Source organism: Thunnus maccoyii, chromosome 19 (assembly GCF_910596095.1).
Source record: "Thunnus maccoyii chromosome 19, fThuMac1.1, whole genome shotgun sequence".
NCBI classification, from domain to species: Eukaryota; Metazoa; Chordata; class Actinopteri; order Scombriformes; family Scombridae; genus Thunnus; species Thunnus maccoyii.
In genome coordinates, this window is record NC_056551.1 from 23,485,645 (window position 1) to 24,062,360 (window position 576,716).

Here is a 576,716-nt window from a genome sequence, read left to right on the forward strand (position 1 = left end):
AACTCCACAGGGTAGCTTTAAGTGCCGGAAAGCAGGGGTTTTTTTCACGTTACTATGACAACTGGCAACTGTTTGCTGTGCTGTTACCAGTTGTAGGTTTGTTTTGATGTACATAAAGCAAATAAATACACTTTGCATTGTATGGTGAGTGTTTATTGATGTATTTGTCAATAACAATAACCCAAAGGTGAAGGCTGGTGTACAAACAGATAATGAATGACAATATAGTGAAATACAGTCGTAATCACATAAAATATGTCTTATTGCATTAATAAACACTTACAAATGCAGTTATATCTGCTTATAACTACATTATAGTGTCTTAACTATTTGTTAAATGTTTATATACTGCTTAGACATGCTAAATAAGATGATTTAATAAACAAAAAGTGTATAATCAGAGTCGTGCGGTTGTCTGTATGATGGTGTTTTATGTGTATAATTGTGCAAAACGTGAGTCTAAAAAGTCGCTCTTTGATTCATGAGACGGACAACTGTTGATATATTTGGTAGCTGAAAAACATCACATCAAACTGCTCAAAATATCTCAATGTGACATCACTTCACGAACATATGTTGTAGTATTAATAAAGACAAATACACCAATAAATATCGAAATGGCTCCAGGAAAGCAATAGTCATGTCTTAAATAGCATTTGAAATAGTGTGATAGGACAAATTTTCCCCTTAAGTCTGATTCCTCTGCAGTGAGAGAATCTGGCATTTTGCTCTGCCGGTCTTTATTTATATGTATCCACAGGACATGATCCATTATGTCTGTGTTTTTTAGGGCTTTGAGAACCTCATATGTCTCATAAGTCACTGTTTGGAGCTCATCCTGGCCTGGAATAAAAGCATAAAAGCAGTCAACATGGATAACTCATCAGTTATCAGGCCACATTTCCATTTCCACTAAAGTACTGCCCCGTTGAGGGTGTATAATGTTTCATATTGCAATCCTGCTATCTTAGAATACTGTCAGTATAACTACACTTTTCCACTGCATCATGTGAACTGATCAGTAGCGTGTCTGGTTTGTCTTTGTGGTGACGCCATTGTTCTCCATGTTGACTCCATCTTTGCACAGCTGCCGAGTGCAAACAGACTACAGTGACTACAGTATCCTCACTAGAGCCTTAAAGAGGAGATATCATTTACATTTCCAGGTCTATATTTTTATTCTGGGTCTCTACTGGAATATCTTCGCATGATTTACATTGATTTGCAATGAAACTGTGGCTATAACGACCAGTGAGAACACAAAACACCACTACAACACCAAACACGCCTGTTTGGAACAAAACTATCCCGAAAACACGGCGGTAAGAATGACCGAATAACAAAACCGAACCAGGTGAAGTCGTGATATGAAGCCTCCAGCAGAGTAATGGTAAAATCAGACATTTTCAAAGAGGAATAACTCACTAATGAACACTTACACCAGTGTTTCCGCCAGATCATCACAGCTATTGAGCTCAAGTTTAGGGAGTTTGTTACCCAACAGTGTGACGCCTGAGACTTGTATTTAATTACCCCTGCACTAAAGACTGTCCTCGTAAAACACAGCATCTCTGCAGATAATGTCTTTAGAAATCAACATCCTAATCAACAAATGTACCAGCGCAGAACAGAGGAAACCAAGCGCATGCACACGCAGCCACTAATGCGCCTGTGCAGAGCCGTACTAGCTGATGAGATGTTATATGTGTGGGATCCTGGGGCCCATGCATCACCTCTTGTGGGACAAGTAAGGTGACTCCTGGCAGCCAAACAAGAAGTGGCACCACATATATCTCTTAATAGAGTCACTCACAGCTCCTCCCTCGCTCACTTTCTTTTCTCCCTCTAACAAACACGCACAACACACAGTCATTCATCTAGTCTTAAAACAGATTAGCTGCTCAAACACCATGGCAACTACTCATCTACCATCATTACCTAAGCAGGTTTTACTGCCACACATATTTACCGACCCTGCAGCACCACTCCAGACTATCTGAGACTATTACCCGCACAGGCCGACTGTTGTAATGTCCACCACCGTTAAAGCACACTACTTGTATCATTACCTAAAATAAAGAGGGGAGTCAGACGTGGCTGGCTCTGAGGGACAAGTGGAAAAGAGAGCGCCGGCGAGCCGAGCGAAAGCTTAACAAGGGATGAGAGGTGAGGAGGAAAAAGAGAGAATGAAAAAGAAGGAGGAGCTGAAGCCAGACAAGCTCATTAAAGCGAGGGCAGTGGTGTGACAAATGATGCATGGAGCTGGCAGCATTGATCCCCCCCCCCCCTCCGTTCACAAGGGGGTGTCTGAGCAGGGAGATGCATGGAAAAGTGTATGCATGAGAGTGTGTGTGTGTGTACGTGTGCACAGGACTGAGAAATACTCAGGTGCCACAGCTCTAATGGAGAGGCCAGAGCCGCCAGCCTGTTGACAGATGATTTGTCAGCAGAGAGGAGGAGAAAGGGAGGAGAAGGGAGGGAAAAAAAGAGAGGAGAGGTAGTGATTAGATAGTTGTGCTAATGCTTGACCTCCTCTACCCCAGTGCCTGTCCTTCATCAAGACTGAGGGGAAAGGGGGGTGGACAAGAGAGGGAGGGAGGGGGGGGGGGAGAAGAAGGAGGAAGAGGACAGAGTGATTAAAAAAATGGGAGGCGAAATGCTGGGATGGATTTATTTTTCGGTGGGGTGATAACACCTTTTTTGGCACTATAACAGCACATTGTTCAGACGGTGAGAGCTAAAATAAAATGAAAGTTTTAAAGGAATTTGTGACGCTGACAGGAACCATAAATTAAATCTAGACTACTATTGAAATGCCCTCTTCTGTACTTAAAAGCGCCATAAATAATTCCTGTATGACTAGATGTACACATGCAAACTGATGTAATAACTTCTACCTTTGGAAAGCTCATAATCTTCAGTTTTTGTTGATATTAAATCACAGGGATTTTGATAAAACTCTGTACTAAATTCTCAAGCTGATGAGTTATGTATCGGGTTGCATTATATTGTAAGGTACACCTAAACTCCAGCCTAAAAAATGTGCGAGGAGATGTACCAGGCACGGTGCCACTGGGTGTGTGGTTGGCTAAGAGAAGAGTGGAGCAGACTCACTGTTGGCAGAATAAAGTACGCAGCTGCTGTGAGTAACATCCAATTTCTGTAGAGTATCTAAATGTTATCAAAAATCTGGTTAAAGCCCCTTTAATAACTGTGTGTACTACAGAATAACATCGCCGAAGCTTAGCGTGCACTTTAAAGCTTAGCATGCTGTGCAGAGTGACAGGTGATATCCATGGATGTCTTATAAAAGCTGGATGTCGGACCAAAAATGGCGCCCGTTCAGTCCAATAAGATTTGCTCGGCTGGCGCCTACACCAAAAAAAGTTTCTAGCGTGCGGCTTTGCTTCTACGTTGTGCGGCCCACTGAATATGCGTGGTAGTGTTTCCTCCGCTGGCCTCGCCCGCGAGTTCCCGCTCAGCCCGTAGACTTTACATTATGATGATGTCAGCTCTAGGAAAGTTTTACAAATATAAAACCTCCATGGATCAAAATACGTAATTGTCATAATTGACGTTGTTTGCAGTTCGAAATATTCTGTGTTTACAGACGTCTGTTTTACAATGGTGGTCTATAGGGGAAAATGGTTTTTGGGCCACAGGGAGATTTTTTACTGCAATACCACGAGTGACCACTGGGGCAAAATTGGCTGCAAGGCTGAGCGGCGGCGCCCTATCCAGCTCTCATAATACATCCATGGTGATATCTGGGAAAGCTGCATTATCTAAGTAAAGGTATTTCTGCTTACTGCCTGAGCAAAAATACAGACTGTAAAATGGATGTAGTGAGGTGTAACGTCACCTACTGGTTTACATTGGAGCCGGTTTGAATCTTTTCCATCTGGCGCCATTATCTTCCAAATGAGGAGTGTGAGGTGTTGCTAACGCTAACTTACTTGTTCACGCTTGGGCTAATGTTAGCTACTTTAGCTAAATTAAGTCTAAGATTGTGTATTGAATTGAATTGAGATAATATTTCTAGAGAGAAGTTGAGGCTTTTTGAATGGAGTCAGTTGGAGCATCTAGTGGCCCTTTAAGGTACTTCTGCATCGGCTTTAACATCAAGACGTGGTATTTGCTGCTTGAGCAACACTTGTTTGGACCATGTTTTTGCAGAGTTATTGCATAATACATATTGGTGTTGCTAGCTAGCTGGTGATGCTAGCTATTCTCTCAGTGTCTCGATAGGTTGCTAGGGTGTTACTAGGTTGTTGCTATGTGGTTACTATGGTGTTCTGGGTGATTCACTGTGTAACTTAATAGATGTTAAGGCTTTTTCAGACAAGGTGTAACATTAAGTAACAGGTAAAGTAATAGCTTTTTGTCATTCAGACACTCAGTGGGCGTCAGTTACATAAATGATCCTTGTGGCTTTATTCAGACATGACTGGACAAGTGACATCACATCACAAGTGGTTATTTATCAGATGTCACACAGCTCCAACTGGAGCCACAAAAGGCTTTATACAACATTTTTCACATATGCAGTAGAACTCACTTGGAAACACATACTGATGTGTGGTCTGGTGATTATTGTGGTTGTATAAAGTTTTTTTGTTTTCTCTCCTTTTAAAGACTGATCTGAAACGACATAAAAGTTTCAGATTTTATTTTCAGAAAGGGCAGAAGAAACCTCTCTCTGTCTCTCTGCATTCAGTTCAGACTTGTGCCACATTGAAAATGATGCGGAAATGTTACACGGTTCAAACTATTGTAAGGTTTCCATTGTGAATTTTATGCAAAAGTGACTGACTTGAGCGTCTGAAAGGGGCTGTTGAGTGTTTCCAACCGAATCGCCAGAACAAAACGTTGGCATTGTACGTTCCTGCAGACCGCGGATAAACAACGTTGTGGTTAAGGTCTGGTTAAATTTAGGCACAAAAAACACTTGGTTAGGGTTACGGGACGATCATGGTTTGGGTTAAAATAAAAACGGCTGCAAATGTCCCAACTTCTCGCTAAAAAACACCCGGTTTTGTCGGTTGAAATAGCAAGCGGGCATTGGTTTCAAGTTGGCCTTGAATCGTGCTTTCTGCTGTTTTCCAACTTTCTTCCAACAATGCTACATATTACACGTGTTGAAGTGTAGACATTCAACGTATCTGTGGTTCGCAGAAACGTACGACGCCGACGTTGTATTCTGACTGTTCCAGGTGGTTGCTAGGTGGTTGCTAGGGTGTCCCACGTGTTCGCTTCAGCATCAGTCAAGTCTAGTTTGCTATGCAGATTTCATAGTGTCATTGGAAGACGCCACTGATGATTCCCTCTATAAAAACGTTTAAATACACTGAGCTTGACCAAGAATTAAGTATTCCTTAACAAATACCTTGTAGAAGCCTTTGGTATGCCTTTTTTTTAAAAAAAAAACCAAAAAAATAATAATTGCTTGTCAACAGATAATGAATGCATGCACCAAGGAAGCTCTAATTTACCTAAATTCACTGACAACTTGCCACGTACTAAACATAACTTTTTAAAAGGCCTTGTCAATTTTATTATAGGTTACAGTGATGGCATTTTGCAGGGAGACAGTTTTATGTATTTGTGTGTGTACGTGCAAAGACGTGCGAAAATGCCCACGTGCATTATTTGTGAGATGAGGCCGAGACAACTGCAGGGACAAAGTGAAAAGAAAACAGTTTGCAAAAGGGAAGGCAGTCATGAAGGGAAGGAGGGAGGAAGAAGAGGAAGAAAAAAATTAGTGGGTTTGTTGCGATTCAGGCAGCCACACCGGGGCTATCATTACCATACATCAGGACAATGAATGAGGCTTTCAGCAAGCGGTAATAAGAATTTGATAAATCATGAGCCGAGAATTAACTAGACGTCAAAACAATGAGAGCACCCTGATAGATGAAGAGAGGATGATGGCGTAGATTAGTCAGAGTGGAGAGGGGAGGGAGAAGAAGAGAAGAGAAGAGAAGAGAGGGGGGGAAAAAAACAGAGAGTAGACATGAGGTCAGGCGAGAGGGTAAGGAAGGGTCGGCGGCAAAGAAAACTGTAGTGAAAAAACTAATGGAAGAAGGAAAAAGAGACCGGAGAGTGGAACCAGAGAAAAGCTGATTGAGGAGGTGATGGAGTGGAAAATGGGTAACTGAGTAATGGTCAGGGAGTGATACAGCGGACACAGCGGAACAAAAACAGAGCAGGTTTGCCTGTAGAGACGCTGTAGGATGATACAGTAACGCCAACAAATGGACCTTTTATCCAACTTTCTGGTGGTTGCAGACAGTCTCAACAACAACTGACCCGCAGTTTTTTTTTTTTCAAATAAAAGCAACCAGAAAAACTGCACTGCAAGCGAATTCTGCAGGAACGTCAACCCGAATTTTGCAACTGATTTGACTTTGATTGACACGTTTTTCATTAACACTCCACTTTATTGTCTGTCTCACTCAAACCTCGTCTCCCGTCAACCCCCACCCCCCCCACCCCCCCTCCTGCCTCGGCAACTCCTCTCCCTCGCAGGGTGAGGGATGTGACAGGAGGATGTTTATTTGATGAGAGCAGTCTGGAGGGGGTAATGAAATCTACCCTAACACCATTAACAACCAGGCTTATCAGCTCCAGAGACACACGTCAGCATGCTGCAGCCTTTTGTTCTCTGGCTCGAGGCTACCACCGACCTACAGGACAGATTAAAGTTTCTCTGGATGCTGCGGACAACTATCTTGAGAGATTAAAAAACTGTCCGCCAATCTCTGTAGTTGAAGTAACTATCATTTATCACTCAGCTCCTTATAAGTTTACATGGAAGTAGGCAGGTGTCAGACACTGACAGGCACCTGTAAGGTATCTGTAGTGTGTGTGTGTGTGTGTGTGTGTGTTCGAGTGTGGGAGGTGGTTGGTGGTTTGTTACCTGACCACACAGACACAATCAATCTCTCTCCATGTCACGGTAATTGATGCTGATGGATGGGCTCGGACATCTCTTTATCGAAAACACACCTACGCACATGCACGGACGAACCCCAAAGCCTGCACGTTAGCTAGATGTGTTCAGCACATGTGTGAACCAATGACTGCAGGTCCTTGTTAAACTAAGCTGTGATGCATTTCTTTACAATACTGATTTTCTATGTTGTCAACAAAGACTTCTCTACTGGCTGAGTATATATTTCATCCCTCTGAGGAGACTCTTTTTGTAACTTTTGGTGCTTTTTTTTCTTTTTTAAAATATTTTATTGCAAGACTCCAAGAGTTATACATATGATATTGTTCATACCTACATCATTCCTACCAACATTTATGTGTTTTTAGTGTGAAATATTAATTATAAAGAAAAAAAACAGAAGGACATTGACTCTTCTAACTGTTCAGGGCTGAAACCATCAATATTGTTTAATTGTGGTCCACATATTTAATCCACTTATGCCACCGTTTCAAATGTTCCTGTTTCTATTTCTGATTTTAAGTTATTCTTTCCATTTTTAAGATACTGTTTACATTTGCCTTCCAGTTGTTAAATAAAGGTGGAGTAGGTTTTTAGCTAGTTCTTTGTTATGTTTCAGTGGTTTGGAGTATGTTAGCTCAGCTGCTATTAAGTGTGTATTCTTTTAACTTGAATCTTCAGATAGCTTGAAGCAGTGGAGCTCCTCACTGGTAGCATCCATGTCAGCTGAGCTGTGATGCACAGTACATGAACGCTTGTTAGTCCTCGTTAAAGCTTATTAAAAGACCACGAAAGGTACAGAAACAATCGTAATCTGATAACTGTCATGAATAACAAGCTGCTGAGCTAAACTTGTGTGCAGTGCTTATATAAACTGGTTTTGTACTGAACTGGATGTGACTTGCTGACATACCGAAGTGCATTTGAATGGTGATGCCTTCACTTAGCTCACACTACATGGTCCATGACTACGAATCTGTAAACTGAACCCAGCAAAGGTTCATGTTACATGCTGAAGTGGCCCAAATCCTTTTTTTTTTGCCCTCCAGGTGACTCCGATCAGATTTTTTCACGGAATGGTGAACAAACCAAATCTGATTTTTCCGTATCAGATCTGGGCCACTTGCATACGTGGTCCGAGATCTGATTCATATCCGATGTCTGGCTACACAACCTCTGTCAGAACGGTCACATTGGAGTTCATGTGTTTTTTTTTAACGTCTCACTTCTCTGCATACCTTGGCTCTTGGCCCCCAGCCAAGAGGACGGGGGCCAGGTGTAATCAAGGTGGAACTTCAAGCCCAGCGGGATAAAGTTGATTCGTCGTGAGCGGAGTTTGAGGGATAATGAAAGACTCGGTCGCCTTTCCATTCGCTCTGTGAAGTCATACTCGGAGAGGCTGATCAACTTGAACTTTAGAACTCTTCTCAGTGAAGTCCAGTTTGGAAAGGACTATTTCCTGACTGGTAGTGGGAGACTGTTGAGGCGTGATGATCCGGAGCCAGCGAACGGTGCCAGCTGTACCACAAGGAGCCGTGGGTCGAGCAGAGAGAATCTGGAGAACTGATCGGTAACCGCCCAACCCGCAAATGTTGACGATCTTACTGTGTCGAATGTCGACAATCTCACATTAGTGCCTCAGGAAATTAACGGTTGGACCATCTGGAGCTGTGAACTCAGGAAAAGGAAGACTACTTGACCATAACCCTGATATGATCTCACTTAATGAAACACATTTAAAACACAATGACGCCATTGACTTACAGGCTTGTACTTGGGTTTACTTGGTTTGGACACAACCGAACAAAGCACATAAAGGCAATTAAAGCATCTGGAGGACTTGGTTTTCTAGTTAAGAACAAACTGTTTGAGTTTTATGAAGTTAAAGTAAAGGACAAATCAGTTTAAGGGATACTGGCACTACAATCTAGGAATAGGTTTTCTTGGTACTGTTGTGTTATTTTCACTTCCAGAAGGATCCGCAAGATTAACTGGTTCTCTTTCTTTTTTGGGGGGTTTTTAACAGCTCAGATGTTTAGTCTGTCTGATGTGGATGCTGTTTATCTGAGTGGGGATTTAAACAGTCGTATTCGTAGCCTTGATGATTGATTAAGTGATGTGGATAATATTCCTACCAGAACTTATTTAGGACAGCACTGTTAATAACTAAGGGGAGATATTGAGTTTTTGAGAGATGTAAAATGTTTGCTCAATGGTAGAATACCTTTAGGAGGAGGATAACTTCACTTGATTTAAAGGAAAAGCGATAATAGACTATACTATTGTTCAACAAAAAGGCTTAAATAATTGTTTTAGGTTCTGTGTTTTCACTCCAAATGAGTTAATTGAGAGATAAGGGGGACAAGGCTTCTCTTTACTGGGTGTTAGATGTAAATAGCCTGACCACTCTTTACTGATGTTAAAGTTTCAAAGTTCATATATACAGAATACTAGAAAAAATATACCATATAAGCAACTCCCTGATTCATTTTTGTCCTCTAGCCAGTGTAACACCATATTGCTGGACTTTACTGAGCAATTGGGATGTATTAAAACAAGCCAAAAGGAATTTGGATGCTTGGTATGATAGATCGTTTGGCTGTGTCTGTACAGCATTGAATAAATGAGTTCAGTGGAAATGTAATAGCCATAAACGTTTAAGAAAATCTTACAATTTTTACTGGAATTGAGACTTTGTGGGACAATTTAAGGACAACGGAGGTTGATGTAGAGGATGTAGAAACAAAAACTTGAGGGAAGGGCCAAAGATAGCATTGGGAAACGCAGTTTTAATGGAGGTCTTTCATTGCATATTGATTACTAACAATCTCATATTAGCAGCAGTTCTGAAATTAATAGATATGGATCCAGAAAGTCTGGGGAAATACAGATGGAGGTAAAACTAGAGAATGGTGAATGTAGCTCTGTTTTAGGGGTTGTGTTATAAAAGTGGGGAAATGACCTTGCAGATTTTTGAGGAAATAAAAGAGGTAATGGAAACTGAAATGAATGCTGATGTAAATAACTGTAATATGCTTTATTTCTTATAAAAGAGGTAAAAATGCAAACTCTAAAAAGCTACTGGAATTGACGAAATTTCCAATAAAGTGTCAATAAAGTCGCTGAGATTGTTTAATGTGTTATTTGAGTAGTTTCAGTCTTGTTTTGACAGCAGCATTCATTATTCCTACACAGTGTCACAAGAGTGTTATTAAATCTATTCCTGACTCTTCAAAAAAAAAAAAAAAAAAAAAGATCCCAAGCTGTCGATCAGCTGTAGGTGAATCAGTCTCATTAGCTGTGTGTATAAAATGTATTCCTCACTTTTAAATAGCAGCCGTGTCGACCACCTTGAGAGGACAGGTGTGCTTGTGGACGAGCAAAATTGATTTAGAAATACGCATTTCCATCATACGTGCAAAAATTAAGGAGAACAGTTTTATTGATTTCAAGAAGGCGTTTGACTGGAATCATAGGGAAGTTCTTTAATATCGGTTGTTAAATTCGGGCGTCAGTGGGAAGTTTTATTAGGCCATTAAGTCTCTTTATCAACCACCTGTTGCCCCCGTTCAGGTTAATGAATACACAAATGGATGGTTTTGGTGTGAGGCAAAGAGATGTTTTGTCTCCAACAGTGTTTTCCATTCATGTTAATGATTTAACTATTCAAATTAAAGCTTCTGTCTTGGGAGATAAAGATTGTGGGCATATTATTATCCGTAAATGACGTAGATTTGATGCTGGGAATGGAGACTAGTGGTAAATCAAAACGAAACAATGGTACATTTTAAACAAAAACCATTGGAGAGAAGTTCAGTTTTTAATTATGGTTCAGTAGTGCTGTCATATGTTGATCGGTAATAAATATTTTGTCTTGACGCTGGATTTAAAGAAGCTCTGGGATCTGTATGAACAAAGTTAAACAATGTGGTAATCTGGGAGTCCAAATTTATACACATCTCTATGATTCATGTGTGTGTTTCCTGTGTCTGACTACTGTGCTTCTGGTGTTTGAGGTCTCCATGAACATACAAGTTGCAACACTTTGCATCATTGAGATATTCAATCTTTTTTGAAAGTCCATAAATTTACTTCAGTTTTGGCCATCAGTGGAGATCTGTGATGGGAACCTCAGACATAAATGTCAAATGCTTCGGCTGTGGAGTAAACTTGTGAAGATGTCTGATCACAAACAGACATTTAATTGGGACGTTTCACATGTTGAAATCCTTATTTTATTTGAACGACTTGTCATTCATTTTCCAGAGCGGCTCACTGTGTGACATTCAGGAGATTAAGAGTTTCTCATGTATAAAGACAAACGCTCTGTTGATATATGGTATAAACAAAACTTATTGTCTCATAAAGAATAGCGACAGTGAACCTTATGTGAGGTATAATTTAAACACAAGACAAAGATCCCAGTGTGCACAGTTACGGTCAGGAACATTACCATAAACCCAGGAGGTTTAATGCGGCTCCAGAGGAGGACAGACTGTGTTTGTAGTGTGAGCTACTGGAAGTGAAATTGAGATGAGGTTCATTTTTTTGTTTTACTGTCTCGTCTATGAGGATGTAAAGGATGTACTTTTTTAGTAAAATGTCCTCTATTTATGTTGATTTATTCGGGCTGGATGATTATGAGAAACTTGCTTCAGGAAGGGAACCTTTTTTTGTAGCAGATTTTATTTGCCAAGTTTTGGAGAGAAGGCAGAATATTTAGTTTAAGATTGAGCTGTGTAATAATCTCCTAATGAAATGAAATGTTTGACCACTGCAAACTGTACTTTTGGTGCCTTGTAAAGGGTTGAGCATGTTGTGTGCATGACACAAAAATAAAAGAATATCAATCAAACAATCAGTTTCTGCGCATGTCATCATTATTCAGCGCCAGCACCTCACAGCCCGGTTAAAATAAACATGGTGGAGAGCAACAACAATCATCCTCATCATCTTTATCCCTTCAGACCTCCACAACAAATAATCCCAGACATGTATACTAGCACAGCCGTGTCATCCATGTTTATGATTTGACGTTATTGTTGTTATTCTTCACATTTCAGTTAAATCTGCACATGAGTGGCAGTTTAGGACCTCAGCGATGTTCACACAGCCGGATAAATGTCACAAAAAGATCAGATCCGACTTATCGGAATTGAGCATTAAGGCCTGTAATGTAACATTAACGCATACAGGAAGGTTGTGCATGTATGGCGACATGTTAAAGGGACAATAAACCTCTTTTTCTTCCCTACTTCCCTGTTTCACATCCATGTATGTGTCTGTAAGCGCCATCTCGGTAGCGCTGTTCCACCCTCAAATCGTACAATATTCTCTGAAAGGCTCATTTGCTGAGCATTACATTAGAACGGAGCTGCTGATGGCCACACAAAAGCCATGTAAATGAGCTGTGAGAGAGGCCCATCAGTCATAATGCCAGATGCGCGCTCCCATTATTATTTATGGCCATAATTGGCCCGTGTTTCCTCGGGCAATGACTCTGCAATGATGGATATGATGATGACTCCTCTCAGCCCAACAATCAGGAAGCAGTCAGAGAGGATAAAGAAAGCGAGAGGAGAGAAAGTTTGCATGTGCAGGGGAGGAGCGCGCGTGTTTGATGGGAGCAGAAACGTTTGCGTTTATGTGATGCGAAAAAAAGGTTTCTTCTAATGCGAGCTAAATTGTAAAGTCAAAATCGGATCCATCCACACAATACAGATGGGATTTGGTTGAGAGGCGCAAGGCTGCTGACACAATACAAGGCAAAATCGACTCATTCCGCAAATTCATCCATCATTCAGGGATGATTTAACCCTCCTAATATAAGTCAATATGGGTTGTTGTGCAGTCACTCGCAATCACAAGAAACAGTGAAGGAATTGAGACGTGGATTGTCAGGGGATTGACATCAGATTAGGTCGGTTGACTGGAGGATTGACAGGCGGAGCTCAGAGGTCATTGGGTAAATGGTCTATCGGTACTTTGTGACGCTGACCTCCTCTCCTGATCACTCTCTCTCTCTCTGCCTGGTCCTCCCTCAGCCCGGCTACCAGTTAATGCCTCTCTGTCGAGGCAGGGCCGAGCGGAGTTTGTATCTAGGGCTGGAGAAATGTTGCATGACACGGTTTGTCGTCAGTCATCACAGATGTGTTGACAAGTCCTGTCAGTCCGGCTTTACCTCTTCCATTTGGCAGATAGACTACTTGTTGGCAGGTCTATTTCCCCCCTTGTCTTACACCGAAGGGCACTGCATTAGATTAGTGCATGTTGTTGCATGCAGGTGCACTGAGTATGCATATCTAATATGTGTGACTCCGCCAGGCGGGCTCAGATAATGTGTTTTGCCTTGTTCATTTGGCGCAGAAAAACGCTGACCTCTGTAACTGATGATCGGTGTTTCCTCGAGGTTTTTCCCCCTATTAATGCTTCTCTATTCACTTAAATACACAAAGACGACACAAAGAATCGCGTGCAGATTGTAGTCAGCGTATTATACAGTATCTAAAGACGGCTGACTCAGCCGTTTACAGCAACTATCTCTGGAGAAGCTGTTACATTGCTTTAATAACACAAACCACCAAAGTGAAAATAAAGAATGCATTTATACCTATTAAGTTTTAAAAGTGCATTTATACATCAATGCAACAGGTCATAGCTTTATAAATGTGACTAAAATTACATTTTTTAGATGTATTAGTGATCCAGCACTGGGAAAATCCTCTGTGCAGATGCTTACAGAGAATATTTATCACTGAATGACTTGTTTCAGACCACCGAGAAGCAAAAAAAAAAAAGTGTTTATTCAATGTCCTTTTTTTAATCATCAGTGTTTGTTGTTTGTCATGCAGTTATATGTGTCACTGCGTCATCCCTGTTGTAGCTAGGGGGGGTGGGGGGGGGGATTGATGATAGTAGGTATTTCCATGTGCAGAGCCATTTAATGAATGTCCTCATTCAGTTGATTTGTATATGGAAAACATTTTAAGGGACTAGTTGTTTTGCATGAGGATGCATTTCCTTTGTAACGCAGGTGTGTTTCAAGGAAGAGACCAACACTCCTGGCTTCTTTTGTAATGACAACAACTGATGTTTATGCACATTTACTCATCTCGACCGTGATGTGTTTCGGTCTTCGATCTAAATCCGATTCATCTGAATGTGAGTGATGAAGACTGTTGTGACTCATTGAAAAAAAACTGACTTAGTATTTCTAGAGAGAAGTTGACGTCAGTTGGAGCATTTAGTCAAATCAAGTAGATATCTTTCAACGCTACAGTCTTTTTAGTGCCAACATCCCTCTTTTTGTTACTATACTTCCACCGCAGCTCAGCAGGGAAACACACAGAGGGAATTTGATGCTAAAAAGACTGTAAATGTGGCACATATCCACTTTATATGACTAACTCTTGAAATAAACCAGACACAACAGGTCACATATGCAGGGCGGATTGGGGTTTTCTATCTGCTACACCAACTCTAACCCCGTCACTGCATGTATATTGAGTTTAACCAGGTGATAATGCAGTTGGTTATGCAGGGTTTGGAAGCGTAGGCTATAATAACTTGTACTGAATTAATTAACTAGATGGTTTTAACTACAGGATCATGGATGCACATTGATTTGATTGATTTATTTTAATGTGCAATGTTGAAAAAAAACATTTTTTACAGTTTAATGTAGTTTTACCTGTTAGAGAGATGTGTAGCTGTGTGTAGAGAAAAAAAAAGAAACAGCCACATAAAAATAGAGATTGTGTGGTCAGTGTAGCAGCTCCAGTTGATTATAATGGATGCGCCCGGCTGTGGCCAGGCTGCGACAGACGTGTTGCACCGCGGCCGTGCTCCTTGTATTTTGGCCATAACTCAGACTAACTTCGGACTGCTGAAACCTCATATAAGCTTCAGATGAACTTTTAAATGCATTTTTGTACTAAATGACCTGTGTGGACACACTGTGGATTTTGGCCTCCATCACTTACACTGAAAGCACATTTTGAAGGATCTTTTAACAGCCAGTATGAACAGAAGGAATGATTACAGCGAGGAAAACCTCTTTCACTGTTCATATAAACACCTGACTGTTGTTTTAAGACACACTTGAAAAATTGTCAACCCGTCCTTTAAGGCACTTCCTCATTAGCGTCAGCCTCAAGCTGTGGTCGTTGCCACATGTGATAGACACTATAAAGCCTCATAGAGCTGCAGAGTCGGGTGATAATCCTCTGTGGGTTCAAACTACTGAGCATGTGATCCATTTACGTAGAAATATTGATCATAGCTGCTTTACAACAGGCCTCAGCACATTCACAAGTCTTTAAACGTTACTCATTTACTGACTGACACAGTCTAATAACCTTGTTGAAATCAACCTGTCTGTTTATTGTGATAAATATAAACTAAAACCACTATGACATTAGAGGATGATGAAAACAATGGGTGATGTGAATGTAGATTAATGAGCGTAAGCTCATACTGATTAATGGGAGGTCATCCTGGGAGGGAGCGATCATAAGTGAAATAAAACATCTGTGATGGTTCTTTTCCAAATGATGTAACCTGCTCTCAACTCCAAAATATGCTATTACAAAATAACTCAGCCTAGACGGCAAAAGGTACAGTTTGATCCCATCTTGCGTGTTGTAAATGTTGGATTTGGAGTGAACTTGGAGCACACTCTCTGTGCAGATAATGTGGAACGACAGAGCTGGAAGAGAGCTGTCGGCTCAGTGCGTGTCTGTTGCCGACTGTTGACAGACATGCAGTCATAGTCGGCTGTATCTTGGCTCCCTCCTCTCATCAATCATATAAGAGAGACAGACAACCTTGGCAATGAACTTTGTCGCATTCCGCTTCTGTAGTTGTGAGAATTGTCTAAATAAAAAATTGTGTCTTTCAGTCTTTATTCCTTTTAGCCACGCTACAAGTGTGTTGATCCACCACTTTGGGTCCAGACTGAAATATCTCACTATCTTAACTCTTTTTTGATCAGAATCCAACGTTTTCTGGCAATCTGAGCAACATTTTTCCCCTCTCTCTCTCTCTCTCTCTCTTTTCCTCGCAGCCCCCCTCCTCTCTTTAGGCCTTTTCTGTCTCTTGTCTGTAACACATCTCTCAGACGATGGAAGACGCCTCTCTGTCACAATGTGCTTGCTATTCCTTCCAGGAGAGGATTGATGCGTCTCCCGTCTGTGTGACTGACGGACTACATGAACGACTAAATGCGTGGCTCAGAGCTGTCTGGCAGCCGGGACCCCCACCACCACCACTCCCCCGTCCCCCTCCCCTCCCCTCTTGTGCAGGCAGAGGCTGCGTTCACACTGATGTCCTGGAGGCCTGTGAGGGAGGAACGAGGCCGGGGGCTGGCACTGTTCTCGTACGCCTACACCCCTGATGTAGATACACAGTACGCAAGCTGCTATTCTGAGGACTGGATATAATTTGGCGTGATGTTCTCATGGTATTAACTTGTAATCTTAATTAATTCATGAACATTTGGACACATTTCGGAAGCATGTGTGATGTTTCCAGCGATATATCTCACGGCAAGTGTGCAATTCCTGCTTAGTGATGCCCAGAAGGAGAAGAAAACAGATCTAGCCAAATTATTAAATTCAAAAATACACCTAATTTTTTTTTCTATATTACATTTTCTAACATAGAAACAGAGTATGAAGCACCAGTTACACTGATTTTCTCTCTCTTTCAATAGTTCCTTCATATATTCCACTTTCTCTACTTGTGTTTGCTTTAAAAGCTTAGTCAGGCCAGTTCCTCGTTGGTGAAAGAAAAGGCTGTTGCTGCCATCTGCTGGTGATGTTTAGTACATCTACTGACTCATGAAAGCTGGAGAAGTAATACAGGATGGAGATATAACAACGTATTGTGTAAGTTTCTCTGTTTTGTCCCAGTTGTTTAGTATTATTGTTCCAACTGAATCACTTTTTGCTTGCTTGATTTTCTTTTTCTCCTCCTCATGGCTTTAAATGGTGAAAATTACATGTGAAATGTCTTTTTTGGGGGACATGTAATATCTCCAATAAACAATAAACAGATCTTTGCAAAAAATATGACAACTTATGTCCACAAAAAGTGAAGCACAGACAGATTATTCTGCAAAATATTCTTCTGAAACATAGCAACAACAATAACATACATCTCTGGAGCAGCTTCAAAACAGCCAAATCTGACTTTTGCCACAGTCTTTTATGTCATTTGTTTGTCTTATTTAGCATTTTAGATCTTTTTTTTTCTAATGATAAACAAGACTGAGAGTCTAATTCGTGCTAAACACAAAGTACAGCTGTCATTAATTTATTGTTAGTTTAGAATTGGACAATTTAAATTTTGACCTGCTGACGGCACTAAATGGAAACTTAAGGGATCACCACAGTGACATGAATGTAGGGCTGAAACTAATGATGATTTTCTCAATTCATTATTTGATTCGTTTGGTCAATAAAATGCCCAAAGTGACGTCCTCAATGTCTTCTTTTTCCCGACAAACATCCACGACTCAAAGATATTCAGTTTACTGTCATAGAGGACAAAATAAACCAGAAATTATTCACATTTGAGAAGCTGGAACTGGAGAATTTTGGCATTTTTTCTTAAAAAAATGACTCAAATCAATTAATTAGTTATCAAAATAGTTGGTGAATCATTTTCTGTCAGTCGACTGATCAATTGATGAACTAATTGTTGCAGCTCCACATGAATTTTATGTCAATCCATCGACTAGTTGTTGAGATATTTCAGTCTAGAAGTGGTGAACTGAAAGTCGGTCAAACTAAAAATGAAGAAGAAAATTCATCCAAAATATTTATATTTATTTTAATGAGAGGTTTATTTATCTTTGCCAATAAATAGACATTTTATCCATTAAATGTGTTTTATTTCCTTTACGCTTACATAGTAAAACACACAGGACAAGAAAGGTTTTTACACCTTGAGACTGTAAGAACGTTTTAATCAACGGATTTTAAAATGTTCTTACTGGTTGTGTGATCTGTGTTGAGTAAAAATGTTTACGTCATATGTTATAAAAATATATATATATATTTTTTCCAAAAATATGCTTCCTTTGTTTCTCTTTTATTTCCTTTATAGGTTTGATGTTGAATATTTAACTTTAAAGAAAAGGCTTTACGACTCAACCACAGACAGGATTGTCTAAAAAAATGCAGTTGATTAATAATATTCTGTATAATTCACATTGAGATTGATTATCCATACATTGCATAATATAAAATGGATATGAGTGAGTCTCATATGAGTCATATTAATTCATATCTGGAGTGCTTTAATGATAAACTGTCCCATAGAGGCAGTTAAAATCAATTATTGCAGGCGTTAACACTGATTACTGTATAATAAGGAGACTGAGCAGCTATCAGACGACTACCTGAAGGATTTCAACAGCTTTTGAGTGTTTTGTTTGGTTGGAGTCTGTCTTGTTACGACCTCCCTTCTCTGCCGCGCTCATTTTCTCACAATACTCCGGCTGACCGCTCTGCTGGTGGCCAAATTCAAAGCTAATCCTGAGCTCCCCCATCTGACAGCGAGGGAGGACGTCCGGGATCCACTCGATCACAAACGGACTCGCCTCCTTCTGATCTGCGGTGCCGGGTCCTGGCAGAGACATAAAAACAGAGCGATCTGTAATGAAACCTGACAAACAAGTGACATCACAGCGGTGCAGAAAGACTTCTTGGTGCTATCGTGGCTAAAAAAACGTCACTCACCAACTTTGAGGAAGGTGCGGAGCTCCATCGGTCGTATAGCTTGCGGCCGATCTGTCCTGTATCCCTCGGGTAGTTCAGGTTCAGGGGGAGGTTCGGGACAACGGAAACGCGAGTAGGAGCCGTCGACGTTCTTTACGAAACTCTGAGTGAGCTCCAGAGGCAACTGGTGGACGGACGGTGTGATGGAGAAGAGATAAAGAGGTAAGAAAAGGGTTTCAGCGATGCACAGAAGAAGATTCGTGAGAGAGACGGCGTTTACCTCGGCGGTGTCAAAGATGCGTTTGACCTGCATGAGATTAGTGATGTGCCAGGTGTACTTGGAGAAAGAGCCCAGAGGAAGTCCATCATTTCTCACAAACGCTGAAAGAGAGAGAGAAACTCCATATTTGTTTACATATTCAGCCAGTAGTGGAAGAAGTACTCAGATCCTCTCAAAAGAATAAAAGTATTATCAGTTAAATGTACTTGTATCAATAGTAAAAGTCCTCATTCTGCAGCAAAAATGTCCCTGTGACTGATTTATGATTATATATTACATTATTAGATTGTTAATACTGATGCATCAAAACATAAATCCCCTTTCAAAGGGTCACCAGGTAAATCTGAGGGGTCATGAGATGATTAATCGGAGAGGAAAGACGGAAAAAATAAGTTTTGCTACAATAATCTGTATTTATTTTTTGGACATTTCTTAAATTTTTGCTGTTTTTGTGAAATATTCAATAATTTTACATCTTTGGGGCTCAAACTGTTAAAACTATCTGAAATCTCTAATAGGCATCTGAAATATGACTAGACACAACTTTCTTTGTAACAAGCCAAACGGGTTGGTTTAATCTTTAACAATACATCGTAATTAATAAGCTTATTGTATGTTTTTGTGTGTAAAATCTTAATCTGCAATGTAACTGTATCTGTAAAATAAATGTAGTGGAGTAAAAAGTACGATATTCACCTCTGAAATGTAGTGGAGTAGAAGTAAAAAGCAGCAAAATAAAGTATGCAATGCTGATGCAATACAAACACCAGTAGTTCTGGTGATGTTGTCCCACCTGTGGTGAAGTTCGGCAGCCTCCTCTTCTTCGAGCCGAGCGACAGGCGATGCTGCAGAGCGTTGAAGAACTCCTGAGGAATGTGGTACACCAGAGGTTCTGGTTTCCCTGATGGAAAAACATCCACAACACCAACTTTTTAGTTTTTACAACCACAACCAGGGCTGCATGACATGGTAAAAAAAAATCATATTGTAATTATTATATTAGTGTGAATGATCACTTTTGCATCACAATTTTCATTTTCAATGGAAAAAAACTATTAAAATCATTTTGGTGTGACATTTGTTGTGGTTTGTACCAAAGAAACATCTTTTTTTTCTTGCATCTGTAGAACAAGACTTGTAGGCCAAAGCATCTCTGCAGCACTATAACGGTGTTTTGTCACATTTTACCTGCAACAAACTGCAGCTTCTGCGATTTGGATATTGCACTCGGCAAGATACTGATTTAAATAATATTTCAATTAATTGTTCAGCCCTAACCACAGCCATTCATCAGTGATATGTACTGTAATCAGCAACAATCAAGCAGTAGACCTGATGCTCACAGACATCAACAGACGGCTCAGTAGAGTCAGAGAGTGACAGAAGTTTCTGCTCTGTAAGAAATTAAAAACTTATCTTTTCATCTTGAATGAAGGATTCTCCGTACAACTTTCTACTAAAGCACTTTTCAAAGAGTTTATACATTTTAATGATTGTCTGTCTGAATATTTTATAATACAAAACATTTAGTATTGTACTTTGGTATATCCAACATTTAAATCTCCAGACTTTAACCTCATTAACTCCACTAGGACACCAGCGTCCGCTAGTTTTCCCTCTCTCTCTCTCTCTCGCCTTGCTACATCACACTCTTTATATCACAGTAATCAGAAAGACCTCTTGTTTACAAAAATATGCCGTCTCCAAATGTCCTTTCTGAAAACCCGCCTGGACCTTTCCATAAAAAAAAAAATAGTACAATTGTCATCCTGTGATTTGTTGACAATAAAAACGTGCGTTAACGACGTTACCATCGAACTGGTAGTGCATCGTCTGGTGGATCCTCTCTGTGACACCCGCCAGCCACTGATGGAAGCCCATCGTCACCGTATGCTCGTCCACAACCTGCGTACTCCCTGAGACACGCAAACACACACACACATTAGAGGATCGAACAGCACGTCAAACTCTCATTCATTATTTCTTTGTTTTTCTAGGTGAAACACCCAGATATTTAGTCTCTGAAGAGGACATAACATGCTCAATTCCAGGTCGTTATTTAGAATATGGAATAGATATGGATTATCTCTGAAAAACTCCTTATTTATCTTATACTGGTTGTTTGTGCAGCCCCTCAGTTCAGCCTCTGTCTGAAACAGGCTGTTTTAGCTCTTTAGGGCTCCACTCATGATGCCCACTCTGTTCTGATTGGCCAGCAGCTCTGCAAGTAAACAAACTATAATAGTCGGATTTAACTTCTTTTCCCTGCTCAAAATGGAAACTTCTCAACAATCTGATGTGAAATACGAGCGCGGGCAACGTGAACAACCCATGGAACAACCACAGCAACAGACTACAAAACCGCCATTTTTTGGGCATGTACCAAGCCCCCACTAAGTGCTCCTGGCTTTGAAGTTAATTTGACATAGTGGCCAAACTGTGGAATAACAACTTCTGGGGCCATCATGTGAAGCCACTGGTCCAAAAAAGCATTTTTCCCACACATGATCATTGGAAAATGAGCGGTAATGGTAAATACATTTTTCTGAACGTCACAACCCCCAACGAAATGATGCGTTTTATTATCAGAATTTGATCTATTCAGTCCAATAACATTTGAAAAAGTCCAAAAGAGCCGCCATGATTTGTGAGGAAGCTCACAGAAACATGGCAGACTTCTTTTGGCTTCATGCACCACTGAGCAACTTTCATAGGAATGAACGGGCAGTATCCAGCTCCTTAATACATCCATGGTGTTATCATGGGGAGGAAGTAGGAGTAATTTTGAAAACAGAGTATTCAGAGCAGGCTAAAACCCTGACTTTTGACTTGAAGGCAGCATTTTTGCATCTGTTCACCTTAAGATATCATATCGTAACATCATAACGGTATAAAATAACAGAAAATCACAAGAAACAACATGTTATGTCCTCTTTGAAAGGCCTGGGAATGTTTTGTGTGTCACAAATTAAGTGTTAAAATACTTGGGTTCTTTTGAGTAGTGGATCAGGATTAGTGCAGCAGGATTAGACAGAGGAATGATAGAGACAGAGACAGATGTCTAAGACGATGTAAAGCTCTTTAACACACAGACAGACAGATTTAAGCAGCAGTAATATGAAAAAGGCAGGGGACGTGGGCTCAGTAGTGAGACAGGCAGGGAGGTAGCACCTGGAGCCTTCAGCCCACCGGCACCAGGGGCTTTCCTCTGACCGGCTTTCCTCACGCCGGACGCTGACGTGCCCTCTTTCCCCACCCCAGCGGGAGAGGCCACTGAGGGGGCTAACAGAGGCAGGAAATTAAAGAACGACAGGTTGGGAAAGATCAGATAGAAAGAGAAAGGACAATGGAAGATTCAGACAAACATGCTTTGGAGAATCATCCTGCATTAATGTAGCGATAAAATTCTTTGTAGTAAATCTTTCATTATGATGAATATTATCATGAAACCACCAGAAAGAGATTCATCCAGGCGAAGTTTCTTTGCTTTGTGGTGAGAGTTGATGGGGTCGGCCTGCTGCAGAGGCTTCTCACTGGGACTTATTATTCTACAGGTAGCATTTTGCTGCACACCTGAAAGGCAAAACATAGAGAAAGACACTCTAAGCAACAAGCCATATAAACCAAATTATATATTAAAGGGGCACTCCACTTTTTTAAAGCATTAAAGAGTACTCCAAAGATTTAGCATTGCACTCCTACAAGACTGTTGGACTCATTATGGACAGTTTAAAAGCAAAAAGACTCAAAATCGAGGCAGCAGAACCAGAGATATCATCTTTTTACTGGTGCCTACATTACCCACAATGCAACTTTACTACCAACTGTTTATGGGAGATCCAGATGTGTTATACTAGTAGCAGCTAATGTAGCCTGAAACTGCAAACCTCAAGCAGAGATGAGGTCTGGTAACCTTACTTCATTCTTCATTTTTGTTTCCTAACTTGTAGTCTTCAGCCCCAACTGACGCTGACTCAAGTGACATCACTTGAGGCAATTTATGGAGCCACAAAAGGCTTTTTTCCACATGCCAGTAGTATTCCCCAACACCTGGAAACACACTTTGATGTGGAAAAATCTGTGGAGTTCCCCTTTAAGATCAGTTAACTTATTGTTGAGAGAACAACAACTTGTGAAAACAGTTGTATGACGTCGTCTGTGGCTCTGAAGGCGACTTTCGAACGTTTGGAAAAATACCCCATATGATGTCATTGTGATGTCATCATGGTTATTCAGCTTGAACTTGGAGGCAATACATTTTAAACAAAAAGTCTGCTTTACAAAGTGTAACGTTTGAAAAACATGAGTATTTACCAGGCATGGGCAGTGTAGCAAAGAATGCTATTGAGTTGCATTATGGGAAATGTAGGATCAAATGTGACATGTGACCTGTACCATTTTATCCAACTGATGGTCAGCTAAAAGAAGGAACTTGTGCTCTGGGAAATTGAACAGATGAAACAACTGATTGATTGATCAAAAATTGACAATTAGTTTGTTGCTGCCCTGAACTCAGCTTCTGCTGTTTCAATATTGACCACACTTCTTCTCTCACAAGTCCCCAAACTTCATGGAAGTGCAATACTAAATCCCTTTAACATAAAGTGAAAACTGGACTTGGTTACGGTACCACTGGGCGTGTAGTTGATAAAAGCTGCAAACTCTGAAGCCAGTTTCTCATCGCTTGCAAAGGCACACACGCAGGCGTAGAAGTGAAGGCAGGGTTGTGATGCGACCGAGCCGGGAGGAGGATGAGAGTTGTTGGATCCACCTGCCCCGTCAGCGCCGGGTTTACCTCGTCTGCTGCTGACCTGGCAGGCGCAGTGAAATACGGCGTGTTGCTGCTGCGCCTCTCTGCTTCTCCTCTCACTCTTTGAGACCTCAGACAGTCCGCCTGCACCGACGGTGAGATGCAGCAGGCCCAGAGGATGCTGGGAGTCTGTGTGGCACTTCACCACCAGCGTGTCTTTGGAGACGCGCTGCACCAGGGGCCCCGGAGACTCTGTGGCGAGCCCCCACAGCTCCTCCCTGGCTTGCATGGAGGCCTGCAAACCCTCCAGGACGGAGCTCTTTAAGGTCAGCGGGTTGGCACAGCTCCGACACTCTATCGCTTGCTTGATGTGGATGCAGAGGCTGTCGGAGGACTGTTTGGAGTTGGCGACCGCTGACTCTGACTCGCCCTGATTTGACCTTTGACCGTGTTTGCAAGAAGGCAAAAAGCAGCGGCCCAGGTTGATGCGGGTCAGCAAGGTGGCTCCGTCGCCGGTCGCTATAGCCGTATCAGTGGGGACGAGTTCAACGAAGCCCAGCTGCGTAGCCGTGGCTCCTCTTCCTCTGTGACACACCGAAAACACCTGCACGCCTCCGCTTGAGCCGCCGCCCAGGACTCCCCCTCCCTCTCGCTCTTTCCCACCTCTCTCCTCGCTGTCTATTATCACTCTCACCACCTCCACCGCTCCCTTCTTGCTGTTCCTCCCTCCCCCGGCCGAAGCATTTCTGAGGGATATCCCGCACGCCTTGTTCTTGCAGCTGAGCCCGCGGGTGCCGTTGTAGACGCCACACTGGGGACACTTGCGAATGCCCCGCAGAGTGGCCCTCCCCAGGTTGGAGAGGAAGGCGGGAGTGGTGGAGGTGGGCTTTCTGCTGTCTCGCTGTTTTGCTGCTAAGTTGGCCTGGGCGGTTGTCGTCTGCGGTGTGGATGGCGACACCACGCTCGATGAGGAGGTCACTGTTATTTCAGTCTCCATTTTGGGGCCCTCTGTCATAAGCTGGAGGTCAGGGGACTCAAACCTTGACAGAGATGAGAAAGTAAACATAGAAAGTAGGTACAAATTACATGAAAATAGTAAAAATAATCATAAAAATAAAATGCTATTAGTTATTTAACAAAATAAAATCACATTATTAAACTTTACTAAAATTCTCACGTCTACTTTAGTTATTTTTAAAAACAATATGACACTATTATAACAGTTTAAATGCTTTGTAACTGCATCCTGCTTCAAACGTAACGTGCATCTTTTTTTTAAACACCACCTGGCTCACACATGATGTTACTGCGTGTTTGTTGTTTTTTTAAGCACAAAATGTTTAAACTACCTGTGTTGAGCTTCTCTTTGGTTAAATTCAGCTCTGCTCTGGCCTCCAAAAACGTCTCGACCGTCGCCATTCCTCCTTACATCCCGACCGCCGCATTGCGCCTGTAACGACACTCTCTATTGGTCGGAGCGGGATCACGTGGGGAAACAGGGGGCGGCCTCTCCATGCAGCGCTGAATCATGGGAGATGTAGTTTATGTAAAGAAACTCGACCTACAGTGGTTGCCAACCTTTTTTCATCAAGGGGCCCTTATTTTTAGACTCAACTGAAGAACCCTGACGAACTGACATATTTGATTTTATATTGATGTTTCATATTATATTTAATGCATAATAATAACAGTGCAGAACATTAATAACTGTAAAGTTAAACCAACTAGTGAACTTTATACCTGCAGCATGTTTGTGTAAATATGGCAGTTTGGATAAAACTGTGATGCATTACAGATGAATTGTTCTTTATATTTTTAGACACTTTTTATACATTTATATACTATTATTATTATTATTATTATTATTATTATTATTATTAACTATCAGACATAATTTTTTTTTAAATACCCAGGTTGGGAACCAGTGCTGTAGATTACCTTCCAGGTGTTTTCTTGTTAATGTTGGCCTTAACAAAAGCAACAAACGTTTTAAAAAACACTTTGCCTAGGCAGATTAAAATGTGTCAACTTCCACTCTATCTATCTATCTATCTATCTATCTATCGATCTATCTATCTGTCTATCTATCTATATAATCAGGGACATAGCCAGGATTTTAGAAATACTACCACATCCCCCAATTCTGACACCAACATTTTGTATTTTTTTTTTTAACTTTTCCATCTCCATTTTTTTCTACATTTATTCAGTCAAATGTTCAGTTATATTTTCTGTAAGTTTTAGGGATGCAAATAACGACTGATGTTACAAATAATGTTTTTATTGACGTTTTAATAAGTCTATAAAATGTCAGAGAAGTAAATACTCTCATTGGAGAAGCTGCAACCAGCAAATGATTGTAATTTTTTTTTTCTAAAATGCCGAAACTATTATCTGATTATCTAAATAGTTTAAGATTAGTTTTCAACAACAGGCCACATTAACCCGCCGAGGCCCCTGGGACAAGAATGAGCTGTGGTTTTTCGGTGTATTTAGTAAAACCCACCTGAAACAATAAAGACCAATCAGAGCTGGATTTTTAACACAGAGACCTTCTACAAGATGGGCCCTCACCTTAAGGCCCTTCATTTTATATTGGTACAAAAAAACTTAAATAACCACAAACTATTTGTGACCTACTAGTACCACCCAGGAGCCTTCTGGCCCCCTGAAGGTTTGGGGGCCGCAGAGAAGTTACCAACTCTCCCGTTAGTAACCCAGCCCTGTTAACTAGGGCTGCAACCCCTTTATTTTCATGGCAGATTGATCTATCAAATGTTTTGTTAATTGTATATAAAATGTCAGAAAATAGTCAATTTAAATTTATAATGACATAACAAAAAAAGCAGGACATCTCCACATTTAAGATACTAGAAACAAGCTAATTTTGGGCATTTTTTCTTGTAGTTTAATAAGTTTAAGTTTAATAATTGTCTGTGTATTATTTCAGTTCTACAATATACTTTTCCTGTGAATGAATAAATGTCCAGGAAATTTTCTAGGAAATTACAGCCCCATAAAATAGCATTACAGTTTTATATCCTAACATTGAAGGTGTAAATGCTGCTTCAAAGCCCACTCCACACTGCCAGGAATTAAATTCTAGTGGACAAATACTGAATCATACATTTTGTAGTCAAAATTTAAACACGTCTAATGCATAACATTGGTCGCTGCAGCCCTGCATTTAATGACGCAGGTGTTTTCTTGTCCACTTATTGCGTAGTCAAGTAATTGTGCATTGTACTAAATAATCTATTAATCATTTAATTCACAAAAAATAAACATTCTTTGGTTCAGTTTCTCAAATTTGGGGATTTGCTGCTTTTCTTTGTCATATATGATAGTAAACTGAATGCGTTTTGATTTTGGACTGTTGGTCAGAGCATCTTTAGGACGTCACCTTGGCCTTCATAAACTTTTGACATTTTTTCATTAAATAATTGAATTCAGAAAAAAAAATTGGCAAATAAATCTACAATGAAAACATTTATTGTATGCATTGTAGGCCTCTACTTTAATATTGGAAATGATATGTGACTCAGCAACTTTAAGACAGCAGGAAGAGGACAGAAGAATGAAGACATTTCTGTATGTTTTGTTAAATCCTCCATTCTCTGTGCTGCATGTTTTAAATGGTTTTAAAGATGCAAACAGTGTAAATGTGAGCCGTTTTAAGCATCAGCATTTTAATGGGACAAAGCAAAAACACAAACCATGTTACTGAAGCATCAACAGAACTTCCCTTGCCAAAACATAGGTTGAAAACATTCTTAGGCACCGCCTACTCTTTGATGATTTTTGGTTAAATTAAAAAAAAAAAAAAAAAAAAGTAACTCGCTGATAATAAGGCAACACAATGGATTTTTCAGCTATATTAAAATGATGGTGGCCACAGTGCAAAAATTTTATCCTTATGAGGTTGTTTTTCCTTTATCAGTAAAAACAATTATTTAGGTTTAAAACAGAATAACTTAAATCATGAATTACTTGTAGATCTAAATAATTTTGCATTGCATAGCAACGCTGCTTCTGGAAGAATAAAATGATGCACTGTCTCTACTGTACATGGACCAGCACTGGACAGGGATGCTACCGTCAAACAGCTGTTTTTTTTCTTTTCTTGAATCCATTTCCACCAACCAGAGGCGAACACGCTTCCTTAATTAACATGTCGTCTTTATACAGATTCAGAACAAGTGAACAGACTGTTTGGTTATTTACATAAAACAGACTTCCAAATGAAATTACAAAAGAAAGTGGAATGCAAAAAACATAAAAAAAAAAAAAAACCTAGTATTTCAATTTTTTTGTGAAAAGATAACTTTAAGTAATTGTGCAATATTTGTCTGCCTGTAAGTAAGATAAGAGTGGCAGTAATCCCTGCAATTGGTTTTTATTTGAGATATTGAAAATCTAATTTAAAAAATAAAGTTGACAGTTGACAGCCACTTAATGTTTTTATAAACAAACATAAAAGATCTCACATGTCACATGATTCTATGGTGTCACTGCAACATTTCTTTATAAGACAGTCCCGAAATGAAACACAAAAAAAAAAAAAAAAAAAGGCAAAAAAGCTCTTTATACAATGTCAGCATTTTTAAAGTTGCTCAAAACAAAAAAAGAAAAAAGAAAATGACACTTTGTCTATTTTATCTGTAGCAAAAAAAAAAGAAAGAAAAAAAAGAAATATTGGCGTAGTCCTTTCTGTTTAAGGGGAAGATGATCTGGACAGTCTTGTGTGTAAAAGCATCAGTTCATGCACACACGTTAAGCACACACATTTCTGATCCAACAGACTGGAGTTCTCCGTCTGTTCAGTCCGTTCTGTGAGATTAGTGAAGGAGCGCTCAAAAATGTACTTGTTGTTGTTGTTGTTGTTGTTTTGTGGGTTTCCCGCTTTCCCTCAACCTGCCTACTTGTACTCAGTGTTTTCCTACATTTCACAGAATGACTTTGACAACACCCTGAGAACTTTCTTGGACTCATATTTCACTTTAAGTAATAGGTGGACAGAATAATGGGAGGAAAATATAAAAAAAAAAAATAAAAAAAAATTTGCGCGCCCCTTACTCAATACACGCAATGCATGACTATGGACTATTGAGTACTTTCAGAGGCAGAGTTGGAAGCCTCTTCTTCCTGTGTGACTTGTTGATTATTGGTATAAAAGTCTGCCCTTCCTCTTTGGCTCTGAGGGGCTGAAAAACAAAACCCGGTGTTTTTATTATATATATTTAATTAGTCGACCGTTTCTTCCTTTTAAACTAAACTGTAGCTGTGCTAGAAATATCTTGACACGTCATATAATTTACATTTGGCCAGTTATCTGCAGGCTTTAGAAAAATACACCAAATAATAAAAATGGGCCCAGGAATGAAAGGTGCATTAGCAGTAGCTGTTCTAACAGTGTTTAAGTGTTCTGGAGTGGACTGTTTTCTTTACACTTGCAGATTTGGGCAGTGGGTGAGGTTATGGGCTGGTATGATTGATCAAATGGCAAACCAGCCTCCCTAACAAGAGTATAATTTTTGTGTGTTGACAGAGAGAGCGCATATGATGCACTCCTTTCTCCAGCAGTGTCATCCTTGTGGCCTCAGAGGCTTAGAGAGGGCTACAGTGCGGCCAGTGATCAGTGGGTGTGGTAGCCGGCGGTGCCCATGCCAGCCTGGTTGGTTAGCACCGTCCCGTTGACGCCCTGTCCGGGCTCCACCATGCCTCCGTTGCTCACGGCGCCCACGCCTGTCCATCCGGCTCCAGCATGTAGATGACTGAAAACATCAGGCAGAGACGATACAGTTACACAAGTGGAGTCAGATTAAGAGACGAAGCAGAGCAAAGCATTTACATTTACACGTCCTGGAGTGGATAACTAATAAGATTTAAACAAAAAGAAATGTTTAAATGCATCCATGATGCATTGAGACTGATTAAAATCCAACTGTTAAAGCTCCATCTGGAGGAGATTTGAGACGCATTCAAGCCAGATGATGAAAAGGTGTAAATGTGTCCGTCTCAAAAACTCTGCTCTTCTTTAACCTTTTAGCACTTTGTTGATTGTTGCACTACTTTCTTGTTGTTTATGGTGTTTCTTATGCACTTCCAGTCGTTTCTTACTTAAAAAAACTAAATAAAACAAAAAAGCCTTCTGTCTAGCGCTCCCTCATTGCACTTCTACCTGGCCAGATACTTGAGAATTTGCACTCCAGCTCTTCTGACTGACTGTCCTCTAAAGCTTGATTGTCCTTCCTCACTTGTAAGTCGCTCTGGATAAAAACGCCCAAGGACAAAATGTAAATGTCTCCACAAGATGAATCTTTACTCCTCAAAAATGTCACTACAGCAATCTGTGGAAAAACCCTCTACAGGATCTGTCCCGTGTGATAACGGCAGCTGCCGTTGATCCCTCCTGTCTCATTAAAAAGTGACAGGAAATTGCAGCTCCAGCAGCTCATACGGAGGCCGTGCTGAGCTGCAGAAACTTTTATCTGATTCCTGATCCGTGGAACCGCTGAACGATCCGTGTGTGTGTGTGAGGGAGCGACATTAACGAGAAGCCATGAGGACGATACAGATTTTGTTTTGCTTGTAGTTCATAAATATGATTCATCAATGTGACTTGGAATCAGATTTGAGATCCGGCCAACGGAGACACATACGTGGCAGGATGTGGAAATCTGAGATGTGGAGCAAACAGTAATAATAAGCTGCAGCGACTAATATTTCGACATAACGAGTACTCTGATGAAGACATGCTTTATGTTGTTATAACATCAGTTGCTCTCATCTTTCCACATCCTGCTTCAGTTGTCCTGTCAGTTGAAGTATTAGTTTGAGCTTTAATTGGCTGATGCAGACACTCGTACATCTTTATTACACATATATGTGGCTACATGTGAATGAAAGTGTCTTAAATAGCATCTGGATTTTATCTGGATAGAAGATTTGAATTAAAAGTGGGAGAGCAAAGGATAAATAGGTTAAGAGAGGGGGAAAGAAACTGATAGTTGCATGAAGAATACCTACATTTTCAAGAAAGGACGTCCAATAGAAGTTTTTCACATGTCTGATAAGCAAACTGAGAAACATGACGTCACGTTCACACTCACTTGTAGCCCTGCTGATCCCAGGTCTGTCCATAGACTCCATAGCTCGGCATCTGCCATCCATTGGGCACGTACTGACCAATCTGCTGCGTGTTGCTGTACCACTGACCCCACTGGCTGTAGGGCTGCGCTGCGAAGCTCACCGTGTTCTGCTGACACACACAATCATATTTTAAGAGGCAGAATATCACGTTGCACCTGCAGCGTGCAGCAGCAGCAGAGTTAGGATCTCGCAGTCGAATGAAGAGACACTGCAGCTGCACTGCTGATAATCCTGGTACATACCTGTGGCATCTGTACCTGCTGTATGGGGCTGACCATGTCTGTTGTTTCTTTGCCCCAGTAACACTTAACGACATAGCCCTCTATGGATGTGCCATTGACAGAAACGATGGCATGAGCTGCTGCCTCATGGGAGTTGAACCTGAAGACAGAAGAGAGCTTAGACATTTGTGACAATTAAGCCTTTATAGCGTTAAATAAACGGTATATTTCAGTCATCTTACCTCACAAACGAGTAGCCTTTGTCTGGGAAAACACGGATTTCCATTATTTGGCCAAAAGGTGAGAAGGTCTGTCTCATAATTTGCTCTGCAGACAAGAAAACCAGCGTTAATATTTACATAATGTGTGAGCGATGCTTCTATAACTGCAGTTTAACCTTGAGGACGAACCGTGACTCACCTGTGAGACCTGCTGTGACGCCTCCGCAGTAGACGGTGCAGTTGCTGGGGCTGGACTGGTTCACCACCTCGTCGAAAGATAGCTGCTTGGTATTGGTTGCTGAAAAGAAAAAGATAGAGCAGGTTTTATTCAGTTTGTTCCCTTTTGTCCTCAGAATATTTATCTTAATCTCTGCAACTGCCTGCCTCTACTGTGCTGTACATGCTGCACTGTACTGACCAAAAACAAGATGTCTGGTGATGAATTAAGGATCAAATATATACATTTCATGCTTTTGGAAACTACGTGTTGGTTTTTAAGGTGTGTATTTGTCCTGTGAGACTGTCATGCACAGAGGGGAACAATCATAAAACAGGAAACATGAGTATTGACCTTTAACTGTCTTTAACTTGTCTGTAAATATATAAAAAATATTTTCACATTGCAGCAAAACTATGACGAACAGTTTTATAAATATGACTTTGGCATCTTTTCACTGTTAAAGGGAAACTTCGGTATTTTCAACCTGGACTTTCCCATCATTTTGTGTCTGAATGACTAATGGGGACAACCGGTATTAAGCAAGAGCCCTGCAGCAGAATATTTTGTTGATTTTGGCAACAACTCAACTCTCGCAAAGGTTTCAGAATGAAACTTTTCCTTCAGCGAGACTTGATTAGACAATAAAAAAACTGGATCGAGCGAAAGGTAAAGAAAGACGTTTTATTTCTCTGTAGGGCCCTTTTCATAATATTCCTGCACTTCCTGCTATGACAAGACAGAAATATGTGCAGTGAAAAGAGGCCTGACAATTTTTTTTGAAGTTTCTAATTTAGGTAAAATCTCCCCCTTCTAGATTTACTGAGTGTTAAAACAAACAATCTTTAATTCACTTCCTGTGAACTCACTTTCATTTGTAGTTTTAGGAGCAGGCTTCCTTGTGGCCCAGTTGGTCCTGATCTGCCTCCCCCCCAACCACTGTCCTCCCATCTGCTGTATGGCGTTCTCTGCATCCTGATTATACAGAGGAAACAAACAAAGTCCTGAGTCACCAAAAACCAAAATATTTTTAAAAAAGCCCCTAAATCTCAACAAGTCAACAATCAGAACCTGCTCATGTTTTTCTCAGTCCTCTCACACATGTGCACTACTGGCACACTTACCCATTTGTTGAAGAAGGAGACAAAGCCATAGCCTTTAGATTTACCTGTGGCCATGTCTTTCACCACTCGACAATCACTGTGGACAAACGGCCAACGGTTAGTCAAGAAAAATGCATTTGATGATATTATTACATTTATTATATTAAGCAAGATATGGAGGAGTTTAACAAGAGGCAGTGTGTTTTAACGATGCTAAATCTAAGGATCTGACTCCATTTACTTTATATTCTACATTTCATTTTTGTCCAAAAAAAATCCCATGAAAAGACCAATGAGTTGTTATCATCTACTAATGAGTATTGTCTGTGTATCCGAAGCCTGATGTATCTTATTCCAGAGACACAGACGTCCATTATGTTGTCCAAAAAACACACAAATGAGTCACACGCCGTTGCGCCGGGTGACATTTTCCTTCGTTATGCTGAACATGGGCGCTGTGGTTTTATTTTCAGTCGAATCCGACATGCATCGTCCCGCTGACATAAATATTCACTGGAGCACCAAATGTGGATTATAGTCCCCGACGAATGAATAAATGAATGAAACCTTTTATTGGCCCGAGGGGAATTTGCTTTTGCACAGAGAGCACAAGAGGACATCAAAAAAAACATGAACAACCAAACAAAACAAGCACACAGCACATAACAAAACATAAGCATCATAAAAAAACATCATAAAAAGCATTATTTTGGGATAAAAGACATGAGGTGCCAATTTCAGACCAAAAGCTCGTTAAGCAGCTGAATGCTTCATGGGACAAAAGGATGTGACGCCTCTTTTAGTCCACAATCCTGGACACACTGTACCTTCAGCCTGAAGGTAGAAGTGCATATTCAGACCATAAAGGATGCAGTGGGTCCGCTATGGTCTTGTGAGTTAAATTCATAGTGTACCGGTGCGTCATGTAATACTGCACATTTGTTCCCCGGTTATCTTGCCACCCAGTTTAACAAACCCGGTCCAGTTTGTTCTGGTTATGTATGGACAACGCTCCTCCACAACACGGGATACAAAAGGTCAATATACTCTGAATGAAGGTCTTGTTAAACAGTGTCAGCATAGTTCTTTCCACAGTTTCCTTAAAAAGTAGAGACGCCGTCGAGCCTTCGCAACCCCGGCGTTGGTGTTAGCATTCCATGTCAGTTTGCTATCAATAACAGTGCCCAGGTACTTATATACTCCTGTACACTTACGATGGTTATGTTGTTCATGATTACAGGGCACAGAGAGGAGTTTCCTCTGAAATTAATGAGAATTTCTTTAGTTTTCTTTGTGTTTAAAGTCACCAGTTGTAGAAGTGGTTAATCTCAGCTCTATAACTGGTCTGACTGTCAATTAGAAGGCCTATCAAAGCATCTGCAAATCTTATTATTGTACAATTATCCAGATGATATCATTTGGTACACAATGTGAGAGGACATAACCTTGTGGTACCCCAGTTTGAGTGCCGATGACAGATGACTGTCCTCCATGGATGTGGACATGCTGAAGTTAATGCTACTGGTCTAAAATCATTTAATTCAGAGGGATTTGTCTTTTTAGGTAGTGGGATTATTATAGAAGTTTTACATGACCTCTGAATTATTTGTGAGTCCAGTGGATAACTGCTCACAACACTTCCCTTGTGTATTCCCATCCGTTCCATCAGGACTGGTGGGTTTCCCAGTATTTATCTAAGAGAGGGTGCGTCAGACTTCCTCTGAAGTTACACATATTGGCGTACCACCATCTTTCCAGTCCGCCTTGGTCTAGAATTGGGACGGTCTATCAGTCTCATAATGTGCAAAAAAGCAATTTAAGTTATTGGCAAACTGCTGTTTGTGCAGACTCGGCCCGCTATGAGGTCAAGCCAACCATTGTCTTTATTCCGCTCCACACCTCCCTTACGTCGTCGTTCTTGAGTAGCTGCTCCACTTTATCTTTGTTCCCTCTTAACTTGGTTTATTTGTGTCTGTATTTCTCCCTGAATCAGTTTTCCTGTTCGTTCATTTTAAATACCTGTTGTTCTTCAATTAGAAGCTTTTTGATAAAGACTGAGCATTTAAAATGAATAACTTCTACTACTTCTGAATAAAAATGCATATTTACTATAATTTTAATAATGTTTGATTAAAACTACAGTGCCCAGCTGTTTAAGGAAATTACTAAATATTTATTTAAATATGAATCTATATATTTGAGACGTGTTTTTAAAGATTTGCATCTTCAGTGGGAACCTTGCAAAATATCGAGAGAAGGACTTGCTATGTTTGTTTTGGTCTTTTCATGGGATTTGTTGACAGTAATAAAAAAAACAAAAAAAACCCATAATTGCACACTCCAAGTATCATGAGGATACACTTACGATATTTTCCCAAATGGAGCAAAAGCTGCTTTTATGTCATCTGTGGTAATTTCAGGACTTAGATCCCCAACAAAGACATGGAAGTGACCTAAAAAAAACAAACATTCACATTACAGTTCATAAAAAACAAGTCATTTAACACGATAAAAACAATTCTTGGGATACTGATGGGTCACATTTATGAGTCATTAAGATATGGTCAAAACATTTTCCATCCAATCAATCAGAACGGCAGCATGTGTTTAGTGAGACCACATTTTCCGAGAAGAAAAGAAAAGAAAAAAAACAAAAACATGTAGCCTTGTGATATTATTTTTACTACTTAAGACAAACTACTCACTGCTTGTGTCTTTCTTTTGGCTGGTTGGCGTCGTGGCCCAGTTGACCTTGACCTCCTGCAAGAGAGACAGACGTAGAGAGCGAGGAAGAGGAAAAAAAAAAGGTGAGAAGTGAAGAACAATTGCAAAAGGGAGGAAGGTGCTTTTTTTTCTTTTGATTAGAGGTCTTTGTCACACACCAGTTTTACTTCTATTGTCACATTTTGTGATTGAGAACTTTTTTTTTTTTTTTTTTTAAATAAGGAGGCCTCTGTATGCCAGCAGTACAAATCGATTCATCCATTGTTATTATCTAATTTTACATACCTTTGCATACATTTAATACACAGTAAAATACAGTGGAGAATATAAAGGGATATCAAGATTTCACCTTCACAATGAGGAACATTTCAGTCTCAGTCTAGTACAAATTTGGAGCAAAACTGTAGGAAGTAAGGTCCAAATAACAAGGGACTTACAAACAAGTGATTTTTACGAACTTGTTATACTCCTCAAATGGTCCTTCAATACCTGTTGAGGATAAAATATTTTCAACTGAATGTATTTTTCTGGAAGTTGCTCTTATGTGGATTCTATGTGGAAATAACTTTGCAAAAGAACACAGCAGTAAAGACGGAGGGGAGGGGGGGGGGACAGAAGAGCATTAATTAAAAAAGTAGATCAAAGAACGTTAACATGTAGCATGATTACACAGCAGGGCCACATTAAAGTCATTCATACACAGATGGAAACTCACTATTAGGAAAATCTTCATTAGAAAACAGAGACAGCATGGAGCATGAAGTGACAAAAAAAACAAAAACAAACCCAAACAGCATTTTATTTACACCTGCAAATGCACAATGTAATTCACACCGACTTGTCAGTTACCTTTATTAAAATCCTGCATGTAAAGTTTATGATATTCAGTGTGTTTGTTGAAACTGTGTGCACTATGAAAACCACATCTGGCCGATGGAAAGTCAAATAATTGAGGTTTTTTTTACAATGATTTCAAAACCTAACTGGTCAAATTGGTCTGAAATTAAAAATAAATTGGCTGAATAATAGAAAACTTGATCATGAAAAGATTAATCTGCAACTATTTTGATTACAAACTAATAGTTTTTGTTGTGTTTTTTTTAAAGTAAAAATGCCAAAAAGTGACTCCAGATGCTCCAATGTTTTTAGACTGTTTGTTGGATAAAATAAGATACTTGAATATTTCTGTATGTATGTAACTTTGGCTTTTTCAATGTTTTCTGACATTTTATGGACCAAACAATCTATTAATGAGGAAAATAATAATAATAATCATTAGTTGCAACCCTACTGAACTCTGATGGATTGATTTTTATATTTTAAAAAAGGAGAAAACGCAGTACAGAAAATGTTTAAACATTTGATCTACATTAGAGCACAAACTAATCCGATATTATGAGACTATTGTGATATTACAACAATCAATACTTTTGACGTTTTCATAGCTTCTGTGGCGACGCCAAACTGAAGCACTGGTCTAAATTACAAATCATATTACATTTAATAATCTGCGTCAGTCTGAATGCTCTCATGAGGAGTCCTACACTGACTTTGCTTTTTTTCTTCTGAGTAATATGAAAAAGGAAAAAATACATTTTCACAATCTTTTAGCCTCTTTAACCTGCATAACTGTGAAACGGAAAAACCCATCAAGCGGCAGACTTTGCTACACCAATCTAGTAATTTATAGACTGATTACTTTGGTTACCATTACGGCTTTCGTGTTTTGAATACATGGCAATGACTCCATGTTCTATATACTGATTTGTGTTAATACCACAGCACGAAACGAGGAAAACAATTACAAAGCGATAACCTAACACTTAAAGACATTTTGCTTTTAGCATTCTTATACTTCCCAGCAGTAAGATTACAAAGATCAGTGTCTGGCGTTCCCACCCGGTCATTTTAAATTGTGCACAGATGAAAAATGTGCACAGGGGAATAAAACAAATTAAGTGAAGTGGAGCAGGAGCAGGAAAAGGGCAGTAAGATAAGGTTTTAACAAGATTCAAGTTTTTCCAGCTGTTTTCATTTCGACCCTGCCCACCCAGCCTTGCCCTAAGTTGACTCACCCAGGAGATATGATAGCTTACCTTACCCAGTATTTTCCGACCATTCATGGCTGCAATTGTGGCAGTGGCATGTCTATGCTCATAGAACTCCACAAAGCAGTACGGGTCATGACCTGCTGTCTGAAGTGGACAAGAAACACAAGTGTTAAGTCAATGTGGCGGTTAAAAAGTTTCTTCCCCCAGGCCTTGGTAAATGTAATGATGTCATCATTTAGCATTAATAAAAATGGGAGGTCATGATACTATTGGACAAAATTAGCGGTGAATCAACAGGATGAACATCAGAAGAGGTGAGTAAGCGACTAGACCTGGACTGGGTTGCAGCAGCTGTTCGTAAATCCATCACTAAGTTTGTGCGTAAAGTCCCTTTTAAATCCTTAATAGAGCTGCAACGATTAGTCAGATTAGGCAAGTTAATTGGCAACTATTCTGATAACCAATCAAGCAAAATCATTAAAAACAGATGAGTCCAGCTTCTCAAATGTGAGAATTTGATGCTTTTCTTGATACTGTCATTATAGTAAATTTAATATTTTAGGGTTTTTGACTGTTTGTTGGACAAAACAAGACGTCAACATGTGCTTTAGGACATTGTGATGGACAATTTTTTGCTGTTTTTGCTGCTGAATAATCGGGTAAATAATCAGCAGATTAGTCGATCATGAGAACAATCGTTGGCGGCAGCCCTGGTTCTTAGTAACTACTAACTATTTTCAAACTGGTGATTTATTAAATCAGGTTGCACCATTAAAAATTAAGAAATGTCTCATCTAGTAAACACTTTGGTAATGTGTAAATCAGTTGCTAGGAAAACATCCGTAGAGCTGTCCAACAAAAGACAACCAACTATGTAAGAACAGCACAAAATGTAACATAACTTCCAAAAAATAACAGTCTTGGGGGGCAAAAGATAAACTTAACTGTTAATCCTTTGTGAATGTAGGTGTTAGTTTATTTATATCTGCATACCTGAAGAAATACGTGTGTTTTAGAGCTAGTTTTATTTATGCAGTTCACGGTGAAAAGGAAATATCTGATTAAGTAACTAATCAACGTTATTTGGTCATTGAATGTGATGTTATTGGCATAATGTTTAATAATTTGAGGTATATTGTGTCTTTCTGTGAAACGTAAAGTGTCAGATCAGATATGTTGACCGATATTCTATATCATCTCTTTTACTCTTCAGTCTAAACGGGTCATAAATTAGCAAGTTAACAATAGTTTTGTTGGTTAATTTGTGTAAATATTTAGCAACAATTAATCACTACAGAAGAACTAGTTCGTGTGGTGTGACCGGTTTTAATTTAACGATGTGTAAATTTCCACTTGACCTAGAATAAACAGTTATAACGAGGCCAAGTTTAAACTTGTGAACAGCTGGTGCAACCGGCAGATAACAGGAGAGGAGAGCAAGGTGTTGATCTATGAATTCTCAGGAAGAACACTGTTGTACAATAGTTAGTTACATTTTACTGCCAAAGAGGCATGTTGTGGCCAAAGTATTTGCTCAAGTAAGAGTGCAACAGCAACACTGAGTGAAGAAGATGACTAATGAACTCACATCTACTATCATTTTACAGCTCTTGCAGGGTCCAATCTGGCCAAACAACTCCAAGATGAGGGCTTCTGTCACGTCCCGAGACAGATTCCCCACATACCTGCACACACACACACACACACACACACACACACACACACACACACACACACACACACACACACAAAGACAGATAACACAACAGCAGTACCAATTACTGATTAGTTTCTACAACGTGCCACAGAGTGACATGTTATGTTTTTGTGTGTGCTGAAGCAGAGGCAAGACTTCTCTCCAGCTAATACTATGGTTGAAAATCCATATTTAGACGTTCAGGCTGCTCTTCTTCTTCGTTGGTCTCCACTATAATACAACTTGCTGCTGTTGTTGTCCAGCAGTGCTGTTAAAATTTGACCAGTGGCATTTGGGAACACAACAAAAAGCAGTGTGTAGTCGGGGTCACATTTCAGATGTCTATGAGTTGTTAACAGCTCCACCAAATAGTGATTTTTCCCTCTAAACTTCTCACATGCTTTCATTTCAATAAATGTTCAAATGATCCAATATTGCACCAAAAATATTAATATATTAGAGAAACAGTCCAAAAACTGGAAACAGATTCATGTATCAGAATTTTGTTTTTTTCTTCTTTTCTCTCCTGTTAATCATCTCATGACCTCTCAGATTTATCTGATGACCATTGGGAGGGGCCCGACCTCTAGGTTGGGAATCACTGGACTAAACTAGCTAACTGTATATTAAGTAGTTCAAACCAGCTCCACCTCCAGCAGCTACAACAGTAACATGCTGCTTGTCATAAATAATAATATATCAGTCAGAGGGACCAAACAATTACGTTTACTACAATACTTTAACTACATTTTGCTGCTAATACTTGTGTACTTTTACTTAAAAGTAGAATTTTTACTAGTAATGGAGTATTTTTACATTGCTGTGTTTGTACTTTTACTTAAGTAAAGGATCTGAATGCTTCTTCCACCACTGAATAACCCAGATACTTGAACCAGGCAACTTGCAGATTTCATGTCAGAAGTGGTCAGGATTTGGGATAAAGCCAGCAGGGGGTCCACCTTTGGGATCCAAGTAAATGCAAAGTCTCAAGACAATGAAATCTGAGGGCTGCTGATCCCCAGTGATCCTGTACTCTGCGTTTATTAGTCAGCTCTTCAGCCACAACATAAAGAGTGTAGCTAGGCATAGGAAACATTGTTGAAATCTCAGCTACTGACCTTGTTTTACCTTACTGGTGGCTTTAAATAGCATCCAGCTAATCTTACCCAGGTAATAAAGATAACCTATTTTCGACATTTGCAGTAGCTTTAAGTTCTGTTCATATTTAAGGAGGTTGCTGCTAATAAAACTTCAAAAAAACCTGTACATACATAGGCCTAATGATTTCTCTCGCCCCCAATATACATGCTTTTCTCAGGAGGAGCGTTATGGAGGTAACGGCAAACCAAACTCCATTGAAAAAAACGGTAATTTCATTTTTCTACTGTTTTTTCTCCTGTTTGTCGTCAAACATACTGGCGGAGTAGAAACGTGGCTGATACATTTGACTTCTCTGTTTCACCCGGCATACACAAAACACACAAAAACAAGTGTTTTAGTAATGTTTCGTCTTTGGGAAACGACGCGTAGATGTTGAGATTTTTCTGGAATTAGCGAGCTAACGTTAGCGCCGCTCGGTTGATTTAACCAGTAGTTAAGATTATTACGACTGAAAACATGTCTTTACTTTTATCCAGGTCGTGTTACGTTTAGTTTACAGAAAGCCTGCATATACACGCAATGTAAATGATTGTTTTCTAGCGCAGTTTTTTTGTATCAACCGTCTTCACAGCAGAGAAAGAAGCGTTTTTGTAATTGAAGTAACGTTAAGGAGCTGCCGTTATGTGACGAAATTCAAGCTAGCGGTAACGCAGACACACACTTACAGGGTTTTGGGCTGGTCATCGTCCATTCTGCTTAACTTGCTGGCCGAGAACAAGTCGCAACCCTGAGAGCAAATCCACGACTGTCGCGGGCAGCTGCCGGTGACACTGTCAAGTTATTTTATTGCGCAGTATGAAGTGATTTGCCACCGCTGTTAGCTCCAGAGTGAACAATGGGCAGCCGACAAAGATGGCGGAGCGACCGGGGCCGACACGCATGCGCAATAGTTCAGCCAAAGGCAATTTCTGGGCAATCTTATTGCAAAACACTGACAGCTGGAAATTACAATACATCACATTTAATAAACCACATATACAGTGATGGGAAGTGACTAAGTACATTTACTCGAATGTGAGGTACTTGCACTTTACTTGAGTATTCCCATTTTATGCTACTTTATACTTCCACTCCACTACATTTCAGAGGGAAATATTGTACTTTCTACTCCACTATATTTATTTGACCGCTTTAGTTGCTTTTCAGATGAAGATTTGACACAATGGATAATATAACAAGCTTTTAAAATACAACACATTGTTAAAGATGAAACCAGTAATTTCCAACCTTTTTGGCTTTTGACGTCTTACAAAAAGCAGTGTGTAGTCGGGGTCACATTTCAGATGTCTATGAGTTGTTAACAGCTCCACCAAATAGTGATTTTTCCCTCTAAACTTCTCACATGGTTTCATTTTAATAAATGTTCAAATGATCCAATATTTCAGAGAGCAAGGTGTTGATCTATGAATTCTCAGGAAGAACACTGTTGTACAATAGTTGATTACATTTTACTGCCAAAGAGGCATGTTGTGGCCAAAGTATTTGCTCAAGTAAGAGTGCAACAGCAACACTGAGTGAAGAAGATGACTAATGAACTCACATCTACTATCATTTTACAGCTCTTGCAGGGTCCAATCTGGCCAAACAACTCCAAGATGAGGGCTTCTGTCACGTCCCGAGACAGATTCCCCACATACCTGCACACACACACACAAAGACAGATAACAGACCAGCAGTACCAATTACTGATTAGTTTCTACAAGGTGCTACAGAGTGACATGTTATGTTTTTGTGAGTGCTGAGGCAGAGGCAAGACTTCTCTCCAGCTACTACTATGGTTGAAAATCCATATTTAGACGTTCAGGCTGCTCTTCTTCTTCGTTGGTTTCCACTATAATACAACTTGCTGCTGTTGTTGTCCAGCAGAGCCGTTAAAATTTCACCAGGACAGTTGTGGCATTTGGGAACGCAACAAAAAGCAGTGTGTAGTCGGGGTCACATTTCAGATGTCTGTGAGTTGTTAACAGCTCCACCAAATAGTGATTTTTCCCTCTAGACTTCTCACATGCTTTCATTTCAATAAATGTTCAAATGATCCAATATTTCAGCAAAAATCAAAGACTAGAGCAAAAGTCCAAAAACTGAAAACAGATTCATGTATCAGAATTTTGTTTTTTCTTCTTTCCTCTCCCATTAATCATCTCACAACCCCTAAGATTTATCTGGTAACCCTTTGGAGGGGCCCGACCCCCAGGTTGGGAACCACTGGACTAAACTATCTAACTGTATATAAAGTAGTTGAAACTAGCTCCACCTCCAGCAGCTAGAACAGTAACATGCTGCTCTAACACTGATGCTTCACTATTAATAATCTAATGATGTCATATATAATAATATATCAGTCAGAGGGACCAAACACTACTTTTACTGCAATACTTTAACTACATCAAGCTCATAATACGTAAGTAGGAATTTTCATGCAGGACTTTCACTTGTAATGGAGTATTTGCTGTATTGGTACTTTTACTCAAGTAATGGGTCTGAATACTTCTTCCACCACTGCATCAGCATATATATACATGTTAATTCACCAATAAAAAGCCTCTTTTTTCCTATTTTCCATAAAGAATGTAAGCTGTACTTGAAGACTGTTAAATCTGTTAAATCACAATTGTTTTCAAGTCTGTCTTAAAACAACAGTCAGGAGCCCAAATCAACATCGAAACATGTATTTCTTGCTGTAATCATTCGTCCTGTTCATACTGACCATTAGAAGATCCCTTCATAATGTACTTATAATGTAAGTGATGGAGGCCAAAATCCACAGTCCTCCTTCTGTGCAAAAATGTATCAAAAAGTTTATCCGAAGCTAATATGAAGCTTCAGCGTCCAAATGAGTCAAATCAAGTAGATATATTTCAACAGTACAGTCTTTTTAGTGCCAAATTCCCCCTTTTTGTTACTATACTTCCGCCACAGCTCAACAGGAAAACACTGTCTGAGGAAACACAAAGAGGGAATTTGATGCTAAAAAGATTGTAAATGTGGCAGATATCCACTTGATATGACTAACTCAGACTGCTGAAGCCTCATATAAGCTTCACATCAACTTTTAAATGCATTTTTGCACAAAACGACTGTGTGGACACACTGTGGATTTTGGCCTCCATCACTTACGTTGAAAGCACGTTTGAAGGGGATCTTTTAATAGCCAGTATGAACAGGAGGAATGATTACAGCGAAGAAAACCTCTTTCACTGTTCATATGGACACCTGACTGTGGTTATAAGACAGACTTGGAAGACTGTGAACCCGTCCTTTAAAGCTGTAAAGACTTAAGTATCCGTTACTTCTTTATACTTCCTTATTTTAATATTCTTTCTATTTCTCCTGCACTGTCATTTACTCCCCCTAACATTTTATTTTCCTTAGTATATCATATCAATCAATATCTATTAGTTATTGTATAGGAGGAAAAAACTCTCATACATATAAGATTATTTCAGTGAGTGTGAAATAGTCCTGGGAACTGACTTTATACCTCAAACCAATTCAGATTTTACCCCTAAAAATGCATTTAATCAGCTGTCAGAGAACCAATGATACAGGACACGTAGAATCAACTCATATCTGTACCGTGGGTACAAATATTTCAAATCTATCAATCGGAGGAACTACTTTTTGAGGAACTATTTTCAAAACTGTGTTTAATTACATCCTTAAAACACAATATCAAGTTGAAAAATGTCTTTAAACAGCCAAATGGCCACATATAAAGTCATTTTTACATGCCTGGTTTACAATTAATGGGCTTCCCACAAACATAATTACACTGAAAAATAACAAAAAAAACTAAGGTGCAATTCTAGTAATAATCTAGCTTTAAGAAATAACAAATTCAACACTTACTAAGTCCTAAAATGCAAATAAAGTATGTACATTTTTGAGATGTTATTTGTTGCATAGAAAACCTCCAAGATTTAATCAATTTAATACTTCAAAACCTGCCCTGGTTGGTCTGTGCCTACAATTGTGACAAGTATTTAAAATATTCCAGCTAAATCATAGCTAATATTGAAAAGTGCTTCAACAATGGTGAACTCACATACAGTATAATAAAATATATATACAGTACATTAATATAATAAACTGTAATTTCCTGCTGTGTTATGTGTCTCTAGTAGTTTCATGTAAAATCACTGGGTTTTAGTGTTGTATTGCTCCAGTTATCTTTTTTTTTTTTTGTAATTTATCTGAATGAAAATGTAACTTATTCCAGATGTGACCAGCTGCAAACATATAATATAAAATAAAGAACAAAAACAGAACCGTCAGTGTTTATAAAATGCAAAGAGGAACTCTGAAAACTGCTTTTAAAACAGTGAAAGTCAGAAACCTGATTTATTGTCACACCATGACACTTGAGTTGTCATTCACTTTTTTTTTCTTTAAATGAATGACAAATGCATAAATAACATTTACCAGCATACATCAATTATCTTAAAAAAAAACAAAACAAAACAAAAAAACCCTTCCCAGCGAGTCCAGTGGTTTCCGTGCTTGTACCCTGACGCTGCTACATGCTGCCCTGGTGATTCAGTCCTATGCAGAGTAGACAGCTGCGTATACATATATATAGAGACGACTCCAGCCTCTTCTTCTCTGCTCGGTCACTCCCTCATCTGGGACAGATGTTATGGTCAGTGACGAGTTTCTCCATCCTCTTTATCTTACGTTTGTTCTTGGGCATGGGTTTGTCGTACATGCCGTTCTTCAGTAGATGCTCCTTGCTGTGATGAATCTGAGCGCCGTGCTGCAGCTGGAACGAGCACAAGGCTTTAAGAGGCCTCAGCAGAACCTGGACGAACACGGAGAAGAAGGAAAGTGATGAAATGATATGATATATGATAGTTTTACTTCCAATCCACTGTATATGTAAATTTAAAGGCACATGCACTCTCATGATCCCAATTATTTCATCACGTCACCTCTTGGATGTCGTCGTTCCTCTCCAGGATGGACAGGGCGACAGCAGCGCACTCCAGCGTGGACAGACAGATGTTGGAGGGTTGTGTGCGGATCACATACTGACTGGACAGAGTCCTATTGAGCAGCACCTGGTTAACAAAAACAGAGCTGATCAATGAGTGTATGTGTAAGATATATATATAAGGTGGTAAAACTGCTTTTTGATACCATTTATGGTAGGTATTTATATTCTGCAATGACCTCTCTATGTTAGTGGCACAGTGAATTCACAGGAAATGAGGCATTCATGTACGTCTCAATGATATCAGCCTCACTGTTTCCTGTTCACTCTCCCACAGCCATATCAGAGTCATTTTAAGTTATAAACCGAACATGTCCTACTGCTAGTAGTTCACATTAAAAGTGTTGAACTGATGAAAGGCTTGGTGGCTTTTATTGTGAAGCGACATTACAACTGTCAACACTGCTGACTGCAATTGTTCATCAAAAATACATTCACCAAACCAGCGGACGTGGTCATTTTCTGCATTTTTTTTTTGTTAGCTGATCAGTTTTAAACGTTGCAGGGAATAGTAGAACAAAAAGGAACAACCACAGTGAGCTGTTCAGATGAAGATGAAAAGCAGCACACTTCCAAATCCTATTAAACTGCCCCTGCAATCATTATTGACCAGTAAAAACAACCCCGCATTTGTTTGGCTGCACTGTAAACAGATACACCAGTTGATCTTCTATTGTATTTCTGACAAAGTAGCTGCTCAACAAACGTTTGCAACCCCCAGAACTCTGAGACAGGAAATTAAGAAATATTAAAGATTATAACTTTAAGAGCTAAAAAACACAAAGATTTTGTATAATTTAAAAAAAAACACACAGAAGCAAGTTAGATAAACGAAGATACATTTGCACTGTCAGCTGTCATCCAGAAATCATATGCTTTGACATTAATAAAAAAGCACACATTGCTCATTCTTTCCAATCCAGTTTGAAAAGTCCAGAGTGTTCACCTGCCTACGTTTAAGAGACATGTTTCCTCTTTTTGCTCTTGAGTTTCAATTAGTCATTTCATGTGGGCGAAGCAGCTTCCCCTCGACTGGGTGAAACAGCAGAACTGTCATTGTCTCAGGTGAACAGAGCACAATATTCCAGCAATATTGTGTGATTTAGTCTGATAAACACAGCCAATCTCATTTTTTACATATAATTCTAACGTAAGACAGCAGTAATTGGGCTGTGTGAGCAAAAACGTATAAACTCAACATCAGAACTTCATCCTCTTTTAATGTGACAGCACGGCGGTTATACACACCTGTTTCGGGAGGTGGAACAGGCTGTTTTTGAGGAACATGTTTTTCGCCTGGCTCCAGGTGCCATCTATAATGATGACATTATGTTTTACAGTGCCAACGTCTTGGTATTGCACTAACTCTTCCAGGTTCTGGGATTTGTGGCCTGGATATAAGATAAGCGTTCGGCTGTCCCGGCACACCGCAGCCAGCTCCGGGTGCCTGAGCAGAGCGAAAGAAAAGAGACGAAAAAAATGAAATATATTTGAGGATTAAATTACAGCCGTGTTGCAATATTGTGAAATCGGTGCGGTGAAAAGAAATACTGCTTACTTTTCCTCGTTAAATCTCCTTCCAACTATGACATTGCATTTTCCTTGTGGCAAACAAGCAGCAAGAAGAGGCACCGTCCGAAGTACTCTGCTCTCCTGGAAATACAGCAGAGGTTAGAGGAGTGAAACCAGGACACTCATCAGACTACACATGCTCTGTAATAATCTGGTTACTGTAAATCCGTATATACGTACAGCGGTTCAGTGATCAGATTAGAGCTGCAACGATAGAAAATGAATTGGCAACTATTTTGATCATCACATAATCATTTTTTAAGCAAAATATTTGCAGGTTGCAGCTTCTCAAATGTGAAGATTTTATAGTTTTCTTTGTCTAGTGTGATGGTAAATTAAATATCTTTGGGTTTTGGACTGACATAACAAGACATTTGAAGATGTCACATTAGGCTGTCATCAATTATAAAGGGAATTTTTCCACTATTTTCTGATAAATAAATCATTTAGTTGCAGCCCTACAATCAGATTCTTCCCCTTATTTTAGAAGCATGGCTTACTTTTTTTTAAACTAGTAGTAATAGAGGATGCCGCCTCCTAACTTTTTTAGTGTGTATGTCCTCTCATCAGCTGTGAGAGGACATATGCCCGACTCACACGATGTTGGATGGGTGACAAAAATGGGAAAAAAAATTCCATGGTAATGATTTGCAAGGACTAACGTCATCTGACAAGAAGGTTGTGTGATAACGGAGTTGGTCATGTGAGGGTTTAAAGTACTGAGCTTTGACAAAATTACATTACATCCATTAAATTTGGGTTTAATTACACTCAGTGATGGACTTCATTTGTCAGACCTATTTAACAGAGAGCTTCGACTAGTTTAATAATGCCAGTAAGTTCATGAAAAATCCCTTTGATTTGGGTGTGGCATTTAATAAAAAAATAAAACACTGATAAATATCAATCACTGATATGCACATTGAAAACTGTAAGCGTTTCTACTACTAGTATCAACTATTTTGATAATCGATTAATTGCTTTAAATCATTTTTAAAGAAAAAAATATTTAAATTCTCTTGTTCCAGCTTCTGAAACGTGAATATTTTCTGGTTTCTTTAATCCTCTAATGACAGTAAACTGAATATCTTTTGGTTGTGGACAAAACAAGACATTTGAGAATGTCACCTTGGGCTTTGGAAAACAGTCATTGTCATTTTTCACCATTTTCTGACATTTTATAGACCAAACAACTTATCAATTAATCGAGAAAATAATCAACAGATTGGTTGATAATGATAATAATAATAATTGTTAGCTGCAGCCCCAAGTATATGTCTTTATGATTTTATTGGAGGTGTTTGCAGGAGGATGCAGACATCTGGGTTGGATAAAAGGTAGACTAGAGCTGCAACGAATAGTCGATTAATCGATTAGTTGACAACTATCAAAATTAATCGCCAACTATTTCACTAATCGATTAACATTTAGAGTCATTTTTTAAGAGAAAAAATGTCCAAATTCTCTAATTATTGTTAGCAAACTGAACATATTTGGGTTGTGGACTGTTGGTCGGGACAAAATGAGACATTTCATCTGCATCTTGGGCTTTGGGAAACATTTTGCACCATTTTCTGACATTTTATGGACCAAACACCTAATCGATTAACCGAAAAATAATCAACAGACTAATAGATAATTAAAATAATAGTTAGTTGCAGCTCTAAGTATATATCTTTATGCTTTTAGTGGATGTGTTAGTTCATTAAACCCTGTGCAACACATTAGATCTCAATGGCAGAAGGACGCAGACATCTGGATATAAGATACAGCATTTATATTTATTATTAATAATCATATATGAGTTGAACAGGACTCACCTCTGCAGGATGCTGCACTATGTACAGACATGTGGAGACCTCCAGGGGTTGTGTTGGAAGAAAAGGACAGAGACACACCTTCTGAGGGCGACTACATGGGAGGAAAGTTGCAGACGTGAAGCTGTGATATCCCAGTTACTTCCCATCCTAGCCCCCATCATCTGTTTTTTTTCTGTTTCAGCTGGTCTTGAGCTGGCTTTCTGTAACGACATTAATCTGTTTCCCTTCATTAAAGCATGCCAGTAACTTGGTGGGGAGAAGAAGGAGAAGAGGGATAAGAGGAAGGAGGGGGGAGTGAGGTCGAAGGATTTCTTTCCTGTCTGGTCCCAACTCTAACCACTCGGCTACCTAGCATTAGCTTCACTTTTAGCTAATTCAGCTCACCGGCACCGTAAACACGTCGGTCTTCTCTCGCCGACCTCCACCGGGAGGGCAGCCAGGTCGCCAAAAGCGTCGACTAACCCATCTTCTGTCGAGGAAGAGCTGTCGCAGGTTTCTGGACCGTTTTCTTCAGGGGAGACAGACGAGCAAAGACTGGGGACATTGTCCATTTCGGTGTTAGCAAAATGCTAACCGAGTAGTTAAACACAGCGCCGAGAGGAAGACTTCAGCATAGAAATAGATCACATAGAGACTCAAGTACTAGTACAGTTTTGGGGTACTCGTACTTTACTTGAGTATTTCCATTTTATGCTATTTTATACTTCTACTCACACACTATATTTCAGAGAGAAATATTGTACTTTCTACTCCTCTACATTTCATTCATCATTCATACATCATTTTAGTCATTTTTCAGATGAAGATTTGACACAATGGACAATATAACAAGCTTTTAAAATACAACACACACATGTTAAGATTAAAGATCCCCTCCAGACATGTTCTAATATATATATATATATATAATACTTTATTTTTGATTTGAGAACTGATGAATCATTTTAGTCATATTTCAAAGAGAAACTGTCTGATTCCAGCTTCTCAAATGTGCAAATTTGCTGTTTTTCTTTGTCATATGCGACAGTGAAATTAATATTTTTGTGTTTTGGACTGCTGGTTGGACTAAACAAGACATCTGAATACACCTCCTAGAGCTGTGAGAAGTTATAACCAACATTTTTCACTATTTTCTTACATTTTCTCACAATTCATAGACTGTTCAATTAATCAAGAAAATAATCTGCAGATTCATTGATAATGAAAAGAACTGTTAGTTGTAGCCCTACTTTTTGTGTTTCACAGCACATAATTTAATGTGGGGATTGTTTTGAAAACATTTCTGATTTTTAGCTATGTGAATCACCATCTAACTAGTATAATTCTATGACCTCGACTCTTCTTTTTGTAAGCTGATCATGAACCATCAACTCACAGCTGCCACCTGTCGATATGGGGGTGAAAAAAGGTGATTTAAACGGTTAGAAAACAGGGACATGCCCATTTGTAACGCTGGATGTCACCAAAGTCCATTTAAACTAGTGATAGCAGAGGTTCAACCACTTTTGATACATGTGTTAGAAGACTTAAAACATAGCCTTTGCTCTGCCAAAACAAAGTACCACTCTGTACCTCTCTTTATATCCTATTTATACCGTGTTCGTGCATGTTTGTGTGTGTAAATATCTGTATGTGTGTTGTGAGTCTCCTCTTCAAAGCCAGCAGGCACAGGATCACCGCTGAGCTCCAGATGGGACCTTTGGTTTCATGCCTAGATGGAAGACTATCTGCAAATAATGCTTGACCTAAACCTGCATGTTGGATAAACACAGCTCTGTCCTCTCTGTCCAGCTACAGTTTGTTTTGATTGTCTGAAAAGCAGCTCTCATAGGTCATAAACCAGTGTTTTGCCTGAAATTTGGTGTGGATTATATGTTTGTTTTAATTTGGCATAAACTGCAGCATTCATGTTGGACTTTGGAGGCATTAACGATCCCCACAAGAAATGTTTTAATATATAAAAAATACTTTTCTTTGTGTCTGATATAGGGTTTCCCCAAAAAATTCTTAAAGACACATCCTCTTCTTCTACCTCACTGAAAAATACAGAATCTATAAATTTACAAATAATTTCCATTTTAAAGCTTTAACTGCTGGACACAAGATGTCTCCAATTTCACTATAAAGTCCATTCTTAGTGTATGTGCGCTGGAGGCGTTGTGTTAGTTGCATACAGGACCGCGACTGGCTTCCAAACTAGTTGTGATGAGGCAGATCATGCATGTAGATACACGCCTTTAACTCAGATTTAAGCTCAGAGAAACTTTCCACTTCCAGCACATTAATGTGAAAATGTCTTCTGAGTGTCAAACTGCACATACATCATTCAGCACAGTGAAGTAATAATAAGAAAAACACATTTTTGAGTGGAGAAGAACTTTAAGAATTAAACAAAGAATTACAATATGTCAAAATCTATCTATCAAAAGTGCACATCTTTGCACATATTACACACTTTGACTGTTTACAAGAGGGTGCAAAGTACACATACTCCAAGGTTGGATAAGGTGTCAGGTTAACAGCCAGAGAGGCTTATTTATAGCTTAAGGTCGACCCTAACATCACACACACACCAACAACATGCACTCTCACTCTTTTTATTCACACTCGTGACCCAAATTGCTCCCTTCATACACACTTATGATTCATGCACAATTGCCACCCATCTGCACTGGAGAGACAAAGGATATTTGATCAATGTAATGCCGACTTTGATTTTTGAATTTATGCATTGTGAATACAGCCAGATAGACATTAGAAAAACTAGAGTGAAGTACAAAGTTAAAGGATGGGTTCACAATTTTTCAAGTCTGTCTTAAAACAACAGTCAGGTGCCAAAATAAACATTGAAACAGGTTTTTCTTGCCATAATCATTCCTCCTGTTCATACTGGCCATTAGAAGATCCTTTCATAATGCTCTTACAATGCAAGTGATGGAGCCAAAATCCACAAAAGCCTCCTTCTGTGCAAAAATGTTTCTGAAGCTAATATGAAGCTTCAGCCGTCCAAATAAGTCAAATCAAGTAGATATCTTTCAACGTTACAGTCGTTTTAGTGCCAAAGTCCTTCTTTTTGTTACTATACTTCCACCGCAGCTCAACAGGGAAACACTGTCTGAGAAAACACAAAGAGGGAATTTGATGCTAAAAAGACTGTAAATGAGACAGATATGCACTTGATATGGCTAACTCAGACTGCCAAAACCTCATATAAACTCCTCAGATTAACTTTTAAATGCATTTTTGCACAACATGACTGTGTGGACATAATGTGGATTTTGGCCCCTATTACTTATATTAAAAGCACATTTGAAAATTTCTCAATGTCTCTCAGTCAAAAAACTTATTGAAAAATACTTGTAGTCACACTAAAGTATTACACACTGTCCTTTATCTGGTTTAGTTGGTACGGCAGTTGAACTATCTCTTTGTTTCTCAGGTTTAACTTCTGCTTTAGCTGATTCTGATGACTTAATAACTACTTTTACTGGTTCAGTTTGTTTTGTAGCAGCTTCAGTCTTACTTCTTTTGTCTTCTTCTACAGATTTAGTGTCTTTCTCCTCAGCTAAAGCTGGTTTTGTGTCCAAGGCGGATATTTCTTTGCTATCTTTTACATTTTCAGTTTGTGGGGGTTCAGTCAATGCATTCTCGGATGGAGAAGCATCAGCCGGTATCGCCTCTTCTCCATCTTCATCTCCCTCATCAGCAGTCTCTGCAGGTGATGCCGTCTCTTTCTCTTCCTCCCTCTGTTCTTTTCCACAAGCCTCTTCCTTTTCCTGCCTAATTAAATCAACTGGAGTCAAAGGTGTTAAGTCCAAACATGCCTTAGGAGAGGATGTTGCTTTTCTTCTAGGAGGAGCAACTGGCTTTTGCACTTCCAAGTCTTCTTCCCACAATTCCTCATCTGTAAACACATCTGTCTCCTCCAGGGCTTCTTCAGGATAGTCATATGTATCTCCCCAGTCAAGTTCCTCTGAGGCAAAGAATGAGTCGTTAAGTGGATCTTCTGGGGTTTGAGCGACTTCTTCTACCATTATGGAGACACTTTTGTTTACCTTTGCTGTACTCTTTGTTGTTGATTCTGTTTCATCTTCTTCTAGTGATCGAGGGAAAGGTTCCACATCACATGGAGAAGAATTGGCGCTGGATCTGAAGAAGTCTGTGACTTCCTCCTCTAAGTTTGGCATGTCACTTTCGTCTGGCTTGGAAATAAAATTGCCAAAATCATGCAAATCTTCGTACAATATCCGAGGTCCTTCCTCTTGGCATTTTTCTTTATCAGTTGGTTCTGCTTCCACTACAGGAGTCTCATCTATAAGGACATATTTCTCCAGGTACCCCCTGGCCTCCCGGTCCGAATGCCTGCTGTGGAAGGACTTCTCAGAGGTCATACTTTCTGTATCCTCCTCTTTTTGCCGACTGCCGAGTGCTTCCTCATACAGGTCCGTGTAAAGAAAGGCCATGGCTTTGGGTTCCTCCAGCAAAATGGGGTCGATAATTTTGGGCGGTCCCTCAGGTAGGAAGATTGGAGTCAGGATGTCCTCTTGGCTTCCAAACAAAGTCGAACCACTTGGTTTTGAAGGGAGCCTAGAGGGCACGCCTTTAGCCCCTCCACCTCCGTCCTCTTTGTCTGGTTTCATATCGTCGTTGTCTGTACCTCCGTAGAAGACTTCATCTAGAAGCTCGCTGGTGATTTCCCCCAGACTGATGGTGTCCGACTTTTCATTATCCTTCATTAAGTTTGTTATGGTGGGGTGGTCTCTAGACTGCTCTGGTTGCTTGTCCTGGCTCTCAGTGGTGTCCTCTGCCTCTAATTCCACCTGTTCCTGTGCGATCACAGCAGGACTTCCTGGAGCCTGGGCACCAATCAGCGTGAACGGCTCAAAGTAGTCCACATTGCCAGCAGCTCTTCTCTCCGGAGGTCTGGCCACTGGGGCTCCTGGTGGATCCATTACATAGGGACCCATGGCAGGTGAAGGCTGGTCGTATCTTACTGCACTTGATTCTGTTGGAGTGTGTGGTGAGATCACCATCTCATAGTTCAGGTCGAACACACTGTCTTGGGTCTCTTCGCTGGCTTTAGGAAGAAGGCTCTCCTCCAGATAAGACAGGTTGTCCACCATTTCTTTGCTCTCCTCTTCATCCACAGTAACCAGTTTTGGAGGAACAATAATGTTGAGGATTTCAGAGCCTTCAGACACTAAGCTGAATAACCGTTGCTCTTTATCTTCCAGAGGGTCAGTTGGTTCTTCTTCGTCTTCCTCTTCTTCAGTTTTCACATTTGGCTGAGAGAATCCGATTAATTCCGGCCTTCCTGAGATGTTGTCAGAGCTTTCAGCAAGGACTTGTCTGTCTGCTTTGCTCCTATGACCACCTACCCTCTCTTTGGTTTTCTTCCGCCTTGACATCAGCTCCTCATCCATGACAAAGATAATCTTTCCTGCTGGTTGGGATCCAGGTGTCGCAGGCCGTACTGCAACCAGAGAGCTGAAGTCCATTGTGAAGTTTCCGGCTTCAGACGCCCACGGCGTGGAACAGCGACTAGGGGTCGTCTCCCAAGCGATCCCGCTGTCCTCACCTTGCATAGTAACCATGGAGAAGGAAGAGTCCATCATCAGGCACTGCATCTTAGGCCGGACATTCTCATCGTGGACAGCCTCACGTAAACTGAGAAGGACAGTAACACACAAACAATGTGGCAGTGAGATAAAGTTACACAAAATTTACAGTGTGACTGATGCCAGCCCTCAGAAGCACCTTTAAGCCATGTTTTTTTATGAAATTCAGCCTGTTTGGTGTAACACGTTTGACATTGTCCCTAAACTCATCACCTCTAATCTAGAACCAAGTTCTTTATTGATAATCCTCAAATCAACTGAATTAACCCCGAACTTTACTTCAGCTCAGAAACTCTTTCTTTCCTATTCCCTCATTACAGCAAAAAGTAAAATAAAATACAATAAAAATTCTCACATATTGGAAGAAAACTAATATACTGTCCCAACCATTATAATGTGTCTGCATGATTTTATACTTTACATGTAGAGATCTGATCTGCTTCAGAAAGCAAGCTCCTTCAATTTGACAGAATTTTGCAACCTCTTATTTAAATTGTAATATTTATTTATTTATAAAATTAAAAGGTCCTCTTTTTCCCTTTTTCCCCTCTCCAGTTTATTTTGTTCTTATTACAACAAAATTAAATGTTGTTCTTATGTTTTTCACTGAGCCTACTGACTGAATTTCAAATGCATACTTATTATAACACATAGTTTGGCTTTATACTTGTTAAATGAGCAACAACTGAATTATTGTTCTCTGTAAATGAAGCAAACGGCTCAAAAATATGTTGAGGTCAAGCTAAGCTAAGCTAATCAAGGACCATTATCGATAACAGCTTCAAATGGCTAAACATATATTTAGCATTTCAAGCAACTGGATTAGAAAATATGTTCAAGTCCTCCTCCACTCAAAAATATGTTTTTCTTGTTCCTATAGTTGAATGTTTGAGCTTCACTGTGCAGAATGATGTATGTGCAAAGTTTGACACTAGGAGGCTGTTTTCACATTCATCCGCTGAAAGTGAAAAGTTTCTCTGAGCTCATCGAACATCTAAATTAAAGGGGCGGGACTTCAAATACGATCTGTTACATCACAAATACTTTGGAGCCAATCCTGATCCAATATTCAACTTATACAAGTGTGATGTGGAAACTTGAATCCTCCAGTGCACAAACACTGATAATGGTCTTTACAGTAAAGTAGGAAACATCGACAATATTTGCATATTTACAGATTCTGATTTTACATTTTCTGATTTTATCAGACACAAATTATTAGTCAAAGTAGAGTATTTTGTATAAATCTTAAAACATGTCTGGACGGAATCTTTAACATCTGAAACTGAGTGTAAGATTTTGTGATGTCAAAAGGAACGAAATATAAATCACTGATATTTTATGTAGCTGATTAGATTAATATAATAATTCTCTCACATTCACAGTCTTAAACAGCCAGCCAACACACACTAATAAACACACTAATGGATTTTCCTCCATTAATTCACTATTTCATATGGGAATTGATTCAATTTATTAGTGTGAAATAAAGTGTTGCCTTTGAGCTTCTTGATATAAATGGTCTGATTCAGGGGTAGAGATTTGTTGAAAATGAAAAAAATTACTCCTACTGTGAAAACTATAAGCAAACCTCCTATCCAGATTACAATATTACTTTACATTAAGTACAATAAGTGATTTGTACCTGTTTCGAAGATTCTCCACATCATCACTGGCGTCAGGGTTTTGATCTGTGATATCTTCAGGTGTCAACACCGTCATCTCAGTATCAACATCTGATGGTGCAAAATCTTCTGTCAAAGTATCCATTGTTGTAATATCTTGATGAATTCGCCGTAGCCTCTCACCACAACTCAGCGCCGCTCTGTTGATCACATTCTAAGCAAGCGTGCTCGACTCGGGTTTTCTTGCTCAGCGTAATCTTGAAATAGAAAACTAGTCCTCCAGTGTTTCATCTGAAGCATTTGCAACATGCAAGGAGGTTAATTTGTCATCTGTCCGCACAGAGTGAACCCTGGCATTTTCAATATTATGGGTTAATCAGGGTTAATCTGTTGCAGCCTATGACTACTTTTTACTGTCAAAAAAATGCAGCTTATGCAATGTCTCTGCTTTATTTTTCGTGCCAGGTCTAAATATAATTTGTGCTGGTGGCCTATATCCAATGTCATGAGTGTCTATAAGTCTGTCAAGAATGCCGAAAGTGGGTACAGTTTGATCTTGAGTTGTACACAACTTATAAGAGATAAAAATAAAAATATCCCTTTATTGCATTTAAGCAGGCGGCAGTGAACTGGTGAGGAAAACAAAACTGGAACAAAATAGCAAGCTTGAGCACCACCACCTCTACTTTTATCACCCTTTCCCCTTTACAACTCATATTTATGAGCTAATGTGCTACTTAATTTTTTAAAAAGTTCAGCTTCAAAAGTTGCGTTTCTTTACTCTTGAGCCACGCTTCAATGAAAATGTCAAACCTTGCACCTGTTAGCGTCTGTCCTGCAGTGTGATAGGGATACTACATGAGAGGTGGAAGACTGGAGGAGTTGGCGAGGGTTTCGCTTATAGTCAACAGGTTGTATCTGGGCAAAAGTTGTCCTCGTGTGTATACTAGTCTGGTATACCAGCTTTAAATTATATACTTTTCCCAATGGACATGACATATTTATGTCATTACTGGTGTTAAAACATACACAACCCATTCATGCACCAGTGTCTTTGCATATTATATGTAATTTACCAGAAATAACACCCCATACTTTACATAAACTGCTGCTGATAATTGCCTAAAGCATAAATGTTTTGCATGTGTTCCTACCTGCCAGGCAGCTATTATTTCTATTCATTTTACTACAGTATTACAGTATAAATCACCTTGCTTGAGACAGGTGATCCTTAAAAGTTAACAACATAATTAATTCCTGTGATGCAGTATTTATACACCAGAGTTTAGTTAAACCAAGTAGAACCAAAAGTAATTCCAACATAGGTGTCTACACATTAATGTTACTTCTATTCATAATGTAACTCATTTCCTAATTCTCTTTCATCTCCTATAAAAATGGTATCTGTGATCTTTGCCTCCTTTTTTCTGCTAAATGTAAGAGTGAAGTGAAAGATAAGAGTCACTTTCCTTCACTTTTACCTCCACTTGCAAAGAATCATGTCAAAGAATTGATTTGAAAGTGCTGTTGGTTATAAAGCACTGAATGGTTTATGGCCAACATACTGTACATGTCTGATATGCTGCTACGTTATGAGCCATCCAGACCTTTCAGATCGTCTGGGACAGGTTTGATCACTGGTGAACTGGAGCAGTAAACTCCCAGTAAACTTGAGGTCTGCTCAGTTCTTTTAAATCAAGACTTGTTAAATTAAGTGTGGGACTATTTGTTCATATCTTGCACTGCACTGTATCTTTTATTCTCAAGTTTAATGTGTCTTGTTCTTAATTTAGCCACAAACCTTCTGTATAAAATATCACTGGTATAATGAATGATAATGTTAGCAGAAGCAATACATGTTATTCAGAATCGGCTGGTTTTAGTCTACTGTTTGCATTTGAAACTTTAATAGGATGTCACAGAGCTTTTATACATTTATCAGGTGTCCAAACAATTTGCATTGATTTTGTTTGGAGTCACTTTTCATGCATCTTCACTCTTTGTCATTTTGGTACTAAATTCTGCTTATTCAATGATTTTTCTGATTATCTACCAGCAGCAGAATTTCTTTTCTGCCATAGTTAAGTTTTCATTTTCATTTCAATTTCCTTTTTATTGATCCCTATTGTAATATATCATAAATTTGATCACTGTTAATTATATTTTATGTTGATGTTTATTTAACAGGGACAATGAACAATATGTGTATTGTACCAGATAAAGTAGCTAAAAACTAATTTCCATCTGTAGTTCTTGGGCGGACGCAACCAGTGATTTGGCGAAAACAAGTTGCCAAAACATTTTAAATATTACAGATTATATATCTTTTTGCAGAATAACATATTACTGAGTAGAAGTAAAACTGAAGCAGATGTAAAGTACATCCTTGTCTCTGATTGGCTACTCCTTGTACAGACTGTAAAGCCCTTTGAGTTAAATTTATGATTTTGGACTCTATAAATAGAATTGACCTGACGTGACTGTAATCAATTTGCTCCTGTAATCATTTTGGTTATTAATGGTTGGTTCTGATTACATAAGCTGTCACAGCTTTTGTTTTTATGTCTCTTGCACATTTACAGAATTTGTTCACTCTCAGCCTTCTTTTTGCCAATTAAAGTAACTCAAACTGTAATTTTGAGGAGACATTTACATTCTTGCCATTTTGCTTCACTTAAGCGATATCAGTAACTGTCCAGAAGATGGCAATCATCAGTTGCACATAGTCTGTTCTTGAGCGTCCTGTCACTTTAGGTACACACTTAAATCTCTGTTCATCATATACTGAAATAGTAATGACATAATACTTGAGCGTGACATCAAATAAGGCATGGCTCAGGATGAATGTTACACTACAGACCACCACTGCTGCCTTTATCACTTCTGTGTGTGTTTTACACTGCAAAATAGACAACTTTAATACAGGCAACCATTTTATTGTCAATTGTAGTTTTTTTCTCTCTCCACAACATTATTAACGTCAATAAATTAAAGACAACAATGACAGGGTGATGACATGAATATAAATTTCACATACACACACACATACAATAATAATAATAATTCACATAGAGAATAATAGATGAGAATAAATAGTTGGGAGAGACATTACTTTCAAAACTGAATCTTAATCTAAGGAATTCGTTAAAGTCCTCCTACACTCAAAAATATGTTTTTCCTTCTTGTTCCAACAGTTGGATGTTTGACTTTCATTGTGCAGAGTTTGACACTGAAAGACTGTTTTCACATTCATCTGTTGAAACTGGAAAGTTTCTCTGTGCTCATTTAGAATCTGAATTTAAAGCACACGCCTACGATAATGATTTGGGAAACTAGTTTGGAGCCGGTCCTGGTCTAGTATGCAACTTATACAAGTGTAATGTGGAAACTTGAAGCAACCAGTGCACATAGACTGAAAATAGACTTTACAGTGAAGTAGGAGACATCTTGTGTCCAGCAGGAAAAATTCTGAGATGAAACATAATTGCATATTCATAGATTTAGGAATTTTTAACGAGGGAGAAGGAGCAGATGCCATTTTAAGGATTTTAAAGCGGTAATTATACTTTTTTTGCGTGGAAAAACCATATCAGACGCACATTATTGTTCCAAGCAGAGTATTTATTTATTTATTTTCAAAATTTCTTAATAGATGATCGGAGGGGACCTTTTATTAATTTAAAAATCACTGCCGGATGTGAGGAAACGCTTTATTGCCAATTACGTCAAAATATGAGAGGATGACGTGATGACGTCGTCACTTTTAATGCTCCCACTGAGCAGCGGAGGATGGAGCGGAGCTAATGAATGAGATGAGGGCACCAGCACCAAATATTCACATCACTAAAATCCTGCTTCAATCATAAGTAAAAACGCAGGAAATGTAATTGTTTAGCTTTGACTTTACATATATTATTATTTATTATTATTTTGGTTGCCATCGACGTCGCTGATCTGAAGCTGAGCTGCTGCCTCTGTAATCTTTGGCTGGAGGAGGACGGGACGTGATGGTAAAGCCAGGAGTATGCATCTGTCTTTTCTCCACAAAACATCGGAGATGAAGCCACATCTTGAAGGAAGATGTCTGTCATCGCCGAGCAGCATTAAAGCTGATATTTGCGGCAGTGAAACTCTCTAATGTCACACAAGGTTGACGGAATTTAATGGCACAGCGGACGGCGAGGAAGAGCCAGCGACTGAAAAGTGGGATTTATGGACAGTGTCGGCTTATTGGAAATTGAAGGGTGAATGTCTATGTGTCTCCAGTGTATCTACAGCTGGTCATATATCTATATTTGTGCGGTAAGCAGACACCAGCAGGAGCCAAAAGGAGGAGAGTATTCACAGCGAACGGATGGATAGCTTATTTAGACTCGACTCTGCGCTTTTTAACCGGCGATATAACCCTTTCGTTTGTCTTTTTTGACATTTTTTCTTTCATATTTAAGTATTTAAGTAAGTAAAGTCACTAATTTGAGCTTTATTTGACTAAAAACATCACTCTCCCTCCTTCTCCTGGCCTGAGTTTAGCTCGGTAATCCTCGTTTGTGCGTAACCGACGAGTTTATGTAGCTAACGGCTGTAGCGCGAGCGCTGCTGTGCCGTGCTGTGCTGTGCGCGCGTGTGAGTGTGTGTGTGAGTGAGTGAGTGTGCGTGTGTTGTCGGTCATCATGCGTGCACCGACACGTTTGCTCGGATGAAACCAACACCCTACCACAATGTACCCAAAGACACAACAACAACAACAACAAAAACATCAACAAGAAGAAGAAGAAGGAGCCATGTCGGAGTGAGAACAGCCACCGTGGCTCCGCCGGCCGTGAAGTCACAACAAGCAGAGCGGGTTTAAGTGCGAGAGAGAGCGGATCAACGGCTGAAGCTAGCTCCGCTCACACACACCGCCCTCCAAAGAGAGAGAGAGAGAGTGTGAGAGAGAGTGAGAGACACCAGAAAGGATCATTTCGACTCAACTTAGCAGCCAAATACAGCAAAAATGGGGTACGTAACTTTCCTTGCAGTTGAGTGAAATGTCAAGCGGTTATTCTCACCCTCAAATGTTCAGGGTATGTCTGTCTTGTCTGTGTGTTTCTTCTTCTTTGTGTGTGTGTGTGTTTGTGTGAAGATTTCAGCAGCAGGGTACCAAAGCTGAGTCCCAAGTCTTAGCAAACACAGCTAGCAAGCCACCCATGGCTAACTGTATGAAGTAGGCATTTAAAGGATGAGTGCACAATTGTTCAAGTCTGTCTTAAAGAACAACAGTCAGGCGCCCAAGGGGACTAAATCCACAAGTCTGTGCACAAAAAAAATGCATTTAAAAGTTTATCTGAAGCTAATATGAAGCTTCAGCCGTCCAAATGGGTCAATTCAAGTAGATATCTTTCAGTGTTACAGTCTTTTTAGTGCCAAAGTCCCTCTTTTTTGTTACTTTCACCACAACTCAAAAGGGAAACACTGTATGAGGAAGCACAAAGAGGGAATTTGATGCTAAAAAGACTGTAAATGAGCTGATATGAATAAGTCCGACTGCTGAAGCCTCATATAAGCTTCAGATAAACTTTTAAATGTGTTTTTGCACAAAATGATAGTGTCGACACTGTGGCTTTTGGCCCCCATCAAAGCACATTTGATTAATTGATAGGTAAATATCCCAAAGGGACATTAAAATGTCACAGCAGCCACCCGACATAAATCAAATTACAACAAATGCAGTTAAAGCCTAAATTATATACTCAAATATATAATATGGAAACATTATGACTACCACAGATGTGATAGATAATGCAATAAAATATAAGTCCAGGTGAGCAGTCTGTCCTCGCTGTGAGAGGAGGAGTCCCCCTCTCCTCTCCCGACGCAGAGGAGAGTCATTGTACAGTCTGATGGAAGTTGGCAGGAATGACTTCCTGTTACGTTCTTTGTCTTTGTCAGGAGAGATTACAGCGAGGAAAACCTCTTTCAGAGTTCATATGGGCACCTGACTGTTGTTTTTAAGTCAGACTTGGAAAAACTGTGAACCCGTCCTTTAAACTCCTGTCACATTGTCACCTTGGCAGCATGCGAAAATACTCGAGAAAACGTCGTAGCAAAGTGCACCAGAGATACAACACTAAACCTACTACTGATAGCGGTAGCTGTCATCATACCCACTCACAGCCTCCAGTCCACACACTGACATTTTTGATTAGAGTTGCCAAAAGATTAGGCTGTAATGAAGTAGGCTACTGTTCTGAATTGATGACAGAGAGCAGGTCAAGTATCATAGCTCACAAAGCGGTGTATATTTAGGTACGCTGTGATTATAAGGCTGGTTGGGGAGCTAAGACACATGCATGATTGTTTCTCTGTCTGTTTCATTAGAAGAGTATTTATTTTGTGCTGCCAAACGGAAAGAGACACCCCCTTTAAATCACCATAAGACTATAATGATCACTGCTGCACTTGGCTCTTGTAACGCATGTAGCTTGAACCTGCAGATGTATGGTGATTCTCCTGATCAAGAGCGACCTAGTTCTTACTCCAGATGAAAGCAGATGATGTAGCATGTGATTGGTTTGTTGTCATATTGTGGATGGAGAGGGTGGGAAGGGGGGTAGGGGGTGAACTGCTTACCTCCTCATACAGAGCACATCCTCTGTAATTCTCAAGGCCAATGCTTATAATCCAGGCAACAATCAATCCATCAGACACAGATAAAGAGAGCATGTCCTATGTGTGCACTTACTCCTTAATTAGCAAGTCTGTGTTGACTGTTCCAACACGCACTGGAGCTTCTGTTCGTGTATAATAGATGATTGTAAACTAGCTGTCCTACGGAAACTTGGCACTCGGAATAAAACAGTGTCCAGGATTAAACATTGGCAATGTTTTCTACTTTCCTTGTCAGGCTAGTAGTCACTTTCCACCAGCATGTTTTTACTGGACATCAAATGTCTTGTTTTGTTCGAACCAACAGTCCAAAACCCAAAGAGATTCAGTTTACAGTGAAGTAAAACAAAGAAAGGCAGCAAATCCTCACATTGGGGAAGATGTAACCAAAGAACTTTTGGCATTTTTGACTTATTTTGCAATCAAAATAGTCACAGATTAATTTTCTGGCTCTATTAGTGAGCACATTACATGCAGTAGTGAGATAATACAGCCTATATGAAAAGTTTTATTGACACATGTAATGTTTAAACCACATAACTGTAAGAGAAGAGATAATTTACAGAAAATTTAGTGTGTAAGTTAGATATTTCTGATATGTTGCAGATCCTCACTGCATTCTTATCTTAGACAGTAGGTTAATTTAGCGCATAATTGCTTTGCCAAGGCTAATTTTTTCAAGTTCACTGAAGCTTTTTTGCTATAATTTTTGCCCTTATTCGATAGCAACAATAGAGAAATGGCAAGAAAAAAGAGGAGAAATCGGGGATATTGTAAGCACTGTATGTGGTTGGTGTCTTAAACGCCCCTAGGCCACTGGCGGCAACGATTACTCCATCAGTCAACCGCTAAAAAATTAATAGGCAACTATTTTCATAATCGGTTACCCGTTTCAGTCATCTTCAAGCAAAAGTGCCAAAAACTCTCTGATTTCAGCTTCTCAAATGTGAGGATTTGCTGCTTTCTTTGGTCGTATATGACAGTAATTTGGATTAGAAAAAATAAGGTATTTTAAGATGGCACTATAAGGTCTGAGAACCTGTGAAGGATATGTTTTGCTATTTGAGCTTTTATAGACAAAAACAAGAAGAGAAGAACAGAGAACATAATAGGTAGAATAATTGATAATGAATAAAATCATTAGTTGCAGCCCTAATTAAAAATATCAAATTTATTTAATTATCATTCTAAACAGATCCATGAGGATATGACAGAATGAGATATTGTTCCTCACAGGACCAGGTAATAAACAAACAAAAAAAACATGACACAAAAACATAAAACATCTAAAGTGTGTAGTTTTTAAATATAAGTGCAGTTAAAGTGACCTGAGTCAACTAAAAAAAAGTGCAAATGTGAGGTTCAGGTGCTTTTAGCCGACGTCTCACTATATTTGTCTTTTTGTGATTTCTCTTTCACGTCCTTTATTGATCTTATTACATAAGGACATACTTTTCTTTTGACTTTTTTTACATCCTGACAAACTTGAGGACAGTGAGAAAAAAAGCTTTGAGAAATTGTATGAAGTGTCGCTGAGATCAAACAAACATCTTTGCATAAAATAAACACACTGGCAGCTCTGAAAGCTCTGAGCCTTGCGTGTGACATATGGGGTGTTTTAAACAGGACGCTCTGCTTTGCCAAAACCCCGCTGCCTCCTTCTGCGAGTGGGTTAACCGATACGATAGGGACACTGGGAGCGGATTGGGCTGCGAGAGCATGTGGGAAGCGTAGGGAGAGAGAGAGAGAGAGAGAGAGAGATGGAGTTGGAGGATGTTCACAGCTCATGACCGGCCCTGAGTCACATGGCTGTTGCCATGACGACGCAGCAGCGGCTAAGTTAGTAATGCAGGGTTATTTTTCCTGTGCCTAGCAAGCACAGACTGCAACCGTCAGTGCTCTGACACAGCGGGGTGTTATTAGGGCACTGTGGAGTTTTTTTTAATCTTTTTGTAGTCTGATTAATTTTTACTATTTATAATGGCAATTTGAATTAATACGGCCTTTAATTCTTCTTTTAGGAGGGGTGTGAAGGAGAAAACGATGATAGTGAGGAGGAAATACTAGGTGGAAAAAATAAAAATGTAAAATAAAATCTATATATATAAACAAGAACTTGAAATTAAGGTAGGAAAAACAAAAGCTGCATAAGAGCAGGCTCATAAAAGATGATATTAAACTCTGAATGGCTTGGGGCCCTTATAGTAAAGTCACAGTCATATCAAATCTTGAGAGTAGACATTTTATGATAAAATTGTGATTTTACTTTGCCCGAACGACAGTCTGGAGCCAATAAACTGTCTGTCTGTGCTGTATGTTAGTAGCAAGTACTAATATCATCCAAAAATCCAGTTATTCATGTGTTTTTTTTCATTAGTTTTCCCAGAAATGCCCACAAACAGGACTCTAAATGAATGCAATCCCATGAACTAATACACAAATTCTCCTAAAGCCAGAGTCTAAGTTGATCTGAGGATAAATGTGGGCTGCCTCAACAAAACTCAATATCCTGGTTGACTGATTTACAAAAGTAGCGCGTCCTGATAAAGAACGTGCTGTATGTAGTTAGAAGCGAACTTGAACAATTTACCTTTCAGTCACAGACAGTCCGTGTCTTTGTTTGTGTGTGTCTGTGTGTCTTCTGTTTTCATGAATGTTTCTGCTCGTTGTAAGTGGGGAACTGCTGATTTGATAACATCTGCGGTCAGATTCCTCTGTCAAAGCACTTGTCATTGAGACTTGAATGCCACAGTACGTTTCATTGTGAAAAGGGATTATGGGCCAACAATCGCCACACAGTCTCATAGAGACACACACACCAGCGGGGCAGATTTTGATCCAGGCCATGCTGTCAGACTAATGACACCCTGAAACATAAAATGACTCTCTAAAATTTGGTCGGGGCACCCACTTCAACACCCTTACAAGTCATGGGTAATGGAAACCTTGACATCCAGTCAAATTAAAGTCTTAAATCTAGGCAAACCTTAGATTATGATTCCTTTTCTTCATTTGAAACAATGCAATATCAGTATTTTGTCTCTACTAAAACCAATAAAACAGAATATTTCCGAATTTTGTGATTAGTTTCCAAGTTCATTTTCAGCTTTTTAATGTTTCTCTGGTCTCTTGGTTTTAACACAGTTAAAATATTGGTCTTCTAGGATCCTCATAATTAAAAAATATTACAAGCAAATATGGTTTGAATTAAAATTAAGCTCCCAAAGTTACCATTCCACTAAGCAATCAGCTGATAAAACACAGAAAACCATTCACTCAGTTTCTTTTCAAACACTTTTCCTATCTTACAAGAGCCGATGTTCGCCGGCCTGCTTGTACTGAATCTTCAGTTGGTCACTGTCGCTCTGCAAACAGCTGGGCATCTTAACACTGACTGAAAAAAATATTCATAAACCAAATATCTAGTCTTTTTAAATACATGTGGCTATCTCTGATATCTCAATTTCTGATCCGACTTGACTATGCAGTGCTTAAAGGTGTGAACTAAGCTATCTTACTTCATCACCTGTTGTAGAAAACCCTAAAACTTTTACTCATATTTTTTCATAAGTGACAAGTGCATTAGTTGTGAAGCTGAAAGTCGGGGTAGGGCTACGTGTCGTTCACATGGCAGCTCACAACCCCAAAAAAGTTTAGAAATATTCTCTTTATCAACAAAAAGCAGAAGTAATCTCAGAGATGCTAATGGCTATAAGCAGGTAACTTAATGTGTTTGCTGGCGACGTCAGATGTTGCTCGTCATCCGTTATTTAGTTTAACATTATTTTAAACAATTTTTTACTCAATCAGCAACTCTGTTTTATTTAGATTTGGGAAAGTTTACACTCAATAAATCCCAGCCAAACTCGTTGCCAAAGATACAATTTAATTTGCCAAAACACATTGATCAGTCCTCATCATAAAGCATTTTCTCTTGAAACGTTAAAAAAGTGAAACATGCTGTTTGAGAATACAAACAATAAAGCAAATTTCTAACCTCTGTCTTGATTGTCCAAGTATGTAAGCTAACCAGGCAAACAGTCTTGTACTTTACTGCTACACAGATGTTATACTAGAACTAATTTGCTCTATGCTGCAATGAAAGAACAGTGCTGTTTGCTTATTTACATGTCTTCTATATGAATCAACAATTGGTGAGAATGCTAACTTTTTGTCCGGGAAATGTTAGCGTTAGCCTCAGTTTTTCAGCGCGATATTATGTATGTAACCATCAAATGCATATTTTAAAATCTCTTAAACAGGGTTCTTGTTTTAAAACGAGTCCACAGGGAAACGTTAAAAAGTCAGTGAGAGATGGTGCTTTCAGCCGACTCATGTAGCTAACGTTAGCTTAATTAGTTAGCTTTAGTTAGTTAGCTCGCTACAGTTGATTAAATCCGCTACTGAAGTTTCAGCCGACAAAACTTGCCGTCGTTGGCTCGACATGCATGTTTTTTTTTCTTATTTTCTTTCATATTTTAAAATGAGTCCACTGGAAATAATAAAAAATCAGTCTGAGACTTTGTCATCAACCAACTCATGGAGTTAACGTTAGTTTAAAGGTATAATGTGTAAGAATTGGACAGAATTTTAGTTTAAAACATTCCCATATTAACTAAAATTATCAACAGAATGTGAAGAAATACCAGTTTTGACATTATGTCAAAAACCTGTAAGTATTGATATCCACTGAAGTTAGCATGCTAACCAGCTAGCTTCGACCTGTACTGTCTCGTAATACCACTTTGTACCTCAGGGGTGATTGTGAGTCACTGTAGCGTCCAGTCTGCCCGCAGTCCAACATGAGAGGAAGAAGAAGTAGCTGCCCTGAGCCAGCGGCAGTAGTGGTGGAGCCAGGCTGAATGCTGTTGAAATTTTCCCTGTAGGACTGTTAATATGTCACTTCATTAAGTTTTAATATTTTTTCAGGTGGAAAAGTAACCATGTAGACTCCCAGTATGTGGTCAGTTTATGATGTTGAAATATCATATTAATAAATTAGGTCTCTACTGGATTACTGTGTTGTAAAATGGCAGCAATTAATGAAAAAAATGACGGTGTGTGGCAGAAAAAGTGCTGTTTTACTATTAGTGAGTTCTGTGACATTTTTTGATTTACACCTACCCTCGAGGCATGTGTGTAAATATTTAGTTGTCACTTAGAGTTATGTTGTAACTCGTCTCTGTGGTGCAACCGCTTTCTGATCTTTGCAGCTCGTTTGTAATTTACCGCTGGCTCTAATGTCTCCGTAGCATTTTGATATCTTGACAACACCATAGCGCAGATTCATTGTAAACAGTAAGCTTTACACTCCATTCTGTGAGTGATAATAGAGGGGGTGTGTGAAATGCTATCTCCTATTTGTTTGGATCAGGTGGCCAATTCTTACACATTAAGCCTTTAATTAGTTAGCTCCCTACAGCTGATAAAAGTTATTGGCTAGAAAGGAGAAGCCAGCTTTTCTCCACCTGCGTCTGAAATGAAGGATCTGTTATTTCAAAACAAGAATTTCAAGTTGCATATGTGCCACTGTTATCATTGTAAACTGTGTATGTGATGTTGGTAGCAACGGTAACTTAGCAGACAAGTAAATTTATCTGCTGGTTTTACATGATAGCTCATCCTGAACATGTCCTGATAGATAACAGGGCAGGGTTGCTGTAAGCAAATTATGTCAGAGGAAGTAAAATGTCTTCATGATGATCACTGACTCACACGAAACCTCCACAGCAAAGACAAATGTAGTTAATGCACATACAGAACTTACATCTCATCTCCTTTTCTTGGTATCTATTTGCTCACCAACGTACTGTACTACATATTTAACATACTGTACATATAAATATATATTTAGTACAGTATATTCACACCATCTCCTACTGGTGACCTGCCAGCCTGTGTGAGCTGGTGTGAATCCCACACCCTCACGTTACCACTATCTCTCTGATTAACTGTGTCTATCTTTAAATAACATCTGCCGAGTCTCCGCTCTGCTGACTTAATTAACACACTGAGACATGATGAGAGCTTCCCAGAGAGGAGAACAATCAGTCTGTCCCAGAGGAGACCCGGGACACTCCCCAACCAGCCAAGCAATCTAATCTTTTTTTCCCTGGAAGCCTGGCAGATAGACATCTTAGGACCAAATCTACATTAAATGCGCCCAGCGTCGAGATAAAAAGATGGGTTTTAGTGTGGTGAGAATAGATTCATGTTGATGTTTCTTTTTTTGGTGGATGGTTGGTTGAGAAACTCAGATTTTTAAGCACATTTTTATGTTGTTTAGTCAACCAAATCCAACCAGGAGATTATACTGTTAGCTAAACACAGATTTAGGAGCCATAATAAAATGTTTTTGTCTGTCTTTAGTGGCTTATTGACTGTCCTAAATGTGGCATGACTGTAGCCGCCAGCCCTCTCAGGATCAGGCGTTGGCCCTTGTGTTTATTTTTGTCTGGTAGTCCAGGGTGACGAAGGTGTGTGAAAGAGGATCTTAGTTCTCCGTGACTCAACATAACAGTAGCTGGAAGTGATTGCGCTTTGCATTTTGCATAGACGTTTTGCATTTTGATACCTGTCTCAGATACGGGTATAGACGTCATTATCTGCATTACTTTGTTTCTCTTAGCCACGCAATTGGAGTGGCTCCAGGGACCGCAACGTCTGCTTGGTTTAGTCTGAAATGGCTCAACAATTAATGGTTTCATTTGCATGACATTTGGACATTCATGGTTCCCGTCCTAGTGACTTTGGTGATCCCGTGACTTGTTCTCTAGCACCACCATGAGGTTGACATTTTTGGTTTTTGGTGAAATTTCAACACAACTATTGGATGCGTTGTCATAAAATTTTGTGCAGACGTTCATGGTGCCCACAGAATGAACTCTAAAGACTTATCTTGTGCTGCTTATCCAGGTTTTCACTTATCTCAACAATCTACTCCACGGTTTGAAGCAAAATGTTGTACAGAAATTCATGGTTTCCTACAGACTTTTGATGATCCCCTCCCTACTCTCTGTTCCTCTTTCCTCCACATTTGTGGTTTTGAGTGAAATTTCTCAACAAATATCGGATGGATTGCCATGAAATTTGGTTCAGACATTCATGTCCTTTGCAGGATGAATTGTATTTTTTTTTTTTTTGATCCTTTATCTTTTCATGTAACGTCACCAGCAGCTCAAAATTTTCATTTTTCCAACTGGTTTATGACCAAATACCTACAAAATTAATGACATTCCCAATATTCCATCTGTACTTTGTGTTTAGTGCTAATTAGCAAATGCTAACATGCTAAACTAAGATTGTGAACATATACACATTATATCTACAAAACTCTTGCTCACATAAGAACATTTTGTATAATAGCGCATAAATGTAATTTCATGGTAACATTTTAGGGTAATAGACTTTTCTAAAACATTATTGAAGTCTAGTCGTTGCTTGAATTGTCTTCTTTCAACCCCAGCTTTCATATTACGATCAGATGCTTATTATTTACTTGTTTATTTTATCCGTCTATCCAGATATGACACCTGGAAAAGGGTTTGTTATAAATAATAATGAAACGTACATAAGCTTGAAATCATGAGCTACTGAATATAAACAGATACATTCATTTTGGATATTTTTCTTTGAATTATTAACATTTAATGGGTGTTTATATGTGGAAAAATCTTTATATTATTCTCTTTATTTAGTTTTAAAATGATAAAACACACTGGATCTTCCTGCTTGTCAGTTAAATATGCCATTAATACTGAAATTACATACAATAGAAAATAAGACAACAATTGGTCCTTTTTTTTTGTTTTCAGCTTTAAATGTAGTTGTTAGATGAGAAAGTTGCAGCATAATCTGTGTGGATTTTTGTACTGACAGTAGTACAGCAAAGGTGACTTGTTCAAGCATCAGTCTACGCTTTAATATTCTGGAGGAAATTGACAGTTGGGTCATTTCCAAGCAGAGTCTTTACATATCCAGGCAAAAAAATCTCGATTTCCGTGAAACAGTTATAGCTTGTTTTGCTTTTAATCCAAGACCTTGATAGCTTTTGAGCTATAGCGATGTCTGGAAGCCGTCCCGAGACCGCTGATCCCTGTATGTTGGCACAGGTGCTTCCAGGTCACCTTTAGCATAGTTGCCTCACTTCACTGCGTCCTATGTCAGTGTACACCCTGCTGGTCACGTCTGGCCAACACACACACACACTCGCACAGACGAGGCCTCAAATGTGACATCCTGCTGTTTTCAAGCCAAATCATCAGAGCATGTCACTTTCATCTACGGGTGTGAAAGACAAACGGCGTTCAATATGAAATGAGCAGCACGCCGGCTCTTTCCACAACATCGATCAATCAATCGATCTGTTGGGGTTTTTTTTTTTTTTAATGAGTCTCATCCTGGCTTTGTCATGCAAGTTGCTGCACCGGCATGAAGAGAGTCATTTAGAGCGCAGGCTTGTGACTTGTTACGACCTCTGCAACCTTCGCCGCCGACGTATTCTGGCTCGGTGTTGTCAGCTCAGCCGCCGAGCTGATTGCTGTCCACGTCTGTGTGGGCTCCGCTGCCGCATTGTTCAGCCTTGTTATTTTTAAAAGTAGGAGCAAATTAGCATATCTGCCCTTTCTTTTAGCTGCTTTTAAAAAGAAAAAAAAAACCATAATTCCTGCCTGATTTCATCTTAACCGCCTACACATGAGGGAAGTTTCTAGAAAGACGCCCCCCCCGTCCCTCCCTCCATCTCCGTCTCTGTCTGTCTCTTTCTTTTCCTGGTTGCATTCTGCATTTATTTTTCAAGAGTTTTTAACTTTTTACAGCTTTTCTGTTTCATTTCCTCACCAACTTCAACACCAACACTTGAGTATTTTAATTTAGTTCGCCTAACGTAGCATTATGATCGTTTGTATGACATTATTTTGTCAAGCTTTTATTTTGAACATAAATCATTTGTAATGACTCTGCCTCTGCAAGGGTTCATTAACTCCAAATGAAACGATGTGATCAAGGAATTATGGTTAATTTGTGTTTTGGGACATTACAGAAACAATATTATAAAGCAAAATTTAATATTTGCAGATTGATTTGATTTTTGCAACAGCTTAAAATGCTTTCTGAGTTGTTTTTTTTGATGCGAAGAGAATTTAATATGTTTACTCCATCTGGCTTTGCGTGCCACTTAATAACAGGAGTTGTGAAGAGAGGGATTGTGCATGTTCAACACTTGTATGTGTGCCTTTTGTACATTAACACATTTTTCTCAGCTGGGGTTTTTTTTTTTTTTCCCCTCGTCCAGTTACTGCAAGTGCAGCAACACAGCAGGCCGGTGAATAATGGATGTGCTGAGATCTGTGAAATTGTGTTTCTCGCCTTCCTGTGATTCATCACGTTCCCTCAATACTTCCGCTTCCTTACATATTATTAGTTATATGAGGAGTTTTATCCACACATTTGCTTTTGTGTCCTTTTGTTTTGTTTTTTTGGTGTAAATCTGTATCTGTTTAAACACAACCTTTTGCTGAATTGTCTACGGTGGCGGCAATTATGACTAAAGTGTTTGACACAGTGCTGCAAAAATTAGTCAATTATTCGTTTAGTCAACAGCAAATTAATCGGCAACTATTTTGATAATTGTTTGTTAATCGTTTTGAGTAAGTTTTAAAGAAAATAAATAGTAAAATTCTCTTGTTCCAGCTTCTTAGATGTGAATATTTTCTGGTTTCTGTGACAGTAAACTGAATATCTTTGGGTTGTGGACTGTCGGTTGGGAAAAAAGAAGACATTTTCACCATTTTCTGACCTTTTATAGACCAGACGACCAATCAATTAATCAAGAAAGTGATGAACAGATTAATTGATAATGAAAATAATCATTAGTTTCAGCCTTAGTTTGATTTAAGTACATTTACTCAAGTTCTGTACTTGAGTACAATTTTGAGGTACTTGTCCTTTACTTTATATTTCTACTCTAATACAAGTAGAACATTGTATTTGCTTCAAGCTGTTTAAACTTTATTTAATCAGGCAGCCACATTGAGGTTGAGATCTCCTTTTCAAGAGAGACCTGAGAACGAGAAACAGACAAAATAAAATACAAATAAATAAAGTGCAGTGAATTGTCAGAGATTTGTGACCCTTCACAAAAAAAGCAATGTCTGGTTGGGAAACTTCGTCATGTTTCTGATGTCTATTAGTTGTTGGCACTTCCACCAAAGAGAGATTTCCCCTCTAGACGAGATGGTTTTATTTGAATAACAGTCTGAGATCCAAAGAGGTAAAACTTTTCAATATTTCACCAAAAACAAAAGCAAATGTCAGAGAAAAGTCTCCAAAAACTGGAAACAGATTTGTGCAGCAGAACTTTGTCTTTTCTTCTTTCCTGGAGTTCTCTTGTGACCCTTTGGAGGGGCCCGACCCCTAAGTTGGGAACCACTGGACTAAATTACCAAACTGTATATAAAGTACACATTATTGTATCAGTATTAACAATCTAAATATGTAATATATAATGGGTTATCAGTCACAGGGGCCATTATTCTGCATACTGAGTACTTTTACTTTTGATACTTTAAGTCCATTTTGTAGATAATACTTCTGTATTTTTACTTAAGTGGGTTTTATTTGCACTTTTACATAAGTAAAGGATCTGAGTACTTCTTCCACTACTGACACACACAAAAACTGTCTGTTGTTTTATCTTTATTGGTGTAACTAAACCCTGTTTTTCTCCCTCACAAGCCAGCGTTTAGTTACACACGGTGCATTTAAGGCCTTTAACCAGACACTGATCGCTCCGTCTCTCCCTCCTTCCCTCTCTCTCTCTCTCTCTCTCTCTGTGTGCAGTGAGCAGCCCATCTTCAGTACGCGGGCCCACGTCTTCCAGATCGACCCAAACACAAAGAAGAACTGGGTTCCCACAAGTAAACACGCTGTCACAGTCTCCTACTTCTACGACAGTACCAGGAATGTATATCGAATCATCAGTCTGGATGGATCCAAGGTGTGTGTGAGGGAAGCACTCAGTACGGTGTTTGTGTCTGTTGGTTGTTTCTTATGTTTATGTAATATATTATAAAACACAACATATCAGACTTTGTCAGAAATAGAACAAACGATAAAGTCCTGGACTTATTTCCATCGTTGTCCCGGGTCTGTCAACCATTTAACAAGATAGATAGTTGTTTATTGTCTGACATGAATATTACAAAATAAGCACTAAATGTAGATAATTGAATCCTGAGAACAAACAGTCAATAAATGTTTTTAGGAAGTAGCCAAGATTGAAGACAAAAAATGTGACGTTTCCTTAATGAAGCACCAGAAAAGACTCAGTCCAGCTTTCAGCTTTAACTGCAGCTCGTGCAGGATTATAGTTTTACAATAATCAATATGTTAAATCAGACTAATCGTACATTTGCCATATTTTAATCACAAAAAACCCTGCAGAATGAGAATGACTTTCACACAACTAAATTAGGAAGATGTGCTGATAAATATCAATTTCTTCAAGATATTGTTTTGCATTTTGCCTCATAATGTCTTGATAGAATCTTAATATTGTTTCTTCATTTTAAAAGCTGCATTGCTGCTAAATGATAATATTTTTACTGTTTTGTCTGAGTGAAAAGAAGAATAAATAACTTCTTGACCTTCTCACTAATGATTTGTTTTTCTCAGACACCCGATAATCCACCAGTAGTTTTAAATTTAAATTATAGAAAGGCAACTGTGATCATCCCAAAAAACATCCAAAAAATAATCTCCTCTTGATTATTATTATGTTTATTATGATGATTACTATTACTGTAATTTTGGGCGTCCCTGCTTCCAGAAGTAAAAATCCCATTAATTTTTATAGATATAAATATAATGTTTGTGACAGTTTGAGCATCTCTTCAGCATGAAACTCTCCTGTTTAAATCATCAGTACAGAAGATGAACAACAGCAGTAGAAACTGTCTGGTTGTTTGATCAATAGACGAAGGTAAAAGCCTGTGTACTTCAACATTTTGAGGTAGAAGTTAACTGCAATTCCCAAGGTGCATTTCGGCAAGAAACATTCAATGACTGAGCTTAAAGTTCTGTTATATGTGCAGCTGACGGTGAGTGGAAGCTAAAAATTACAATGTTGAGGAAACTGAAAACATCATCTGAGGATTAAATCAATTCACTTTTAAAGTTTGGGTCAGTTGTGGATGAATTCAGCAGATATGGCGCTTCGTTCTCAACTGCAACAACGAGGCTTTTTGAGTTTACTACTGCTGCCTCTGACTGGTCATAGCAACAGCAGTCGTGGCTCATGGGTATTGTAGTGTGAAATGAAATATGGATACAGTACAGTATCTGGTGTTCACTGATATTGAGGATATTGATTAAAGATGCCATCCAGACATGTTTTAAGACATTATTATTATTATTATCTGACATGTTTTTCCACAAAAAATGTCCAGTTAACATGTTAAAAAAAAACCTTAAAATGGCATCTTCTCACTACCTCATTAAAAATCCAGAATCTATGAATATCCTCCCTCACTGAAGAGTCTGTCCTCAGTGTTTGTGCACTTGCGTAAGTTGAATAACGGCCTCTCGATTGGCTCCAGACAGAGTTGTGATGTCACAAATCATGCTCGTAGGTCACGTACCCTTGAACTGTGATTTCTGGTGAGCGCAGAGAAACTTCCCACTTCCAGCAGATTAATGTGAAAACAGTCTTCTGGTGTCAAACTCTGAACATACATCATTCTGCGCAGAGAAGCTCAAACATCCAACCGAAGGAACAGAAAGAAAAACATATTTTTGAATGGAGGTGGAAAAATCTGAAATGGGAATAAAGAATCGGGAGGAAGGGGGGAAAACACAGGAACCAGCAGCTCCTCCCAGTTAAATAAAGTTTTATCTTATGAAAAAAAATAATTAAAAACATTTGTATCTTTGTTGTAGTTAATAAACAAGCAGCTTGTGTAACTTGTTTGCTTCAGCCTGGCGTCTGTGTGCTGGAGCAGTGAAGGGGCGGTCGGGCCTGTCATATCTATGTGGCAGTGATTATTTTAGTCTTGAGAGAGGTGCAGAGGTGGAGTTAACATACTTATGTAAGAGCCTCTCTGGGTGACTGCTGCCGTTGTTGAACCAGCAAGTTAGCTGCGTTCTGCTGGAAATAGCAGAGATCTGGTGGGCTGGTGCTCGAGGACGTTATTATCCAGACAACAATAAGACTTCTCAGCAGAGAGAAAGAAAAACACACAGTGACAGATGCCACACAGTGTCAAATATGTCTGGTTATGTTGCTTTCACAATTCTAAAAGTACACAAACTTTTGAAACGTTTCTTACAATTAAAGTACGTTATATGACCAAGGATCTGCTGAAACAACATCATGAGGAAAACATGAGTGTTTGACAGTTGTTCAGTGTTTTCTGCAGGTTAAAAACATGTTTTTGTTAGTTGACTCTTGGAGCATTGACTTCAAAAACAATGTCCAGTATTAGTAATTTTACAGCCATGATAGCGGTGTAGCATCTGTCAGTCCACCAGTTTATTCCAGACTACAGTTTCTCAACATGCCATGAAATTTGGTGCAGACACACACACACATGACTTGATGTGGCTGAAGTCTCTTAGTCTTGCTTTTAGTCTATACTGACAGTTTGGTAATACATTTCCAACATTTTCAAGTTGTTTCTTTGTGAGAAAATGTTGTTTTTACTACTGTTGAGACAGTGAAATACAACTTAATCCAGTTCAAGTAACAGATCTGTTAGTTTGAATGCTGACATCCAAACACTACACAGTTGTTTATAATATACAACTCAAACATGAGGTGGCTGATGGTGGATGGACCTGATCTGTGGGATCTGTTTTCTTCCTGTCTATGTATGTTTCTTATTTATTTATTATATGTATGGTGTGCTTGTTTCATAATATTTGTAAATTAATAAAATTGTGTGGGAGGGGAGGGGGAAAAAAAGTTCTCACAGCAGCACTCATTGTATCTTTAATCGTTACTACAAGGTAAACAGTAAAAATTCACATTACAAAGTAACCTTGCAAGTATTTGATTGACCGAGCACCAGTACCAGCACCTTACTGGATGACGTGGCGCCGCGTTCTGGCAAAGGTTGATCAAAGTTCTGCTTTTTTTCCCAAAGATTATAAAAGAAGTTGCAGCGTACAGAACTTGTTTTGAGGTTGTGAGTAAATTTATGTGCAAATTTCCTTTCAGCTTTCTCTGATTTTCTGTGTGATAACATGCAAAAGATTTATCTGAGCTGCTGACGTGTCAAAATAATTTTAAGGTATTTGATGAAACAATCTCAACTCAATGTCCATTTACTCGCTTGCAGCTTTCAACTATGATTTCAGCATCTGTTTCTGAGGAATAAAAGTGAACTATCAAGCTCAACTTTTCAGTTTATGTGGATGAGAAATCCTAGAGATGCTCAGAAACATCTATAGTTTGATGGTACATAAGGAAACTCAGCCTGCTCCAGAAAAGCGAGTAAGTGGACCTCTGGGGCTGTTTCATCAACTACTGTTCCCGAGATCAAGAATCAACTGCACTAAAGGCATCTTTAAAGCAAATTTGAGAGACACCAGCAGCAGCAGTCGATTTTTATTTATTTATTTATTTATTTTTTCTTCAAAACTATAAACTCTCACCCACCATCTGCGCTCGCCTCTCTGTCAGCGCTGCCAGCGAGGCCTCCCACTCTGATCAATAACATCACAGTCAGTTGGACTCACTTTAGAACTCCTTATTGACTGCTTCCTGTTTACCAAACAGTGGGAATACAAACCCACGTTTATACAAGACACACTCACACACACACGCTCGCATCCCCCCCCGGTACCAGCTGATAACAGGCGTCCAGCTGCTCTTTCTCAAAGCCGCCATCACCACGACAAACAACTGTTTCCTTTGAATTTGACATGTTACTGTGCATTCCCCCCCCCCCCCCCCCCCCCCCAACAGGCCATCATCAACAGCACCATCACCCCCAACATGTCCTTCACCAAGACATCGCAGAAGTTTGGCCAGTGGGCCGACAGCCGGGCCAACACCGTCTACGGCCTCGGCTTCTCCTCTGAGAGTCAGCTGGCCAAGGTGAGCGCACACGACGATGACTCCGATAGCGCCGTTGTCTCCAAAAAACAGAAAGTCAAGAGGGAGCAGATGTCGTTACCTTTCCTTGTATCTTTAGGAGCAAGGAAAACAATAACGTAAGTCAACAAAATTCACTTATTTCCTGTTATTTTAGTTTGCAGACAAGTTCGCAGAGTTCAAGGAGGCGGCGCGGTTAGCCAAGGAGAAGTCTCAGGAGAAGATGGAGCTCACCAGCACTCCCTCTCAGGTATGAACACGATTGTCACTGTTGCAGCCTTGTGTAGATTTTACTCTTTGATCTCTCTTTAAAGAAGTGAACGGGACACATGAGCAGCAGGGGGTTGAAATGTCATGACAGCTCATATATGTTGACTTTTTCAGTGTTTAGAAATAAATCGACTTGCTGGGAACCAGTAGCATTACTGTTTAGACGTAAATTTGTATGAAGCAGTCATTCTTGCATTTCCAGAACTTTTTTACTTCATCCCAAACTTTGATAGACGTCTGTCGGCTTTGGCTAACTAACATGACACATTAAATTCGAGTGAGAAATGGCAGCTAATAGCAGTGATAAAAAAAACAACAACTAATGGAGACTGTTAGCTCTTGCAGGAAGTGAGAAATGAGTTGTTTTTACCGCAAACCACCAACAGACAGAACAAGTAAAAAGCACAAACACCCTCCCACACACACAAGTACCATTAACAAACAAAAAAAAACATTTACATTGATGAAGATCCTGTTGTTTAACATCAGAATATACCAGATACCGGAGATATGCCAGATGTATCAGCACAAAACTTCACTCATAAGAAACTGTGTCAACACAGGATTCAATAATTACTGTTAATCAGCTGCAGAAGGTCATAAAAAGAGACTCCAAAAACATGTTTGTGAACCACAAAACCAACTTGATGCATTTTCCATCAGCAACCATCAATCTGCCACTTATATCAGCTGCCAGACTTAATCTCTAACTGATCACTAAAACATTGATCATAGAGCCTCACAAACTTTTACACTTTTCACCTAACAGACGCAGTAAAAGTGTGAGATGTCTTACCTTAAAAAAGGTGTTTCTTCATCACTAGTTTTAACTTTATCAACTTTATTAACTTTATTAAAATCCAGATAGCAACATTTGACTCAAAGCTGAAAGTTTCCTTTTTCTCATATTGAACATTTTCCACCTGTTATTTGCAGTTTCTGGCATGAAAACAAATCCTCACATTGACCTCACTTTGGTCACTACTGAACAAGTAGCTGTCCAACATGTACTTCATGCTAACTTGACCTGTTTTAACTCAATGCTAACATGTTAATAAGGTCGGTAACAAACTCCCTGAGACACCAAAGTACACAGCCAACCTCTAGGAGTCACTCCACATGAGAAATAGATGAGAACTTAATGATATCATGCACCACATCTCCTGTGGCACCAGTTAAAAGTCTGTGTTGCACTCAGCTGCGTGCTCACATTATGTTAAGCTAACACTGTGTGGCTTGTTTGCCTCCTTTGCTCTCCTGAACACTTCCTCCTCAGGGTGGCGCTGTAAAAAGGAATGTGTTATCAGTCAACAAACCTGGTAAAAAGAAGGTAAAAAAAAGAAGCTGGAAACGAATCATTTTCATGACTCCGATGGTCCTTTTTCCCAGTTTTACCCCAGTTAATGATACAACTCCAGTCCCTCAGGTGTCTCCCTACACTGTTGTTTCTCTGGGACTCAGAGAATCAGTTTTGTTGTCTAAACTGTGTGAGCACAACGATGGATTTGACAGATTTTTTCACATATTATCTTATTTTCATTGTTTTGGTATAATAAGCGAGTTCTTGTTTTTGGAGACAACCCTGTCGTCAGTCTTTAACAACCTCGTCTATCATCCTAATGTCATACTAACAACCAGAGGAAACCCCGTCTCCGTGAATTTTCCCACACAATCCTCCAGTTTTCCTTTCATGCTCTCAAAAAGTGACAGTCAGCTGCAATTAGGGAAGTTTGAGCAGTTGCCAGTCGTGAGCGACAACTGTTATTAATAGATAAAGTAAAAATGCTCACAGTTGTCAAAAAAATAAACAGTACAGCGGGAATATTTCTGATCTCCACAAGCATTTAAACATCCGGCTGCTCGGCCACAAAAAGCGTCTTCAAAGCTTTTCACAGTCCGACAAATTCGGCCAAATTGAAAAACAACAAAAAGCAAACATTTCTAAATAGTAAAAAGGATAAATGAATAAATTTATGGATGCATATGTAGAGAAAACATCTTCTCATTTTTAGTGAAGTGTGTCTAATGGGCAGAGTTTAATGAAGTAATTAAATTATTATTGAATTAATTAGTTGGAGCTGTGTTTAGTGCAGGGTAATGATCCAGAGCATCCCTATAAATAACCACACTACAGCAGAACATCCTGTTAATTTTTGAGAGCAAAGAATCATTAACTTCATCATCTTTATTACAGAAGATTTGTTGTTTCTCACAGAAATAATTTTACATTTTGGGAAATATGATTCTTCACATTCTTGCAGAGACTTACATGAGACAATGATACCACTCTCATGTCTTTGTTTTAAATATGAAGCTACGGCCGGTAGCCAGTTAGCATGCTGACGTTAGCATTTAGCTCCAAGTACGGCTGTGCCTGAACATGTTTGTAGACTGTCTCTCTAGTTCTAGTTGACATTTTAGGGCCAAAAAATTAATTGGTTAAATAGAGAAAATACCTGGTAGATTCATCAATAATTAAAATAATAGTTTCAGCCTTATTGATAGTCGTCTCTTCCTCACATCCTTCCCTTAGCAGCCGGTTAGCTTAGCTTAGCTTAAAGAGTGGTAACAGGGGAAAACAGCTAGTCTGGCTCTGTCTAAAGGTTAACAGCTCACTAATTAACACATTATATCTAATTTGTTTAATCTGCACACAAAAAATAAACCAAGAAGTTGTAATTTTGTGAGTTATGAGCAGAACTATTTCATGACAGGAGGAAGTGCAGATTAAATGTGAGATATAACTTGTTAATTGGTGAGCATTTGAGGTGCTAGTGAGCACATTTTGTTTCCTTTGGACAGAGCCAGGCTAGCTGTTTTCCCTTGTTTCAAGTCTTAATGCTAAGCTAAGCTAAGCTAAGCTAAGCTAACCAGCTGCTGGCTGTAGCTTCATATTTAAAACACAGACAAATTTGGTATCAATCTTCTTTTTTAACTCTCGGCAAAAGAGCAAATAAAGATATTCCCAAAAATGTAGAATTATTTCTTAAACAAACATGTTGCTTTTTTTAAAATATATTTTTCTGTTTCAGGAGTCCGCCACAGGTGATGTGCAGTCACCTTTGACCTCAGAGAGCATCAACGGCACAGATGATGAGAGAGTCACACCAGACACACCTCAGCACACCGAAGCCAGAGCAGAGCCTTCCCAGAATGCACTGCCCTTCTCGCACAGGTAGGTCAGAGGTCAAAGCGCTGATAGAAACAAGAAGCCAAGTGTCAAATATCACTAAGTATCGTCTTCCTTTTATCAAAGGTTTCCCTTTAATAAAATAACTTCATTGTTAAGACATCCTGACGGTGTAATCATCACATTGTGAAGTGTAGATGAGCGTTTCCTGTCTGTTAGCGACTCTTAGGATTGAAAGTGAAATTGGCACAGCGCACTACGGAGCGCTGCAGCTCAAGGCGGTCCATTCATTCATTATTAATCTGGTCCCCGGGCCTCTGGACAGCATTAAGGCATTTACATTAAAACACTACACAAGCCTCCTATTAATTATAAACCACTGAATGAGCGCAGATAGTTTTGTGCTTCACGTTGTCTGATCAGAGTCTCCGAGGTGTCGGCTGTACTTGTGGGGATATAAAGCAGTAATGACTCATATTGAGGTCAGCGCAGACACTTAGTTTTTAAAAGTTACAATCATTTATAAATGAAAGTTTAAAATAAGGCTTTTCACACTGCATTTGTTTCTATAACATGATCAGAAATGTCCAACAACACTCCTCCTGTAGGTTATTGGTTTCATTTGAAGTGCTACATTTAATGTATGATGAGGAAGATTATACGTTAACAGAAAATTAATCAACTGCAATTTTGCTTTTTCAGGCAAAAATACCAAATATTTGCTGTTTTTCTCTGTTATTGTAAACTGAATATCTTTGGGTTTTTAACTGTTTATTTGTTTTATTTATTTAACCAGGTGAGTCATAAACCTGACAATAAAACATCAGGCACACAAATAAAACAAAACTAAAACCTTGATAATAACGTTATGAAAGCTAAAATAAGCTAAGAGCAGACAAAGTCACAAAAACAAATAAGACTAAGAATGTAAAATGAGCTAAAAGCAGAAAAAATTAATAAAATTTACCATAAAATTTACAACAACAACATGAAAGCTTTCTTTTCTCATCTCTCTCTGTACATTATTGGACAAATAAAGTAATATAAAGGCGTCAATTTGGGCTTTTTTTGTGTTTATAGACTCATCAATTGATCACAAATTACTCAACTGATGAATTGATAATAGTTAATAAGTGATAATTGCAGCCTAAATGTGTTCACACCAATCACAGCTGATTAACTGGTTTGATTGGTCAGTGACGTCTGAACTGTGACGGCATCAAAAGAAACTCACAACATAAAGTTTCCAGAGTCTTTGATGAGATCTGAAGTGTTGTTAGTTTGGTGTGAGAGAAACGCTCATCACAGGGGGGTCAAAGGTCATGGAACGACTAACATAACATCTGAAAGCAGTTCCTCACACACCATGAAGCAGAGCTGTGTTTACGTAACGTTACACAGAGCTCAACATTTCCCAGCCTGCAGTTTGCTCCAAAGTAAAACCACAGTGAAAAACAGTGAAACTTACAGTCAGATTTCACCCAAACTGTCGGCAGGTTTGTGTTAAAAACTTGTTTATTGACAGATAATCCCGTCACGCTCTCAGAACTAAAAGTTAAAGCTAAAAGCAAAAGTTGATTCATCTATTTTGATTATTTATACATTTTAAAAGTCATTTTTCCAGGGTCAGCAGTGTCGGTCTGTTGTTTTATTCGATGGATTTCATTGACAGTAAAGACTTTTCCTCTAGCGCCTCCGTCAGGTTCATATTTGTTGTTTAGTTCAATGTTTCAGGAACTGTTTGAAGGATTTTCTGTGAAATTTGGCTTCACACATTCATGTTTCCCTTCAAGATGATTTGTAATAACTTCAGTGATCCTTTGACTTTTCATCATCAGGTCATAATTTAAGTTTATTCAATACTTTGGTTTATGATGAAATACGTGCAAAAGTCAAGACTTTCCCATCAGCCTCGGCTGTATTTTGTGTTTAATGCTAATTAGCAAATTTGCAGCGTTAACACCACACACACATTTTTGTTGTTCGGTACAGATTTCTGTTTCCCAAAGACTCGAACACTGTACAATCTTTACTTTTAAAATATCTTTTTTCTTAAATACATGTAGAAATAGTAGGATACCTGACGAAGAGCACATCTGGGCTAGAAACGCTTGTATGTTTTCTAAATGTATCTATTTTAAATATATCTATTTTATTTATATAGCTCAGTATTACAAATCACAAATTTGCCTCAAAGGACAAAATCTATACAGCACACAACATCCAATATCCAAAATCCTTAAACGCTTGATCTTGAAAACTCCCCCTAAAAAAACTTAAACAGGTTAAAAATGGAGGAAACTGCAGGAAGAGCAACGTCTTCCAGGACAAACAGACATGCAGATGTTTCAAGTTTGCAAAATTACAGTACGGAAAAACAAGAGGACAAACTTTTATAGTAAAGAAAAACAATTTTTTTTATAAGGAAGCGTTCAGTAGTGTTGTGATTCCTTGTGAAGCAGTAATCAGCAAATGTTAGCATGATAACAAGCTAAACTTAGCATTAGCATTACCGCTAGCATGGCTGTAGACACTGTATAGGTCAAACAATTAATGGAGAAAATGATCAATAATGAAAATAATCAGTAGTTGCAGCCTTACTAACTGTCATCTTTCCCTCTTCTCACATCCTTCCAGTTCATCCAACATCAATAAGCACTGGGAGGCGGAGCTGGCAGCACTTAAGGGGAACAACGCCAAGCTAACGGCGGCTCTGCTCGAGTCCACAGCCAACGTCAAACAATGGAAACAGCAGCTGGCGGCGTATCAGGAGGAAGCCGAGAGGCTACACAAACGGGTAACAGACGGGATCAATTCAAAGTACATTTTTTCTAACCGTGTCGTGATGACGTTTGATGAATTCCTGTGAATCAAGTCTGAAGGTTTTTGTGTTTGGTTTTATGTTACAGGTGACGGAGCTCGAGTGCGTCAGCGGTCAAACAACAGTGATCAAATCTCAAAAGACGGAGCTCAACCAAACAATAGAGGAGCTGGAGTTGGCTTTGAAAGCTAAAGAGGAAGTACGTTCTGGATGAGCGTCTACTGATTAATTGATTAGTTGTTTGGTCCATAAAATGTCAGAAAACGGTGAAAAATGTTGATCAATGTTTCCTAAAGATCAAGATGACGTCTCTCAAATGAAACAGGAAACAGAATTTTCTTCTTAAAAATGACTCAAAACAATTAATTGATTATCTAAAAGCAACTAATCAATTAATGAACTAATCGTTACAGCTCTAGTCTACTTCGAGCTCTTTATTGCTGATGTGTTTCTCATATTTGCTGTTTGTGTTTTACTTCCAGGAGTTGGAGCAACTCAAAGCCGAGGTTCAGAGTGCCAACGAGTTTCAGTCTCAGAAAGATTCACTTACACAGAAACTACAGGTGAGTTGATTATTTACAGCAACACCTGCAGCTGATCAGGTGTTATTGATTATGTTTATTTTTGTTAATGTGTTGTTACTGAAGCCATGTTCACACTATGTCAGATGGATCAGAAAGATTCTCGTGTTTAAGGACTCGCTAGCAGCTAAATGCTAACCCGTCACTTGATATGAAACATTCTTGTTTCCCATCAGGATCAATTATAATCACTTTGGTGATCGTTTAACTTTTCCTGTCAAAATTTCACTCGGGCAAATAACAAACGACTTTCCCATCAGCTTCAGTTTATTTTGTGTTTGGTGCTAATTATCAAACGTTAGTTGTGTCTTTAACTGTCGAGTCTTTTCTTAGAGTCAAACCTCAGTGTTGAGTTAAGTGTTGAATTCTCCAACAGTTAAAATAAATCAGTATTTCCTGAGTGACGTTTCACCTTTCAGATAAAAAACACTCAAAAATGTGTTTTGTTTATTGTGACTTCAGTTGGATGTTTGAGTTTTTCACTTTCATCTGCTGAAGGAGGAAAGTTTCTCTGAGCTCAACTTAAATCTTTAAGTTTAAGATACATACCAGTATGATTTGTGACATCACAACCAGTTGGGAGCCAGTTGAGTTCCAGTATGCAGCTCAAACCAATGTGATGTGGAAACCTGAAGCCTCCAGTTCACATTTGACCATTTTAACTTGAGGAAAAAGCCATTTAATAAATAATAACAACATGAAATAAACAAACAACAGAAAAATCAATATAATAACATCATTAAAGTCGAGCAGTTAAACTTTATTTATAGATTGTTGGTTTTTCAACCAGAGAAAAGAAATCAGACACAAATAATTGTACTAAACAGATGATTTTTACGTTCTGATCTCTAGTTTAAGAAGCATGTTGTCTTGTTTGTGTCAGGACACGGAGTCGAGGAACCAGACGTTGGAGTCTCAGCTGAGCGAGCTGGAGCAGCGTCTGGAGAGCAGCCAGCAGGAGCGAGAAGCTTTCCGTACCAGTCTGCGCTCACTGCTGGAGCTGCTGGACAGCAAGATCTTCGAGCTGACCGAGCTGCGGGACACGTTGTCCAAGCTCATCGAGGGCAGCTAGAGAGAAGAAAACACAAACACACACACACACGTCTTTTTCACGCCATGGGCCCCCTTTTCACTGCCACCACAACATCACCAACACCACCAACGCCACCGTCACGCCTCGGCGCTGCAGCCAGAGCATCATCCACCGCATGCTGGCACTCAACTTTAACTTGAAGTCTTCTTTTTTTTTTTCTCTCTCTCGACATGTATACGATACGTTTACACACAACTTTATGCATTTAGCGGTACACACACACACACACACACACACACACACACACACACACACACTCTCTCTCTTCGCTACGTCCATATACTCAGATCGCTACACGTTTACAAACCGCCAAGTAAAGAAAGAGGCTTTGCTTGGACCAGGCCTTCCCTCCGCTCCACTCTGGATTCTTCTTGACTCTCTTCAGAGATAAAAATCTCAAATTATTTTTATTTTATTTAAGTTTTTTTTTTTTATCTTCATTCCGTTTGAGGGGATTTTGCTTTTTTTTTTTTTTTTTTTGCTCCTTCAGTCACAAACTTTGCGCTTTTTTTGAGCTTCGCTTTGGTGCATTCTCGCCGTCACCTGAAGCTGGTGATTGTTCGTTTCTTCCTCCTTCCTTCCTTCTTCTTCTTCCTTTTCCTCTTCCTCACTTGTTTATTATTATTATCAAAACATCATCGTCAGCCAAACGAACACTCGGGAGTCACGTGAGACGGACTTTACAGATTTTTTTTTTTTTTTGAACTCTGGAGGGTGACAGTGGATCAAAGAGATGCTCCTCCTCCTCTTCCTCCTTCCTCCCTCCTCTTCCTCCTCCTCCTCCTGTGATTGTAATCCACCGAGGGACTGCCAAAAAAAAAAAAAAACAGCACGGAGAGGACGACTTATATTCTTATACAATATATGAGCAATACAAAAAAAAAAAAAAAAAAAAAAGGGGAGCATCGGAGGGCAGAAACACTTTCCACTCTCACTTTCAGGTAATTTTCTCCTCTCGGATCAGTTGAAGCCGCGTCAGCGTGGCGGGATTTTAATCAACAGTCTTTCTTTCTATACACTTTTTTTAAAAGAATACTTAACTAGTGCACTTGTAAAAAAAAAAATAAAATAAAATGGAGTTTGTGTGTTTGGGTGAATCAGATGATCTTGTTTTTCTTTCCCCTCTTTCTTTTTTTTTCTGTTGCGACTTTTTGAAGTGCAATGATTGATTGAACCCTTTTTTTTTTTTTTTTTTGTTAATTTATTACTGTTACTAGAGACGATTATCATGAAACGTTGTACAAAGCAAAGATCTTTATTTACATCTTGTTTTCACTTAATCTTTTTTTTTTATTGTATGGTACATGGGTGTTTTGTTGTTTTTTTGTTGTTTTTTTTTGGAAAAACTGGCAATATTTTTGAACTATTTATCAACAGGAAGTGAAAGTTTAGCAGGTTGGATTTGCAGAGAATCTTTTTTTTTTTTTTTTCTTTTGCCAAATATGTTTTCCTGTACAGATCTGAATTCTTGCTGATGTTGCCTGGTACGGAGATGCATCAACGGTAGCTAACTGCGGTACTTTACTTTGTGGGATTTACTATTGCCAAAAATTCAAGCGACGTCGGAGGAACACGGAAGACGGTTTGTACACCTGAAGAACACTATTTAAGGGCTTGTTGTTGTTGTTGTTGTTGTTGTTGGTTCGGGTACATTCGGGAGACTTGAATGACTTTATCATGTTGGAGAATAAAAAAAGAAGAAAAAGATGATGATGATGATGATGATGAGTATGACCAGCTTGAAAGGGAATAACATTTGAATAAGAGAATTTTAAATGTTGATTATACCACATGCTTAAAAACACAAATTGTAATTTTGAGTTTATAGTAAAACAAAACCAAATGAAAATCAACGAGGTCGTGTCGTTATTTCACAATCTGGTTTCAACAAGTACATTTACTTCAAGTACAGTTTTGAGGTACTTGTACTTCTATTTTCTGCTACTTTATACTTCCACTCCACTACATTTCAGAGGGAAATATTGTACTTTCTACTCCACTACATTTATTTGACAGCTTTAGTTACTTTTCAGATGAAGATTTGACACAATGGATAATATAACAAGCTTTTAAAATACAACACATTGTTAAAGATGAAACCAGTGGTTTCCAACCTTTTTGGTTTTTGACGTCTTACAAAAAGCAGTGTGTAGTCAGGGTCACATTTCAGATGTCTATGAGTTGTTAACAGCTCCACCAAATAGTGATTTTTCCCTCTAAACTTCTCACATGCTTTCATTTCAATAAATGTTCAAATGATCCAATATTTCACCAAAAATCAAAGATTAGAGAAAAAGTCCAAAAACTGAAAACAGATTTGTGTATCAGAACTTTGTTTTTTCTTCTTTCCTCTCCCATTAATCTCACGACCCCTCAGATTTATCTGATGACCATTTGGAGGGGCCCCAACCCCTAGGTTGGGAACCAGTGGACTAAACTAGCTAACTGTATATAAAGTAGTGTAAACTAGCTCCACCTCCAGCAGCTACAACAGTAACATGCTGCTCTAACACTGATGCTTCACTATTAATAATCTAATGATGTCATATATAATAATATATCAGTCAGAGGGACCAAACCACTACTTTTACTGCAATACTTTGATAATACTTGTGTACTTTTACTTCTTCAGTAGGATTTTTCATGCAGGACTTGTACTTGTAATGGAGTATTTTTACATTTCTGTATCGGTACTTTTACTTAAGTAAAGTATCTGAGTACTTCTTCCACCACTGGACTGTAGAACATCTTATTACAACAAGAAGCAATAAAAAAATAAACATTTTGGTGCTTAATTTTATTTATATATATAATTAGGATAAAGAAAGCAGAAGGAATGTCATGATAGGAAACAAAATGCAACAAAAAGAAAAATGTTAAAAGAACATTTACATTTGTATGCTTTAAAAATTCTTTTAAAATATGAAGTTTCAATAAATACTTCAATACATTTAGGCATGCGGATATATTTTCATGATTTACATCATTTCATTACAGTATAATTCATAATATGACTTTTTTTTTCATTGTAATTATTGCACTTACGTTTGTGATGGGTTCGTCCTCAAACCAGTCACATGCATAAGGTCACACGAGTCAAAGGTTACAGGTCAGACACGGCGTCGTGTTCAAGGTGGAAGAAAAAAATCTACGTTTCACAATTTGGATTCTACAACAAACAGGTTAAATTAAAAAAAAACAAACAAAAAAAAAAAAGCACGATGGTTTAATAAGCTCAAATATAAAAAGGGACTGAGAGCAAGAGTCACCTGAAACTCAACGTATCTGCTGCGAAGGTTTACAGTTACAGTACATGATGTTATAAAACTCTGTATATGAATAATGAGAAATACAATCACATTAAACACTAAGCAGCTGTAACTCTGGATGTTTATAAGGAATAGTTTGACATTCTGGGAAATATTTATTCACTTTCTTGTTACTGAGAATTAGATTAATGGCCAGTTTGACTGATTAACATGCTGTATCTTCTCAGTTTAATCTGTACAAAAATTGAAGTGTAGTTTTAGAAGTTTAGAAGTTGTGGTTCTGTGTCGGACTGTTGAACGTGTGAAAGTCAATATATTAGCCAACAGTTGCTTATAAACACATCCAGCAGATATGAAGCAACATTAACATTCATTTAGAGTTGCGTTTGTGTCCATCTGATGAATTAAAGTCCGATATTCACTTTCTTTTAGCTCCGTTTTGTTCTCCACCAGCTCCTGAGGGAAATATCTGGCTCTAAATAGTCGATACCAAAAAAGCTGCAAAACATTCAACAAATCTGTAAACAGCTTTCTTCAGGATTAAATCTGCTGAAACATTGATCTTTATCTGTTAAGTACATTTTTTGGAGTTTTTTTGATGTGTAGGTTTGTTTTCCCTCATTTTTTTTTACTACTGGGCTGGTAGCGTTCAGTTTATCAGAGCTTTTTTGCCCAAAACAGCACAATGAGAGCAGTGAGAGAACTAAAACAGTAAAGTAAAATCAAAACAACAAGCGACTCCATTGTTCATATAAAAATATTGATTACAGTCTCTTAAACCTCAACCCTAACCTGAAGGTTGGTGCTAGACTGGATCAGCTGGAGGGACGATTTGCAAAACTCTACCGAACATTTACCTTAACTTCACCCAAACAGTACAGGAAACAGTATTCGAACACAAAGGAAACAAATGACCACCAATAATCTTATGATAAATAGTCCAGCAACAAGACATAAAACATATTTTTAGTGAGCTTTAAGGTGCTGTTTGGTGGATTTTCTTACTTTTCGACAAAACCAGGCTAGCTGTTTCCCCCTGTTTCCTGTCTTTATGCTAAGCTAAGCTAATCAATTGCTGCTCATTCAACATACAAACATGAGCGATATCTAGGGCTGCAACTAACGATTATTTTCATTATCAATTAATCTGCTGATTATTTTCTCGATGAATCGTTTACGTTGTTTGGTCTGTAAAATGGCAGAACATGGTGAAAAATGTTGCCAAAGATGACGTCATCAAATGTCTTGTTTTATCTCGACCAACAGTCCAAAACCAAAGATATTCAGTTTACTGTCATAGACCATGAAATAAACCAGAAAACATTCACATTTAAGAAGCTGGAATTGGATTTTTCTTTCTTAAAACTGACTCCAAACGATTAATAAATTATCAAAAGAGCTGGCAATTAATTAAATAGTTGACAACTAATCAATTAATGGTTGCAGCTCGAGTCTCATCTAAAACAAATGTGTTTTTCCCAAAATGTCTGAACTATTCCTTTAAATGTAACCACTGCACTCAGTGAATAACCTTTTAAACTCAGGTGAGAGAGAGTTGAGTTTTTCAGTTAAAAACAGGTTTGACACAGTTCATACGTGACAGACTGGTATAAAATCACACACACACATCAAACGACTCATGGAAGTACAGTAAGAAAACAACAACAACAACTTGAAAACAAGGCAGTGGAAGAGAGAGAGAGAAAGAAAGACTCTCTCAGGTAAAAAATAAACAGTAAAACAACAAACAGGTTTCTGTAAAATAAATATAAACATGAGATATGATCCAGATGTTGTCGGGTCTGGAGAGCAGGAGGCAGCATCTGTTAACCAGCAGAGGGCGACGAAGCATCAGACTTCAGCTGAACTGATCCCTACATGAGCTGCATATAAAAGCTTTTAAAGTTATATATATATGTGTGTGTGTGTGTGTGTGTGTGTGTTTAATGTATTTTAAATAAGAGGAAGTTGCTTTAAAACACTGATAGGGAGCCGTCTTATACATTCCCCCACTTCCACCTTATTTTTAAAAACCCCATGAACAACTTAATCATAACTGGAGCCACAACTGTTGGTTATTTTTAACATCAATTAATCATTTAGTCCATAATTAGTCAGGAAATTGTGAAAAAAAGCCCATCAGAATTTCCTAAAGCTCAAGAAAACATCTTCAAATGTCTTTTTTTTGTTCAACCAATAATCTTAAACCCCAAAATATTCAGTTTACAAAGATATAAAATAGACAAAAGCAGCATACGGATCATTTTTGAGTTTCTGCTTGAAAAACGACTTAAACAATTAACCTGTAATTGAAAATTAAATTAATTAGATTAGAGCTGAATCATTTTAAAGCTCCATTAAATCGATTTAAATCCTTCTGAAACACTTTCAAGGTCTTTTAAGAGTAATTAAACAGCAGGGAATAACGCAGTATAATTACAATTCATTAAGGGGGGAATCTTATTCATATATATTAAAATATTAAATTATATCCATCTGACTACCGAAGCTAGAATCAAGTAATCATTTATATTTCTGGAATATAAATGTAAATATATATAAAAGTGTCATAAATACTGACCTGGTGTTAACAGCATCGTCTGAAGAGGACAAGTAGAGGACGCACAGCAGATAATTATTTATCAATAATTCTTCAAACAGCTGTTTGTGTGCTGATGTTTCCAGAGACGGTTTCATTAACGTCTGGAAAAATCTCTGTATCGTTAAGCTGCTTCTTCTCACGTCGTTAATGTTCGTTAACGTCCAGCTGAGACGAGCGGATGAAGGTCTGATGCTGTTTGAGCTGCAGGTAAACCGTTTATTTGGATCTGATCCTGACATATTATATTATATATATGTATATCTATGCTGCAGTTCTATCAGCTGCAGCCTGTTAAACTAGTCTGACACTGTGACCCCCCCGACATCTACCCAACCAGTTTTAGATTCTGGAAATATCCATATATTAATGGATGGAGGAGTATGGAGGATGGGAGGAGTCATGGAGAGAAAAAAACAACTAATTTGTGCTCTCAGTTTATCTAATTTAACCTGTTCTCCTCTTTAAGAGATCAGCAAACATTCAGTCAGCAGAAAGTGATGAAGATGTTTCTCCTGTAACATCAGTTATTGATCTAAGCTGGATCCGAGGCAGCAGGAAGCGTTCTCAATGAAGAGAGTATAAGTGTACTGTTAATACTGTATATATGTATGTATGTTGAGTTTTTATGAACTGGTTGACATCTGCAGGAGCGCAAAAGTTTTTACAGCCAAAAAGTCTGTTATATATTATGAGGGATCTCAAATAAAACCTTATTAAATCCCAGTGATCCATAGTGAAACTGTACACAGAACGACATGAAGGTTCATTCAATCGAGAGCATAAATTAGTTATTTTTTCTCCATGGTCCTTCCAGAGAGTGTCAGTGTTCCAGGAATATAAACTTCTATAAATCAGTGCAACATAAATAAAGTTAATATTAATGGGTTTTAGCCGATATATTTGTTTACATTTTTTGTGCCGTTAAAAGTGTGTTGAATTTGCTTTTATCAGTCCCTGTTTGCATCGTACCCACTGATGTACTCTGATACTGACGAGAACTTCAAAACGTGATGATTCTCGGGAAGGTTCTGCAGATATAAGAAACATCTTTTTTTCTATCATTTCTAAAGCAGATTTAGGATGTTTCAGTCTCGTGATACAAGACGATCGGAGATCTCCGCCTGCTGGAGTCTGGAGGTTTCTAAATGCACCGTAGTTGTTTGAACAGCTGGAAGAAAAGCCGCTGACAAACCTACGTCCCTTACAGTTTGTGAACCGCATGTTTTAAACTCTCTAATTGTTTCCACCCAGTTTTAACAACCAAACCTGGGAGATAGTCCTCAGTCTCTATGAGCGGAGCGTTTAGACGTTTATTCATGCTCATGTTAGAGATGATGATATTTATCTGAATCTAAAAACATGTGTGTGTGTTTTATGGCTTAAAGAAGAAGTTTTTACGTAAATAACTGCATCCGAAAACTTCTGAACTAGACGACGGAGATTTAAACTTGAGTTTTATATCCTCCCTCCAAAATCTGTTCCTCTTGTTATATCATACTTTACTCTTATTTACGTAGATATCATTTGAAAAGTAAAAAAAATGCTAAAAAAAACGGTTGATTTCTTTCCACCACGTTGATGAAAATGAAAACCATGAATTTTGGTGACAGCTCGTCTCCGTTCTGTGTACACGTTTAGACGTCTTTCAGCACTGAAATATTACAGTACGAGTAATGTGAAAGTGTAGAGCAAACGGATTCAGTGAAGAGTTAAGTGAGAGGAATGTAAAAATTAAAAAAAAACAAACTCACTTCCTAAAACAAACCCATCACAGCAAACTACAGTACGACTCCGACGTGTGGACTGAGACATAATGAGAGGTCAGAGGTTGTATCCTCGCCAAGAATGCCACAGCAACGACATAAAAAAAAAAAAGATTAGTGGTCCGTCTTTACAAACAACACGCAGAAGTATGTAAAAAAACAAAAAAACGAAACATACCTCTGAGCAGTTTTCTGATATAAAAAAATGAAGGTTTTTTTTTTTGTTCAAATTGCACCAAGGTATCTGCAGGGGATTCAACCCTGGTTTGTCTGCTCGACTCGGGTCGTTTTCTCTTCGTTTTGGCTCCACACGTCCATGAAAGAGAAAGTTTAACTCTTCCATTAAGCCAAACTAGTTTTCCCAGTCAGTGCACGGAAGGCCTTCGTCCTCAGACTCGGACTCTGGTGAAGCCTCTTTGATTCTCCTCAGAGCCTCGTGGATGCTGCGGGTCAAAGCGTCGGCGGAGTGGGGGAAGGTCTTGGCGTGTTGCTGCTGCTCCGGCCGGGTCCGTACCTTCCTGAGCCTGACGCCCTGCCTGATCTGAGCCAGGATGTTGTTGCTGTCGTCGTCCGGGTCGGGGGCCAGGACGCGCAGCTCGGCCTTCCTCAGGTGGAAACTTCCCCGTTTGAGAGAAGCCAGTACTTCGTCCATGGGGGAGCTCGCTGCGGACGCACACACAACACGACAGTTAGCTTCACTAGTTTACAAGATTCTAAATGGTTTACTTACTGGTGCTGTTACCACCAGTATATCTTAAGGTTTCATCCTCACCTCTTCTCCACTGCGAGGAGTCCAGAGACGCCGTCTTCTTCAGCTTCTTCCTCGCCGTCAGCAGCTGGCTGCTGTCGAAGAACCGAGGGGAAAACGGAGCCAGGGGTAGCGAGGAGGATTCAGACTCGCATTTAAGCTGCAGCACTGAGCCGTCAGCGGGATTATTCTCCCTCCCATCGCCCTGCTGGTCCTCTGAGGGAGGAAGTGGCAGAGGAGGAGGGGGTGGGGGAGGTGGGGGAGGAGGCGGAGGAGGAGGAGGACCCAGTGAGAGAATAGATGGGGAAGATGAGAGAGGAGGCAGCGAGAGGAAGGGAGGTGAAGAGTCGAGATTATCGAGTTCGACCGTGGGTAAAGAGACGCTCTCGCAGCCGCAGGCGTCCGGCGGAGGAGGAGCGGAGAGTTCTGGGAGGTCGGAGATGCAGTCGGTCTGGACGCTGGCCGCCTGGGTGCTGGGCTGCTGTCCCGCTCTCCTCCGGGGATGAGTCTGACTCAGACGCAAGCGGCTGGACTTCAGAGTCACCTGGCCGGGGTAACGCTGTGTGGAGAGTCAACAAGTCAACAATGACACGAGGATTCAGTCAAAGGTTCCTTATGTGATGTGATGCAGTTCAGCACTTTGTACACAGGGGGCGCTGTGGTCTACAGACACAGTCAGTCAGGTGTTTGGTGTTGCTAGACAAGAGGCCATTGATCGTCATGCCTGGAACACTACAATGTCTTGTAACGTGACATTTATATGGCTTTGTGATGATTTATGGACTGCTGCAGTGGATTCTTGCATCGACTAATGAAGATCCTTGTGTGGTGAGTAATAAATATCCTGTAAAGCCTGAAGAAGATAGTTTGGACTGTTTATTTCACTGTTTTACGGCTAACGCGTCAGTCACTACTAGCTCGTCCAGGCAGCATCTCGGTAGCTTTAAGTTTAGCCGCTATAAATTCTTTTAAAGGCCAAAACTGACTGTAAAACATTGTGTACAGAGTTGAGTTTATTATGTGCATATTTTTACAGATGACTGGGAACCAAATCATTATGATAATGCTGTTTATTATGAGTGGATATCATTTATTTCATGTTTAAGAACAGAAACTTTGATACTGTGCATGTCTCTTTAAAGAGTCTCTGTAGGATTTAACTTGTGGATGGAAACTGATCATAAACATCTCGGCCCTTTGTTGCAGTTGTGAGTTATTAACGAGTGAATATCAGTATCACTAAATATTGGACTATGAGTCACAATGTTTTACCTGACTGGCTTTTTTCTTTTTTTTTTGGTCTTTTGTCTTTATTTGCGAGTCAGTGCAGAGAAACATGTGGGGGGAAAGAGCAGTAAAACACGTGACAATGTCAATCCACGGATGTTGTGGTTATCTGGTATGCGCCTTAACCATGGCGCCACCGGTGCACCACTGGCTTTCTGTGGTGTTTTGTGATTTATGTTTGTTTGGTTTTTTTTGTGTACAGCACACAGGGAATGTCTGAGCTCCCACCTGTTTGAGGCTGCGAAGTCTGTCCAGAGTTCTCTGCCTCTCCTGACTCACTCTGGCATTTTGCTTGGCTTCGTCATCTTCCTCAGCTTCTCCTCCCTTTACAGGAAACAACAAAGTCCTTATGTTATAATAACAACATTTTTTATAAAGCACTGATAAAAAAATGATCATGAAGAGAACGAAGAGATTTACAAGGAAAAAAATAAATGAATAGTTCTAAACATATGCAAATGCTTCTTATGTTTAATATTAATCTGCACCAACAAACTCAGCTCCTGTTGAGTTGCTGCTCACCAACACCTGATAAAGCTGTTGACACACACCTGTTGCAGTGGCTGCAGAGAGCTGCCGTCAGCTTGGCTTCCTTGTATCTTCTGGTTGTGATTGACAATACAAATTTCCTACAACACAACACAACACATAGATGAGATACCGAACTCAACTCAACATGTCACAGATGACAGCTGCACTCGTCAATCATCGGCGTTTACCTTCTTGTTCTTGAGGTAGACTTTCTTGGCAGTGATGCGTCCTCTGCGAGCCTCCAGCTGTCGCGTCCTCTGCTGCAGGACGCTGAGTTCTTCATCTCTGAGGGGGGACGGCGAGGTCGCGGGGTCTTCTACGCCCTTCATCGCATCGGGGCTCTCGAAGGCATCATAGTACACCACCTCATCCTGTCGCTCTGGTACAACATCAGAACAGATTCATCAAAACGCCGTTAGAAAAGCTGCTCGTACAGATTTACCTATTAACCAACTAGCTGACGATCACAATTTGTGTTGCTTTGTTTAGCTGCTGTTAAAAATCACAAATTAAGAACACTGTTTTTATTTTTTCCATTTTTGATGTGCCCATTAGGATGTTTTCAATTCGCTCATTTTATCCAGTTGACTGTTACATATGTGGAACAAAGCACTGTAAATAAAACCGTGTTCCCGCACGTGCTCAGTGGCGTCTGTCTTACACAGAACTACTCTCCAGAAACTGAAAACGTGATCGCTGTTATTAATCTTTAGAGCCGTTTCTAAGCAAACTAACGTGACCAAACTCTTCTTAATGAAGGAACATGTCACCTAGTTCAGCGGTGTGACTCATTGTTTTTAATAGATCTATGGCAACAACGGAGGTTTGCGGCACAGAGGAATAAGATATATCACGCTTTGGATACACACACAATACTTATAAGTAGATCAGTTTGTTGACAGTAAGAAAAATATAGAAAATCTCTCTTACATTGAGCTTTACTGTACCATCTATGAGCTACACGTGTACATATTTTGTGGCAGCACTATGCTCACCTGTCATTTGTCTGCGCAGACTCTGCAGCTGAGCAGTGAGCAGCATCTCTTCACAGCGCAGCACCTCTGCCTGGATGTCATACAGCTGCAGCTGCAACTCGTAGTACAGCGCCTCCAGCTGGTCCAGACGCAGCATGGCGTCCTCTCCACCTTGCAGACTCTGCATCTACAACAACAACAACAAACAGCCACACGACTGTGTTATTCTACCAAAGGCCAAACACCGAAGGCTGACTCATCTGTGTAGCAGTGTCTCGCAGCTCTAACTGACATTTAGCATATTTTGTTAGTATGAGTGAACTCAGTGGAAATTAAACTGTTAAGCAGCGTTCCTGTTCTCTCACAGAGCAGGTACACTGCAGTTCTAATCTATTTTCACAAGTACAGCAAACATTTGACCCCTGCAGTCGTTCTCAGTGACTCATTTCCACTGTTGTGCACCAGGATGTTATTCTCTCCATTTCAGGATGCCTGAGCCATGAGGTCATTTTTAACAGCTATTATCTTGCTTTTTATTTTTTTTCTTCTCTCAACTTGTCTATATCCTACGGTGAGTGTTTGTGTACCTCAGTCTTGTCATGGTGGCTTATGACAAACACCACACACAGATAAACATGAGAATCTGGCAGTAACATAAACACATGTTGGTCCACATCTTGTGAGTAGTATTATTGTGTATCACGGCGTGTTCTACCTCCTCCTTCAAGCCATGTTTCCTCTGTTCCAGGCAGATTTCTTTGGCCCTCATCAGCTGCAGAGTTTCTTTGGAGACGGCGTACTGCAGCCGCTCCATGCGCTCCACTGCTGCTGCCCATGCCGACTTGCCAAACTTCCTCTGGTCAGCACGCATCCGCTCATACAGAGCTGCAATACATACGTACATGTGTAAAGCAGTGTTTTAGAAAAATGCACAAGTGCTTCAACTGAAAACTCAGACAAGTGAAGTCTATTTTAGGTCTGAACAGCTATTAGTTGACGTGTTTCCTCACAGTGTGAAGGATTAAACCGCCTCAGGCGGAAGAGAGAGCATGTGAGAGGTTGGAGACATGAAATGATCTCTATGTGGTTTGCTGACTGCACTTTGTTATTGGGTAAACATTCAATACAAAGGTTCAAAGTTCACAGAAGAGACAATGTCCCACGCTGTTGCAAAACCAGAGGAAATTCCTCCTCTCCGTGTTTACCTTTCTGTGCTCGATTTGTGGTTTCAAAGAACTTGACAGTCAGGTCCTGTATGGAGAGTACAGCGGTGTGAGCCTTCTTCTGCCACTCCTCGTCCTCTTTCCTCAGGCTCTCTACGCGGCGAGGACCCAGGCGCTCCGTCTCCAGCGAGATCTGATGGGGTCGAGCGGGAGGTTGTTAAAGCGGGTCAAACCTACTTGCATCAGCAGATGAAACACAGTTCAGTGAATAAAGATCATTCAACTTCAGTGCTCTGTAATACCAGCAAACTACAGCAGATGGTGGTGATAGTGAGCAGAGACCGTGGGCATGCATGTGCATGTTTATGTTTACAGTGACACTAACCCAGTGTCCTACTGGGCTGCTGGAACAACAAATAAAGGGCTAAAATTACAAGAAAAACCCCTCTCTGATAACAAAAAAAAAAAAAACTGAGTTCACACAGTAAGGAGGCATAAAACCACATGTCAGAGTTCATTCCTTCTACAGTTCACCGGCTCGTGTCAGGCCATGTGAAAAGAGTGAGAAAAGGGGAAAAAGCAGCGCCACGTGGAGTCCTGTCCTGGGTGTTGACTGAGAACTACACCCCACCCCCCCAAAGAAGAGAGTGCAAGGAACAAAATGTACACACGGATCAACTCCCACTGAGGCGCCTCGTGCACATAAAGTCCTATATTAATATCTCAATGTAAAACAGATGTGTGTAGGTGCTCTAAAATAAACAGGACCATAGTAATCACCAACAAACCTCACAAGACCTTGATTTATGTTAGCCATGCTTTGTATTTGTGTGTGTGTGTGTGTGTGTGTGTGTGTGTGTGTGTGTGTGTGTGTGTGTGTGCGTGTGTGTGTCTGTGTGTCTGCACGTGAGGCACAAGAACAGGGAGTGGTTTTGGGGTGAAACGTGGAGCGAGTGGGGGAGGAGAGATTACGTCAGAGACCAGAAAGAGAAAAGTCTGACAGAAAGAAACAAAAAAAAAAAAATCACTTCAGGAATGAGAGAAAGAAAATATTAAGATAAAAAAATCATAAGTTCCTTTTAGCTGTGTCCTCATTGTTTAAACATCCTTCAACAGAAAGGATACAGTATGTACATGCATGTGAACACCTCTGAAGACAAGAGTAGGGTCCAAACTTTAACACCCGCAGAGCCCCAAATGTCTCTGAGAGCAGATCAGTCAGACCTGATGACATGTCACACTGCCTGCTGGGACACTAAACCTCTTTTATAACCTCTTTGCATGTTGTTGTTGTTGTTAACTTTGTCTCTGCAAACCTCCGCGACAAATCAGTAAAACTCCTCTGCATCAAGTTGTCTCTTTACTACCAGTCTGTTTAACTGGTTTTATGCAAAACATTTTTTCCAGTGCAGCTGAAGTTTGTTGAAACAATAAGAAGAAGTGCAATCAAAACTAATGTCAAGAGGCAATGAAAGAAAGACGATATGATTAAAGAGGAATGTGCGAGTATGTATGTATTTTCTATTTTTTTATTCCAAATTGTTTGTGTAGTTATTTTAAAATATAAATAAAATTTCAATTTCAACATGCAGCAAACAAAACATAGAAAAAGAAGATCAGTTTTGAGAACTGTGAGAAGAATTAGCAGGTTTCACATAAACCTGTAAAGCTGCTCTGCGAACAGGCAAAGTGACATATTTCTATGAGAAATGCACACGTCAAAATATCACTTTTCCAGCCCGAGATTGCACAATAAAAGACAGGATGATATGATGGAATATCACGGGGAGAATCATCTCTACCGATATCAGCTCTGTCCTCTCTAATCTGTCACTCGGTAAAGCGATTTCCCGCTCGACTGTTGCCTGCTGGTGTCACTCAACTCCCGATCTAATCCCTGCGTCATGAACGACACACTACGACGCCACTGCAGACGATTCATCCATCGCTCCTCGTAATCGTACAGTAAGAGACAGACTGAGGAGATTTAAAGGGACTCAAAGTATCACCAAACATAACCTGAGATTAGAGTGTTGTGTTAAGCTTGGAGTGTCTGTAAATACATGTAAACAAACTAAACAAGTACCAGTTTAACACCTCTTTTTCACCTCTTTTACACCTCTTTTTCACCTCTTTTTCCAAACCAGCCAACAACTTGGTTTTTTTTTTTTACTGCTCTTCTGGAGGCAGTAGGGGGAAAGGATGTAACTGACTGCTTGGCTTCTCTTTACACCTCTGCTGAACAGCTGTCGGTGACAAAACACAGACGTGACAGACTGAAAATAGAAGTGACGCCAGTTCCCGTGGCAAAGTGCTGGGATTACAGCATCCACTCTGTCATGGTGGCCTTTATCTCATTTGGTTAAAATAGCATGTAAAGGCCTTTATGTGAGTGACACAGTCTTTATCAGGCTGCTGTGGAGGACGGATGGATTTAAAACACTCTGCTTAGTTTCACAAGGCTACTAGGATCAGGGCTGCAACTACCATTCGTTTTCATTTTTGATTATTCTGACAATTGTTGTGTATAAAATGGTAAAAAGTTCAGTTTATCATCATGTATGACACAGAAAAGCAGCAAATCATCACATCTGAGAAGCTGAAACCAGTAAATGTTTGGTATTTTTGCTTAATTAATGACTAAAATGATTATTCGATTGCCAAAACTGTTGCAGATTAATTTGGTTTTTTTTGTCAACAAATCTTATGAAAAGACCAAAACCAACAATGAATTCATCCCTCTAATCAGTGTTTTAAAGCCTGATAATGATGATGATCTAATTCCTGCTGCCAGAAATAAACTCTGGAGCAGCAGGTTTGCATTAATCCAACTCTGAAAATAGTCTCCAACACATGAACTATTTACTTCTTTTTAATTAAGGATTTTTAAACATTACAGTGTCCCTCTGTTTTATGAAATAACAGAACCTTTTAAGAAATACACAGTACATTTGTAACACATTTTTACTGATTTACATCTTCAGTATAAAACAATGAACACAGAGACAGAATAGTGAAGTCAGAAAATATTGACAGCTGAACTGTAGAAATGTAGAAAAAGATCAGCCTTATCATTTAAGATACAAAACACTGCTGAATTCATATTTAAAAACATGTAAACTTGAGACAAGTGATGTTATTATCAGCTGTTGATCATAGTAAACATCTGTCTGTCCTTCATCTTTCACTCATGAAACCAGTGGTTGATAGATTGAACTATGTATTTAATGAATTATTTGATTACTTATTCCATATAGTACATTTTATGGCTGCTGATGAATTGATGCATCAGTTGAGAGCTGCATCACTATTATCTGAGTAACGCAGCGTGAGACTGTGACAGGCTGTAAATGTTTACAGAGTCTTGTCTCTAAATGATCTGAATATATAACTGTGATGGAAACAGAGGACATCACGCTGCAGAGCAGAGAGACTCTGTTTCCTGCTCCGGTGTTGAATGTTACTACTACTACAGACGCTCTACCGTCTGGTGTGATCGACTCTTCGGCTGACAGCAGCCAATCAGGAGAGACGCTCTGTGCTGCGCTAGGATTTTATAACCACACTGTTTCTTTCTCTAACTGTGGGAATCTGACGTTTTCACATCACGGATGACGAACAACAAGCATTAAAACACGAGTCTTTACGGGTAAAACATGAGACTCTTGATGTAAAAGTACTTTCTGCTGAGTTATGGTGTATTTAATTAGAAAATCTGTTGTGATTATGTCTACGTGCACACATCCTAATAATAAAATAACCCAATAAAAACATTCTGATAGACTATTCACGTCAATGCGGATCATGGAATTGTATCTAATTTGCATATTATGTTACGTGATATTCCAAAATTTGTGTAAAATTTGCTTAACAGCTGGAGGTTAGCGCAGCAGGTGTGTAAGGAACCACCATGACAACTGTTGCCGTGTAATAATGCGGTCGGTGTGAAACAGTAACTGGCACAATCTCAGACAGGTTGGAGAGAAGCCACATTTCTAATTCATGGCTGCCCTCTGACCTCCCAGGCAACAGGACACCACACACGCTGCGCCACCCCCCCCGACATGTAATAGGGCCGTCCCACAATGCACCATTCACCAAACACTCGACACCCATTGTTGTCGGTTCATTCAGGTGATTGTTCATTCACCTGCCCATCTGCTCTTTCATTCGCTGATTCAGTAAAGCCGGTGCCTTCGATTCAAATAGAAAACATTTGCAGAAATAAACTCCAAAAACCATGTGGATATTCTTCTGTAAAACATTCCAGGTACTGTCTGAATCCTCAGACCGACAACTCCAGTTCATAAAAGTTTATTACAACATATCTCGTAGCTTGAGGCACTGTGGCGGCTTCACAACAACCTCACACGTGTCATGTTCACACTTGCAAATGAAGTCAGAATTGGCTGTAATCCTAGCGAGCGACTGATAGCCGGCTGCCCCCGTCTCCTTCACGTCACCTTTGCGACATCATCAACCAGTAGGGTAGGATGCAAACTGTATGTAAATGTCAGTATCCTGTGTCCTAATTCCCCCGAGTCATTCTCTCCTTCCCTTTCTTCACAGCAGAGAGAATCTCCACGATCCCCTGACTCATCAGTTTGGGAGAAACCAACCGCCTGTGCCAGTATCAGGGATTCATTTGCATACAGCTTTGTTTTTAGCCGTTGGATTGCCCTGGAGGGAAGCAGGTGGCAGGGCTGGAAAATTTGGCATCATATTGAGTTCAGATTCTCAGGAAGCTCCGCAAAGAATGTAATGAAACGAGCAGATTGGTTTGGAGGAGGTTGAACACCTGACCTCACTTGAACCGTCCGAGCATATCCTCTCTAAACGTGTCCTCCTTTCTTTACGGAAAGCTGCATAGAAAGGAGGCAGATCTCTGGGAAGTTTTTTACATTTTCCACTAATCATCAAGTATAAATTTGTGTTACATCTTTAGCATCTTTTTATAAATATCAGCTGGATTGTTATACTTGGCCGGTGTTTTTCCTATATTTTTATTATTGTCAACAAAACCCATGAAAAGACAAAAACCAACAACCTTTTAGTCCTCTCTCAAAACTTTTCCAACTTCCCCAGACTGTCTGTCGCTCTCAGTCCCATTCATTCATTCTTACTGGTTAATATTTAAAAACAGGTCATGAATACAAAAAAAAAAAAAAAAAAAGTAGGCTAAATAATTCCTAAAACAGCTGCAGCATTCAGCAAACATGACTAACAGGAGTAAAGAGCATTTGTTGGGGCTGTGGATTAATCCATATTTGGTGATCTAAGTGAGTATTTCCGACTGAATAAAAATAAACTACAGAGCGTGTGTTTATGGTAATGAAAGAGCATGTCACACAGCCGCTCACTGAGGCCTTTTTATTGGTTTTTGGACAACAATGGAGCCATTGCACAGAGGGATAAAATATATCAGGCTTGCAGAATGTGTTTATTTGGATAAATTCATTGCTGTGTTTTTTTTTTTTTATTGGATCTGTTGACAGAAAGATGAAATATTTCCAGACTATATAAATTTTGTTGATTCAGAGGAATTTCTTAACTTAGATCAGCATCCGCCCAACGTCCCAAATACCAACATAATACACACTCCCATGAAACACACCCACAGTCACTGTCTTGTGTTGGTTAGTGACGGTGCTGGATAAGCATGCTGTGTGAGAAATGTAGTTCAGAGAAGGGGAAGTACTCACAACAAAACAATGACTGAGAGAGTCTGAGAGACAGAAGGAAAGACATCAGCATGTGAGGTGTTTAATAGTATCAAACATATTATATATATATATATATGTTACACACATGGTTTAACAGGCTGCACAGTTCAGTCAGACTCAGACGTGATAAGAATTCTCTGAACACTCAGGCTAACAAGACACAGATTTTGGCAAAGTTCTGCTCGTGCTATTTCTTACTGCTGGATAAGCTTGTTATTTTTGCCTCTCCTCTCTCTGCCACTGGCACCCTTTCTTCTCTGTTGTGTGTGTGTGTGTGTGTGTTTTTTTTTTGTCTGACCAGCTGGATTTGGACTCCACCTCAGAGTCAGACGGAGTTTCTGGCAACTCGTGAAGTTATGCGGAATGGACACACCTGTGCGCAGAGGTTACTTTAAGTTCAAAGGCTGTTTCTCGTCAGCGATTTCCATGTGTGATGTGATTTGAGCGAGCTTTTATAAACACCTACGACAAAAGGAGAGCATACATTAAAAACGCCCACGCCTGATGCTATCGGCGGCGAGGCTGCACGTCAACAAAGACAGAAGCTGACATCCTTCATCGAGTCTGGGTGATGTGATTATATAGATAAATCTGGTTTTGTCGTCGGAATATGGAGTTTTCTATTTGTAGTTTGCAAAAATCTGAATGTTTGTCATTTTCAAGTGTACGAGGAGCATGTAGGGCTCTGACCTATTGACCTATTGTCAGCACTGAACCATGAAGAGACAGTAGAGATTAGTCGATGGATTTACTTCCCTTTTCAAGCCTCTAATGAAGGGAAACAACAAAGATGGAGTGAAGAAAGAGTGTGGAAAACAGAAGAGTGTGCTGAGGCTGCAGAATTACTGAGTGGTTTAGTGGCTGCTGTAATAATACTTACACTGGTTGTTAAGCCGCTCTGGGCGGGGGGGGGTGGGGAGGTAGGGGGGGGGGGAGAAAAAGCCTCTCTGGCTGATCCTCTGTCCTCCACAGCCCCCAGATGCGAAGCTACAGGCAGCATAGACCAGCTACTACACCATCATCATCTCCACACGTAGCCTCAGCAACTAATGCTAATGTCATTACAGTGGGCTTAGGAAGGGCAGGCTCAATGGAGGACATTACCATGCAGTGGTTCAGGGCTTGTATCCCAGCACTAACCCTGACTTTTAAAACCACCAAACCACAAAAACAATGCTGTAACTGGTGAAGTAACGTGTAGTATAAAGTCACTCTGACACGAGTCAAAAGTGTGTTTCAGGACAGAGCAGTTAGCCGGCTACAGCGAGGTCTAAACCCTACTTAAAATCAAGCCTTAAAACAGATGGTATTTGTATCTGTGTGTGTGTGTGTGTCTGTGTGTGTGTGTGTTACCTTAATCTGCTGTCTGCGCAACATGGCCAGTTCCCTCATGTCCCTGAAAGGCTGGAGCAGGTAGTGGTAGAGCTGAGTCGTTGCCTCCAGCAGCTCTGCATATGCCTCGTCCTCCTCAGGGTACATCTGCAGCAGCTCCACCATGCTGTCCATGGCTTTGTGTTTGTCCAACACCTGGGACAAAACAGAAAAGAGAGAAACATGTAGCTGGGTAATTGGTGCGGATATCCTCCGAGATGCAACATATTCCACTTCGACGCTAAAGGACAAGTCTGGTGTTGTTCTGTTTTTTTTTTTATTGTCAACAAATCCTATTAAAAGACCAAAAACAAAGACTAAATCCGTCTCTCGGTTCTTTCCGACTCCCCTCATCCTGTCTGTGGTACTCAGCCCAAAGCTCTGGTTCCTACTGAAGATGTAAATCTTTAAAATGAGTAATAAATATGTACTTAAATTTTTAATAGAGGCTAAATATTTTGCTAAAACAGCTCGAGACTGTAGACTGAAGTTTTTAGCAAACATTACTCAAACTGGAGTAAATTAGAGCTGCAATGATTAGTTGATTTATCAGTTAGTCATCGTTTTAGTCGTTCTTTAAGCAAAAATTTCCTGGCTTCAGCTTCTCAAATGCAAAGATTTGCTGCTTTTCTGTGTTTTTATATCGTTGTAAATTGAATATTTTGGGGGGTTTTGACTGTTGGTTGTACAAAACAAGACATTTGAAGACATTTCCCACTGTTATCTGACATTTTATAGACTTGTAAAGACGTCACCTTGTGCTCTAGGGTATTTAGATTTCACTGTTTCACTGTTTTCTGATGTTTTACAGACCAAACAAGTCACTGATTAATCAAAACAATAACTGAAGTAGGATCCATTCACTTAGTTTTGGTCTTTATGATAAGAAAAATAAAGATATCACAGAGACTTGTACTTTAAATGCATCTACCTGGGTAGTAAATTCAATGACAACAATGACACTTTTGATAAAGAACCAGGAAACATTGTCCAATCTACAATGAAAACACATTTCGTGTGTAGCGCTAGTGTACAAGTACTGCCTAATTTGTGATTACAAGGAGTCCAAAACAAAAGCTCTTTCAAAGCTAAAGGAAAAAATCCAAGCCTAATTAAAAGAGCTACGTAAAGAGTGTGAGAAAGTCTCTGCATGCACGTGTGAGCGCCGCCGCACGGGTGTGTGTGGTCAGAAATGATACCATAAAATACATTGTTTGAGTGTAGTACAATAGGAATAAATTGGCCCCAACTGTTGCTGATTCATACCATATGTCCAACCATCCACAGACATTGCATTGTTCCTGAGATAAACGCTATGAAAACAGCTATTGTACACACAAATACAATTCATCTCCCGGCTCTCACAAACCAGTGGCTCCAATTCATAAAAGGACAATACTTCTACTTCACTTCTGCCTCATAATATTGAAATGTGCCACCACCCAATCTTCGTCCAAAGCGTTGAATAAAGTGCTCTTCTCTCTGGAAAGAGCTATAGATATGAATAGAGACTCTTATATTAAATCCAGGCTGGTTTTCCAAAGCCCTCCACTTTGGGGACTGGGATAGACACTGCACGATTCAGCTCGAACACTGCTCCTACTGTTTACCTTGGGTCTGTGTCTCCCTGGTAACCACTGGCCAAGCGTACACCGACTCCCTGCCCCTGCAGTCACTGCTAGCCAGAAAAACCCCTGGGCTAAATGATCCGACTCCTGCCTGGGCATGAGCTAGGCATGTGCTATTTTAACTTATAAACACCCAGCTTAGATTTTTTCTTTTACCAATACACGACACGTAGGATTCATTTCCACCTGCTGCACAGTTTATGAAGAAATCACAAACACTGGAATGAATTTTACTTTTACTGTTTCCTTTTGAGGGCAGAACTGTTTTTTTGTGTAATGCAGCATTTTTATTTCCTGCTGTAGTTTTTATTTCCACAGTCCAATCTATTCATGGATGATAGTCTATGAAGTACACAAAGCCAGACAGCCCGTGACTGCTTGGTGTGTGAGCTGCTGAGCCTGCACTTCAAAGGCAGCAGGATTACTTGTCTTAATTAGAGCCCAAACGATTAGTCGATAAATCGCAGGCAAAAATGCCAAACATTCCCCGAGTCCCAACTTCTCACAGCTTCTCGACTCTGAGTCCTGAGTGATGGTGAACTGAAAATCTTTGGGTTTTGTGCTGTTGGTTGAAGTAAATAAGACATTTTAAGAACTCAGTTTGGGCTTTAAGAAACTGTGATGAGCATTTTTTTCTTAATTGTCTCACATTTTATAGACCAAATGATTATCTTTAGTTGCAGCCATAAGTTTAACCTTTAGTTGATAGAGTTTGCTGTGATGCTGAGTGTTTGCAGGGTCAGTGTAACATACATCAAGACAACAGTTTAACACTATTATTAATCAACTACAGCTGCAACTAAAATTATGATGATTACTTTCTCAATTAATCAATGAACTGGTCTATAAAACATCAGAAAAAAGTGAAAGATTTCTATTACAATATCCTAGAGCACAAGGTGATATACAGTCGAAAACCCAAAATTATTTAATTAACTATAATTTAAGACCAAGAAAAGCAGCAAATCCTCACATTTTAAAACCTGGAACCATAAACTCTCATATGATTTTTCAATTTAAAAATAGTTGCTGATTAATTGTCGTTCCATCTATTAATCATTGCAGCTGTTATCGACCGTTGGCTAAATGGTATCATGATGTTATTATCATATCATGTTATCATTTACAAAATTCTGTCATCAAAATTAATGTTTCCAAGCAAATTAGTTAATTAAAAGGGTGACACATCACAAAATTGTACATAACTCTGTTGTTAGGACTAAACCAGGGACTAGTCGGAGTTCTTCTGGACATCCAGAGTTCTGGTCTACAGTCAAAAGCCTCCTTTTAACTGCCTCTACGTACTTCACATAGTTCATGTACAATTTGTTTTCTTGTATCAGGTTTATAATGCTTTTATTAGTGTTACATTTAGTAAAAGCAGCAAATGTGGTGTCACAACTGTTCTTAAATTTGAATTATTTGAAATTTAGCTTTCTGCTTTTCCAAATAAAATCACTATTTGTCATTAAAAAGACAGAATTACAAGGATGACTAACATAAAATGTGCACATTTCTCACGTTTCTAATCTAACATAAAGACGCCACCGACTCATGAATGATTATGCGCTAAATTTAGCTGTTAAGTCTACAGAAAGCACTGCAATGAGTGCATAATTAGAGGACATTCCTAGTGATACGAGCTGTAGAAGAGCCACTCCAGCCCTGCAATCAGGACTAACTCTTCCAGTTTGTCGGTGCTAAATCTGCTCGGTCTTGCTGGAGGACTTTTCTCTCTGCCTTTTAATTGAAGTATCTCACAGGACGAACACACCCGGACTGTGATCTGAGCAGACATTCTCTTTAAAAAGTTAATTTCACACTGAATGCTGTTGAGGAGCCGTAAAACGCAAAATGGGATTCCAGTAGTCGTTCCCACATATAGCACTAATATGACAAAGTTTTTTGCAGACCTGCCGTCACCTGTGACTCAACATTACTAAGACTGACTGCAAGAAATCCTTCAGGCAATTCTTCAATTAATCCACAATGTCTAAAACTTTCCATGCAACACAGACATGTAAAGGAATATTTCTCTCATTTGTCGTGTTATAAATATCACACGTAGGGATGCACAAGAGGAGTAATGGTACCTGTAGCAAACTGACGTGATCGGTTGGCGACATTCGATTGTGTTGTGTACATATTAGTTTTAATGCAAAATAACTGTGTGTTAGTGAGTCACATAAAATGATAAAAAATACCCAAATGTGAGTTATGTAATGTACACAAACAAAGCTCAAATTTTAAGCTACAGTATGGCAGACTAATCCAACAGCTGCATGGGAGGATAACATGTACTCTCACCATGACAAACACAAACTATGATCACACAACAAAGCAGGAAGCCTAAGAAGTCACTGGATGAGGACACAGAGGGAAATTTCATTCTTTTACACATTAAATGCCTGACTCTCTGTTATCTACCAGCGACTCAGTCTTGCAGTTTTACTGGAAAACCACCCCTGGCAAAAACTTGAACAAAAATAAACACAATACCGACTAGTTTGAGCAACTAACGATTATTTTCACTGATTAATCTGCTGATTGTTTTCTTGATTAACTGTTTAGTCTAAGAAACATCAAAAAGAAGTGAAAAACCCTCCATCGCGGTTTCCCAGAGCCCAAAGCAACATCCTGAAATTGCTTGTTTAATAAAACCAAAGAAAACAAAAATATTTCATCATATAAACACGCAGCAAATCCTCATATCTGAGAATCTGGAACCACAAAATGTTTGTTGCGTGTTCAAATGTTCTTTTGCTTGAGAAAAAAACTGAAATGATTGATCACTTATCAGCATAGTTGCTGTTTATTTTCCTTATCGTTGCAGACTAGCGATTGAAACCATGCACCTTGATTCTGAATTTCTTGTCCACAAGTTTCCCAAACAGGGAGAAAGAGCATCTTTGTACCAAGGAAACAATAATATGCATGTATTTACAAGCTGCTGTAACTTCCAGGTGGGTTCTGAGAATAGAAAAATGAAGTCACTGTTTATATCTCATGTTATAAACATTACTAACAGGACTCCATTCAGGACTCACTGCCAACTTTCTCCATTAAACATCTATAGATGTCTTCCTCTGCTATTCTACTCGAGGGTTTGACACAGAGAGAGGAAACTAGTCTGAAATATATGTGGATACGAGCTGATATACCATAAATCAATTAATCGATCCATGACAGCTTTAAACTGTTGGTTTGCACAAAAACAGATATTTAAATATGTCAACTTGAGTTCTGGGAACTTGTGATGAATTTATGATAAACTTGTGGACATTTTTTTGATCACATGATGGATTCATTGAGGAAATAATCAGCTGATTAATAGCTAATGAAAACAATTGTTAGTTGCAGGCTTTATGTTGCACTAGGAAATTGTAGATGCTAGGTTTATCTTTTAGCACGTTCAACTGTTTCATCAGTTTTCATTTGAATTACATCATCATTACCCGAGAACAACTACAAAGAGCTCAGCGGAGCCATTCAAGTGTAATTACTAGTTTGCAACGTGTCAGGTTTACTGTGGACAAGCTGTCAGCCCAATTTTGTTTAACAAGCCACAGATCAGGAAAAACTGCAAGTCTCTGGTCAATGTTTGACAGACGGATGGCCTACATCTGTGCAGTGTTTACCACGAGTCGATGCTTTTGCATATTTAGCTGAGTTATCATCACAAACAGTGTTGAGATTTGGGCTGCATAGTTGTGATAAGAGTAAGCAGCGATTTTCAGTCTCCAGCTGCTCCGTACACACCACACAACCACAGCAGAGGTCCCAGAAACACCATCGTCAGTATACAGGGAGGATGTTTGACAGTAGAGCTGCAACTAATGATTATTTTCATTATCGATTCATCTGCCGATTGTTTTCTCCATTGATCGTTTTGTCCATAAAATGTCTGAAAATAGTAAAAAAAAAAAAAAAAAGCACATTATAATTTACAAAAATTACAAAAGAGTCAAAAGTGCCGTCTTCAAATGTCTGTTTTTGTCCGACCAACAGTCCAAAACCCAAAGATACTGAGTTTACTGTTGTGTATGACAAAGAAAAGCATAAAATCGTCACATTTGAGAAGCTGAAAGCAGCAAATATTTGGCATTTTTGCGTAAAAAGATGAATCTGTCAAACGACTAATCGATTAACCAACTAATCATAACTAATGATTACTAATGGGCACTTCTTCCAGGGCCAGTGAGCAACTTAAAGTAATCCTCTTCTTGTACTTTCTTCTAATCAGATTATATTTTAATCTCAGTCTGGAGTCTCGTCTTCATTTTAGCAACCGTTAGGGATGAGATGAGTGAGGTACATTAGATTAAACTACATCGCTGTATCTCAAAAGGTCAAATACGGTAAAACTCTCGATTTACTCGGAAAAAAGTAAAACGTGTCCTTTTTTTCTTCCTCTCTCAACAGGCTGTTAAATCTGGACTATGGCTTCCTGATTACTGGGACCCAGTCAGCACTCTGTTTATTATATTACCTCCATTCAGAGTTTATCAAGGAAGCACGTGCAATCCAATAAAAAAGTTCTGTAAGGAATACTACCTTTGTTGTTGTTGACACTGTGTCAGACTGCTGTTGATTAGTCTTTATGGTTTGAGGCAGTACTGTTTGGGGGGTTGAGCTGGTTTGCGTTATACTGTGATGTGTTTCTAATTTTGTGTTCTTCCATATATGTAAATATGTTGGACAAAATATTAAAAACACATTTCACAAACAACTACACGTCAGAACATATGAAGACACTTTTGTCTCTGCCGCTTTCGAGGGCTGCAACTAACGATTATTTATATTTATAGATTCGTTTTTTTTCATGATTAATCAACAAATCGTTGAGTCTGCGTGTAAAATGTTTAAAAAACAAAAATTTCCCAGATCCAAAGATGACGTCTTTAAGCTAATTGTTCTGTCAAACCAACGGTCGAAAACACAAAGATATTCAATTTACAAGGATAAAAAGTAAGTGTGTGAGTAATCCTCACATTTAACATCTGGAAGCAGAGAATGTTTGACGTTTTTGCTTTAAAAATGACAAACGATTAACCGATTATCAAAATAGTTGCTGATTAATTTTCTCTCAATTGTGTCATCCAGTGGTTCCCAAACTTTTCTCTGCTTGTGACCTCTGAATATAAAGAAATGTCCCCTTGTGGCCCCTCTTCACCAGCTGCATGTCTATACCGTACACCGACCCACTGCAAAATATGATGGACGTAGCGAGGTGTCCCTGGGGTAAATTATAAGCAGTTCAATCAAATAGGGATTTTCTACTTCTCAGATTATTTAATTTGAATACTTTTCGTAGGCATGAGGAGGTATAGCCACTGTATTTTGCAATAAAGATAAAAAGAGACATAATTTCATGCATCAGAATTACATTTTTTCTCATTTCCTACCTGTGCAATCATCTTGTGACACATTGTAGAGGTCCAGACCCACAGGTCGGTCTAATAATAGCTTCAGCTCTACTGCTGTCTATAATTTGGGCCATTTTTAGCACCATCGTACCCTCCTGACATGCAGTAAGACACATAAATTGATCTCTGTTACCACCCTTGTGCACCCCTGTTTTTTTTACAGATTTTTACCAGCTACACATATTATTTACCACTCAGTTTGATAAGTGTACAGTCAGTACTTGCAGCAGGAAATCAAGAAAACTCTAAACATCCACCTACATTTTGTACACTAGATTAGGCCAAAACTATGTGATCATCTATGTCATTTTAAATGAGTAGCAGTAGATCTAGATTAGCTCTGTCACATATAAACTAGTGAGATATTTTGAGATTAAGTAATTTCTTCCTGCTTGGCCAAAACCCAGCTGTTTGTGCTTTGTGTGTCAATCAGCTGAACAAAACAGCAGATGAGGTGAAAGACTTCGCCCGGGGCTTTGTCTCATCTCAAACTCGCAGGGTGACTATGATCATGACCATCGTTTTATCTAGACTTTGCAGGAGTATCTTGCTTGCTCTAGCTGGATTTTCTCTAAAAAAAAAACAACTAGGTAATATGCCACACAGATGAATGAAAATACACGACAGCTTCTCGTGTGCTTGTTGAGCTAATTATAAAGTCTTCAGCTGTCTTGGAGAAAGCTGAAACAATCTCAACAGCTGTGGTGACACATCATTTCTGTGACTCCACCTCTTAATTGTTCTGCTGTGTTTCTACGTAACTCCCTTCAACTGCTCAGCCAACTGGGGTTTGGTGTCTGGCCAGACCGGATCATATTTCAAGCCCATGAACGTGCAGCAACAGATGGTAGATCACAGGTGGGGACAAAGGAAGAGGAGGAGAATGAGCAGACCATGAGGCACAATTATGCTCTGAAAACTGCATGCCGTATGGGATTTCATCAGTTTGTGGTTTTAAAAAAAAAAAGCCTTTCCATGTAATATAAGGCTAAGATTAAAGGATAGGTTTACGCTTTTTCAAGTCTGTCTTAAAACAACAGTCACGTGTCAGTATGAACACTGAGAGAGTTTTCCTCGCTGTAATCACTCTTCCTGTTCATACTGGCTATTAAAAGATCCACTTCAAATGTGCTTTAAATGTAGGTGATGGAGGCCAAAATCCGCACAGTGTGTTTCCACACAGTCATTTTGTACAAAAATGCATTTAAAAGTTTATCTGAAGCTTATATGAGGCTTCAGCAGTCTGAGTTAGTCATATCAAGTGGATATCTGCTACATTTGCAGTCTTTTTAGGATCAAATTCCCTCTTTGTGTTTCCTCAGAGAGTGTTTTCCTGTTGAGCTGCAGTGAAAGTAAAGAAGGAACAAAGAGAGGGACTTTGGCACTAAAACGACTGTAACGTTTTAAGATATCTACTTGATTTGACTCATTTGGACAGCTGAAGCTTCATATTAGCTTCAGATAACTTTTAAATACATTTCAGTGTGCATGTGAAGGGATTTTCTAATGGTCAGTATTAACAGGAGGAATGATTATGGAAAGAAAAACCTATTTCAATGTTCATTTGGGCACCTGACTGTTGATTTAAGACAGACTTGGAAATACGTGAACCCGTCTTTTCATATCCTATGTTGTTATAGAATAGTTATTCACCTCTTGCATGCGTCTTTTGGCTCTCTCCAACGCATCTTCGTATCCTTTCTGTCGTAGCTCACTCAGGCTCTCGTAGTACTCCTCGGTGTCGTCGCTTTCGGAGAAAAGCACCTGAGAGAGGATCTTCCAGCCGCAGGTGTCCAATGCATGGCCGAGGTACACCTGCAGCTGGTAACACAGGGTGTCCGTCTCCCGCTGCGACACCCCTGGGGCACCGAACAGCACCGACCACACGCCGGATTGCTCCTCCGGGAACGACGGTAAACACGGCTCCAGGTCCGAGTTGACGGCGCAGAGCTGCAGGTGGGCTGCCCTCAAGTCCTGGAAGGAAAACAGCCCGGCCCAGCTGAAGTCCTCTCGGCCGCTGCTATCACTGTCCCCAGCGTCTGCATCATCATAAACATCCACGGCGTCCAGGAAGTCGATATCCATCACTCTGGGTGTCACTACATCCCAGGAGCCGTCGGATATTTTTGACTTCTTCTCCCCAACAACAGCCTTTGTTGACGGCTTTCCTTTGGGGACACAGTTCGGTCTAACTTTACCGGCTTGGCACGCTTCATCCGTCTTCAACACGACGGGACGTTTTGTTTGTTTTTCCGCCACGGAGGCGCCGACGGCGGGGTTACAGTCGAGCAGCGGGTCCAGAAAAGTGCTCCGTCTCTGCACCGTCCTGTTGTGGCAGGTTATGGCGAACTTTCCCTCGATGTCGTTCCAGGCCACGATGAAAACAAATTTATGCCTCTCTTTTTCGTCGAAGACTTTAGGTCGAACAGACACCCATCCGGACTCCAAGTTATCCTCCATGGTGAATGACATCTCATCCAGCCAGTAAAAAAAAGAACAGATAAACGTTAGCAAAAAAAAAAAAGCTTCTGATGTGATGTCGAGGCTAACGGCTATCTACCGTTAGCTGACGATGCCTAACGTTAGAAGCTAGCTATAAAAGTAAAAAAAAATAGCGTAGCTGAAGGGATTAGCCGTTATAAAAGGTGAAACAAAGGCTTTTCCAGCTTTGTTTAGCCGCTGCCAGCTGTGTGCGAGCGGCCGAAAAACGCAGCTAGCGTCGTTTTCCCATCAAACGGTCGGATTCGGGATTCAGACACGAAGAAGTTGAAACGAACTGCGATATAAACGTCTTCATAACGACGGTTGTCATGACACCTGCCCAGCTCACCTCGCGCTCAAGAGAAGCTCGCGGTGTCGCTCTTTGTCCGCTCGCAGACAATGCGGACGGACGGTCGCGCGACTCGGCTCGGGCTCTCGGCGTCACGTGTGAGCTTCTGTTTACAAGCAGAAGGTGCGTGCGTGTTGTCAAATCCGGGGAGGGATTTAAATGTTGCGTTCACGTTCTGTGATGAAAATAGTTCATTCTAGTTAAACACATGTTGCATTAAATTCACACATTTATATTGTTATTGCAAACGTTTACTGTTATTTCACAGCAGGCAGTGGTGGAAAAAGTGGTCAGATTTTTAACTTCAGTAAAAGTACCAACACAGCAATGTAAAAACACTTCATTACAAGTAAAAATCTTGCATGAAAAATCGTAAACAAGTAAAAATACACAAGTATTCGCAGCAAAATGGCAAAAGAAACTCATCTCGTCCCCCTGACTAATATATTATATATGACATCATTAGATTATTTGCTTATTTGCTGGCATCCTTAGTCTTCTTTAACAGTGAACTGCATATATTTTTTGGACTGAGAAATTTCAACGTCAACTTTGGCTCTGTGTAGTGGTACTCAGATCCTTTAGTAAAAGTAGCAATATCACAATGTAGAAATACTCCATTACAAGTAAGAGTCCTGCATTTATAATCCTACTTAAGTAAAAGCACAGAAGTATTATCAGATACATCTATTTGAAATAATAAAAGTAAAAGTACTCAGTCTGCATTAAATAAGTATAATAGAGTACATTTTTAATACTGAAGCATCAAGTGCAGCTAGTTACTTTATATACAGTTAGCTAGTTTAGTCAAATGGTTCCCAACCTAGGGATCAGGCCTCTCCAAAGGGTCACCAGACAAAATGATGAATAAATTAATGTAATTAATATTTTTTAAGCAAAAATTGCGAATTTTTGTTGGTTTCAGCTTCTCAGATGTGATGATTTGAGACTTTTCTTTGTCATACATGACAGTAAACTGAATATCTGTGGATTTTGCACCGTTAATCAGACAAAACAAGACATTTGAAGTCGTCACCATGAGCTCTAAGAGATTATAACTGGTCACAATTTTCTGACATTCCATAGACAAAACTATTCATACTATATTATATAATAGTATACTAGTTTCTGTAAGAGAATAATGCTCATAATAAAAGAAAATAGTGCCCATATGCGTCTTTTACCAGGCGACCTGAAGGCATCATAATAGTCCCTTTAATTGGAGGCTTATTAAACCAAACCAGACATTAAGTCCTCGTTAATTTGTTTTCTCATTCAGTAACTTAATGTTGTTAATCAACACATTTGTCATTTTGCCTCCCGCCTCCCTTTGTTCTCTCTGTCTCGTCTCTCCCGCAGACGTGCACGAGGAGCATAAACATCTGCACGTGGGAAAATCCATGACGCAAGCGCGCAGAGAACGTGACGACGACCGGATGCTGTAAGGAAAGTCAACTGGGACAAAAGATGAGTGTTTATATACAAAACTAGTTTCTAACTACTTTATTGATGTTATCCAACAGATTAGATGAAAAAAAGATATTGATCGACTGTTTAGTCTCTATTACTATATACAGATGTTTGGTTTGGTTTTTATGTCTGCAGCTCAAAACAAAAACACTATAATATCACAAATGTTTAGTGTTTCAGCAAAATGTAACAAAAACAAAAGCCAATTTGAATTTTTATTGATATTAAATGTTCATAAATGAATTGCAACAGTCAATTAAAACATTCAGCACCACCCCCCAAAGACTCTTAATTAGTAAATTGTAAAAGATAATTGTCTGAACTGATGAACCTTTTCGTTTTATCTATGCATTTTAGTTATTTATTTTCTACATTTTCTTCTTCTTTTGTCTGTTATTCACCCTTTAACCTCCAGCAGATCCCAACTATTATTGCTTGTTATTGCACAGTCTTGCAATTTAAAGCAACAGCAATGTTTTTAAAATGACCAGAGTCAAGAGTTCTGCTGTCTGGTTCAACAGTGTTAAAATAATTGTACAAATAAAAAGCACTTAGACTTGTTTAGGAGGCAAATTCCCAATTAAAGTGTATCTTTAAAGATCCCCTCCAGACATGATTCAAGATTTATATAAATGTTAAAGCTCAAACATCCAACTGTAGGAACAAGAAGGAATGTAGTTCACACAGGACTTGAAGGTTTTATGACATGTCAAAGCACAAAATTGTTGTTTATAGGTTGGAGACTAATGAGTTAGAACAGTGTTTCTTAAACTACAGATACTTACCCAAAATGCACAATGGACCCTTTATTAGTTGGTTCCAACATGACATCCTAATACGTATATCTCTCATTAGAGTATTGGTATTCTAATGAGAACGGGTTGTATATCTATAATTATTTACAGGGCTGTGTTGTTGCTGTTGTTTGTATGCTTTTTATCTCATTTAAAATACTCCTAGTGGCTCCCTTGCACCAGTATCTTCTTTTATCATGTGACCTTTTGCACATTTTCTAAAGTAGAACAAACAGAAACCTTCAAAAGACAGTCTGTTCACAGTGGAAGAGTAAATTAGGTGCTGTTTTCTCCAGATTTATTTTTATGCCTGCAGAGAAGTGTGTCTTTTTTTTGTTGTTGACGGTTAGTTAGCAGACTCATCAGTCAGGAAATGTTGGTTCAAAAATATAAAACAAGGCTTGGCACGTGTGAGCTGACTTATTGTTCTATAGATAGAAGTATTACAAGTATATAGAAGTATTTTCATTAAAGTTTCTGCCTTTGTTGGTAGGAGACTAATGCAGATATTATGGTAGTTGCAAGTCTCCAAGACAACTTGCAATTTTCAATCCTAAGATTTGAAAAAAAAAACATTAAAGAAACACTAAATTAGTTTTGATGTTAGCAAACAACAACAACAACTGTAACTATAAATGTGTTTCCTGCCTTTGGTTTGGGACCTCTGGCTGCAGTTCACATGAGTTGCAAAGGGTGTTGAAAGACAACTTGGAAAGCTTTTAAATGAATATAGTTCTCTGGGTGAAGGCCATGGGTTATATCCGGTAGGGTAATACCACATCCCAACATTTCCACTGCTGTGTGTGCACACAATACTTTTGCTGAATAAACACAGGAAATCAAAATCCCCATTGGACCACCAGCATAAAAACAAAACACACACACACTCAAGTAAATCATAGCTATAATAGTTGTTCTCTGGTACTGAAATAAAGGAACTACCAATGTTCATATTTGGTTTTCAGCCTCAGTCCATAAAGGCTTACGACTCTAATAAAACATTTCAGTAATAAACACACCTTCAACCAGAGGAGCTAATCTGAAAAATCACCTACTGGATCAAAACCTTCATACTCTTCATTAGAAGTGATGGCAGCAGTGTTTAATGGACATTGTCATTGATAGTCACTATTGATGTTGATTATCAGACGATGTTGAGGACTATGTTGACAGATGTATTGAGGATTGTGGTAATATTGGGGTCCATCAATATGTTGATGTTGTGTCATACAGCCACATTGATGTTTACACTATTTATTTATTATGGTGCTGTGCTTTCCTCCTATATTGTACTGCCTTGAGATGTGATTGCCTTTTTACCTGTTGTTAATGTCACTTGTTGTTTATTGTACCTGTTGTTTATTGTCCTACCCGATTTTTGTTTCCCCCCTGGGTTATTATAAAGTATTTCATATCGCATCATATCATATTGTATCGTATCACATCGTATCGTATCGTACATCTGTCTTGCTCTATTATCCAAAACAGCAAATGTCTTATGTACATACTGTACTATATTGTGTCTTTCTTTTTTACTCTGAGTCCTTGATAAAATTGCTACTGGTGGTATGTTTAATTTCATTTTAATTTGCTTCTCCGAGGATTTACAGTATGCTATGTATTTTACATTATGATATGGCAACCTATTAAATGGGAACTCCATAAATTTTGCACATTAAAGTCTGTTTACAGGTCTTAAGGAAGTACTACTGCATGTGATAAAAGTAGTATCAAGTCTTTCGAAATTTGGTAAATTGCCTCAAGTGATGTCATTTGAGTCAGCGTCGGCTGGGGACTACAAGATTGAAAATTAAATAAATCTGGAGGTGTGGAATGAGAAAGGAGTGAGGTTAGCAGACCTCTGTAGCCCGCTCCTCACCACTGCTGGAGGCTCGCAGCTGCAGGCCACATTAGCCGCTACTGGTGTATTACACCTGAATCTGTGCAGTTTAGTGAACTGAGTAGAGTTGCATTGTGGGTGATGTAGGCAGCAGGTTTTGGCAAGCAAGAATGCGTGTGATAAAAATGATGACATATCTGGCTTTGCTGGATCGATTTTTAGCATTTGTATGTGTTTGTTTAGTTTATATTTTGGTGGAGGGGAGGAGTGGTGATGTTGGAGTGGATTTTAGTGTGTGTAGTTGCTTCAGTTTATTTCGATCTCGTGTCACTTGACATGGGAAGACTGACAAAAACAGAGCTATAGAACAAAACTTGCTCTGAAACCCGAATATCTGTTAAATGCAGTGTGTAGGATTTAGTGGCATCTAGTGGTGAGATTGCAGATTGTAACCAACTGAATACCCCCTCTCCCTGCAAGTATTTAGGAAAATCTGCAGTGGCTGCGAAACTCACGAAAAACACTGTTAAGGGTTTTACCATAGTACGCCCGAGACACACTCCACCCAAACCTACCTCTAAAATAATTAGCTGCAAAGATTCAATGAAAATTGACAATTAAGTAATACATGATGGAAGGTTTTGTCAGTTGAGCTGAATTGTAACTTAACTTTTGTGCAAGTGCAAGTTAACACTCCTGCTAAGATCAGCAGGAAGCCGGTAGCCTGCAAACTGAGCTGTGGTTTCTGCACCTGACAGACACTCTACATCATTGACCTTTAACCGTGAAGTCTTGAAATGTTAAAAAATATCTTATTTTGTTACAGTTCCAAGAATTGTGTTGCGCAACGCTAACAATAATTATCCAATAGTTTGCTGATGTTCTGGTTGGTGACCATATATGGATTTTTTGATGTAGATGCTTCAAGACAAATGATATAAAAGTAGAGGCCAGAGAGGTCTCGAGGCTTTTTCTGCCTTTTGCCCTTTGTTGCTCTTTTTTTTGCCTCTAAGGCCTTTTTGTCTTCTATAAATCTTAGAGGGTTTTTTTGTATTTTACTTTATACATTTTGTAAAACTCATTTTTGTAAAAACCAAATAAAACTGGTTTGTATTTTTATACACTCCAACCAAAGTTCCTTGCTTGTGCTCATCTCTGAGGTCTTCTGGTAGCCCTTTAAGGCAAGCAAGACGCCCCCCTAAGATATGGCTGACATGAGATCTAAATTTATTTATACTGAAAATCGATAATTGAAATCACTATGGATAAACATGCAGTGTTTATTCATTAACAGTTTGGGTCAGGTTTAGAACTGTTGATTGAAATTAACGTGATGCACCTGTGATAGAAGTATAATTTCAGTATAATCATCATAATGTTTCTTATTTTCAGGTGATTATGCTACAATTAAAACACTTATTTTTGTCCGTTCCACTATATTCTGCATACTGCACCTTTAAAATCATTTGCTGTTTGATACAGACCTCCTATTGTCAGTGTTCTGCACATACAGTTTAACTTTTGATATCTTACACAATCACAATTTGATTTAGCTTCCAAGATTTGCATAATATAATGCAAGGATGACCAAACTGTTGTAAATCAACATATTGGGAAAAAAAAAAACAATCCAAAAACAAACAAATTGTCCATTGTTGAGTCTGTCAGCATTATAGGAGTGCAATGCTAGATTGGTGGAGTACTCTTAAAATTACAGCCGTCTATAAAGGACACAACATACACTTTGTTTGTTTAGTTGGAAATTTATTGCTACACATGAATTAATTCTTTTGTTAGACACAATTCAGGCAGTTTTGGAGTGTTAAAGGAGTTTTTTTTTAGTCACAGTAATTTCATAAGGCTCAAAGATGTGATAATCTGACTGAATCAGGCACTCAAGGCTTGTTGTAAGGCTGGAAACTTACATTGTCAGCATATGATATCAGTCTTCTACACAGTAAAAAAAAAAAAAAGATCCTAAAAAGACAAAGAACTTCAGCATAATCTTTTTGGTAAGTAATCTTTTTGGTATGTAAACTTAAAAGGGAATGTGTGAGTATGCCTTCTCACACGCCACCCGTCAGCATCTCAGAGGGGAGCTTAGTGGCCCTTGTTGGCCTTGTCAAAGAGCGCCTTCAGCTGCTCCGGGGAGGTGGCCTCCTTCTGCTGCATCAGGTCAGCGTGGCCTTTGGTGACACCCCAACCGTCAGGAGTGGACATGGAGGGGCAGAAGGGACGACCGGACGCAGGCTTCAGCTTCTCCCAGTAGTCACGACGGGCCCTAAAAAAAGAAATAAGGGAATAATTTAAAAAAAAAAAAAACTGGTGGCATTTTGACAGAAAAAAGGCGAGGAGAAAGACGGATCGGTACCTGGCTCTGACCCAGGGCTTTGTATGCATCTCCAGGCCACTTCCCCAGCAGCCGTGCTTCTCAGAACCAGTAGGCAGGAAACCCCTCTCAGGTGCCAGCTCTTCAGCCAGGGCACGGACGTGATAAGGTTCAAATCCACAGCAGCCTCCAATATAACGAATGCCAGCATTGTACGCTTCCCGGGCGTATTTCTGCATGTCCCATCGGCTCAGGATCCTCGGCTCCAGACCTGTTTGAAAAGTTGTACGTGACTTTGTGTTATGATCTCAGTTTTCTACCATGTCAACATTTGGACGGAGCGTGTATATACACACACATACCGAAAGGGAACTCTGGCAGGTCAATGAATCCCTGGCGGTTGCAGTCAGGAGTGTGGTAAGCCAGCGGCTGGGTCATGTAGTGAGCCTTCAGCCCGGCCTTCTCCACTCCCTCCTTCATCATCTTCACAGTGTTCACGCACATCTCGGGGTCAAAGTGGCAGTTAATGCCGACAATCTGAGCTCCTACAAAAGAGGAAAGAGACATGAAAACTTGAATCAGGGTTTGAGAATGTTAAGCCACAGCGGGTCTCATGCAAAAACCACATGAATGACTAGATTCGGTCTTAACTGGTATTCACCAAATTTTCTCTTTGGTACAAACAATATTTATAAGTCTAGACCTTTTGTACGAGTCATGAAAAGTAAGTCTGCCTTTCTTCACCAATGGACATCAAAATTATGAGGAATGAATTTGGAGTTCAACCAACTAAAACAAACTTGAATATTCTGTTCACCATATTATCATCGCCATGGTTTATGTATTTGGATTTTTTTGGTATGTTTTGGCACAGCAACATTACAGTGGTTGTTGTAAACAGCTGCAGGGTGTTTCCGACGGTCTCCGTCCAGTATCTTCTTCTGTTGCAGCCTCTTATATTAGTCACGGAGCGCTTTGCTTTTAGAAAGACATTTTTTAAGCGTTTAACTTCATGTCAAAGTATTCTCTCTTTATTTCTGTCGCAGTACAGCACCACTCTGATGATGCGTCATTGGCAGCTGTATTATTGTCTTTTGTTTGAGTCACCTATTATGACTACTGAGACTGATAAGTATTATGTTTTTTGTTAGCTGATTTACAAAAGCAGGATCTGGAGCTCTTCTGAAATTCCTCTTTTATTCTCACTTTGTGTGAATGAAACTTGCCCACAAACAGAGCAGAACATGTAGCCTCATGTTGCAATTTTAGGGGCGTTCATCATGCTAATGATCAAATCTTATAAACACACACCTCCTCATGAACAGGTGACATTCATCAGGCTGAAACGAGCAATTTACAACGTTTTTGCAGTTAAGAAAATTTGGTGAATCTGACTTGGGACACTCGTACGAACAAATGTAGTAAAGTAAAAATGAAAAGTTTAGATAAAGAAACAAAAATGCATGAGTGTAGAATATTTATGTGATCAAGCAGTCTTTTAAATTATTCTGATGGTAAAAAAGTTTCAGTGAAAACTGGTGTATGGACGCAACTAACTATTATTTTCATTATTGATTAATCTGCCGTTTTCTTGATTAATTAAATGTCATTTGTCAGAAAATAGTGATCATCTTTTCCCAAAACCAAAGATGCAAAGAAACCAGCAAATATTCACATTTAAGAAGCTGGAACCAGAGAATTTTTTAGCATTTTCTCTTTAAAAAAAAAAAAAAAGAAAGAAAAAAAGAAAGAATTAATTGGCGATTAATTTTCTGTTGGTTCACTGCAGCTCTAAATTGGTGTAGCATTTCTGTTGTTTTCAGCCCATTCGTGTTGTGTTACCAGGTGGCCACACACAGAGAGATGAAAGTGCAGCAATACTACCACAGGATGGCGCCAAAGTCATATTTTAAAAAGGAAATTCCAATTTACACATCAGAGTTATTTCAGTTTGAGCTACAGAAAGTTTGTGTTACAAACAGGGTACCTGGAGTCTGAAAGATGTGGGCTTATCAGGTAGAAATGAAAAGATCCTACAGCATTGCATTATGGGAAATGTAGGATCCAGCATTTTTGGAGCTTCATACTAAGGTCTAAAAATCAGGGTCTCTCGGCCTCTACTGCGTCGATGGAAGTGCTGGAGTGTCCCTTTAAGTGCAAATAATTTCCCCATATTGTACGTGTATGAAAAGAAGATGAATGAAAGATATGAAAATGATCTGTCTGTGCATTCTGGGATCATAAGACTTTGGAAGAAGCAGCCATTTGTTTGTCTGTGTGGTTGATATTGCTTCAGTCATATCTGCGAATACCAGGCTTCACCCCAGTTTCTCCACAGTTCCCATCATGATGCAATGCTCAAGTGAGAGGCTGTGCACCCATTATGGGATGTGACTTTTAAGAAAAAAAAAAGTGTTATAGGAATTCACATACAGTAAATTGAAAGTTTCATACCAGCTTTGACCAGTTTCACAGCACAGTCTCCAGGGCTGACTCCGTTCAGGTCTCCCTCAGGTCCGATACACATAGTTGCAGCCACAGGCTTGCCGGAGGTCTTCAGAACCTGGACTGCCCACTCAGCCTCTTCCACATGCTCAAAGTACTGCAAGCAAACACAAAAATAAATCAGGTAAACATCAGTATAATGTAATTATTAATTTTATTTTAAGCTGCAACAGCTATTTTTGTATTCACATTATTAATTGCAAAGTAAGAAAAATAAATTGACTCTGGTGGACAAACAAGCAATATTTTCCAGAGTGTCAGAGTTCAGCCTCATTTCCTGCTATAAGCCATAATTTTTTTATGACGACGACGAGTCAAATTACGATATTCAATGTAAAAGGAGTTGCTAGTAGTAATGAACCCACAACTCAGCTCTATGTAGATTTATGGCAGCTTTCAACTCATTGATTTACGGCCCCAGACTTTACAGTTTTGATTAATTCTCGCCGATCTCAGGGTCATTTTCAGACCTAACAGGCAGCTGTTTGATTAGAAAAAACAAAAATTTTGAAAAAGGCTCTAACAATCGTCTAAAAAAACCCCAAAACAAAACTTTAAAAAACCCCACCTGTTTGCTACCTGCTTAGCCCCAAATGGAAGACAGAAAAAGTTAGAGACTATCTGGTGAACAAAGTGCAGCACTGAGCATCTTAAGAGGCAGATATTTCCTTCAGGAGGAAGTGGACACCAAAACTGAGCTAAAACGGGTGAATATTAGACTAGCATTCACCAGCTGTCCAGAAACATGACTCCAAATGAATGCATATCACTCTATATGGACTTGATGTATAAATAGGTAACTGGATGATATCAGTGTTGTGTCTGCTGCCCCCAAGTGTCCAGTAGATGAAGGATCAGCACTGACCAGGTTTGGTTCATCTTTGTCGAAACATATATGCATAACAAAGTGTTTGAAAGGGTATGAATAGTTTACTGATACATGTGGCAGTGATCTAATGCAGCTCTGCATGTCCTGTATGTAAATGTAAAGTAATTAAGAGAGAACACTTCAAATGATTGTAATTTTGCAGCATGTGCATCATGTTGAAATGATGACTATTATAACCGCTATCTGTTCCCACCTATAGTATGATATCATGACCGCAGTTACCTGGAGTCTGAGCGAGTACAACAGGTGTCTCCTTCTTTGGCTTGAGAATATAAAAAAAAAAAATTAGAAAAAAAAAAAAAAAAAAAAGGACAGTCCACCAATTTTACATATATGGTCAGTTTACTAGTCATGGGGAGAACCACTCAGCCTATGAAAACAACTGTATAATATCTTCTGTGGCACTGAAGAGGTTTTATTAAGAATTAAGCTGATGATGTCAGTTATCTCAGCTTGGAGACTTAAAATGATTACGAAGTGTGTGGAGTTTGTAAGTGTCTATTTATCAGGGAGGGAAAGTCGAATTAATATATGTTATTGGTTGCATTATGGGAGATGTAGGATCCAACTTCTATGAAGTTTTGCCCAAACAAAAGACTAAAAGCCAGAATATCTCAACTGCTTTGATTTTGACCGTTTTTAAATGAGTTCATCTCCAACCTTGATGGTAGTAAATTAATAAATTGGTGGAGAATCCCTTTAATTGTCAGCTGTTTGATCTCATCCCAAACAGCAGCTTTACTACAGGAAGAAAAAAGTTGTGTTGACTGGGGCCACATCAGGTAATTTGCCCGTGAAAAATATGCAAAAGTGCCCGTTATAGTTTCCCCAGAGTTAATGGTGACGCCTTAAAAAGCCTTAAAAAGTCTTTTGTCTGAACAGTCCACAGATGCCACAAAAGAAAAGAATTCATCACTTTCGAGAAGCTGAAAGCTGGCACATTTGCTTAAAAAAAAAAAAAAAATTAATTATCAGTCAGTCACCTTAACATTGCATCTCTAGTGTTGACAACATACCTCTGCAATCAGGAAGTCCACATTCTTCTGGACAAAGACATCCATCTGCTTCTTGAAGATGGCCTTCACATCATTCTCACTCTTGCAGCTGAGGTAAGAGGGGGTCTGGGAGACGCCACCTGCCACCAAAGCATCACCTTCATTAGCCACCTGCCTGGCCAGGTCACAGGCTGCTTCGTTTATTTGTTGCCCCTGCAGGTCAAAAAGAGAAAGAAAGTGGGATCAAATTTTCACATCAATGCAGAACATGAAGTGTCTGCTTCCATCTTTTGCAGTTGAGTTTTTGCCAAAACCTGCTGCCAAGTTGCCATCACCATGAGACTTGTGAGCAGCTGCTGTAGCCACATAGATTAAAACGGTACTCACAGTGAAGCGCTGAGTGTTGCCTCTGTTCACCAGCTTATCATCGCTTGCGTAGAAAGTGAATGTCTGCATGACATTGGCGCCTGCCCTCAGGAACTCCCGGTGCAGCTGCCGCACTGAAACAAACCAAACAGCCCATTGAACATTTCATCAGGCGCATAAACTGCATGAACAGGTCAGGAAGCGCTCACCAATGGATGCACGTTATGAAATATTACGCGTAAAAGAAGAAGGGAAAGGAGCAGTACCGGCTTCAGGGTGCTCGGCAGCAGCTTCAGGTGTCCACGGTCCTGCTTTCACATAACCTCTCTTCTCCAGGGCGAAGACAAAGCCCCCGTCCCCGATAACGACCTCTCCTGCATCCAGACGCTCCAAAATGCCCTGCGCGTAATGCAGGCGTGCAACAAGCGAGTCAAACACAGAAACGCACACAAGTTTGTGACATTTGGTGATTGACAGTCTGCAAAAACTTCCTTTCGCACACAAGTGAGCAAATGCAGCCAAAGTTCAACTAAATATTTCGAGGGTTTTTTTGTGCACATTAAAGTTAATACCAATTATTTTCTCATCTTGTTGTGCAGACTTACTTTCTTTGCTGGTGCCATGGTTATTGCAGCAGTGACCGGCCCTCTTCTATCAGCTACGGCGTCCTTCTGAGTTTGGAAAGGGCTTTGTGAAGGCATCCATGCTGCATTTATAATCCAAAAGGGGTGCGGTGCTAGTGATGTCACTAGAACCGCCTGCCTCTCATCTTCTCCCCCCTCCTCCTCCTCCCCCTCCTCCTCCTTCTCCTCCATCACAGTTTGCACAGGAGAATCTATTGTTCATGATACCACAGGAATGCAGGAGTAGCTCTATCGATATTTTGGGACATTATAACACTTTGTTTAGGGCTTTGTTTTGGATGCAATAAATCAGTGTGATGATTATGTGTTTTAGTAGGTGAGAATAAGATAAGTGGAAGATAAGATCAGTGGAAAGATTCAGAGAGTCACGCAGAAAAGCACAGAATAGAAAATAATTATCGAGTTTAACTGCCTTTTGCCATCAGCTGATTTTTTAAAAAAATGTAGATTTTCCAGAGATAAAAAGACTTTGATTTAAACTATTCTCTGAGGCACTTAAGGTTTTTGCATGGTGTGTAAATTTAGAGGGTAACAGCGATAAAGCTGTAGGTGTAAATGAAAATCACATGAATATGTTCTTTTCTGGAAACATCCCAACACCAGAAATCAGAAACATGTGGTGAATGAAAAAGCACAGTTTTATAAGCTCTGATGTGTTGTAAAATGATTAAAGAAATATTAATTTAACTTAAAGTTCCCCTCCACTCAAATTAAAAAAAAAAGCTCACATTTCTTGGATGTTTGAGCTTCACTGTGCAGAATGTTTGTTCTCACATTCATCTGCTGAAAGTGGAAAGTTTCTGAGTTGCATAGATATGAGTATGATTTGTGACATCGATACTAGTTTGGAGCCAATCAAGGCCCAGTATGCTTAACTTACACAAAAATGTGATGTGGAAACTTTTTGAGAATTTACTTGTGTCCAGCAGTTTAAATTAAAAATATTGGCAGTACTTCTTAGGCTGATGGAATTATACTTTTCTCAGAGAAAGTATTTTCATATGTCTTAAGACATTGTTTAAATCATTATATCTTTATCATGTGACCCTGAAGGCAATGTGCTGATTCTGCTCTGCCACACAAAAAAACCACCACAAAGAATTAATGTTTTACTGTATGAAAAGCGCGCGAGCCTTTATGGAAACTATATGAAACAGAAGAATTAATTGTTAGTACGAGTTTGAATCTCTTTTGTCTGCCTTGCCTAACGAGGGGATAACTACAGAGCTGCAGACAGGCTGGTGATGGAGGAGCTTCAGCTGTATTTGTTTTGCATGACTGGAGCAAGGCGATCATTCCTGATCCAACATAAGGCCAACGGGAGGAGAGAGATAAGTCAACACGCCAGAAGTTATTTCTCTGCGCCGTCTTTGAAACAGATAACAGAATGTCACTGAGTTTCCACCACAGCTACATTAGAGGTTTATGACCCCAGAAAATGAAGCTGCAGTCTGTTCAACCAAAGACTGATGTTTTCTCCTCAGATTGCATCATTTAAAAAAAAAAATTAGGGGCCTTACGATGTAAAATGTAGAGCTGCAACGATTGATCGATTAGTCTGTTGACAGAAAATTAGTTGTCAATTGTTTTTGTAGTTGAATAATTGTTTTAGTATTTTTTTAAAGTAAAAATGTTGAACATCTGCTGGTTCCAGCTTCTCAAATGAGAGGATTTGATGCATTTCACTGTCACACGTCATAGTAAACTTCTTTTTATTTCAGATAAAACAAGACATTTGAAGACAAACTGTAACCTTGGAACGTAGACAATTATAACCTACATCTGTCCCTCATTACCTTATTATCACCACAGTAAACTGTATGCAGGTATATTTACCTGGTTTCTTCAGTCAAGAGACTAACCGTCTCTGAACTCTAGGGGGCATCTGATCTTTAGTTACTCAGGTTTTTTCCTCCAACAGTTGGTTCATCTTTAAATCAGGATTTGGAATAACTCAACGTTTTCCTTAATCTTTATTTATTCAGAGGAGTTTCTTGGAGAGCAATGTTCTGTTTTCCAGGAACGCCCTGATAACATCCACACAGTTACACATTCATACCTGGAAGCTGCCCAGTACAACCACAGTCTAATCTGCTGGCCACTGAGCAGCTCTACTGGAGCAGTTAGGGTTAAGGGCCTTGCTCAAGGGCACCTCAGTGGTGGTAATGAGGGAGGGGCTTCTTCACTTTCTTCACTCAGATTTAACTTGCCGGTCTGGGGGACTGAACCGGCAACCCTCTGGTCACAAGCACCTCTTTAACCTCTGACTTTTAGGCCACCACTGCCCCATATTTTAATAAAACATCAGAATCTGACAACAATGCAAATGTTGATCTTATTCTAAGCTATATTTGACATTTTTTAAACATGTTTTGTTGACATTTTAGATGTTTTTTTCACAAAAGACCCCAGAAATAATCAAAAAATGGACATTAAATATCCAAAAAAGGGTAAAACCCTGTCAAAAATAATCACTCTGAACAACCAGGCTGATTATTCTGGCTGAGTAGAGCTGTGCTCAGGTTGAAAGTGTGCAGACTTACAGTGTATGCTGGGAATGATGTGAGGTCATCTGAGTCCATGTGCGAGGAAGAATGATAAAGGTTTCATTTGTCTCACCCTAAAATGTGCAGCAAAGCTAACAGGAGAGTCGAGGTGACGTCAAAGTTTGAGAAGAGGTCAAATCAAGCAAAATAGTTAAAATCAAGGCCTTTATTAATATCTACAACTATACTTTGGAGTAAATTATCCATTTTGCAACTGTAGAGAAAAATAATGCTGCGTTCCAAATTACATACTTCTACTTTTTACTTTTAGTACGTACGTGCAGCTGCCCTTACAAAGTACGTACTGTTGCATGCAGGACGCATACAACACTTCATCTGCCATTGTGGCTTCCGTCATTGCGCTATCATTGGTCTGTGCTCTTGGCGACTCAGTCGATGTGACGTATCTTCCGCTGTGCAGAGGATTGTGGGTCAGAATAGCCAGAAAAGCATGCTGACTCACATACTGCAAAACGCGACTGAATGTAGTAGGACATCCTGGTACTTTTGGTGTACTGCATTTATACAGACTATGTATTAGGGGTGTGCCTGAATACAAATATGTTATTCAGCAAAGCACAAATAGTGGGTTGTTTTTTTTACGAATATTTGTTTCATACCAATAGTTCTTCCCTACATGTTACACACTGTGCTGTCTCTGTGTTATGGGTGTATAAATAAGTAGAGGTCTGTCTGCAATGAGGCGATAAGTAAAGTTTTATCTCAGTAGTCAGCGCAGTCGTCTATGATCTGGGAGACTCCAGTTCGAGACCCGGTGTGGGGACCTCCTTCGTAAGGTAGTTTATTCATGAACACTGATTTTAACACTTACATTTTCTAAAATTAAAAGCCTAATAAAAACAAAAACAGGATTTTTAAGCCTCTTTCCACTTTTATTCGAATACAAATACAAATAATTTTGCTGCCTCAACAAATACAGATACAAATACAAATACTGGGCTCTCTGCACATCCCTACTATGTACTGGGACATACTAAATCTTCTTCTGGCATACTAAATAGTTTGGTATCATGGGTGTTGGAACGCACATTAAATCTTTATACTGTTTAAAATTCACACAAATACACACCCAAGAGGCCACAATAAGGAAAATATATTATTTACAAAAGATGCTTAAATGGTGCAAAAAGTGCTGAAGTGAGAACGTGACGAGACAAATGTTTCAGTTATCAGACCATCATTAGGTCTTACTAACAATTCTTATTTTACAAACTTTATTGATCTTGTATGTTTGACGATTCTATCAAATATCTCGTCCACCATCACTACAAAAAGATCTACAACAACATGTCCACAGACAATATATCAAACGTGTCCAAACTGAATCCTCATAAATGCCATTAAAACACAGTGTCATGCATACAGCTCCGTCTCTCTCTGCCCTCCAGATGAGGGTGTTTTTCTCCTCTCGGTCCAGATTACCATGGTGATGCTACTGTCTGGCAATCCAGCCAAGATACACACATCAGACAGCAGACTGAGTCCAGGCAACCAGTGGTATGTTAGACTGAAGGGGGGCCAGAGAAGGCTTAGGGTCATTAAAGTCCCCCTTCACTCAAAAATGTGTTGTTCTTGTTGTCTCTTCGTTTTGATGTCTGTGCAGAATGATGTATGCCCAGAGATTGTTTTCACATTCATCTGCTGAAGAAGGAAAGTTTATCTGTGTTCACCTTAAAGTTTAACCTACCTACAAAAGCATGATTTGTGACATCACAACTAGTATAGAAGCTAATCGTGCTGCAGCCTGGCGTTTTTAGTGCAGTAATTGAACTTCTTTTGTCCAAGAAAAACATACCAGACACAAATTATTAGACAAAGAAGAGTATTTTTATTACTATGTATGTAAAAACATGTCTGGAAGAGATCTTAAATGAACTGAAGAGAGCAAAAACACAAAAGAAACATTGTGGAAGTGAATGAATCAGCCCACATTTATATACTGTAATGTTCATGGCGAGCTGTGCAGATTGATTTGTAACATTTAGATTTTTTTCCAGGAAGGACAAAAGACAAAACACATAATTATTGTATGTTTTAGATCTTTTTAAACTCTTAAGACTTAAATTAAGGCTTGACCGGCAGCCATGACCGGCAAAGTCCCCAGTTAGAGTCCGGTCAATGACCTTTGGTTGGATTTTTCTCTCACTTGTTTCCTGTCATCTCTTTTCTGTAATAAAAGCTTACAAATGTTCCTCAAGATTGGTTCACAATAGCTTCAATCTGTCCTAAAACAATATTTGGGTCAGGGAAATTGTGCAGCTGGACAGACGGAGATACACGATGTCTGAAGTCTGTGGTTCAGTTTGGGTCACTATTTCTTAGTTGAACCGAACAGCAATCCGACAGATCTTAGATCTGGTCCAGTTTACCGAACAATCAGCAGGTTTTTAGTCACATTTTGGGCAGAAGTTCACTCTTAGAAGGAATGTGTTGAAAATGTACATATTTACTGTATTGTAGTGCTTGTTGTTCCAGCTAATGTGAGCTTTTCTTGCTCCCAGACTCATCCAGGTGGCTTAATGTAATGAAATTAAAGTTTGTATTGTTGAATAATTGTATTAATACTGAAAAATGTTGTGTGATATTTCATGAGATTAAATGAATTAACTGGTGAGTAATAACACACTGTTGTGGCCTAATGGTTAAAGTGCACATCGCATAAAATCTATGGTTCAGTAACCAGCTGTGGGACCTTTTTTTTCAGTTCAAATGATCAAATTAAAAGGCTGAAATAAAAAAGAAAAGATGACACATAAACATGCACATGGTGTGTTTGGTTTAAGGTTTAGTTTTTAAGTGTTTGTAGCAAAGGACAGAACAAAATGTGTTCATTTACACACGTTTCCTCATCTTTGTAACCTTGACACAGTTCCTGCATTAATATTGCACAATATTTGTGTCAAAATTAACATAACACACGTCGATGTGTAAACATTTAACACAGTGTTTGTTCGTTTTGACTCATCTCTTTCTAAGCACATGTGATTTTACCCATTTAACTCGATTATCTCGGAGGGAATTCTGTTTGTAGTCTGTGCATAAAAGTTAATATACACGAACAAAACACACACAATAAGAAAGAAAAAAGGGGGTTAGTGCAGGACGTAGTCATAGCCAAAACCCTCAGTAAACACGACACTGAACTACACAGCACAGTCCTGCAGTGTTTATGAAGCACAAAGATTCAATATGAGGAAGAAACTAATGTTTGTACTGCAGAAATATACAAAATATAGATGTTAGATGTTAAAGATGTGACCTGAAAATGAAACCACACAGTGACTGAACTGTTATGTTAGGTAAGTTATGTGGGCAGCATGAAGGAGCTTTGTGTTGGGAAATGCAAACAGTGCAGCATGTTGTCGTCCCTGCACAGATAGCAGCAGCATACACGCTCCACCTTTTATTGTGTAACTTTACAGTCGAGTGCACGTTCGCTGACACACTTACTAACTTATTAACTGAAAGTTTGACTTATCGTCTGCAAGTCGAATCCGACGAGATAAATGTTCAGACGTATCATCACAGACACATCTGTGTTGTTCTAGGTAATTAAATCGATGCTTTAATTAGGAATATTACTTATTAACAGAGTCTGAATGAAGATATTTATAAGACATCACAAAATAAATAAGGACAACAAAAATATTTTATTGATGTTTTCTTCTCTTTCTCTCTCTGACACACTTACATGTCCGTTACATCTGAAATTATCATTATATATATTTAGTGGTTAATGTCTGTGAATTGTATATTGTGTTGTTAAAGATAATATTTTATCTTTTTTTTTTGTTTTCCTCAAATATAAAGTAACTAAAATAGCAAAACATGACTTTAAAATAGCACTTCACATAGCAACAAACAACGAGACAAAAAAATAAACAAGCAAAAACAAACAATTGTACATATAAAAACAATTGTATTGTATTTATTGTAACCCAACAGGACATTCAAGTATATTCTATTCTATTCTGAAGACATTTTATTTGTCAGATTCAATTTGCAAATAAAGTCTCAAACATCTGGTCTCATTTAATCCTTGAGTTGATTATTTTTCTATTATTGATAGAATTGATCTTCTTTTGTCAAATAATCTGTAAAATTTGCTTGAAATCAATGACAGCTTGTTGTAAACACACACACACACACACACACACACACACACACACACGTCTTTCTTCTCTTCATTTTCAGTGTTTATATAAACCAGTTATCAGGATAAACTTCCAGCTCAAACCTGCTGCAGCTGTTCCAGGAGGGTTTGAGGCTGTTTTTGCAATAAAAGGCTCAAGGACCACGAAGAGATAAATGTGTCCGTGTTTCTGTGGGTTTGTGAGGCGTCCAGGTCAATGTGTTTGACCAGTGTTTACACTTTACATAACCAACCAGATTCCAACACAAACCAGCGACGTGGAAGTTGCATCAATGTAAATTCAGTGTTAATCTGCACTTTTGCACAAATGACACAAACCTGCTACGTTCTGCATGTTAACGGTTTGGCTGCTATTTATTTTCATTGTTTTGTCTTTTCTTACTACCTTTAACAGATTCATTCATTCAACTTTTATTTATACAGAGTGCTTCAATGTGAGCAAATAGATTCACAGTAAAGGATAAGAACAGAAGTAATTTAACAGTTAATACATCTGAATGCAATGATAAGGGATAAAAAAAACAAGCTGTAAGATCAACACTTCTCTCACATCTGACCACAGTCGGCAGTGGACTCAGTCAAAACTTTCAAATCAGCCAAAGAAATCCACTTTCATATCCTGTTGCAGTCTGTTCCAGCTGAGTGAAGCAAAACATTTGGTCAAGTCAAGTATTATTAGTAAAGCCCAACAGCACAAATCACAGATTTGCCTCAGGAGGGTTTTATAATCTGTACAGCAATACAACATCCTCCGAATAAGGAAAAACATCCCCCCAAAACCCTTTAACATGGAAAAAATAGAGCAACAGAGGAGGAATCCCTCTTCTAGGACGCACAGACATGCAATAGATGTTGTGTGAACAGAATAGACCAAGACAGGAAAATAACAGAGATACAGGATGACAAAATAATAGATAGATTGATATTTAAATTAAACTTTAAAAGCCTTTTTTTTTTTAAATCAAGCTCTGTTTAGAATTTAGGACACTAAATTTAGACAATCCTGAGATCTACTGTAGTAAAACAGTAAAATTTGACTAAAACTGCAGAAGAAATGTGAGATATATGTGCTGTTTTCATAAAAAATACTAAAGAGTGACACTTTTGTGTAAATATCAGTCTGGTCAAATCTCACTGAACTGTCAATCAATCAGTCAATCAATCAGTTTTCCAGCTGTTTGTTTTGTCATGAAATGCTATTTATTTATGTGTAATACAGAATACTTTGTTGATCAAAAATGATGGTTTTCATGCAAAAATACTTGTGTTTAATGCAAAGTAACAGTAAGCTAATATTACTGCAATATATTAAAGTTGAGCCTACAATTTGTAATTTTTTTTTAGAATAATAAAATATAGAATACAGTATATAGAATAAAATGTCAAATGTTAGTGCATGTTAAGATGCCTCACAATTATGTTTTAATGATATTCATATTTTCTCTACTCTATTTCCTACAGTATTCACATAAATGATTCATACAGTAATTAATATCATCAGTAACAGTTACAGGTTCTTCTCAAAAATGTAAAAACAAAACCAAAAGCTGCATGTTTGTGTATAAGAGACACATGATAAATATAAATGTAGTCAACATGACAGCAGCATATTCTATCATCAGGTAGGTAATAAGTGTAGAAGGATCATACATATAAATAATATCACCATAGTCCAGTACAGATAATATTGTTGATTTAGTTGATTTTTTTCCCTCCTGATTTCACAAGAGAAACTATTTTTTTTGTGTCTGTACAGAGAGTTTAGCTTGTGTTTAAGTTATTTTGTCAGTTCCTCGACATGTGAAAGATAACTTATCATCTACCCACAGAGCGAGGTCGTCTGTAGGATGTGACTTGTTTGATTGTTACAGTTACAGTGGTTAGATGTACATTTGTCTTTTGTTCACAGCATGAATCTGTTTCCTTTTTTTTTTTGCTTTTCATACCAGGTTCAATAACAGCTTGTTGTAAAATCGAGATAAATTAATGCATTACATATATATTTTTTAAATCCACAATTAGTTTTTTATAGTGGGGGGTATGTGACCTACATTTTGGAGCCTCTGGCACACAAAGGGTTAACTCCTCTGTGGGTTAAACTGGGTAAAGTTTCGTCCTCCTTACACTGACTTGGTTCTGGACTTGTGGGCGTGCCAAATTACGCGCCTGTCAGTGCAAAACAGTTATTTACACACGACATTGCAGGGGGTTCAGTGACAGGGGGGCTGGTTATGCTTTGAGCCGCATCAAACATTACCTCAATAATTATGTCTCGGATATTAAATCTAATCAACATCCAGCTGCGGAGAGATTTGGCCGCGTATCGAGGGATCCTTCCTTTGCGGACCATAAGCAGCTGCACGTCAAGAAAACAAGCCGCAGAGAGGTGAGATAGTTCAGTTTTTTTAAAAGAAGCGATTCATATTTTAGTTAATCTTTTGTTATGAAACACGTTATAGTCGTTCAATCTAACATAAATTAGAGTTTAAAATGAATTAACGTCCATTAACGCGCGTAATAAAGCTGCACAGGTGAAAGATTGCATGCAACAGAATTATGTAATATGAAGGTTTGATGCAGAACTGTGCATTAGTGCCATGTTACACCATATTCTTGATGTGGTGCAGGTATGGCAACGTTTTCAAGTTGTGGCACTTAGTAAACAAGACTATCAAAGTGCACTTGTGCATGTTGGAAATGTAATAATTCACTTGTAATTTTCTTTTTCTTGTCTCTCAGTGATGCATCCTCAGTGTTGGGAAAGCGGTGGAAGGACACCGCAGACACTGTCATCATTGGTGGTGGATGTGTGGGGGCCAGTTTGGCGTATCACCTGGCCAAAGGTGGCATGAAGGATGTGGTGCTGCTGGAGAAGTCTGAGCTGACGGCTGGATCCACCTGGCACGCTGTACGTCCACTAAAATCTGCATTTTTTTTTTTTTTGTGTATAACTGAAATATCCTGCAGGTCCAAAGGGTGAAGTTGGACAAACTGTCTGAGTGGCAGGTGGTCAGTGTCCCACAGGCAGCAGCATATGTCGTCACACTCTCTGCTTTTATGCTTAATTAATATTTCCATTCATGTGGGAATGTGCTGGTATCAGATTTTCACACTACAATTGTTGTGGGTAAAAATATCACATTATTATCACGATAATCATAAAAGCTTCCTGAAATTCTGCTGTTAGTGCTAAAATATAGTTAAATTACTTCACTCTATGATTCACTTTAGTATTATTCACTGAACACTGGTCTGTATGTTGCAGCTTTGTTGGACTTTGCATAAGAAATAACTTTAAAAAAACAGTTTAAACACTGTAAACAAAAGTAGTTTGTTCAAAGTCACTTTAAAGGGAAACTTTGGGATTTTTCCACCTGGACTCTGTTTGCTCTTGTTGGTAAAATCACCAAGTGGCAGCGGAGTGACTTTGCTCCAGAAACAGACGTCTAAGACCCATTTTCTACAAAAACACCAACAACTCGCTTTGCACTGCCTCACCTTGCATGCAGCGCTGGGCGCCACAACACTAAACAGACAGACAAAGCAAATTTCAAGTTCAGGAAAATACCAAAGTGTCCTTGTGCTGCTTGCGCTGGTCGTTGCACTATCGCAAAAAATAGGCCCCAGTATTGTAATTGGTGGTCATGAAACTAGTCTGAACTGGCAAAAAACTCACAGTCCTCTGTGTTCTGATTAAGATTGGATTTAAAGATCCGACATGTTAGAGAAGGTTTAGACATTATTGCTGTGACCGTAATACCTGACGTAGATGTTACCACTTTATTACCATAACGCCTGAAAGTGGGGGGGCAAAAAGTCTTGTTGCCCCCCCTATTCCAGCACTAGCGTCATTTTTACAAAATATTGATCCAAAATATGCAAGTGGTCAATGTAAACAGCCTGTTGAACAACCTTAGCAACAACCTTAGCAACGACCTTAGCAACAAGGGCTGTTTGTGGGCAAAAAAATGATGTAAAAGTAATGGAAATGGTGGGAGGTGGAGCTGCAACGATTAGTCGATTAATCGATTAGTTGCCAACTATTAAATTAATTTTGAGGACGTCACTTTGGGCTTTGGGAAACAGTGATCAATATTTTTCACCATTTTCGTCCATTTTATGGAAGAAACCACTAATCAATTAATCGAGAAAATAATCGACAGATTAATCGATAATGAAAGTTAGTTGGTGGGCAGGTATCAACAGGATGGTTCAGTGCGTACAGTAGTAAAAACAGACCAGAGATACAGTATATACAGAACTGTGCAAAAGTTCTAGGCACCAAAATTAAAGTGAGGATGCTTTCAAAAATAATGTATAGTTTTTATTTATCACTTAGCTTCAAACAAAGTTCAGTAAAGAGACAAAATAACTGAATCAAATCAGTATTTGGTGTGATCACACTTTGTCTTTAATAATGGCACCAGTTCTCCTCGGTGCGCTTGTGCAGAATATGTCAAGGTTCTTGGCAGGTCGGTTGTTCTGAGCATCTTGGAGAACAAGTTTCTGTTCTTCTGTGGATTTAGGTGACTCAGTTGGTTCATGTAATCCCAGACAGACTAGATGATGTTGAGATCAGGCCTCTGTCAGGGCGGGCAGGGGGGGCATACCATCTGTTGCAGGACTCTCTTGCTCTTCTTGTCACTGCAAATAGTTCTTTATGACTCTGGCTGTATGTTTGGGGTCGATGTCATGCTGCAGAATAAATTCGGAAGTGATCAGACGTCTCTCTGATGGCGTTTCATGATGGTTAAGAATTTAAAACATCTAAAGTGCCTAAAACTTTTGCACAGTGCTGAATATCTCTAGTCAGTACTTTATTAATTATTACAGTACAATTTGGATATCAGTCAATCACATTATCATCAAAGAACAACAACTCAGTGATGTTCCAGCTAAACTGTTAATGCTTGTTAAAGGAAATAGAGCTTTAATCGATTAGTCGATTGAAATAAAATGAAGGGACAACTATTTTAATAATCATTTAAGTCATTTTTTTTCAAACAAAAACACATTTGCTACCTCTAGGTTCTCAAACATGAGAACTTTTTGAGTGAGTTGTCGGATAAAACAAGAAATACGATGACGTCATGACACTGAGGTGAACATTTCTCGCTGTTTCCTGATTTTTTGTTTATTAATCGATTTGTCGATAATGAAAATAATTGTTGGTCACAGCCCTAAAAGCAACAAGCGTAGAGAAGTTCTTCCTCGACAACCTTGTTTACTGAAGGTGTTTACAGCCTTTTTCTGTTCGCGTCATTCAGTAGCTGCACCGTATCCATCGAGTTCAGCTGTCACATTATAGGTTTTCAAAGCATCTGAGGTCTTGACCCACTTACCCCCTTACATAACTCCTCATTCACTCACAAGCGCTACACTGTACTGCTATTAATACATGTTTGACATGTCAGAAAAGGGGGACCGGCCTCTTATATTCAGTTACTCTCCTCACAGTCAAACCAGCATACATTAGGGGGGAGAGGCAGGCTACACTCTTGACACACTTCCAGGTCAACATTCACACCTACTGGTAATTCAGAGTTTCCAGTTGACCTAGCAGACATAGAGAGAACATAGAAACCAGAAAAACAGCCACGCTCTGTCGAATAAGACGTGAATAAGAATTTTACTTCTTTATGAGTTAAACAGACAGTAGGCTTTAACAGAGCCGCTTGTCGGATGGTTGAAACTCTTTCCTACTCACTTTTGAGGGGCTGCGTCCAACAATTTCTGGTACTCTGCGAGTCTGACAATCCGACATTCACACTCACTTTAAGCAGTGATTGGCCAGTTGTGTGGGGGTGTCTCTCTCTCACTCTTTGCTCTTTTTTTCTATTTTATATGCAACTGTTTCTGTTTGTCCCTGTCCTCTGGATTAGTTGACGCATCTGACAGTCAATAGCTGTGTGGAATAACCAGTGTTTTATGTGTAATGATGACAGTAATTCTTTTATTATTCCTGCTTTACCATCTTAAAAAATATGACGTTTCAATCCTGCATTTTAAAGGCGAACAAAAATGGACTCAAGTCATGAATTGTCCGCGAGTGTGAAGAAAACTGAGATATGTTTATTTTGGCCATATCACCCCGGCCATGAACCGAGTCCAGCACTAGAAAGGCCTTAAAGGAGAAGCTGTCTGAAAATGTGCACGTTTATCTCTATATTTAAACAATTATCTTTTCACTCCATCTTCAAGTACGGCTGTTAAGAATGGAGTAGAATAAAATACAAGTTTATTGTACACCACAGTGAAAAAATGCTTTAATCTCACCAAAACATAAAAGTGGCACAAGAACAGCTATAAACACTTTTGCTTTCAGATGTGGTCGGACAGCATGTTCTTTTCAAGCATAATCCGGCCCTTATATTCAGTTTAAAAACGAGTAGTTGTGATGAAGAAATGTTGCTGAACCTACACTTATTGGGTTGTGGTTTTTATTATTTTGTTAGGAATTATATTAAAATGCTTGTGAAGGGTATTAAAGCTACTATAATACTTTTTTTTTCATATTAACAATTGATTAAATGTGTGTAATGTCAAAGTAGTTGCTCATGGTGACAAAGGTTACAGAGAATTATCACCTGGCACTGCACTTCCCCTCAGCTCTTTAGAGCTTTTTCGCTCTCTTTTAGCTCATTGTTTTGGTTTTATGGCCCATAACTTCTGTTTTGCTTCACTCTCATTGCTCTCAACAGTGTTGTTTCCACACACAGCACAAATAAACCCCACTATACACTACCTGCCCACCATAATACGTCAAACAGACACAGTTAGCTGTAGACTAGCTGGTGAATATAGTGGAACATTTAGCAGCTAAAGAGCCAGATATTTCCCTCAGGAGTCGATAGAGAGCAAAAACAGATCTAAAAGAGAGTGAATATTGGACTTATATTCACCAGGTGGACAGAAACAAGACTCCAAATGAATAATAATGTTGCTCCATAACTGCTGGATGTGGAAATAAACAAATGTTTGCTAACAAGTTCAACATATCAGCTTAAAAGGTGACGATATGTCAGTGTTGTGTTCACAGCAGAGCCAAAAAATCTCCTATTATGAGTTTTTAGTTGGTGAATGTTGTATAATCCATTCTGATAAATTGTGTGTTTGGTGTTACAGGCTGGTCTGACGACATATTACCATCCAGGCATCAACCTCAAGAAAGTCCACTTCGACAGCATTAAATTATACGAGAGTCTGGAGGCTGAAACCGGACAGGTGAGGTGTTTTGTTCACCTTTCGTAGCTTTGATAAGCAGAAGTGTGTGTATGTGATTTACATTTCATTCATGTTGTCTTTCTGTGTAGGCAGTGGGCTTCCACCAGCCGGGCAGCGTCCGCATCGCTTCAACACCGGCTCGAGTGGACGAGATGAAGTACCAGATGACCCGCACGCACTGGCACGTGACGCCGCAGTATTTAATCGGACCAGAGAAAGTCAAGGAATATTTCCCTCTGGTCAACGTAGACAAGGTTTGTGTGAACCAACACGGCAATATTTCCACAGGTCCTTGCAGTGTTTTTATTTGTATAAAGAATGTGATCCTCGTGGATCAATGATAGACCGGCAGATAAAAGTCTTTCATGAATCCAGGTGGACAGAAACACGACTCCAAATGAATGATAATGTTGCTCCGTGACTGCTGGATGTGGAAATAAGCAAATGTTTGCTAACAGATACAAAGATATTCTCGTTTAAGGGTGCCTTTATGCTAACTTGGACTCATTTACAGTTCAGTTAAACTAGAAAAAAATCTAAACTTAGACATCTCAACATCTACCAGACAGATTGGCATGATTTTTTGCTATGAATAATTATGATCCCCAGAAGATTAGTCCTTCTGATTTTAGCAATGCCGCCACCTTTTGTGTAAATCATAAGACCAAACATTTCCAGTTTTGGCACCAGAATGATCAAAAATCTAAATTACTGAGCACATTCAAGCTCCTTAGAGGAAAAAACCATTTCCATTTTGGATCCTACAGTTTTACTCAGCTTCAGGCCAACATGTCAACTTTGGACACAAAAAACTCTTAAAATCATCTAATATCAGGTCCAAGAATAGGAAATGTGTCAAAATGTTGTTGGCTCCATCCACATTAATATTATTTTATTGTTTTGATTCATAATGGCCTCAAAAATTGGAGTTTGTTACATTAGTAGCTGATAACAGTTTGAGCCAATTGACTAAGGTACGTTCAAGAGAGAATGGGTTTAGTATTACAAGCTGATCCATCTGTTGGATGTTCAGGAAACTTGGATGAATATTTCTGTATATGTTTTAGGTGCTGGCAGGTCTGTACACCCCAGGAGACGGCCACATCGACCCTTACTCTCTGACTATGGCTCTGGCTGCTGGAGCTCGTATGTACGGTGCCCAGATCTACAACCCAGCCCCGGTCACCGGCCTCAAACCGACCGCTGATGGCAAATGGGATGTCCAGACTCCTCATGGAACCATCCGCGCAAATCGTATCGTCAATGCAACAGGTTCGTACTTGAACATTTATAATAAAAAACACGCACATCTGATCTCAAAGCAGAGATAATATGAAATGTAGAAATATCTAAAGTGTAGAGCTTCAATGATCAGTCCATTAATCAATTAGTGGATTGACAGGAAATCAATTGGCAACTATTTTGATAATTGAATAATCATTTTAGTCATTTTTTAAGCAAAAATGCCAAACATTTACTTGTTGCAGCTTCTCAAATGTGAGGATGTGAGGCTTTTATGTGCCATACATGATAGAAACTTTGGGTTTTGGACTGTTGATCGGACACTCAGACATTTGAAGACTTCACCATTGGTTCTAAGAAATTATAACAGGCATTTTTCTCTATTTTCTGATATTTTACAGACAAAATTAATGGCAGGTTAATTGATAACTAAATAATTGTTAGTTGCAGCCCAAAATAAAATGTGTGTTTTTCAGTAACATGTCAATTTTTCATGTTTCTTCTTTGATCTTTGGTCCAATTTCAGTTCAGAGACCAGTTTTAGTTTGCTTTAATTGTAGTATGTTTTTAATAGAGCTGCAACAATTAGTCGATTGATAGAAAATTATCTGGCAACAATTGTGATTATCGAATGATCATTGAAGTAATTTTTTAAGCAAAAATGCCAAACATTTGCTGGTTGCAGCTTTTCAGACATGAGAATTTGAAGCTTCTCTGTGACGTACATGATAGTAAACTGAATATCTTTAGATTTTGGACAGTTGAGCAGACAAAACAAGACATTTGAAGACATCATCATTGGCTATAACAGGCATTTTCCACCATTTTCTGACATTTTATAGATAAAAACAATCAGATTAATTGAAAGTGAAAATAATGTTAGTTGCAGCCCATTTGTCATGTTTCTGTTTTGAACTTTTGGTTTAATTTCAGCTGAGCACAGCTTTAGTTTGTTGTAGTTACAGTATGTTTTTCAGACATGCAACAACTGGAAGTTGTGACAGAACTCAAAACATTTCCGTCCTTACGCTTTGTTGTGGGCTTGGTGGTATGTCACAAGGCATTAAGATATTCGGATATAATTTAACCCAGACAGTTTATACAAGAAAACTGATGTAAGACTTTGTTGAAATTTAGATTTTGCTGTGATGTCTTTTTCTTTTTTTAATACTTCTCACAATAGAAATGACAAATCAGAACTCAACTTTAAAAAAGAAAGAAAATGCATATTAAGTAAGTTGATATTACTACATTTATCCTCATATATGTATAAAAAATGTGTACTTTTCACGTGTTATTTCTCTGTGGTCATTTTTTCATGAAGTATGTAGTATTTTTAGTCATATTTCCTGCTAGCAAAAAAAGCTAAAACGAAACATTGTCAGCAAATACTCACAATTTACACTGATTAAAACATAACGTGTGTACAAAGGAAATTGCAATTATGCTACATAGACACATTTTCTAGTCGCTAGTCAATAAAACATGTTATCTGTGGACACTCTACCACAGCAGGACCTTTGCCCACACAGACCACTGCCTGCAGAGTTCAGGGAGACAAACTCTTGGCTTGAACTGGGACATACCAGTTCTGGGGGGATTTCGTCTGCAACATCTCGTTTCCCCCTGCTGCTGCTGTGGCTTGATTATCTGGCAAGGTTCAGGAATTTGAGAGGATATTGTGTAACATATATCAACGGATAGGTCATGCATATTTTTCCTTAGTCACCTTTTTTCTTCAGTGTCAAATGAACTAACAAAAAACAAGGTAAACTGCACTTACACCCTGAAAAATACTGTGAAATTGAAGGAACAGACTGCTGCCATATATGCAAGTTTAAAACTTTAAAAATGCCCTAGTACATGCTCAAGCATTAAGCCGTAAACAGCACCGTAATGTCAATTTTCTGCAGCTGCATTTGCTCCATATTTTCTCCCTGAATTTGCACATTCTGTACTCTGGTTGAAGCCAGTTTTATGTTGCGGGCCCTGCTGGCCTTTTGCCTTCACTGTGTCCGACAGCCAATCCAAACAGGCCAACTGTTCAGATTTCATCCAATCTTGAAGCAGCAGCACATGCACACCTCCCAGTATTTTAATGCTGATGCTCCTTTTTGTATCCAGGGCGTTCATGAATGCTTAGATTAGCTGGTACTATTTACAACTTTAATATATAGATGTTTGTTTTCATGCATTCTTGTCCCACAATAAGCAACCTACACATTATTTGTCAGATATACCAATTTACATTCTGTGGGTAAATGTAGGTTTTCGCAAGAACAGCCTCAAACTCGGGGTCACTGCATTTCCCTTATGTATTTTGTGTGTTGAGTTTGTTTTTGTGGTTAAAAGATTTATGCTTTGTGGGCTGCTGAAATAACCTCTTAGGCAAAGCATCTAGTTTAAAGTTTCATCCGTAGGAATATGAAATAGCGAGGATGACAACAACTCCCAAGAAACAACAGTAGCCTCGGTCTTTTTTTTAACACATTGTGCTCACATTGTTGTTCAAAACCCACAAGCGGCTGTTTTGTTGGGCTCACACATCATCAACCATCTTCATTGTGGATCGTCTCTCTTTTCTTTCTACGCCTTTTTTCATTCTCTATTGCTCCTTCATCCATAATCTCGATCCACTTCTTTTGTCCAGCCAAAATCTCCCTCCCCCCACCATCTCATTTTCACAAATTTGGCTCGCCATTGAAACTGAAACGCCGGCTGTGCTCCCTTTTCCCAACAAAGTTAGCCGCCCAGGTCAAAGGTCATATCCCCTGGAATGTGACCCCCTCCCTGTAGGATCAGTTTCAACATATCAGCTTTGTAACCAGAAAGAGGAAGGCAATTTTTCGAGCATTTTTTGCAAACCTACAATCCTGCAAACCTTAAAGCTTTTCTCAAAAAATATCCTTTAATTTGTGACATTTCGAACATTATTCTGATTACTATAAATAGAGTTTAACAGCGGTTGATGTGTTCAGAGCAGGACTTGTTTCAAAGGTTGCTTTATTTAGGTGAGCTTGTTGACTTCAATCATCATCCGGTGAATTGACCCTGTGTGCAGGCGTCTGGTAAACATGCTCCTCTGCAGCCCAACTCTTGCCTAAACTGCCTCGGACCTTATCAGGATGTTGTGTGTGTATATATATATATATATACCACCTTACCCCATCTCTCACCGTGGGATAAAGTTCATACATGCAGCACATACAGAATAAAAATAAATGTTTTGATGTTAATAAGCTGCAGACTTGCACGCATTGAAACAGATGGGCATAATTTGAAATATATTTAATCTTCAAATTTAAGTTGATTTATTAGAGCAGTGTCTTGCAACATAGCTGAAGATAGCAGCAAAGATCAACAGGTTGTCAGTGCTCCAGCTGGCTCTGGCCGCCCTGAGTTGGCACAAGGTCCACATTGATCTACAGTTAGGTCACAAGTCCTACTTACTGACTCAAAACACAGCATTTTTGTGTGTGTGTGTGTGGCTGTTTCTGTTAAACCAGGTTATGTTGTGCGTCAGGTGTTCCCAAACTTTTTTTAATGGCAAAGACTCAACCATAATCATAATTTGATAAGGTTGTGTCACAAATTTCTGTGAATAAATGTGATTAAATCTGCTGTAATCAGTAGTTTTATATCAACAATTGATCAAATGACTACATGTGTGTGAAACGAGTTGCTTGTAGTGATGAACCTGCAGAGAATTATTACCTGACTTTGCAGTTTCCCTCACTTCTACGGAGCTTTTTTGCGTCTTTCAGCTCATTGTTTTGGTTTTACTGCCGGCAACTTTTGATTCACTCTCACCACTCTAATCAGCATGGTTTCAGTGAAAAACCTCTGATAAACCTGCTGTATTCTACCTGTCCAGCTCCAAATGGTGCACAGACAAAATTAGCGACTAGCTGGTGAACACAGTGGAGCATTTAGCCCCTTAAGACCTTGATATTTCCTCCAGGAGTTGGTGGAGACCAAAACAGAGCTAAAAGGAGAGAGAAACTCAGCCAATGTTACTCCATATCCATATCCCAGGTGGCCAAAAACATCAGTCAATGCAGGTTAAGTGTAGAATCGATCAAAATATATAAGTATTCTTTATCAGCTTATTATTCAAAACTGTAGAGAGGGAAATGATAGTAAAATGAATGAAACCAACCTTTATTTTGCTGAAGGCCCATTGGAGCCCTTTGAAAGGCCCTTGGTAGTCCTCAGACCTCATATTGATCAAATACTTCTTTAATAAACACTTCTGACAGAATGCTGTCTCAGGGCTGCATGTTCATATTTCAGTCAGCTGACTTTCATTTCAGTTTGATGTACTGAGATTAGATCTTCGATGTATTTCACAGAGAGTTCACGCTGGAACAACATGAAAGAGGAATTCCAAAGAACCACAAGTGATAAATTGCAGTTGTTACATAATGAACATAACTGTTAAACCCCTGATGCTAACTGCTGTCTCATGCCATGCAGCTAAATAATATTCTGTGTTCACACAAACAGGTTGTTTTTTTTTTTTTTTTGGAAACACCTGGATGTTTGGTAGTTTGCTTCGACAGTGTAGCAGCGCTGCTGGATGTGATGTAACCGTTTCAGCTCCTCAAACATATGCACTCGTTCAACTCTTAAATCATTTGGCTGCATTTTTCCGGCTCCTGTGCTCCTGCTAGTTTTTGTTCCATCCTCTAAATGCCAGAATGTTAAACAGGAGATCCTTGTGGTGATTATGTAAATTTATCCTCTCAAAATACTTACAAACTCTTAAAAAGTCCCTCTGTGGTTGACACAGTTTTTTAATGTGAGTGTTTTCCTCACGGGGAACTCACTGAGTGTCTATTTTTGTTGTTGCTGGTTGTTTGAACAGGTTTGTGCTTATTTATGAATGTTTTCATGGGTTGATCTTAGAGATTTAAATCTCAACCTTAAAATAATATGATGTTGCAAGTGCCCAATCCTGTGTAAATTTTGACCTGCTGCAGGGTAAAAACCTGCACATTTAAAGTCCAGTGTGTAGAATTTAGTGGCATCTACCGGATCGGACTTGGCAGAAATGGCATATAATATTCATTAGTATGTTTTCATTACTGTATAATCACCTGAAAATAAGAATCATGTTTTTGTTACCTTAGAATGAGCCCTTTATATCTACATACTGCAAAATGACTGGACACTTAAAAGTCTTCTCAACAGGTGACGGAATTAAAAACTCCTGAGCTCTGTTAATCACTTCATAAAGTCATCAAAAAGTCACTTTTTGGGTTTTCACGTGTATCACAAATCAAATTTTTTGTTTATTTCATCAAATTACCTGTGTTCGTGGTCTGTGTGTTAGCATGATATCTCGAAATATAATGAATTAAAAACCAGTTTGAAAGTCTCACATGGTCTGATAGGAAAGAGCTGAGGCTCAGGTGGTACAGCAGGTTTGTCCATTAATTGTCCGCATGCCAAAGTCTCCTCGAGGAAGAAGCTCCTCGTTTTTTCTCTCAGGAGTGTGTGTACTGTAAAGCACTTAGTCCTGTCCTCAGGTTGAAAAGCGCCACTTGAGTGTATTCTGTTAAAGGAAGAAATGATTCACTTTTCCTACCAAATGGTAAAGACTTTGTGTGTCTACCAGGAGACATAAACTCTATATTATTGGCCCGATAAAACATGAAGCCAATGCAGCACTCATTTCCAATTTAGACATGCATAACAGCGCTGCCAATTCTCCGAAAGCTTGGTACTGTGCAAAGATGGTGCTGATTAACAATGTGGTGAAGCAACAATCAGCTGAAATGGTTAGAATATGAGAAACTCTTGTCCCATTTCATCATATTGTATGAATCTGGTTGGTAATTTGGCAAGAAATAAAAACAATTTGTTGAAAATCATGTGGGAGTGGTATGTATTGTAGCGTATCTGCTGGTCTTGAAAAAGTCTGAAGAAGCATCGATTTTCCTCAAAAAGGACTTAAAAGTTATTAAACTCTTAAAATTTCACGACAAAAGTCTTAAATATTCTGTCTGTCCTGTCACAGATATTAAAGGTAGCTATAAAATGTTTCCGCATGTGGTTTCAGGCTGTTGGGAGACGTTGCACATCTATAAATTAAAAGTGAGTCACTACTGCCAGCTACAGTAGATAGGAAGCTCATTGTCTTATAGTGGACAAGTGTCACTTTTAGCAACTTAAATTAACTTAAATCAGTTTTTAATTGGTGAATCCAACATCCATTTTATGCCCCTTATCTGGGTCCAGCGTGCATTAATTTAAGTAATTATATTATTGGAATTATTGTTATATGCTGTTGGGAAGTAAAAAATGTAGTCTAATAAGAAATACATTTTGGCCATATTGGTTTTCATCCTTCCTGGTTTTTCATCATACTTTCAGATATTAAATTGCATATGCCTATCCATTTGTATTAAAAGGTGTTAAACGTCTTACATTTAACTTGGTGAAATGTGCAGAAACCTTATTGTTAACAGTTGTTGGTGGTTATCTTGTCATCAGGTGATGTATTAATACCATATCTGTCGTTTTTCAGGTTTCTGGGCCCGTGAGGTGGGCCAAATGATCGGGTTCGATCACCCCACCATCCCAGTGCATCACCAGTACGTAGTGACAGCAACGGTCCCAGAGGTGAAGGCTCTGAAGAAGGAGCTGGCTGTCATCAGGGACCTTGAGGGCTCGTACTACATGCGTCAGGAGAGAGATGGCCTGCTGTTCGGTCCGTATGAAAAGATGGAGAAGATGGTGCTGCAGGACTCCTGGGTCAGAGATGGAGTGCCTCCAGGTCTGTCTATGAATGGATAAAGCTTTGTTGATCCATATTCCTAATTTGAACTTGGAGTATCTTTTCTGCATGGTTTGCTTTCCTTGCAGGTTACACATAACGTTTCTTTCCATCTTCTTTCCTGTCTGGTTGTCACAGGTTTCGGTAAGGAGTTGTTTGAGTCGGACCTTGACAGGATAATGGAGCATGTTGAGATGGCCATGGAGATGGTTCCTGTGCTAAAGAAAGCTGATATCATCAATATTGTGTCTGGACCAATCACATATACCCCCGACCTGCTTCCCATGGTCGGACCACACCAAGGAGTTCGCAACTACTGGACTGCCATTGGATTTGGGTATGTTTGGGAGGATAGCGGGTTGGTTGTTTTAGCATTTCACTAAGGAGAAGAATTTAAAATGCTCAGAGCTTGAACTTCATGTGTTCAGGTATGGAGTTATCCATGCTGGTGGTATCGGTAAGTTCCTGAGCGACTGGATTAGGAATGGAGAGCCTCCATATGACCTGATTGAATGTGATCCCAACCGCTACGGCAAATGGACGGATGTACCTTTCATGTGTGCCAAAGCTCGAGAGTCCTATGGCTTCAACAATGTGGGTAAGAACAGTAGATGACTATTTCACATTTTTTGGACAAAACTTTCTCTTTTTACTGTCACAAAAACTCTCCTACTCACCCTGTCGGTCTTTCCAGTTGGTTACCCCAAGGAGGAGCGTTTCGCTGGCCGACCAACCTGCCGGACAAGCGGTGTTTACGAGCTGCTGAAGGACAAAGCATCCATGGGCTTTCACGCTGGTTGGGAACAACCTCACTGGTTCTACAAACCTGGAGATGACACTGGATACAAGTAAGAAATCCACATCTTATTTGCAACATGCCTACCATAATTACGTTGGACCTGAACGATAGCAGTTGTTTGGAGAACTAAACATTTTAACAACATGTTCCCTGACTGTTTTAGGTTAAGTTTCGTATCTGCCTTTAATTTAATTTAATTGCTAAGTGTTGTTGCAGTCCTAAATTAGCTAACACATTCCTGCAGTAGCGCCACACCAAATCCAATTTCCCAATTTACAATACCCTGTCATCACTGTGGTGAAAGATGGAGAACATAGTGATGCTGCTTGACTATTCATCTTGAACATACCAATGTATAAAGAAAAAACTCAATAGGTTCTGTTGGAGCAACAGCAAAACATACATATACATAGAAATTATGATTGTGTGCAAATAGGACAGGTTGTAGTAAATCTGCATGTTTGTCAGAGTAAATGTTTTAGGACACAATGTTCTTGGGTAAAGATGGGAGGTATGCAGTGGAGCACAAACACATGTTCTCAAACAGAGCCAACCCTTTCAGTCAGTCCATGGAGAGACGAGCTCACCGCACATCAACTAACAGTCCCTCCAACTCTAAAGTGCAGCACAAGAGAACCATTTAGATACCACACTGAAAGAAAAGGAACAGCTGCTAGCATTCAACAACACATGCCCATAACTGTCAATAACCTCGTTGGACACAAGCTTCCCCATGTGTATATCTGAGTCTCTAAAGATGCACCATGACATTATTTACACACACAGTCACAGATGTCTTGAGATAATCCTCCAAGTGTTTGGAGTCCCACCAACCTTAAGTGTACAATCCAGTTGGCCCTCACATTAGCTGCATACTTGGCTCATATCTGTGTCATGGTGATTTGCTTTTGTACAAATTTAAAAGCTGTGGTCATAATCTTGCAATGCATTTTTCTTTCCTGAATTTTTTCTATATGTTATTTTAGCCACACTATAGTGCCATGGCTCTAGGGATTGCACTGTTGGTTGGTTGTTCCACCACTTTAGTTCAAACCAAGCAGCAACTAACACAGCTTGAGGCTGACGTCAGTCTGGAGGTACCTTAAAGTGCCACCGACACCTGCTAGATGCTGGCTTCGATTGACTCCCATTCAAAAAGCCTCAACTTCTCTCTGGAAATACTAAGTCAATTTTGTTTTTCAACAAGTCATTATGGTCTCAACCACTAAATTTGGGCCCTCTAATAAGTGTACTGTTGGTCATTTTGGAAATTATTGCTCTGTTAATAAGATTTGAAGACTTATAGTAGATTTAATGTTTGCCATGTGGGCATTGATTGACATTGATTGATTGACAGCTATGATTGACAGTTGCCTCACCCGCTGCTTTTCCGGCTCTGGGACTTCAACTGAGTCGTACTATTGTTGCAATATTTCACTAAATTTACTTGATTACAATACCTGACCTTTTAGCACAAGTTAGCTAAAGCAGCTAACAGTAGCCCAAGTGTGCAGCGCTCGGTGTTCCCAGTTAGCTAATGTTAGCTTTGGTCTGAGGTAGCAGGGCGTGTTTCTAGAGTGTGAAAGGCAACACCCCGCACTCCTTATTTAGACCGTAAGCAGCAACTCTGGGCTTCGACTCGGCTCCAATGCAAACCAATTGGTGACTTCACACCTCACTACGTCCATCTTTATATACAGTCTATGGTCCAGGGATACAACAATTGCATGGTCATGGAATTTTGTACAGATATTCATGTTCCCCTCAGGATAAAGCCTACTGACTTTTACATAAACAACAAGACATTAAAGCAACAACTGTTGGATTGATTGCCATGAAATTGGGTACAGACACTCATGCCCCCCTTAGGATGAATTATGATAAATTTGATGGCTCTGACTTTTCATCTAGTGCCATCATCAGGAAAACCTGCAAAACTAATGCCATTCCCGATCAGCTTTACTTTGTGCTTAGTGCTAATTAGCGAATATTAGCATGCTGCTTTCATGCTATGGAAAATATTATACATGCTAAACATTAGCATGTTTGAAATGCCATGACATTGCATGATAATATGCTGACATGAGCATTTATCTAAAAGCACATCTGTGCATTAAGTACAGCCTCACAGAGCTGCTTAGCATGGCTGTCAGTCTAATATTCATACAATACAGCCTTTGAGTCAAACAACAAACAACAGTTTATAATTCTGTGTTCTTGATAGAACAATGTTCATTCATTATACTTGGACATCAGTTTTATGCAAGAAGGCCAATAAAAAAGATGTGGAAGAAAAGTTGCAACTCATTAGAATAATAGGCCTAGATATAAAGCAGTCATTGATTTTGTGTTGTGCTCAGGCCAAGTTTCCGACGCACAAATTGGTTTGGACCAGTTGGCAGAGAGTGCAAGCTGGTGATGGAGAAGGTGGGAGTCATTGATTTGACTCCTTTTGGCAAGTTCGTAGTGAAAGGGAAGGACTCACTCAAGCTGTTGGACCGCCTGTTTGCCAACACCATGCCCAAGGTAGAGCACTCGTGTACTACAACAGTGTGAATTGTTTGCTGTAGCTGTGAATGTTGTTGTATGATGACATAATGCTGCATAATTTTGACAAAAACTGTTAACGAGATTCTGATGGTTATAAATTCAGTGTTGACTCATCATCACAATACTATTACAGAAGTGATCATACTCTGGTTTTTTTCTTTTAAAAGTATCTCAAGGAGCACACGCCTCACTCTGACTCTTTGTCCTTTGACCTTTGTGTTTTCAGGTGGGCCAGACTAATATCAGCCACATGTTGACACCCACTGGGAGAGTCTTTGCTGAGGTCACCATCACCCAGCTGTCACCAGGAGAGTTCTTGCTCATCACAGGCTCGGGATCAGAGCTACATGACCTCAGGTGAAAACAATCTAACCGCGCACACTCAGTCACTGGAGGTTAATCTGGCAAGCATTTACGATTTAGACAATGTGCTGGCTGTTAATACTTCTACTTGATACTTGGATGAAAGCTATTTTGATAATTAATCGTCAAAGTCATTTGCCAAAAAAAATCACTGGTTGTGGCCTCTTAAATGTGAATATTTACTGGTTTTCTTAGTCTTCTTTTATAGTAGACTGAATATATTTTAGGTTTGGACTGTTAGTTGGACAAAACAAGACATTTTAATATGTCAACTTTTACTACTCCATTACAGGTAAAAGTGCTGCATATAAAATCCTACTTCAGTAAAAGTATGGAAGCATTATCAGATAAATTCATTTAAAGTATTAAAAGTAAAAGCACTCAGTCTACAGTAAAATCGGCCCCTGTGTCTGATGTATTAAATAAGTTCAAGAAGTGACGTTATAAAGTAGATTATTAATAGTGAAGCATCAGTGTTAGAGCAGCATGTTACTGTTGTAGCTGCTGCAGGTGGAGCTAGTTTCAACTACTTTATATACAGCTAGCTAGTTTAGTCCAGTGGTTCCCAATCTAGGGGTTGGGCCCCTCCAAAGGTTCACCAGATAAATCTGAGGGGTCGTGAGATGATTAATGGGAGAGAAAGAAAGATTTTGGACTGTTCTCTAATCTGTGTGTGAAATATTGGATCATTTGAAAAGTTATTGATATTAAACCATGAAAGAAGAGGGGAAATGTCTCTTTGCTTCTACACAGCTCATCTTAAACACAACTAGACACCAACTTTATACAAGAGCTCACAAGACTTAAAGGTTGAAAACAACTGGTTTAATCTTCAATGTGTTGTAGTTTATAAGCGTATCATTTTATTTCATGTAAAACTTTAATCTGAAAGTTAGCTAGTAACTAAGGCAGTCAAGTGAATGTAGTGTAAAAAGAGTAAAAAAGAGTAAAAAGTACAATATTTCTCTCTGAAATGTTCCTCAAAATTGTACTTAAGTACAATACTTGAGTAAATGTACTTCTTTACATTCCACCAATGGTTTTGTGAAATTGTGAGGGCCATTTTTCACAGTTTTTTGACAATTTTAAAGACTAAATGATTACTCAATTAATCATGAAAATAACTGACTGATTAATCTGTAATGAAAATAATCTTTAGTTGCAACCCTAGTTCAGACTTGGTTTCTCTTCATGCAGTGTCAGTCGACGCTGTTCCAGTTTAGTTTCGTCATTGTAGTTCAAGTTTTGACGCAGCATCTTAGCAGAATGAGACAATTAATCAGGGTTCACATGCATCACAAGCAGACAAACATTTTTCTTGCACAAAACAACGAGTGCATGATCCAAACAGACCAGAGTTAAGTCTCAAGCTGCGCTGAAGGAAACTCTCTCACAGTCTGTCTTATGCTGCAGAAACCTAAAACTTTTCAGCAGCTGTTAATACAACGCCCCTCCATTTGCTCCAATCCGAGGGTGGTACATTAAACCAGTTATCTCCATTCACTCACTATAATCAACGCTCTACCACAGCCTGAGAGAGGCAGGGTCAGTTTTATGTTGTGTAGCAACCTCTAGTGGCGATAGGACCAGACTACAAATGAAGCGTTCATGGAGGTGACATCGGCCTGTGAATTTTAGAATACTTGGCGGAGACATGGCAGCATGGAAAATATGTGAAATATTAAGTGTGATAAAGAAATTTACAGATATATGTAGCTATAAATTAGCATTTAATGAATTTGTCACTCAGGCATATAAACTGAAATGTATCAGATGTATAATATGTATTGATTCTATAATGATACTATATTAAAATCTACTTTTTTTTGCCTGCTCAATGTTTGTTCTGTGAATTCAACTCAGGTGGATCGAGGCAGAAGCTGCGAACGGCGGATATGACGTCGACATCAGCAACGTCACAGACGATATAGGCGTGCTCGGCATTGCAGGACCAAACGCCCGCAAAGTTCTTCAAAAACTGACAAAAGAGGACATGAGTGATGCCGGATTCAAATTTCTCCAGTGCAAGTCCATCCAATTGGCTGGCATCCCTCTCCGGGCCATCAGGATCTCCTATACCGGTACTGAACACTTTGTAAAGCCACACTCTGTTTGCTGTAATAAATAAATAACATAAGAAATACAAAAAAAAAAACATTTTAATAGGCTGATGGGTGAATTACATATAAATAGCAGCATATGCAGTTGGAAACACTGGATAAAATATATTGCACTTGCACTTTAAGTGTCATTACAGTGTTCAGCAACATAATACAGCTTCTTGGTCTTGTTTGCACTGAGCTGAAGGCAGTTTCACTCTACAAAGTCCCGTATCTACCTCCTATATTCTCATTCTCCATCAGTAATGTTAATATAAAATGACAATACCTTGAAACTACACAGAATAACGCTAATAGGTAAACAAGTGACATCATCTCATCGCTTTCGAAGCCCATTTCCGTCAAGAAAAAAGAAAAGTGCATGAAAAAGACATGATGAGAAATAACAATACTCATGGTACATCACTTTGACTTCAACTTTGACTTACTCAGTAAACATTATAAAACACCAAGTCAGATTTATGACTTACTAAATTAAAATTATGAGATACAGAATCAAGATTTTTACTAAGACAAAAGTATATAATACTAAGTCAAACTTATACTACACTATAAAGATACTATGTCAATATTTTGATTTATTATCTAAAATATTTTAACTTAATATCTCATAATTTTCTAAATTTTTGTATAATCAGTCATCTATTTTATGTTCTTGGCAGTAATGGGCTTCCATACATTTGGGATTAGAGATTTTTCACTTGTTAAATTCAGTGAACAAATGCTTTATTTTGATTGATACATTCACAAAAGAGCGATAAAATAGTTTCTTGTAATCTACACCAACCACAAATACACACAAAAAACCCACAACTGCTAAGGACCATGTCTGTGAATATTTACTCTGTTTCCCATTCACTTCATTTGACTTCACTTCAGTGCAGCTGAAAAATGTGTGTGGTTTTGTTTAGTTGTTGTCTTTAGTCAGCTCCAGCAAACACACACACAGGTCAAAGTTCACCTTTGTTCAGCTTTGATTGTGTGAATTTGTGCAGTCAGCCAATACATACATTCTATTTATTTATTATTAATATTTATTTTTTATCCACGTTGACATCACATTTCTTTCTGGTGCTGAGTGTATCTTTACCAACTCCTGTATGGTGATGCTGTATATATGCATTTGTGTTTAGGTGAACTTGGTTGGGAGCTGTACATTGACCAGAAGAACATGGCAGCTGTGTACAAGGCCATGATGGAGGCAGGAAAGGACGAGGGCATCGACAATTTCGGCACCTACGCCATGGCTTCCCTCAGACTGGAGAAAGGCTTCCGAGGCTGGGGAGCAGAGGTACGCACATGTACACACACACCAGGGATTTAAAGTAATAGTTTGACATTTTGGGAAATATGTTTATCTGCCTTTTTCGTTTGATAAGAAGATCGATACCACATATCATGCACATTTCCAGTTCTATATTTATATTTTGGGGCTCTACTGGAATATCTTTACATGATATACAGTTAAAAAAACTCCTTATTTGTCTTATACTGGCCCTTTATGCAGCCCCTCAGTTCAGCCTCTGTCTGAAACAGGCCGTTTTAGCTCCTGTCTCTTTAAGGCTCCCACCTCGATGAGCACACTGTGTTCTGATTGGCCAGCTTCTGTAAGCATCTGTTGGCTCCGGAGGCTACGTAAACAAACTGTAGTAGTAGTATTTCACCTCTTTTTCTCCTTCACTCAAAATATCAATTTCTCAAATACATCTGTATATATTTGGGCTGAAATCTGAAGAGGTAACTTTGCAAACAAAGCGCAGGCTGAAGTCCCGGCTTTTTACTTGGGGGAGCATTTTTACATATATTCATCTCAAGATTGGGACTTTGACCATGTTTAACATCTGACATTATAACAGTATAAAGATCACAAAAAGCATGACATGTTCCCTTTAAATGTGACGCTACAGCCAGGAGATGGTTAGCTTAGATTAGCTTAGCATAAAGACTGGAAATGGGGCCAACAGCTAGCCTGGCTGTGTCCAAAGGTAAAAAAAAAATCACCAATGGGGTGTCCGGCAGCCTACTGGTAAAGATGCATGCTATGTGACTGATGCCCCCAGTTCAAAACTGGTCGGGGCCTTTGTTCCACATCGTACTCCTCTCTCTCTCTCTCTCTCTCTCTCTCTACTTACCTGTCTACACTGTCCAATTGAGGCAAAATGCAAAAAGCGTGATCTTTGAAAAAAAATTAAATAATCCACCCCAGTCAAACAAAATTGACTAATTAACACATTATATCCCGTTTATATTATTCTGTACGAATATGAAGTTTTTGGAATCTTGTTGTCAACGTGAGCTCTCAGCTAAGAAATAGCCCAGCACACAATAATCCCCCACAAAACCACAATGTATTATTTTTTACATTTTGGTTTTTGTACGGATTAAACAAATGAGATGTCAAGTGTTAATTAGTGAGCTTTGGAGTTGCTGTTAGGCAGATTTTGCTACTTTAGAACAGAACCAGGCTAACTGTGTCCCCCTGTTTCCAGTGTTTATGCTAAGCTAAGCTAACCGGCTGCTGGCTGTAGCTTCATATTAACTGTACAGATATGAGTGATATCAATCTCCTGATCTAACTGTCGGCAAGAAAGTGAATAAGCATGTTTCCACAAAATGTTCAACTGTTCCTTTAAGCAGCACAGGTTATTTTTGCTGATGAGATCAACTTTGTCTTCATTTTTACAGATGAACTGTGATACGAATCCTCTGGAGGCTGGATTGGATTATTTCATCAAACTGAACAAGGTAACCATGTTTCTACTGTTTACAAGTTTCTATTATTTACAGTATTTCTTCTGTAACTAGGAATAAATTAATAACCTGTTTGTGTCTGTGTTTGTGCAGCCGGGTGACTTTATTGGCAAGGCAGCCCTTCAGGAGATCAAAGCCAAGGGCCTGAAGAGGAAACTGTCCTACATCACACTGGATACGGATGATATCGACCCCGAGGGCAACGAGACCGTCTGGCACAACGGGAAGGTTCGCAAACAATGAAAAGCCTTACTGAAGTCGTCCAATGATCACATCCAGTTTTATTCAGTTATTTTGTGGTTACTTAAACTCAGCCGTTGTGTCTCTTGTGTTTCTCATCAGGTGGTCGGTAACACGACATCCGGCGCTTACAGCTACACCACCCAGCAGAGCCTGGCGTTCGCCTACCTGCCTCTGGAGCTGTGCTCTGTGGGCCAGAAGGTGGAGGTGGAGCTGCTGGGGAGAAAATACCCCGCCATGGTCATCCAGGAGCCCTTAGTCCTCACTGAGCCCACGCGGACCCGGCTGCAGAAGAAAGCAAAGAGCAAAGCATAAGCAAAGACTGTCCGCCATCAGTTTCACGCCAGCTAATGAAGAACAATCCAACTGTGAATTATGATTGATAGTGCAGGTACTGAGCTGTTTGTGTCCTCAGTTCAACTGCCAGTAAAAGGGAAAAACAGTCATATGATTTGTGCCAGTCTATGTCGCATTGTCATGTCACAACTTCCTCTTCCTGTCCTGAAAACAGTTAAAAACAGATTCAAAATGTGAGAATGCTTAGTGCGGTTTTATGAATGTGTCTTTTACAAATAATAACTGTTATGTAATATACTTGCACCACAGTGTTTTACAGTGTTGGAAGAGTAATTGACTTTGATGTAATTCCATGAATTGGATGGTTTACAGGTCAACAGTTGAACCTTTTCTGTGACTAATGCTTGATTTTTTGAATTTTTCTTCCAACAGAAAGGGTCAGATAAAATCAGCTTTTTGTGCTTATTAGAAATACAAAAATGATGGTGCTGCTTTTTTTTTTTTGCCTTTTTCATAGTCATAAGAGGGCTTTGGGTCCATGACAAATATAACAAAGCACAAGTAAATGTACAAGCAAAACTGTTGCACCAATAACCAAAAGAAATAGAATGCAAACTTGTACAAAGATTTTTTTTTATAAATCTTTTTTTTTTACTAAAATGTAATTAATTTGGTGTACATTAATACCTCAATAATTAAAACAATGCACTCACTGCCTTGTGTGTTAACTCCCTTCATCCTCTTTATCTCCCTCCTCTCCTCTCCTACTCAATACTCTTCCTCCACACCTCCTCAGCTCCACAGTCTTCATGTTCCTTGTTTGCCTCAAAAACCATAAATAAATCTTTATTTCCTAAACCCAAAGGTTACATCCTAGAACAGGAGTATTCAACTAAAATTTAAAGAGGTCCAGTTAGAGAAAATTTCTTGAAGCAAACATCCGGAAGATCATAACGTCTGACTATTTAGTGTGATATATATTTAAGTAGCCTAGTAGTTGTATCAACATCTGCATGTAATCAATACCTGACATACCTGAACATATATGTATGACTGCTGATATGTTTAATGTAATAATAATTACAATAATTTACAATACACAGAACAAGAAGACACAGAATGAATATGATTGGTTACTATAGTTGGGGAGGGCCCGTGGTTTAGCTCTCCCTTCGTTGGTGCGCAGGCTGGTGCCTCTTGGCACACGATTCAGGTTGAGACAGTGTGAGGAAGAAGATTACACACATCTGGACTTTACACCAGCTCCCAGTTTCTATGCCAAATGTATGTCCATCCAATCTCCTGCATCCTGTTGATTTCTTCTTGATTGATCCTGCCTGTATGTAAATGTCCTCCTCTTCCTGCTCTGCCGGCCCTATGCAGACAATGTTTGACCCTCTTTGATCCTGTCCTGAATGGTGAACCCCTCTCTCTCTGAGTTTATCACTGTCCTCTTTGTTTTCTCCCATTTGCCCTTTGTTTTCTGATCACTGATGATCAGACAGTTAGTAACACCCTCTAGGTGATTAATTACAAAGGTAAAAGATAGAAAAACAAGGTAATAATATTTAAATGTAATATAAATCATCTAATTATAACATTTATCATAAAAGTATCAATATAAAACATCTATTTTCATCCTAACATTAGTGACCTCTGATCTAGAGTCTGCTTACTTTCTAGGTGCTGTTGTAGCATGGTCACAAAAAATTGGGAGTGTACACGGACATCCACACAGAGCCGCACGTACACCCTCTGATGATGAAACTTCCGTCACTCGGACCCTAGTGGACCCTGGTGTACTTGCAGATACGGAAAGCATACTGGCCTTAGACCTCCACTATCTGCAGTATCTGGGTGCAGATTGATTGAAATTCTTGAGATTCTTGAATCTCAAAATATTTGGGCATAAAGGTTGAGCGAGAGGTGTGGTCTATTCGTCTTATTATTTATGTCCCCATGTTTGCCCAAAACAGTCAAACAGACAAAGGGAAGTGGAAGAGACGGAATAATATCAGCAGCACAAGAGGTAAAAGGATTCATTCATCTTAAAATAATCTAATTGGTAGTTATATAGTAAGTATGATATAAATGGCAAACATGATTTTAATGAGTTTGAGGCAGTATTGCTGGAATAGGTGGTGGGTTAGTTTGTGGTTTGGGAAAGATAAAACATAATGCAGAATCATGCTCTATGTAAACTAGTGTACACTCAAAATAATTTGCATAATATATTTTATGTTGATGACAATGCACATCAACTCAAACCAACTCCACAACCGAGAAGAGAGAAATAATTGAGATAAGACACCATGGATGTAGGCTTTGCTCTGTAATGATCTCTCATCTGGCTGCTCTGTGCTGTGCTTTCAATATTATGATTATTCTCTCATTTTCTCATACAGGGTAAATAGAAAGCTGCCAGTTTACTTTAAGGGGAAGTAACGTCTAGTCCTCAACTAAAATGGCCGTTTTAAGTCTTAAGGAGCAAAAATCACCTTCTGAGTTGTGCATTAAAATAGTCCTTGATTTAAGATAATGTAGGTTAAAATAATCTCCTTTGCAAGTTATGATTATTCGTTCCTGTATAACATTACAATTACATCAGCTAGTGGTGCTAATAGGTCCCACTAGAACCCATGTGTGGGATTGAAATTTTATTCATCCAAATTGTTTTTACTTTGTAGCAATTGTTAGACTTTGAAGATGAAGATTGAGAATTGCAACCCTCAGGTTTAACATTCTTTAACCAGGTTTAATTATACAAATCATATTGTGATGTGTTGTAAGACTATTTCATTTATATACATTTTTTGTCCTTGTTTAACCTTGAGAATGTCCTAGTAGCCTGCAACCTACTAACATTTTAGGCTACATAATGTTTTTATGAATATAATTTCAAATATGAAATAGCCTTCCTGTCCTCATCCATCCAATTATATACTGTTCTTGATCCATTCCTGGTTTTCATAGCACCCTCAATCTAACTAATCTAGATTAGTGCAGGTGTCTGTTTCTTAGGTGGTGTAGAAATGCAAGTAATTTGTTTTAAATTAAACAGAACATGTGTATTTTCTAAAACACTTTGAGATGTAAACTTAAATTGAACCTACAAAAGATCTGCCATGTTTAACCATTCTCTTTTTTAGAATGGGCAACGCTGCAGTCACCATTCACCACCCAACCAGTCTGGACACTGGAGTCCCTTACCTTGAAGCCGGCAAAATACTGGAAAAGATACCCGGTATGATCCGATTGGAGAAGAGAGATGGTGCAGCAGTGGGCTGTGGCGGCCGGATTACATTCAAGAAGAATGTGTTGGAGAGCCAGTGGACCTACAAGGTCACCAGACAGTTCTCTGCAAACTTTGAAATTGGTGAAGAACTAACCGTCAATGCTTCAAACCAGTCCGAGGCAAACCGTAACATTGCTGTGAAGTGTGGCATCTCGGTGTCTGAAGTAAGAGAGACTCTAACTCTTATCAAGAACGTTGTATCTGATAAAAACGCCTACTCCGAGCTGTACTGCTATGTCGACTACAATGGAAAGAATTGTGGAAGGTACCACTGGACCAAGAATGATCTAAACCTCAATGCTAGCCACAGATGGGCTGAATCTTCAGAGATGATTATTGACATCACTTTCTAAAACACGTTGTAAGTCTCCATTTTCTCTTCACCAGTTTTACTCCAACTCGCTCCTTCTTATCGGACTTATACCTACTAATATATTGCTTGGGGTAATAAATTGGTCCAATTAACTAAATGTCTTACTTCATAAATATCATTGAAATCATTGTAGAGACGTCACCTGGGAACCACTTTTACTTCCTTGGGGGGAAGGTACAGAGCCTTGGATTGAGGGCTGATGAAATGGAAATTTATATCTTTATGTTATTGTCTTAAGATGATGGTATATTGCCTTATAGTCAAATGCACATTGTAAGACTATTTCTTCTCTGCTTCCTGTGTAAAAATGTTCCCAAAAGGTACCATCAAATTCTTAATTCTTGATTCTCAGCAGAGACAGAAAGGAACTCCCTTGAGATACAGTGAATTCATTAAAAATGAACTTTTAGGGTGACGAATATGGGATGATTGTGATGCACGCAGCTGTATGTACAAATACTGACAGTGAAGTTCATACAGTATCTCTTTCAGCCTAGCAAACTGGGGGATCTGCATTTGCAAATGTGTACTCTGGATATTGCAATAAATCTCTGAAAGACAACTTGCTCTCTGTGAATTCATCTTAAATATCAACTACAGCTTTCAATGGGTCGCAACGAGTGAGCTGCTCTCACGCGTACGAAACCCTGACCCAGAATCTGGTCGTCTACGAGTGATTTAGCACCAAAAGACACAGAAAACACACACACACACACACACACACACACACACACAGACAGACACACACCTCACTGATGGACTGAGCAGAGTCAGGAATACTGTGTGGGTTTTTGGTCTCATGGTAAATGAAGAATGAACAGTTTACAAGATCAAATGGGAATAAATGTGAAATATCCACCGGTTGTATTTCCAAAGTCGTTATAGAATATCTTCTTTTGTCCCGACCAGCAGTTCATAACCCAAAGATGTTCAGTTTAATGTCATAGAAGACTAAATAAACCAGGAAATATTCATTTTTGAGAAGCTGGAATCAGAGAATTCGGACATTATTTTGTTAAAAAATGACTCCAAATGATTTACCGATTATCAAAATAGTTGGTGATTAATTCAATAGTTGGCAATTAATTGATTAATCTTTGCAGCTCTGGTAAAATTAGGTGGTTATTAAACAAAAAGAGGATGGCTTTAAACTCCACAAATCTTTGATGCAAACTTCTCTTTTCATCTGACAAAAATGATTTAACTCAAAGTCTTTACACAAAGTCAAGAACTTTAATTTGATTCTTTTATTGACCAAATAATTCAAAATCAATATTCTCTTGATTGAGAAGATGTTTTTTCCCCCACAAAACCTCAACATAAAGTCATCAAATTACTGAAGGTCACAACAGATTTATTTATTGTAGATATTACACTGGTTATTTGATTATTTAGTTGACAACTTTGATATAATCATGACTACAAGTCTGTGGTTTCACCACACTGGTAATAGGTGGAAGTTGTGAGTCAGTGGTAGGAAAACAGCGGCCTGTGGGCCAAAGCTGGCCCTGCAGCAAAAATATTTGGCCCCCTGATGATCATTTTGACTTTCATAGATTACATCAAAGCTTTTACAGAATTTTCCACAAATCTACTGTAGATAACAAAATAAACACAAGGCTCGTGTAAATCCCAACCACTGAAATATAACCTTGTTATCTTTTTCTAATCCTGAGGCATTAAAACATGGTGTTTGAACAGTGAATGGTGCTGAAATTAAGTCTAATAAACCGACCAGAAATTAAAGTTTTATGTGTAATTTCCGCAATTTTAGCTCACAAACACAAATGGTTGGCAGTTGAACAGAAATGGTGTGTTGATGCCACTTTTCCCCCTCGGATACAGTCCTTAAAAATGTTATAAACTTATTTTATTCTTAAATGAATTAAAATAAATAAAGCATATAAACCTGCCTTTCCCCTGCACCAGTTAACAGCCCCGCAATGAAAAATCTTGAAATAAAAAACCCCATGGTTGAACCTAACCCCTGCTGTAAGGGTTCGGACAGGGAGCGGCGAACTCCTCGCACCATTCGCGCGAAGTTGACCTCTGGGCCGTTTTATGTTTATTAAGGGAAGCAACCAGATGCTCTGATCGTATTTATGTTCAGCTCAGCCTTTAACGCAACCCAGAACCAAGCAGAAACGCAATTTCTTTCTGTTATTTCCCTCCAGTCGTGTCTTTTTCTGCTCAAGTTGAAACCTTCTCAAGTCGTGCGGAAGCGTCTTCGCGTCAATTCGCGCCGTTTCGGGCGAAGTTGCTTCTAATTCGCTCTGCGCTCTGTCTCAACACTCGAGAGCTTCCGTACATTCACGTGGTTTCACGACTTTTCCGGCCAGCTGATTGGCTCCTACAGCTGAGGCAGTGTTTTCAATCTTCGGGCATACAGGGAAGTGACAGTCAGACGTGGATGTGACCTCGATTCATAGCTGTAATTTAGATATTAGACAGTAAACCAGCCATGTTTATCTTTCTTCTAACGCTATACGCAGCCTGACGGACTTCCTCGTTTACTTTCTGACAACTGAGTTCAAAAAATGGCCAAAAGACAGTCGCATTGTTCGCTCATCATCGCTGCTTTGATCATAAGCTTTTCTTCCGTCGTAGCGGCTCGGCAGCCTCACGTCGTCTTCATCCTGGCAGACGACTTCGGCTGGTATGATGTCGGATATCACGGCTCCGAGATCAAGACACCAAACCTGGACAAACTGTCTGCCACAGGAGTCCGGCTGGAGAACTACTATGTGCAGCCTCTGTGCACCCCCTCCAGGAACCAGCTCATGACCGGAAGGTACCAGGTGAGATCCACATTCCTGCTGGGTTTCAGGGGTTGTTCAGAGGGTCCTGCGGGGTCCCAAAGGTGGGTGAAGGTCTTGGTTTAGTGGGTGCAGGTGAACACAAGGGTTAAGATTAACTGCAGTTTCATTAACTGCAGTTCAGTCAAATCAAAAAACAAAGAAGTAAAGAGGAACTTGAGTTGCTTCCGCATCATGATAACAGACTCCAGAACAAAACTTTCCTTGCGGGGAAAAATAATCTAATTTGGACTCTGACGGAAAGTCGAACAAGAAGACAAAGTCGCTTCATTTCAGGACGTTTATTCGGAGACTTCAGTTTGCATCACTGTCACCACAGACGCTGCTGGTTCCCTCTTTTGCTATTCTTACATGTTGACATGTTTTGCCATTATTTCCTAGCAACTATGTGTTCATCTTTTAACCGCGTCTTCCTCAGATCCACACAGGCATGCAGCACCAGATCATCTGGCCCTGTCAGCCGTACTGCGTGCCTCTGGATGAGAAAATGCTGCCTCAGCTGATGAAGGAGGCGGGCTACGCCACGCACATGGTGGGCAAGTGGCACCTTGGCATGTACAAGAAGGACTGCCTGCCCACACGCCGCGGCTTTGACTCGTTCTTTGGTGTGTATGTTGTTGAATAAACATCTCAGAGAGCAGGATTTAATCCATTCCCAAGATATTTATAACTTAACCCATTTTATATTTGGATTATCTGCCCACTGTGTTTTCCAGGTTACCTGACAGGCAGCGAGGATTATTACTCTCATTTCCGCTGTTCTCCCATCCACGCTCTGAACCTGACTCGCTGTGCGTTGGACCTCAGGGAAGGAGAAGAGGTTGCCTCCGGATACAAAGGAGACTATTCCACTGAGCTGCTCAGCCAGAGAGCCATCAGCATCATCGCCAAACACAACCCCAACAAGGTGACACACACTGATATTTGATGTAATTAATTCCTTAGCGGCTGACTCTAACTTCTTCAAGTTTGTCTTATGTCTTGATGTGACCAAGAGAGAGAGGTTTTGCTTGCTGTAGCCGTTCCTCCTGTCGATACTAATGAGCTTTAAATGTAAGTGATGGGGGACAAAATCCACAGTCCTCCTTCTGTTCTGCAAAAATACATTCCGAAGTTTATTTGTGGCTAATATGAGGCTTCAGCTGTCCAAGTTAATCAAATCAAGTGAAAGTCTTCCACAGTAACAGTCTGTTAAGTACAAAATTTCCTCTCTGTGTTCAGCCTGCTCTGAAACTTAGTTTACAAACTCTACTTCCTCCTTGTGATGACGTCAGATTGTTTGCACATTTTCACAACAGATGTCCGTTTCCGGATTTGAGCTCAAACATGTACGGATGTATTTGAGAAGTTTATATTTTAAGAATGAGAAAAAGAAGTGAAATCTTACTGCTATTATTTGTTTACGCAGCCGGTGGAAGCTTCCTGAAGCTAACCAATCAGAACAGAGGGGGGCCTTAAAGAGACAGGAGCTAAAACAGCCTGTTTCAGACAGAGGCTGAACTGAGGGGCTGCATAAAGGGCCACTATGAGATAAATAAGGAGTTTTTTGAACTGTAAAACATGTGAAGATATTCCAGTAGAGCCCCAGAATAAAAATATAAATCTGTAAGTGAGTATGATACATCTCCTTTAATCCAAGACAATCATCTCTGTCTGCAGACAATAAAAACAACCTTTAACCTTGAATAAACTCACAAACTCATATTTTTGTTGATCCTTCACGTTTTGTACTCTTTATCTTTCAGCCACTCTTCCTCTACACGGCGCTGCAAGCAGTCCATTCACCCCTGCAGGTGCCGGACCGCTACGTGGCCCCCTACAGTTTCATCAAAGACCCTCACCGCAGGCTGTACGCCGGCATGGTGTCGGCCATGGACGAGGCGGTGGGCAACATCACCCTGGCTTTGCAGCAGGCAGGACTTTGGGACAACACGGTCCTGGTGTTCTCAACAGGTATGTTTCTGCACAGAGGCTCACTTTCGCTGTCATAACCTGGATTTGAACCCTGGTTGATATGAAAGATGATGAATGACTTTAAAAGGATCTACATGGCAGAAATAAGTGCTGCTTATTTCACAAACTAACGATAACATCTTCTTAAATGAAAAGCCCTGCAGAAACAAAGCAGTAATTTCAGCAAGCAGCGAAGTAATGAGATAAATCGTAATGTAAGCAAATATATATGTATCCCATAAAAACTTTCTCAGTCATTATAATCTTCCTCAAACAAACACGGGGCTTATCCGAAGCAGAAGTTTCTCATATGCTCCTTTTTCTTTTTCTGCACTTCTTGGTGCTCAGGTTCAGACTCAAACTCAGATTTTAAACTCGGTCTGTAATGTTAGGCTAACGTTAGGTCTTCATTTTGTCGATAGATCAGTCTAATGTTAGTAATGTAAGTGTCTAATGTAAGTTAGACAGTTTTATAAAAATAAAGATTTATTTATTTTAGGCATAAAAAGTTATCTAACCTGCAACCAGGCTGCAGTCAGACTGAAATCCATCTTGTATGTTGCGGCCAATAGCAGGGTGGGGTTGTAAATATAAACTGTGGAAGCTAACAAGGCTAGCGTGCTAACAACAACAGTCCACAAAGTTGTCAGTTATTCAGCGTTTAATCAAACACTTCACTGTCATAAACATTAAGGTCACTCCAGACCAACAGCATCTCTTCTTCTCTGCTTCTTGCATTAATCTGCTGTGAAGTTATAAAACAAGAACATAAACAAATAGTATTTCCTGGGATCTTTTCCAGAAAGCGGGTTTAACAACCTCTGAGCCTCTGAACTTTGAGTTGATGAACCCTGAGATGAAAAACTCAGAGTTTTTGGTTCCATATCAGCTGATCAGAGTCAATTCAATCAACTCTATTTTCACCCAGAGTGTAGCGTGTGCATGGTGAATGAAATAAAAGCCATCGTCAATGGTGCTCCGATACTACGATTCACCACGGCAACATGTAAATAAAAGGCAGTCTCCATTTTTATCCATATATATAGAGATATTAATGCATGTATATGCAGACTGGGCATTTACCTTTTAAAAAACACAGCAGCAGTGACAGAACCTGAGTCAGAGCGGAAAAGAGTTAACAAGTTGCACAACAAAGTTTTATTCAGCTTAGTCCGTTAATTCATCATTTACCAGACTTTCATTTCATTAATGGATGATCTTACTGTGTATTAGGCTATACAGTACATTTAATATATAGCCTATAAATATATTTATTCAGTACAGGAGGAAGCAACTGTAGATGAAAAATGTAAATGAAGATATCGAGGGATCAAACAGATGAGACATATTTTACATAGAGACGTGTGATTCTGATCCTGTTAGTTTGGTGATTTGCTGTTTTAAAGGTGTCGAGGTTCAAACTGAGAGTAAATGTTTTAGATGTCTATTTAGACCTTTGCTCAACCGCAAACTACATTTTCTTTTTTTTTTGTAAGTCTGCAGCTGCACCTCAATCCTGCTTACTAATGTATATTAACATGATGATGGGAATGTTCCATCAGTGCGAGCCATCACATCATGAGTGACAGGTGTCTGATCAACGTGTCACAGAGTCACAGTGTTATTAAAGAACGACATGCATTGATTTTATTCTGAGCTGAGCATGAATTCACACTCTGTAATATTTGAATGTGAGGGCAAAAGTAACACCAAACACAAAGTAAAAAGGCTGAATGTCTGGAGTTTTGCAGGTAATTTGCTATTAACCATTTAGTAATCAAATTATTTTGTATTGAACAAGTCAGCAGTTCACCAAATATCACTTACTATAAAGGTACAATCTTAGTTTAGCGGTTTAACATGTTAGTATTTGCACTAAAGACAAGTAGATTTTCTAGTATACGGTCATAAAACAAAGATACATTTTTGACCTGATGATGTCACTAGATGAAACTTTAAGGCGTCAGCAAAGTTATAACAGTTCATATTAAGGTGAACACGCATGTCTGCACCAAATTTCATTGCAATCCATCCAATAGTTGTCAAAACATTCAATTAAGAACCAAAAACATCAACGTCATGGTGGCACAAGAGGAAAAGTCAGTTATCATCTGGGGGAAAATTTCAAGTTAATCCTTCTAATAGTTTTAAACTGTTTTATTATTTTTATATATAATTAACACTTGCTGCTAGAATGGATAAAATAATCAAAGTTATGAGTATGAATGTACATGATTAACTGAGCAGGTCACCAGGTTAGATATGAGTTCAGTATGAAGCATTAATGAACAATTTAGCATCTTCTCTAGAATCTGGTGACTATTTTTAAGATGTAAGCTAATGCTGCACTTCATTACAATCCTACAATTCCTCTGGATGAATGAGCAAGTTTAACACACAGATGGGACGATCAGGTGAACGCCTCCGAGAACGCTAATATATATTTTCCACTTCTTAATTTATTTGTTTTCCCAGTAGATTCTTTTATAGCGCGCCAGAATGGAAACCAAATCAGCAGGCGCCAAGTAAAGAGCAATTACATTTTATGTCAGCAGAATAGAAAACCACATTTTCTGTGAGTATCAAAGCCAGTTTTCCAGAGGTTGAGAGTTCAGGTAACAGCAGAAAGGTTTATTGAATGAATTCATTAGCAGTTTCGATAACAAGATTGAAGAAGGAGCAGATGGAGCAGACATCCCTGCATGTCTGGTCTCTGCAACATTTCTCAGCTGTGATTTTCTCCACCAATCCAGGACCTGGTTACACTAAAAAAAATGTTGTTGTAACACTCTGGATGTCCACTAGAGGGCAGTCTTTTGTTATATTTACTCTAACGGGAGCTTTGCTTTCTCTCAGGAACATTGTAAAGCAGGAAGTGGAGATTAAGAAACACAGAAAGTAATCACACTGATGGAAAAATAAATTCATGTAGACCACTGGAGTCTCAGCACAGTTACACCTTGATTGCCTATTAGTTTAAACCTAAAAACAGCCATCACACGAACCTCTGATGAAGACCATAATGTGGTCTAGATGAGGGCTAAAACCATTTTAAACCAAGCAGTTAATACGGTCCAAGCAGCATCACCTAAACATTTGCCTGCTCACGGGTTTCCACATGTGGAACTTCTAATGGTTTGCATCTGAAGTAGGTAACTCCTTTGAACGCTGAAGGTTATTTTTAGGAGGTTTTGGGATTTAAAAGGGTAATTAGAAGACGGGGAACAATGCTGTGAAAGTAAATTGCGAGGTTTTTATGCCTGTGGTGGGCTGCGGTAGGTGGCCTGTTTCATTGTTCTTCCACACATTTGGTTGGCTCTGGCTCGGAGGGTTCAGCCAGCCATATGCCGGGCAGACACCGACTCTGCTGACGGGGTCTGAAGCTCAGGAAGAAAAAAAAAAAAATCCAAATACTTCCTGCTTCTGTGTAAATGTGATTCAGAGGTTATGTAATCACTGATTGACTTTGGCTCCCCTGTGATGTTACCAGGATATGGTTCATAAAAGCAAAAAAACATCCTTTACCAAAAATAGATACCTGTTTATGATCTATATTATCTTTATTAGTCATTATTAGTCATATTCCCAGCTTATATTTTCCATTTTTGTCATTGTCAAGCTCTTATCAGTGACCCACGCGTCAGTCTTAACGGGAAAGAAATAAAAGAAATAAGCCCTGAACTTGGGAGGACCCTGAGATTCCTTTATGATGAAATTTTCTGCAAACCGACTGCCTCACCGGGGCTTTTACTGTAAGCAAATGAGCGAGCGAGCTTCAGGAGAAACTTGGGGAGCTGGGAAAGAGAGAGTTTTGGCCTGTTAGAGGGAAGCAGCTTGAAAAGGCATTAAGGAGCAGACGGTCTTTTCCAGAACAGTTCGGGAATCGACACAGACTACTTCCTGGACTTGCATGACACTCTGCTGCTGAAAGGGAGTCCTGTCTGGATGTGATTGGTCAACAGTGTTTATACTGGACCGGCTTATTGGGACGATGACAGTCAGTCCAACTGCCTGTGTGTGTTTGTTTAATGGTTGGCTGTTATGCAGGAGGAGTATAGCAGGGCGGACAAATGGATGAGCATTGTTGTGTTAGTCAGCCGGTCGGTCGGTCGGTTTAAACTCATATATCTCAACAGTTATTTGAAGGATTGCCATGAAATTTTGTACAGACGTTCATGGTGCCCAGAGGATGAATCCTACAGACTTTTGCGATCCACTGACTTTTCCTCTAGCGCCACCATGAGGTTGACATTTGTGTTTTTTTTAGTGAAATGTTTTGACAACTTTTGGACATGCCCCACTAACTTTTCATCTACCACCATCATCGGGACAAAATTGAACTTTGTGTTATGACCATAAACCAGCAAAACTGACGACATTCCCATCAGCCCCAGCTGTACTTTGTGTTTAGTGCTAATTAGCAAATGTTAGCAAGCTGACACGCTAAACTAAGATGGTGAACATACCTGCCAAACATCAGCTCGAAAGCATTGCCATTGGTGAGCATGTTGACATTAGCATCAAGCTAAGTACAGCCTCACAGAACTAGTAGCATGGCTGTAGCCCTATTTGTGACCTCATCACCCACATAGCGTTCCCTACGGAAACCTTGGGGGGGATAAGTAAAAACATTATTTTTTACTTGTTTCCCAGCAGCTGTTTGCACCTTTTAAAGTATTTTCATGATCTCACAGATGTCTGCTTCATGCCTGGAAAGATAAAATGTTTTCCCAGAGGAATACCAACATTTAAAAAAGCAATATTTCCACTGCTCTGTTCTTCTTCTTCACTGGAATAGACATGAAATCTGCAGTCTTTGGAATCATCATCATCTGTATTTACAATCTATCTATCTACCGGTATGTCTATCTAACATTTTACTCTTCTGGGTGTTTGACAGATAACGGAGGTCAGACGCTGACCGGTGGCAGCAACTGGCCACTGCGAGGGAGGAAGTGGTCGCTGTGGGAAGGAGGTGTCCGTGGAGTCGCGTTTGTCACCAGCCCGCTACTGAAGCAACCCGGAACCATCAGCCACGAACTCATCCACATCTCCGACTGGCTGCCGACACTTGTTGGCCTGGCAGGAGGGAGCACGAACGCCACAAAGCCGCTGGACGGGTTCAACGTGTGGAGCACAATCAGGTGAGCTGAGCTGCTGTACTGTAATGTTGGACTTTAACCGCAGAGGATTCCCCAGCTCAGAGTGTTTCTTGGGTGGCAGGTCAAGCCTGTGGCCTACATCTTCAGCGTGAGCGATACCAGCTCTGGAGTCTGACAGCCTGCCCTCTCTTTGTGCCTCTTTCCGATCCTTCCCCCCATGCGCACTCGCTCCAACTCCTTCTGCCTGTCTCCCTGACCCAGCGTCTTTTTCTTGTAGGAGCCCCTGCTCCCTCAATAAGCCCTTTGTTACTGTGGCAATGGGAGCTCAAAGAGAAGGAAATTCCATCAGTCATTCTCACACAAATCTGTAGTCCTTCCATCCCTCGCTTTTTTTCCCCTTATCCTCTCTCCATCCCCACCTCTGCCTCTAAGAACTATTAAAGCCTGCTATTGGGTGAGGCCGTTAGTTTTGCTTCAAATCCTTTTATGTGGCAACATACCTGAGATGTTACTACTTGTAATTCTTTTATATGTAATATATTGAGTGGTGGAAGAAGTACTCACTTGAGTAAAAGTACCAATACAGCAATGTAAAAATACTCCATTACAAGTAAAAGTACATGAGTATTATGAGCTTGATGTAGTTAAAGTATTGCAGTAAAAGTAGTGGTTTGGTCCCTCTGACTGATATATTATTATATATGACATCATTAGATTATTAATAGTGAAGCATCAGTGTTAGAGCAGCATGTTACTGTTTGAACTACTTTATATACAGTTAGCTAGTTTAGTCCAGTGGTTCCCAACCTAGGGGTCGTGCCCCTCCAAAGGGTCACCAGATAAATCTGAGGGGTCGTGAGATGATTAATGGGAGAGGAAAGAAGAGAAAAAAGTGTTTTGATGGCGTTTTTCCTTTGTTTTGTGACATATTGGATAATTTTACCTCTTTCGGCACTGAACAGTTATTTGAATGAAACCATGAGAAGCTTAGAAGGGAAATTACTATTTGGTGAAACTGCTAAAAACATATACACATCTGAAATGAAACAAGGCGCCCCAACTAGACTCTGCTTTTTTGTGAGAGGTGGCAAGCCAAAATAGTTGTGAACTACTGGTTTAATCTTTAACAACGTGTTGTATTTTATAAGATTAGTATATTTATAAAGTTAATATGAAAAGTAACTAGTAACTAAAGCTGTCAAAGTACAATATTTCAGTCTGAGATGTAGAGGAGTGGAAGTATAAAGTTGCAGAAAATGGAAATACTCAAGTAAAGTACAAGTACCTCAAATTTGTACTTAAGTACAGTACGTGAGTAAATGTACTTCTTCCACCACTGCTGAATAATGTGCACCTAATTTCTGAGTTATCTTTCAGAGATCTTGACTTGATAAGTCATATTTGGAGCACCACATGTACTTTCCATGTTACTTTGCATTCAGGTCATCACACAAGCTGTCACTGAGTCCTGTTTGACTGACACATTATATTTGTAAACTAAATGTGGACACAGTGAAGAAGGTGAAATTGAGGGCTACAGCAGAGCCCCAGCAGAAAATCAAGGCTTAGCCTGGACCGCAAACTACTACTCACAGCCTCCACTTTACTCTATTGGCTGACGCACGTCAGCTGACCGCCGGCTGCTGGCGTTGCCGTGTGAGCTGCACAACACAGGGCACAAACTGATGTTTGTTTTCACTGCTTTACAGTTTCATCTTCTTTTTAATTGGCCGGCCTGTTACAGAAAACAGCAGGCTGACAGCTCGGCCTTTGAAATAAAAACCAAATGAAGCTCAGAACAGTAGGCGGGCGGGAGAGAGTGCGAGTTATTTTAGTTGTGTTATCAGACACTGTGGTCAGTGAGAGCGGTGCGTTTTCTCTGTGGTGGAGTGCGGTCAGAGCATATGACTGCCTGGTGAACGACGGCCAGCTGGTTTAGATTTACAGATCCCAGCGGATTTTACAGTGCATGAGTCAGACATGGCAGTGTGTGTGTGTCTGTTGGTTGTGTATCCATATGTTTAAGAGTAACACTGCTTTTTATCTTACAGCAAAGGGTTCGCCTCACCCAGACTGGAGCTGCTACACAACATTGACCCGCTGTATATTGACATCGCTCCATGTAAGTTCACGTGTTTCGCCTCACAAGAGACGAAGCTTCTTCCAGTCTGACTGTGCTGAGATTCAAACTCATCAGAACACATCTGATTAAGAACTAATAGACGTGATCCCTCTGTGGATTTAGACAAAGTGAAATGAATTGCCTCATGCTCTGTGAGTCTGTATGTAAATGTATGTACATTATGCTCCCATCCAGACCCGGTGAAGAGAGAGTTTCGACATGAATTATGAAACACTGTCCTGCGAAATACAAACATTGGCAGAGATAACATCACTTCAGTGCAAAGCATATCCATTGCAACAAATCCTGCTGATACGCTGAGATGATTTCACCGCTTTACGTCAATCAATGTTTCTCTGGAAAGTTATTTCACTCCGCCTTTGAGCGAAGCCTTTCAGGGACTTCAACTATAAACATGTCTGATTTACAACGTGGTCAGACAGCACGACGTAGGAGCCGGTTCTGAGTGACCATAAATCAAGCTTAAGTCTATTTGATATGCTTTTAATCAACTGGCCATCCATCACCAGGTTGGGCACCACTGGTTTAAACCCATCCATCCATCCGTTATCTATACTCGCTTATCCTTCATCACAGGATCCTGCAGACTCTCGTAGCTCACAGCCAGCGAGAGACAGTCGCCAGTTAATCTAGCTTGCATGTCTTTGGACAGTGGGAAGGAACCTACGCAGACATGTGGAGAACAAGCTAGTTTAAACCCTCTGAGTCATAATTTATCAGCATGTAATGTCAGCAGCTATTTTGATTATCAAATAATCGTTTTAATCTTTTTTTTTAAGCAAATATGCCAGAAGTTAGCTGGTTTTAGCTTCTCAAATGTGAAGATTTGATGCTTTTCTTTATCATACATGACAGTAAACTGAATATTTTTGGGTCTTGAACTGTTAACGGACATTTTTTTTTTACTATTTACTATTATTTTATAGACAAATGATTCATCTGTAATGCAAATAATCATTAGCAACAGTTCAATGAAGCATGTAGAAGTGATGTAAACCTCATGTAACTTCTCTTCCTCTTCTGTGTGTTTGTAATTCTACTGTTTTTTTTTCCCTCTTTTCCTAACATGTCTGCAAGTATCAAGGGCTCATTGTGCGAGTCGGCGTTCACAAACACAAGACATCGTGAATCCAATTGACCCGAGTCGAAGCAGACCGGAGGCTAAGAACGGCGCGTTACATAACACTCGACTGAACTCGCATTAGTGTATTAGAAACCCACGTTATGTTTGTTATGAGTGTTTGAGATTTGTTTGAGTGGATTAAGAGTTTATGAGGAATCTGGCAGGAGGTGAGGTCTGTTTGCGGCGTCGAGATTATTATCAGTTGAATGTTCTTAATTTTCGTTTGACATGAAACATACACTCAGGTTTTCATTTCACTATTTGTTATTTCCAGCCCATAAAGAGATAAGTCGATCATAAGCCACTGTTTTATAAATACTGTCCGTCTCTAATTAAAATCCTCCACTTGTCTACAAAGGTTATCTGCATCGTATAAAAGTATTTAATTAATCAGCTTTCCTTTTTGCACGATTTAGTTACATCCTATGTGGTCACTGCACTTCTAGAAACGGTGTTTGTTGTTCTGTTTTGATCTGAGAGATGCTGATAACACGAGGGTGAAACTGTAATCAGTCACTGTTGAAATCTGAGATGGTTGACATTTGAGGGCAGGGCATATGTGTGTGTGTGTGTGTGTGATTGTAAGGAGGTTTCCTGGAAATGGGTCTTGTGACTGCTGAACTCCTTTCTTTTTCCTTGCTGTGAGACACAGTGGAGTGGTCTCATACTTGTCTAAACCACTTAATATTAGGTGGACCAAACCACTTCCATCTCTGAGGAGGTAGAGGGGTTCCTGAACCAAGGCCACTATTTCTGACTTTGCGGAGGAAGCTGCACCTTAGTTGCACATTCGAAAATAGTGGAGGTGCAGGAGAAGTAGATTTTTGTACTGAAATGTTTCACAGATGTACCATAATGGGCACATAATGAGTCTTCCTGAGGGCAGATGTGCATCACCATAAAGGTATAATATAGTTTCTGATTCATCTTCTCTTCTAGCTTGTAGGAGGTATGCTAGAGGGCTAATTATTACTAATGAGTACCTTATGTGGCACTGGATTATAATTTGGTAATCTGATGCAAAAGTTATGAAAGAGTTTTCTGAAGTTTAAAATCATTCATGAGGTTTTTGCTCACCTGAAACATCTGCCTGAAGAAGTTCACTTCTTCATGAGTCAGTGTGGTAGAGCACTGGCCAGACTGGCTCCAGTTCATGTCTGTCATGTGTTAGTATACGTTCAGGCATCGGAGGTAAAAAAGGTAATTAACAGGCGACGTTTGAAAAAACCCAAAAGGCCATTTAAAAACACTTAACGTTGTTTTGATTTCCAGAATCCTCAAAGACTCTTCTAATCATCCGAATGAAAAAATATTCCATCCACTGAAAGATTAAAAAAAAAAAAAAAAGATTTTGAACTCGTTTCCTAAATTGCACCTCTGTCTCCGAATCCAAACAAACATGGCATGAAGATGGATAGGAAACGGATTAAAAAATCTTTTTTATCTTGCAGCAGATGAGACTTTAATGATTCTGAAAATACCGTTAAAACAGCGGTTTGTTTTTTAAAGATGTGGGTTAGTTATCTTTTAGAGAGATCTGTGACCTGAATGGATGCAAAAACTATGGCCAGCTCCTCTTTAACATGTAACGTACGATATAGTCAAAACTCTAATTTAATCCACACCTAAATCCATCAATCATATATATACATATACGCACACTCACCTATATTAGGTACAGCCGAATGCAACCAATACATTAGCTTTGCCATGAAATCTACTTTTATGAAGCTTATACGTTTTTGTTGATATTATACTAAAGATATGCTTTCAAGTGTTGTTGACTTTATTGGACAGCTGATAGAGTCAGATAGGAAATAAGAGGAGAGAGAGAGAGAGGTGCATGACATACATCAAAGGTCCCCAGCTGGAGTCGAGTCGGGGACGTTGCGGTTATGTAGCATGTGCTGTAACCATTGGGCCACCACAGCAATCCTACTGAATGTTTATTATTAAGGTTGTAGTGGTTAGTGTTGTTGTACTGGTACTGTACTGGTTTTTAATATTTTGGCCTCCCATATGCATCTTAACGGGGTGGATAAAATCTTAGAAACACCTTTCAATAGGACAGTATCTAGCTCTTCAGCTGCTAAATGCTCCAAATGTTCACTAGCTTGTTGCTAACTTTGTTTATCTGCTGTTTTGGTGCTGGGCAGGTAGTGTGCAGTTTTGTTTTCACTAAAAACAGCTGCCTGCTACACCTGGAAGCAAAAGCTGATGTAAAAAAAGGTGAAACTGAACCATAAACATAAAGTCAGGGGGCACAAAACCAAAACAATGAGCTGAAAGAGGCTAAAAGTTGGGGCGATAATTCTCTGTATGTGACCTTGTCTTGTCATTTAATCCATTGTTCATATAAAAATATTGATTAGTGCAGCTTTAAGGTTTAATACAACCTACTCTCTCTGGCTTTTATCTAATGTCAAACAAGTAGCTAATACTTACTGGGCATAAATCCAAGTAAGCTCTGTTTAAAAGAAACATTATTTGTGTGGTCCAATCACTGAATAAGTCCATTTCTGAGACAAGACTGTTTATACAGCTTAAACCGGCAGCGCTCACATTATCCTCAAAGTTTACTGTTGGTCATTACCATCTAAATCATTCAGATGATAAGAAGACCCAGTGAAGGAGCAACGCCGCTGTTTTACAAGCTCTCACCCTCAAGTTTAATGTTTGGATCTTTACTGTCGGCCACCACAGTGACAACCAGCCTCGCTTGATGCATTCCAGGCCGAGATTCCTCTTTTCCTTTCTTCTCCTCTTCGCCCTCTTTCTTATTAACCCAGCCTCTCTTTTCTCTCAGTCTCTCTCTGTCTTCGTGCTTCTTTAAGTTTCATTTCCCTCTTTCGATCTTTTCCCTCTCGCCTCTGTTTAGCTCATGAAAAGACCCTGTCCCCCTTTTTTTTTTTTTTTTTACATACTCTCTCCTTTCAACTTGCTTTTCAAAAAAAATCCCCCTTCTTTGCTGCCGCCCTGTGTGAGAAGAGAGATCCCGACTAAATGGGTCACAGAGGGGTCCCTGAACTTCTCGCTTGTGGAGAGAGAAAGAAGGAGAAAACACTGGACTCGGCCCAAGCCTTAAATCACCCCTAAATTTCTCCTCCGCACTCCTTCTCGCAATTTCTCTGCTCTCTACGGGTCTCTTCCCACTGTTCCTCCCCCTCTCCTCCCTCCTTTTTTTTTTTTTTTTTTTTTTTCTTGAGCACATGTGTGGATTCTCCTGCTGCGGATCCAGATGAGCAAGGCCTGATTCGAGTCCTGCGCTCATGTGAAGAATGAATGTTAAGAAATGTGTCTGTCGCTGTTTGAGGCCCCCTTTTCTTTTAAAGAAGAAAGAGTAGAAGAAGAAGAAGCTCCAGCAAAGATAAATCAAACCCCGATGTTCGCATTATGATCCCACCTGCTTATGTAACAGTGTTAACACCTGAATCTGGCACGTTGTCAACACTGCAGTTTACCATTTTTATGCAAGGATAGGAGCTCTACAAGTCTGTTGTTTACACAAATCTGTGTTAAGTGCGGTTCAGGGATCGCTCGGCTTTTGAGCAGCCCGGTTCAATGCATGTGAGAGCAATTAAGATACCCGCTTTTCATATGCGCAATGAATAGTGAAGAATTCAATGTCAACGCTTTTATCATGTGGTCGTGAAAAACTCTTGAGATCGGAAATGTTTTAATTCTCCAGTCATGTCGCTGCGGTGGAATGGGCTCTATAAAACAAGCTCCGATGGGAACACGGGCTTTGTGTGGGTGGAGATTTGTCTATATGCAAAGGATGTGAGGAAATACTTGTTTTTGACAGCATCTAGAGGCCAAAATTACTTGCAAATCTGTCTAATCAGGACCACATTGTCAGGGTCAGGCACGGCATGAACCTGAGAATACTCTCAAGGCCAGATCTCCTCTTTTTTTTTAAAAAAACGCAGACATGTGTGCTCAACTTCTGGGAGACATTTACCGTAAGAGCCGAAATAGCTGATGGCAGGAGGCAACAGAATGTCTGGACCCCCTTAGAACGAGGATAAATTATTTACTATCGCCTTGTGCAACTGGTAAAATCATGCCATTTGGTAACTGTGACCCTTGTTCCTCATTGGCTTACTGTTTTCAAAGCTGCCCATCAAATTATTCATTGTGCTTGGCAGGGATAAAAGACTGGTGCTGAGTCAGCCACATTACCACCATATTTGTCAAATTCCTTCAGCCCTTAAGTTCCACATGTTTGAGGAAATTCATGCAGACGACAATTTCTGTTCTTGAAGGGAAGGATTGTTTTGAATTTGTTTTGTTTTTACCAGTTTTTGAACCGCTCAATTCCTGCAGTTTCATTGTTGGTTCTTACTGCACAAAAAGACGTTTCTCTTATTGGTGTATTTATTTTTACACCTTCATTGGATACCGACTTAAACTTGGCACCGGTCTACCTACTTGTATGGTTTACATAGACGTCCATACAGGGTGTTTTGTATCCAGTGGTAGTCTAACATCTTAATCAGCAATTTCTAGTGTTTTTTTTCCAAGGTGGATGACCTCCATGATCAGCTCTGTCCTCTGCTCTCTGCAGGTCCTGGCACCAAGCGTCAGTTAACTTTGGCTCAGGTGGTCAGTGGAGACTCCAGGGCCAACTCTGGCTTCAATGTGTCCATTCACGCGGCCATTCGATCCTCAAACTGGAAGCTGCTGACTGGCTACCCGGGTCAGTATCTCCTGTCACCCATAATGACATGTTTAGTCTGAGCGTAAAGCGGAAAATCAAAACACACGCACCCAGACGCATGTCCACTTCTTATCTCCGCTAATGCCCTTCATCTCATTTCCTCCAGGTTGCGACGTTTGGTTCCCCCAGCCGGGCCACAACGGCTCCGTCAAGGTGGATCCGCTGAAGCCCATAATGCTGTTTGACATAGAGAAGGATCCAGAGGAGAGGAATGAAGTATCAGCTCAGTTCCCCGCAGTCGTGGACTATCTCCTCACTAGGCTCCAACACTACCAGAAAAGCGCGTCGCCGATAATCTTCCCCGACGATGACCCCAGATGTGACCCAGGCCCCACTGGAGCCTGGGGACCCTGGGCTTGAATGGAGATGATGAACATTATGATGGGTTTTAGCACTTTGTGTACTGTGATTTACAACAGATTCTTGCAGCTTAGCACAGCAAGAATCTCTCATGTGGAGAAAAAATCAAGTTTTAGAGACATTTTTAAAAAAAAATCTATGATGTATGATTGTGTATGATTGATGTATGAGTGTATTTTAAGATAAATTATGTCTATCTGAAAGACATCTGTTACCATCACATAACAATTTCAAACATTCTTAATTCGATCATACTGATTTTCAAAAGAAAATATCTCAGCAGCCAATGGAGAAACAACATTTATTGACAGACAGGCGCTGCTGTTATTATTGATCTGTGTCTCAGCTCTTAAATACTTCCAGTGGTTTAGTAGGGGGATTGCGTAAACTCTGTTAGCTACACATGTTGCTGATTTGTAAAGACTATCTCCCTGCTGTTTGAGGTATTTGCACTTCATTTATCTACCGTTGAGAAGCCGCAGACCCCATGTATGTGTCAAAACACAAAGCCGCACAGAAATAGCAGGTTGTATTTAACCTGGGAGAAATATTTCACCAAGCAAACAATGTTTTTGGTCTTTAAAGCAACACTTAATATGTGTGAGAAGGAGTAGATGCACATAATATTAGCCAGACTTCAGAATTGAATTTACTGATCTATATTTTTATATTGACAATGGATGAAATGTATAAAATGGGAAAGGTATTGCTTGTTGGATTCTGCTGTGTCCTTCAGCTTTACAGCGTTTAAGCGTCTTTCAGCTTATTGTTTTGGTTTTAGGGCCTCAAAGTTTTACTATTTTGGTCCATCAGCGTTGTTTCCAGTTGCATCAGGCAGCTGTTTGTAATTGATGTCTTTTTAACTGTACCCTTCTTGCTCAGCACCAAAGAGCAAACAGACAAAGTTTAGCGACCAGCTGGTGAACATATTGGAGCATTTAGCGGCTAAAGAGCCACATATTTGTCTCAGGAGTTAGTGGAGACCAAAACAGAGCCACAGTGAGAGTAAATATTGGACTTACATTCACCATGTGGACACAAACACGACTCCAAATGAATGTTAATGTTGCTCCGTAATTGCTGGATGTGTAAATGGGCAACTGTTTGCTAACATGTTTGTCATGTGAACTTTTTAAGGTGATAAAATGTCAATTATGTGTTTACAGTTCATAACTCTGCCCTCCAAGTGGCCAAAAGATCTGTATAGTACATTTAAAGATGTTTAAAGGGGACATATCATGCACATTTCCAGGTCTATATTTATATTATTTACACCTAAATTTTATTTTATTTTAGTTTGAAAAACTCTTTATTATCACTCTTTACTAGAAATATCTCATTTCTCAAATACATCCATACATGTTCAAGCCAGAATCTGATCTGAAATATGCGAGTGAACGTAGAGGTAACTTTGAAAAGGAGCAAGTTGAAGCCCTGACTTTTGACTTGAAGGCGGCATTTTTACATACGTTAACCTAAAGTTTTGGAACTTTAACCATGTTTAACATAGACATCCGACATTAAAAGAGTATAAATATAACAGAAAATCACAAAAAGCATGATATATCCCCTTTAAAAAATGACTTGCTTTGAATTAATTGTTCACACCACTATTTATGCTGTAAGTGCCTTCTGGTCGAAGCTGAAGATATGACACCCAATTTGTGTGTTTTGTTCCAGAAAACAAAAACATACATAATAAAGAGGCTAAAATGCCGTGAAACAGACTGAAAAAGTGTCATTCTGAACTCAAATATTCACTTTTCTCCAAGTGCTCCTCTTTTTCTTACAGTTGCCTTAAAATTAATGAGTAGGTGCTAAATGGGTTAGCAGTGTATTTCTGTTTGGAGGTTGAAAATGTGAGGAATTTCTTGTGCACTTCAGGTATCTCTGATGTTATGACTTCAGCTATAACTCCCACATGCCAGTCATTCATGAATATATCAATGTACTGTTCTCATGGAGGTGATTTCCATCGAGGTATTTGGATTGTTGTGGATTTTGTCCCACATATTTAATCTGTTAGTCACCCTGTCATGGAAAAGAAGCATGCCGCACAAACAAAAAAATCAGATACTTTCAAAGGGTAGTTTGCATATTTGGAGTCTGAGCGGGAGAAACTAATTTCCTTAATACATACACCCTCTTTGACCTTTGGCCCCTGGTGTTTGACCTCCCACTGGCAGCAGCATGCAGACTACCACAGGAAATGCTCCCTGCAGAGAGCGGCCCTGTCCTAATGCGGGCTCTGACCCTTAACCTGCCATGTGAATTGATTGGCAGCTGAGCAAGGCAAACAACAATGATGGTTACTGAGGAAAACAGTAGAGCTGTGTAGGCAGGGGTTAAATTGGGATTTGTTAGGTGGGGGGGCTCTGTGGTTTCAGGGTTGCCACCGGTAGACACGTGTGTGCACATAGACTACAAAAATCTGATTTCATCATTTGACAAACAGTAAAAAAAATATAACAAGGTGAGACAAGCCTCTGCTCTGAACACTATAACGCTAATCAAAGTCATTCTAGATACTGTTGGCAGTGCACAAAACTACAGCTGATGACAATAAAAGACAAAGACCGCAAGCTAGTTCCTTTTCATGAATTAATGTTATAGCTAGGAAATGGTCAAAGTAGCCTTCTGCTCAAACCACCATTGTCCTGACGATGTTGAGGGATTTCAATACGTGCTCAAACTAGGGCTTGCCAGCTAGCTTATTTTAACAGTTAGCTACCAAAGATTGGAGGAAACCTGCTAAAGTTTTAGCATCATTTTGTAGAACTGAAACATTGTTTAAGCAGAATATCAGAGTAATTTACATTCTGTTACTAAACCTGTCGATTTCTGACCTATTTTTCTACCTACCTTGCCATCCACCTATCATTCTGCCATCTGTGCTGTCTGACTGGCTGACAAGTGACAGAGGTTGCTGATCTGCTAAGTAGCTTTTAAGGAAACTTATTGACAAAAAAGGGAAATCCTGTGAAAGTTCTGATGTTTGCAAGTTCTTACATCACCTAATTTAGGCCTATATTCTCTACTGCTATGAAGAAAACATGTTTTAATCATTGCTTGAATTATTAAGACCGTTGGCCTTTTGACTTTACTTGATTTGACTGATCCAGATGACTGTTAGCTTAGCTTAGCATAAAGACCAGAAGCAGTGGGAAGCAGCTAGCCTGGCTTTGTCTAAAGGTAACTAAATCTGCCTACCAGCCCCTCTAAAGCTCACTAAACCGCTTACTTAACAGCTCGCTAGCTGTTCCCCCTGTTCCCGGTCTTTATGCTAAGCTAAGCTAACAGTCTCCTGGCTCCTGCTTCATATTTAGCGTACAGACATGAGAGTGGTGTTGATCTTCTCATCTAACTTTTCTTAAAAAAACAAAAAAATCTCAAAATGTCAAACTGTTCCCTTCAAGGATATTTGGAAACTATGAACACGAATCTTATCCTCCCTTTAAGCTACAGACCTCCCCAATTAACTATTTGCTTATGAGAACACGTTAACCCGTAGATTGAAAAAACAATCTCAACCCAATACTTACAGCTTTTTCAACTCTATCACACATCATCCTCGTCTTCATCAGCAGATAATTGCTCAGTTGTGTTGCAGATGGGCATTGACGTGGACGCTGACTGTTGACATGCGAGCTCAATAGCTGTTACTTCTGTCCGATGAAGACCATGCAATAGGGTTGAAAGCTTGAGTTTGTATTGTTGGGATTTGTCAACCATTTCCAAGAATGAGCTTTGATGCTTATTTAATGAGATTTTTGGCCATACTTTCCTGAATTATTTATGTAGTAACAGTCAGCCCATATGGCTTGCCCAAGGGAACTGTGTGATGCCACTCAGATGCTTAAATTTTAAAAAACCTAATTACTTTTTTTGTATTTAATTTTTATGAATTCTTGTTTTTAAAGAGTAGGTGTGACTGTTTGAACTCATGCTCAAGTATCTATGTGCTTATAAAAAGACTATTTTCTACCAAAGCGGCTGTTAAATGGAATTTAAACTGGGATTTTGGTAATGGGCGACTACCAGAATACCACATGATTATTTTATGTTTCTGAGAAAGCGCTTCTTAGATTGCTGAGGCTATAAATTTATCACTTGCTTGTTCTGTTAGTTTACTCTAAAATCAAAACTCTGCATTTCAAGATGATGGGATAGTTCATTTAATTAGACGTTGCCAGTGCTTGCCATTTGTCTAAAAACCGAGGCCTGTGAGTTTCTCAGCTGGGCTGCAGACCACTTTTGCACTTCTCATCCCCGGTCTGTGGTGAGCTACCCCTCCTGACAAGTTATTCCATCTTCCCTGCTTGTCATTATGAGCAGCCAACCTCAACGGTGTCACAACTCGTCTCCTCCTCATACTTTTCAAAGTGGTTTTGGTGTGTCTTTCACACTTAATCCTGCACTTTGACTCGGCCCTGTGAAGTCTGCCTCACAGAGTGACAAACACTGAATCAATACTGTGATTGGTCGGCTCGACGTAGCCCTGACCCTTGTGTTTTGTTTTTTCAGCTGTGACGAAGCTATGTGTGCCTCTGGTGTGATGCCCCTGGAAGATATGACAGTGTAAAGATATGGGCTGCCGGCGTGAGGCTCAGATGTTTTGATGGTGAGCACACGTGGGACACAGAACGGCTGCCACCCTTGATTCCCCTCTGGTATTTCCACAAAGAGAGATTGAAGCCCTGAAGAAGTGGGACTGGGACTGGAATTCCAAACCAGATTGTGTCTGTCTGTCTGTGCTGCCCTGCCTGTGAAAACAGATTAAAATCATACTGACCACTGCAGCCAGGAATGTGTTGAACCTTGAGCCTCGAGGGGGGAAATCCGACAGCTCATCACACCTAACAAAAAAAAAAAAAAAAAAAAAAAAAATCCCCAAACAGTTGCTCACAGTGCAGGAGGACCACCACAGAGAATGAACTAATAAAAAAAGTGCAGAACACATTCAACAAAACTTGATGAGTCACTAAAAGGAGACATTATTAGACAGGAGGCTTTAGTTATTGGGTGCAACTTGTACCTAAAACATTAACTAATTTTTAAGAGTAATTACAGATAAAAGCTTTAGGAGATGAATTCATTGCAACTGCATTCTTTCTCAGTTTTCAGTCTTAGTAAAAGTTCTTTGTTTTTTTTTTCTTCTTTCCTCTCCCATTAATCATTTCACAACCCCTCAGATTTATCTGGTGACCCTTTGGAGGGGCACAACCCCTAGGTTGGGAGCCACTGGACTAAACTAGCAAACTGTATATAAAGTAGTTCAAACAGTAACATGCTGCTCTAACACTGATGCTTCAGTATTAATAATCTAATGATGTCATATATAATAATATATCAGTCAGAGGGACCAAACCACTACTTTTACTGCAATACTGTAACTACATTAAGCTGATAATACTTAAGTACTTTTACTTAAGTAGGATTTTAAATGCAGGACTTTTACTTGTAATGGAATAGTTTTAAATTGCTGTTTGGTACTATTACCAATTAAAGTAAATGAGTAAATGATCAGAGTACTTCTTCCACCACTGTGGGCTGTAATTTAAAGCAAAATACAAAACCAGTTTATTTAATGGAAAATATAAATGGAAAAAAGCATCTCATGCTTGATTTTGCAGCTGTTAGAGTTTAAAGTCCATCCAGATTTCAAGCAGGGAAGATATCCTGTACCTCAAACTACATTAAATGGAAGAATGGGTCATGTAGTATTACGATAATTGGAGTATTTGCTGTACAGACTACTGTGCTTTCAGTTTGTCTGTCAAACCAAAGGTCAGTCAGAGTAACAATGATCCCAGGAACTGGATGGATAACATCAGGGCTGTTATTATTGACAATAACTGCAGAGCTGTTTAGCCAGCAACTCCCTGACCGAGTCATGAGACTTCCCTTGTGTTTTCACTCCATTCAAGTCTCATTTGACTGACCAAGGAGCACAAATAAGAGGGCACAGAGGCCCTGGCACCAGTTGTTCCCTTCCTAGTCACAACAGTCTGAAAATAGTCCATTCACACTCATTCACTGTCGTGCAAAGCATGCAAGAATATACAAAAGTTGTTGTTTCACACCAATCCTGTTCTTCAAATGAGCCAACAGCACATCCTTACACTGTCCTCTGTGAACAGATTAAGTGCCGTATATTTCTGTTGAGTTTGCCAACAATAGAAGCCTGCAGACTGGGAACGGGAGATGGGACATGCATAGACACATGTCTGGAAATAATGCTAAGTATGGCGTTCTGCCATGCAGCATATAGAAGGATATGTTGGACGTTCAGAATGTGAGCTATCTGCACTGACTCATATTAGTTGTGGGTCTTTGGCTCAGCTGTTAGCCTCCCAATAAAGGTTAAGACAGAGATTTAGAGAGAATGTGACATGTAGGCTAGCCAACTGTCCATGTAATACTGTGTGAATGGCTCGTCTTTACAGGGTGGTAATCAGAGATGGTGAGTAACGTGCTAAGACAACAAAAATCTCTCTCAGCTGCTTTACACAGATGACACTATGTTCAATTAATCACTAAATTATTAATACTTTTAAAGAGGAAATTAGATTTTGATTGCGGCCTTAAGAACAAATCCCATTTTTCAGAAACTTAAAATCACTTTATGGCTGCATTTGTTGTAATGCAGATTTGCAAATTACAGTTTGCTTTGCTTGTTCGCTGGCTGTCAACTAAAAGACTGCCCAGTCTGAGCTACTGGTTGCTACTAAACCAAACATGGAGCGCTGAGGATGTGATGGGTCAATTAAAAAAGAAAGAGATATCAAATGTCATATTCTAAAACTTTCATCAATTGGACAATTTACAGTTTTAAGTAGCTATAAACGTAATATTGTTCAACTTATGAAGTGTAAAAACTGAACCTTTAACCCCAGTTGTACATGAATTTTATATAGGAGCCTATATAAAGCCACCATACATGTGGTATTCTGTGCTTCCCTCTTCAGCTGTAGTGGAAGCATAATAACAAAGAGTAAATTTTGCACTAAAAAGATTGTAACGTCAGAAGATATCCACTCGATTTATCTAACTTTAATAGCTGAAGCCACATATTAGTGTCAGATAAACTTTGGAATTTTTTGCACAGTAGGAGGATTGTGGATTCATCACTGACACATAAAGTTTAAGATGTTTTAATGGTCAATATGAACAGCAAGAAAAACCTGTTTTAATGTCCATATGGGCACCAGACGGTTTTAAAACAGACTTGATAAAGTGTGAACTTATCCTTCAAGGCAAACTGTACTTTAAGTATCAAAAGTAAAAACTCACCATGCAGACAAATTGACCCCATCGGTGTATTATTAGTGGTTTGGTATTTTTAGTTTGGTTGTGTTATTGTGTAAGAAGCAGTTTACTTGTGGACAAAGTGGAGCTAATTACAACTTCTACTGTTGGGTAGTTTAGTTGCAATAACAATAGGTTGATCGTATATTTTGTATATAACGTCTTAATCTGCAGTAACTACAGCTGTCTGATGAATGTAGTGGAGTAAAAGTACAATATTTTCTTCTAAAATGAGTGGAGTGGTGGTATAAAGTAGCCATTACTCCAGTCAATTTGAAATACTCAAGTGAAGTGCAAGTACTTCAAAACTGTAGTAGCTGTAGTTACACAGCTTCCAACATTACAGTAGTGGAAGAAGTACAGAGACCTGTTACTTCAGCAAAAGTAGCAATACTGCAATTTTACAAGTACAAGTCCTGCATTCAAAATCTTACTAAACTGAAAAAAACTTAAGTATTGGAAGCAAAATGTACTTAAAATATCAAAAAGTACATAATTAAAGTAAACTCATGCAAAATGGCCCCAATTACAGCATATATATGTATAGACACACCACAAATACTGATTCATTGAGCAACAACAATTTATAATGTTAGATAGTTGAATCAATGACAATGCATATTTTAAAAGCTGATGATATGTTTTAGGTATAAAATATTGATCTGAAAAGTGACTACAACTGTTAAATAAAAGTAGAAAATATCGTCCTAAATATGCATATAAAATAATATACAATATATGATAATACGTGTGATTAAATAAGTAATGAATCCACATGAGTCCAGTTGCAGAGCAGCAGTGATTGGTGGATGGGGGGAGGGAGCTGACGGATCCAGTCACTCCCATCCCAGCAGCAGTCTGTCTGGCTGAGGGGGACGGAGGAGCCGCTCATTCTTCTGTGGTCCCGGAGAAAACGTGGAGGATGAAGAGACACTGAGGAGGAAAAGAAAAACAAAAAAAAAAGAAAAGAAAAGAAAATCAATCCAGGATCGAGTCTGACAACTTAAAAGTGCACAAACTTCTTCGGAGACACAAGAAAAATCCTTCATCTTGCTGGATTTCAGAGGCGATCCTTTCAAAAACCGCACAGCCAGCAGCAGCAGTGGCCGCAGATACACGTAAGTAAGATCCGCTTTAAGACAAAATCTCACCTCTCTTTACAACTACTTTTCAATAACAGCAATAGAGAGGTGATCCGTTTCTTAAACAAGCCCTGGTTGGAGCTTCTCAGTCACAAAAATGCGACTTTCACCCGAGTTTTTCCACGTTTTTCCGACTGTCAGAGCTGTGAAGGGGAAACTCGTGGCAGGAAAGCCGAGCAGACTGATGCTTTGCCAGTCAGTCAATGCAGCTTATTATGACCCAGTGTCATCAGGAGTGACACTCATCTGTGACTTTTTGCCATGTAATTAGTCCATTATTAGAGTTTTAAATCATATATGTGTCTCATCTGTCTTTAATGAAACCTTACATGGCTGACAGTGCACATGGTATATCAATATAGATGAATACAAGAATGGAAATTGGTTTATAAGTTGGACTTTGCATACATCTAGGACTGCAAGTGAGGAGTATTTTCATTATTGATCCATCTGCCAGTTATTTTGTTTGATTAAAACTGTCAGAAAATGGTGAAAAATATCAGAATTTAGGTAAAAAATGTCCTGTTTAGTCTTGCAAACAGTCCAAAACCTTTAATATATTCAGTATTGACCAACTGAAGACTGCTGGGGTTGACACCATTATTGATATTTGAGAGTTTAAGAAATTGATTTTCTTTACACAACCTATGACATAAATGAATATTTTGGATTACCAGGTGTCCTTGAATCAGTTTTTTTTGTAACAATTGTGACCAAGAAATATACTGGGCGGTGTATTTTACAGTTAATATAAACTCTCGGGTGGACAACTAAATAGTGACACAATCAAAACATATTTGGCACTTCTGTACTTTGATTTCATGTCATTTATCTGCTGACATGTACATCTGCATTGAGCTGATATCGGCCAATATATCGGTCGGACTCTAATGTTCGCTTTACTTCCAATAAGACAAAGACAAGCTATAAATCCTCAGTAATGAGAAGCTGGAATTAGGTATAGTTTTGTATTATATTGATCAATTGATCGACTAATTGTCTCGGCTCTACATACAACCATGTTTTATTTTCCATGAAAGCCCCATCAAAAGCATCATAAAGCTCAAACACCTGCTCCTGGCACTGATTTGTTACCTGAGTCTGTGGACGTATTAAAGGTCTAAGGTTGCTCAACTTCAAGAGAAAGTCTGTCAGTGGTTTTGACAAAGTGCGACACAGATTCTTGTCTTGTTTTTTTCGTGTTGTGTTTCAACAGTAAACCTGAGAACGGGTTCCACCTGTAAACCGGTGTTTATGTGAGAAAGAGAAAGGGCTCCTGAGGGCAGAGATCTTTTTTATGTTTGAAGTCTTTGGGCCATAACGTAACCAAAGTCAGAAACACTGTCATGTATTTTGTTTAAGGACGGCCCTACTTTCCTTTTTTCTCCTTGTCTTTGCTGATTTTTTTTTCCACACGTGTTGCTCTTTATTGCAATATTTTAAGTTCATGAGAGATGTAGTATTGTTGTTCCAAACCTCAGTCACTGATTCGTTGTGGTAGGAAAGATCAGAGCCATATGAATGGTCTGTTTCCATTTGGAGTTTGCTCTCTCTGCTAATGGATGAACAGTACAGATGTGTAGCTTTCTATTGTAAATTGATGTGCTAAATTGTTGTTGTTTGGTGTGCTGTTGTCACTTTATTACCAGCTGTTAAGTTACAGAGGAACAGTCACTGCGTGGTCGCGGTCATGAGTCTTTAATCTCTAATTAGCTAAAGCCATTTCTTTGTAATTTCTCTTTTTTTTTTTTACAGCCACACAACTGAGTTTCAGATGTGTAGCGATGTTTTAGGTCATCCCTGAATGAATGACGAACATTAAAGATGGCGGTCAGTCGCTGAGTCCGTTGCTAGTGGTTTTGAGCTTATGTGCCAGCGCACGTGGTCCCTCAGGGCTCCGTGTTTGGCCCATTAAAAAAAGCCTGGGCTTCATTCATTACGACCCTTCAGAACGCTCCTTTTCCTCGGTTTAGGCCACAAAAAAAGCTAAAATACATGCGTTTCTCTCCCTTGGCAGGCTGGTAGCGCAGATGCTTTGGAAAAGGTCTTTAATGTTTCTTTTTTTTTTCTCCTCCCTTCGCCTAAACAGAATGGTAAACTTTCAAAGCATGGAAAAAATATTACCAGCCTCCTTGTGCAGATGATGCAGTTGGTGATATTTTTTTTTAATGCACGTTACAAAATAATAAAACAAAAAGTTTGAACTGCTAACCCATTCATGCAGACCACATCATCTGCGTTTTCGTGCTTCTCTGAGCTTTGATGGCTGTGCTTTTGTCATTAATCCGGCATCCTGGTTGTAGTTTATGGGATCGGTCAGTATGTTTCTCCTGGAATGAAGACTATTTCCAGTGGAGGATTTGATCTACATCTTCTCCACGCACTCGGATCCTAAATAAACACTTGTTTTTTTGCATCTATGGGAGTAAATATCATTGAATGGCGTGCTGATTGAAATCAGAGCTTGCCACTATCAGTGTGCGCTTGAAACCGAACCCAGGACCGTCATATCACCATGACAAGAGTGTGAAATCCACTAATTGAATAGCTGCTCCTGTGTCAGAGGTTAAACCAGATGACTCCGGCCGGCTGGGACTAACATCTGGAATACAGTTTTGTTACAGCAAAGGCCTCGCTGTGGATCTCCTCCAGTGTAGATGGACCCGGTAACAAGGCTGATTTATTTGCATCGTATTCCCTCCGACTACTGTAACTGTTGCACTTGTACGTTAGAGTTAGAATATTCACATTTCCAGCAACATCTGTTTTTCACAATCAGAACTTGTTTTTCTCTTTCGGTCATTATTCCGCCCCACACTGCTTTTGTGTCTCAGCGAGTGCGGTCAATAAAACTTTCAACAGGAGCATCCAGGAAGTGGTCTAATGAAACCAATACATTACAAAGGTTTTTTTTTTTTTTTTTTTTTTAAATATCCAAAACATTGTTTATTTGGCTGTAAAATTGACGTAATGAGAGGAAGACTGTCTTAAAATTCAGACAAATCTAAAGTGGGTCACATTACGTTATAAGGTTTTCCATTCCAGGCTTCTAAAAGGAGTATTTCTGAGTGAATTAAAAGCAGCCGTGTGTCCGAGTTTGTTTCTTTTTTATAGAGCCGGTTCAAAGATGGGCGATTTTACCAGTTCTGGAAAAGTCTGTCTCACAGTCTGCACAGCACAGATTAAAGAGAAAGGCATCTGGGAGGCTTTGTTCTTGGTCATTTCCCATTATTGTAGAGCTGATTGATTGACAGAAGGTTAATCGTCAACTATTGTAGTCATTTTTTTTAAGTAGAAATTGCAGGTTCCAGCTTCTCAAATGTGAGGATTTGATGCCTTTTAATTGCCGTACATGATAGTAAACTGAATATCTTTTGGTTTTGGACTGTTGGTCAGACAAAACAAGACATTTGAAGATGTCACTTTGGAGTGTGGGAAACTATAATGAGCATTTTTCTGACATTTTATAGACAAAAACGACTAATTGATTAGTCTCTATATTGTCTCTATTTGTCTTTTGTATTCAGTTAAAAAAGAATTCAAACTCAACCCATGAAGCCTTAACTCTAAGACTGTTTTTTTTTAATACAAAGTCAGCAAACATCCATGATTTACTTCTCAGATGTTTTAATGTCTTGTTTGTTATTGATTGTCTGTTCAGCGAGGCTCACTTGCATTGATAGCCTACTTAGCTGATCGGGAAACAGGACACGCAATGGCTCAGTTGGCCTTTTGCCCTCATACACTATGATTTTTGAATTTGAACAGATCGTTACAGATAGAATATTTCATTTTTCCCAAGTGCAAACAGTAGTTTGAATTGAAAAAAGTGACCGCCCTAGTCCGTCTGTTCTGGTTAATTTTGTTGCATCTGCATGTCGAATCAACTCTTCTGACTTTTCATGGCACCTGCAGTGAGTTACAGTTGTTCTGCAGAAAGCAAAAGAGGAGAGCCCAAGAAATGTCACATCCATGTGAAATGTGACAATGTCTAACAGCCTTTACGTGATGTTCTTTCCCATGTGGCTTCCTGTTCTGTTCTTGCTCTGAAACAACCGATTCAACTCTGCAAAACCCTCCGTACTCCTCTGAATTATACTTGATGAAACTTCCTTGCTCTCTACGTGTCTGCCCCCTCAGTGCTACACAGTGGGTCAGTCATGCACGCTGATTAGATTAGGCAGCGCTGGAGCTAATCACCCTTCTCTGTCCTCTCCCCTGCTATTCTTCGCTCCTGTGGTCACTCATTTTACTCCCGACTCTCTCCGTCCTCGGGAGGCCCCCCTCCCACCCTCACCCTCCCCGTGGCTCCCGGAGATGAGCCTCTCCTGGGGGTACATCTGCCTCCAGCAGCTCTCCAGCCTGCTGTTTACTGGGAAACCAGCAGGGTGGGGTCCTCACAATAACAAAGCCCTCACCCTACACTTGTCCCCTCTATCAATAGAGGGCTGACTGTAGGCTTGTGTGGAACATACTATCCCCTGGAAAGAAAGAGACATCCAAAAAAGAAGAGAATGACTTGTGGAGGGGAGGGAAAGGGAGGGAAGGGGTGGGGGGGGCAGGACCCTCCTGTCGGGTGAAATGAGGAGAAAGAATCTGCAGTGGGTTTTGTTCCTCTGTGGCGAGCGGGGGGTCAGTCTCAGGGGAATGCACGGCAGACGGACGGTGGGCTTGCAGCTGCATGGCCTCCAGCACTTTATCTAGTCCCTGAGCAACTGCAGGCTCATTAAACTTTTCTGGTAGTTGTGTTCAACATTCACTTCGGTTTATGTCTCTGAGTCAGCGCCGTGTCTCCTGTTTTTTTTTTTTCTTCCCTGCCATCCATCCTGTTTTTTTTACCACGCTAATGTTGTAGCAGACATGTCTGAATATTGATTAAGCTGGAACCGGAGTCACTCTGGGATACAGCTGTATGCTAATTATGGAAGGTTATGACCTTCCACAATAAGCAGTCTGGGTGTAATGTGCGATAAGACGGTATCATATGTTCACTTTGGCTTATGTCATGGAAAAGGCTGTATGAGAGAGATAACAGGGGATTGTACATTGTGTTTGTGTCACAGCTGAAAGTCATAATTTGCTTTCGTGTTTCTGTTGGTTCCAGTTCATATTAGAGAAAGAAAACAATGACTACAAAGAGATGGAGTCCTAAGAATTTACTGCCTATTCAAACAAGGGCTGCAACTAATTATTATTCATTATGGATTAATTGGTGGATTTTTTTTTTTTTGAGGGGGGTGAAAGGAAAACTTAGGCATTTTGGCAAACATGCTTATTTGCTTTCCTGCCAAGAGTTGGATAAAAAGATTGATACCACTGTCATGTCTGTACGCTAATTATGAAGCTACAGTGGAGCCAGAAGGCAGTTAACCTAGCTTAGCGTAAAGACTGGAATCAAGGGGAAATAAAATCTGCCTACCTACATACATGTCGTTTAATTCGTACACAGACAGAAATGTAAAACGTCAAGTTGTGGTTTTAAACAGAGTTATATACTGGAACTATTTCTTGGCAGGCAGAGTAAGGCTAGCTGTTTCCCTGTACCTCCTTTCTTTATGCTAAGCTAACCTAACCACCCCTGCTGACTCTATCTTCATCATTGGCACACAAATGAGAGTGTTATCGATCCCCTAAACTTCTACCTCTTGGCAGGAAAGTGAGTAAGTGTACTATTCCTTTTGTTAAAATGTCAGAAAATATCAAAAAATGTGGAAAAGTTCCCAGAGCCCAAGACGACGCCTTCAGCAAGCAGTTCAAAACTGAAAGCTGGTTAATTTATAGCGATATAAAACAGAGAAAAGCACTGAATCCTGACTTGAGTGATTAATAGAATACAACTGTTTCAGCATTAGTTCAGACCAGATCAATAGATGGTGAAAACTGGAAGCTAACTGTACAGAGTTAATGTGGGTAGCTGCTTACATTTTATACAGAATAAAATAATCTGTTACCGTTGTGAATGACGTATGTGGGAACAAATGCTTTTTGTTTCATTTTGATCAGGTTGCTGTCGTTAATACAGTTTCATTCTGAGTAAAATTCCACACGGACATAAAATTTCCCAAATCAGCCTTGTCATACTGGTCATCTTTCCAACTAAGTCCTTCCACTTTCTCTTTTACCCTCCCAGTTATCTCTACTGGGAAGAAACTGAGAAATTCCTCCAGCTGGTCTGAGCCCATGTCGCCCACAACCACAGATGTGATTCCCTTTGTTTGGGTCCTGGTTTCACCAGCACCATGGAAACCCTCGTTCGGTTTGGCCTGGCAGGCTGTCACCCGTCATTATCACCACTGTACCTTGGTAGCCAGCAGGAGCAGGACCAACAGTCATAACGCTCTCTCTGTCTTTCTCGGCATCCTGCCTCGGCAGACTCAGATTTAATAGAGGTGGCTCATGCTAAATTTAAGGCGGGTCACTGTTTTGACCTAATCCTGTTCGTATTACTAACTGTATTCACAGTAGTTTGACCGTTTGCCCCATAACTGTTTCCATGTCTGTCAGGCTTCCTTTTTCTTGCACTGCACCAATGTAGTTAACATTTACAACATTACATTTTTAACGTTTTTGAGAAAATGGGTCCTTGGTTTCAGACAAAAAGCCACTGTTGCCGGCAGATTCACTCATCTGTAGCTAGCTTTCTAATGTTTCCAGCTAAATAATTTAAAAACTTTTACAAATCTTGTGAAAATGTGTCTTAAATAAGCACTTGATGGCTACAGTACTTATGTGATGTTGTGAGACTGAGGCTAAAGCTAACGTGTCCCACCAGGACCTCACCAGTTAATGATTCATGTATTAGACACTGAATTAAAGAAGCAGCAGGAAAAATGTAAAATCAGACTGTTATTTTGTTCACATATCCTGTACGGCTGCTTAATTTACATACTTGTTGGAGTGTAAACTTTTCCTAAATCCATTACAGAGCCGGACAGAGCTGCTAACGTAACTCGATACCCAGGACTAGCTGCCACACAGCGGGGAAATACTACACAGTAGTTTTCTTAACATAATTTGTAACCTCATAAACTAATGTAGGTTTGTTTGTTAATGAAATACTCCTTGGTCTTTGAAGTAACGCTCAGACCATGTCCACACGCCCTACGTGCAGACTAAAACGGCGTTTTTCTCCCCAGGAAATGGTGTGTAAATCTGAAAATGCTGGCATGGCGTTGTAGTGTGTACAGGGGAATTGGAGCTTTATAGAAATGGGTGACAAAACAGATGATAGCAGTAGCGTGGCATTTCATCTTTGTCAGAAGTTTTATTGGAAGAGAAAGAAGAAGAAACAACCACAATAACAAAAATGTCAGACAGCTTCATGAGAGTGTTGTTCTTCTCTTAATTGCCTACTTTAATAGCTTGTTTTTCTGCGGCGGACTTGCTTGTCTGTACTCCGCACATGCCCAGTAGAAGGAGAATTACCAGTTTTGGCGTTTTTAATGTGGACGTAGGTATTTGCAGAAACAAGCTGAAACTCCTGCTGGAAAACGGTGTTTTGGGATTTAACTGGCTTAATTTAGGTGTTGCATTACTCTTGGTAGAACGCCATTTAGCCAGACATGCTAACGATCTCAGCTATTAGAGCTGATAAACACACTGTTTAATCCGTTCATTACACTTTTGTTCTTGTGTTTGGTTTTGGAAAGGCTTAAAAAAAAAAAAAAAAGGACACCACCCTCAACAACCGCCTCAACAAGCTTGACAGGCCTGCTGTGGCTAGTTACGGCTTAGGATTTAAGGGAAAGGTCTGTTACTTGCTCGGTTTCGTGTAAAACCTTATGAACTTTTGACCAAATGTCTTCAGTAATCTCCACTTTGTGACTGAGAGCCGGAGCAGAGGTCTGCCTAATGCTCTGTGCAGCTGTGAATTGATTTGTAGTGTGAGGACTCTCCAGGTGAGGGTGACTGCTCCACTAGACGGGGCCCGGGATAATGTTACAGCACCTGTGGGACCACACAAACACACGCACACAGTCACACAAAGAAAGCTTAAATAAATAGCCTTATACAAGAGGTTTTTCTTTTTATTTTCCACAATGTTTCTCCAGAGGGTAAACTTAATTTTATACCAAAAGAGAGAAATAATCGAGCTTGATTCTCAGTTATGACTTTAAACAAGATCAAACCGATACACCCCCAAAAGCTCCAGCCTTTATATATCGAGCTGATATGAACGGGCTTAATTGAATTTAACCGGAATTTGCCAGGCTAGTTTTCCCAACCACAGGCTTGTCAACAGACGCATCCTGTTTGATTCAATCTCAGGTATGATCGGCACCGACATGGCTTCGCTTAAATAAACGCCAACACAGTTTCAGGTTCACCCGACAGTCAACTCGCTCTCCCTCCTTCTTTCCTTGCGCTCATAAGCTTTTAACCTTCTTATTTTTTGCTAGAAAAGCATCCTTTACAACAAATTGCGGTTTGCGAAGCTTCTCCTCTTCAGTTGCAGTGTTTATATTTTAAAGCAAAAGTGAAGGCTACTGTTTCATATTTCTTATCCAAATAATCTATTTCTCTCCAGTGAGAGACCTTTTTTCACTTTCCATAAAATATGCTTAGTTGCTTTTGAGCCGCTTTTGGAGAAGGGAAAAAAAAAAAAAAAAGAATGCAGGGAATGAGGCATTTCTTTGTTTGTTGTTGTCATTTGAAGCAGCCCTCAACAGCTAAGTGGTATTTGCCATCTGAAGACAGCAGGGATTACGCCGTCCCTCGCTGCATGAAGAGGGTAAACACAGGCACGAGAACAGAGAATCATAGAGGGTGGTAATAATAGTGGAGGGAGACAGAGAGCAAAGCATAAAGGTAAACAAGTTTAAGAGAGAAAAAACGGGGAAAAAAGGAGAGATTAAAATGAAAGAAAATAAAAGACAAGGTAAAGGCTTTTTGTTTCACAATTAACTGGAGCGGCCCAGGGTCAGACATCTGTGATCCATCTCCCAGGGGCCGGCGTCTGGAGCTGCCTTTATACCCTCTCTACCCCTCCTTCCTCTTCTTCTTCTTCTTTCCTTCCTTCCCTCCCTCGCCCCCCCCCCCCCCCCTACCAGTGTCGTGACTCCTCTTTGACAGGCCCACAAGCTGCCCCAGAGATCATTCACTCGGAGCGGAGGGAAAGCACTTTTTAAATAGCTGCCTCTGACCTCTGTCCACCGATCTGTCAACTCACGTAAAAATAACAAAAATGACATTATATCCACACTAGAGCTGCAACAATTAGTCAATTAATCAGTTAGTTGATTGACAGAAAATTATTCGCCAGCTGTTTTGACAATCAATCCATTGTTTTGAGTCTTTTTTTATAGAAAAACCCCCCAAAATTCTCTGATTCCAGCTTCTCAAATGTGGATATTTTCACGGTTTTTTTAGTCTTCTACGATAATAAACTGAATATATTTGGGTTGTGAACTGTTGGTTGTGACATAACAAGATATTTTAGGTTGTATTTTGAGCTTTGGGAAACAGCGATCAACATTTTATAAACCAAACAGCTAATCAATTAATAGAGAAAATAACAGACAAATGAATCTATAATGAAAATAACATTAGTTGCAGCCACACTAACTCTGTTTTTTGCTTTCAATCCACATTAAACTGATATTTTTGGATGGCTGAACATTAACAACAGTCTCACGTATTAGCGTAGTTGGATAAAATGAAGCTTTTCGACAACGCAGACATATACTGTACACACACTATACTCTATAGGTGTTCACCATTTAATGTTTGACAAACGGTTGTTAAGCCAAAAGAGAAGACAGTTAAGAACTTTTATTCTGTCTTGTTTAACACATCAGTCTTCTTGCATTGGGAATAAGACTCTTCCTGTGAAAACAATTGTGTAATGTCTTTTGTAGCCCCAGAGCTTTGTCAGGTCGGACAAAAAATAAACCAAATGTGACGTCATCACATTATCTCAGCTTGAGTTTGGAGACTTCACATTTCTTAGACCTGCTGTACCGGATTTTCTGGTCACTTGGGGGGCAGACTGACATCCCCATTTATGTTGATATGGCTAAAAATATTAGCGAACAGTTGCCTGTTCACTAGCAGATATGGAGTCCAACGCAATGTATGCACTGAAAACTTTCCAACAGCTGAACAGCAAGTGTATCTGCAGGACTGTTGACATAGCTCCTTTTTTTTTGAGGTGGTTTATTGGTAGGCACATGCACTTCCCAGATCATGTAAACACCGTCTTATCTTCTTCTCTCAGGACGGTTAAACGCACTAAAGAAGCCGTTACAGCCTTGTTAATGCAGCACCATCGGATTCCTGGTGGCCAATGGCCTGTGTCACTGAGTGGGAATCTTTATCACCATAAGCTCGCAGGTTCAGCGGCGAGACAGAAAAGATGATGCCTCTTTGTCTTTTAGACGTGATAACACAATTTGGCGAACGTGAGCGAGACTGCAGAAAGGGGAGGAGGGGTGTGTGTGTGTGTGTGTATGTGTATGTGTGTGTGTGTGTGATGTCGCGTGAAATCCCTTTGCCTATTATGTCTGTCATCATGTCTGGGAGAGACTTGGCCTGCGTCCAATCCAGAGAAATTACCCTCCTATCCGTTTTGGAGAGCACTTAATACACCTGTCTTTTATCATATAGAGAGACCTCAGTGATGACTTCACCACATCTGCACAAAGAAAACCAGAGGACACATAAACTAAAAGTCATTTTTTGCTCCTCTGTACTTCCTCTTTTATTCTTCTATCCGGTATTTTTTTTTTTCTTCTAAAAAACATTTATCTTTTAATGAAAAAAGTGGATGATGCTCTGCAGCCATCTGTTATGTTTCACATTGAGCTAACAGACTAATCACTGCGAGGTGATGTCATCTCTGTGTGTGCTGTGTGCGGTCTGTGGTTTAAAGGCAAGACACATACACGCACACACACACACACACATGTATGTATGTGAGCACACATGAGGAAATTAGATAGAGTGTGGATAATCATTGCATTAGTACCGAGTGTGTAATCAGCGTGTGCCTGAGGGAGTAAAACACCTTGTGTTTTTACTTTACAGACCAAGTCCTTTTGTAATGGCCTGGCTTGTGCTGTAGTGTTAAGTGTTTTTTTGTTGAAGTGGAAAGGGGTGTGTATTTGTGTCAGTGGGAATTATGGGCTAATGGAGCAGACAGAGCTGGATGTTAGTGGTGTGATGTCATCGCAAGGGTTCATAAAGTCATAGAGGATTGATTTTCATGTACAGATAATCATTTTAAAGAACTCTAGGACTAAAATGATTCCTTAAATGAAAATAAAATCTTTGACTACGTCTATATGAAGCCAGTTAAACTCTAAATCACCGTTTTTGAGCAGAAATGACACAGCAGTCCACAGCAGGAGTTCCAGCTAATTTCTGCAAATACCTCCGTTCACATTAAAACGCCAAAAGAGGTAAATCTCCTCCTGCTGAGTGAGTCAGCCGAGAAGGGTCTGACTGCAGTCTAGCAGACCTACGTGACAACACCCACTTTACTGCACGACACCCCCTCCCAGATGTTGTCATCGTAACTGCATGCTACACGACACAACCCCCTGACCCCTAAACCCTAACCCCGCCCCTCCTCATGCATAAACCTAACCAAGTAGGTGTGTCATGTAGATACCAGTGAAGAAGAAAAAGTACAGTTTCCGTTGCTTCCTGACATTTTGTTTATTGCAAGCAGATTACAACAATTTCAGTGAGAGATAGATGCTAGATAGATACGTTTAAACAACAACAACAACAACAATAAAAAACTACTGCCACCATCTGTTTTGTCACTGATATTCTACAAAGCTACATTTTCCCCGTACACACTACAATGCCAAGCTGTTGTTTTCAGATTTACACACTCTGGAGGCCATTATGGAAAAGCTCAATTTTTGGGGGAGAAAAATGCCGTTTTAGTCTGCACAGAGGGCCAAAACTGAAAATAAAAAGATGTGTTTATGAATTTTGCCAGCTTAGATTGGACATGCTCTTTGTTTCTATGTGTATTTGAATCTACTGGTGAAATGCAAATTGACAGTCCGGTATTCAGCAAGTCCATTAATTAATAGCCTAAATACTACTGTTAGCATGTCTGGCTAACTAGCATTTTTTCAAAGGCAAAGAAACATATCATTGACAAACAAATAGTTTGGAGGGATGCCAGTTACATTAAAGAAAGCCTTGTTCATGACCGGCACATCCACTGTAATATTTCCTTTGTTGAAGCCGGTCCTGGATGCTATCAGAGTTTAAGTTAACGTTAGCATGTCTGTCCTGCTCTGTGTTGGATTTGGGAAAGTTTACACTTAAGCAACCCCAGCTAACGTTATCAGACAACGTTACATTTGCACATCAACATTAAAAGTGAAACCTACTGTTGCAGAAGCATGTTAGCTAAGCAGCCAATGTTAAAACAAACAGTCTTAATGTACATTTTTCATATCATACTTATTATATTAGGACTAACTAGCTCTATACTGCTTCTGGGGTCAAATGGGGGATGCTATTTTTTGTCTTTTTTTTAAACACAATATGTATGTAATCATAAGGTGGATTAAGACTTCTGATAAGACAAAATTCTCCCTTTAAGTCAAGTCTGATGGAAACAAAAAAAAAGTTGGTTGCCAGCTAGAAATGAGAAGCCTGCTTTTGTCCACCTCAGTCTAAAAGTCAAGGACTCATGGTTTCAGACATTACAAAGAGTTTTGAGGTCGTAAATCGGCCACCGTCGTCGTCGTAAAGTTAACATGTGCGGTGCAAGAAAGCTGATAGGCATAGCAACAGTAGCAAAGAGAAATGGGGCTTAACATATGGTCAGTCGTTGTCTCGCTAAGAACTGGCATTTTGTGATATTCTAGACATTTTAAGGAGACTTAAAATGGACCGTTTACCCTTCCCATCCGGCATCAATTGCCATTTTCAGACGGCAAAGTCGACAGTTGGCAGCTAGAAATGAGAAGCTGCTTTTGTTTACTTCTGTTTGAAATCATGGACCCATTATTTCAAACACTTCGGAGGATTTATATCATGGTAAACTGCACATGTGCCTCGCGAGAGCCGTAAGTTTGATCGTTGTAGCAACAGTAACTGAGGGCGTGTTTGGCTGAGAAAACAATCAGCTGGACATAAACAACCTTTAGGAAACTTATCATGGCTTCGATACAGCATTGTTTTCGTCTCTCAGTCGCCATCAGCAGGCCGAGCTCGCACCCAAAACCCAAAGCGGAAGCTGCACAGGCACCAGAATCCCGACAGTTTTTCCTCTTCTCTTTGAAGAGCTCCTGGCAAGGCTTTCAAAGCCCCTCTGTCTCAGCACTGGCTCCTAAAATAATGTGTGGTAAATGTAATGCAGCTGCCCAGCTGAGCGGGAACAGGCAAGCCTTATTATTTTCAACAACACTAATTGCTTTTCTTCATCTTTTTTTTTTTTGGATTTTTTTAACATTTTTTTGATGCATTCCATACATTTTGCAGGACAAAGTTAACTGTCACTATATCTGCCGCTTGCATTTGATTTAACAGAACTGAAAAATATTAGTCTTCTTGTCCCACATGTATGATACTGAATCCACTGTGCTGCCACTGAGCGGTTTCTGTGGTGCTGATGCAGCAACAGTTTCTAGTCCTATAAAAATGTTCCAGTGACACAGACAAAACACACACACACACACACACACACACACTGGCTGCTCAGTACAATGATGAGGTCATTGTTGGTCAAGTCTGTTTTGCATTGTATGAATAGACAGCAGATGTAATGCCCATTGAGTTCCTGTCTTGATATTGAAGGCTTATATAACCCGGTTTACACTGACAATATGTATTGTGTTTCCAGAAACAGATGTTCCCACATGGTTAACAATTGTAAATCCAGTTTTTACAGTTCACACACACTTTGAATAAACATGTTGTATTTGACCTTTAAAACCAGCCAGGTGAAATGCACCTTTTCAGTTAGGGAAACATCTGGTTTCATGCCTTATCTGTCTCTATTTTCTCTTCAGTGCTCTTCAAATATTTGCTCACCGACTCCTTCAGCGATTGCTTCAAATCGCTTGTTGAACACTTTTGCAGAGGCAGTGCGTTACAGTGATTAGTGTTGTGAGGGTGAATGGGTGCTGGCTGCTTCCTAACACCTGTGTTGTGTATCTTAGCCTGAGGGATGGGGCTCCTGAGCTGGTTATTTTAATGAGAGCGCTCTCTCCGCTCAGCCTCACATGCCTCTCATTACTACACAGAGAGACAGAGAGAGTGGAGGAGACGAGGAGAGGATTTGAGGAAGCAGAAATATGAAACAGATGGAGAAAATAATGGAAGATGTGTCTGATTCTTCTTTTTCCTCACTGCCAGATACAATATTGCTGTTTGATGTGTCACAGCCTTGATAGATACAACCTTTGATTTAGATTAAACAGCAGCCACGATTTGACAGTTCTGGCTCCTGCATGTCCAGCTACAGAAACTCTTTAAGCAATAGTTTGACATTTCAGGATATACGCTTATTGGCCTTTTTTTCAGAGAATTAGATAAGAATACTGATACTAACTTTTTATCTCTCTGTAAAGTATGAAGCTGCAGCCAGCAGGCAGTTAGCTTAGCTTAGCATAAAGACTAGAAGCTTGGGGAAACAGCTAGCTTGGCTCTGTCCAAAGGTAAAAAGATCCTCCCAACAGCATGAATCTCACTAATAGCATTTAGACTTGTCATAGCAGGAAAAGCACAGGTGGAACTGGTAACTTTTGCTCCAAGGAAGCCATACTGACGAAGAGGGCTGCAACTAAAGGTTATTTTCATTATCGATTTTCTTGATGAATTGTCTACAAAATGTCAGAAAATGGTGAAAAATGCCAGTTATAATTTCTCAGAGATGTCTTCAAATATCTTGTTTTGTCAGATCAAAAATCCAAAACCCTAAGACATTAGGTTTATCATCACGTATGACACAGAAAAGTATCAAATACTCACATCTGAAAAGCTGCAATAAGCAAATGTTTGGCATTTTTGCTTAAAAAATATCAAAAATAGCTGCCAGTTAATTTTCTGTTGATCGATTAATCGACTAATTGTTGCAGCTCTACTGATGAACCGTCATGCACTATGTCAGGGTCATGAATTAGGAAAAAATTAATTAATGTTATCAATTGCACCTGTGCTTTTTTTTTGCTACGACATTTATGTTTAAATCGTACAAAACTGAAGTGTAGAAACAACAGCTTGTCACAGCCAAATACTTGTCTAAAACTTGTTGTTCTACACTTCAGTTTTTGTGCATATTAAACAAATGACATATAACCTGTGAATTAGTGAGCTTTAGACGTGCTGGCTAGATGTTTCTCCCTGTTTCCTTTCTTTATGCTAAGCTAAGCTAACTGCCTGCTGGCTGCAGCTTCATATTTAGCAAACAAACAGACATGAGAGTGGTGTCGATCTTCTCATCTAACTCTCAGCAAGAAAGCGAAAAACCATATTTCCCAAAAGTGTCAAACTATACCTCTAAATGTTGAAAACCCACATACTTCCCTCCTGTTCAGCTCCCCTGATCCCAAAGCCCTTCAATACTATAAGAAAGACTCTTTTGTGGTTGGTCTGAGCCGCAGTGAACATACCTACAGGTATCCCCCCCAGTCCCCACATAATAGCCTGCCCCCAACTGTGGGAGGGTTCAACAGCTCAGCTCCAAACACCAGCATCTAATGTTGCCTTAACTAGGAGGTATTCGCAAGTTTAATGCATGTAAGGGAACTTAAAGGGGCCAAAATAGTAGCTGGATACACCAGCGTTTTGGCAAAATTCCCCTCAGCTGTGGCGATTTGTGTATCCACTTATGTAATTGGGAAAACGCCCAACAAGAATTCACACTGCTGAGGTTCATCTGAGGTGTAGGATTGACTGCCGTCCCTCAACTCAAAACATCAATCTGCACCTTACAGCTACAGTATGTTGTTCCTGCCCTTATCTCTGTTATTATGAATTTCATGCAACTTACCTGTGAAATGGAGGCTCCTGTTTACATCCATCCTGCTCCATCAGATACCAGCGTGAGAAAAAGGGGAGTCACCTGTAACTTTTTCACCCCGACGCCGTTCTTCATCCTGAACAACATACAAAACCTCTGACAAAGAAATCAAACCACAAAGGAGATGTTTCTTTATCTTCTCTGGCAGAATGAATATGAAAAATAAAAAAGTATGAACATTTAATTCAATGAAAGATCATTGATTTAGAGGCCTGCTGTACGGTTGGTATGCTGTTTATTAGTGTAGTGAGAGTCATAGTGATCCCAGTGAAGCTGCTGTGGGAATCGTGTATTATTTCAAGCTTATTCCAGGGTTTTTATTGCAAAATACCGCTTGTTTTTCCACTGTTCATAAACTTGATGTCAATTCTGATCACACTGTATTTGGTTATGTTATAATTCCCTATCAGAGCATCGCTTTTCATAAAAACAAAGCACACTCTAGAGTTGGTGTTACGACAGACCCTACCGCACTGGGATTGTGGGTGTTTCAGGCATTTGTGTGTATGTGTGTGTGTGTTGCTGAGAAGCTCAAATAATTACCGAGAGGAGTTCACTGATAATTAAATGCATTGTCAGTCCTCTCAGTCAATTCTCTACTGCCACAAATCATTATTATATCCGCACAAAACTCCACCTTTAGCTTCCTTTTAAGATAAACATATCTATGTTCGCTGACTATCCACCAGTTATCACCCTCTACTCTGCTGTATTTATCCCAAGTAAGTGGTTTTATGCACCGTTAGCGGAATGTTTTTCAATCCCGCTAATGTTATCACTACTCAAGTCTGACTATTGAAGTGACCGTTAACCGAGCTGAGTGCTTCTCTCTCTGGATAATATCCATTAAAAGGCCTCCGTAGAGACGAGTAAAAGGGAAGAGGGTCAGCCATTAGTTAATTATCTACAGCCTGACCTATGTATGTGTGCCATTAGTGTGAAGACGGCAGAGTAACCCGAATCTGCTGCTGACAGCAGGAACATGTTTGAATGTCTGTGGTCCTGTCGAGTTTTCATCGGTTAGCTTCAAAGGAATGATTGGTTTCTTGCCACATGGGATATATTGATGCTGTGATGGTTTAGTATTAGTATTGGTTACTCTTTTATTACAGGGTTTATAGTGGAAGCAGGCCGCCTTGCCTTCACTAACGTCAAAAGAAATTCTTATACTTTTATGAAATAAAACATGAAAGCAGCAATAATTTTTTTGATTCAGCATAACAAGCTGAAAACACAACACTGACTTGTTATTCCCTCATGAAGTTGATTTTGCAAACTTGTTGGCTAGTAGTCGTCTATTGACTCATCCAGCACACGGAGCGACATCAGCATTTATTTTGATTTGTGTTTCCACAGTCCGTGTAGTCTCCACCAACTCCTGAGGGAAATATCTGGCTCTTTAGCTGCTAAACGCTACGCTACGTTCACCAGCTAATCGCTAATCTTACATGTCTGCTGTTTTGTGCTGGTTGGTTCATGTTCAATGAGTTTAGTGGAGCTTTTTTGCTGAACACAGATGCCTGCTGCAACTGGAGAACAACGAGATTGAACAAATATAGTAAAGTCCGCAAAAGCAGGTCGCAAAACCAAAACGATTAGCTAAAAGATGCTAACTGCTCTCTGTAGAGCCGAGTGGAAATGGAGAGTCAGGTGACAATAATCAACTCTGTGGGTTTGTAATTACAAGACACTCCTTTCACAGTCAGTTTAGTTTAACATAGAAATATTAACTAGTGCAGCTTTAACCTTTTAGCAGAAAAGGGCAGAGAGGCTACGAGAAATGCCACAAATGTAATGATTGAGGCAACTGTTATTGATTATCTAGACCTTTTGAGTTTTTACAAGTAGAGGAAAACAACTCAATTAGTCACAATCAGTTGGGGATGTGTTGGGGGGGAAAAACCACACAAGCAGAGGATCACCAGCTGGACATGTGTTGTACATAAAGCATCTAGTGGAGGTTTCAGGTTTAACCAGCTTTATTCATATTTTAATATCAGTAGGTCTGTGTTGATTGTAGAGGTCAGGATGTGGGAAACTGGTAATTTAACACCTTTCACACAGAGCTTATGACTAAACCCACTTAGTGACTTGGTTGGCTTATATAATGCATGTACAATGTGTTTTTTTGTGTGCTAAACATTATGCAATGTTGCCACAGGGACCAACGTCACGTCAAATGAGGGATGCAGACATCAGCGTGTCTCTCTTTTGGTTTTTTATGAACATGTGAAACAGTTTAAAAGTTTCTCCAGGTGCAGTTGCTCCTCCGTCTCAGGTTTAAATGGAAAATACCAATGAGCAAAGAGAGAAAGATGCGCATTTTTGTCGTGAAGCCAACAGCGGCTGAACCGTTGCTCTCTGGAGGTGGTATGGTTTTGTGATTTGGACTCACATCATCTCATTGTTTCTGCTGTTTCTACAGGTAGCGGAGAGAGAGAGAGGACTCTTACATCATTTGGATTTAACTGCAGAGTTTCGTCCACCACGAGGTTCCACACAAGAGGTTGGTGTTGTCATGTCCGTATGAGGGTGCAGGTCTACGTGACAGTCACATGTTTTTGTCCTTATATGTCCTCTATATCCTTTTGTCCTCTCACATGTGAAACCAGTATAGAGGGTATCCTCAGGAGATGTGAAGACTAACAAAACAAACATAAACAGGGTTTCCTGCTTTTCTTGTTATGATATTATTGGGGTTCCTGGCAACACGTCTGTTACTGGTGGAAACACAAGCTGTTCCCATTGCTCCTATTGTTCCAGGCAGGTGTTATTTAACATAATCAGTGCACATCTTAAACCTGCACTACATCTGAGATTTAGTTTTGCACGTTCAGAAAGTAGGCGACAGATTCAAAAACAGAAAGTAAGAATTGAGAATAGTCTCTAGTGTGTGTCAAGTTTCCAAAACAGCTACAGCCTACATTTCCCATAATGCAACTCGGTGTCATCTTTCTTGAGACTTTGCCAGCCTGTTAAATGCCCTCTTCTTTCAGACTACAAGTACAGTTTATTATGCGGTGAGTTATGTTATATATTTGGAAGTTGAGAAGGGATTTCTGGCACAACTTCACCAATTTCCAAGGTGCAAAAAAGTTTAACACACTTCACTTGTAATATATATATATATACATATATATATATATATAAACTTTATTTTGAGCCCACAATAAAGTTGTTCTTTACACTACTTATTTTCTATTATTATATTTCTCAGACCTTCAGACTCACAGATGCCATTATACAGCTGCTTTCACAGGCTTAATTGACTGTTATGTGTAAAATTGTCCAAGTGTCCCTTTAAAAAAAAAAAAAAATGTTTCCCAAATGACAGGTTACATATGTCTACAATTGTGAACAGTCATTGAAATAACACATTTTCCTTCTCGGATTTATGTATTTGATCATTTTAGAGGCCTGTGGAGGAAAAGTTAAACAGTAATTCACAAGGGGGAAAGAAAAGCAACTATTACAGTGAAACCAATTTTTTTTGTTGCAGAAATGTACTTTTTCCGCTTTACCACACCATGAATCATCTTGGGACGTCTTTGCATTTATCATGCAACTGGACTGCTGTATCAGAGCGAGACTCTTGAGAGAGAGAGAGAGAGAGTTCACCCAAAGATAAAGCAGCATCTTCCACGTGCTGTATTTTCGTTGTCTGCCACGCTGACTCTGAGAAAATCTGTCTGGTATATTTATCTGGATGAAGTAGGAAGTTGGGGGTGTTTTGGGGGAGTGCCGGTAGTGGGAAGGGGGGGCATGTTTTTCCAATATGAAGGAAAACAATGGAATGAGAGATATTGAGCAGGGACCACCTGTGAAGGTCATTTCAAAGTGGAAAGCCCCCGCAAAGATAATAAACAGTATAATCGTTTGTCACTTTGCTCCTAAAATAAAATGGGGAGACTTCATGTCAGCTGCCTGTTTCCTGTTATCTCATACTTGTTATTGCCTGAACCTCCTTTGTCTTTATGCTCCATATTAGATACATCACTGTAGGAATATGCAGCAACAGATGTCTGAATTACATCTTTAAACCTCACTTATTTCTATCAGGAAGTTAGTTCAAAGTGTCATATTTGTTTTAGTCTCTATCTATATATTCTCAGCTTCATCCAAGGATGTCTCTGCTGATTTATTCTAGAAATATGAGACATGACTGTTAAATACACTGCCATGTCAGCTCTAATACAAACAGATTTTTCCCTATTGTGTCTGCAGGATACTGCGGCGGTGTCCATATCCGCTTTGTTTTGGTATAATCTGACACGGGACAGGTTTTTTTGTGAGACTCTTCAACACTCATCTCTTTGTCCGCGAGAGAAAGTGCTTACACGTCTCTCTTTACTCCCCCGAAACCAGTGTGACAATACCAACACGCTCCATTTCTCAGCTTCCCACCTCTTCTCTCTGTCCTCGGCCTCCTCCTTTTCTCTCAGTTTCTGCCCTCATTTGTCTCCATCGCTCGTCCCCTCGCCTCCTCCGCACGCCGTTTAACGTGTTTTGCCAAGAGCCCGAGAGCGGGGATGATATCACTTGATACTTCTATTATCCGAAACTTGAGAGAGTCCGGTGCCAACTCATGGCTATCCCCGCTCCCCGCCCTCCACTTGTTCCTCACGGTGCTTACTTTTGATTTCGAGCAGAGTATCAGGTTAAGCTTGGAGTGCCCACAACAGCTACGGCTCTGCCCCCAGGGGCGTTTGGATAAAGCAGCCCAGCGAGGTCTCAGCTTGCAGGGGAGTTTGTGTTGTTTTGTGCTATAGTGGGAAACTCGGTTGGGAGCAGCAGGTCAGAGCCACGGGGAAGTTAGGATTAAACTGCACTCATCCCAAGCACAAAACACAGTGAGAACAATACTCTTAGCCCTCCAGAGATCTGCCAAACACCGTCCACCCGAGCTCAGCAGAGTGACTGATTTCCTGAGTCGGACCTGGAAAACAGAAGCATGGGGATTTGAAGTGGAAGGGCTTTTCTCCTGCAACCCCCTGCGTTTATGGATCCCGGGGCTATTTGCAGGGCTAAGGTGGGGCTGGAAATGGTTAAGCATAATGGAGACAGTGTTAGGCCTGAGGGCCCCCAACTCTGCAGCTCTAACAGTGGGAAACGGAGAAGTGCCGGGGCTCCTCGGGCTCCCCAGTCCATCAGCAGTCAGAGGAAATAGGTGTGAAGAATGTAGCCTCTAATTTCTTAAAGCGATATTTCACCTTGTTGAATATTTTCCTTTTTTTTTTTTTAGCACACTTAAATTGATTAAGTGCATGAAAATACTCCAGGCCAAAGTGTATGCCCACATTCAGTCATTTGGTATAGTAATTTGGTATGGAAATGTACTATATTATGTATTATATATTAATATTAGTAATAATATAGTTTGCCACCTGCCCTAAAAATAAGTTAAAATTGAGCATTACAAGACTAAGACCTCTGAATAACTATTGCTATTGCACATTTAATGTACTTAAATGCATATTTCACCAATCTATCAACATATATGACTGTCCCACATTACTAAAACCAGCTGTCCCACATTTCAAACCACATTTTCTAAAGTGGGACAATGAACAATTGACTCAAATAAAAAAAATATGAAACATATTTTCACCATATTGTAGCATATTTCAAGGCATGAATATATATCATAAACACATCTGATAACAATTGGCAACATTGCTTCATTTATAACAAATCTACACTCTTAACATTACTCACAATCCTTTTGTCACTGACCTTTTGACTGATCTTTACAGCAAGTTGGAAGATTGCCCTGCCTCAGTCTATGGCATCACATGTGTGGAGTCATGTGATTTCAATTACATGACACTCCAGGTTTAATTTGACAGCGGTCCTAATTGTTAGCATTTGTTAGAAAAAAAGAGATAGATTCATGTGAGCTTCGGTGACCCACATTTGGCAGCGTCCCACATTACTCTTCACTTACTCACTCTAAATAGCTCCGGATTTCTCTTTGTAAAGTCATGCAGTGACCAGTTTTTCTGCTTTGGTTTCCATACAACAAACAGTAGTAGCGATTGTTGCTCTGTTGTTATCGCTCTGTGAGAACCCTGTGGCACAATAATGGATGTTATCTCCTTTTTTGTTGCCATTCCTCAGACCCTTTAATCCTCAGCTCAAACAGCACGAGCTGATATTTAACCGCTCAGAGATGCCATACAGACGCAAGCAAGGAGGGGAAAAAAAAAAAAATGCATTTGTGGAGAACAGCACAGAGCAATCTTTTCACAAGATGGCTATCCAGTGAAACCCTCCCTGTTTGTGGCGGTTGGCCACCCACTTTGAAGCCAGACTGTGATATGTCAGATGGTCTTTGTTTTCCATCACCCTCTTAACCTTCATGGTGTGGGCTCGCCATGCGAGGGGTGTTATGGTCAATATGAGAAGATGAGGGATTGTTGACCTCCGCCTTTCTACCCAGACGCACAGCTGAAAAATTATCCCGTCCCTCCTCCTGGAGTGACTCCTGCTCCACCTCACCACCCAAACCAGACTGACACACAGGCAGTCAGATCGTATAAACAGATGTTTCCAGGGGGAAAACAGTTGACCACTTACACCGAGATCAAATAGAGGTGTGCATGTTTCGTGTGCCCGGCTCCACGTGTTCATGTGTGCACCGCTACGCTGTGTTTTTATTATGTTCTATGTATGTATTTGGAGTAAAAAAGACTCCTGGGATACATGAAATTGTTTTCTTTTCCCCCCACACACTACTCATTTCTCCACAATTCCTCCAACTTGTCTTTCAGTCGTAGGTGTTATTAGTCTGTGGCCGACATGTTAGCTCCACACCTCTCGCAGGTGTACTCCCTGTTGACTGCGAGCTGAGATGTGTTTAACATGCAGGTCTCTCCACAGTTCCCATTATTCCTCTTTCCCCTCTTTCACTCTTTCCCACGCTCCCGTCTTGCTTCCCCTGGAGCTCAGTGTTAGGATTTCCTCACCTTCAACACATCCGTGTGTTTACGCTCCAGCAGTACTCCCCAAAGTTCATAAATTAGCAAATATGCCTCAGAGATAACGCTCCCACACTAAGATATGGGGAACTACAGCCACAACTGACAAGAGCATAATGAATAAAAATGATGTGGCGTGACCTCGATGGAGGAAATTTATCTGTCTCTTGACCTCAGCTGTCGTATTAAACAGATGGATCAATGTCAAATATATGAATAAGATGTTAAAGTTGTCAGTGAAGCTATTCTGTAGAAGAAAAGATGTTATGTAGCTCAACAAACAAATGTACTTTCAGAGAATTGTTTTAATGCCTCCAACGTTGCTGTTGAAGTCACAAAATGGCCATACCTCAATACTTGATACTCGTTCTTGTGCAGCTGTTTGAGAACTTTTACTTCTTTCATTAAATAAGAAAGTGTTTTTTTTAGAAAAACATGCTCATATTTCTCAAAGTAAGGTATAGAAACAAGTATTGCTTTGGTCATTTTCTGCACTGAAACTCAAAGTTTCAAACAACATCCAGCCCAACATAGACTGTGTGGTAGGAAATATATGGTGCCCAGTAGATGCAGGTCTTTCCCCCTCTGTGTGTGCATGTTAAACATCTGCCTCCATGTGACTGTTGACGGGCCTTTTGCAGTCGTGGCCTTGACGTGGCCAGATGGTCGTAGCTGCTCCCTCTGTGGGATTCAAACTGTGACTTCTCTGATTGCAAAGAGAAGTGAATGTATAGCAGTGAAGACTTTCCAACACCCATCTACCCTCCGTATCTGCTTTTAAACATGGATTTTTTTGGGAGGTGAGGTGATAAAATTGGAAGGGTAAACCGTCTACATCCATATGCTACCATCAGCTATCAGATATTCTGCATGTCTAGACATTTGTTTTGCACTTTCGAGTGTTTTCCTAGTATTCTGCATCTTAATTTCACCGCACAGCCAGCTGTCATTATTATTTTCCTCAACTGGAAACTCCATAAGCTCTCTTCAGAGGCAAATATTCCATCTGTCCATCCATCTCTTTCCATATGTCTCTCCTCTGCTCCGCTATCTCTTTCCACGGGGGCCTTTTAAAACCGAGCCCCGCGTAGCCTCTTCCAGGGTGGCTGGACTCGGAGTGACGTAACACGTGCAGGCGCAGCTCCGATTGAAAACACGTGGAGATAAAAAACCTCATTGAGATATCTGAAGCATGTCCGGGAATCATGTGTCGACACGAGCCAAAATAAAACATTTGGTTTCTGTAGTATGAAATCAGTTCCTTCCTGACTCCTTGACTGATTCATCCAACCGGGGCTTCGGAGCACCTGAATATTTAGGTCGCAGGTGTATAGACACACTGTTGTAGTCATGTTCGCAACTTTGTTTAACATTAGCAAGATAAGTGGTGAGTTCTTTACAGATACTGTCTGTATGCACCTTTGCTGAAAACAGCTGTCTGCTTCGGCTGGAAATGACGATGAGAGAGTGAACCATAAAAGAAGAAGTTGCAGGGTGTAAAAACCAAAACGATGAGCTGTTTGTCAGTCCTAAATATCTAGTGAAGCTCTGAATATAGCGCAATTACCTGTAGGCCCATGTGTTGTGTTTACTGCCACACAAATAAATCTCTTGTTCACGTATGACGGCATCTCTCTCTATTTAGAGGCTTAACGTCGCAGCCATGAGTCAGGCTAAATTAGCTTAGAACCAAGAGGTTATTTAACCACAGTTCAGAGACGCAGTTCTTGTAAAAGTAACACTGCAAAAAGCCCTTAAAATGGATCCATAATGAAGGTAAAAATGTCTGTTTTTAAAACTCTTGGCTATGACTCTCCTGCTCAAAATCAGATCCTGCTCAGTGTGAAATTTGAAATTGAGAACAGATCGTGATGTTGCAATAGAGTATAGTTTAGTCTATTCTCCTTTCAGAAATTCCTTTTTGTGTGTCCGTGGCAATTGTCAGACAAACAAAACTACAGCAAAGTAACTGGCTGAGCCTTCACTAATCTGCTTTTATACTGAGCATATATGTTTTTTCTTTCCATTCTTGTATGTTTTAGCATTTAAAGCATTTTAAGATCAACAGTTTCTGCTCGTTTCATCCTGTAGATGGTTCATTTAACCTGTTTTTACTTCTACTGGCACATATTTTCTATTTGACATAATAACTTGTAATGTTTTATTCTATCTGAGACGAGTAATAAATACAAGTTCACTACTTTGAAACATTTTTTACTGTTGCTGAGCAGTATGTCATAATTGAATCAAGGATAATTGAAACCAAAGTAAGAAAATGTCAAGATTTTTATGTTTAGGCTGCTCCAGAAAATATCGTCATCCACATCTTGGCTGTATGAAGCTGTTATCACACTGTTTTCACTCTGCTTTGCTCCAGACTCAGCTTTTTTCTTTAGATCTACATGATACTATTGACCAGACTCTGACAAGGAAAGATGAATGACCAGCAGTCCACAGCCAGACTCTTCCCAGTGCTCTCTGTATGAATGATGCTTGGCATGTGTCTGGTGCGTACATGTGTGCGGATGTGCTGCTGCGATCGGGACTGCTGAGGATCGTTCTCTGCTGTCTCTTCTGATCCTCTGGTCTTTTGATGTGAGGGTCTGCGCTGTGTCGGAGTTCCTCGGGCTGCCAAGAGAAATCGCCTGGAGCATCTTCAACTCCGGCTTCAGCAGCACCGCTGGCTTTCCATTAGCCTGTAAGACGATCTGTAGTCAGTCCCTGTCTGATCTGTATCGGCATCTCCAAATCACAAACATGATATGTGAGAACTAGGTCCACTCACAGTCAGGTTGGCTCCTGACAGGGATGAGAATATAAACAGAAAGTGTATTTTACTGAAGTATTTTAGAAGCAACTGACCGTCCTTCAAACCGCAATTAGCGAGAGTTTGGAGAGTGGTGTCTTTTTATCACATTTCCAAAACCAGAAACACAAGAGCAGAAGTGCAAGGAATGGATGAAACTGTGTGTTTAGCTGCTCTAAAGTAAGCTGCAATCATTAGCATGCAGCTAACGAGCTCAGTATCTACAGTAATAACCATATGTTACTGCAAAAGTAAGGACCCTATTATTTAGTATTTTAGTTATTAACTAACTAAGATAGTACACTAGTTTGTTGGGTGAGAGGTTTCATTAAAAACAGACTTGTTCACAAGTACAATACTTTTTGGAAGCTGGTCCTGGATGCTATAAGGCCGGACATATACTTGCTTTTACGTGTTTGTGTGTGCATGATGGCTGCCTCACGTATCCTGCGTCCATTTGGAGCTTTCGTAGTGCACATCCTCAGAAATTAATGCCATGTGTCTGCAATATGCAATATGCAATATGAACGGTAGGGGCAGTGTAGAGGCAGTATGGGGGTGTGACAGGGTCATGGGTCAGAAGACACATCAGCAGCAACAACAATGGCAGAAAGTTTTGAAGACAAGTTAATAGACCAAGTCTGCAATTACCCGCATCTGTACAAAGTGCCATTGCCACTGCATGGTGCCAAATATGCTTCCCACAATAGCTGGCACTGGTGCTTGTTCTGCTGTGCTCTCAGAATTAACAATATAGTAACCTCCTTGAGTGTCGCCATGTTTATTGTTTACATGATGCAAATCTGGAAGGTCTATTAATATCCTTAGTTCTCTGCTGTGCCCTCTAGTAGACTCCTCCAGTAATACACAAAGTACATACACAAGTATGTGAACAACTCTGTTCACGATGCAGCTGGTTGTCTACGCAAACACGTTTTTAAAAAGCAAGTATATCTCTAGCCTTAGAGTTTAGCATAATCCAATGAACGGCTCTGTCCTGTTCATTGGATTTGGGGAAATTCACAATCTACTTCACTGAGCTAGTGATAGCCAAACACAAAACAAGTCAGCATCCTTAAAGTTTTGTCTTGTAACATTAAAAATTAAAATATGTTTGAAAATACGAACAAGTATGTGAGCTGTGCAGTCAAACAGCATTATATTTGAACAAAATATGAGTGAGGATGCTATTTTTTCCCCAGACATTTAGCTTTAGCTTTAGCGCCAGTCTGTTAGCACAATATTAAGTGGATGTTTAAGCCTTTTACAGGGTTCATATCTTAAAAAGGAATGAGCTGGAACCATTAAAAAGTCAGCCAGAGACAGCACATTTTCAACCAACTCATGGAGCTAACTTTAGCTTAAGTAGTTAGCCAGCAAGAGCTGATAAAATCTGCTAGCTAGGACTAACTAGCTCTACACAGCACTACAATAGGAATTCTTCATTTTGTACATGTCTTCTGGATCAGCTAGTGAGGATGCTATTTTATAGCTTTAGCGCCAATCTTTTAGCATGTATGTAGCCATTAAGTGGATAGAAGCACTTTATATGTGGATTTTGAAAAGTGCTCTATCAATAAAGGTTCTTCTTCTTATTATTATCATCATTAGTAAGACATGTTTTACAAGATTATTCCTTTAAATCAAGTTAAATGGAAACATTAAATAGTCAGCATGAGACAGCACATTTTCAACCAACTCATGGAATGAACCTTGGCTTAATTAGTGAGCTGACAACAGGAGCTGATAAAATCTGCTAGCGACATTGCCGCTGACAAAAGCCAGAAATCAACCCCTAAACAGCTAACAAAACAGCTAGGAATGAGAAGTCTGCTTTTGTACACCTCAGTCTAAAAATCAAGGACCCATGTCTTAAAAAAATTGAGTTTTGAAGTTGTAAATCTGCAATCTTTATCACTGTAAATTACATATGTGAGAACTGAAAGCTCGACAAGAGTAGCAACATGAACAAAGAGAGGCAGGGTTTAGCAAATGGTCAACAGTTGTTTTGCTAGACATTTTCAGGAGAATGTGTGGCTTTAAAATGGCCCATTAACCTCTTTCCATCCAATTCACAACACCAGGGTGAGGATGAGTCACCAGGGTTTATTGGAAACAAGTCAAAGGAGAAAAGGAGAAGGTTTTATTAGGTTTGGAGATACAAGCAGCTGCGTTGAATGGAACTTTTTTTTTTTTTTCTCAAATGACCTAACTTCCATTCAGACTGATAAGAAAGGCCTCTTCCTCGGGCTTTCCACGCTGCGTTCACGCTGCCTGGCCTATCAGCTTCTCTTCCTGTTTGAGTCAGCCCCCTTTTTCCGTCTTCATATGGAACTCATTTGTTTCTCTGCTGTGTGAGTGAACACAAAAGTCTGACAAACACTGTAGCTGACTGCAGTGTTGGCTTGAATGCATGCATGCATGCAGTGCTGCTGTAAGCAATCCTGGGACACATTGCTCCCATCAGCCAGAAAGGCATTACTCAGACGGTGAACCATCTGCTGTATCAGTCAGTTAACTGCAACTATCTAATCTGGCAGTTAGATGTTTGTTGTTCATTGAATGAAGGATGTAACAGGATCTGTGTGCTTTGTGGCTGATGTATTGGTGATCAGGGGCAGCAAGCAGATAAGTTTTGTGTGCGAGTTCTCTTTGCGCTGAGTGAAAATGCAATTCTCATTTAGGCTGATAATAAGATGTTGGCCTTGGCTGATTGAAAGGGTGCAGAGAGCAATGAAAACAGAGCGAAGAGGTGAGAGAAACTGAGACAGAGAGAGAGAGAGAAAGAGAGAGAGAAAGAGGAGAGACCCTCTGCAGCTCCAGCTCTTGTTATTTTAACCCAGATTCAGCACTGAAATATGGCCACCATGTGGACCCTCTCAAGAAGTGTGGCTCCAATGTCGGCCCAGCCAATCAGAGGAGACGTAGCAGCCCGGGAGGAGGGACATGGGGAAGGGTTTTCAGGAGCCGGAGTCTGAGAGAGGCATTAAAAGTGTGTGAGCGGAGGAGGAGAGTCAGGGCACTGAAGCCACATCTCCAGGAGAGCTGCTGGACTATCCACAGACCGATGGAGACAGGTTGGACCATCTTTTTCTTACTCGCTCTGCACTTGTTTTCCATTTAAGCCACTGAGGTGACTCATTGGGAGAACAATCCGGTCATTTACTCATATGAACTTGCAGCTGGGTTCCTCTCTTTCTTCAGCAGAAGAGACGGTTGATGTGACGGGATATAAATATTATGTTTTTGGTCTGAATCACAAGATCGCCGTAGCGACACAGAGCTACAGGATGCTGAGCAGATGTGCACAAGTGTTAGGAAAGACTGGCTCTATTGCTTGTGGAAAAGCTGACTATAGTCCTTTGTTATTGACTGCTATTGTTACCATTAGAGTTCTCCTTGAATAACGACAAGGCCAAGACTTATTTCGTTCCCGCCTACACAGGAGATACAAAATAATACAAATCAGATGGCTTCCCGGAATAAGAAAATATACTAGTTTGTGATTTTTGTTGTAAGCGATTGATTTACATGGTTGTTGTCACTGACTTGGTGGATTTCTCTCCATGTGTTTCATCTTAAATAGAGCTCATATTTGACAGGAAAGTCTAACCGGACTAGTATTTTCAGGTCCTGCGTGACTAATCATCTCCTGCATTCCCTTTCAGGAGCTGCAGGGGCTTCTCATTCAAATAGATCCTCAAAGATTATAAGCACCCCCTTTGTTTTAAAATTGCTCGGCTGTCCGGGTCACACAAGGCAAGAAGAGAGAGAGAGAGAGAGAGAGAGAGAGAGAGAGAGAGAGAGGTGTGGGCTGGAAACGCAGGGAATCCAAAAAAGAAAGTGCATATTTCCCCTCATTGCCCTGACAGATGAGCTCGACAGCAGGTTGTAGAAGTTTACCGGATGTTTTTTTTTTGTTTTTTTTAAAGCTCTTTCTTGATGTTCTCTAATCTCTCCCTCAACCTTCCATCCAGCTCCAAACAAACACTCTCCATGGTGACGCATAGCTCCAGTCATGGCATGTCTATAGATATGTAGATTGTTTCCTGTCAGTAGCGGCGTGGAGAGGCGTTTCCTGCTGTTTTGTGGCTGTGATAAGAGAAAAGCTGAGTGGATTCTTTTAGCAGCAGTTGTGGACTTTGGCTTTTTTATATTTCTATTTTAGAGTGTTTATGTGCTGGAATGTGTGTAAATTCAGCATTTAATGGTGTTAGTCTCCGACCCATCAGGCATCTTTAACGGATCACTGCAACTATCAAACATTTTCAATCAATCAGTTACTTGTTTAGTCTAAAAACTGTATCAGAAAATAGTGAACAGTGCCTATCACAACTTCCTAAAGGAGTTTTGTTTGACCACAAGACAAAAACCTAAAGAAAAGCAGTAAATCTCTCACAACTGGGAAGCTGGAACTGGGGATTTTTTTGGCCTTTTTTTTTTGCTAGAAAAATGACTGAAACAATCACTTGATAATCCAAATAGTTTCAGATTAAAGGTGCCCTGTGGAGTCTCTTGTAAACACACAACAGTTATGTTTACATCCAGCGTTACCAAACCCATTGTGTGTATTCTTCAGATCTAACAAACATTTTGAAAGCATTTCCTTCCTCTTCAAACATTTGCAATGCCGATTTTTTTAAGTCACCCCACCCCCCCCCCCCCCCTCCCCTCCAGTCAAAAAAGTGTTTGTTTTTTTTTGTTTTTTTATGGTCACCTGACTGTGATGTTTGGGCTTCACTGTGTAGAGTTTACACTAGAAAACTGTTTTCATATTAATCTGCAGAAGGGGGAAAGTGCAAAAATCTGAGTCGTGAGCCTGCGAGCATGATTTGTGACATCAGAACTAGTTTTGAAGCCAACTGTGGTCCAATCTGGAACGCACACAAGTGTGATGTGGAAACTTGAAGCCTCCAGTGCACAAACACTGAGAATGGTGACGTAGGAGACGTCTTGTGTCCGGTTAAACTTTTGAAATGAAAAATATTTATTTAATTCATAGATTCTGGCATTTTTATTGAGAAGGAAGGATGTTTTTAGATGTAGAATTATAAGAATTTTAACTAGTTGACCAAACTTTTTTTTGTGGAAAACCCATATCAGACAAATTATTATCAAAGCAGAGTATTTTTATACATTAAAACACATCTGAAGGGGATCTTCAAGTGACAGAAAATGAATCAGCAACTATTTTGATAATCAATTTATCATTTTGAATCTTTTTTTTAAGAAAAAATACTAAAAATCTCTGCTCCCAGCTTCTTAAATGTGAATATTTTCTGGTTTCTTTAGTCCTTTATGATAGTAAACTGAATATCTTTGGTTTGCAGACTGTTGGTCAGGACAAAACAAGACATCTTAGGTTGCATCTTGGGCTTTGATTGACATTTTTCACCATCTTTTAGTCGAGAAAATATTTGACAGATTAATTAGTTGCAGTCTTCCTCTCATTGCTGTGTTTCTTGGTGCATTACAGCCACCTATAGATCATTGGACAAACAAAACAGGAAGCTACTTCTAAAAGAAAACTGCTCCGTAGCACTACTAGAGGTCAGAAACTCCACAGGGTACCTCAGATTTTCCATCCATCAATTAGTTGTTCGGGCTGTCACTGATTATTAGTTTCAGTTTGACCCTTTCCAAATTAGTAAAGGATGTAGGAGACATTTCCCTCTTTTGGCTCACACTTTGGGGGAGCATGTGTCGGATGGCAGGGAGTCTTGTAAGTGTGTGCGCACATGGGGGATTAGTGTTTGGGCGTCAGTGGGGTGGTGGGTGCAGTCTGAAGGCTGTAAACTTCTCTGTGTATGTAAACCGAGCCTCAAATAATCCTTGGTCTCCCCTGTGGTTCTTCAGGGAGTATAAAGGACATCATAAATCCACCTTAGGCCTCACATATATAGACTACCATGCTTCACTCTATCTTGGGAAAACTCCTGTTCAAGATAACTACTCATATCTGTCTGTCTGGGAACAGCGAGCAGACGTCTGTGTATATATTTCGACAAATACTTGGTACATTAATAGAACCAGACTTGTCCAGACTTGTTCCAGATCTACTAACCCACATTCAAGCCAGCTTCAGACAAACCGAGACCCGCAGGTGGGTACTGTTTAACCAACATGCACGTGATACAAACATACTGCTGCCAAGCAAAGTCAAAGGTTAAGTGTCCAGGTCTTCAAAGAGGTTCGCTTCAGCTCCATATCTGCCCAGCTGGTTCAAATTGTTTCAACTCCAAAGTGTTTTCCAACAATATTCCTGTCAGTGAGGAATTAGTCTTCGCAACTGGCCAGCAAATGTTTGACCCTAAAACTTCCAACCGCCCGTGTCTCATGCCCGAAAAGCCGTTTGTCTTAAATCCTAACGTCAAACATCAGTCTCGTCAAAGGACCTCTGGGATTCTGCTCCCTCTAACGTCTTAGAGTGGGAGGGGTTGGAAAAGTTTTTCAAAAAGCTCAGTTAGTGAATGTCTGCGTGCATCTGTTCCTGCATCTGTTCCTGGTGAGGCAATGAGGACGTTTGTGATTCATAAAATTAATTTTGGTTCAAATCCACAGAGGCGGCTGTCTGTGCCTGTTCTTATGATCTCATTAGTCCAAACACACAGTTACGTTAGCTCACACACACACACACACACATATATATATACACAAAGACAAACACATACCGCTACCACAAGAGACCACAGATCTGGGTCATTTTCTCCGCTGGAAAAGAAGAAGAAGAGGGGGGAGAAAAAAAAAGAGGAACGTTGTTGATATCTCAACAGGATGACAAAGTTTAAAGTTTGTGTAATGCTCTTACTCACATTTGCTGGGATGTGACCGCATAGGGACGTCAGCGCCTCCCGTCCCCTCGCTGTAAGGGCACACCGGGGGCCGAGTGATGGAAACCTCGCAGTGCGGGCGGCACACGTGTCAGCAGTGGCCCCCGGCTCCCTCTGCTGCCCTGCCAGACACCGGTTGGGGAACAGACTCCCAAGAGGCAACATGGAAACCAGGGCAGAGAAAGAAAAGAAACAACTGTCAGTTTTGGCTCAGAGTTGTATTTATAACATGAGCACAAAGGCCTGTATAAGCATCTTTCAATGCATTCCAGCTTCTGCGTTTTTAATGTATGTTCTGCTGAAACTTTATATAATTCACAGAGAATTTACATTTGACTGTTTAATGTCAAGAGGATCAAAGGCCTTGGATAGGAACCTATTCTCTTACTGTGTTGTCTGTGGTTTTTGTCTTCAGAAAAAATATCTTTTGTAGTGTGATTAGACTTCTCCAGTTACTCAATGTAAAAGAACTTCATACAAAGTGTGAAAATAATTCCTGTTAATCTAATGTAATGTTTATATAAGTGAAATAGAGCAGTTTATAGTTCAATTAGAGACGCTTTCATCGAGGAGAAGGCCATTTATAGCAAATAACAGTTAGATTTGGCGGGAAACGGCATTCAAGAAGATTTTTCTGAGAGAACTCAACCTAGTTTAGAGGAATAGTTTGACATTTTGGGAATTGTGTTTGATGAGAAGAAGAAACTGGAGCTTGAGGGTGGTTAACCTAGCCTAGCATAAAAATTAGAGGCAGGGAGAAATCGCTAGCAGCTATTCTGGCTAGCACGTAGCCTAACTACCAAAAAAAACCCCACAAATTTTTGTTTTTACATATGGATTTAACAGACAAGATACAGCATGTTGATTAGTGAACTTTAGAGGCATCTTTTAGCATTTTTTTTAACTTTGGAGAGAGCCAGACTAGCTGTCTCCCGGTTTACGGTCTTTATGCTATCAGCTAATCGCTTCCTAGCTCTAGCGCTATACTTATAGCACACAAGAGTAGTATTGAACTTCTCACCTAATTCTTGCCACGAAGTGAATGAGTGGATTTCCCCGAAATCGAAACAGTTCCTTAAAAAGACTAATGAACATTAGATCTTAGTCAACATTTCTTGACATTTCTCAGACATTTCTTGCTGAGTAAGGTTGTGTTTCTTGGAGTCATTCTTTTTTTTTGTCAGACTTTTTGTCCACGTAGGCGGATACTGCTGCTAATTTGCCAGCACTTTTGCTGTTTAATCCAAGTAAACCTCACCTAAAATACTAATTATCACTGTCTGTGCTCCTGAGGATTGTGCACAACAAAGACTTTTTTGGAACCTGGTGTTAAGACAAGTAATTGTAAAAGCTTTTATGAGCTTTTGCAGGATGGCAGTTAGCGATAAACGGGAGCAAAGTACACATTTATTTACAAATGTCATGAGTTATTATAGCAATCCGGTCATGTGTTGTGACAGATTTGGGTTTATGTGTCAATTGTGTACAGCTTAGGGAAAGATGTGGCATTTTTATGGGCTGAGACCATCTGCCACTTCCCCATTGTAGTGTCACTGACTCTGCAGTGCAGGACAGTTGATGTCACTGAGGTTATCAGTGGTCATGTGACAGCCGGACGGCCGTTATGTTATCAAGCGTTGGCTGACCCCAGGTCAGCTGTGTGGGCTGCATGATGAGAGGCCTCAGGCTTGTTTTTCTCTCTGTCTGCATCCGCTTCTCATTCCTCTGTTTCCACGTCTATTTTAACCCTCCACAGCACACACACACACACACACACACACCAAGGAAGACATGTAAATAAATTGTCTGTTTCTATCTTTACAACCTCAGTCAAGAAGATCCACTGCGAATAGAGAACACGACGAGTCCCCCGATCACAAATCCTTAAACATAAACACACTCAGAACAGAAGTGGCTCACATCCAATGAACACATCCCTACACAACTCATTAGACGCTCTTCTGAAGATCTACACCAGCAGCCTCTCTCTGCTCCTCCTCCACACTTTCCTCAGTCTCCACACGTCTGCTTGTCCAAATAAGATAGGGGAGAAAGATCAGAGCTGAGAGCCGCACTTCCTCAAATGAAAAGAAAATTACTGATCATCTTAGAGCTTCATTTATACATTTATACAAGCAATTACATTTTATACATGCAATTAAGGCACTCACTCTGCTGTTCTGTCTCTGTTTTATCTCATAGGTGTGTCTGATGTGACGCCAGCAGGCTGGCTAAGGGAACACAACTTCAATACGATGTAGACACCAAGAAACAGACAGAATCAGAGTCTGAAGACCGAGCTGACAGACGGAGGGTGAGTTCAAGGAGGAGGAACAACAACTGTGCCAAAACAACACCGGCGGAAGATAAGAAGTAAAAGAGAAAGAGAGAGTGAGAAGGAGCAGACTGTGAATCATTGACGTGAACCTTTTGTGTACAGCGTTTTCACCTACTTCCACCTTCCTGTGAAGTGTTCACTCGCTCTCACATCTCCACCGGAGAAGGATCACAACCTCGGCTCCACACCGATCCACCTCTTCACCTCTCAACGGCGTTGAAAGTCTGAACAGAGGGACACTCCAGCCACCGTCAGCATGTGCCATGTCATTGTCACCTGCCGCTCCATGCTGTGGACTCTGCTGAGTATTGTGGCCGCGTTCGGAGAGCTCATCGCCTTCATGAGCACTGACTGGCTGGTGGGATTCCCCCGCACACCTGATGCCGTTTTCGGCCCCCATGGGGCCACCACAGCCGGGGAGGCCTACAGGCCCACATTAGGCATCTACGGCCGCTGTATAAAACTGCCCCACCTGCAGCGTGGAATACTGTGCGGACCGTACGCGATACACTTTGGGGAGATTGCCAGCGGGTTCTGGCAGGCTACTTCTATCTTCCTGGCGGCGGGGATCCTGCTGCTCTGCGCCGTGGCGTTCATCTCGGTGTTCACCATGTGCTTCCAAAGCATCATGAAGAAGAGCATCTTCAACGTGTGTGGACTGCTGCAAGGGATCGCAGGTGAGATGCACACACGACACTTTTCTTTTTTTGTTGTTGCATGTCACTGATCTTAAAGGATAGGTTTGCAATGTTTCAAGTCTGTCTTGAAACAAAATTAAGGAATCAATTGAAAGCGGTTTTTCTTAGTATAATCATTCATTCTGTTCATACTAACATTAAAAGATGCCTTTCAATGTAAGTGTTGGGGAACAAAATCCTTGTTTTCTGCAAAAATACATTCCAAAGTTTATCTGAAGCTTGTAAAGAGGCTTCAGCTGCAAATAAAGTGGATATCTTCCAAAGTTAGACTTTTTAGTATAAAATTCCCTCTTTTTGTTCTCCTGTTAAGCTGCAGTGAATAGTAGGATAGTAAGAGAAAGAGAGAATCTTGCACTAAAAAGACCAAAAATATTCTGTTTATTTGTCTAACTCGATTGCTGAAGCCTCATTAGTTTCAGATAAACTTTGGAATAGATTTACACAAAACAAGGACTGTGGATTTTGTCCCCCATCACTTAAATTGTTTAGGAAGGGATCTAAATGACCAGAATGAACAGGAAGAATGATTACAGCAAGAAAAACATGTCAATTTTCATATGGGCACCTCACTGTTGTTTTAAGAGAGACTTTTTTGTGCACCCATCCTTTAAGAATGATTTCTTTCTGAACACAGCCTTTAAAAGATTCTGCTTTATTATGTTAGAAAAACAACACAATATTTTGAGCCCAAATTGGCTCTTTGTCAGGTACAGAGGTGTCTAACAGACTCGGGGGGTGTGTCATTGAATAAATTGACCTACTTAAACCTACTTTTGGGTGCGGCTACAATCACACACCTCCAAACTAGAAGCAATACAATATCAAGAGTACTTTGCAAACAAACTACTTCATTCCTGCATATATCTTCAATGTATTTGTTGCTTCTGAGAATAAGAGAATCAGAGTTAACTCAGTTCATCTAAACTTTTGTTGTCGCCGTTCATTCCTGTGGCGTCCACCGTTCATCAAGGTAAATGAAAAGTTATGCTTTCAGCCCGAACGCATTCATTACGAGCGCCACAACTCCCACTGCGAGAGTTATGTGTTTGATTTTCGTGGAGCCTTCGGTGAACTTTTCCCCCAAGCAGTCAGAAGTGTAAAAGACATGCCGCCCTCAAAGCTGTCACTCGGAGTAACTGCCACCCAAATATTTATTTTCTACCCAGTCAGCTGGAGTTTTTCCTGACCATTGATTGGCCACACATACGTATCTCTGTTCTGTGTGTAAAGGGTGTGTATCCTGCGTCTATGGTTGTGTGACTGAGGCCAAATCTCGGGGCCAGTTTGACTGGCTGTGGTGAATTATGGAAAGGGAGGAGGCCATGAGATCATGCTCCCTGAACCTCCTCTTTTCTTCACAGACTGTAGCTCTAAGCTCTCTGGTGATTATGGCTGCGCTCCCCCACAGTTGTTTGTCTGGTTCAAGCCCAAACAGCAAAGGTGGGCGTGTGGTGACGGACATGCCAAGCTGTAAGCTAAGAGAGAGCGCTCGGTTCAGCTAGCGAACGATGAATGGCTACTGGACATCTTGAAATAGGTTAATGTGAATGTTTATTTAGGACACAATGCTTACATTCTGTCACGTCTTCTTCATATGAGTAGATTTCAGTGATTTATTCCATTAGATGATATAAATTTGTCTAAGATTTTGCCGTACCATTCATTTTAATATCTTTGGGTGTGTTAAACAATTGTGGGCAACGTTGCAAATCATCGAGCAAACCCTCCTTAATGGCGATATATGATTTTATGATGAAGTGTCTTGTCAGGAATTTAATATTCTGGTTTCCCCAAACACACATTCCTTTGTGGTTATTCTATCCATAAACTGTCTCCTGTGGGATTTTCTAGAAAATAGACTCATTCACAATACAATAATACAATTACGTATGTCATGATAGAATATTTTATTGTTTCTTGAGCAATAAGGCTGTTGACTTTGGATGTTAAAGGAATATTCCACCAAATCTTTTGGGATTCACATACTGACCAAGGCACTCTGTGTATAATAAAAAGCCTTTAACATGACATCTGAAAGCCTTTATCCGGGTGTTGAAACACGTTTTCCTGGAGTTTTGGATTTTTCTCCCTTGTTTGCAGTTGTCTTGGCCCTTGACTCTAAAGAGCTTTTTTTGTCCATTGAGTGTGACACTTTCACTTTTCATTCACAGACCACTGTAGCCAGACTGATGCAAGGCGCCAGATGTTTCCTCTTAAATAGTCTGACTGATATTGGACTTTTGTGGTCGATACCAATAATGATATTTAACAGTGCTGGGATTCCACCAGGAAATTGATTAGTGGAAGTGGTAAGAGCCACTGCTTGTGTTCCCTTAAGCGCAGTAAGCCAAATATTATATTTCACATGAAAGTAATTATGTCTTTTGACGTTAGCAGAGACGCTCTTCATTTTAAAAAGCGCTGCAGGAAACCATGGAGTGTAAAAAAAGTCAATAACAACTAATTGCTTTGGGTCTTTTTTTAAGACAAAATGCCCAAATTCTCTGGTTCCAGCTTCTGAAATGCGAATATTTTCTGGTTTCTTTAGTTTTCTAAGACAATAAGCTGAATATCTTGAGGTTGCTGACTGTTGTTCAAGACAAACATTTTCACCTTGGGCTTTGGGAAACAGTGATCAACATTTTATAGACCAAATGACTAACTGATGAATCAAGAAAAATAGTCGACAGGTAATGAAAATAATCCAATAATTGGAATCCATTGTAACTGCCACAAACGTTTAAGTGTTTGGTTTTTGGACATCCAAAGAGGCTCAGTAATGTTACATCATCTGAAAGCCCACTTTTTACCACCTAAACAAAGTGTTTTGAGTCTGGGACACACATCTAAGGTAATGAAAGTGGGGAAATAACACCACAGAGTCTCCTTGAGAGGATGAGGATGTGGAAGAGGAAGAGGAAAGGGGGCGAGAGGAGCTTCAAACATCTGAAGAGGCGGGTTTCCTTCGTGCCTCTGGACCTAAAGGCCGATAACCCTTTACTCATTTCAAACACAGGAAAGAGATAAGACCAAGCGTATATACCTCCTATCTGACATCCAACATCAATCAGTCAGTCGGTGTGCATGAGAGGCAGAAAGAGTGTCTTTAATTGTCTTTCCATGAGGCCTGTGAATGATATCACTCTCGCTGATACACACCACCAGCACTACCACACCGACTTTCTACTAATCATTATTTCCACAATGTGTGCCGACCCTCTGGTAATGAGAAAACTGGAGCCAGACGACAGATGTTTGGGGAAGTGATTGACCTCAGATGGGAAGATTGTGATGCTGTTGCCAGAGATGGTCACGTCATTGCACTGGTGTGGCTCCAAACCCTTATTAACCTAATCTTCACATACACTGATGTCACTTGTACTTTCTGCTCTTTACTCTCTTGTCCCCTGCGACACACTTTTTGAGTCTCAGATGCCATAAAACTGACGTTTTGTTTCAAGCTCAGGTGGTTTCCAGATTTCAGTTGAAGGTAAATCTAAACCTTCTACTTTACAGAATCAAATGGATAAAACAGACAGTCCTCTGTTGAGGGTAAAGTTTGTCTCCTGCAGGCGCACATTTGGAGACTTCTTGTACACCAGTTAGACAACCTCTAAGTGAATTCTCTTTATCGTCACTCATGTCAAACTGAGCCAAAAAGCATTAGAGTAAAGACGCAAACACTTGGCTGTAAAACTGTCTCCAATTCTTGTGCTTTCATTGCTTAATGTTTTTACTACCTACCATAAAGTTTCGTTCCCAGCCGTGAGTCACAGAGCTCATCACGGGTTTGACAGTTGACCATGACTCACCTTCTGGTGGAAATGAGGAAAATGAAACACTCTCTCTTACAGAAATTTGAGCAGCGTTACTATGATGATGATTCTGACATAACAAACATATCATAACAGACCCACCGCGTCTACGGTTGACGTCACCCAATGGGAGCATACATGGGGAGAACAAAATTGGTCCTAGAATTGATCCTTGAGGCACACCATACTTGATAAAATGATGACAAGAAGTTAACAGAGACACAAAACCTCCTATTTGACAAATATAAGATAAGAACCAGTCTAATGCAGTACCAGATATCTAAAAGAATGACCATAATCAATTGTTTCTAAGGCTGCACTTAAGTCAAGCAGCACAAGAATTGAATACATGCCTGCGTCAGCATTCATGAAAAGGTCATTAGTGACTTTGAGAAGGGCTGTCTCAGCGCTGTGATACTGACGGAAACCTCGCTGAAACTTTCTAAAGATACTATTGTTTTCCACAGCAGCAAGAAGCTGCTTTGAAACAATATTTTCAAGAATCTGGATAATTCTCTAGGAGGGTTGGATCAAGCCAAGGTTTTTTTTAAGGACTTGTTGGATACGAGCAGTTTTAAAGTAATCTGGGACACAACCAGTAGACAGTGAGCTGTTCAAAATAGAAAGCAAATGGGGCCCGATACATTCCATTACTTCAAATAAAAACTTGGAATTATGTCAAGAGGGCTGGAGGACACTCTCATATGAGACATGATTTCTAGAAGTTCAGGCAGAGTAATCGGGGGGTGGGGGGGAATAGCTCAAAGTATCCCAGTGTGGGAGGTCAACATCTCAACAGGCAGGATTGCGGCTAATACAAAGTCTTATCACCTTTCCAGTGAAGCGTGATAAAAACATTTTCACAATCAGCATCACAATCAGCAGAGGCACAAGGAGAGGTTGGGTTTACTGACTGATCGACAGTCTTAAATAGAAATCTGGGATTGTGCTGATGTGCAGAAATCTTTCATCATCCTATCATAAAGGAGTAATAACTATTGCAGAGCCACAAAGTAGACCTGGAGACCTGATTTCTTCCAGCTTAGTTCTGCTGTTCTGCATTTCCTTTTTACAGCTTTGAGTACATGAGTCATTTAACCAGAACTGTTTTCTAGTCTTCAAAGGAGCTATGAGATGTAAGGTTGAGGAGCTCAGAGAATTAAAAGAATAAACCAGATGGAAGACCAGAATTTAGACAAAGAAGAAGAAGGACGAAGACACAAGTATACTTAGAGCAGGATGATATAGTACCAGCAGGCTGTAATTCACAGTTAAAAACAATGCATTGGTGATCAGATACAAACATATCCATAATTTCCACAGATGATATTCTCAGACCCGGACTAAAGATTTAGAGTGTGGCCATGGCTTTGAGTTTGGCCAGACACATGTTCCAACTCAATTCAGTTTTATTTATATAGCGCCAAATCACAACAAAAGTCATCTCACATGGAGCAGGTTTAGACCATACTCTTTAATTTACAGAGAGAGAGAGACCCAACAATTCCTCCATGAGCGAGCACTCGGCGACAGCGGTAAGGAAAAATTAAAAGATTTAGTGATATTTAAAAAATCAGTCGCAAAGACATTAGAAGACTCGTGAGCATGAATGTATCAAAATCACCACAAAGAACAATTCTATCTTTATTTAAAACAAGACTGAAGACAAAAAGGGAGCCAGCTGGTTTGGGGAGGGGGGGGGGCGATAAATTACAGTAAAAATGACCGTGTGTTGGCCGCCAAGTTTAAACACGAGCACTTCAAAGGAATCTAAATCATTACAAGCTATTAGGTTACATTTGAAATGCTTCCTAATGGCCAATCATAATCTGGAGGGCACAACTCAGCAAGATGACCGTCATCACTAGATTAAGATAGAATCATTAGATCAAATCATTTATTAGAGAGAGAGATCTCACATCGAGAGGAGGCATCTCAAACAGCCTGTACTGGGTTAAAACTAGAGTTAAAACTGAAGCTGGAGTTTTGGTCCAGATCTTTTATTAAATTATTAGTATTGCTGTGTAGGTTGTGCCTGTTATGTTTGATAGGCCTAGGATAGGAAATGCGGTCCAGATTTTAAAAGTTGCACGTACAATTAAGCTCCTTGTAAATGTTCCAACTCAGTACTGGTGACAAATAAAAGCTAAAGAGTAAGAGAGTCATAAGAGAAGAGACAAAAACAACCCGTTCACTCCTCCACGTGCACATCCCCGTCTTAATCTCCCTGCTCTTGCCAGTATTTCCTCTTGCCCTCTCGCTGTCTCTCTTCTTTGCTTTCTTGGAAAGTAGAAAGGGAGAGGAGGAGGAGGGGGAGGAGGAGGAGGAGGAGGGAGGGCACAGGCCAGATATCTTGGAGCAGAGTGCAGACCTGTGCTGTGCTGTGTTAATAGTGTGGAGGAGCAGAGGTTAGATAGGAGGGGGGGTGGTGGTGTTGGGTGGGGGGGCACCTATCAGAAATGGATTGATGGTGGAGAATTGACAGTTTGGAAGTTAACAGAGACAAGAGCCAGTGCAGAGGGAATAGTGAGGCTTGAAGGGTGGAGTGCAGTGGGATATTAGGTTAGAAGGTCCAGCCTGTGTGTGCCTGTGTGTGTGTGTCTGTGTGTGTGTGTGTGTGTGGAGGGGGGGTCTTAGAAGAGGAGGGGTGGGGTTGGGAATTAAAACCATACCTTCAATCCATCACCGGAGCCGGCCTGGACGTCAGGGCAATGCAGCAACATGTGGAAAGAATTTATGACCTAGTTTTCATTTCCTTGTTTAATACGATATTTGGGTGCTTTAAGAGCAAGAGAATGGGAGGAGAAAGAAAAAGGAAGCAGAGGGAGATTAGGAGAGAATGGAAAGGAGAGAGAGAGAGAGAGAGAGACGGTTTCACCTCCACCTCCTTTGTTTTTATGACGCTCGTTGAAGGAGAGCGAGTCGGGAGAAAACATTCAGATTGAAATTCCCTCTCCGGTTCATTTATTATCTGTAATTTTGTTATTGTAAATGTTGATTGGTGGCAGGCCTCTTTATCTAGCCGGCCGACTACCATGAGAGGAAGCGCGGAGCGGAGGGAAGGATGGAAACATCATGACATTGAATTAGTCCAGGTAGATGTGTCCTGTTGGATGAAATTAGCTGTACGGACAGAGCAGGAATAGTAGTTTAGGTGTTCAGGCCGAGTCAGCGCAAGCAGTGGAAGTGGGTCACGGTAACACAGGAAGTAACCCCCACCCACCCAACCACCCCCTCGTCCTTCCACAGAGATGTAGCGATTGGGTCGGCGGGAAAACCCTTTCGGCTACCTTTTCCTGTTGTTTCTCTGCTCCGTGCAGCGCGCTGACCTGACAGGTTTAGAGTGTCAAGATTCAGGCTCAGGTTCCTCCTTCCTGTCTCGGCGGTCGCCACACTGGAGGTCTCGCTGTGATGATCTTCAGTCGGTGTTTCAGGCTATCATCAGGAAATTATTTCTGTCTGGTGTAATGTTTTTTTTTTTTAATCCTGATAGGATGCTTAGAATGCAAGGATGGCACTTTGGAAGGAAATGTTTTCGTTCTAGGGAATTTTGGCTTTCACAAAGATAATTTGTCATCACTATTAGAGGCCTCCAAAACCTGTTTTTTGCCTAAACATGGTAATGTTAAGTACATGCAAGACTGCAATGAAATGCGGTATGAATATTCAGGGTCTACAGAGCATAATTCCTACTGAATTTGGTACATTTTTGATCCAAACTGCTTTCCAATTAGCCTTCAGTGACCCCAAAAAGTGAAATTCAAAGTTTTAAGCATGCACGCAATTTAATCTCTGATTTGCAGAGAAGCTTGAGCGGATTCAGACCACCCTCAGAACAAACTCTTTTATATTTTTAGCTCTTTGAGGCTTTAAGAAAATTAAAGGTACCATGTGTTTTAATGTAATCGCAAACAGTCCAGACTTTCCCACAGGAAATTGGTTTTGCGAGGGGACTCGATGCGACACCTCTCTCACTGGGCCTGTTTGTCCACTTTTCCCCAAACGACTTGTAAAAACTCAGGTTTTTTGTTTTTTCCCTCCGACGTTGTGACGCGCCGCTCGGATTAACTACTGCAAAGTAAAAACATACGATGTGATCGATCAATCAGTCATCTCCTGAGCTTCTCCTTATTATGTTACAAACAGTCACCTCACTTATTAAATATGAGGCTTGTAACACATCTGGTCATTTTCTCTGAAGCTTAATAACCCTAATATTGCATTTCATCAAAATGGCATAATTTCTTCTATGTTTCTGGTGATGCAGGATGCCTCCACACTCCACAATACATAAACACACACAAACACATACACAGTTTTATTTGTCCTGATGTTTTTATCCTGATTCTGTTTTACTGATTCATTTATATGATTGTTTGAACTCAGTTTTAAAAGCCTAACCAGGGATGAGGGTTGCAAATTAGCTTCAGCCCTTCTGTACATACATTACATATGTTGCATTGCTTATCAGTATGTTAGAGTTTTTATCTGTGTGACCCCGTTAAATAAACAACCAGAAAATTTAAAAAAACTATAAAACTCTGTTGGAAACCCTGCAGCCATGTTCATGTGTCACATAGTGTTTCTCACTGAATGCATCCTGTGAGTCCTTGAGACCAAACACGCTGAACGTATTTCCATCCTCACGAAACATTTGCAAAGTAGATTTTTTGAATATTTTGGAACGTGCATCGTTTGCCTCCGTGTTTGCTTTCTAGAAATCTTTTTCCTTCTTCGCCTTTTATTGATGCGTTGTTACGCTTTTTGACGTTTTTATGCTGATGCATATACAACCGCGTCCTTGTATGTAGAGAGGAAGATACAAACTAGAAGGATGACAGGAAATGAGGGGAGAGAAAAAGAGAGATGGGAAACAAAAAGTCTGCAGTTGGAATGGAACCACAGATGTTGCTGTTATGCGGCATGCATCTTAACCAGGCAGGCAGGCTGTTCGGGAAAATCACTAGTATGTTTGATAAAACTGGGGGTCCATAGATAACTGTGAGATACTGCTGAAAGCTTCTGGAAAAGTTCAGATTTCTTTTGTGTTATGATTGAACTTTCATGCTCGCTAGTACATCATTTGACTGGCTCATATTTGAAGGTGTAATAACCTCTAATAGCCCCAAGAGGCTGCTCTGTTTATACTGTTTATACTGACCATCCTTCTCTCTGTTTCCCTTCTCGCAGGTCTGTTTCTGATCCTGGGTCTGATGTTGTACCCCGCTGGCTGGGGTTCAGACAAGGTCCAGCTGTACTGCGGCCCCGACGCGGCTCCGTACCGAGCCGGGCTCTGCTCCATGGGCTGGGCCTTCTACACGGCCATGGGCGGCACCGTGCTCACCTTCATCTGCGCCGTCTTCTCCGCGCAGGCCGAGATCGCCACCTCCAGCGACAAGGTCCAGGAGGAGATCGAGGAGGGCAAGAGCCTGATCTGCCTCCTCTGAGCCTCAGATACTTTTGGTCCTGTGCCGAAAACAGAGGAAGAAGAAGAAGAAGAAGAAGAGAGAGCGAGAGAGACAGGCCAATAATGATCAACACCTGCCTGTCTGCATTTTCTCATAAGGCCGGCCTGTGAAAGAGAGGCGCCTGCATTGTTTACCACTAAGACTGACTCTTAATTTTGTCTTCGTTTTGTGTTCATGTGGGAAAAATCTACAAGTGCCAAGTTTTTTTCTCAGTGTGTGTCTCCGTCTTTCTGCCACTAGAGGTGCTGTGTCTGTTATTGTATTCGTGTAAAGCGTGCGGACGGGCCCGGCGAGGCTTCGTCCGTCACCACATGTCCTGTAAATAAGTGTGATTATATATATATTGTACATAGTTATGATCGCAGATTGATGGTCAGCTTGATCCAGGCTGGGCTGATGATGTCACTCTTGCCTTAAAAAAAACAAAAAAAAAACACTGGTGTTTTTGTCACCAGACCACGACCAGCAAACCTGGATCTTTTTTTTTTTTTTTTAATCTGTTTGCTACGTGTGAGTATTAACTCAACAAGGGAACCACTACTCAGTCAGAATAAACTACTCACAGAATAAACAGCCTCAGCTCAGAGTGGATGTCCTTTTTTTTAAAAAGCTTGCAGATTGTACTGTCATTTGAATGATTCATGTGTTTGCAGACCCTTGAAATGTATCTTCAAGGGTGGTTGGGGTGTGGGTGGGAGTGGGATGGGGGGGGGTCAAGCGAAGCAAGCTCTGTGGTGCATTTTGTTTTGTAACATGAAGTGAGCTTAATCCTAGCCTAAGCTGAAAGATGACTCTGTGAAAGGGTCTCTCTGCCCGGTCCTCGTTCAGCGGACATCCTGTAATCTGTGCACAAAGAAATGGACTGAATGATGAGGACGCGCATATGAAGTATTGCTGTTATTAGTAACGTCTGGTTTCAGGGAGTGGAGTCTGTGGCGTCATAGATAGTGTCCTATCTATTCTGATTTGTTTTTGCCAAACGAATAAAAAGAGAAGGGAAAAAAAATAAGGTTTGGTTTCAGTTTTTTTTTTTTTTTTTTAATCCAGTTGAAAAACCTCAGTGTGGAAGCAGAGGAGGAGGAGGGAGGAGATGCAGCAAGTGGAGCAGCCAGCTTGGTGCTGAGACCTCGGTTTGGCCCTTGAGGTGGGGGTGGGTACGTTTTCCAGCCAGCGGGTGATCAGTTTTTCCACTGATGCAGAACTGAACTCTCCATGTGTGTGTGTGTCTGTGTGTGTGTGTGTGTGTGTGTGCCTCGTATTTTAAAATTAATAACAATACATTTCCCACCTCCCAGCCTCTGTTTGATTTGCTATTACTCGTGCATTACCTATTTGTGTGTATATGTGATTGCAAAAGTCCCTCCCCAGATGTTCCTCCCTCCATGTGGACTACAGAGAAGCCTCTGGCACAACCCTGTGGCTCCCTTCCTCCACCAGCGCACTCAAAAACTAAACACAGTGCTTGATGACTTCCAGATTAGGCACATGACAAATCGTGCAATCTTGAAGAGTGCAGCAGAAATTCAGGCCTGTTTCAGCGCCAGAGACTTTTAGCTTTGCCTCACTTTCTCCTCGTAGGATTAGTCAAGAGAGGATGAGGATGAGGGGTTTAGTTTCTTCTCACACCTGGCAGAGGAAGGATATCTCAGATAGATCATCCCTTCTGGGAGACAAAAGATTGAAATCTAAAAATCCAGGTCTGTCTCAGTTTTAATCTCATGCATGCTGCATATTTAAGATTGGAGATGTGACAACTTTAAAGGTGCACTAATCAATATTTCAATATTAACTGAGGATGATCAGATGACTGAATGTGAAAGGGCACACATAACTTTGCAGCTCTCATCAGCTCTATGGAGCATTTTAGCATCTTTCAGCTTGTTGTTTTGGTTTTACCGCTCTTAATTGTGCCGTTTTGGTTCCATTTAACTGCTCTCATCCTCCGTGTTTCCTACCATAATGAGCTATTTTCAGCAGAAAAGCTTTAAAAAGCTTTACACCGCCCACCCGGCACCACATGGCAGACAGTCAATGATTAGCTGGTGAACACGGTGGAGCTTTTAGCACCTAAAGAGCCAGATATTTCCCTCAGGATCTGGTAAACACCAAAACCGAAGCTAAAAGGAGAGAAAGTGTTGCGCTTACATTCATCAGGTGGCCAGAAACACGACTCCAAATGGATGATAAATGTTGCTCCGTAACTGCTGGATGTACAAACAGGCAGCTGTTTGCGAATACTTTGGCGTTGTAAACTTTATAAGGTGATAATAGGTCAATTTTCTCTGACCTCAATTGGCCAACAAAATACTGTTGCTTCAGACTCTCAGGAAAAGGTTGAGCAGAAGAGGATGTTTTGGTGTCTGACGAGAGCTTGAGGCTGAACGCACACAGACGCAACATAACGTCTCGCTTTAAAGCTTTTTAAAAATGATTTGATTTAAACTTTATTCAGTCAGGTGGTCACACACACAAGTACAATCATGACAAGGTCAAACAGCCACAATCAACAAAGAATCAGTGAAAACGATTACAAGAATCATAAAAACATCAGATAATAAAGCTTTAAAACCCCCCCGAGAGGAATGAAAGAATCTAGTTGGAGGGCAGTTTGTAGTTTATTTCATTTAAAAGGTGCAGTTCTGCTAAGATTAGTGTTTACATGTGATACCTGAGGTTAAGTAGTGCTGCAGTTACACTATTTAAATGTTAGAAGAGGTGTGAGGAAGCTTTAATAGTAGAGTTTTATAGATGAATATCATGAGATGATGATTTCTTCTTGTCTGTGAGGAAGACCATCAAACTTTGTGCTACAGAGACCAGTGATGATGTAATAGTGATGTCATCATCTTAGAGTTAAAGTCTGGTCTGAGGCTCTTTTCTATTGTTGTAAAAATGGTCTAAAATCAGCTTTCTGTCACTTTTGTATCTGTTATTTGTAGTCTAGATGATCTTGAATAGAGGTCAGCTTGTGTTTATCACAAATTCAATCAGCGTAATTTATTCTTTTAAGGACACTCAGGTATATATTTTACAACATTTAAACCACTTAAGTTTCAAAGCCAAACTGTCAGAAGTCGTCCTGAAGTTTATAATTCAGTCTATTATAAGCATGTGTACGAGCTACTTGATGACCTCAATTATACACTTTTCCTCCAGTCAGCCTCATTTCCTGTGATAGTTTTGAACTCACCACGCTTTCACCTTTAGGAAGCACAAGGAATTATAAACATCAGATGACGCTTCATAGCGGCTCAATTGAATCCGTGCAGTGACAGCTGTGAGCGGAGCAGCTGACGACCATGTGGCGGGCCTGGAACGACAGCTAACGGCAGAGTGAAGACTCCCAAAATAATACCAAAGGCATTAAAAGAGAATAGAAGGCCTTGAGCCTGTGAGAGCTGGATTGTTATTCCTCGTCTGTGCCCCCTTCCTGTTGGCCGTGAATTTGGTCCGCTACCAGTTTCCTCTTTTGTGAGAGCGTTACTTTGCTTTAATTCACACAGGTTTGTGTCAGAGCAGAGACCAAAGACTCTGCCTGTCTTTTTTTTTTTTTTTTTTAAGAATAAAAGTCCAAATTCTCAGATTCCAGCATTTTAAATGTGGATAATTTCTGGTCTCTTTATTCCTCTGTGATTGTAATCTGAATATTTTTGGGGTTGTGGACTGTTGGTGAAGACGTAAGAGGATATTTGACGACGTCACCTCAGGTTTTAGGAAACTGTTTTTCACATTTCATACACCAAACGACTCATTATTCAAGAAAATAATAGTATATATATATATAAATAATGATTTCTAATGAAAGCAGTTGTTGCAGCCCTGTGTGAGTCTTTAACAGGTCCATTATTTCCTGGTTAATACCAATGATACTGCCAATTCCACAATGGAAAGATTTCCTAATCAACAAATCAAATTACTCTGTTATTAAGGTAAAAGACCTGCCATTGCACTGAAATTGCTTCAACCAGTTACAAATCAACTTGTTTCAAGAATCATTAAACCAGACGGAATATTTTATAATCATAAAAAATGACACTTAATTCTATTGTAACTTAAACCAAACACGCTAACGGGAACAATGACATCTGCCAGCTGATACAGATCTAAAACAAACTGTTGAATGTACTAAAAGACACTAACAAACAAAACTGATTGAAAACATACAGACATGTTTGCTCTCTGATGAACAATGCTGAACAAAAACACATAACTGCTGCTCCAGACTGTGATCCATGGACGCATCAACGGTTGCATGTTTGTCTGTGCTTGGTGACGTTCTTTAACGCAACATCGATGACCGTTAAAGTAACTTTAAGTTTGCAGCTTTTTGACTTTTGATGTGAATTTGCAGTCCTCTAAGTGTGATGACTGGTTATTTAATGAAGCCAAGTAAACTACATTTGTAACACATTTGCAGTGAAGCAGAGTGGACTTAATGTAATTTTCTTTGATAACCACTGACCTCATCTGGTTAACAGCTGCTGGTGCAAGCAAACCTTAACATATACTGCCATTACCCCGAGAAAAAACGTCTTAAAACAACAGCCAGGAGCCAAAATGAACATTGAAACATGTTTTTTTTTGCTGTAATCATTCCTCCTGTTCATACCGACCATTAGAAGATCCCTTCATAATGCATTTATAATGTAAGTGATGACAGCCCCTCTGTGCAACAATGTATGTAAAAGTTTATCTGAGGCTAATATGAAGCTTCAGCGTCCAAATGAGTCAAATCAAGTAGATATCTTTCAACGTTACAGTCTTTTTAGAGCCAAATTCCCTGTTTTTGTTATAATCCTTCCACCGTAGCTGAACAGGAAAACTGTCCAAGGAAACACAAAGAGTGGAATCTTAAATTAAAAAGACTGTAAATGTGGAAGATATCAACTTTATTTGACTAACTCAGACTGCTGAAGCCTCATATAAGCTTCAAATAAACTTTTCAATGCATTTTTGCTCAGAATGAGGTATTGGATTTTGGCCCCCATCACTTTTATTGTAAGAGCATTTGGATGAGATCCTCTTTCAGTATTCGTTTGGGCCCCTGACTGTTGTTTTAAGACAGATTTGACAAATTGTGAACCTTTCCTTTAACAAACAAAAAGCTAAAAAACAACAGCTGCTTTAGAAGAATAGAAAGATTTGTCTTATGTGGATGTTTAACCACACAGAGAAACAGAAACCATGAAACACATACAGAAGAAGAATTTTATTCAGTGTTAATACAATAAATATACAAAACTCAAAACTACTCGACATGCGACTGAAGGTGAAACCAGAGTGCATCTTTATATTACACCGAATTTTAGAGCAAAACAGCCGACCATCTGTAAATCGTACAAAATATACAAACATCCCTTCCATAATTTCATCAAAATTTAACTGTTAAGAGAAGCTTTAAATGAAAATCTCGTTCTCAGTGTTTTCTACCACACACACACACACCATGTTGATTATAAAGCAGAGCTTAAAGCCACGAATCCATCCACGGTACATCACACAGTTCACGTTGCGTTGCGGTCTAACACCTTTCTCACATTGATCATGTTCTTTTGAAGCAAGTCGAAAAAGAAAAAGCAAAGTTGATTCTTTTTTTTTCTGTAATAATCTCATGTTGTACACAACAATGTACTGGTGCTACTGGTCCAAATTAAGCCAGTATGACATCTTTTTTTTTTTTAAAAAAAGGAGAAGTTAGCAGAGAGGAGACAGGAAACAAGAGAACTGCATGAAGCCTTAACAGATTTTAAAAAAATGTCTCCGGTAAATCAGAATGATTGAAAATTAAGACTTAAAAAGGCCAAATTCCCTCTATTTACACTCCTGCTGTGCACAACACACACGTACAAAAGGCTTAACCGGCTTAAACCGCGACAGACGACGTGATCGGACACATTCAAAGCTCCAACTGAAGCAACACCAGTCTCCTACAGTATGTAGAAAAAAAAAAAAAGACACATTCAAAGACATTTTTGTGGCCAAAAATGCTTTTTTTTTTTATGACAATCTTCAGATTTGATGTATTTGATTGCGGGAGTTCAATGATAGTCAGTCTGCAGGCAAATTATCAGAAAAATCAACATTACTGGCCCTTCTATTTGATTTTTCGGATCTTTTAAGTCATTTTTATTGCGATAAATCGATGTACAGCACACATACGTTTCAAAACGAGATGAGGGCCAGCAGGTGTCTAATTTTGTACAATCTTGTTTAATGTTTAACCTCGTCATGCAAGTGAAGAGTACATCCTGAGTTAAACTGAGGTAAATCTCCAGCACGCAAGAAAAGCCGGAGACAAGTTAGACTTTGACTGTATAAACATGCAGCTGTATATACAGAATAGTGGCTCTCGTACGTTAACTGTGTCACTGATTGGGTTTCTTTTATTCTTTTTTTTTTCCAGGAAATGACACAAAAAACAGGCTTCATGTGAAAACGATGCTGAACTCAGCTGGTGCGTGTTATGAATTAAAACATCTAGACTAATGAGCAGGAAGGCGTGAGGCCGATATCATAAATATCCTTCCATTGCAAAAACCAGATTAAAGTGCAACCAAACATTATTTCACAATGGCTATGAAGGTCATTATAGGCAATGGACATCAAGCAAATAAATACTTGAAAGCAAATTCTAAAGTGACAGTCCACCCAAAATCAGAAATAAAAAATGTTTTAAGTATCAAACACTGTTTGTAGGCGGGAAACATGGCTGTTAAAAGTCTGTAGCGTGAATTTAGTGGTTAAATTAGATTCCAACGGTTTCAAAAGAAACAGCATAATCTATTCCTCCTCTGTCCATCTATAAGGTCACTGTGTTGTTTTTCCATTAGTCTGGGTTGGTCCGTTTTATCCGTTTCCTGATTGCTTTCAGTCATATCGGAGCTGATGAAAACTGAACATTTCCTGCCGTTGCTGCCTCGTATTAAAAGCTTTCCACTGACAAACTAACGGGAGGATTTTATCATGAAGAAATTACAGGGAATTAAATTTGTTTACCGCTCTTTAATAAAAACAGGTCGACACAACGAGATGTGAAGATATCTGGAGCTGTTTGGTCTGCGGATCAGTTATAAATACTGCAGGGGAGGAATAATACGAGCAGAAACAGCCACAGTGAGATGTTAGATGAAGAGCTGCATGTTCTGTAAAGAAGCACATCTCCCAGTTCTTGAGGTAAACAAACTTCTTTTATCTCGCCAACACGGCTCGACACCTCAAAGACAAAAACACTCCCGAAATATGGCTTAAAACACGACCTCTGGCAGAACTTCAGGGAGGGTTGAAACGATTAATAATAATTGCTTCAGCTTCTTAAATGTGAGAATTTGCTTCTTTTGTCTGACTTAAATGATTGTAAACTCACTTTTGTTTGGATAAAAAGAGCAATTTGAATATGTCTGCTTGGAATTTGTCATCGTTTCCTGACATTTTATAGAAAAAAACTATCAATAAATAAAGATGATAATTGATAATTAGCTGCAGCCCTACAATCTACAGATATGATTTTGGGTGAAGCGTCACTTTAGGGAAGACGACACATTCTCTAAAACCCAAATTCTGAGGAAAGCAGAAGGTAGAAGGCAAGGCAGTGAACTGGAATGCACAGCATTCATCTTCAGCAATAACAAGTCACTCCACCGGGGGGCAGCAGTGTTACGTTATGGACTCATGGAAAACAGCAGAAATAAATCAGAGAAATGCTACTGAATGACAATTAACAGACAACTACTATAGTGAGTTCTAGACGCCGTCCGTCTGTCCCATAATAAATTAATTTAAAAAAAAACAGGAAGTAGTGATTAGATTCAGACACACGGGGCTGCACAGAACTTCTGGATCTGTTTCAGGTGGAAATGCCCGGGTAACTTCAGAAGGTGGGACTTGGTTCGGCTACATGAGCGTCCGTCTACGGAGAGAGACAGACAGACAGGCCTCGAGGCGGCACCAACGTTTATAGAGGCACGCAGACGTTCGTTTAAGTTGGCCAAACACACCAAAAACTCACACAGAGAGAGAAAAAAAAAAAAAGATAATAAAGTCGAGCACGCTGGTTGAGTGGTAGGAGTGCAGCGCGGGTGACGAGTCCCAGAGTCAGTGATGAGAGTGCAGGATGTCGGCGGGGCAGGACGGAGAGCCGAGGCCTTGTTTGAATGTTCCCGGTTTTCTCGCTCAGGTTACAGATCAACCGTTAGATATTGTCAGAAGGCTGAGGGAGGACGGGGGGGGCGGGGGACTCTCCGTGTGTTCAAACAGGGCGGCTGGCTCGGTGGAAAGCTGGGTGTCGCACTGAGAGAGGAAGAAAGGTGGGAGGACGGTAAGGGGTGAAGGTGTGACGGAGAGATGAGAGGGCTCTGCGGTGGCAGATCAGATCTGCTCCTTGAAGGTTCCCGTCGCGGCCCTGGTGGCGGCGTTGGCGGCGGCCGTCTGGACCGTCTTGTTGGACATGACGCCTGTAGCGAACTCCTGCTGGGCCTTCTCGAAGCTGGCGCCGGTGGTACGGTACATCGCGTGGACCTGATGGAGTTTAAAAAAGGGAGAAGAGGGCGTTAGAAAAAGAAGAACATGAAAGAAAAAGAACATATTTCCTAAAAAGTCCTGGAAGCCATTGATAGGACAGGAGTAGGGTGGAGTTTTAAGCACCTTAAGGAGAGTACTTTGAAATGAAAGGGTTATAATAACAGCTTTTTGAGCATTTTTGGGATTTTTGAAGTTCCTCCTCCTCGTACATTAACAGAGGCGACTCTTCTACAGTACGTTTGTTGTGTTTTCACCTTTTTGAACATGATGAGGGACATGACAGCCAGTGAGGTAAACAGAGCGGCGATGAGGATCATTATGATGCCCACTGGGATGCTCCGATTCAGGCCAGTCAAAGCAGAGATCCACCCACTGAAAGGAAAAGAAAGTCATTTAAGTCAACATGAAATCATTTTCTCACTCTGAGCAAGTGTTGTGTGTTTATCCAAAGCCTGATATTTATTATTCCTCTGTGCAAAAGCTATTAAAACATGTCAGTGAGTTACACTGTGGCACTGGGTGACATGTTCTTTCTTTACCATGAACACACACACACACACACACACACACACACACACACTGCCCTGCTGGAAATAGTCACTAAAGCACCAAATGTGTATTCATCTGCAGCTGAAAATAGTCCCCAACGAATGTACTTTTTCCTCTGTTTGAGTAATGGTTACTAAAAATCACAGTTCCAGGCTGTTTTAAGGAATCATTGAGCCTTTTTTAAAAATGAAATGAAAGGAACCAATGAGCTCAGAGTTGAGAGTCACAGACAGGGTGGAGAAGTTGGAAAATATCTAGAGACGGACAAACACGTTGTTGGTTTTCATCTTTTCAAGGGATTTGTTGACAAAAAAAATAGAAGAATATTGCCAGATTTCACCAGGATCAACAATATATTCAATTTAAGGTTCTAGTCAACATTCACTGGATGCAGATTTGATATAAGTATTAAAAAAAACCTTAAATTAATAAGTAAATCCTAACAAAGACAATCGCAGTAGTGAGCTCATCTTGACTGAATGTTCACATGTAGTTCATGTAATTTTTTTTAAATAAACACATCTACATTTAAAACCAGGTTATAATACATGACACTGAACATTTCAAAGAAGGTGGCAGTGAAACAACTGAAAATCTGAAACACAAATTGTTTTTTAGTATCTTCTGGTCCCGTTTCCTCACCTGGCGCCCCAACCTGTGATGCCGATACACTGGAGGACGTAGACACCGAACTGACAGATGTACACGAAGAAGAAAATAAAAAACCTGAACGAACTGTCACTCCTGTAGAGAGAAGAAGAAGAAAACAAAAGCAGGATGTGAACAACAAGAGTGGCCATAAACAGCTGAAATGTTGAGCTTGTACACTTGAAGTTAGAGCTGCGACGATTCATCGATTATCATGTTTGTCTTTTTTTTTTTAAATTTGCTGGTTCCAACTTGTTGTATGTGAGGATTTTATAGTTTTTTGTCTTCTGTAATGGTAAACTGAATATTTTTGGAGTTTTTGACTGTTGGTCGGACAAAACAAGACATCTGCAGATGTCACCTGGGCTGTGGGCATTAATAATGGGCATTTTTCACTATTTTCTGACATTTTATAGACCAAACAACTAATCGTTTAATCTAAAAAATAATCAAATAAATCAATAATGAAAAGTTGTTAGTTGCAGATGTGTCGTCTACCTGAAAGCTCCATAAAGTGGTCTGTACCAACAGACGAACGAGCAGGGTGTGAAGAGCAAGAACCAGAGGATGGCCAGGCCGAAGTCCACCCCGCGTCCCGCATCCACACAGAACCAGGCGAGGCAGCCGATCATGTTGACCAGCAGCGTCCCAGTATGAACTGAGGGAAAAAAGAAAAAAGAAAACAAACCTATAAAGTGAGTATCTGGACGGAGCTTTTAGTGAAAGTGGGACAGTGTGGCAGCTTTGGCATGTCACCGTTGTGTCAGAGCCTGGAAACTGGGCTGTTTGCTGGCTGCTGCAGCAGCGTCCAGTGTCCTGCTGAGCCGAGGAAACACTTAATATTTCAGCATGTAACACTGTGCGGGCCTGAGAACAGGGCACACACACATTTAATAATTAATCTCTACCATTTTTTCTTGTGGTCCTGATAGTGCCTGCTTGGTTTAAGGCGTCTTGCTGTACAGTAACACACGGCCTGTTTAACTTCAGAGCTACCAGTTAACACCTCAGTGTGAAATATGACATTCTCCTGCTGGTTGACCTAGCGGAGCTGAGCGGGGGCGGACGGGAGACATTTGCATGCCCTGATGTGTGATCGAGATCCTTCTCTACTTCAGCTGCAAAAAGATCCAGTTTTCTGTTTATTTTCTTTAGCAAATATACTGTGAAATTCTTTGCTTTTATTGATGCTAATCTGTAAGAAACTAAAAGAGAAAGAGGGAGGGAGAGTCCTTTAAAGTCTACGCTGCTCTCTGAAGTCTGTATCTAAACCGACCTCTGAGCGATCATCTGACTGAGGCACTTCATCGGGGCCACATGACTGCACCACGTGCCTTCATCATGTGGCTTCAGAATTCCACAGGAGGCCATTCATTCATCCACCGGATCACAGATGCAAATTATCATTTTTAACACTATTAGGACTAATCTGTAAAGTCAGAGGGAGGAGAAGCAGTTGCTCTTATTTATACGGGGTTGAGGAGGTTTTAGCCTCTTTACACCAACTCTCAGTACATTTTAGAATTTTTTTTAAGATCTTACTGATGACTTTTAAGGCTCTTCGTGGCCTCTTTCTTTCATATATTTCTGACCTCTGACCTTTCTGAGGTTTTTTTTAATCTGTTCCAGAGGCTGAAAACTAGGAGACAGAATGTTTGCAGACTGTTCCCAAGGCTGAGTCTCTGCAAATAACAATTATTTTCATTACACCATGTTGGTTTTATCTGTTGTTTGTTTTAATCTAATGATTTTATGATTCATCCTTTTTTATTTTGCTGCTCTGCTGAAGCACTTTGTAATGTGGGTTTTGAAAAGTTCTCTATAAATAAGATTATTATTATTCATCAGTAATACAAATGTAGTAACTTGTTAAAGAAATAATTATAAAAGCAGGTTTGTACAATAATAAAGATCTTATGTTTATATCTACACATACTGTCTTAGTCATTACTGTACACAGACAGTAATGTCTATAATATTAACTGGAACCAGGTCATTTATTGCATTAAATGCAATTAAAGATAAGACTGGGTAATATATTGATGTTATGTCAATATCGTTATATGACACTTGATATCATCTTAGATATCATAATATGACATAAGTGTTTTCTAAAGGCTGCATCACAGTACATGATGTAAGTTTCTGAACTTATCAGACTGTTGTAGCTGTTTTATTAGTTGATTTTACCCTGTTAGTCATTTATCAAGGTATTTGGTCAAAAATATTGTCATATTTGAGTTTGTGTATATCACCAGCCCAAATTTAAGACTTTATCTTTTCATTCTCCTTGTTTCAGATGTGGAGGTTAAATGTCATCATTTTACAGATTCACTCACACATTTCTCAGCAACCACTTATTTCTTTTCTTTTTGATGTCATGACAACAACATTCACATCCTACAATATGTTTTACTAATATGCAAGTTTTTACATCATAATCCTTTGTGCAATAATTTCAATGTTCACAGAAACCAAATCTGATGTTAAAACAAGATAATCAACAAATCAGGACATCAGTTACAAAATCAAAGGGTATAAACTCGTCTCCTCACTGATATTTGGAGACTGCAAAGCTTCCAGGAGGCTCAGTAGTGATTTATTTCATGACTGTTAGCTTATTCTGGCTACATGTTTTTAACTCTGCACTCACTTGATCTGTGGATTAATTCATTGGTCCCTTCAAAAATGAGAAGATAAAAATAAACTACTCACACATCCAGAGGTAGTACATGATCTTAACCGTTTTCTGAAACTCTACAGGAATGTCCACGGTGATGTCGTGGTAGAAACAGGGGCCCACTGGGAACTTCTCTGGGAGGGGGGGCCAGTTGTTTTTCCTGCCTGAAAACAGGAACAAGTCAAGCTTTTACAAGAGATGTGAGTTCATGTTGTACCTGCTACTCTTTCAGAAGGATCCCATACAGTATTATTAATAGTCTACACTTAAAAACATCAGTGAGAGGAATGTGGTTACTGACTAGCTGCGTGTCGCTGCAGCACATGAACAGTAAAACACATCCTCTGATTTTCTTCCTGGATTCTGGTCTGCATGTAAATGTAGTCACAGAGAAAGTGCAGCACCTTCAGATGAGACAAACATAGCCCCTGAGAATTGAGGGAGATGCAATGTTTTGATCCTGATGGGGTTTGAAATAGAAAACAGTGGCCATTTTATACAACTGTAGTGAATCTATGGGAATTTAAAGAAATAGTTGATCGATGATCGCCTCTCGTGTCTGTACGTTAAATATGAAGCCAGCAGGCAACTAGCTTCACTAGCTTTCTGACATGTTACTAGAACTATTGTCACTATTATTTCCAAATCAAATTGTGCAGTGACTTCATAAGAGTCTCTGCTGGATGTCTGGCAGCCTCACACTGATGTCTTAGTTAAGAAACAGTTACAGCGAGTGATTCCTTGTTAAAAGTACAACGTGTCATTTTTACATTTCTGTTTGTGTACAGATCAAACAAACAAGATACGTGTTAATTTATAACACCGAGAAACGCTGGTGGACTGATTTTTAATCTTTGACTAGCTGTTTCCTGTTTTCTGCTAAGCTAAGATAATCACCTCCTCGATCTAGTTTCATATTAACCAAAAAGACACAAGTAGTTTCCATCTTTTCCTCTTAACTCTCTGCAAACACCCTCCCCCCCAAAAATAAATAAGCATTTAAAATCCCAAAATATCAAACTATTCCCTCAAACAATTGTGGTTAAAATGATCAAGCCCAGCAGAAAAAGCTGCACTTGACCTGCTGTCGGAAAATTCGTTTTGAGCCTGTATGGATTTAGAAAGTGTATCATCTTTAGTTGTGACAGCTGTTTGCTGGCTGCTGCTGCTGCTGCTAACCTCCTGAAGCACTGAGGGACTGCATCTCTCTCTCCCGCCGGTCCAGCTCTGCAGCCTTCCTCTCCAGCTCCTCCTGTCTCCTCAGCAGCTCAGCAGCTGCTCTCGACTGCTCCTGTACACACGCAGAACAGATGTCAACTCTCTGCTACGAATACAGGAGTGTGTGTGTGTGTGTGTGTGTGTGAGAGACGTGTTTGTCTGCTCACTAAGAATTCTCTATATTTCAGAATAAATGGCAGTTCTCGCACAAGCAGGAGGAGAGACATCACAGCGACATGTTCCCAGGAGCCTTCAAACAAGATATTTCAAGTTATTTCCTGCCTGGATGTCTCTCAGACTCGGTGTCTCCCATCAGCTAGGAAGCCCAAACACAGGAACCGTCTCCTGGGGGAACAACGTTTCTATCCACAAACTCAGCATGAAACCAGCAGTCGTGTTGATGCATCTTCTACCTTCAGTACACCGTCAGAACCTCATCTTATATACGTGCACACATACATCTTCACTAACAATAACATCAGCATGGTGGCGATGTAAAGACGTGTCTGTTGGACCACAAAATCTAGTGACAAAGTGGTTTTTTTGGGGCTGTATGACATCCAACATACCTGTCCTCTAGATTGCGAGTAGGCTGGAGGCTCCTCTGTGGGACTCATGATGGCGGGTTGTGTGTTGGTGGACGGCGCCGCAGTCTTTGCTGCCATAACCGGAGGCGTCTACGGAGGAAACATACATGTATTTATAGTCAAACACTGATATCTTTACAGCTGACAGTGAAGCAGTAAGTCATTTTACAGTGAGAACAAGAGCTAAGCAATAAACCGGGACTGACTTTGAATGATAAAGTTCCTCGTTTTTGTGTGATTTGTGCGGTGTAATTACATCTCTGGTGACACATGTGTTAGATTTGATGTCAATGTGTAAGACTAACGAGTGCTGGGATTTATATCTCTTGCACAGGGAATCGTCTTATTTTTCCATCATTTTTAATTAAAAATGTTATATTTCTCACAGTTATGTGAACATCAGAAATAAGAGGAATCACTTTAGAGCTAAAAAAAAAAAAAAAAAAAAAATTCCTCTGAGTGCTGTGAACGTTGCCAGTAGATGTTCTGTAAATCTATTTCATGTATGCAGCTCAGCGCTACTGGATGAAATGTAAAAGTACTTACTGGTTTGGCATCTGAGAAGGGATTGTACTCCTCTAACCCTGGAGGAGCCGTCTGTCTTACTTGTGTCACTGATGGATCCTGAAGAAAAAAACAACATAGATTTAAAAGAAGAGAAAAAACAGCTGAATATAGACTGTAGAGGAAAAGGCTTCACAAAAGAGATGAATAACGTTGGTATGAGAATACCACAATCTTGACATGTCTATCCTTGTATTTTTTTTTTTTTTTAAAACCAAGGACACCAGTGGAAATCTCTACGGTAAGATAAAAAATGGCCCAATGTGAGCGTAAAAACCCTCCATTATTCTGCCAGATCAAGGCCAAACAGCACTCTTTATTCAACATGCAACAGGCCTATAATTCAATACTGGCAAAGACGGGATGATTCCAATAATCTTCACGAGAAGCTGTCTATAAATAGCCGTGTCCGTGAGTTTCAGATGGGTGAGGGGTGAATGCTGCTCGCTGCTAAAGACAGAAATAAAAAAAAAAAATTAAAAAAGGGAGACTTTGTGTTTTTCTGCCACACTACACACACAAAAAAAAACAACTGCTCAGGCACTTTCTGATCCTTTTAACCACATTGTTGATTTGCGAGACAAACATATTTAAACAGCCTCGCTCACACAGGCAAGTGAGCGACAGCTGTACTATGTAAACTAGGGCTGCAACTAACCATTATTTTCCATTACTGTTTAATCTGTTGATTATTTTCTCAATTAATGGATAAGTTGTTTGGTCTATAAAATGTCAGAAAATGGTGAAAAATGTTTCCCAAAGCCCAGCATGACCTCCTCGAATGTCTTGTTTTGTCCACAATCCAAATATAATCAGTTTACTGTCACAGAAGACTAAAGAAACCAGAAAACATTCACATGAGACATTTTTTTTCTTTAAAAAAAATGACTCCAAACGATTAATCGATCATCAAAATACTCCACAATTAATGGACTTATTGTTGCAGCTCTGATGTAAACACACAAAAATAGGATGAAGCCAGAACATTCACTGACATATTTTAAGGACGAGTGGCTAAAAACACTGCAGTGCAGCTATATTTACTTATAGGGTGTATTTGTCTACAACTCCCACTGAGTAACAGGCCACACTCTAAAAAATACAACGTTTAGTATCTTCTGGCTTTATTTGCATGGAAAATTCCTATTCATGCGGTTAGAATAAGCTTACCATCAGCTGCTAGTTTCATTCAAATTGCTGCTCAAGATTAACATCCAATCTGCGTATCCCTGAAGTGCTATCCTTATCCGGTACTCCGTGTCGTCCTCTAGCAGCGTCTCTCACACTCTTAAATTTCTAGGAGCATCTCTCTTCCGCTGCCACACAAACAGACTGCAACTTGTCACCAGACCGGGGTCATAAATAATTCAGGGTGTGTTGTGTTTAAAGTTTAATATCGCCCTATTGCGCAGCCTAACAAATACATGCATAATCACTGAGTGTTAAGTTCTCAACTTGAAATCTATAGTTCAAATCAAACCGTGCTTGCTTCACCTGTTGCACAAGTGACTTATTTTATGTGTTTCCTGTCACCTAACAACGCACCGACTGGTGAAGTTGGATCTCTTGTGGTCCTGATGTAGCTGAAACTATAACAGGCTCTGTTCTGCATGGGCAGGTGCAGAAAATCTCACAAGTTGATGACACTTTATCCAAGACTTCAACAGTTTGCCTACAGCGCTGCCTTTTAAGGCGAAGCCGCAATATGTAACAGGCTCTGTACAGACTGTGCAACATTTCTCATTTGATTAAGCTAGCGAGACGGTACAATGTGATACCTGTGTTTCCATGCAGGGTTTTTTTTATTAACTGACACGGGAGCCTGATTTCTCTAATTAGCTTACATCCAGAGAAATAGGCCAAAACAGCATGACTGGGAATGATAAAAATTGAGGAGGAAAGGCGCCTGCGGGGACCCTAGCGCCACATGTCGCCATGACGGCACCATATGTTTTCATGAACTATTGACGATAGCTCAGAGGAGGGAATAAAGCTCCATTTCTCTTCAGGCAAAAAAAAAAAAGTGTGAGCCATCAAATGACAAAAAAAAAAAGAAAAAGGCAGCACAGCAGGAGTTCACCAGTCATGTCACTATGTTAATGGGGCTCCATGAATAATTCACTTTTCATGCGTCTGAACGGTCAAACTGTGCCGTCAGCATCTTTCACCATCACATTCTGATGCAGAAAGAAGGTGGAAACTTTTTTTTTCTTTTTTTAAAACATTTCTGTGATAAATTGAAGCCTCTAAAATGGGAGAAATCATTTATTGTAGCCACGTACTCATGCACAAGAATATCTGTACCAGACTATATTAACTAATAAAAGACATTTTATGTCACTGAATCAAAGGTAAATGAATTAGTTTAATATCTGTCTATTCATTCATTGATTAAGAATACCATAGATACTGAAAACGGTTTTTGTTTTTGTATAATATCTTTATAAAATGAATATTTTGTCTTGTTTTACTATGACAACAATCTTAATGAATCACACTGAGCTCTAAAGAGCATTACAACAATGTTTGACATGTCACAGACCAAGTTATTTACCTTAAATCTAATCAATATGTTGATCCATAATGAATAATTAAAGCTGCAACTCACTATTATCTCCATTATCGAATAATCTCACATGCACATTACAATTTCCCAAATCCCAAACATACTCAAATTGCTTGTTTTGTCCGACCAACAGTCCAAAACCCAAAGATATTCATTTCAATTTCATAAAAGACTAACAAACCTATCAAATATTCTACATTTAAGTAGCTGCAACCAGTGATTTTTTTTTTTTTTGCAATATTTGCTTTAAAAACAATTTAAAAGATTCAGTTATCAAAATAGTTGCAGATTTATTTCCCGTTGATGAATTATCTTCTTACATTTTTTCAGCTTTAATGAAAACACTCATTAGTTGCTGCCCATGTTTAGTGCACCTGAGAGATACAGAGGTGGAGGTGTGGAGCGCAGCAGTCTTGCTGAAGGAGGCAGGCGCTGAAGGGGCTGAGGAGCACACGATCAAACGCATGCTTCCTCCATGACAAGAGTCTGTAAACACAAGACTGCCTATAGATGGAGGCCTAAATAAAGCCAACAGCATAACGAAGGCATGACGGTGAAAACATGTGCAACTATACAACCATCAAGATGTGTTCCGCTTTCATTTACTTCTCTATTTTTGAGAGCCAGTTCTTCAGAGTCATTCAAATTACTGTTTTTATATCCTATTTTCATTTTTTCTATTTAAGAATCATCCCCTAAAAATCCCGAACCTCAGATTGGGTTATTTATTATCATCTCTGGTTTAGAACAGAAAGCCCTGTATGGGGAACAAATCTTATTTCAGGCTTAATTTTTCAAGTGTGTCTTAAAATAACATATGAACAGTGAAAGAGGTTTTCTTCGCTGTAATCATTCCTCCTGTTCATACTGGCTATTAAAAGATCTCCTTAAAATGTGCTTTCAATGTAAGTGATGGAGGCCAAAATCCACAGTGTGTCCACACAGTCATTTTGTGCAGAAACATATTTAAAAGTTGATCTGAAGCTTATATGAGGCTTCCGCAGTCTGAGTTAGTCATGTCGAGAGGATATCTGACACATTTACAATCTTTTTAGTAGCAAATTCCCTCTTTGTGTTTCCCTGTTGAGCTGCGGTGGAAGAATAGTAACAAAAAGAGGGACGTTGGCACTGAAAAGACTGTAACGTTGAAAGATATCTACTTGATTTGACTCATTCAAATGAACTTTTAAATACATTTTTGCACAGAAGGAGGACTGTGGATTTTGGCCCCCCATTGCTTAACATTGTAAGTGCATTATAAAGGGATCTTCTAATGGTCAGTATGAACAGGAGGAATGATTATAGCAATAAAAACCTTTTTAAATGCTCACTTGGGCACCTTTTGAGATGAAAAATTGCAAACAACGTCCTTTAAAAATCCTTTAAATGCTCAATCTATTAAAGTAATTAGTCAGGCAAAGAAATCAAACCTTTGAACAGCAATAAATACAAATAGGTGCCTGTTACAAAGTCTATATGAAGGGAAGGTTGTCAGACAGGTTGAAAGTTAAAACTGAAAAGTGGAAATATCGTATATCTATAACCAACCTTCCCACCCTGCTGCAGTCTGAACTACACCTGCTGTATCATCAGGAAGGCTTACACAAAACATCAAGCTAGCCAACACCTGTCTGTTACCTTTACATGTCCTGTCACTTCACTCAGGCAAAAAATATACCAAGAGAAAGTGTCAAACATTAACTAAAGCCTGCCAACAAGTGAATTAACGTCTTAAGTCAGCTGCTGTTACTGTAGTTTAACTCAAGCAGCTTTAACACGGCAGCGTCACACAGTAACGTCCGCCTGGTGATTTATTAATGTGAAATAATGCAGCAGCTAATGCTAATGTGGCTAACGTAGCTAGCTGACGTTACCTGAAACGGGTTGTTTAACTCCGGGTCCGCGAACGGGTTGCTGTCGAAATCTGACATCCTGCTAAAGAGGGTGACTCGATTCGTTTAAATGTGTTTTACACAGCCAAAGTTAGAGCTCCGCGTTACTTCCAAAATAAACCACTTGCTTCTTTTTTTTTTGCAGCAGACGCAAGAGATGACACGGTCGGAAGTAAAAGTCAAATGTTGACTACTGTGTACACGGAGCTCAGAGATCCTTCTGGAGGAGGGAGATTGGTCACCGGCAGCGGGTCAAGGCGATGAAAAATGAGACGTTAAACGGAAGTAAAGTAACGTCACGTCCTAATGTAAAGAAAACTTAAAGATCCCCCTCCAGACATGTTTCAGATGTATATAAAATACTCTACTTTGAATGATAATTTGTGTTTTCCATAAAAAAACAGCTTAATTATCTTGTTAAAATCCTTAAAATTACATCTAATCCTTATCCCTCATTAAAAATTAATTCAATAATCCATAAATATGCAAATTTATACCATGGTCTGGGTGAAAACTATTTTCTGATTGGCCGGCAGGTGTGTGTTAAAACCGTTTATCGCACAAGTAGTTCGGCTCAAGTTTAATCACCGTTCGAAATTCATCCGCTACCCAACCTGTAACCATAGCAACATTAAAGAGCACAGCGGTCAATAGCTTACTCGTTATGAAGTTCTGAAGAATGAGACGCAGCAGAGGAAAAATGAAACGGAGAAGAAAAGAAAGAAGCCAAGCGAAAACTGACAGCTGTAGGGCTTAAAATGATAGAGGAAGAGAAGGATGAGATACATTCAAAAAAAAAAAAAAAAGGTAACAAAATGGGCAGTTACTGAGACACTTTCTCTACCGAAAGACAAAAGAACAAAAAGAACAAACGAACACAGATTACACAGATATATAGTAGGCAAATGACCATGGTATAAGCGGGATAATCAACTTGTAGGTGTGCGTTAAATGGTTTTAAGGCACAATGTGGAGGTGAAGAACCACCCGACGCCTTACTCCTTGATTATCCCTTACGTATTTCATTGCTTAAGTTTAACTGTTAGACACAAGATGTCTCCTACTTCACTGAAAAGTCCATTCTCAGTGTTTGTGTCCTGGTAGTGTCGCAATACCAGACAATCGGAAATCTACCGAAATCTGAGGATTCCTAAATGGACTGCCGCTAACAAACCTACACCCTGTAGAGATATGGTTGATCTCTCTGGGGAGTCGTTAGAGAAGAAGGGATGAACACTAGACGAAAAACTTCATACTTGAGCTGTAGCTTTATTGAGGCCACGGTTTCGGCACCCAAAAAGACACTTATAACACGGACACGCTCCCATTCAAAAGTAAACTCCAACTTCTTAATGGCGGAAGTGTGACATCACTATACGCCTTATCGGAAATTATGTTGTCCTCCCATTCTCTGACATTCTCTGACTCCCATTCTGACTTGTGAATCTAGTGCACTGGAGTCTTCAAGTTTCCACATCACACCTGTATAAGTTGAATATTGGACCAGGATCTGCTTCCAAACTAGTTGTGATGTCACAAATCATGCTCGTAGGCCCGCCCCTTAAAATAGGATTTTCAATGAGCTCAGAGAAACTCTCCACTTTCAGCAGATGAAAGTGAAAACAAACTCTACACAAACATCATTCTGCACAGTGAAGCTCAAACATGTAACTGCAGGAACCAGAAGAAAAACAGATTTTTGAGTGCAGGGGGACTTTAAGGACAGGTTCATTGAAGACAATGAATAAGTAAATAAAGTAAATAAATAAATAAAAGTGCATAAGTAAGTCCTGAGTGTTGAGGCACTTCTGGGGTCCTTCATATGGCTTCAGGATTGCAGGAGAATTAAATTTCTGCAAGGAAAGGAAGCAAACTAGGTGGTGATTTAGATAATTTACGCTTGTGGAGATAAAATTTAGCCATCAAAATATAAAAGTTGACAGTAAAAGGAATTGTTCTTGTGTCAGAAAAATATAATAACATGTTGTGTATTTCCAATTTTGACAAATAAAGTTGAGAGAAAAAATAAATAAATATATGAAAGACGGGTTCACAAAGTCTTAAAACAACAGTCAGACGCCCAAATGAGCAGTGAAATACATTTTTCTTGCCACAAGTATCAAGATCACATCACTTCCAGTATGAGAACATATTGACTAATGTGGCACATTGACTAACTGTAGTTACAGTTGAGATGACAGTCACACGTGTCCAATACAGCTATTGCTTTTTTTGGGCCCATAGTGTCTGAACGAGAATCCTTAGTGAAGGAAAATGTGGCTTAATAAACCTTAAAATACATTAGACCATTAGAAGATCCAATGTAAGTGATGGGGGACAAAATCCACAAGCCTCCTTCTGTGCAAAAATGTATTTAAAAGTTTATTTTCTTCTGGAAACTTTATTATATTTTCTTGTTGCATGTTTGTTTTGCCCCTAACATTAATAGGCTATACACTTCAAAGGTGAGAAATGTCAGGTGAGATATCTTATTGAAGTTAACAAGTGAAAGTGTAGTTTTTCATACCTCCATTACTATTATATCATTCATTTATTGTTACTTTTTTCTCTTTATTTGTGAATGAATTGGTCAAAATGAGCCTTGGTGCTGTAAAAGAAAAATATAGTAAAAGACGCCCTCGGATAATAGAGATGTCGGTCTTAATTATGAATCTAATGGAAATTGTTTCGAACTTGGATGTATTTTTGTTGGTTTTTTTTCTTGCTTGTTTGCTTACTTTCTTTTCCTTTAAGCACTTAATTTTGTTGTGATATACAATTGTCAAAACAGCCAATAAAAAGCAAAATAAAATTAAAAAAAGTTAATAAGAAGCTAATATGAAGCTTCAAAGTGTCCAAATGAGTCAAATCAAGTAGATATCTTTCAATGTTACAGTCTTTTTAGTGCCAAAGTCCCTTTTTATATTACTATACTATACTATACTATACTACACTGCAGCTCAACAGGGAAACACTGTCTGAGGAAATAAAAAAGAGGCTAAAACTACTGTTATTTTGTGTAAAAAAGACGTTAGATGAGTATGCAGTTTTTGTTCGCTTTCTTCCTCTCTGATAAGAACTGTAGTGCTGTTGTTGACCTTGCAACACACACACACACACACATATATATATACATATATCGGTCAAAAGATCTGTACCACATCACAGTGCAAGAAGAGGAATACATTCTTTCTGGTGGTTACAAAATGTCTTGCAATGTTTGCAATGTCCACATATTTTGCAATAGTGAATTTATAAGGTAAAAGTCAACCAAATAAAATTTACCTTTGGGACTTTCTTTCTTTCTTTCTTTCTTTCTTTCTTTCTTTCTTTCTTTCTTTCTTTCTTTCTTCTACTTCGGAGGAGAACATTGTACCACCACATTTACCTGGCAGATAGATGTTACTGGTTACGTTGCACATTCAGATCTTTCTCACATAATATAACAAATAAAATATGATGCATTACCATTGATTAAACTATTCAGCATTATATAGGAATTAAAAGCTCCACCTAGAACACAAGTTGACACTTTAAAGTAAAAATTTGAATGCAGGACTTTTACTTTTAAAGCATTTTTACTGTGTGGTGTTAATAGTTTTACTTAAAGTTCCCCTCCACTCAAAAATATGTTGTTCTTCTTGTTACTGCAGTTGAAGGTTTCAGCTTCACTGTGCAGAATGATGTATGTGCAGAGTTTGACACTTAAAGTCTGTTTTCACATACGTGTGCTGAAGGGGAAAGTTTCTCTGTGCTCATTAAAAATCTAAAAAAAAATCTAAACATGTCATCAGTGGAGTCTTGTGATTGGTTCGCTTGCTCCACGTGAAAGCGTCAAATGGACGTAACCCTTTGCGTGCTTGTCCCTGCAATGTTACTGCTTTCATTCACAACACAGCCGTACCGGCATTTACCCTGAAATGTTACTAGAGCCCCTTTCACACAAGCAGTCTATCCCTGAAATGTTCAGGAACATTTCCTGCATGGGGTCATGTGTGAATGGGAGCAGGGATCGATATTCAGGGAAATCTGTGGCTACCACCAATTTCCCACAAGACCTAGTAACATTTCAGGGAAAGTGCCGGTACAGCTGTGCTGTGAATGAAAGCAGTAACATTGCAGGGACAAACACGTAAAGGATAACGTCTGTCTGATGAAAGAGACTTTCACACGGCGTGAACAAACCAATCACTAGACTCGGTTGATGGTGTATTTGAATCTGTGACTTGTTTATGGTTGCCTTGCCAATGCTTTTGCAGGTGATTTGTCTCGCAAACTTGTTGAATATTATATACATTGCAAGAACATTGGCACTGGACAAAAACAGCTCCTTGCCCACCAGGTTCCTGAAAATAATAAGAGACGTCTTCCACTATGTACACTTGCCCGATCTTCTTCTTCTTCATCTGTTGAGTTGCACTGCTGCCATCTGCTGGACTGTCCCTTGCCCCATCTATTCCAGCATTGCCATGGCATGTGTGAAAAGGCGCAAGATGGAAACGTTCCTGAATGTGGCTGCATGTGTGAAAAATGAAAATAACTAGCAGTGCCTGAAAGGTTATCCCAGTAATTTACCGGGAACTATGTGTGAGAGAGGCTTAGGTCTTGAGGTGGGAAATTGGCGGCACAGGTTTCCCAGTGCTCAAGCTGTAAAACTGATAATTACACCTTGAGGTGGAGGGGCGGTCTACGCCTTTACTTGAAGAGTTCACCAACTTTTATGTATGTATTTGTCTTTTTAATATCATGCAGGTAATGTTCCTGAACATTTCAGGGATAGACTGCATGTGTGAAAGGGGCTTAAATTAAAGGAGTGTACCCTAAAAGTATGATTTGTGACATTACAATTTTGGAAACTGATCCTGGTCCAATATGCAACTTATACACGTATGATGTGGAAAGTTGAAGCTTCCAGTGCACAAACACTCACAAGTCAGTCTGTAAATGCTTCGCTGATAAAGACTGAGGACAGTCTTCCAGGTTTCATTGTTAAAACTGGATGGAAACAATTAGATAGTTAAAAAAACCCTGCATTGCAGAACCAGTCCAAAGTCTTTAGGGCATCCCTTCATATTTCACTAAAGTAGGAGACATCTTGTGTCCAGCAGTTCAACTTTTTGAATGAAAAATAATAACATATTCATAGATTCTGGATTTTTAATGAGGGAGAAGGAGGAGATGTCATTTTAAGAATTTCTAACCAGGTAATTGAACTTTTTTTTTAATGTAAAAACACAAATTATTATTCAAAGTAGAGTATTTTTTATACATCTTAAAACATGTCTGAAGGAGATCTTTAAGAAAAAAGTTTTGAATATTCCTTCTACTACTGCCAATACCAGCATCCCCAGTTAGAGAAAGGGTGAAAATAAAGATAGAAATTGCTTGGGGCCCTCAAATCTCTAAATCCGCCCCTGTATCAGTCATAGAAAGCAGAGATCAGTGTGTTGTAGTGGCTCTAGTTGATTTAGCTCTACAGCCCGTTAGCAGCTGAAGCCCAGTCATGTGACACCAACTTGTCCAGCTCACACTTCCGCTACTGCGTGTACGAAAAGAAAAAAAAAAAAAAGTTGGGGTGAAATCTCGGAGAAGTTTGTCTTTGCAGGGAACTTTAATAACGCTACGTTACACTAACATACCGACAAGTTTATGAGCTGTTTGTAGCTCGATAGAGGAGCAGAATACGTCTACTCGTCTTTTAAATGAGGAGCATGTCGACGGGCGCTTTGTACAACGACCAAGGAGGAGCGGAGACAGCGGTGGAAGCGGGGCAGGAGAGTACCCCGACCTCCTCCAGCTCCGGAGCCGCCTTTGGACTGTTCAGCGCTGACTTTAAAAAGTAGGATAAACGTTTGTTGTCAACATTTTTCCCTTGTTTGACATGTTAGACGGTTTTTACGAACTTCAAGCGGCTAACTGTCAGTGTAGCTGAGTTGGAAAAGACAAGCTAGGCACAGGCAGTGATGGCGAATGACGGTTAGCCGTTAGTCACGGAACTGTTAAAGTATCAAAAGTACTTTTTTATGTGGCTTTTAGCGGCTTGTTTTGCTCTATTTAACCTCTATGTATCTGTTTTTGCACGTTGAGATAAAACCGGTATTGAGAGGGGAGAGCAAGTTTTAGCAGCTGCAGGATATAAATGTGTTAGCTTTATGTATATATATTTACATTATAAACTCAGCACTTTATTAGGAACACCTGTGCAAACTAATGCAACAGCTCTGCCTTAAATTATACTTTTACGAAGCTCATGCATTTACAGTTTTTGTTGACACTGTCAGAAAGTTGATAATTCTACTTTCTGTTTATTATTGAGGTCGTAGTGAGTGTTTGTGGTGGTGAACTTGAGTGCATTATATTGAAAAGTGTGCTTAATATGTTTTCCACTCCATTAACCTACATGAGGGAGACAAAACATGCATTCATACATTATATACAGTGTGCAGCAATGACTTAACACAGTAAGAGATGGCATTTGGAAAAGTCTAATTTAATCTAAACTACAGAGAGGACTGATTAGTCTTCCAGGTCACATAGGTAAACAAATCTTTAGCCAGTCCTGTGAGTCTCTGATCTTTGCACTGAGTGCTTCATAAATAGGATACAATAATGATTTTCTTCACAGTTAGAAAATGACTTTGAGGCTTCAGGTTGTATTATTTTGCAGACAGTGAGGTAAGCTGATGCTGCAGAGTAGGCCAGTCCTGCTTAGTGTGTCTCTTTCGGTTTTGAAGAAGGTGTAGCTTACAGTTTCTTAAAAAAATTGCACAGTTCACATTTCTGTAGACGCATGTATTGATGAGGAAATTTAATATAGTACCAAACTGTTGACAAAAGACTACCATCTGTGCCTTATTGTTATGCTATATGTGTTTGACCAGCATGAACACGTGCACACCATACAGGAACAAACATATACATTTCCGCCTGCAGGTGGATGAACTGACCACCACATGCCTTTATTATATTGTAGTCAGATGTGTTAAATGCCTGCAAAAGAAACGAGTGGAAAACCCAACAAAGATCTTTATGTAGCTTTCTCCCCCATAAAGAGGAGACAAGGTGTGTTTACCTCACCTTCAATCTGTGCTCAATACACAACCTCTGCTGAGCTACTTGGTAAACCAGCTTCTCTTCAGGCAGTAACTGTATTCTACGAGAGCCCCGCTGTCCGCCATGTTGAATCTTCAGTGTAAGATAACAGATCATACGCAGGGTTTGTGTATGGAAGGCGTATGACTGCAGCTGACAGGTGACTGATGCTCCGTTAAATCACAGTTGTAGATTAATCTTGAGTCATTAGTGCTTCTTAAACAATCTGTGACAAAACTGGCAATTTCACAGAAAATTGTTCAGTTGTGCAAACTTCCTCTTTTTAAAAGTGATGTAGATAGAATAGGCTGTTCATTAACACATATTTATTCATGCTATTTTATAGGATGAAATTGAAATTGAAAGCAAAATGTTTTTTGTCTGTTTAGCTGTATAAATCCCAAAATAAGTGATGTAAAATTAAAATGATGAATCAATGAAACTAACACATTTAGACTGTTAACTGTTCATATAGAAAGTCAACATGGCATTGAATCAATATTAACTTTAAATGTGAGACCTGTTTGAATTAAAACCTGTTTTGTAAGACAGACCATAATATCATAATACCAGTGTGTAGATAGATGTGTCAATGATCTACACTTATATTTACATATTCAGGGATTTGAACTTCTAGTCAAGATAAAATAAGGTGTTTTGTACCTAATATACATAATTAATTTCTGTAGATATGGTCATGCAAGTGTTCAAGGCTCTGTGTGTTTTCTATGTTTCCATTTGTAATAACGTCACATCACAATTAACTTCTACACCAGCTCGTTAAAACCATGTTTAATCAACTTCTCAGCCTTATAAAACTGAAACCGGTCTGTCAGCATGTTTTGGTCACGTTGTCTAGTATCATTCCATCAACCAGACACTAGAGGGCAGTCACTCATCAGTGTAACCACACTTTGCATTTTGTAATTTCTTTGTAAAATCAGTGTTTGTGCAGATTAGCTACTCTGGTTTCATGCTCTCTGAGAACACACCAGCTCTTCAGGTGTAGACTTATTAACTAAAACACTTCAAATTTTAGAGGCTCTGTCAGTTTTTTTATGTGCTCAATCCCAACAAGAAATATGAATGAATGGAGTACTGAGTTTCCTCAAATCTGGCACAACATTTGTGCAAGAGTTCACTGCAGCTTCCCATTTTTGTTTTTTGAGCATTTTCTTGATCAAGCGTTAGCCTGCTTTGCTTTGGATGCCTTTCTGCTGACTTTCTTTTGGGTTAAATGTTGCTCAGTATGCTAAAGTCAACCTCTAAGCTGTCTCACATGACATGTCTTCCCACTTAGGCGAGGCTAGGTCATATGTTTGGCTACTTCTAGACCAAGCTGGAAGATCAGGGGAGGGAAAGAAATACGAGGGCATGAATGACGCTTCTGTTTGCACATGTCTAGTCTGACACAATTCACAATGCCCAAGCCTGTATATTCTAATACATGTGCTGCGTCAGTGCAAGTATCTCATATTAGTGTGTCCTCCTCATCATGAATGGATCTTGCATATTTGTTAATGAAATTTAACCCCAGCTTTTTTGTTGCTGAGGAAAGCACAGAGAGCTACTTCTACTGAAATTAAATCACGTTGTGTTTTTGTTATTTTGAAAACAGTGAATGTCAGTCGCATCTGAGGTGAACGGCAACATTCCTGTAATGTTCTGTAGTCTTTTAGGCCTTTTCCTGCCGACTGAAAGCTGTAGGCAAGGCCCTCGCCAGGCGGAGACACGTGTGACTGATTTATCACGTGTGACTAAAGAGATATTTCGCTGTGGCTGAGTGGTTTGGTTGTGTTTGTTGTATGGACAGTATTATTTGAGCTGCTGTAAAGATAGGATTTTGATCTTGAACTTCATTTTAATAAGGGTCAGAGGTTATTGGATAGGTCTACTGTCTGGTAGCCTATGTGTTTACATCCAATCCAGGATCATTCCTCACTTAGAAAGCTGATATAGGTCAAGTAGAAGCACTATAAGAGACTGAGTAAAGAGGAGATGATGCTAATAGATGCTACAAGATTTAACTGGAATGATGAACTAAAAACATGTGTTTGCAGTCTGAATTCCTGGCTCACAGAGAAGCAGTACCAGGTGCGTGAGGTATGTTTGACGTGGCAAAACAGGGATTGAAACGCTGCATATTGACACGATAGAACATCATTTTTCAGGCTCCAGGCAGCAGTTAAATCAGACACGTGAATGTAGGTTTCCTAATCTTTTTTTATGTCGCAACTGCTAAACTGTAATAAAAAAAAAGCTCAACAAACATTTACTCTAAAATTCCGTTTTAGAGCAAACTAATGGAAAAAAAACATAACAACTTGATTTCTACTCGTAAATTCAGATACTTTAATGTGCTGTTTGTTATGATGTAATTAGCTTGTACTTTTTTTTGCTGTAGCACAATCCATGAAAAACCTATTTTTGTATGATGTACTTTATCATATTTTAAGCTCTTATTTTGACAGCTCACCGTTACCGCAGACGCCTCCACTCGCTGGTGTCAAGCCTTTCATTTGAGAGGCAGATCCAAATATTTTAACTAAGAACTTGCATATTTTTCCAGGCTTCCTTGCATTCCTGCTACATAGACTACATTTATCCCCCCCCTGTTATTTAGGATATTTTTAACTCTATGTGAGTTATTGCTTTTCTGACAAAACAGTATTTTTTTTAAAAGTTTGAATGAATTGTTAAAGTATTCTACCGTGTCTTTTCTCAGTCACTTTGGCTGCCAGCGTTTTATTTATTTATTAAGTCGTAAAAGAAAGACATCTAATTTATTCCAATATGATTCAAAATGCGTCATACAGCTTTGTCTCTTCTAAACTAATTTAGGAACATGTGACTGCATCCTTTCATTCATTCATTTCTGAATGAATGAAGGAATGCAGTCATATGTTCAGGTCACATTTGTTTCCTCTTTGGAGTCCTTAACCTGGGCCAGAGAGGTGTTGACTATATTGTTTTATAGCAGTTATATGTTTGTCTTTGGATGAATCAACACCAGTGACAAAAATTCAACCAATGAAAAAATACTAAAGGTGGAATTTTGTTTTATTAAAGTCAAAAAAAGGAATACAGTTGTTGAAAAACGACCTTGCACACTAATGCTCTACTCATAAAATCAGCTCTAAAATCAACTTCTGCCTCAAGTTGAACTGATGATTACAACATACTAGATGATGAGATGCAAACAGTAACTGTGGGTTTATATAACTAACAGCCACATGGAGGCACTAATCTCTTACTGTCAAGTGTGACCATCATCTCCTTCTGGAATTTAATAGTTGTGTATCAACCTTAACTCTGTATTAATAGGGACATTTTAGCACATATACAAATGATGTTTTTTGTAATATTGGTAATGGATCTTCAGAATTCGATATTGAATATATTAGCAATGAAAAGTGATGGACAGGGGTAGAAGGTTACAACCACAGGAGATAAACAAAAGGTTTTTCCAGACCAGATCTGCATCTTATAATAATGAACTTGTGTGATCTAATCCTAAGTACAGAGCTTAAATAATTAACCATATGATCAAACGGGTTTTGTCTTCACATCATAACAACATGGTATTAAATGAGATGGATACACAAGTGTCCCATTTGTGATAAATATTCATTAGGAAACTGCCAACGGGTAAATGATATTATAATCAATCTCAGCAAGCGATGGAAAGATTTGAAAAGCTCATAATCAACCAGACGTGGTGCAGATGTTTTTGGCTTTTTGATGTGTGGAGACCAGAGAGATTACTGTAAGAGGGATGCAGGGATGTTGGCTGTGGATAACTAAACACAGTAAAGCAGCGGTTCCCAAAGGAGTCCCTGAAAAATCTGAGGGGTCCCCAGATTATTAAAAGGGATGAACCTAGAATAGAATAATTTATCAATTAATTGAGAAAACTTCAGCCCTAAACTGCCTGACAGTGCTTCATTTTAAGGGTCTAGAAGCCAAAAAGTTGGTAACCACTAAGTATTCCTGACTCACTGTTTTAGCATAATGAACTCTCTCTTGTACAATACGATACAATAAATATTGTTTTAGATGCCACTGCTGGCAGAAATTAGCATAAACCTGCTTTAATTTACTTTTTGGCTACTTGGGATCAGTGGAACAAGCTGTTATACAAGATTGATATATTATCACTATGTCAGGTTGATAAGGTGAACGTGTTCCTGTTGACACATCAGAACAACATACATTTGGAGTCACGTTTCTAGCCGGCCCACTAATGTAAGGTTTACCACATCCTGAGAGAAAAAAGGGACAGTAAGAAGAATTCAAGAACTGATGATTGAGTGTTCATGATTAGTTATTAAAAAAAGCAGAACAAAACTTTGGACAGAACTGCTTAAAATAGCCATATGTATTATAGTAGAAACCTACTTTTTCCCCAACATGCATCAATGTGACTGGAGTTGTCAGGCGGTCCAAGACTTTACTTCCAAAGAAAGCGTTTGAGGCAGATTTCGCCCCTTGCAAAATCTTCCTGTACCATTCACATCTTAAAGGGCATTTCCTGACATTCAGTTCGGTACTGTTATCTTTGATGTAGGCCTGTCCTGTTTGCCCTGTCAGCCAAACTTGGCAGCCTATGCGCTCTCAGTTGTGTCAAGCTAAAGTAGATTATTGTGCAGCGAAGGTGATGAAAAGTAGCTCTGTGTTTACCCACCAGTGTAGATAAGGCCCTCCTTTTTCCCCTAGAGGGAAGTGACCGCAGTCACACAGAGGCAGAGTCTCATACAGAGCCAGAAGGCAGGTGAGATAGCCTTCTTCCCCAGAGGGAAAAAATCTACATGTGTAAGAAGAGAGCAGTAATAGTTAACAGGACTTGACCACAGCTGAGCGGCAGGTTGTTTCAGAAGAAATGTGGACCACAGCAGAAGGAGAGAGAGGACTTTACCCGAGTGAGCAGCCTCTACCCTCCAGCGTAAGGATGACTTGCCATTAGCGAGCTGACGGAGCATCTTGTGACTTTTTTTTTTTTTTTTTTTGCCCAAGAGAAGAGGAAGGGAGTTGTGAATGACAGGCATAAAGCCAGTGGCGCCTGTGCTGTTTTTCCACTGTTCCCCCGTTTTGACAGCTATGAACAAGACAAGAAGACAACTGTAAATAAAGCCAAGAGAACAGAGCACACAGCCTGAAGGAAAGCAATTACCACAGCACTCTTTTACTTTTATGTTACTTGAAATACAGTTTGGTTTGTGGATTGTGGATTCTTTACACAGCTGACACGCACACACACACACACATTCACACACAAACAGAAGGAACTGGTTTTTGATTGGACTGAAGTGTCTCTGGGCTGCTGTGGAGCAAAGCCGGTATGGATGGTGGTTTCTCTTTACGCTCAGAGGCGGTAGGAGCCATGAGGATAGCGCTGATGTCTGCTGAGAACTTACAGCTCACTCTGAAGACTGAGCCCAGTCAGGAAGAACAGGCCCTCACACGCACCAACAGTAGCCCCAAGGAGACACACAAAGCCGGGTACTGTAGTAAGATCACCTACTGTACTACACTTGTCTAACTGGAGACGTACTATAAACTGTGTTTGTTATTTTGACAGAAGTTTTAAGTCAAGTTAGTGTTTCTTCATTGTGTTGGATACTTATATTAGCTGTGTTGTTCAAAAAGTATTACCTGAAAAAGTGAAAACCATGCCTCCTTAATGACCATTATTTCAAATATGGATAAATTCAGATATAACAGACTTTAAAATAAGGTTTTAAAATATTTTTTTCTAAATGGTTGGTATCCTGCATCTGTTTAAAAGGGAATGGAGACAAAATATTCAGATTATTGTTGTTGTATTGTATCTTTAAAAATCTACAACATGTATTTCCTTCAAAATTAAAAGATTTTGAATTAATTCTTAAACATAAGATTCATGTTAAGACAAACTTGTCATTGAACAGACATCATCTTCTGACTGACAAAGACATTTCATTGGTAACTTTTACTTTTAGTAACTTTTTAGACCAATGCTGAAATAATACTGAGTCTACAACCAAGCTAGTAGCTCTGTTTTGAGCAAAATGCTAATGTCAGCATGCTAACATGCTGATGTTAAGCAGGTATAATGTTCACTATCTTAATTTAGTGTGTCAGCATTTTAACATTTGCTAATTAGCGCTAAATACAAAGTACTGCTCAGTCTGATGGGAATGTCATTTAGTTTTGCAGGTATTTGGTCATAAACCAAAGTATTGTACATTTTAAAACTTTGATCCGGTGATGGTGAATGTTATTACAATTTATCCAGAATATCTATTAAATCTGTGTCAAATGTTGATGTGGTCTATCCAGGTTGCTGTCAAGACTGTAAAAAGTTAAGTAAAGTAAAAAGCAGTGATGTCAACCCTCTGCCAATCTTCAGGAGATCGCCAATGTCATTAGGATTCATGAATGAATGAAAAATATATATTTTGTCCTTAGAATTCCCCAAAAAGTCAACCTCTGGGTTGGTTGTACAATGTGTTTTCCATCTAGACGATACCTCTCTCAGTGTTTAGCCTCTGTGTGGAACAAACAACCTGCTGTGTAGTTTTACAATGACATTGTGTGTTGTCATTAGCCGAGGAATGAGCATTTATTTATGAGTGCTTTATCATGTGAGTGCCAGAAATTGGAGTGATACTGGCCCTGCTTTTGCATTGGTAAAGATGAGATTCTTGTTGTTTGGTTGGATGCTTTGTCAGTGTACTGTTGGCTCCCGTCAGCCAAACAATGTACAGAACTGTTTGGCTTATAGGAGCCACTGTGACCTTTGCCTGAGTACCCTGACAGATGTTGTATACATGGAGATTTCACAGTCACTTTGGTCAAGCTCTAACAGTTGAAACTGATTAGTCAGGTGCTTACTGTGTCGTCTCTGTTGACCATAGTAAGTGTAAGTAACAGTATTTAATTTTCTGACCTCAGGAATGAAGACCTTAAAGAGATGTTGGAAAGCAACAAGGAGTCGCTTAAACTGGAGGCCATGAAAAGGGTCGTTGGGGTGAGTGCAGAATCACAAAAACCTTTTCTTTTTAAATGACCAACTGAATTGTTGTATGTGTCTTCTCTCAGCTGTTGGGGATGTAAGATTGGTGAATATAAATGTGTTATCGTTTTCTTTTCAGCTGATCGCCAAAGGGAAAAATGCATCCGAGCTGTTTCCCGCTGTCGTGAAGAACGTCGCGAGTAAGAACATCGAGGTATGACATTATTGAGTAATATATCACAGAAAAGCATCATTACTACACTTGGTTGTTACGATTCATTTAAATCTTGACTAATACAAGTGTGGCAAAACCATAGACTGCATATGAATTGGAGTCAGTTTAAAGCCAAATAGTTGCTGCTTACGGTCGGCGCCATCTTCTCTGTTTGGAGCGAATACCTTCCAAATAAGGAATACGAGATGTTGCGTTTCACACTCTGGAAACACGCCATGTTACCTCGGACTGAAGCTAACACTAACTTACCAACATTAACTAACTAACATGGCAGGTATCATTATCAAGTAACATTAAAATTACTGAAATATTGCGACAATAGTCCGACTCAGTGCGAGTCCCGAAGTCTGGGGAGCGAACTGTTAATAACAGCGGTCAATCAACACCCACATGGCTGACATCAAAGCTATTATTCGACTTTATATCTTATTAAGGGAGTAATAATTTCCAAAATGACCACCAGCACACTTATTAAAAGGCCCAAATTTAGCGATTGACACCACAATGACTCGTTGAAAAAATGTATTGACTCAGTATTTCATGAGAGAAGTTGACGCTTTTTGAATGGGAGTCTAATGGATCATCTAGCGACTGTCAGTGGTATCACACCGGCCTCAGTTTAAAGATGTGGTTGTTGTCGCTTGGGCACAACACGTAGATTCTCTCAATGACAACAACTTGTATTGCAACCTCCACATACAGAACATTAGTTGGTTCATATGGATTGGCAGGATTTGAAAGGCTTTTCTTTAAATTTGTTTAGCTTGGTTTTCATTTTATAAAATTCATTTTGTGTATTTTTGTATTTTATTTAAATTATTTAATGTTTTTATTGAAGTTTACCTTTTTGTACAAAGTCGAGCTGAAACTTTTAATCAGTTAGTCAATCAAAAAAAGAATCGGCAACTGTTCTGATAATTAATTTCAATCAAAAACACCAAACATTTGCTGGCTCCTTTTCAAATGAGAGAATTTCATGTTTTTGTTTCTGCTAAACTTAATATCTTTGGGTTATAATTATAATGGGCTTTTTTTTATCATTCTCTGTTACTTTATAGCCAAAACAATTCATTATTCAAGAAACTAACCAGCAGATTAATTGATAATGAAAATAATAGTCGCAGCTCTAATTAAAGAACTTAAAAATAACATCAGATATGTTTTAAGGCATATAAAAATATTCTGCTGAGAGTAATAATTTATGTTTTGCCACAAAAAAAGTTCAATAGTTGGAAATTCTTAAAAGCACATTTACTCTTTCATGTAAAAAAATCTGGAATCTGTAAAGAAGCAAATATTGTTAATTTCAAAGTTTCACTGCTGAACACAAGATGTCTGCTGCCTCGCTGAAAAGTTAGGCTAATTCTCAGTGTTTGTGCACTGGAGGCTTCAAGTTTCCACATGACACTTGTATACTGGATCACAATTAGCTTCCAAACTAGTTGTGATGTGACAGATCATGCTCATACGTACATGCCCTAAACATAGATTTTCACAGAAACTTTGCCCGTCAGCAGATGAATTTGAAAACAACATTCACCTGTAAAACTCTGCACAATGAAGGTTAAACATCTGACAGAAGTAACATTAAACAAAACATATTGTAGTGGAGAGGAACTGTGAGATGACAATACTCTCTGAGGTGTACTTGACCTAGTGAACTTCCAAATTTCCTCCATGATTCTAGCTTTGAACATGACCAAGTCTATATGAGGGAGGCTTGATTCCTGGAATTGTTTAAAAAAAAAAAAAAAACCTCATAAATATTTCAGTTGTACCTTTCTCATCCCTTTTAAAGTACTCTCCTTGAGAGGAGCGCTCCTCCCGTTCCTGGAAACATTTCTTGTAGTCGTCTTTTGTCACTGTGTCCAGAGACTCTTGTGTTTCTTCCTGGATTTCCTCCACGGTGGTGAATCTTCTTCCTTTTAGTCCCAATTTTAGCTTCACCAAGCTGTAGACATGTGCTACCTAGTGGCAAATCTGATAACTACACTCTTCTGCCGTTCAATCCAAATGGCTTTCGGAAATGTTTGGATCCCCCCCTTGTCTATATTTACATATGTATATATTTATATATCTCAGTTTTGCATCTGTTACAGTTTGGTGAAGAATCACTATTAAAGCAAATAATCCTCTCAGGTACATAATAAATTCTGTGGAGGATTTTAAAATTACACAACTTAAATTCTGTATTTATAATAAAAACGTTAGACCAATATTTCATCATCTATTTGAAATCTGTTTCACATTTTTTCTTTAACCAGAGCAGTATGAGTCATATTATTTGCCATCATAAAATTATAAGTTATTGAAATACGAAATATGTTTTGCAACTATTTTTTTTTTGTGAGCAGTAACTCAAATTTAGATTAATTTAATTTAGGTTTGCTTCATCAGTGAGAACATTTCAATTAAGTATGTTCAGAATAAATGTCTTGCACCATTGGATCATAAATTAGAAGCTGTTTTCAACTTAATTCTTCCTTATCAATCACCAGAAGCACAACTTACTTCTGCAAATCATAAATTGGTGCGGCAGCAGCAGCATAAAGATACCGTAAGATATTGTGTGCCTGCGTAAACGCTCCACTAAATCACGTAAAGTGTATCGCCAGTCTTGACAGGCCCATGAACAGAATATTCCAGCGAATGTCCAAACACTAAGCAACAGCTCAAGAGGGGTTCCCATGCCCAGAACCTGTGAATATTGATTAGCAGCAGCAGAATAATCAGCTAGCGTGAGGGGCAGCATGTGAGCGGGGGGCCTGAAGCCGGGCGCTGTGTGCCAGGCTCGCTAGGCAGGATGTAATTGGCAGAAGAGAGCCCGCAGTCACGTCTCCTCTCTCCCACCTCATACACACCAGCTGCTAAGGTAGTGTGAGGTCTTGGTCTATGTTTTCTCTCTCTCTATATATCTCTTGCTTTCTTTTCCTACTTCTACTCACCTCCAGTATATCTCACTAAAAACGGTCTCTTCTACCGTTTCCCACCCCTCATCTCATCTCTTCTTATCTCCTCACCATCCCCTCTAAGGTGCGAGCCTCTTGTTAGCCGCTATCGATCCTCAGCTAATTAGAAAACAGCAGAAGAGCATGCAGGTTATTGATAATGTTGCGTGATTTAATATCGGCACGCTTTATTTTCTTAAATCAGCGCCGTGCTTCATTTCAACACAACATATTATACGTAAATGTGTGTGTTTGCATCGTTTGGCATACTTGTATGTATGTGTGTGCTTTTGAGTGGATATTCAAGTGAAGAAAACACATAAAAATCGCATTTGATGCTGGGAAATTTTCACTTGTAGAGCCCTTAATCGCCTACTTAGCGGTTCAAAATGAAATCAGGCGTGTACTGTGTGGTCATACAGTCCAGATCCTTGAGGGCAGATAGGTTGTGTCTCCTTTTTATAGTGAGTAATGCCATTAATTCCGCCAGTAATGACCAGAATGATGATTGAGAGCTGTGGTGCACTGCTGCAGGTCAATACTCACCGCATTAGAAAGCATGGTGCTGATTACTGGATGAAGCTCTCTGCGATTGTATCTAAAAACGTAACCTTACCTCTGACCTCCACCTTAAATTGGTTTGTAAATTAAACCGTAGATAGTCCCTCAAGTAAATCATCATTTTTCATAAGCACTTTTATCCCAGTTCCATTATTTATGAATCCACCGGCTCTGTTTGTTCTTCTGTCTTTTCTGAATAGCCGACGTGAATCAGCAGAGGAGCAACCTTTTGGCCTCCAGTTAAACTTGTCAGAAAGCAGGACAAATGTTATCTCAGGCTTTCCTGTGAGGAAAAATAGGGAGATGTAGAAGCTGAAACACAGGACGGGGTTCCATTAAATAATTCAGTGCCAATTTCTGAAAGGAACAAAAATACGTTACCTCTGCTCTCTGCCTGAAACAACATGTGACCGAGTGTGCAGCTCAAGATAGGAAAACTTTCAAAACCAACTTTTTTTTTCTCCACCTCTTGAAATAATAAACACAAATTTCCTGTTGAGGAACAAAGCTTGTTGTTTCATACGTTATTGTTCTCTTTATTCCTTTTATAGCACTAGTCTTTTATCTTTCATTGGATGTAAAAACATGCAACATATCCTCCCGTATAAACCTGTTTTAGTTCACATCTGGTTTCTTAGATTTTTTTTTTCCCCCACATGTGCTGCATTAATTCTGCTTTTACAGCTGTTTGATGTAATTGTCCTTTGCAGCTCAAGAAGCTCGTTTATGTGTACCTGGTGAGGTACGCAGAGGACCAGCAGGACCTGGCTTTGCTATCTATCAGCACCTTCCAGCGGGCCCTCAAGGTAACTTTACTACTTCCTGTCTCTGTTTTTATCTCTTTATTATCACTAACACGGTAAAAAATAGAAGAATGTCGTGTGAGTGTTTTCTTATGCACATTTCTAGAGACTGCTGACTTTTCCTGACTTCTTTTTGGTATATTTGATATTAGCGTTGGGAAAGTTGTGTATAATCTCTGCTCCAGATACTGGTATCATTATTAAAAAGACACATTCCTCCACACACTGACACTCAGCGTTTTCATGTCTTTTCGTGGCAGGACCCAAACCAGTTCATCCGGGCCAGCGCACTGAGGGTTCTGTCCAGTATCCGTGTCCCCATAATCGTCCCCATCATGATGCTGGCCATCAAGGAGGCTGCAGCTGACTTGTCCCCCTATGTCAGGAAGACTTCTGCCCACGCTATTCAGAAGCTCTACAGGTACGCTTCTTTCCGATCGCCGGGCTGCAACACCAGCAGCAGATATCACTCGGTAAAGCTTGTGGCTGCATTCATTGGCTTGACTGACTCTCCTTACTACCTCATTCCTGAGCAGTTAATCCAATAAATAGTTGGGTAATGTTGACAAAAGGGGTTTTACCCTGCAGTTATCTTGCTCTTATCTTCTAGGGTTGGTAAGGATTGCTTAAAATATGAACAAAGTAGGGAAAACTGAATCAGTTTTATATGTGATTTAAGTTATTTACCAGACTGAATCAGGAAATAAAACATGCTTATAGACAGTTGATCAGAGCACACGAGCGTTCTCAGTATTCTGAGCACACAGAGGGGACATGATTTAATTTGTAAGTCCATCTAGTTTTCATGTTGTGTGAATAATTGCCATTCCTTAATTGACAGTTTGTTTCAAAGCTCTCTCTCTCTCTCTCTCTCTATCTGTGTCTCTCTTTTGTCTTCAGCCTTGATCCAGAGCAGAAAGAGCAGCTGATTGAAGTGATCGAGAAACTATTGAAAGACAAAAGCACAGTAAGTATAAGACTGAGCAGTAAGTGGCCGTTGTTACAGTACAGATCACATGTTGGAGATTGCAGACCACTGGAGGGCGCCCCAGTCAAGCGATTCTCCCTCTTAGCTCTCTATCCCACAGCTCATTCGGCAATGCCATGGTTTGTTAACACCCACTTAAACCCACACATCTTCAGATGCTCCTTGTTAAGTGTCCATTTGGAAGGAATTTTCGCACTGATGCTAGTGTCAGCTTAATTTTCTCAAAGGCCAACTTCTTCTCCTTTTTTTTTTTTTTTTTTTTTTTCTCCAAAATGGAGCGTAAATTAGTCGGATTCTCAAATACAATGTTTAGGCCGGTCACAGACACAATGCAGGCAGCCCATTAGAAGTCAGTAGGCAGCACATTAATTTGAGGAGGTCACAGTGAATACTAAGGGTGTTTAAATGCCAATTTCAAATATGTAGAGGTTGGCTACAGAATGCAGAGTATGTTGTGTCGGTGCGTGCAAGTCATGCACAGTTTGTTATAATTATGTATTCATAGCGTATACCTATCATTATACAAACAAAACAAAGCAGCTTAGGCCAAGGGGGGGATGGAAAGCCCAGTACCAGATGCATAGCATATTTAGCCCCAGACGCTAACGAAGACAGATGACTTCTCCCCCGTTGGAGCCCACATCGTGAGGCTGGGGACGGAGAGAGAGGGCACTATCATCACACAGACGCACAAGCACTATCAGTCGGTGATGAATGGTGAAAAAACCCCAACATAGTGGATACTTAATAGCTATCAAGCTATGCATTTTTATGATGCTACGGGCGAAACCATGTACCATTTAGAAGTCCCACAACGATGGACGGTCTTCCTGCTATATATATATTTTTTTATTGCTGCTTCTATGTGCTGGTAGTAATGCCACAGGAGGATATCCTGGTGTTGTCACATGCTGCTGGTGTTCTTGGTGTGTTCGTGAGGGGAAACATGTACTGTAGCTTTACCTAACTGGGTACTGGTCCACCAGTTTTACACATAAAGGTCAATCACTTCATTTTTATAATGTCTTCTGTAGCTTCTGCGTGAGTTTGTCAAGGCTGAGAAAATATAATCATCTCAGCTCGGACTTGGAGATCAAAAATGAACTTCAGATTTTTAACAGAGAGCAGTGTGAGGTTGAAAGAGTGGACGTTTACTGTACCAGGCAGGAAGAGGCTAACGAAAAGATGCTATTGGTGGCACTCAACAAGACCCATACCAGGGACTAAAAGTAAGGATATTTCTATGTCTGCTACTTGTGATTTTGACTTAGATTTTTGAAACTCTGTCTCTGTAAATACACTACTAAATCACTGGAGAGCCCCTTTTAATAATAGCATCATGATACATTGAGGAATATGCTTATAAGAGCCACACAAAATAATCTTGCATGAATTGACATTCTGAGCAGGTAGTGACTCACACTTGTGTATTAAGCAACATCTATCCACCCTTTTCCTATAGCAGCGTCTATTCTGAAGGGTCACGTGGTGTTTAATCCAATCCCAGCATGCATTGGGTGTCAGGTGGTAAACACGCAGGACAGGTGACCTTAAGACACACGAACTCAGACAAATTCCAGTCTACCGCCTTTTTTCCACAGGAGACGTTTTGACATGTCATCATAGGAAAATCACAGCTGTAATTAATAACGACATGATCCAATCTGATGAGTCAGTTTCAGGGTCCAGGTAGGTATCAGCTTACTGGGATGGACTTGACTGGAACAGACCCATCCTTAATGCTAGTAGCTCCACCTTCGCTTTTCCTGCTATGACAAGTGAAAAACGTCTGCCCTGTATGTAATCCCATTTTTACAACAGGTATTTTGACTTGTCATAGCCGGAAAAGCAAAATGGAAAAAGGAAAAATAAATGGTAGTAATTACACCTACCTTACTTAGACAGCCAGCCAGCTTCTTTAGGTTTCTAACGCTGTATCTCCATATCTGATTTTTAATGAATCAGTTTAACTGCAAATAAGTGAATTAATTTAGGTAAATGCCATTTAGCTAATGTCACTATGCTGCCTGTGGAAGAAGGAAACATTTGGTTATCGTCCCAGTCTGTGGCATTGTCCAGGCCTCCTGACATTTACCTTTACAGATGTGCCTGTTTGGTTAAATGGCTGTGACACACTGGGGGTGGGGGGTGGGGGGGGGGGGGGGGGGCTGCTGCTTATAGGCAGGATGGTTTAAAGAGAAAATGGGAAGGCCTGATGACAGAGACAACATAGGAGTTTGTGCAGCTGTTTTACCGTGATGGATCTATTATCCAGCCATTACAAGATAAATGATCGATCCCTCCCATCCTCCCCTCCTGCACCTTCTGCAAAATTGAAATGAGAACAGAAAGGAGGGGCAGGGAGGGAGGGAAGGAGGGGAGGGGGGGGGATACTATGATTAGGGGCTAGGTGAGATGCCCATTAATTTAAGAGAAAAAGGAGGGAGGAGAAAGAGAGCAGGAGAGGAGCGAACGGAGGGAGGATAGGCCGACCCCACACCAGGCCATCAATCAAAAAGGCGCACGTTGTCTCTGGCGTGATGACCCAGCACTCTCTGCCTCTCTGGCACCCTAATTAGAATTCATAGCAAAATAGATGCAAGGAAACAGTTTGGGCCCTTCATAATTTTATAGGAAATTTATTGTTATTAGAAGAACCATTTGCTTAGTGTGATTTTTCCATTACCGGCTTGTCACGCAGGGTAGATAATACGGTCGAGGTGGGCAGAGGAGGAGGGGGAGGAGGTGTATGAACTCCATAGATTGGGGTGTCAGTTTTGTTGATGGTGCATGTAGTTTACCTTGGAGCTGTGTCTAATGGGGGAAGTTGGTAGAGAATGCACAAAGCCTTACAGTAGGATCCACATGCTCAGAAACGGTGCCGCCTATAATAGCCTTAGAGACAGGAGAGGCCCTGGGAAAACGCTAGGCGAGAATGACACCCCCCCTCCACCCCCCAGCAAAAATACACAGTGGAAGTATATTCTCTAATTTACTGCTTTGAGTAGGTTTATCTATAGCAGAATATGTTGGCTGAGATATTAATAAAAACACCCTGCTGTGCCTTAAGCTGCTGTGAAGCTACTCTAACGTAGATACAAGCCTGTATTACTCAGTTTTCATGATTTTGTTTATATCTGTATGTCAGGATAACACATAATAACAAATACCATGATTGTTTGACAAATAAATGTTGCTGTGAACAGTTTTAATTGGCACTACGCTCTAATATTCTCTCTAAAAATCATTTAAACCATATTCAGTGGATTATCCAGAGCAGCAGGGACATTGTTAGAAAGAGATGCTGCTGCTTAAATATTATTTTTCATTGCTTTGAGCACCTAAAACAAAATTTAATGTATCCCCTTTGTATTAGGGTGATGGGAGAAATCTCAACAGTTGGATAAAACCTGTGCAAATAAAACAAAAACCATCTACATGGCTTGGTACTAATATACCTTTTTCACAGCATTGTAACTTGTCATAACAGGAGAAACACACGTTTAACCAATAATATTAATTAACGATGGCTCTGTTTCACTCAAATGTCCCATTAAGCCAGTTTGCACAACACCAAGGTCCTGAAACTGTCACACCTAACTGGAATGAAGCCGTTATTAAGGATATTAATTACACATGTGCTTTTCCTGTGATAACACGTACTTCACTGCAAACTTTCTGCAGTGAGATACAATCGTTTAGTTGTAATTTGGGTGGATTTAACCTTTAAATATGTTACTGAAAGCAATGAAGACAACACTGGACCCTAACTGGGTGACATCGCCTGCACCTTTTACTCTAAAGTGGTAAACTTGCTGCATAAAATTATCATAAATGATAATTTCACTTCCTATAGGAGGACACCTTTATGTCCAGGTTGTTTTTTTATTATCTGTGGAATTTCTAATTGCACATTTAATAATTATTATTATTCTGCTCGAGCTGAATCATAAATAGATAAAGACTCATTAGATACAGCTTTAGATTAGCGTGCTGTTCACATGTTTTCATTGCAAGTCATCAAAGAAATGCTGCTGATGATGTAAACAGAGATATAATTGCAGATTTCCATCCAGGTGACATAAATTGTGAAAACCAAATTAAAATCCATATTTTATATTCTTATTACAGCAGCTGTCAAGAGATGTCTTTACTGTCAATAGATAAAAAAATATATGTATAGTAACATGTTCAAAGACTGTTAGCATTACCTGCAAGTTCTCTGCAGTTGTGCTCGAATGTATGTAGAATCACTGCGTTTGTCTCTCAGTAAATATAACTTCATTCACGAGTGTGATATCATAAAAGGTAGACGTCTGACCCTCGCAGCCGTATTAGTGCGTGAATGTCAGAAAGGCGAATCATCGCTCGGATTTAAGGTCCAGAATTCTCGGAGAATCTACAGACAGCAGCCACGCACATACACATTTCACACACTCGAGAACATACACACACACACACGCACACGTACGCGCACACACACAATCAATGCAGGCTCATGACAACGCTGATGGGTAAATGCACCGGGTTCCCACAGGGCCACCAGGGGCCAGAAGGCTTTAATTGGGAAGACCAGATTCTGCTCCCTTTCTCTTTTTCTTCTCCACCCTCGCCTGCCCGTGATAATGCTGTTTGCATATTAATACGCTGCCATGTCACTCACTCAGTCTCACAGTCAGTCAGTCAGCCAGCCAGCAGGCAGTTGGGTGGTGGTAGTGGGAGGGAGAGGAGGGTGTTGGGGGGTGGCATGCAACAGCCAAATGGGTTTTTTCCTTCTACCAATAAAACATAGCTGATTATTGGCTCTCTCAGCTGCTGCTTCCTCCTTGTTCTCCTTTCCCCGGGAAATGAACTTAAAATGAGTTTTGTAGCAGGAAAAAAAAAAAAAAATTTTATGGGGAAAATATAAGAAACAGTCTCATTGATGGATTTTATTTCACAGGGTTGTGTAAATTTAGTCAGTTAAAACTTTTAAGCGCAAACGTTTTACTTCTAATTATCAGCTAACTACTTAGAGGCTGAACTGTGTGTATTGTAATCAAAGTTGTAAATTGGTATTGTGTTTTTTTTTTTTTCTCCCAAGTGCAATAATAGTACTTTTTTTTTTTGATGGGGGTCGTATCCGTTAACCAGTGTTTTATTTCTCCAGAGTCTGTGTATTACAGCTTGTTTAAAAGATAAAGTATTTGTTCAGTTTGTCTAACAAAACTGCTACATATCCTGACAACTATGTTAATAAAGAGAGAGCAAAAAGAAAAAGAAACATCAGTATTTCCTTCATGAGTTTGTTTCTCTTTGTTCTTCCTCCTTCCCTTCGTACTTATCTGTAGCTGGTGGCCGGCAGTGTGGTGATGGCCTTCGAGGAGGTGTGTCCAGATCGCATCGACCTGATCCATAAGAACTACAGAAAGCTGTGTAACCTGCTGGTGGATGTGGAGGAGTGGGGCCAGGTGGTCATCATCTCCATGTTGACACGCTACGCCAGGACACAGTTCACCAGCCCCTGGAAAGAGGTGAGGCGCTCATCACTCCAATAAGGATCGCAACTAAAGGGGATCCAGGTCCATAAAGAGGCGATGCACCGTATACCTTTCTTAAAAAATGTTAAAATCTTTGTTAGAAAGCAGGCTGGCTGGATATGGTAGCTACAGTGTTTATTCATGGTAATTACTCCTTTAGCTGCTAGAATTGCAAGACATTAAATGTAAAAACCTTCCACAGTAAAACACTATTCTTCTGGGTCAGTATGAAAAGGATATAAAGGATACGTCTATAGAGGGATATTCTATATTTTTCTCATTGTCAATAAATCCCATGAAAACCAACAAATATATTGATCCTACTAAGAGCTGATACAGCTTATTCCTCTGTGTCACACAGTACATTACAGTACATTGTTCTGCTGCTGTAAATACTCACAAGAGCACCAAAATGTATTATTCCGCTGGTGGAAATAGTCCCCAACAAATGCACTATTTACTTCTGTATGACTACAGTTTTCTAAAAACCCTTTTGGGCAAAAAAACAAAATCCAGGAACCCTACTAAAACCCCACTAAAGAGAACCTGTCGTATGGGCCATCAGAACCATGCAGCACTTCCTCTTCCTGTTGTAAACTATATTTTTAAAGACGTATGTCGTCAGTAAGAATTAATAGGTGGAAGTCAGAAAGTATTGACAGGTGGACTAAAACATTGCTGGATTTGGTCTTTTTGTGAGATTTGTTGAAAATGAGAAAAATAAAGTATAACACCAGCTTTATCCTTTTCAAAAACTAGAATGTTAAAAATATATAAATCAAGATGGAAAAATGAGAAATGAAGTGTCATCGAATGGTCATTTGTGGTCATAATTTAGAAATTGAGATTGGAAAATTTGAGTTAAGCTCCTGTTTTTAGATTTACAGTCTTTGGGTTGCTTTAAATGACATCTGTATATTTGAGCCATTTCACAATCTTGGATTTGTGTACAAAATGTGTTTTAGGAGAAATTAAGAGAGTAAATGATTCTTGATGCATTGAGAAATATAGTTTCTCTAAAATACCTGTATTATTTTTTCGTGCAATTAAAATACTGGCAGCAGAAAATATTTCCTCAGTTTACCAGCAAATTTCAACTTGAGTAAAAATGTAAATATCACCTAAACTGAAGTCTGAACTGAACACTGTGGTATGAACGTCCACGTCCCTTAGTGTGACATACTGTGTTGTCTGTGTTTCAGGGTGCCGTGTTTGATGAAAACAATGACAAGACGTTCTACGACTCTGACTCTGAGGAGAAAAAAGGCCAGAACGAGGCGGCGCCTTACATCATGGATCCAGATCACAGACTGCTGCTCAGGAACACCAAACCTCTACTGCAGAGCAGGAACACCGCTGTGAGTTAGTTAGACACTCAAACACAGACATAAACATCTATCTTTAAGACTCGGAGACAACTCGGAGTAGAATAAACACACACCTGAAATGAGGCTGATTGAAATTCATTGTTAAAGAGTCGGGAGAGTGTAGCGTTTGTAAACGCGTGTGCTGCTTTTAACCTGTTGAGAGATATAAACAGCATTGATCAAGATGTCTGAGTGCTGCGTCCTCTGCTCGCATCTCACTCCTGTCTCAGAAATAAAAGCAACACAACTAATGCTGCTGCAGCCTTGTATAGACACACACACACTTTGAAATTCACTCCCAAGCAATAATGAATTCCTGGATACATTTTCTTACACAAATAAAACACAAATACCTGGACGCACAACGCAAAGGCTTAGAAATAAACACACGCATACACACACACACATACCTGCCTTAGTGCACCTCCAAGATTGGAAAAAAAAAAAAAAAAAACCCATAGTGAGTGCAGATCTCCATCACCCAGGAGTCTCAAGGTCTCTGTCGCTGTGTAGCAGCGGGAGGAAAAATGCTCCCAAATGAAAGTGTTGATTAAAATGTGACATGCTGTGTCTTTACTCGAGACAACACAGTGACATCCTCCATCTTCATACACGCCTGAAACCCTTTTCATTCTGCCTGCAACGATGGACACACGTCCTCCTGCTATTTAAAGCTCCGCTGAAAAATTACCTTTATAGAGTCAATGTCATGAGTGCCTTCGTAGAGCCGTAAGGAATGCACATGAAAGGCAGGTATTTCACTTTAACTTGGGTAGACAGCTGGTAATATACTGTGGGAGGTGTGATGATAATAATAAACCACTTAAAAAGTTACAAAAGTGCTTTTTCGAAGTGTTGAAAAAGGAACTTATGGAGTAAAAAAACTGGAGCGCATGCTGGAAAATGGTTGAAAACGGAACAAACAACACAAGGATAAAATGTAGGAAAAATGAAAAGACATTACGCAAGAAGTGAGTCTATAAAAATGTTGTTTTAAGAAGGATTAAAATGATCCTTTTAACGTGTGTTGATGTGGGTTTTTTTTAGGTGGTGATGTCTGTCGCTCAGCTCTACTGGCATTTGGCCCCAAAACATGAAGTCAGCGTTGTCACCAAGTCGTTGGTTCGACTCCTAAGGAGCCACAGGTAACACAAAAAATATACTGCATCTGCTTATTTGCCTCCTCTGAAGCCAGCTGGGATGAATAACTTAGTCTCTCTGTGCCTATGTTGTTGCTGCTGCTGCTGATAAGTATGTTATTTCTGTTTTTGTACACAGAGAGGTGCAGTACATTGTTCTTCAGAATATTGCTACGATGTCCATTCAGAGGAAGGTAAGTCTTGCTTGTAGACAGCAGAACAATTAATGGTATGTGTTGCATTGATGCAGGCTGTCTTCTAACCTGAGTTGTCTCCAAACAGGGGATGTTTGAGCCCTTCATGAAGAGCTTTTATGTGAGATCCACAGACGCCTCACATATCAAAACACTGAAGGTAACTGCCGTTTTATTTGGTGCATTATGTACATACTGTAGCGTAATATGAGCTTAAATAAGGGTCAGTAAGATTCTGAGCTTTTGATATGATGTTCAGAAATAATTTCACAGCCTTTATAAACCTGTGAGAAAACTGCAGGAAAAAAATGTGGACAAATTATATAAATGGTGAAGTAACACAAAGACAAGAAAGTTAAAAGTATGAGTTTAAAAGTGTGGGAACGTTGTGTATTGACTTAAACAATCAGTTTTCTGCTTCTAAAATAAAAACAAATTATTCACACATTCTCAATGTTTTAATACATTTACACAGTTGAATTTCTGCTGCAGTTTTGTCGCAGGTTTGCAAAGGACTTTTCAAAGTGTTTCTGAACATCATTTCTCAAACTCAAAATCATATTGACACTTAATTGAGCCCATACAACAACCAACTCATACATTTATTAAACATGATTTTTTTTTTGCAGTTGGAGATCCTGACCAACCTGGCCAATGAAGCCAACATCTCCACCATCCTGAGGGAATTTCAGGTTTGTGTCTTGACATCAACAGTCAAGGGTTAAAAGACTACTTTGATATTGTTGGTTACACTTCAGGTGGCCTTAAACTCTTTATTCTCTTCTCTTCATTGTCCTTGATCTTTATCCAGACCTATGTGAAGAGCCAGGACAAGGCGTTTGCGGCTGCCACCATTCAGGCCATCGGCAGGTGCGCCACCAACATCTCCGAGGTGACGGACACCTGTCTCAACGGTCTGGTGCTGCTGCTTTCCAACAGAGACGGTAAAATGCCTTCACTGAGTGCCGATACCTGCAGTTACCCATCGTCTTAAAGTGTTTTAAAGAGGGATCGCTGTCCAGGTTTGTGTCTGTTGTGAGAATGTCTTGTTTGTCTTTGCAGAGACTGTGGTGGCCGAGAGCGTGGTGGTGATTAAGAAGCTGCTTCAGACGCAGCCCACCGAGCACAGCGAGATCATTAAACACATGGCCAAGCTCTTCGACAACATCACTGTACGATTCATCTTAATGTGAATCTTCTTCTTTTTGTATATGATCATCATCGAATTCAAGACGCTAACAAATTGATAACAACGTTTTCTGCTAGCACTCAAAGATATCGCTGCTCTTTGTCTTTGTCACGTGAACCTGCAGGTTCCCATGGCCCGAGCCAGCATCCTGTGGCTGATGGGAGAATACTGCGAGAGGGTGCCAAAGATTGCACCAGATGTTCTACGTAAGATGGCGAAGACTTTCACAGCAGAGGAGGACATCGTCAAGCTGCAGACAGTCAACCTAGCAGCTAAACTCTACCTGACCAACTCCAAGCAGGTACAAAACAAAATGCTAACACCAGCACTAAGAGACTTAAAATCCTGAATTAATGATACTTATTTCTGAAAAATGGTTAAGTATCATAAAAAGGATGAATTAGATTCTAAACATGAACCCGTTTATTGTTCTTTTAAAGTTTTTATTCCACAAGACACAGCAGGAACTGGAACACTTCTGCAACTCAGAGTTAAATGCCCGGTTTAAATATAGAGCTGTGAATGAAACAGCTTTAACGTAATGGTGCATCTCCAACGCTGCTTGGTGTCCACAGGCCCATTCAGTTAGATGGGGTGATTTTGGCATCTGAGCTGGGTTTATGAGCCCAGACGGCGCCTCCTCAAACGAGCACATCATTACACCTCTTGGCTCCCAGTAATGTGTCGGGAAGGAGATAAGAGGGAGAAACAAAGACGATGCAGGAAAAGGGGTCCGTTGTTGTCTTCATGGCAGCAGTGTTTTTTGTTATCATGGCTTCCTAAATAATATATGTCAATGCAAGTGTCTCTTTCTTACTGTTTTAAGGTTTTCTTTTACATATCCAGGTTGAATTAAGGGCCAGTTATGTTAGAGAAAGACAATACGGGAAGGATGAGCAGACAAAAGGGGGTGAAGGAGATGTTTGCTGATCAATCATTATGGGGCAGTTATGACAATCACACTTGCTCCCTCCTCAGTTTGATTGATTGTACATGTTTGTGGATATATTCCAGTTTCTATTGATTTTGAAGGAATAGTACAACACTGTGAGAAAAGTTTATTTAGTTTCTTGCCAAATGTTAGATGAGAAGATTGATACAACTCCCATGTCTGTGCCCTAGGTGGGCAGCTGGAGCCACGAGAGTGTTAGTGTAGCTTAGCACAAAGACCAAGCACCGGGAAGCAACTGGTGTGACTCTGTCCAAAGTTCAAAAATACATCTACCAGCACAGCTAAACCTCCTTAATCAACTTGTTTTCTGGGAATCTTAAGATACTAGCTCTACACACAAGAGTGGTATTGATCTTCTTATGTAACTCTCTGCAAGAGAACAGATAAGTATATTTCCCAAAATGTCAAACTCTTCCTTTAATGGACTTCCATCCTGCTCTGTTAAGAGCATTTAGCAATCAGAAATATCATGTCTTCTATTCAATGCTTTCTTGTTCCTGGTTAAAACCTGGTGCCTACATTATCCACAATGCAACTAAACACCAACAGTTTGCTCAGAGATTCAATTGTGTCATGCTGTTAGCGGCCAATGTAACATCAAGCCACTTGCCTCAAGCAGAGATGAGGAGTGAGATACAGAGGTCTGTTAATCTCACACCTCCAGATTCTAGATACTTGTCTCACTTGAGGTAAATTATAAGATTTCACACAGCTCCCTCTGGAGCCACTAAAGGCTTTTACACAACTATCTTCACATTTGCAGTAGTACTACGCAACACCTGGAAACAGAATTTGATGTGTAAAATCGGTGGAAGTTTCATAAACATCATCCATCCCACCGATCTCTGCTCAGTGCTTGCCTTCATCCCATGTCATCCTACTCTCCAAATCTCTTCTACCTCTGCCCTCTCCGCCTCCCAGACCAAGCTGCTGACCCAGTACATCCTGAACCTTGGCAAATACGACCAGAACTACGACATCAGAGACCGCACGCGTTTCATAAGACAGCTGATAGTGCCAAACGAGAAGAGCGGCGCCCTCAGCAAGTACGCCCGGCGCATTCTACTGGCGCCCAAACCAGCCCCGGTGCTCGAGTCCGCCTTCAAAGGTACTTCATACATTTATAATGTCAACCTCTTATTCTTATTTTGAATCATATAAATCCTCTAAATAGATAGGAAATTAAGCTTAAACACTTTACTCCCCTCCTTTGTCTGTTTGTTAATACATCAAGGAATCACCTGAATGCATATTAACAGTCTTCTATTTCACATCTAGTGGCTCCATTTCCAGTCGTATGCAAAGTTGATTCAGACGGTGGTTTTATTATTCTGGTGTGTCTGTCTCTGAAGGGCAGTTAGGTCAGACCCCTTTACCTTGGACTAATGAGATGGGTAAATTATTGAGCTAATGCTAACCTTTTTCAGACACCGAGAGGGGGAAAAAAATCTCCCTCATTTAGCTGTCTCTTTTCTCTCTCTCTCTCCCCTCTGTACCTATTGGGACAAAAAAACTGCCTCCTACAACATTAAAATTCAGAGGCAGTTTGCACCTACTGGATGTTTATGGAAAGCGTTAACCACCCCTGTCATTCTTAATATTCACAACTGAAGTCTTTTCTTTTTTTTGTTTTGTTTGCAAAGCACAGTTTTTAGAGCATACCTCCCCGAGGTACAGACACTGATTACCTTCCTGTGTTGGGAGAGAGAAGAGCTTACATGTGCACACAAACACAGAGAGTTTGATATTAAATGCATGTGCGTGATCCTCTCCGATGCCTAGATGTCATCTTAAAGCTCTTCAGAGTTACAGTGACATTTATCCACCGGCTCCCTCGTTAAAGATACACTGAGGTGACACTGAACCTCTCATTCCTCCACCCACTCCCTTGAACTCCATTGATAAATAAAATAAAAGATATTACAGCACCTCTCATCTTCTCAACCCACTCCTTTTTTTGTGTTTACATTTTTCTCCCATTTTCTCCTTTCAGATCGAGATCGTTTCCAACTGGGCACTCTCTCCCACAGTCTCAATATCAAAGCGTCTGGATACCAAGAGCTCTCGGACTGGCCGGCCGTCGCTCCTGACCAGTCAGTGAGGAACGTGGAGGTCATTGAACCAGTAAGTGATCTACCATCCTTACACAATGCTTTTCATAGTTAAACTTCATACTGTATGTGCTTAATTTGGACCAACATCTGTCAATGATGACGCTATAGTTCCCCATTGTTTTGACATTAAAACTGTGGGCGTTATTATAAAACGTTTTCTTTGTAATATGACTAAAAATACAGAGAATATAGATGTGTATTGTGACAGTCTGGCATCTGTAGTGGTATGAAAGGTATCATTATTCACGGCTGTGGTTTATAAATTCATTATAAATCATGTTAAAGTTTCTTTTATATGTTGTTTGCATTGCAGAGAATAACTTTTAGCATAGTTGTAATGATTTAAAGAACAAAGTGCCTGAACAAAGAGCAACACACTTTCAAAGGACTCATTGATAATTGTGTATCAATGTAACATCAGAGGGCATGACCATCTACACTCACAAGCACTTGTTCACCACTACCAACCAAATGAAGTGCCTGGCTGAAATGAAGTCAAACATAACAAACGAGCGGTATTTTCATTACCTTTTTTAATGTCTTTCCTCCCGAGGGGTGTTGACATCATCCAGGGTGACTCTTCTCTAAATATACAAATATATAAAGTCCCAACAGACCAGCGATTGAAAAGCTCAGAAAAGAGACAATTGATTTTAGCGTATTAAACCCAATTTACAGTTTTCTGCAAGAAGATGTGGGATGGTATCATAGCAACATTTAATAACGTCTCGGTCCTCCAGAATTAGTTAAAACACTTCTGATGTGCTAAAGATGTGATGCAAGGCGAGGTTATTTGTGCAGCACCTTCAACAGTGAAGCAATTAAAAATACTTTCCATAAAAGCATTTAAAGTATTTAAACCTGTTTGGTGCTGTTCATACAAGTTAGGCGAGTGTGAAAGCTGTCAATTAAACTCTGGTGCGGTCCAAACAGGTGATCTTGGATCAGTTCCAATTGGACTGTGTTGCGTTTGTTTCTGGTCTGAAAGCACGAAAAAAACACTTTATTGCGGGAAAAAATGGAAGAAACGTCAGGAAGAGCAACAGAGAAGTCATGCAATTAGATGTTGTGCATACAGAATAGACCAGATAGCAAAATAACAGAAATTCAGCATAGAGAACAGGATGGATTGATAACATATATGAAGAATCTGATCAGGAGGGTAGTAGTACTTGTATCAGTAGTAGTAGTAGTAATTGTATTAGTAGTGGTAGTAGTAGTACGTGTATCAGTAGTAGTAGTAGTACCAGCAAATATGTGATTTTAACATAGAAAAAGCTAAACTACTATTGAATGCATCTGCTAACTGTGGTAACTGTCAATTAAGTAAAAACAATCTATATAATAAGGGAACATCATTTGGTAACCATGGTAACACTTGGGATCTTCCCTGATTACCAAAATACACAAACAAGTGAGTGAAACCTAGCGACCACACACTAACTATCCCTCTTTTTTTACATCCTGTTTCTATCTGTCTGTCATTATTTATTACTCAACCTTATTATTTTGATCTAAAAGTAAATATATCAGTTTTTTTTATTGGTCCAGAATAGAACAACAGATGTGACTTCAGATAAGATATAAAAGAAACACGATGCATCATGAAATGATGAATATAAATAGGATTAAAAAATAATACAGAAACTAAATATAGGAAAGGAATAAAAAGTACAGCGCATTTCAACATGTAATTAAATAAACCTAAATCTAATTTAATAGAAGGCACTGGCACATTGAAACATTGTAAGCCTCAATTTAAAAGCACCTTTGACCAATGAGAAGCCTGACAAATCAGTCGTTGCACTATTTTATTATGTCCAGTGAAGTCCGATCTTCCAATACACAGTTATTTGGTATTTGATAAAGCATTTTATATATATTTATATATATTTGTTTGTTTTTACTCCACAAAGTTAGATGGATTAATACCTTTTTTTGTGAGAAATCTCAGTTTGGGTTGGAGAAATTAACATGCATACCTCCATTCAGCTCAAAGACAAGAACTTTTTGTCTCTTGTTATAAGTTAAAGCACAAATTTAAAGACTTTATTTTTCAGTGAAGAATATTATTGATTCTTTTTTTTCTCTCTCAGCACCAGCTCGAGCTTTATCATAGTTACTTAGGTGGCAGCTAATGAGGCCCCTAATAAAACAATAAACATCAATAAAGAAGAACATGAGCAGGCGTGTCAACAAACTTTATCCCTAGTTTTAAATATAATGCAGATTTAACATCCGAAAACCTGGACAAACTAGATGGTTGCAAAAACTGATTAATTATAGTTAATTGACTAACTTAGAGGCATCTTGCTAAAGTTAGATGCCATTTTCTATAGCGTATCAATCTCTTCACAGACTGCTAAAGGCTAGATGCTCCACTGTTCACTTCGTGTGAATGGTTGATGACAATGCAGAATGATTTATTTCCTTCACATTAAGAACCTGAAAGGCATTTGAAATAGTTTAATTAGACAAAAATAACGCAGCTGAATAAGATGTTAAAATAACTCACAAACTGGCAGCTCGCTCATCCCTTAATTTATTAATCCTGATTGCTTCCCTCCTCCATATCTGTTCAGGTGAAAGAGTGGGTGCCGTTAGTTGGGAAGGCCAAAAAACCGAAATCTGATGACAAGTTCTACTCGGACGATGAAGATGAGAAAGAAAAGGACGACTCTGACAGCAGTGGCAGTGAAGACAGCAGCAGCAGCAGCAGCAGCAGTAGCGACGGTTTGTTTCTGTTTGTGTTTTTGTAGGTGTACGTTTTTAGTTTGTATCCTCTTTAGAGAAAATGTTATACTGCTGTCCTTGTGTGATTTGTGTATTTAAGATATAATCCTTAAAAATTCAAGCTTGGTTGAGCGAGCACAGTTTAACACTACAGCAAACACTCCTTTGCCAGTGATACATCAGAGAAGCAACTGGTGTGTCTGTTTACAGTGCAGCCAAACAAACTCACGTTGTTTTAATAAAGACATCCGTCAATATTTGGTCTTCTTACATCTCGCCATGAGCAACTGCAATCTGATTTCAGATTTGTCAGCCAACCATCAGTTGGTTACATTGTTGAGGAGCTGTAGCTTGTCACCTGCAGCTCTTCATCTAACAGCTCACCGGGATATTTAAAACTGATCCGCTGATGAAAACTGAAAATACTGTCCTCAAAACTGTTTTAGATGCATTTTTGATTGACAGTTGCTGTCAGTGCTAACCTTAGTGACAAATACATCGAAGCCTCCCCATGTTTTGCTAATGGAATTCTTTTAATGTGAAGCAGCAGTCGTAGGAAATAATAGGTTCGCATTAGCAGTAACTTAATACAACTCTGACACGCTGTTAAGAGGGTAAATAGTAAACAGTGAGGCCAATATCAATGAGATAAAATTACAAACAGTGATGCTTGATTACATGCATGCATAGTTTCCTGTGAATCTGCTGTGCGTAGGTAGGTAGGCAATTATAATCCTGGTGGGAGTGGCGCACTCTGCCACTAACAATCAAAACTATAATATAGAGAGGGAATTACAGAATGTAAATACATTGAGTGGCTATTAGCTGAGAAAATGTTGACCATAAAAAGTGCCAGAAACAGGGGTTTGATTTCATGAAACTATAAGGATTATAACTTGAATATATCAGGCTGGGTTTATGTTTAACATGCATACTGCACGTATGTCTGTGCAGAGTCGGGCAGTGACAGCGAGGAGGAGGAGAGCAGTGAAGAGTCAGAGAAGAGCTCCGGTGATTCTGGAAAGAGTTCAGGTGAATCCGAAAAGAGCTCGAGTGAATCTGAATCAGAGCAAAAAAAGAAGAAAAAGATGAAGAAGGCGCCGCTGAAGAAAAACAAGCCAACTGCTGCTGACAGGTACAGTGAAATCCCTGCTGTTGATTAGACTCTGAAAGCATCATTTTTCTTCCCTGTGAATTTAGTGTGTCCAGATGTTACCTGTTTCTTTCTCTTTTTCTCTTTCTCGCTTTGCTAATTAGACAGGTGTGTCTTTGTGAGAGGCACCAGAGTTGTAGTCAGTAAATGTGATCAGTGCTTTGCTGCATCAATAACTCAACCTCCATCTGTTCACAACTTCAGCCATTTTTATTATCTATATGACAACACACCTCCTGGTATGATACCTCCTTCTGTTCAGTTCTATCTTTTACCCCCCACAAGTATTTTCACTTCATCCGTTATATATGCCAGGAAAAAATCAGAATAGGAAGAGTTTTGATTCTTATACCTGCTGATTTCTTTTATAACTTTACACCCACAACAGGGACAAACATAGTAGGTTCTTGTGATGAAGCCATCTACGCAACTTTAATACGTCATTTCATTTCAATACATGTGTTGTTTATGAAAATTCTATATTTGAAATCCTTCCCTCCAAGGGGACAAGTGGACCCAAACCATGCCAGCAAAATGCCCCCCAAAGCATAACAGAGCCACCAGACCCCCTGACTGTAGGGGTCCAGCATTCAGACCTGGACCTGTTTTTCCTTTAATTTGTCACCCGTCTGTATTTTCATTATTGATTCACCTGTCGATTATTTTTTCGATTAATTGATTAGTTGTTCGGTCCATCAAATGTCAGGAAATGGTAAAAAAATGTCAATTTTCACTTTCCAAAAGCCCAAGATGACGTCCTCAAATGTCTTGTTTTATCCCGACCAACAATCTACAACCCAAAGATACTCAGTTTATTATCACAGAAGTACTAAAGAAACCAGAAAATATTCACATTTGAAAAGCTGGAACCAGAGAATTTTAGCATTTTTTTTCTCTAAAAATGACTCAAAATGATTAATTGATTTGCAAAATAGTAGGTGATTAATTCAATAGTCGACAACTAATCGATTGATCAACTAATCATTGCAGCTGTAAACCTCATTTCCTCATTTCGACCTCCTTTCTAGGAAGAAGTAACAGTGTACTCTGTGTGAGCTATACACGCTTGTTGTACTCTCTCTCTCTCTCTCTCTCTCTCTCTCTCACTCACACACACACACACACACACACACACACAGACACACACACACACACACACACACACACACACTCAGGCTGGCAGAGCTGTTAGAATATCGTTAGTGTGAGTTCCATTAACAAGCTAATCAAGGAGAATTTTCCTCCAATAGCGTAACCCACATTTACATGGCTAATGGATAATGACTTTTGATTGGTCATTTAGCAGCCTGGTGTTACCAATGAATGAGATCTGAGTCATTACCACCGAATATGCTCACGCACACTCTCTAACACACTGGCAAATTTAGTTTCTTATGCACTCTACTTCATTTGCTCACGGACACACAAACTCACACAGAATGTACCTGATTTTGCTGTGTGACAGGCCGCCGGCTGACCCTGTTCTCTCCATTAGAGAGTATAATTAGAGCATCTCACCCCAGTGCTCAAACACACACAAACACGCACACACACACATACACACAGTAATTAGAGCAGCTCACCCCAGTGCTTCCACAACAAACACAGCATAATGCCCTCATTATGGCCCAGTCATTTCAGGCAGGGCCTAATCAGGCCCACAGTGATTTATATCACTTTTTCCTGTTCGCAGCAAATGAAATCTGTAGGCCAAATTAATACTGGCTTTTCATCATCGCCCAAGTTAAAAAGCCAGTTACCATCACAATTCCCCTCATTAATTTAACGGCTGAAAATCCCAGGCAGGCGGAGTAAACACTCATTATCGGGACAAATTGAAGAGGGACAGAGCAAGTGAAAGAGGGAGGAGAAAGATGGAAAAAATCTTTTTGAGTGAATGCAACATTGAATTAACTTCACAAACAAAAACAGATTGATCTCCGTTGTTTGTTCTGACCGAGGGGGCCGAGCCGAAGATTTCACTTTGGATGGAAAAGAAAACAAGATATTGTCTCTAGACTTTGTTCGTATTACGTCTGCATGAAAGCTGTTTAACTTTTATGTGAATTGTGTGTAAAAAGCACAAAGTTAATCACCAGTACTGTTGTTTTTATGTGTTATTACATGTATTGATCCCGTGTCTGAAGCAGTTCTTGTGTGTTACAGTGACTCAGATGAAAACGGTAACGGACCCGTAGCCCAAGCTAGCAGCTCATCAGCCGAAAGCTCCTCCGGTTCAGAGACGGACTCTGAGGAAGACTCTGACTCAGACCCTCCCCCCGTGACGCAGAAGAAGAGCGATGTCAAGTCCAAACCCAAGGTGATGTCATGGTCTAGTTTGATTTTGTAATTAACATCATTTTAATTTGGTTCAAGGGTGAGCAGGTGGTTTAACTGGGTGGCGTAACGTGAGATTTATAGATTTCTGCTCTGCAAAACATCACTGATTGGCAAAAGATTTAATATCATTTCATGACTCTGCAAAATAGAACATTTTTTTTTAACATTTTTGCTATTTCCTCATGAACTCATGCTCCTACTTCAATGAGAAATATCTGATATTCAGTATGTTTCACATCGTTGTCTTTCACTGTGTGTATTTGAATGCATGCGGATGCAGTTTGAACATGATTGTGAAAGAACCATAAATCCCACACACTGTTGATCACTTGTACTCACTTAATTAACAACGTTTCTTTTTCATTGTTATGATTAAAATAACAGATTAAGATGATTGTGTGGGCTTGATACAAGTATGTGCCCTTCTTTTATCAACAGAGTGGAGCATACTAGTGCTAAAAATAACTGTATAATCACACATATTAGACGTAAAAAGGCAATATATTCCTATAAGTTGAATAGGAAGAAGAGTATTTAGAATGACAAATGTTCTGTTAATAATAAGCTGTTACTGAGACTCAATAGTTTGTTATGAGAGTCTGATGTCTAAACTTACAACAGAATAAACACATATTTTGGATAAAATACAATATAATGCATGTGTACGTATCCAACATATACATTAAGTTCATCAGTAAGTACACCTGAAGGATATTATAATACTTAGCTGAATACTCACATGCCATATGTATGTTGAAGGAGATACTGGTTTCCATAATGACCTGGAAGCTGTATTAGTTGTTTACTGAATTTTAACTTCTATATGAAAAGTTAGACATTAAAAATGGACAATGAACCATTAATATAGATGTTTGTAGCCGTGGCAACGTACTGCGTGCAATTGTTGGTCATTATTTGGTGCTAAATACCAAAATGTAAATGATTTGGAGCTTTTATCAAACATTTAATTATACTTAACTAAAGCTACAGGAATACATATGCATGTGTCATAACTTTAAAGCTAATGTTCATCCATGATTTAAGATATTCTATATTATGTTAATGCATGATTATACAACAGATTACATTTAAACCAGTGGAGAATATGATATTATCTAACAGTATAATGCAACAGGATAACTCCATGATCTCTCAGGGAGTTGCTGTCCACCAGGTATACATGTGACAGGAGCTTAGAAATCTCACTTTATACTCTGGAATATAATTTCGCTCCTCTGTTATCATCTTTATTTTAATTCTCTCTCGATCCCGTTCGCCCTCTCTTCAGCCCTCCACCGTCTTCTCACCTGTTATGCTCATCACGCTATTTCTCGCCCTCCCTTCCCTTTTTTCTGCACTATGAAATTCTCATTTCATACAGTTTGTCATTTGGGCATGGCCTATGAATTATGCATCTCTCTCTCTCTCTCTACTCACCTCTCTCTCTCTCTCTCTCTCTCTCTCTCTCTCTCTCTCTCTTTCAGACCTCCATTTACTAACAAGGTTTCCGTCTCTGTCACCACCACCAAGCGTCAATCAGAGAAGATCTGATAAGATACGGCCTCTAACTTTGTTGTTTGTTTTTCACTCTCATTTCATCTCATTGTTTTTTTTTTTTGTTTTTGTTTTTTTATTTTTTTTCCTGCCTGATCAGCCTGGAGTATGCAGAGTGGAATTTTATGCTTCTTTATGCGACTGTGAATGGAGCCTTGGTTGGTTAGGACGGTGTGGAAAAAGGGTGATAAAAGCCCTCGTATGTTTAAATGTGTTTTTATTGGGCCTGTTGTGTGTGTGTGTGTGTGTGTGTCTGTGTGTCTGTGTCTGTGTGTCTGTGTCTGTGTGTGTGTGTGTGTTGTAATTCCCACAAGCCAACACCTGACAAGCCCGCCTCAGTCGCTCGAGGTGGCGTGTATCGGTTGTGACACGACACCGTGCATGACTGGCCATTGAAAAATTCCAGACATGTTGCAGATATTTTGGGATGAATGTGTCATGAATTGAGAGACGCCGTCCCGATGAATAGCACAACTGACAATTTCAATACTTTTGTTTGAGTTGTCATTTTTTTTTCCTCCCCCCACCCCCCCCCTCCTCGTCCTCTCCCTCTTTGTTTCTCATCGTCATGTTGCTGTGTTTGTTTTTCAGGTGGAAGTGAAGTCCAAGAAGGAAGTGTCTCTACTGGATCTAGATGACTGTGAGTTTATTTCTCGCTGTAAATCAAACACGTATTAATGTGACAAACACACAGAGATTTATCACCCAACTCTACACTTCCACTCAGCTCTAGTTTTTTTTAGTCTGTTTTATCTTCTTTTTCTCAAATTCGGCTCAAATAAATCCTCTTTTCAACAGCAGCGGGCTGCAAAAAAACTCTGATAAATGAAATGTAATTTTAAATGCGCAGCACCAAAAGGCAGACAGAGAAAGTTAGTAAAGAAAGTCGAGCATCTACCAGGTAACAACCCAGATATATTTTTCTCTGGAGATTAAAAGAAAGCTAATAGAAGCGTGAATATTGGGCTTTCGTTTGTCAGGTGGCCAGAAACACGACTTAAATGAATGCCAATGTTGCTCCGTGCAAGCAACTTATAACACGTTCACCACAACAACTCTAAATCTGGCTCTCCAACACCTCGCTGAAAGCTTAACCCCTTAACATCCACCCTTTTTATAGAATTTTTGCCTTTTTGGCACACCCAAATGGAAAAGCTCATAACAGAAGAACTGTAAGGCCATGATGCAGGTATTAGCCTTCATTTGACAAGTGACATCTTCTAGTTTCTGGAAATGTGTTTGTTTATCATGAGGCTAAAACACAAATAAAACCACATCAGTTCAAATAAGGCTCAGAAAAGTGTTTTTGGTCCTCGTCTATAATGAGTCATAGTTGAATAACAATGATTAAGACATGTTTTATGCCACAACAATGCAGAACATTTACCTTCTCCATCTTGTCAACCTGTATAATCCAGACCTCTAGGTCTAACCTTATGGGAGTTTTTAGTTTGTAGAGTCACTGGTGTCCCTGAACCTCTCCAATCATCTCAAATTGGCCAAATTGTGCCAATTGCTTTAACTCATTACTGCGTGATGCTGCCACTTACACCTGGCTTAAGCTGGTTGCCGGTGACCCAGTGGATGTTAAGAGGTTAAAGTTTCCCTTTTATAGTCTGCATTAAGACTTTAACAGGATTCTTCTTTAATCTACTGTAGATAATATAAATACCAAGTTCATGTAAATCCTGATCAACATGATATCGTATCTAATGATAATGTCCCCAAATGAAGAGAGACATGCAGACCCTACGGAGTCTCATTGTGTGCCAGACAACTCTTTCAACTGTCTCAACTCTCCAGATCAAACATACAGATAAATAGTATTATATTTATTTGTGTTACTTTATATAAATGAAAGAATTATCCCGTCATTTAAAACACTTCAATTCCATGGCTGTAACGTGTCTCAGAAACATGAATAGGTGGCAGATTAACAGAAATGATAAATTATGATTTTTATAAGGCAACAACAACAACAACAGCAGTACTTCAATCATTTATCCAGGCCGTTGTTTATCTTGTAGTTGTGAGTCATAGTTTTAGCCAAATGAGTTTTCCAGTAACATAATCTGCTTTAACTCTTGTGAACACTTGTGTATTAATGTGTCCTCAAATACAATACTCTAACAAACCAAAATATTGAAAACATACAGACCTGCATCCCCAGTAGACCTGTAAAACTACCCTGGCCCCCATTTGAACCTATCGCAGACCCCGTTTAGCAGATGATTGTATGTCATTTCCTGTGTTTTAGCTTTTTCTGCAGCCTCCAAGTGACCAAAAATCACTTCTGTTAAAATTTTTTTTTTAAATTTGAGTCTTTTGCCCCCCCTAGAGACATTATGAAAGACAGAAATCAATGCTACAGCTCATAGTGACTTTAATAAGCGCCCGTTCTCAGTCGCGTTTTCTTTGTGTCTTTTCAGTTTCTCCAGAAAACACAAACGCACCAAAGTCTTCGCTCCTCTCTTCGAGCCTGCTGTCGGACCTGGAAGGCCTCTCTCTCTCCAACATCTCCTCCACCATGCAGGTTAGTATACTGGTCGTACGTCTGCATTAGAAACACAGGATGACATTTCCTCCATCAACGTGTGCTGTGAGAGTCCTTTTTTTTTTTTTTTTTTTTTTTTTTGTCTGTCTGACACTGACAGAACAGCGGAGCGACATATGAGATGGTGAAATGAGCATCTCTCTCTCCCTTGTGGAACATTTCTGCTCCAGATGCCAACTATTGACCTTTTCTGCCTTCTTATATTTATAGCCAGTCAGGACGATACAACCGCTCTCCCTGTTTCCTGTATCTCTTATAGTCTGTCTTTCTCACCCCTCGCTCTGTCTTTTGCTCTTCCACACCCTTGAACTCTATTTCTGTGTCTCATCTATAAGTCCTCCCTCTCTCCGTCTCTCTGCCTCTCTCTCTCTCTCTCTCTCTCTCTCTCTTATCTCTCCTCCTCCTCCTCCTCTGTCACCTTCCATCTCTCTCTGTCAGATGTTGTGTCCCTCGTGTCTCTGTGTTGTGTATATCTGATGGTTGACCTTTCCTAGTGTGACGGCTCCTTTCTCTCCTCCAGTATGTGAGCGGCTCTCTACGTCTGTGTGTATTTTGTATCTTGTCTTCACCCCCACCACTCCTCCTTCTCCTCCTCCTCCTCCTCCTCCTCCTCCAGGGAGGAAAATGTCCAGACCATTCTTTCTGCTGTTGCTGTGTCTATTTTGTATCTCACAACCAGGTCTTTTAAATCAGAAATGATTCAGATTTTTGAACATATGTACAGTAGAGCTGCAACAATCAGTCGGTCGACAGAAAAATTAATCAACAAATATTTTGATAATCGCTCAGTTGTCAGTTTTTAAGCAAAAATGCAGAAAAATTGATGGTTGCAGCTTCTTAAATGAGAGAATTTGCTGCTTTTGCTTCTCTTAACGTTACAGTAAGTTGAATATCTTTGAGTTTTAGACTGTTTGTTGCACAAAACCAGATATCTGATGTAGGAATTGGCACTAGACTGAGCGATTAATCGATTAATCAAGAAATAATTGGCAGATTAATCGATATATTAAAAATAATTGATACTTGCAGCACTAATGTACAACATTCACACATGTCGTTTTTTAATTTGCTTTAATTTGATATATTTAAGTCTTTTTCTGTCAATAAGTTACTCATAAATCTAAACAGGGCTGTTGTTCCTTAACGATTAATTAATAGATATTCTTTTCTATTAATCATTTAGTCATTTAATCAGGAAAATGTCTGAAAACTGTCAGAAAAATACCATCACAAGTTCTCAGATTGCAAGGCTTTAAATGATTAAATGATTCTGAGTCATTTCCGTCTTCTATTAATCAAACATTTCAGCACAAAATCTAAACTCTTCTACAATATTCAGAAAGATGCGACATGCGATGTGACAATGAGAGTAGAATTGGTTTTATTTTTTAATTCTGAACTTTACTACATATTGCCAACCTTCTGACATACACAAGTAAGTACCTGACTCTTAATATTTACCTTTTATCAGTCACTCATGTAATAGGTATCATATGTACAGAGTAGACAGAAGTAGCAGTAGTAGAATTACAATATTAAGTAAATTAAGTACATAATGTATAATATCAAGTAAATATTAAGTGTAATAAGTTAGAATTTTAGGAAAAGTGTAAAGTGTAATTTTTTTTTTTTTTTTAAATAACAAATTTCAAGCAATATTGTTTATTTTAGATACAATTAAAGTCTCTAAAACTTTATAAGTTTATGTTAAAGAAGCTTTAAACTGATGTAATTTCTCAGAGTCAATATGAAGTCTACATGTGTGAACGGCCTCTACAGCGTCCCAGCTCCGCTCTACTCTCTACTCGGCTTTGCGGTTAGTTACTCTATATTCTGCCGTCAGTCCTGCCCGCCTGTCACTCAGTATGATTGACAGCTGCTCTCAGGCCAGCGTTTATGCAGCGCCAGTCTTGTTAGTCACTCTCTCCTCCTCAGGTGAAGGCCAGGGAGTAATAGAGAATAGAAATGCAGATTAGAAACAGGGAACTTTTTTTTGCGCATCAACATCTGATTTAGAGTCCATTCTATGCATAAATACATGATGGGTATCAGGATTCATAGACAAGGGTAAATAACCTCACCTTTATTCACATACGCCCCTCCCCTTAGCTTCTGAGACATGCATGCACACACTTACATATCAGCTCTCTCACACACACACACACACACACACACACATTCACACACATACACACACTGGCCCCAGTGTCATTTCTATTTCTCAGCAATCTGCCCACAGAGGCAGCGAGTCTGTCTCAGCTGAGCGCTCGGGCCCTTTTAGAGAATTACTGCATGGTTATCAAAGGCATTTAGATTAACCCTGGTCACTGTCTTTGACCCACCTCCTCTTCTGTCTCCTCCTCCTCCTCCCCAGTTTCTGCATGCTACTGCTCTCTCTAATAACATTTTGACATTAGGATCTCTCACAAATGCCTCTTAAATCCACCCCCCCCACCACCACCACCACCCCATCCCTACCCCGAACCTCTTCCGACCGCTGTCCGTGTGTGCGGCGGGGTGGCTGAGGCTGATAACTTTTCATTCATAATTAGCAGTCAGCGAATGGGGCTGCGTTGGGGGGAAATTGAACTGTCAGCGGCGGGGCGCAGGGCGTTTGACCCCATCACGCCCAGAGGGGGCCATCATAATTTGTTCATTTGGTGTCCATCAGGCGGGCGCCAGCTCACCCCCTCCTCCTCCGTCGTCTCCCTCCTCGCCCCTCTGACCTTCCCGTAGTGGGCGCTCTGGGTTCACATCTAATTATGAATCAGCAGAAGGACCCCCGAGCTCCAGATATAGCAGCCCCTGCCCTCTAAACCTCTCGCTGCCACTCAAACTGCAGAGGTTGCCTCTTAAATAGGAATAAATGCCCACACGGAAACAGCCAGTCAGTGCACCGGTCTATGCAGCCAGCGGGTAGTTTGGGGAATGGTTGTGTTTTAATGCAGCTGTTGCAACATTTCTTTGCTTATTAGTTAGTTTTAGTAACTATGTAAGTGCAGGTTTTTGTCTCTGTGCCTGTATATTTATTTATAGGCATTTTATCCTGGATGGAGAAGTCCTTACTTTTTCCGTCCACTTCCTTTTAATCATTGTTTTTATGCTTTTCCGAGGTGACATTCCCGAGTTCATGACAGTGATCCCTCCAAAAAAAACCCTCTATTATCACATGTGTGATTCTTCTTCTGTGTCTAGAACAATTACTTGATCACAGCCAGAAGAGGTTTTATTGTTTTCATCGTCTGCCGCAACAAGCGAGACTTCAGCTTGTCTCAACAAACCACTTAGCTGTTATTTACTGTAAATAAGACCTGAATTTAGGTCTCAACCCTTGATTTTTGTAAACTGTAAACATGATTATGTTGCCATGTTTATGCCTACATGAACACATTGCTGTCATATTTTTGCAGCTTGTTTCTTTCAGTAAGTATTCACATTCACAGTTTTACGTCAGAAGTATTATCAGCAGAATGTACTGAAAGTATCAAAAGTACTGATTTTGTTTTCAGTGTGTTTCAGAGTGTTTTAATATTATATGATTGTGATTATTATTAATGATGTACTGACATGTAATCAGCATTTTGATGTTAGCTGGTCAGGCTGTAGCTAATTTTAACTACTTTATATTATCATATTATGTTTTGCTTTACTGTAAAAAATTCTCCATCTTACAAAGTAATAATTATTTAGTTATTTACTCCTGTCTTTTTTCTTAAAATAATAATGAGTGAATCAATATCAATATATCATTAGTGTTAGTTTATGTTTCATATAGAAATCAACTTGTTTCTAGAATTTTCTAGAAATAACTGTAAGAATCTTGCAATAAGCCAAAATGATGGATTGCAAGAAAAAAAAACCTTACTATACAATCTGTGAAACCAGTTGATATGATCTCACCTCTATGGCAGATATTTTCACTTGCTTTGGGACTCAATAAAACAATGGACTACAAAGTATATTAATATTTTCCTCTGAAATGTAGTAGATTAAAATTATCAAGTAGGAGGAAATGAAAAAACTCAAGTAAACACCGGTTTCGCTCATGTCATTCACAAGTACATTACATACAGTATGTAATGTGATCCATGAGAGCAACAAGCATCAATAATCTCACATGATTCATGTACAAAAGTGTATTTACATGTCTCTAAACTTTAAATGATTTAGCGGTCTTAATTTAAATGTCTCAGAAAGACGTTTTGGACTGTGGTCGGCTCCTAAACTACTGTCTGTCTCTGCATTTGCTTCTATTAAATAGTTTCACACTAACACAAAGGAACGAGTGACAGTTCAACAATACTTGCAAAGCTAGATGAAGGACACCACCGTTTCTGAATGTTAGCTGTCTATTATTGCTAATGTTCTTTAATGGAAAATTTCGAAATTAATCATTTAAGAATACCTAATTTACTGACAAATTGGCATAAATGAACTAACCTCTGTCTGTATGCGCTGGAGAGACTTCTTGTTATATTAAAGTAGTTCTAGATGGCTGTAGTAACATTTATTTAATTCAATTTGCAGTCAAGGTCTTTGTGACGCCCCTCAATTAATTGTCATCTCCTGACTGAAGGGAACAATTAGGCCCTAAAAGTCAAACACATGTCCCTTACCTTAATCCTCACAACTCTTGTAGGGCATAATGAAATCCTGTCGCCGCTGTTGCAGAGAGACAGTGTCTGAAAAAAAAAACAGAAATGGATTTTCAATATATGCCCATACATCTCTGTACTCCCCACACCCCCTTTCTTTTAAATTGGCCGTCTTATGCACACGGCACAAGGCTGCCCGGCTCCGGTTAGCCCCTTTTTGAATATGTCAGCGGGATTTTCAGGTCATTTGCCAGAGAGGATGCTGGGAGCGTTGCGTCCGGGCTCTGAAGGTGACTGGTGTCTGTGTCATCCATCACAGGAGCTTCCTTTAAGTTGATGCATAATAGAGCCTCTCAATCAACTTCCTCCCTCATTGTCACCTCCCGCCTTCCTGTCCAGGGTGGAGAATGGGAGCCAAAGGAAAAAAAAAAAAAAAAACAGAAAGGGAGACTGACAGAGAAGTCAAGGTTACATCCCTCTTCTTCTCTTATTTACACTTGAGGTGTTATGGACTCGCGCTACGCAACAGGGCAACACTAGATGGAAAGGGGTGAAGGGGCTTTGTGTGGGCACTTGTGTCAGGCTTTAACTGTCCACTGTGTCAAATTGGTGATAATAAGCAGTTTGAAACCCTGTCTGGTCGCCGTTCCTTCCCTCTCGTCGTCGCCGCCGCCTGCTCGGGGCGAGGCGACAGACAGGACCTTGAAGCAGGATGTGTCTGTCAGGGAGGTAAATCTCTGTTGTGATGGGGTGGCAAACATTACGGCCAGCTTTATCGACACCGACTGCTCTGACACATCCAAAAGTGGCCCAATAAATTTGCAGACTGGCGGCGGTGTGACGGGCGCTTGTGAGGGCAAAGCAGCGTTACAGCACAGCACAGCAACAAATGTTTGTTTGACCTCCTTTTACGGGCGCTTTGGCGGTCCTGGCACTGGAGACGCCGCTCGCCTGTCAAGGGGACCGGGGGAGGGATTGTGTTGTTGATCGGAGAGTTTATTCTGTATCTGATGTGTCAAGGCCTGGCTATTGTCTTGTTTATACTGGTGCCAGTATGATACCCAAACTGTGGCACTCAGCTCCAAGCTTATTCATTCTTACTGAAGATTTTTATCTTTTAAAAACGTGTCACAAGTATGTTTTCTTTTTAGAAAAATGCAAAGTAATTTCCTAAAACAGTTGGACACTGTAGTTTTTAGGAAATGTTACTCAAACAAGAGTAAATGGTGAATTTGTTGGGGACTATTTTCACAGGTTATTATTAATTTGGTGCTTTATTGAGTATTTATGGCAACAGGACTGTGTATGTTTGATTGACTTAAAATAAATTTGTGTTTTGTGGCTCAGTGATGTCACTGTAATAGTTTTTAGCCTATGAATGGACAGTTTCAGTCTGTTGGCGAGTCAGTTCACCACTTTGGTCCACACTGAAATATCTCAACAGTTATTGGATGGATTGCAGTGAAATTTTGTACAAACATCCATGCTGCTCAAAGGATGAATCTTGATTGCTTTGGTGATTCCCTTGACTTTTCATTTAGCACCACCAGCAGTTAAAAGCTTGCACTTATACAATGAAATATCTTAACATATGCTCAATGGATTTGCACAAAATTTTGTACAAACGTTCATGGTGCTCAGATGATGAATCCCAGTAATTTCGGTGAACCCATAACTTTAGTACCACCACAAGATTTACAGTCGTTGTTTTTGAGTGAAATGTGTTGACAACTATTGGATGCATCGTCATTAAATGTGGTCCCCTTCCGAACGATTGATAATAACTTTGGTGATCCCTTAATTTTTCATTTAGTGCCATCATCAGGTCAAACTTTTAATTTGTCCGATACTTTTATGACAAAATACCTACAAAACTATTGACATTCACATCACCATCAGCTGTAATTTGTGTTTAGTGCTAATTAGCATGCTAACATGGTGAACATGGTAAGTGTTATATCATCAGCATGTTAGCATTGTAAGCATTACTGAGTAGTTAGTAGGATAAACTAACTGTTGGTTTTGGTCTTTTAATAGTCTTTTTTGGCAATGAGAAAATGTAGAGTACTTTACCTAAATATATGTCTAACATAAGCAAAGTTTTCTGATTTCATGATTAGGAAATAGAAAAGAAATTAAAAAATAAGTAAACAGGATTAAAGAAGATTCAATTTTCCAATACTACATTTTTCAATGGCTTGAATGTTGGTGAAACAGTAACAACTTTTATGATAATTACTTATGTTTAGATCATTTTCTAAGTAAATTTTTCTAACCTTTTACATAAAGTGACTGTTAAACCTGTTGCTTTTTTCATGTCTTGCTGCTACAGTACAGTGATAGCGACTGTTAGATATCTGCTGAACAACCTCGACCTCTGAAGTGAACACACTGAAACTCATCTCCACAGCTCCTGCTGTATGTCAAACCAATTCTTCATCCTCACACAGCACATGATAAGTCAGAGGATGCCTTGTACATTTCTCACCCGAGTCAGAACACAGTGGCAGTACGTCCAGCTTCAATAAAACAATGTACACTGACACCACTCAACACTTTGAGCTGTCATGGCTGCATGTTTTCACAGCGTTTCTTCACATCATATTCTCAGTCATATTTAATTAGCTTAATTAGTTTGTACACCTCGCTTAATCATTTAAGTCTGTTATTTACAGAATCTTTTTTTGTACCACTGGTTGACTTCTCATATAACGCTAGATAATATGTCATACTCCTTTACCTCTTGACTTTGTCACTCTTTGAGAGTTACAATTGTTATTTTATAGCATTTTGAGGTTTGAAATAGCAATTTTCAGAGCTCATGTTTATTTGCTTTTTGATGATATACATATGTGTACATGTTGGGTCCGTGTTGGGTGTATGAATATGTTCAGGCTAAGTGTTTTAAAGGGTGTGCAAAGGCTGTTTCTGTCCTGATGTTTTGAACTAATTAGCGCTGTCACTCAAGACACAAGAACCTCTGACTTCTATTGAAGAGTGAAGAAACTACTCAAAGTCGGCATACTTTTGTGGTGATTTTATTAGTTTGTGGTAAGCTTATGCATATTCTCTGATTATTCTCAATATTTAACAGTAGAATATGTATATCGTGTTGTTTGGTGTTGTGTGGGCCCACCCGCCTTATCTTTTTAACAGGAGCTGTCAAGTGAAAAGCTGAAAGCCGCCACGTGTAAACAACGTTCATCTAAGTAACAAGATGTTAATTTTTAGGAGGGAAAAAATCCTCCACCACCACGTCCACCTCCTTTTCTTCTCTCATTCAAACGTAATGCAATTTCCTGCTTCTGAAAAGGTAAAAGCTCCTTTTTAAAAAGGCCTGCGAATGGCGGGTTTGGCCCATGCAGGCTCTTGTGTTTCTATTCATTAGTTTTTTTTATTCAGCCTGGTTTGACTGAGCATCCAGCCCATTTCCATCTCACTGGGCTGATTGAGGACATATCTTAAATGGGCTCCTCTTTACCCTACAGAGTTAATGAAGGGAGGTGTGTGTGTGTGTGTGTTTGTTGGGGGGTGGAGGGGGGGGGGGGGGGGGGGGGGGGGATTTATCAGCCAACCCTCTGTCCCACTCCACTCAGAAGTGGTGCTTCTCTTGCTGCTGATTGGACACAGTGAATTGCACAAATATAGGTGATGGAAAGACCGGAGATTCTTGTATTAATCTGTTCTCTTGTGTGGATGCATTTGTGCTGTAATGTACGACGCGTCCCTGGATGTAGTGTTGATGCGGACGATTTAATGCTTCTGGGCAATGTTCTGTTTCTTCCATCTCCACTTCTGCTTTCAAGCTTTTGTTTCTAGATCCAGCGCTGTTAATTTTACCAGGATGTCTGCACAAAACTGCTGTGCAAAATCACACTTAACATCAGTGTTTTTTGGGGTTTATCAAATTAACCATTACTCTCTGCCTTTCATATGTTCTTCTAGGTCACCACTCCGTCTTTCGGTCCTGTGAAAACCTACGAGCTGCTTCACCATATGACAGGAAAAGGCCTGTCAGCGAAGTACCATTTCCCCAGGCAGCCCTGTCTGTACCAGCCCAGTATGGTGGCTGTACAGGTCATACTGACCAACAGCTCAGACCACAGCCTGGAGGAGATCCATATAGGAGACCGGAACCCAGCGAGCCTCAACATCCACTGCTTTAACACCATCGGTGAGTATGAGTGCAACACAGGTCAAATATTCCACCGCCAACTCATCTAAGACCCTCTTAAGTAGTAAAAATATGCTTTTTATGTTCTTAACAAATTCATCTAACAAGTTAATGTAGAACATCACCTGTCAGACGGTGCCGTACAGTAGAGATGGACGATATGGATATAATATTCTATCACAGTATTTGTGGTTTTATATTGATATATCAATACACTCACCAAGCACTATATATAGGAACTCCTGGGCAATCTAATAAAGTGTTCCTAATATTTTGTCCACCTCATTAACATACATGAGGGTGGCAAAATATTAGGAACACTTTTCAATATAATAAACTCCAGTACACAAGTCTTAAGTAGGAACCAGTGGGCTTAAGAGTAAAAGCCTCAAGATAAACAGTATAAACAGTATAGTGAGATCTCTCTAAGTTCACAAATTTCACAGCACTACTCCACTCGTCCTAATGCAAAAGTTCTCCTGAGATACAATTAATCCACGAAGAAGAGAGTCCTATCCTTTAAGCCTTTTGTCATAAAAGGGAAACATGAAATTAAATAACGTAAATCCCACATTTGTGTATCTTGTCTACACAAATTGCTTACAAACTCCCCCATCAGGCTCTTGGAAACAGTCAAAATGGTTTTCTCCAGCTGTTTGCATTTTTCGGAATGTTTTTTTGAGCTCCTCATCGTCTGTAATTGTGGTAAAGATGTTGGAAGATGCTTTTGACCCGTTTTCACTTGTCATAAATGTATTTCCTTTGTGACAGTAAAAGACGTTGCATGAGCTGTAAAGAAACTCTTGGAGGTTAAACTGGAGGCTTTTAGGGCTGACTAACTCTTAAGCCCAGTTCACACCAAAGTACTTGCAATACGCTGGTCTGTAAAACCTGCCAGTTTACACCAATGAGATAAGATGAGATGTTGTATCATCTCCATAGCAACAATTCTTTATACTTCTATTCTAACTGCCGGCTTTTCAGGCTTTTTTTGTAGCTGGATGTAAGTTGTATTGTCTCAATATATGAATGAGGATAGTGATACTTGCTACAGTTGCAATTCTAGTATTGATGAAACGGCAAAAACATGAAAAAAATGAGAGGCTCTCTTATCCTCCATCCAAAACTCTGCCATTTCCATCAGCTGACAGTTTACTGACTTGACCAGCTGACTTCACTACGAGCTGATTGGCTGTTGAAACAGGTGACGTGCCTTATGTTCGAGCTGAGACGGGGCAGTCCACACTGCTGCAACTTTTCCCTGCAATGTCCTAAAACGATTTTGTCTCATCGTGAATCTTTGGTCTGAGCTGGGCTTTAAAGACACTACAAACAGACTTGAAGACAATCGCTAGTCTAGCAACATTAAGGCTACAAACAACCCATAATGCCTCTCTCTCTCTCCATTTATAAGCAATATCTCATCTTGTGAACTAATTGTTTAGTCCTTGAGTATTAGACGACCGCCACTTTCTCTAAAGCAATTTCCAGAGAAATATTTAATTATATGTTCGGGCCAATAAGGTCATTTAAAATTAGAGAATTATGCAAAGTGTGATGAAAATGTTAACCCTCTAGGGGCTAGAGGTCTTCTGGTATTTCATTTTCTTCTGTTTTCTAGTCCCCCAAAATAAGCCTGACTGTTGTAGACGCACATCATTAAAATGTTTGTGGCTTTAAATCTCCCACACGCTGTCATTTTCTCTCTTTCGAGGATAAATCTACTAGCCTACTATTTCTGAACTTGCTGCTAGTCCTCCAGTCACATGTTTGGTTATAAGTGGGTCAAACTCCAGCATGAACTCAGTTTTGTATTTGACAATTTAACGTATTATACTACACAGTTGTGTTACTTTAAGAGCCACATTTATTTCAATCTGAGCAGTTTTCCTTGTCGCTCCTGGTCCTTCAGGATGGCTTTGTGGAATGTCTGCTGCTGTACCTCTACTACGATTGTTTTCTCAGACAGATATTAAATGATTATTATGTTATCAAAAACCTTTAAGCCTGTTTGCTCTCAGCTCAGCAAATAGCCAAATAAACAGTCAATATTCCTCCAGCTAATCCCTGTTCATGAGTATCGATCAGGACAAAAACACACTATCTCCATATTTCTTGTCACTCTGCTGTATGATCTCTACAATCAGTATAAGACCGAGAACAGTGCTCCCTCGAGATTTTCTCTTTCATGCACACACAAACATGCGTACACACAAACACACACAGCACTGCTGTGCAGTGGAGCACATTAAAACTGTCAATTGCAGGGGATTGATTGGGCATTGAAGGAACTCAAGCAGCCAAACAGTGGGTAATTTGGATCGATTGAGCCCAGCTACTGCGAGCTGCTGGCTGGAGTTGGCTTGGATAAGTTGAAGCAGATGAATACAGACAAAGCTTTATGTAGTGCTGTTTTGTGTACAGTATGTTAAGAGAGAATACATGACAATCAGTGTATATTTCATAAGAAATATTGCATGTTACCTTTGCAAGATGTATTACTTTATGCTGCTGCTGATCTCCAAGTGAAAGGTTGTTAACCCCATACTTTAAATTTTAAAAATGAAAAATTGTTGCTTATTAATTGGAAACAACATCTTACTTACTGTTACCAGCTAATACTGACATGTCCTCTGCCTTCAATACTGCATACATAAAAATGTGAACTTCATGCGGTTTGAAGGATCCTTGCGGTCTATCACAACTGAGGTATTATTTTTGTAGTTTTGGTAGTCACTCCAAATGGTAGTAATTACATTTTAAACATAAATCACTGTTTACAGGCTCAACTTCCTGGTTCAACTTAGATTTACAGTAGTTTTGCATGCAGTTTTCCTGTGAACTGAGGTACTATTACTGACATTATGCATCTGCTCACCCCAAATAAAGTTTGTATACAACCAAATCACATTTATTTAGCCTTTCATTATTAGCCCCGTTATCCCCATGTTGCCATTGCAACAGCTACTCTTCCTTGGGTCCTTAGAAAAAATAAAATGTAAAGTAATGGTACAATACTAGTTTGTAATATAGTCAGCAGTACTGCAGCATACACCCAGTCTATAAATACAATAAAGCACAATAAGCTTCCCTATGAACTGACTGACTGCTTGTGTTTCTTGCCGTGTCGGAGACTGGTAGCAATTACTTTGAGTATAATTCTATTTCCACAACAAATGATGCCCAAAGCTATGAAAATGAGACTCAAGTTGTGACAAATTGGAATTATTTTCATGAATGAAACTTAAGTAGAGCATAAAACGAAATGTTATGACCGCTTCTGTTCCCTGAAAGAGAAGAACGAGGTACAACACATACAGTATGGGATATCACGCCCCTGCACGGCCTGACTGACCTTACGCCTTCATGGCGTATGTGAGGCCCCGCCTTTACATATATACATCCGTCACCACCGCTCAGTTCGATAGCCGCTGTTCACCGAGCCCAGCTGTGCTGCAGGGCAACTTAGTGTTGTACCTCGTTCCTCTCCTTCAGGGAACAGAAGTCACAGTCATAACATTTCGTTCCCTTTCAGTCGATTCACTCTGTACAACACATGATATGGGACATGTATTCACGCCCCGCAGAGCAGCCACTGAACTGGAGTCAAACCTCCAGCACTCTAGTGCATCATAGACCCAGCAGAAAGGAAAGAATGTCACCAAAGGGGCTGTTACATCCAAATGGTAAAACCGAACAAAAGCGTTCAGTGATGACCATCTGGCTGTAGCACAGATGTCACTCACAGATACCCCAAAAGTCCATGATGATGTCATGCCCCTGGTCGAATGTGCCCTCTCACTGTGAGACAACGGAAAACCTCTGCTGTTGTAGAGAAAGCTGCTGCTTAGACAGGGCTTTGCTCCTGGACGGTTAGCAGAATGGACAAATAACTGGTGGCGGAGGAAAGATGCATCATCCTGGTCAACCAGCGCAGCACCGGCGGCACACTGGCCCGATGATAAAGCTTCCTGTTCATCCTCTGATAAACCATGTATGTCCAACAAAACGCACAGGACTTGGTCTCCTGGCGTGGACAATCCCCAGGCAGACAGGACATGCGTTGTGCTGGTCCTTGTAATGCAAAGAGAAGCCGTAGTCCTGAGGACAGGGGCAGACAGGAGACTTCTTCACCTGTTTAGACTTGGTGCTCATACCGAGACACAAAGCTCATGGATTAAACAAACTCAAAATTAGCACTCCGTGGGTAGCCACACTCACCAACTGAGACAGCAGTGGCTAACACCAACTGGGGCTGTTAAGCTAACTTTGAGTTGGTAGTAGCCTACTGAAGAAACAGAGCTAATTAGCTGTAGCTAGCTAGTCCGATTGGGCAGATGTGGTCTTCGAGAACTGAGAGATGATGGACCGATGTATATATGTACAGGTGGGGCCTCACATACGTCACCACAGATCATCTGCCTTAAAGGTGTGAATAGATCTTTCTTCAGTCAGACCACGTGGGGGGCCGTGATATCCCAAACTATATGTGTTGTACTGAGTGAATTGACTGAAAGGGAACCATATGAATTTTGTTTGTATGAGTCACAAAGTGGGAAGTTTTTTGAGTTGAAACAATCTGCCAGTAGATCACATGACTACTTGTATGTGAAAGGCGTTGCTCATAGTAATGCACACATAGTGACGATCAACTGGCGTCCTTCAGCTCATTGTTAACTGTTCTCTCACTGGTTTCATCAGTGTAGTTTTCAGCTGAAGCATGCAGCAAAAAAGTTCTAAAAAACCAACCGTACGCTGTTTACCCAGCAACCAAACATCAGACCAACAAAGTCAGGGACTAACTGGTGAGCATAGTGAAGCATTGAGCAGCTAAAGAGACAGATATTTTCCTCAGGAGTTGGTAGAGACAACATATCTAGTCAAGATTAGCTAAAAGGAGAGTGAATATTGGACTTACATTCATCAGATGGACAGAAACACAACTGAAAGCTATGTTGCTCCTTATCTGCTGGATGTGTAGATAGGCAAACATTTTTATGTTATATAATACTTTACAGCTGATTTTTTGAATCTCAAATCACATATTTCTTTTGAAGACAACTTGTTGTTACACCTAATAGTATCTAACTATTTACAATTTGGCACTCTATTTTAGAACAAATATTAAAATACCAATAAAAGGTTTTTGTTTTTTTTGTATAAACTTTGCCGTTGGAATAAAAGTCATTAGGTCCTTGTTGAATCCTCACACCTCAGTGGATATTGTTATTATTTATTCATAAAATAAGCAGCCTCAGATGGCGTTCTAAATAGTTTATCTTATGGTTTATATCGACACAGAAGACTAGGGAAAAGTAAACAGAGAAAAAAATAAACGTGAAACTAGAAAAATAGAGAGGCTGTTAGAGAAGCTGTGAAGTGCCGGATTGGAAGTGAGTCCATGATGGCTCTGTTTTCAGAGGCTTTCCTCTGGAGCTTCGGCTCTTTTCTTCTCTGTCTGTAGAAAGAGTTATACAGTAAAATAGCCCTGCTCCACGGAGAGAGAAACACAGGCCGACTGGAGAAGCGTGGAGGATGTTTCTGTCTGTGTTCTTCTCATCCTTAACCCCCCCCCTTCCTCCTCCTCCTCCTCCTCCTCTCAGCTGTCCAGACTCTCTCCTCAGCATTTTTTTGGCTTTACTTAACTCTGTTTCTAGCTCGCGTTTCGCCCGCTCTGTCTGTCTCTCTCTCACTCCATCTCTCTTGATGCTGATGCTCTCTTTGACAAGCCTGTTGTTTTGGAAATATGCTAGTCCTTCATGTGTTTTTTTTTTTTTTTTTCTCCCCGAGGCTGGAGGTGTGGGGAATGAGATTGAAGGATAGATTTCTCACACACGGTGGCCTTGCTTTGTGAAGTAGAAAACACAAGTGGTGTGGATGCCTGTCTGTTCCACTCTGCTGATGCTCCCCTCCTCCTCCTCCTCCTCCTCCTCCTCCTCCTCCTCTTCTCTCCCTTTGCTCCATCTCTCCCCACGCTGCACACTGTGCCCTTGTCACTCACTCTTCCTTTTCTCCTCTCGTCTTTCCTCTCCTCTTTTCCATTCTCAGAGCGGTTGGAGCCAGAGGCCTCGGTGACTGTTTCCATGGGTATTGACTTCAGCGACTCGACACAAGCAGCCAACTTCCAGTTGTGGTAAGACAACTTGACATCCGCTCATATTCTCTTTCTCCAAGAGAGAAAGAAAATAAGGCCGACTAGGTTCTCATCCTGTGTCTCCAGATTCATCATCACATCTCCTTTACTTGTCTCTTTCTCTTAACTTCATTTGCATCTTCTCTTACCTTTTTTTTCCCCTCTCTCATCTATTCTTCGTTAATTCTCCTCTTCCTACCCGCTCTGTGCCAGCACTCCCAGGTGACACATCAGCTACAATTGATCCCGGTTCACTGCGATAACAATTATTCCTCCAGTAATCAGCCCCAGCCCAAATCAACTTGCTAAATGCCATCGGCACCACTAGCTCAGCCGATCAATAACCTTATCAGAAAATCTGTTCGGGATGGGGGAATCAATCGGCCTAAAATGCCATTCACAGAGCGTGGTTTGCAAGACAATCAGAAGAGAAACATTTAATACACAAAGCATTTAGCGCAACACACAAATGCACATACAGAGAAGAAATACACACATTACACCATAAATGTCATCTTCATCTATTCAGATGAAGATGAATTTGACCTCAGAGCTGAAGGAATTGAGGTTTTTTATGTATTTTGAGCTGAAACATTTTCTTGCAACAAGTTCTAATTTTACAAGAAACCTCTCAACTCTTTCTCTTAGATACATAAGTCACTATTCCTGTGCTGTTGTTCTCGTCCCTCAGCACCAAGGAGGATCAGTTCAGTGTGTCCATCCAGCCTGCAGTGGGAGAGTTATTATTGGCCAGTGCCATGACAGAACAGGACTTCTCCAAGGAGCAAGGTGAGTTGAAACTGAGCCATTTTGCATCAGTGTTTGCAAAATAAAAACAAAAAAATACTCATGTCAGAAGATTACAGCATGTTGAAAATCATTGTTCATTAAATAAAAGTTTGAATTTGAAGGTTTTGATACACAAGACCAGTTCTGAATAATGTTTTGTGTTTATTGGAGCTGTACATAACTATTTACTCTAAAATGTTGCAGGAAAATAAGAGAAAAAGGAAGGCAGTACCGTAATTGAACAGGTTGTTGCAGTGTTTGTTGAAGTTTACACCAGGAGTAAGTTGAGGACTGGTACAGTGTTGCTTTTTTTTATTTAGTGTAGAATTAAATCAGTGACAGTGGAAGAACTAATTTCTTTGCTTTTCTGTTTTCTGTAAATGAAATTTATGTTAAAGTTTGCCTGGTGCCAGAAAAAAAAACAACTTAAATTTACCCAAATGATATTTATATTCTCACAAATTGACATCTCCTCTAAATATTATGATTAAAGGAAAACAATGGTGATGTTCTAAATTTTTGTTATTTTCAGCGAATCCGATGGAGACGCCAAAACCAACAATGAGTTAATGTGTCTCTCGATACTTTCCAACTTTCCTTCCCTGTCTGTCTGCACTCAGCACCAATCTCACTGATTCCTACTGAATGTCTTTAATAACAATTTAAAGTCTCATTTTTTTTAAAAAAGGACTCAATAATTTCCTAAAACTGGGTGCTGTAGTTTTTAGCAAACGTCACTCAAACAGGTGGAAATAGCACATTTTTGTTGGGGGACTATTTTCAGTTGCGGACTGATACACATTAGGTAGGCGAGGGAGTATTTTTACAATAATGAGACTGAAAATATACAAAACAGCTCTAATATTGATTGTAATCAGTGTCACCCAGTGCAGATCAATTAATGGTTGGTTTTAGTCATTGATAAATAAAAAATAAAATAAAAAAAACATGGAGAATATCACCAGACTCGTATTTTAAGGTGTATAGATTGTTACAGATGAAGTTGGGCAACCTCATTTCACATTTTGGAGACAAATGTAGGGGTTTAAATCTTTAATACGTGTACATTTGTCTTCTCTATCTCATGCAGTATTTTTAAATGATATTTTGAATAAACCGTACATGCAGGTAAAATAAATTCCCAGTAGCCTGCTGCCTCTAATAATAAACCTGCTCTGCTCAGCTTTGTCATTAAAGCATTTGAAAGCTTTCCTATTATGAAGCACTTTATGGTGTTTCCCTACATAAACATACAAAGAACAAACGCACACACACACACACACACACACACACACACACACACCTGTAGAGCTGCATACTGTGGCAGCTATTGAGAGCTGAGAGCGTACTCATATCCAAACCATCAGTGTGCTTTTAAGTGCCCACTAAATGCTGCTTCTGCCTTAATTAATCTTCATTTGCTGTTTTTTTTTTGAGCTCTACTGAATACACCTCACTCTCAGACAAAAAAAAAAAAAAGGGTGGGGGGATTGAACAACTTGCTTTGCTGGACGCTTTTCTTTCCAGCAAATTGCTGCTTTATACCTATTGAGTGAAGTTAGTTAATTCTTTCAGTTAGCAGCTTTTTATTATATTTGCCTTTTAAGACCTCTTTTATTTCTACCTAAGTTGTGCATGTTTATCTCTATTCTTTCTTTCAAATCCTTGCTCATTACCAAGAGCTCAAGAACCGGCCCCCTGCCTTCAATTGAGTCTTTTTTCCCCCCCCGACTCTATTTGCATTATTGAAGGAGGCGCCAGTTTATTGTTCAGCTACCCTCATTTTAGCAATCATCAAAATCTATTTCATCACGTTGTTCTATCACAAACCAGGTCCCACTCTTCTGTATGATTTAGGTTACAGGTCATTTCTATATTATTCCCAGCAAGCCGTGGGAGTGTAAACATTTCTGGTATATATTTAATCTATTGAAGGTAAAGACCAGGTAAACAAATTGAATTTAGTAACATAAATTTAGCTTCAGCCTGTAGTTTGATGGCGAAAACATTTTTTGCATCCAAACAGGTAAGCTCCTGGGTATGAATGAGACCTCGGCAACCATCACCATGGCAACAGCAAACACCTCCAGCCAGGCCATCAGCAAGCAGGTCCTGTCTGTGGCCAACGTAGGAGAGGTTTCATCCAGCCAAAACAACCTCCACAGGTGAAACGTCCAGAAATGTTTCTAATCTGGTTCTTTATCTCCCCGTTCAGCACATCAGAGCTCGTATCTGAAGGAAGGTCCAGACAAATTTACACAGTGTCTTTATATAAGTACTGTGATGTTCTTTGTTTTTACCTTTTTTCAGATTTCAAGAAAGTTACATGTATGTTAATGCAATCTGTCATTTATCCAGATTATTTATGCAATTTATCGTTTCCTGACTGACACACAGCTTGATGTTTAAAAGGTAATTGAGGGTTTTTTAAGAGACAAATATGCTTTATCCAACTGTTATCATTATAGTGGAAATCATTCAGGTTTAATCGTAAACCAACCAAAGACTACGAGACTTTTGACGCAGCATTTCTCACTAAATGTCAGGTGTTTCTTGTCAGCCATTGAAAATGTGCCCTAACAAGGCAATAAAGAAAAGAGAGATGATTTCACTACTAATGACACAACTCACAAAGATCTAATGAACACAAACAGGTCTGATATCATGCCAAAACTGCTGATAACAATAAATGAATTATCAGTTTGATAAGGTGTCAGTGGATTCAGTTTATGTATCTGAAGATTATGTTAACTGAAAAACAAGTATGTCACTAGTCATGCTGTTTAAGACTTTATTTAGTTTTGTCGTTGTTGTAATTAGAAGCCAGACCGATGTATCAGTGATACATCTGATAAACTGATAAATCAGCTGATATTAGCTCATTGCTGATAGGCTGGTATTGATCTGTATGTTGGCTGATAAATAACAAGAAATAGTGGAAAAATTACCAGACAGCACTGACAGTTATAAAATCACTGCTCAGTATATACATTGGTCCTAATTCTTCACTCATTAAAGAGTCTAAGTCTGCCTATGAAGCATTTATGTAGTTATAAGCGTTTATTAATATAGTTTTCAACAACTAAAACTCCTCCTGTGGACACCTACAAGAGGAAGCTACTGTATAAACACGTACTGAATGACAGTAAAACACAGTTGTAATAACATAAAATCCTTTAATCTGCTTACAATGACATTGCCTTGTGTTATAAGCCATTTATTAAATGTTTATATATTGCTATAGGAGGACATAAAGTACTGTTAACATCTTATGCTCTTGTTAAAAAGAGAAATTATTTTTTAAAAACTCAGATATCACTATAGTTATCTGTAAGCAGCCTCCAAACTGTAGAAACTGAACCAGTTACATCTGGTTGTGACTGCTGGTATGAACTGCACAGTCTTATTATTATTCATGTATTTGTATTTTTGAGAGTCCTGCAGTGTTTACCTGCCAGGCTTTGTTGTTAAAACTGTGTCTGCTGTCTCCTGAGATTTGACCAGAAAAAAAATCTTAAAAACTTAAAAATGAGAACTGACACAAGATTGAGTTCTTCACCAACTGACAGCGTAACTGTCTCCAATCCACCGAATCACTACAGAGTCAGTCTGGGCTTATATTTCAGCCTAAAACTGGGTTACATGTTGTTTTATGTGATGTAGTAGAGCACATTAGTCTTTAGGCTTCTGTAACGATACTCCTCCTTGTGAGGTTCACCATGAAGACTCCAGCAATATGAGATCAGAGCTGTAATGATTAATCGATTAGTCGATCGACAGAAAATTAATCTGCAACTATGTTGATGATAGATTAGTCGTTTAATTCAGTGTTCAAGCAAAAATGCCAAACATTTAATGGTTCCAGCTTCTTCTCCTTCTCTTAACATAGTAAGTTCAATATTTGTGGGTCTAAGACTGATTGTCAGACAAAATAAGATACTTGATGACTTCACTTTGGGCTGTTTTATAGATGTTTTATAGACCAAGCGATTAATCGAGTAATCGAGGAAATAACTGGTGGATTAATCAAAAATGAAAGTAGTGTTACTTGCAGCTCTATTTGAGATTATGCAACGAGGACAATAATTATTAATTGACGCGTATCTTCATATCTGGAAGGTAAGTAAATGCAGAGATCCTTAAAATCTTCCTTTGACTGCAGTTTAAACTCCGTTTTCATCTCTAAGTTGTTTGTTCTGTCTGAGGACGAGAAGATGAATGTGCCTGCGTGCATGTGCCAGTTATAATTGTGTTTTTTACGTGGGCTTCGGTTAAACCGTGTTGTATGTGGGTATCAGAGAGTGAAAGTGTCTGTGTGTGTGTCCCGTCCCCCCCCCCCCCCCCCCCGCCCCCCCCCCCCCCTGCCGCCAGCCTCACGCAGACATGCCAGGGGAATGCCCTGAGAAGCCTGGCTGTGTAATTGGTGTACACAGAGTGTGCTAATGAGCTTCCTCCTCTGTCACGCACACCCGAACACCTGATAGATAATTACACCTCCCTCTCTCCCTCTGTTTCCTGCTCTGTCTCTCTCTCTCGCTTCATCTCTGCGTCGTCGTCTCCCCCCCCCCCCCGCCCCCCCCCCCCCATCTGTCTCTCCCTCCACGCCGCTGTCTCTCTTTCATTTCCTCTTTGTCTTTCACTCCATCCCTCTGCACCACGCTCTGTCCTCCTCCTCCCGTCTGTCTGTCTGTCTGTCTTTTTATTACTTTGCTCTGTGCAGACATCTCTCCATGTCTCCGTCTCATGTGTTGGTGATCATTTCTTTATAGATTAAGGCCGGAATAGAAACGATGTTAAGCGAGTGAACGAAGGAAGAATGTAGGATAAATAAGAGGACAGTGAGGAAGTCAGAGTGGGAGAGAAAAAAAAAATAAGAGGGAGACACTTGCACAAGGGCACAGAGAGCTGAAAGAGTGAGTGGAAATCAATGTTAGCCAGTGGGAGAGGCCCGCGACCAATAAGCCCATACTTCATTCAGAATAACCGATAGCTCAAACGACTCCATGCTATCAATCTCTCTCTCCTGCACCTGTGACGGCAAAAAGAGGAAGACAGTCTCCCAGTGTCGCCCTGCGGTCTTATCATGTAGACACTTGTTTCCATAATGTCCGCCGGTGTCCTCATGATAACCGGCCCACACCACACCTGTCCTTAGCTCCCTTTACGGCGTCATGGAAACGATGTTACTCGCTGACAAAAAAAAGCCTCAGGGCAGAAAGCAGAGTCTGATGCTCGATGTTAGTTCTCCAGGTTTTATTTATGCTTTCGATACAGAGGCAGTGACTGCGCAGGTTCTGGTTGTTATCTACTTTAATATGATTATCAGATAATTAACTGATATAATTATTGTTTTGTTCTAATTAGAGTCGCAACAATTATTCGATCAATTGATCAGTCAGTCAACAGAAAATGTATCGCAAATGTCACCACGGGTGCTGGAAAATGATGATAGGCATCTTTCATTATTTACTGATATTTTATACACCGAACAATTAATCGATTAACCAAGAAAGTAACCAGCAGAGTAATAAATCAATCAATTAGTTATGATTACTCTTTTAACTACATGACGCTGGAGCAGTTTGTTAATTTTATCCTCCTTTTTTTTTGGTTTAGTTTTGTGTGGAAATCGCTTCCTTTTCCTTTTTTTTTTTTTCATACCTGCTGTAGACCAACTGAAGAAATTTTACCACCCGTCAACTATATTTACTTTACTATTTTAAGGCTTTATTTTCCTCTTCCTACATCCCAACCTGCTCCTGGAGACAAAACAAAAGTGCAACAATCGATTGTTTATTATTTTTTACAATTCATCATTTAGTTTATAAAATGTCAGAAAATAGTGAAAAGGCCCATCAAAGGTTCCTTCAGTCAAAGATGATGTCTTCAGTTTGTCCTACAAACAGTCCAAAAACCCAAAGATATTCAGTTTACAGAGCAGGATTCCTATTGGTTAAATCTCATGTCACATGTCAATACCAGCAGCAAACCTTAACTGGAAAAAAAAAAAAAAAGATATTATGTTAACAGTGATATAAAACAAAGAAAAGTAGCTAATCTTTACATTGGAGAAGCTGGGACCAGAGGTTGATCGGCATTTTTACTCAATAAAGGACCGATCAACTAATTCAAGATTCAAGAAACTTTATTGTCTGACACATAATAACAGATATTCCTCTTTGACACGGATCAATCACAGACAAATGTAGAAACAGTAAAACAGTAAAAACAAGTTATAAATGCAACATCACTACTGTTAAAAGACAGATTTAGGTGTGAATATCTGCATGTGCCTCGTGTGATTTACAATCATCTCAGCACTGTTTTCATGTATCGCTGTTTCACATACTTTAAATAACACACACACACCCAGAGCAGAGCGATCGATCCGATCGGATACACCCACTGAGAGCTTATCGCTGCGGGGCACTCTGCATTAAATGTGATGTGTGTGAGGTGACCTCCATCCAGGACCCCCTCTATCTCTCCTCTGATCTCCCCAGAGAGAGAGAGAGAGAGAGAGAGGCCTCTCTAATCTGGCTAAGATCACACAAAGTATCTGCCCTCCATACGAAGCTTAAAGTATGACACAGTTCACAACACATCTTTCACGCGCTTTAAACTGACCTCAGGCGGCGCTGCATGTTATAGACCGCAGTTAACAATGGTTCTGTTTAACAAAGCATCAGCCTGCCTCCCTCTGCACCTCTGCACTCCCCTTGTTTATCAGCAGGGTGCAGCACTGCTTTTTCTCAGGTGTTGAGGCGGAGCGGATGGGAGGGGGTGGGGGGAGGGAGAGGAGGGAGGGGGGGGGGGGGATGCCACTGAAACACAGAAATTGATTGCTGGAAAGGAGGATGGCAATAAATCAAGCAGGAAAGCAAATGTAGAAAACGCTGTTCTTGTTTATGTCTAAACAGGCGGAATAGAATAAATGTGCTCTATTTTTCAGTCCGTTTGAAAGCAAATTTGATCGAATTTTGCATGCATTGCCAATCCCTCCGGTTAGAGCCTAATTTTCAAAAAAAAAAAAAAAAAACTGAACCTCTTGATTTATAAGCTATGCTTTCTCTTTACTTTGCACTTTGATATAATTAAATTATGGTTTTCTAAACACTGTGAATTTTCCTCTTTTTTCGGTGAAGTTGATTCTTGTTCCTGCTTGAAATTTAATTGGCTATCATTTATTACCTGACTAATTAAACGTCTGGTCTCTCCGTTATAGATTGCTTCAGCAGACACTGTTGCTTATGATCTGTCTTCACTTTACGTGCAACGTGTACTGTAAACTGTTGTAATGTGGGTTATTAACAGACAACAATGAAGATGCAACATGCGAGGACGTCTTCCTCGAACCCTCGTTGAGTTAAATTCTTCTTTTTTCTTCAGTCGTCCGTTTGTCCTCTCTCGTACCTCCGTCGTCCGTCCGCCCCTCCGCCCTCTTGCCAGTGCAGCGCTGCGATGTGTCCGTATGGCCGAGCTCTGGAGATGCGAGGAGGGTTCCTGCTTCTAATTGGGGCTAATAGCTCTGGCCATCTGCCTGGTCTGAGTCTGCTCGCTTGTGTTGGGCTCTGGTCTGGCCTCACTGACCACTCAGTTGAAGGACACTCCTCCACTCGTCCACCTGGCCAAGAACCAGGATGGAACAATAGCATCCAGCTGCAGCCGCCACACATTTTACCCTCCGAGTTTCTGATTTTTGTTGAGAACATGACGCATTTTAAGTCTGTTGGTTTTTTTTTTTTGTACCTGAGCGGCTCGTTTCCAGAAAATCTAACACGGTTGAATGTTTACTTAAGATTCAGAGGGCTGGTGTACTATCTGCGGGTTAAGTCCTGCATTCTCGGTTGTTGAGCCCAGTCCTCGGCGGCCTGTGTCCTCTCTGCGTGAGGGTGAATGTAAAGGTGAAGCCCACACTGTGTTTGCAGTGGCAGGTGGAGGGGAGGCAGATGGCACACACAGGCTCTCCGCACTGAGGAGAATCACAGATAATTGGAGAGTGATGCTTAGCTGCAGCCCTGCCGATCGATGCCAATCCGCCTGCTCTAAGTCCAGGGGTTATGCTTTGCTTTTCTTTCCATACACTGCAATTAATCCAGTGTTTAGCCCAGTATGTGAAGAGTGCAGGAGAATACCAATGACCCGTTTAGGGCCCCGCTCGTCCTTAATCTTTCCTTTCTAGTCCTTTAAAAAATGCACCGACGTGGCGTCAGATCCAGACGCGCGCACACACGAGCACAAAACTGAGAATATTCAAAGCGAATACGCTCGGAAATCAAGCGCAAATCAAAAAACACGCTCTTGTTTATTTCACTCGCTCTTATCACCACTACGTGAACAAAGGCCCGCAGCGGCGTCTCCTGAGACGAAATGAAAGCAGCCTCGGGGTAGTGTTAACTGGCTGAGTAAATGATAGATTTATATCCTAAATCCATTAGCAAAGCCACAGGGACCACATAGACACCTTAGGCGGCTGACAGCGGGGGCGAGAGAAGGGAACCGGACAGGGACGAGCATGTTTACATGTGTGAAGGAGCACATGGAAACACATAAGACTTCTTTTTTTTTTGGTGCATAAATAGGATTAATGTGGTTGCAGGTTTTACAGGTTTGAATGAAGCGTGACGGAGGACACATCCTGAATTTCTACTGTTAGTAATTTGGATTAATACATAAACCCTGAATTATTTAGATAAGCGAGAGCCGACTAAAGAGGTTGGTATTTTTTTTTTTTTTTTAGAGAGAAATTAATCCTCCTCTTTGAATGGCTTGTGTTTCCTGCAGAAGTGGCTAATATTTTAATTAAAGCCGAGGAGGACTCTCTCTCTCCTCCCTGAGAGCTCCCTGATAAACTCCCTCTCCTCTGTTGATGGTAATTTAGCAGCTCCCCTGAGACGCACCCAGACACACTGGGTTTGTGAGCCAGCGCCGTTTCATTGTGTATGCATGTCCCCGTAGTGGCCCCCCTCCCTCCCCCTCCTCCTCCTCCTCCTCCTCCTCGTCTTTAACGTGTGCGTGCTAATTGGTGGACGTGCTCGTTGTAACCGCCGCGCAGCACGCCGTCGCAGCGCTCTGTGACAGCGCCTGTCCACAGGCCGTCCTGCGGGGGCTCTTCACAGGCTTTAGTCAGGCCTAAGTGGGGCTCTTTGTGAGCTGTTTGTCAGGCCTAAGCAGGCTGCCACAGGGGGTCTTTGTTGCGGGGATGTAGTGCTAAATGGAGGCAGATGGCTGGGAGTCCGCCACGTGAGGCTCAGAGATGCAGAGGGCCAGAGGGGGGGAGCGGGAGAAGGGGGCCCAGCTCGGCTCTGTCGCCCTCAAAGAGGGGTCACGCTGGGTCATAGCCCCTGTCTGCCTCTTGTTAGCACTCTCAATGGGGACCATGTGCGCCCAGATTTGCCCCAGGTCTGCAGGGACGGTATCCAAGGAAACGGTGGACTGAGAATTCTCCCAATGGCCCAGAGGGAGCTGGTGGGACGGGGCATCCCCCCCCCATACTGGTCCCAAAGCTCCCACACACTCATGGACAGCCACAGTCCATAAAAGCAGGCTAAACTGTGTTTGACTGGCAGGAAGGGCGTGTCTCACCCCTAATGGCTCTTTAGTCAGCTGGATAATAGACTGTCTGTTGCTCTGCTCTCTATATTTCCTGTCACATCGTTTTCCGTCTTTGTCTCACTCACTAATTTAGGGTAATCACAAGGTGTGAGGTGTTAGAGAATTTTCTAACGTGAGGATTTATGGCTGTTGGGGGGAGTTAAGTGTGAAGGCTTGTGGCTGTGCAACACATTTATCTCTTTTTTTTTAAGGTGCCTCATGTTTGTCATACATGAACTATTTATTGATTCCAGGTATTCATATTTATTAACGGTTCCCAGATAAAAGTCCACACTGAGTTAAAGAGCCTTTATTTAAGCTGCACCTTCTGCAACTTAATTTAAAATTTAAAAATGTGGTTTCGTCTTCAGGAATTTAAATCACAGCTGCACAATCTGCCTTCTCAACTAACTGTTGATGTTTTTAGAGTCTCAGTCTCATTGAGTTGTTTCAGATTGGTCTTGTTTTTATCTAGACAGCTTTAGGAAATCTTATGTTGTTTTCAGTATGTAATATTTTATATGACTGCAGTATTTTCACTCTTATATTTTTGTGTTGTTTGTCTGTACTCATCGTTGTCGCTGTCTATCTGGGTCAGGACACTCTTGAAAAAGAGATTGGTAAACTCAGTGAGGGTTTCCTGGTTAAATGAAGGTTAAATTTAAAAAAAAAAAAAAAAAATCTTATTCATGATACAGTGTTGAATTGAAAAGGTGACGTATCAGAAAAATGACCAAATGTTTACAGTTGAAGTGGAGACTGCTTTTACTGATAAGGAGATTACACATGAAATAATAAGAACAGAGACATCATTTATAAATAATATGTGAATAAATGATAGAAATAATGTCAGTTTCATTTATTCTGCAGCAGTTCAGTGGCAGCTTCGCAAACTCTTTAATGTTTTTCATTTGTCTCTCAAGGAGCAATTTGACACAAGCAAGTTCACAAACAAAGTACACATAGATGATTCATTTACACAAATAAAACATCTAAAAATTACAAGTATGATGATGTTAGAAAGAGTTAACGATTAATGAGAGTGATCAGTCTGTAGCTGACCAACAATATTCAACATCACAAAGGCAAATATTATGTTAAAAGTGTCAAAAGTGCTTTTATCAGTCTATACACGAGGTAAACGGACTGTTTCTTGTGCTGCAGCTGTTCACAAGTAGAAATAACGCTCATACTTGCAGTTGATCGATTGATATTCATGTTTTCAACTTGTAAAGTAAATTTCATTGTTTTCATTTTCTGATCACATGAAACACTTTGACTTCATAAATCCTGTTTCTTTAACTTGATGGAAATGTAAAAGTAAGTTAGTTTACGGTTCTTTAAGTGACGTTTCCTACAGATCAGCGTCTGTCTGTCCTGGTGCTTTAGTGAAGCTGACCCATGTGTGTCCTCTGTGTGTTTTCTCTTAACCCTCCTGCAGGTTTGCCGGGCGGACGGTCAGCAGCGGAGCTCTGGTCTTGGTGTCGCTGGAGCTGAAGGAGTCCTCGGCCGCCCTGCTCACCATCAACACAGAGAAGAGCGTCATGGCGTCCATGTTGCTCCGAGACCTCAAACAAGCCCTCACGCAGGCATAGAGTTTCTCATCTCCTCAAAACCCACAAGACCTTTAGTAAAGGTAAAGGGGAGCAGCACTTCAATTAAAGAATTCATATACTTTATCTCTGTGGTTTAGGACAGGTCAGGCACTACTTTTATCCAAAAACCAGAAACCGAAGAACTACAGTTTGAACTTGTGAGCTCACAGAGAAAGAACCGGGAACGACGGAGGATCACTCGTGCAGTGTTTCTTATTTTTTACGGTCTGTCGCTTCAGAAAAGATTGTCCTGAACCACGGAGATAACTTTGTGAAAGTCTTTGAATAAAGTGATGATCTCCTTTAAAACGCACAGAAGGCAGCATAGACTTTATAATAGATTTTTAAAATGTGAAACTTCTATTCATCCCACCTCATCCTTTTATAAGTCACATTTAAACCCTCCCCCAGCAGAAAAATGACGATTTCCATTCATGATTTTGACCAATGTACAGATATTTGTACGTACATTTTGGGAGAACGAGCAGCTCAGCGTGCTACAGGTCAGTCTTTCTGTCCCTCTTCTGTGTTTATATACGATTTGAGACACTCCTCTAAGAAATTTCAAGCGCTGTTGTTCGACTGTATTTAATTGGCATCCCCGCCTGAGCCAAGTGACCTCCGTGTTTGCATTGATGGATTTTGTACTTTAGTGCCAAGAAATGGAGAAAAACAAACAAACCCTTAAACACGGTCATTAAATCAGAAGCCTTAAAAAGTCTTAAAGTCTAGTTTTACTCGTAGCTGGATCATTTCATTCCAACCTTTACACCGCCCCACAAATCACATCTGTTCAAGTGCCTTCTACATGAAAATAATGTTATTTAGAAAACCAAAAATATACAGTAGACTTAAATCAACAAGGTCAATTATCTGTATCGCTTTTGCTGAATAATAAAAAGTGAATTTATTAAAACAAATAATCTTTTTTTTTTTTTTCCTCTTCTTGTCTTGCTGCTGCAGTAATAACGCTCCTCGGTTGAACGTATTTAGCGACTGTCACTCAAACGTCTCCACGCTGTGATTTAAAGTCATTTATCTGAACGTGGCAGAAACACAAACTGTTGATAGTGAGCTCTGCTAATTGGCAGGCTGAGACACATACCATGTACTCATGACTTGATGATTTTGAATCATCTGTCACTCCACCTCCCGCCATATGGTCGTCCCCCGCTCATCTCATGTTCCCATCCACCTTCTATAAACCAGGGTTGGCAGGTAGCAGCCTGTTGGCCAAATCTGCCCCCCCCCCCGATGGAAATAAAGTGATGAATTTACATCAAAACTTGACTATAGATACAAATATAAACACAAGGCTCGTGTGTGTTGGTTTGCAGCAGGTTGGTTGAACAGTGCATGGTGCTGGAGTTAATGCTAATAAACTTACCAGATAAATAACACAAGTATTAAACCTCTTTACTCAATGAAACAAGTATCCTGTGAATTCAAACATAGTTTTAACTTCACAGCTTTAGTCAGATTTGTGTCTCACAAACACAATATTGTCATTTTTTGGCTAAATGAACATAAGCTGCTGTCGTCCCAGTTTGAGCCTCTCGTGCGTGTTATCTTTACATGACAGAGCTAAACATCCAGTTTTCTGAAAAATACTGTTTATAAGCACCAATGTTTGAACCCCCCCAAAACAAAACACTTACTGCTGATCTGAAGGTATTTCCAGAATCATCAAAAATATCCCGTCTGCTGCACTACAACTGGTTTTTAACATGTTTCTTATGTTGCGACTGATGGATAAGAGCCAGGATTTAAATATTTCTTTGCTTAATCTATATAATGTCAACTGAAATGTACATTTTTATTATGAGTTATGTTTGTCTTCATTGACCAAGTGTCCATATTTTTTTTGTGTTTTATCAAAAAGAGAAAGGACATGTGTCATTTCTGGCCATCTGGATTTAGAAATACAGTTAAAAATACTTTTGGTTGTGCAGCAGGTTGGAATATTTTTGCATCCAGATGTTCAAACGAATCTTTGAGGGTTCTTGAAATACCTTCAGAACAGCCTTAAATCTTGTTAATGACCTTTTCTTCTTCTTCCCAAACATACAGTATATATTTTTATAGCTCTGTAAGTGGAGTGTAAGATAATAAAGCACATGAGAGGCACAAACTGGGAGCTAAAGGCCCTAACCCTCTTATTAATGGAGGAAAATGACATCTGTCTTCAGATAGAGCCCTAAAGGAATTAAACGACAAACAAAACATCCTGTATAGGCTTGCATTGTCCAAAGAAAAATGTCATTGACCTCTGATGCAAACTGATGTCATTAACTGTTTAAAAGTGAGTCAGTTACAGCAATTGTTTTGAAAACGGTGGCAGCAGAAGCAGCGTTAAGAGTTGTAACAGCACAACAAAGTGATAGTAGGATTGATTCTTAGCTGCAAACTGAAGAAGGAAAGTGGAGGTGCAGGGTAAAGTGTCTTATAGCCATATACGTTTATTTTTATGTGAATATTCCTCAGTAGAAGATGTACGAGGACTTTGTGCAGGGAGACTGATAGCGAGCTAAAGCCCATCCGCCGCTTAAAGACGGATCTGCTGTGCTGCTCATCGTAGAGTAAAGTCGTGGCGCCGTACGTGATGTGTTTTAGCACGGAGTAGGCCGGTGGCGTAGTGTGCTTTGCGTCTGGCTGTCTTTTCCGGCTCATAAATAGTGTCTCTCTGAGGGCTGTGGTGAACACCTGTTAGCTCATCTGTCACAGGAGCTCCACTCGCATCCATCACCTCTCCCTCTGTACTCATTCCCTCAGCCAGCTGTTCCCATTACACACACACACACACACACACACACACACACACACACACACACACACACATGCACTGCGTCAGGCCTGCCAGATACACACACACACCTCGCTTTTCTCAACACATCATCATACAGCCACACAGAAGATTTCCAAACACATTTGCACATTTTACAAGTTCACGAAAAGAAAAACACAAACGCACAGATCTGGAACCAGCAGGAGTCAGAGGGTGAGATGCTGTTGGTTTTTTATTTTTAAGGCTGCAGCCCTGATGATTTTTATTTTTGAGCCATACAGAGAGTATTTGGACATTTCAGAAATAAGCTAAAGTCCCCTTTGACTAGAACACTAGTAGCCAATAAGAGTTTAAACATTCAAGTTACACTTCCTTCCTTTAGTGTCTTTTAGTGGAAAGAATAAGACGACAACAAAGGTTCTCATTTTCTTCCAGAATCCCCAAATATCTTCCCAGCTCACTGTGGATGTCTTGAAACTCAACTTTGTCAGCACTACAGCTGCAACGATGAGTCCATTAATTAACGCCAACTGTTTTAATAATTGATTCATTGTTTTGAGTTTTTTAAAGGTAAAAAAAGACCAAATTCTCTGATTCCAGCTTCTCAATGTGAATATTTTCTTGTTTCCATGACAGTAATGTGAATATCTTTGAGTTGTGGACTGTTGGAGACATTTGAAGACGTCATTTGAAGACGACTTGGGTTCTGGGAAACGGCGATCAACATTTTCCAACATTCTCTGACATTTTATGGACCAAACTCATTGATCACTCGAGAAATAATCAACAGAATAAATGAAAATGAGAATAATCTTCTAATTCTAATCTAATTATTTGCAACCTCAGTCTGCACAGTACAATATGATTATTTTAAAACAAAACTCTAAGGGATAACAAGTTAAAATGAAAATGCTTATTTTCAACATAGTGTTAAAAGACAAAGCAATGTTAAAAAGATTTTATTTGGTTAGTTTGATGTTGAATTTAAACTAACAAAATAAAATCCTGAAATCCGAACAACACATCACCACAGTTTAAATAAAAAATGAATAACGCCCACATCCTCGTACGACAAGGACAGTTTGATAGCTGTAAACATATCACTGAAGGTTTCATAATAAATATGTGACATTATTCCATGAATTAGTCCTGACCTGACTTCTATAAGCCTCCTTTCATTTTTAACAACTGGAAGCGGATCAGAAAGCAACACGGCACCAGAAGAAGAAGAAGCTTCTGGATACGACGTTGAGTCCAGAAGTTAAACTGAAAAATATTTGCAGAAGGTTTTTGGAGTTAAAAGACCACATCAGACACAAGTAGTTATTCGAAACAGGGTATTTTTATACGTCTTAAAACATGTGTTGGAGGGGTTCTTCAAGATTTAAAGACAAACCAGAGGACAGTAGAGCTGCTGACAATCCAGCACCCACATCACTCCCACGCTGAATCTGAACACGCTGCACAATGGCCCACGTTCTCATGATTTTAATTAATTACAAGCTAAACAGAGGAAAAGAGCAGCCAGCGGTGGACGTGTTTAAATAAACAACAGAAACGTACATCCGTGTTTGTGTGGCATGAAGGTTATTTATGGGAATTTGCCCACTCACTTGTAGCTATGTGTTATTTTATATACAGTATTCACACTTTATATTGTGTCTTTACAGATAGATAGATAGATAGATAGATAGATAGATAGATAGATGGAGCTGCGTTCTTCAGTCGGCAGCTACACATAGATCGGTGGTTCTCCAACCTTTGCACATCAAGAACCCCTAAACTGACACAAACTAGACCACGAACCCCCATTTGATAAGATTTCTGCTTCTAGATGTTTTATTACAGAAAGTGTATGAAATCCATGACCAAAACAGTCAAAACAGGACCCCTTGGAACCTCCTCAAGGACTCCTGGGGGTCCCTGGACCCCACTTTGAGAACTACTGACCTACAGTAAAGCTAGTGAAGACCAGCAGAACCACTGTTTGTTTTCATTTCCTCTTTCAGGTGGGTAAATGTCACCTAAGCACCTTCATATTTTATTATTTTACCCTTCTTAGCTGTTATTTTTCTAATTTTGACAACAATGGTTTGAAGGACTCTGACTGTTGGTAGTTGTTGATTTTTATTTAAATATGCCGATTGGTAATTTTACGGGTTATTATTGTTTGGACGATAAGCTAAGCTAGCTAATATATGCTAACATCAGCTGTCACTTGTTGCCATAGCAACAGTTAACATTCTCATAATGGGCTAAAGGTTTATAAATAGAATCAAGCTTCATTGTAAATACAGATAAGATTCAGTATTTAGCACAGAATGTGTGATTTTAGTAGTTGATAAACCTGAAGAATACTTAACATTGAATTTATTGTAATTTTAATTCTATAAAATATACTAGTTATAAGAATTATAGATCAAACAATGAGTTTTAATACCTTTTAATACATCAGAATTAATCATTTCTAATACTTTATATAAGCCTATTTTATGTTTATTTTATGGAGTTCTGGTAGTTTATTGATTTTAGAGTTTATCATTATTTGGGGAATACTATGATTTAGATATAAAACTGTGATTGTTGCCATATATTATACATTGTTCTAAGTCAGATGAGTTGGCAGATACACCTCCAGTAAAGCTACTGAAGTCCAGCAAAATCGGAATAATCCTCCTTTTATTTTTCTTTAAATATGTTCATCTCGAATCCGCTGTCATTCACAGGTGCTCTTAATAATCTCCTACAAAATGAGTAATTCATCTCTCTTTCATTAATCCAGTTTTCTGATGATTTCCAGTTCCAGAAACGACTCATTTAACGAGTAGATGTGTAATAACTCTCGTACATTTAAACAGATAGTAGCTGTTGTTTGTCTGACTTCAATCACCGTGATGTAAATGTTATTAACAGAAGCTGAGCTCCTTTTTTCTCTTTTTACAACAACAAGTTTATATCTTGTGAGCGCGACGTAACAAATTATGTGATGACTTTTGAATACAGATTAAGGAAATTAACTCAGATTTTAGAGAAGATTTTTCATACGGTGTCCTCATACAGATGCACGAGTGTGTGTGTGTGTGTGTTGTGTGTGTGTGTGTGTGTGTGTGTGTGTGTGTGTGTGTGATCCATCTCCCGGTGTTGGCACCTGCTATAATGGGCTCTGGGGAGGGAATGAGAGAACAGGGGGGCTGCCTCTCTTCCTCTTCACCTCTCGCTCTACAATGCTGTGCAGTGACAGCTTGATTTCATTCCCTCTCTGGGCTGCAGCACAGTGACATGATGGGCCTGTTCAGTTGGTCTTATCACGGTCTCTGTTTGAAGAGAGTAGGGAACGGATGAAGGCAACATTCGGGGGAGAGGAGGAGGAGGAGGAAGAGGAGGGGGGGGAAAGCAGAGGATCCCAGCTGAGGAAACGCCTGTCTGACCTTACCACTGAGAGCAACTTCTCATTAGCCAGCGTGTCTCTGATCAGCCGCTCGTTCGTCTGACGGGGAGCCACAGACATGCAGGCAAATACAACACACACACACAAGCAAATACAGCAATGTCACTTCACACGCTTCAGTTATGGATTTCATCCTTTATTAGAAATATTTAATCCAACTGATATTCAGTTGCCTTTTTTTGTCTGCTACAGCGACATATCTGCTCTGTAAACCACTTATCCTGAGAGAATATATATATAAAATTTACATTATTTCGATTGAATACTGTCCCATCATCTGTTTACATAGCTGGACTCCTTATTTAGATACAGCTCATCAAATCTTTGAATAAAGCGATAACATGTTGCTCTGTCATTGGCAGAGCAGATGGTCACACTGAGCCTGATAGCATCCTGATAGACTGAATTAAAGGGCGGGTTCACAGTTTTTCAAGTCTGTCTTAAAACAACAGTCAGGAGCCTAAATCAACATTGAAACAGGTTTTTCTTGCTGTAATCATTCCTCTTGTTCATGCACTAACAATGTAAGTGATGGGGGGACAAAATCTGCAGCCTTGCTAGCAAAAATGTATTTAAAAGTTTATCTGAAGCTAATATGAAGCTTCAGCGTCCAAATGAGTCAAATCAAGTAGGTATCTTTAAATGTTACAGTCTTTTTAGTGTCAAAGTCCTCCTTTTTGTTACTATACTTCTTCCACAGCTCAACAAGGAAACACAAAGAGGGAACTTGATGCTAAAAAGACTAAATGTGTCAGATATCCACTTGATATGACTAACTCAGACTGCTGAAGCTTCATATAAGCTTCAGATAAACTTTTACATGCATTTCACAAAATGACTGTTTGGCCTCCATCACTTACATTGAAAGCACATTTGAAGGGGATCTTTGAATAGCCAGTATGAACAGGAGGAATTATTGCAGCGAGGAAAACCTCTTTCACTGTTCATACGGACACCTGACTGTTATTTTAAGACAGACTTGGAAAACTGTGAACCTGCCCTTTAAAGTAGTAAATGGTGTTTGTTAAAGGCCGCACAGAAACATTACATAAAGAAATGAATCCCTGTTAAGACAAATAGAGTGAATGACATGACGGTGTTGAGCAAAGTTATGTTTCAAGGCTGTTTTTTGTAGTAATTTAAATCATTACAAATGACAGTGTGGTTTTGAAATGAGTTTCCCAATCTCTGGTAAAGAACCCCGGTTTCAGTTCAGCTCTCTACTGGGTTGGACTGGAAATGAATATCTCAACCAGATACACTTTAGTTGAAGTGACTCTTTAAATTATTTTATGAAAACGAAGATGTATAATCCATCATAACACGTGCAGACTGTGATTTGAATAAATAGATTAACGATTCTGTAACTGATCATTTCACAAGTCGCTAACACAGTTAATCCTCCGGCAACACAAAATTACGTTCCCTCGACGCGCTGAACACGCCTCGCTCTCAGTAAAGACCAAGACCTGCTGGATGATGAGAAGATGCATGACATCTGAGGAAAAAAGGTGTTATATCCACACAAATACAATTTCTCCCCCAAAACAATCACTGTGTAACTCCAGCAGACCCAGGGGAACAGTAATTGTGGTGATTATGCTTAAATTGATGCTTCACAGCTATTCCTGTGTCTCCTGTATTGTAATTAGATTTTTTTTTTTTTCCCTTTACTGAAGTTTCTTTTAAATGCTTCTTTGGAGCATGGAGACTAATGACTACATGTTTCCCCACTGAAATGTTCAATCAGCAGCTCATTAGGGGGACAGACACATTCAGCTTTGCTGATTTGATTTTTCACTTTCCTTTTTGGTGTCCCACATTCATCAATCTACAGTCCAGAGGAGACGAGGAGGGAGAGGTTTCTATCAGGTTATATTTCATGCTCCAAGACGTGTAAGTTCAAGCATAAATAGCACTGAGTAGATATTTCCTCACTGATGCAAGATATGAATGTTGTGTTTGCACAAGAATGAATATTAAAACAGTAACTAGCTTTTTCTGTAGCTTTAAATGAGGCACCATGTGAAAGGGGACATTTTACACATTTACAGGTTTATATTTTTAATCTGGGCCTCTACTGGAATATCTTTGCATTATTTACAGTTAAAAACTCTTTATTTATCATATACTGGCTCTTTATGCAGCCCCTCAGTTCAGCCTCTGTCTGAAACAGGCAGTTTTAGCTCCTGTCTCTTTAAGGCCCGCCTCCTGATGAGCCCACTCTCTTCTGATTGGTCAGCTTCAGGAAGTTGCTCCACAGCTTGACAAACCATGATACAAACTACAGTAGCAGGATTTCACTAGTTTTTCCTCATTCTTTACTCAAAATGTCAACTTCTCAGTCACATCCGTACATGTCTGAGCCTGAATCTGATCCGAAATATGTGAGCGGACAACACATAGAAACACCTTAGCAACAACCTTAGCAACCAAAGCTACAGAACAGACAGCCGTTTATAGGCATGTGCGACAAGCTGATGTCAGTTCGTCAGCAAAGTAGATAAAAAACATTGCAAACAAAGCGTTCAGAGCAGGTTGATGCCCTGGATTTTGACTTGCAGGCAACTTTTTTTACCTACGTTAACCTCAAGTTTTGGAACTTTAACCATATTATAAAATCACTAAAAGCATAATATAGCCCCTTTAAATATGAAATACTTGAGGAAAAAAAAAAGTGTGGGTTTATGCGCCGATCTCGTCTGCGCTGTCACTCAGACGGCAAAGAAAATCTAATCATGGCAGATTCTCTGAAAGGCTGTGCTTTCATCACATTGTTTACCTTCTATTTCCGTGCCCTCTTGAGAGACACAGTTCACCGATGGCCGTCTCGCAGGTGCATTTAACAATCGACTCATGCTTATGTTTCTCCTGACTGGGGGGGCCTCCTATAGTGAAAGCACGCACAAAAGGAAAACTACGGAGGAAAGAGCATTTACGGTCAGCCGCTAAAAAAAACCCACCAGCAGCCTTTAATTAGCATTTGATTGCACTTTAAAAACCACTCAAGTGCATTAAAAAGTGATCACACAGTCAAAACGGGAGATCGTCTTCATTAATAGTGACTCGGGAGGTAAAAAGCTTGCGGATTCACATAGAGGTAAACACATTTTACACACAGCCACACACACACACTTATACGCCCACCACTGTGATTTATTTGTGATACAGATGCAGGGCTGTTGACAGGTTAAAATGAGTTAATGTAAGTTAATAAGTTAAAAGGGGTGAGGAGAAGGTGAGTGCTGTTAAAGTGCTCCGCTGTCCTATTCGGCACCAATTTACCCCCATAAAGGCTTGCACTAAAACAGACTCCATCTGACATAGTGGCATATTAGTGGTGCAAAAGACACATAAACCACAGTGATTCACACACACAAAAGCCCCTCACCTAGTCTCCAGACGCTCCTAATGAAGACCTGTATGTGGCGGCGAGCGCACAATAAAGCACGGCGAGCAGAGTGCCAGGCCTCTCCGCCTGCAAACACTTTGCATCTGCATCAACCCGTCCGTCCGCTCAATGATTATAAAAGCCAAGAGTGGCGTCTGGAAATCAGAGAAGTGCCTGTTTGTGTGTGTTTGTGTGTTTCCTGTTTTGAAAGAGTTTATTGTTTATTCAAGGAATTTACTTGCATTTAGAAAACTGAATCTGCTCTTTTTTTTCATGATTTGCATAACTCACCACAGGTGGATCTGCTGATTGGCTTCTTGTTACAGAGTACATTATGTCTAGATATTAATAATTAGAGCTACAATGATTAGTCAATCAATTAGTCACACTGTTCAATTAATTGATTCTGAGTTAGTTTTCAAGCAAAAAATGGTAAAGATTTTAATGGTTCCAGCCTCAAATGTAAAGATTTGCTGCTTTTTCTTGTCTCACTTTGTAGAAAATGTAATATCTTTGGGTTTTGGATTGTTGGTTGGACAAAACAAGACATTTGACGCCACTGTTTCACTATTTTCTGATGTTTTATAGACCAACAATTAATCAGTTTATCGAGAAAATAATCCACACAGTCACTGATACTGAGAATAATCATTAGTTGCAGCCCTAATAATAGCTGGATGTTAATAATAATAATACTGATGGTTCCATCTCTGATATCTGGACACACATTTATTCATTTATCAAGACATATTTGAAACACCATAAATCAAATGTAGAATATCAGAAGCAAATTTAAGTTTGAGTTTGGATATCTGCATTTTGTGAGAACATAATTGACTTGCAGTTGGACTTTTGTTCATAAGCTAGAGCTGTAATGATAAATTGATGATCTATTAGTTACGCAACATAAAACTAACATTTGATGGTTCCAGCCTCTTGATTGTGAGGATTTGCAGCTTTTCTTCTTCTTCTGTGACAGTAAACTGAATATTTCTGGGTTTTTGACTGTTGGTCGGACAAAACAAGACATTTGCAGACGTTGCCTCGGGTTTAAAGACACAGATTTATGATTTTTCACTATTTTCTGACATTTTACAGACCAAACAATAAATCGATTAAAAAAATTACTCAGCAAGATTGACCAATAAGGAGCCTTATAAAGCTGTTGCCCCTTTACATACAGTTTTCCTCTTTTCTTTCTCTTTAAGTAGCTTTAAGGTTCAACACCATGTGACGGTTTTATACATGTTGTTTATCATCTTGTTTTAACTCTTCATGAAAGCTTTATGTTTTATACTTCATGTTTTCTATGTCTGCATTAATCCATCAACTGGAAATATTCTAAATATCTTTGAGTCTGAACCAGCAGTGCATCAGTGAGGTTTAAAGTTAATATTACACATTGATAACATGTCATGAACTTGATGCTTGACAGTCAAAGTTACAGTATTGTGAGAAGAACCACAAATTATTATTACATCAGACTTTCTACATAAATGCTAAAATGTAATATTAACATACTAAACAGTCACAAGTATTGACAAAATGAAATCCAAGTAAACAAATCTGTTTTTAGTGCAGTGTCGATTAATTCAATGATTATAAATAAAGTTACAAATATTATTACACCAGGAAAAATATTGCAGACAACTCTACCAGTGTAAGACTGACACTTTTGATAATCAGTTAATCATTATTGATCATTTATCAAAGAGAAAGCTAAAAATGTGAAGATTCAAACTTCTTAATCTTAGATTTTCTGCATTTCTTTGTGTTATATTGTTGTAAATTTAATATTTTGGCGTTTTGGATTGTTGGTCGGATGATTACTTGATAATTGAAAAAGTAGATTATTAACAGATTATTTGACAATTAAAACAGTTAAGATATTAAGAAACCTTTTCTGGAAGATTAAAGTTGGTAAAAGTTGAATCACACTGAAAAAAAGGGAAATGATCTGACCTCACTGGCAGGTTAACTTCCATATTTTTAAGGTTTAACAAAAACTTTGGACACATGAACACTTGTATGAACAATGTCAACAAATACAGAAACATCTGACTTTGTGAACTTCTAATGTTCCATCAGACGCTGATTCAACTCTGACTGAAGCTGCAGTTTTTGGTGTTGAAGATACACTTTGTAATATAATGTGATCCAACACACACACTCTCTGACACTGAGTCAACAAAAAAGTCTTAACTTTTACAATATTCATTTGGATTCAACGTTTAAATCATTTATCAAGCAAAAATACCAAAACACTGGCAAGTTACAGTTTCTCAAATATGAAGATTTGTTGCTTTTCTTTTGTTTTTATGACTGGAAATTGAATATTTGGACTGTTGGTTTCACTGATATTTTTTCAGTATTGCAGCAACACTTAATCAACGACTTATTAACGTTTCTAATTACTGATGACTCACTAACTGTTGTCTTTTTAAAAAGTGTGAAACTTTTCACTCTTTACTAACAACTTTAATTATGTCTCAACAGTAAAGCCACATGTTGATCTCATTAATGACCTATAATAAATGATTTATTAACTGTTAGAAAGTTAAAACATATAAACCCTTGTAAAGGTTGAACAACATATTAATCAGTGTTGAAAGTAATTGTTAGTTTCAGGCCTGATTCTGTGCACAGTGAACAAAGATTTGCACTTTATCTTGTTTATTAACTTGTAACTGGTGTGTTCAGGGACTGGAGCACTTTGGCTCAGTAAGACTCATGTTTTGTCCCACTAAGTCATAATCAGTCATCACCATCCTTCCTTCAAGACTTCAAAATGTGATGACTGTTACTCTTTTAAGTGAGCTTCAGCTCTGCGCAGCGCCATGACGCACCGGCCTCTCATCTGAATGCTAATTTACCATTTAAAAATCCTCCCTTGCTCGCAGGAGGGGACTGGCTGAATTTTGCTAGAAATCACAGATGTAGAGAGCATCAAACCTGGCCGCCCCCTTCTCTCTCAGCTTTAGAAGGCCGCTTAATTAACCCCCGGGCCTGCCGGCGAGGGCGGGCGGGTTTTCCTGGCAGCGCACGGCCACAGGCGGTGGATCCTGCTCTCAGGATTTAAATGCGCATCTCATTTCCACGGTGCTGAACACGCACAGGCAGGCGGGCCCCCTCTTTAGCGGAAAGAGAGAAAAGAAACCAGGGAGGAAAGGCAGTGTTGCAACCCCAATTCTCCTCCCAAATCCAGCATCTAATCCCCTGAGATTGGCCTTTGAGGCGGGGGGGGCGGATCTCGGGTCGGCCGAGTCACTTTTTGGGGGAGTTAAATGCTTTGGAAAGATCCTTTTGTTTGCGCCACGCACACCGCGGAGATCCTTTGAGGCAGCTTAAATAGAAAGTGACTGGCCTTTAATTGGAGTGGTCTGTGAGCAGTTGTCATATGGAAATATTTGAATAGAGATCGTGTGCAGCACTTCACCCAAATCCACTCTTCGGTTTTGGAGGGTTTGAGGGCAGCGGTGAAAACTGAGGGATTAGATAAATGGACTCAATCAGCCAATTAACACTTTAAACGGCTTCAGGAACATGCTGGTTAACATTTGAAAAGGAATTTAAAGCCTGACCCACTCGGGAAGCCACCTTTGTCACATTTGTTAATAACAGATGTGTCATAATACTCGGGGATTACATGAGAGGAGGTTGTAATCCTGTTAGGTTAAGATTAAACTGTGATCTGGACGTTTTTTTTTCTTCCTCCTGCTTCGAATAAACAGTTTAGTGATGCTGTTTTAAGTTCATAACAGACTGAGTGTCTTTAAACAGTATTTGTATAAGTGTCGATTGTTCCATTTTGTTTCATTTCTCATTGAGGATGATTTCATATCAGGCGCGCAGGCTTGACACGGTTACACGCTGCATTTGTTTGAGTTTGGCATCTCTAATCATGGCGTTTCCAATTGTGTGATTTATGTTCAGCGTCTAAATGCGGGCTATGATTACGGGCCTGGTGGCGAGTGCAGTTTGGATGTCTGCGGGAGGCGAACGGGGGAGTAAATGGGCGTTTTATTTATCACCGGTGCCACAGCCCCCCGGAGCGGAAGAGCGCCCTCCCAAATTGAAATATAGCGGAGTTTACTCTCCTGATTAGGGCTCTCTCCGCCGTGCTCAGCCCAAGGCTATCATCAAACTGAGAACAGCAGAAGCTCTGACAGCTAATTGCGTCTGGATTAATGTGGCCTGGACTGACAGCAAAGCTTCCCTCCAAACCAGCCAGACTCACTTTCCTCTCCTGTGTAAAAAAAAAAAACACATTCTGCAATCAAATTTATGAGCTTTTAATGGAATTAAAGCACATATTATTTATTTGACATGTCTGAATATTAAACAACTCTCTATTTGGCATTTAGAAACATAATAATAAATAGTTTATAACACACTAATTCAGTTGTAAACAATATATACAACATTTTTTAAATGTTTTTAATGAAGAAGTTAACTATAACTCTATCTGTAAAGTGTAAAAAGCTGATAACATTAAGTGTTAATTTATTTGTAAATATTATTCTCCACTCTGTGACAACTCAGCAAACTCCATCTGCTGATGAAGGCCCAGGAGATGTGGCTGAAAGCTCTGGAGTAAATATAGTAATGGGACCTTAAACCTGCAGTGTGGAACTTTTACATATAAATGAACGTCCGTTACATTCAAGCCTTTGCAAAACAAGTCAACACAATGCTGATGTTTTTCACAGTATTCAGAGTTTATAAATCTGGTGTCTGTGGAGACATTCCCGCACTGGCCGGATGAACGTATACTGAGCATGCTCTATGCATCAAACATGCACACTAGAGACTTCTGTCAGTTAGCCTGATGCTAACTTGAATGGAGATAAAATAAATTAATCATGCGGCTCTTCTAGACTTTCCAAATGTTATCAGACCGAATGGATGAAATCCTGATAGTGAAATGAGTCATTTCACGGGGGTTGTGTGACGCTCAAAACAATTTATTCACTGTTGTACAGCTGCAACAGTAGCGACAGAGTAGACTATAGCAGAGCCTACGACGTGAGCACATCGACAGTGTTTTTGTTTGTTTTAATAACTTACAATGGTAGTTGCAGGAATAAAATGAAACAAAAAAAGAGAATAAACAGAGAATAGAAAAGTAAAAAAAACAAGACATACATTTTTAAAAAGAGAAATAAAGATGAAAAAGACAATAACAAGTGTAATTCCTTAAAGTTGCAATGTGATTTAACATAAAATTCCTCTGCTTCACCTCATTTCAGAGGCCTAAAAACATTTAGAATCAGTGGGTGTGTTTTATTTTCCTATTTTATAAATAAAAGGTAACAATAATGCATCAAGTCTGCAGTTATAAATGTTAGTAATTCATTAATAAAGGGGCTGCAGGTTTCTCGTTGTCCACTAAGTCATCAGCAGAAGTCAGTAAGTCAACCACAGTTAATAAATTTATTGTGGTTCAGATTCTCTGCAGGGTCAGAGGTCAAACAGTCCATTGGAGGGTCTTACTGGAGGAGGATAAACACCAGCAGGAAGTATTTTTCACAACCCAAAACTTGTTCTAATGGTTAATGAATCAATGAAGCAATATGATTTATTAAACATTAACCGCTAGTCAGAGCTTATGAAGCCTTTATAAAAGCTGCTTTATCTTACAAACTAATATCAGTTAATACCATTTCTAAAAACAGGTGTTTGTATAAGTTTATAGGACATAAATATCAATCTGATGCCTTTTAAAGACAATGCAGTTTAATACATATATACAGTGCTGTACATAATATCATACAATCACTGGTTGTTTTGACATAAGTGACCGGTGATCCGTTAAAGTTTTGAAGTCTGTGATATATTTTATAAATCTCTGTGGTGAAATGTGTCCTCTGCATTCGATCAGACCTGTTAAGGAGCAGTTCCCTCAATACAAACGCCTACCTGTAGTCTTTAGTTAGCTGGACCTTACGTCTCTTAAAATCCTGTGGTTCCAGTGGAGCCACTGCTGAAGCTCAGTGTCTAAATGTTTGAAATAGTGCACATTAGATATACAGTCAGCACAAGTTTAACTGGGAATATCAGGCCTTTAACTATAGAAGACTCTATGCTGTATGTAAGTGCATGGCTAATGTCACGTTGTAAATAGAAGATGAATTGATGAATTAAAAGATGCAAACTCTAAAACAACCACAACCACAGAATAATACTTTACCACTGAATCACCATTATAAACATTGATTTACATTAAAACCCAAAAAGTTGTGTAAAAATGCAAAATACATGCAAAACATATAAATAGCACAACATGGAAGCTGATTTTAGGTTTGGTTGCACTCTTTGTTGAATAACTACAGTATGATGTTAATTGGTTGAACTGCAAACAAACAATAAATAACCTCAAAGTAAATCTGCAGCTATTAATTATCATCACCTCCTTATACATCATGTGATAATAAACTTATAATCCTTCTGAAACTAACCTGTGTGATGATAAATTCTGGGTGGAACTGGACGTTTAAGGAGGAACAGAAGTGTTACAGAGCTGGAAAGAGATGATGAGATAAAATGAAACTTGAGTGATTGTGAATGAGCAACATTAAATAATAAAGGGATCAATATATTTTTACAGTTCCTAACTCCAGCCTGTACATAACTTACATTATGTTGGCTACACCTCACAATCCTCTGTCTGTCGATAATTTTGTCGATTAAACAACTTCAGTCAATAAAATGACAGAGAATTGTGATTAATGCTCAAAACAGGTTCCCAGACGTCTTTGCAAACCCAAAGATATTTGATTTACAGCGACACAAATCGAAGAAAAGAAGCAAATCCTCACATTTGAGAAGCTCGGTTGAGCAAATGTGTTCGATTAATGACTTAAACGATAACTTTCTGTCAGTCGACCAATCGTTTCAGCGTCAATCCTGTGAAAACTACAAAGTTATCCAATGCAGCTAAAGAAAGCCAAGGTCTAATATTGCCGTAACATAATAAACTTGTGCTGTTGACTGATCTGTAAGATAACGGTTATTGTCAGTATAAGTTATATTGTTTTATGTTAACTGTCCTCCACATAAATAAGCACAAATATCCCGGTGAAACCAGCTAAACACAATAAAAGGAATGCAGATGAATGTATGCAAACGGACTCTTACAAACAGAGTGACAAATGCAGTAATTAAAAATATAAAGCGTATATATAAATAAAAGCATCATGGGGGTGTGTAGAGAAGATGATTGAGCTTGTAGTAACACAGAAACTGGTTTTGTTCTATATTCCTCTTACTGCCAATAAATCCCATTAAAAGACTAAACAATGTGTTAGTTCATTTATTCCTACTGAAGGTGTAAATCCTAAAACCAGGTAAAAGAAACAACAAATTTATCTTTAATTTAAAAAAAAAAAAAAGGTTTAGTAATTTCCTAAATCAGCAGTTAACTGTAATTTTTTTAGCAAACATTACTCAAACAGGATTTGGTGAATATTTCTGGCAGCAGTTTGGCACATTGACGTGTTTTTAATAGTTTTTGGACGACAATGGGAATCTATGTGACAGAAAGAATAAGATATCAGGCTTTGGATACACACACAATACTCGTAAATAGGATGAATCCATTGTTGGTTTTGGTCTTTTCAAGGGATTTGTTGACAATAAAGAAAATAAATTGTAGAATATCACCAGACTTCTCCTTTAAACGCACCACAAAGTGCCTCTTTTCCTCACTTTCACTTCGCTCAGAGCACCAAAGGCTCATGGGAAGTTAAGCTCCCATTACCTGTAAATGCAAAAGGTAAAGTTGTGTTATGAAAAAGGTGACCCCCACCTCCAATCCCCTCCTCCCTTGAGGTGCAAACATGTATGAGTGTGTGTGTGTGTGTGTGTGAGAGAGAGAGAGAGAGAGAGAGAGGCAGCGGCCCTGGAGGTGTTCACCTGAGCGTTACCGTACAAACCCTCCATAAAGCACCGGCAGGCTGTGACCTTTCCTATAATTCATCACACGGCGCGGTGACAGAGGGGCCCTTCACAGGCCGATAATTTGATTACTATAACATCTGTAACATCAATAATGTCCGATGAGATTGTTTTGCGCAACCAAACATGCAGAGGCCATAAAGGATTGTTGTGGCGGGGAGGGAGGGAGGGAGGGAGGGAGGGGATGTCATGACATTTAACCGCGTGCAGTCAGCGTGGCTGCTGCCTCAAGTGCCAATAACCCTTGTTCAGGAGAGGATGATGATGATAGTGGTGATGATGGTGGTGATTTATAGCCTCAAATGTTGTGGAATCACCTTTACGCCTGAGTTTAAATGACACAGAGGCAGTGGTGGACAGCAACTAAGTACATTTACTCAAGTATTCTACTTAAATACAGTTTTGAGGTACTTGTACTTTGATGCTACTTTGTTCTTCCACTACATCTCAGAGGGAAATATTGTACTTTCTACTCCACTACATTCATTTAACAGCTTTAGTTACTTTTCAGATGAAGATTTGACACAATGGATAATATAACAAGCTTTTAAAATACAACACATTGTTAAAGATGAAACCAGTGGTTTCCAACCTTTTTTGGTTTTTGACGTCTTACAAAAAGCAGTGTGTAGTCGGGGTCACATTTCAGATGTCTATGAGTTGTTGACAGCTCCACCAAATAGTGATTTTTCCCTCTAAACTTCTCACACACATGTTCAAATGATCCAATATTTCAGCAAAAATCAAAGATTAGAGGAAAAAGTCCAAAAACTGAAAACAGATTTGTGTATCAGAACTTTGTTTTTTCTTCTTTCCTCTCCCATTAATCATCTCACGACCCCTCAGATTTATCCGCTGACCCTTTGGAGGGGCCCCGACCCCTAGGTTGGGAACCACTGGACTAAACTAGCTAACTGTATATAAAGTAGTGTAAACTAGCTCCACCTCCAGCAGCTACAACAGTAACATGCTGCTCTAACACTGATGCTTCACTATTAATAATCTAATGATGTCATATATAATAATATATCAGTCAGAGGGACCAAACCACTACTTTTACTGCAATACTTTAACTACATCAAGCTCATAATACTTATGTACTTTTACTTGTAATGGAGTATTTTTACATTGCTGTATTGGTACTTTTACTTAAGTAAAGTATCTTAATACTTCTTCCATCACTGCACAGAGGTTCATGGAAACCAAACAGTTTATCAACAGACATCAGAGCCAAGTATGAAGTCATAAATGAATCAGGATTATTTCAGAATCAGCAAATTATTGCGCGTGACTCAGGGGGCCCCATTACGCACGCGTGCGTGTGTGTATGTGTGTGTGTAAGAGAGAGAGAGAGAGAGAGAGAGAGAGAGAGAGAGAATGTGGGATATAAATGTTTTGCTTAACCAGAGGAAACACTGTGCCCGCTAACCGATCGTCGAATCCATTAAGCTAATTTATTAAATGCAATTTGCCGTGTGTCATTGAGCTGAGTAATGCTGGGGAGAGTTGAAAACGGGGCGACAAAGGGCCATTGGGCGGGACAGCGGGGATACACGGCCCTGACACGCGGAATTAGAGAGGAATTAAGAGACACATTGAAGAGGTGGTTCCAGGATAAACACAGCAGCAGCAGCAGCAGCAGCAGCCATCACACACACACACACACACAGACAGGAACATCCAGTGGCCCTCCGAGGCCCTCGCTGGATTTCTGCTCTCTTTCCAGGTTCTTTGATTATTGAATCTCCATGTTCAATACCGCCTAAATATAGGCGGTATTGAACATTCAGGTTTGATTTGCTGGCGGTATTCCCACCGGCGAGCATGCATGATTAGCACTTTTCTCTGAAAGCTAATATGCTTGAGGTTGTTTTCCCCACGCAGCCAGCATTAAATCATCTGTCAGTGTGTTTTGCAATCCTCTTTGTTCTGCTCTGCAGGTTCATTCACTCTGCAGGTACCCCAGGTCCCACTATGAGGCATTTAAGTCTCCCTGTAACACACAACTCCGCCTCAAACTGCAAGCTTGACATTTTTTTTTTTTTTTTACCCTCCTTCTTCTCCTCCTTCTCTCTCTCAAATCCACACCAGCTTTTTGTCTCACTAGTCACAAGTGTTAATGTTACATTAGGCTACAAGATTGATGTTTCATCATTTTGACCATTATTGTTCATGGTAACGAATGTAGGAAAAGAAACCAATTCCCACACTGAAGGGTTTTTATTTTGGAGGGGAGAGAGGAGGAACAAAAAAGAAAATCTCATGCGCCATGGTTATTAGTTTTGGCAATTTATTTTGTGTATGTCAGAAAACAAGAAGACCAGAAAAAAAAAAAAAGAATAGGCTATATAGGCTTTCTTTTCCATTAGAAAACATTACAACCTTATTTCCATCACTGCACCGTTAATTTGCGGGGGGGAAAGAAGCCAACAGAGTCTGGCGGCATTCTCGGTGCGTGTGTTTAAACCCATTACTTTGCCTTTTAATCAAACGGCGCGCTGGTGTCAAAACGCACTATTTTCTCCATGCATCTCCCCTCCCTGGTTCCAGTTCACCGGGTGACCTTGAAAATGTTTGCTCTCCTAAACGTCTCCCTCTCCCTCCCTGTAGCCTTCCCGGGTTCCCACCTCTCATCCATTTTCAGCTGATCAGCACCGCTTCATCCGGGCCAGGACGCGCCGGTATACCGGGGCGCAGTAATCACTGGAAAGACGGTGATAATGATCAGGTCAGTAAAAAAAAAAAAAAAAAGACATCCAGTGCATGCAAACAACCACTAAAATCAACAATTATACATCCAGAAAGCCACGAATTAATATTTTTCCTGCTGATGGATCATATTAATTTATGCCATTTACATTCATATCAGCGTGAAAAGGCCTCTAGTAGTTTATCCTCGACTGCTCATCCGTGCTAATAAGAGGAAATGACAGCAGACCTCACCTGTGCTGCTGCCATAATAATAATAATAATAATAATAATAACAATAATAATAATAATAATAAAAAAGAGGTATTTAAAGCAAATGATCTAAAGCAGAGTGCTTGTGTGTAAATCCCGATTAGAACATATAAATTAGCTGTAAATTAATATCAGCGCGTAATTGTTTTACTGTCAACGCATCAGGCTCAGATAATAGACTATTGCTTCAATTACACCGCTGATCAATTGATTTAACCTGCAGGTGTAAAGAGGTTTTTTTGAGGAGCGCGTGGCCAGCACGTGAGTCAGGATGTAGTACCTGCGAGTTTGCGCGCGTGTGTATGTGTGTGTGTGTGAGAGAGAGAGAAAGAGAGAGAGAGAGGGGGAGGAGGAGGAGGAGGAAGAGAGGGAGGGAGGGCAGCTGAGTGTGAATGTAACAACATTGGGCCGTATGATTTATCGCAATGGGAACGCAGCTCCAGTTTTTTGGGCCTGGCCTGTCCTAACGCATTTCGCTCCAGCCATCAGCTATGATTAAACACCTGCTGTTGCGGGGGAACAAAGCGCACTAATCCAATATGTATTTCTGACATCTTAAATATCACCCAATCCCCTGACATCACGGGCCGCTTTTTCCGCGGGATGGAATTCTAAAACATATTTTTCTAATTTATGGACGGACTATAAATCAAAATTAAGCCCCCGGACAACGAAATATACATCAGTGCAAAAAAAAAAAAAAAAAAAAAAAAAAAAAAGAGAGAACTGACGATGAAGGAGCCACATGCTCACACACAAGACTGAAGCACATGCCCTTGCATGCTCTCTCTCTCTTTCTCTGTCTGGCTCTTGACACATTCTTTGATATTTCATGCAGTTGTTCATAGTAAAAATCTTGCTTCTTCTTGCTTTTTTGTATAATTTCCAGTATTTATTAAGGCAAACAGAGCACAATAGCAGGAGTCTGTTTTGTGCTAAGAGCCTCCTCAGCCATTTTTAAACCCTCAAATGTTCATTTAGCTCTACAAATCGAATCAGCACTAGTGATAAGTCATTCATTCGCCTTTTAAACGTGCTCTCAGTCGATTAGACACAATCTAAAAGCTAAACTGGACAGGGACCTGTGGGCTCTTCCTTGATTGGTCTGCGATTTACATCCCTTTCTGCAGCCTGTACTGTACACAATATGCACCATGGGGACCTGCCATCGATGGTATTGTGCTTGGTGTTTTGTTGCACCTTGTATATTTTCAAGTTTGGGTAATAACAGTATAATAATAGTATGAAAGGCTGCTGCCAGTATCAAGTAGGGCTACAACATTATTTTCCATTATTTGCTCATTTATACATAACTTCATGTTTATCCTTGTTGATAAATTGTGAAAAAAATACCTATTCCAGTTTCTCAGAGTCTTGGAATTGCTTGTTTTGTTCGACACACAGTCCAAAACTCAAAGATACTGAAATTTACTATCATATATAACAGAGAAAAGCAGAAAATCCTCACATTTCAGGGGGTGTTTGCTTGAAAAAATGACTGAAACGATTCATCAGTTATCAAAAAAGTTGCTGTCGACTAATTGGTTAATTGACAACTTTAATATCAAGTCAGTTTATTATTTATTTAGCCCAAAATCACAAATTTGCCTCACAGGAGCTTTACAATCTGTACAGCAATACAACATCCTCTATACTTAGACTCTTGATTCGAATAAGGAAAAAAAAAACCTTTAACAGGGAAAAAATGGAAGAAACCAAAACTATAGATGTTGTGTTTACAGAATAGACCGAGATAGTAAAAGTATGGAAAAACTGGATACAATTATAGATAAATTGACAACATTTTTACTACCTTCTGTTTGTGCATTTTGCCCCAAATCACACTTTTTACTGACTTTATTTCAGTAAATGTCAAAACTACAATTCAGGGAATAATACGCTTCTCATTTCTCTTCAAAGTTGCTGCAGTGTTTTTAGGAAGTGCTGCTGAATCTGTCGTCGTCCCCCCCCCCCACCCCGCCAACTCCCAACTCCCAACTCCCCATCCCCCCACCTCAAGGCCACTGTCCCCCCCTGAGGTGACGCTCATTGTATGTGACTCCTCAATTTCGCTGCTTCCCTGCATTTACAGCACATTTCTGCCGCTGTATTACCGCGCTATGAACTATCTGGACAACCGGTGTTTGCACCAGGTAATGGATTGTTTTTTTTTTTTTTTCATCCACTGCTGATGTGCTGAGAAGCCATTTCTACTGCAGAAACCCTCCGTCCCCCATAAAAGACCAAACATTATTCTATTTGTTCATTTTCTTGCTGTAGGAATTCACGTCCTTTGTACTGTCCTAAGTGGCACTGTGTAAAAAATTAGTCTCACTGCGGTGTTGATTCTATCACAACAATGACCCATTACAGGATAACTGAAAAACTAACCCAGATAATTGTTTATAGTGGCCTTAATTAATGCAGTAATGACTGCATTTCATGCCTCCTAATGAAAATAAAGTATATTTTCAAGCATATAAAGTTTGTGGCCAATAGGGCGAGTAATTGTCATAATATCTTCTTATTGATATTTATGTAAATAAGCAACTTTCTCTAATCAAACCATTTGAATCAGGTGAAAATGCAGAGATTCATTTACAGCGCGCATGCGGAGAATCTGCACTTACGGCTGAGGACGTATTGGCCAATTTGCATCTAAAACGACTCTGTCAAACATGTTTTGGTAATGCGTTTATGAATGTTATTCAAGCATTAGTGCCTGGGATAAAGAGCGATATTAAGGTGGATTATTTTCCCTCATAACACATGCTACAGTTAAATAGTCTGGACTGGAAGACTGTTGTTAAGTAGCTACTCTTAAAGGGCCTAAAGTTAAAGACTAACACTGACAAACAGGATAATATCACTGCATTGGCACCCAAATAATAAGATTAAATTAAGACTTTTTAACATAATAGTCCTGTTGGATCTATGCTGAGCTCTCAGGCTTTGCAACACAAATCAGAAAACACAGCAGGTGATCTGTTTTTCTTCCTCTGGAATTATTATAAGCAGTTTTTTTGGGGGGGGGGGTTGGGGGGGTGGGAACAGGTGGCGTTAATTAAGAAAAGAGTGAAAAATGTAGACATTCCTATCCATTCAGCGACTTTTATGTCAGACAGCACAATTTAATGGCGGCGTCAATGTCCAGAAAATGAATGCTTGCTTTAACTATCACTTTCATCTCCCTGACAAATTGGTTTCTTTTGCCTAACATGCCTCCCATGGCTGCCACTTACGCCCTCCCGGGAAGTAGACTCTGTTTTTCATTTTTCACTTTTCATCACCACTGCAGCAGCTTCCATCATCAGCCTTTCTTCTTCATCAGGCTCCTAATACTGAATTACTGTAAGTGTTCCTTACTGTCTCATCTCATATTTACAGAGCAGGGCCTTATGTTTATGGTGTGAAAGGACGTATGTGACAAAACTGATGGTAGATTAGTCTTTTATGTAGGTATATGCAGTAGTAGAATGTAACTAAGTACAAACATTGAAGTACTGTACTTACCATTTTGGTATACTTTACTTGAGTATTTACATTTTATGCAACTTTGTACTTCTTTTTCACTACATTTCAGAGGTAAATATTTTACTTTTTGCTCCACTACAGTTATTTAACCACTACTACTCTTTACTTTACACACAAACACATATTGTAATAGATAAAATCACCCAATAACATTTAAAATAGTTAAAATTAGCTTGCCAAACTAAAATACTACTTACACATTAATGCATCAATAATAATAATAATACAGTGTACAGTATATAATATAATACTCAAAGCATTATTTCTGCATTATTTGTATTTTTAGTAAAATTTGCTACTTAAGCATTTTTACTCAAGTGACATTTTTAATTTAGGAGTATTTTTACATTGTAGTATTGCTACTTTTTGATATGAATACTTCCTCCACTAGTATATAATGTGTATTTTATCATATTTATATAAGTTATGAGTGAAATCATGCATATATTTTTGCAGTGGTGGAAATTATACCAGATGCATTTACTGAAGTACAATTTCGAAGCACTTGTGCTTTACTGGAGTTTTTCCATTTTATGCTGCTTTATACTTCTACAGTGGAAGTATTTCTACTGCTGGATTTCAGAGTGAAATATTACAATAATATTACAATTACCTAACAGCCATATTTACCAGATACTTTACAGGCTAAGATTTTACACACTAAACATATGATGAGCTTATAAAATATGACAATTGAACAGTCTGAAATAGTTAAAATTAACTCAATATAGACCAGATTCAAATGCTACTTTGCAGTGGTGGAAGAAGTATTGAGATCTTTTATTTAAGTAAAAGTAGAAACATTCCTCCGTAAAAATACGCCATTACAAGTTAAAGTCCTGCAATCAAAACCAAGTAAAAGTACAGAAGTGTTAGTTACAAAATTTACTTGAAGTATCAAAAGTAAAAGTACTCATTATGCCAAATGTCCCCACTGTGCTATACTTATTATATACTGTATATGTATGTATGTACATATATGTATAAAAAATATAAAATACATCATTTGTTTTATATGTAAAATCTAGTACTGAAAAGTAGCTGTGGAATGAATGTAGTGGAGTAGAAGTATGAAGTATCATAAAATGTAAATACTCAGTGAATTATCTCAAAATTGTACTTAAGTATACTTTAAATAAATGTACTTTGTTACATTCCACCACTTACACAGTAGCACATCAGTAATGATCAAGTATTATAAAATATAACACCTATAGGAGCCATTCTACTGCATACCAAGTACTTTTAATACTGTAAGTACATTTTGCTGATAATACTTCTGTGCTTTTACTTATGCAAGATCATTACTTTTAATGTAATACTTTTACTCCAGTAAATGATCTGAATACTTCTTCCATCACTGTATTATTTATCACTGATACAGTATTATATAAATGTTGCCTAGATTTCAAATGAATAATTCATAATATCCCACATTTTACGCATTTTCCAGACGATAAACAAGAAATACACATAAAAAAACAACGTATTACACATTCACGTTTTACAATATTATGTAACTACTTTTAACAAGCACGTACATACATGAATCTGTGTGCAAGAGAAATGAGAAGTGCGGAGGGAGATGATTTTTCATTTTGTGTTTCGCTTCAGCTCTGCCCCCTTCTACAGAGGATCCAATCAATCTGCCAGCTATTAAGTTTGTTAATTGATAATGCATACTAATTAGGCTGAGCGCAGTTACTTTGGAGACTCTGAGGAGGTAATTGTAGGCACAAGTCCAAATGGAGTTTAAAACAGTCTGTGCCAGGTAAAAATTCATTAGGCGGATAGATTGGAGAGGACGAGGAGAGGGAGGAGGTGCGGAGCAGAACAGGTGGAGGGGGGGCGGGGGAAGGAGGGAGGATGGGGGTCAATGCTAATGCCAGTCTATGGAGAAATTTCCCACTGTGATCCAATTATTGTTTCTTTACCATGCGGCGCTCCACTTATGGAAAGAATTTGTTGTTATTCTGCAAACTTTTTCCATTCAGCCGTGAGGTCAAAGCACAAACTCCGAGTCGAGTTTTCTTTTTTTCTGCTTGAGTGAAACTTGTTTGATCTTTTCAAACTCTCTAAATATGTAATTCATCTTGCTATTAAACTCGCACATTAGGCCACGAGTCGCTCTCACCGCCGCCGCCGACGCCGCCTCCTTCACTTTGTTGCCCTGAGGTGTGCGTGATTGACGTGCGTTTAACATAATGAGACCTATCTCCAGGATCTCCGCGTGACGGCTGAGAATCAAAGGCCCCGGCCGCTAATTGAGACGGTTGTGGTGTGTTTACTGTTCCCTTTCGGTGTCAGCCTGACGACCCTTTGAACCGTCTGTCAGTCTCCTCGACAAATGAATGTGTCCCTCACTGTGAGAGGCATGCCTGGGGATCATGTCAAAAGCATGTTTTACAGCTCGTCTCAGTGTCTTTGTCACTGAGACACGGCCGGAGTGACAGAGATATACTGTGTACGCAACGGAGGACTGGAAATAGATTTGGCTTTGTCTGCAAATACCTTCAGGAGTTCAGAGACTTGCAGGCGGGAATTGTGTTACAGTGGACACGAGCGTACAGATTGTCTTATACTAACTGAATTGAGAAGTGCATCTAAAGGCAGCGGAGGTGTACAGTGTGGATCGTTGACTCAGTTTTTCCCCCCCGTTTTTTTCTGTTTTGGTATCTGACAAAGTGAATTAGCTATTCTGTTGCTGTAATATAAAAAAGCAGGACAATTTTTACCATCTCAAACTCAATGAAGAGAGACTGTAAACTCTACAAATTGCTTTGATGTTCTTGCCGTTGTCACATTATTTATCCAGCAATATCCTCCGTTTTGAATATCGCCTGACCCCCTTTTTGTTGGATTAATAATAATTTATAGTGAGGGATTTCACTTGTGACGTGAGCCTATCTCTCACTCTCTCTCTCTCTCTCTTTTTTCTCTCCTCGTGGTCACTTGTTAAATAATCTCTCTCTCTTTCTCGCTCGGTCTTATTCTCTGTCTCTCAGTTTTGTTTGTTTCCCGCTCGCCTCATGGGACACCCAGAGACAGACAGCCTTGCCAGATTCATTTTCTGATCAAAGCTGTTTGATTTGGTCAATTTTGCCACATTGGAGACGTTCTCTATTACTGAGATAAATAGCCTCGGGCTAACTGTCAACGAAAACTTGTAAGCTAATAAATTATTCCAATTTCTTCCAGCTGGATTTCTCTTGGGAGTCAGCCTCTAGGAAATACACTTTTTGATTAGTAAATTTCTGCCCGCGTGTGTGTGTGTGTGTGTCTGTTTGGGTGTGCGAGCGTGAGCATGTGTGTATGTCTGGACATTCGGATGTGTCGTTTTTGATTAGCGGGCAGGCTGCTGGAGTGGAAGGCGGCAGAGGGGGCTGTCAGTAGAAGGAGGCCTCTAATGCATTATGCATTGACAAGGCTTGGATCCTGCCACCTTCGCTGGCACGCCTGGGAGAGGAGGCAGAGTCGGCCTCACCTGAGGGGCCTCTGCTCTGCTTTTTTTCCCCCCTTCCCCTGCTCCTCAGTCCTCGCGCCGCACTCCTGGGAGGGGGGAAACTTTGACAGAAGCCAGCCCCCCGCCGTCTCACACGCCGCTCCCCTCGGACAACCCCCAGGTGTGCTCTCTGACTGACGCACACACACACACAAACATGCGCGTTCAAGACAAATACACACACGCCGCTAGACTTTCTTTTTCGCTCTTGGCCTGGAAATGGGCCGATGGGCAGAGAAAGTGTGTCATCAGCAGAAACGGACAGAGTGAGAGGACATGACTGATAGGCTGGAGGGGAAAATTGATCGGCTCCACGTCTCCCGGCCAGGCGGTCTGTCCTCTTTCCATCGCTCCATCCCTCCTCTGAATCCCCCCCCACTCCTCCTCCTCCTCCTCCTCCTCCTCCTCTCCTGGCCTGTCTCTCTGCTCAACTAGCCCTGGTGACTCAATAAGGCTCAGCATGCTCCACATCTCTAGCCCTGCTCGGCTGGGTTTAGGCCGGAGCAGATGAATAGGTGTGCGTGTGTGTACGAGCACTAAAGCCACACACACCATTCATCAACCTACCAAAACTGTCCCTAGATGATTACCTCTTCCAAGCTCCCCAAAACCAGGGGGAGGGAGATAGAAAGGGGGGGGGAGATGGTAAATGAAACTTTTGAGGGGTCAGTGGTTTTGTACTTTGGCTATTCATCTTCTCTCTCACCTCGCAGGGCTGCAGAACGGCAGGAGTGCTGCTGGGTAATTACCTCTCAGCGTGCCGCACTGCTTCATTATGTCCTGCAACTCCAATCCACTGAAACATTTGTAATTTAGTCTGGGAAGCTTCGCGCAGGCCATGCTGAGAGGAAGATGGTTGTGTGTGTGTGTACGCTTGCGAAGGTTGTGTGTGTGTGATGGTGACTGCGTGCCTCAGAGGGTAATATGTGTATGCATATTATTGGTTGGGATCATTTTTATCTCTACCTAGCCCATTTAGGAAATGAATCGAAATTTAATTCATCAGTTGCAGAGATTGCCCATTATTTTCAATGAGTATTGTTTTTCAAATCAGGGATTGGATTTGGATTTACTGACCCGGGTTGAACGCGGTGTACATGATGCATACAGAAATGTTCTTTCTGCTGAACGCCGTGGTATTTTGACACGCTCCGCAGCCGGTACGAGAAGTAAGAAAACGGTCCAGAACTCGACATCCGTGTTCATGCTTGACTTCTGTGGGATATGAAAGAAAAAACGGAGCTGGACTGGAACAACCATGTCTCCCAAGTTCCACGTCTTTCCCTGACATGACCTTTATTTAATCCTCCTCCGTGTCATTCCAATGACGTCATGGTAAGCTGGAGCCAGCCAGACCGGCGATCAAACCGCTGTCACGCAGACAGACCGGTGACAACACACTCGTACGTCCAAGCCTCACGGGGCCGTCCGACACTCCGGAGGGATGCCGACAGAGCGTCTTGTCCGGGCCGAGGCCCCGTCTCTCAGATGTGGACTCAGATGAGAGGACGGATGGATGAACAGGCCTTTTGTTTTGACAGAACCGGTGGGACTGAGGTTACAGTCCCTGGCAAGATGTGTTTTCTGATCTTCTAAAAGGCTCCGCTCTGACGGGAAACACAGTACTGTCACTGTCACTGTCAGTACTGTCAGATTTCTTTGTGTATGAAACATCTGTTTTAAAACATCTCTCTTAAAACACCCCAAAGCCTGCTCTAACACATCTGATGTACAGTTTAAGTGTGTTTAAACAAAATACTAATGTATTTTAATTAAACACTAATTAAACACTAATGAGATAATAATTTATTGGTTTTATGTAGGCATTTCTAATGTCTAAATAATGTCATATATATTATTATAAGGATGTATTTTTCTTATTGTCAACAAATTAGAAGATGCAAACCAACAATACTGAAGACATTACATCTTTAAGGGTCATAAATATGTTGTTTCATTTCAGAAAAGTCAATAGCTTCCTGAAACAGCTGGGCTTTGTAGTTTTTAACAAGCATTATGCAAACAGGAGGAAATAGAGCATTTGTTTGGGATTATTTTCAGCAGCGGATTGATACACATTTGTTGCTTCAGTGAGTGTTTACTGCAGCAGGACAGTTAAAGGTGCAATGTGTAGGAGTTAGTGGCATCCAGCAGTGAGGCAAGAGGTCCTCTCTAGAGTCAGTGTTTGGTTTGTCCGTTCTGGGCTTCTGTAGCAACATGGCGGTGCAACATGGCGGCCTCCTTGGAAGAGGAGATGTAGATATAAAGGGCTCATTCTAAGGTAAAAAAAACACAATGATTCTTATTTTCAGGTGATTATACACTAATTAAAACATACTTATGAATATTTTATTCCATATCTGCCAAGTCTGCTCTGCTAGACGCCACTAAATTCTACACACTGCACCTTTAATGTGGGATCGACTCAGAATAAACTACAGTGCCTGTGCTCATCATGAATGAACGCGTCACATGTGGCTCAGGAATTAAATAAAATAGAGGATAAAAATAAGCTAAAATAGAATAAAACAGGAGAATAAAAGGTAAAACTTTAAGTCCAACTATTTAGCATTTATATTCAATATATAAATACTTTATAGATGATTTATAACGTGTTATAATGTAGTTGTTAGTAGATATATGTGTTTATGTTTTTGTCAACACCTATGACTCCTCCTGTGGAATCCCATAAACAGATAACAAATGACAATGAATGAAAACACAGTTGTAAAAATATAAACTATGTCTTCATAGGAGAAGTTATAATTGTTGGAAAATAGTACACATTAATAAACACTTAAAAATGACCTTATATCTGCTTATAACTACATTATAGTGTGTTATAAAACATTTATTAGATTTTATATAGTGATTATAAATGCTAAATTTGGGGACTTAAAGTAGTGAATAAAAATCACAGAAAGATATGAACAAATAGTCCCAAATTTAATCTAATAAAAGACAGCTGCAAACAGGAAAGTTTAAAGATTTAAAAGAGATGAGAGTTGGAGCAGACCTCAAGTTTTCTGGGAGTTTGTTACAGATGTGGCCGCTGAATGCTGCTTCCTCATGTTTAGTTTTGACCCTGGAAACAGATTAGAAGTATATTTGGGCTCTAAACCTGTACTGCTTACCTTCTCAGAGCTTCTTATGTTGTATGTAATGTTGCATGTGCATCATAAGGACAAAATGTCCTTTGAATTTGTTAAGTTAATGTTTATATGAGTGTTGGCTCCAGAAAGAACGGGGGATCCCACTAAACAAACCAAACAAACGAGACAGTTGCAGAAAGACGTCTCCTCGTCATTCCCTAAATTCACACTTTTAAAGCCCAGTTTGATCTCTTCCTCACGTCGTTTCCACTCTCTCTCCCCCCCTCATTGTCATCTTAGAGCTCCCTCTAACTAAGCAGCACCCAGACACGTCCCTATTAGAGACTGTTGGCCTCTAACCCGCTAATCAGAAAACTCATTTTTCCCCTCTATCCATGAACTCCCTGCAGCCCACAAGCACACATACACATTAGGCTTCCTCACTTCTATGTTTACACACTCACACACATACTCACACAGTCTTCCTGTAAGAGGCGGGGCCTGTACAGTAGGAAGAAGACCCTCCTCGCTCCCTCTCTCCCTCCCTCCCTCCCTCCCTCCCCCCCCTCCTCCTCAGTGGAGAGGAGAGAGTGTAGGGAGGGCAGGAGCAGCCAGCTGGGTTGTAGGAGTAATAAAGAAGGAGAATCAATAGGGCATGCAATGGAGCCAAGGTGCTGCCATTCATCACGCCGCCTCCCTGACTCCCATCATTCATCATGCTCAATGAGGCAGCAAATAGGAAAATGACTATTTGTATCAAACACATCTGCACTCATCCACCAAGGTATTTTATTCCCATTAACTCTCAGAGTAAAATACGCACAGGGTTGTTGTTTTTTTCCCCTCCTTCCAGTGATTGTGTGTGTTTGAGTGTGTGTCGTCTTTGTGTTGCACGCGTCTCTCTGTTTGTAAAGAATAGTGGTGAAAAATTTCTCAGGCTAAGAACGTATTTATGGTGGAGTAGCTTCTTTTTTTTTTTAAACCTCCTCCCTTTTTTTTTTTTTTTTTTTGTGCAGGCAAACATTTTTATGATGCTCCAAATATCTCAACCACACCCACATTCCCACCCAGGTCTCACACCCGCCTCCCCATCATCCTTTATGTGATGTCATTGGCGGCAGGTTTTCATGGATGTCTTCATTTCTGCTGCTTTGCTTTTGAACACCGACTGCAAACACACACACACACACACATACACACACACACACACACACACACATACACATGAGCAGGCCGATTCTATTTGCCTTTTGGGTTTACACTCCTGTAATAAATCTCTGCGCTTGACTCTAAGTGTGGGTTGTATTATTCCAGAGCGGCTTATTCACGCCTTTGCTCTATAAATTACCCGTGCCAGGTAAGATGGAGGTGCAGCTCAGCAGCTAAAGGCTGGATGGGATGCAAATGACGAGGACTATCATCATTATAGTGTAATACCCCATGAAATGGCAGGATCATTACAGTCTATGGCGGGATCATTATTGTCTATGAGCTTTATGAGGTTCTGGGGAAGAGAAGAGCGGCTATACGGGGGGAAAATAGGCCCGCGTGCACGTGCGCTCGTACACACACACGTGCGTGCTCGTGCCTCTTCGGTGCTCTGTGATCCAGCCCCTCAACCTTTACATTAAACTAGTGCTGTTTGTTTTGAGGCTGCTCCCCCGGTGGCAACCCCATCACATCATTATGGGCCTACAGTTTTAATTGGATCTGTCAAATTGTAATTAATGTGGATGATCCTCAAAACACAAAACATAAACAACCAGATTCTCATTAAGATGAAAATAATGCAATCTGAGGTTTTAGGGGCTTGTTTTTTTTCTCTGTCTCATATCAACAGAGAGGCTAAACAGCAGATAACAGTAAGGGATGTATCATCTCAACATACTGTCCATGTTTAACATCTGAATCTTTATCTAAACTAAGTGATATTTCACTCGTTTCACTCACAGGTGTAATAATCTGCAGATTTAAAACACGGATGAGGTAAAAACCTTCAGACATTGTTTGATATTTAGCTGGACTTGGAAATATAACATGATAACAGAAACTGTAAAAAAGTTGTTTTTCTTGCAGCACATGTAAGGAGCTAAAATCTTCACCTGTAAGCTCGGATGAATCACTCAAAGTCACCTCAACTTTATTTATATAACATGTTACACATGGCACACGTGATCCAAAGCGCTTTACAGCACACAGAGGAAAAGAAAAGACAGAAAACACAACAGAAGCAAAGAGAAAAGTGAAAATAAAAACAGAGTGAAGATAATCAAACCTGATAGGTTCTTACCAGGCACAGGCTCGGGGCCCTCAGGAGTCAGGGGCCCCTGAGTTGCAGCCGCTGTATGAAGTTACTAACATTTCTTGTTGGGAAGTCAAAGAGGTTTGTCAAAAGTTGCTGCAATATTAAAAAAGTATTATTAAGTATATTAAAAGTCTTTTAATATTGCATCTCAGCTCAGTGAGTCTGATCTGATGTTTATTTTTGTTACATTTTTGTTTGTTTTTTTTCCTTCATGATGCAGCTACAGTATCCCTACATTAAAACAGTACAGCAATTTAAATCTATTGTATAGAAAAACAGCTCTACTTAATGAAAATATTACCGTCATCACAGATTTCAACTTAACATGTTTCATATGTTAATAAGCTGAATTATCCTTTACTATTTCCTTTTTATTCATACAGCCTTGTAGCTTAAATTGTACAAACGTAACAAGCCTCCAGTGCTGTAAACAACACACTGTGATCTATGGATGATGAGAGAACAAACAATGTTGTTGACAATGTTGGCAGTGACTTAATGCAGCTTCAGTCAACTTTTCTCAGAGTTTATTAGCCACAGTTGTACTTGTAATTGTAATTCTGAAAACCTTTAAGAGTCGCCAGAACAAAGGAGACTTTTGGATTTAACGTCAACTTTCTAGATGTTTTTTGTGTGGGTGTTTTGATTAGAGCAGGAAAATGTTACCATGGCTGCTAATATAACGCTTGACCTTTGACATCCAGTAAGTGTTGCTTCATTAGCAGTTGAACTGTAACTGACTTGTTTTAAAGCTGACCCGATACGGATCACAATGCTTCCCAACAAAAACATTTAAGTAGAAATCCAGTCTACTGTGCAGGTGTTTACCTCTAGAAAACAGGTTTATTTAACAGTATATATAGAATTATATATAAAAATTGCATTTTTTGTGAAAGATTTCAAACTAAAACATCATAACCCAGTGTCTGTGTGCTGCAGCAGAAAGCAGCCTACATGTTATGTAACTGTACTCACACAGAATTACATTAACACTGATACATAGTTTGCAAATTGTGAAAATAATTAGTCACATAATTTATTTCATGGCATAAATTTCAAATTGTACTGTGATAAAAAAAAAAAAAGTCACAAACTCTGCTGTAAAAATAACTTTGTCGTTTTCAGTGGAACAGATGGACACATGATATCTGCTGAATGAGCTTGTTACTTTTAAAGATAGCAATTAACGTTTTGCCAAAAAAACTACAAACGAGCTGCACCGGATGTCACATAGAGAGACGAGGCCGTGGCCAAGTAGGCACTTGTTGGCCATTATGTTAGAAAGTAATCATGATTCGCACAATTTCTGAACAAATGAGTCCATTCATTCCATTTTCACCTATTTGTTTGTGACCCCTGCCTCCCAGACTGACTACAGTATAAATCTAAGGACTAGACTGGTGTTATTGTTACTGTCCACAAATCCCATTAAAAAAAAAAAACCCAAAACCAGCTACTTTCTGACTTCCTGTGGGTCTCAGCTCAGGTCATAAATATGTAGTTTAATTCCTAAAACAGGAAACTGAAGGAGGAGTAGATGTTGTACTTGTCGGGGACTGTTTTTCCGCTGCTCACAGCAGTAGGACAGCAGGTACGTGAGGTTTAATTTAAAATAAACTACAGTGTGTGTGTTCATGTTAAAGAAGGACTACGACTCACTTCTAATGTGTTTCTAACCGTCTTTTGGACAAAAATGCAGCTCTACGGCACAGAGGAATATGACGTAGCAGACTTCTATATAGAGTCTTTTTATGGGATTTGTTGACAATAAGAAAAAAATCACCAGAAATTTAAATGTGAAGACTAACAGAACGAGAAAAAAACAACTCCAAATCAAACAGCTCTATTTATTCAGCAGAAGACACTAAACTCTACACATCTGTACTTAATGTAGTTTACAAATTGGAAGGATGCCCTGAGTTACCTGATTTTTATCGGCATGTGCAGCATCGTTCAAAACTGATGTTGTGAAGAAAACACAATAAAAACAATAGATGCAGGAATAAAATCAAACGTCAGACACCAGTAAAAAAAACAGTGTTACGAAGTGCTTTACATAATGTAAATCTAAAAAGTAAGACAGTAAGATGTCATGCATAAAAAAATTAGTATATGCTATTGGATGAAAACTAGTTTTAAGAATTGATTTAAAAGAAGTTAGTGTGAGCTCCTCAGGCAGGTCTTCCCAGAGGTTAAGTGCTATTTTTAATCAGTCAAACAACATTTCTCACTAAACTCTCAGTCATAGCAAACATGGACCTTAAATAGCATCTTTCAACAACATCTAACAGCATTAAATTCTCACTGGTGTCAGACTGCAAACATAAAGTTGTATAAAAAATCTTTTGCATCATCTCCTTTTCGTCTCCCTTTTCCCTCTTCTGAATCTCCTCCATTTGGCCCGGCGCCTGTGCCCCACTTTCCACCGCGGGCCCCTCGGGGAGCAGCCGGCAAAGTCACAGACTGCAGGAACAGACCTTTCAAATTCATAAAATTCATAGGATTTTTCACAAATGAATGAACACAATTTTCTACCAATTTCCTCATTATGCAAATATGCAAAATATCGCATTTAAGCCAATTAGGCTTCCACACAGTTCCAAATTTAACCGTTTAAGCCATAATTGCAGAAACTATCAAATAATTACCGCCGCTAATTGTGAATATTTGTGACAGATACAACAAATTCTCACACAAATTACATTTTATTCAAGGAGCCACTGCAACTTTTTTTTTTTTTTTTTTTTTTTTTGGAAGAAGTCTAATTTAACTTGCACAATAAAGCGAATTGAGTGCTTGTTATCAAATTTGAACAGTTCATAAGGCCGTAATGTGGAATGATGAGGTAAATTGGTCTGAGATCCACACAATATTTTACTGATCTTCTTCACTGGCCTTTCTATTTGTGGGAAAATGTCGCCCGCTATTACTGCAGGTGTCACAAAGTCTTTGTGGGAGTGATAGAAGCTGATAGAAGGTGATGGGCGCTCATCACCACATCTCACTCTTCACTGAAGCTGATTTCAGAAATACCACATTTTATTTGTTCAAATGAGAGATTTAGAAACAATATAATGAAACATTGTTTGGTGATAAACCCTTTTTTTCTAGCTTCTTTTTCTTTCTTTTTTTCCTTTCTTTTTTCCTCTCCTTCCTATAATAAACTGCAGGGAGATCTGGGAGCTGCATTCGGGGAAGGTCATCTTTAGACATGGACATCTATTCTGCCCCTAATACTAGACACAGGCATTTATAACTGTCTTGCTGGTGACCCGTTAGCGGATTATGGATGTCCCCCTCGGGCAGTGATTTGTTTAATCCGTGGAAATGGTCCTGGTGCTATGTAAACAAGCCAAGTGCGGAATGAAGGTGGCCACCCAAGCGTGGCGGGGAGGCCCTATTTGTCAGGGACCCTTCATAAAATACGGGGACGGTGCTGGAGATGTGATGTCTTCATTTTACACAGAGGGCAAAAAGCCTCAAAGACTATTCCAGCGAATTTAACCTACAAGAGGAATTTTAGCTCATTGTGAGTGCTGCTGCTGCTGCTGCAGAAAAACGGATGACATGAAAGCATTTAAGTTTATATTATATCCAGTAAAGTTAATTAGTTAACAATCACAGAGAAAATTGAATGAGTTACTATTTGTGTTTTCTAAGTAGTGACTAAAATGAGCTTATTTACCTCACTAACTTCAGTTGCTTTGCCTTTGTTTTTATTATTTCAACTGAAAATTTGCTTTATTTGTTTGAGTATTTTGCCAAATTTCCCATCGTCATGTTTGTTTGTCTTTTAAAGGAATAGTTTTATGTTTATTTGCTTTACTGCTGAGATTTAGAAGAGAAGATCAGTTCCACTATTTGTCCATTCATATTTGTCTGTTAAATAGGAAGCTTTAGCCAGCAGCCGGTTAGCTTAGCTTAGCATAAAGACTGACTCCCTGAAGGTAACAAAATCCAGCTACCAACACCTCTAAAGCTCACTAATTAACACGTTACATCCCGTTTGTTTAATGTGTAAAAAAAACAAAGTGTATCTTCAGACAGGGCCAAGCTAGCTGCTTCCTCCTCTTTATGCTAAGCTAACTAGCTGCTAGTGGTAACTTCATATTTAATGTATACACATGGGAGTGGTATCAATCCTAATTGATCCACTTTAACCCTTAAAATAACATTCAGGTTAAATTTGACTCATTTTTACATTTGAGAGCTAAAGTGACCAAGAATATACAAAAACAACTTTCTTATTTTTGTGCAGCTGATACACATTTTTGCACACAGTAGAGGGTGTTTTTGGATAAATCTGACCAGTATTTATAAAGAAACCACCATTGAAAATTGTTGTTTCATTCTTTACATTCAATAACATCCACTGTTCTCCTGTTTCAGGTAACGTAGGGCCATAATATAATATGATTGTGAGTATTTTTTCTCTATAAAAAGTAGTGTAAAAACTAAAGAATACACTCTCTGCTCTCTGAAAGCTTCATTAAGGATAGATCACCAATTTATCAATGACTGTTGGTGGTATTTATGAATGAAAAATAGAGTTGTGTTTCAGAAATATGGTATAAATCGGTTGATATAGAGACTAATTATGCGCTGATACTGTGAAGGGCCAGAATACAAACAGTATGTCAGGGTTAACAAATGGAGGATGTGCAAGTTAATTTGTTTTTACAGCTTTTCATCACAGCCCATACACATCTGCATAAATATCATTAAATTTTATTTCAGGCATTTAGATCAAACGTACAGTGAGAATCATTATGTTATACGCTACACTGTACGTCTGGATGATTCCTGTATTACCGCAGAGGGTGTGTTTATTCCTCAAAAAACTCATTCTGCCTCCTCGTTTATACCCCCCATCACCCTTTTTTTTTTTTTTTTCCACGTAAACACACATTCGCACATGCGGCCGCAGCGCTGCACCCTCATGGAGAATGATTCTGGGAGTGAATAGAGATGAAGGAGGGGATATTAAGTCACTCTATATAACATCCAGGACACAATGCCGCAGTGATTGATGGGGGACAAAGTGGGAACAGCAGGACGGGGATGGGAGGTGGGGAAGTGGGGAGGGAGAGGGGGGGGGGGGTCCTTAGAGACAGCAGGGGGTGTAAATATGGGAGAGGAGAGGAAAAGAGAGGAGAGGAGAAGAGGAAAAACACTTTTTTTGGGAGGGACCAGGCGGAGTTTGGAGTCTATTTGTATGAGTAATCAGCCTCCCATCTACCACCTAACACACAGACACACACACACACACACACTCCTCTCTCTCTGTCAGCCGTGTTTACTCACTGATTTTCTCAACAAGACAGCCATTGACACTGGATGGATGGGGCTAATCCGACACAGAGAGGAACAGCTCTGCCGGGGTTACAGGTCTGAGATGGAGCGCCCTCGACACACTCCCCTCACCTAATCTTCCGGCAAATATTTATCACTATCAATTTGGCCTGACTCCGTGACATTAAAATACCACGTATAGATAACCTCTCGCTGGAGAATCGATCGGGGCTCCCGCCCGGCCCGTCCGGCTCCGTCTCCCTGTGTAGCAGACCAGAGGATCAGATGGAGAAGGTCACTTTAGTGGCACATCACACCTGATACCAAACAGGTCATCCGTGCTGCTGATGCGGTGCCCAGGGAGGACCAATATGCATTTTAATAGGGGTTTTGTCAGAGGGTGGTAGATACCAAAGAGGGGCCCAGGAGCCAACAAGGTCCCTGAGAGGAAGGGGGGGGGGGGGGCACTATGAGGCCTCCTGGCAACAAAACGAGGGACTTATTTTACTAAAAAAATAATCACAGTTCATAGTTATAGACAAAAAAATCAATAATAATATAAATAAAAATAAATCAACAACAGAGTATCTAGTGTACTTTAAAGTAAAACATATTTCACCATTTTACAAATCATCCATTGAGTTGGTTTTAATCTTTGGTCTTCTAGTATTGTATCATAACCTGAAAACAAACAAAAAAACAACTGAAAAATTAGTTAATAAAGGCAGCCAGTAAAATTATTGGTGTGCAGTAGTCTACACTCGACATATCATGCACATTTCCAGGTGTATATTTATATTCTGGGTCTCTAATAGAATATCTTTGCATTATTTACAGTTAAAACTCCGTATTTATCTTATAATGGACCTTTATGCAGCCCCTCAGTTCAGCCTCTGTATGAAACAGGCTGTTTTAGCTCCGGTCTCTTTAAGGCCCGCCTCCCTATGAGCTCACTCTGTTCTGATTGGTTAGCTGCCAGAACCTTCTGGTGACTCCACAGGCTACGTAAACAAACACTAGTAATCAGATTTTTCTTCTTTTTCTTGTTCTTTCCTCAAAATATAAACTTTTCAAATACATCCGTACATGTTGTGAACATGAATCTGATCCGAAATATGTAAGCAAACAAAGTGAACAACACATGGAAAAACCTTAGCAGCAACCTTAGCACAAAGGCTACGAAACGTATCTCAGTTTGTGGGAACGTGTGAATGATCTGATGTCCGTACAAGCAGGAAGTAGAGGTAACTTTGCAACAAGAGCAATCAGAGCAAGTTTTGGAACTTTGAACATGTTTAACACCATAACAGCATATAAATGACAGAAAATCACAAAAAGCATAATATGTTCCCTTTAAACATGTTTACCCTTTAAACTTAATTGCCCCTGATACCCACTAATCCTTAAAAAAGAGTTGCTTCTTTTAAAACCCCTTAAGTAGCTTTAAGTTTGTTAAAAGCATCTCGTTCCACACTTTCAGACAGTATCATATTCAGTATACGTATATATGTATGTGTATATATGTATTCACTATGTATTTATATATACTGTATGTATGTTGTGTATCAGCTTGTTATATGATGTTTACACTGAGTGAAATATTCAAAGCCAAAGCTCCATGTTTATTTACAGCTGCACCATCCATCAACTAGAAATATTCTAGTTGTTTGTGTGGGTTTGAAAAGTGTTCGGCTGCATATTAACATGAGTTTGTAATGACAGCAGACTCTGCTTCTTAATGGGTTAAAGCAACAGTTTGACATTTTAGGCAATAAACATACTTACTTTCTTGCGGTGAGTTAGATGAGAAGATGAATAACATTCTTGTTTATAGCGAGCTTTTCTAAGCATAAAGACTGGAAACAGTAAAGAAAACCTTCATACCAGCACTTCTGAACATATTACATCTTGTTTGTTTAATCCACAAAAACTGAAGTGTATAAATTACAGTTTGCTTTTTTATGGAGGCTTATGTGCCAGACTCTTTCTTTGCTGGGCCATGGATGCATAAAAGAGAACTGGATACAAAAAAGCCACTTCCTGCTTCCGGTTTAGCCCTCCGCTAACTTGAATGGGAATAAAATTGGCTCTTCTAGACTTTCCAAATGTTATCGTACAGAATGGATCAAACTCTGATAGTGAAATGAGTAATTTCAGGGGTGAAATAATGTTGTGATGCTCAAAAAAATTTATCCACTGTTTTACAGCCGCTCCTTTTCCCATGAATATGTGAGGGGAAAAATGCTTTTTGGTCCCCTGTTGGACCCTGAAGTTGTAATTCCACAGTTTGGCCACAATGTTAAACTGGCTTCAAAGTCCGGTGCTGTTCCCGGGGTTTCGAGCTGGGCACAGTGACTTCCGGGAGTCTCCACTCGTTGCCTGGCAACTGCCTTCAGCCAAGAAATCAAACTCTCAGCAGGATAGTGAAAAAGCATATTCCCCAAAATGTTAAACTATTTCTTTAAGGTGGAGTTGTAGACCCAACATGGTCAGGTGCACATTCTTATTTTTAGTATCTTCAATAAAATCCCTTCATTTATTTGCCCTACTAGCAAGACAATTATTGTTGTATTGTTTTCTCTTTTATTTAACTTTTTCTTCATTAGTGGTTTTCTACTTTTACTTATTGTTACCACTTATTATTTTTACAGCTACTGTGTGTTACTTCCACCAACTATTTTTGTTTATCATTCTATTTAACTGATGGATGAATCTGGTTTGATGTTTGTATTTTTGCTTTGCTGCAAGCCAGACGCAGTAAAATAGAGACTGAGACTGAACCTAAAAAATATCATCAGCATTAAACCTTTCTAAAGATGATATCCAGGTTACTGTGGAAAGTCCACAGAACAAACTGTGAACAGATGTGATCGGAGCTATTTTCTAATGAAGAAATAGTCCCTTTAATTAAAACTGTCCTCACACAAATCTCAGAGATGGTTTGATACCATTAGAGGTAATTGAGGAAATGTGTGTGTGGGTGTTTTTTTTTTTGTAATTTGGTTGAACTGACCCTTTAAAGTGTGTGGCAAAAACGTTTCTGTCGTCATCACAGTCTGAGACATTATTATTTCCCCAACTTTATGACAATTCAGAGGAAATCACATAAAGCTTCAGAGAGAGGAGAGACAGAAGGTTTGGTGTGTGTGTGTGTGTGTGTGTGTGCGCGCGCCTCCTCTCCAGGCAAATCTGCACTATGAGAGTACCAGCTGATTTTCTCGCCTCCTCCTCCTCCTCCTCCTCCTCCTCCCTGCTCCTCCTCTCGCCTCTCGCTAATTGACCGACGGCGTTCATACACACATTTCTCACTAATTTCACATTTGCTATTCCAGCAGTAGCCGAGGCACGTCTCGAGGAATACATCTCGCCCTCACTACTGCAGAGTCCATCAACGATTTCCCCTCCTTCCCTCCTCACCCAGTTATAAATTAGCTGTTTTGTTTGATAATCAAATCTCTGTGATTCAGCCTTGTTCTCTCCCGAAATGGACACGCGCGCTTTTACGCACATACGCGCGCAGATGCTTTACGCTATTTCTGATGGAGAAAATTGCCAAAGTGAATTGATATCTGATTTTTTTTTTTAGGTATATAACTAACTCGCAAACACACACTATAAAGCTCACATGCATGCTCACGTACACAACACATACCGACAAGTGCACGCGGGGACACACACACAGGCAACGCATTAGAAAACTCCAAAGTCATCCAGTTTGCTCTAATCATTACAATTAGTCGTGAATTATCACCGGACTCTGACAGACGTTCCTTGTAACTCTCTTTTATTTCCACCCCGCGCTAATCAGCGGCTCTCATTACAAACGCTGATTAAACTGCAAATTACCCAGCAGCGGCCCCGTCCGCGCCTACCAGTGCCTCGCTCAATATCAATTAAGTCTAGCAGCCCGTCTGTAGTCTCACGGCGCTTCCAAATGCTTGATAGTGCCACTTATTAGTTTGGAAAACTCGGAAAATACCAATAATCAACGGCCATGAAGCTGCAGGGAAAGAGCTCAGGGTTTTCCCACCACTCACATACAATCACATGAACTCTGTCCGATATAGGATTCATCTGCTGCTGCTGCTGCTGCTGCTGCTCCCATGCAGGCCTGCGCGCACACACACACACACACACTCACACACACACACACAGAGGGAGAGGGAGGGGAAAAATATATATTGGACAAGCTCATATCTTTTGCTGTAAAGCGATTTTTAGGAAATAATTACTTGCATTAATGCATGGCAAATCTCAAATCTAATCTAATCTAATCTTTCTACCCTCTTGTGTTAACCTATTTAGTCTTGGTATAATTTAAATTAATAGCAACTCATTACCATGATTTGACATTAGAAAGAAGTCCTGGTCCTGTATGTGTCTAAAATAAGCCACTGAGCCTTTACAGTGTCAGTCGATCTGCTCAGTGATCAGCAGGTATCTGATTTGAATTTCATGAAGTTGTTTTGATGTCTGTGTACCTTGATAAAGTTCTTCATGTCTGTTTACCTTCAACAAGCCTTGTCTGTATTTTTTTTTTTAAGAAAAGAGTTGAGAAACCCTGATGTGTGTAATAAAGACAAGAGTTCTTATTTTAGAATTGAATTTGGGTTTGTATTCTCAGATATTACACAGCAGATGTGACATTTAATGAGTCTGTCTGTGTTTGCCAGGTCTTAATAATGTCATGTCTAAATGACAAATCACAAGTTCTGGTGGAGAAATAATGAAGCATTCACATAAAACAAATTATTTTTTTTCATGTTTGAGTAAACTTGTGATATTTGCTGAGAATTATTACAATGTTTTTGTGATGTTATTTTTCATTTTTTTACCTAAGTTGAGTCCTGATATTGAAAAGATGAGCCACATAAGCCAAAGACAGCAATACACCGATTCTAATGACACTTAATCCACTACAAAAAACAACTCTTGGTATGGTCATATTTGCTTTTTACATCATGTATTTTGATTTATATTTACACCATTTGTCAGTTTCCATCATCTTTTTTTTTTTAAATTATTTTTGCGCCACTCAAACTGTACATTGGATTTTTCACTCAAACTTTGACCGTCACCGTGACTGTTACATGATACAACTTTTGAAAAGACATCAATACCATACAGTCAATTAATGCTAAGAATACTGCAAATTATATGACAGGACAGAATGGATAAGAAGTGTTTATCACAATATCTTTTTTTAATGGAGAAAAGGTGTAAATTTCTTCACTCTGCCATTGAGCAGAAACTGTATTCCTTCCCTCCGACTCTGATTTGACAACTGCTCTGCTCATCAATTATAGATTTTGTTATGATCAGCTGTGATGAGCAATTAAGAACCTTTAAGTTTTAACATACTGTATATAATTAGCATTATATTATTGTGGAAAAGCTGCGTTAAAGTTGATACCATCATGTGTAGAGTAGTTGAGTAGCATAAACTTTTAATGGTATCGGCAGCCTGAAGACTCGATTGTAATAAAAATATATATTTTTGATACAAGCTGCCTTGTAAAATACTATGAAATTGATTTTTTTCTCATACATCACGCGAATCAATATCAGATGCACAAAGATTCAAATGATATTGAATGTGCTGTCTTTTTAACGCAGCTTTATAAGCCATGTCAATTGTTTAGCTTAAATGATATACTGTGTAAATAAAGAAATGGGCTTAACCTATATTCTGAGGCGTAAAAAAAAACCTTAACGTCTTCAAATATTTGTCCGTATAAAGAGTTTAATGCTCAGTGAGACTGAAAGCCAAGATAATGCAAAAAATAGTTAAATACACTGGCTTGCGAATAGATCTGTATTACTTTTAAATATATCACAGTGAACAAGATGTACATCAAACTGGCAGACTATGATTTTAGATATCTGATTTTTGATCAGATTAGTGTAGAGGAGAAAATATGTAGAACAGGATAATATCAGGGGATACCTGAGTATTTGAGTAAGTTATTTTGTATCATGTTCTTTTACAGGGTGATCCAAGGTGAGCAGGCAACAAAGACAAAATGCCAACATACACTTAATCACTACCACTTTATGAAAAAAAGAGAAAAAAAAGAAAGAAAATTGACTCTTTATGTGAACATTTGTCAGATAAAAAGCCATGTACATAAAAGCAGTAGACTGTATGTGAACTTCAATAAATAGCTAGAAAATAATTAAAACATAAATAGCTAAAATTTTTAAAAACTAGGACTCTAATTTAGAGTTTGGAGTGTTAGAGAGAAAATAGATTTGTAATCTCTACATGGTTGGTGCAAGTGTACTGTGTATTGTTTTGTATTGAAGGTGCTTCATTGGAATTGCACAGATGAGTATTGGTAGTAACTACACAGTGAAACTATATACACACAGAGATATGTGTAGATATATAATAAACAGGTAATTATTCATATAGACTAACGGACAAGACATTGGATAATAATGATAAAAATAAACACAGATTCAGGATTATGGTTATAATTTCAACATGAAAGAGTCTATTTAACTTGGCTAAATAATAAAAACAAAACAGCTAACATGGCTCTCTCAGCTAGACTTGATGACAGTAACTATACAGAAAACAAACATTGGGGATTTAAATTTATCCAGAGTGATGTCAATAACAAAACCAAGTTCATAAAACAGGCTAAATATAGTTATATGCTGAGGTCAGACTGAGCTCAAAACTCAGCAATTAGGAGAAATCACCGCTTGGCAGATACTGTATCACATCACAAACAAGTGAAATCAGTGGTCAGTCATTGGCTAAATGATCCTGCCAACTGTTAATAAAGGTGCGAGTACCTTGGACAGCTCCCCCGCCGCTGGCAGTCGCAGGCAGGTGCAGGACTCTAACCTTAACCCTAACCCTAATCCTAACCCCTAACCCTAACCCTGGTCAGCGCCATGGCGTGCGGTTCTGATGCTTTGAGCTGCAATAAAAAACAAAGATTGTTTAGTTTTTTTGGCTTGGTAACAATTCAGATAAAAATACAGTAAAAAGCCAGAGTTGCAATGTTTTTTTTTCATGATTTCCTACAGTATGTGATTTTCATGATTATAGCTGATAACATGTATTTAAATAGTTAACTCAATACTACATTTAATGTTTTACTGCTCATATGATGATTTAAGGGCTCCACTATTTAGTAAAATGTCTTTAATTTCTGATGATTTTTTCTGGATGAATGATTATAGGAAACTTGAGCTGTGTTTCAGGAAGGGAACCTTTTGTGAGTAATGTTATTTGTAGATTTTGGTATCGAAGACAAAGTTCTTTTTTTTTACAATGTAATGTAAGAAGTTTTGTTCTTGTCTATGTTTGACAAATGTTTCACCACCGCAACTGTATTTTGGTATCTTCAAGTCCATACAGCATCTTGCCTCCATAATGTGATCTATTCCTGTTGATTCAGGGTGTTGGAATAGGACTTTACCATATGTGGGATACGTTGCTCAGATGTATCAATATTGATTAAGTGACAGACAGCTTTAGTGGGAGATGCATAGCAGCATAATTGTGCAAAAGTTCTAAAGACACAAAGATTTCCAGTAAAGAGATATCAATCTAGAAGTGTTAAGAAAAACCTAATATATGAAAATTACTTTTATAAATGTTATCCCCCGAAATGAATGGTGTGTAAATTTAAATGTAAGTTTTCTCAATCTCAACACTTTTCCATCACTTTTAACCCGCCTGTACTTTCCTGTTTGAATTAAAACTATTGCACACCGCAATTGCTGTGACGCAAATTGTCAAATCTGTAATACACAACATGCATTCTGTGACTACTATTTGTGTACCAATGGGACCACATCTATATCAGATTTATCAAAGGGCTCCTAAATTACCAAAGACAGCACAGAGGTCATAGTTTCAAGTTTACCTGCGGAGAAAAAGGAGCTTACCACTGCTGTCTGTAGATTTTATATTAAATTCTTAATTTATACTCTTCGATTTCACCTTTCACTACATGAGGGTATGCAATTACAGTATATCTTCTCATTTCATGCAAATTTAGCGGGCAAGTATCACTTTTATAAATCTGGGAGACTGCTATCAAATTAATATAATGAATCTATTAACCTAAAGTTACAAAAATATACAAAGATAGCACTAATTAATGCTAATTGTTTCATATTTTGTTAAGACAGTCTGCTATGGAGAGAATAAACTGCCAGTGTTGTCTGTAGTTAACACTATGTTAACATCTTAATTGGGCTAATTGTTTTAGTCTCCCATTTAAGTTTTCAGGGCACAGACAGGTTAGGCAATCACATTATTGTTTTATTATACAAGTAGACAGCTGATTATAAAACAAATATTAAAGGAAAACATGAAGTTGTGGGAGTGTGGCTCAACTTGCGTGTCAAAAATTGTTGTCCAGTGGTCATAACACTAATTCGCCATGTGTTTTGTCCTCCTCTGATTGCCAAATCTGCTGCTCTGTGATAACATGTGACTTCTTTATATCTTTATACTTTATTTTTTCTCCATAAATGAAGTTACAAGGCACTTGTGATTAAACGCAGTGGTAAATAACTAAGTACATTTACTCAAGTACTGTACTTAAACATAATTTACTTGTACTTTACCTAAAGTAAAGGATCTGAATACTTCTTCCACCACTGACTAAATACTACTACTACTAATACTACTACTGATAATAATAATAATATCACCTTTCATACATAAAATGCAGCTCAAAGTGCTTAAAGGAGAAAATAAAATCAACGACACAGGTATTTAAAAGAAACCATGAAGGGAAATTCTATAAATAAAAAAGAGCATTAAAACAATAAAAAAAAGCACAAAACGGGTATAAAGGTACAAAAGAGGTATCAAATGAAAATAATGATGTTAAAATTTTTTAAAAACAAGTGTAGCTTTAAGGACCAGAACTCAGTCATCAGTGTTTTTCTTGCTGAATCTGTCTTTCTGATCCAAGCACTCGACAATCATCCGCTCAGCAGTATCGATTTATCTGCGAGCAGCTACTCTTCACTGACTTCCACCTGCACATCGTTCACACAGTTAGCTGCGTTTAGCTCCAGGACGCTACAACAGTGGTAATAACACCGTCTACAGCCATGGCAGACCCAAGAATACGGCAAATTAAGATCAAAACCGGCATCGTTAAGAGGTAAGGCTTGTTTTTATTTCAGTTTAATATTTCTTAACGCGTCAAACAAGATGCTAACGTTAGCTAGCGCGCAGCTAAGGCTAACAAGCTAATTAGCTTAGCCGTGCGGACAGGCTGGCGCAGCATTAAATAAAGCCGGGCTCGGAAGACTGTTTACGCCGGAGGTTTTTACTTTAGTCCGGCTTGAGCGGGCCTGTAGGGAGTGAATGGATGGCTAAGCAGTTTCCTTTTATTCTCTTCATAGTTGTTTGATGGTAACGTTACCTAGCTAACACTTCTTGTGATAATGCAAGCTAATTGTACAAGGAATGATAGCGGTGTACTGTATTAATGTTTGTAATGTAACTTGCAGCGATAGCTAACATTGCTATTAGCCAATGACTGCTTGCTAGCCAGCAACACATTGTTAAGAAAAAGTCTGTTTTGCAATGCAAATAAAGCTTGTGGCTCTGTAAGTAAAACTGTCATGTATGCTGATGGAAGAGGTCATTCGCAGCCAAGCTTCTTAACGTTTTATTATTGAGCTAATATAGTTAGCTGTAGTGTAATATTAAATAATTCACAACTAGCTACAGAGACGCTTACAGTGACAATGTCTTACCTAAGTTAACGTTAACCTAGATAATCTAACATTATAATGCTATCTTTGACACAGCTCTTTCTAGGCGGTGTTTTGTTTTTTTTAATCTCTACATAACAACACTTTCCCCAGCTAGTCTGAATCCATGGGGGGACGTTTGTGGTGATGTTGGAAAAACCTGCAAAGTCATGATACAACAATGGAAAAGCCCTCATCATGTAGTAGAGCAGGGGTCAGCAGTTAGGTTTCACTATGGGCCAGGGTTTTTCAGTACTGTTTATCTGGGAGGCCGACGTTGGCAACATGTTTGTTTGTTTATTTCTTTGAATAAATAAAAACAATTATAATTGGTTCATAAAACAGTTCTTTAGGATTGTATCTGAAGGCAGATATCATCATAATTCCTCAGCAGAGTGACAGCAGCATGTTGATACTCATTTGGTAAAAAAAAAAAAAAAAGACTCAAACATAAACATATTGTGTTACACTTCAAGGCTACAAATGTAATCGATGTCTTATCCACACACAGTAAACAGTGGCCTGCTTCATTTATGGTTGAAGCTAAATACTGTTATTGACACAAATCTGTTTTGGCCACAGAGGCCAAATTATGTTACGTGTCTGTTTTTAATTCATCTTTAGTTTATCAGATGTTATGAGTTCATATGTAGTGTAATTTACATGAGACTGGTGTTTACATTGTTATGATAAATCATGTAGAAAATCTGATGTAATGTTTAAAGGGGAAAACTTTTGTTAAGTGGCCAAATATTTTGTTTTGGAGGGCTGGATTTGGCCCACGGGTGCTGTTTGCCTACCACTGTGCCGCAGTGTGGCAGTACATCACAGGCCAATAATATAGGATACTATTAGTTTTGTCACTTGAATGACATTATCATAATTATCCTATGAGATGTAAAATGCTGTCTTTTTTTCTCAAAAACATATACTTTGACTTCTTTGCACCCCTCTTTATATACAAATGTAAATTTGAATGTGATGTTGAAATCCATTTCAAATTCCAGCTCATTATTATTTTTATTATCGATTAATCTCCTTACGGCTGCAGGGCCGCACAAAGTACTGGTTTCCAAGTGGAAATTAGCCTTAAAATGTCCTATAAATTTTGCTATGATATGAATTCCAACTGTATGTATTTAGGGCTGCATCTAACAATTATTTGCACCATCAATTCATCTGTTGATTATTTATTTTTTGATTAATTAATCAATTAGTCGTTTGGTCCTTAAAATATCAGCAAATGGTGAAAAATGTTGATCAAGGTTTCTCCAAAACCCAAGATGTCATCCTCAAATGTCCACAACACAAAGATAATCAGTTTGAAGACTGAAGAAGTCAGAAAATATTCACATTTGAGAAGCTGGAATCGACTCCAAACAATTAATCGATTTATCAAAATAGTCGGCGATTGATTTAATAGTTGGCGACTAATGGATTATTCGACTAACTGATGCATCTCTAATTTGGATCCTTTTTATTCCAGGTCTACTACTGCTTATTTGAAGTCCTCCTCTCTATACCAAACCTATCTTAGAAACACTAAGACACCTCTAATGTCTCAGTTTCAGGTGACGTCTGTTGTTTATTGCCACTCTCCACATTTTTCACCCTTCTCATACTTTCCTGTAGACAGAAAAGTTCGGCAGTTGTGTTGTTTGTTTCATTATGTTTAAATGAAGTAGGAAGTGATCATGTTTATAAATGTGGCAGAGAAATATTAAAGGACTACAGTGATGTGAGGGAATTTGGACCATTAGTAAAGCTTTTCACTGAGTGACCAGAGAAATGTAAACACCTGTATGATGAGATTTAATGTAATAAATACTATCTAACTTAAATGTCCTAGAACTTCACCTCTTTTACATATGGAGAATCAAAAATATTAGAAACAATTAATAGTTTACGTCAATTCAGTGCAACAAAACTTTAACCTATGGCTTCAAAACATCTTTCTCACACAGTGTCAAGTATCACAAAGGTGAGACTGATGACAGGACGGTTTTATTGGACTTCATTATTCTGTTTTTGACACCTGTAATGTTTGGATTGTCTAGTATTGAGTGTAATAGCTTTGTCTGTAAGGTTTAATGTTCAGTATATATTAACCTCCAGTTTCTCTGACCACAGAAATTAATTATTATCATATCGTCTTTATATCTATCGTATAAAGACGTTTTATTATTATCTTCTACAGGAAAGGTTGTTACTCATATTTTTTACCTTTTTATACATTTCTTGATTAGGTCTCCTTTTAAGGTGCTGTATCAAAAAAAATATTGTAAGATTATTATGACATTTGTATAATTACTATAATCAAAGACGACCACTGCTCATCACTGAACTGTCTTGTTTTGACTTACTGGCACTCAGTCTTTAAATTTGATAGTGTTAGTGTGTGGTAGTGGGAGAAAGTGCTTAGTTTTGTTAGTTTTGCTTTATTCATTATCTTCAATCTTGTCAGATCAGAATCAGGCAGTTTTCTTCAGATTCTGTTTGACTGAAAGCTAGAAAACACAACAGTATTAAATCTTATTATTATTTGTGTAGCAGCAGATGTGATGGACATGGATTAATTAAATAAATCCTATGACAATAGATGATAAAAGTATCCAAATGTAGAGAAAAGACCAAATTCTAACCTTTTTAGTTAAATCATAAATTGCCTATACTAGACTGCTTGTATTAGGCAGGTAGCTTCACTTAAGATTTGGCTTCTTATCAATAAAAGCAATACATAATTCCTTGTGTTAGAAGGCTTTTACTGTAAAAAGCAATGACAGGAAATGTGGAGTTTGCAGTAAGAGCATGTTAACATTTGATAAGGTCTGCTCCATCTCTCATACTTACTCTTGTGCTTTAGGAACACTCTGTCCCTGTGATGCTTGTGCTCGAGTTTTCTTCTAACTTGGCTTTTTACCTATTGGAACTAAAACATGCTGTGTTAGATTTAGACGGGCATGGAAAACACATTTTAAAGCTGAAAACTTGAGTTTACTTGCAAAACTATAAATTGGCATGTTGTGATCACAATAAAATAATTTCTGATCTGTAGAGAAGCCTCACATACAGTACATTCACTAGTTTAAGTACTCTGTTCACTTTGCTTGTCATATGTTTGTATAATTTTCACAAGCTGACGAGAGCTGCAAAGATTAATTGATAAATCAATCAACAGAAAATTGATTGGCACCTATTTTTATAATTTAAAGGGGACATATTATGCTCTTAATTGTCATACATATATAGGCTACTGTATATAATGTTACCATGTGGGATGTTCATATTAAACATGGCCAACGTGTCTAATAATGAGGTAAAGTATGTAGAAGTAATCCCTATAAGCAAAAAGCACTGTCTTCAGACTGCTCTGAACTCTCGGTTTCCAACGTTTTTTTCTACTTTCAGCCTGGGCCGACGTCGATTTGTGACAGATTTCTTTATATGGTCATCTGCTCGATGCCCAGTGCCGAGTTTACTGCTCCGCTCCGCTAACATTGTGGCATTTCTCCATTGTTTTGGGGTTAGTCATGCTGAGCCATGACGTGAGTCGAGCTGGCACGCTGTGAGTGTTTTTCCATTACACAGCAGGGCAAAGTAAAATAAGTTGCTTACCTGTTGGAGGTGTGCTGGTCGTCTGCAGCTCTTCATCAAACATCATCATTACTGTGGCTGTTTCTGCTTGTACTATTCCTCCCTGCATTATTTCTAACTGATCTGCTCAACAAAGAGCTCCATGTATGTCCATATGTTGTTGTATTGACTGCTAACAAAGTTCTGCTAATTTGGGGAAGAACATGTTTAATTTCCTGTAAATTCTTCACAATAAAAGTCTCCCGATATTTAGCCATTTAATAGCTTTTAATATGAGGCAGTAAAGCAGGAAATGTTGGGTTCGCATCAGCGGTAACTTAACACAACTTTGATATGGCTGCCCCTCCGCAGACTTCCAGAAAGCTGGCCAATCAGAACAAAGTGGACTCATCGAGAGGGGGGTCTTAAGGGGCTGCATAAAGGGCCAGTAAAGATAAATAAGTAGGTTTTTGAACTGTGAATAATGCAAAGCTACTCTAGTGGAGTTCAAAAATAAAAATATTTTTATTTTTCCAAGCAGAAATGCCCAACATTTTCTATTTCCAGCTTCTCAAATGTGATGATTTGATGTTTTTTCTTTGTCATATATGACAGTAAATTGAATGAATCTTAAGGTTTTGGACTGTTAGTCAGACAAAACCAAGCAAATTGAAGTAGAGCTGTAACAATTAGTCGGTATGTCCGTTGACAGAAAATCTATCAGCAACAATTTTCATAATTAAATATTTGTTTTAGTTATTTTTTTTAGAGAAAAAATGCCAAATATTTGCTGGTTGCAGCTTCTCAGATGTGGGAACTTGAAACATTTCTATGTCATATATCACAGTAAACTGAATATCTTTGGATTTTGGGCTGTTTATCAAACAAAACAAGACATTTGAAGATGTCACCTTTGGCTTTAACAAGAATATTTATTTTTATAGACCAAACTATTAATGGAATAATTGAAAAAATAATCAATGGATTCATTGATATGTGGCCTCTGACAAATTGTGAATACAACTTTTTTCACTATTTTCTAACATTTCATAGACTTAATGATTAATTTATTACTGATGATGGATGTAGCTGTTGAATTTGCCACGCCACCAGGAAAATTCTCCCACACTACAAAAGAATAATAAGTAGAAAACCCAAATACGTACCCAAATAAATCCTGTGTGTGGGGAAACACTGCTCATTTATAACGGTTTAGTTTGTACATTACGTGTATGTGAAATGGGACAAAACAGGCGTTTTGATGTAGGATCTTTCAAGCTCATCATCCAGTTTAAGCCGGCCTATTTATACAGTTGGCATCCATTCGGAGGTTACATCTGAATTTGTGTAACGGCTAAATTCACCGTGCCGCAATAGAAAATATTTCAGATATTATGAGGTGTGTTGAGATAATGGGCTCGGTATAGTAGTCGTGCGTGATGATCTCTCGTCGATCAGACGGACCTCTAATTCCCTCCTGTCAATGGTGTTTCTGTAATGTGCTATCGATTGTGTTTTGATGAGGGTCAGATTACTAAGAGGATCCCTGAGGTGGTAATGATGGGGGCTGGATTTCCCTCAGAGAATAATGTCACACAGTGTAGGAAAAACAACAGTGCAACGGTGTACTTCATCAACCAGCGCTGTCCCTAACCAATGTAGCTGATATTTTTGAGGTTGAATATACTGTTAGAACATAAGTAAGGAGTTATTACAGCAGACTCATAGTACTACCTTGACATGGAGTCTTAATAAAGTAGTTAGGGTTAAATGTACGGACTGTCATTGCTTTGTCTCTTCATAATCTTGTGTCCCTCCCATTCAGTCTCTTTCTCCTGCTTTTCTTTCTCTTCTTTCCTCGCTCACTCCCTCCTCTCTTTTTCTATATTGGAGTTTAGAGGAAACCTGCCTGCTCTTTTAGCCAGGGTCTATTTCCAGTGGCTTTTGCACATTCCAGTCAGTGCCTTTCTGCTCTAGCAAGGCGGATGCCCTTAATAAAATGACAACAGTAATTTGCCTTTGTCATTCCGGTCCCAGCACAGACTACATCGTGGCTCAAAAATACAGTGCTAGAGGAGGCGGCCGAATGTGTGTGTCGGCTGGCTCTAATTCCCTTTTTTTTCTATTTTCCAGAGAGCTGCCTTTTCCATTAAGCCTGAGGTGGCAGGTCTATTTAAAACCAGCCACGACCCCACCCCTCATTCACAGCGCTCCAAGTCTGGGAGAAATAAGAAATTAACATCAGGACTGGAAGGGGAGGAATGGACATTTTGTTATTAGACTGTCCTTCAGTTTTATTCAAATTATTCAAGCTTTCTTTCCTCCAATCTCCCCCCCCCCACACCCCCCTTCCTTCTCTTTGCCACCTTCTTTTTACTCTAAACAGGTGACATCACTCACCGTGCATCAAGCATCAGAGTGAAAGGCAGGAGCTGCTATTGCATATGGTGCCTGTTTAAAAGCTTCTTGATGGAACCGTATTAGAATGAGTGGTAATTGATGTAAAATATGACAGAGTGCTGTCGGCTTCCTTGGCTAAGCAAGGAGCAGTGCAACACGGAGGGAAGGGTCTCCAGTAATGTGGCTGATTAATGAAGGATCACTCACTTACGCACACGCAGCTGATTTTATGAAAAATGAAATTTGTGTTGTCACTCCGACAAGCAGGCACAGCCGGAAAAAGACTATTAGTTGGGAATCATTATCAATAGCGATATTTTCAAACTCCATTATGCCAATCAGGGTCGGAATCTGTTTAATAGATTTAGTTCCATTTGGCCCGTAATTGATAAATAATCAAAATTTATCAATGTACTCAAGCCCATTTTCACTAACAATCAAGGAAAAGAGGCCCATTTACCACCTGACTTGGTCCAAATTAGGGACTAAATTGATGATCAATTAATCTCTAAAAAGGACTAGTAGTGTGTGTGTGTGTGTGTATGTGTGTGTGTTGGAGGTGGATAAAGGAGTCAGATAAGCGTGGTGATAAGGTGCGAGCTGGGAGGTTTGATGCCGGACAGGAAAAGGTTTTGAATTTGTTTGGCTGCGACGTGTTTACTCAACACTTCAAAAGTTGAGAAACTGTCAAGGAAGATGAGATATACGTTAAAGTTTAGAGCTGCAGGAAACCTATCTGCAACTATTTTTGATTATAGATTAATAGTTTTAGTCATTTTTTTTAAAAAGCAAAATATGCCAAATTTTTTTCCAGCTTCTCAAATGCCAGGTGTTTTTGCTTTTCTCTGTTTTTTTATCATAGTAAACAAAATAACTTGTGTTTTTGGACTGTTGGTCTGATAAAACAAGATATTTGAAGACGTCACCTTGGACTAACAGGCATTTTTCACTATTATCTGACCTTTTATAGGCCAAATGATCAATCAAGAAACTAATTATCAGATTACACGATAATGAAAATAATTGTTCGCTGCAGCCTTATTAAAGTTGGAACATTATCTGCATTTAGTTTGTTTCATAGAGGAGATGGTCAAGAAAGATCAATGTCCAAATGTATGTTTAATGAGCTTGATCAAACTCATTGAATCAAGCTAATTAATGTCGGTATCGATGTGGAAATTATCATCTTAGTCTTCTTACCTTGAATGTTTTAGAGGAGAAAAAAAAGAGATTTAACTGCATAAAAAAGGCAGCTATGGATCTAAATGCATTGAATATTTTCACATGGATGAATTAAAGGGAATCAAAGTTCATAGTTGCCTGTGCTGCGTAATATTTAATAGTTATCGTCTTGTACTTACAGTCTGTGGCCACATGCTCATGTTAGTTCAGCTGAAATGATCAAATCGCCTCAGTAGTGTATGTTTAGAAGACAGCGTAGAGGCTTCTGATTGCACAGACCTTTACAAAGACTTTGTATCATGTGATCATTGTGTGAACAGCCATTAAACTGCTGTTTTTTAAATATTAATTTCATGTCAAATAAGCATACAAATAATAATTTATCACAGATATTTGGGGACATTTTCAGATATGCTAGTACATCCCATCCTAAGTTGCTTTAGATCAAAATATACTTGAACTGCAGTGATCAACAGCAAATTAATTGCCAACTATTTTGACAATTGATTAATAGGTTTGAGTCATTTTTTTTTAAAGAAAAAATGTCAAAATTAGTCCTCTGTGACAGTAAAGTGAATATCTTTGGGTTGTGAACTGTTGGTGGAGACAGAACAAGATGTTTTAGGCAGCAAAATAATAGTTACTTGCAGCCCTAAAATATACTGCACATGATAAGCTGAATTTCATATCACAGTATGATTTAAGGCTGATCTTTGTGCGGCCGTCAGGAGGAACGTTGGGTGGTTGTTATTGAGGTGTGTGTCTTGCCATCCTGCGGGAGATGATCTCACTGTGTCCCCTCAGTCAGAGAAACGTAGGAGAGAATGAGGATGGATGGCCTTGTCTTTTTAAAAGGTGACCATCACAGCCCGCCTTTTTTCACGGTTCTGCCTGTATTATCTGTCTGGGAGGCTGTGCATGTATGTTTCATGTGTGATGGAACAACACCATGTCACTGTCTTTTTTTTTTTTTTTTTTAACTATGAACTGTCTTTTCCTCTCTTCCCGTTCTTGTCGTCTGCAGGCTGGCAAAAGAGGAGACCGCGTACATAACTGAGGCAAAGCAGCAGGAGGAGAAGATTGAGCGCCTGAAAGCAGAGGCAGAAGATGATTATGTTATCAAGAAACAGGTATGTTGATCCTGTGGTCGCTGCTTTGATCAACTGTACAACAATTATGCATCTTAATTAGGGCTGAGTATCGGTACTCAATACCTTTTTTTTTGAGATATCGACCAAAATCACCCAGCACCAAGTAGTATCGAAACTTCTCCAGTCAAACAATACCAGCATTCAATCCTTTTTGTACCCAGATTTAGAAAAAATGACTATTTGTATGCAGTGTTTCCCCTAGAATGTTTTTCAGGCCTGGTGGTACGTACCAAAAAAACCCTAAAGGGACGAGGCACGCGGGACGGCTTATTTGTGCGGTCGGCTTCGGTCAGGTGGTGCAGCAGGCGGTCTGCAATTTGCTCAGTATATTCAAGACTTAAAACAAAGTGGTCACAAGGAGAAACTGACTTTTATTAAATAAAAATAAGCTGCCCCTCTCCTTTCTTCCCTATCTGTATTTTTGCTTGACTCTAGAGTTTTTGGAGAAAAACGTTGATATATTTGTTTGTCTGTCACCAGCGTTAGAGCTTTTTTCTAGTTTCAGGCGGTGCCACGCTCACGTTAGCTAACCTGCATCCCATACACGCTTGCTCTCGCTCTGCAGTAATTTAAAGGGACTCTGATAGCAGTGGCACTCGCATCACATCAAGAGTTTCCCAGGCAACGACGCAGAGGTTGACTCACGTTTCAGAACAGTGTTGCACAGAGACTCCCAAACACATGTGATTATTTATTTCCGAATGAATGAATGAATTGATATTTGGTGTTATTTTTGGCATTCAAAAAAAGATTTTTTTGGCCCGGTGGTCCACCAGGCCTGTGCAGTCATAGGGGAAACACTGGTATGGTTTTGCTTGCAGCCAATCACTGCGAGTGTTCTTCAATTTAATGCGATGTGTGATTGGCTCACTACCGCAGCAGCTACAACCCGTACAGTCTGTGGTGATTGTACAGTTTTATACAGTTATTTAATAAATATTTCAATAATTTGAACACTTTCAAAATGTATTTGTGTATAAATCGTTTGGTTGGGGAGGAGTGGCGGCATTTTACGCAACTGAATGCTTCCGTTCACATGACTGGTATCGAATGAAGTACTCTATTTGTGTCGGTATCACTTTAAAGGGACTGGTATTGGTACTGGTATCATAATTTATCAAACGATACCCAGCTCTAGTCCTAATTTTAAAACTTTCTCCATTTATCACCGTTTTTTTTCCTGTTGATCTCAACCAGTGAGTGATGGAGGTTTTGCTCTCCCGTAGTTAGGAAGTGAATTCTATCTTGATGATTTGAGTAGCCCCTCATTCATGTAATGAGGTTAGTCCACAGTGATAATGAAGAATTAGGTTTTGAGAGGAGAATCATTAGTGATTTTGTAATGTGCTTGATGCAGATGTAATTATATCATGTTACTTTAGAAGGAGTTTGATAATTACTGACACATGCTGGTAATTTAGTGTCCCTAACAGATCACTGGCCCATATCCTGCTCTCCATTCTCTCTCACTGTACCCGCAGACCTCCATCATTTGCCTGTTCACTGGAGAAAGCAGTGTGGAGAGTATAGTGAAAATCTGTGTGGAGCGTTGTCACTGGTTTCCACATCGTGATAGCATTTTAAACACTAGTCTTATCCGTCGGCGGAGACTTTTTAAACTTCTATATTTCTATTTTGTTGTTGTTGTTTTAATATTTTGAATTTAAAAGAGAAGCTGAAATGCAGACTGGAAACATGAGGACTAGGATGGGGGTCATCAATTAACACAGAGGAACAGTTCATTACACAGGGACTTAGGGGACGTTGTGCCTTATTATTGCAAATGAAAAGGATAAATAAAGAATAATGTTTTTAAAAGGCATTAATCAGAGTTTGTTTCCTGAGAGTAACAATCCAGTTTCATGCAGTATTTTTAGCCATGCTAGCGGTCCAAACTGAAATATCTCAACAGCTATTAAATGGATCGCTATGAATTGTGGGACAGACATTCGTGTTCACCAGAGAATGACGCCGACTAACTTTGGTGATCTCCTGACTTTTCCTCTAGCGTCACCAGCAGGTCAAAGTTTTTACTTATTCCGTGAAATATCTCAACATCATACGGATGAAACGGCACAAAATTTTGTACATTTGTGACACTCACATTAGCCTCAGCTGTACTTTGTGATTAGTGCTAAGACTGTGCTCAGACAATAAAATATGATTCAGGAAGTTCAGTTGGAGCTACAGATTAATGCATTTAAAGACACATTAGATGACAAAATACCTCACAGCGTTTTGTAATACTCACAGACAAGATTTTACAACTCTGGAGAGTTATCACGGCTGCAACTGTTTTATCTTTCGCCGCGACAATCGCAAGGTAAACAGCAGAAACACTGCGTTAACGTTGCAAAGTAGGAATGTGCGCTTCCATTTAGGACTGGGCGATATGACCAAAATCTCATATCCCGATAACGATACCTATCCCGATATAGCACATTTTAATTCAATGAATAAATAGTTGGTCCATCCCCTCTGTCTCGCCTCGCCAGCATAAAGCCGCCTCCGTGTGTGCTTTTACATAGCATTCAGAGGTGTGACGGATATCAGACTGATCAGGGCTCTAAACTCTGCCATGAGGGAGGACAAACACGTTACTAGGACGAGGGGAGGACATTTCTCTTCGTTTGATAACGTTAAAAGTTAAGTTAGACTTTTCTGTTGGCTTCCCGACTCATTTTAAAAGAAGAAGAGAGAGAGAGCAGCTGTGGCCAAGTGAGCTTGAGAGTGAATGAAGGGAGGGAGCGCTGGTATCGAGAAAGCCGGTGAATGAATCAAATCAATGAAACGTTATTTTCTGATTGTTTCACAGCGGTTAAGTTCTAAAGCACAAACACCCCCACACACCTCCGCTCAACACTGCGGCTGCAGCAGAGACTCTCACACACTGAGCTGAAATTAAAAGAATGAACATAAGTTTGGTAAATAACACAAATAAAGACAGTCTCTACTGCATTTTGCTGTCATTTATAGTCGCCGTCTCGCTGCTTCTCTGCTCTTTCGCAGCGCTGCGGGCCTGAGCCCTCCATGTATGTGCAGCGCAGCAGAGTAGAGACAGACAGCGGTGGAGAGTTGACAACAACTAAACTCAATATGTTACTGTAAGTGCAATAAAAGCTTCGCGAGTAAAAAGCCAAGAAGAGTAATTTATCAATGTAATCTGCACAAAAGATGGACAGACTGCAAATGAAGAAAAATATTGCCGTAAAAAGTGTGATTTGCGTCACAACGATATAAACAATAGAGCATAATATGAAACGATAGACATTTTTTCACTCCTCACACGATATATATCGTCATATTGCACAACCCTATTTGCATTTATGTGATTGGCACCTTGCTTTATGACGTTGCGTTGCAAAAGTTGAGCCCGGTTCAACTTTTTTGCTGGACGACCCTGTTATTTTGCCCTCTGCGTCGGCACCCCCACTGCATCAACGCACTGAAATGAATGAGTGGGCTGTGTTAATTCACACAGAGCAAATGTTGATCTCTCTCTTAGTAACTTTTATTTATTCATTGGTAGCTGACAGTGTCAATGTCCGTAGCACAGCGTTTCTCTGAAGCCAGCATTTAGGAACAGTTTTTTTTTTTTTTTTTTTTTTGTCTTTACTTGCAGCCGTTAAGATCTTCTGGAGATATTAGTTTTATGCAAACCTTTTAGACATCTCCAGAGATGGAGAAACAAAACATCAACGCTAAAACTCAGCATCCTTGATATTAAATGCTTCAGTTTCTCCTAAAAAAATAAATAAATGAAAAAAAAAGGTTGATAAATGGACCATACCAAAAAAATATGTGTGCACGGTTCAGCTGTACTGGTCCCGATTAATTTGGATTTCACTCGTACATGTTTCTGTCAGGGAGGAACTGCAGAGCCGGCACCACATCTGATTATGTTTACTGGTAACATTAAAATTCTGTGTGTGTTTTGTTTTGTTTGTTCATTCATAGAGCGGTGGCTCAGGCTGAGCGGCAGGCTTGGCTGGTGTTAAATGGGGAGATTGGGAGGCCAGATGGATTATGGTTGGAGATGAGAGGTCTGAGGCAGGATGGATTAGAGGTTTTTATTTTAATGGAATCAATACGCTGTAAGTGTCATCTTTATCCAGCGCTGATGGGATCATTCCACTGCACTGGGAGGGCACCGTGACTTTTCTCTGTTCCAGCACTCGTCTGCTTAGTTCTAGCTCACCTTGTCACATCTAGATGGCAACCAACTCGACTAGTTGTCTACCGTCTTTCAGTGAGTCAGCTGGTCCGCCAGCCTCTGCCTGCGTATGAGTTCATCTGAGTGCAGAGCCGTGTAATGTACATGTGTGTAACTGCCTCCATGTTTTGACTTTCCAGCGCCGACACAGGGCTAGGTGAGGAAGCATCTGTCATGAGTGAGTGTGTCTGACAGCGTTAGCCAACTCTTCTCTGCTCTTTAGGGTGCCAGCTGGGGGAATTCCAAATTATCCGCGGCTGTGAAAGTTCCCCAGGCTGTAACACACTTTCACTCCAGGCGTAGTAATACCTCTTTACGCCTGATCACTGTGCCCTCGGCTCAGGGTTTCTTCATTCATCCAGGTGTGCAGTCAGATCGAGGTGGTCCCCCGCTGCCCAACTCCCTGCCCGATCGATAACTCAATAACATTTTTCATACCGCCGGCTTGTTGGGAGATGTTAACCACAGCTGAGTATGTGTGGGGTACCCTGCACGTTATTGTCAGGAACAAGGCTACAGTCACTGAATATTTCAGTGTGACTCTTTAAATTAATAATACACTTGGAAGTCTTATTAATAAAAGATGGTGATGGCTCTAAAGTGGTCTGTGTGGTTTCAGATGGAGGTGTTGCAGGAGTCCAGAATGATGATCCCAGACTGTCACCGCCGTCTGACCATAGCACACGGAGATCTACATCAGCTCCTAGTAAGTAACACCATTAAATCAAAGTGTAAAAAAATCTTTTTTTCATCTCACAACAGGACAAAAACTGCATTGATGAAAGTCTTGATCCATTTATTTAGTTGCTGATACCAATTTATGGCCTTGTTGAGAAATGACATTGCAGGTGTAATTGTGTCTGTGGGATATTACAGACACATGGTGACAAAAACACATTTTCACAATGTGTTTCACTTTCAAATTACAACAGTACTTGAGGAAAATGGGTTGCACCTTGTGATCAAACGGTGTACGTTTAGTCTTTGTTGTTTTTGTATATCTGATAGGAGAGAGAGTAGGCATCGCTACAAGTCATTTCATCGGTTACAAGCATACAGACAGCTTGTACTTCAATTTTGGAAATGTGAGAAATTGAATTAAAGTAAAATGAGTAAAGCTGAAAAACAAAAACAGAAACAAACATTTAGGGCTGCAACTAATGATTATTTTCATTGTCGTTAATCTGTTGCTTATTTTCTCGATTATTTGATTAGCTGTTTGGTCCATAAAATGTCAAAAAATGGTGAAAAATCACTGTTTCCCAAAGCCCAAGGCGAAGTCTTCAAATGTCTCGTTTTGTCTCCAACCAACAGTCCACAACCCAAAATATTCAGTTTACTATGTGGAAGGCTAAATTGGGATTAATTCAGTAGTTGGCAGCTCATTGATCTATCAACTAATTGTTGCTGCTCTAAACATACTGTTGGTCCACCACTTTGGACTGAAATATAACAACTGTTGGATGGATTTCCATGAAACTTGTTACAGACATATTTATGGTTCTCAATCAATGAATCCTAATGACTTTGATGATGCCCTGAGGTCATATTATCATCTCTACCACCACCACGACGTTCACAATTATGGTTTTGAGTGAAATGTCTCAACAGCTGTTGGACGGATTGCCATCAGTAAAATTTGGTTCAGACATTAACTGTACTTTGTGTTTATTGCAAATTAGCAAATGTTAGCATGCCAAACTGGATGGTAAACATTATACTTGCTAAGCATCTGCATGTATATGCTATTATTTTTAGCATGCTGGTGTTAGCATTTAGCTCAAAGCATCACTGTGCCTCACTGAACTGCTAGCCTGGATGTAGACTTTTAGTCTACAAGCCTCTCATATGGTTTTCTTGCCATCTATGGCAGTAAAATGAATATCTTTGGATTTTGGAGTGTTGGTTAGACAAAACATGAAATTTGAAGAAGTCAGCTTCTTTAATTTCTGATATTTTATGGTCCAAACAATTAATCGAGACAGTAATTCACAGATTGATAGTGAAAGTTACAACCACAACTTGTATGGAGAAAAACCTTTTTTGTGATTTTGGTGAACTGTATATTTGAATGTGCATATGTATCGCTTGTTATGCCCATTGTTTTTTAGCATCAAGAGCGCTAATCCCTTCAGGCCTCAAGTTGATATAGTGAGAACAAACATAAGCATGCATGTCTCAGGGTCATCTCAATTAATGCAGAGCAACAGTCAGGCAGCTGCTGGTGTGAGTCACTCACATGAGAGCTGGATGGTAGGCAGAGGAAGCTAACCTGGAATTAGCGTCATGTCCCCGTCCCTATCACTCATCCTCCCTTCTTTTTTCCTTTCAGACAAACATGCACACGTGCACGCGCTCATCACAGTTCATTAGCGGCGCTGTCACCGCGGTGACCACCACAGGAACTCACACACACTTGATTAGTAAAGGACACGGATACCATACAGTCACGTTATCCCTTGGTCCAACCCTGTACTGCTAAATTTAGATCCCAGTAATAGAATACGGACAGAAATATGACCTCAGGTAAAAGTTTGATGGTGACAATATGACATCCAAGCAGGTTTATTCTTTTTTTTTTATATATATAGACAGTTACACCCAAAAAAGTTGTGGATTTATTCTTCTGTTTTCTTATTTTTTAACATAGGAAGATGGCAGTATACTTCTAAAATGGCAATGAATATAACAAAACTGTGTGTGTGTGTTTGTGTCTTTTCAGGAAACAGAAGAGGATTTGGCTGAAACAGAGGAGTACAAAGAGGCCAGAAACATGTTGGACTCAGTGAAGCTTGAAGGATGATTTCTGATGTGTTTCTGTTCTCACTGTGAGACTCACTTGCTTAAATGTCCATTCCTTTCGTCAGGCCTTGTTTGGAACCGTGGAGGCAAACTGAATCGTTCAAAGTCTCTGTTCTTGATGTAATTATTTCTACTGTTTACAGTTAACGTGCCACCATATTTCACCATGCTTCTCCTGTGTGTAAAATCCCACAAGAAATATGATAAACATTGACTTTATTGCAATAGAGAGGTAGAGTTTGTCTTAGCGTTTTATTCATCAAACTAATACACAATCTGGATTTAAAGACTTGATTAAATACACAGTCATGTTTGTCTGTTGTCTTTTCCACAATAATATTAATTTTAATGGTGTGTGGCCTCTGCTGAAAACAGTAAATCACTGAAGGTTTTATGAAGTGACAGTTTTCCTTAATTAATTTTGCATTCCTTTTATATGTATCTGGATATGGAAGATTTGAAATGCCTAAATTAAAGCAAATTAAACAAAGAAATAAAGTGAGATAGAATACACATTACATGTATTTCCTTTTTTTATGCATTTACTGTGCCATAATTAAATGAAAAACAATGTTTTTTGTCTTTCACAACTGAATGAGTTGTTTTTCACTGTGACACAAATTTCCCATGCCAAATTAAAATCATATTGTAACCTCGAAAACAAAGTGAAGAGGTGAAATTGCATTTTAGTGTTGTCCAGCAGAGAGCAGCATAGAGCAGGCAGTATTAAATGCAAAACGCTGTCGTTAGTTTTCATGAGGAGATGCAAGGGAGTTTTTTTCTCTTCTGTTCATGCTAAAGAAACAATCAACTATCCAAACAGCTTGGGGTCAGGACCAACTTTTTCTTTGTTGTGATTTAAATTTAATGAATGTAGCATGTCACAATGAAAAACAATTCACCAAGATTTTAAAGATCAGCAGTGAAATAATTGTCCTTTTAAAGGGGACACATGCGTTTTGTGGTTTTCTGTTATAAACATTGTAAAAGTTCCAAAATGTTCCTTCCTTGCTGCCTGCAAGTCAAAAACCAGGGCATCAACCTGCTCTGAACGCTTCATTTGCAAAGTTTTGTCTACCTTTTCCTCGTGATGACGGCAGATTGTTCGCACATGCCCACAAACGGCCGTCTGCTCAGTAGCCTTTGTTGCTAAGGTTGTTCGGGTCATATTTCAGATCAGACTTGGGCACGAATATGTACGGATGTATTTCAGAAGTTTCCATTTCGAGTAAAGAACGAGAAAAGGAAATGACTTTACCTAACCTCCGGATTCGCTGGCCAATCAGAATACAGTGGGCTCATCGGGAGGAGGGCCTTAAAGAGACAGGAGCTAAAACAGCCTGTTTCAGACAGAGGCTGAACTGAGGGGCTGCATAAAGAGTCAGTATAAGATAAATATAGATACATAATTTATTTCAAATCATGCTAAGATATTCCAGTAGAGCCCCAGAACATAAATATAGACCTGGAATTGTGCATGATGCCACTTTTCACATATGTTTTCATTCCATTGACACAGTAAATGCATTTATAAAATGGAAATACATATAAAAATGTATATTGTATTTCACATTATTTAATTTGTTTTAATTTAGCCATTTTAAATCCATACATGAGTTGGTTAAGCATGCTGGACTTTTATTGGCTTTGACGCTTAAGGATGATGTATCCCAGAATACTAACTGCAGCTTCAATTAACAATTATTTTCATTATCTATTAACATATGGATTTAATTTTTTGATTAATTGATTCAATCATTTAGTCTGTAAAATGTCAATTTGTCCAACCAACAGTCCAAATCCCAAAGATAGGCAATTTTTACAACCACACAAAACAGAGAAAAGCAGCAAATCCTCTCATTTGAAAAGCTGAAACCAATATATATTTTTTCTTTTGCCTGGAAATGACATACACGATTAATCAATTATTCAAATTGTTGCTGATTAACTTTCTTTTGATCACTGACTGATCATTTCAGCACTAACACTACCTGATGGATTTAATTGCAGTGTATGCACCTGCTTGTATTTCTGTAACAGCAGTGAAATGGATTGTGTGTCTTGATACCTACAATAAAGACAAGAGCACTTTGGACAACCCTGTCAGTCAAATGACAAATGTTGGTTATGGTCATGAATGACAAAACAGGCCTGTCTGATGTCCCTGCAGCAGTTAGATCTATTATCCAAATGGCTTAAAATAACGACACCTTGTATTAAGGCTGAGAGAGTCCTTCCTAAATAGTCATACTAATAAATGAACTCAATTGCCAGACAAATTAAGGTTACATTTGACTTGATCCTTATTTTACAGATTTCGATAATTATCAGGATCACCCCAAAGTCTCATTACCGCCCTAATGAGGCGCTGCTACTCCGTGACATCTACCCCGCTCCATCTCGTTAAGGAAATCGCTCTTCAATGCTGATTATTTTATTTGGAGGTATAATTATATTTCTTTCGGATAAATCACGGCCTAATCGAGTCCATACAGAGGGCAGCAGTGCTAATTGAGGCATGAGATGCGGCGGCGGGGAGCTACACCTGGGTTTATGTGACCAGAGGACCCATGCAGGCTGCTGGTACTCTGAACCTGCAGTGTCTGGAGAGGGGGAAGTATTCACATCCTATTCTCAAGTAAACAACAGCAGTACAATGATGTAAAATATTTCATGCTTTAAGTAAAAGCAGTAGGTGATTTGAGGAGTGATGCCATCCCCCTTGTTAGCAAAATGACCAAAATGCATCCCCCCTATTAACCTGCCATCCCCCCTTCTACATCCTCTGGTAGCAGAGAGAGTTTTCAGGGGCAGAGGGGTTGTTTAGTTGAATATGTTAGTCTAGTCTGCCTGACTCATTGATCCTTTATCTGACTGAGGTTTGTGCAAGTTAGAATCTATGGCCTCGACTATGGCTCTGAAATATCAGCAGCCTAACTGTGCTGTGTATTGATAAATCCATGGCGCTGTCCGTGGTGCTGAAGTAGCAGACGGATTTGTAATTGCGCCTTTTTCTCTCAGTCCCGTTCTGTCAGTTTTGTCTTGGATCTATAATATTTCCTAAACTATATACTATAAATTCTATACTGTATTGTAGCCTATATACTCTATAGAGTAGAGTCACCTTCATGATCAAAGTGACAAGTGCAATGGGTTGTCACGGAAGAGTGAGAGGATCATAGAAACACACTGCTGCCTGTAGTATTTCTATAATATTTCTATAATATTTCTATGATCATTCAGTAGCATCTGTGCTGCTGAATATACACCCCCAGTCCAAGCCACCTCTGAATAAGATATTTTAGGGGAGACTACAGACATAGTTTTTACTATAGATGTTTGTTGTAACCTGGGAGTGGAGCATGTAATGTAACTGAAGAAATTAACCTGCACTGACTGCATCACACTCAGCTGCTACAGCTACATAATTCAAGGTAAAATTTACACTGTCAAAACTGCAGTGTGTTTTGAAAAATATGCTTATGCATTAAAATACTTAATGTCCACATCCGGTAAAAGAATAGGCCTGCACAAAATATGTATTTAGTCTAATAGCAGTTTTATTAAATTGAAATTATAATCACAGTTATAATATCAAGAATTAGGCTAGGCCTATATGATAATCCTGCAGTCCCTAACCCTCCCATTGGGCCATCCCCCCTGTTAAAAATGAACAAATCACCTACTGAGTGAACGTATGGAAGTATTAGCAGCAAAATGTGCTTAAAGTGTAAAATGTAAAAGTACCCATTAAGGCAGCAGAATGGCCCCTTTCAGAGTGTTAATATATTATGTAATTGGATTTTTATTACCCATAATGCATTAACTTGTACAGGTAGAGCACATTTTAATGATCTTATATACTGTGAGATAGTTTAATCTCTTGAAATACATCGCATTTCTACAACCTGATCAGAGAAAACATGAACTACAGGTGTCAGATAAATGTGTTAGGCTACAGTATTTCTCTCTGAAATATAGTAGAGTAGAAGAGTAGCGTAAAAAGGAAATACTCAAAGTACAAGTAGGCTACCTCAAAATTGTACTTAGGCTAAGCAGCCTACAGTACTTGAGTAACTGTAGGCCAACTTTCTACCATTGTTCATTACTCATTCAATTCAAGAGTAATTTATCGGGGGTGCATTATTAGTTTGCAGCACATATCCTATACATTTAATTTCTCAAAGCATAGTAACTTATTAGCTGTAGGCTTCCTAAAATATGCCCAGAATGAACCAATTGGCCTACATATAGTCTATCCTTGGAGCTGGTTGCCTGACATTTCTGGTCTAATAATGGGAGATAATAATGAGTGGAAATAGCACAAAAGGTTATTTTGTACAGCAAAGGAAAGTAACTAAAGAAGCTAATTCTGAGGTAGGCTGTAGGACTTAACTTGAGTATTTTAATTTTAAGTTACTTTGCATTTAACTACAATTCAGGTGGGAACATTGTACATTAGTTATTTGGCCTACTTTTCAGATGAAGATTTTAAAAAATTATGACCACAATATAGGCTATAAAATATTTAAATTAGCTATAGGCCTACCAAATCTAGCTACAACATTAAAATAGCCTACTGTTAGACTCCATGTTAATGCTGTAATAATAGGCCTAATAGTTATATATTCAACATAACAATGGCAGAACACATTTTGCCCGCACAGTCAGTACTTTCACGTTTATACAGTAGTGCATTTTGCTGATAGTAGCCTACTACTGCATTTTTTACTCAAGTCAAATTTTGAATGCAGGGTTTTTACGTAGCATATATGGAGTATTTTTAAATGGTGGCATTACACTAAATTTTTACCCAGTTTGGATCAATATAACACCAATGCAACACTGGGTCAACTTTACCCAGTAGCAATAGGCCTATGTTATTTTGACCCAGTAGGTTAGACACAGCAAGCTCAAGTTTTAGCTGAAAACAGTCACAAATCAATTGTTTCTTGTACAAAATGATGTGAACATGACATTCAAATATACACAAGTTATTAACAGTCAATAACAAACCGTGACACATAAGTTTAAAAAGAGTAGAGTGGATTATAACAAGCTAATAACCAAACTGTAAAATAAAGTATTGTATTATTGATCCAAATTGGGTAAATTTTGACGCAGTGATTTTTAATGTGTGCCAATTTCACTCAAGTCAAGGATCAGAATACTTCCTCCACCACTAATGTTGTTAATAATTTACATAGAATAAGACAAAGTACAGCCTATCATCAAGTCTATTGATATTAAAAGTGCAACTGCAAGAGAAATAAATCCTAATTTTGGTTTCCCAATTTTTTCTGCCTCTGAAGTCTGACCATGTCAAACTTTCTTTACCGCTGCCTGGACGCACAGCAGACCGCTGTGTTTGCAGCATCAGCGGCAGCCGCTCCTTCTCTTCTTCAACACAGTAATTTATTACTCCTAATCCCCCAGACTGTCACCAAATCAGCTGCATGAAACAAGAATCTCATTTGTTAAACTGGGGCTTGTGCAGATGGAAGATCGATTATTTTTCTCCTAAGAAATCTCTAATTGAGTGAATGCAGAGAGCAAAAGGCGGATCAGGGAGAGAGAGGAAGGCAACGGGAGGAGAAGAGTTTGGAAAGCCTGTACTGTAACCTGGAGGTCACAGGTTCAAGCCCCGCCAGGTTATCACCTGTGAACCATCAGCAACAATCACACACACGCGTGAATCTTCTCCCTCAGTTCTGTGCAAAAATGGCCTCAAACACACCATCTACATAACATTTTTTTTCTGTTGTTTTCGTGCAGTTTTATTAAAAGTCACTCCTCATCTCCACAACTGCGTGAAAATGTCTACTTTCCACTCAGATGCACCGCATTAACTTGCAGGGGGCGAATTTGTTTGTTTGTCTATTTTTATTTATATCATGGATAAGATTGATGTGAGCATGTTAGTGGAATCTGCCGGGGAGAGACGTTAACCGTGCTCTGGTCCTTGTTTACCCTAATTACAGCCCTATCAGCTCAGCAAAACCAAGACCTTCATCACACACACACACACACACACACACACACACACACACACACACACACACACACACACACACACACACAATCTATTGGCACTGTTAAGTGAAAAGATGCCTTTGAATTAGTTGAACTAATCCTAAATACACTACACACACTGCACAATAGGAGTAACAACTTCCAGGGAGAGTCATTTATCAAGCAGCAAATTGGTTCACGTGGAGAAAAACAATCACACAATAATAATAAAATAATAATAATAATAAAAAAAAGTTAGAATAATAACGATAATTTAGTTTTTGTGATTTTAGTCTGAAATGAAATAAGCGTTGTCTCATTCAGCTTTTCCAAAGAAATCTTGCATTTTCAGCAGCCAATCAGGTAAATAAATTGTATTACAGGTTTGGAGCAATCAAACGGAGATTAAAGCTCTTAATCTACCATGAAAAATAAAAATATGCCCCCCCCCCCCCCCTTCTTTTTTAGCCTTGCAGCTTTTACACAAAAAAGTCAAATAAACTGATGTTTGTTTTGGAGTACTTTAGCACAAATCTGCTTCCTGACATCTCATGATCTCCTCTCTCTCTCTCTCTCTCTCTCTCTGTCTGTCTCTCTCTGTCTCTCTCTCTCTCTCTCTCTCTCTCTCTCTCTCGTTGTTTGGGTTAAATATGACCTGCTGCTATGAGAGGAGTCATTCACTTTTGTTTGCGCAGCTATAAAAGCAGTGAGCTATTGAAAAGTCGTAAAATGAAGCGCGCAATCCATCATCCCGCAATGTGATGATATTAAATTATCCTTACATGGCTTTCAGCACGCCAGGAAAAAAAGCTGCATAAAATAAGGAAAACGCTATAAAGTTTTTTTTACATAGTAATAATTTCGAATAGCGGAGGCTATATAATTTCATAAATCTTTTTAAAAATATATAATTCTGTGAAATAAACAAACCAGTTGATGTTTCCTTGGCTACATCCTCATTTTAAGAGAATAAAATAGCTATAACAGGATTAATTTTGAATTAATGGCGCGTAATTCCAGTTTTTAACCTCCAAGTCCAGCTTCTAAGAAAAAAAAAAAACAGATATACAGACAGGACAAGAAATTATCTCCCAAAGTGCGCATCTTCTTCTCTCTTCTTTTTCCTCCTTTTTGAAGAAAGACGCAGCGCAAATCTCCACATCCCGGTGCTTTTCCCGAAAAGCAAGACTCCCGCGCACAACGACTCCGCTCCATCCATCCATCCCGGTCTGTCGTGCCACCAGATTGCAGACAAATAAAAAGATGAGCAGAGGCAATTGAAAGCCTGGATGGATGAAGAAAAGAAACCCCAAAAAACGAGCCCCGGGGTTCACGCTCGGACGCCTCCTTTGTGCCACTTTCCCCCCGCGCACATAATAAATAAACCTGCTCTCTCAAAAACGTCCCGACATCTGTCTAAAGCATGTCTGATTTTTTTTCTTCTCTTTTTTTTTGTGTCCTTAAATATTTAGCAGACTGGTTGATGTGTGTTGCAAAAAAAAAAGAAAAAAAAAAGCTGTTGAGCTAATTGAGTTTAATTCACTGACAAAAGGAGTTTTTTAAGCTTTTCTTGTCTGACTGAAAATAAATTGGAGACATTATGAAACAAAAAATAAAGAACCTGCCCTCCTCCACGACCGTGTGTTTGCTCATGTAAGACTATTTATCTGTTCAGGTGTCAGGTTATTCGCAGCCTGCGGTGTTATTAACTGTGTCCCTTTATCAAAGGCGAGCATTCATGTTAAACTCTCCCTCCACTTTCCGCCGAATTATGCACTTAATTTGCTCACACATCATTTACACCAAGTCCCTCCCTTCTTGACAGTTGGGCCTAAATACTAGTAAATTACCACTAATGTATACTGATTTTACTCTGATATTTGCAATAAAAGCCTATAGATTTGCCACTAATTACATAAAAGCTTAATGGCCTTGAAAATGAGCCTGGTTGGAATTATATAAAGTTTGTTGTTTGGCTGACTGGGAAATCATGGATATTAGAGGAGGTTCACTTCGTCTCCAAGAGGTATTTAGTGTCGTAAAGAGGTCGAGAATATCAACAGGGAGGCTACAAATGTCATAAGAAGAAGTAGAAAAGGAAATAATGAGGCCTAATAATAGTAATAATAATAATAATAATAAATTCAGCTTTGTAGAGTTCATATTTAAGGTGTACAGTGTGATGTTCCTGCAGCCATGTGGTCCTTCTTCATACGAATAACTCCCAATTCTTGTTCACGCAGCTGACTATACAAACGAGAGCAGAGCAGCATGCACAATTAAACAAATATTGTGGTGATCCAACATTTCTTGAACGGGTCGACGCTTTCACACAGATATTAAATCAGGTTATTTTATTGGATGTAATTTGGAGGAGAAATCAAAGCCAATTACAGGAATGAGGAGGAATGAACTTGTGGATGTGAGAAGGATGGAGAAGAGGAGGGTGGAGGAGGGAGGGGGAGGAGGGCTGCCGGGGGTCTCGGGCTAAAGCTGATATACCTTCAGGCTTCAACTCTGATTGGTCCTCGTTTGGAGAAGCTCACGGGTTCATTCCGTTGTTAAGCGCCTCCCCATTTCTCTAAACTACATTATAATGCAACGAACCTCCCTTTTAACCACAAACCGAATTTGCTTTCATTTAGGCGATATATATTTCTTAAATAGGTTAAAGTCATAGAGATTTTTTTTGGAATAGCATTTTCGCCCTGGAGCGGTGCGCAATGCTATCTCATGCCGACCTCCTGGATGCTCGCCTCGGTGAGTTATCATCACCAAACTCCGGTCTTCAACTCTACTGTAAGCTGGAGGCACTTCTAATCTTAAATCAAGCTCAGAAAATTGTCAATTTGCTTCTTATATCATCTTAATGCGACTGGAGTGAAGCTAAACTCGCTTAATTCATTGGAAAAGTAATTATTATTATATTACTGCGTAATTTGATTTAACAATTTTCTAAGATATCAGTCTGATCGAATTGAATTAAGAGTATTTAAGGAGCAGATTGTAATGTGCATGCTGTGGTTGTGTCTATCAAAAAGAGCTGCAGTCTTTTTTTTTTTTTAATTTCTGCATTTGTGTGCTAAGTTTGAACTGGGTTGTTTATTGCATGTGCAGCATTTTCTACTGCAGTAAAAAAAAATAACGCTTCAGCAGCTCTTGATTTGTGTCTATTGCCTGTAAAGTGTGTTGCTTGCCTGCAATATTTGTCTAACCATGTTCTTTTCCCTCCTGTGCTGTAGAGGAACTATTTACAGTTCAAATCTCACCAGGTGTGGTTGTCTGTGCAGGGATGAAGGATGCCGCGGCGGAGCTCCTGGGCCACAGGGAGGCTTTGAAGTGCAGGCTCGGCGGAGGGGGACCTGACCCGGGACACTCCGGGGAGCTCGGCCCCGGCCCGGACGGCGTGGAAGGGGCCACGATGCTCCCGGGTGACGATATCAGCAGCGGCGGTGGATCCAACCCGGTGCAGGTGAACAGCAAAGAGCAAGAGAAGCAGCAGCAGCAACAACAGCAGCAGCAGCAGAACAACAACAACTCCAACCAGTCTGCGAGCCAGCAGTCCCAGAAACAGAAGCGGCACCGGACCCGTTTCACTCCGGCGCAGCTCAACGAGCTGGAGAGGAGCTTCGCCAAAACGCACTACCCAGATATCTTCATGCGGGAGGAGCTGGCTCTGAGGATCGGCCTGACGGAGTCCAGAGTGCAGGTAGGACGGCTGGAAATGTGCTTTCAAGCGTCTGTGGATGATGAGTTAAAAACTAAACGCTGCACAAACTGTTGAGATGCTTTTTCACATCAAAAAAATCACACAATCTGTGCCGGCTCACACTCATAAGGCTCACATATCATTTTAAAGCAGCGTCACATACAATTTATTATTGTCAATGATTTAAAAAAAAAGCCATTAAAAATTAAATATCAGCTGTTTATTACCACTAAATATCCTTCAACTCCAAAAATACAACGACTAAAAACCAGCTCACAGCCAACAGCGTCACACTAATGAAACAATTAAAAAGTGCAGCGTGTGTAAATGAAATCTAACGGGAAGCTTTTCATTCCTCATTTTGTGACCCAACAATTCAACTTTATCGCGTTGACTCGTTGTTTACATGATGAACCTTTCAGTTGTAAATTCAAACTGCGTTATTTGAAAACGCATCACTCGTTCATTTCCTTTCAATAAACAAAAACAAAGTGAAGCTGCTTTAATAAAATGGCTTTTTAATTGTTTCGTAATTGTAAAATTAAAGTTTGAATTTCAGCCGTCGGTGATGGAATATTTTTGGAGAAACAAAATGTAGGACATTTTTTTAATTGCTATCGAGGACATTTAGTATTGGATTAAAATTAATTAAACTATTTACACACACACACACACACACACACACACACACAACATTTATTTATCATCTTCATTCAGCTGTGAAATCATTTATTTCAACAGGAAAACACAACTATTAAAATATAAAATAAACATCTTCAGGCTAGCCGAGAATTTTAAACTCTATCCCGCGAAAAAAAAAAAAAAATAAAAAATAAAAATAAAAAAAAATCAAGACTTTCACACGACTATTGCAGCTTTAATCATCGTCCATATTTAGTCATTTGATTATAGGTCACAGGTGTGATGAGTTCAGTCTTACCTGGATTCGAACCGGCGACCCTGTGGATTAAACACCTGCTTCAACATGACACATGTTATCACAAGTTCACTTACTTTCCTGGTGCAACCTTAATACTCTACCGGCATCAAACAAATCATGCTGACATTTCACTTTTACTAGATTTTAAACTCAAGAAAAAAAATATATTTATGATATAAAAACAACTTAAGTGTCTTTTTGTCTTATTTAACTAAAGATCTAGTTGTAGCGATTTGTTTTATTCTTAGACTTTAACCTCTGTGTGATTTAAAACTGGCGCATTTCACCTCCTGTAAATGAATCTACAGGGAACCTAATGATGATTGCAGCTTTATTACAGCCGTCTGATAAATATGGCTGATATTTGAACACAGTGATAATAATCTCCAGTCTTCACTAAACTGTATTTCACTCGCCATGATAATAACAATAATAATAATAATACTCTCTATCTTAAGTGGCTTATTCTCACATCCGGTCTGCACAAATACCCAACTCATAAAACATCAGGAATTAAAGCGTCGCCGCCTTATTAACTAGCAAATGCGCTCGAGTCGCTCACATGTGAAATAATACCCTGATAATCATTTTTATGACTGTATGGGTCCATTCAGTCTCTATATTTACATAAAAGAAGAATTAGTGAAATGATGCTGAAGGAGAGAAGCCGGTTCAGCGATGGGCCTGTCTGTCACTGCTCTCTGTGCGTCTTCATGCCGGACGCGCTGAGGCTGCACTCTTGTCTTTTTTTTTTAAAACGGAATGAGAAATTGCATTTTCTTTCCTTTGAAGTGTAATGCATTTCAGGCCGGATTTCACGGCTGGCTACACTGGGAGGGAGAGGGGAGGAAGAGAGTGAGATTGTCCCGTTCTTATTACTGCGCCCCACTTTCTCAACCAAATCTCCACATTAATCATAGACTGGCTGCTTACAACCAAACCTGCAGAGGCTCAAGGACTCCCGGAATAAAGTCTTGTTTTGCGAGCAGGCTGTGTGTCACAGCAGTAACGTTGTCTTTATTATGTGAGCGCGTGGGTTTTTCAGTGGCTCCTTACAAAGAAAAATAATCATTTTGTTTAAAATAAATGATGTATTTTGCACCAAAATCAATCTGGCCTCAGCAATTAAAAACATAATTTCAAATCTCTTATATTAAAAATATGAGGTATGTAAAGGAAATAGTCAAATTAGATTCTCCAATTCTTAAAATTCACACTAAATTATAAAAATAGCAAACAAAACAAATGCTTATTATGACATTTTTGGAGATGTGACTTCTGTTTTTTTGGACGTTTTTCAGTGTTAAGCGTAATAACCTTAATGAATTAATTTATTTGTTTATTGAGAACGTTTACACGTGCGTCTCAACAATGTCAATAGATGACAGCTGATAGGATGGTGGAGAAAAAGCATAAATCAGTGTTTTTCTTCGACTGATTTATTGTTCACATTATGATGATGATGTTCTAACCTTTTTATGTGCAGTAACATGGCCTGTCAGTGCACCAGCAGACATGACATCTGCTCCTCCTGAAACTCATCATGTGTCTGTCTGCAGGTCTGGTTTCAGAACCGACGCGCTAAGTGGAAGAAGCGCAAGAAGACCACCAATGTGTTCCGGGCTCCGGGGACGCTCCTGCCGACGCACCACGGCCTGCCTCAGTTCCCGTCAGCCGCGGCGGCAGCAGCGGCCATGGGCGACAGCCTCTGCTCCTTCCACGCTAACGACACCCGCTGGGCCACGGCAGGGATGCCCGGCGTGTCCCAGCTGCAGCTACCGCCGGCTCTGGGCCGCCAGCAGGCCATGGCGCAGTCACTGTCTCAGTGCAGCCTCGGCGCCGGGCCGCCGCCCAACTCCATGGGTCTATCCAACATGTCGTCGAACGGCTCCGGGCTTCAGTCGCACCTTTACCAACCCACTTTCCCCGGGATGGTACCCGCATCCCTGTCCGGCCCGACCAACGTGACCGGCTCGCCTCAGCTGTGTAGTTCCCCGGACAGTGACGTCTGGAGAGGGACAAGCATCGCGTCTCTGCGCCGCAAAGCGCTGGAGCACACAGTATCCATGAGTTTCACCTAGTGACGAGGTTCCACCGCCAAGAGCTTTTCTTTCTCTCATACAGAGATCTTCTGCATTTAGTTCCTATTCATCCAATGCACCGGGAAAAATACAACCAGGAATTCTTGTTCACATCACAAATCGCAGAACACACCTGGCGTCTTTTTCTCCCGTTAACGACCAATCACAAACAAGAGGGAAAACTGAAGCTATTTATCAGGCCTGCAGGCCGTTATCAAGCATAGGGCTGGTTCTGTTTTAAGCTATAATTTATTATTTCGCATGTAGCCATATGGCAGTTATTTATTTGTCTATTTAAATTAACTTATTCATTTGTTCAGTATTTATTTCCTTGACACACGCAGCCCTCGCCTTGCAGGGCTTTCAGTGACATTTGCTTGGTGACTGACGGTTTTATTTTTGAGGACAAATTCTGTGGATACTTTGAGATACAAAAACTAGGTTACAGATCCCTTTTTTTCCACTGGCTGCACAGCAGGCAGCTCTGAAGGGGCCAAAGGGATGCACAGTGGACATGCAGAAAACAAGGAACCTGGAGGTTTTAAAAGAATGAGAATATGAAAGTTTCACCATGAGGACAGAGAAGGAAACTGGTTTGAAAGGAATCAGGACAACATGGAAAATGACTTGACTGCATGTGCTGTCCAAGGCAAAAAAAAAAAAAAAAAAATTAAATAAATAAATAAGGGAAACAGTATAAATTAAGACATGGAAACTGACTTAACTATAATCTGTTATATAGGATGTTTTGTGTAGCAGAAGCACTCTTGTTCCCATTTGGTCAGTTTGTGATAACTTATGTTTCCAAATTATGTCTGTGCTTATGATCAAATATGACTTTTCTTAAATGTTTGAACCGTTTTTGTTTCATGGACATGTTTATATCAATTAAATGTAAATGATCAAATAAAAATCATTTTCAATTATGTCACATCATGAATCAAACCTCCTTTCTTGAAGCAGATGAAGGGCTCATGTTAAAAAAAAAAATTAGATTTAGAAGCACTAGAAACACTTGATCCTTCAATGGACAGCGTCAAGATGTAAGATTTAAAAAATATATATATTATAAGCAGCTTTAATCGACTCCAACACGACCTTAATGTCCCGACTCCACAGTGTCACTCGATTTAAACCTCTAATCCAAACATAATATATCAGGTAACCTTCAAATTTTTATCTGTGGTGGATTTAAATTGCAGGTTTCGCCTCCTACTTTTCTAAATCATGTGTCAGATGTGTGATCTCAACTATAAGTCCACAGCGAAATGGTGAAAAGCAATTTTAAGGCTTTAAACAGCAACACAGATCAAACAAGTAAAGCGAGGATAAAGCAGTCAAATGTAAATGTTCTTTAACAACATAACTTCAGTCTAGAACATGTAGATATCTAAGAAATGCAGACCTCTGGGTAATCGATGGATCAAGTGCTGGACTTAATGTTTTGGTATTGTACTTTACTTGAAGACATAAGATCATTTTAATGTCATTGTAGATGCTGCAATGAAATTTTGTTTGGCAACTCTAAAATGCAGCAGTGGTAAAAACAGTGTTCAAGTTTCAAGACATAGAGTGCATGGATAGTGGTGCAAAAACAGTGTTGAATATCTCCATTTAATGCTATTTTATACTTGCAGTGCTTTAACTCACTACTAAATATTGTACTTTTTACTCGTCTACATTTATTGGATATTTATGTAATAAAATATGCATAAAAGATGCATTATTAAAGATTAAACCAGCCGATATTATACAAAGTTGTCAGAAATAAAACCCACCTCAACCAGCTACATTAAAATGCTGCTTATATGTTAATGCATCAATAATATATATATAAAATATATCCCAGTAATTTATATATAACACGCTGAAAGTGGTCATTTTGGATTATGAGTACTTTTACTGTTAACATTTTACATGTTTATTACATTTATTTGCCAGTGATGATGTACAAAAGAAACTCTCACACAGTGAGATGAGATGCAGCAGATTTAGCTACAAGCTAATTTCCATCTGCAGTCTCTGGGCAGGTAGACACAAACAAAATACTGCTAATAATACTTTTGTAATTTTACTTTTACTCACTTACTTAAGTAAAGAGTCTCAGTATTTCTTCTGCTTCTGGGTCCAGGGTCTTTAAAAACAGTGATGAGATCATTCATGTGTTGACACCTGAAAATAGATAATAGTTCATTATCTTTATGCTAAAATGACAAAATAATAATAATACCATATAAAAGCTGAAACAAAAGGAAAAACCAGTTGCTGTGAACCTTGTGTGATATTTCAACCAAAATCATGACTACTGTCGAATCAATCAGCTGATTTTCTGAAGGCATTTTTTGACACTGAAATAATGAAATAATGAATCCCGTGTTTGCAAAAAAATCGTAATCAGATTTCCACAGCTCATATGTTAATAATAAAACAACGGCCAACAGGATTTGTTCACATAATGACTGAAGGAGGCTTCAATCATCGAGGCAGAGCTATAAATGCACAGAAGTTGACAATCTTCTCATCATTTTCTCTTGCTGACACAAAACAAACAAGATCAGCATCACCAGCAATGAAAGCAATGCTTGGATGTGTGGGTTATGTGCGGTGGACGTGCAAAAGGTGATTCAGGGTGGATGTCAGCTGTAGGAGGGGACAGAAAGAACGGGCCAGTATTTATAACCTGCAAAGCCCAGGTGAACTAACCTGACTGTAGCAAGGAAATCTTTGAATACTATCTAATAATTCTGAAAATCCAAGAAAAAAAGTATAAATTAATTAATTTATATACACCTGCAGTATATAAAGAACAAATTAAGTGGATCTAATTAATCAGCTGTCAGACCCAAATTAAACTGCATGTTGAAATGATATTACAAACGTACAAAGCCTGGTTAACCAGTTTTATGCCACCTGCCTTTAGACAGTTGAAGATGTGCAACAACCATGAGCTCCTCTTGTTCTTCCATGGAGAACACTATTATTATTATTATTATATTAGTATCATCACAATGTAGAAGAATCTCACACATCAATTGGTCCACAAGTTACATACTTCTGTGACACCGTATGGCATGAGATTAAACCCTCAAAACCTGCGTGGGGATGTAAAAAGGTGTCTCAGGTTTGTGTGATTGTTCATATGCCTAATAGTCACCATCTGTTTAAGGATGAAACCTCCAACTGCTTTAAAGGGGACATAAAATGCACATTTCTAGGTCTATATTTATATTCTGGGGCTCTACTGGAATATCTTTGCATGATTTACAGTTTAATAACTTGTTATTTATCTGATACTAGCCCTTTATGCAGCCCCTCAGTTCAGCCTCTGTCTGAAACAGGCCGTTTTAGCTCCTGTCTCTTTAAGGCCACCCTCTTGCTGAGTCCACTCTGGCCTGATTGGCCAACACTTGGCGGACTTTCACCAGCTCTGGAGATTATGTCAACAAACAGTAGTAGGATTTCACTTCTTTTTCTTGTTCTTTACTTAAAATAGAAACTTCTCATATACATCCGTACATGTTCAAACCTGAATCCGATTTGAAATATGACAGTGGGCAACGTGAACAACCCATGGAACAACCTTAGCAAGAAAGGCTACCGATGGATGGCCGTTTGTGGGCATGTGCGTGAAGCAATTAGAGGTAACTTTGCAAACAAAGCTTTCATAGCAGGTTGAAGCCCTGGCTTTGGACTTGCAGGCAGCATTTTTATATATATTCACCTCAAGTTTTGGAAGTTTTTGTTTATCATCCGATATCATAACTGTAAAACAAACAGAAAATCACAAAAAGCATGATAGGAGCATGATAGCATGATTTTAAAAATAAAACTGAAATTTCTTGTAATTGTAAAAGTGTATTTATATAGGTTAACAAGCACGTAGTGCAATGGTTTCCAACATGGGGATCAGGACTCCTTCAAGGATTACAAGATATATCTGAGGAGTCACGAGACAATCGACAAGATAGGAAACAAGAAAAACAAAACATATTTCTGAAACACTTTCTGTTTTTTTACAGTTATTTGTTGTTTTATTGTAAAACATACTACTACATACTCTGGCAAAGCTTCTTCACAGATAAAACTTTATTTTACAATAAAACAGCAAATAACTGTAAAAAAACAGAAAGTGTTTCAGAAATATGTTTTGTTTTTCTTGTTTCCTATCTTGTCGATTGTCTCGTGACTCCTCAGATATATCTTGTGATCCTTGAAGGAGTCCTGATCCCCATGTTGGAAACCATTGCACTACGTGCTTGTTAACCTATATAAATACACTTTTACAATTACAAGAAATTTCAGTTTTATTTTTAAAATGCTGAAATAGAGTGAACTCCTTTATGAAAATACAATCTTCGTGTACTATGCTACGGATGCATACAGTATGCGTAGGCTTTAATGATGTCTGTATGTGATTATAATCACAGAGAAGAAGAAGCGATCAGGGGGCGGGGAAGCGTGGGGATAAAGATTTTTGCAGTCTAGCGACAGATGTGAAATAATATTACATAAATGTAATAATTTGTTTCACTATCACCCAGGTTAATTAGTTTGTGGAAATGGGTAACCTATTTCTCATTGGGTAATTCGTCACACACCGACGAGGTAGCCAATCAGTGACCCTGCTGTTGGTGGGATCATTTCTCCCAGAATGCTGAGCAGTGAGTGTGTCGCAGAAAATGTGAGCGCGAGCCAATGTTTACCTCCTATTTATTCCACACAAATAAATGAAATCAGTCAATAAACCATCCAAGGGTGAATATGGCTCTCTCTATCCTGGATTATGAATGAGAGCTCATTAATTTTCCTGTGTGTGGGTTTGTGTGTGTGTGTGTGTGTGTGACAGAGAATTTGTGTGTGCGTTTGTATGCATGTATAGGTGTGCATGAATGTGTGTTTGTTTGTGTGTGTATGTGATTGTTATGTTGGCAAGGGGAAGATAACAAGCCTGAATGAAATGATGTGAATTCATATTCATGAATATGCATTACTGTATTAGAAATTAAAACAATTCCATATCAGTAGTCCACATATTTGTGATTATCTTACCAAAATAACAATTAAAGGAATCTGATATTTTGGGAAATATTCAGTTTCTTTCTGAGTGTTAGCTTAGCTTAGCTTAGCTTAGCTTAGCTTAGCATGGAGACTGGAAATAGGGGGGGGAAAGCTAGCCTGGCTCTGTCCAAAAGTAACAAAGTCTGCATACCAGCACCTCTAAAACTCACTAATTAACACATTATATCTCATTTGTATAATCTGTACAAAAAAATGACAAGACTACATGAAGTCACTGAGCCCATTCAAGTCTTGCACAAAGCGATAATGTGTTGTTCAATCATAGGTAGAGTAGACGGTCACACTGAGCCTGATAGCATCCTGCTACACAAGCACCACAGACCCACATTAGCTTTCCTGCTAAAGCTGGTTTGGTTGTTGCTCTTCAAAATTCCTGTTAGCGACACTGTCCATGACTTGTAGCAACAGCATTTATGTTTACCTTGTCTCCGTTCTGTATGGTATAACATTGGTAGGCTGCCAGCTAATGTCAATCAACCACAGACACCGACAACCCCCCCTCCGGCCAGCTGAGACAAAAAGGAACATCTTTGATATTTTTTCTGGTATTTAATTTACAGCCCCATGCTACCCTTGAACTTTGCCCTTAGTGACAGGTAGTTATAACGCAGACTAACTTTTAAAATTTTTACAGACTTCAAAGACATTCTGCTCTGTTTCTGTATCACCTAGAGTGTTTCTAACACTTTCACAAGAAACTTTGAGAGTTTCCCTTTCTGGGAAGACCTTATGTATGCATATAGTCACCATGGTTCAGGAGCTACATTTTGGGTATGTCATTTTAGTCATTTTTGCTCCAAAATAGCGGTGGAATGGAAGAGGTTAAGTAGAAATGAACTGCAATTGCAATAATCTGAACCTGGAGCTGATATTATTGTACCTGCATAAAGCCAGAAGTCACCAATACTTTCAGCACCTGGGCTGGACCTTTTTTCCAAAGTTTATGTTTCCAATGTCTGTCCTTAAATCAACTCAAGAGAAAGAGAGAAATTGATCTATGAAGTCAGTTTGGGGCCATACATCCCATTATTACTGATGGAAAAAAAAATCTAATCCTCTGGGTTTTGGGGGGTATAGAGGTATGTTGGTGGCTTCACATCCTCGTTATGAGTTCAAATTCATGAGAACTTTAATTTTATTTGACAGCCAGAGTCTAAGAGTGTCTCGGCGATTGTTATTCCAGATGGTGGTGAGAAAATTCCATTTGAAGGTTTTATTAATTTTCGTTAAAATGGAGAGGTTCGCCGATGCTGTCTTTGCCTTCTCACTGATGAGGCTGACTGACATCTCGCTGCTCCCTCCATTTGTCATTGTTTGAAAAGGTCTTAATTGTATTACATGCAAATGAAGAGATTTGATTTTTGCCCATTATCTATTCATAAGAGAAAATGAACAGAACATTAGTGGGTCACCAAATGAGAGAGGGGAGGGGAGGGAAAGGGAGAGGAGAGGAGGGGTGAGAGACAGACAGTGATGATCAGTAGATACAGAGTAAAAGAAAATGGGCAGCTTCACATTATGGCGTTGTAATATCTCTTAACTTTTGGGATTATACAAAAACAATCCTGTCATCCACATGTCTAAACTGTGTGAGTGTCAACATCTGTGTACGTAACACTGTAGGTCAAGGCTGATAATTAACCTATGATGACTGAAACACAGCAATTACAGTCATACTCATGTGAGAAATCAAAGTGACAGAAGCTTGAATACACTCAAACATCCTTCCTGGTCAGCTTTAGACCATCATCCTCTTCATCATGAGCCATATAGTATATTCTAGTCAGATCCACATCTTTTTTTTTGTTTTAATTTTGCCTCACCAAAGGGTTGGTTCATCAAAATTCCAAAAAACAGAATATATATATTTGTCTCTGTGATTTCTGCCTCTACACCATTACAATGGGACACAACGGGTTAAGAATGTGTTGTTTTGTCTGGAGCTCCAATGATTAGTCGATTATATGATTAGTAGATTGACAGAAACTGAATTCCCAACTATCTGAATAATCAAATCATAGTTTTAAGTCATTTTTTAAGAGAAAAATACAAAGATTGTCTGGTTCCAGCTTCTTGAACAGTGAATATTTTCTGGTTTATTTAGTCTTCTGTGACAGTAAACTGAATATCTTTGGGTTATGGACTGTTGGTCGGGACAAAACAAGACATTTAAGGTTGCATCTTTGGGAAACAGTGATAAGACATTTTTCTCTAGACCAAATGATGAATTGAAGAATCGAGAAAATATTCATCAGATTAATCGATAATGAATATAACTGTTAGTTGCAGCCCTAGTTTTGTCCCACCAACAGTCCAAACTAAAAGATCAGTTTACTAGAATGTAAGACAAAGAGAAAGCAGCAAATTCTACGCCGTCTTAAGAAGGTGGAACCAACAAATGTTTGGCATTTTGCTTGAAAGATGACTTAATGTCTCAGCATTTAAAATGTTTAATTTCGAAAATTCAGCAGCAACATCTCTTTCTAGAAATAATGTCTGTGTTACTCTGGATAATCAGCAGACCTGTGGATTCAGTTTTCCTGTAGGAAGACTTTCTCCAGGATTATCCAGAGAATCCAGGACACATGTTTTTGGAAATTTAGATCCCATTCGCCTCTATATTGTATTGGTGTGGGGCTCAAATCTCAGCAATTAAAAGCAAAACTATATCCGTTGCCTTTTGGTTTTCATGTCATTATTAAGTCAGAGAATAATGAATGAATGAATATTCAGTGTTCATGTAGGCCATTTTCCGGTTTGTTTCTGTTTGCCCTAACCAGTAAGTCTCACGTATCTGTCCCATCAATGTCATTTTCAGTCAAACAAACTGTGGCAACAGTTGCAAAGACAGTTAACATTTGTCATTCTGTTCAGAGAAATATTCAGATTTAGATGTTGTTATTTCTTTTATGGGGGCATTTTATCCTTTTATTAGATAGCGACAGTTGAGAGATGACAGGAATGAAGGGGAGAGAGAGAGAGACAGGATATGACATGCAACAAGGGTCCATGACTGGAGTTGAACCACGGACGTTGCAGTAACATGGCATGTGTCTTAACCAGTAGGCTACTGGGATGCCAGCTATTACTTATTTTAGTGCGGTGTTGATGTCAGCCATACTTGTGGCCATTTTTTGGTCACTATTTTTTATTTTTGCTGACACTAGAGGTGTTCAGCACACGTGTGAACATATCTACTGAACCACTATTGTCACTAGTGAATCAGTAGCTTTTTAGACGTACTGACTGAGTCAGCTCAGTTGTGATATGTTACTTCCTTAAAAGCTTATTAAAAGACATACATCCACACACAATCATGATGTGTTGACTCTGTTGCAAATAAGTGACTGCTGAGCCATTAACCTTATAAAACAATACTTGTTTGAGTCTAGGTTTGTACCGAACTGAATGTAACAGTTCAGTACAAAAGTCTTGGCCTCTGCCCAGGGAATACATTGATTTATTGATTTGTTTATTTGAGTGTCCTACACCTTTTCTGGCGCCTGGCCCATATGAGCTTACAAGACACTAGACAGCAACAATAACAAGGATGGCCACATGACGAATCATAATGTACGGTTCCAAAAATTCAAGACTAATCTCAAAACATTCAGTTTACATGACAGAAATGTCTTGTTATAATGGATACAGTGTTCTCTGTCTCAGTTGCAATGCATTTTATATAAATCTCATCAAAACAAAAATCTTAACATTAAAACTCAACATACGCTACATATCACCATCAGTCAACCAAAACAAATCAGGATCCTTCGATTGAATCTTTTCAAACAATAATTCAATGCATATATGGAAAAACATGTAAATGAGCCTTTAGCTATATCTGGTACAGTTAGCGTATTGTGCATCGTTCCTGTTAAATAACAGTTTGAACCAACAACAGATCTTACGCCTGAACTGAAAAACGTCACGGCATCATGAAGGATGATGCGTTCACTATTTGACGTACACACTGAAGAGCATTTGAACAATTAAGCAATCACTTCTTTCCCAAAACACATTTGCGGCTGCACCAACCTGTCCATATTCAAACTCACTTTTTTAAAGCTGCCTTTAATGTTTAATGTCCCCTGCTGATCAATGTACTTTTAGTGTGTTTTATATAGAGATTATTTTTCCTTCCGTGTGACGTATCTTTAAAGTGCTCTATAAATAAAATGTAGTTATTGCTATTAGCTTATAAAAAAGTGAATAATAGTGGACGAAATGTCTACGTCTATCAGGTACAGGAAGATGATGGCTCCATTCTTACTCCCACCAACAAAGCTCTGATTGACTTGTTTAGTTTTCCATGCAGGGAAACAGCCATCAATGAGAACAAGACCAGCCTTATTTAAATCAGTTGTTGGCTGCGAATTAGAGAACTTTTCCCTTCTCTTTTAGGGTGAACTGACAGAAATAGGTAGCATTACAATTGAGTGAAACCTGTGTTATTAACATACAAAACAAATCCTGCAGACTTATGAAGGTGCTACCCTGCGTGTTGAGGTCTGAGTGCAGATCCCACGTGGAGGCAGCGCCCCACAGTAGGTAAAGCAGAACACAGTGAAAGCCTGATGAAGAGGGACAGTGAAGTGTGTTGGTCAGGAAAGAGCCTCTCTCTTCTACAAGAGCCCGCAGGACAGCGTTGGAGGGAACCCGTTATTGAATACTGTTGTTGCCCATTGTTAAATTACAGCTTAATTCCTTTTCCATCATCATAACCATTTGTTTTCCTTACAGGGCGGAGATAGGGGATGAGATCAGAGGGAGCAGGCAGACTTTTTTCCTTTGCGCTGACTCTGTTTAGTGCATCATGACTTCACCTCTTAGCTGATTCCTGCCATTGGTCATATCTGACACCTCGTCTACTCCAGACCAAGGCCGCCGCACTGAGGAACCACTTGCTTCTTTTTTTTCCTCCCATTTCTTCCCATATGAACTACTGAATCTCTATCTCACTTCCCCTTCTCTTCTCGCCGGGTTTTTCATAAACTCTCTTCATCTTTTCTCTCATCCCTATAATGTGTTTTTGAAATTTTTACTCTCACACCTCATTTCCTGGCACCATCCTGGTCTTATTGCATTTTCTACGTCCCTTTTAGCAACGCTGGTCTGTATATCAGTCTGTCTTTTGGTCAATCAGACCACTTTGGTCCAGACTGAAGTATCTCAACTACTATTAGATGAACTATGAAGAAATGTTATACAGAGATTCGTGGTTCCCAGTGGATGAATCCTAATGAGGCTGGCGATGCTCTGACTTTTCCTCTGAAGCCAACTGAGTAGAGCTGCAACGATGAGCTGCATCGATTAATTGATTAGTGGATCAAGAGAAAATTAATCGGCAACTATTGATAATCTCATAATTGTTTTAGTAATTTTTTAAGGAAAATTGCCAGAAGTTTGCTTGTTTCAGCGTCTCAAATATGAAGATTTGATGCTTTTCTTTGTCATACATGATAGTAAACTGAATAGTTGGGGTTTTGACTGTTGTTCAGGACAAAAACAATTTGAGGATGTCACCTTGGGCTTTGGGAAAAGGGAGATCAACATTTTATAGACCGAATGACACATCGATTAATCGATAAAATAACCAACAGATTAATCTATAATTGTTACTTGCTGCCCTACATGTACACAATGTCATTGCGAGCATGTTAGCTTGCTGATGTAGCATGACTGTAGACTCTTGGATCACATTCCTTCACATCTTTCTAGTTAATTATTTACTGAAAACATTTCTCTACAGTCTACATGTTCTTTCACATATCTGACAGATAGTTAAACAAACAGAGCCTCACCCATTCCTCGCATCTAAAACCCATTCACTCCACCTCATCCAAGCCCTCTCCCTATAACCCTCCTCCTTTTTCTCTAGCTGCCCTTGAGCTTTTCTATTACCGCATGGAAAGCACCTCGCAGCCCCTGACAAGCGCGGCGGATTGACACTAAATCAGAAATCAGTGCCAGCCACAGATCTGAGCCACCATGAAGGTCACAGGCCCTACACCGCGTGTCGTCTCAATCGGGGGAGCAGGAGTAGACACAGCTAGGGTGATGTGTGACTGTGTGTCTGGTGTTTGTGTGTATTTGTGTGTTAACAGGGGAGACACAGCGAGGGATAGCATGTAGAGTGGAGGAGTAGAAGATGCGGAGGGAGAGCGGGTCAACATAAACGCAGAAGTCATGGGAGAGAGGAGAGAAATAAAGGGGAAGCAAGAAAGAGAAACTGTAGTCACAAGGTGTTGAAATCATACAAGAGAAACAAATAATCACAAGAATTGTACTTATAATCTGAATAAATGCAAGGGGAGACAACTAGAAAACCCCAAATGATATGGTTTTCCCTGGCAAATGGAGGTTTGAGTCTTCCTCTGATCTCATGGGATTGTTACATACTGCCATCTAGTTGTGAAAAGGAGAACAACATCCATTTTAATACAGGATGCTACCATTAAAGTCCCTCTCCACTCAAATATGTGTTAAAGTCAACATCTTAGATCCTCCATCAGGTAATCTAAGAGAGGAAGTGAGGAGAATTTAACTGCTTTCACATCATTCATTTGCTTTTGTCAAACCTCTCGCCTGACATAGAAACAGTAAGATTAATTGTAACAATTTCTTCCTAAGATGTGTCAAGAAACATCATACTCCCTGTGTGTGTCACTAAATCATTACCTCCTGCGTTGTTGCTTTTTAAACTTTATTTTTTATTGATGTTTTGTTTTGGTTGACTTGTGCAATATTGCATATACATGCATGTATATGCATATAGCACTTTCTTTTTCTTATCTCTATTTTCCTTGTTGCTGTTTTTCTTGCTTTTAACTTACATTGTTACTGTTTGAATTGTGTGTATAGTACAGGCACTTTTAATGTCTTTTGTCTTGTGGATTTTTTTGTGTTATGTTTTCATCATGGTTTTGTGTTTTTATGATTTTATCAATAAATTTACCAAAAATCAAAGATTTGAGAAAAAATCCAAAACCTGAAAACAATTTGTGTATCAGAACTTTGTTTTTTTCTTCTTTCCTCTCCCATTAATCATCTCACCTCAGATTTATCTGGTGACCCTTTGGAGGGGCCCGACCCCTAGGTTGGGAACCACTGGACTAAACTAGCTAACTGTATATAAAGTAGTTGAAACTAGCTCCACATCCAGCAGCTACAACAGTAACATGCTGCTCTAACACTGATGCTTCACTATTAATAATCTAATGATGTCATATATAATAATATATCAGTCAGAGGGACCAAACCACTACTTTTACTGCAATACTTTAACTACATTTGGCTTCTAATACTTAGTCTATGTACTTTTACTTAAGTAGGATTTTTCATGCAGGACTTTTACTTATAATGGAGCATATTTACATTGTTTTATTGCTTGTTTTTATTTACTTAAGTGAATGATCTGAATGCCTTTCCATCACTGGTGAGGAGTAGGCTAGATATCTAGATTTTTTTCTAATTAAGTAATTTAACTTTTATGTGGAAAAATTGGACACAAATTAGTGTTCAAAGCAGAGCATTTGGGAGAGATTTTTAAGCAAAACACGATAAAGCAGAAGGTAGAATAACTTACCACACTTGTAAATGTCGTTGAGCTCTCTAAAATCTGCACAGGAACACCAAACAGCTAAACGTTAGCCGCGGGAGTTTTAACACTGACTTCCTAAATAATAATAATAATCGACCTGCGTACGTCTTGTCCATCAAAAGCTTCCGTAGTTTCAGTCACATGAATGGTTTGTTGTGGTCGGGACTGCAGCAGAATAATTCGCCTTTTTAATCATGTAACTTAATACATACGACATTATCGTAATATTTACAGCTTTGTCAACATTTATCTAATCATCAGAACGACGCGTTACATCAAATTGTGTCGATAATTCAGACGAAAACACAACAACAAGCGAAACGGTGTTTTCTGTTTACGTCAATGACTGGTAAGATATAATGTAACGGTTAAATGTAAGCTAACGTTAGCTGTTTTTGTGCTTTCGGCTTTTGCAAACGTACATGTTAAGCTACGTTTTTGGTTTATATTTAGACAAATATCTGAATTGGCCTCATTGTTTTCCTTCAGCCAACGTTAGTCGCTAAAGAAACGAGGAGGAAGTCATGCTGCGGTGGATTCTCGGTGGTCGGGAGGCTCAGAGCTCCGTGGAGGTGAGATGACTTCGGTACAGTGAAGCTAATGTTTTTAGCTTTAGGTGAAGCCTGCTCTGCCCGCAGCGGTGGAAGAAATACTCGAGATCCTTTACTCAAGTGAAAGTACCAATGTCAAATGATCCATCACAAATACAAATGTCTCATTCAAAATCCTAATTATACAAAAGTATCATCAGCAAATCGTACTTAAAGGATGGTTCACAGTTTTTAAAGTCTGTCTTAAAGGTGCCCATATGAGTAGTGAAAGAGGTTTTCCTTGCTGTAATCATTTCTTCTGTTCATACTGGCTGTTAAAAGATCCCCTTCAATGTAAGTGATGGGGGACAAAATCCACAATCCACAAATTCCTCCTTCAGCGTCCAAATGAGTCAAATCAAGTAGATATCTTTCAACGTTACAGTCTTTTTAGTGCCAAATTCCCTCTTTTTGTTACTATACTTCCACCACAGCTCAACAGAGAAACATAAAGAGGGAATTTGATATTAAAAAGCTTCACATCAACTTTTAAATGTGTTTTTGCACTAAATGACTGTGGACACACTGTGGATTTTGGCCTCCATCAGTTCCATTGAAAGCACATTTGAAGGGGATCTTTTAACAGCCAGTATGAACAGGAGGAATGATTACAGCGAGGAAAACCTCTTCCACTGTTCATATAAACACCTGACTGTTGTTTTAAGACAGACTTAAAAAATTGTTAACCTGTTCTTAAATGTTTCAAATAGAGCTGCAACGATAAGTTGATTAATCGATTGACAAACAAATTAATGTGTATAAATAGTTCAAATTCTCTTGATTCCAGCTTCTCAAATGTGAATATTTTCTGGTTTCTTCACTCTTCTACGATTAGGGCAGCAACTAACGATTATTTTCATCATCGATTATCCTCACATGTGAGAAGCTGAAACTAGAGAATATTTGGCCTTTTTGCTTTGAAAAGTACTAAAATAGAATAATTTAGCTGATTTAGTAATTGATTCATTGACTTATAATAGCAGCTGCACTGTTTGTTTTATTTGTGAGGGGTTACCAGTCAAAAAGGTTTATTTGTCAACAATGATTTGTATTTTATAATCTTGTTGTAATGTAATTTCTTAATCTGAGATAAATGTAGTGCAGTAAAGAGGACAATATTTTTTAAATAAAAAGGAAAAACTGTTAAATACTCAAGTGAAGTACAAGTCCCTCAAAACTGTACTTAAGTAGACTGTCTGCCTGTGAAGCGCAGCCTGTTTGTCTCACTACTTTCCCTCTTATGTCTGCAGAAAAGCCCCGTGTTGTGCATTGGAGAGGAACAGCCCAAAAACTGGTTCACTGAGCTGCAGGTGCTGAAAGGACATTTTGACATTGTTCGATTTCTGGTGCAGATTGATGACTTCAGGTAAGCAGACCACAAACCCACCCTCCCCTCCCTCCCCTCCTCTCCCTCCCCCTCCCCTTTTTTTTCCTCCCTCTCTAACCTCACTCCTCTCTACCCTTGACTGGCCTCTATCCCTCTGTGATTGACAGGAGATCCTCACCTACAGCAAACTTACAGAGCATGACAAGAGCCCGATCATCACCACTATGTGATTGTCTGCGCACAGTACAGTAGAACCAAAAGCCTTTTAATGCCGTCCATGCACACATGCAGGCACACGTATAAAGGGTTTTTTGCACCTGCTCTCCTCTCTCCGCCCTGCTTTTGTGGAAGCGTGCTGCACACTGGCATGGTAGAGTGCGTCTGCATAAGTGCTCAGATTGGGATTTATAAGTACGTGTGTGTGTGTGTGTGTGTGTGTGTGTGTCAGGAGGTGGGGGGTTGCTTCACGCCTGGTCTCCTCCAGTAATAACCCCCTCCTCTGGGTCTCGTCCTCTCCGCGCACAGGTCCGCAGTCGGGGGCAAAGGCCAGAAAATTCTCTCCAGATTGCTTTTGAAGTCCGAAAATGTATCCTGGACAGTTCCTTTCTTCTCATTTTATCTCTCTTTTTTATCCACTCATCCTGTCTGTTGATTTTGGGAACAGGTAGCGTGGATGGTTGAGGGTCAGAGGGCAAGTGAAGGTGGTAAGCCCCAGAACAGATACTTTTTTTTTTTAAGGCTTCTCAGGTGGAAATGGACCTACGGGAAATGATCCCTCACACAGATAGAGATTGTCTGGCTGTGTTTGGCTAGTCGGCCCGCTAAAGATGAGGCCTGCTGCCAAGTGCACATCTCCGCTGAGGTATTTATGTCACGTATAAGTCCAGCTCCCCAAGAAACAACTCATACTTCTCATCTTATGTTTTCCAGATGTGCCTCAGCGGGGGACGATGGCCTGGTTTTGGTGTGGAATGTGGAGGTAATATGCTGCAAGTTGATTAGTTCACATCGCACACAACACAGAGCCACTAATTGCTATTTTTTTTTTGTTTGTTTTTTTGTCTGACTGTTAGACCGGCGAGAGGCTGCAGGAGCTGAGGGGACATTCCCAGCAAATAACAGCCATGACCACCTTCACCTGTGATAACGGACTCATGTCGCACACTTCGCTCATCACTGCCTCCTCAGACCGAAGTCTCAGCGTATCCTCAATCAATACCAAAGGCCGAGCAAACATTTTAAACACTCGCTAAAACCATCTGTATGTGTTGTGTTTTGAATTCAGGCTTGATTCTCCTTAATCTTATTTGTCAGTTGTGGGACCCTGATACAGGCAACAGGGTTCAGACCATTTCAGATCTGCAGTCATCTGTAAAGGTAATTGATAAGCTCCTTCCAGACGTGCACATTGTTACGTAAACATGACGGCAATTTTGCATCTTGGTCTCATGTTTGAATAAATGCTCGAGTCACTTTTATGCTAAAGTCAGTCATAGTAGGTTGATCTAGTGATGTTTCCGTAAAACTTCAAACCCACAAGTCTGAACTGAATGTCATCAGATTAATTAATGATTAATGAAATGCTTGAATTCATCACTTAATTGTGCACACAGAAAAAAAACAGTTCAGAGAAAGAATCTCAAGTGCTCCTGCTTTCTTTGAAGTTATTTTCTACTTAAATTATTTAGAAGGTTCTTCTGATGTCACTTCAGACTGAAAAATCTTTTTTCCCCCCCTGTGGTGCAGGCAAAAGAGGAGAAAAAAAACACCCTTGTATAATAACAGACAAGCACTACCTCTATATACATTCGGTTTTCATTCAGCCAGTTGCATGGATTCTATTATCATCATCTTTGCAGAATTGGAAAGATAAAGCTAATTGAAAAACACGGTAAAACACACTGAATGCTCCCGATACAGATTCTGATATCTAAAGTTATGCACCGAGTACTGATATGATACCAGTGCTCTATTTCTTTATTCTTTTTAGACTTGTGCAGATATTAATGACTGTATATTGCTCCAGACAGTTAGTGAGATTGTGTCTGTGATCTAGTCTATGATATAAATGTATTTATGATGAAGCACCATGCAGGAAGTATCAGCAGTAGCTTAAACATGTGGTCACCTGGCGTTTGCTGAACTGAAACTGAAATTTTCCTGCACTCAGCTCCGAAAAAAGGACGTTTCTGATGTGGGTAATAAATAAATAAATATTGATCGTAGTTGTCACAAGTCTTGTAGTGTGATAATGTACTAAATGTGTAGCAGTGTTTCTGCCTGGTCAAAGTTAAAAAAAAAACTCTGAACAGCTGATCCGCCGCACCGAAACAGGAAACACGTGCTTGAATTGTAATGTGATGGGAATGTAATGTGACTGCAACTTTACACAACAAAATTAACTCACTGTAACAGAGCAGAACAGAAAATGTAAAAGTGTTTAATATTGATTGGCTATCAGTCAGACGTGATCAATCTCCAGTCCCTTTAATAAGGTCAATATCTGGACTGATACTGATGCCAAATCTCTTAACATATTCTCATCCCAACTAAGGTTCCATAAAGGTTACATCTATTGGATTGGGTTGCATTAAAAGTGTTTATGATATTACATTCACCCTCTGCATTTCACCATTTGATATGTTTTAATGTTAAAATAACAATTAGCAAGTTTTCTTGTTAAAATTACCCAACATGCACTGAGATATGTCAGAATGCTGCAACACTCTGTCTTTAATTATCAATCTAATGTGGAACAGAAGCAAGAAGATTATTAGTTCAAGGCCCACAGAATTTTATATTAAAATCCAGTTTAATCTGGCTATTTATGTAATTTCTAATAATCCAAGTTTCCTGTTGTTGAAACTGTATTTATGCTTTGTGCAGTTCAGGGCTTCATGTTGCATCTGGTTTTTGTGTTGATCATTATTCTCTGATAAGAACCAGCCTGAAAAACATCCCACAAACCTTTGAAAAGATTTAAAAAATCATTCATTTAAAGTAGTTTTCAGTCACCACAGCTGCAGATATGTTAACTCTGCTCAGTTCATACTAATATAGAACATATACAGCACATCTCGGTCCCTCATATTACATTTTCTTGGTTATTCCAGTCGTGTCATCAGACTCTGGGCAATTAAGTTTGTGTTGGCAAGATAATGTAACACACTAATTAAAATATTTGACAGTAAAGGTTGTTCTGCCAATTATAATTTAAGATAAAATGGTAATTGCCTCCTCTTGATCTTAGATTAAGGTTAATTGCAGCATCTATAGGTTAATTATATTTGATTTCTTTTCGTCACTGTGATATTTTGTGCGTGTGCGTCCGTGCGTTTGATGCGTGTACCTGCGTGCGTGTCCAAATTAAAGATAGCACATGTCCTTATATTCATGTGTTTTTCTCTCAGTGTTTGCTGGTGCTGGAGCGGTTATGTGTGTGGGTCTCCGGCGGGGAGGAACTGTGTGTGTGGAACAAAGACTTTCAGCTTCAGTGTCACAGACAGAACCACAGTGACACCGGTAAGGAGCAAGAACAACCGTCACAAAACACTTCTCGTGTGTCGGTTGTTGCGCCAACTGTGCTCACCCCTGACACTGCTGTTTGCACACAAACTGATTAATGTTGTTATTGTAATTTGGCATTTTGCAGGAATTACTGCCTTGATAGAGCTGCCCAAGAACTGTATAGCAGCTGCTATGGATAAAGAGATCGGTAAGAGAGAGATGTCTGATCATCTCCTTTGACAGGAATGTATGTTTGTCTCAAATACATGAAATCTACATGGCTTAAAATGAATTTGAAGCTTTATTTTCTATTTGTTTGCAGTGATATACAGGCTGACAGTCTCTACTGATTCCTCTCTGTCGGTGGCTGAGATCCGCTGTCTGTCCGACCACCAGGATCAGATTCGAGCTCTTATCAACGTCAACGGTCGGTCTGTCAGGAAACTCTGAAACATCACCGAAAATCCAAGCGACTCCATTCGATAACTTCTGTTCTGGTTGTTGCTGTGTGTTCCTCAGATGGACTCTTCGCCAGCGGTTCCCACATGGGCGAGCTGATTCTCTGGGACGCGATTGATTGGAACATCCTGGCCTATGAGCACATCCTGTGGGAGGAGTCTCAGGCCTGCACCCAGGCTGAAATACGAATGGGCGCTCCCAAACCCAGCGAGATGTCCATTCAGCATCTGACCACCAACGGAAAGGTGAGGAGGACAGGATGGTGTGAGTATGTTGTTCTGTTATTGTGATCCATGAGATGCTTGATGTTTGTGTGTTTTACAGCTCATCCTGGCAGCTGTGGGCAGTGGTCTGTATGTGTACAGCGTTCTGACAAAGACGGTCGTGGCGTACAGGAAGGTCGCCCACGACTCTAACATCTTACACACCATGCTGCTATCTGACAGGTAAGATATCCGACTCATTCTTATCTCCAACCCTCTCTAAAGTGTGATGGGAAGTACTGATTGCCTCCATGAATGATCTGCTGTGTCTGTGATGACAATAGTCTAGACTCAACAGTGCAACATGCCTGCACTCCATATTTTTATCCACATGGGTGCGCCACTGCCCTGATTTTTTTGCTAGAAATTTTAAAAAATGCAAAGTTCCTATGTGCTGCAGACCGAGACAATGCAGTTAAAAATCTTCAATATATGTCTGTCAGATTTAAAATGAAAGCCTCAGTGCTTTTGCTTCACTCATATAGTTTATTTATATTTAATCATATATTTTTGCTGTCAGTTTATGGTATCTGGATCTATGTTGTACCTGCAAAAACTGACTGAAATTTATTTGTTACTCTGAAATATGGAGACAAGAATTTTGTGTATTTCATTTGAGATGTGATACATTTAAAAATGAAAATTAATAGATGCAGTATCAATAAAATATCAATTTATATTTTTATTAGCAAAAGGAAGCAAATAACATATCAAATACTGATTACATGGCAAATCATAATGTACAATTTCAAAAGATTAATTTATATGACAAAAATTTCTATAAATTTCACCAAAATGAAGTTTTTCTTATTAAAAAGCCAACTAAACAAACAGTATCACTCTCAGACGACCAAAACAAATCAACAAAGTGATTATTTTTCAAATAGCAGACTCCACGAGGTCATGATACAAAATTAAATTAATCCTCAACAACACTAAGATCACTGCAGTGGTTTTATATCTGCTGACTTCAGTTGCCAGTTGTAATGTACCAGTTCAGGCACACAAAGACCTTTATGACCTGTGATTTATAGTTTTTCAGCTGCTCTGTATTCCAGATATCCTGGAGGTGAAAAGACAACACAAACACACATAAAGAGGCCTGTAAAAAAAACAGGAGACTGCAAATCTGTATCCTAATTGAACCTGCATCTAGACATGTGAGTCCAATACAGTCATAGTAGGACTGCTTCAGATTATTATCAGCTGTTAGATTAGACTGTCGGTGTGTCTCTGTTTCAGCGAGCTGATGTCCTGCTCTGAAGACGGCAGCGTGAGAATGTGGGAGATACAAGACCTGCCTTTGCCCGCTGAACCGGCCACTCCAGGTGACACACACACACACACACACACACACTCACACACACACACATAAACATGCAATTTCAGGTCTGTCACAGTTCTGATAGGATGGTAAGTAGCTCACATGCTCTGTACAAACATGCAGACACATCAGGGGAGAAGACTATCGTCCCATTTCCCCCCCTGTGGATTTGCCATCTTATGAAAACTAGATGTTGTTCCTGGTGATAGAACAAAAGTATGAATCAGAAAGTTCAAAGACTGAGTAAAATTGCCTGCACTCAGGTTGTGTGTGTGTGTGTGTGTGTGTGTGTGTAGTCGATTGTCTTGATATGTGGGTGGCTTGGAGGTGCAGTAATGCAGTCCAGATGTGGTATTGTGTATATCAAAGGAAAGTGGACTGCACCAGCGCTCAGAGAGGCTGTGTTTTCTACTTAAGTGGGGTGGTCTAAAGTTGAGTGTGTGTCTGTGTGGTCATGCTGTCTTTGATGGTTTAACTGTCTGCAGTTGGTGTGTAGATGTGGTTTGATTGTGGATACATCTTGGCTAGCGACAACACTCGGGCTGCATCTCCTGCTAATCATCACCACAGGCCAATTATTTGTCTTTAGTTTGTTCAGTGTTTCCAGGAAACCGATCAGAAATCAATCACTTGCATCTCGTGTGGTCTTTTAGCTTCCCTCTGTGTGTGTGTGTGTGTGTGTGTGTGTGTGTGTGTGTGTGTGTGTGCTGGACTGTGGTGTGTCTGTTCATCATCTCCTGCTCTTCTAGTGAGATTTGCACATCTGGAATTCCAGCTCATCTGCATTAACTCATGTTTTTGGCCACTCGGGGCAGCGGAAAACAAGCTGTAAACAAAACATTGACATATTATCACCTTATAAATATATTGATTAGGTGAACTTGCAAACAGTTGTATATTTACACATCTGGCAGACACAGTGCAAATTTAGCATTCATGTATCCGGTGACCTGACAAATATATGTCCAGTATTTAACTTCCTTTTTAGCTCTACTTTGCTCTCCTACTCCATTGAAAAAATATCTGGCTCTTGATTTACGGTCGATCAGAACTGGTTCTGGTGGAACCGCCGGTGGAGCGGAAAGCTAACGGTTACAGATAGAGGAGAGGGGGGAACCAGGGAGAAGTGATATCGTTTCAATACAGGGATAATGGCGCATATTTTCAGACTGTTTCTCCTGGATCATAGTGCTGCGCTCAGTTGTTCACATAAAAAGTGACAAATAGTTGTGTCAAAAATGAAAAGGGAGAGCTAGAGAGAGAGAGAAGTTGAAACGTTGGCTCCTCTCTCACCTCCGCACAGCTGGCCAATAACGGCGAGAAGTGGGCGTTAATGATGGATTGTCAGTTTCGGAAAGTTATAGAAATGGCCTTGCATAGCCCCCCCCCACCCCTAATCTGACATCGGAAATGTGTAGAGGAAGGGGATTACTGAAGATATTCGACCATCTGACAATCACATCTGATGGAGCTCACCTTTCAGCTCTGTTTCGGTCTCTTAATCCTGTGTAAAATATCCAATACTTAAGCTGCTAAATGCTCTGCTGTGTTCGCAAGCTAGTTGCTAATTTTGTCTGTCTAACAAGAGTAGTTAGAGTGAAAAAACCAGTAGATTTACAGTCTGTGAAACCAAAACAATGAGCTGAGAGTTGAGTGGAACTGCAGATATATTTGATTATATCAGTTTTAAATTCAGAGACAGACTATAAAAATATTTTCACCCTCAAACATGTTGAGAAATTCTGGTCGATGTCTTGCTGTGATGATGTAATTCCCATTTTTAGCCGATCCTGCCTGACTTCCACCTCCATCTGAATACACAGAAAAACATTTGTTCATGCAGTTCATGTAACAGCCACTGCAGTACAGAACGTACAGACTCACCTTTCTTATTTATGTCTTCTTTCATTCATTATTCTAAGCTAGTTTTTCCACTCTGCATTAAACCAGGGTTCTTTGGGATGTGGACTTTCGGCCGGTCAAGCAAACAGACCGGTCCTCCGTCGAAGAAGATCATAGACGTCCCAAACATCAGGATGCTGGAGTTGACGGGTGATCTGATCGGACACTCAGGAGCCGTCCAGGTACAGTTTCATCCCATACAAACTAACGTTCCACCTCAAAATACGGCTCTAATAATCCCTTTTTTACGCTTCTGTCAGATGTTCGTCAGCTTCAAGGAGAACGGGTTGGTGACGTGTTCCACAGATCACCTGCTGATCCTGTGGAAGAACGGAGAAAGGCAGTCTCACCTGCGCAGCCTGGCACTTTTCCAAAAACTGGAGGAGAACGGAGGACTCTGACCTTTAACCTTTTGAATCGCTGCCTTAAGAAAGGAGAGTTTGTTGTCGATGTTGTTGATGTTGTTGGTTTGGATGTTTGTTGCAAATCATTTGGATTTACTGTGATGATTGTTTGTTGCCTTATGATTTATGTAAAGAAGTATTTAATTTTTATTTTTCAAACCTAGTAAATACCTCACCTCGGAAACAACATGTAAATAGTTTTATTTCCAGCCTGGAATGTTTTAGAGGTGATGTGATTAACAACTGACAATTACCGTTTTCCAAAACCAAACAGTATTTGTATTATTATCCTAAATGAAAAAGAAAAGCAACAAATCCTCGCATCTGTGAGGCTTTTTTGCTTGAAAAGTGACTGATACAGTTACTCTATTATCAAAATAGCTGCCAATTACAATTCTCCAGATCAACTAATCCTCACAGCTTTAGATGTGATGTCAGCGGAGTAGGACGTCTCGTACCGGACGTTCCCCGTTACGGGTCACATGCCGGTACATTCAGGAGGCTTGTCGAGGCTTAGCGGGTACACTGTCTACTGCTGCTGTCTAAGCACCTTCAGCCCTCATTTCCTGCTCCTCTTCATGTTTGGTGTATGAGCCTGTTTCACGGCTCTTTGTAGAGATTTTGGGTGATTTTTCAGCTTCAAGCTACAGTCAGTCATTTGCATAATTCACCAAACCAAAGCAACCCATTGACCATCAGTTGACGACTGCGAGGGGAAACGTTGCAGCTTCATCCTGCAGGTTTTTCTCTGTGTAACATCTGCACCAATCTCTTTACCATCACCATGCTTTAACTTGGTTAAAGCTGGCTGCTGCCATTCATGTAACAACTTCATATTTAAACGCTTTAATTGTCTCTCACAATACATTTTTTTTTTGTGTGTCTGACAGAGAACATCAAAATAAGACATCATAATCCAGAGAGGAGCAAAATACATTAAACTTCTCAAACAAACATGGTTGATTTTTAAGTGACTCTGACGGAAAGCTTTTGTCACTACTATGCATGAGGCAGTAAAATCCTTCAAAACACACATTACAGTTCTCATGGCCAATAATAATAATGAATGATGGGTTTTTTTTGTTTCCTTCTTTGAAAAATAATGTACCGTTTATAACAGCGCTTTCTAATTATTGTTCTGTTTTATAAATGATACAAAACAACAAAGAGTTGGCACGTCGTCCGCGGCCACAGCCATCAGTGTCAGAGATGAAAGAAACAGAGGAAATAGAAATGACTGTGAGCGATGAAGGCTTATCATTACATAACAAGCAGTTATACAATCTGGTTCTGCCTCGAGTAGAATCAAAGCGAGGCTGTCATCTGATCTAATTGATATCATCACATTCCAGTCATTGCCGCTCACAGAAAAGGCATGTTCGTCTGACATGTAAATCTGAAATATTTAAATTGTCTTTGTGAGTAGAAATCTTCATTATCGGTTAGCAAAAATATCTTCTCATGATCCGTGAGAGCGGTCATGAAACATTCAGAAGTGGAGCCACGTTTCAAGTCGCTGTAAAAAAGTGAATTTTTTTTTTTTTTGTTTGTTTTTGAGTTTTTGGAAATCATCCCTGCAACATATAACACCTCAAAAAAACAAAAAGTTACATAAAGAAATGATGTAAAATGCAAAGCAAAAATCATATATTGGCTGAGTATTTACAGTAACAGCAGGTACATTAGGTAGTTTACAGTGTATTGCAACAATAGCAGACCTAAACAGTGAGACGTGAGAAGATTAAGGCATTGATTAAGACCTTGATCGTCGATTAAAAAAAAAAAAAAAAAAGATTACATCATCATGAATACATTAAACGTGGATGTGATCAGCTCTGTCTCGTTAAAGTGAAAACCGTAATTGTGGGTTTCACGTCTGATCCAACCGCACCTGATTCGGTTTCTGTCCTTTTAAAAACTTCATAGGTGTACAAAACAGAAAAGATCAAACGTCAGGACCAGAACTGTTAACACTGACTCACCAAGTCAACTCAAAAACTGTAGCACAGACCGTAAAGCAACATTCCCAAAGTCATATATATATTTATATACTGTATATTTTGATCTCAAAGGTTTCTTTAAATAAAACATGTATGGCTTTTCTTATATATATGTTTTTGTCTTTAGAGGAGAGGAGGAGATACTTCAACCAACTTTTGTTTCTGTAAAGATGACCAAAGAATAAGGCACCTGTAAAAAGCTCTCTGTGCCTTTGGTTAATACTGTAATGTGCGTTTCCTGGATTAACACACACACACACTCTCTCTCTCACACACACACACACATGTCCTGCTTCAGAACTGGTAATACGTAATGATGATTCAGCTCAGGCAGTGGATGGGTATCTGCAAATCCAGTATTCTTACTTCATAAATTGATTTCTTGGTATTCTCTCTGCTGCTGGCAACAGTGCTCTTCAACACTCACCTTCATGTGTCAAAATACAAAGAAAAAGTGCTCTGAAGGAGACGGGAACGCATAAACTAGCACTGCTGCACTTCTTAAATTTCCCCATTTCTGTCTAGAAATGCTCACTTTTTGATAAATCATTGTCTTTTCTACTCCCAATCACTTTAGGGTAATAATTTATTTCCTGTGGATCCCTCTCTGAAAGATTTAATTTATCTACCACTTCTGCAACACCCACTTTCAGCCACTAGAGGGCAGACATATCACTCAAATCTCATAGCACGATGGCCTTTAAAAATAATGTGCAACTAGATTTCTCCCCCCCCTTAAAGAAAGAGCCAAATGGCAGCAAGGTGTATTGTGGCAGAGGGGTTTGAGATACAGTAAAAGTGGTTTAAGAGAAAATATGTGAGAGCAGGAGCTGATAAGTGTTTGGAGCAGACAGCCTGACTCTGCAGCTGCTGTATTTTTACAAGCTGGATCTAAAACATGGTTCAGCTGCTCCTTCATACGTCTGTCAACCCGCTTTGAGGTCCGTTTCAACCTTGAACGTACAGCTACGTGCTACTTTAACAGCAGCACTGCAAGTATATTGTTAAGCTTCTTATTTGGGTGTAAGTGTCTACAGTTTGTGTCCTTTCCAGTGTCACATAACTGAATATGCAACATCTGATATTTTTGTATTGAAAGCTCTGATACAGTGCAATTCTTTTCCTCCATTTGTTCTGACACGGAGGTGGTTTTGCGTCATTGCAGGAGCATAACAGTAGGTTTACATAGCAACAAGATCTTCACAGTCCTTCCTCAATCTCTCCTCTGTATGTGGGACTTTGTATTTAGAAAACCTTCTGACTGGACCCTGGTACTTGGCTAACCAGCAAGGACCTCTGATTGCTAAGAATTTGGTCCCTGACACAAGTCAAAGTGTCTCTCGTATTGTATGACTGTATCATAGCTCATAAGAATGAAAAAAATCCAGCTGAGCACCTTCACAAGTTTTCAATCAGTGCATCTAGCTTAGGTCACCAACCTCCTCACCACATTGCTTTTACACCAACAGACAGATGCAGAATGGGAAATATTTGTGAAAAGAAAATTAACAAGAGAGACAAAACTGCGAAAAGCAAAAAGTAGCAAGAAGGAGCTCGAAATTAAAAATGTCTTGATTAGCTAAAGTGCAGGTTTCTGGTGTGTTACACTGTATGGTACAGATTGTCAGGTGAGCCATGAGGTCCACACAGTTTCATAGAGGTGCTATAAGGAATACTTAACAGAGCCATAAAGTGGCAACAGAGAGTCGACAGGGAGGGGAGAGGGAGAGGGGGGTGGGGGGGCTTCAAATGACAACCTATTCTCCACTGAACCACACAAGAAAAGAGGCTGTGATTTGAGATGGAAATAGCGTCTCAGTGTTCATCAGCCGGTGACGTCTGCTCTCAGGGTTCCCCCGGTCGCCCAGCTTCAGGTTGTGAACGTGTCCTGGGTTAAACGGGAGGGTACACAGAGCTCCGTCGAATCACAGCTGAAGAGACTTAATTGTTCCACCGCGGGGCCACGTTCGCTGTCATACCCTGCTCAGAGTGACGGATGAGAGGAGGCCGGACGAGGGTTCGGTCAAGAAGGAGGGGGAGGGCGAAGGCTCTTACACTTCATCTCGTCCAAGCTCTTCCAGTACTTGTAATTCTCCGACAGGTGTTCCATGAGACCAGGCAGGCTGGCGAAGGCTGAGAAGAGATAAAGAGGTTGAGTTGAAGAAGAAACGAACAAGGACGCACATACAGTAGCCGTGTTTTGGTGGATTAAATATGACCATATGTACATTGAAACTGATTTTGTTCCTCATGTCTATACTAGATATAAGAAAATCCCTTCATGATGCAATTCCAACATGGAGGACAAAATCCACCGTCCTTATTCTGTACAAACATGCAATCAAAGCTGAAGCTACAATAATACTTCAGCAGTCTGAGTCAAAAATCAAGTGGGTATTTCCTAAAGACAGAGAGTAGTCTTTATTTTGAAATTACTTCCTTTTTTAAATATGCTTCTACTGTGGCACAACAAGAAAAGGGAAACAAAAAAAGAGGGACTTTTGTAGGGATGTAACTAACGACACTGTCAAAAAATAGTGCAAAAACAATCATCACAATTTTTCCAAGGTGAAATGTCTTAAAATGTCTTGTGGAGCTGCAGCGATTAGTCGATTCGTTAATTAGTCGACAGGAAATTAACTATTTTGATAATCGGATGATCACTTCAGTCATTATTTAAGCAAAAAATTCCCAAAATTTGCTGGTTTCAGCTTCTCAAATGTGAAGATTTGATGCTTTTCTTTGTCATACATGATAGCAAACTGAAGGCGTCACCTTTAAAGGACCAGTGTGTAGGATTTAGTGGCATACAGGGCTCATTCTAAGGTAACTAAAACACAAAAATTCTTATTTTCAGGTGATTATACACTAATTACACCTTTCACTCTGGCAAATTAAAATGGTCATTTTGTATTTTCTGCCATTTTATAGACGATAAACGATTAATCAATGAAGTAATCAACAGATTAATCAATGACAGTAATCGTTAGTTGCAGCCTTAACGGTCCAAAACACAAAAATATTCTGTTTACAATGATATAAAACCAAGAAAAGCAGCAAATCCTCACATTGGAGAGGCAGCAACCAGAGAATAGTTGACATTAAAAATTAAATACAAAATGACTGAAACGATTTTTTAAATTAAAAATTGTTGCAGATTAATTTTCTGTCGATCAACTAATCATTTCAGCTCTAGAATTTATTCTGTGCTTTAAAGACTTTGGAAAATAACAACCTGATTTGACAAACATTGACTGCTGCTGCCTCATATTAGCTTCAGGTGTGATTGTATGTTTACTCAGAATGAGGACTGTGCACTTTGTCCCACATCTCTAACATTAAAATCACATTATGAAAGAATTTCTTCAGAGCCAGCATGGACAGCGGTGAGTTGTTTTAAGACAGACTTGAGAAAATGTGAGCGTATCCTTCAAGGCTTCTGTAAAAAAAATTAAATTCTTCAGGAACAAACCCCTACAGTGAAATGTCAACTGACAAGACACCTGCTCATCAGTCATTTCCTGTTATCGTTCCACATGAGCTATTAGGGAGGAAGATGTGTGTTTGTATGAGGGTGTTTGTGTGTGTGTGTGTGTGTGTGGTTAGTTCATGTACAGTGGTTAATGTTATGTACACTCTGCAATGTTGCTCCCACATATAAAAAAAACAAAAAAAATGAGACAGCTGGGGTTGAAAGGTCTCTCTGCCTTTTCTCTCTCTCTCTCTCTCTCTCTCACACACACAGCGTATGTTCTGCAGTGTTTGTGTTCTTGTGTTGTTTACATCCTGATTTCCGGCTTGTTGTTGGCCCGCGCTGCATCTCTGCTCGTAGCCTGGAACTAACAATGACCTTCACTGTGACCTCAAAATGACCCTGGTGAATTGAAAGCGGCTGCGTGAGTGTTTTTGTGTTTAGGTGTAAGTGAAGTTCTGCTTGACTGCTCGTCCCTCCCCGAACCGAGTGATCGTAAACCCCCATCCCCTCTCATATTTTCCCAACTTCCCACTCCCCTGGCGCCCTCGCAATTTCTCTCCGTCCCACTGGCATTTGGAATCTTTCCGTGACATCAGAGCTGTGTTGACAGTAAACAAGTTCCCTCTTGGGGAGACTAAACTAAAAGAGAACTTCAGTGGGAATGGGGAGCTATAAGGACCATACTATCCCTCCCCATTTCTTGTGACTCCTCCTCCTCCTCACCGCTTTCCTGCATTTTCCTATCCTGCGATCTGCCAAGAAAAATGAAAAAGTCATAGAAGGCTGGAGTAAATTTTTTTGGGGAGTTGTCTCTGAAGAGCGATATTTCAAAAGGTTGTTAAAATGTGGTTTAGGGTTGCAACTGAAATGGAAATCCCATCAAGGAAACAGATCTGTATGAGGATCAGAAAGTCTCTGAACTTCTTTGACAAAAAAATGAATATTTGACTGCATACAAAGCTAGTAAATGAAACTTGAGTGAAGATTTTTTTTTTTTTTCCCCCCAAAATCAAACCCCCTTGTTTTCAAGGTCGAGAATGAACTTTGAAGCTTAATCTCTGTACTTCATTTAATCATAAACTAGGGAACGAAACTGCTTGGACTAATGGAGGATTGCTTGTGAGCTTGAGACGTTTATCAAAAAGGACGGAACATTTGCAATCAACTGAGGATGTGAAACAATATTCATTATAAACAAACTTGACATCAAACATACTGTACAGAGTAAAAGCAGGTGAGGAAGCATCACCAGGCAAACAGGTACTTTAGTTCTTTGAAAGTAAACATTTTAAGCATTTAAAGAGGACATATCATGCACATTTCCAGGTCTGTATTTATATTCTGGGGCTCTTCTGGAATATCTATACATAATTTACAGTTAAAATAACTCCTTATTTATCTTATACCGGCTCTTTATGCAGCCCCTCAGTTCAGCCTCTGTCTAAAACAGGCTGTTTTAGCTCCTGTCTCTTTAAGGCCTCCTGATCTGACGTCATCACGAGGAGGAAGTAGCAGTAACTGAAACCCTGGCTTTTGACTTTCAGGGAGCATTTTTATACATGTTCACCTCAAGGTTTGTAACTTTGACCATGTTTAACATAGACATTTGACATCATAACATTATATAAATCACAAAAAAACATGATATGTCCCCTTTAAAGTAGTGCGATTTGCTGTAAATAACTTTAAACATAAACTGCTGCCTGTGTGTCTGACTCACAGTCTATGACTTGTGACCCTGACGTTTTACTAACATAATCAGACTTAATAGTAAAATGTACACTAGCTTACTTGGGAATAAAGTGGAAAAGGAAATGACTAAACACGGAACAGTACATATAAACACCCCACACACACAGAGAAAAGCAAAGAAGAGAAGACACGCAAGCACACCAGCAGAGAAAATGAACGAACACGTTGTTCTTACCATCCAAGGCGTCAAACATGTCAGTGATGAAGTAGTCGATGAAGGAAATCTGAGATTTGGGCACACTACAGGTGTTTCTGTCAAACACTGGCATCACCACCGGCAGTCCTTGTCTCTTCTCCTCATCTGTCTGCAGGGAACACACACACACACACACACACACGCATACACACATACGGATCATAATGAGGTAACAAAAGCAAAGATAAACGCACACTCAAGCTAAATCTGCAGCTCGGGAGATGAGGTGCCATAAATGTGTTTAATTATACAAAGTGAGACAATGAAAACAATCCGAAGAAACAAAAGAGCGGGGCTGCGTTAGCGACGTCCACACACCTGTGCAAAGTACTCCTCAGAGATCCGCCCGGCCCACTCGATGCAGAGCTCGAGCGGCCTGCAGGGGTTTGCCACATCTGCACATTTGATCAACATCCTCTTTATCAGCAGACGGTTCTCTGGAGAGTTCCTGATGTTGGCCTGACCCTCACAGTCGCTGTTCATGCTCTGTAGGAACGACACGAAAAACATAAACATCTGCACATATAGAAAAAAATAATATATGCACGCTTTTCAGTACATACACAGTAACCAGACCAGCAAAATAAAGCTTTACTGCATTTTGAGGCCTTTCTAGGAGATTTAATTGAATCTTACACTTGTGCTGGTCTCTTCTATGGCGGCCATCGGCTTGTTGACGCTGTTGACGAATTTGCTGACGTGCTCAAAGTGTCTGGTCATCTCTGTGGCCAGCACCATGTCAATGATGGCCTGCCGCAGCGTTCGGAACTGATTCCTGTCAGCAATGAAGGCAAGAAGAGGATAAAGTAAGATTTTGAGTCTTTTGAGTGGTGAAAATATTAAAATGGCCCCGATAACTGCTACGGCCGACCTGTCGATGTTCTTGAAGATGTTGCTCTTGCTGTCTCGGACGGTGAGCTGGAAGGCGAGGGCCGCGTGGTGGCTCTCCAGCACTGCGGTGTCGTTGTACAGGATCGCCAGTTCACTGCTGGCGTTACACAAGAAGGAGTTGGTCCTGCCCGGGTGGTCCACATCGTGCACTGTGGCTGCTATCAGCGCGGCCACCTCGTCCAGCTGGTCCAGACTGCTCTGAATAAAACACCACAGACACAGAATCATGTCAGTACTGGACTGAATATATCACTCTGTACTGTGGATTGCAGTGGTTGTACATGCTTTTCATTATGTTGATTGGCTTTTTTTGGACAGCTGGGGTCTGTCGTGGATGATAATGCTAATAAATCATGTTCAGAACAGAGCCAGAGTACACAGAGATAAGTTTTACACCATATTTGTGTTTTCATGGACTTTAACAGCATCCCTGTAATCTTTGACATTTTGCAGCAGCTCACTCAGAGACTCAGAGACATATTTTGGCCATCTCGTTATATAGAATATGCTTTGGTATGATGTTCTGTTCAGTTACAAATGCTAATAAAATGTATACACTGGTTTAAACACATCTAATAATTCATATATGTATACAAACATGTCAAATCATTTTTTTTTTTAAAGTTTTCCAAACAAGCACATGTCCAAAATTTGCAGAAGCCAAAAAAACAGGGAGTTACTTTTGTTTATTTTGGTGCCTTAGTTCCTTGTTAGTTTACATAATCCAGATTCTTGTAAGCGAGGTTTTGCATGTGGGTAAATTTATTGGGTAAAATTTATGTAGCACAAGTCAAGTCAATTTTATTTAAATAGCGCAAAATCACAAAATCACAATTTTCCTCAAAGGGTGTTACAATCTATACAGCAAACGACACCATCTGTCCTTAGACCCTTGAAGAAAAACCTCCCAAAGAAAAGCCTTTAATGGGAAAGAAGGAAGAAACCACAGGAGGTGCCCTCATCAATAAACATCTTTTGTCTTTGACATAATCAATAGAAGTTATGACATGCATTAAATGTTTCACATTAGTAGAATGAATACTAAGAAAGTATGTTTCGTAGTCATTGTATAGCACATAGTATATTTAAAACATTGCATTCGGTTGTGATGATTAACATATGTTTAACTCAAAGTAAAATATATGTTAATATAATGTGGAGGATCTCTGCAGCTGTGGGGGGAAGGAACAACCTGCTTAAGCTTAACTGAGCGAATGACTAAAGCAACAAATGGAGCATAACGTTATTTCAGGCAGAGCACTGAAATTGTTGTTGCATTAGCTGTTTTTCATTAGCGTTTCATTCAACTTCACCCTCAGGAGCTCATTCATCAGCTGCTTGGCTACCAGCTGACTTGGTTTTGCTGCTAAAAGTGAAGTAATATATTTTTTTTGCAGTCTGCTAACATCATTCTCTGCAACAACAAGACACTTTACCCACCACCCAATTTTATATCCTCAAGTGCGAGTGTTGTATTTAACTTTTTATTGCAACTTCAATGCTCCAATTTCTGTCTAAACACACTTTATAGTTGCTATTTATGTTTGTGTATATAGTATTCTATTTGCATATACTGCGAGTATGTCAGTCATTCCAGATGTGTGTTTTTCCTCTAACCTTGACTCTCTCTTTGCGCAGGAAGTAGGCAGTAGCGTGCAGCACGTCTGCAGCGTGTGTGGAGTTGTGGTAGGAGTTGGACGAGTGATAGCTGGCCTCAATGAGCTGGAGCCAGGAGCGCAGCGAGGCCTCCGAACAGTTGAGGAACTCACACACTCCGAAGCTCGTGAAGATCTTCAGCCCGAGGTAAGTCAGCGGTCTGCAGGGATCACACACAAGACAGTGTTAACGGACAGATTAAACACCAAAAGTAATGTACTTTACATTCATGTTTTCCTAAAATTGTTCTAGTCTTTTTGCTTCTTCATGGCACATTTGCTATCCTGTCTTCTTGCATCTTTATCTACTATGACTGTGATTATTAGTTGAATATCTTTACCCTGTCATCTACTGAGGTACTATAGTTTTAAATGTTAGAGAAGTTGACTTTCTATAGGTGGAAATATTCTTAAAGGAACAGTTTGACATTTTGGGACTTATACTTTTTCGCTTTCTTGCTGGGAGTTAAATGAGAAGATCCATCCTCTCATGTCTGGAGAGAGTTGTATCGATCTATCTTCTCATTAAGAGTATTCTCAAAATGTTGAACTATTCCTTTAATGCTTGTATTTTATGAAGTAAAATGACAAAAACTATTTAGTTTCCTTGACCGTTCTCATAAGAGGGAGAAGATTTAACCACTTTTTTTAAGGTTAACAGATATCATCTGCCAATTCTGAGGATGCAAAAGACAAGTGATGTAACAGTTATTATAAATGTATTTGATCTGGTGTTCTCATTCACATCAAGATTACAGAGATAAGACTGACATCTCTTAAACGTTCAAAATTAATAGTTTAAATTCATCCAGTGGTTTGAGATTTTGAATTTTTAATATCCTCTGTAATTAATTCCATTTATATGGTTTAAAGTACTGGAAGGCACTTTTCCAAAGTCCAGTATTCACTCGCGGTGTATCTTGTGATCTGGTTTGAGGAGCAGTAGTTTTAAATTGTGTGATTTACTGCACCGAAACAGCTTTACTAGGAGACACTCATAAACAAAAATGATATCCACAAACAAATGAACTATCTGCTGAAATGATAACTAAGTGAAATCGTTTCCATTCTGGACCCAAATTTAAAGTCTTCCTCCTCGTCTTGGCTCCGTCGTCTCCGTACCTCTTGTGTGTAGCCGCCTCCAGCTCCAGGATGTTGAACTCCCAGCACTCCTCATCATTCAGCATCTCGGCGATGGACGGAGGGACATCATTCAGAGTGATCGGGATGGCCAGCTGGCTCTGGCTCATATCTAGGGAACAAACAGGAGCGTGCGCACACACACATACACAGCTCAATGTGATTTGACCATAAAAGGGGGCAAACCAAGAGGGAGCGCTGTGTGGGATTTGACAGATGAATAAATGAATGACTGTATCAACCTTGGCTCTCTAATTTCTATATACATGTGCAAACACACTGACTAAGTGTCTTACTTTGTAAATCTGGTCCTTTGAGACCGCGGTAGAAAGATGGTGTGAGATAAGATTGTTTAAAGAACTGTATGAGCAGAGCTGAGATAAGGATACTGTTTCCAACTTGATGAAGACAAAGACCGTTTCTTGGAACATAGACCCTTGATTTAGATCTTCTCTGAGTTAACTTGTCTTGTGACTTTAATCATCATAATGGGGTTACATAACAAGCTCAAATGGAGAAATTCACACTGTTGAAAGCTAAAAGAATATTATTCACTCAAGGCAGCAGACCTCATGTTCCATAATCTCAGTGGTGATTAAGGCCACAGGCTACAACTCCTGCCTGTTCTTGACTCACCCTCTCATTAACATTAAGTGCTGTTTGGCTTGTCTTAGTCATCTTTTAGAGTGTGTAAATTACTGAGCTTTAGAGGTGCTGGTAGGTGTATTGTTGAACTTTGGACAGAACCAGGCTAGCTATTTCCCCCCTTTTTCTAGTCTTTATTCAAAGCTAAGCTAACTGACTCCTGGCTTCATAATTAATACACAGACATGAGAGTGGAATCAATACTCTCATTTAACTCACAGAGAGAATCAAAAACATTTATTTCCCAAAATATCAAACTATCTCTGTAAAGGATAGGTTCACAATTTTTCAGGTCAGTCTTAAATCAACAGTCAGGTGTCCATATGAACACTGATATAGGTTTTGTTTGCTTCAATCATTCCTCCTGTTCATTCTGGCCTTTAGAAGATCTTCTCCCAACACATTTACAATATAAGCGACGGGAGACAAAATCCACAGTCTTTGTTTTGAGTGAAAAATGTGTTTAAAAGTTTATCTGAAGATAATATGAGGCTTCAGCTGTCTGAGATAGTCAAATAAAGTAGAAATCATCCACGTTTACAGTTTTTTTAGTGCCAAATTCCCTCTTTGTGTGTCAGTGTTTTCCTGTTCAGCTGCGATGGAAGTATAGTGACAAAAAGAAGGAGTCTGGCAGTAAAAAGACTGTAACTTTGAAAGATATTGATTTGATTTGACTCATTTGGACGGCTTACTTTCGGATAAACTTTTATATACATTTTTGCACAGAAGGAGGACTGTGGATTTTGTCCCTCATCACTTACATTGTAAGATCATCATGAAGGGATCTTCTAATGGTCAGTATGAACAGGAGGAATGATTTCAACAATGTTCATCTGGCGCTATTTCTTTAAGAAAACTGTGAATCTATTCTTTAATCTATTCATTTTTCCAGGAACTCCATCTTTATAATCATCTTTAAACCAAGCTATGTTTACTGATTGACTTAATGTGTATTATGAGAGCGTTTCAGTCGTACCGTGAGTGAAAGGCACTTAATTACATCACAGTCCCTGCACACCAGTTCACCCACACAGGAGTTTCCACTTATTCCTGATTGGGCCTCTTCTCAGAGCTGTTAATCTTGCTGTATCTGTACACGCAGGATAACTTAACACCTTTTTCTCTCTTATTAGCACATCAAGTTTGGGGCGGAGATAACCAGCGTATGTCCGCCCCAACTTCAACCTGACGATAAGTCAAATGAACCGCAATAAGTGAAAACACCTGTGAGGGTGTGCAAGGCATTTAAGAGGTAATTATGACATTGTTTTATATTGATACATGATCAGTGACATAACGTGATGATTCGTGGGTGCCTTAAGACTTACTTTTCGAGAAAACATACTCATTCCCAGAGAGTCTCCGCAGCCCATCCTGGAGAGAAAATAAATACAGAAATGATTCAGTTAATTAAAACTATAAAAGGAATTATGAAAAAAGTGGTATTTGGTTAATCTCAAGCTAGTAACAACACATCATTGAACCTGCATGAACTGATATTTTGGCCACTTTGGGGCAACGGAAAAAAGCTGTGAACACAACATTGACATTCATTTGGAGTCGTGTCCACCTGGTGAACAGAAGTCCAATATTCGCTCTCTTTTAGCTCTGTTTTTGCTCTCTACCAACTCCTGAGGGAAATATCTGGCGCTTTAGCTGTTAAATGTTCCACTATGTTCACCAGCTAGTCTACAGCTAACTGTGTCTGTTTGCGGTTTGGTGCTGAGCAGGTAGTGTAAAATTTAGAGCCTATTCTGTGAAAACAGCTGCCTGCAGCTGGACAGCTAAACAATGTGCTGAAACTCGCTATAAATCTCCGTTGGAGGGGAGCTGCAGAGTTGCTGATAATTCTTTGTAGGTTCACCACTACAAGTAAAACCTCTTATATTACATGCTGTTATCTGATACGCTATTATTATAAAAATATATATTATAAATATTAATATACGCTATAAAATATTTTCTGCTAAAAAAATCTTTACTATTAACAGGAATAACAAGAATGGCAGAATGAGGTTAAAGGATAAGGCTGACGTTTTTTTTCAAAAATTTCAACAAATCCCATTAAAAAGACCAAAACCAACAATGTGCTGTCCATATCTTAATACTTTCAGACTTCCCCTCCCTGTCTGCGGCAAAGCCCCTGGCCTATTCTCTTCTACTGAAGATGTAAATCTTAAAAACGGCTCACAAATATATTGTAGTTGCAGTAGTCTCCCAAAACAGCGGGGCACTATAGTTTTTAGCAAACGTTATTCAAACAGTGCATTTGTTGGGGACTATTTTCAGCTGTGGATTAACACACATTTAGTTGGCAAGTATTTTGGCAGCTGGCCAGTGTATGTGGGATTGACTCGCTCGAACTACAGTGTACATGTTCGTGGTAATGAAGGAACATGTCACCTTGTGCAACAGTGTGGCTCACTGATGTGTTTTTAGAGCTCTTTGGCACAGAGTAATAAGCTGCTATACATCAGGCTTTGGCTACAGGAAAGATACTTGTTAGTATGATTCATTTATTGTTGGTTATTGTTGATAGTTTTGGTCTTTTCATGGGTTTTTTTTGACTATAAGAAAACAAAGAATATTGCCAGCTTTATCTTTTAAATTGCCCAGGATCCGTGGAATAATTTGATATACAAAAGTTCTTCTTGCTGGAAGTTGATGGATTTGAAAATGTACAATCAACTTTGATTTCATAACAGACATTGACATCTGCGTACAGTGACTCACCCCAAAGTTGGACTTATTCAACAAATAAGAAAAAAAAAAACATAGCCTCTCTTGGCACTCCAAAAATACACATTTGATTTAATTATGGAGGGCAAAGAATCCTTGGTTCAACAAGAATGCATGTTCAGTTTCATACGCATGAGGTAAGAACATTTAAAAAAAAAAAAGACTCTTTCTAACCTCTCCTTATAAAGTGTTTCCAGCATCTATACTTACGAATGAACTCAAGCGCATACACTGTATGAAATATCTACACTGCCTCTTACACTCATGAGCCCCCCAACCAGGTCGTTGGTGTGGGGGTCGTCTTCTTTGGAGGCGAGCTGAGGGGAGTAGAGCTCAGTGGTCCTCAGGATCTCCAGCACACGGTCAAGAGCCTCCGCCACCGTTACCGGACTGCTCTCCTGGGCTGCGTTGATGATGTTTATTACCTGGGGAAGAGGAAAAAGAAACAAAAAAAAGTCCCTTTTCTGCTGCAAAACAGACTCTACATACAAACAAATGCAGGGAGACCCCTCTCTGCAGGAAATGCCATAACAGAGTGCTCCTTTCTTTGTGCATGTGATGCTGGAGAAATCTCATCTGAAGCAAAACAGCTAATAAAGCTGCTTCTCAAACACAAAAGAGCATCACAGGACTCGCAGCGGGAGGTAGAATGAGACAACGTGGCATACTGTACGCTGTATATGAGATCTCAAAGCACTGTATGATCCAGCCTACAGCCTGACCTTTACATTACGACAGCAGAGTCATGGAGGATTCAGAGAAGCCCTGATCACAATAGCAATTCTGAACATTCTCATTAAAATTTGAAGGACATAAATAAACGCTGTTACAAATCTCCCCGTATTGACAACATCAACCATCAATAGCGGTGTGGAACAATGAATCCAATGACATACTGTGGTGCTCTTTCATAAAAATATTATTAATTCTGTAAACAATTCTAAGAAATGTTGCTTCCTACAATGCACAAACAAAACATCATCTACCAAATAATGTCAAACATTCAGTTTCACCTCAAAACAGCTTTTGATTTGGAATATTTTAATTCCTATTCACTCTTTTCATTCTTAATCTATATTTTGGTGAGAAGTATAGACGCCAAATGTGACTTCCTGATTAAAGAGTGGTAGTCAATCAGAATTACTGACCTTTCTTAAAGTTGTTAATTATTGTAAAATACACTGAAATCATCTCAGCAATAAGAGTTGGACGGGGTTTATGTTTTTGTTTAGTCTTTGTGTCGATAGGTAGGTATACACAGGTATATTATGCAGGATTTGTCGGCCCCTCTTCCCCGGCTCAACTAGCAAGAGAGAGAGAGAAAGAGAGAGAGCAGCGGTGGTCAAGCGAGCTAGAGAGTGAATGAAGAGAGCGAACGGCGCTGGCGAGAACAAAGCCGTGAATCAGATAAATAAAATGTTATTTTCTGATTGTTTCACAGCGTTCTAAAGCACAAATAAACACGTTCACACCTCCGCACAACCCTGCAGGAAGGTGCCACATTGCCAGATTTGGTGTGAATGAGGAGCTTCATCCTGTCCGCTGTGGCCTCTCTGCTCTGTGTGTGCGTGTGTGTGTAGCTCAGCCCCTCCCTCGGTCAAGCAGACACACAGACCTGCAGCTCTTTATACATCCATGACACAGAGAGCAGAGCGGAGCAGAGGAGAGAGGAGAGACAGTGACCTAGTTGCTATGCTACAAGTCCTGACCTCACACCCTGCACGCTGTTATTGGCTGGGGGCTACACGCCCACTGCCCAAAGGTCGACGCCCAGAAGCGTCCTGAACACAGCAAAATAATAAGAAAATATAGGCAGAGGGCAGGGTCTCTGCAGATAAATACACCGCCACACACTTCTAATAGATCATAAGTGATGATTGAGAGGGATTCCTTTTGTGTGAGTCTATACATTGTTTTTTAGGAAAAATCCTGCAAAGTTTACCTTCAAAATATTTTAAAATGTGGATACATTTCTATAAAGTTTGGTTCCAGGAATGATTACAATGAGGAAATATAAATAGGAAAAAGAGAGGCAAGGCAGTACACACATCTTGTCACTATTAGTTGTTATGTCTGCCTTTTAGCAGCCATAAGAGATAAACCCTTCATTATTGTCTCAATCACACAAAATGAAGGCTGTAAAGGCAGCTCTAATGGCTAGTGATTAGCTAAGCGTTGTTGCAATAATACACTAAAATGCTTAAAAGAGGCTTAAATCTAAACAGGCAGATCTCATGTTCCATTTTAGGCATCGGCTGATGGGAAACAAGCTGCAAATGGGCCATAAAAGAACTTAATTCATGGTGGAAATCCGACACGTGCAACCTGGTGACTGCTGCTGGTGGAAGAATGAGCTCTACTGATTGATTCCTACATTGGAAGAAACAACAGGAGTAATGTGTGTTTTAAAGTGCTTAAGGCATAACTTAAATAAAGGATTCAATATGAAATAGTTCACTGGAAGAAAGCTCCTGCTGTTCCAGCTGCTAGTTTTCCTTTAACCCTTTAGTGGTTTTCTCAACAGTTTGGTAGAGCACAACTTGTGTAATGATCTCGTTTGAAAATTTGAGACCCAAGGTGGCTTTTTTTGATGTAGTTTAATTTCAGAATTATTTAAATCCATAGCCCCCCAAAAGTCTGACAACTTACTAATATTTCTGAAAAACATGTATAATCAATCAGTTAAGATGTCCAGTTTGCTGAAATGTTGATCTTCATTTGTTGAAATAAATGCATCAGAGTGTTTTCCATCAGTTTTTTTAAAAGTAGTATTGCTAACATTTTTTAATTAACTTGAAAATTGCCACCGAATACAAACTTTTCTGATTATAAACTGTTGTCAGTATGATCAATCTAATGTTACCACACTGTATATTATTGAAACGATTAGATCAGTATGATATTTCAGACATTTTGTGGATGTTTCTAATGAAAATACAGTAATGGATTCTGCAAATCCGGGTTGATGCAGCTAATGCTGCTAATAAAAGTTGTGGACATAGACCACTTCACTCTGATCACTGAGGGCAGTGTAACGAGTGTGTCCACATTGAAATGTGTGGGAAATACTTAGTTTTCTTGTGTTTGAGTACAAGTCAGCAATGGTCTGTATAAATCCACAAGAAATAATCCATCCATTGAAAACCATTGAAATTTTATACTATAATACCCAACTTTATTGCATTTTAATGCTTTGTTTGCCCCACATCTAATTGATTTGTTATTTTTTTTTAGATTTTCTTTTAATTGCTTTTATTTTCTTTACATACAATTTGAGGTAAACTACTTTGAGCTGCATTTTATGTATGAAAGGTGTTAAGTTATCATTATTACCCAAAAAACTGTTGTGCTGTTGCACCAAAACACAAATGAACAAGTCTGAGTTATACAAAGATATACTGCATATTATGACTTTTTGTTGTTTTGATGACCATTAGTTATATTATATATAAAATGTTTTATTTCTCATGTTTTACACATTTCTCTTGTCCATAAAATAAATGTGTAATTAAAATAGTCTTTTATTTCAATATAGATATGCAGATTGTTGTGAAGTAATGTTCCATTTTTCTGTATATTGACATTTTTATCATTTACCTCATAATCAAAAAACTGTGTGGTCAGTTGAAAAAAACAAACAAACAAATAAACATTGTTTTTTTCTGTGTGGGTGGGATCATTAGGTGTGCAAAATGGCTAAATGCTGAAAGCAGCGTACCTTGGTGATGGGAGCCTCGATAGTCATGGAATGAATCCTGGCGACGGAGGAATATCTTCGGTTCTGTAAACTGGGAGCTGCAATTCAGACAATAATAATTTTATGTACTGTATTACGATAACTGAGGCTTGTTGTTTGTCAAACCCACATAGTCTGTTGATTACTTAAGTTCACAGAGCCTGCAATTATCAGCCCTCATCAAAGCTTATGAATGAAAGACAAAAAAAAAGGGAAAGGATGTACAGTATAGAAAAGGTACAAAAAAAGGAGTGAAAATTATGAAAATGTAAATGTAGAGCAAAATGTTAATATAAAGGGTGATGGAGGATGAGAAGGGTGTGCAGTGAGAAAGAAGTAAAAGTGGTTTTGATTGAAGAAGAGAGAAGCAGAGTAGAAGCAGCACTCAGCTGAGATACCTGAAAATAGCAGCAGCTGCGTCAAAGTGAGTCGAGGAGGGAGGTACGTAATGTCACCGAGCCCACGACATCTCTCTTTAGGATCTCTTTAATTCAAGTACCTACCATAACACAATCTGACTCATTCTCTGATTTGCCTTCTCCAATCATCTCCCTCCAATCTTCATTTCTTTTCTTGCCCTGTTCTTCCTTTGTGTTCCCGCTTTTATCATCTTACTTTATTCCCATCACGTAGTTATCTCATTTCTCTTGTCCTCTTTCCCTATCATTTTCTGACTCTCCTGCTTATCTTTCCTTCAGAATGGCACAAACTGGGGCTCCATCTGTTCACTGGAACAGAGGCTCAAATACAAGATAATGAATTTTGAATGGTCTTACCGTCGCTGCCACGCGAACTGAGTGATCTGGCATCAATCGAATCTTTCCTCCTGTCCCGGTGACGTAGAGAATGGCACTCTGTAGAGCGGTAGAAGGGAGTAATGGACATTAAATGTACAGTATATGCTTAGACTGGTGGAGGCACAGATTTATACTGATATAGACGAGTCTCACTGCTCTGTTTCATTTCAAAGATAGTATGTTTTCCCTCTGAAGCTAATCTAAATCCTTCCCCAGTTTGTGCCTTTCATGTATTTAAATTACGTTAACGTCACAGAGCTGCTGTAACTGTCCCTCTTTTCTGAAAAATAGATACCTAGCGATCTTTGAGGATTCTGGAAATACCTTCTGAACAGTGGTCATTGATTTTGGGTTTTTCAAAGACTCATCTGGATCAAAAAATATTGTGTCCTGTGCTTGATAAAAAAGTTTTTAACCTGTACCCCAAGTTGCGACTCTTTTCTACCTATCAAGGTACAGGAAAATACATTTGTCTTGTACGACACAAGAAAAATATGAAAATGTTATTTCTGTATGAAATTATGAAATAATATTAAGTAACGTCAATATAGAGAATTATAATTGACAAAAAGATCATATAAATTAAAGGACAGGTTCACAGTTTTTCAAGTGTGTCTTAAAGCAACAGTCAGGTGTCCATATGAACAGTGAAAGAGGTTTTCCTCGCTGTAATCACTCCTCCTGTTCATACTGGATATTAAAAGATCCCCTTCATAATGCACTTACAATGTAAGCGATGGAGGCCAAAATCCACAGTCCTCCTTCTGTGCAAAAATGTATTTAAAAGTTTATCTGAAGCTGATATGAAGCTTCAGCCGTCCAAATGAGTCAAATCAAGTAAAAATCTGTCAATGTATGTGCCAAATTCCCTCTTTTTGTTACCATCCCTCCACTGCAGCTGAACAGGAAAACACTGACACACTAAGAGAGAATTTGGCACTAAAAACACTGTAAACGTGGAAGATTTCCACTTTATTTGACTAACTCAGACTGCTGAAGCCTCATATTAACTCCAAGTGGATATCTGCCACATTTACACTCTTTTTAGTAAAAAATTCCCTCTTTATGTTTCCTCGGACAGTGTTTCCCTGTTGAGCTGTGACTAAAAAGACTGTAATGTTGAAACATATCTACTTAATTTGACTAATTTGAACAGCTGAAGCTTCAGATACATTTTTAAATACATTTTTTTTTTTTTTTTTTACAGAAGGAGGCTTGTGGGTTTTGCATTATGAAGGGGATCTTTTAATAGCCAGTATAAACAGGAGGAATAATTACAGCGTTTCATTGTTCATTTGGGCACCTGACTGTTGTTTTAAGACAGACTTTAAAAATAGTCAACACGGCCTTTAAGCAAGGAGACATGTCATTCTTACCCTAACCCCACAGCAGACAGAATAATTTTTTTTTCTTTGAGGATTTTGGAAATACCTTCAGAAAAGTAGTAAGTATTGTTAAACAACCTTATGGGTTTTGCAAAGGTTGTCGGGTAATTCATTTTGGGAAAAATACTACCTTTGTGACACGAAATGTAATGTTAATACACAAGAGGCACAAATGGGAGCTAATCTAAATCATGCTATTCCACAATTATCTGTAAGGTTTCTTTACATAAAAATATACCTGTCCATCTATGAGAAACCGACAACATTAAAAAAATATGACGGTGTAAGTTACCTGACTGAGAATGTTCTCCGCTGCATCTCTCTTCCTTGTTGAACTTGTGAACCTGAGAGACAGAAGGTGGGAGCTGATTAAAGTCCAAGTCTGGACTACAACCAAGAATCACTGTTGGTTTGCTTTCGCTGTGAGGAATATAATCAACCTAATTTCCTGCTCCTTGAAAGCAACACACTAACAGGATTACTTCTGTTGATTAAAGACTTAATGTGAACCAGCGATAGGACACTCTTTGAAGATAACTCACCGCAACAACCTGTTGTTTCTTAAAAATACAGCACAGTATATTAATGCGCCTGATTAATGGGCATTTAAAGTGCACATGCAACAGAGGTTTGTACATTCATATGTTTTTAAAATGTTGATATTTCAACACTTAAGTCTCTTTTAACCTGGATGCTGTGTCACTACAGTTAAGTGTAACTTTTTTAAAGGCCCCATGAAATGAAAAATACATTTTCCCAGTTTTAATCCTGTGTCGAAGTGTCAATTGTTTATTTATCTCTTGTTATATGCCAAATATGTGTCAAAAAAAATCTGTATCACAGTATTTTTCTTTTCTTTTCTCTTGCTGTAAAATGGTTTCCAATGTTTGATGACTCATCTTGCACTCAGGGACGCTTACAAAAGTTCATCCAATCAAATGTGACTTTGGGTGAGTAGCTAGCTACACCAGTCATATAAAACTGCAGTTCACTGTTTGTGGGTCGTAGTAGTTCACAGAGCAATATGGAGACAGACAGGAAGAGTGTGTTCAGATATCAGTGGGCAAAAACTGTTTTCATTTCCAACACAATGTGGCTGAGGTCTAATTCATTCATCTCTCCCTCGTCTTCGTCCTGTTCTAACAACAGGTAAGGGAGGTGTTTGTGAAGCCTCTGTAGCTCTGTTTCTCTCTGCAGCTCCGTATTGCACTAAACTCAAAGCCTTGCTCACTTTTTAGCGGTCAAATCAAATGTAAAGAATTTGGTTTAAATCCCTCTTGTAACTGTACACCGCTCATATTTCACTGGGAAATATGTCACAGTACAGAAGCTAAAGGCGCTCTAACTTCTGTTTCATGGGGCCTTTTAGCATTAAAATATTCTCTAAACAGCAACCTGTGACTTAAGAATAAGGGAAAGTAGTTGATTGAAATAGTAGAGAAAGCACTGCTATACAAAGCCAAAAATACTAACAAAGATGCAGCCAAGAGGTAGCTAGTCAGCTAAAGCAAGAACTCAGTTTGCTATCCAATATAACAAGGTGATACAGTAGCTAAATCTAGTTATGATGATAAAAACAACAAACAGCTAAATTAGTTGAGCTAAAAGCTAGTTTAGCAGACTAGCAGTATGCTAACTGTCATCTCAGTTTAACTCTAGTGCAATTCATGCAATTTTTTGTTGTTTTTGTAATTGTAGATTCATTTTTATATTGATTTTAGTATATATTTCAATAGTAGATAGAAAGACACACAGCAAAACAGTGATATACTTAATATGAACTATGATCATTTGTAATTTAATGGACAATGGTTAAATGATTTCAATGGACAAATAAGCCGAAAGAACACTATGTATATTATATTATGTTGCACTGCATTTACTGAACGTTGTACCTCCATTTTTAGATATATATGGTCTATGCTGATTTTGGCAAAATAATCAGCTATCAATCTATAAATGCAACTCTAAAGCCTTTTCTTTCCACTCCACCCTTACTGTAGGGCAAAGCAGATTAAGAAAAGAAGACAAATTAATCTGTTCAATCACTAGCAGGTGAGCTAAACCAAAAACTAAATGTTATTATGAGATGTGTAGACCAAATACTGATTTGCTATTTATCCCACTTTTTTAAAAGGGGGGATTATGTCTCTAACTGTGATATATTTTTGTATGACTATCACATAATTCACAATTATAAGTACATATACTTGTAAATAATGTAATAAACACACCTCATGTCAATATATTGGTCCTGAGATATTTTTATAAGTGCACCTTATAGCACATTTTCCGCTCATAATAATATATTTGTACAGTACATCCAGTTGGGCACACTGAGGTTATGTAGATATGGATATGTAGAGCCTCTAATCCTGTTACACAAGATTTTCCTCTCCCCGAGTGACTCACTGCACCTTTACATCATGCAAATTTATGAAATGATGAATGCGTACATCCAGACATACTGTATATTCATTAATTCAAGTACAAAATCAAAAAAAAAAAATGATACAGAGAAAGTCAACTAAATGTTCAACAATTACATAAAATTTTTAGAATCCATGTCATTTTTTTTCTTTTTACAGGCCTTCTCTCTACATTTGCCCGCTCTCAGGTCTCCAGTACCTCCCATACTGAGTAAATAGGATTAAGACGGTATAAACACTCCTAATGACATACAAGGTTGCCAGATTTAGCTGGCTGCATCCTAATGGGCTTCTTGGGCTGCAAAGCACAAACAGACATCTAAAAAAAACATCTTTTGAATTAACTTGACTAAAGCTGGGAAATAGCTGAGATTATGATGGCCCTTAATTGAGAGGGAAAGTCAAACAAAACTGACCCTAAACCTGCTGCAAGTCTGGAGTGGTTAGACAAATACTGCTAACTAAACAACACAATGAAATGGAAACCGTGGTCTACAGCCAAACGTCTGGGTGGGAAAAGACGAGGAATAATGTGTGGTTTTAAGTGCTCAGAGGAAAATGTCCCAACCAAGGATATCAGATCAGTGGTATCCTGAAAGAACCTCTGTGGCCTTGGGTTGTCAGATGGATAATGGTGTCTCAGTGAAGATGCATTACATGCCTGACAACATGATTCGGTTGAAAATGTCAACAAATACTAAACTTTTATTCCTCCTTTGCATTGGTTTTGTACTATAATGTGCGGTGAAAATTAATTTAGAAGGAAGGCACGAAAATACCAGTCAGTTTGACATTGCACAATTCAGGTTGTGGGGGATGACTTTTCGCTTCCCTGATTTTCGGGAACTGGATCAGTCACTACCATGTCTAAGGATTCCCAATCCCAACATGCAGGAATGAATGCCATTTGGCTTTGGCAGGCAGATGCCAATGGCTGAATCACCTTATGTACACACGATGAAAGAGAGCAATGAGCTAAAGCTAGTGCCTGTGCAGCTTTGCTTGGGGTATAAATAGCCCTGGCGCCTGGCTGCTAGCCCTCACAGGCCTTAGCAGGGGATCCTGGTGCTTAGCTGTAGCTTAGCATAGTATGACGTTATTGGCCTGGAACCCAGCTGAGAGCAGCGACACACCTGCTTCAGGCACACTGCTCAACAGAGCTGGAAGCCAGTGAGGCTGCACGCCTGGTTGAAGTATTTAAATCTGACACTTTAGCCTACAGTTCATTTGATGTATTTATGTAAAAGTAACTGCCAGCAGAGTTTGCAATCCATGCCTGTTTGGACTGCAGAAACATTAATTTCTCTCCCGGGCTTGATTGGGCCAAGATTTACTGTAGCATTGCTGATGGACTGACATTTGTTTAAGCTCCACAACATAACAGAAAAAAACAAGCCCACTGTGATCCTCAAAAGTGGTATTATTTAAGTCTAAGGCTTTTGTCAATTAAACTTCATAGGAGCGTTCATTTTAACTTGCAAATTAGCATTTTTGGGCAGATTTAAGAGGTTTAAGATCTCAAAGTGCTGCTAATAGGCAGGCGCTATTAATTTAAGGTTGGAACAGTACAGGCAAAGAAAGGGTGGTCCAGGTTTGAATTTTTGCCCCGGGTACCTGCATGAGTCAGTGTCTGATCAGTGATCCAGATTTTTATTGCCACTTTTGAAATGCTTTTCAAAGCTCTTATTTAACTCCTTGTTAGAAGAACCTCTGCTTCTCTCAGGAGGCCTCCGGATTTTGTTAGAGCAAACAATTAATGACGACTAAAATCATCATTGAGTACAGCATTTCATCATTACCAAAAGGATAACTAAAAGAAGACTGAAAGGAGTTTAGAATATTAATCCACTCACTTGATTATTGTTGTCTATGTGAGGTCTCTTGATGGCTACGAAATGCCGAATTTTCCTGTTGGGATCAAGAAAAGAATCTGTGAGTGATGTCTGATTTCTTGGAAATGTACAGTACGTAACCACTTTCGGTTGTTTAAGTTGGCTCACCCTCCTTGACCGATGACAGGTGTTATCTTCACATGTTGTTGTATACTGTCGCCTGACTTCTTTCTGGCATAGTATATTCCCTGCCATTCCTTCAGAGAGAACAGAACAATCATGCAATGAAACACTGTCCTCGTATTTCATAGGTGGGTTGATGGATAACTGAATGGATGTATGACTGACCTTTCCTTTTTTGATACAGGTGTTGATGGTGTCCAGCAGGTCAGCTCTGTTCTTGTCGCTCTTGGGGAGTTCGGTCAGTTCTTTACCGATCAACTCCCCCTTATGGTAGCCCATCATGCGCTCAAACGCCGGGTTCACATACTGGGATAAAACCAGGAAGATGTTACAGTAGAATTTATGGAGAAGTCCGGTATTCTCCATTTTTCTTATTGTCAACAAATCCCATGAAAAGACCCAAACCAGTAATGAATTCATCCTACTAACGTGTATTGTCTGCACAGCTAAAGCCTGATAAAAGCCTCTGTGCCATAGAGCTCAATTGTTGTCCAAAAATGTTTCATGTTTCATGACATGTTTCTTTTTTTACAATTAACATGGGAGCTGTTTTTTACTTTAAATTGATTCCACATACACTGTCCTACTGCCATAAATACTCACTACTGCATCATATCCACAGCTGAAAATAGTCCCCAACAAATGCATTATTTACACCTGTGAGAAACCTTTATTGACAACTACAGCGGCCAGGGTAGAGAAATCAGAAGGTATTTAGAGACGTACTAACATACTGGGCCTCATGCAAGAACCATTCGTGAGAACAGATTTATTCTTAAGAGGTATGTACAGTGATACAAGTGATTTAAGAAAACGGGTAGCGTTCACCAATTGTCTTGTAGGTACAAATGAAATTTACGAGTGGTCTAGACCTGTCGTACAAATCCTGAACAGATAGTCTCAGCCTTTATTCACGAGGGGAGAAACACTTGTTTGACTTGGAATTGTAATGTCTTAGTCTGAACGAATTTGGAGTTTGCTGATTTCTGACAGCGTAGCTTGAAACTCTGCGGTGTGAAATTCTTGTTTTTACTCTTTGGTAACATTTTTGTGAATGAAACTTGCCCACAAATCTCAAAAACATGCACCACCATGAGATTTGTTTACAATAACAAAAATAAAGAATATCACCAGCATTATCTCTTAACAGACAGGTATTAGGTTTTGTATGTATGCATGTGCATGTATTTATGTGTGTATTATCCATACCTGTATAATGTGGTCCTCACTTGTGATCTCCACAGCCTCTTGACAGTGCTCCAAAGCAGTGAAGACAGAGTTACACGCCCTGTGGATGAATAACTCTGGATTATCAGTGCCAAAACCACTTAGTATACGTATTGTCTGCATGTATGTATGACCACATAGTGCATGCGTGGTTAAGGTGTTTTTCCTCTGCTGTACCTGAGTTTGAACTGGCAGCGCACCTCTCCATGTTCAATCTGTATGAGCTCATTATAGCAGGCTGACACACTGCTGTTCTCCACAAACCTCTGGAGGCCAAACAAGGTTAAGTGGTGTTTGACGGAGACGGAGAGACAGAGGTGTAGAAAATTGAATGAGTCAGGATTTACTCAGTAGTGACTTGTTTTGCAACCTCCTACGTCATTTTCACACCATCAGAGACTACTGACAATAAGTGCCTCTTTCAAACTGGCAACATGCTGCTATTTTAGTGTCTGAAGTCTCTAAGAGGGCCAATAAATAAGCATCTATCAAAAACAAGGATAACACATTCAGGCCTACGTCTATTATAAACACACAGTCACAAGCGAAGGCAAGTTGTTGGACATACTCTGCTAAATCCAGCACAGAGGAGAGGAAGAACAGATGGCTCATCCTGGTCAGGCGGTCTATACAATGACAGAAAAAGAATAATTACCATCTGCTACCATCATTTATGTTTGTAGAGGTCCACATCTACATGGAAAACTATGTAGTTTAAAGGCCTTGAAAACTTGTTGTCTTAATCAGCTTCTTATTATGAGTGATGGAATCTGGAACTGTTCTGGTTCTTCCACATGAGAGATTTCTAGTGCAATATATATACTGTATATATGTATTTTCGCCCTGTCAACCCTGTCTCCTAAAAATTACATTTTTCTATGCTAAATATACTTTATTTCCCAATTACATTACAATGTCAAACATAAGTGATGCCTGGATTATGTTCACAGGCAATGTTTTTTGAATTAATGAAATGCTAGAGTTATGGGAGAAGGAGATCAGGGTGGATGGAGGATGTCTAAAAACACAGGACACTGACACCAGAGACGGAGTTATGCAGTCCCATATGTGGTTAGGTTTAGATAACAAAAAAACATTGATTAGGACATTGATTAAATTGCGATTTTAATTTAAATGTTATTAAACACGTAAGGTCTCATGCTTCAACACTGCAGACTTTTTTTCTGTATGAAACTAAGATTATTTTTCTCTAAACTTAACCAAGTGCTGCCAGTGCTTAAACATAACCATAAAAAAGTTTAATAATACTGTAGTCACCACGAGCAGATATTATATTGCAAGATTAAAACACTGTACATTTTCTCATATATTCAGTATCAACATTTTTCGACTTACTAGATACCTTAATTAAAAAAATGCGCTCATTACATTGATAGAAAACATAATTCAGGCGACATTATGTTTTTCTTCAAAATGTATTTCTTGTTGCAAATTAGTTGTATATAAATGTAATTTTTGAGAGAAAGGGTTGATATGTTATAGAGAAATACCTCCATTCAAAAATGTGTTTTGCTTATTGTTCATTCAGTTTGAACTTTGAGCTTCACTGTGTAGAATGATGTATGTGCAGAGTTTGACACTAGAAGGCAGTTTTCACATTTATCTGTTGAAGGGGGAAAGTTTCTTTGTACTCACTGAAAATCAAGTTAAAGGTGTGGACCTACGTGCATGATTTGTGACATCACAGTTAGTTTGGAAGCCAACTAGGTAATTCAATCTTTTTATGGAAAAACCGTATCAGACACAAATTATTCAAAGCAGAGTATTTTTATATGTCTTCAAACATGTCTGAAAGGGATCTTTGAGATTTGAAGCTTTGAAGTTTTCAGGGGCTTTAAAGCACAATCTCACAGAACTCCTATAACACAGAGGATATTCAAATCTACAAATGGTAAAATCGAACTTACTTTTGTGGCACAACGGCTAGAATAACTGTGTTTTCTGAGGGCTTTGTGGCGCGGATCAACCTGGAACGAAAACAAAAAGCAGATTAAAAGTCAGCAGGAGTGTCAACAGGAGTTCAATTCGTCCACACTTTGAGCTCATAAGAAGTGGCTTGGACTCAGGTACAGAATAAACATGTGGGCAGATTGGGGGTGATGTCATTGCCACAAAAGAAGGACAGAACATTTCTGTGCTTTACACAGGAACACCATGCACAACATCTGCTTCAGAGGTTCGACCACAAAGCCGCACCGCTGGAAGAACATACGGGAAAGTGGCCAAGAGGTGGAGGAGGAAAGAAGACAGTGATGGAGGATAAAAGGAGGAGCAGAAGGAACAAATGATGGCAGAGATCCTTGAGAGGTATGAGGAGGGAAAAGGAAAGACGAGGAGAAAAAATGGTGACGAGGAGAGGAGTGAAGGAGCTATGAACAGACAAGGAGCAGCTGCCAAACTGTGGTAATCAGGAGACAGGAGAGACAAATGGATCTGTTCCTTTACTTGGGGAAATAATGAAGCACTTATAATAAATCACTCTACAAAATATATGGTGGTGGCTTTTAGTGTATCCAAGAACTCTGGATGGGTTAGTACTGTATCTAACAATAACTACAACCCAAAAAGTCTGCAGAAATTCCCGACAAAATTAAACATAGAAGTATAGCATTCACTTGTCTTAGCTAAAAATAACGAGGCATATGCACTATTTCACCAAGACTGTGAAAAGTGAGAATGTTTAAAACATACATAAAAGGTCTTTACAGACATCCTTGTAATGATGCCTGTAAGGTATTCACACAGGCATTAAAACAACCATGGGACACATATTAAACAGTTTCATCCTTGGGAATCCCCATTCAAAAACCCTTTAACAAAAGGCCTTTGTTTGTACATGTCACATAACAGAATCCAGCTTTTATTAGTTATTTGCAGTAATAAGAGCTTGGTTATAATTTAAATGTCATTACAACTTAGTTTAACCTCTAGTAACAACTGTTTGTCTTCAATGTCAGCATTCAATTTCCCAATGAAGGAATTTGACATGAAAACCAGCATGTTTGAAATGTTCTTGAGAGACTCCGTTTTACGCTGTCCAAATCTGTGCCAAACATAGATATATAAAAGTATTTCCTGAATAAATCTTCAAATGCCCATGCACACATGAGAGTTGTGTATATAGGGGACAAACACAGACCAGTACAACCAGTATGAACTTCACATTTGGCAAGTTCAAGGAGTGAATGGGTTTATGTTACAATCAAAGAGGAATCTGAAAAGTGGCCAGGGGCTTTTTCTGTGGAAAAACATGGACAAGAAAAAAAAAAAAAAGGACCTTAGCTCTTTTTCAAGCTTCTACATCTGAACTACTCTTGGTACCACTGGGCCACTATCCAGCTTTCATGTCAACAAACGCTCTCAAGCTTTGTAGTTCAGGCTCACTCAAGTGCCACTTATTAATACTGATATCCATTATCCACTACTTCCTCTTTTCAGCGCAAAACATTGAATTCAGAAACCTTTTGAACTCCTGTTTACAGACTACAGGAACTCAACAGTGTGCAGCTTTGGGTTGCAGATGCCTGCAGTGCTTCCACTGGACACCAGATGGCGCCAACAATCCCTCCACTACAGTGCCCCAAAGCTATTTACAGTGCAGCTGCTTTCAAGCAAACTGAACATTCTTGTATATTGCTGATTTTAGATTGAACCTCATTATTTCAGTATTGATTATTTTTGATTGAAGTGAATAGTTACATGATTTTTGCTATAAAAATTCTCTGACATTTTTGGCCGATGAAACCCTTTCCAACAGTTTAAAGTCAAACATACTTGTTGGTCTGGTTGAAACAGTAAAAGAAAAGAAGGTAACTGTGCCAGTTCAAGTTGTTGGAGTAATCACAGCACAGTTTTAAACTCACAGGAATATGTCGACATTTTGGTAAATAGACTTATTCACTTTCTTGCCAAGAGTTGGATGAGAAGGTCGATACCACTTTCATGTCTGTATGTTAACTATGAAGCTACAGGCAGCAACTGGTTAGCTTAGCTTAGCCTAAAGACTGGAAACTGGGGGAAACAGCTTGCCTGGCTCTGTTTAAAGGTAAAAAAATGACTTAACAGCACATCTAAATCTAAACTAATTAACACAGTATATATTGTTTGTTTAATACATACAAAAACCGAAGTGTAAAGATGACAAGTTGTGGTTTTACAAGGATTATGTGCAGGACTGTTTTTTTTGGCTTAGCAGAGAGGTGCTGGTAGATGGGTTTTGTTACCTTTGGACAGAGTCAGGCTAGCTGTTTCCAGTCTGTGTGAGCTAAGCTAACCAGTTGCAGCTGTCAAGTCAATTTTTAACTATTTTAACCCAATCACAAAAATTACAAATTTGCCTCAGGGGGCTTTACAATCTGTACAACATACAGCATCCTCTATCCTTGGGCCCTTGATTCGGATAAGGGAAAAACTCCCCACAAAAATCCTTTACAGGGGAAAAAATGGAAGAAACCTTAGGAAGAGCAACTGAGGAGGGATCCCTCTTCAGCTGTAGCTTCATATTATATTTGACATGAGAGTGGTATCAATCTTCTCATCTTACTCTTGGCAAGATTCGTAAATCCAAAAACTATTCCTCTAAGCAACTTTCTAGGAGGAGATATTCTACAAATATCAGTCCATCAAAGACAAAATGAGACAACAACACAGAAGCAGTGACAACAGTCCCCAAAGTAAGGCTCACCGGCAGACAGCTTCAGGCTCAAAGTAGCGCGAGTTGCGTCCATCAATGACTATAATCTCATGGTGCTTGTCTAGGAAACACTCAACGGCAGACTCAGGCGTCCGTGCGATGTTACACCTGAACCCAGCACGGTCGCAGGCCCACCAGAAGGCATCACTTTGGCTGTCCTCCTTGGCGAACACCAGCAGGACCTGAGGGGACAGGAGAGAACGGACACCTGGGTGAGACAGTGCTGCTACTACGGTGATAATTATAGAATATATATGTTAGTAGGTCTACACAACATTTACTACTCAGACAGGACATTCTCCAGAGCAGCAGAACCAGACATCAGCTGACACCAAAGTTACAGTACTACCAAGGTTACTGACATTTATGGGCCTGAATAATAACTGGTGCAACTGCTGAACCTCTTTCTTTAAGATCTAGATAATAAATTTGCAATTAGATTGAGCTCATTGCCAAAACCCCCCAGTGTGACAGCAGCTCTTGGGGGTATTTAACCCCACCTCCCTTTTGAAGGTGGACCATTCTTGATTGTTAGACCCTTTCAGTGAAGTTGGACATAATGTTTTGTTTAATTTTATTTTGTTTTTCAAGGATTGTTGGCCTGCCAAACAGCTTTGAAGGTAGGGAGACACCATATTTTTAAGATTTGAGTTATAATCTCTCAGCATTGTACCTGAAAGATTTTTATGACAGAGATTTGTTTTTGAAAATGACCACAATTATAGAAAAGAAAGGTACTTTTCATAGTACTAGCAGTCTGTGACATTATTGTGCAAGTGTGATTTAGATGGATGGATGAATTAAATTCTGTACAACCTATGCTGAATAATAATAACAGCTTACTCAGATGTATCAAACATACAAACAACTCTAAATCTGATACTGAAAAGGAGGGCATGCCCACCTGCTGACAGAGAAATAAATAGTAAAAAAAAAAAAGATTGTTGCTTACATATAGATATCACAAGGCATGGTGGGTAAGTGGTTAACTATGTCGCCTCATAGCAAGAAAGTCCTGATTTTTTTTAATCTCAGCACTGCTTCTTTCCTCACAAATTTTATATTATATATTCATATCTACAGTACCAGTCAAAAGTTTGGATACACTTTCCCGTTCACTTGAATGAGAAAGTGTGGTACTGTTTGTTAATCCTTATAGCTTGTTACTGCACCTAATTGCATTGTTGACAATAGAAATAAACTGGAGTTCAGGGATGTAAGTGGCTCAACAGCAAGAATACCAGCTCTTATAAAAGTTATGAGAGGAACTTTTCAATATGTATTTACAGATCTCCTCCAAATGTGTTTTAAGACACATAATACTCTGCTCTGAACGATAATTTGTGACTGAAATGATTTTTCTCCAAAACAAGTTTGTTTATCTCATTTAAATCCTTAAAATTACATCTACTCCTTCTCCCTCAATCCAGAATCTCTGAATATGCAAATATTTTTCACTTCCAAAGTTTAACTGCTGCACACAAGATGTCTCCTCCTTCTCCATTCTCAGTGTTTATACACTGGAGGTTCAAGTTTCCACATCACACTTGTGTAACTTGCATACTGGACCACGAATGGCTTCCAAACTAGTTGTGATGTCACAAATCATGCTTGTAGGTACATGCTTTGAACTGAGATTTAAACTGAGCACAGAGAAACTTTCCTCCTTCGGCAGATGAATGTGAAAACAAACTCTGCACAAACATCATTTTGCACAGTGAAACTCAAACATCCAACTGAAGGAACTAGAAGCAAAACATTTTTTTTTGAGTGGAGGGGGAACTTTCATGTTTTATAAATGTAGGAAAGACATCAAATTCTTTAGTCAAGAGGAGGCAGAGGGTGGTTTTGTTCTGCTCCGTTCTGTGCAGAGTTTGCATGTTTTCTCTCTTGAGTATATGTGAATTTCCTCCCACAGTCCCCAGACTTGCACAACTCAGGGGAGCTGCAGACTATGAACAGTCCATAATTGTGAGTGTGTTCATCTATCTGCTTGTTTTCTCTGTGATAGGCTGGCAACCTGTGCAGGGTGTCTCTCTGCCTTTTGCTCAGTGCATGCTGGGATAGACTCCAGCCCCCTCCATGACCCCGAATAGGGGTATTTAAAATGAAGGGGTGGAAGAGCTAAAACAGACATCATGTAATGTCATGACAATGTCTTCTCCCATTGAGTTATTATGGAGCAGCGCATAATCACAAATGAATTCTGTGTTTCGCACCAACAGACATGAAGCCTGCGGAGCGTGGACACATGTTTTTGATCCCACACTGAGTTTTGACCACGAACACACCACAGCCACCTTTGGTACAGTTGTGAGGAAACACAACACTGTTAAGAGGCACATAAAGACACACACACGCACACACTCACACACACAGGCAGCTGGGCGGCAGCCAGAACCAACAGTACTCAGCTCTGCCTCACAGCAGCATCACCTCCTGACTCCCTCTAAGGACAACAAAGGATAGAGTGACAGAGGGAGTGCATGGAGGTGCAGCAGAGAGAGAGGGAAAAGAGAATGAGTGAGTGGGTGAAAAAAGTAGAAGGGAGCTAAAGTCATGACTCCCCACTCATCCTGCACAGTTTTAAAATGAGAAGTAGAGGAAGGGAGTAGTTCAGGGTGTGAAATCTATCTATGGAGTCGTTCACACCTGGAAATAGAACAGACAGAATATGGAAAAAGAAAGGTGAGAAAAGAAAAATGGCAGAAGAACAAGATGTAAAAGGAGAGGACAGAGGGAGAAAATGAGGTAGTATTGGTGAGTGCCTGTGAAAGGTCCACAGTCTTTGATCCTGTGCTGGCTTGTGTAACCATGGCACTGGTTTGTGTAACCATGGTGCTAGCATGTGAAATTCCACACACACAGTGCCCAGTCGACTCTGGGACGACGCCGACCGCACAGATCTCTGACCTGCCACCCAAATATGTCACCAACGACGAGCCTGGTAGGAGGCGCCATTGGTCTTAATACCCCATCTGATGTACAAACAGTCAAACACATGGCTGCACTCCATCATACCGCCATCATAACTGTCTTAGACACACACTTCCTTGCATGTAACTCACTGTTAATGGTACACAAATGAACGTAGGTTTACACAATTACCGTACAGCGTTCTTAAACTGAACACATATTTTAAATTTGAACATTTAGTTACACGCAGTGACTTATTGGATTCGAGGTTTGTATGGAAACACTGTTCAATTGGCACAAAGCTTATCCCCGACTGCTGCTGCGAGCTGACTCACATTTTCAGAGTTCAGGGGTTAATCTGCCATGTTTGCACACCCAGGCCAGATGCCATCTAAAGTTAAGAGATTCACAAACACACAGGTGTCATTGGGCCGACTAGCTTTGAGCACTTTATCTTTGTGGTAGTGTAAGACAACCTAAGCCTATCAGAGATAGTATATGAAGGTAAAGAAGGGCCATTTAGAGTCGATGTTACTGCTTTTATCTCCATTTTTATGCTGTAACCTATAAAAATATGAGCTCATTGAGCTTAATGTGTACCAGTGCTGTGTGTACGAATTTTACCAGTTTGAGGACAGAGACATCATAAACCAGAAAACCAGACATGATCTGTTCTCTTAACTGTATACTTTTATATGCTTTGCTAAGCATGTGATAAAGGTCTACTAACAAGCTTTGTCTAGAGTAGAGTTGAAATGATTAGTCAATTAATGGATTTGTTAATTGACAGAAAATTAATCTGCAACTATTTTAATCATTCATTTGTCCTTTAAGTAATTTTTAAAACAAAAATGACAAAAATTTACTGGTTCCAGCTTCTCAAATATATCAGTATTGGCTGGTTTTTATTAGTCTTCTATGACACCAAACTTTAAGGTTTTGGACTGTTTCTTGGACAAATCAAACAATCTGAATTTGTAAACTTGACGACTGACATTTAGTATTTTCTATATGTGTTTTTTCTGACACTTAATAGAAACAAATTTATCAATTATTTGAGAGCGTAATTGTCACATTAATCGATAATGAAAATAATTGTCAGTTACAGCCGAAGAAGCAAGTGAACCTGAAGCCTCAGAGAAGACGGTTAAAACACGCATACAGTGTCATTAAGGCTATAAAGCCCTTTGGATATGAATCAAGTCGTTAACCCTTTGACACACACCCCTGAATTAAAACGAGTGATCTATTTAAGATTGTTAGACCCTCGCAGTGAATTTGGACTTAAGTTTTTCAAGGATTTATTACACTGTTGGAAGAAGGGAGAGACTACTCTAGGGCGTATTGTACCTGAATATTTTTATGACAGGGAATTCTTTTTGAAAACAACCATAATGACAATCTGATTTATCATTGCAAATATTACATGTTCATATCAAATTTCCCTTGTACTAGTCAGTGAAAGTTCAACATACTAGCCTCCTGCGGGCCAGACGGTGGGTAGTAAAAGGTTAAAGTGGCACAAAGACAACTTTTGGGGATTTTTCAACAAGATATACAGACTGTGTATGCAGGTATGAGAGATATGATAACATACAACATGTGTGTTACTTTGTCTTCGCTTATCTGTGTTGTGTGTGAAGCACATGAATCATTAGAGGAGCTGAAGGAGGTGGTATCTGGAGCCGTTGAAACTCTCCAGAGCTGTGAGGCAACAGTAAACGTCAAGGAAAATTCACAATATATAACTCTCTCCTGCAGAGCATTTTATCTCTCTCTTTTCATCTCTCTGTTCTGTGGAAAGAGTGAAGCGGGAATGGGGCGGGCTGGGTTACGGATCCAGCAGAAGGCTCGAGGTACAAGTTCAGTGTGCTGCTTTCAGAGAGAAGTTTAAGGGTTTTACGGGGCATAAGACGAGGTCTTAGAAGGCTTTTTAATAAAGCCCCTGGTCCCTTCACCTGCCTGCATGCTGCCAGAGATTCCTGTTGTGATGTTATTTCGAAGGGATAGAGCAGGATACTGTAGCGCAGCATGAACATGAGTGGCATGCCAGGCCTCTCACATCACTGCACTGGAGTGGGAACTGAGCTGAACTCAGAAACCCCTGGAGATCGGTCAAAACAGCACAGCTCAAACCGAAGCAAATTAAATCAAAGCAATAAACAAGCACCTAATAAAGTAGCTGATTCCTGAGGTAGGAACTGCCAAAACAGAGGAATGCTTTGTGCATCTACAGTACCTGCATCCCAAGCAGCTGGTAACCTCTAGGACTCATACTTTCTTTGTTACATAAGGGCAAATCTGACTAGCACATGGCCTAATCCCTAACCAGAGGATGAGCACAGACAATCCCTGACTCAACCCTGTCTAACCTTGCAATATTCCCAAGTTCTTGACGGACAAGATAAGAGCCCAGCAAGACAGAGGAGAAAGATAAGGTAATCAGTTTGAGGTGAACTCTGGTCCTTCACAAAAATACAATAAACTTTGAAAGCCATGAAAGTACACTTGATGAAACATTTCAGTAAATAGGTCAAATTTTCTTTATGATTTTTTTCCAGTTTTGGGCCATATTAAGAGCAGAAGCGCATAAAATCCAAATCCATCCATTTGTATTTATATATTTTAAATGTAGACATGTTTCTGTAATACAAGGCAGGCGGTATAAAATATCACGTCTGTCTTCATGCCTGGTTATTACTGTGATGTTGATGTGTACGTTTTTTCCTTGTGAAAGGTCAAATTTACAGAATAAAACTGAAATACAACACAAGAAAATGTTCGCTTTTGTTTAACGGCCATGCTATAGACACACAAGTTAAAGACCATTGGACAGTTGGATGCAAATAGATTCATTAGTTGCATTGTTCCTTTTAAAACATAATTAAAGATTACACTCTTCATTCAGCTGTTGCCAATTGCCAATACATTACTGCATTCATTGTAATAAGCAAAACAATTTGGAACGAAAAACAATTACTATAACAGCAAAGCCGTGCAAGGGTTTAAAATAACAGAAATCATGATTAAACTGAGAATTATATAAAAGGTTAGCTAAGAAACTCAATCTAGCTGAATTTAGGGTGTTAAAGTTCCCAGAAAGAAACTAATTGGGTAGTCAAGAGAAAAGAGAAACATTTTCTAATCAGCTTCTGGTGTTAGAGGGATATATTATGCAAGACTTACAACTACCTATTTTGATATTATTTTCCAATTACTGTCTTCATTAAGTACAAAGAGATCAATTTGTGTTAGACTGAACAAAAACATTGGTGTTCAAGCCCCCGCTGTTCAAAATGCAATCTGTTAACATTCAAGAACATGATTCCAGATGTTACAAAATCTGCTTCACTCTCACCTGAATTGGCTCTTGAGTCAGTCTCATAGGTCCTACACATTCTTCTGTAGCAGAAACCTGTGGAGCAAAAGATGAGGATGTGTGAATCGCTGTCACAAACCGAGCATGTAAAAACAAACACACAAAGCAAACAAGATGTGAACGCTTCTTACCATTTTACCATTGCTGTCCAGAAGCATTTTGGCATATTTGGCTTTTTTTCCCCCCTTGCAAGACCTATCTCTCCCTGCTGCACTTCAGAGTAAACAGTAAACAAAATTGCAATATCTGGTACAGGTTTTCTGGTACAGAAAGGTTTCGTGATCGCCTCTCCTACACTGTGGCCATGGATATTTAGATGCAGTATTAGCAGCTCAGAATGGAGCTGTCCACCGCAAACCTCTTTAGAAGGAATTAGCAGCCAGCCACAGATTGAACTCACAGGTTTACTTGCATAATCCTCCTGCAGGAGCATCACATAACACTCCCTATGTACGTGTGTTTTTTTGCAGCCTGTCTGGGCAGCTTCAACAGGCTTCTTAACCACATGCGTCATTCTGGTGTGAATAAGCAACGGCTCGGCTACATGTGTATCCTTTAAGCATATGCCCACACACACACGCACATGCTTGCAACACACTTCAAGCACACGGTGAATCAGCCATTTGTCTCATAGTGGACACCAAATTACCTCCGTGTGTCATGCTTTGGAATTAACCATCGAGGTCTCCAGTTATTCTCTGAGCAAATTTTGTTTTGGTGAGTCATTTTTTTTATTGAACGGTTTGTTGGAATATGTGGTTTATCCCACATACGTGTTCATAAACCCACGGGAGAATGTCCAGGTATTAAGGACTGTCTCCAGCTGAAGAGAAATTTCCACAAAAACAGAGGACAGATAAGGAAAAAAGGGGGAAGGGGGGTTTTAGTTAATTCTACTTGAGGTAAGAGCTTCTCAATAATGCATGCTACGCACAAACTCTACTCACAGTCATACAGAAGCTTTATGACTAAAGCGGTGAGGTAGACGTGAGTTGGTGACTCAACCACCAGTCAGTGTTATTTGTCAGGGATAATTAGGCAAACAGGGGGACATACTTAAACCCACATGTAGTCTCAACTAACCGCTACCGACCACTAACTAAACGTCATCAAGGGTCATCAAGTGCTACATTTGAAGAAATATCAGTAGACTAATTTTGGGTACCAGCCACTAACATACTAACAGAGCAGTGTAATAATAATTTGTCTGAACTGACTATCACAGACATATAAATTAGATATAGTGTTGACAAGGGCTGCAACTAATGACAATTTTCATTATTGATTAATCATTTAGCTAGTGAAATGTTATATTGAAAAAATTGCATTCACATTTTTCAGAGGCCAGAGTAATGTCTTCAATCTGCTCAATATTATTATTTTCCTCATAGGAGCTGTAGTTTGTTGTCTGCTTAAGAAAAGATCTTTGTTACATTTGTTTTTAAATATTAAACGCTTCAAATTTGTCCAAGAAAATGGAAAGTAAACCTCAGGAACACGCTTCATTTTTTCATAAAGATCATTGAAAAAAAAGCTGGATGGGAGATAGAGCCACAAAGTCCGCAGAGGGAGGTCGGGAAGGTTGAATGGGTTCAACAAAATTGAGTTTGACACAGGAGATCATTCCCTAAGCATTTACTTGAACCCAAACCAAGTTATTTTTGCGCCTAAACCAAACTAAACCTTAAGTGAGAAGTGTCAGATCAGAAAACACTTTCATTTTTGTAATAGTTATTTTTGTCAGCTTTTTGTCTTTCTGGAAGGGCAGTTGCAAACTACAGTATTTTGTTGTTTGATTTGTAGGACTTGCTATTCATTGAAACATTTTGTAAATTATGCATATTACAGTTTGTGGGGCACTATTAGGTCGCTCTGCAAAACATAAGAGTGTAGACTGTATGGAGTTGAAAGAGGTAAAACATCTATCTAAGGTACTTTGTTGACAATAGCAGACTTGCAGGATAGTGTTGTCACTGTCATGTGGACCTCACATCACAGTTGTTTGTCTCTAAATACAAAGAGATTCTTGGCGGTCTGAGCAGGAATCACAGAGAGGTCTAACAGAGCTGAACCAAACTGTGTTCAGTGTTGAAGGCAAAAGACTGGCGAGATAAAAAAGACTGAGGAGGCTCAATCACTGTTGAGTGCTTCAGTGACAACGAGAAGCAAAGATTCCAAAGATGTGGATTGAGGGTTGGCCTCATGAGAAAATGAGTAATTCTGTTTTACTTGAGGAGGACACAGCCAGATGTGAACCAGAACAGGAAGGAAGGCAGTGGAAATGGACAGCTCAGTAATCATGGCTGAGAGAACAATTTGGAGAGAGATCAGTCAGCCGTTAAGATTAGGAGATGATGGAGGAAGTGCTAGAGGAAGTTGTCATAAGACACCAACTCTTATTAGAGTAGGTGACAAAGTCCACTTGGAAGATTTAGGATCGAGTACAGGGACAAGAGCATCTGGGGAGTTCAAAAAAAGAGTGAAGCAAGCAAGATGAATGTGGAGAAGAATGAGAAAGGCAAACACTTGATTCATAAGGTTTGAGACGGCCAAGAGGGAGGTGAAGAATGACAGGAAAGAGGACAGAAATGTTCAAAGAGAGGTGAGAAAGTAGGAGTTTGTAGAAAGTTAGAGGACCGATAAGTGGAAAGAATAAAAAAGAAGAACATAACCACAGTGAAAGACCTTTTCACAATTTTTCTTGGTGAGAATATAAACTACTGCAAAGACTTGTTATTTTTTAAATGATTTTTTAAATTATCAGTAATTCTGAATCTGTATATTTGCATCAAATACATGATATATAGTGAATAGATAGATAGGTACTATAGGGTTAATCCCACTAGGACACTGCAGTGTTACAGCAGCCAAGTCACATAAACCACAGAACAAACAACACATTCTAAGGAGCTCAAAGAGGTTAATAAGAAATAAAATGAACTTTCCTTTCCTCCTTCAATTAGAAAGTGAACTGAATCTATTGTACTGTAGGTAATGTAATCTAATGTAATGTACTGGTATGTATTGTGACTGCTAAGGTGTAGCCCCTGATCACGCTACCTAACATGCTTTTCATTCATTGGCTGGACTGGATGAGGAGGAGACGGCTGGGTTTGCGTGTTGCTGGGAGCATCAGGAGAAGTGAAAACACCTGCGGATCAGAGGACGAGAAACGGCCTGTGCATTGACTGATGAACTGGCGTGATGTGATTTTCCCTTCGTTATTCAGTTGTTTGGTTTTTCTTTTGGTTCTCATCTACTCTGAAGAAGAGATTTTAATAAAACTTGAACACTGAGCCAGATAGGCGAGGCCATGCAGCAGTTTGGGCTTGCTGTGGATCGGACGAAGCCGCAGGTTGGGGCCCCAGTGTGCTTTGGATCGTTGCAGTCTGGTAAGCCTGCATTCCTAGTCCTCCATTTGGTCCAACCTAAATCCCACACACTGATTTCCACCAACATCTCACATTATAGGTCCAGTCTGGGTACGTAACATATGGCAAGACATCAATATTTGATTAGGTAGGCCTACTAATAAAAAGTAAGTTATAGCTACAATGATTAATTGATAAGTCAATCGGCAGAAAATTAATTGGCAACTGCTTTGATAAATGATTAATTGTTTAAAATTATTTCCAACTATGAGAATTTGCTGCTTTTTCTTGTCTTACATCATATTAAATTAAAGTAAACATATTTAGGTTGCAGACTGTTGGCCAGGCATCTGTTGAAAATAATCATTAGCTGCAGCCCAAAGTTCAGCTGTTCTGTGCTTAAAGAACAAATCCTAATGAGCTCCTCAATTAAAGGGATATTTCAGCAATTAAGCGTTGCAATTCACTCAAGTTGTACGACTCATAAAAGATAGATTAAAAAATAAAGTCAAAATTAAAGCAGAAGAGGCTGAAATATCCTGATTTAAGCTCCAAAAACACTGGATCCTACATTTCCCATAATGCAACTAATAGTCTCTTTTAATTAGACCCTCCCTGTCTGGTAAATTCTTCATCTTTCAAACTCCACATCTCCAGTTTCCAACACTAACTTCCTGTTAACTTGACAAAGCTCCTCCAGAGTCAGAGACGACATTAAACAACTATTTTCACAGGCTGAGTAGTACTCCCTGCCTGCCTATAATTAAATGTATAAAGCTACTGTCATTAGTAAAGTAGGGTATTTTGTATTCCCAAGATCTTATACTTGTCACGCACAGCAGCAGAGACTCACTTCCAAGGAACACCACTGGCTATATTTCCAGTTGGGAAGCCAGTGAGGGATCATGTCTTTGTTGCTGCTTAATAAATGCATTTTTACTAAACTGGAAGGACCTGATTGTATAATGTGAACTAATTTTCCATAATTCTTGTTTATTTATTATGTATGTTTACAATTGTAAGTGCTTGGTATCCTGTTTGCTTTTGTATTGGAAGAGTTCATTAACCTTAACCTTAAAACAGATGGACTTTATCTGGATGATGCTGTTTGCATGGTGCGTTTTGTTTGTATGAATTTTGCTTGATGAAGTTCTGAGGACCAAAAAGTTGTTATTAAAGTGAGTTCAAGTGATGGACAGTGTGTGGGATTCTTTGGTTTTCTTTTCTAGAGAAACAGGGGGGGCAAAATCCCTCTTATAAAAAAAACTGATACTATATTCTCCACCTCAGAGGACTATTTTAGAAATTGTTGTCTTTGTTTCTGTGAAGCACTTGTCTTGAAAGGCGCTGGATGAATAAACCCTTACTTACTTGGTCCCAGGTACATAATGTCATTGCACACACTGTATACACATTGTGATGATACAGATTAAACATTGCTTTCATTGCACATTTTTTGGAGCCGTTTGTTCTTCAGAATGCAATCAGCGTAACAAAGTTATGGCATGTGGTATATTCTTTTGAAGGTGTTTTCACTGTTTACGATGATGTTAGATTATAAAGATGACAAGTTAGTTTACACTATGGCGGGAGAACAGAAAAAGTTGTTTTCACTTAACTACACGCCAATGTCTAATCATTGTGAGTAAGTGACGAAGAGGGGTGTGTTTCTCATCTAGACCTGACCTTGTGTGTGTGGCTCTAACTTTAAAACTCAGAATCAGAAACGATGACGTTATTGCAGCCTTCGGAGCGTGGCTAAATCCTCCTCTGATCCTATACATTATGTCATTGTATATGAACCAGCGGTGAAATGTTATTTGATTTATTTTGTATATTGCCAGTTAAATGCCAAGCAGTCAGCTTTCATTGTATGATATCTCTCATCATTGTTAACAGCGGGCCTTGGTGTTTACGTGAATCACTGTCCTTGCAACAAGGTCTCAGAACATCTTATCTGCCGAGCAGGTGGCCTTCCTGACGAGCCTCAGTCTGCGCACGGCTACAGTTATCATCTTCCTTATCATTTAGACTTCTTTCCACACTACGAGGTCTGTGATAAACTCACATTGATCAACTCATATTTTGATGCTGGTTAACTTTGCCATGTGAGCAGGTTTCTTTACTGCAACCTTCAAATTTGATGATCACGTTGCCAATAACAGCACACTGTAGAGGCCATTACTGTACATAGTGACAGTAGTTGTTCAAATCCCCCTTTTTATACTGGGTTTTTAGCATTCATTGTTGAAAATAATTACAAATTATAGTGCAAAGGAGCTCCTACTCTAACATTTTCTTCTCAACATTATGAGAGAATGTGCAATTATTGCATTTAACACAGTAAACCAGCAACCGTGATTGACCCTCTCTGTTTGAAGTTGCTCCAAAGGAGAGCTAGACCAACGCATCAGCTGATATTTCCTTAGACTATACACACTTGACAGATGGACTCTGGTCCGTATTGGAATCAAATAACAATTCAGTCCGGACTAGGAATAAAATTTTATCACAACCTGACGCAGATCACTTTTGAGTGACAGTCACTTCAGTTAGCAAGGCTGCTGTTGGATGTAGGATCTCTGGTTGATAAAGTAAAATAAAAAAAAACAATAGCAACTACACAAAAAGAAATGTTGACAGTTAAAGTCGTGTGTTTAAGGATGAGCTGACTGAGGAAAATGTGTTCATTTGAAGAATGTAAAACACGACTTTGATACCAAACATGCCAATTTTGAACAAAACTATCCCCAGAATACAGATGTAAGAACCACAAAACTGAGCCAGTTAAAGTCATGATATCAAGACTCCAGCAGAATAATTGTAAAATCAAATATTTTTGACAATGACTACAATGAAGAACTCATTAATGGACACTTACACCACTGTCTCCACTTGGCCATCACGCCTTTTTATGCTCAAGTTTAAAGACTCGGTTACACAACAAAGGTGTCACGTTTAATGAAAATGCCGTTCATATACAGAATTCTGGAGTTTTTGTAGTGAAACATCATTATTTAATGCACCCTTACTGGACCTTTGATGTGGTGGAAATTTGATAAGTGAACCTCTGAGACTGTTCAACTGTAAAATGTCCCACTCAGGACATACTGTATGTTCATCACAAATAACCAAATTTAAAGTGTACAAATCAAAAACTTCTAAGATTGTTATGTGTTTATGTAAACACTCAAATACGATATTGGTATTGGCCGTGAATGTCCATTGATCAGGCTCTAGTCTAAACAGGTGGATTGAAGGATCTAATTTGAACAAATTTTGAATACAGACTGTGTTCAAGTCTAAAAGTATCCAGCCTGATCCTGGTGAAAAATCTCCAGTGTCCATATTAATCTCAAAAAGGCTGAATGCTGCTTTATGTTCAGTAAAGTAAATACTTTTCCCAACCTGCGGATTATCATTTTCTAGATAAAATCCACAATTTGAGATGTAAAAGTCAACATTTAGTAGTCAAAAATCAGCATCCGGAGTACCGATCATTCCTCTGTACCACATCATTTCTCACTTCCAAAAAAGAGCATGGAAACATGACTGTGCACAACATAAATTTAGACTTCACTCGAATGAGATAACATGCATTTAAACACACACCTACAGGAACTTCCGTGCATGTAAACAGTTATTCCAGTCCAACATTCAAACTATTTTCCACTTCACAGCCTGGGTGACATTCCTGCTCTAGCACACCTCCCTCTTACATCCAAACCCAGACTACATCCGCACTAAGAAGCTGCTGTTTTCAGGTCATTTTCATACAGATCTTCATCCACACTAACTCTAAAATAATACTAAACTGCTGAATCTTTTCTTTGTTGTCATTTTTCAGATGACACAAATTCATCACAGCTAACACTGTCACATTAAAAAAAAACAAACTCTACTGTATCCTCTGCTGCTCTCCACCAGCACTTACATACAGCAGGGTCTCAATAGCTGAACTGAAGTTGTCATCATTTATATATTTTTCCTTTTTTTCGTCAGACTGTTGAACAAGCATAAAACAGTGATTTGATCACTTTGAACAACTTTTAATATTATTCAAATGAAATGAGACGAAGACCAAAAAGTTAAGTTTTATTAAAGTGAGTTCAAGTTATGGACAGTGTGTGGGATTCTTTGGTTTTCTTTTCTAGAGAAACAAGGGCGGGGGGTAATCCCTCTTATAAAAAAAACTGACACTATATTCTCCACCTCAGAGGACTATTTTAGAAATTGTTGTCTTTGTTTCTGTGAAGCACTTGTCTTGAAAGGCCCTCGATAAATAAACCCTTACTTACTAGGTCCCAGGTACATAATGTCATTGCACACACTGTATACACGTTGTGATGACACAGATTAAACTTTGCTTTCATTGCTGTTTATTCTTCGGAATGCAATCAGCGTAACACATTTACGGCATGTTTAACATACTCTTTTGAAGGTGTTTTCACTGTTTACGATGATGTTAGATTATAAAGATGACAAGTTAGTTTACATTATGGCGGGAGAACAGAAAAAGTTGTTTTCTTTGCTGCAGCTGGACTGTCGGCATTAAATTACTCTATGATCACAGCATCATCTGACAAATTAAACATAATAAACATTAATACAGGTTAATGGTGACATCACCTGTATTATACTGACTGTGAGAAAGTGAGATTTTTTAGTAGCTGGTTCAAGTTAGAGTCTCCAGTTAAAGCAACCAGATAACCAGAGAGCGGGAGAACTTGTTTATTTTCACCTCTATTTACTTTGATGACTGTTACAGATGATTTTGAAGCTATAAAGCAAATGAAATGAAAACTGATTTAAAAAAAAAGGTGCTCAAATAAATCAGAAATAACGATAACTTCATCAATAATGATGACAAATGATCATAACTTTGACAAAAAATGCATCCATTTACAGTCGACGGGTTCACTATTAAACACTTATAGATTCAGAAATGTGCTCCAGAAAACCAACACAGTGTGGTCTGAGCTATCAGTTCAGCAGTTCCTTGTAATGCTGCAGTCACACTGAGATTCTCTTCCCGTTCATGTCTATGTGGAACAGGGAGAGACACATTTGCTTCCTGTCACAGACTGACCCACCTCTTACGCTTTGCACAATCTCGTTGAACTTTGACTTGTGAAATCACAAGAGAGGGGAGGGAGGGACTGACATCTCATTCAGGAAGTATTGTTTGTTTATATTCTTGTTTTCATAACTGCACTGCAGACTGATACTAGCAGCAGTGTAAAGACAGTGACAGAGGTTAATGACATGATGAAATGTTTGAGAAAAATGTTGTACAATTCACAACTTTGTGGAGCTTTTGGTGTTGGTACGTAAGCCATGCTAGCTAACATAGTTTATGTTTACAACCCTACCCACGCTATTTCCTGTCCCCCCCTGCTCTTGGCCACATCATTAAGTTGAGGATGGGTCCAGCCCTCTTCAGGATTTTATTCAGGATTTTGAGGATGCTCATAGTGGATGTCTGAGCAGACATATGCCAACATTTCCTAAAGCAAATTTTTCCCTCTCCACATGAAAACAGATTCAGATGTATCACTCTGGAGGGAGTTTTTGAAAATATACATTTTAAATTGTGAAAAACGCTGGTTCAGTGTGGATGGAAACGGGGAGAAAAAAGATCAGAACATGTTTCTGTAGCACGGGTTCAAATAGCACAAGAGATAGTTACACCACGTAACGTTCAAACTGTATTATTGTGCATGTTACTGCTCTAGTGATGTGTGCCAACGAGATGAATTATCTGTTATGGTAAGGAGATGATGTCTAGATGAACACAGATCTTAACAGACAATGACGAGCGTCTGAAGAGTAAAAAAGTGTAAGAATCATTTGTAAATATATAAAAGAAGACGTCTACATGTCATGTATGATTCAGGCTTTGAGAACATTCAACTTTGTGAGAACAAAAATTTAAAATCGGAAAGTCTTTATAGGTCATCTTAATATCATCTTGCTGAGCCTGCTTTAAGCTGAGTCTGAACACATCTTTTCCTTTCAAAACTCTTGTACTAGAATCTACACTGTTATACTCTTCAGACGCTCGTCTTCATTACTGTGTAGTATTCTTGCCCCTTGACTGTGTGTTAAGATGTGTGTTCATCTAGACATCATCTCCAACCAGCATAACTTATGTTTGTTGTCATCATGACGTTGGTATTCTCCTACTGTTATTTGTTGCTGACGTGCAACTTTATGTTTTCTCATGTATTTTATCACTTGTCCTGCATATTTGCTATTTTATCACGTACTTTTTCCCCCCCAAAAATAAACAAATAAACAAAGATAATCTCTAGAAAGATAGTGTCATGCTAGAAGAACTATGTTAATTGGGCTTGGTTTGATCGGTTTGCTCTCATCTCTTTTTCCGAACACACAACCTGTGTTGTCGATGATCATTGAACTTTTGTACGTCCAGATGAGAGGTTGTTACGACGACACTGATAAACTGCCAATTCAGGCTCTCGTCTGTATATTCTTATAAGTCGCTAACTGTGTAGGAGGCCCTGTAGGCATATCTGTACGGGCCACCAGCATCAGCTCCTTCACATGTGACTGTTCACACTCCTGCTGCACTGACCAGAGGGGTAAACAAATGACTTGTGTTTATAAAACATGCACACACACACACACCAACACACATGGGAGCGTGATCAACACCATGGCAGATTATCAAGATCCTGCAGGGAAAGGCAGATGATTTTAATAATAAATGGTATCATTGATCCTCGCTCCGTCCTCGGAGATAGAGAGGAACTGAGGGGGAGCGAAGGAACAGCTGACAAACCAACGCACTCTACATACACACACACACACACACACACACACACACACACACACACACACACACACACACACACACACACTGTCTGTGGCACCCTGAACTCATGATACACATCTATAAAAGGTATAAAATCACTGGACTTAAATATTATTATTATTATTATTATTATTTCCCGATTTTAATCAGTAAAAGACAGAAAATGCTATCTATCTATCTATCTATCTATACTGTACATGCACGCACACACATATACACACCATACATAAACACATATACAAACACATATAATCTACATACACGATTTTCAAATATTAATATATAACATTTAAATTAAAAAGAGAAATAAATAATCTAGCACCATTTCTATATAACTTTTCCGAGCCTCGGTGGTATCTATACTAGCTCCGTTTAATTTGATGATGAATATTGCATGATTCAAACGTCTAATAGACTGTAAGACCATTGATTCATCAATAGAGAATGAAGGAGCTGCCATCTTAATGCCAGCAATTTCTTTGCGGCCGTACAACCAGCGAGCCGGAGACGTTTCTGATAAGTTCCTATCGAATCTGACATATAGAAGCTACAGTTTGGTGTTGTTTTTTATATATGATGTGTGTTCACTTGAGTCAAATGAAACCTATGGATGCATTTAAAACGTATTAGTTGATCATTCAAGCTACGGGATGAAAAGATAAGAGTCCCCCAGACTCTACTCCAATTTATGGTCTTCCCAGACACTGAGAGGTCTGTGCTCCAGGCTTGTGTAATCCCTGGAGGTGTGAGTGTTCTACTCTGTAAAATTTTATAACATGATGTTTTTGGAAGTTTAAGTAATGTCTCAATCTGGTCATAAAGTGGATGATCTAGAGTTCGGGAATCCCCAGAAATTCCTACAGACGACAGAGAGGATCTAAGCTGTAAGTACATAAAGAGAGAATTACTTGGGAGGTTATATGCATTCTGCGGGTCTTGAAATGATCTTAAACCTCTACCATCTATGATATCACCGAGGCAGCAAACGGTTGATTTTCCCCACAGGGATAGGGAAAAAGGATGTCATCTGTTCTTAATAGACGGTTATGAAAAATTGGGGTTTGTCTGTGCCATTTTGTTGTCCATTTATTCAGGTTTTCAAAATGTCGCCAAACAGAAATGATTCGGGCTATTAATGGACCGAATTTCTGTTTGCACTGCATAAGAGATAGGTCTGTATATACTATCTCCTTGAGAGGAACTGGTGTTATAATACTGGTTTCCCTGTCTACCCATGGGGTCGTTGAGGAATTAAACAAGTTTGTTATAGAACAAAACTGGAAGGCTTGAAAGTACAGTTTAAAATTTGGAATCGAAAGGCCTGTTCTCTGTAGACGGACTAATTTAATTCTTGACTACTCCCAGATGAACCTCTTGCTAAAGCAGCGCTGATCACGGATAAGAGAGGTGATCCTAAATCACGCCAAAATGTCAGATATACTTCTACTTGCAACCTTCTGGCTGGACTTAAATATTATTACGCTACTACAACATGTTGTATGAGTACTGCTGATGATGAAAAGCATCCTGTTTGGATGACTAAATATTTTCATTCAATCCAATGACTCATATCGCGCCAATTTTCTTCCATATTAGGACCAAACAAGACAAGAATATGCCAAAAAAATAATGAAAAGTGAGAATTTAAGAGCATGAGACTTAAACCTCTCAAGAAATTACACAATATTTCAAAAAAAACGATCCACAAATGTCAAATAAAGCCAGTTTTATTAAACAAAGATCTAAAAGTATAAACTACCTTTACAAAAATCAAATGTTTGTTGTTTCAATCTTCCAGTATGTCTGTTACATTTTGTAATATTATCCAAATCTCATTCATGCTTGAATGGGTTAATCTGTTCTGAGGGCCTGATGACATGATCATCTGCTACACTACTTCCTAACAAAACACAGCTACATCCTCTAGGGTTCAATCATAAATATGAAGAAGTATCTGTTCACATGCTCCCTCATGAGAGGGATCCACCAACAAGTAAAAAAATACACAAATAATATGATAAGACGTGTATACAACTCCACAAGTTTCTGATCTTCATTCTGACTGTTTGTCATGACTGGGCTACTCTCAGTTTTCACTTTGATGTTCTCAAAACTCACATTTCATATATTTATTTAATAACTAATAACTTAAATTTGGTATATTAAGTGAAGAACATCTCCCATGTTAAATGTATAAATATCTAACTTGATTTTTTAGTGCTAAAGTTGCCTTGTAGACAGTACTTTGACAAAAAAAAAAAAACCTTAAAAGGTTAGATTCACAATTTTTCACGTGTCTTAAAGCAGCAGTCAGGTGTCCATATGAAAAGTGAAAGAGGTTTTCCTCGCTGTAATCATTCCTCCTGTTCATACTGGCTATTAAAAGATCCCCTTCAAATGTGCTTTCAATGGAAGTGATGGAGGCCAAAATCCACAGTGTCTCCACACAGTCATTTTCTGCAAAAATACAACTTGATGTGAAGCTTATATGAGGCTTCAACAGTCTGAGTTAGTCATATCAAATGGATATCTGCCACATTTACTCTTTTTAGCATCAAATTTCCTCTTTGTGTTTCCTCAGACAGTGTTTCCCTGTTGAGCTGCGGTGGAAGTAACAATAAGAGGAACTTTGGCACTAAAAGTACTGTAACGTTGAAAGATAATTTGGACGGCTGAAGCTTCATATTAGCTTCAGATAAACTTTTGAATACATTTTTACACAGAAGGAGGATTGTGGATTTTGTCCCCCATCACCCACATCAACACTTTGTAAATGCATTATGAAGAGATCTTTAAATGTCAGTATGAACAGGAGGAATGATTATGGAAATAAAAATCTGTTTCAACATTCATTTGGGCTCCTGACTGTTGTTTTAAGACAGACTTGAAATATTGTGAACCCATCTTTTAACTCAGAGTCAACTTTTTTAGCTTTTTCCACACTTTTCTTTGTCATGGAGATTGTGTCGCTGATTTTTAATCACAAAGCTCACCCGCTGAGGAAGACCTTGAGAAGTGGTTGAAAGCTTGTCAAACAACTTGATTTTTGTTTTGTAGCTTATTAACTTGGTTAATAAATTAAGTTTGATGATTTTTAACTTCAAGGCAAATCTGCGGGATGCCATAAAAAGGGAAAATAATTCTTCTTTATTGTTATAACTTCAGCGCAACGCCATAACCGGCTAAGCGGTTAACTTAATTTAAGGGATGGACACAAGTTGTCAAACCACAAGCCACTTTCATGCACGCTTTCTTTGCTTTGTTCCTTACTAACCATCTTGGATGCACATTTTCGCTCATCTGACAATGCGTTCAGCCTCTGAGAACCTTTGCCCAGAGGCTGTAGGGCTGCGCTTAGGGATAACAAACAACAATCTGTAAACAATCTTTTGTTATAGCTTACATTTAGAGTTTACTGCCTCATGAGAGAGCTGATAGTGACTGAAAATGCAAAGTAGGGATCTCTGGCACAACTTCACCTGTACTTCCAAGGTACATGGAGAAGGGAAATAGTCGCCATGCGACACAGTTTATTGTTAAAGTTGTTCTTTATACTACAAGTTTTGACCTCTTCAGAGAAATAAAACCCTGCCAGACAATCACAGGACATAGATGTTGTATTCTTTACAGTCCAGTTCAAGTCAGATCCTTGCTAAACTGCATCATTTTTATCCATAAATAACTGACTCTGTTATTCTTCCTGTCATACATGCATCTTAAGGAGAAATATGCCACAGTGTGAGTAGTGAATCATATCTGATGTTTTACTAACACACACCACTGTCATCACATGTAGGCTAACACAGTCAATTATTATCACTATTGAAACACTAATTGCAGGCTGCAGTGAATACGAGGAGACTGATTGAACTACAGTCATTACAGAATTGTAATTTGACAGGCTTGGGCCTCCGCTGGTAACAAACAAACAAACAAAACAAACAAACAAAAAAAGGCCTCCTCACATGTGATTTTCACTCACGACCCTGGTGATGATGCTGTGACTGTGCATCGTTTTTGGTTTTTATTCCAACGCGCCCCACCACTAACCGTACCTTGACGCTGGTGTGGCTGGTCTGCGTCTCGGCCTCGATGCGGATGTGTCCCCCGCTGTTCTCCTTGCGATCCCGGCACGAGTTGTTGCGCGAGTGCCGGCTCTGGTAGGTGATGACGGAGGGGATGGTCTCGGCCGCATCGGTCTTGATGAACAGCCCGTGTAGCGTGGCCGCGGTGCCCTGAGAGATGGTGGTGGTCTGGTGGGGGGAGTTGGATTCGTCTGAGTCTCGGCAGTAGATCACCCCGCTCTGAGAGACGTGGATACTGGGAGCGCAGCCCATGCCTCAGCGACGCGCCTCCGGAGTCAGATCCCAGATAATAAACACCGACACTTTGGTACCACCTTCTTGTCTTCCACAGCTGCCTGCACACAGGCTGCTGTTTTCTCCGGGCATCGGCTGCGGGCTCAAGTCGCTCTCTCCTCCACACACCTCCGGTTGAGCACATTAAGGGACGGAAACGTGAGGTGTGGATGATTCTTTAATTCATGCGTCCCGTGAATCCGGTTCCTCCTCTGCCGCCGCTATTGTGGGATCTTGGATTTCGATGTCATATTTAGGACAAACGTGTTCCAGGCTATAATCTAAACCTTGCTGATGGCCTGCACCGCCCGCTAGCGCATCAATGAAATGACCCGGACTAATGACTAAAATTAATAAATGGACTGGATCACCTGGCTGCTCTTATACACTTCTTGCTTCATATCCGGCTTTGTATGTCATCCTCGCTCATCCTCTGTGACATGCTCGCATTTTAGGCCTGTTGGGAGTAACTGGCTTTATGAAACCTCTTCTGTGTCTCTACTTTAGTTATTCTGCTTGCTGATCATTGGCCACGGTCCATCTCCTCTCTCTCTCTCTCTCTCTCTCTCTCTCTCTCTCCCTCTCCCTCCCTCCCTCCCTCTCTCTGTCACACTAACATTATATCACTTCTCTCCATCATGACCCTCAAGTCTCCCCAGAGGCTCTGCTCTGACTCCACGGGTCATTTAAAACCTCACTATGCTGAATTATGATAGAAAAAATAATAAATGGTAGAAAAACACGTACTGTCTTCTCTTTCAACTTTATTTAGATTTCTTGAGCACATAGTGTAAAAATAGTCAGAAATAATCTTATCTGTTCTGCCAAAATTGTGAACTGTGTGCTCAGGGTGACCCACTGACATCTGACCTCTGACAATACTGTTAGGTTTTAAAAGGGAATCATAAGCACCAAGATTGTGACATAATAAAAAAGGAAAGGGGTCACAACTGATGATTATTTTCTTTATGGATTAATCTTCCTATTGTTTTTTTTTATTCATCAATTAATGTCTGAATAAAATGTCAAAAAAAAATGAAAAATGTATTTGTCCGAACAATCCTAAACTCAAGATACTCTGTTTACTACAGACGCCTGTTTGCTTAAAATTATACTTAAATGATGAATCAGTTATCAAAATAGTTAATTAATAGTTCATGAATCAATTAAGACAATTAGACAATCAATTAATTGGCCAATCAGCTAAGCTTTAGATTAATTTTACTATAAGGTACCACATACTAATAATGCTGAGTTTATGAATTGGAACAAATAGTTTTGATTAATTGTTGCTTTAACTGTGACCTTTCTTTACTCAGCGATGACCCCTCAAAGAGGTATATGGACACGTGTAAAGTCAAAGGAAACAGGAATAAAGTACGTGGACAGTGACGCCTGTTTCCCAGTTGTGAGTGGAGCATTTCAGTGTCTTTTAGTCAGTAGTTTTGGTTTTTTTTTTTTTTACAGCCTACAACTTTATTGTTTAGATTCACTCTCATCACCATCGTCTCCAGCCACAGCAGACATCTCCCCAAATCATCCTGAACTCAAACACCTACTGTATGTACAATAAATACAGCTTTTATTTCTGTGTAATATACTCCTCACAGTATTTTTAGCATTTAGCTTTTAGCATTCTTATTGTGCTGATACAACTATACCTGACTGGTCTGTGTGTTGTTCGGCCACTTTGTTACTGTTTAGCTGTTGATTTATAATTGTCTGGTTATCTATTATATTTGTCTGGCTGTGTAAGATTATGTACATATATATATATTCACATGGGTTAGCTTGGTAATTATATCTGTATTGTTGTTAACTGCTTGTTGTCAGTGAGCCAGGTAAAGTCATTCTGCTGTGAACCTCTTGAGTGTGTGGTTTGAAACTGACAATAAAGTTATCCTTGAACCTTTATCTGTTTTTAGTGAAAAGCTCTGATAAACTCACTCTACACTACGTGCTCAGAACCAGACAGACATAGTTATCGACTAGCTGGTGAACATAGAGGAGTGTCTAGCAGCTAAAGAGCCAGATATTTCCCTCAGGAGTTGGTGGAGAACAAAAACAGAGCTAAAAGGAGCGTGAATATTGAGCTTATATTCATCCGGTGACCACAAACACGACTCCACATGAATGATAATGTTGCTCCGTAACTGCTGGATGTGTTAAAAAGCAAATGTTTGCTAACATGTCCACCATAAAAAAAGACTATGTCAGTGTTGTGTTTAAAGATTGTTTCTGCCGCCTTCTAGTGGCCAATAAATCAGTTAACGCAGGTTAAATAATGTTGTACTTGATGTCTAATTAGCCTTCAAGCATACAGTTATACATTTTTGTAAATTGCTAATAAAGTTCATGGGTTTTTTACTATCCAGTATCCACCCAACCCGTAGTTGTAAATGTTAGTAAGTTGTTAAAAAATGGAAGATACACCGGCCAAACTGATTTTACACAACCTTACGATCCAAATGTTTGCGTCTTTGGCGTATTACTGTCTATAAAATCTTAATAAATGTCTCTAATAAACCATTAATAAAGTTATTTATAACATATTAAGCTTTGAAAGATCTGTTATAAAGTTAAAATATCTTCTTAGCATCACAGGAAACACTGGATCAACCTGTGAAATTTACCTATCACTAAACTCAGTTCATCTGTCAGGAAACAGAAGTATGTCTTAAAACTTAAAAGATTTTTTTCTATAATATAATGTTTTCTGCCTTGAACAGAGTTCAGAGAAGCACTTTAACACTGCATGTAGGAGCAGGCCTGGCTTGGTTGGGATTTTAGCAAAGCATATAATTTCAGTGAGTGACACTGAACAGACTGTCAGCATCACTTCATCCACAGTTTAGCCACATGAGCCACATAACCATACAAAGAGTCAGATTTGATTTATTGACTCTCTGTGGATCCCTTGGGACAGATACCCTAGAAATAAGAGATGGAAAAGTAGTCCGAACACTGTCTATAACTCAAATGTACAAAATGAAAGATAAAAAAAAAGCCACATTATAGGAGCTGCACTGTAGCATTAAGGTAAAGAAGGTAAACCATATCCTTAGTTGTCTCTCTGATTAATTTGTATATGAGTACACTGTGCATTAGAGATCTTATTTAGCATGCTCAGCACTATTAAAATATCTCCTGTTGAGACTGCAGACCGCCCCCTGGTGGCAGGCCTCATACATTTATTAACTGGTGTCCAAACTGTAAATAGTAACCAGCTCTCTATCAAACCAGCACAGTCTAGTGAACATAAACTGCACATGCCCCAAAACATCCTCATACATGTCAGAGATCACTATCATAGCTGTGAAATTGTCTCTAGTTCTTTTTAAACATTTAAGCCTACAGCACCTATTTTTTTTTTGTGTGTGTGTGTATAGCCTGGCAGACCACAATTACAAATTTCAGCAAGTTGACAAAAGCTGTCAACAACTAGGCTATAATGACCATATTAGCATATTACCATGATCACCATATCATCCAACCGTTTTGATACTGTTTAAGCACATACATGCACAATTTAAGAACACATGTTTATTTTAGTCATAGAAATCAACTCCAGATATGTTTTTCTTAAGTTCTTGAGCTTTAGAGTTGTTTACTTTTCTTTGGAAATAAAAAGCAAAGTGTGAAGCAAATCTATTTTCATCAATGAGAACCATTTAGCAGGAACTGCCGGACAAAATAACACTATATGTAATGCTAGAGGACAAAAGTTGTGCTCTAAAATAGAATTTTTCCTGTCATCAGTCCACACTCTCTCGTCCACATACTCTGCTCCATATCTCCATTACGCGCGTAAATTTTATTGCAGTATTACAATTTAATTTTTGGCTCATTAAGGATTAAAAGATGTGTGACAGTTGTGTTAACATGAATTACCCTATATGAACAATTATATGCATTAAAGTTCAACTTTTTTTCCAAGTTATTCCACTAGAAGCTCCTACCTTTCGTGGTCCATTGGGAACAGCACTTTCCTCTGTTGACAGTCCACTCATGTCTTAAAGCCACGATGTTTTGTCCTTTAATGTGAAGTTAAAAATAATGGGGAATACAAGTTTGAACAGTGTACACGGTACATACATACGCAATATTGCATCTGTTGACCGCTTAAATAGCTGCCGAGGGACTTGGAGTCCGAGCGGTGGATAGTTAGTTAGATGTCGGCCTCTGAACTTCATAACCTGCCTTCAGCCTCGGTGTCCGTGCGGCCCTAGTGTCCTCACAGTACAGCAACTACCACACAACAGTGGTGCATCAAGTATTCAAATATTTTAACTCGAGTAGCCTAAAAACATCAACAAAACAATGCAAAAAATATTTAAACGGAAGTAAAAGTCCTGCATTCAGACTTTTATATAATCAGTGGTCGAAGTATCAACTCAAGTGTTGTAGGAATACTTGCACTTTCCATTTTATGCTGTGATTCTTCATTCTTCTATCTCACTACATTTCAGTGGCAAATATTGTAGTTTTTACTCCAATGCATCCATCTGAGAGCTACTACTTCACAGATTAAGATTTTTCATACAAAACATATGACTAAATTCAACCCTAAAATTAGCTCCAATTTGCTGATAATATTTATCCACGTTTACTCAAGTAACATTTTGAATGCAGGACTTTAATTATTATACTCCATGTACCAGGGGTACAATAGTGTATTTGTATGTGTATGGACATATGAAGATTAATGTATATTGTGTGTATCTTGTATTTTTCCATATGCAGCTGTATGCAACATCTTATCTTATCTTATGAATAACACATGTCCATAATGTGTTAAATTGTCAAAATGTATTAAAAATGACAATGTATATGCACTCTATGTGAAATTAACAATAGCAATACAAGTTTCTAAAAATACTCAATTGCAAATAAGATAAAATAAGATAAGACAAGATCAGATAAGATAAGATAAGATAAGATAAGATAAGATAAGATAAGATAAGATAAGATAAGATAAGATAAATCTACCAAAATAACCTATAAAACAACAAGGGCATCAACTAACTTTTCATTTTCGATTAAGCTCACCCTAAAAAACCTAAATTCTGAGCCTAAACCTGTCAATTATTTAAAAGATTAATTGATTATTTATCAATAGACAACACATATTGAGCCCAAAGAGTGATGTGAGCAAGATGCTGAATCTGGAAAAAAGAGTTTTGTATTTTGAGTAAGAAGTGAGGCCACAATCAGAGACACAGCAATGATGTGATGATGTTGTGATGAAGTGGTTGGTCAGTGAACCTCAACACAAATGAATCCTGTTTGGTTGAAGTGAACATAGTGAAGTGGACCACTTTTTAACCTGCATTAACTGGTATTTCTGGCCACATGGGGGCAGCAGAAATGACCTGTAAACACAACACTCACATGTTTATAATTGATATGTTGAACTTGTTAGCAAACAGTTGCTTAGTTCCACATCCAGCTGATATGGAGCAACATTATCAGTCTGTTTTAGCTCAGTTTTTGGGGAAATATCTGACTCTTTGGCTGCTAAATGCTCCACTATATTCACCTGCAAGTCAACTAACAACAACTAACTGTATCTATTTGCTGTTTGGTGCTGGTCAGGTAGTTAGCAGTCAGGTTATCATTTCCTGTGAACTTACCTTAAAGTGCAGTTCCACTGATGGCCACTAGATGCTCCAACTGACTCCCATTCAAAAAGCGCCAACTTCTCTTTAGAAATAGTAAGTCAATAATTTTTTTCAACGAGTCATTATGGTCTCAATCTCTAAATTGAGGCCCTCTAATAAGTGTGCTGGTGGTCATTTTGGAAATTATTTCTCCGTTAATAAGATTTGAAGACTTTTAGTGGCTTTCATGTCTGTTATGTGGCTGTTGATTGACAGTTGGCTCACCTGCTGCTCTCCCCGGCTCCGGGACTTGCACTGGGTCAGATTATTGTCACAATATTTCAGTAAGGTTAATGTTACTTGATTGTGATACCAGCCCTATTAGCACAATTTAGCTAAAGTAGCTAACGTTAGCCCAAGTGTGAATCAGTAAGTTAGCGTTAGCTTCAGTCCGAGGTAGCGGAACATGTTTCTAGAGCGTGAAAGGCATCATCCTTCACTCCAATCGGAAGAGATGGCACCGACAATAAGCAGCAACTCTGGGCTTCAAATCGGCTCCAATGCAAACCAACATATCTTCATATACAGTCTATGGTTGTAGCTAAAAACAATGAGCTGAAAGATGTTGAAATGCTTCATTAAGTTGAGGGAAATTGCAGAGTTGGTGGTAATTCTCTGCGGGTTTGTCACTCCAAGCGACCCCTTTCATGTACAAGCAATGTGATCCATTAATAAAAACTAATTTAAGAAACTGATTATAGCAGCTCTAAGTTTGCATGTGAAGCCTGTCAGAGAGAGACAATAAATATGTGGAACGATATTTCTCTGAAAGGCAAATTATTTACATCCAATTGCACTGTTCTTTGAGTTTGAGGGCACAGATGTGTGTATAAATGACATTATTGCCTGGCTGTAGAGAAAAATGGGTGGTTTTGCACTTCATGGACAAAATTCATGGTCTGTCTGTACCAGCAGAGAACAGTAACCACCATCATCTGATGGGGCACTGAGTGCATCGATTAGTCTCAAGGCGCAGAGACAGTGCCTTGTTGAGGCTAACCAATAGTGAAGTCTGTTCGTGGAATATGCACATTTTCATAGAACTGGGAATGAGGGTATGAGGATGACGAGTGAAGGGGTTGGGTTGCTATAAATATCTCTATACCTGAGAAGCTGCTTCAAAGCTTTTCATGGGAGATCTGAAAAGCTATTTCACCGCACAGGCAAGAAGCGTTACTTTTAATTCCGGACCATGACAGAGACGTCAGTGACGATGTTTCACAGCCAAATGATAAAACCTTTTGCTGTGATATTTCCAGATTATGAACCATTTTTACATTTTCCTGGAAGGAGGTTTCAAAGAAATGTGGATGCTAGCTGAATCAGTCATTCACAAGAGATGAGGTGATTGTCATGTTTTATGGTCTCTGTCAACACAGCAAAACCAGGGCGAGCCGTCAGCTGCCTGTGTAATTGAATTGGTTGGTTCTTAATCCTTCAATATGCCCCAGATATATAATCAGCATTCAGTGTGCTTCCCTCAGGCTGTAGATTCAAAGATAAAGAGGACTGAAATATAATCATGATTTGATGCATTAAACATGCAACTTTTCACTTTTTTAGCCTCTCTAGTGGCAGTGTCGGTTAGTGATTCCACCGCTTTGGTCCAGACTGAAATATTTCAACAATTATTGGATGGATTGCAATGAAATTTTGTACAGACATTCATGGTCTCCAGAGGATGAGTCCCACTGACTTTTCCTCTAGTGCCACCACAAGATTCACCCTTGTGGTTTTGAATGAAATATTCCAACAATTATTAGATGGATTGCCATGAAATTTGGAACAGATATCCATGTCTACCTCAGGATGAAATCTAATCTGTAGTGACATCAGGTTGAAATTTAAATTTATGAAACATTTTGTTTTATGATTAAATACCTGAAAAACTCATGACATTCCCAGCAGTGTTACTTTGTGTTTAGTGCTAATTAGCAAATGTTAGCATTCCCATTGTGGTGGACATTATATCTGCTGTAAAGGCAGTGTTGTGCCAAAGTAGGCCTACAGTCTCATAAAGCATGGCTGAAGACTTCTAGTCTTGTTTTTCAACATTTTTCAAATATCAACAAATGTTTGTTGGGCATACAAGCTCTGTGTTATTTTACTGTGTCTGTGTGTGTTTATTTTATACTAAGTCATGCTGTTTTCCTGTTTATATTCTCCTTGTGTATTAAAGGAATTTGAAGCCAAAGTGAAATTTACATTTCTTGTCATTTTGTGTTTTCATGTCTTGTCAAGCTATAAAGAACTGTAGCTAGAAAGACATCAGTTAATTTATTTATTTTTATTTGCTCACATAAAGTATACAACAGCATAAAATCCAAACAAAACAAACAAACAAACAAAAATAGGGGGAAAAAAACTAATAAATGCACCTTAATTTAGCAAAATACAAAGAAAATGAATTATAAGAACCATAAAATGAAGAGAGGAGTTCTCCAATCAGCAGACAATAATCCTATGAAAACAAAAAAATCGATATGAAAGAGATTTCTTGATAATGTGTACTTTGGTAGTTCATATCTGTACATCTGAATTTCACACTGCAACACATTTCTTCACTTTCCTTTATGCTGCACGCTACATTGATACTGTCAGCATTGTGTGTTGCTTACTTGAAGTGGAAAAGCTTATGTAATAATGATTCTGTACTATATACAGTATGTAGTCCCTACAACTGTGAATGTTACTGCATGAGAGTAGATCAATCATCTCCCCCTTGTGGTCACTGAGTGAGACTTACACTCATGGATTCAGGTTTTTTATGGATGCATTAGCCAGCTTGAGGTCCAGGTAATGGTAGTTCATGTAACACTTCCATCTGAATAATTCTAACAATAATCAATTGCAGCTTAAAAGGTTTTTTCCCCCCTGTTATTTTCTGCTTCTTTTTAAGGTGTATAAGTGCAGTCCTGTTGATGACTTGCTGGTTTTAAAGTAATTTCAATGTATGTGATGTGGTGGGAAATCTTGCATCTTTGCTCTTTATAAAAAACACAATCCAAAGTTTGATTGATGTTAATATGAGATTTCTGCAGTCTGAAATTCAAGGATATTTTCTGAAGTCACAGTTTATAGTTGGAAGGCTCCTCTTTGTGTAATTACAGACTGTTTTCTTGCTGAGCTGCAGTGATGGGATAGAAACACAAAACTATAAATTAATTGAAAAATACCCACTTATTTTGTCTAACATAGTCTCACTGGATTTAGCTGAACTTTGTAATGCATTTTTACACAGGATGAGGACTTTGTGCCTCATCTCTTACAGTGAAATAACTTTAGGAAAGGATCTCTGGATTATGGCCGGCATGGACAGGAAAAATGATTCAGTTATGAAACATCTCCAGAATGTGTGTGATTCATTTTGTGAGCATCTGTTCATTTAGAGAGACGATGAAGTTACAGATTGTTCAAGACAGGACCAAAAAATGCATCAAAACATGTATTTATGTATTTCGTTGAGTTTGACACTTCAGTTTTTGACCTTAGAAACAGCAGTTGACTGAACTATCAATCCAGGTCCACTTACTTGCTTGTTCTAGAGCTCTTGACTATATCAGATGGCCTTCAAGTTTGCTCAGTTATCAATCAGTTATCAATCTTTCCCTGATTCTGAGCACTTACAGGACTTTTCATCCATAAGTTGAGCTTGACAGTTCCTTGGAAACAGCAGTTGACAAAACAATCTCAACTGAAGGTCCATTTACTTTTGTAATTTTGTCCCTCTATTTGTACTGTAAATTCCCATCAAATTAGTATTCACAGTTGACAGGCATGTCTGAATGAGAGCTATGAAAGAACTGCTTTGTTTTCACATGTGATGAACCATTCTGACATTATTATATATTTTCCTTAATTTAATTTCACAGTTTTCATCGTGGAATGTCATGCCATGACAGTATGCATAATTGCTGTGCAGAGAGGGCCCTTCTGCACAACCCCCTCCTCCCCTTATATATATTTTTAACACACATAACACAGATCTTCATTGTAGTGGTTCATGTGCAATGAGTTCTTGGCAGATATGATTTGTGCTTGTATTTAATTTGTTTGATTTGTATAACCAGAGGGGTTGAAACAATGGAGTTTTAGTGCTCAATTTGAAAAGGGTCATTTTTTTGCAGGCTCCTCAGCTGGCCAGCAGAGGGCATGAGAGGTACAGTAGGTAAGATGTGACCTGCTCTGAACAGCCTGATCTTCAGGATGTTTTTTTTAACAACTTGTCATTACTTTTTCTTCTTCTACATTGTTATCAGAAACTGTTAAGAGTTGTATGAAAAAGAGGGGGCACCCGAGCGTGGAAGGAAGTAATAAAACACAGTGAGGACCTTTTTTTTTCCAGGCATCAAAGGCGTCAAGCTCAATTCACAACAAAGGGAGGCATCTTGTGATAATGAGATGAAAAACAAAAGAATATTAATGTGGCTTCCTCTTGTCCTCTTTTGATTCAATCTTTGATTCATATTGGTTAGTCATTGGTTTGTCATGAAATGACCAGTTTAATTTTCCTATAATGTAAACTGTAAATTAGAAACAAACAGCTGGGAGGTACAATGACCAAACAAAGAAGAAACGTTGCTATCTTTTCTGAGTTATAGGCAATATCCTCTTCTAATGAAGAAATGAATCAAAAGCTTAGTATCGAATGTTGTCATTTTACAAATGTAAAAGCATTTCTTGGAGGAGACATAAAAGCTAAAGATGCTGAATGTGCTCTCATCCTGTTTACCAGGAAGCTGGATTTCAGTCTCTTCTGCTCAACTTGCAAGAATGTGTAGCTTACCCTGTTATGACATAAGCAGGCCTTTGTTTCCCTAAATCTGAATTATGCATGGCTGAACTGAATCCGTCTTACACACATACACACACACACACACACACGCGGCACACGGCACAGACTGCTTATGTTACACTTTGATGCATGAAGGAGGCTTTCACACTTGTTTGAGTGTGCATGTGTTTGTCCATATATGCATGTGTGAACACATACATGAGGTCTGAGGTCATGAGGCTGTCACAGACCTTCCTGTTGAGAATAAAAGCTGTCATCGTTTTCCTGAGAAAACATTCAGGACATCATGGGAAGGGGATGAAATTATTTTTAAAAAGCAAAGCATTGATGTGTTGGTGAATGATTTGTAGGTGAAGGAGACAGTTTAAAGACAGTATAATTATATTTCCTCCGCTAGTAATGAGAAAATAGGAGAGAATACATAAATATTTTTGATTTTTCAGAGAAATGAGATGTGTCACTGATGTTACAGATGAGGGCAGTGTAGAATTGATGGTACTACAATTTGAAGACATTTGAGGAACCCTTATTTATAATAATTTGTGCTCACTCATTTGCAAGATTGTTCTTTCCATTTTCAGCAGACTTGTTTTTCTCTAACAAACATACTTTCTCTGTCTATAACAATAAAAGAATATTTTTTCAGATTCTAACAAGGAGATCTGTATTGTAATATTTATCAGTTATTACTTGAATGATTCATAGGGTTTACAGTATTGTAATAATAACAATATTATAACAGTACATTTGAATTGTCAGTAAAATTGGCTGTGCACATCCATATGTTTTAACCAAGAATATAAATTATCCTCATCCTCACACCCTCAGAGACCCAACAACCTTTCAATGGACTTCGGTCATGATTCGTTTTTGTATGCTTTTGTACAATCTAATGAGCCTTTAATCACATTGACTACTATCAAAGATGGATTACCAATGTGTGCAACTGCCCCACAGGCAAGGCAAGTTTATTTATATAGCACATTTCATACACAAAGAACTCAAAGTGCTTTACATAATGCAAAAGAATATAAGAACTGGAATGAGAACAATAAAAAATTTAAAAAAGAAGGCAAGTAAAATTAATAGAACAGTAAAATACATACAATTAAATAAAAAGTAAATGAACATTAAAAAGGCAAAATAAAGGATAAAAATTATGAAGTGCAGCAGGTCTGAATCCAAAACAACACCAAGGTTTCTAACCTGTTTATTATTCTGAGGGAGAGGATGTTGAAGTGAACACAGATTTTAAGTCTCTCTTCTTTGGCACCAAAAATAATGATTTTGATTTTATTCGTATTTAACTGAAGGAAGTTTTGGCATATCCAATTATTGATTTACTCAATTTGCTGTTTTAGGGGATCTATTTGGCCACAGTCAGTAGGTGGCTAGGCAATATAGATTTGAGTGACTTTGACTTTTTGCATAATTTGGAGTAATGGGAGCATGTAGAGATTAAATAATATAGGCCCAAGAATTGATCCCTGTGGAACTCCGTATGTCGTTCTGACTTGCTCCAATGTATAGTTACCAATTGACACAAAGTAGTCCCTATCTTGTTGGAGATAGGACCTGAATCTAGCTGTAAAGGTAACAGGTTCATTGTGTGGCAGTTAACTGTGGTTATTTTTGAAACATTTTCTTTTTCATAACACTTTAGTGACGTGTTTTTTAAATGTTTTTCTTTTTTGTTGTCCTTCCTACATAATGTAATTTTGGTTTTGCTTGTTTTTCTGCACTGTGACACACAATATTAGAAATGGAACCTATAGTTTGAGATGAAAGTTTGATTTCTTTCACATCCTGAACAAAAAATCTGTAACTTTTTTTCTCATCCACTGACACAGCTGGATGTCACAGCAAAGATTGTTATTTGAGGTCTCCGCACGTCTTGCACGTCATCGTTGATGAAAGGAGATGGTGCTGGATTTCAACAGCAAGCTCACCGTGATATGATCAAACTTGGACCCTTTTTGCACCCTTCTTACCTCTACTAACCTTTATATTAGTCTGAGCATCAAAATGTATCAACATGAGATCATCAGAGAGGTGTGACAGTTTATCGTGTGATAAGAAGTGCAATTTTTTTATTACCAAAAGTATGGAAACACATGAAGAACTGAAATTTTGAAAAAGATTTAAGTTTTCATTAACATGAAATTTCTGCTGAAACTGAGGGCTGTTTATCAGTGTCAGGAGGAGCAGATATGAGGTAATCTCACAGTCAAGTCACAGCATCTCAGTCACAGTGTTTGGCTCACGACGGCAGCATGTTCAGAATTTATATCAGCATGTTTGGTGTTGTTTACTGTTTTCTGTGTTTATTTGTTTCAATTTTTAATACAATTTGATACTAAAACTTTTAGAAAGATGTGCACCAAGTTGTGAGCTATTTCAAAAAGTATTCAGAGTACATTTATTAGGCTTTATCCTAAACAAATGTCAGGTACAGATGGAGGAAACGTCAAACAAAAAACATTGGTGAAATGTCAGTAGCACAAAGCTCCTGGCTTTCTGTCTGACCTTTCGTTATTAGAGGTAAGGGTCAGATGTATGACGACAGACGGAGGGTATGTGTAGGCCAAGATGAGAGATTTCAAGCTGCCATAAGTGATGATTCAATATCACCTGAATTTTTTTTTTTTAAAAATAAAGCTCAAATTGTTTCAAATAAGCGACAATTTTCTGAGAAATGCTGAAAAAAGGAGCTTTTATTTGAAGATGGCTTATTAAAGACTAATTAAAGCCTAATGTCCAAAGAGCTGAGACTCATGCAGATGTGAATCCTTCAGTCCACAATAGCAAAATTATATTTGAGAAATCTCATTTGATAAAGTGGACATTAATTAGGTCAGGGTCCACTCCACTAAAAGATAATGTACATAACTTCCAGAAAGGACACAGTGGAGAGCATCTGATTTGATGGACCCTAATAAAACTTCATCACCAGCACGTAATGGCTTCTGCTATTCAATCAGAGCTCTCAGGGCTGAATGAAAAACTACAGAATACCCCGAGTGCAGATTCACTCAGAAACCAAACAAAACTTCCTGTGCACATTGCATCAAAGAGGTAGAAAATAGTTTCAATGACTGTTCAAACGGAAAAGGTCTGTATGCAAATTTCAAAATAGCTCAAATTAGTTTACATAATGAAAAGTGTGTGCATGATTCAAGAAATATGTACTGCTCACTGTTGAGTATAATATAGACACCATAGAATATAACTGCTGTAAATGCTGGAATGGACATGCCATAAATAGAAATAATAATAATTTAAAAAAAGATATTAAAGCCTGCACAGAGCCATTGTTGGATTTACTTTTTCTATCTAGGGCCAATTATGCCTCCAACCTTGTGAGTGGTTTCTAAACTTATACTGTTTACTAACATTAAAATAAGTGCAATGGATGCACATTCATGCCTTTGCACCAGTGACTGATAAAATGAATGAAAGTGAAGATAAAGATTTAATTTGGTTTCATTTTAGAGTCCCATAAGGAATACATTTTCATTTGAAGTATAGAGTGCAATCCTGCCTCTCTGAGAGGGCTTCAGTAAAAGTCATCACCTTTGATCGCAAACTGCACCTCATAAAATCTCAATGGAAGGAGGTTTCAAAGAGCCAGACTCCAGAGCAGAGTTTAAACAAACTCAAAATTGATTTCAGCATCTGTAAATCAGGTTGAGGCCTAAACAATAACACAAGAGTGTATACCCACTAGGGGAAAGTCTAAATCTGATTTCAGCATACACATCTGAGATTCAACTTTTCTTTGGCCAACATGAGGATTCAGAAAAGTAGACGTAGGTTTGCAAACTCCACTTGGAAAAGATAAAAAAAATATCTAAATTTGACAATAATATCTTATTTTAAACAGAAATATCAATATGTGTTTGCAAAAATAAAATGGCTTCAGTGTTTGGCCAGAGAAGAAGGCCTTGATGATATTTGCCGAATTTAAAGGAATACTCAGTGACTAGTTTTTGATTGTGTGCTTGTAGCTAAAAAGGTCGAACCGCAAAGTGCTCTTTGGCTCATCAAAAAGTATGTGAAAACTCCTCTCCCCCCACCTATGTGATGTAGTTGTGGGCGCTGCCTCTGTCAATTTTTGTAACTTCCTGAAACTAGAACTGTTAAGTACATGTACGAACAAATGTTTGATATGGAATCTCTAGATTGAACTGACTGTACTAAATCACCATCGTCGCTGACTGAATCAGGAGCTTTTAGCAGTGGAGACTGAGAGCACTGTTGTCAGCCCAGCCATGATTCATGGTACGTTGCTTCCTTGTTAAAAGCTTATTGAAAGACAGAGAAACTCACAGAAACAATTATAATGTGATTGTACTATTGCAAACCAGTTAATGCTGAGCTATCAACCTTATAAACAGTGCTGTATATAACTGGTTCTGTACTGAACTGAACATAACAGCTTGAACAAGCAACAAACTGAACGTATTACTGAAGTGAAAACAGTCAGTGCTGAAGAGATGGTGGTATGAACCTGTGTTCACTCACTGATGTATGAACTGAACAGCATTTGAATGGTGATGTGATCACTCAATTAAAAAAAAAGAATGGTCTACATAGTCTGTGGCTATGAATCTTTGAACTGAACGAAACTGTTTGAATCTGCAAAGTAATTTCTAATTTACACCTCTACTGAACCAGACAATCTGACCATCACAGGGACAAATCAAAGCCAGTTTACTGGCCTTTATAATAGGCAAGTGTTCACTTCCCTTCTGGAGTGCCACAATAACCCCATTCGGACAGAGTTTGAACTGTTACCCTCTGGTCGTTGGTTGAGGGTGCCTGGAGGACGTAGAGGTATAACGTTTCCTTCGTCCCTGTCTTCAATTGTTAAATGGTAGATAGCATTTTACTGTTGTCTGGAGATTGCTTATTTGCACAGACTGCTTACTTGACTTTTGCACTTTTACCTTGATACTGAATGTACTCCTTTAAATCACTCTGCCTGCTACACCCTGTTGTTTGTTGCTGCCATCAGTGTTTTGGTGTTTTGTGTGTTTTTGTATAATTTATGCATTTTTTGTATATCCTGGCTGCAAACCATTTTCCCTGTAAGGGACAATAATGATACCCTGAACACCCACTTCACACAGCGATTTGCCAAGTGGACAGACATGAAGAAGCATGCAGGATTTGAGGGTCTCTCTTATGCTCTCAGTGCAATCCGAATCGTATACTTCTACTTTTTACTTTTAGGACGTGCTGCAGCTGCCCTCACAAAATATGTACTGTTGCATGCAGTATGCAAACAATTGGGACATACTACTTCATCTACCATTGTGTCACCTGTCGTTGCACTGGCTTCTGTCATTGGTCTGTGCTCTTTCAGCGGCTCAGTTGATGTGATGTATCTTCCACTGCACAGAAGATTGTGGGTCAGAATAGCCAAAAAAAGCATGCTGGTTTGCATACTGCAAAATGTGACCGGATGTAGTGGGACATCCTGGTACTTTTGGCATACTGCAGATGCGATATGGCTATGAGGAGAGATTGTACCAAAGTGTGTTCTGTAATCTTCATTTGAACTAATATCGCATCTCGCCCTGTGAATACATATGTATATAGTGAGGCAGAAACTAAGAAAGGGTGTGGAGGTCGGGGAGGACATGTAACGAGTCTGACTGGCTGTTCTGAAAAGCTTTTGCCTTCAGATGTCATCAAACAACAAGTCATACAAACTTGCTTGTTTCAAGCATCCCCCGATGCAGGCTCTCCTATTTAAAGTGACTTAAGCATCAGTGGTTTTCAACTATAACCCACATGTAGTTAACATTAGTGTTAGCTGGTTGTTTCTTGCTATCATTAGTAGCTAAATTATTGTTTTTGTCAAAACAACTTTGCAGCACTGAATACATCGTACAAAACAGGAGATGGACATGAGGAGATTCTTTTTTTCTTTTTTTTTTATTTTTTTTTTTTACAAAGAGTCAAGTAAGTAAGAAAATGTTAAATTAGGTTTTGAAGTTACAGCCGTGCATGAAGGGAAAAAGAGCCTATACTCATGAGGGAAGTCATATCATCTGTCCAAAATGAGCTGCAAGCAGCTGAAGGAGGTTTTTTGTTCTTTAAGTGAATTTCTATTTGCCTTTTAGGTGTATGAACATATTTTAATGGATTTTCCAAGATATATATATATATATATATATATACACAGACACACAGACACACAGACACAGACACACACATATATATAGTTTTGGACAAACAAACATGTTTTGTACCATTCACCACCATGAGTGTGGATTACACAGAGGCCCAATTTCTGCATTTGAATGGATTGACCTTTTCAACAGCCTGAGGCACCTGTGGACCTCAGGGACCGAGCTCAGACAGCGGAAAGACGAGTACTGTGTGTCCTTGACTCTCAATAACCTCTGAGAATGCAACTTAAAACTTTGCAGCAATCAAGTATTTTGCTCTTAGCTCATTTAATTTACATTTGTTTTTTCAGTGCCAGCAAATTATGCTTTTACAGATGCTGCAGTGTAGTTTTGAGCAGAGGAGCCAGATGTATGACAAAAACTTGTAATCTTGTAAACACCATTTTGCATGATGAGAATTGCTCATTATGTTTTCCGGTTCATAACCAACGTCTGATTATGTGTACATTTTGGTGTGCAACATGTTTAGATTATGACATCATTTCTTTTTTGCAAACACTTTATCTTTCACATTTCATATTAAACTCTCCTGGATACAAAAGCCAGGGGACATTACTCCAAAAATACACACTCTGGAGTTGTAGGAGTTCATTTTGTTTTGAAGTGGCTCCAAAGACGAATAAGAACAATCATGTTTTCAGGCTCCAGAGTGTAGTTCCGTGTACGGCAGACGCCACTGAGCATGTGCAGGAACACGGTTCACGCTTTGCTAGCTTGCCTTTCTACATATCACAACCTCTTGACTTTGTACTACACAGCAAGCTAGCGAAGCATGAACCGTGTTCCTGCACATGGTCAGTGGCATCTGCCTTACATGGAACTACTCTCTGGAGCCTGAAAATGCAATCGTTTTTATTAGTCTTTGAAGCCACTAACGTGACTGTAATCTTTGCAGTGAAGGAACATGTTACCCAGTGTAACGATGTGGCTCACTGACATGTTTTTAATAGTTTTTGGACAACAATGGAGGTCTGCGGCACAGAGAAGTATGGTATATGAGGCTTTGGATACACACAAAATACTTGTAAGTAGATAAATCCACCGTTGATTTGGCTCCGCACATGAGATTTGTTGACAAGTAAAAACATATAGAAAATCGCCAGCCACTTTATTTTTTCAGTACTTTCTGGTTCCTCTTGATGAGGTAGTTTGATAGTGAATCATGCTGCTACAGTAGCATACCACAGAGTTAAATACATTTTATGTGTGAGAGATGTAAACTTGTTGAGGTTGTAATTGGGGGCACTATTGGACTTGATCAACTGAAAAATAGGAAAAATTGCAACTGAATAAAGCAAATCAGATTTTATATGTCAAAAATCTGGTAATTCCTTGATGGTGCTACTGTAGAACTATTCTGATTCTTGATGCGGCTATAGCACCATCTAACCTCAGCCTAGTGCCAAGGGCAAATTGATTGTGATTTTGGGTTATACAAATAAAACCGACTGCATCTGACTATCTAATTGGCACAAGTTGAATCTAACATTTGCTTTACTTTAGGTGCAGTCCTCTGTATCATGTTTTTCTTCATGGTAGCCCTGAGGGGAATTTTATTCCACTGTATACTTAATGTTGTATATATACAAATGGAGGGAATGACAGTCCACCTTGACCTTTGACCTCTGTTTGCCATGCTCATTCTATTAATAAAAATTGTGATGCAAAATGGAAACAACCTGACTTTTTGTCATTTTGTCATTTGTCTTTTTGTCATTACGGCCTCATGATGGATTGACTCATACATTTATTCATTTGGCAGATGCTTTTGTCCAAAGTGACTTTTAAATCAGGTACAATCCAAGCCACAGCAGAGGAGTCACAGACTGTATGTATAAAGATATAATCTTTATATATGGGAGAAGTCTTGAAAAAAATAAGCATGGTAACACTTCACCTTCAATGTTCCACCTGATACAAGAGCCACAAGGTTGCAGGTGTATGAAGTGATGAAGCCAGTTTTCAATGAGATCACATGATTTTCATCAGCAGATGCAGCGTTCTCACTTTGCATGGAACTGTAGATGTTTGAATTTACATAAAATATATCTCTTGTCATTATTTTGTCACATTAAATTACAATGAGTCGTTGTTTTTGCATTAATTTCAGATAGTGACCTGTGAAAGTCAGATTTATGAATAACATCAAACAGATACACGCATCTGAACTAAACAAATATATGTATTAAAAATATTGCTCCGTCAAACACGAGTACTGAAACTGTATTTCTCCACTGGATTCAATCAATAATCTGTCACTTTTATGTGCAAAAACAGAAATGTGGCGATGTGTAGTGACATTAAAGGAAGTTGACATCATGGATCAGTTGTTTAATGATTGTGGTCCTCAGGTAGCGCCAGTCCTGCCACTGCAGGACTGCAGCACAGTCACGGTTTGAGGGAACATGACGTCTGATTGATGTGTTGTTTGAGTTTCTTTAGGCATCAGCTGTCTCTCACTCTCTCACTCTCTCTCTCTCTCTCTCTCTCTCTCTCTCTCTCTCTCTTTCTCTCTCTCTGTCTATCTCTCAACTAGCTTGCTCCATCCTTGCTCTCGTCACAAATACGCACATGATCGGGTAATGGAGGGGGAGGAGGGGGGGTCCACGGTGGGTGACAGCGACCGTGTCAGGTGGTCGTTACAGACCTTGGTCCTATAAAAGCAGCGCTGGTCACAGAGCAGCTCAGACTTTCTCAGGTGCGCCTTGCTGACAGAGATGCGCGTCATGGAGCGCACTTTCCGGGAGCAGCTCTTCTTTCTGGTGTTGTGTCTGTCTGTCCTCAAGGGAGACTCCAGATATATTGAGGTGAGTGTCATGATCAAGATCACGCTTAAACTTTGCTGTTATTCTTAATCGATTCACAGACAAAACTTCTTGATTTCATATTTTTTCCTGCAGAACAACGAGATCTCAAAAGATGACTTATATTCATTTTTCAACTCGGAACCTAAGAGAGAAATACCAGAGGAATTAATGTACCGCCGACCTTTACGTAAGTCATGTGAAATCTGTACCTGTCACTCACAAAGGCAAGGCAATTTTATTCGTACAGCACGTTTCATACACAGAGGCAACTCAAAGTGCCTTACATAAAATAGATAAAAATGAGATAGCATAGAAAGATAAAAAGATTTTTTTTTTAAGTATAAAAGACATAAAAAAGAATAAATATCACTGTGCAATTTAGAGTCATAGTGCAATTATTAGCAACAGTTAAAGGCAAAGGTGAACATGAAAGACTTTAGCCTTTTTTAAAAAGTAGCCAGATTGGGGCAGATTTAAGATCCTCCGGAAGTTTATTCCAGCTTTTAGTATCATAATAACTGAATGCAGCTTCACCACGTTTTGTTTTAATCAAAGAGACATAATTGACAATTTGTGCAGCTTATGTGCGTATATTTTTCTTTTTTTTGGAGAGAGAGAAATGAAAAGAGAAATGTGCATTTATTTATCTCATATATGCAGTCTTTACTACAAAACTGTAGTAAAAACTGTAAATTTTGAGTAGGACTCATATTCAGTTGTTTTTTCAATTTCAAGTAGCTTATTGACATAACGTCAATGATAACGAATAGAGAGGGAAAATAGTGGGAGCAAGTAAAAAGGAACAATAAAGGGGGATAGATGCCTCTAATGCCTGCTATTTTCTAGTTGTTTATGATGTGTACACATACTCTGGTTGCACAAATACATCCATGTGTGTTTGTCTCTCAGGTTGTCTGGACATGGTTGCAGTAGAGGGTCAGTTCACCTTCACAGCGGAGCATCCTCAGCTCAGCTGTGCCGCTTTCTTTATAGCAGAGCCCAATGAAGTGATCAGTGTGGATTATGACAGTGTTGACATCGACTGCAGGGGAGGGGACTTCATCACGGTAAACTCACCTCTCCCACAAAACATTTACCCACCAATTTGTACCATTAATGTTCCCAGTAATCCTTCTGTAATCACATTCTTAACATAAGTGGCATACTTAGATACTTCTGTACATATTTAGTTGTAACTGGTGATGAAATATGACTTTGTTTTTGTTTTTGTGGCACAGCCTGTGTTTGTTTTCATGCCACCAAACACTGGGGTCACTCACTGTGCAGTAACTTGCTTGACTAATCTTATAGAAACACTTCCTGATTAGAGAAAAAGCTCCTTTAACCTATTGCAATTGCATATAACCTGCTTACTTTGGGTGACCTGCCCCTTCATGTTTGCATGCTGATGCTCCTTACATTCTAATCTTACCATAGTGGTCTCAACCTTATAAGTACTAAGTTGAATGTCTTTCCCACAGAGAAAGATTAAACTAAATACACTCATGAGATCTAGTAAACCCCTTCAAAAATCATCTTTGACCGAATTTGTAATCCTGCTCTCACCTTCTCCCTGTTAATGTGTCCCATGAAGGTGTTTGACGGCTGGGTGATGAAAGGAGAGAAGTTCCCCAGCTCCCAGGATCACCCGCTGCCTGTGTACGAGCGCTATGTGGATTACTGTGACTCAGGATCTCTGAGGAGAAGCGTGCGCTCCTCTCAGAACGTGGCCATGGTCTTCTTCCGCATTCACAACGCCGGCAGCGGCTTCACGCTGACAGTCAGGAAACTCATCAACCCTTTCCGTGAGTATTCTGCATAATCAGATGTATACTAATCTAACTGCTTTTGCTTCTAGTCCACTCTGGGGCTTTTGTGTGTATGGATTTCGTGTGTATAGATTTGTGCAGCGATTAATGTGTGAGTCGGTGGTGATGCTGATAGAAGCCTGGCAGGGTGCTTTAGTCATCAAGTGCACCAACAGGGGACAGTTTGCCATCACTGCATGTGTTTCTGGATCTGGGACATGATCACAGGGCAAATGCTGTCCTACAGTAACATGTAAGGACAAGACAAAAAATGTTACATCTACTGTAAACTGAACCCAAAATTTGTTGATCTCTTGCAATATTTTTTTTAATCTGCATAATTTTGTTATATTGATATACATATACATGAAATGTATATGTATGTAATCAAATTTTCTGGCAGCTATCAGTGCAGTGATCTTTTGTCTGAGTTTTACCTTCAGTTTATTTTTTTAATTCAGCACCTACACTCTGTTTGTCTTTAAAATTACCTTCACTTTTGCTTCTACCAGACTTGAATTTTGTCAGAGAAGCCTTTTCTCAGCCCGAATCATCAGAAATAAAACTAGCATTTCATTTTAAATTCATCTTTTTTGAGGCTGCTGTAACAGCTCACAATTAATTCACCTTTTGACCTTTGTTATTAGATGGAACAAAGTGGAGAGCCAGTGCATGTTCTTTGTCACTCATTTGTACATACATTATTCATGTGTGTGTGCCCGTCCTTGTGTATGTTCATATGTTCCTATTAGTGAGTCCATTAAGGTAAAATCATGCTCCTGATGTCCATGCTTGTCTCCTTGCAGCCTGTAATGTCATCTCTCAGTCACCAGAGGGCAGTTACACAGTGGTGATCCCCCAGCAGCACAGAAACTGCAGCTTCTCCATCATATATCCAGTGGAGATCGACATCTCAGAGTTCAGCTTGGGACACCACAACAACTTTCCCAAGGTGAACGAATGCACTGGTTTCTGCTTAATATCCACTTTATTATGGCCTCTGTGCTCGATTCTTCTCCTCAGCACTTTTTTTCTCAAAGTTTTGCCATTACTCCGATTCAATGGAGATGAATGGAATTGCTTTCAAAAATTGTATTTGGAAAACACGAGTAACACCAATATGTCTTTCTCGAAACAATGGCTCAGTTACACACTATTTTCCACGTTCAGTAGAAAGCGATTTTTGAATTAAAAACTTTTGTTTGTGATTTTAGTGAACACATGCTTTAAAACATTTTTTAATACACATGAGTTTGTTATGCAGAAACTTAGCTGTTATAACTATTGGTGATTTAGAAGTGCACAAGTAAACAGAACAACAAGTCAACTCAAGGAAGTCCTCACACCTGTACAACAAAACATGTAGTTTATAGAGCCTTCGAAAATAAACCTTCATCTTCTACTTTGTTAAGGTGGCTAAATTCAATATTTTTATATTAACAATAGATCAATAGATGACTACATAACATGAAACATGTTGCTTGTAGTGACAAACTCATAGAGAAATATCACCTGAAACTGCAGTTTCTCTCAGCTCTAGGGAGTGTTTCAGCATCTCTCAGCTCATTGGTTGTTTTGATTCACCCTGACCATCAGCTTTGTGTTTAGGCAAAGCAGACAGCTGTTTTCTGTGGGGATTTAAAAAACCCACTGTACAAAACCTGCCTAGCACCAAATGGCAAATACACAAAGATAGTCACAAACTGGTAAAAAATAGTGGAGCATTTAGCAGCTAAAGAGACATTTTTATCAGGTGGAGACCAAAAACAGAGCAAAAACCAAAGTTACTATTCAGGTAATAATGTTGTAACCATCGTGTCTGCTGGATTTATGAATAAACAACTGTTTGCTAATAAGGTCACCATATCAGCTTCACAAGGTAATGATATGTTAATGTTTGGGGCCAAAAAAATCAGTTAATGAAGGTTTAGGTTCGACATAGATTGTTGAGGTAAGATGGACATGCGACATGAGGGAACTGCAGTCTTTGGTTTCAAATTCACATAATTTGTTCACCCAACCATCCAACTTCATGGATATTACACAAACTTTTATTCTGCTCCTGAATATAATAAGCATAGGTCATCCGAAGCTTTTTGAAGAACTGACTAGGGCTACAACTAACAATTATTTTCATTATCCATTAATCTGTCGATTATTTTCTTGATTAATCAATTAGTTGTGTGGTCTATAAAATGTCAGAAAATGTTGAAAAATCTCAATCACTGTTTCCCAAAACCCAAGGTGACATCCTCCAATGTCTTCTTTTTGTCCCGACCAACAGTCCACAACCCAAAGATATTCAGTTTACTACATAGAAGATAAATAAACCAGGAAATATTCACTCAGTCATTCTCAAAAATGACTCCAAAGGATTAATCGATAATCAAAATAACTGGGGATTAATTCAATAGTTGGCAACTAATTGATTAATCAACTAATCATTGCAGCTCTAGAACTGACCAATAATGTACTCTTGAGAGAACTGTCATTATTTACACAAGCACAAGAGGTCCTGTGTGTAAAGATGGGTCGTTTTAAGCAGAGGAGGATAATTAAACAAGACAGATGAAAAGATATTTTCCAGACTCAAGTGCGAACACATGAAAACATTTCATCTGTAGCCGTATTCTTTACTCATACCATCTAACTCTGTATTAAAAAATCAATGTGATCATTTCTATAGTGTCTAATATATAACTTTATTGATAGGATCCAACAGGATTATTATTATATTTCATTATTCATACTGCTCATCAGTATTATTATACATGCATGGTTAAATTCCTCTTGGTAAATTCACTGTGATGAATATCTACTGAATCCTGTTGAAGGACAGTTTTTCTACATGTTTTAAACCCATACGTTGATCTCCACAGAGGTCCATGCCTGGATGTGCAGAATCAGGAGATTTTGTGCAGTTGCTGGGAGGAAATGGCATCGACACGTCCAAGCTGCTGCCCATCACAGACCTCTGCATCTCCTTCACTGGACCTAGTGAGTACACACCGACCTCTGCCTTCCTTCCTCATTACACACCCATCACTGGCTGAGTCAAGACTTGATTTTACCTTTCCTTTTCCTGCAGCCCACATGAAGATCGGCTGTGATAACACAGTGGTGAGGATGGTCTCCAGCGGGAAGTTTGTCAACCGAGTGTCTTTCAGCTACAGGCTACTGGACAGCCAGGAACTTCAGACCATCAAACTCAACAATGTGGAAGATTTCTGTTTCAGTAACTGATCACATCAGGATAATAATGGGACAAATGTCATCATTTGACTGCAAACATTTTAAAAAATTTATTTTATTAAAAACAACAAAGATCCACCTCAGTCAGTCCCTCTGATTAGGCGAAATGTCTTAAATCCAAAGACATAACCATAAAAATGAATGAAAAATAAGGCACATACCGTCACAGAGATACTTACGATATTCAACTCAAAATTCACTGGATTTCAATTTGTCTTTTTCTTTTTTTCATCTTAATTAATTCTTTTTGTTGCTTAATAAAGCTTCATGAAGTGTCCTTTTGTGTTTGGTGGAACTGCTATTGTTTTTATTTTTGCTTTGTGTAAAGGTGTATATTTATTAAGATGGGACACAGTCATTGCGTTATATATGGGTTCATGGTCAGCATTCTTGAAAAGGAATGGTGCTAAAATGAATGTTACTCTATTTATTTTGCTGAATGATACAAGTACTGAGTCATTTCCTGCCACATGAGGGCAGCAGGTAAAGAGTTCAAAGTATTCATTGCCATTATGCATTTAAATTTGTATAAAAAAACTTTTGTAATAAAATTATACTGCATGATGAAGCACCCAACTGGTTCTGTTCTTATTTATTTTGTGCCTAAATGTGTTTTAAAAATGTACTACAGCAAGAAACAAAACTGAGCACTGCAGCACTCTAACACATTAAAACACATTAACAAGACTACACAATACTGTACTGTGGTGAAATTAATCTGAATAGAAGAACAAACACTGAATTTATATTAAAATACAAAAAATAGTACAAACAATTGCATTCAAGTCTCTCCAGGTATTGTTCTGCACTCTAAAAAAGCTTTACTCTCCTGTAATTGAGCTCCGCTTCATGCTGTTTTATCAAAATGCAAAGTATCATAATTTCAAAAAACACTGGAAAATGAAAATAAACTTGCACGGATATAACATTTTCATGTAGTTTTGTCATCCGATCCATTTTTCAGATAAATATTTATATATTTTACATACATTTATATTTCTATATGAAGATATTCACCACTCGTCTTGCTCATTGTGTTCAAATGAAACTCTTGCCGGTCTGTTCTGTGCACTGCTCCATTAAATTACTTTCAATTCATTAGTTTCAGTGGAGGAACACATATGGGAGGTATATGTTGCTCCACCTTCCCAGACAGCATTGTTTCTGTTTGTTCAGTAGTGCAAAAAGCAGTGGGAAGACAAAAACTCCATATTTTGAAATGTTTGAGTTAACAAAGCCACTACCTTTATGATGGCTGCTGTTATGTATTGATCCATCTTTAATGAATTAGCAACCATTTCTGTTATTAAAAATCAAAACTAAAGACATTCCTATCAGCCTCATATACTTTTTTAGTGCTAATTAGCAAATGTTTGCACGCTAACATGCTAAGATGGGGAACATCATTAACATTAACATCAACATGATAATATTGTCATTGTGAGCATGTTAGCATGCCAATGTTAGCAAGTGGATAATGTAACAGATTTGATCCATATATGATTTAAGTTTAGGCTTAATCATCCTTTTTTCAGAAGGTTTGGAAAGTTTACAATCATACTACTGTTTGAAGTGGTAAAATGTGGATGTTTTAGCAACTTCTCCAATCATAAACCATGTTGTTCAGGTGTTACAACTGACTCGTGGTAGGAGGTGTGTTCTATGTAGTTGACCTATCATAGTCATCATAGTTTATTGGTAACTGTGATGATGAATATCCTAAAAATCAGCATCACACTAATTTGTAATCCAACTGTATTTGTGAGTTTATTTTCCTCCTACACATTTTTTTAATTAGCTGAGCTACTTCAAAACCTTCCATATACCCTCTAGTGTAGCTCTGTTTGGGAATCACTGGTGTAAAAGATGTTTTGCCAATGAACAGATGACTTCCTGATATAGTGATGATGAATGCCATACATTCACAACAAAGTGGCCAAGTCCAAGTCTAATAAGGGAATGTGCTTTTTTTTAACCTTGAGATTATTTACAGGCTTGTTTGCATTTTCAAATGTACATTGACAGACTCTTTACATATCATAGTCACTGCAGCCAGGAATCAATTATGTGCAATAATTTGCTAATAAAACACAGGGGTTGCATGGCAACCTCATGATGACAACAAGACTCCAGGAAGTCTCTGCAAACGAGACATAGCATGTTAATTTGTGAGCTGTAGATGAGTTGGAAGATGGTTTTTGTTACCCTTGAAGAGAGTGAGGTTTCTGTTTCCCCCTGCTTCTTCTCTATATGCTAAGCTAAGCTAACCGTCTTTTGGCTGTAGCTTCATATTATATGAGAGTGTTATCGATCTTCTCATCAAACTGTGCAAGAAAGCAAATAATTGTATTTTCCAAGATGTCAAATTATTCCTTTAGATTACAGCTTTCAGCTTTTTGTTTTTAAGACACATGTAGGATGAACCAGGTGGATTCAGTCTCGAAAACAACCGTGATGCCATTCAGGCTGTCAGAGGAGCACGTACTGATTCAATGATGTCACTGTCTTTGACGACTGTCTCTGGTATATAGCCGCCCCTCGCTGTCACTATACAGAGAGAACAACAGGCGGTATCTCTGAAAATGATGGTTTGAACGGTACAAACCAATGGGCCGGTGGGTGATTAAAAGCCTGCAGGTGTATTATCATTGACAGACACCTGCAGCCACAGCCAGTGATGAACGAGCGCATGATGAAAACTGTGTTTGATTGTGTGTGTGTGTATGTGTGTATAGACATGTTTTAGTGATAAGCACCTCCAGTGGTCTAGCACTAATTTAAATTTGAATATTACAGGAGAAGAAGATGTGGATACAAAGCAGATGTGCAGCTGCTTAAAGGGATAGTTCTTCTTTTTCAGTGCTATGGTGGATTAAAGGATAAGGCCGTAATTATTCTTATTTTTATCTCATTGTCATCAAATTATGTCAAAAAACCAAAACCAAAACTCATTGATGTGTTTTTAATAGTTTTGGCTACACAGACCATGCTTTTTAGTACTATCAAGACATTTGTTTTGGACATTTTGTGGGATTAGATTAGTTACATTGTATGTCATTTCTTATATTTTATATCATATATTTTAGGACTCACATTTTAATCTTTATATGTTGCATTTCATTAATGTACATTATTATTCTATTATATGCTCATATGTTTGAGAATGTGTTCTGTTTTACTGTTTTTAGCAGCTCCCATGATGACTCATTCATTATACAGTATATAGTATATAACTTCTATAAAATGTTATTAAGTCTGTGTTCTTTTATATTACAAAACAAATGTTGTTCAAAGGAAGTGTGTTTTGGATTGACAGGTTGATTGTGGTGATGATGCCTCTACTGAACTCCGCCATCACTCTACAGATTGAGAAAATCAAGCTTGACATTTGAATCTGACCTTTCTGAGAGGGAATATTATTAATAATTTGTCAATCACTCAGCGGGGGTTTAAAGTGGATACAGAGACTCAATATTTTGAGTGCAGTGCTTTTGAAAACACCACCTCTTCATATTCATAAATACGTTTTAAACATTTGTTGCTTTAATAGCCTTAATATCATATAATGTATGTGTGTTTGAGACATTATATTCTTAATATGCCTGTTTTTTTTATGGAAATTCTCTTATTTCACTATTTTCTTTTCCTTTGCAAGTATATTCGTTAGTGTATCTGAAAATTTACTCGTCGAGTGGTTTTTAGATATTGCAGATCCTCAATTTTTCAAATTCATTTTTTTTTTCAAAAAAACTACCCTAAATGCAAATGTTTCAGCATCAGGTCTTTATGTGACATTTTCTGCATATTGGCAAATTTTTTCAAATAGATCTTAATATTTCCACGTGGATTAGATTAGATTTGATGCAATTATTAATTGTTATGTAGAAGTTGAGTTGAGGTCACATAACAAAAGTACACAAGGTAAAATGACACAATTTGAAAAAAAACCCATTATTATATTGTGATAAAATGCTAGTAATTTTACTATTATTCATAAAAATTACATTCAACTAGATTTTATTTTTGATTTTGATTTGATTTCTCCTGTGAGCATCACACATGTGAGTATGGTATTAATCACAAGAGACATTATAAAGGATGCAAAGCCCCTACAAAATGTTTTGTTCCAGTGTAGGAGACAGATCAGGCTGCACATCACCCAACAGAGGCTGCAGGACGGCACTCTTCACTGGTGTCTTGTCGTCATCTCCTGAGGAATGACCGCACTGTTTTCTAGGGTAAAGCAAATGCTACTGCTGACTACTATGCTTCGTAAAAGGATCATCCTCCATCTGTCACTGAATGGCACTAATGTGTTCCATAATATTTATAGTTTTCTTAAATGTTTTTATCACTATTCCACAACTGTTTACCTTCTTCTTTTAATGATCTGACTTTGCTTCTCTTTCAGTTCGCCCTCATTGGCACATTGTTAAAAACATTGAAAATAAAATGCAGAAGAGCAGGACAGAAATGGAATGTTACTGCTACAAGTTCCAAAACTAAATTAATTAAACCTGCAGTTTTACATTTACATATAAATGAATGTCCGTTACATTCAAGCCCTTGCCAAACAATTTTACACAAGGCTGATTAAGCCTATCAGCACCAGGTAAATCTCTCTGTATTTCACAGTATACTGAAATTTTTAATCTGATGTCAGGTTTGACATTCCCATGCTGCCCAGATGAATGCGTACTGCACATGCTCTATGGGCAGGGTATGCGCACTAGAGACTTCTGCCGGCCGAGCCAGCTAACTTCCCGTTAGCCCTCTGCCAACTTAAATGGGGGTAAAATAATTTAACCATGTGGTTCCTCTAGACTTTCCAAATGTTAACAGACCGAATGGATCAAATTCTGATAGTGAAATGGGTCATTTTGTGGGGGTTTGTGTGACGCTCAAAACAATTTATCCACCATTTTACAGCCACAACAATAGCAACCAAGTAGGCTATAGCGGATCCTATGACGTAAGCACATGTCAACAGTGTTTTTGTAAGCAACAAATTAAATTTTGTGCACTATGTTCATCAACCACTGATTGGCAGATAATTCAAATATTCTAAAATATATGTATTTTATGTATATAAGTATATAAAAACATATTTTAATCATACTCAAAAGTATGCTATGACTTCTGTATATAAACTGTACTGATTTTGACATGATTTTGTACTAATGATATTATATGTATGTGGTACAACTTAAAATATCTTTGACACGTAAGCATACCTGACTGTGCTTAAGTTATAATTAATTATATTTAAACATACTTTTTTGCACTTAATATAGACACACTTGAAATATAACAATAACTGAATTTAGATTATTTCATAATTTACTCAACTTACTATTTCATATCATATTTACACATTTAAGTATGTTAAACAAGTTTTTTCTAGTATACTAAATGTATATTAATAGTAGTCCAAAAGATATTAGGAACTATAAGTATTGGCAATGTACACAGTATAAAAGTCCATGCTGCAAAAAAGTATACTTACATACACTTAGTTACAGTTATAATGGTGTTTCAAAATAGCACAGTCAAGTAAAGTCAATATACTGTATGGTATGTTGCACCAATTTTATATTAACATTTGCACATCAAAAATAGCATTTTATGTAAATTAATTATGAGTGCATATGGAAGTATACCTACTATACTACAACAAGTACAGTTTAGTATACCTTTTTCACTGCTTCCTGAGTTAAAGAGTGTAGAAAGTCCTCTTGTTGCCCTCTTATTCTGCTTTTTATCCAAATCTTGTCGACACTGTGTCTCAGTGCAAATGTCCTCTAAACATCTTCATAATTGTCCCTGTGAGATTCATCAGTGAAGTCCTGGATGTTAGGAGCCCGGCCAACAACTGCGTACAAATCCCTCACCTCTGACTGCCTCCACAGCTATTTTAAGAAGCCTGGTGTCCTGCCCTCCTAATGAAAATGACCGTCTTCTTCTCAAAATTATTGTACAATTGAGATGTAAAGTCTCCTTTTTATAATTCTTGTCCTGTTTCTGGTGTTTGCATGTTGGTCTGGATTCCCTATTTTGTCATAATCATGCATTTGAAAAATAAATTTTAAGGGGAATAGTTGTTAAATATTAAAAACAACACATTTTCTGACTGTTATAAATTATTTTTAGCAATTTACTTTGATCTCTATGCTTCTGATTGGATTGTATATCTTTCTGGTTTTCTTGCATGATATTTATTCTATATACTATATAGAATAAATATATTATATATTATATATTATATTATACTATATATTATTGTTGTAGATTTAAAAATCTGAACAGTGCAGACAGATCCACATACTATAAATAAACAGCCAACTTCAATGTTCTTTGTTAACATTTGCAGCTGTGTGGCCCCTCTTTGGCGTAAAATGCGTTAAGCCACAAGGTCCAAATCACATTCAATTTTCATTCATTTTTCACTATCCTCATCATCAGCTGCGGCTGTATACAAGCTAAAAACACTGAAACCATTACACACACACACACACACACAGACACACACACACACACACACAGGTCACTCCTGATGAGGAGTTATGACACAAACAGTGACGCACAAAGTGACGAAACAGGAGAACGGACAGCATGTGGGAGATAAGGGCTCGGGGCATACTTTAAAGACATTCGTTGCAGGTAGCAGCTACATTTGGATGAGTGACACTTGAAGTGAGGAGAATGTGTCCTGTGAACCAAGAAAGCTTTAAATGTAGAAAACTGAACATATAGAAATGTTAATATATGTGCTGTCCATGGGTTTGTTAATATGCATTAATATATTAGAAATTCTGCAGAGGCAGGCATTCTACTTACTGGACATTTCCCTTTAATTCACCTCATGTTGACCATGATGTATCAAGAACTATATGTATTCTTTTAGGGCAATGCCTACTTATTTTGGTTTATTTAACAGGGACCATACAGATAAATATATTACATATAAACATATTAGTATATAGACGAATTCAGGTTGTATCCATTACAGTGGTGGCACCTCACTTGTAGAAGTATAACACTGTAATGTCTGTAAAGGATTTCACTTTTGAAGTGTTTTTGCCAAGAAATCTGTGGAGGAAATCTTGTAGAACCAGTTATATGGTGAAAATACTGTCATCAAATTACATTAAGATAAAGGTTGTAATCTACATAACTTTAACTTTTCAATGACCAGTTTTAACAGACTTGTAAAGTCTTAGTTGTTCTGTGCTGTTAGCATCTGCTACAACAACAGACTTTGGAGAGAATGCAAAGTAAAAACCACAAACCTCTGCTCTATGACATCAATTTGCTTTCATAAGTCTCCATTAAATCCTCATGTTTCAAATGAATTATGAACAAAGGACTAACCACAGACTGATGATGAGCTATTAACTGTGATGATGCTAATGCTAATTTTCACTAGTGAAAAACAAGCTTTAACCCATAAAACAAAATGTACTTACCAGAACACCTGACTCCTTAGAGGGTCTTTCAGTACAAGCAAATGCTGAACAAGACTTTTTTAGGCGACCAAAATGTCCCTCCTGTTATGTTCATTTGTCAGGAACAGCAATGGTGTTCCCGGGTCAATTTGACCCAGTGCATGTTTAATTATCCAAAAGATGTCCGAAACCAAAAAAATCCTAACAAGCAGTGTGAATATTTCATTACTAACTCCATTACTAACTATTCTATCAATATTTAGTGCAATGGTGTTCCTTACCTCTAACAGGTAATGGTTCAATTAGGATAATTCACTCGTTTTTCATAAAAAAAATGCATGTTCAAACTTTTTTTTTAAACGTTTCACCACTTTATTGCTTTTGAAAGACCAACATATGAAACACAATAGTTTTACATAACATTAAAACATAACATTTAAATTTTGTTTTACATACATGCACTGTTTGTGAACCAGAAATGAACAAAATCGCAATACAGCAATACAACAAACAAGCAATCGCAATATGAACATGTGTGTGTGTTTGTCTACGTGTGTGTGTGTGTGTGTGTGTGTGTGTGTGTGTGTGTGTGTGTGTGTGTGTGTGTACATCTACACAGCACACGAGTGACATGTCACCACACTGGGCTTTGTGCAAATGAATTTTGCACATTTCACACAGGTCATGCTTGTCTTGACATCGTCAGCTGTATTTCACCATTTTTTGACATGAATGTCTTGCTTGGAGGAATAGGAATAGCAATTCCCTCATCTGGTTCAAAATCAGAATCATTAGAATCAGAATTTAGCTCAAGATGGTCTTCATCTTCAGACACATCCTCCTCCATTTCACTGTCATGATCAATGATGACTTCCAGAGCCTCCTGGACTGTCATCCTTTTGCTTCTGCTGCTCATTTTGTAATGGTTTGCCTGACAGAGTGTAATGTTGGTAGGACTCCCATGCAGAGAATCTTTTATATGTTTTGCCCCTCCCCTGTTGAGTGTCCACTGAATGTGGGTGGAGTTTTCCCGCGAGAACATAAATGGTTCTCGTCAAATATCATAACACCTGCACCTGTGTGTGTGTGTGTGCTCTGTGTGTGCACTGTGTGTGTGTGTGTGCTCTGTGTGTGTGTGTGTGTGTGAATGATTGGGATGAAATATGTCTCACAGTTGCAAAGAAAAAAATAGTCCTGAACAGTATCTATGTGATATAAACATGCAGGGGGTGGTTGAACCATTTTCATATTATATGTTGATTACACTAACTTCAAGCCTTAATACAATTTAAATGGGTAAGTTATATAAAAATTCACCCCTTGTACAATTGTCATTTGCACTGGGTTGTAAACATATTTATTTCTGCTGTAAAGGAAGAGCTGTAGAGGAACTGCGTTTTTTTGCACTTCCAAGTTGGCTTTGTTTTCGACTTAGTTTTGACGTAGTCTTTTTTATTCCATGCATTCTTCTTCTTTGTTGGTTGTGTTATGCTTGTGCTAGACTAGTAGCAGCTAAGGCCTCCAGCAGAGATGAGGAGCAGGCTACAGAGGTCTGGTAACCTCACTTCTTTCTAATTCCACACCCCCAGATTTGTTTCATTTTCTAACAACACAACTGGCTTTTTACGACTTTTTTTTTTTACACACATGCAGTAGAAGAAACAGTCAGATGTGTAAAATCTGGAGTTTTTCTGAAGAGTAGTGAAAACTTCTGATCTGTGTTTTTAATTCTAATTGCAGGCAGTTCCATAATTATGAGCCTTTTATTGAAAAATATGACTAGCCAAAGGTTGTTCCGTGCCTTGTAATTGATCAATCAATAATCAGTGTCTTTTGTGTTTGTGATTTAGACTCAAATTCATAATCATTCCTCTAGAGTTTATCAGTCTTTTCCCTGCTTTTTTCTCTCCTTCTCCTTCCCAGCCTGCCTCCACCTCTCATTTCAACCATTCCTCTCGACATCCCATCCTCATTCTCTCTGAAGTGTCAAAAAATACATGAACGTCACCTTTTCCTATTTGTTACCCCCCCCCCCCAGTCTTCCCACTCTTCTCTGGTCTCCTCGTGATTAAAGAGTCATGAAAGAAACTTCTGACTCTACATTTTACACTAAATAACAGACAAATTATGACATTTCATTTATGATACAACCATAAAAATCTGTTCTTAGTTTTGCTTCAGTCTTGACTGAGATTACAACAAAACTGCCTCTCCCATCATGTCTGCTGGCTGGAAACAGGAGATCCTTTTCCAGTTCAGGTGCATTCATTATCTTAAGAATTCCTTAATTGCCAGTAATTTTCCCCCACACCAACAAAACGTCATGATTATACAGGATATACATAGGTACAGGAAACTATTAGAGATTCTCATAACAGATGACTCAAACTTTACACGCATTAGGAGAAGTCTCCTCTGCTGAAAGTGTTCCTGAACATGATGTTTAGCCACAGGAAATAATGACACAATTGCACAAACACTTTGAAGAGTGGAGGGTAATTGTAAGAGTAGGAATATAAATATCCACATTTAAAAATTATCAAATGACTCTTATGATTGATTGCAACCTTTTAGGAATTGGACAAAAAACATAATTACTGCATGGCATCTTCCCATGGGAGATGGGGTGATTATCCTGCTCGATTACCACCAATCATAGACAAATTGCATTGTAATAGTGAGGGTTTGAGCAAAGCACCATCTGTGCGCATAAAAGCATCACACTTGCCACTGTATTTTTTTTCAGTAATTTTCCTTCACATCACAGCTGAGAATGTCATCGCAAATTAACTGTCTGGTTTGTTATTTCAGGAAAGGGGACGTACAGAGGAAAACCCTTACAGAATACAGCTTACACTTTTGTCCTCCCCAAGGTGAGAATATCAGCACTTCTGCTTGAGGGGAAGACGTGTCTATGTGATTGGCTGATGCTGCTGGACCCAGGTGGTCTTTGCGTATTGGGATCGCCATGCGTCATCGAGACATGGTACACGGTCATTTCCCAAACGCACAGCCTCTCTCACTGTGTGAGATGTCCAGTGAGTGAAAGCTTGAATGAGAGAACAAGACAACTGCAGCAGAGTAGATTCAGACATGTTCGTCTCTGTCTCTTGCACACACTCACACATGTACAGTTTGTGGAAAGTCACTCAGGTACTGTACATAAAGTCAGTAAAATGTTGTGGTCCTTGTACTTAAATTGAGAACTTTCATCTAATGCTACTTTATACTTCTATTCCACCACATTTTGGGGGGAAATGATATAAGTTTGCTTTGCTACATTCATTTGACAGTTATAGATTTTACTTAAAAAAATATATATGATGAGTGTATGAAATATATTATATTTTGTCGCCCTGACAAAAAATGCATGCAGAGTCTTGTTAGGCATGGACCTTCTTGGACCTACAGGGTCCTGCGCACATACAATGTACCTTAATGTACAATCAGACTGTCCACTACAAATTATGTTTACATTTGTATCTAATTTTGTATTTTTATCTTGTAAAGTTTGTATATTGATTCTTGATTCTCAAGAATTTCATTGTGCAGGGCAAATGACTGTTCTCTGTGCATATGACAATAAAGATTTGATATATTCAATATATAAATAAATAAATATTCAATATTTATGTGTATCATCTCTTATCTTATCTTATCTTATTTTATGTCATAACTTCCCATATTGATCTTGTGACCCTTGAGGGAACCCTTAGGTTGGTAACCACTGAACTATAATAGCTAACTGTACATATAATAAGTAGTTAAAACTAACTCCACTTCAACCAGCTACAACAGTAAAATGCTGCTTACATACTGATGCAACGGTGTTCACAATCTAAAAATATCATTTATTAATAATTTATCAGTCAGAGACCCTTTTGCTGCAGAAAAAGTACTTTTAGTTTTGATATTTAAGTACTTTTTCTGATAATGCTTCTGTACTTTTACTAGTATCCAGGAGTCCTATTATAAAATTGAATCCTTTTACATGTAATAAAGCATTGCTGTATTGGTACTCATAAGTAAAGTATCTGAATACTTCTTCCATAATTGCACATGTACACATGCCCAAACAAACATTACAATACACATTGTGTGCCAGTTTCCAGACAATAGCATGTTTTGATTTACTGAACGTTAATTTTATTTTTACATAATGTCAACCAGTATCACCCAGACTCTTCAGTAGTTGTGATTTAGTTTACCATATAAGTTTGTCATGTTAAAAGACAATGCTCAAAGTCAAATATCATTGAGTAACAGATGTTATTTCATGTTTCAATATTTGTCTCATTTATCTCAGGAAAGAAGAAAAATGAAAAAGTCCAGATTTTCTCATGCAACACAAAGTACACAATGTACCGGTACATACAATGTACAGTGAAACTCTCATCACTGCAAGATAAAGTTGGCTTATTCAATGAAAACTCTGCATTTTTCCATGACTTGAACTTTACAGCAGCATGAGGATTTCTCCTCAGGGACTAGAGATTGACAGTGAGACCGACAAGGGACAAAGATGTTTCGTAAATGCACCATCAGGCTGTGACGATGCCTCGGTAGGAAAATCTGAAATATTTAACGGCTGACATTTAAAGTCGAGCAAGAGGGAGAGTCTCTGCTGGGACATAAAAAATAAGAAATGATGACAGCGGATTTAAAGACACATTTCCAGATGACAAAGGTGTCTTTTTTAAAGGGAAATGAATCAACAATAAAGACGTTCTGTGCTGTTTTTCATACATCAAACCATTGGGATAAAAACACAGCTCCATACATGATTAACAACATGACAAAAGCAACACATGACAGATTTATGGACGGCACTTTGTATTTTCTGGTAACTAACATCACTTTTATATAAAAATTACTATAATTTGGATCAGGACAGCTTGGTGTGAGATCACAAAGTCATTGTTTAACAGCTCCAGGCCGAATATTGGTAAGAATATTGGTTGTCTACATTTATAAATATTACATTCACAATCCTATGCTGTGGGAAATACAAATTATTCAACTCATGTGTATTGTTTTTAATGTAATGACATTTTTAAACTTTTAGAAACACAAGTTATCAAAGTATAAATGTGACAATTGCAGTTGATGAAGACTTCCAGTTGCTTTCCTGCAGACGTCTACTTGGTTTTCTTCTGCTGCTCTTGGAAGAAGTCATTGCAGGCAACGGTCAGGGCAGCCACCAACACAACAAACTCATTGAAATCCACCTCGTTGTCTTTGTTAGAGTCCAGGTCGTTCATGATTTTCTCCACCAGCATCGGATCCTTCTGAGACTGGAAACAAAACGGAAAAGAAGAGAATATTAATTCAACAAACAAGAGCAGCCGGGAGGATGAAACTTTGACATTTTTGTACGTTTTAGTCACGTCTTTTAATGATTCTCATGTGTGACTTGTAAACCAATACTATCGACCCTTCAGATCCCTGTTTGAGCAATTAAAAACTCCTTCAGCACATACCAGATGATATAGGAAATATAAGTCTGTCCATGTCAGATGAGTAACATCCAAGTTGGATTACTATCGGAGCTTCATATTGACTCAAGGCAAAAGCTGCCACTCGCGTCCAGAGGAGAGCAGAGTGATGTTGCTGCTAAATGAACCATGAGCTGCAGCTGATCACACACGACATTTATTGCTTTGCTCATTTCCTCCAGGATCAAGAAACAAGACATGGCTTTCATTTTCCACCCTCCAGCCTCTGAGGCGAATGGTGATATTTAACATTTTGGCACTCATTAAATTTGAGCAAAGGTTAAAATTAAAATCCCCCAACTACACTGAAGACAAACTTTATTTTATTAGGAAAATATCACTACAGTACTGATGTATTTTTTTTTATGTAGTTAAGGTTTTTAATGGTCAAAAAGCTACATTTGAATGTAGAGCTACAGTTGAGAGTCCAGAGACAAACAGGTAAACAAAATCCTGTATGCGTATTGATTTGCTGCTGCTTTTCAACAAAACCCTGTTTCACAGTCAAATGGCAGCATGTATAGTAAAAAAAAAACAACTTAGATGAAAAGACAACAAACTGAAATAGGAAAACTGACTTACTTTTTAAAATTTGAAGAGCCAAAATACATTTTTGACAAAATTTGTGTATATGCTCTTTGTTCATGAGCTAATAAAAACAGCCTTGTTTTTTGTGACATGCATTTTCTACTGATCCAAAGGGTTTTTAAATGCTATATTTAGCTTAAGAAGAAGGAGAATTCAAGTCAAACTATGAATCAGCACTTAATCCTTTAGTTTATCAGAAAAAGTCAAAATCACCAAATTTGGAGATAAATGATTTTCCTTGGACTGGATGCCTTTACTATTTCACTTAACTTAAATAAAAATAAAGGAGCGGTACTGAAATAAACTAAAAATCTATCTATATTTTAACCAAACTGAGAGCCAACTAAACTAAACTGAAACTGAAATAAATAATTTAAAAGTATACAAAAAATAAAAACTAAAGCACTCTAGACATGGCTGTCCCCGTGCTGCCCCCTTCCCTCTGCTCTGAGTCTCAGTCTGAGGAGCAACCATGCATGTCTCTCTATTTAATACTACAGTATCTTTTCAGTTTCTAAAATAAACAATACAGTAATCTATACAGCCTTGGTTTGCACATGTCAAATTTTTCTGTTGGAGGAGGGTGAATGTTAGCCTCGCTGGGGCACTGTCTATTCTCAGAGGTGACTATAGCCCACAGGGATGTGATGACATCATGGGGGTGTCTATATTTGGAGGCGATATGGGCCACTGATGATGATGATGTGTGAGCACCTGAGGCTTCCCGTCCGCATGAGAGAGGACAAGGAGCAAGAAGAAAAAATATATCTGAAGGCGTCAGGAGGTTTGACTCTCAGGCCTTGGCTGCTTTCGTATTGGTCTCAATCATTTGAAATCGCAGACGTGTACACTCTGCTATCACACAGACTCAGGGGCTGCACTGGGACTTATCTGAAATGACTTTATCTATCTCCCTCTCTCCATCTTTTATTTGTGAGAGCCACCAGCAGTTACACTTTGACAGCAGGATAGCAACCAATGGGAAAACAATTTCCTTTAGACAAGGTCAAAAAGCTCGTTCTTAAATCATTTGGTTGTCCAGTTTAATTTGTAAGCAAGTCAAGTAACAACAATGCATCATCCAAGGGAGTAAAAATCTTCTCCAAGCAAATTATCAGGATATTTATTGAGGAAATACAGAAACACTTTTCTGCAGCAACACACTCCCAATAATTAAGATTGTTGCTCACAGTAAGGATCATTATAAGAAGACCTCTATCTATTCAGTGTCACAACAGTTAATCTGGAAATTCTCCTACATGATGTACCAAGCTTCAATTTAAATACACAATAAACAAATAAAAGAACAAAATAATCATAGTTTTGAAATGTCTTCCTTACCGTGAGGAAGTCAGTGAGCTCGCTGTTCAAGAGTTGCTTCAACTCGCCTTTGTTAAGCTTGTATTTGTCTCCATCATTTCCAGAGTAGTTGTAGAAAACTGCTATCAGTGCATCCATTGCACCCTCGAGCTGGGTCGGCATTCTGCTGGAAGGATAATAACTGAAAATGAGAATGTATTTATTATTTAGGCATTTAATTGAATAAAACTAACACTATTTTAAGTAAAAGTAAGCAACAGAGTAATTATTTGTCCATGGGAAAGGTGTTCTTACCTGGTTAGAGTCCTGTATGAATGTGATGAGAGACACTGTGGCACAGCTTGTTTATTAGGAAGTGAGGAGAAGCTAAGTCTATCTAAGTCTCTATCTTTGTGGCGATAATTAATTCCACAGGTGAGACTCCCATGGTAACTGTCTTCTGTCTTTCCAGGTTTTAATCAATGCTGTTAAGAGAAAAACAAAACAAGTACCAGTGTAACCCCGGAGCCCCACGGGTATTCATCAAACCTTGAGCTTTTACACATGCGTCTGCATCATTTACATCCCTGAAGTGACTCTAGCACTCTGCAATACTTCATCACAGGGAGGACGGGTGAAGACCTGTCAGAGAAATCTTGCAACTTGCAAATCTTGCAAATCTTGCAACGTTGTTAAGGCGGCCAGCAAGATCATCGGCAAGCAGCAGTCCTCTTTGTCTTTTATCTCCAGGTCTTAAGGAAGGCAGGATCGATTTTAGGGAGCCAAGAACATCCTCTGTTTGAGGCATTTGATCTTCTCCCTTCAGGTCAGATGTACAGGATTTCCAGGGCAAAGTGCAGCAGATTTCAATTTTCCTTTGTCCCTTGTGCAACACACATGCTTAATTGTTACCTTGCACCTTTGCACTTTTTGCTCACATTTAGCACTGTAGCACTTTATCTTATCCAATCCTATACAAAATCCACCTTTTTACAGATTTTATTGTTAGACTGTTTGTGTGTATTGTCATTGTTTATCTGAGCACTGCTGCAAACTGAATTTCCCCCCGTGGTACAATAAAGTACTGAACTGAACTGAACTTGTATCTAGTTAAAGGAGGGGATAACTTAATTGTTTAATCATTCACAATAGTAAAGGCACATTTTGCACTCTTATGTCTGTTTTTAATTATTCAAGCCATTTCTAAATGTATTTATATTTGTGTATACCCAAACATTGTGCTACTCTTGATATACGAGTGATACAGTGATGCCATCATTTTATGGCTTTCTATGGCCCCATGGACTTCACGTGAGGTAACTGTGTCCTTGTCTTCATGACAGTCCTCGTGGAAAATTACAGCAGCCGTGCCCTGCAAGTTAATGAGAACCAGCACAAGGGAAAATATTAACTAGAATAAATTTGATGTATCTTGCTCAGGGGAGGGTAGAGCTTTCCATTTTATTTTATTTTTACGTGAGTGAACAGAAAGCATTAATTGATTTTTATCTACAGTGGTGGAAAGTAGTTAAGTAAATTTACTCAAGTACTGAACAATTATGAGTTTTCCTGAGTATTTTAATTTTCTGCAACGTCATGCTTCTACCTCACTATATTTCAGTGGGTATTATTGTACTTTTTAAAAACTTTAATGATTACTACAAAGTTCTTTAACACTAGAAAGCCTTAGTGACAAGTGCAGCAGATCAAAAACACATAAATATGAAATATAAAGCCTTGTTACACAGTAAATTAAGCCACCCAGTAGTATAAAAAATGCATCAGTTATAATAATCCAATAATCTAGTGTATAATAATGTAACACTGACAGAGGTCAGAGTATTTTTATTTCTATACATAAAGTACATTTTGCTGATTATACTTGTGTACTTATGTAACATTTTGAATACAGGACTTGTTATGTACTGGATGTTTTATCACTACTTTCACTTTAAAGACTACTTCTATCACTGCTTCAGTGTTTAATCTTATGCCAGTAAATGCAGTGGGAACCTCTTCTCCTCTATACTTTCTGGATACTGTATATGATGATGAAACCTTTGCTAAACTAAACATTGAATGGTGGTTATACATCAGCTACAAAATGGCAAACCTCAAAAAGACTGAAAGAGCAGTCATCCCTGTCGACTGGTTTCCAGCACGGGCGTCTAGACACATCCTATTATCAAAAAGAATGATTGCTTATTTGCTTGTTTAATGATAATTGAAACTGATTAGTCAGTGTAGGAAAAATAACACGGGAGGCATTGGCATAATTAATAATATGTCAATTGCACAGACACAAGGTCTGCACTAAGCTAACTATTGTTGACACAATATGAAACTGTTTGTGTTTTCCAACAAAACCGAAACAGTCACTGCAGGCCACAATGCTCATAATATATTATCAAGTCAAGAATTTCTGAAATCTTGTAGCAAAGTTACTAACATGTGAGAGGTGATGGCCGGGGGAACATGCAGCCAGAATAGACATGAAGAATAAACAAATTATAAACAACAATTTTGTTTACCATAACATGGGGAAGCATTCCTCAAACGTCAGCGTCCACATGGCCACATCTGATGACTGACTTTTAATGTTTCAACAGGCCATAAAGGCTATAAAAAAAGTTTGTCATACAGAAATGTAATTTTCATCATGAAATGTCTCTCAATGACTCTCAGCCCTCAATGTCTGAGCATAACAGGGTAACATTTTCAGATGTATTAAAGCTTTCTGTTAAAGGGGAATTCCACTGATATGAAGACCAGTTTACTCATCATGAGGAGTACGACTCATTAAAAACATTTTAACTTTATATTTCTCCCAAAAACATATGTTTTGTTGCAAATTTGTGGTGTATAAACATAATTTCTAGGAGAAAGAGTTGCCCAACTTGGCTGCATCTGTCTCATGATAGGAACTGAACTTTGAATTTTGAACTCGCTCCAGTGATCGGCTGGTTCTACAGGTACCTCGTGCCAGGACTGTTCTTGGAAGGACTGCTTTTGGTATTAGTGCAGCAGACTCGTCGAATATCTTAAAACTGAATACTCTCATATCTCTTGGACACTTTAGGAATGTACTTAATAACCGCCCAAAGGTTGAAAGAAAGAAAGAAAGAAAGAAAGAAAGAAAGAAAGAAAGAAAGAAAGAAAGAAAGAAAGAAAGAAAGAAAGAACATAAAATGTGTTTGCTACAGTTATTTATCAGTTAACTGTATCTTAAATTTCTCTGTAAGGCACTTTGGTCAACTCCTGTTGTTTTTAAATGTGCTTTTTAAATAAATTTGACTATTTCAGTTTATTTAATCAAACTTGCACTGAGTTTCTTTGCTTGCTCTCGGTTTCACCTTGTGATTCACAATCGTCATGTCCACATCGTGGGGTTTATTTTTAGCAACAGCAGGTTTCATCTTTTGTCATTTTGTGTCCGACAGTCCCCCTCAAACATGATTGTCCCTCCTCTGTCACTGTGTCATAACTGACAGTGGAGAATAACACTCTCTTTAGCCCTCATCCCCCAAAGACAACACCTGAGGGATGTTAGTTGTCAGGTGTGCCTGCAACTTTTCTTCCACTCGCAGCCACTGCCACGAAAATAAGTTTCCATTTATTAAGGTGATGAAACCCTTTCCTCACAGCTGCTAATAGTGAATGTTGTGCAGGAAGGTGACCCATGAAACCCCTGACACAAACTGACATCACATCAAACACTGAGATGTGGTAAAAAATTTTGAAACAACAGAATCCATTAGTTATTTTAGATATAAGCACAGGATTTGGTTTCAGTGAATAAAACCCTCACATCATGTGCATGTGCACATATAATTCACCAGATAGAAAATGAATTATAATATTAAAATAATTATATCATATCAAATATAAGCAAACAGGCCAATCTATCATCATATTATCCGAAGATACATGTCTACCCTCTAGAGGTTTAACAGCAGCATTGAATAGATCTCAACAAACAACCATCTTCATGGAGGAATAAACAATATACAAGGAACCACTATACAAATATTTGTTGCTGATTAATTCAAATATTCTGAGACAAAACTGTGATTAACACATAGTATTTTACATGAAGGTGCTTGTGTCTAAAAAGGGATGTAAAAGCCCCTGCTTGTGGTCTTTAAGGTATTAAAAAATTGTCTCCTATATACCTGACAGATGATGCATCATTTTATGTCCCTCAGGTTCTCTGCAGCATCTTCAAGGTTACCACAAAGACAATGGGAGATGACGCTTCCACCTATAGGCTTTGAAATGTTTTGTCGCAATACAGAGAGACAGGCTCAGTAAACATCAAGAGGAGAGAAGATGTGTTTTCACTCTCATGTGCACATATTTTCACTTGTACAGTCTACTTGTGCAGTCATTTTCACACTTACTCTATAGACATATATTTTAAATTTCAGATGTTCTAATTGAATATCATAAAGAACATACTGTATGTATGTAAGATGAGAATGCATGTTTGTATGAAGAGGATATGTGCGTGTAAGAGAAGAATGAATATATATGTGAGAGAATAGTGGAAACAGAAAGAAGTACATTCACTGTGCTGTGTGTTCAAACAAGTATTACAAATCGTACGAGTGTGGAAAATGCATTCTGTAACTACATATGATTTGTGGCTGAGAGAAATAGCAAACACATTAGAGAGACTGAAATTTTATAGTGACAACAAAGGAGATGTTTTCAATAAGATTTGGAACCCTGTAATGATTTTTTTTCAGCGTAAGGACTAATGGGTTGTGTCCAATGTGTGTATACTCCTTTTCTATAAGCACAAATGTAAGAATATATATATATATTCTTTCATTTGTGCTGTTTAAAGAAAAAATACTTTGTATTATGTATGTATTACATATATACAGTACCAGTGAAAAGTTTGGACACACTTTCTCGTTAATTGGTATTGTATATGTGTTTAGAAGAAACAAGTACTACATTAAGCTGTTAGGAGTATTAAAATGCTTTTGAAAGGCTTTTGAAGGATTATAATATACTGTATCGAGGTTTGACATGATGTCAAGAGAGATGGGGGCAATGCAAGGCTGGATTACCAACCAGGCAAACTGCTTTGGGGCCCCAAAAGCCCAAAGTTTACTCCATATTGTTTGGGTCTACAAACTTTGATAAATCGAAAATTTGTTAGCAATTTGCAGCACTGAAGTACAATATCAACTATGACATGTCCTTCATCCTCCATGTTGTGGCCCTGGTCTTAAAGAGGGACTCTGTCAAAATCTACATTCAAGATTCAAGAAATTTTATTGTCTGTCACATACAGTAACAGAAATTCCTCTTTGACCCGGCTCAATCTAAGACAAATGTAGACAAATGTAACAATATCAAAGTGGAAACAGTAAAACAGTAAAAACGTCACAGTAAAACATCACAGTAAAATAAGTCATGAATGCTAATATACTGTAAAATATACTGTAAAAAATACTGTAAAAAGACCATTCAGATGTGAATATATCTGTATGTGCCTAGTGTGATTTATTTAGGGCATTTTAAAGGTGTTCCTCTTTGCAAGTGGAACATGACAGCCTGATGGTTTGAAGACTTTAACAGTTTTAGATATTGAGCTCATTTGTTGTTGTGTTTTTATCAAACTACACACACAAAACTGAGGGCAAGGTAGTATTATTCCATCATAGGAGTACTGTAAGGCTGTAAGGCTGCAAGGCTGCTGATCATTATTACTTTATTCCAAAGTAAACGTATTCGGATGACTGGTTTTGTCTGACCAACAGTCAAAAAAGCAAAGAGTTTACTATCATGAAAAATTAGCTAATATTCACATTTGAGAAGCTGCTACCAGAGAATTTGGGGCATTTTAGTAAATTGTTGCCAATTAATTTTCTGACAGTCGATTAATCATCTGATCATTTCACCTCTAGAATAGTGGTATAGTGGGGGCCCAACAACAACCTTTAGCCCCGGGGCCCTCTAGGAGGTTAATCAGGCCATGGGGCAACAGGACATAACACAAACTGATCTCAGGCCTGGTTCTTTGTCAAGTTTCATTACCAGTCTGTAAGAAATACATCCATGCAAGGGTGCCAGTGTGTTTATAGTTTCCTTTTTTAAAATTATTCTTCAACAAATCTTGAGATTGACAGAAGTCCAGAAAAAAATTGGATGTGATCACAAAGTTCTCCATGTAGCCTCTCACAAACAGCTCATTAGCACTAAACACAAAGTACAGTTGAGGCTGACGTTATTAGTTTTTCAGGTAGTCTGGACAAATTTTAGCCTGATGATGGCGCAAGAGGAAAAATGAAGGGATCACCAAAGTTATTAAAAATCATCCTGAGGAGGCTGTGAATGTGCACCAAATTTCATGACTATCAATCCCATAGTTGTTGAAATGTGAACCTCATGGTGGCGCTAGATGAAAGGTCAGGGGATTGCCAAAGTCAGTAAAATTCATTGTCTGGGAACAATGAATGTTTGTACCAGATTTCATGACAATCTATGTACAGTTTGCTGAAATATTTCAGTCTGGACTACGATACATGTATGTGTTTGGAAGTAGTGTGAATTTAGTGAGAGGAACAGGCTCCTCTTTATTCTGACTTTGCAGTGGCTGTTAAATTTGAATTGCAAATTCACTTCATTGCATTCATTTTGTCTCATTGACATGTGGGATTTCCTTTGTTTGTATGTGCAAACCTGCTGCTGTCTCACCACTGACTATATTTTCAGGTTCTTCCAGCTCTCTGTTCTGCTCCAGGCTGACTGTCGTCCATTCTTGCAGGGCTGTTTGAGTGGATATAGTCCTGCACCTGTTGATGAGTCCTGACATGACTGTTCCTGAAGGCGTATTCCTTTCATACCTTCAGTGCTGTTAACACACACTGTCACAAAGCCTTACGCAGCCGTTACACAGAGAAAGAAAATGTTTTCAGGTTGAAGCAGTCGAGGTACTGATAACCTATTTTCACACCTCTCTTTCTCTGCCCACATCTTAAATTCTGCATCTCATATTTCCAGCAGGAGATCAACAGGAGGAAAAACTTATATTCCTTATCTGACCATGAATATACAATATTATTGATACATGTCTTTTTTTCAGATGAGCAAAGCAGCTGAACATCAATGCAGGTGATGGAAACCTTGAACAATGTGAGATCCAGTTGCAGTCTTGCTTGACATTTAGTACTTGGAGGAAGTACTGAGAACTTTTACTTGAGTAAAAGTAGCAATTGTTGAAGAAAATCACTCAAGTCCTTGTTCAAAGTTTGCTGTAGTGGAAGTGGTTTAATAGCATTCCGGAAATGCGGTGAGCTTACTGACACAGAGCTGGTCTGATACAGTAGACTGACCCAGAGCAGAAGGGATGGAAACATTTTATACCGAAAGATCAAACAATTGGTAACCAAAAGGTAGGGAGGTAGGGCATTTGCATACAGGATCAAGGCAGCGTAGTAAGGGGGGGGGACTCTCAGGTAGGTGAAATCAAGGGGGCAAAAACAGGAGGGTGTGCTGCATTCAGACAGGATCAAAAAGGTCAAATCAGCAGGGGTCAAATGCAGGAAAGATACACAGTTGGCATCTTGTTGATCAAGGAGTTGTTCCCAGACATCATTTGATTATCAAAGCTCTATCCAAATGTGTATTTTCTTCTTCACAATACTACAATGAGGAAATAGTAAAAGCCCTGCACTAAAAATCTTACTAAAGTAAAAGTACATATGAACTGTACAAGTACAACGTAGCATAAAATAGAAATACCCAAGTAAAGTACAAGTACCTCAAAAACGTACATAAGTAGAGCACTTGAGTAAATGTACTCAGTTACCATTGTATATTGATACCAGGTCTGCTCTGCCTTTTCTTATGCATGCTGAATGGGTTATGCACGCTATAGACAACAAAGAGCACTGATAGATTCTATTTAATTTTTTCTGTTCACATATTGTCTTGCAGTGCAGCAAAATTCAGGCATCAAATCTTTCTCTCAAGATGTTTCCATGTGTGGTCTATTTAGTGAAATTATAAATCAAGTCTTAATTTTCCAGTGGGAATTGTTTTTGAGATCCTGCAGTTCATACAAAAACTTTGGTAACACTTTATTTTAACCCCTTATAGCTTTTATAAGCAGCATCAATGGTGCATAACAAACTATAATATAGCTGTAAGTGTTTAGTGTATTTGTCAACAATAAAATGCATAACAGATGATTAATGACCACTACTACTAATAAGAAATGTCTTATTTTATATAAATATTAAATATTAATTACTATATTAGTTCTATTAATCTATCCACTGATGAAAGGTCAAGATATGGCTGAAGGTTCAGAAAGAAATCCAGTAAGTGGATCTTGAGTTAAGATTTTTTTTTTGTCAAGTACTTTTTAAAAGGTCAACAATTAATCCTCAAGCTCAACATGTCTTTGTGAGTTTTAATACAGTTTTATAACAAACTTTAAAGACTTGTGTGTAATAATATACTATTATATATAATTACAGCTATGTTATCAATCTTTCATCACTGTTCATACACCTGTTATGGATGCTTCATAGGAGAAGAAACACATCAAAATGACCTAACAACTTCATTAGAGTGTGTTACAAACCATTTATTAAGGTTTTATATACTGTATATAAATGTTAAATACGAAGGCGTTAAAGTCAAGTGTAACCAAAGAGCTTTTCTGCAGGGACAAGCCTGTTGTGGCTGTGGCTCTCACCCTGTCAGGATCAGTTAAATAGCCGTTGGAGGATTTCTCACTGTTCAGTGACTGCCGCTGACAAATGTGGTTACTCTCTGAAATGAAGATACCTTTTTCTCCACAGTGTCTCTTCATTCTCTAAGTGTAGCTTAAACCAACATATTTTAGCCCAATCTGTAACATTGCTCATACCAGGATGGCTGTGTATTGTTATTGATTTGGTTGTTGAAGAGGGATCTGCTGGGTTTTTTTTTAGCTATTTTAAAATGTATTTGCTTGAGCCTTGCTTTTGTTACTGTATTGATGTTTTATCAGGTATTTTTTTAATGTATGGACCCCAGGAATAAATTGCTATGGCAAATAAACACACCATTGTGTGCGTCAGCAAGAGTTCACTGTTGGGTTTCTTCTGCAGCACAAAACCATCTTTATGTGTTGAGTAAGAAAAGTATGTTAACTGAAAGAACTCTGAATGAGTGAGTTTTGGGATGAGCAGTGTCAGCAGAGCTCAATGGATGTGTCTTCTTCTTCGGGAGTGAAGGGAGGAGTCTCACACCTTGTCATCGTCTCCTCAGACACCTAGTGGCGCACATTAGTGAAATGGAGTTCCACTTCTCATTTGTCCAGCAAGTGGTTTGTGATTGTCTGTATCCACTCAAACAGCTGATTATTGTGGCACTGACACAGCTTCTCCTTTTCATGTTTGACAATATGCCAACAGTCACACTGTACTTCCTGAGAGTCAAGTGTCAATACTTTTTTTTATTTGACCAGTCAGTCAGACAATAGCCAGACCTTCCACTCTGAGCTAGTAGTTATTTTTGACACCGGTGACGTTCACAGTTTTTCCTCTGAGGTATGACTTGATATCAAAGCCCCAAAGGAAGCATTAAGCCAGAGGCTGTTGTAATAAGAGTCTCTAGACAGGGTGCAGCATTCAGCACAGCCTCACTGTATGTTGTGATATTTTTGATCCGTGCACCCAGTCTTCATATCAAATTCACTTTTGAACAGTGTTGGTGGTTGAAACAGAAATTTCCTACACATCGCCCACAGGCACAGAAAAAGTTTTCATCAGCTGCGGTGTTGACAAAAGACTTTCTGCTCACTCATTACTGCCAACTGCTTCCTATGCATATTTCATCACTCTGTTGAAATTGTTGAAAACTGTTGTCTTCTCTATTGAGTCCTTGTCAAAACCCTTGAAACACATCATACTAAATTGTTGCAACTGGCAAATGATTTTTCACATGAAGTAGGAATTCTCTTTATTCCTTGATAACAGAAAATAAAACGTTTTTTAGGTATAACAAGGAGATAAGTTATATTAAAGGGGACATATTATGCTTTTCATGATTTTCTGTGATTTATATACTGTTATGATGTGGGATGTCTATGTTAAAGATGCCAGGAGTCAAAAGCCAGGGCTTGAGCCTGTTCTGAACACTCTGTTTGCAATGTTACCTCTACTTCCTCCTTCTTGTGATGACATCAGATTGTTCATGAGAAGTTACCATTTTGAGTAAAGAAACGGGCAGCTTCCTAAAGCTAAAGCGAATGAGTGAGCAGGAAGTCTTTTGTCAACACTGCAGCTGATGAAACTTTTTTCTGTGTCTGTGGGTGATGTATAGGAAATTTCTGTTTCAACCACCAACACTGTTCAAAAGTGAATATCAATCAGAACAGAGTGGGCTCATCAGGTGGGGGGCCTTAAAGAGACAGGAGCTAAAACGACCTGTTTCAGACAGAGGCTGAACTGAGGGGTTGCATAAAGAGCCAATATAAGATAAATAAGGAGTTTTATAAATTGTAAATCATGCAAAGATATTCCAGTAGAGCCCCAGAATATAAACATAGACCTGGAAATATGCATGATACGTCCCCATCATGGTGGAAACAATAAAAACAGATTGCTTACACCTGATAATCTAACTAGACAATACACCAGAAATAAACAACATTGCATCACATGATAAAGTGACCAATAGACACAGAAAACAGTGCTTTCACAATAATCACAAAATATTAATATATTAATTAATTAATTAATATAAATATCACTCAGAATGTTGCTGCCCCATCAATTAATGCAATTAAGAATATTAAGAATGAACTTGGATATACTAAGGCATCAAATTAAAAACCCAATAGGTTTCCATCTGAAGCACTTTTTTTTCCAGACAATCATCCCCCCTTCATTTCTCAATTTTCTCTTTAATTTTTATTTTATTGCAATGTGTCATGTGTTTCTGTCTGTGGTGAAGACTTGAGTTTTACTGCCCTCAATTGGCTGATCAGAGGTATGAGAAAGTATGCAGACTACCTGACAAGTTCTAATCTGATTTTAGTCACAACCATAAATCCTTGTGTTTGGCTTTACATTTGACCACAGTGTCAGGTGTTTAAGTGAGTATTCTGTGCACTCTAAACTGTCCTATTCTCTGTTCTCTATTTTGTGTTGACTGTAATAGGTCAACACTGTTTAGACTGCACATAACACAACTCACATCCTGTTTCTGTCATAAAGTGTGTCACACTCATGTACTGTTTACAGTGAACTCTGTTTGTTCTTATCCATGAAAGAAAAGGCAACAAACTCTAAGTTTCTCTGAAAAATTTCAAACTATTATAAATGTGTATTGATTGCAAAACTGCTAAGGTCAAGAATGAACTTTGGACCTCAGCTTTTAAGCCAACATGGACAAGAAATCTTTAAAGAGCTCCAAAAAAAAAGGACTTTTGCCTTTCCATAATTCCATGACAACTGCAGACTCCATGTGTGCTGATGAAGATCATGTGATATGATCAAAAGATCCAGAATGGGTATGGGTATAAATGATGAATGAACCTCAGCTATATCTAGTACGTTGTACTATGCTGTTGAATATGTTTTTGCCTTTTGTATTATTGCTTATTGCTTGGTTTTAAGATCTTTTATAGTTGGTGAGGTAGTGATGATCATTCAAGACTGTCCTGATCACATCCTGAGTTTGACAGTTAAGTGACAATTTCCATCAATTCAGAGGCAAAAGAAACGAGAAACTGTTGCATTTTGCATTGACTTTAACTTGCAGTTTCAGTATTGTGTACTGCTTGTGTATGCATTGACTGTGTAGAGCTATATAACAGTATTATTATTATATTATTATATTATTAATATGCCCAGTTTACCTGTGCACATAGCTTTCCCCTCCATTTACATGTATGGTTTTATTCAGCCAACTCTGAATGAAGCCCTCAGTTTGCAAATGATTACTGTCTCTTCACATGTCCAACAAGTCAGACGTATTTGTTTAATGTGTCATGTGTCTATGGATCAAAATCAATAAACTCAAAATATGTGTATTTATTGTGGTATGTGGTGAGATACTGTAATGAAACTGCCTACATGCAGCCGTTGATTCTAATACAAACTAATGAAACATAAGTCTTAAGAGCAGAAAAATATTAGTTTGATGACATAATGTCTGAGTATAAAGCACATGATATTTTTTAAAACCTCTTGACAGAATTTTTATTTTCACACCATAGAAACATGAGCTGTGGTCGCTGCCCCTGTTGAGTTTTCAACAATGAAATCTTTTTTTCCTTAAAAAAAAAACCTCAAACTGAGCAATAAGCCAACTATAATCTAGCAATAGAAAGGAAGTGCTTTTGAATTGATGTCTCATTTGACAGCTTTTCTATGATTAATTACTCTCTTGGACCCATGTTGTGTGTGTGTGCATGTGTGTGTTTGTGTGTGTATTTGTATGTGTCTGTTGATCTGACACAAGAGCAGAAACATTAACATACTAATGATAAACTGGTGAATATATAGTTTGCTGTAATATAGTTCATGTTTTCATTCTGTTAATGTTAACGGCTAAAAGACACTGCACCTTGTTTCATGTGACAAAGTCAAATTCACAAGTAAACGGAAGCTCTCACTCCATGATTTGGGTCAAAAATGAGAGCCGTTGTGGCCCGGCTCCTGAGTCCTGGCTGCGGTCCTTGTGCCCATGAAAAAGGGCCTTTACAGAGTGCCTTCTTTTAAAACGCGAGGGGGGGTGGGGGATGGGGGGCGTTGGGTGGAGGTGGGGCTTGAACATACATAAGAGCCTAAGACAGTCCAGCAGTCCAATTTGGCACAACATCACCAGACAATTTGCTGTTACTTAATCTATACAAGGACGGTGATTGGATCTTTCACTACATTTAGACCCACTTCATCCTCTCTTCGGGCCTTATTTTAAAAGAGAATTGCTAGGTTGGTGATGAGCACAGGCCGGTTACTTAAAACTGAGGCTTTATCCTGGATGTCGGATGGGAGCAACATGACTGGGGGCCTGTTCCAGGGTTTGGCCCTGCAGCCTGTCTGGGACTACCTCCACCAGAACCACCACGACCTCCTGAGGAGCCCTCTCTTCCCTGTGGTCCTCTCTGTCACCACCTACTTCTTCCTAGTTGGCCTCTACACTGTGTTGGACCTGCTGGCTCCCACCTGGCCCTGCATCAACCGCTACAGGCTCCATCCTGACCGTCCTGTCACCTGGCCTAACATCTGGACTACCCTGGGTGTCACCATCTACAACCACCTGCTCTACATCTTCCCTGCTGCAGTCGCCCAGTGGCTGTGGAGGCCGCCTACCCCACTGCCTCGTGAAGCGCCCACTCTCTGGGGCTTCTTCCTGGGCATCCTGGGCTGCATAGTGGTCTTTGACTTCCAGTATTACCTCTGGCACCTGCTACACCACCGCGTTCCTTGGTTGTACCGCACTTTCCACTCCGTGCACCACCAGTATAACCAGCCTTTCAGCCTGGTCACCCAGTACCTTTCTGGTTGGGAGTTATTCAGTGTGGGGTTTTGGGCCACAGTTGACCCTGTCCTGCTTCAGTGCCATTGCCTCACAACGTGGGGTTTCATGGTCTTTAACGTCTACGTTTCCACCGAGGACCACTGCGGCTACGACTTCCCGTGGTCCATGCATAACCTGGTGCCCTTTGGCCTCTGGGGTGGTGCACCCAAGCACGATGCTCATCATCAACGGCCAGGCACTAACTTTGCCCCATTCTTCTCTCACTGGGACTGGCTAGGAGGCAGCCACACTGTGCCAAATCCCTCCAGCCACGCTGCCCCGGGAGAGCCAGACGAGATGAAAGGGAGGAAAGACTAAAGAGCTTGAATTAATCTCTCATTGACTCTCTTTTACTCAAAGCGCCTCTTTTGTACCTCCTCTCATTCAAACACTTGTTTTTTTCTCTCCTCTCTCCTACAAACCATTTTCTCTCTTTCCTGTCTGTCTGCCTTTCCTCTCTTTTTGATTATTATCTCAATCTATTTTGCAATCTTCTCTCTAACAGAACATGGATATTCTTCACAGTTTAGGAGCTGATTATCACTCTAACATTTCTTGACTGTCTGGTAAGTTGTTAAGAAGAATTAAAGTGCATTTTATGTCAGTTTTGTGTACAATGATAGTATATATTATCCTGTACTCTTGTGCCATGTACATTTATCTCTTATTCATAGAGATTTCCATTTATGTTAATGTATGGATGATGTATTGTTACTTTGTCTCCATGGCATTCTCAGGTCAGTTTCCATACATGTTTAATATGTTTTGAGCTACCTTGAAAAATAAAAAATAAAAAACTAAAGCCACTTACTTAAGACTTGTTTTGTTACGTTTCACTAAATAGATCTTATTATTAGGAGTATTTGCCGATAGTTGATGGTTTATAGCACGTACATTCTCCCTCTCTCTTCCTCCTCAAGACCGACCCTCTCACTCACATGCATGAATAGCAGTCTTTTAGCTGCGTCCCAGTATGATGCGTGGGCGCAATACTAATCTATTATCCTCTCTTTGAGAGTACATTCTCTTACTGGGAGGGTTCTTAATTAAACTCCAAAAAAGAGAATATCTTTGTCATGCCAAATCTTCAATTTTAAAAATAGAAATTAAATATTTAAAGGATGTCTTTGCATTCATAGCAGCAGGTGTTATTCCTCAAAATATCTTACTATAGTTCTCTCATTGAGATAACTGTGAGAATCAACCCTTTTTTTTTTTTTTTTTAAATGATTAAAATATAAAATCATGAGGCTATATATTGTCAGAATTTCCTCAAATAAAGGGTAATTCAAATAAAATTCTGATGAACTGCTAAGCACTTTACCTTTTTGAAATATTGTGTCTCTTACTTATATATTGCATAACTAACACTTACAAACACACCAGCAGAGGTCACTTTTTCACTCAACAGGAATCAGAGCAGCAAGTCTACAAATAGTACATGACAAGCAAAGACAGAGGCATCTACAATGTTAATTTAGATGAATCACTCATAGAAGAAAACATTTCTATATCTGCACATCTAATGATATCAAACAGCAAATGCAGTGAACCCTGACAGGCTCAGTCTAGGCTCACGCTCTCTGTGCTTCTTCTCTCTTTGTTGTTATTCACTGGAGAGTGGTATGGGCAGAACTGGTTTGTCATGTTTCTGCTTTATATGGCTGTTGCAACAGCTCACGCTTATTTTAGAAACATTGCATTCAGACGCCTCAGGCATACCTGTCTGCTAGGATGTGAAATCTGAATTAATTAAACAGGCTTTATCCTCATGTCTGGTATTGGCACTGATCTCTAACATGCATGCATTTCCACCAATGGTCATCTTTTTTACATGGATAGATGTACCTTTAGAGGTTAAAGTTAAGCTTTTAGAGTGTTTCCTGTCAGAAGACTCTTTGTGGTGACGTTTCAACATCTACATCTGTGATTTGCGCAATCTACCAGCACCCTATGGAAGAAATATATTCAGTTGTGTAGAAGCAAAGAAACTTTTTACGCTTATAAATGCACAGCTAAATACCTGACTATGTGTCAATCCTGTGGCAAAAGCATACCATACCTATTGCATTAGAGAAATGTGCAACACAAACCACCATATGTAGAGTGTGCAACTGCAGAAGTAACTGCACTGGAACTCTTTTTAAACCACAATGACATTCCGTGCGTGTATTTTAAAAACAATGAATTATTTCTGAGGCTAAATAAGATTAACAGTTCACACTAAGAATTTATGAAAAGATCGATACCACTCTCATGTTTGTATTGTAAATATGAAGCCTTAGAGCCAGCGGATGGCTATTTCTTGGCTCAGCACACATTTGATTTATGTTTAAGTCATTTTAAGAAAGTTAAATCAATGGAAAACCTGCTGCTGTGATAGCAAAGACACCCTTAAAATATGAACTTTTCTAAATATTCTTTTAATCTAAGTAACACTGAAGCTATGTGTTGCACCAAGCATTTTAGAGTGCAGTGAAATCTGCCTGTACATGTGAAACTGTCACAGCCCTGTCCATTCTTGCCATACCAGAACTGCCTCACATGGCTCTCATAACAAAGCGGTACTGATACTGATTTTGTTGTGTAGAAACAGTTAATAGTTGCTAATAAGAGGAAGCATGTTCAGAAAACTGTGTGTACACTTGAATCACGTACACCCTCATACTACAGTATCTGTGTCATTCCTATTTAATCATTCATGGTTATAAACTCTACTAAAGGGAATATCATTACCCGTGTACTTCATGGACTTAAACAATAAAATTGATTTATAACACTGTTTATGATTGTATCTAAATGCAGATGTCATTTTTCTCCCTGGTAAAGGCTAACAGATTTTCAGTTTATTTTCATACTCATTTGGCTATAAATGACATATGGTGTACACACTTTATTGGTTATCAACACATGTTAAATAGCAGTTTATGGTTGACTGAAAGTCTGTTGTTGTTGCCTGAGAAAAAAATGGCACCAACACCCCATTTCTGTTTGACTGCCTCATATTTTGTGTTTGTGAAGAACAAATCTATTCTGGTCCAACAGGCTAAACCTGTGGAATTACAACAGTGTTTAAATTTCATTTCTGGTCAGTTTCTTACACTTAATTTCAGCACTATGCACTGTCCAAACCACAGCACAAGCATGGTTTTAATGCCTCTCTTCGTGCGGGGGCAGTACTAGATGTAAAAATGTTATATTCATTGGGATTTACAGGAGACTTGTGTTAATTTTGTCATCCACTATTTGTGAAAATTTATGTGAAAACTATGAAAATCAAAATAGCTTGACAGCTATTTGTCTACTACAGAATCCTTTCTCCTGATAATCCTGGTAATTTATTAACTTTTATGCTTTGTAGGCACAAAGGTGATTTGTTTGAAACTTTTCTCAGAAGTGACTAAACACAAGATTCCTGAACATTTCTGTTTGCCTTGTTCACACAGTGTAACTCACTAATGCCTGAAAAGAGCTGTGTAAATGTAACATGGCCAGGGAGTGGCTCTTTTTCCCCAGCATGTGATAAGAAGGTATTCTACTCAAAGAGTGCAGACAAAAGGTAAGACGACACTCCACAACAATCGTTTACCTCTGCCTCAACTAGTCATTAAATAGGAAGCTCAATACTCACAGCTCAGGTCACTATTCACAGCTTGTGTGTTTGTGACTGTTTGGGTGGGGTTTAGTGCTTGAAACACACGAGTTCATTTACTCCTGATCCAGAGACAAAAGGCCAGGACCTTTCACTTAAGTTCACATGACACCTTTGTCGACAGTATATTGTCTTTTAGAGGATAACATGTATTGTATGAAGCAGATTTTAACTGAAAATAAAATGTACGTGCTTCAAGTTTGATGAGGAAAAAGCTGCATTTAAGACCAAATCAAGAGGGGAAGTCACTGAAAAAGAAAAAAATGATGGGAATGGGGCTTAAATCTTGACTGTTTTCTGTGTTTCACATACAGGTGAATCACAGTCTGACACACTGAAACTAGAGTGAGGACAATCTCTTTAGGTCATCCTCATAGCATGCCTCATCATGTTCTTTAACATTCCTCAACCCCCTCCACTGACCCTCTTTTCTGTCTGACTTTTTTCTTCAGAAAAAACAAAAACATGAGTAACTGAGTGAACATAAAGCACTTCAACTGGTCTGTACACTTTCTGGCGCTACACAAACCACCACAATACATTCCACGAATTCCTCACGTTTTCACAAGGCGTAGTGAATGATTCATGATAAGAAGCCTCGTCGATATCCCTCGTCAGACACATGATGACAAGCAAGCCCAGTGACTCACTCACTCGAGGATTTTTAAATTGGTTACGCAATAGTAAAAGGAGTTTCACAGATACTGTATCCTGTTGTTTCATCATTTTATTTAAGAAACAATACAACTGTTTTCTTTCAAATCATAAAAATTCAAACACAAATCATAAAAACACTGTAGCACACGTAGTTTAAAATAAGATAAAACTTCAGCAGCAGGAATGTGCTGAATAGGCAAGACAAATGATTAATAATTTTAGTCCATTTTCAAGCAAAAATGGCAAACATCTCCTCGTTCTAGCTTCTCAAATGTGAGAATTTGCTCTTTTTCCTCATCTTCCATGACAGTAAATTGAATCTCTTTGGGTTTTGGACTGTTGATTGGACTAAATAAGACATTTGATGACATCACATTGGGCTCTAAGAAACTGTGATGGACATTTTCACTGTTTTCTGATGTTCTGTAGACTAAACGATTAATTGGAAAATAATTGGCAGATTAATCGATAATGAAAATAATCATAAGTTGCGGCCCTAGTTACAACAACCATATACTCTTGTTCCATCCTCTTTTAGCACATCAAGTTCATTTGGCTGTTTTATTATAGGTCTTATTTGCTTTGAATGGTGTTCAGTGCAGTGAACTAGTCAGTCAAAATCTTGGGGAAACTCACATCTATCAGGCATTATAAAAAACATTTTGTGCCCCCAAGAGGACTAAATGCTAAACCTGACAGTTTGTTGCAGTTTTTAACAGGCCTACTCTCCATGTAAATAATATATATAAAAAATGAAAATGTGTTTCACATTTTAAACGCCACACCACAGTTCATATGTATGTCACATACATCTTTAAAATGAACTCATCTTTGGTTGTCTGATGTTTGAGGTTTCCTGGTAGCTCCATTATCGCAGACCTATCTCCTGTGTCCCAGTGCCAAAGAGTCTGCACTGTGCTATTTTTCCAGTACACTTAAGTACAAGCACAGGCATGATCCTTGATATCCCATCAGAGTCTTTTCTCTCCTTTTCTTTGACTAGCAGGTACTGCTCTGTGTGTCCCCAGTACTCGACATGTATGATTTGCTCTTCCTGGAGTATTTCATGGAACTGAAAGAAACCCTCATCCTCTCTACAGTCCTGCTGCTCCTGCACCGCAGTGTGTTCTTCACATGGTTTCTGAAGTCCTCAGACACAAAGTAGTAGATGAACGGGTCCAGGCAGCTGTTGAGGCTGGCCAGACACAATGTAATGATGTAGAAGCCATAACCATTATTTACCACTCCGTCCTTTAGCAGAGAATAATGCAACACCAGCATGATGTTACTCGGGATGAAACACACTAGGAAGGTCACCAGGACGGTCACAATCAACACCACGGCTTTCTGACGGTTTTTTGTTGCCGTGCTGTCCCCTATGCTTTCCCCCAGGGTCTTGAGCAGCAGAATATAGGCCACGACGATCACAATACAAGGCACGAGGAACACAACCATACCCATAAAGATGAAGTAGTAGTAGGGGAGCTGGACAGAAGGGAAAGGATTGAGGGGGTCTTTGATGATGGTGACATCGTGACAAGTGGTTATGTTGGGGTCTTTGAGCTTGGCGGTGTGGTTGTACAGATACAGAGGTGTGGTGGAGAGCCAGATGAAAGCCCAGATGGCCACACAGACACCAATAGCCACTTTGTTGTTCTTCCTCTGCTGGGACAGAGGGTGAGCCACGACCCAGTACCTCTGCACACTGAGGCAGGCGATGAACAGAATAGAGCAATACATGTTCCCGTAGAAGAAGCTCACCAGGACTTTGCACAGTGGCTCCCCGTAGGTCCAGTTATTGCCACCGAAATGGTAGGCAATCTTTAGGGGTGTCCAAATGACGAAGAGCAGGTCAGCCAGAGCCAGGTTGGCCATGTAGATCGACGACGGATGCTGCTTTGTCCTGAAGAGAAACACCCAGACGGCCATACCGTTGGCAGGCAGCCCCACTGCAAACACGAGGATGTAGATGATTGGGAGGAAGACTGTGGTGAGGCCACTCTTCAGTGTGTCAGATGTTGCCTTGTCCACAGAAACTTGTTCTGAGTTTTTAGGGTCCTGAATCCCAATGAATCCCCGTCCTTTTCCTCTTCCTAGAAGATATAACACAAATGTAAGAATATAATACTAAAAACACTATATAATGAAGGTAGTGAGTTCCGCAACAATAACCAACAATAATCCAGACTGACATTTTGGCTTAATGTAGGGATGCAAATATTTTCTTAATCAATTAATCGGTTGTATTTTTCTTAAATCAGATTTTTTTGAAAATTATAATATAATAGTAAATAGTTGTTTTTTTAAAGCAATTCTCTAAAATTCAAAAGGTATCTAATTTACAAATAACAATGAGAACAACATAACCTCATATTTTAGAGGCTTAGAGTTTATAAAAATAGCTGCAAATCAACTCTCTGTAAATCACCTAATCATTGATTGACTAATTGTTTCAGCTCTACTTCAAAAGGGGGGGGGGGGGGGGGGGGGTCTTATCTGAATAGGTTAGATATACCTTTATACCTGTATAAAATACTCGATGTTATTTTATTACATTTTTTCGATGTTAGACACCCTATATTTCCCGACACTCCTGTCTGTATGTGAACTGACCACAACCCATTGTTAGAAATATATACTCCATCAATAATTCGCTCTAATTATGAAGTCAGTTTTAAAACTTCAGCTTGATATGCTTAAATGATAACAGAGTAGGCCTAACGCCTCTTAATACTCTCATGGGATCCGACTAATATGTCTCATTAGCTCGGTATGTAGGCGACCCAACTCCAGGAAACCACACACACAGAGGAGCCTCCGGCCTTACCTGTTTGGGCATTTGAAGCAGAAAAGCAGCAGAAAATTAAAAGGAGCGACAAAAACCGAGTTAAATCCATGTCTTGTGTTGTTGACACGCTCTCTTCTTCACTTCTCTTTTATCGTCTCCCCTCAACGGCGTCTTAAACGTCGACTAACACCTCCAACCTTGAAGGACACACCCCGAGACTACCTATTTCTACGCTGACGTCATATGTGGTACCGCCTACCCTGTCTGTTCCTCTGAGCATCGGTAATGGATCTCAGTGTTGATGGAGGCAAAAACCACCAACCACAAAACAGGTTGTTCTAGAAAATGGAGGCAGTGTGGTCTTGAGGTTTGAGGTTTTGTTGATAAATGTGAAACACAACACGTTTCCTGTTACATGGCTCTATTTTCAGCCATGGGACTGACATAGAAATGTTTCTTTATCTGTGGTTTAGAGCCCAAGTCTAACCAGTGTTACTTCCTGTTAAAGGGTTCTTTCTCAAACGGGGTTGTGGTTGCCTGACGTGATCCATTACCATGGCAACCAGACTGCCATTCATTCTGGTCACTTGTCTAATTTTATGAAATTATGTTTCTCAGGATCTGTCAGTGTAAAGTTATAGAGCTGGCCTAAGTAGAGCTAGGTTAGTAAACTCATTGCAGCGTTGCAGCAGAGAGGGGTCGACGTGGGTCAGTTTATCACGAATAATGCTCATTTTATTATGAACTATAACAAATGTCACTCCAAGCTGAAGTCAGAAGTTGGCAGCCATATATATATAGTAGATTACATGTCAGTAACAGAGATATGTGAAATCCATCGGTGAAATCAGACAATGGCTCCCTTATTTATGGATCATCTATCCTAAGCAATGACATCTTGCTTTATTTTAGCCTATAGTAAATATCCATAAATTTTCCTCCTCAGTGGCCAGGTCCAGTTCTACCAGGGTGCAAAAGCATGCATTGCACCCTCAGTTTCATATTTTGCATCCTCAGTTGAAATTTGAATAACAAATGCCAAGTACAGCCTGGTAGGTCTTAGGCACATCATGTATGTGCCTGCAGCAATGCAATGTGCAAAAGGGCTGAGTGAAGGTGAATATAGGGTGAATTAGTGTAATGTGGCACACTGCCAAATGTGGGAAACCTAAGCTCAAATGCATGTCTCTTTTTTCTACCAAATGCTAACTATTAGGACTGCTGTCAAATTAAACCATCCAACTCTTCCAACTTGCTGTGAAGTCCAGTCAAAGGTCAGTGTCAAAGGATTTTGAGTTATGTTAAGGATATAAATTGGTCATAAATGAAGCAATGTTGCCAATTGTTATCAGATTGTGTTAATGATATATTCATGTTCAAAATAAGATATAATATGATGAAAACATGTTTCATATTTTTTTTTATTTCAGTCAATTGTTCATTGTCCCACTTAGAAAATGTGGTTTGAAATGTGGGACAGCTGGTTTTACTAATGTGGGACAGTCATATATGTTATTAAATTGGTAAAATATGCATTTAAGTCCATTAAATGTGCAATACCAATATATTCAGGGGTCTTAGTCTTGTAATGCTTAATTTTAACTTAATTTTCGGTAGGTTGCAAATTATATTAGTACAAACATTAATACATAATATAATACATTACTATACTAGCTGTAACAAAAAACATTTTAATTACTGAAATGACCAAATGTGGGCATGGACTTTGGCCTTGAGTGTTACTGACCAGAGAAGATTTTATTGTATGAATTCAGGTGATTTAGACCTTTCAGCTTCCCAATGAGCGTCCCAGATTTCAGCCTGAACTATCCCACCTATCTCACCTTGTACACGGTCACATAGTTTAGTAATTTATGTTACACAACGGTGTTTGCACTGCAATATGTTTCAGGGGTAAAACATGAGATGCTGCTTTTGCTGAAAAGTTGTAAAAGAGGCTGATGAGCCCTGTCAACCCAACTTCTCCTTCATAAAAAATAAGGGTAAAAAATATTAAAAAAATATTGCATTATAACTGACCAGTCTGATGTGTGTAGAGGTGTGTGTGGTTATTCTGTAGCAGCCTGGTATACTTTTGGTATACCTGGTAGACTTTTCCTCTAGTACCACCATGAGGTTGACATTTGTGGTTTTGAGTGAAATATCTTGACAAATATTTGATCAAGTACTGTGAAAGTTGGTGCAGATATCCATGGTCCCCAGATGATGAATCCTACCAACTTTGGTGATCTGCTGACTTTTCCTCTAGGGCCACTATGAGGTTGAAATGTGTGGTTTTAGTAAAATGTCTCAACAGCTATTTGATTAATTACTATGAAAGTAGGTACAGACATTCATGGTCCCCAGATGATGAATCCCTCTCACTTTGGCAATCCCCTGACTTCACCTTTAGCTCCACTGTGAGGTTGACATTTGTGGTTTTGGATTTAATATCTGGAAAACTATTCAGTCAATTACTCTGAAAGTTGGCACAGATATTCATGGTCCCCAGAGAATGAATCCTACTGACTTTGGTGATCCCCTGACTTCTTCTCTTGCACCACCATGAGGTTGAAATGGGTGGTTTTAATTAAATTTCTCAACAGCTATTGGATGAATTGCAATCAAATTTGGTACCTGTCCCCCTAAGGATTAAATTTAATAACTTTTTTAAACCTTTTCCTAGCCTTTCATCTAGCACCATCATCATTATTTATCATTCATGACCAAACCACTGCCATCATCCACAGATGTTCTTTGTGTTAAGTGCTACTTTATGATGCTAACACACTAAAGTAAGATGGTAAACATGACAAACCTACCTACTAAAGGTTGGCATGTTAGCATTGTAATTGTGAGCATTTAGTTCAAAGCACTGCCATCCTGACTTGTTCTGTTAAAATGTAACTTTTCTAGTCTGTGCAATATTGCACCAACAGTTTCACAGTTTCCTCAGCAAAAGTGTTACCTGTGGTTCTCACGGGGCCGTAGCAAAGATTTTATAAATACTGAGGTCGTGAATCAAAATTCCAAATCTCTTGCCGCATAAAATGTTTGATGTGATTTTTTCATTATTAATATGCCGATTATTTTCTCAATTGATCAATGTTTTTGTTTTTACATCAGAAAATAGTGCAATATGCCCATCAAAATTTCCTAGAAATTGTTAATTTTAACATTTGAGAATCTGGAACCATCATATTATTGGCATTTATATTTGAAAATTAATGCAAAAATTGATCAATTATCAAAATAGCTACCTGTTAATTTTCTGTTGATTGACTAATTAATTAATTCAGTTATCGTTTCAGGTCTAAACACAAGGCAAACTTATAAAAGTATAACATATATAAAAACTGGTTATATTTGTGTTTTTTTTTTACTCTGGAGATTTAAATTTTTTTTTTTTTTTTTTACTTTTGTCATGTCCCAAACTGTATGTTTGATATTGAAAACTGCAGTTGCCTCACTTGCTTTGTGAAATCTAACAGACTCCACCTAAACAAAATAACCAGTTGGTAACCAGTTTAGATGACCAAACATTTTTTGATATTATTTCCTATATTTTTACTCTTGGACAAAAACAGAGACATTCCTGACATTATGCCAGGCACTGTGAGGTATGAAAAATCTTTCAATTAAAGTTTCTACACTCAGAAGAAATAATTGGGATGAAATTTTGTCTTAGAGAGGGATTTTAGAAGAATACAACCATGGACTGCCAGCAGGATATCAGGATTGTTTTGAAAATGAGAAGTACCTGGATTGACCTTTCCCATGTTGACCTGCCCACATAGTCAGGAAACAGCTAGTTAAACAATTACTTTTATTGACAAACTAAAATTTAGTTATACAAGTTAAAAGAAATAATTTAAATACAAGACATAAAAAACATAGACAAACTTTTATCCTATATTATAAAACCTGCTAAATTTTGCCCATTTTAGGTTTCGGTCTCAGTTCTGGCACATTAGAAGTTGACAGAGAATTAATCTCATTTAAATTACAACATGGCCTAAAAGATTAGACCAATTAAAAATGAATAAAGGCAATCATTCATACCCTGCTGAAATCAAGAGTACTGCATCAAGCAAAGTGCATAAAACAAGTGTGTTGTCAAAGATATAAAAACAATTAAATGTATTTACAAAAACAACATAAGCAGTAACTTAGACAGCTCAAAAATCTAAAATGGGAGGTCATTGCCAAAGATGACTTAATTTCTTAATGTACTAAACCAAACCTGAGGTGGAAGAAGTCACAGTAGAATAAGAAAAACAAGGTAACACTTTATTTTATGGGTCCCTTTGTTTCTTAAAAATTTCCAGGAATTTTTCTGAATAATTTTATAGAAGTAGCTGCTATGTACAGTAACTGTTCATTCTTTGAAATGGTTACCTAGTTTTGTAGTATATGGGAAATGGACTCATGCAGTTTTTAAGAAAGAATCTCATATGCTAATATGTAGTTTGACATTGAACTGTACATTCTTCTGTCAATTAAAGAACTGTTAAGAATCTAAATTTTGCAAATTTACAACTATGAACCCAAATACAATGAGTGGGTACTTACCAACTAAACCTCCTTAACACTTTTTCTTATAATTTGTACCAAATTGCACCACTTCTCTTTCCTAGTCCTTCTGTCCTAAAACTTAACTGCTTCATACCTGCAAATTACCAGCAAGTTTCCAGGAAACTACTACTATAAAAATGAAGGGACCTGTAAAAGAAAGTGTTACTAAAAAAAACAATACATTTTATACCTGAAGGCAGTTATTGATCAGGAATAGAAACAGCTTAATAATGATCAATCCACTAGCATTCACTGCTCTGTGTGTTTCCTGACTCAGATGTGTACGTGTTACTCTTCTTGGAGTATTTCAGAGCACTGAAGGACACCCTCATCCTCTCCACTGTCCTCTCGCTCCTGCAGAGGAACGTGTTCTTCACATGATCCCTGAAGTCCTCGGAGATAAAGTAGTAAACAAAAGGGTCGATGCAGCTGTTGAGACTAGCCAGGCACAGGGTGGTGATGTAAAATCCATACAGGTTGTTGTTGACCCCGCCCAACAGCAGAATGTAGTGTACCAGCAGCATGATGTTACTGGGGGTGAAGCACACTAAAAACATAACCAACACTGTGATGATCAAGACCACAGCCTTCCGTCGCTTCTTGGCGATGGCAGCATCTGTCATGCTGTTCCTGAGAGCTTTGAGCATGAGGATGTAGGATATGATACACACAACTGTTGGAGCAACAAATCCCAGAGTTCCCATTGTCAGGAAGTAGCCAGCTGCTATTTTTACCTGACTGGGCCTGGTGACATCATGGCAGGTAAGGATTTGTGGATTGGAGTTTGTTACTCTGACCTGTTGGTCATACAGGTAGAGAGGGATGGTGATAATCCAGACCACCACCCAGACTGTGATGGAGACTACAACAGCTACGCAGTTGTCTCTCCGTTGCTCGGACAGTGGGTGGACCACCGCCCAGTAACGCTGGACACTTATGCAAGCGATAAAGGCAATGGAGCAGTACATGTTGCCATAGAAAAACGCCACCAGCACTTTGCACAGCCCTTCTCCATAGATCCAGTTGTTGCCGTTGAAGTGGTATGCTATCTTCAGTGGGATCCAGATAACAAAGAGCAAGTCAGCCAGAGCCAGGTTTGCCATGTAGATCGACGATGGATGCTTTTTCTTGGTCCTGAACAGGAATACCCATATTGCCATGGTGTTGGTGGGCAGCCCCACAGCAAACACAATGATGTAGATGATTGGGAGGAAGACAGTTGTAAGAGGACTGCTCAGGACTACTTTGGCTTGGGAGCTGACATCCACCCCATCTGGGCTCTCTGTACCAGTAAAGCCTCGATCCTCTGTGAATATGAAAACGTGAAAAGCAGAAGTATGCAGGTTTACATGCAGGAACAAATTATAATTTGACTACATATTAAACTCAAATGTGAGTTGAACTCTGTTCCTTTCAGCTGTGAGAACTTTACCCTGTTTCCTACTTGTAATAATAGTCCTCTGAGCTTGAGTCAGCAGCATTACAACATACATTTTACGTATAACTTATGTAACTTATATAACGTGATCAAACTAATTCTTATGGAGCATATAATGGCAATCAAGACCAAAACATCAAACAAACAAGGCCTATATTCGACGTATGTTAACGTAGAAGCACTTTTTGATTTTAAATCTACCCGAGCTGAATGTTTTCTTGACAGTACAAACATGTTGTTAAAGAACAAAGCAATATCTTACCTGGCTGGCAAAGACAAGTTCGGGCACAACACAAAAGGAGAAACAGGTGAGACCATCGTGTCTTTAAAGTCATGGCTGGGAAAGCGATTAAAAAATCTGTAATGTAATGTCCGCGGGTGTGACTACGTTGCTTTCCTTCTTCGGGTGTGTAAACTGCCATCCCCTCTTCAAATAGATGATTTGGACACCTGCGTCATGTCACTGAGTCAGCTGACCACATTTAACCAATCGAGACACAGCTCGGGTTGAGTTCGGTAATATAATGATAATCTCACTCATGAGTTCATCTTCCTTCTGACAGTAATAACTAGAACACGCATTTCTCTTCATCTGCACTACAGGAACGGTATGCGGACACCTTCAAAACCCGCTTATCGATGATATTTCTATACCTTTACTGATATAGTATCAAATAATACGTCATATGTTGTCAGAGGATATTATTTTATGTCTCAATGACCAGCGGCGTAATTTTTTCATGGTCTGCAGCTTTCATTTATGGACTTTATGGACTTTCGTGACGACTGTCTTCTATTTGGATTATATATTGATTTTTAGAGGTAACAATAACACACCATAAAATACTCTATTACAAGAAAAAAAAACATGGATTCAAAATTTTACTTAAGTAAAGGTACATACGTATCAATGCAGTAAAAAATACTCTCCATAAACATGGCCAGATTTACCTCTTACAGGGCCCCAGGGCAGAAGTTTGTTTCTGATAATCGATAAATTGTTTAAGTAATCTTTTCAAGCAAAAATGCCAAAACTTCTCTGGTCCCTGCTTGTCATATGGGTATAATTGTGAGTTTTCTTATATATTATATATATTTCTTATATATTGGGGTTTTTGAGTCTTGGCCAGATGAAACAATATGTTAAAGGACAGGTTCACATTTGTTCAAGTCTCTCTTATCCAACAGTCAGGTGCCCAAATGAACACTGAAGTAGGTTTTTCTCGCCATAATCATTCCTCCTGTTCACACTGACCATGGGGGCCAAAATCCACCGTCCTTCTGTGCAAAAAATGTATTTAAAAGTTGATCTGTAGCTAATATGAAGCTTCAGCTATCCAAATGAATCAAATCAAGTAGACATCTTTCAATGTTCATGTTTTTGGTGCCAAAGTCCCTCTTTTTGTTATTATACTTCCACCGCAGCTCAACATGGAAACACTGTCTGAGGAAACACAAAGAGGGAATTTGATGCTAAAAAGATCGTAAATGAAGCAGATATCCACTTGATATGACTAACTCAGACTGCTGAAGCCTCATATAAGCTTCAGATAAACTTTTAATTGCATTTTTGCACAAAATGATTGTGTGCACACACTGTGGACATTGACCCCCATCACTTGCATTGAAAGCACATTTGAAGGGGATCTTTTAATAGCCAGTATGAACAGGAGGAATGTTGACAGCGAAGAAAACCTCTTTCACTGTTCATATGGACACCTGACTGCTGTTTTATGATAGAACCTATCTTTTAACATTTGCAACAATTCTCAATATAATACACTTCAGTACACCACCACTACCCACTGTGACCTCTAAAATAAACACAAAGTAGAATTGTTACCTTTCTGATAATCTCAACAAAAACTGAAAATGTAGAAGCTTCGTAAAAGTAGAATTTATGTGAGAACTGTTCTATTAGATTGCACAGATGTTCCTAATAAAGTGCTCATTGAGTGTACATATAGGATATACTGCACATTTCTCACCAGCAGGGAGCATCATTAAACAAACTATGCCAAGGAGGGATGTTTGCTGATCACATAACTGTTGCTTCTTGGCTGCTTTTCACTATCACAAAGGTATTTAGACAAAAGGTTGTTTTGTTTTTTGTATATTTAAAGAAAATACAGAGTAAAACATAACTGAAAACTTTTCACTGTGAAACACATGCAATAAAATAAGCTTTTCAGTAATTGTATTTATGCATATACAGATGGGTGACAAATTAAAGGAAAAACTGGTGCAGGTCTGAACGCTTGACCCCTACAGTGAGGGGATCTGGTGGCTCTGTTATGCTGTGGGGGGCATTTTGCTGGCATGGTTTGGGTCCACTTGTCCCCTTAGAGTAGCATTTCTCAACAGGGGTGTTCAGAGAACTTTGGGGGGTGCTGGAGGCAATATTTTTGAAACGGGGGCGTTTTTGTTTGTCTGTTTTTAATGCCAGTTTAGTCCTACATTCGAATGCACATTTTCACAATTTCATCATTAGACTTCAGGGTTTTCCTTTGTTTTTTTCACTGCGCTGTCAAGTCTATTTTCCTTCGTTTTAAGCACATAACCACAGGTGACCTATGTTGTGGATTTTCGGAGCTGATGCACTGGCAGTTGTCAGTTTGAAGAAGAGAAGACCAAACCAAACTTCGTATGATGATTCTGGGAAAACTTTAATGAAGAACCTTGCAAGGGAGAGCGACTCAAGGGACACCTCCTGTTCGTACGGTGTCCCCAAACTCGTCTGACCCACACAGTCCAAAACCAGCCTTTAAGCCAATCATAGAAACTAGTTCGTCAGTTCCGAATCATAAACCTATGACCTAAATCTGTATCTTTGGTTTGTCTTGTTGCGTCTGATGATGACCTGCATTCTGGCCTTGGTTCGCCTGTGAGGCTCCTGGTTTATTAAACAACATGTGTTATCTTCTGTTTGAGAGAACAGAGGAGTACAGCTTGACATTCTGTTGTCCTGGTCAGTTATGGAATATCCATAACAATCCCCTCTTATTGATCAAAAGATCAATACAAATTACCAATTTATGACTGGACTGGTGGACTGTAAGGGCACAAACAGAGTAGAAACAACATCCGCACAACAGATAACAATTCTCACACAAAAGTAATACAAGAATCAACAATTGCATTGAACAAAATCAAAAGTAAAATCATCAAAACACATAATCATTTAAACACATAATGCAATAACAATAAAAGCAAACAATCAGTAAATTAGATAAAAAACCCCTCTTATGTACCCCTTTAAAACAACTGTCATGTGACCCATGAGTTCTGTCTTCCAACCACCAGGGGCAGTAGTGAGGCAAATCCTCAAAGAAGATCTCCTAGAACACCAAAGCGTTAAAGGAGGTCATTGACAGAGGTCACCAGTCACATGCGCAAACAACCTAAGACAAGACACTTCCTGCCTCTTACTAGATGAAATCCTAGCAACTTAAAGGGGAGTCATACAAACATTTGATTACATCATAACAATAAAACAAATCAATCACAAAGTGAAGTCTTCAACCCATGCACTTTGCGTACAGTAGAGGGCCATCACCATGGAGAGGTTACTAGCACATACGATGCATGGTGATGTGGAATCCATCCTCCTGGAGTGATCCTAGATTTTGAGTTTCCTCCTCCTCATCTGAAATGATACCTGGGTGAAAACGCCTCATCCAGTCACATGAGCAGAGGAGGATGAAAAGGAAGACAGCAACAGCAAGAGTGGTCAGGAACCTGACCAATCCGGACCCCCATGACCCAAAGACACCTTCATCGACGTGGATGAACTCTGCTTCGTCTCAAACAGTGTTTTATCATATGTAGACCACCGCCATAGTGTTGTAGAGTCCCAATGGGCTCATTGATTTGTCCGTATGTCCAAGATCTGGCTCTTGGTCTGCATTTTCTGGATCATTCTGCAAAGGGCGCCCCTGTCCATGGGGCACTGGGTTCATGGCACCGACTGTGTCATGAGAAGGAAAGCCTTTCCGCTCTCCTTCGCCTGGAATCAGAGAGACTCCTGTCTCTCTCTCATTTGGACCGACTTGACCTGTCCCCTGCCCGAACCTACTAAACAGGAGAGAAAAAAGGAGTAACCATCCGGTTACCTGCCAGGGCTCTGCTCTCCTCCGCCAGTGGTTGGGGGGGCCAGTCTGCACCTTGTGGCGTGGATCCATTCTGCTCTGCCTTCGACCTTCAGGGCCGTCCTAGTAGTCAGCAGCACCTGGTATGGACCTTTCCACCTAGGAGACAAAGACACTTTTTCCAGAGATTTGATTAATACCAGGTCACCTTCTCGAAAGGAATGAATTGGTTCTTCCGATGGTTTGGGGAGTCTGTCAGCCACCTGTAAATGATACTTTCTCAAAATCTCTGTTAGTCTTTTCACATACTCAGTCATGAACTCATCCGTCCAAAGCAGAGTAGCTTTGTGTGGTGTCAGTGGGGGACTTGTCCCTGTGGACATTGGTCTTCCCATCAGCACCTCGTGAGGACTCAGTCCTGTAGTTGCACACGGTGCACTCCGAATGGAGTACAGCACAATCGGCAGTGCATCAGGCCATTTCAGGCCTGTGGCTAGGACTGTTTTGGTCAATCTGTCTTTGATAGTTGCATTCATTCTCTCAACTTGACCTGAACTCTGTGGATGATAAGGAACATGTAACTGCCACTTAAATCCTAAGATTTCTGACAGTCCCTGAGTGATTTTTGACACAAAAGCTGGACCTCTGTCGCTATCTATTCCCTGCGGCACTCCGTACCTAGGGATTACCTCTTTTAGCAGACACTTTACAACTGTTCTTGCATCTTCTTTTTTCGTTGCAAAAGCTTCTACCCACTTCGAGAACCTGTCGGTTATGACTAGCAAGTATTTGAAGCCTTGTGAGCTTGGCATATGTACAAAATCTATTTGCATATTTACAAAAGGACCTGATGGGGGTTCTAAGTGGTCATGTTTCACTGTGCTATTCTTTTTTCTGGTCTGTTGACATATCATACAACTATCCACAAGTGTTTGTGAAACTTGAGTAATGCCTGGAGCAAACCACTGTGAGCGAATAACATCATTCATCACCCCTCTTCCAACATGCGCTGGACCATGCGTCACACGTGCCAGTACATGAAGGAGAGCTCGAGGGCAAACCGGTCGACCATCAGGGTGGAGCCACAAGCCAGACTCCGCGTCAACTTTACAACCTTTACGCAACCAAAGACTTCGCTCCCTGTCATCAGCGTGATTTTGCATTGTCACGACATCATTAGCGGAAGGAACTGGAATTGGATTGGTAGGTTGTGTGGAGGCACATTGAAGTACCAAAGAGGGAGAGGAAAGTGCCGCTTGTTTGGCTGCAGTGTCAGCCATTGCATTTCCTCGTGAAACAGGATCAGTTCCATTCGTGTGAGCAGCACATTTGATGATTGCAAGCTGAGATGGGCGCAAAATAGCATCTAACAGGTCATTAACCAAAGTGTGATGCTGTAGTGGTTTTCCAGAAGATGACACAAAACCTCTCATCTTCCATAACTGGCCAAAATCATGAGCAGCGCCAAATGCATATCTTGAGTCAGTGTAAATAGTAGCCACCTTACCAGAAGCAAGAATACACGCTCTAGTTAGAGCATACAGTTCTGCTGCTTGAGCAGAGGTACCTGGAGGCAGTGCTTTTGCCTCTACTACCCCCCAATCGTTAACTACTGCATAGCCAGCTAGATGTGTGCTATCAGATGGTCTGCTAGCTGAACCATCAGTGTAAAAAATCAAATCAGAATTGGGTATTGGTGTCTGCAACAAGTCTGGCCTTGGGGATGTACACAGGTCAATAGTTGTGATGCAATCATGCTCATCATCTGTGTCAATCAATGGAAGGAGAGTAGCTGGATTCAATGGAGGTGAGCGTTTTAAAGTGATGTGTGGACTATGAAGAATGATTGCTTCATAGCCTGAACGACGTGCAGCTGTCATGTGTTGGGTAGCAGATGTGTTCAAGATGTGAAGTACTGCATGTGGAACGTGCACAACACAGTCATGAGCCAGTACAATTGGAGAAGATTTCTCAATCATGATGGCAACGGCGGCCACCGCTCTTAAGCAACCTGGCATGCCAAGAACCACAGGGGTTAGTCGAGAGGAGTAGTACGCAACTGGACGGTAATGAGACCCATGTTTTTGCACGAGAATGCCTGTAGCAAAGCCATCTCGTTCATGTACATGCAGATGGAACGGCTGATGATAGTCCGGCAGCCCCAATGCCGGAGCCAAGGTGAGAGCATGTTTCAGGTCCTGAAAAGCTTTGTTCATGTCCTCAGTCCACTGCACCTTGGGAGGAGCTGATTGCAGTGTGGCGTTTCGCAAAACAGAGTCCATAGCAGCATACTCAAAGATCCAATGTCTGCAATAATTCGCCATCCCCAAGAACGAGAGCATTTGTTTCTTGGTTGTGGGAGGAGGCATGTTAACCAGCAGTTTCAACCTCTCCGGTGACAACAGGCGCTGTCCATTTTTCAAAACATGACCCAAGTATGTCACCTCAGACCGACAAAATTGCAGTTTGGCAAGTGATGCTCTATGACCACACTCAGCTAGTCTCTGTAGGAGCAAGATGGAGTCCGTTCGACAAGCTTCCTGTGATGGTGAAGCTATCAGGAGGTCATCTGCATACTGTAGGAGAGTGGAGCCCCCTGGAAAGTGGAGGTCATCCAAGTCCCGTTTCACTGCTGCTGCGTAAACTGTAGGACTCTCGACAAAACCCTGAGGCAAACGCTGCCAGGTGTACTGTTTTCCTTTGAATGTGAATGCAAACAGATACTGGCTATCTGGATGCAACGGGATTGAGAAAAAAGCTGAACTCAAATCAATGACTGTGTAGTGTGTTGAGTTGGATGGTAGTGAAGCTAAAATCGAATTTGTGTCTGGCACAATTGGAGCTGTTGGCACTACAATGCTATTAATAGCTTGCAAATCTTGTACAAAACGCCATTCATCTGGGCGGTTTGCTTTTGGAATGGGTAAAATGGGTGTGTTACATGGGCTTGTTGTTTGAACCAACACACCTTGATCCAGTAAAGACTGAATTACACCTTCAATACCAGCAATTGACTTGTGTGGCAAATTGTATTGCCTGACCATTGGTAGTTTAGCACCAGGTTTGAGTGTGACTTCGTGAGGTGGAGCCGAATTCACAAAACCCACATGGTTTTTATGTTTAGCCCATAAAATAGATGGAACCTCTGAAAGCTCTGATGGAGGCCCATACTGTGTGGGGAGGGGTGGTTGTTGCAAAACAAACCTACTCTGAGGTAGCTGGATGTGCTCAGTTAAAGATAACATGTACAGCTCAAGGCCCAAGTGTGTTATTGTTTGAGTTTGAGGAGTCTGCGCAGCTCCTCTCAATGCCTGGCACTGTGCCACCATGCTTTCAAGCTGTTGTGGGTCACAGCCAGGAGAGACAGCTACAGTGATGTATGGAAATGAATCTTTATCATTAACCAATTTGCGCTGTGCGTCAGATAACCGAATTGGAATTGCACATCCCTGTGGACCAACAAACAAACATTGTTCACACTCCAACCCCTCTTGTGTATTCAAAAACACATCAGCTAATTGTTTGTACACCTCTGGGGGGTTAAATGCTGCTGTACAGTGACACTGTAGTACAGGCCTCATGGCAGACATCTGTGTTGCACATGCTGGTGAAATTTGAGCAATTTTTTGAATGCTAGATACTGTGAAACTGGAAGCCATGTTAAAATCAGTCAATGACCAACAATACAAACAATCAGCAATAGTTTTCAAAAACTGAAATGCATGAGCAGCCTTCACATCAGGTAGGCTTAAAAACAATCCATCAGGTGTGCATTGAATGGTGGCATGTAGCTTGCAAAGTAAATCTCGTCCCATGAGATTAATTGGACTTTTCTCAGAAATCAGGAAAGAATGTTGCACATCTGAACCTTCAACAGTTATTTTAGCTCTCTGTGATAGTGGCTCAACAACAGGAACGCCGGAAACACCCACGGTGGTGACAAAATTAGGTGTTGGTGTACATACATGCTCATCAGCTTTAACAGTGGAAATTGTGGCCCCACTATCTACCATAATGTCAACTCTACTACCATTTACTTCAACAGGCATTATTGGATCTTCTGAAGGATCTTTTGAAAGTCGAATTACAGCTGCTTGAATGGGAAATGTTTTTTCTGATCCTGCCCCTCTATGGCCTCCCTATGCTTGATTGTAATATTGTCCATGATTCACATTATCAACATGTGGAGGAGGTGGTAGTGGTTGTTGTTGTTGTTGTGGTAAAGCAAGGGGGGCTGTTTGTTGGAAATTCCTTGTTTGGTGATCCTGGAATGGGTAATTTTGCTTGTTCTGACGACGACCACTTCTACACTCATTAGCCCAATGTCCCGCTTTCCCACATTTGTGACACTTTCCCGGTTTTCGCTTGTTATTGTTTTTGAAATGCTGTTGTCCACCCCCCTGTCGCGCATGCTGTAACATTTGTTTTGGGAAGGAGGCAGATTTGTCTTCAGCAAAAACTTCACACCTATCTAGCGCCATCATTTTGTTTACCGTTGCTTTCCAGTCTTTGGTTTGCCAATCGGTGACAGACAATTTGTATGCAGCTGCAACATTTGGTTTTAGATTTTGCACAAAGGTTGTAACAACAAAATATTCATTTCCTTCTCGTCCTATTCCTGCATTGCTATCCCAAGTACGTGTAAATCTGTTAACAAACTCAGGTACAGTTTCATATGCATCTTGGACACAGTGAATTACTTTATTAAAGTCAGTGCGCTGTCGTGCACATTTTCTTATTGCTGTTTTTGCTTCTTCATTTAACCAGTCAATCATGGTTCTATGAGGAGGCCACTGGCCATCCTCTGTCCGAGCAGGGAAAAGAAATTCACCTTTGCACAAATCCCACTCCGTTCTGTATGAGCCAGCAAGTAATTGTTCAACATCAGGTATCAGACAGTTATACACAGAGCATACATATCTTAACCATCCCCAGTATTCATCTGGGTTTGTGGTCGGATTGGGGGCATTTTGTGTCATTCCAACTATCTCAGCAGGAGTCCATGGTTTGCAGACAGCTGTGTTGCCAACCATGATTTTTGGAGCATTTATTGAGGTGGATGTAATGTTTAGAGGGGGCTCTAAAATGTTAGTTTTCGATCTTGTATGTCTTTCCAGATGTGAATGTGTCATTCTAGTTGTACCTCGTCTCTGAGTTTTGCTACTTGCAGTGTGGGGTCGTCTCTGTGTCATCTTTGGCCTGACTGCAGGTTCTGTGTCGTCACTATGATCTGTGTCAGACTCCTCCCCCTTACCTCTGGCTCCTTGTAACTCAAGTTCTACCTCACTTTCTCCTGAGCTGTCCTGAGTGTCTATCTCTGTTTCTTCAGCAACGGCAGCTAAATGTCTTTTCTTTTCCTTTCTTTTCTGGCTTTTTACCTGTTTGAATGACAAATTAGCTTTCTTTTCTTTTTCTGCAGCTTTCCTAGCTTTTTCTTCGTCGGCTCTATCTTTCTTTTCCTGTTTAACTCTTTCCCTTTCTCTAGCAGCCTGACTGTCTCTTTCCCTTTCTCTAGCTGCTATCTGCTCTTCTCTATTTTCTACTTCAGTCTGTAGTCTTTGTCCCTCAACAGCTGCGGCTAGTAAGAGAAATTCATCGTCAGTCTTTGCTTGTTGTGAAATGGTTTGATCAGTCATGTTAGCAGCTGAAAAGGGGTTTGAAGGTGAAAGTTGTGGAAAAATTGAAATCATTGTTTTGTTTGTGTGTGACTCTTGCAAAGGCACTCCAGCTTTGGATACAATGGTCAACAAAGTTTGTGGAGAGGGAGCATCAGTTTGCCGTTTTGCCCAACCGTATATGATAGCTTTGGAAATGGCCTTCACATTCTCACCATGCCTCTGTTTAATTTTCATCATTTCTGTAGCTCTGGTTTGCAACTCTGCTTCCAACATAGGCAAGTGACATGCTGTCACACATTTAACACAGTTCTCCACTGCTGCTCTGAACTCATCAGAAAAACGATCAACTCTTTTTTCATCCAGACTCACTCCACACCTCTGACGAGCAACAGTTAACCACACATTTACACAATCTTTCATATACGCACTATCCCAAGATGGATTTCCAAAATCTGGGTTAACATTGTACTCAGCAATCTGAAGCTTATCTCTATCAAACGCTCCTTCGTATGGCCATTCGCCATCTGTCCACTGATTCATAAGGGAAGAAAATGGAAACACAAAAGTCCATCCTTTCAATCTACCAACAACTCCCGCCGGAGATTGTGGAGAAAACATCGCTCTATATTGTGCATCTGTGAGTGTGTGGGGGTTTGCTTCGGGAAGCTTATCAATGGCAGATTGACCTTTTACTTCTGAATTGGTGCGTTTGTTTCCTACTGAAACAGATTTGTTCTTTCTCTTGTGTTTTGGTGAATGAATTAATTTTGTAGTAGATTGTGTTCTACTCACTGCTTTAGACGTGTTGTTGCCCATTTTAACACATTTACATTAAAAACATCACACAAACAAACACATCAAACACAAAACAGACACATCAAAACTTTCCCAGCATCACCGAAGTTCTTTTTTTTACACCTCTCTTCCTGGTGCAATAGCAGTGATCTGAAGCCAAACCGACGAAGCAACTCTTCGTCTTGTGTACACTGTTTATTGTTTGAAAAATTTTTTACCGGCGCCCGACTCTAGGACTTAGAATCCCAAGTCTGAAAACATTTCTCACAGGACACAGAGTGGATGATCCCCGATCTTGGCTTAAACGAAATAGGCCAAATCCTACCCCGAAAACGTCTTTTCTATAGTTTAAACCTCAGGTGGGTCCCCCTGTGCCGGACGTAGCCCGAAGCTAGCCCAGAAATCCCAGCCACTTTTGTGGCACTGCAGGAGTTAAGACTCACTCAACTCTGCCTTTTTTTACCTCTTCACAACCACATGCTTTGCACCTGCTTATCACTGCACAGTTTCAACACATTTTCATGTGTTTAGATTCTTTAACCATCAGCTTTTTGCTTTTTTTTTTTTTTTTTTGTTCACTTTGTGACCACCTTTAAAGTGAAAGTGATGCACAGTTTCTTTGTGATTTCGTCAAACGCAGACATGGTAAGGCACAATAATAAAATAAAATTATGCACTTACCACGTCTTTGTTGTGTTGAAATCCTGTTCGTGACGCCAAATTGTTGTGGATTTTCGGAGCTGATGCACTGGCAGTTGTCAGTTTGAAGAAGAGAAGACCAAACCAAACTTCGTATGATGATTCTGGGAAAACTTTAATGAAGAACCTTGCAAGGGAGAGCGACTCAAGGGACACCTCCTGTTCGTACGGTGTCCCCAAACTCGTCTGACCCACACAGTCCAAAACCAGCCTTTAAGCCAATCATAGAAACTAGTTCGTCAGTTCCGAATCATAAACCTATGACCTAAATCTGTATCTTTGGTTTGTCTTGTTGCGTCTGATGATGACCTGCATTCTGGCCTTGGTTCGCCTGTGAGGCTCCTGGTTTATTAAACAACATGTGTTATCTTCTGTTTGAGAGAACAGAGGAGTACAGCTTGACATTCTGTTGTCCTGGTCAGTTATGGAATATCCATAACAACCTACACTCAACACTGTACCTGAACGCCTCCTGTGTAGACACAAGGGAAACTATGCTGAGTCTCTTCCGCAGTTTGCTGTCATTTATGGTCGCGCTAACTTCTCTGTACTCTCCTCTGCTCTATTTGTCAGTGTTTGTGTTTACCTTAGTTTGTAGCCCAACCATTGAAATATGGCAAATTCCTGTAAACTTAGCTACTGGCTGAAACAGCCCCTCTTCTCAACCAGCAGCAGAGGGAGGAGGAGGAGGACAGGATGAAGATACTGACTGATGTCTGTGTTCTTCATTCTTTCTAAACTTCACTCAGTATTTTAATGTCAGAAATATTATTTATTTTTTTACATTTTGTATTTTTTTACTGACATTTTTTAATTTCCTTCAAGTGAGATATTATTGAATTTATATAGTGACTTTGCTGATGGAAAAGTTACTGTTGCTGTTTTAAGAAACAATATTTTGTCAAAAATAAAAATAAAATAAAAATCTATTCTAATCCTGTTCTAATTAAAAGAAAAAAAAAATCAAAACCTCCCCAATTCTTTAGTAATGAAAAAGAACCGATTTCTTTCTTCTGGCATTTTGTTCATTCCATCACAGCAGTCAACAAGGAAACATAACCTATTTATCAGATCGATTTCAGTCTGTACATGTTAATGATGAATCCTCCATGCACGCAAAAGTTAGACACGGAGTTCCACACAGTTCTGTACTTGGAACAATACTATTCACCTTGTATATGCCTCCTTTGGGCAATATTATTCAGAAACACACTTTTCATTGCTATGCAGATGATACCCAATTATATTTATCAATGAGGCCAGATGAAACCAATCAGTTAATTAAACTCCAAGCGTTCCTTAAGGGCATAAAGACCTGGATGACCTGCAATTTTCTGCTACTAAGCTCAGACAAAACTGAAGTTATTGTGCTTAGCTCTAAACACCTTAGAAACACATTATCTAATGATATAGCTACTCTAGATGGCATTACCCTGGCCTCCAGCACCACTGTAGGGAATCTGGGAGTCATATTTGATCAGAATATGTCCTTTAACTCCCACATAAAACAAATCTCAAGGACTGCCTTTTTTCACTTAGGTAATATTGCAAAAATCAGGCACATCCTTTCTCAAAAAGATCCAGAAAAAATAGTGCACACATTTGTTACTTCTAGGCTGGATTATTGCAAATCCTTATTATCAGACTGCCCTAACAAGTCTCTAAAGACTCTACAGCTGGTCCAGGATGCTGCTGCATGTGTACTGACAAAAACTAGAAAAAGAGATCATATCTCTCCCATTTTAGCTTCGCTGCATTGGCATCCAGTAAAATCCAGAATGGAATTTAAAATCCTTCTCCTCACCTACAAAGCTCTTAATGGTCAGGCACCATCATATCTTAAAGAGCTCATAGTACCTTCTTACCCCACTATAACACTGTGCTCCCAAAGTGCAGGCTTACTGGTGGTTCCCACAGTCTCCAAAAGTAGAATAGGAGGCAGAGTCTTCAGCTATTAGGCTCCTCTCCTGTGGAACCATCTTCCAGATTCAGTCCGGGGGGCAGACACCCTCTCTATGTTTAAGAGTAGGCTTAAAGCTTTCCTTTTTGATAAAGCTTATAGTCAGGGCCGACCAAGCTCACCTTGGACCAGCCCTTAGTTATGCTGCTATAGGCCTAGACTGCTGGGGGACTTCCCATGATGCACTGAGCTCCTCTTTCCTCCTCCTCATCTGCATGTGTTCATATACCATCACTGCATGTTACTAACTTGGCTTCTTCCCCGGAGTTCTTTGTGCTTTGTCATCCGCAAGAAACTCCAGGGACCGGGCTGTGGGCCTTAGCCGTGGGGATGTCCTTCCCCAGCTGTTGCTGCTGTTTGTTGTTCTGCTTCCCCCCCTTTCTTTCTCTCTCAGCCCAACTGGTCAAAGCAGATGGCTTGCTCATGGGGTAATTGTTGGGTTTCTGTAAATTAAAGTACGGTCTAGACCTGCTCTATGTGAAAAGTGCCCTGAGATGACTTTTGTTGTGATTTGGTGCTATATAAATACAACTGAATTGAACTGAATTGAATTGAATGGAATTGAATTGAATCACCATCTCTTATTCTAACACCCGCAGACAGAAACATGATGAAAACTGTTGGTTACGTTAAATTTAGATGCTGAAAATAATCTGAATCAAACTGATGAGTGAACAGTCTCAACCCTCTGTATTCATCCTTAACCTGAAGTGTTCTCTCTGATAACAGAACAGCAGCTCTGAACTCTGGAATAAAAAACCTGGAGCAAAAGTCAAATATTAACAGACAGTATACATTTTTATTGGTTAGATCGTAAAGTCTGATGTGAGCCTTTTATTTCAACAAGGAAATAAGTGCTGAGATGGCATTAATGCAGGCTGTTGTTTCTCTATGATATGTGCAAAATGGGACAAATAAATAGTTTGTGGATAAAATTCTAACCATAACCGTCCCTACAGCTGGCTAGTAGCTACACCCTGACTATGGCAGGATGAGAAAATCGCAGTTTAAATCCATTCACTATAAGCCTGTTTTACCAGTGTTTTGTGATTATTATTTTTTATGGCACACAGTGCATTTTTTAAGTGCATATTGCAATGATAATAGTCCAAAATTGTGTGAAAATGCATAGTTTTTTGTCAAATAACATCAAACGTTCTTGGGGGAGGACTCCCAACCCCCAAGACCAAAACCCCTATTTTTGTTTTTGTTTTTATTGCGCTTTTAATTTTAGAAAATTAAAATGTCACAATAAGTGTTCATAAATAAACTAATAAACCCTCTGTATTCATCCTTAACCCGAAGTGTTCTTTAAGGAAATCTGATAACAGAACAGCAGCTCTGAACTCTGGAATAAAAAACCTGGAGCAAAAGTCAAATATTAACAGACAGTATACATTTTTATTGGTTAGATCATAAAGTCTGAGGTGTGCCTTTTATTCCAACAAGGAAATAAAAAGTACTGAGAGGGCATTAATGCAGGCTGTTGGTTTCTCTGTGATAGGTGCAAAACAGCAGAATGACAAAGACCAAGAAAAAAATGCCACCATTATTCTATTGAACACCTTAGCTATGAACACATATCCGTCCAGTAGCCTCAGACTTTTTTCTTGGTAGGCTGCTCTTGTTTTCCGTTGGAACAATTGGTAAGAATGCTTCTTGTTTGGCACTGGCATCAAATTACCGCTTTCTGATTGGCTGCTGTTCGTGATTAAAAACAAGACCAATTAAGGTTTGACTGTCAAATTTCTAACCATTGCATTTGTTTAACGCTTATAAATATAATTTCTGTTCACATGGATTTTTTGCTCCCTGCATGGGAAACTAATGATAATGATATTCCAATTGTCCAGTTAAATCAAATCTGTTATTTGTTATCCAATTTTTTTAATAATATAAAATAATAATCGACATTAAGAGACAATTAGCCTGCACTCTAACTGATGGGGGGAGGTAAGGGACCTTGATAATGGATAAGGGGGTTGCTGGCTTACATTGTTTTGTAGTATATAGGAAATGGACTCATAAGAAAGAAACTCATATGCTAATATGTAGTTTGACAATGAAAAGTAAGCTTTTCTGTCAATTACAGAACTGTTAAGAATCTAAGTTTTGCAAATTTACAACTATGAACCCAAATACAATGAGTGGGTACTTACCAACTAAACCTCCTTAACACTTTTTCCTTATAATTTGTACCAAATTACATCGCTTCCCTTTCCTGGTTCTGCTGTCCTAAAACTTAACCACTTCATACCTGCAAATTACTATCAAATTTCCAGAAAACTACTATAAAAATGAAGGGACCTGTAAAAGAAAGTGTTACCGAAAAACAATATATTTTATACCTGAAGTGAGTTACTGATCAGGAATAAAAACAACTTAATAATGATTAATCCACTAGCATTCACTGCTCTGTGTGTTTCCTGACTCAGATGTGTACGTGTTACTCTTCTTGGAGTATTTCAGAGCACTGAAGGACACCTTCATCCTCTCCACTGTCCTCTCGCTCCTGCAGAGGAATGTGTTCTTCACATGATCCCTGAAATCGTCGGAGATAAAGTAGTAAACAAAAGGGTCGATGCAGCTGTTGAGACTAGTCAGGCACAGGGTAGTGATGTAAAATCCATACAGGTTGTTGTCGGCCCCGTCCAACAGCAGAATGTAGTGTACCAGCAGCATGATGTTACTGGGGGTGAAGCACACTAAAAACATAACCAACACTGTGATCATCAAGACCACAGCCTTCCGTCGCTTCTTGGTGATGTCAGCATCTGTCATGCTGTTCCTGAGAGCTTTGAGCATGAGGATGTAGGATATGATGCACACAATAGTGGGAACAACAAATCCCAGAGTTCCCATTGTCAGGAAGTAGCCAGCTGCTATTTTTACCTGACTGGGCCTGGTGACATCGTGACAGGTAAGGATTTGTGGATTGAAGTTTGTTACTCTGACCTGTTGGTCATACAGGTAGAGAGGGATGGTGATAAGCCAGACCACCATCCAGACTGTGATGGAGACAGCAACAGCTATGCAGTTGTTTGTCTGCTGCTTGGACAGTGGGTGGACCACCGCCCAGTAACGCTGGACACTTATGCAGGTGATAAAGGCGATGGAGCAGTACATGTTGCCATAGAAAAACGCCACCAGCACTTTGCACAGCCCTTCTCCATAGATCCAGTTGTTGCCGTTGAAGTGGTATGCTATCTTCAGTGGGATCCAGATAACAAAGAGCAAGTCAGCCAGAGCCAGGTTTGCCATGTAGATGGATGACGGGTGCTTTTTCTTGGTCCTAAAGAGGAATACCCATATTGCCATGGCGTTGGTGGGCAACCCCACAGCAAACACAATGATGTAGATGATTGGGAGGAAGACAGTTGTAAGATGACTGCTCAGGACTTTGGCTTGGGAGCTGACATCCACCCCATCTGGGCTCTCTGTACCAGTAAAGCCTCGATCCTCTGTGAAGTGACAATATGAAAACGTGAAAAGCAGAATTATGTAGGTTTACATGCAGGAGCAAACTATAATTTGACTACATCTGAAACTCACATGTGAGTTGGACTCTGTTCCTTTCAGCTGTGAGAACTTTGACCTGTTTCCTACTTGTAATAATAGTCCTCTGAGCTTGAGTTGTGATCAAACTAATTCTTATCCAGCCTATAAAGGCAATCAAGACCAAAACATCAAACAAACAGGGCCTATATTCGATGTATGTTAACGTAGAAGCACTTTTTGGATTTTAAATCTACCTGAGCTGAATGTTTTCTTGACAGCACAAACATGTTGTTAAAGAACAAAGTAATACCGTACCTTCCTGACACATACAAGTCTGTATGATACAACACAAAAGGAGAAACAGGTGAGACCATCGTGTCTTTAAAGTCATGGTTGCAAAGGCGGGTAAAAAATAATCTGTAATGTAATGTCCGCGGGTGTGACAACGTCGCTTTACTCGTCGCTGTTTGAACTGCCATCCTCTCTTCAAATAGATGATTTGGACACCTGCGTGATGTCACTGAGTCAGCTGACCACATTTAACCGACCGAGACACACCTCGGGTTAATTTCGGTAATAAAATGATAATCTCACTCATGAGTTCATCTTCCTTCCCTCATTAATAACTAGAACACACATTTCTCTTCATCTGCACTACAGGAACGGTATGCAGACACCTTCAAAACCCGCTTATCGATGATATTTCTATACCTTTACTAATATAGTATCAAAGAATACGTCATATTTTGTCAGAATATATTTTTTATGTTTCAATGACCAGCAGCGTAATTTTTTCATGGTCTGCAGCTTCTATTTATAGACTTTATGGACTTTCGTGATGACTGGCTTCTATTCAGATTATATACTGAGTTTTAGAAGTAACAATAACACACCATAAAATACTGTGTTGCAAGAAAAAAACCCCAACAAAACATGGATTCAAAATATTACTTAAGTAAAGGTACATACGTAGTAATGCAGTAAAAATACTTCTCATTGATACGTCCGGATTTACCTCCTACAGGGCCCTGAGGCAGAAGTTTGTTTTTCATAATGATAAATCATTTGTCATTTTTTTAAGTAAAAATGCCAAAACGTCTCTGGTGCCTGATTTTTTGTGAATATATTTGCTTGTTTTCTTATATATATTTATATATATCTCTTCTATACGTGGGTTTTCGACTAAATGTATAAATGTACTGGTGTAAAAAGTTTCCACCGCATTAACATAGCCTACAAGAGGGCAGCAAAATATTTGCAACGATTCTCAATATAATGTTCTCCAGTACACCACCACCACCACCCACTAAGACCTCAATAATAAATACAAAGTAGAATTATCACCTTTCTTACAATGTCAACAAAAACTGAAAATGTGGAAGTTTCGTAAAAATAGAATTTATGTCAGAGCTGTTGTATTGGATTGCATCAGATTGCACAGGTATTCCTAATAAAGTGCTCAGTGAGTGTACATATAGGATGTACTGCAGATTTCTCACCAGCAGTGGGAAGCATTAAACAAATTATGCCAAGGAGGGATGTTTGCTGATCACATAGCCTATCTGTTACTTCTTGATTGTCTTTCACTATCACAATGATACTCAAACATATTTAGACAAAAGGTTGTTTCGTTTTAGTGGTGTGTATTTAAATAAAGTACACAGTAAGACACGACTGAAAGCTTTTCACTGTGAAACATATGTGGAATAAAATAATTTTTTCAGTAAATATATACAGACAGGTGACAACTTAAAGGAAAAACTGGTAGGTCTGAATGCTTGACCCCTACAGTGAGGGGATGTGGTGGCTCTGTTATGCTCTGGGGGACATTTTACTAGCATGGTTTGGTCCACTTGTTCCCTTAAAGTAGCTTTTCTCAACGGGGGCGGTACCACCACCAGGGGGGCGTTAAGAGAAAATGAATATTTTCACAATTTCATCATTAGACTTGAGGGTTTTCCTAAGTTTTTTCACCGCACTGCCAAGCCTGTTTTCCTCCGTTTTACACGCGTAACTTCATACAAATTTTTGTTTTGGGCTCTGAGACCTACACTCAACACTGTACCTGAATGCCTCTATGTAGACACACGGGAAACTATGCAGAGTGTCTTCCGCGATTTGCTGTCATTTATGGTCGCGCTAACTTCTCTGTTCTCTCCTCTGCTCTATTTGTCGATGTTTGTGTTTACCTTAGTTTGTAGCCCAACCATTAAAATATGGCAAATTCCTGTAAACTTAGCTATTGACTGAAACAGCCCCTCTTCTCAACCAGCAGCAGAGCGAGGAGGAGGAGGACAGGATGAAGATACTGACTGATGTCTGTGTTCTTCATTCTTTCTAAACTTCACTCAGTATTTCAATGTCAGGAATATTATTTATTTTACTGACATTTTTTAATGTCCTTCAAGTGAGATATTATTGAATTTATATAGTGACTGTGCTGATGGAAACGTTACGGTTCATGTTTTAAGATAAAAATAAAAATAAAATAAAAATCTATTCTAATCCTATTCTGAATTTTAAAAATAAAACAATTAAAACCCCCAATTCTTTAGAAATGAAAAAGAATCGATAACAGTATTGATAAATACTCTTATTTCTTTCTTCTGGCGTTTCGTTTCTTCCACCAAAGCAGTCAACGAGGAAACATAACACATCACCATCTCTACTATGTCAGATCATTTCAACACCCGCAGACAGAAACGTGATGAAAACGTCGTAACGGCGTTAAATTTAGATGTTGAAAATAATCTGAATCAAACTGATGAATGGACAGTCTCAACTCTCTGTATTCATACTTAACCTGTGTTAAGTGTTCTTTCAGGAAATCTGATAACAGAACAGCAGCTCTGAACATTGGAATTAAAAACTTTGAGCAAAAGTCAAATATTAACAGACAGTATACATTTTTATTGGTTAGATCGTAAAGTCTGATGTGTGCCTTTTATTTCAACAAGAAAATAAGTGCTGAGATGGCATTAATGCAGGCTGTTGTTTCTCTATGATATGTGCAAAATGGGACAAATAAATAGTTTGTGGATAAAATTCAGCATGCCAAAAGTAGTTACAAAAAATGACCAGCAGGTGTCACACTGTGTGAACAATGATCAATAGGTTTGTACACTCAATGTCTCAAAAAATAAATAGAAATGTGGATATGTTGACAGCTAAACAAAAAACAGGCATCGGTAGATAGGCATTTATGCAGTGACTAATCTACACAGACAGTGAACATCATATGAAGCATCAACTATTGTGCAGTAAATCAGTTTGGGACATCTCATCCAGGTAGCATCAGTTAGAATCAAGCTCTCACTGGACAGTGGCCTCCACCAGTGATCATATGGAGCCACTTGATAACTGGAAAAACACACTCAATGTAATTCTGCAGACCGGTTAGAGACTCATCCTACCTGATAGGAAGGGACTGCTTTACGGCTATTATGGAGATAGGACGAATAATTTCCGCCCACTAATAACTTTGTCGATGCTGTTGCTGATGTGTGTGTAAACAATGTTAACTGATACAAGTGACATTGTCATTCACCAGTTATTGGTCTAAGGGAAAGGACACCTCTGATAGAAATATGGTTCTGCCTCGACAGATTTCAGGGCCTATATAAAGGGAGAGATGTTAGTTTGAGAGAGAGTAGAAACCAAAGAGGATCTCAGCATAGCTGTGTCAAGGTAAGTTTGATTTTGCTTGTTTTCATTTGGTAGCCTCTGAGTCTGTCCCTTATCACCTTCCTTGACACTCTGGCAACACTTCCTCACAGATACAACTTTATTTCACAGTAAAACAGCAAATGATTGTACAAAGCCAGAAAGGGTTGCAGAAATGTTTAATTTTTCTTGTTTCCTATCTTGTCAATTGTCTTTTTGATCCAAAATCCTTTAGGATTTAATTTAACTTTTAAATTGTATTGCATGCAAATGAAGAGATTTGCTTTTTGCTATTATCTATTCATATAAGAAAATAAACAGAACACTAGTGAGTGAAAAATGAGGGAGGGAAAGGGAGTAGAGGGGTGAGAGACAGACAGTGATCAGTAGATGCTGAGTAAAAGGGAATAGGCAGCTTTACATTACGATGCTGTGATATCGCTTAACTACAGTCCTTTCATCCCCATGTCTAAATTGTGTGAGTGTCAGCATGTGTGTATGTAATACTGTAGGTCAAGGCTGATAATTAGTGTGATTACTGCAAGCGATCACACTATTGTAGCAGCTTGCAGTAGCAGCAGCCGGCAGCAGCTCTCAACAGTAGAGTTGGCATATGTGCACCTGGACAGCGGCGTATGACTTTGTTTTGTTTTTTTTCTCTCACCCACCTTCATCCAGCAAATCACTAGGTGAGTTCCTTTTTGCTTTGCTTGGTGGCATTGTCAAAATACATTACATTTCCAATCAGTTTGAAATGTGCTATATGCCCTTGCTTTTGTCATGATAACAATTTGGTACCGTGTCATCCAATCACAACAGCAAACAAAAGGCTATTTTACCGGTATATATTTTTTTTCCTTAAGCCTGTGATCATTTCTTTGAGATTCTTTCTGATTTACTGACCAATCTTGACGATTTGGAGTTGCTGCTCAGATTGTTTTCCTGAAGTGAATTTAATTCTGTTAAAATGTAAAAGGCATAGGACTGAAGATGCAGGAGTTAAGTTTTGAAATCAGTCTTGCTAACTACTACATCTGTACTGTTGCTACAATGTCTTGTTTCAGCAGCAAGTCAACATTTCTGAGAGCGGAGCTGGACTTGTGATTCTGATGCTCTAAATTACACAGTGAGTTTCATTTTACTTTGTTTTATATGATAACATGCCCAAATAACTTAATTTTATGTCGATAATATCCCATCGCTGTCTGTGTAGTAGTGTGTACTTGTAGATTTATTACTCTAGTGGCCTATATGAAACATATCAGCAATTTGCAGCAATATCCCAGTCCTTCAGTGTTGCATTCCTGGATGGATGCAACACTGAAGTGTGCTATTTATACTACTACTGCAGTTTATGATACACACTGTTTTTGTTTTTCAGGTGGTTCATAGGGATAAACACTGAGAGGCACCCCGTCCTTTCACTGGAGATGGAGAAAGATGACATCAGTCAACCCTTATGTGTTCAGTCTCCTAAAGAAACTAATGGACTTTTGAATGGGACAGTGAACCCTCTCACCCACCCACAAAATCAGTCTCTTAGCCACACTTTTCAGTTACTCACTTAGTTAGTCTTGGTTACTCATAGTGACTCAGTCACTTTCTCAGTCAGTCATTCGCTCATTACAAACTTTTATAAACACACACTTGGACAGTCTGGTTACAACTTGCATTAGAGGGACATGGGTTTTTTTAATGGGAAATACCAATTTTAAAAAACAAACAAGCACTGATATTAGATGCAGTTATTTGGTTACAATAATGTGGTGAGCATTAGTACATGGCAACAATTACAGATGTATTGTACCAAACCATCAGATTCTTAGGCTACAGACATACACCCACTAAAGCTGTCCCATTGTTCTTTAACCATATCATTTTTCCAGTTCAGTCATCCCAGCATTTTTTGACATGCAACAGTTAGAGGAGCATGTTGATATATTTTATCTTGTGTACAATGTTCAGACAGACTACACTACTTGTTTGAATATTTACATTTTTAAATGACTTTTGAATGTTTAACTACCTGAATACACTCCATGCTTTGTTCAATTACTTTATAATTGTGTACAAATGTTTAGCATCATTCATTTATAATGTTAATAAAGTGAGACATGGTTTGAAAGAAACACTTTGAAGTTGTATAATTTGTCTTAACATTTGAGGTCACAATTCAAATGGCTGTTTATTCACTGTTGTAAATACTGTCTGAGTAATTATGTCAAGTAACAAGGTTTGTGGAAAAAATATTAAAAATTTAAACTCACCGTAGACCTCACTGTTAGCAGTCAGTTAATGCAGTGGTCCGAACTGACATTTCTGCTGCGCTTTTTTATTGCTCTACTAGTGTCTTTGACAAACCAAATCTACTCAACAGTGACATGTTCCATCTTTGGTTAAAGCATGTCTCAGGTTAAAAAAATGAATATATTCCTGCACTACCTTCTAACCTTTCTATCCAGGCAGGCACGTGGCATGTTTGCAACAAGGTGGTTGACTAAAAACATACAACTAACTGCATCATTGTTTTATGTCCCAGAGAACTACATGCTAGAGGACGTGAATGAGTGTCATCGCTCTGCAGGAGAAAGATGTTGACGGTTTGGATCGCACTGCTGGGGCTATTCATGGCTGTGCTGCCAGAGTTTTCCACCCAGTCACTTCTGAAATGGATAATTATGAACCTGGAGTCTACACAGAGAAGGTACTGGAGGCCACCAAGCTCCTCACTAACACAGGTACCACACAAACAGTATGTAATGAAACCAAGAACAGTAATGTGTTTGTTTCTGCCAATAGACTGTGCACTTGCATGCAAGTGATTTGACTAGTTGTTGAGTATTAAGTTGTTGCTGTTAATTGAAACTCACTGTAGTCCTCACTGTTAGTAGTCAGTTACACAATAGTGTGTCGAGTAGTATGTCGTACATTTTGCTGTTTATGTTAAAAATCTGTAAGTATGCCACTTGTGAAAAGTTCAAATTAACAGTAATACACAAGTTACTGTTAATTTACACTGCTTGTAACAGTATTTTGCTGTAAAAGTAGAAAATAACAGTTTTATGCTCTATTTATAAAGGCACCTACAAACTGATTTCAGCATGACACTGTTGATTTACAGGCTCTCGGGGCACCCGTCAAGGCCCCTGTGCAGGGTCCCCGGCCGTGGCCCCTTCGAGCCTTACACAAAAAAAGGCCGCCCAGTCAAAGCACCCAGATGTAAAACACAAAAAAATTATGTACAATTATATTCAAATTATCCTCCTTGAATACCCATTAAAGGTATCTTGAGAGCTTTAGGCTTTAATTGTATGTGATTGTGATAATCATTACTTCATATAAACATTATTTGAAAGTAATTCAACAGTAAGCAATTGTCTACGGACTTTTCCAATTAATGTATGAGATTTACTGTATATAAATAGTATTTGACAGTAATTACGAGCAACTATCCAAAATATATAAATATTTTCAACTGTATATTCTGCATAATTCAATCATCATATTGCAAGTCAAAAACTGAAAATCACTCTCTTGCCTAAAGCTTGTGCAAAATACTGCACCAGAGTTTTAACTGGTTCCAAATGTAGAGACTACTACATCACTCCAAATTAAGCATCCCAACACAGGATACCAGTCAGTTTTACAAATGGTTTTAAGATTTTGTTGATCACATTTAAAGAACAGCTTGTTCTGGCCCCAACCTTAATTTCAGACAGTCTTAAACCCTTAATGTCTCTGCACTAAAAGAGGCAAAGTTTGATCATGCTCAATTTCTGTTCAAGCGGCAAACTGCACTCCTTAAGAGCGGCAGCCTCATGGCTCCCCTCTGCCGCTGCTGTGAGGGTCGGAGGCAAAGTTGCCATTGTGTGCATTTTGAAAAAAATACAGGCAACAACGTTGACACCTGTTGGTGTGCAGGTACTTCTAAGAGCATGTTACATATTTTCTGCTTTTGTATTCTCAGGACAAGGCTTGCTGAGGCTCATTGCAGAGGATCATAGCCATTGTTGGAATTCTGAAAGGAAGTGGGTGGCTTTCAATCTGTCCTATGAACTTGAGGCTTTTTTTAGCATGCAGATTCACCTATTTCCATGGCCAAGGAAAGTTCAATAAATATTTGTCAGAGGTTGGGGACTCAAGTCGCATGACTTGATGCAAGTCGCAAATTTGAGGACTCGCGACTTGGTTGACTAACACTTATAAGACTCGACTTGACTTTGACTTGAGGCAGATGACTCAAAAAGACTTGACAGTTTTTATTTAGCTGAATCGCCTATTTGCATTATTGTAGATATTGAGCATGAACAGCTAACGTTTTGAGACACAAAAGGGTGGCTTCTAGTGAAGTGTGTGCAACTCAGGCTTTGAAGACAGTGTCTAGCAAGACCTATAAAACAATGCAAGACAGGATTGAGCTCAAAGCTTATTGAAAGCATTTTCCCATACCTGCGCTGATTTTCTTTCAAGCTTAATATTACCAGACCGTTTCTGATTCAGACAAGACAGCTTATGAATTGACAGCTTTTCATGACAGAGCTTCACTGTTCTGTTCGCAGTCCCTCACTAGTTCAAAGTCAATGTAACTCAACCACAGCAGAATGGTCTCTTTCTCTTTAATCAACTGTGTGGCAATCCTTCAAGATCAGGCAAACAAGATGGTACTTTTCCTTGATGATGCTTGATGTTTGAACAATTTTAGTGTTCTAAATTAATGGATGTATTAGTCTACACAATCCACAGCAGAAAAAAAGTTATCATCAGATATAATACTATGATTCGTTGTGCAAGTGCCAAATGCGGGTAGATTTTCCATTTGGTGAGTAAATATACCAAAGTAGTCATGTGTTGCGGACAGAGACTCAGGCTGTAGTATAACTTGCAGTTTTTTTTTATCTGTGCACTTCACAACCACAACAAAGCAGTATGTGTAGCCTACAGTCCATCAGCATATTTTTGCTGTTGTTAAAACCCACTAGCTTTGTGCTAACTACTGCAACTGGAGGAAGTTCCTCTTCTTCTACTACTTCTGCTTCAAAACTCTCACCTTACTCAAAGGCACAACCTGGTGGCAGAATGGCAGAAGTCATACAACATATCCACACACATTTATACTGCATAAAATACAAAATTATGAGCCCTAGATCCTGGAAAACATGTTACATCAGATTATTTATTTTTGTTCAAATAGTTAATTAATGTGAAGTTAATTCATAAAGTTAATCAACCTGCATGATGTTTAGTTTTATGTTGACATAAATTGTCAACAAATTGTAGTTGATTTAATCCCCCCCCCCCAAGAAAAAAACCAACAACAACAAAAAACAAGGTATGAACTGAACCATAAATAGTTGTATTTATGAATCCTAACCATAGCTATCCCTAGTTGTAGAGACTAACTAACATGTGCAGTTCTCTCATGACATGGCTTGCCATTGTAACCTTTTCTCTTGTGTTTTAAGTGCTTCTTTCATGGTGACTGACTTGTGACTTAATTGACTTTTATTGCTTGACGTTTAGCATTGACTTGACTTGGCTTACTTGAGTCTAAGTCACAGTGAGAGTCACAGTGATTTAAGACTTGCTTGAGCTTTTAAGGTTAAGACTTGAGACGTGCTTGTGACTTGCACATGTGTGACTTACACCCACTTCTGATATTTGTGAACATGAAGTACTTTCTCCCAAAGCCATAAACCAGAGACGTAAGACACAAATTTGTGATGCCATCCAGAATAAAGTCTGGAGCTGCATCATATACAATGAATGTGAAACTAATTTTGTAGTAATTTTTTAATACCCAAATAAACTTTATTCTATAGTAAACTTTCATATCTGAAACATAAAATGTACCTGTGCACTAGGCTTGGGCAATGTCTACAGAATTACTTTGTAAAGCAGGCAGTAAAAGGTAATTTTATGATATATTCTGGTTATTAAAAATCTTGAAATCTCATACATCTCAAATGGGGATCTGTACTTAATGGATTGCATGATATTGTAAAATGTCAGTAGAAAAATGTATATACTTATTCAGTGTCAAAGTTGATATAAAGGTACTCTTACATAGACCTTCTGGTTTTTGTACATTCAGAACTCCATATATTAATGTGAAATGTCTGTAGATATATTGGGGAGTTGCTTGCAATTACTGTCACATAATGTTTATATAAAGTAAACCCTATACATTAATGGAGAAATATATGTAGATATATTTGATAGTTGCTTTTAAATACTATCAAATAATGTTAGTAAAGTAATGATTATTAAAATTATGTTTTGTGAACTATTATCACATGATCTTATTTTTTTGTACAGTATGAAACCAACATTTACCAGGGATCTACTGTAAATAGATTGGATAATCACATAAAATAAAAGCCTAAAGCTCTCAAGATACCATTAATGAGTGTTAAAGGAGGGTAATTTGAATGTAATTTTACATAATTTTTCTGTGTTTTACATCCAGAAATCTGTACTTTGATGGGGAGTTCTTATGGATGGATTGGATAATCCTATGAATTTACCAAAGATTACTGTATGAAAACAAGAGTCTTCATTTAAATTAGGTAATTTTAAGGTAGTTCTGCAATATTTTCCATTTTTTGTGCAGATTTATACATTTGTTTAACATTCTAGCAATGTTTTATAATGAGATTTTCTTTTTATTTTATAATGATTGGACTGTAAAAATGTAGACAATGTCCAAAGTAAATATCCGTATTTTTAAAATAAATATCTGTAGAATAACTAAAGGTTTTTTACCGTTATTTGACGGTAAGTGTTTGGCAACTTTTGCTGCCAGACTTTTTACCATTTTTTTTTACTTTTTTTTTTTTTTTTTTACAGTGTACAATCTAATTGATGGGGGGAGGTAAGGGACCTGGATAATTGATAGGGGGGCCCTGGCCTAAAAAAGGTTGAGAACCACTGCCTTTGAGTGAAGGGTCACTGCAAATCAATACAAAGTTCTGAATGATCACCTCACAAGGCATGAGGAGTCACTGAATGGTTTGATGAGTATGAAAATGATGTGAATCATATGCAATGGCCTTCACAGTCACCAGATCTCAACCCAATTGAACACCTATGGGACATTTTGGACTGACATGTTAGACAGTGCTCTCCACCACCATCATCAAAACAACAAATGAGGAAGTATCTTTTCAAAGAATGGTGTTTCTCAGCCTTGGCATTGATTCTAAAAGTCTCTGGAACTCTTCTGGGGGGATGAACACCATTCAGTGACCCCTTGTGCCCTGTGAATTGGGGCATTGTTATCCTGGAAGAAAACATTCCCATCAGGATAGAAATGTTTCATCATAGGATAAAGGTGATCACTCAAAATAACTTTGTATTGATTTACAGTGACCCTTCCTTCTAAGGAGACAAGTGGACCCAAACCATGCCAGCAAAATGCCCCCTAAAGCATAACAGAGCCACTGGATCCCCTCACTGTAGGGGTCAAGAATTAGGGCCTGTACCAGTTTTTCTTTTGATTTGTCACTTGTCTGTATAGCTACAGGAAATACAAAACATTGACAAAATAGCAAGTCCGTGTAGTCATTTGCATATTCATTTGCAGCTTATAAACTCTTAAGCTCTTAAATATACAGTGCAAACATAATAGTATTTCATAGTATCAAATGTTCTCAAACTTCCTTCATTATTCATTATTCACTCAAATGAGCATGTCTGTCATTTCAGTTTGTACTATGAAATCAAGACTTCTCAGTCTAAACATTTAATTAAATTTTTAACACTTTCTGTTGGCATCGTAGGTTCAGCTATCCTCCCTTTATTTTAATCATGACAGAAAAACATAAAGGCTAGACCCTACAGACTTTGTGCTCTTTATTTTCTGTTACTTGAACTTTATGATAAAAATATGTCTATTGCTTCAGTCAAGTCAGTTATGTCACTTTGATTTGTGCCCGTTAGTGTGACAGTCTATCAGACCAGTAGTTTCTTGTATTGGCTGTTGAGGCTCGTTTGGAAAGAGTCCATTTTTGTAGTTGATGTGTTTGTCTTTGAACTTTCATCATGGTTGGATTTCAGAATTGTTCTGGTGCTGGATCTGCATGAATCAGATGATGAATGACTGCTGTCATTCAGCCCACAATTTGTTTGTAAAAAAAAAAAACCCAAACACTAGTAGCAATTTGTTTTTCCTTTATGACTAAACCACTACCATCATCCGCAGATGTAGCAAGGATTTTATCAATACGGAAGTCATGAATCAAAGTTCCAAATCTCCTGCCGCTTAAAGTGTTTGATGTGATTTTTAATACTTCAAACTAAAGTGTAGTTATACAAACAAAAATAATTACAAAATTGTATCCTTTATTATAAAATCTGTGGTTTTATAAAATAGCCTGTAGAACCTGATTGACCTTTCCCATGTCGACCTGTTCACAGAGTCAGGAAACAGCCAGTTAGACAATTACTTTTATTGATAAACTAAAATGTGGTTATACAAGCAAAAATAATTACTTTAAAAAACACAGACAAACTTTTGCCCTGTATTATAAAACCTGCTAAATTTTGCCCATTTTAGGTTTGGGTATCAATTCTGGCACATCAAATGCTGACAGAAAATTCATCTAATTACAACATGGAATAAAAGATTAGACCCATTAAAACTGAATAAAAGCAATCATTCATAAACGGCTGGAATCAACTAAAACTGCACAGTACTGCATCAAGCAAAGCATAAAACAAGTGTATTATAAAAGAAATAAAAAACAATTAAATGTATTTACAGAAACAACATGAGCAGTAACTTAGACAGCTCAAAACGCGAAAACAGGAGGTCATTGCTAAAGATCACTCCTAAATTTCCTTACATGTACTGAACCAAACCTGAGGTGAAAGAAGTCACAGTAGAATAAAAAAAAACGATAACACTTTAATTTACGGGTCCTTTCATTTCCTACTAATTTCCAGGAGTTTTTCTCAATAATTTTCTAAAAGTAGCTGTTATGTACAGTAACTGTTCATTCTTTGAAAGGGTTACCTTGTTTTGTAGCATATGGGAAATGGACTCATGCAGTTTTTATGAAAGAAACTCAGTTAAGTTTTTCTGTCAATTAAAGAACTGTTAAGAATCTAAGTTTTGCAAATTTACAACCAAGAACCCAAATATAATGAGTTGGTACTTACCAACTAAAGCAACACTTCTTCTTCCCTTTCTGGAAAATTTCCTTAAACTTAATGGTTCATACCATAAAATTACCAGCAATTTTCCAGGAAACTACTATGAAAAATTAAGGGACCTGTAAAATTAAGTATTACCGAAAAACAATATCTGAAAGGAGTTATTGATCTAGAATAAAAACAGCTTAAAAATAATTAATCCACTAGCATTCAGTGCTCTGTGTTTTTCCTGACTTAGGCGTGGTGTGTTGCTCTTGTAAGTTTTTCGGAGCCCTGAAGGACACCTTCATTCTCTTCACTGTCCTCTCGCTCCTGCAGAGGAACGTGTTCTTCACATGATCCCTGAAGTCCTTGGAGATAAAGTAGTAAACAAAAGGGTCGATGCAGCTGTTGAGACTAGCCAGGCACAGGGTGGTGATGTAAAATCCATACAGGTTGTTGTCGGCCCCGTCCAACAGCAGAATGTAGTGTACCAGCAGCATGATGTTACTGGGGGTGAAGCACACTAAAAACATAACCAATACCGTGATCATCAAGACCACAGCCTTCCGTCGCTTCTTGGTGATGGCAACATTTTTCATGCTGTTCTTGAGAGCTTTGAGCATGAGGATGTAGGACATGATGCACACAACAGTGGGAACAACAAATCCCAGAGTTCCCATTGTCAGGAAGTAGCCAGCTGATATTTTCACCTGACTGGGCCTGGTGACATCATGGCAGGTAAGGATTTGTGGATTGTAGTTTGTTATTCTGACCTGTTGGTCATGCAGGTAGAGAGGGATGGTGATAAGCCAGACCACCACCCAGACTGTGACGGAGACGGCAACGGGTATGCGGTTGTCCCTCTGCTGCTCGGACAGTGGGTGGACCACCGCCCAGTAACGCTGGACACTTATGCAGGTGATAAAGGCGATGGAGCAGTACATGTTGCTGTAGAAAATCGCCACCAGCACTTTACACAGCCCTTCTCCATAGATCCAGTTGTTGCCGTTGAAGTGGTATGATATCTTCAGGGGGACCCAGATGACAAAGAGCAAGTCAGCCAGAGCCAGGTTTGCCATGTAGATGGATGACGGGCGCTTTTTCTTGGTCCTGAAGAGGAATACCCATATTGCCATGGCGTTGGTGGGCAGCCCCACAGCAAACACAATGATGTAGATGATTGGGAGGAAGATAGTTGTAAGATGACTGCTCAGGATTTCTTTGTCTTGGGATCTGACTTCTACCCCATCTGGGCTCCCTCTATCATGGAAACCTCCATCTGTGTTTGTTTCATCTAATTTTGAATAAGATGTTTGCTTTGAGACAGTGAAAAGTGAGCTTGAGGTAAAGGGAGGCTGAGGTGAAGGTATAGTACATGGTAAAGAACAGCTGATGGTAGAAGTAGATATTGTAAACATTAGAATTACAACTGAATGTTATATATTAGGAAAATTTATTTGCAGTCACTCACCTAGTTCATATTCACCTGGAATAACAAAAGACAAAGAGATTTACAAACACGTAATAAAGGAGTGTATACTACTACTATGCAGAATAACATAAATATACACACATTACAAACAGGGACTTTGCAGGTTCTTTGTTTTGTTTTATTGAAGCATCCATTTCCATCTAAACTGTTTGTAGCTTTGTGACAATATCAGCAGAGGTGTAAGAAGTACAGGACAGGAGATGTGATTCACACCAAATAAACAAGCATACTGTATGTTTTTTTTTACCTCTACTTTTCCATTTGAATGAATACAGAATAAAACAATATACCTAAATATAATGAGCAGAAACATTATGTACTGTATCCTTACTGGGATCATCCCATAATCCAAACTTTAATTAACTGGTTAAAGAAGGACAGAAAGAAATTGGGAAAATTCCAAGAAATAAATTAAGATAAAAAAAAGATCAGTTTCTTTTCTTTGCACTATATGAACATCACACTGCTTCATGCATTGGCACTGAATGTTACAAGTGAATGAAAATAGTTATTGCAACTTAGTTGTGTAAATGTAGGGCTTAAATAGTGAATAATATTTGGCAAGAGGTTGATTGTAGTGGGAAAGGTTTGAGTTTCATTCTGCTTAGAAAACATTTTCTTTTCATACAAAATTACACATTACATGTTTCGTATATAAAATAACTATATATATACACCCTAAAAGGCAGATGTGAATACCACGTTAGTGTATACTATGGCAATAATTCAATATAATTCTGATCTCTTAATCACGTAGTATTTTTTTCCTCCTCTAATTTATTTGTGTGCAGTTGGTGGAGTTAGACATGTTTTTCTTCTTTTTTTTTCTTTTTTGGTGTTCGAACTTCTACAATATCCCAGAACTTGGGTATCCAGGTTGGTGAAATTGAGAAAATAAACTTATGCCACCTTTTGTGCAAAGAGTACATCATTTTCATTTGAATTTTGTTTTCATTTATGTGAATTTGGATAATATGTTGGCTTTGGTGCTTCTACAAACATGAAGAGATGAGACTGAAAAGTGAGCTTGAGGTAAAGGAAGGCTTAGGTGAAGGTATAGTACATGGTAAAGCACAGCTGATGGTAGAAGCAGACATTGTAAACATTAGAATTACAACTGAATGTTATATATTAGGAGAATCTATTTTCAGTCACTCACCTGATCCATATACATGAACTTCAACTAGAAAACCAAAGACAAAGAAATTTACACACATGTAATAAAGGGGTGTAAACTACTACAATGCAGAATAACATGTATATACACACATTACATACAGGGATTCAGTTGGTTCTTTGATTTGTTTTATTAAAGCATCCATTTCCATCTAAACTGGTTGTAGCTTTGCGGCAATATCAGCAGGGGTGTAAGAGGTACAGGACAGGGGATGTGGTTCACATTGTATAAAGAAGCATAATGTTGTTTTTTTCCTCCTCTATTGTTACATTTGAATGAATACAGAATAAAGCAATATAATTATATATATTATGTATTATATCCTCATTGGGACTATCCTATAATCCGAACTTTAATTAACTGCTTAAAAAGGGACAACAATAAAATGGGAAAATTCCAAGAAATAAATTATGATGATAAAAGATCAGTTTCTTTTCTTTGGACTATACGAACATCACAGTACTTCATGCATTGACACTGAATGCTACAAGTGAATGAAAATAGTTAATGCAAATTAGTTGCATCCCATCATATGAACTTTAATTAACTAGTTATCACTACCAGTAACCTACTTGTTCCTGTGAAGGAGAAAGCTGCTAATATCAGCTCTTATGAAATGTGACTGTTCAAAATCGTAACTTGAAAATAGATTTTGGGTTTAAATTCTCCACACTACCTTTGTTTGATTGAGGGATTGCCCAAAGAAAAGCACATGTAGACATCATTACAACTAAATCCTGTGATCCTTGAACTTAATAATTCACATCATCCAAACTAAACATTCAAAACACATCAACATGATAAGAAATACTGATCAAGATTTTTTGTGGCCCAGCACAGGGAAGATGCAATGAGATATTCTATTGTTAATAATTCTATTCTAATTCTATTGCTATTGTTAATTGTAATGTTCATTCTTTCCTACAGTATATCTTGACAAAGAGGCTGGAAAGAGAATGAACAGAGCAAATCACCACATCAGTTAAAAAAAATCAGTAATCTGACTTTGTGAATAACTTGCTTTACAGGCACTTTAGACAAATTAGACATGAAGCAAAAACATGAACATGTTTCATTGTCATGCATGGATATAGAATGAAGCAATATTACTAAATATAATGAGCAGAAACATTATGTAGTGTACCCTCACTGGGACCATCCCATCATATGAACTTTAATTAACTGGTTAAAATAGGGCAGAAAGAAATTAAGAATATCCCAAGAAATAAATTAAAATTGAAAAAGATCAGTTTCAAGTTACTGAAATTGAGAAAACACACTTATGTCACACTTAAAGAGTACATCATTTCCATTTGAATTCTGTGTTCATTTCATCTAATTTTGGATAACATGTTGGCTTTGGCGCTGCTACGAACATGAATATATCAGACAGTGGAAAGTGAGTTTGAGGTAAAGGGAGGCTGAGGTGAAGGTATAGTACATGGTAAAGCACAGCTGATGGTAGAAGTAGACATTGTAAACATTAGAATTACAGCTGAATGTCATATATTAGTAGAATTTATTTGTAGTCACTCACCTGGTGGACTGTCTATAGGAATTACTATACCTACTAGAACATGATCTAGAATAACAAAAGACAAAGAAATTTACACACATGTAATAAAGGAGTGTATACTACTACAATGCAGAATAACATGTATATACACACATTACAAACAGGGATCAGTTGGTTCTTTGATTTGTTTTATTAAAGCATCCATTTCCATCTAAACTGGTTGTAGCTTTGCGACAATATCAGCAGAGGTGTAAGAGGTACAGGACAGGGGATGTGGTTCACGTTGTATAAAGAAGCATAATGTTGTTTTTTTCCTCCTCTATTGTTACATTTGAAGGAATACAGAATAAAGCAATATAATTATATATAATGAGCAGAAACATCATGTATTATATCCTCACTGGGACTATCCTATAATCCGAACTTTAATTAACTGCTTAAAATGGGACAAAAATAAATTGGGAAAATTCCAAAAAATAAATTATGATGATAAAAGATCAGTTTCTTTTCTTTGGACTATACGAACATCACAGTACTTCATGCATTGACATTGAATGCTACAAGTGAATGAAAATAGTTATTGCAAATTAGTTGCATAAATTTAGGGCTTAAATAGTGAATAATATTTGGTTGATTGTGGTGGGAAAGGTTTGAGTTTCATTCTGCTCAGAAAACATTTTCTTTTCAAACAAAATTACACATTACATGTTTCGTATATAAAATAACTATATATATATACACCCTAAAAGGCAGATGTGAATACCACATGTTAGTGTATATTATGGCAATAATTCAATATAGTTCTGATCTGTTTATCACGTAGTATTTTTTCCTCCTATAATTTATTTGTGTGCAGTTGGTGGAGTTAGACATGTTTTTCTTCTTTTTTTTTCTTTTTTGGTGTTCGAACTTCTACAATATCCCAGAACTTGGGTATCCAGGTTAATGAAATTGAGAAAATAAAGTTATGGCACTTTTTGTGCAAAGAGTACATCAGTTTCATTTGAATTTTGTTTTCATTTTATGTGAATTTGGATAAGATGTTGGCTTTGGTGCTTCTACAAACATGAAGAGATGAGACTGAAAAGTGAGCTCGATGTAAAGAAAGGCTTAGGTGAAGGTATAGTACATGGTAAAGCACAGCTGATGGTAGAAGTAGACATTGTAAACATTAGAATTACAACTGAATGTTACTCACTTAGTAGATCTGGTGGTTAGACAAATTAGACATGAAGCAAAAACATGAACATGTTTCATTGTCATGAATGGATACAGAATGAAGCAATATTGCTAAATATATAACTAATATAACGACAAAAAAATGAAACATTATGTAGCTACTGTACCCTCACTGGGACCATCCCATCATATGAACTTTAATTAACTAGTTAAAATAGGACAGAAAGAAATTAGGAAAATCCCAAGAAATAAATTAAGATTGAAACAGATCAGTTTTAAGTTAATGAAATTGAGAAAACACAATTATGTCACTTTTTGTGCAAAGAGTACATCATTTCCATTTGAATTCTGTGTTCATTTCATCTAATTTTGGATAAGAAGTTGACTTTGGTGCTGCTACAAAAATGAATAGATCAGATAGTGAAAAATGAGTTTGAGGTAAAGAGAGGCTGAGGTGAAGGTAAAGTACATGGTAAAGCACAGCTGATGGTAGAAGTAGACATTGTAAACATTAGAATTACAACTGAATGTTATGTATTAGGAGAATTTATTTGTAGTCACTCAACTTTTTATATTTAGTAGCGGTGGACCGTTGCTCAGTGCTTCACTGTCTTGGGAGTTGCCATCCACCCCACCTAGGCTCTCTATACCAGGGGCGCTTTCAGCTGTTGTGAAGTGACAATATGAAAACATGTGAAAAGCAGAAGTATGCAGGTTTATATGCAGGAACAAACTATAATTTGACTACATCTGAAACTCAAATGTGAGTTGCACTCTGTTCCTTTCAGCTGTGAGCATTTTGATCTGTTTCCTACTTGTAATAATAGTTCTCTGAGCTTGAGTCAGCAGCATTGCAACAACATCCATTTTACATATAACTTTATCATATATTTTGATCAAAGTAATTCTCATCCAGCCTACAGCTTGAGAACTGTTCATTCAATCTACTTCATACCTGACAGGTGGATTGCTGGGAATTAAGGAAGTGCAATGTTGATGTGTGAAGTTGTTTGAATGAGTGGTTCTTCAGAAATATATAAAAATACCCCATAAACAATGTTGATTTGCTTCTTCCACCCGTCGAGTCAACGAACGGAGGCTCGTTATATTGATGAATGAACAAACAAGATGCACAAATAGCATAAGTAGGTTAGATGTTTTATAAAGTACACTTCAGACTGCCAGAAGTGTACATATTACACTAGACAGAGCAAATGAAGTCTCAGTTTACCAGCAATGGTAAAATTGTGACCTATTCAACTTTAATGAAAAGTTCTTTTGGCCTGCTTGTGAAAACTATATAATAATCTCACATTTCATTCCATAAAACCAGAATCACCAAATAATCCCTTCCAGACAATATCATGCTCAAACTGCCTCCTTACTATCACTACCAGTAACCTACTTGTTCCTGTGAAGGAGAAAGCGGCTAATATCAGCTCTTATGAAATGTGACTGTTCAAAATACTAACTTTTAAAAAATACATTTAATGTTAAAAGTCTCCACACCACCTTTGTTTGATTGAGGGATTGTCTAAAACCAAAATTAACACATGTAGATATCATTACAACTAAATCCTGTGATCCTTGAACTTCATAATTCACATCATCCAAACTAAACATTCAAAACACATCAACATGATAAGAAATACTGATCAAGATTTTTTGTGGCCCAGCACAGGGAAGATGCAATGAGATATTCTATTGTTAATAATTCTATTCTAATTCTATTGCTATTGTTAATTGTAATGTTCATTCTTTCCTACAGTATATCTTGACAAAGAGGCTGGAAAGAGGATGAACAGAGCAAAACACCACATCAGTTAAAAAAAAATCAGAAATCTGACTTTGTGCATAACTTGCTTTACAGGCACTTTAGACAAATTAGACATGAAGCAAAAACATGAACATGTTTCATTGTCATGAATGGATATAGAATGAAGCAATATTACTAAATATAATGAGCAGAAACATTATGTAGTGTACCCTCACTGGGACCATCCCATCATATGAACTTTAATTAACTGGTTAAAATAGGACAGAAAGAAGTTAAGAATATCCCAAGAAATAAATTAAAATTAAAAAAAGACCAGTTTCAAGTCAGTGAAATTGAGAAAACACATTTATGTCACTTTTTGTGCAAAGAGTACATAATTTCCATTTGAATTCTGTGTTCATTTCATCTAATTTTGGATAAGATGTTGACTTTGGTGCTGCTAGGAACATGAATATATCAGACAGTGGAAAGTGAGTTTGAGGTAAAGGGAGGCTGAGGTGAAGGTATAGTACATGGTAAAGCACAGCTGATGGTAGAAGTAGACATTGTAAACATTAGAATTACAACTGAATGTTATATAGTAGTCGAACTTATTTGTAGTCTCTCACCTGGTGGACTGTCTATAGGTATTATACCTGCTAGAGCTTGACCTAGAATAACAAAAGACAAAGAAATTTACACACATGTAATAAAGGAGTGTATACTACTACTATGAGAATAACATGTATATACACACATTACAAACAGGGACTTTGCAGGTTCTTTGATTTGTTTTATTAAAGCATCCATTTCCATCTAAACTGGCTGTAGCTTTGCAGCAATATCAGCAGAGGTGTAAAAGGTACAGGACAGGAGATGTGGTTCACGTCGTATAAAAAAGCATAATGTTTTTTCCCCTCTAGTTTTACATTTGAATGAATACAGAATAAAGCAATCTAATAAAATATAATGAGCAGAAATATCATGTATTATATCCTCACTGGGACAATCCCATAATCCGAACTTTAATTAACTGGTTAAAATAGGACAAAAATTAATTGGGAAAATTCCAAGAAATAAATTAAGATGATAAAAGATCAGTTTCTTTTCTTTGCACTATATGAACATCACACTACTTCATGCATTGACACTGAATGCTACAAGTGAATGAAAATAGTTATTGCAAATTAGTTGCATAAATGTAGGGCTTAAATAGTGAATAATATTTGGTTGATTGTGGAGGGAGAGGTTTGAGTTTCATACTGCTTAGCAAAAACATTTTCTTTTCAAACAACATTGCACATGACATTTTTCATAAACAAATAACTATATATATACACCCTAAAAGGCAAATGTGAATACCACATGTTAGTGCATATGGCAATAAATCAGTATAGTTCTGATCTGTTCATCATGTAGTATTTCTTTCCTCTTATAATTCATTTGTGTGTAGTTGGTGAAGTTAGACGTGTTATTTTTTTTTCTTTTGTTTTTGGAGGTGAAATTACTAAAGGGTAAAGGGAGGCTGAGGTGAAGGTATAGTACATGATAAAGCACAGCTGATGGTAGAAGTAGACATTGTAAACATTAGAATTACAACTGAATGTTATATATTAGGAGAATTTATTTGCAGTAACTTACCCTCTTCATATTTACCTTGAATAACAAAAGACAAAGAGATTTACACACACGTAATAAAGGAGTGTATACTACTACTGTGTAGAATTACATAAATATACACACATTACAAACAGGGACTTTGCATGTTCTTTGTTTTGTTTTATTGAAGCATCCATTTCCATCTAAACTGGTTGTAGCTTTGTGACAATATCAGCAGAGGTGTAAGAAGTACAGGACAGGAGATGTGATTCACACCAAATAAACAAGCATACTGTAAGTTTCTTTTACCTCTTCTTTTCCATTTGAATGAATACAGAATAAAACAATATTCTGCTGATGGTAGAAGTAGACATTGTAAACATTAGAATTACAGCTGAATGTTATATATTAGTAGAATTTATTTTTAGTCACTCACGTGGATGACCGTCTCCTGGACCTTGACCTAGAATAACAAAAGACAAAGAAATTTACACACACGTAATAAAGGAGTGTATACTACTACTATACAGAATAACATGTATATACACACATTACAAACAGGGACTTTGCATGTTCTTTGTTTTGTTTTATTGAAGCATCCATTTCCATCTAAACTGGCTGTAACTTTGCGGCGATATCAGCAGAGGTGTAAGAGGTACAGGAGTACAGGAATAAATACAAAATAAAGCAATATAATTAAATATAATGAGCAGAAACATTATGTACTGTATCCTTACTGGGATCATCCCATAATCTGAACTTTAATTAACTGGTTAAAAAGGGATAGAAAGAAATTTGGAAAATTCCAAGAAATAAAATAAGATT

At 39.1% G+C, this 576,716-nt stretch overlaps 24 protein-coding genes and 2 long non-coding RNA genes across 39 annotated transcripts; 11 read left to right on the plus strand and 15 right to left on the minus strand.

The window, feature by feature from the left end:
* Nucleotides 1–17,773: 17,773 nt before the first annotated feature.
* Nucleotides 17,774–25,165, minus strand: c19h2orf42 (chromosome 19 C2orf42 homolog). 2 transcript variants are annotated; one of them, XM_042396196.1, is made up of 9 exons: nucleotides 25,055–25,165; nucleotides 23,586–24,745; nucleotides 22,409–22,528; nucleotides 22,127–22,237; nucleotides 20,767–20,871; nucleotides 19,749–19,856; nucleotides 18,956–19,056; nucleotides 18,697–18,859; nucleotides 17,774–18,583 (listed from the first exon to the last, which is right to left on the minus strand). In XM_042396196.1, the coding sequence occupies exons 2-9, from the start codon at nucleotides 24,718–24,720 to the stop codon at nucleotides 18,345–18,347; spliced, it is 2,082 nt and encodes a 693-aa protein (XP_042252130.1). In that variant the 5' UTR covers nucleotides 24,721–24,745; nucleotides 25,055–25,165; the 3' UTR covers nucleotides 17,774–18,344. The 2 variants fall into 2 exon arrangements, with proteins under 2 accessions (XP_042252130.1, XP_042252131.1); XM_042396197.1 differs by lacking the exon at nucleotides 22,127–22,237 and having other exon boundaries at nucleotides 17,775–18,583; nucleotides 25,055–25,163.
* A 2,199-nt stretch (nucleotides 25,166–27,364) lies between these two features.
* Nucleotides 27,365–41,918, minus strand: LOC121885413 (nucleolysin TIA-1-like). Of its 6 annotated transcripts, none has more exons than XM_042394829.1 (12): nucleotides 40,917–41,115; nucleotides 38,983–39,079; nucleotides 37,440–37,538; nucleotides 35,325–35,379; nucleotides 34,985–35,072; nucleotides 32,641–32,716; nucleotides 32,386–32,491; nucleotides 31,499–31,597; nucleotides 31,321–31,405; nucleotides 31,115–31,238; nucleotides 30,818–30,963; nucleotides 27,365–29,479 (listed from the first exon to the last, which is right to left on the minus strand). In XM_042394829.1, the coding sequence occupies exons 1-12, from the start codon at nucleotides 40,940–40,942 to the stop codon at nucleotides 29,341–29,343; spliced, it is 1,140 nt and encodes a 379-aa protein (XP_042250763.1). In that variant the 5' UTR covers nucleotides 40,943–41,115; the 3' UTR covers nucleotides 27,365–29,340. The 6 variants fall into 6 exon arrangements, with proteins under 6 accessions (XP_042250763.1, XP_042250761.1, XP_042250760.1 ...); XM_042394827.1 differs by having other exon boundaries at nucleotides 31,100–31,238; XM_042394826.1 differs by having other exon boundaries at nucleotides 30,818–30,966; nucleotides 31,100–31,238.
* A 1,963-nt stretch (nucleotides 41,919–43,881) lies between these two features.
* LOC121885412 (tRNA-uridine aminocarboxypropyltransferase 2-like) lies at nucleotides 43,882–56,816 on the minus strand. 2 transcript variants are annotated; one of them, XM_042394825.1, is made up of 8 exons: nucleotides 55,897–56,219; nucleotides 53,826–54,300; nucleotides 49,018–49,064; nucleotides 48,634–48,724; nucleotides 46,800–46,894; nucleotides 46,490–46,688; nucleotides 45,180–45,308; nucleotides 43,882–45,049 (listed from the first exon to the last, which is right to left on the minus strand). In XM_042394825.1, the coding sequence occupies exons 1-8, from the start codon at nucleotides 56,019–56,021 to the stop codon at nucleotides 44,870–44,872; spliced, it is 1,341 nt and encodes a 446-aa protein (XP_042250759.1). In that variant the 5' UTR covers nucleotides 56,022–56,219; the 3' UTR covers nucleotides 43,882–44,869. The 2 variants fall into 2 exon arrangements, with proteins under 2 accessions (XP_042250759.1, XP_042250758.1); XM_042394824.1 differs by lacking the exons at nucleotides 43,882–45,049; nucleotides 45,180–45,308; nucleotides 46,490–46,688; ... (1 more) ...; nucleotides 48,634–48,724; nucleotides 49,018–49,064 and having other exon boundaries at nucleotides 51,720–54,300; nucleotides 55,897–56,816.
* Nucleotides 56,817–59,640: 2,824 nt separating this feature from the next.
* LOC121885696 (homer protein homolog 1-like) lies at nucleotides 59,641–87,359 on the plus strand. Its single transcript, XM_042395387.1, has 9 exons — nucleotides 59,641–60,874; nucleotides 73,361–73,517; nucleotides 77,487–77,618; nucleotides 77,773–77,865; nucleotides 80,918–81,060; nucleotides 83,653–83,812; nucleotides 83,925–84,035; nucleotides 84,319–84,399; nucleotides 85,301–87,359. The coding sequence occupies exons 1-9, from the start codon at nucleotides 60,870–60,872 to the stop codon at nucleotides 85,487–85,489; spliced, it is 1,071 nt and encodes a 356-aa protein (XP_042251321.1). The 5' UTR covers nucleotides 59,641–60,869; the 3' UTR covers nucleotides 85,490–87,359.
* Nucleotides 87,360–90,481: 3,122 nt separating this feature from the next.
* Nucleotides 90,482–115,064, minus strand: jmy (junction mediating and regulatory protein, p53 cofactor). The gene is made up of 10 exons (XM_042395842.1): nucleotides 113,649–115,064; nucleotides 104,924–105,097; nucleotides 97,890–98,040; nucleotides 97,400–97,569; nucleotides 96,706–96,871; nucleotides 95,899–96,089; nucleotides 95,731–95,808; nucleotides 95,408–95,503; nucleotides 93,917–94,451; nucleotides 90,482–93,807 (listed from the first exon to the last, which is right to left on the minus strand). The coding sequence occupies exons 1-10, from the start codon at nucleotides 114,465–114,467 to the stop codon at nucleotides 93,497–93,499; spliced, it is 2,691 nt and encodes an 896-aa protein (XP_042251776.1). The 5' UTR covers nucleotides 114,468–115,064; the 3' UTR covers nucleotides 90,482–93,496.
* Nucleotides 115,065–120,798: 5,734 nt separating this feature from the next.
* LOC121885590 (betaine--homocysteine S-methyltransferase 1-like) lies at nucleotides 120,799–126,843 on the minus strand. Its single transcript, XM_042395198.1, has 8 exons — nucleotides 126,619–126,843; nucleotides 126,280–126,412; nucleotides 126,035–126,147; nucleotides 125,669–125,860; nucleotides 123,713–123,860; nucleotides 121,621–121,803; nucleotides 121,301–121,529; nucleotides 120,799–121,210 (listed from the first exon to the last, which is right to left on the minus strand). The coding sequence occupies exons 1-8, from the start codon at nucleotides 126,826–126,828 to the stop codon at nucleotides 121,030–121,032; spliced, it is 1,389 nt and encodes a 462-aa protein (XP_042251132.1). The 5' UTR covers nucleotides 126,829–126,843; the 3' UTR covers nucleotides 120,799–121,029.
* Nucleotides 126,844–135,532: 8,689 nt separating this feature from the next.
* On the plus strand, nucleotides 135,533–158,429 carry dmgdh (dimethylglycine dehydrogenase). The gene is made up of 16 exons (XM_042396267.1): nucleotides 135,533–135,763; nucleotides 136,117–136,285; nucleotides 140,503–140,601; nucleotides 140,691–140,855; nucleotides 141,669–141,873; nucleotides 148,376–148,624; nucleotides 148,763–148,961; nucleotides 149,053–149,222; nucleotides 149,319–149,472; nucleotides 151,784–151,949; nucleotides 152,200–152,330; nucleotides 154,200–154,417; nucleotides 155,590–155,747; nucleotides 157,142–157,201; nucleotides 157,301–157,435; nucleotides 157,550–158,429. The coding sequence occupies exons 1-16, from the start codon at nucleotides 135,645–135,647 to the stop codon at nucleotides 157,760–157,762; spliced, it is 2,610 nt and encodes an 869-aa protein (XP_042252201.1). The 5' UTR covers nucleotides 135,533–135,644; the 3' UTR covers nucleotides 157,763–158,429.
* Nucleotides 158,430–163,500: 5,071 nt separating this feature from the next.
* Nucleotides 163,501–184,385, plus strand: arsb (arylsulfatase B). 3 transcript variants are annotated; one of them, XM_042395886.1, is made up of 8 exons: nucleotides 163,501–164,210; nucleotides 164,647–164,833; nucleotides 164,945–165,135; nucleotides 165,974–166,181; nucleotides 171,082–171,325; nucleotides 173,335–173,405; nucleotides 179,117–179,248; nucleotides 179,376–180,671. In XM_042395886.1, the coding sequence occupies exons 1-8, from the start codon at nucleotides 163,950–163,952 to the stop codon at nucleotides 179,627–179,629; spliced, it is 1,548 nt and encodes a 515-aa protein (XP_042251820.1). In that variant the 5' UTR covers nucleotides 163,501–163,949; the 3' UTR covers nucleotides 179,630–180,671. The 3 variants fall into 3 exon arrangements, with proteins under 3 accessions (XP_042251820.1, XP_042251822.1, XP_042251821.1); XM_042395888.1 differs by lacking the exons at nucleotides 179,117–179,248; nucleotides 179,376–180,671 and adding an exon at nucleotides 184,154–184,385; XM_042395887.1 differs by lacking the exons at nucleotides 179,117–179,248; nucleotides 179,376–180,671 and adding an exon at nucleotides 173,601–174,209.
* A 3,239-nt stretch (nucleotides 184,386–187,624) lies between these two features.
* LOC121885643 lies at nucleotides 187,625–188,692 on the minus strand. Its single transcript, XR_006092594.1, has 2 exons — nucleotides 188,089–188,692; nucleotides 187,625–187,870 (listed from the first exon to the last, which is right to left on the minus strand). It is a non-coding gene; the product is annotated as an uncharacterized LOC121885643 (long non-coding RNA).
* LOC121885642 (LHFPL tetraspan subfamily member 2a protein) lies at nucleotides 187,864–233,589 on the plus strand. 2 transcript variants are annotated; one of them, XM_042395306.1, is made up of 4 exons: nucleotides 187,864–188,055; nucleotides 206,499–206,579; nucleotides 222,889–223,701; nucleotides 232,728–233,589. In XM_042395306.1, exons 3-4 carry the CDS (start codon nucleotides 223,281–223,283, stop codon nucleotides 232,982–232,984), a joined length of 678 nt encoding a protein of 225 aa, XP_042251240.1. In that variant the 5' UTR covers nucleotides 187,864–188,055; nucleotides 206,499–206,579; nucleotides 222,889–223,280; the 3' UTR covers nucleotides 232,985–233,589. The 2 variants fall into 2 exon arrangements, with proteins under 2 accessions (XP_042251240.1, XP_042251241.1); XM_042395307.1 differs by lacking the exons at nucleotides 187,864–188,055; nucleotides 206,499–206,579 and adding an exon at nucleotides 215,913–216,933.
* Nucleotides 233,590–238,199: 4,610 nt separating this feature from the next.
* On the minus strand, nucleotides 238,200–253,680 carry LOC121885946 (secretory carrier-associated membrane protein 1-like). Of its 3 annotated transcripts, none has more exons than XM_042395786.1 (9): nucleotides 253,401–253,680; nucleotides 247,751–247,828; nucleotides 247,187–247,294; nucleotides 246,579–246,690; nucleotides 245,435–245,563; nucleotides 243,218–243,377; nucleotides 242,714–242,815; nucleotides 241,777–241,894; nucleotides 238,200–241,519 (listed from the first exon to the last, which is right to left on the minus strand). In XM_042395786.1, exons 3-9 carry the CDS (start codon nucleotides 247,280–247,282, stop codon nucleotides 241,370–241,372), a joined length of 867 nt encoding a protein of 288 aa, XP_042251720.1. In that variant the 5' UTR covers nucleotides 247,283–247,294; nucleotides 247,751–247,828; nucleotides 253,401–253,680; the 3' UTR covers nucleotides 238,200–241,369. The 3 variants fall into 3 exon arrangements, with proteins under 3 accessions (XP_042251720.1, XP_042251718.1, XP_042251719.1); XM_042395784.1 differs by lacking the exon at nucleotides 253,401–253,680 and adding an exon at nucleotides 252,209–252,558; XM_042395785.1 differs by lacking the exon at nucleotides 253,401–253,680 and adding an exon at nucleotides 248,939–249,116.
* A 4,023-nt stretch (nucleotides 253,681–257,703) lies between these two features.
* On the plus strand, nucleotides 257,704–322,255 carry ap3b1a (adaptor related protein complex 3 subunit beta 1a). Its single transcript, XM_042395340.1, has 27 exons — nucleotides 257,704–258,065; nucleotides 266,252–266,327; nucleotides 266,452–266,526; nucleotides 270,767–270,862; nucleotides 271,120–271,280; nucleotides 271,760–271,826; nucleotides 277,178–277,360; nucleotides 278,569–278,724; nucleotides 279,781–279,878; nucleotides 280,012–280,066; nucleotides 280,155–280,226; nucleotides 280,696–280,758; nucleotides 280,878–281,010; nucleotides 281,129–281,238; nucleotides 281,380–281,556; nucleotides 283,129–283,315; nucleotides 284,201–284,331; nucleotides 286,904–287,054; nucleotides 288,009–288,189; nucleotides 290,374–290,527; nucleotides 292,693–292,741; nucleotides 294,531–294,634; nucleotides 303,196–303,424; nucleotides 309,473–309,557; nucleotides 310,249–310,346; nucleotides 312,373–312,511; nucleotides 321,382–322,255. The coding sequence occupies exons 1-27, from the start codon at nucleotides 257,929–257,931 to the stop codon at nucleotides 321,533–321,535; spliced, it is 3,321 nt and encodes a 1,106-aa protein (XP_042251274.1). The 5' UTR covers nucleotides 257,704–257,928; the 3' UTR covers nucleotides 321,536–322,255.
* A 46,509-nt stretch (nucleotides 322,256–368,764) lies between these two features.
* tbca (tubulin cofactor a) lies at nucleotides 368,765–385,376 on the plus strand. The gene is made up of 4 exons (XM_042394376.1): nucleotides 368,765–368,944; nucleotides 377,722–377,827; nucleotides 382,681–382,767; nucleotides 384,784–385,376. The coding sequence occupies exons 1-4, from the start codon at nucleotides 368,892–368,894 to the stop codon at nucleotides 384,862–384,864; spliced, it is 327 nt and encodes a 108-aa protein (XP_042250310.1). The 5' UTR covers nucleotides 368,765–368,891; the 3' UTR covers nucleotides 384,865–385,376.
* An 8,213-nt stretch (nucleotides 385,377–393,589) lies between these two features.
* Nucleotides 393,590–399,000, plus strand: otpa (orthopedia homeobox a). The gene is made up of 3 exons (XM_042394375.1): nucleotides 393,590–393,635; nucleotides 394,166–394,584; nucleotides 397,084–399,000. Exons 1-3 carry the CDS (start codon nucleotides 393,599–393,601, stop codon nucleotides 397,603–397,605), a joined length of 978 nt encoding a protein of 325 aa, XP_042250309.1. The 5' UTR covers nucleotides 393,590–393,598; the 3' UTR covers nucleotides 397,606–399,000.
* Nucleotides 394,531–410,354, minus strand: LOC121885180. The gene is made up of 3 exons (XR_006092483.1): nucleotides 410,270–410,354; nucleotides 399,695–399,777; nucleotides 394,531–394,615 (listed from the first exon to the last, which is right to left on the minus strand). It is a non-coding gene; the product is annotated as an uncharacterized LOC121885180 (long non-coding RNA).
* A 74-nt stretch (nucleotides 410,355–410,428) lies between these two features.
* Nucleotides 410,429–420,239, plus strand: wdr41 (WD repeat domain 41). Its single transcript, XM_042394374.1, has 14 exons — nucleotides 410,429–410,633; nucleotides 410,774–410,856; nucleotides 412,125–412,240; nucleotides 413,132–413,180; nucleotides 413,275–413,403; nucleotides 413,516–413,578; nucleotides 415,612–415,723; nucleotides 415,854–415,916; nucleotides 416,031–416,135; nucleotides 416,228–416,412; nucleotides 416,492–416,613; nucleotides 417,673–417,758; nucleotides 419,705–419,838; nucleotides 419,917–420,239. The coding sequence occupies exons 2-14, from the start codon at nucleotides 410,809–410,811 to the stop codon at nucleotides 420,055–420,057; spliced, it is 1,353 nt and encodes a 450-aa protein (XP_042250308.1). The 5' UTR covers nucleotides 410,429–410,633; nucleotides 410,774–410,808; the 3' UTR covers nucleotides 420,058–420,239.
* A 651-nt stretch (nucleotides 420,240–420,890) lies between these two features.
* On the minus strand, nucleotides 420,891–475,867 carry pde8b (phosphodiesterase 8B). Of its 2 annotated transcripts, none has more exons than XM_042394373.1 (22): nucleotides 475,678–475,867; nucleotides 457,131–457,187; nucleotides 450,848–451,038; nucleotides 448,071–448,130; nucleotides 446,711–446,768; nucleotides 446,320–446,408; nucleotides 446,125–446,203; nucleotides 445,081–445,221; nucleotides 444,901–444,989; nucleotides 444,754–444,808; nucleotides 440,764–440,815; nucleotides 439,066–439,143; nucleotides 438,272–438,348; nucleotides 434,814–434,978; nucleotides 433,143–433,188; nucleotides 431,152–431,281; nucleotides 429,992–430,190; nucleotides 428,355–428,572; nucleotides 428,120–428,258; nucleotides 427,802–427,969; nucleotides 427,463–427,592; nucleotides 420,891–424,193 (listed from the first exon to the last, which is right to left on the minus strand). In XM_042394373.1, exons 1-22 carry the CDS (start codon nucleotides 475,726–475,728, stop codon nucleotides 424,084–424,086), a joined length of 2,382 nt encoding a protein of 793 aa, XP_042250307.1. In that variant the 5' UTR covers nucleotides 475,729–475,867; the 3' UTR covers nucleotides 420,891–424,083. The 2 variants fall into 2 exon arrangements, with proteins under 2 accessions (XP_042250307.1, XP_042250305.1); XM_042394371.1 differs by lacking the exon at nucleotides 475,678–475,867 and adding an exon at nucleotides 471,416–472,225.
* Nucleotides 475,868–490,945: 15,078 nt separating this feature from the next.
* LOC121885826 (corticotropin releasing hormone binding protein) lies at nucleotides 490,946–496,744 on the plus strand. Its single transcript, XM_042395597.1, has 7 exons — nucleotides 490,946–491,180; nucleotides 491,274–491,367; nucleotides 492,090–492,247; nucleotides 492,775–492,985; nucleotides 493,795–493,940; nucleotides 495,868–495,985; nucleotides 496,077–496,744. The coding sequence occupies exons 1-7, from the start codon at nucleotides 491,091–491,093 to the stop codon at nucleotides 496,229–496,231; spliced, it is 972 nt and encodes a 323-aa protein (XP_042251531.1). The 5' UTR covers nucleotides 490,946–491,090; the 3' UTR covers nucleotides 496,232–496,744.
* Nucleotides 496,745–508,772: 12,028 nt separating this feature from the next.
* On the minus strand, nucleotides 508,773–511,429 carry s100z (S100 calcium binding protein Z). Its single transcript, XM_042395647.1, has 3 exons — nucleotides 511,383–511,429; nucleotides 511,110–511,254; nucleotides 508,773–508,979 (listed from the first exon to the last, which is right to left on the minus strand). Exons 2-3 carry the CDS (start codon nucleotides 511,248–511,250, stop codon nucleotides 508,824–508,826), a joined length of 297 nt encoding a protein of 98 aa, XP_042251581.1. The 5' UTR covers nucleotides 511,251–511,254; nucleotides 511,383–511,429; the 3' UTR covers nucleotides 508,773–508,823.
* Nucleotides 511,430–524,024: 12,595 nt separating this feature from the next.
* On the plus strand, nucleotides 524,025–524,924 carry ch25hl2 (cholesterol 25-hydroxylase like 2). The gene has a single exon (XM_042396049.1). It carries the CDS (start codon nucleotides 524,025–524,027, stop codon nucleotides 524,922–524,924), a length of 900 nt encoding a protein of 299 aa, XP_042251983.1.
* Nucleotides 524,925–529,326: 4,402 nt separating this feature from the next.
* On the minus strand, nucleotides 529,327–532,154 carry f2rl1.2 (coagulation factor II (thrombin) receptor-like 1, tandem duplicate 2). Its single transcript, XM_042395315.1, has 2 exons — nucleotides 531,743–532,154; nucleotides 529,327–531,008 (listed from the first exon to the last, which is right to left on the minus strand). The coding sequence occupies exons 1-2, from the start codon at nucleotides 531,810–531,812 to the stop codon at nucleotides 529,915–529,917; spliced, it is 1,164 nt and encodes a 387-aa protein (XP_042251249.1). The 5' UTR covers nucleotides 531,813–532,154; the 3' UTR covers nucleotides 529,327–529,914.
* Nucleotides 532,155–535,512: 3,358 nt separating this feature from the next.
* Nucleotides 535,513–538,173, minus strand: LOC121885616 (proteinase-activated receptor 2-like). The gene is made up of 2 exons (XM_042395258.1): nucleotides 537,979–538,173; nucleotides 535,513–537,584 (listed from the first exon to the last, which is right to left on the minus strand). Exons 1-2 carry the CDS (start codon nucleotides 538,136–538,138, stop codon nucleotides 536,521–536,523), a joined length of 1,224 nt encoding a protein of 407 aa, XP_042251192.1. The 5' UTR covers nucleotides 538,139–538,173; the 3' UTR covers nucleotides 535,513–536,520.
* Nucleotides 538,174–540,611: 2,438 nt separating this feature from the next.
* On the minus strand, nucleotides 540,612–545,853 carry LOC121885800 (protein NYNRIN-like). The gene has a single exon (XM_042395562.1). The coding sequence runs from the start codon at nucleotides 545,851–545,853 to the stop codon at nucleotides 541,825–541,827; it is 4,029 nt and encodes a 1,342-aa protein (XP_042251496.1). The 3' UTR covers nucleotides 540,612–541,824.
* Nucleotides 545,854–552,286: 6,433 nt separating this feature from the next.
* Nucleotides 552,287–555,072, minus strand: LOC121885832 (proteinase-activated receptor 2-like). Its single transcript, XM_042395604.1, has 2 exons — nucleotides 554,690–555,072; nucleotides 552,287–554,337 (listed from the first exon to the last, which is right to left on the minus strand). The coding sequence occupies exons 1-2, from the start codon at nucleotides 554,763–554,765 to the stop codon at nucleotides 553,277–553,279; spliced, it is 1,137 nt and encodes a 378-aa protein (XP_042251538.1). The 5' UTR covers nucleotides 554,766–555,072; the 3' UTR covers nucleotides 552,287–553,276.
* A 5,303-nt stretch (nucleotides 555,073–560,375) lies between these two features.
* On the plus strand, nucleotides 560,376–562,430 carry LOC121885936 (catenin alpha-1-like). The gene is made up of 2 exons (XM_042395769.1): nucleotides 560,376–560,775; nucleotides 562,005–562,430. The coding sequence occupies exons 1-2, from the start codon at nucleotides 560,601–560,603 to the stop codon at nucleotides 562,151–562,153; spliced, it is 324 nt and encodes a 107-aa protein (XP_042251703.1). The 5' UTR covers nucleotides 560,376–560,600; the 3' UTR covers nucleotides 562,154–562,430.
* A 4,039-nt stretch (nucleotides 562,431–566,469) lies between these two features.
* On the minus strand, nucleotides 566,470–569,832 carry LOC121886147 (proteinase-activated receptor 2-like). The gene is made up of 2 exons (XM_042396076.1): nucleotides 569,824–569,832; nucleotides 566,470–568,527 (listed from the first exon to the last, which is right to left on the minus strand). Exons 1-2 carry the CDS (start codon nucleotides 569,830–569,832, stop codon nucleotides 567,394–567,396), a joined length of 1,143 nt encoding a protein of 380 aa, XP_042252010.1. The 3' UTR covers nucleotides 566,470–567,393.
* Between the last annotated feature and the right edge of the window lie 6,884 nt (nucleotides 569,833–576,716).

What these genes read in the sequence shown, in the direction of transcription:
- c19h2orf42 (XM_042396196.1), bottom strand. Translation starts at nt 24,720, where the DNA reads ATGACAGAGGGCCCCAAAATGGAGACTGAAATAACAGTGACCTCCTCA. An exon ending in TATCAACTACACGCCCAGTG is followed by an intron (nt 22,529 to 23,585) that starts GTACCGTAACCA and finishes TTTGCCTTTCAG; the next exon opens with GTGTGCAGCAAAATGCTACC. An exon ending in CGGTGGGCTGAAGGCTCCAG is followed by an intron (nt 20,872 to 22,126) that starts GTGCTACCTCCC and finishes TGCGTGTCTCAG; the next exon opens with GGAGTACGCAGGTTGTGGAC.
- LOC121885413 (XM_042394826.1), bottom strand. Translation starts at nt 40,942, where the DNA reads ATGGACGATGACCAGCCCAAAACCCT. An exon ending in GCTGTAAAATGATAGTAGAT is followed by an intron (nt 37,539 to 38,982) that starts GTGAGTTCATTA and finishes TGTCCACTTCAG; the next exon opens with ACAGCAGGTCATGACCCGTA. An exon ending in TCTCCTTCTTCAACAAATGG is followed by an intron (nt 32,492 to 32,640) that starts GTAAGTGTGCCA and finishes CTGTATAATCAG; the next exon opens with GATGCAGAGAACGCCATACA.
- LOC121885412 (XM_042394824.1), bottom strand. Translation starts at nt 56,021, where the DNA reads ATGGATACTTTGACAGAAGATTTTGCACCATCAGATGTTGATACTGAG. An exon ending in GTGGAGAATCTTCGAAACAG is followed by an intron (nt 54,301 to 55,896) that starts GTACAAATCACT and finishes TGTCCTTCTCAG; the next exon opens with TTTACGTGAGGCTGTCCACG.
- LOC121885696 (XM_042395387.1), top strand. An exon ending in GCACTGCCCTTCTCGCACAG is followed by an intron (nt 81,061 to 83,652) that starts GTAGGTCAGAGG and finishes ACATCCTTCCAG; the next exon opens with TTCATCCAACATCAATAAGC. An exon ending in CACTTACACAGAAACTACAG is followed by an intron (nt 84,400 to 85,300) that starts GTGAGTTGATTA and finishes TGTTTGTGTCAG; the next exon opens with GACACGGAGTCGAGGAACCA.
- jmy (XM_042395842.1), bottom strand. Translation starts at nt 114,467, where the DNA reads ATGTCATTCACCATGGAGGATAACTTGGAGTCCGGATGGGTGTCTGTT. An exon ending in CACAAATCGAGCACAGAAAG is followed by an intron (nt 97,570 to 97,889) that starts GTAAACACGGAG and finishes TATGTATTGCAG; the next exon opens with CTCTGTATGAGCGGATGCGT. An exon ending in CTCTGCAGCCACTGCAACAG is followed by an intron (nt 95,504 to 95,730) that starts GTGTGTGTCAAC and finishes TTTCCTGTAAAG; the next exon opens with GGAGGAGAAGCTGAGGAAGA.
- LOC121885590 (XM_042395198.1), bottom strand. Translation starts at nt 126,828, where the DNA reads ATGGAGGAGAAGGAGGAGGAGGGGGAGGAGGAGGAGGGGGGAGAAGAT. An exon ending in CCATGGCACCAGCAAAGAAA is followed by an intron (nt 126,413 to 126,618) that starts GTAAGTCTGCAC and finishes CATTACGCGCAG; the next exon opens with GGCATTTTGGAGCGTCTGGA. An exon ending in TGTGAAACTGGTCAAAGCTG is followed by an intron (nt 121,804 to 123,712) that starts GTATGAAACTTT and finishes CCTCTTTTGTAG; the next exon opens with GAGCTCAGATTGTCGGCATT.
- dmgdh (XM_042396267.1), top strand. Translation starts at nt 135,645, where the DNA reads ATGTCTCGGATATTAAATCTAATCAACATCCAGCTGCGGAGAGATTTG. An exon ending in AGAAAACAAGCCGCAGAGAG is followed by an intron (nt 135,764 to 136,116) that starts GTGAGATAGTTC and finishes CTTGTCTCTCAG; the next exon opens with TGATGCATCCTCAGTGTTGG. An exon ending in TTGCCAACACCATGCCCAAG is followed by an intron (nt 151,950 to 152,199) that starts GTAGAGCACTCG and finishes TTGTGTTTTCAG; the next exon opens with GTGGGCCAGACTAATATCAG.
- arsb (XM_042395886.1), top strand. Translation starts at nt 163,950, where the DNA reads ATGGCCAAAAGACAGTCGCATTGTTCGCTCATCATCGCTGCTTTGATC. An exon ending in GGTCCTGGTGTTCTCAACAG is followed by an intron (nt 166,182 to 171,081) that starts GTATGTTTCTGC and finishes GGTGTTTGACAG; the next exon opens with ATAACGGAGGTCAGACGCTG. An exon ending in AACGTGTGGAGCACAATCAG is followed by an intron (nt 171,326 to 173,334) that starts GTGAGCTGAGCT and finishes TTTATCTTACAG; the next exon opens with CAAAGGGTTCGCCTCACCCA.
- LOC121885642 (XM_042395306.1), top strand. Translation starts at nt 223,281, where the DNA reads ATGTGCCATGTCATTGTCACCTGCCGCTCCATGCTGTGGACTCTGCTG. An exon ending in ACTGCTGCAAGGGATCGCAG is followed by an intron (nt 223,702 to 232,727) that starts GTGAGATGCACA and finishes CCCTTCTCGCAG; the next exon opens with GTCTGTTTCTGATCCTGGGT.
- LOC121885946 (XM_042395784.1), bottom strand. Translation starts at nt 252,265, where the DNA reads ATGTCAGATTTCGACAGCAACCCGTTCGCGGACCCGGAGTTAAACAAC. An exon ending in AGTTAAACAACCCGTTTCAG is followed by an intron (nt 247,829 to 252,208) that starts GTAACGTCAGCT and finishes TTTTTTCTTCAG; the next exon opens with GATCCATCAGTGACACAAGT. An exon ending in CCACTTTATGGAGCTTTCAG is followed by an intron (nt 242,816 to 243,217) that starts GTAGACGACACA and finishes TTCTCTCTACAG; the next exon opens with GAGTGACAGTTCGTTCAGGT.
- ap3b1a (XM_042395340.1), top strand. Translation starts at nt 257,929, where the DNA reads ATGAGGAGCATGTCGACGGGCGCTTTGTACAACGACCAAGGAGGAGCG. An exon ending in GCTCGAGTCCGCCTTCAAAG is followed by an intron (nt 283,316 to 284,200) that starts GTACTTCATACA and finishes TTCTCCTTTCAG; the next exon opens with ATCGAGATCGTTTCCAACTG. An exon ending in AGCCAAAACAACCTCCACAG is followed by an intron (nt 312,512 to 321,381) that starts GTGAAACGTCCA and finishes ACCCTCCTGCAG; the next exon opens with GTTTGCCGGGCGGACGGTCA.
- tbca (XM_042394376.1), top strand. Translation starts at nt 368,892, where the DNA reads ATGGCAGACCCAAGAATACGGCAAATTAAGATCAAAACCGGCATCGTT. An exon ending in AAAACCGGCATCGTTAAGAG is followed by an intron (nt 368,945 to 377,721) that starts GTAAGGCTTGTT and finishes TGTCGTCTGCAG; the next exon opens with GCTGGCAAAAGAGGAGACCG. An exon ending in GAGATCTACATCAGCTCCTA is followed by an intron (nt 382,768 to 384,783) that starts GTAAGTAACACC and finishes GTGTCTTTTCAG; the next exon opens with GAAACAGAAGAGGATTTGGC.
- otpa (XM_042394375.1), top strand. Translation starts at nt 393,599, where the DNA reads ATGCTATCTCATGCCGACCTCCTGGATGCTCGCCTCG. An exon ending in CCTCCTGGATGCTCGCCTCG is followed by an intron (nt 393,636 to 394,165) that starts GTGAGTTATCAT and finishes TTGTCTGTGCAG; the next exon opens with GGATGAAGGATGCCGCGGCG. An exon ending in TGACGGAGTCCAGAGTGCAG is followed by an intron (nt 394,585 to 397,083) that starts GTAGGACGGCTG and finishes GTCTGTCTGCAG; the next exon opens with GTCTGGTTTCAGAACCGACG.
- wdr41 (XM_042394374.1), top strand. Translation starts at nt 410,809, where the DNA reads ATGCTGCGGTGGATTCTCGGTGGTCGGGAGGCTCAGAGCTCCGTGGAG. An exon ending in TGCTATGGATAAAGAGATCG is followed by an intron (nt 415,917 to 416,030) that starts GTAAGAGAGAGA and finishes ATTTGTTTGCAG; the next exon opens with TGATATACAGGCTGACAGTC. An exon ending in ACCATGCTGCTATCTGACAG is followed by an intron (nt 416,614 to 417,672) that starts GTAAGATATCCG and finishes TCTCTGTTTCAG; the next exon opens with CGAGCTGATGTCCTGCTCTG.
- pde8b (XM_042394371.1), bottom strand. Translation starts at nt 471,697, where the DNA reads ATGGGCTGCGCTCCCAGTATCCACGTCTCTCAGAGCGGGGTGATCTAC. An exon ending in CTAGCCGTTGTGCCACAAAA is followed by an intron (nt 446,769 to 448,070) that starts GTAAGTTCGATT and finishes GTCATTGTATAG; the next exon opens with ACCGCCTGACCAGGATGAGC. An exon ending in TGAGTATGTTTTCTCGAAAA is followed by an intron (nt 431,282 to 433,142) that starts GTAAGTCTTAAG and finishes TTTGTTCCCTAG; the next exon opens with ATATGAGCCAGAGCCAGCTG.
- LOC121885826 (XM_042395597.1), top strand. Translation starts at nt 491,091, where the DNA reads ATGCGCGTCATGGAGCGCACTTTCCGGGAGCAGCTCTTCTTTCTGGTG. An exon ending in GAAACTCATCAACCCTTTCC is followed by an intron (nt 492,986 to 493,794) that starts GTGAGTATTCTG and finishes GTCTCCTTGCAG; the next exon opens with CCTGTAATGTCATCTCTCAG. An exon ending in CATCTCCTTCACTGGACCTA is followed by an intron (nt 495,986 to 496,076) that starts GTGAGTACACAC and finishes CTTTTCCTGCAG; the next exon opens with CCCACATGAAGATCGGCTGT.
- s100z (XM_042395647.1), bottom strand. Translation starts at nt 511,250, where the DNA reads ATGCCGACCCAGCTCGAGGGTGCAATGGATGCACTGATAGCAGTTTTC. An exon ending in AGCTCACTGACTTCCTCACG is followed by an intron (nt 508,980 to 511,109) that starts GTAAGGAAGACA and finishes TTTTGTTTCCAG; the next exon opens with TCTCAGAAGGATCCGATGCT.
- ch25hl2 (XM_042396049.1), top strand. Translation starts at nt 524,025, where the DNA reads ATGAGCACAGGCCGGTTACTTAAAACTGAGGCTTTATCCTGGATGTCG.
- f2rl1.2 (XM_042395315.1), bottom strand. Translation starts at nt 531,812, where the DNA reads ATGGATTTAACTCGGTTTTTGTCGCTCCTTTTAATTTTCTGCTGCTTT. An exon ending in TGCTTCAAATGCCCAAACAG is followed by an intron (nt 531,009 to 531,742) that starts GTAAGGCCGGAG and finishes TATATCTTCTAG; the next exon opens with GAAGAGGAAAAGGACGGGGA.
- LOC121885616 (XM_042395258.1), bottom strand. Translation starts at nt 538,138, where the DNA reads ATGGCAGTTTACACACCCGAAGAAGGAAAGCAACGTAGTCACACCCGC. An exon ending in AACTTGTCTTTGCCAGCCAG is followed by an intron (nt 537,585 to 537,978) that starts GTAAGATATTGC and finishes TCATATTCACAG; the next exon opens with AGGATCGAGGCTTTACTGGT.
- LOC121885800 (XM_042395562.1), bottom strand. Translation starts at nt 545,853, where the DNA reads ATGCCTGTTGAAGTAAATGGTAGTAGAGTTGACATTATGGTAGATAGT.
- LOC121885832 (XM_042395604.1), bottom strand. Translation starts at nt 554,765, where the DNA reads ATGACTTTAAAGACACGATGGTCTCACCTGTTTCTCCTTTTGTGTTGT. An exon ending in GACTTGTATGTGTCAGGAAG is followed by an intron (nt 554,338 to 554,689) that starts GTACGGTATTAC and finishes GTCACTTCACAG; the next exon opens with AGGATCGAGGCTTTACTGGT.
- LOC121885936 (XM_042395769.1), top strand. Translation starts at nt 560,601, where the DNA reads ATGAGTGTCATCGCTCTGCAGGAGAAAGATGTTGACGGTTTGGATCGC. An exon ending in CAAGCTCCTCACTAACACAG is followed by an intron (nt 560,776 to 562,004) that starts GTACCACACAAA and finishes TTGTATTCTCAG; the next exon opens with GACAAGGCTTGCTGAGGCTC.